This window comes from Gambusia affinis, linkage group LG11, assembly GCF_019740435.1.
Source record: "Gambusia affinis linkage group LG11, SWU_Gaff_1.0, whole genome shotgun sequence".
Taxonomy (NCBI): Eukaryota; Metazoa; Chordata; class Actinopteri; order Cyprinodontiformes; family Poeciliidae; genus Gambusia; species Gambusia affinis.
In genome coordinates this window covers 20147381-20687238 of record NC_057878.1, presented here as the reverse complement: position 1 = coordinate 20687238, position 539858 = coordinate 20147381, and the positions used below count along the sequence as shown (strand labels likewise).

The following is a 539858-nucleotide window of genomic DNA, read 5'->3' as shown; positions in this document are numbered from 1 at the left end:
CTGTAAATCCATTTAGCTTGAATCCATTTTAGCTAAACAACAATGCTAAAGCACTCCAAGAAATGTTAGCAAAAATGTTAGCACACTAATAAACATCTTAAAAACTAAGAATAATAAAGGATCTAGGTATCAGAAATAGTTGGTACTTTTTCACAGTGTTTGTGTTCTTCTTATATGTATGCACAGAAATGTTTCCACTAGCCTTTGCAATATATTGCTCTTAGTCATGATGAGCACTGATAGGTGTATGTGTCCCACATACTGTTAATATAAACAGAAAGCACTGCGAGGGAAAAATCTAGACCTGGAAAGCAGCAGATCTAAAATGAAGAAATGCTCATACTCTCATTATTAAGGGCTGCAGTCGTAATAGGCCCAACATAAGGATGTTGGGTTTTTTTTGTTTGTTTTTTTTTGCATCCTTTTGCAAAAACAGCAAAGGTTTCTTGGAAAATGTGTCATCTGGATGGCAACACATATTTCCCCAGTTCATATATTGCTCTGCATCACTGGCATATTCAGAAATAGAAAGTCATCTATACCTCATATAGCTATACATCCACATACGATTGCGGATAAAGGCTTATGAGCTGTGTCCTGATGAAAAACTGTATTCCATCATTTAACTCAGAGAACAAAAAGCAGATGTACAATACAATATGAATTCATGGTCTGATTTGTTAAACTCTGGGGACATTTTTTTTTTTTACTTTGCCTTCATCTATCTTATTTCAGTGCAAGCTCAAGAATTGTAGTGTTGCTTTCAGATCTTGAATCAATTGGATTCAGAAAAAGAAAAAAAAAAGTGTTCACCCGCAGTCGTTTTTAAAAGGGATTCGACTGAGCCCATGCAATTATTTCCACCATAGCGTGTGCCTGGCTTTTCTGCAGTGCTGAAGGCTTGATGATGACAAATAATCTATAAGCCTTCAAGGCTTTCCTTGCAAATAGATATTTAACATCTTGAAATGTAATCTTTGTGAATTGCTTAAGCTACTTTTCAGACTTACTGGGATCTCAGAGGTTTTTACTTAAAACAATATATCTGAAAAGTGTTTAAGTTGTTCAGTATTTTTATCCAGCCAAGTTTTTTGTAAATGGGATTATTAACCCTGTGGTTTAAATGCTTATTTTCTACTTTGTAGTAATAGACACAATGTGTTTAATTTATCTTTCTATAGTCATTTTATATTTTTGTTTACATTGTACATCTACAAAAAAAAATAAAATAAAAAATAAAAAAATTAAAAAAATAACTTTTTACTCTTGCTTATCCCATGAATGGGAAATGGAATATTGTAATATTATACTGTTAATATATCCCAGGTTAGAGTTTTATATCTTGGCCAATAGAAATAGTGAGCAAAGTTTATTTCAGTTAAAACTGTCATTAACTGGTGGTTTTGAATTTGTCAATCCAAATGATTGAATTGTACAATTTTCATGGACACTTTTACATTTCAGTGTTCAAAATGACATGCTCCATGAATTAAACTATGTAGAATCACTATAGTCAAAACAAAGCACTCCATTGTGAGTTTACACTACTGAGAATTGTTACTATTGTAGAATTTTTTTCAGAGGAATTTCTGAATGTTATCAGAAATTTGTCTTATGACAAAATTATGCTCTGGTCCATATGGTCTGAGCTCTACCAGTTGAAGAGGCCTTTGCATGCATGGGGGGCTAACTGGTTGAACTCAATATAATTATATCTGCTTGATGAAGCAGTAAATGATGCTGCAGTTCTACATGAAACATTGTCTGAACCTAATCGGAGCATTTAGTTTTATTACATCAAAGGTCATAATGATTTCCAATAATTATTTTTAAATTAATCAATTCCAGTCTGTGATGTTAATCAGTCACGTGTGTCAAAGCTTTTTCTGGAGAGGTTTATGTTATTTTGTAAGTGAAGAAATATCCACAGCAAGTTTTGTAATTTTAACACAATATCTTGCGCTAGCAAGATAAAGGTACTAGCCTTTAGCCAAAATAGTACGGAACCGTTGTACAGTTGACTATAACATATTCTCCTACATGTTTGTAATATCGTCAAACAGCAGAGAACGTAAACTAAGTCGATACAAGCGTCTTAGTTGACGTCACAACCCTTAAGTCACTTCCGTGAATAGTTGGCGGGAGATGTAAGGAACCAGGAAGTAGTTTGTTGTTTAGTGGTTTATTTTTTAGAGACAGGATTGGAGCAAACGAGTTCGACAACAAATCGGTAATAGAAATATTTCATTTTGTAAAAATGGATAATATCACAACGCTACAAACAGATGACTGGAAGAACACTAAAGAGGCGGTTGCAAACTTTCGTCGACTGTTGCTTTGCTCCAAATGGTAAGTTGGTGCGAATCCTAACCGTTTTTCTGCGTAGCTACGCAAAATGCAACATAAACAGCTGTTTCACGAGGTGTCATCCTGTGAGGGGAATAAATATAACAGAATAAATCACTTCTAGCTTTAATACACGACGCATAACCACGTCATTTTAACCGTGAATGTTTACACGCAACAGAAAAAGACAGTATAACTAGATGCACTCAAGTGATTTCTCCCACCATAATATAGAATGGTAATGTATGAGCGTCTGACCCTATTGTGCATTTGCAATTACATTTATTGAGAATAGTTTTATATTAGTATTCAAGATATCAAAGTCTATTTGCCTCTGCTAAAATGCCAGCTTTTTATGATGTAAAAAATTAAACCAAGGAAAAGTATTTCAGAACTGTTGTCATATTTAATTTGACTTCTCAGACATGTTTTTTTTTGGGGGGGAAAAAATATAAATTCCAATGGTCAGCTATTGTGGCTGACCTTTATATTATAAGAGTGCACACACTCTTATAATCTCAAACCCTTATTAGAGTATGGTGATGGCAGCATCATGCTTTGGGGCTGTTTTTGTTCAGTTTTAGGAAGATATGAACAGTCAGTGCTGGTGCGAAAGTTTCAGCTTCCTAAAAGAAAGATGAAGATGAAGAGGAACATCTTCCTATACCTTAATAACGACTCTGGTCACAAGTCAACAGCAGTGTCCTTAAGCAACCACATACTTAAAAAATTTCCCTTAAAGAATTTCAGCTTCTTCCTCTACATACCTGTACGTGTTGGAGTCCCTGCTAAAGTAAAAAGCACTCTGCATTCATTTCTCCTGCCTTTTTAACAGAGCTGTGTAGACTTTTCACATCCACCATGCAGGAAAAATAAACAAAGGTTTATGTTGTGAGAACAATAATTCACAGTTGATGGTACATACTGCAGTCCAGGGATGAGGAAGCTGATGAATTTCAATAAACAATCCCCAGGCAAAATAAGCTTTAGAGGAATGGCGTGAGATGTTGGAAATGCATATAGGCAACAAGCAACACCATGCGAAGTCCTTGCAAATGATTGTTTGTTTTTTCAGTTTTCCTTGTGTGATTTTAGTGAAGGGTGAATTGTATCAAATCTAGTTTTTTTTCTGTGATAAAAGGATTTAGGTTTTAATGCTCTCAAAATGGTAAAGATCAAAAACCTAATTACCGCTCCACAGCACCTTGCATTGCAATTACTTTCTTTGTGTGGCAATGAGTTAAGCCGGCACAGACTAATAAATCCTTTCCCTGTTTCCCAGCTCAAATTTGATGGAGGAGCCAGTGTGTCTGGGGATATGCGAGCATATGCTGTGCAGGTAATGTAACCTCACGGTGTTCTGCTGTGATATGCTTATTACGGGCAGGCGTTCACCGTGGCAGGAATTTTTATTTGCCGAACACAGGTGTAGCTAATAATGATAATGATTGCTTCGTTGCATTTAAGTGCGCGACTGCCAAGATTGTGAATGCGTGGATGCTGGCTTACTGGCAGGGTATACTGGCATGCCTGAAAGGTATTTAAAAAACAGTCTGCTTTTCCTGCTATGACACATGAAAATGGCCACAGTAGGAGTCATCTTCTTTCTGCCTCAGGCGTGGAAAATTACTTAATTTATTTGGAGAAATCTCTGTAGAGATTAAATGATGCAATACTGAAAGTATAAGGTGCACATGGATGAAGAAATCTAATATGCTTAGATCCAAAGTTGGTATGAACTACAAACCTTTCCTTTTTGAAACTGTTAAGAGGGGGAATCAATAGATGCAGTGTATTTCTTTGTACTGAAATGTAAGTAGGACTCCATTCTAAGAAAGGCTTATTGCTCAGGTCTTGTGCTGGCCCCCGGGCAGGAGTCGGCTGCGCAGTGTGTCTCAGCCCTGCGTGGGTGAAGGACATTCAAATCAACAGGCAGCTTAGCAGCATCATACAGCTCTTCAGTGACTTGGAGTCCCTGCTTAATCCCACAGAACAACCAGGTAAATGCATGCACAGCAACATGTTGGTTTCAGTCGGTCCAAATATGCTTTTCACATTGCAGCCACAGGCTTCATTGTTTCTTAATGGGATTTTGTGTTATGAGCAAATATGAAGTGGTGCGTGATTCAAGTGGAAGGAAAAGCATTTATGTTTTCCAAAAATATTAGAAAACTGTGAATGCAGAGTGCCTGGTTTTGAGGTGAACTGCACAATATATCAAATCACAATCACCTTTGAAATATTAATGTTTGGTGTGTCGTGGTTGCAAATGACTGTCTGGATGCAGTATGTGGTTGGATATCACATTTAAACAGACATGCGCCATCAATCTGCAGGCCAGTAATATAAAACTCTGGGAAAAAAAATTGAGAACACTGCAAAATTGTCAGTTCTATGATTTAACTCTGTTTGAGTAAAATGAACATTGTTCTTTTATTCTATGAACTGCTGACAACATGTCTCTGAAATTCCAAGCAAAAATGTGGTATTTATTTGCAGAAAATGAGAAATGGTAAAAATAATGAAAACGATGCAGTGCTTTCACACCTTAAATAATGCAAAGAAAACAAGCTCATATTCATTTAAAAACAACAATACTCCCATTTTAACTCAGGAAGAGTTCAGAAATCAATATTTGGAGGAATAACCATGAGGTTTTCAATGGAGATTCAGTACAGTCGTCTCTTATTTTTTTTCCAGAGCTGTATATATTCAGCCTATTGCTTGGTTTTTAGTTGCCCTTAAATCACATATGTGTAATTTTTTTGTATATCTGAGATGCTAAGCCTCACAGTTCACAGTGAGAAAATTGTAAATAATCAAATGATCAGGATAAAGTGGATAAATCATAATAATTACAGCATTATAATTATGTAATTATAATGCAGTATGTAATTGTATTGCAATTACATGTTTTCCTGGTATTTTGTCATCCATAGTGACTTTTCACTGCAGTTTCAACTTTTTTGGGTAGTTTGCCTCCTGGCTATGTGATAATTCCTCTTTGCAAAACATTTATTGTTTTGACTTTTAACACATGAGGGTACTTGGATCTAAACTATTCTGCTGCAGCTCTGACTGTATTAGGATTTCTGTTCTGTGCAAAGCGGACCATCTATCAGTCTAACAGGTTTTCTTCTGGGTATTCTCTGTATTTCTTTCCATCCATGTTCCCATCAGATCTGACCAGCTTTGCTGTTGCCTCTGAACCAATAAATCCCTGCAGTGTGATGCTGATGACACATTTCCATTGTTCTATGAATACTATTGCAAATGAATTGTTGTTGTAATTGTTTTAAACTTTAAGTGCATAGTAGAATGTTGTCACACAGATAAAAGTGCTTTCTGAAAACAATTCACTTTCAAAATTTGCAGTGAGCACAGTAAAAGGATGGGAATACTGTTTTGTTCTTAAAGTATATCATTTCTGTTTTTTTGTTTATTTATTTTTTTAATATATGTTTTATTTCAGACTCCTCTGTTGCTGAGGTCAGTTTGCAAAGGGAAGCTGCAGTCCTAAAACACAAGAAGAACTTTAAGATCTGGTTCAGTCCTCGCAGTCGGAAGGTGCGCTGCAAGGTGGAGAAGCCTTTAGAAGTCACTGTTCCAGACAGGAAGTCATCTGAAGAACAGCCTGCTGCTCGATCCAAAGTCCCCACAGCTCAGGGCCAGGACCTTTCAGTGTTTAATTTCACTTCGTCCTCCCAAGACTCTTCATCTTCACAAAATGAAAGTAATGTAAACAGTAAAGGAAAGAAAAGATCTAAGAAAACTGCTACTACAAGGCAGGTTCAGGGGTGCACCAGTAGCACACGTAGACAGACTAAAGATAATTTGAAAAAGAAGAAGCTGGAGGCCATAAACCAGCAGTGGGGAATTACAGACGACCAAAATCCCTCATCTGGACCAGAGCCATCCTGTGCTGTCGGAGTAAGAGGGTCCCGCAAAAGGGTTTCTTTCTTAAGCCCTTCTGTCTCGACTGATGAGGCCCAGACTGAAGCCTCACAGGTCTGTGAACTCGGTTTGACAAACCGCACAATAAACGAAAGTCTCTTGGGAGAGGAGATCAATGTGCTGAGTCACGAAAGCCAGCATGGTCAGAGCACGTCCTGTCAGATGTCGTCAACAAATAACCCAAATCTGGATGACAGTTCCAAAAAGGACACAAACATCTCTTCCCAGGAGAGTCTCTCCAAAAGAAGCAAAACAGTGGAGAGAAACTGCTCCTTGGAAACCATGCCAAAAAGACAGAGGGCTTCTTCAGGCCAAAGGAGAAAATTACCTGGTGGAAAAGCTTCCCCTTTCACTGAGCGTTTAACTTTAGCAAGCCCCACAAGTGAAAAGAAAAAGAAACACCCAAGAGAAGGTAAACAGCATAGTCCGTCTGTTGTAGCTCTCATGTCTTCAGACATCCACAATAAATCCGTGTGCAGTCCTCGGTCATCTTTCGGCCATTCAAGCCCTGGAAGCCCTGCAGTAAGGAAGAGGAACCTCAGAGGAGAGACCCCTCTACATCTTGCTGCAATAAAGGTAAAGACGTTTATTAACAATCACATTGCTAAAGTGAAAAATGCAAGCAACTTTACCCAAGGAACTAGATTTCAAGTTAATGCTGTATCTATTATCTCCTACAGAGATAAAAATTAAATATCAGTCAAAGGTGCTAATGTGGCCTTTTTATGGTTTACTTATTCTTTTATAATGAAAAACCCAATCCTTTCCAAATCAGTACTCAGGTGATTGGACAGGCATGTTCTGCTGTTCCGTAATCCACATGAACATGGCTGTAATCCCTCCCAGCATCACTGACACGGGAATCAATGGCTCTCTCTGGAGGCTGTTTGATAAACCTGGAATCTTTTTGTCCTCAGGCATCGGGTGTTATTTTTTCAAATGGGTTGACATTACATTTTAGTGATTCTCACCTCAGGATTGTTGTTTGCTATACGTCTCCTGCAGGGAGATGTAGATTCTGTCAAGGAACTTCTGGATCAGGGAGCCGACCCCAACCTGAAAGATAACGCCGGCTGGACACCACTGGTAAGTCTACATACATCAATCTAAGCAAAGAAATAGAAAAATAAACACAAAGGCCTGACTATGTTTGGCCACAGAAAACATGGACAAAAACCAGCAATCAGGAATAACATTCTTTGGGTACATGAGTGAAGTTAAATTATTTGGACAACAAATTTGTGAACATTGTTTGGCAAGAATAGCATACAGGATTCTAGGAAAAGAACCTCATGCCAAATATGGATCGTCATGACTGTGTAGCATCAGGACCAAGAAAGTTTATTATCCTCATCATATGCAAATGGTAGAATCTATGATGATGAGGTGGTGTCCAGATTTAGTTCTCCTCACAAAATACATTTCTTTTGTTTATGTTGTTTTTCAGTGTTAAATTTGATCTGAAATATCTCTGTGTTTGGAAAACAATCGGGTTTACAATTAGGTGTCCTAATTTTTATATTTTACGTGATTGTATTTGCATAAGTGTGAAACATTTGTACTGAATAAAAAATGTCACTCTTATAAGATTTTAAATGTATCTCTATCATTATGGTAAATAAGTAAAAAAAACCTTACAATGCAATTGAAAATGTTATTTTTGCTGTTTTCTTCACTGCTCCACAAGATTATGAATAAATGGCAATAAATTCAAAAGTATTATTAAATACTGTTACTGTGTGCATTTTGGTAAATGGTGCCTTGAAGAATGGAAATGTTTAAAAAAATACATTGCTTCTAGTGCTATGAATGCTTTGTCATGAATATAAAAGCATGACATCTAAAATATCATACAGTTACCAAAAATAAAACTGTAGCTTTTTTTTTTTTTACCATCTTTAATCCTATCATAATAGTAGCACAGAATACTGCAAAAATTTCAAAGTTCAAACATACACACAGTTCTCCCGAGAAACGTTGGCCACACACATTTCTGACAACAGCCTGGAACAGCCAAAGCTTTAGCTTTTCTTATGACAAGAAGTCAGTTTTTTTCTGTTTGATAGATGTAGCACAGGGGAATTTTGTCATTTTTATTCAGCACTAGATTACATCTAATCCTTTACACTATTCGTGTTTAAAGAATATTAAGCTCCAAACAAAAGGAAATTTAACCGACTTTTCTTGTAGAAATTTATGTGAAAGACGGCTAAAAAGGATTTTGCTCTAACTTTATCAGAGTGTTGTATCCTTGCTAAAATAATTACTGTAATTGCTGCAATTGTTTAACTATAAGGCTAAGCTAAAAGGTCTTGCTTTGTGCTTTTACACAGTTCTGCTTCAAGAGGAGAAGTTGGAAGTGCTGTCACTTGTTCCCTTGGTTATCATGTTTTTTTTGTCTTTGAGAACAAATGTCAGTGTTTGCCTCTGACTTTATTACATCCCTTAATGTGACTGTTAGCTCCCCTCAGACTTGTTCAATTTGAGCTCTGACAGTTTGCAGCTGATGTTTTGAAATGCTTACAATACAGCTTTGAGTTTGAAATATTATTTGACTGCTTATATTTTTCTTGGAACTTATGTGAGCCTCTGTTCCCCAATGTGTCTTTTTCACTTCTCTAGTTTCAGCAGCACTTTCATAACTCTGTTTTATTAGTCTTCTCAGATAATACGAGTGTCTGCTTTTCTGGGATTGTTGAGCATTGAGCAAATAAAATGGAACAGATTTTGTTTGTGCACTTTACAAATCCATGGATTTTAATTCCTGTGAGTCAAACAAACATTTGTTCGGTACAGATGGCCAGCACAAAAAAAAAAAGAAAAAAAAACAAACTGGAAATAGCCTGTGTTTTCATGAAACAGTTGGGCTGTAAGAAATGACAAAAGGCAAGTTTAATTTACTAGATAAAATATTGTAATTCAATTCATTCTCAGTATTTACTGTACTCTGTGTTTCCTACTGTGACTTTTTATTTAAAACAAATAGTTAACGTTTTAGCTAAACTGTAAAATCTGAAAACAGCCAAATTTTATTAGAGGTACACAATGAAGCAATCACAAATGTTATTGCAACATCACAGTCGAGAGTGACTGGTTGGACATAATATTCAGTACACTATGATATTTTAGATGTCATGCTTTTATATTCATCAATTGTGATATATTTGGAAACTTGGATTTACTTCATTGTCCTTTATGCCCACAGCAGATATAATTCCTATTATTTAAAATATAACTTTCATACACTGCAAAATAGCATATTGTGCAGATTTTGTGCAGTTCTACTTTTTGTTTAGAAATAATGAATCATTACCACTGGCTAAAAACTTTGTCAAATTAAATGTTATTAGTTCTAAGCCTCATTTTTATTTTGGATATATTTTTGTCTCAAACAGCAAACTGAGGAAACAAAAACAAACACATTTCATTGCAGAATTTATGGTAATAGACCTCTTTTGAAAATAACAGTGGACAATAATGAGCATGAGTTGCACAGAATGACTGCTAGGCTTTTTGCCTCTTGTTTCAGCATGAGGCTTGTAATCTGGGTCACCTGGCTGCTGTGAAGGTTTTGGTCGCAAGGGGAGCCCTGTTGAACACACCTGGCTATGAAAATGATTCTCCACTCCATGATGCTGTGAGGAATGGACATGCAGCCATTGTTAAGCTGCTGCTGCAGCTTGGTGCCTCACAGAACGTTCTGTAAGTTGCATAAATGTCTTTTCTTGTTGAAGTAGTGTTGTTTACTGTTTTTCTGTTCAACTCTCCTATTAATAGTTGTAACTATTGACATCATAAGCCATTGTTGTGCTGAAGGCGCAGTGTTGGAAAGAGTAGGAGCTTCTTAAAGAGACAGGGGTCTGACTAGACTTTTGCTATATTTTTGCTAAAAGCTATATCTCAAACATCAATAAATAGGAAATTTAATATGTTGGTGAAGTAGGAATGATTTTTGTCTTACACAAAATAATTTTAATCATGTTCTGCGTTTTCTTACTTCAAACTTTTGTTTGTAAATTGCCATGATACAATGAAAAGGTAGTTTTAGTCAAGTTTTTATATATTGAGAAACTCCTACTGGCCCATGCCCACTTTCATCCATCTTTGTAATGAATACTTTGAAGCTTGGCAACAAAAGTTTCTCTGTCAATGCGGAATATTTACTTTTTACATTAAGGGTAAAGGATATGGTTGCCAACAACTGCTCCTTGCTAAATCTGGCAAATTGTATTACGTATATGTGCCTTTCAATCCCATTCCAATCAAACAAAGTATTTTAATTTTGGATGTAGATTACTTGGACAAAATGAGACTGACAAATCAGGCAAGGAAGCTTTGATACAGGAAGGAAAACATTTTCACTAAATTCAAATGTTACCTTTTGTAAATAAGCAGGTTTTTCTCAGTTTTTCTCACACTTACTTGGGTTCAAATCCAAAGTCTTTCTGCATGGAGTTTTGCAAGTTTTCTATGCATGTGTGGATTCTCTCATTGTCTAAAAACACGACTGTTAGGTTAAGAAGTTACTCTAAGAATGCCCCTAGATGTGAGTGTGTGCATGCATGGTTGTTTGTACTGTGTGTCTCTGTGTTGCCCTGTGGTGGACTGGCAACCTATCCACACTGTGCCCCAAATCTCGTCCAATGACAGCTGGAAAGTAATTATCTATATCCGCTTGTCTGGATACAGACAATGATTGGATGGATACATAAATGGTGAAATGCTCTTTTCCCAGTCACTCGTGAGCCATGTGTGTATAGGAACAGGGCGTGAGGGGAAAAAAAAGTGTGCGTAGGTGGACGGATGCAAGGCTAATGCTAATGCTCCTAATACTTTCCTGATGCTGTACTAACACTTATGGAAGCAGTGTAGATGGGTAGAACATTATTTGTAATGAGGTAGGAGACATTAGGTCATCGTTAAGATGATTAGTCTGCTTGATCAGGGTCGCTTTCCTTCTTTGGTAATTACCGATCGTCTTTTTTTCTACATTGCTTGCTTTACTGTGTTTGTTTTATTGCTTGGGTGACTCCTTTAATGCATGGCCATACATTTTTTGCTTCTGTAACCTCTCAGTACTGATGCAGAGAGCCTTTCAGGTCACTGCCTGGTGAATGTAATCATCATCCAAACTTCTTCAGTGCCTGCCACATTCACACAAGCCAAGCAAAGACGTCTGTCAGTTCAATTCCTAATGGAATGACTGGCACGAAGCTCTGGGTTTGGAAATAGTTTTTGATGGCTTCTTTTGTTGCCTGTGCGCATGACTGGTTTTCGTCTTTTAACTGTATTCTTTCACTGCTATCCTGTTCCATTGCTGTGTTGCACTTGAAAATCTATTGATTGTTAAAGATCAGAGTCATATAGCTATCGCTATCAAAATTCAGTCTGAGGGATCAGTTATTTATTTCCCAATAAATTATCTTTATTGCAATTTAAAACAGTCAAAGGATTCTGTATTTCTGACTTTAAAAAAAACTGGATGGACATCTCATCCAATTTAGCTTTTGGCGAATATTTTATCAAATATATGACGAATATTTGATAAAAATCTCATATTCGTCATATTTGGTTTTTACCAGTTCTGTTCGGTTTTCTCAAACAGGCAGGACTTCTCATCGTTGTGTGTGTGTGTGTGTATTTTTGCCCCCCATTCTCTTTTTCTTTGAGCCTCAGAACTCAGCCGTTAGTGTCTGAGGGAAAGAGTTGTCACAATGACTTGATGAACTATTAAGAAACAGACTTTGGATTAGCGGCTGGGTGGGGCTGTCAAATTGAATATATTTCTCTTCCTTTTTTCCTTTCAGCTTTTTTCATTTTCAAGTTTGTTATGAACATTTTTAAGATGTACAATAAATACTTAAATATATTGTCAGATATTTTGACAAGAGTGTGAGCATGGCCCTCATGGACAAGCAAACACTGATATTTTGCACGTAATAAGAGATCAAGACTAATATAAAAGGTCTGTCTAGAATATTCTATAAGGATTTTGAGGGAAAACAGTTCTCATGGGTGAAAAGTCAGATTTATGTGTTAATGCTTGCTATAGCAGCACAAACTTTATTTGCATAATCAACCTTGCATTAGACATGAGTCTTCGTTTTAAATCTGAATGTATTTTATACACCTGGACAGCCACATGATATGCAAAATAATGCTCCGTGTCTGTGCGAGAGGTGTAAATATTACCATAGCTGAACTTTTGAGACGTTAAAGAAGTGGCCTGAAAATTACATTTGCTACCACTGGTTATTACCATGTGATTAAAGTAAAGAAATGACTGTAAATAAATAAGAAGTTGCTCGGTATGTTTGAATTGACAACTGGCAGAGGAATAATGCTGAATCCATACACTAATTCAAAACCTTCAATCTATATTTGGTTGGTAAGTAATGTCAACTCAGGCCCTTATACAGTGCTCGCATATCATTAAAATGTACTGCATATAAACTGGACCTGTGTATTTACAAAATGTATGCTCATGCAACAAATAAGTAATGTCATTAAATAGTTGTGAATATTTTTTTGGAACTTTCCTATTTTCTAGCTGTTACATTTACAAAAATACCGTATTGATTACCTCATAGTGACATGTTGTGCTTTTTGGTCTTAATGTTATTATTGAACATTTAAATTAGAATGCGTGTGTACTAACTGGAGCCTTTGTTGGCTATTTAATTCAGTTCTCACAGTTAGACAGAGTCAACATGTCATTACAAAATAAGAAACAAAATGTTATCATTTTGAGGAAAGCACAAGAAAGTAAGTGTCTTAATTAAAATTTTGTGCTTATGTTTTTATAGCTGGCAAAATTATTCTCCAGCTTTGTTCAACCTCAATGGTTCACAGAATGTGTTTTGGTGAGAAAGACTGAGTGTAAGCAGAAACTTTGCTTGTTTACAGGAAAGCCTTAGAGGCCACCTTTAAGATGATGTGGGTCTGACAACTTTTAGAGAGTGGGTGTCATTATGTTCCCAATCTTTGAAGTATACTCCATAAACTATACTGTCTGCAGTAGTTGCTTGCCAAGCCAAAGTGCAGACTGAAGAGTTTTGGCTCCTATGTGCTGAACTCTAGTTGTTTTCTGTTGAAATTTTAAATATTGTTAGTGGCTTAAGCAAAGGTGCTGCAGGGAGACTGTTAGAAATGACTAGACACCCTCCGTTAATTTTACTGTTAATTTTGAACAAAATCTAAAAAGCATATATGCAGTAAAAGTCAGTGGTCTTTTGTCTAACCTATGCACAAATTCATAGGCGTTGAGGAAAAGACATTTTGTGGAGGATGCACACTGCTGACCTAACATGGCTCATCAGTCTTTATGATTCAAATAGTAATTTTTGCCTTACACCTAAAGATTAATTTTAACATGGACCATAAAACCTTTTACACTAAGAAGAAAAGATTCCTTATGCAACCTTGTTTACATACAGCTTTATTTCTCTTTTTTTAGTTTTAGAGCAGAAAAAGTTTACTGTGAGAGAAAATGCAGTTGAAGGAGTAGAAAAATATACAGCATACTGTTTAAAGCAGACTGACATGAAAGGTCTAAACAAAAAATTTATATCTTTTGCCATTAGTTTTATTTTATTGTGTGGAATAAAAATGCAAATGCTTGCATGGAAACATAAGAACTGAGAAACTGAAAACATCCTTATAATCTTATAACACATAAGAAACTATTATAGGGCTGCACAATATACCGCTACTGCAATATCAGGACTGTTTAGATTGCTGTAATTGTTATCGCACTGTTATAATGCTTCTATTGTCCCAAAATGGTGGCAATGATTAGTTTTGATGCATGTTGCAGCTCATGCTCACTAGAATCAAAGTTGTGGTCAAGCAGACGCAGAGCCCTGTAGTGTTTATTACTTTACCTTTGCCATGATTTTTTTTCCCTTTCCCTTGAAATTTTTACATATTCTTCTCGCATGCACACACCGGCGTGTGTGCTTGCATATGTTGAAGTGTCAGGGACATTCTTTGTTTGTTTATATTTGTGTGTGTGTTCGGCTGGGAGAATGAATCCAAATGAAATATTTTATGGACCAGTGGACCTATTAATTGTCCCCCAGGTGTTATCTTTGCTGACGCCTAATCTTTTAGAGACGACCTGCTGGGCTCGGTTCTTCTATTTGTATCCTCTCTTCCTGCCATGCTCTCTCTTCATCCCTTTTTTTTCCTCTTTTGCACTTCCTCAAGGTGACCTTTCAAGCAGCTTTCTCAAACTCGCACTTCATTTCAACATCCTCTTTGTAGCCAGGAGATAGTTGCACTTTTATCATCTTTGAGTGTCTGTTCATAGCGGTGCTTTTGATTTGATTTTAAGCCTCCATTACTCACACTGTATTGAAAAGGTTACTGTGTACCAGATTTAAAATATATGCTGAATCCCCACAGAAACGGGAATCTTCTTCTTTGGATGCATTTCTCTAAATATCGGATGTTCTGTAACCGTGCGAAGAAGTCAGAGGGCAAAGATGGCTGCATAGTGAGAACATGTACACCCTGTAAAGAAGGGCTCCAGTCAGGATTCAAATTCATTTTGGTGTAAAGAAACAGTTTTAATAACTGAAACACCACACAAGTCAACAAATAAAAATAAAACTAAAACAAAGTTTGACAAGGATGTTTCTATCATGCACTATGAGGAGGGGAGTGAGGCTCACTGCTGGGGAACTCGAGCAGGAGCAGACATCTAAGAGTCACTAGGTGTCCATGATGATTTATTACAGTCTTACCAGGGTTGACAATTATTGTGTAGTGTTGTATTAATGGAAAGAAAGTAATTTTGATCTTTGATAAAACTGGAATTTATATTTTGGTTTTACCTCATATCAAGCTAAAGAGAGACAAAGATTATTGTTCATCAAGGGAATATCATATATTGTTGCACAGCTTCACAGAACAGGTGGGGTGTGATTTTTTTGTCAGATTCTTTTTCCCTCAACATGGGATTATTGAACTCTACAGTTTTGCTTGGCAAGAGATCGTGACTTAGATTTGCAAGTATTGTGATAACATGCTGGAAGAATATTAATTTCTTATTGAGATTATGATCTTTGGACTAAAGATTCTAATGTGAGGAGGGCCAGAATGGGAGGTAGGAAATACTTGACAAATTGGCTTGAAATTAGACTGGTAAAATATAGAAAACATTTATAGAAACTGAAATTTTACATTTTTACACATACAAATCTAGACAAAATTCTGTTGGTGGTTACTATTATGTTTAACATCAGAAGTTATTCTTTATGAGATATCAGAGTACAGAATAACATGCTGTTGCATTAAAGCACCTGAGATTTGTGTGTCCTTTTGCTTTAGTTGTGTTTTATTTTAAGTTTTGTTTTTTTTCATCCTCATCTTCACAAACTCATTAACACACAAAGATGTACATTCTTTGAAACACTGATATGCTTTATCTGTGAATTTTATGTCCCGTTTGCAGTAATCTACATGGAAAGCGTCCTGCAGATTATGCAGTGAGCCAGGAGATGCTGGCGATTTTCCAGGAAGCTGCAGAAGGAATCCAATATGCTAATTCTCATACATCTCATAGCCCCTCAGCCACTATCTCTGCGGTATGTCTTCATAAATCAGTGAATAATCCTTTTTTCCATCTTGCATTTGGCAACCCTCAAGCGGTGATATTCTCGCATTAAGTGCCCGGAGACTGTATAACCGTGTTCTTATGTCTCATTTTAGTCGAGTGAGAGTGCGAGAAGGGATCAGACTTTAATGTTATTGGCCAGCAAGCTATCATCACCAGAGCAGCGTCAGCTAGTCAAACTGGGAGTGCTACTGGGAGGAAGGATCGTTGATACCTTTTCTGGCTCAGGTAGTGTTCTTTTAAATTACTTACCAACACTTGCTCATGGATATCCATTATTTCTATGTTGCAAATTGTCATTGCTTGACAACCATTATTTTCTAACAACTTTTCAGCAACTGAGATTTGCAGGAGTAAATAATAGATGTAAAAATTGGAGATGCATCTTCAGAATTTTGTGGCCGATTTCCATTTATTGTACAACTTTTTTTTCCTGTGATACCAATTACTATTTTTGTTTTTTTCTGAGCTGTTTTGGACTTATTGCATAGAACAAAAGAAACAGCATTCAAATTATTATTTTTTTTCTCGTCTTCCTGCCATGAGTAGTCATAAATTACATATTCTTTATATTAGAATACAAATGATAACACAGAGCAATAGTTTTCCTTCCTGATGGGTCGTTAGCAAGTGTCACATGCAGAGGAATTAATTGGACCATTTGAATCAGCTGTTTTGGAGCAGAGACTCATCTAAAACTGTCAGGACACTGGCGTTTGGGCACCGATGGCCTAGTTCAACTCTCAAGTGGCGAATTCGCTAACGATAAAAGGAAGGTCGATAAGGTGAAAATTGGTCAACAGCCAATTTTTTACTGCAGCCCCTTCATACAGCTGTTGTTGCATAAACACCTTTTCTTGCTCAATATTCTTAGAAGTACACAGAAGTTGTTATATCAATGGGCAGTTTTGTCCCAGCTTCCCATTTTGGAAGAATGAGAAATCTATCATGAAGAGACAGTCACACACTGCAGTTCTAATGTTTGGTGAAATTATTTCTGCAATCTTAGAGTTGTTTTTTTTTTATTTTTTTAACTCAAATGATATTTTTCCCACACACAGCTATGCTTTATACGCCTTACTAAGAAACATAGATCCATTTGTACTGTAAAAGCTGTGAGTCAGTACCTGAGCATTATCACTCATGAAGGTTCAACAGTAGCAAACAGCTGCTTTTAGTGGTGTATACATCATTGTGATGCAGCAGCTCCTTCACTGTTGCATAGTAATGGCTGGAAGAACACTGGAGAGCAGAAGTAATTGAAATCGTTCCTCATAAAATGTTTGGAGGTGCTGTCAAAGTGATGAATTCACACTAATGAAAAGCAGAGGAGCTTCTTGTTGTTTCCCCCCCTCTGGCTGCAGGGGTGACTGTTTGTACTTCCAGACTTTTTTTTCCCAGTTTTTATCATTTCGAGCTGAATGCTACAGTTTCAATGCAAAGTGTAAAAGGGTTTTACCCCTGGGATATAATTATGTTCGTTCTGCACTTGTCAACTCGGCTCACTCATTGAAAGAAGAGGCAATAAGCTTGTATTTAAATTTTAATTAACCTATGATTATGTGACCCTGCTTTTTATAGCAAAAATCCCTGCTCTGGTTTTTGTTTCATTGTCAGCAGCAGTTTGACAGGCATACAATAGGTTTACCTGGTACTCACTCAAAGTGAGAAACGCTGGTGAATTAACACTGTGAGAAGTATACCTTGATACTGAAATCTGTTTTATTATTTCCCAAATTCCACTTTTAAATTTTTTTTAAAATTAGTTTTCTAATTACCACTTTTTTTTTAATTCAAAACGTGTTTATTAACCCCAACAGTGACTGATTATGGGGTGAATGAAATCACCTCAACAACCAGAGATTTACATTCTCTCTAAATTTGTAATTGAAAAACTGAGATATGAGAGTATGTTGTATTGCTATGTGTATATCTGATGATTACTAATCTTATGCCAGTGATTCTCAATTCCAGTCCTCAGACCCTCCTGCTCTGCATGTTTTAGATGTGTCTCTATTCCAGAACAGCTGATTCTAATCATTGCATAACCATCAAGTGCTGCAGAAGCCTGTTAAACACCCATAGATTCAATCCAGGTGTGTGACAGAAGGGAAAAACCTAACGCATTTAGGGCAGGGGGGCCTGAGGACCGGAATTGAGAAGCACTGTCTTATGCCCTGCATGTTATACTTAAAAGCATTCGCAGTGTACTTCACAAAGTAGAGTGCCTTCAAATAAAAGTGCCAAACATTATTATTTGGCTTTTCTGAACCATGTCTTTGTGGGTCACCTTTTGCTGTAAATGCGGCTCCAACACTTCTGCATTCCTCCATCTTTGCACGTTTAGAGATCTTTACTTTTGACTTATTTTCCCCTTTTAACATCAGTTTCCCAAAGGCTCATCTAGATTCTGTTCTGACCTATTTTGTTGCAATCACAAAGAACTGGTTGGATAGACTTTCATGGACTATAATGGCTCTGGTGTTATAATGAAAACTCTGCTTCCCAATACTTAATTTGGCCACTTGAGAGACCTTCAGGTGTCCTTATTTAGACATGACCAAGATTTTTAAGGGATCATGGAAACATTGTGAAAATAGACAATATAGGTTGTATTTTGGGAAATGCGGGTTAATTGAAATGGTTGTCACAGTGTTAACCAATCATGTGGTCATATGCAATATTTAGCAATCATATCAGAACGCTATGTTTTCGACTATCATGCAGGCTTAGTTCCTGATAAAGAAAAGAATGACACTGGTTCCATGTTTCACCATAAGGATATTGTGTTCAAGGTGACAGTTTTTCTCCACAAGCACTTTGCATGCAGATAAAAAAGTTTAATTTTGGTCTCGTCTGACCTGAGCAAGTTCTTCAACACACTTGCGGTTTCCCCTTCATGGTCTGTAGCAAACAGCAAAAGAACTTAAAATGGCTTATCTTAACAAGTGCTGTCTTCTGGCCATTCATCCATTTAAAAAAGTGATTTATGCATGCTTAATATTTGTGCTGTGACCGATTCTCCCGCATAACTAGTGGATCTCTGCACAGTTTGGGTGGACAACTGTTTATATACACGTTTACAGTTATGTGTTACCCTTTTCATTTTTGTTTGATTGATTTGACCAGTATCCCATGGGCTAGTCAAAGATTGGGGATTTTGTTTTGTAACCTAAACTTACTTGGTCTTCATTATGTTGTTTGTTTACTAATATAGCAATTTCTAAGGACATTACAAAATACCGGCATTAATTCTTAGATAAATTAAGCAGTTTAATTTATTTATTTTATTTTTACTAATTAGAGGACTTCTGAATGCAGATTGTTTAACTGGACTTTATTTACTTCTCTGATTTTTATTTTTCCTTTCCGCCTCAAAAATGTGAAAGCCATGTCTGCTTTCTTGTTAATGTGTCACATAAAATCCCTATAAATTATGTATAACGTGACAACATGTTAAACGTTCCCGTACAAATACAGTAGCGAGGTATTACGTCTCCATGCCTGATGCACAATAAGCTGCTCCTTAATGGCCTCTTATTTTTCTTTGTTCTTTATACTTTATCATTGATCACACAATCTGGAACCATCTAGTCAAGCACAGGCTGCTGTTATTTTAAGTTTGTAGCACAACTCCCATAAGTGTCTCTTTTCAGTTTGGGTTTGTACATGTTTGTTTTCTTCTCCCAGTGAGCCATGTCGTCGTGCCAGAAGGACAAATGCCCACCACCTACTCCACCCTCCTGGGTCTTCTTGCTGGCTGCTGGGTTGTCAAATACAGCTGTAAGTATGAAGTGAGCTGCTGACTGGAACAATTCTCTGTGGGCACCTTTTTTTGAATTTGATGTTAAAGCTACTGCTGGAAGTGGACTAACCTCTCACCGCAGTCATCCTCAGGCAGTGCCATTGCAATTTTTTCATACTTTTTGGCACCTGTAAATAGAAAATAAAATAAAAAATTCTTCCGAGCAAGGCTAGCACAGCATTGATCTTTTTTCACTGACGAAGCTCCCTGTTTGCAATAGCAAATCACTTTGTAGCATTTCAAAATGACCAATTGATTTATATATTTATAATTTCCCGCTATGTCCCAGGCAACATCTAAATTGCTGTCTTCTTATTTCAGGGCTATACTTTAAGCAACACTGAATTTACTTTTGAGGCTGCCTATGCAATAAAGACAAGAGGTTAATCCTCCTCAGTGCTGAAGAAATCTAGAGCATGTCTTCAAACTTTGTACTCTCTGCAAGCCGTTGAAATCAGACTCCTTGTGTGGAGTAAGGATTTCTAAATGCAGAACACGCATTGCTCTGGGAAACATTCAAAGAAAAATGTTTCAACAGGCAATTTTCAGATCAATAGTTTGTGCCTCCTGTGGTGTGTGTACTCACCTGCTTACATGTCTGACAGCCAGATGAGGCGGGCGGATGACTGGAGGATAGAATTTGGTTAATGATTACCCCAGAAGTCTTCGATATCAATAGCAATTAAATGATGGCCTAGTCACTTTGCCTCCTCTCGTTTTAGTAATCCGAAAACCAGTTTTGCTATTCTCAGCTAGTCCCCCTCTCCCTCCTGCCATCCCAGTACCGAGTTAACAAGCAGAAATTCTGAGTAAGCCGGCTTCCAGCAAAGGAAAAAGAGACTAGCTGTCAAAGAGTTTTCTGGCACCTTGGTGTGCCCTTTACTGCTGTATTTGTCAGTAGCATCACTTCACTGTCGGTGTGTGCGTGTGTGTTGAGCACAATGCTAGGAGAGCTGCTGCCTGCCAGTTCGGCTCCAGATGTGTGTTTCTGTAATACTTTGTGCATTTGGACCACATTCAGCCCTTTCCTTTTGTTTTCTTTTTTCCTCCACGCTGGCTGAACACTTGACACATCTTCACTCCCTCATGACAGTCACTGTGGCATCCTCTCTGTTTCTGCCCTGGTGTATGTGTGACTTCTTACTATCACCTGGCTTTGTGTGCCATCGCTGTTATCTAGGCCAAGTCCTGGATTACCTCTTTTGTCAGAATTATGTTTTGTAGCACTGCTGTTATTTTGGGGAAGCAGGATTAACATTTTATCCTGTCTTAAAAGATTCTCCTTTTGGTTGAGTGGTGGGGGGGGGGGTAAACTATTAAGTAGATTTTTCACAAGTTAAAAATGCTTATTTTTAGAGAGAGAGAGAGAGACAGAGTGTGAGAGTATGATGTTAAAGCAGTAGCTTTAACATCATATCTCTCTCTCTCTCTGAGAGGGTGTGAGTGTCCCAAAAAAAGATTTAACAGCATTTTTCATTTGTTGTCTTCTTTGCAAGCTGTAACATATAATAGAAAAACACAAATTCAACTTAGTACAAGATTTGTTCAAAATTATAAATAGGTCAGGCTTTTTCTTGCTGATAGTGATTCCTAGTTTTCTTTTACGTCTCAGTTGTAGATTTTGATTTCCAACAATTCCTTTTTTTTTTCCCGACAATATGTCTCATTTAAAAAAAAAAAAACATTGGTAGGATTTCTTTGATAGAGCTAGTAGTTTTGAATCCAACATAAAATTAGGTAATTACAAGATTGTATTAATTTATACATCAAATAAAAAACACAACTTGATTAAAAAGTAAATTTTCTTCTACAATTTGGTAGAAGAAATTTCCAAACTGCGATTACGTTGCCGTAAGCTATTATCTATTCACTGTTTAGTGAAAAAAAAAGATGTCATTGTCAAATTTATCTATATAGCACTTTAAAAAAAGGTATAAAACTGCACCAAAATGCTGTACAAGAACGACAATAACATAAGTTGATAAAAAAAAGTATCAAAGCAGAAGAGCTACAGTATTAGACCTCAAATAAATGCCAAAGAATAGAAATGAGTTTTGAGAAGCAATTTAAAATGATCCAGGCTGTGGGCAGATCTAAGATCATATTTTTTGTTTGTGACCAACCGATCACTGGCCTGATGGTCGAGTCGCATAATTTTACTCACCAGCTGATTTTCCTTTGCATGTCCAAAGAGTTAGATTAGTTTCCAATCTCAGAATTGAAAGATCAAATCGTTACTTAAAATGAAGTTATGATCATTAATCTGAATGTTTTGTTGCTGTTGCTGTCATGTTGCCAGAGAAAGGGCATTCCTTTCAGTCCGCAAGTTCCACCTTTCCCTTTTTAGCCTGCAGTGAGAGGCTGAACAAGGGTCAAGCCTCTGTGAAACATATGACCCTGCCAGAGGCATGACTGCCAGGAACTGGACTCGGGTCTCCTCTCGCTGGGACAGTGTTCAGAATGCAGATGACTCAGATGCATCTTTGCATGTGAACTTGAGCCCATTCAGTCAAGTTTAGGGAATGAGATTGGGTATGGTCTATTTGTGTTGTTTAGATGCTGCCGGCTGTAGTGTAGAAAATCTAGGAGTAACCACCTCTGAATTTATGTTAGTTTTAATTTCCGTCAGCTTTTTCTATTACAAAATGGTTTAAATTTGGGTTTAGGATTGTTGTCTTGGGGGTAAACGTGATGCTGTCAAAATGTTATTGTCCATCTGTTTATAGAATTTGGGTATTCTTCTGCCTTTTATTATCTCATCTCTAAAAGTTAGGACTGTGACAGGGAACTAACCAATCTGAATAATCTCCACAGATTCTGATGAGAATTACAATTATGTGAGAAACATATTGGTCACAAAACACTAAAATAAAAACCGGTTTCTCTGCAAATTGTTTGGAAGTATTTATTAAAAATTGATGGTGATTAGCATTGGACTGGTTAATATAAGGACATACCAAAGCTATAAAAAAAATTGCACTTACAAGGACATTGTAGTTTTATATCATACTGTTCCCAGTTTAAACCCCTGTTTAACAAGATGGACAGAACTGGCCCTCCTCCACTTGTTCACAGTGCTCTGCCAGTCAGCAGGAAGAAAGACATGCAGAAAAAGTCAGTATGGAATTTTTTTTTTGTTATCCCAGATAGTTGAGTTGTCAAAACTAAAGAAGCCCTGTATTTCTTAATAAGGTTACCATTTTTTAAAATTACACTAAACAAGCTCTAAGATATTTGGCAAGCCAATTTATGTAAAATCTGTCAAATGATGTCATACTTGTTTGTTTTTTTTCAAACTTTGTGTTTACATTGATTTCTACACATGGGTACTCAAGATACCAATAATTATGTTGAATGCTTAATGAAGATGCATGTGTAGATTGCTTCTGGGGTGTGTAATTTTAAGCTTGTGTGGAATATAGAAAGTTTATCTAAAATTCTAATTTGTGAACCAAATTCATGTTTTTGAATATTTTTTCCAAGTTTGGTTTGGACATGTGTATTTAACCATGTACACATGACTGCTTGAGTTTCTTTTATTACTGAAGTTCTGTGTGTTATTGTTGCTCCTAATTGCACCTCAGGGCATCTCTTCAAGGTCATTTTGTTTGAGGATTGAACTCCTCCTGACCTGATCCACATGTCATAATGAGCTGCAGTTGGTTTAATGTTTAATCAGTGGGGATAATTTATCTTGCCACTCACTCATTCAGTGACTCACAAAGGTTGGAGGTTAGAAGTTGAACTGAACATAAATAAATATGCTAATAAGTCCTGAGCACTAAGCACAATCGTCCGCAGCGATTAACCTCAGTATCTGCTCCTTTTCTTTAGCCTACCTCCCCTACAGGAAACAAAGCTATAATTAAGTGGGTTGAAGAAATGTAATCACAGTGCCACACCATTTACTGCTTCCTACAGATATGCATATATGAAAGTATGTAATTAGCTTTTTTGTGGCAGGGTTTTTCTCTTGCACACATTTACACAAATTTTCTCATTTTGCCGAACAGCTGGGAGAAACGTTCCAGAAAATAAAGATGCTGTCGAATGATTGTGGAGGTGGTTGTGAGGTGAACCGTATATACCAGGCAAGGGTTTCCATGGATACAATGCTGATTAAAATTGTTTCCGTCACTGAGTTGTAAACTATGAATTAATTTTCAGGAATAAACGTAAATGTGGATGGTTAGAGACTGGTTCTGTTTTGTTAGCGATTTATTAAAAAGCAGTGATTCAGAGAGCAACAGATGTATCAAACACACAACCTCCATGAACCATAAACACCTTGTGATATTTGGATGAAGAACCTTTGTTTTTAAATGCTAATGATATTTTCTTTCCATCTATAAAATGTAGGAACTGTCAGTAATTCATCATTCTTTGATAATCATAGTGTAAATAATATGGTTTCTGTTAAATCATGTTATTTACATGGCTTAACATGTAAATAAACAGCAAACTGTTTACGTTTGAGGGCATTAAGAGAACAGGCTTTCCCTTTTTTTGCTTTCTAAACAATTGTTTGCCTGGTAGGTAACTAATAATGGTTGTTATTGTGACATGCTGATGTTTTCTAACTGTGATGTCTAGAGGTTTTTCTCTCTCCCACCATCCTCCTGACTGTGAGTGGAGGAAAGATGAATTTAAAATATGTCTTATTGCCTGTGATGAAAGTATAATATTTCTATATTTATGTATGCAAGTATTTTTTAGGACATTCTACATTTGGATTTGTCTGAAATTCTGATCTGTATTGAGTTATTTACATCTTGCAATTTGCTTGGAAGCGTGGTAAGAAAAGTCTAAAAGTGTATCCATACTATGTAATGCTTGTGTGACGGGTTTTTAAAAGAAGTTATGAAAAACATTACATCCAAAACATTACATCCATCAATACCCACAACATGAAGGCCATTAACAAAAAACTTTGATTCATGGGTTGATTGATTAATTTTTTTTTTTCGTGCATTATCTCTTGATATGCATACAAAATGCATAATCCCATTTTTACCATAACTTGCTACTGTAACACCTACCTTTCCCCAGCCACTGTGGGACGTTTGTATTCTACTCTTTAAAGAAATTTACATTTTCTTACCATACTGGCTGTCACAGTTTCAGTTGGACTGTGTTCAAGTTTTGTCTAATATTTACAATGATAGTTGCTTCGTTAAATCCATAACTCTGGGAGCATCTCTCTGTCAACAACTTCAGCTTTGGCAATCCTTGAAATCTTCTATCGTGTAACAAAGTAGTAAGGAGCTTTGTCATCCTCTCAAAACGTGTCGCAATTTTTCATGTCAGCATAATCAGCTACAAGCTTAATTTTGTTTGCTTTATCTGTTTGTCGGCAGGGGTGAAAGCATGTCTGCAGGCGGGAAAGTGGCTGCCTGAAGCTGAGCATGAAGCAGGAGAAGGCCCTCAGCGCAGTCGCATGAACAGATGTAGTTTGGTAAACTTTAAACACACAAATACAAAGCAGAAAAATAAAAATCAACAGAGGCATGTTTAGTTTAGAGTCTCATTTAGGTTTAATATATTTTAATTCTGTATACATGTAGTTATGCTTCCTGAGCAGCTTTTGGTTTTTTCTTTGTTTTTTTGAGAGGTCAAGAAGAAAAGAGCTGAAACAGCAGCTCAAACTATCCTCAAATGGCGAGACAAACACTTTACACTGGCCAAGTCGGAGTCGTGACCTCAGACCAAACAAGAATTTGTTGCAAGGCTTGAAAATTGCTACTTGCTCACCAGACAGCAGAGAGAGCTTGATAGAAAATAAAGCTGAACTTTTTGTCTTGAGGCTGCATTTGCCACCAGAATTACATTTTAGTGTATCTTTAGATTATTGATTGTAATTGATGTTGCAAAAAAGGAGATGTTTTAGCATGAAACCCCATAATTTATACAAATTAGTATTGTCATTAGACAATGTAAATATAAGTAGCTATTTGCTTTACAAATGATAGGATGGTGCTTTTCTCGCTTTATTCTTTTTTTGCTGAAAGGACCAAAAGTTCTAACTTTTAATATGATACCATAAATAGTAATAAAGACACTCATGCACTTTAGATAAAAAGGGAACTTAATTTGAAGTATAATTAAAGAACATTATTACTTTAAATGTTATACTCTATGATGCTTGAGTTACTTTGAACAGTTCTCTAATTCAGTGCTGCTTTAAACAGCATCACTAGTTAGTTTCTTTTAAGGATGAGGTTTTTGAAAATCCCTTATTAGCAAAGTATCTAAGTTAAGCACTTACAGTAAATTTGATAGCATTTATGGATTTCATAGAGATTGAATTAAATCTTTTGGATAATTATTTTGCCTTGAGAACACGAGCCTCAGATCTGTTTTATCTGTTTGTGTTTCATGTTTTCTGAGCTACTCTTTTGGTGGAATAATATTTATTCATCTGGAATTAGGAGCCATGCAAGCATGACAAAAACCTGAATAACCCATTAACTAGAGTTTTGTTTCTCCAGCTTCCACCGCTTTTCGATGGTTGTTTCTTCTTCCTCCTCGGCTCCTTTAAGGGGACAACCAAAAACGAGCTTGCCAAGCTGTTGCGAGAAGGAGGAGGCCAACTCCTGAGCCGGCAGCCAAAGCCGGACAGCGACGTTACACAGACTCTGAATGCAGCAGCCTACCATGCAGAGCCAGGCTCTGACCAGGCCCTCTGCACCCAGTACATCATCTACGACCCACAGGGAACCTACAAGCCGGCGGTTGTCAGACGAGGGAAAGTGTGGTCCGCTCCCTCAACCTGGATCATCGACTGCATTGCAGCCTTCAGCCTCCTCCCTGTACCTCAGAATTAAATTACTATCTGTTTTCTTTTTTTTTTTTTATTCACTACGAATAACATTTCTCCTAGATTTTACTCACTCTGACTGGTTTTTAACTTGTGGTAAATTGGTTGTTTTCTATCATAAATAACTAATTCCTTTGCAAATTAAAACAATTATGTTTCATTTTATGATACCATACGTGTTTAAAATATGACACAAATTCTAATAAAGTTGTTCTTTTTAGACTTGCGTTATTAACCAATGTTTGCTTTCAGTGCCTCATAAGACTGAAATAACTAAAATGGAAATTGAAAAAAAAAATAAAACCAGCCAATACATTTGTGTTTTCAGAAAATGAGTCTGTAGTTTTTGTGGAATAGTTGTGTTTCTCTGAATTAAAATCTTCTACAGTATATTATCTTTGTTTTTTATTGTGTAGAGACTGCTAGTAGAAATTTAATCATTTTTGGACTCTTAAATTAATAATTAAAGAAAAGAGATCTAAATAGGCAAAATTCAGAAATTGACTATTAGGATTAGAGCTATGTCAACAAAAAGGGATTGTTCTTAGTTTGCGGTTGTCATATGTTATTCATTTTGTCTTATGAATAAACAATTCTCTGTTTATCTGTGATACACAGGTGCTTGGATACCTTTAAACGGAGGAAATAAGTGAGGAGGATGGCGAATACTTCTACACTGTGCATCCTCAGTAAATTAATACTCATACATTCTGATGAGGCTTATCAGATTCAAAGTAGCTATGGTAGCTTTTTTTTTTAATCAAATTTCTCTCATTAAGCACACATTTCTGTATTAAAATATTTACACATATTATTTGTCTGATGTAATATTCTGATCTTAAACGTTTTATTTCAATAGCTGTTAGAACATTTTCAAAATGACCAGAAATGAAGGCTTTAAAACACCAGTCTAATGTATGCAGTCTGTGTAACTTAGTGAAATGAGTAATTGAAATGCACTTTCAATATTTAAGTTTATTGGATTGAAACTATATTTAATTAAAATAAATACACTTTTTTCTTTAGTCAGTCAATGTTCATTGTTTAAGGCCACTTATACATGCCTGCCACATTTATCTCCAATTATTTGCAAGTGTGAACACTGGGAATGTCCAGCCTTCAGGAAGGAAAAGGGCTCTGTGTCCCAGAGATCTAAAGGTGCCTCCCAGCTAGAAAAATAAATATCATTATCCATCATAAAACAAGTCTAGTACTGGCATAGGCCTAGAGACCCCTCAAAGATAAAGAAGTCATTACACCAAATCCATCATTTAAGTCAGTTCACTGTTATACTCAAGGAAAAAGGGAGAAGGATCTAAATTTTTGATTTTGATCAATCTAAAATGAATGTTTGGCTGAAAGACCATTAATGGCACGCTAGGGGTACTCAGCCCTGACAGATTTGTTGATTTCTCATCAACTGGCATTGTTTTAGCACTATGTGTGAGTGAAGGCAGGAAAAGAGGCCTGTTGGTTAGCTGGTTCCCCTTTTACGCTGGACTTGAGGGACGTGACAGTCGTAGTGGCGGCTGCTCCATAGGAGGCGCTGCCCTGATAAGTCAGAGGAAGATTATGTATAAATAAATGACAGTTTTTCTTTATAGTGTGTGCTAACCTAAAACAGTTAGATTTTTGTTTACACATTTCCATCAGTTTACTCTAGACAGTGAATTTTCGCCCACAGACATCTTTCCTAACTCTTCCGTGACGCTAGACTACAGCTCCTCTGAAATGGAACTAAAAAAAACAGTTGTTTAAGGTTGCTTTGGAAAATTAAAACAATATTTGGCCAATCAGCATCACTGAAATTAATGTCTACGGTGCGCTGAAAATGTGTGAAGGTTTTGGGTCTATGGCGATGAAGTTGATTTTGGTGAGAACAGTCAATCGGAATTTTAGATCGAATCGAATTGATTACGGATGATTTTCCGGATGACAGGTAAGCTATTTCTGTTGTTCAGCATGCTTTTTTTGTTCTTAGCGACCATATTGCTCTGCTCTTTCCCGCTGTTTACCTTTTCTGTTCACCAGCTGATTCTAATTGTCCTTTGCTGTTCATCAACTTTGCTTTGATTTATATGATGAGCGTTTGCTCCGGTTAGCATAATGCTAACGCTGTATTTCTAGGATTTCTCTTTTAAAGATCGTTAATTATGATGCTCTTATTGCATTTATTGAGCTTCCGCTGCAGCTATAATGTTGATGTTTGCTTGATATCTTAATGGTTGTAGAACAGATGGCCATTTTGTTGTGGTGTTGTACTCGGTGGAAATGAAAGCTGTTCACTGACTCAGATCTGTGATTTTGCCGAGCCGCCTACAAGGGATGTGCTGTGAAATCTTGCTGCTGGGGTTTGTTGTGGGTCCCAGGCCAGTGGGGATTGGTGCCGAGTCCCAAGGCCCAGTATTCTGTGCTTCTTTGGCCTGGCGTCAGCTGCTTCTGTGCTGCACTGAAGTCCTGCCTCTGTGCAGGGTGTTTGGCTACCCTGTGGTGGTGCCTTGTGCCTCTGTGCCTGAGGCTGTTGTCCACCTGTCCTCCGTTGCTCTTGGGAGCTGTGTGTTGCAGGGCTTCTACCATTCTCACCACCGTAACAAACATTCACCCCAATGTGACAAACCTACTCACATATGTACACCCACTAACCATACACATGTACTTATACTTGCTGAAACGCCACTCACATCCAGATCTCATCATAAGGAGGTGGTGAAACGATAATAAAACAGCCTTCTGATTTAAAGTTGCTGTCTGGTGCTCCAAGCTGCCTTGTACGGGTGAGCTAAACCACCCTGCAGAGAAAGTTCGTGGATCTGGGTTGAGGTCTGCAGTTAGATCGGCTGAAATTGGATTGAATTAGATCATAATTTGCCACCTCTTGACAACAACACTCCGGCACAGGCTCGGCATCAGCGCCTGTCGATCTGCAGTTCAATTCGAGCACTTTCATCTGCTGCTCAAAATTCTACTCTGCAGGCTGTTTTGTTTGTTGCCATGTGAACTCAATGTTGTGTGTGTGTGTGCATTGTTGAGTGTGATTTTATTTTTATTTATTTATTGTAAATGAATATAGGAGAAAGAGATAATTGTCTAATTGAGAATTTCTGCTTAGAATATAACAGACAACAGGTGCCCAAAAACCCGACAGAAAGTCAATGTTATGTGTACAACAGGAAAATAAAGCCTTGACACTAAAAAGACGTTCAGGTATGTGCACTTTAAATACCCTCTGCTGGCCATTTCCCAAGATACCATTTTCAGCGGGATTAGTAAGGGACACGCCTAATTGCTATTGATTGCAATGTGCTGCATAAAATTGCTTCCCCCTTTTTTGTTCATGGTGGGAGGTTGAGGAGGGCAATTAGTAGGGAGGACGAGATAGAAGCCCGGACTGGCTTGTAATGAAATGGAATGGAAGAACGAACCAGTGAGTAATGCCCTTGAACTCAGAGAGCATTACAAAACCATTAAGCACTGGTATCTCCCTATTCTTCCTCACCTGCAACCATGAGTCAGCTGGACTGACTGTGTCTGTTTTTTATTTTTTATTATTTCTTCGGATATCCACTGCCTTGGAAATGTAATACCTTAGGGTTTCGCTGCTTTCTGGTTCACTGAACCAGGTGTTGTGTTTAGCAAAAATAAAAAGAATTCAGTAGGATTTGTCCAGACAGCATCCTCCAACTCATGTTTTTTCTTCTTCTTCTTTTTTTTCTTTTGGTGTTTTGGAGGTGCTTTCGTGTCTCAAGGTGATCTGGGGCAACAAATTGCGAAACTTCCTCCTGATTTAAAAAAACAAAGTGGCTGAACACAACCAAAAAAAAGAACTGACACACATCCTTTGAATAACACTTCTTTTTATGTCTATTTAACAAAATATTTTGTTGTCTAAATGAATAATACATATTTTGTAATTTCTGATCACATTTGTTTTTTTACTCCAGCTGAGATTTCAGAATACACATTTTACTTTTGAAGATATTTACATATAAACAACTAATGGAGCACCAAGGATCGCTTTGAAATTTGGACTCTGTTTTTCAGTTTCGATTGAACTTGTGTGAGCATGTATTCAAATACAATCAAATATGCTCATGAGTTAAAATGTTCCTATGACCCGAGTCCACTATCAACAAATCCTTAGTGCTTGCCCCCCATCCAAAAAATAATACAATTGATTGTATAGTAACAGTGTTTTAATCTTTCTTTACCACATCTGTGTTAGTTTTCAGGCACACTTCATTTAACAGTTTTGTTGCAGAATAAAATAATGAGGGGAAAAAACACAATCGTTGATAGTTTCCAGCTACAGTAAGTCGGTGTCTCGTGGAAAAAGCAGAACTGGGGAACCTGTACAAAATGCCGATGTTCAAGCCTGCAGTGTGAAGACAGGACAGATGGAATTGTTTGAACAAAACATTTGCAAACGTACAAAAAGACTCAACTTTCTTGCAAGAAAGTCCACAAAGACAGACAGAGCAGCCAATCCGTCCTTCCACGTATTTTCAAGGAGAATAGTAATGGGAGGCTAGGAGAACAGCAGATATGTGCTGCTTTTTTGAAAGGTAGTTTGTTTTGTTCTACTAAAGCCCACAGCTTTATGCTTAATCATGTAATTTCTTAAAGAAAGCCACTGGGATAATCTACTGATTAACAAGTGATTTTACTTAAAATGCAAATTAGCAAAAAAAAAACCTCAAAAAACAAATGCAGCAGTGCAGCACTGTGGCATGCCTGCATCCAATCTACTGCAATGAAGCATAAATCCAGCTATAAATTTACAGTTTCCTGATAGATTTGTTCTCTGAGAGCAACCCGAATAACAACGCCGTTCCAACATTTGCAGCAACACTCAATCTAAAGTCTAGGCTATTTTATTTTCTGTTGACAACCACTTCACCTTCTGTCGTTCTTCTTTCCAGCTAAGGCAATGAGAGCAGCTCACCAAATCAAGAAAATGAGAAACCATTGTTCATCCAATTTAGCTTCCTAAAAGCTGTGCGCTTCAGAGGCGTTGGAAATGCATTTGTGAGAGCAAGCACTACAGTGAGCTACAATGTCACATTGCAATAAGGATCAAGTAGCTTTCGTGTGCAAATCGTATCCACCACTTTTGCATCTTCTCTCTTTTTCTTTTCCTCTCTCTTTTTTTTTTACCTTTATCAAATGCCTGTGTATTTTTAGATTCAGCCTCTTGAGTTTCGGCTGTGAATGAACTGCTCTTGTCCTTGTACTCGTGTTGAACCCACTGGCTGTTTCTAGAATGTTGGAGGATAAAACAATGAATAGTTTTGGGGGTAAAATCTAACAGTAAATCACAGCAAGGAGGAAAGATACAAGCCAGCACTTAGAAAAGTCCAGAGCTGTTCAGTCTGTGTGATTGCCAAAGGCCATACTTTGTGAAATCTTATCTGGAACAGTAGCAATAAGGCATCTGTGGTGGCAGCGTAGCCTTTTGAGTCCTGTCCATGCAGTATGTGGTGCTGTCACTTTGAACTCTCTTTCTTTCTGTTCAGTCAGTCTCGGCTTTGACCTGTAATTCTAACTTTTTTTTTTCTCCTTGTTTTGGATACATCTAAAAGCTGAATAATTAGATGGCATTTAAAGTAATTATGATGAATGAATTTCCTTTCATAATTCTGAAATGTCTGGAGCACAGAGGCTGCAGCTGATAAACCATTCGTGTCAGTGTTGCTTTATGAGCCTGCAGACCTCTCGCCAGATAGATGAGCTCTGTCTGTGCACAACAAAAGATGATAAATCAAAGCAGCTAAAAGATGAAAATGATGCAAACTCTGTTGTTGCTCTTAGATAACATGGTATTTTTAAAAAAAGTAAAGGTGTGTGAAGTTATGTGTTAGTATTGTTATCTGAAGTCATACAGATTGTTGTGAGAGTTTGTAGAAAAAGTCAGTCTGCCATTTTAGCTGATTTCTGAAATGGAATAGTTTAAATAATTTGGTAATGCGCTTAGGATGCAAAAATAGCAACACTAGTATTTTAGTGGATATTTACTATACACTGTTTCACAATAGAGTTTTGTTTTAAGTTTTCTCAGCCATTTTTGATGCAGTTGTATAAAATGACAACATTTTAGCATTTTTCAAATTGAGAGGATGTACTGCATTTTGATTCAAATGCAAGTTAACATGTAACAAATCAATGCCTTGAGCTCCAATAGACTTGGAAATTTAGAGAAACGACATATTCACCAGCTAGTTAATTTCCCTGGGATGTCTGCATCTGTGAACAAAGGAGACAGTGTAGCTAGAACAATAATTGGAAAATGCTGCGTAGACGAACTGAAACGATGCTTCAAAATAAAAAATTAAGTGGAACTTGAGATGATGGGATTAGATAACTATATTAATCCCCTGTGGTACAGCTGTGAGGAATTTTATATCTCAGAGGACTTAATTACCTCAAGAAAAAGGTATTAAGAGGAGCAAATAATGGCATATAGCATACTGTAGGTTGTTTGTGCTGTATTTTTAAAGCTAGGTTGGTTCTCATGCTGTGGGAGTGGGTTAAGTAACTCTAGGGTTTTATATATATATATATATATACATATATATATATATATATGGAATGCCCTTTTCCATTCCCTTTTTCGAAGGTAATATTATTGACTCCACCTAATTAAACTTTAATGTTCCTCTATTTGTCTTCATAATATGACATTTTCTTGTTTTACAGTAGGTGAAGATATAGGTTGTTTGAAGACTGTTGGCTTGCCATCACTGAGGAATTATAATTTTGCAGCAAAATCACTGCAATAAGTTTTTGGGCTATTACAGTGGAAGTCTGATGATCTCTTCAAAGAATCTTACCTAAAATCTCTTATGTATTTAAGTTGATAACCCCGGATTTTTGAAATAGGGTTGTTTTACTGAGTTATGAGCAGAAATCTTACCTACCGTAGATAACACTTGTTAACTTCACTTAGTGTAAACCCAGATTGGTTGGTCAGAAAGGCTCAATGTAATGGCTAGTACATGACAGGCCAACACTAAAGTAACTTCACCATTATAGTAATTTTTGTAGGTGTTATTTTGTAAAGCATTAAGAACTACAGTAAAAATCAAAAAATTTAAGTGAACATTTTTACAGGACTTACTATTAGGTAATTACTCGGATGAGAAATACTTTTGTTTCTTTACATTTTATGTAGGAACATTTTTGGTAGTGCCCAATCTCTTTCCTTTATTTCTTGCATAAATACTCATTGACTTTTGTGAAAATAACCATATAATGCAAGCGTGATGATGATAACAATTCAAAGCTTCATAAAATAACATTTACTTAAACTTTAATGAGTTTTTTGAGAATTGTTATAAGAATGTCATATAATTTAATCCTCGGTATCTTGTTAACATCAGTCTCTGTGACCAAATAATATGGGTTTACACTAAGAGACGATGTAAAGATATTCATTTCCTGTTGGTAAGACATTAACTTCTTAAAACCTTTTAACATACATTTAAAAGATTCCTAACAGCCTCTTTAAAACTGAACTTTACCCAGTTTACTTTTCAAGACATGCAGCAGATATCCATACTTTGGGATTCTTCTAAAATTAGTTTTAATGCCTTTTAAGGTGACATACCTCTTTAGTCACAGGTCTTTAATCCTCTGTTCATTGCTGTCTCATTACAGAGGGCTAGAAGCTGCTATTAAGCAACTCATCCATCACTGCACAGGAATGGGGTTTAAAAGGTTAACGGAAACAGATTTTCTTGAAACGTGGGGAACAAAAATCCTTGTGATAAATGGCGGGAGCACACGGAAAATCACCTTTGGATTAATGAGTAGTATTTATCAAGTGAAAGATTTTATGTTTATGGTGCTTGGTAAAGTGCTTTACTATATTTGACTTGATATTTATTATTGTGATGGGCACACAGCTGCTCTACACTGGCTTAGACATTCTGTTACAGTTAAGAGAGAGCAAAGTGAAATCTGTGACATAATCAGTGTTACATTTTAGAGCTCTGTATCTTAGCACGCCTTATGCATGTGGTTTATGCGCCTCAGTGAGTGCAGAGCGACAAACTGTCATGAGACAGTGGATGAATGACACGGCTGTATCGTCCCATGGACATCACACTTGTGAATGCTGTCTAAAAGCGTTTCGCCATGTGCAGATTTCCCCCTTTGTGTGCTGGTTCGTGCTAAATGTGCCCAGCAAGCAGGCTTTGCCAAGCACCCAGCTGGATGATTTATTACAGAATACTCCTGATTAAGGAAAATTAAAGCAGGCTGCTCTTGGCTCACTAAGTGCTTTGATAACAAGTTCAAGCAGTTAGTTAGTTGGCAGATCTGGATCTGAAAAAAACAAACAAAGAAACCAGTTGGTCAGGAAGGGCTGTAGTTTCTACTCATCAAAAGGGTAGCAATGGCTGCCATCTTGCTTGCGCGTGGTAATGCTGAACTCCTTAGTTTGTGCTGCTCTTACACAGAGACATGGCACAAAGTAATGGGATGTTTGTAAAGAAAAAAAAACCTGTTTGTTAGGATTTTTGTGGATAATGAAATATGACAATGGGAGGGTAGCAATGAGCAACAGCCACATTGATTTTAAAAAGTCTTATGAAGACAAACGTTAATGTGCCTTTTGTAAACAAGCTCTCGGCGGGAAGTTGGGGAGCTCAAGTTTATCTGCAGTGATAATCCTAGTATAACCAGGAGAACATGAAAAAGCTCAGTAAAGTGTGCTTTCAATTTTTTTCTTCTTTTTTTTTTTCTTCTTGCTGTTCGAACTTTACAACACCAGCGTGGCCGTGAAGAACATATAGTAACAACAAGCTGAAGACATACATACAGAAACTTGACATGAGCAGTTCAACATTGCCGGTGTATAGGAAAGAGTTCAAGAAGCTTAGAAAGTTTCTGAGAGAAAGCAGCAGAGTCAACTTTTGAAAATATATAGGCCGAGTAAAACTGCAGGGCGGAAACAGCCGTGAACAAGTTCCATTATCTTCTCACTGGCAAAAATTTTGTATTTGTGTGAAGTTCATAAGAGCATTTCTTTAATTCTACACTGTCTCTCGTTTTTTTTTTTTTTTTAGTCTTTTTGTTTTTTGTTTTTTTTGTAGGAATTGTGCTCATGCCCTGTCAATCATATAAAATGGCGCAGTAGGCAGAGCTTCGCCTGAGTTTATTCACCATCCGCAGTGGAGTCTCTCTTTATGAAGACTGGCCGTTGAGACATTCCCGCCGCAAGCACTGCGCCGGCTTCCACCAGTCTCCGTTGTGGCAGCGGCAGATGGTGCAGTCGTCCACCTTTACTTCCTTTCCGGCTGGGATGATCGTCGTTCCGGCAAAGCAATTTGGACCTGCCGCATGAGAAGGAATGGGGGGGGGGGGAGGAAGTAGAAACACAGGAAACGAGAAGTGAGAACGACAAGAAATGGATGCATCTCCCCGGAGAGCTTTCTCTTTGCAGAAGGGGTGGTGGAGTGATGCAGAGAACTGGGGGGAGTTAGGGGAGTCAGAGCAGACGCACAGATCTTTTCACAGGCACGCACCGATGGGCTTGTTTTTGCAACACTAAAGCGCTTTTGTTAGTCTCCCCTTCTCCCTCGACATGGAGCGTTTTGCATCCTAATGCGCCACGAGCAGAGGAGCCTGCCAGGCGCTGGCTTGGCAGCACTGAGAGGCTGGAGTGCACAAAGAGAGGCAGAGGAAGAGAGAGAAAGCTGCTTTGAGAGGGCAGAGGGAGGGTTGGTGTTAATCACTTCACTTCTGTATGAAAGAGCCACAGAACTCCTTATAGTTTTCTTTTTATTTCTCCTACAAATGCAAGAACAGACTTGCAAGGCAATAAAGTACTCAGATTAATTTTGACATCTGATTTATCCTTAAAGCTCAGTAGGATTTACCTTTGTGGATTCCATCTTGTTGATAGGATTCCTTTTTAAAATGTGCTTGTGCTTGCTTGTGTGCCTCTGGAACACACATCATTCCCATGTATTTGGTAATCTGAGCTGGTACAAAGGCAGATACTGTTTATAGATTACAATGTTTTATTTTAAGCTAAATCTGCTGCGACCTCCATGATGTTTCAGGTAAAAACCGAGCAGTTTTCTTATTTGTTTTATTTTTTTCCTTTCCTAAAGGAGAACTTAAGGTATCTCTCCCCATCCCTCCTGAGACAAAATAAGTAGAAGATATGCAGACTTTGCCTAGTTTTACTCATTTAAGCAAAGTTATCAACAGCTCAATTGGCGTGACAATCACTTGAGATTGCTCTCAGCATTCAGCTCTGTACAACCTGCATGACTGAAGACTCCTCTACAACTTGTTATAAAAAACAAAATGTGTCATCATAACTCTTGAAGACAGAGTCTCTTTCAGGGCCAGTAGTCATTTTAGTGTCCGTATAAAACTGATTTAGTGTGAGTTAATCTAATGTGAGAGGTGTAAATGGCTGTCAGCTGGAAAAGTTACATGGCTCCTGTCCGTGTACCTGCCACATGTCTGGAAATTGGAGGAGAACATTTCAACCATTTTAGAAAAACAAAAAGATTTTCACTCACCAGCGACTTTATTAGCTGCATCTTGCTAATACCATGTTGGACCCCACTTTAACGTCAGAAGTGTCTTAATTAGTTCTAGTTTACATTAAACCAGATGTCAGAAATATTCTTTGTGGTGACTGTGGAGGTGACTCATTTCATACTCATGAAATGAGTTTTTTTTTTGTTTTTTTTACCTCTGAGACATTGTGTATGATACTCCTGAAGTCTTTGGAATATGGGTAAGCTTTGAACATAAACATGGCCAGCAGCAGTACTTAGGGAGTCTCTGGTTCTTAAAAAATGCTCAGTTAATACTAAGGAGCCTAAAGTGTGCCAAGAAAATATTCCCCACCATCACAGTGTTCACAAGGCAGGGTGGATCAGTGCTTTCATGTCTTTGGCCAAACTCTGACCCTAACAAAATCAAGACTAGTTGAACTTTGAAACATTTTTTTTTTCCAATCTGTTGTTCAATTCTGATGGGCTTGAGTGAATTGGGCCCTCAGTTTCCTCAGGTTAGCAAACAGGAAGGCACCCGGTGTTATCTTTTGCTGCTACTGCAGCCCATCTGCTTTAAGGTTTAACACATCATGGGATTCAGAAATGGTGAACTGCAGACCTTAGCTCTAAGGAGTGGTTCTTTAAGAAGTTTTTACCTTTCTATCATCTGGAACCTGGAATCTGTTTATTCTCCTCTGACATAATTGATAACTAAAACTGCAGCTCACTTGATGCTATTTTGTTTCTATTTTGTGGGTCATTTTCTGTAAACTCAGCGATCCCTGTGCATAAATATCCCTGTAGATTGGCATTTTCTAAAAACTCTGACCAGTCATCTGGCACCAGCAAAATGCATTGAGTTGAAGTGCCATGATTGGCTGACTCACTAATTATGTTGACAAGCCGTTAAAAAGGTATACCTAACAAAGTGGTCAGTCTATTTGCAGCTGTGGTATAAAAACTATGATACTAATTAACTTAAAAAAAAAAAAAATATTTGCAATTAATCAGGCCTCATTATAGTTCTGCCCTAACCATAAGTTCAAAAATCGAAGTGAATAAATAATCTTTAAAATCAAGTGCAAATTTAAAGGCAAGATATTATGTAAAATAAACTTTTTGGAGCTTTATATCATGTTATAATGTTATTCCCTCTTCAGAAACATTTCTGTGCTTTGATTCTTGTCTTGCATGCTTCATGAATTCTTGAATCTCCCTTGGCAGCTATTTAGGGATGTCTATTTCTGTAACGCTCCTCCTTGGGGCTGCAGCCTCCAGCTGAGCTTCTGTCTCACAGAGCGCCGCTTCCTGTGACTCCTCCACACAACTCCACCAGACTAGTGGCAGCAGCAATTAGCAAACACCTGGTAGAACTAAGAGTCTGCTGAACTTATCATACAAACTATTTCTAAGACAAACGCTCCTAAGAAGTTGTAAACAACATAATGAGAAGTGCTGTGATGACGTGCTTAAGGATGTGTCAGAGAGTGTCAGAGTTTCTTAAAGATACAGAGGGAATTTTAAGATGTCAAATTTCTTTTGTCAGGTTTGTTATTCACAGCAACATAACATAGTTACTTGATAGTGCTATAAAGTGGCAGACACATACCCAGACACATACCCAGTATGTGTCTGGGTAATACATGGCACTACTACTTTAAAATAATCTTGACCCACAGGTTAGAGTCAGCTTTGGTGCCCTGAAAACACAAGATCCACTACATAATGATAGCCACAAATAAACTTCAAGGCGTTTAGTCTTAGTAGTCCTAGTTTTGTGTTTGTACTTTCTTCTAAATGTTTTTAAATAGTTAGTTTAAGAAATATATTTTCCCTCAAACTAAAGTAATATTTGCAAAAAGTAGGTGGAAAAAAAGCAAATATCCCTGAACAGTAAGCCAAAAGAACACAATGTCTACCAGGAGTTCTCATCTTCCTCATATGCCTTAGCATAGATAATTTCAATCTTATTCGGTGGTTGGGTAGAGGATGTTGACCTGGTAAAGGTCCCTTTGATGTGAGCTTAGAGGAGACACTAAAAGTGCTTGCCAAGTCTTAACTCCCATTGATCTACCTCTAGACAGCTGGCACAGGTTACAGGACAAACTCAGTTGAGGTTGATGTGGGAGGAGTGTGACCAGTGCTGCTGCCAAGTGTTAACATTTTACAGCCAGACAGGCTTAGGGACACAAGAACACAGTTTCAGCTTCCTGTTTTCCTCCACAAAGGATGTTTGATCCCTGGTCTTAAGTGCTCATCAGTTGATGACAATTTGTGAGGACAGAATAATTGCATATTTACCTGACATGTTTGCTGAATATCCACATCCATACTACTATTGAATTCATATTACATTTTATACAATTATAAGTTATATTTTTTTAACAAAGAAAACCATAATAGATGAGCTCAAACTCTCCATCTTAATAATCAAAGCCATGTCAATACAGTGAGACCTACAGGCATGGGTCTATTGTTTTATAAATTAAAGATAAAGTGGGATTACAGCAATCCAAATAGGGTAATACCCTGCCTCTTGTTCTAATATTTACTAATACCAACATCTAATCTTCTTTTGTTAAAGGTAGAGGAACTGTATTTGTTTTGCATGTTGTGGTTACCGCCCCCCAGGTTTTATTAATTCTTGTAAATGTGTTAGAATAATTGTGTTTTGTCCAGATCTGTTTTGGTGAAATCCTTTAATTTATTTTTTTAAACTTTTTTTTATCATTGCTCTTCATTTTTATTGCATGTTCCCTGCTTTTCTTTCATGTTGCTCTTGCTTCGTGCTCCCCCTTCACACCTAATTTGTTCCAATTTGCTAACTGTCACACCTGCCCTGGTTCTGTCCTTTACTCGCTGAGGGTAAATAAAGTTCCTGGTTTTTACAGGTTATTTTTTATATGTTTTGCATTGTATAGTCTGTTCTGTTAGCAAATTCTGTTCTCATTGTTTTACGGATTGTTATCTTTGACCGATATCACCTCTGGAGTCTAGCTTGAATACAGTCTCTTTCCTCCATTGCCTCACAACACTAAGAGCTTTTCTGTGACAGCTGACCCCCCCCTGCCCCCCCGTCCTCATCTCCCACAACCGATGGAGCAATTGGGTCCATGCCAACTACCCATTATAAGTTTTCATCATTAAAAGCAGAGTTTATTCACCTAGCTACAATATAAATATATGCAAGTGAGTTCTGTGAGGCTGCCAAGTACTGCCACATTAACCATCATATCCATTAAAAAATTTGTTATAATGACTTTGATATAGTAACATTCATTTCCTAAACAACCCATGGTTTGACATTTCTGCTTTGGGCTGATTTCAGTATTATATTGATGTATGTGATTAAATAGATGTTATAAAACATGTTGTTTTATAACATTATTTATTATTTGTGTCTCACTGAAAATATGATGGGAAGCATTTTTTTTTTTCTGAATCTAGTTGTTTCTAATTATTTGGCATCATTATTAGCAGAGGAGTCCCACAAGGATGAATCTTAGACCCACCGCTGTGTCTTATCAGTTGTTGTTTCTTTTCTTTAAAGGACCCATGTCTGAATGTTGATGATATCTACAGGCTTCTAAAAAGGCAAATAAATAAATAAATAAATAAATAACAGTGAAAATTGTACAACGCAGAGTACCAGAAAATAGCGCAAATGAGACCAGTCTTTTCTATGGTTATTTGAAGCACAATCCTGGGCTGCACTTCTCACATTTCCATTTGTCCAATGCTAGTCAACTGGCTAAAAAAAGCACAACACCTTTCCATAACTTACAAAAAAGTCAAAGTTGCATGTTTTGAAATATCAACCTTAGCAAAAAAATAAAAAAATAATAAAATATGTGGGCAGTTATGGTGCGGAAAGGAGCATCACACATCAGTCTCACCAAGTGTTAATTGCTTTCTATGTTCTATGTTCAAAAGCCATTAGATAATGTTATACATTTTTACTTTCATTTCTTTTTCATGTATAGTTACATGTTATTGTATTATGACAATACAATAACTGCTCTTGCCTCTTCCAAAGCCAAGAGTAACATTTTGACAAGCAAACATTTAATTGAAAAATACTTTTACATTTAATTGAAAATTTCAGACTCTGGTCTCGGTAAAAATCTTCTATAGTATATAATGCATAGATATTTCTCAGAACAGCAAAAAAGGAAAATATAATACAAGAACATCTTGCTCCACTCTGCCAAATAAATAAATAATTTTAAAAAATGCTTACTGAGCTCTTTTGCACAGCAGTGTAATTATTTAGTAAAATGCATGCCTCACCCTGACAGGTGGTTTGACTCAAGCTTGTCTTCATCCCACTTGTTTGTTCTCTGCCCAGAAGTGAAAGCTAAACATCACCCCCTCTTTGTCCTCTCTTCACATCCCCAAGCCTTCCACTTGTATTGCGATTTATGTGTATCCCAGAGTCTGACCAAACACCCTTGGGGCACCTGCAAACAGCAGGCCCTCCCTGAAATGCCAAGGGTGTCATTGTGTGCTGTCAGGCTGAATTAGATCTCCTCAAGCAGCTTCGGCAGCCTTGTTACTGTAGGTGTTTTTGTGTGAGAAAAGATGTGTTGGATTATTGCTATATACAAAGGACATAAACAAAAGATTTAGTGTAAAAGGAAATGTGCACTGTCTTGATGAAAAGCAGGTCAACTACTACGGAAGAATCGGTTTTCAAATGCACCTGCATGTATTTTAGTTTTCAATGCATTCTCTTTATGAATGCAGCATTGTGTTCAGGCTATGAATTTGATATTACCCAAAGTGCCCTTTGCGTGTGATGTTTCCAACAGCTTGACTTTAGTCATAAAGTTCCATCTGTCCCTGAGGAATTGGAACTTGCTAAGGGAAGCCGCCCACCTCGCCTTGCAAATAGTCAATGAACCATTGGAATCCTATAATTCTAATTTAGAGATTGGTTGTATGTGACAAGGGTGCCTGGGCGCTTGCAGATAAAAAGCCCTCCAAGGACCCATTAGTCCTTCGTACCATCGCCTTTAATCAATAGGCTAATGTTTACTTTGCTTAGTGTGTCATTTATAATTAAAACTAGTACTGCTCATTAGTGTCTTGTGGGCTAAAGGTAATAATTTTAATATATGAAACATCAATTACGTCCTCATCTTCTAAGGGCATAAAATCATCTGGTGACACTGTAGCTAAACTTGCTCTCAGTGGTTTATTGAAAACCTAATAACTCTAAAGAAATCTAATGCACGCCGATTTCCTGAGAATGTTAAGATGAATGTTTACCATGTTTACAGATGGGACAGCACTGCTCCGGCTCATAAACAGGGTTGACACACTCTGGGACAGCGCAGTCGGACACCACACAGTGTACCTCGTTATTTGGTTCACAGCGGCACCATTCACAGGGTGACGGCTGTGGAGAGAGGAAGAGAGAAGAAATCTGGGTCAGATGATTCATTTGGTTTTTACCTTAATGAATGTGTTTTTTGCATGCATGAGTGTCTGCTACAATTAAAACAAAAGTTGTTTTCAACATTCTGAAAGGCAAATGATAAATTAAGAAAAAAATACTCAAATTTATAATTCTTTTGCTCAGCCCTGGAAAAACAACTATTTTTTGTGTCTCAGTTTTTGTGTTACTCCTTACTGCAACTGTAGAAATCAGAGTGAAGCAGTGCCTTGAAATAAGATTTGGTTGTCTGGCATAACACAATTGATAGTCAATAATCTATTTTCAACAAACTTAGTATAATTTTAAAAATGTCATTTTGGATGAACAGAGTTTCTGCTCTGTTGAAAAATGTTCAATGGGTCACCCCATCGCATTTTTGCATTTTAGAAATTCTAGCTTTTTATTGTACATGAGGTGAAACAACCTCTAGGAAATGAGTATCTAGGAATAGAGTATTTTTATTGCATTATAATGCCACCACCACATTTCATTTTTAGGGATTATGTTTTCAGGGCAATGTGTATTAGTTTTTCACCACACATTGCATTTTGTAGGTAGTTCTGTTGTCATCTGACCACATAACCTTCTTCAACATTCGCTATTCCTGCATTTGTGGAAGAGTACAAAAAGGAACTGACAATGTTGTTTTAACAATGGCAACGTTTTCATCAAGGCCAGGATTTTGGAGTGCTGCAGACACAGTAAGGAAATTTCCTGTTGACAGGTTGCCCTGAGTCCTTCAGAGAACAGCAGAATTTAAACTAAGAATAAATTACACATTACTAATTAAACAAATACAAATTAGAGCATAGCTAGTAAGCAGAAGAAATTACGTGACATATGAAAACAACTGGTTTAACTAATTTTTCATTTTAGTGTCAGAGTAAAGATGGCTAAATACATATGGGCATCCCACTTTTTTATGTTTGCACAACAACAAAATATAATTTCCCTTGTACATCATAAGTGCCTGATACTGTTTGTTTAGTGTATAAATTAAAGTATTAATGGTGTGAGAATTCCTTTGTTCAAAAAGAATAGGGGATTTGGGAAAAGAGATGGTAACAAATAGTGTGAAAACTAGAAACTGCAACAGACTTAAGACTGAGGCTGATGTTGACTTTCCAACTGGTGAACAACCCAAAACATCCAATCAAAGCTACAATTGAATAATTTAGATCAAGGCATAATCATGTGCTACAATGACTCAGTCAAATCCAGTTGAGAACCTATGGCAAAAACTGAGTTGTTAAATATTCTCTAGTAGAGTTAAATGCTAATGATATGCTTTTAAGAGTATTATTTGTACAAAGTTTTAAATAGACTGAATAATTGCAGTTTTGCGTGATTGCTGAGGCACTGCAATTAAAACAGTCCAACAGCCAAGGATCAAAAATTCTGCAAATTAGTAAACACGCTTATATAGCTTTGACACTGAAATCAATCATAATGTTACTTCCAATACAATATTGGACTCTGGTGGCAGCGTTTTAACTATTTAAATGTATGTGTGCACACAAATCAGGTCAATAGACAGTATTAAGACAAATCACATATTAAAAAACCCCCCAAAAAACCATAGACGTTAATGAAGAAATATCATTGGCCACAGGGCTACTGTCTCTATGTCAGGGCAAAGAAGCCTGTGTAACATAACCCCTTTGTACAGACATGACACAGAAAGGACTCCTCCATTGTCATGCCAACTTTGGTCCTTACAACATTGACTTCATTCTTACATTTTTAAACAGACTATAAACATTATGACTGCTGCAAACCAAAGGGACTTTGCCTTGCTAATGAAATCATTTCAAAAATCAAATGCCTCAAAAATCAGGTTTTTGAGGCATTTTGGCCAAATAGGTGGATAGATGTGGATCTTATTGTCATATATTTTCCTGGACTTTGTGCCATTATAGTAAACTGTGAGGTAAATAAATCCACTGGTCTATACAACCGGTGTCATGTGGTGTTGATTAAATTATTTTTACACTTTCTGTGTATAAATGTTAAAGGAGCTTTAAGATAAATATGGGAGTGTTCAACTGAATCAAACAGGATTAAATCATATGATGGATGTGTTGGATGTTTTGATACAAAAATAAGGTTTTTGTAAGAAATTGTATTAATGTCTTCCATTTTGCTAATAATCTGCAGTGTTGTGCTAATTGCGTGAAGTGTTATAAAAAACCAGGCCCTGTTTTCAAAAGTAGACTTAAGCAAGGGAAAAAAAACTGTATTCTTCCACTTCACCATTATATTTGTCTTGGTCTACTTCTTAAAATCCAGTAAAATACATTTTAAGTATTTCGTTCGAATCTGGCAAAATGTGGAAAAGGTCAAGAGGGAATACTTTTTTCAATAAACTGTGAATGTACATGACAGCAATCTGCTGCTCTTCCAAATTAGTAAAGTAAAAAACATTAGTAAGGTAAAAAAAATGGTTTAGTGAGAAAATTGTGACTAAATTAAGATAACATTTGTACATAAACTTAAAAGGAGGAAAAAAGCCTGGTGTATGAAAATACACTTGAGGCCAAATAAACTTCACTGTTCAGCAAATTCTCAAGCTGGCCTGGCTAAATACAATAAATAAATGAATATTAAATGTGTAGCTATGAATTATTGCAATTATAGGCTTGTTCTTACTCCTATTTACTGTCATCATAGGGTAAACAGCTGCTAGCTTTGGCAACAAGAAGTCCTTTGGCAAGAAAATGACCATGTTGCAGCACTGACACTGTGCTTGGGGATTGATGGGTTATTCATTTTGTTTATATCATCAGCTATGTCAGATGCTGTAACTCCCACAAAATTACTAAATCTGCAAGCAACTGCAACAACAGCTGCACAGCACAGGTTTATGCAAATAAGCAATTTAATGTTTCAGGGAGACTTTATTAGCTCTTTATGTCCTTGTGCATTATGTCTGTATTGTCTGGGGTCGTAGTTATAAATCTAAAATCATCTTTTTGTTGGGAAAACAATATCTCTCTATTTCAGTATGTTATACTTATGAAACACAATAATAGTAAATGTTGACCTCTAGCCATTTTAAAAATTCTTTCATGCAATGATTACATATTTTTTTTGGGTTGATAAATATGGTAAAGATGAAAAAATTAAATTCACAAAAATAAAAATGGAAAAGTGGAATTTGGGAAATAAATTGATTTCATAGGGTAAGAATCTTGACACCCCCCCCAAGCATTAGGCTCCCACCACCATATTTCACCCCATGATGACCCTTCGCAACGCAGGCGGCACTCTTGACTTCCTATTGCATCCTAAGATTTTCTACGGTGTCAAGCAACTCACTTTTTCTTGCTAATACTTTGTACTGTGGCCACTCAAAGCTGAAGACATTTAGATCTGGTCTTGTAGCTTGTTTCAAAGTGGTAAGGAGCCTCAATGCAGTGAAGACCAGTGAAGCCACAGTTCTTCACTGGTCTTCACTGAGCTGTTTTATTTTTATCATGTCTTGTCACATCTTGTCATTTTTCAGTCTGAAACATTTAAAAATGACAAACTTTAAGCAAGTATTCAACTTACTTTTTTATTAGGCCCACCTTTCTGTATTAAAAATTATACATTTCTCTGAATATAAAAGTCTTATCTCAAATATTGTGTTTCCTTAGCTGTAAGAACAAAAATCATAAGTAACATTTAAGGGCCAGAAAACCTCAGTCCATGTGTAATTAATCTACCAAATATTTACTTCATAAATTTAATTACAGAAATGAATGAAACTTTAAACAATATTGTAACATACAGAATATGAAAGTGAAATGACTGAAATGCTATGGAGAATATTAATCAAAGAAGCAAGATGACTCTCCGGGATGTGCAGACATCCACAGCTCAGGTGGGGAAATCTGTCCATAAATTTGCCTTTAAAGAAGTTTGGCTGGAAGAAAGCAGTTGTAAAAACAAATGTGTTAGAAGTTCTGTTTGCAGAGTACTTTGAGCCATATAGGGGACACAGCAACATGCACAGGAAGGCACTCTGGTAAAATAAGACCAAAAGTGCTAGGTGTGACAGAAAATGAACACTTCAAAACACATTGACCAAACACCATCTCCACCATAAGGCACAGTGGTGTCAATATCTCACTCTGGGGAGACTTTTCTTTGGCAGAAGCAAGGAAACTGGACAAAATTACTGGGGAAGTGGATGTAAATAAATAAAAAAAACAATGCTGGAGAAAAAAAAAAAGATGTAAAAAGCTTGGGAAATATGACTTGAACTGCTGTAGTAGACCTTACAGCAAAAATAACAACCTTAGACATATAAGTTTGTAGAGACGGGCGTAAAAGTCATGATTTAGGAAGACTGAATACAAATGCATACAACAACCATATTCTTATTTTTATCTTTAAAATCATCCATTATTTTATTTCTAGATGATAGTAGTGCTTGAACAGTTTTTCCATTTTTAGTTTAGGTCACCATTATAGACATGATCTCTGGAAAGAATACAAGCTAGAACTCAATGGCTAAATAAGAAAAATCAAAGGAATATATGAACAGACAAAGAAAAAAAAAAAATAGAACTATAATTTAAAGTGCGCAAAAAATGTCTCCCACTAAAGGGATAGCATCTCTGTCACAGGGAGATGCTATACTGTCTGCAGTTTGTTGAAACCAGCCTAAACAGAAATGTACTCCTGTCACTACAAGCCAATTTCATGGCTGGTAAGAGATTTTCTATTTTATAGAACTGTCAGTCACGGACCTTTAACTGATATGAACTTTAAAAGCCCTCTATTTTGTTTGAAGAAGAAATAAAGTGTGAAAGACAGACATTTCTAAACCAGTGGTTGTTGTCCAAACATACGGTGAAAATTGATGTCCCAAACCACAGGGTAAGCATGGTTTCAACTCAGCTCATTTCTAAAGAAGACATCCAGAAGCCCACTGGAAGATAGAAGGTGGTGTTGGATGTTATATGGCTTCAAAGTAGTGTGACTTATAGTACTGTAGATTACCTGGAAAATACAAAACAGTTTTCATTTTATTTATTATACTTAATGTATATCATATTATTTTAATTTTGTTTTTCTTTAGTTATTCATAAGTGTTGTGTGTTCTGAAGCACCAGTGGCCCCAGATCATCACACTACCATCATCATGTTTTACTTAGGTATGATGTTCTTTTTCTCTGAAATATTGTGTTTAAATTAGTCAGTCTGCAGAATATTTTTCCAAAAGTCTTCAGGATTATCAAGATGATTACTTTGGAAAATCTCAGCTGGGCTTTTGTGTTCTTTTTGGTCAGAGCATTTTTGCCTTGATACTCTAATGGGTGGCACTGTTTCCCAGTCCAGTAATGAGCACTGATCTTAACTTAGGAAAGTTGGGCCTGTAGTGCCTTAAATATGTTTTTCTTGGTACTTTTGTGATCTCTTCCTGTGATGAGTTTTGTGATGAGTCCTTGTTGTTTTCTCTACTTATAGATAATGGTTTGTTGGAGACATAAAGTCTTATGAATCACCCTTCTCAGACCAATAGATATTGGTAACTTTTTTTTTCATCTGTTCTCGGATTTCTTGCCATTGGGACATGATGTCTTGCCTACTTCATTTTGTTTAAGGTTCTATTAATGATTCTTGATTCTACATGTCGTCTTAGAGTCATTATGCCTGGGTGCGGCCAGCCAGTGAATTGAGGAATATAAACTTTTCATTTAATTTCCTGTCATTGTGTTTTTTGAATAGAAATAATATTCACATTTTGGAGCGGCAGAGCCAGAATCTTGACTTTCTGATTAAGGAATCCGTGGATGAAGCTAAAGAATTTGTTGATAACAAGTGGGGCCTTTCAACTGCAGAGCTGGAGCTTATCAGCCAATATTAATTGTCAAAAATACCAGTGAAAAAAGCAAAATGCTAGTCAACAACATACCAGAAGGGTGTGATTTCTGAAATGCCAACAAAGTGCTCCTATTTACTTCATGTCATTTTAAATAAAATATAAATTGAAATAATCCTTTTACATTGTTCATTTTTCTTTAGAGGTATGCCAGTCTTATTTCCCCTCACAAATAAACATCTTGTTTGAAATTCAATTATTTAGCATTTTAATCTGCACATTGAGTTTGTATTTCCTACCACAACCTTGATGTGGCACATAAAGCAAAGAGAAGTTAAGACGTTTAGTCTCTTCGAATTGAAATATGTTCCCTTTGTTGAAGTTATGACATTATCTTTAAGACTATTGTAGCTGTATAAACATTTTTAATCTTAGTAAAAGACAATATAAAGGTAAAATAAGCAAGACCAAGAGACTTATTGAAATACATGTAAAACAGATATCAAAATGAGAACTGTAAGAAAACAGCTTTTTGAAACAAATCACTATAAGTGCTAAAGACTGCAGCGGTTGTCCTCTCTCTCATACTGTAATGAAAATACACTATCATTGTCAGTCACAGATGATATTGCTTCTGAAATTACTATTCTTTGCTTTGGTCTTTCTTGTCTCACACCTCCTCCCTTTAATTTTCCAGTCCATACACCTCCTTATTTTAGCTTCTCAGATGATTTCCTTCAATTCATGCTTTTAAACGCCAATAAGTTGTGCACTCTAGGGTACCTTTATATTAGTTTTCCATATCACTGAAAAGTCTGATCAAATTTCAGTTATTATGTATAATCCGTGACAACACCTTAGCTCTTAACTGCTTTTCACTTCTGCTTCCTTTGGTTGCCATTACATTTTGTTTGTCCTTCATAGTACAAAATCAATTGTAAAGACTGAAAGCATACTTAGTACAAAGCGAATATAAGACACCTGCAGTTTGAGTGGGACTTATTTTCCGTTGTTTGCCCAGGTGAGGTTTTGGGATAGAACAGTAATTTTCTAAGACCACCTGAAAGTTTACTCCCTGTCTGAATGAAGTTTGTGCTTAGTGACATAAAAAAACTTTGATATCTAACCAGGAAAGACAGTGACTATTGGCAAAGTAGAGAAATTACGTTATTTTAACAAAGTTACAATGAATTAATGGCAAGTTGGTTATTGGCCGTCAATCAAAAATATCTGGTACAGCCCTGATTGTTCAGTACGCACAGGTCCTGAACAAATACAAAGTTGTTTTATAGCTGAACACATTCTGAATTTTTATGTGCTACTTTAAAAAATGATATTGAAATAAAACCGGTAGAACTCCCAGATATTAATTAACTTGGCTTTTTGGGAACATTGGGATTTTCATGGGCCGTGAGGCGGGCTGAGCCAAAACTTTATGTGGCCGTAGGCATCCTTAAACATCCATCGTATATTGCTTACTCTGCACTTAACTGAATAACTCACCTGGCACTACAGTACTTAGAGGTGAATGTATCTCTGGTACTTGAGAAAAATCAGCTGATGTCCACATGGCAACCTGCAACATTCAATTTGCTGAGAAGAGGAGGGATCCTTTTAGATGAGAAAGGATTTTCCCAACAGCTGTACTTGCTGCATTCAGGTTCAGCTGGCGTGCTAAAATAAACTTTATTTTTATGCATTTGGACCAATGTTTTTTTCTAGAATTGTGCTACTCATGGTGTTGACTTGAAGTAGGCTATCTTTGTTTGGATTTGTTCTTTTTGTAGACTTTGGCTCATGATTTATTTTCTTGGTTGATGCATTGGTCTTTTAGACAATTATTTCCTCTGGCTTTAGATGGTGTGCAACTGGAAAAATTTTAGTTCTTACATTTTTTTCTTTAAAACTTGTGGTGCACAACTTTGGCGATAAGACATGGTTTTACAACTGACAGCAGCTGAGTAACATATCTGAAGTACAAATAATTCCTGAACTATGATCATCTCCTCCATCAATCGTAACAACCAGAGTCTCTCTCCCAGGCTTTCTAAGCATACAGCCAGAGAGATTTAAAAAGGAGTGGCAAAAGTAAATAAGGTAAAATGACTGTTTGCCAGTATCTGATTGTGTCATCCTGGACAGGTTACTGTAAAATAATAGTGTCTCTGCTACCCGGGAATTGAGCTATAGCATGTCATGACACTTATGTGACTATTATACAGCAGCAGTCTTTATAATAGTCAGTGAGGCTTCTTCAGATTTTCAAGACTGACTGTTACTAGGTTTCATTTCTGCCCACAGAATCACAATCCACAATGACTCTTGAAAGATAACTGGATCACATGAGATACGACAACATTTAATTTCCTTTTGGTATAGATATCGTACTTTTGAATTGAATTGAATGCACAGCATGTTTTTTTTAATTAGCCACTTATAAGACAGGATAAAAAAAGACCTTAAAAACATCCTTTATTTGCATAATTGAATTGTTAAAAAAAAAAAAACATAAGCGGCCAGCTAAACTGGACAAAGAAGAATAAAAAAAGATCTCTGCTGCATATTTGAGTGTTCAAGTACAACTTATAATTCCAATATCTGCATAACCATTTCTAAGCCAGATTTGACTTAGAATTATAACATTATCAAAACAAGAGTAAACTCAAGCTTCTGAAGAAACCATCAATTAACCTAAAACTAAATACAAATACCTAATGGCTAATTTGCTGTTACATCTGTTAAATAAGATAAACACTGTTTTATATTTTGCATAGCATGTATTAAGATTGTAAGGACTACTTTTTTTTCTGGTGCAGTCTGGTTTATTTCAATTTGAAGAGATATTTCAAACCTCTAAGCACAAACATTTTTCATGGTTTCTGAACAAACTCTTGTGTAGGCAGAAAACTGCTGTGCTTGAGATGTGGGAGGTCGGTCAAACAAACAAACGAGAAGGGAGATGAATCTCAACAATATGCTAATGTGTGTGAAAATCTTGCGAAGCAGTTTGATTCAGTGAATTCCTCTTGTCATATTTTATCATTGTTGACAACGGAAGTTAAAATTAGCTGAATTACATCAACTACAAGGAGAATTAAATAATTTCAAATGCTCAGAGTTTCCTTAGAGCAAGAATGAGAGTGGCATGAAATAAGTTAGCTGGACTAATTAAGATCACCAGGGACATTTTTAAAAGCTTGTGTTTTTTTTTATTTTTATTTTTTTTCATCCTGATACGTCTGCAGTAATCCACAGGTTTAATCGTGTTTTATAAAAGAAAAAAACGACTCCACTCCCTTTGAAGAAAAACATTTTTTTCTTTCATATCAGGAGTGGTCTTCAAAAATCATGCATCAAACATCCTTAAAGCAGTGACATTTTCTTTGTCGGTTAATCTGGCAAACTGGTGTGTCAAACAGCTCAGGTAGAAGCCTGCAGATGCTTCATAGGAAATGGAACATGAAAGATGGAATTCGACATCAGCGCTACTTTGTGCGCCTATAAAACATTGGAGAAAATTCCTGTCAGTAGTCTCTGGCGTCTGATGCTTTCAGCAAGTCCTATTGTATGAGGTCTACCGTGAAGAGGATCAGTCATGCCTAAGCCCAGACACACAAAGGAAAATGGAGCAGTTGCACCAAATTTAGACATGCTGCCAGATGTTGAGGTGAAAAAAACACTTCTGTTGTTCCCACTTTTATTGGCTGGGTATTAAAGTGAATTGGCTGTCATGCTTTCCATTCTACACTTAGACAAATAGAAACAGGGCTGCGAGGCAATAAAAGGTCTAATAACTTTCAGCGAGGGCAAATGTTAATGGCAATGGTCAAACTTTTAAGCTGGACAGCAAAGTCATAGGAAGCTTACTCATGCAGTTAATAGGGGTCAGACAGCTTGCTTTCATTGTGTGTACTTAAAAATATACTTTACATTGTCTATGGTTGCATGGAAAGAGGTAGAATGACTTGAAACATGACAAATTTTCTCTCAAAAACACTGAATACTGACTACAGGTGCCAAAATTTCAAACAAATAAACCGTTCTTTATGACAAAATTGTTTTGCTCTTATTGGCACTATTGTTGCCTCTGGCAAATTGGAGACGAAAATCAATTTCAGCAATCATTTCTACATCCTTTATGGATGTACTCTCACAAATGTTTTTGATAAACAAGAGCTACTAACGACTGGCAAGTGTGATGGGGGTGCACGTTCGTATGTGGGTATATGGCTTCTGTTTTTAACAACTGATAACTGTATGTGCTGAATTTTAAGTACTACATAAGCGCAGTAAAGCTTTGTTGTCCTTAGAACAACTAAGAAGAAAAAAAGATATCACAAAAAGATGAGTATTATCTTGCATTTCTAATGATCAAATTCAGTCAGGTAAAAGTAAAACATCTTGTGAAAGAGCAAGGCTGATGTAGGTTGTACTAAATTTTACCAGTTTCGCTAAATTTAAGCAAAACTTCAAAACACATACAGCATCAAGTGTTTCATCTTTTCACACAAATACGCTTCTAAAATATGCTTATTGTATATATAACTACACTACTACATACTTATCTTTATCCCCAGTACAGTGGATTTTGAGGCTCTAGGCCAAAAGAGGAACGCAAGACAAAATCAGTGTAAAAAACACAACTCTCTAATCTGTTGAACATGACTGTAAACTGTGATTTCTTTTTAGTCATTTTATACTTTATACATTTTCAACCATGAAAATAAGCTTTTTCAGTATAATGAACATTTAATCAGGGAAAATACTTGCAAAACCATATATTTGCTCAACAATTAGGTTACCCTTAGCTTTCCACTGGTTAAATAAACGATAAATGATTTCCTGAAGAGTTAGACCTAATAATATTTATGAATAATACATACTGATAAATCTATTACAAATTCCAAGTATTCAACTGCAAACATTAGATGTTTGTAATCAGAAAAAAAACCCCTCTGTGTCATAAACCGAATATGATATGCAAAACAGTTACAATAAAGACTGACTACGCATAACCTTTCACACTCCTTAAACGGGAGTCTCCTTAGTAGATACTAATGCTCTTTCCTTTAACACTGTGGGGTTCTAAGACTTTCTTTCTTTCACTAAAGAGACGCTGCCTTATCAAAGTGGGTAAAGATGCTGCAGTTTTTGGTATTATACCATAAAAATTGTACATAATTGCTCTTTATTTTCCTCATACCATCTAAACTGAAATCAATGAAAAACGTTTTTTTTAACCCTTAATGTGTTGAAGGATTCTCTCATTCTGTGGGCCCTTGGTCAAGGTTAACATGGAGGTGAATTGCACTATTGATGGACTTGATCTCACATGAAAATGGGGGGCTTATGTACTTATAAAATCTGAAGCCTTGCGTCTCAGTGCAGGGCTGAGCTGGATTTGGGTTGACACACTAACACACCAGTCAGTACAGATTAGGCACATTGATTTTAAAGAGGTTGATGCCACACACCATTTACCAAAGCTAACATACTGAGAGCTTGATCTGTTACGTATTTTACCCAAAAGATATTAGTCAGTTTTTGAGTGAATAATTAAATTATGTATCATTCAAATGAAACACTGTGATGAACAAGGCAAGTACATACTGTCCTAAAACTGAATTTTTGTTCAGCTTCCACTGTAATTAAATATAAATTATGAAAAGTATTAATTGAACTGACAATATTGTGCATGTGTGTTTGAATGATGACACCAAATAAACGCATTTTAAATGTTTTGGACATACCTAGTAATTGCTTAGCAAAGTGAGCTCAAAGTGAAGCAGACAAAGTTGTCAACAATTGAAGGGCATGTGCAACAATTGTTAGTAAAACTGTCAATGATAGTCTAGGAGAAGAAACAGAATACTTTCTAAGAAAAATATCAAAAACAATTTAAAGCAGAAAATAAACTCTGGCCTACTTTAAAAAAAAAAAACACATGGCTGCTAATAAAAAGTCAGAACATTGTGAAAAATGATGCTTTTATACTGACCTATTTAGCTGAAGGTTGAGTGCACACACATGCCTGCTTCAGTTTGTTTCAGTGCCATGTAATGCACAGAAAATTTAATTAATTAAAAATGTCTGAGCATCTTCCAGAGCGTTTCTAGCTTTGGCCTGATTTCATCTTTGACTGAAATGAAGTCAAAGATGTTATGAAATGTTCTACATGTGGTTTGGGTGACAGATATAGTGCAAAGTTGATCAACAAAGTTAAATTTTGGGCTATTTAGCCTTGAGATTTTATGTTTATCTATTCTACTTTCCATGATTATCAGCTATATTCTTTTTCTTTGCTCTTTCTTATTCTCTATGATGCATGTGTTTTTCTGTTGATTTTATTTCTGTTAATTTTATATCCAGTCTCAGGTACAAGAAATATTTAGTCAAGTCTTTGATTTTGTGTTCAGACTTTGAAGGCTTTGATTTTTTGCAAAATAATCTATATTCTTCTGTGCTTCTGGTGAGCTTGGCTAACTCAAGAAGTATTTTTTAGCAACGTGTCCATGCACTTGCGAGAACTATTTACTCATTCAAGTTTGGACAACAAAAAATGTATCCTTATTTACTTGTTTGGTACATTGAATGGCACCAGAGAAGGAACAGTTTGGGTGTGGGTACTGTATTTCAATTAGCTCACAAAGTTGAAATACAGTATGCTTGTCAGTCAATCTCTTTTCTTTGGACACTTTTGTTACCAATGCCTTACTGCGATTGGGACGATTGTAATTAAATATTTTTGTATTCCATGCTATTATTTCAACCCTAACCTTTAACTATAGTACCTCTGCTGTTGATATTTATCACCATTCTCTCCTCCACATCAAAACGTCTGTGGAGTGACGTTTTGATAATTGGAGTTATAAGGGAACATTTTCATCCCCATTAGTCTTCTTGTCCTCCTCACCTGAATACTTCTTATTACTCATGAAATATGCCTGGGGTATTCCTAAGAGTAAAAAGTACGGGTGCAGGGCTGGCATCCAGGTACAGATTAGGTGAGCCTCCTCATCAGAGGTTTCCTTATTGGACTGGAGGCATCCCTGGTTTTTGCTGCTGGTTACTCTTGAGTTTTTCTTGGAAACAGGCCTCGTCCTTGGCTCTTCTAGTCTGTTTCAAATTGCCAATGATTAAGGCTGGCTCAAGTAACACATTTTATTGTATCTTATTTTATCGTTCTCCTGGCCCTGCTGCTGTGCTTTTAAAATTTTTACAGATTTGTTGTCATGTATGGTTAAGTTGGATTACAATTCATTGTTCAACATGTTCAACATTGCCTCATCAGCAGCTGAAATTTGTATCTATCTTTGACTCTTTTGATTTTGTCTGACATGTTTCTGGGCCAACCCATGTAATAAAGGTCATGGCTTGGACCTTCTCCCTTGTTTGACCCTTAGCATTACCAACATATCTGTGTAGGATGTACAATTGAGAGATTATAATTGTTTCTTTGTTGACCTTAACTTTAAGTAAATACTCTTGAAATTAAAAACCCAGGGTTTCTTAATAACTGAAAACTCTTCTGAAAGGTTCTTTGTCATGTTTGACAATTCTCTTCTTTCCGATGGAAATGATGTAAACACTATTATCCAGTGGTTCAACAGCTTTTTGAGAAGGATGTTGCTCACCTTCTTAGCACCTACTTACAGTAAAATTTATATGACCATTTGCAATTTGATTTTGTGCTAAAAGCATTCCACTGCAAAAACGCTACTTAAAACTACCAGTGATATTTTGACAGGTTTTGGCAAATACAAAGTTCTGGTCTTATTAGACCTTTCCTCATCTTTTGGCACATGTCTGTCAGAATAACTTTATTATGAGAAACAGATTGAGGGATGTGGTTGGGAAGTCTGGGTTTGATCTAAAGATGTTTTCATCTTACATGCCTGTGAGGCATTTTGGTGTGGCTGCAAGAAGTACTTTTGGAGTTCCTCATTGCTCCGTACTAAGACCTATTTGGTTTTTAAAATGTATTCCTTTGCTGATGATATTCAGCTATACTTCTTATATGAGCTTCACGAACATTGTCTTTTATTAACTGCTTAGCAAACATTAAGCATTAGTTGAGTGACAACTACTTATCGCTAAAGCCAGACAAAATGTTATGTGTGATACTAAACAGCAACTGCGTGATTTGTGATGCTCACAGGAGTGAGACCCCCCAACCAACCAAAAATTAAAGCTAATCCATTATGAATTACAACCAGAAAACAATGTAATAAAGTGTTATATTTCTGATAGAAAAACATCATTCTCCATAAAATAAATAACTAAATAAATAAATAAATAAATAAATAAATGCACTTTGTTCTGTCACAGAAAAAGGCAATAACAAAATTGTTTTGGAAAGGTCAAGATACAACAAAAATAGATCAGAGAGCAATTTCTTGTAGCTAACCATCATACTTCAGTTTGTGTTGAGGAATAGAATATGATTCTTCAGGCTGATGTGGAAAATGGATGAAAACTTTCCTATTTATTTGCAGCTACTTTTATCATTAAAATATCAGACAGAATAGGAGTAAAGATCAACAAGGTGTGTTCATTCACACCAGTAAGAAAATGAACAATTATTCCAGATTATTAATCAAATATAGAAATGTGTATGTGCACAATTTTAATGTCTTTCCCCTATTTCTTCCAAGCTTTTTTTAAACATTGTATAGAGATTAAAATATTTATAAAATATTCACAAATCCGCCTTGCTGGAACTTGTGTCCCTAATTTACGTGAACAAAAGAACACATTGCCCAAATAGCACTAGCTGTTAGATGCTCTTCAATAATATATCCATGCTACAAGCACTCACTTAGCTTTAGTTTCATTCAGAGGATAATAATAGCTGCTTCCCCATTTTACTCTCTGAGCTCTTTAGAGACCTAGACAAAGGATACATATTGTTTGAGTTGACAGCCAACAGCATGATGTTGAAAAGCTTTCTTTTAATCTGACTTGTAGTATAAAAACTTTACACCAGATTTGATTATCTGTGGAAATTATGTCTATTCATGTCTATCCACTAAAACAATCATTTAAAGTTGTGCATGATGTTGTACTTGTCATAACTGTACGATTTTAAAGTTAAACTGTGTGGAAAATTAACAAGACAATGTTGAGAAAAACAGTCATCAATTATCTTAATTACATGATATGAATTCAGATTACAACAATGTTGAGGAAAAAAGTTTTATTCCCATTGTCTGCTTGCTGTATTGGGCTGAGTGAACTGGAATAGATGCACTAATCTTATCTCTGAGCACTGATTTGTTTGCTCAGACATGACTGAAATCTGCGATTAGCTATGGAGCTTGTTGTTTGGGCCATGTTGTGTCATATCTTATTTCAGTCACACCCAGCCTGGATGCACTTGCGGGGAGCTTAAACTAGGAGGTCTCTTCATGGGCAGCAACAGTTTAAACACAGACTGTAGTTGTCATACCCCTGGTGTCATTTTTAATCAGACAGTGCTGTCATGCTCCATAACAACTGCAGAGACACTAGTGTGATGGGTAGAGACCTGCTACAAGAGCGCTGACTCAGTGTCCACACAACAGCTCATGAAAATACTGTTTTAGGATCTGTCGGTGTGGCAATGATGGTCCAACAAACGGTGGAATCACACTGGGTGGCAGTGTTGTTGTTGCTCTTGGCCAAAAATAAAGTTTGATGATATAGTTACAGTATATAAAGGCTAAGCTAAGCAATACACATTTTTAAGATAATCCGTAACAAATGCATTTAGTTTAAATGACTAACCTTCTCTGGTGTCATTTATTGAATGGAACTATAGGTCTGCATATTCACCTGGGTGGCTTCTGTGAACAAATTGTAAACTGAAAACATTAAAAAATTTTACACGGTGGTTGTTATAAAATTAATATGACAAGTATTACATGTCTATGTTAGAAATAGCTCATCTGTTTATTATGGATATGCTGGTTCAGCAAGGGCTATTCTTATTGTTTCCAGTAAAATTAATACAATCTGAATAACCATAGCCATCATTACAGATATATGTATATTTAAGTTTAGCTTTATCAATGAGTAAACCTATCAGGTGATACTGTATAAATCAGATCTAAAACACTGTAGCACAAATTCAGAAAGGAATTTGACTCTCTGCCCTCTAAATACTATAATTATGTCTTTAGGTGTTTGGAGACAGAATCACTCTTTACTTTTAATGTGAATTACACAATTAAAAGAAATTAAATTTTGGGGATTATTGAATATTAGCCATTACACTTAGCATATATAGTTTGCAAATATAATATTGAATAAGAAATTGTAACAGCACTAACCAATTATTTTGATAATAAATTCTACCTAAACATTTTATTAAAATTTAATTGAAGATGTTGGGTCAACTGTTGGTCATCATTCATCTTGTGTCATGTCCAGTGGAGAATAATAAGGGTTATAGATCTATGTAGGTTGTTTTGATGAGTATTTCAGCTTAGACAAGGCAGGCAAAGTCTTTGTTGGTGGTGCAAGAGTGCCCAAAATGGCAAAAACGAAGCAATAGCTTTAAATATAGTGTTAGTAATAATACTGGTTTTGGCAGATTTGCCTTGCTCTTTCATGACACATTTGTAAAGATTTTCTACAACAGAATAAGACTAATACTGCAAGGAATTTTTTCATGTTTTTCTCCAAAAATATACCATAGAAGAAAATGTTTTCATCCTCTTTTTATTTATTTATTTATTTATTTTTTATTTTAAAACCTAAAAATGGAAATAAAAAGTTTTATTTTGGATTTTTATAAAAATTGACTAGTTATTCTTTTTTAATTAACTGATGGTGGTCTGGTTATGCAACTTTTGCAGCTCTAAGCAAATTTCATTTGGCTGGATCATGAGTGGAAATTGCTCTATGGACAGGAAAGATTGACAATCCCTACATTATTGTATGATGAGCTATGCTGGAGGCCTACATCCTTTAATAGAAACAGTTTTATGTGATGGTGGGGATAATGTGCCTCAAAGGCAATAAGTTCTCTGAATTCCCAAGACCCCAATCCCATTGAGCATCTGAAGGATGTCCTGGTCAAAGAAGATCAACCCACGAAGGCTCTGCCTCTCAGCTTACAAGACTAAAAACATCTGCTGTTAATATCTTGGTGTCATGTATCATAATAAACTTTCAAGGAGCATTAGAGTTCATGCCTCAATGAGTCAGAGTTGGAGACAGGCGGCCATAATGTTATGCCAGATCCGTGTATCTGCTTTGCATAAGTTATTTAAATCAACGCAAACAAAATGCATCCAAGTTCTGTGCTTGAAATTGCAACAGTTTACCTTATGGATCTGTGCAAGGACAGGCAAACTCAAACAATATTGGCCTACCTTGAATTCTTCCAGGATTTTATACGTTTTCCCTCGGTACTCGCAAAAGTTTTTAACCTCCTTGCACTCGGGGCAGCATCCATTGTGCTCTACTTTCGTGCACTTCGGGTGCAGTTTCGGGCACTCGGGCTGGTCGCACACGGGCCCGTCCTCCGTGCATACGCACGGGCAGTTTGAGTGTCCCGGATAGAAACGCTCCCCCAGCTTGTACACGAACCCGCTGTCATCCACGCACCCTTTTCCCCTGTAGTCATCAAAGACGATGTTATCCGCAGCGGTCCGCTCTGCCTCGTCGGCGACGTAATCCTCGGGGTTGCCAACCGTGGCTGGAGACGCGACGCTCAGGGCCAGGAGGAGAAACAGGAGGAGGACGGAGGCGGCCGAGAGGAGAGGGCCCATCCTTCCCCGCGGCGTTAACATCCACATTCAACACGACTGCGTGGATGTCATCTCTAAGCTCAGGGTATTCTCTCCGGATGCGACCAGGTCTTTATCATTGCTATCATCGTTATCACGTCTGTCATCGTGTATCCGAAAGAGATGTTCTGCAGTGGAATAACAAAGAAATTAAATAAATAAATACACAGATAATAATCATGGCATGGGGTGGTGATTTCACTGCTGCTGTTTTGCGCATTCTCACAACCCTGTCTCACCTTGCGATGTACTTTTTTTTTTTTTTTTCCTGCAACAAGTTTTGTCAAAGAGATTATTTTACACGATGACAAGCAGTTTCGTTTCGGTTGTCTGGCAGCGTATACTGTTCAACAGGTTTGTTATATTGTGCAGCAGCAGATGTAGGTCCAAGAGCAGCAACAGAACAACAGAGAAAAGGGCTTGTGATATTCATTACTGAAGTGGGTGGAGTGTTTTATTTTCCAAATTCTGAAAAGGTCGACCAATTTGAGGTTAAAAAATTTGAGAACTTTATATAGGCTAAAGGACCATAAACAACAGGTAGTTTCATTTGTCACATTTAAAATGTATTTGCTCTTGTTAGCATTAATAGTAAACTAAATCAGCACTGCTAAGCAGCCATACATTTTAAGATCCACCACCCTCTTTATTTATTTGTTTTTTTATATATATATAAAGAAGCAGTAAAACAGTTAGAAATAGGCTGAAAAACTATCCCTGAGCATTTAGAGCTTCGTATTTTACAATGCCAGATGGATTTCAGGGACAGCAGTGGCGCACTTTAAGCGATAAGGCAAACTCACCGTGGTTTATTTATTATTATTATTTTAATCTTGATATCCTCTTTGTGTGAAGAAAATCCAGAACACGGATTGCTGGAACAGATCTCAGATAGTCGCCTTGCCCATTGGAAACTTCACTCTCATCTCCCATTAGATTCACAAGGTTCCCCGTAACACTATTGTTCACCTCCTTCCTCGTGGATTATGGGTTCAAAAGCAAGTAGTGATCAGCCTTTTTTTCTTCGCTCTTTGCAAATGCAAAGACGGTGACATTCACGAAAAAGTAGGTCTGTGTCATCATTACCCTCATCCGACTCACCTTTCTGAGACAATATCGCAGTTCACGTCCATCAGCATGCGGCACGGACGCACAGAGCTACAAAAAAGGAAAGAGAAAACTGCTTAAAATCCTCCGTATAGCCTTCCTTGAGAATCCAGAGTATAGTCAGTATATCCAAATGATGCAGGTTGCTCAGCGGCTGTCGGTCTTGTTGCGCATATATGCGAGCGTACATCCAGCGGTTGCATTGGAAAACAAAAATCCACTATGACTAAGACGAAAGATTATGCAAAAAAATGGGGAAAAAGCAAAGCACTTCTGAATGAAGGCAGTCATTAGAGGATTTTGCAGTTGAGGTTTGCATTAATCGCCAGTAGGCGAGACTGAGGAGGGAGCGCTCCCGACTTTCAGAACCTTGGAGAGCGACCGTCTCCTGCGTCCTGCTCTGAGCAGAACAGAGCGCCCCCCAGCTCCTCTCCATCCACCTCCTGTGTCACCCACAGTCACAACACTCACATCTCACAACCACAGAAAAACTACCACTACATTTCTGGGAGAGCGCCTAAAGGGCTAAAAAAACCCCCAACTAACTAACTAAATAAATAAAAAAATAATTAAAAAAGCAGATACTAATAATAAAAAAGCTAGATTTCAACCGGTAGATTGAGCAGGTATAGGCTACAGTTTACGGATGGGTGTTAGTTTACTATTGCTTCTGTGAACTGGTGCGCCTCAGTGCATGCTTGTCTCATAATGAGGTACTTACTATACATATGTCTTTGTACACGCAGTTGTGTGCATCTCTGCTCCTGTCTTTACACATGACCTGCAGCATGTTCCCTTGAGTCACCCATAATTTGCAGCACATTTTCACGGCGACCTATTTGTATTCTGCCGTGCATCGCACAGAAGGGAGTCAGACTTTCTCTGCCCCCACAGCAAAAGAAGAAAAAATACAGTAAGATTCTGCGGCAATGTGGGCTTTGTTTTACAGAAGCTAACCCATAGGGGCCACTGCCTAACTGTGTTCAGCCCAACCACATGAGAGACAGAGAGACAGAGAGAGAGAGAGAGAGCCCAGAGCACCATCAGTTAATTAAATATTCCTATGAGAAATCATGAATATTTAACTACTCCAAAAATGTGGCTCCAAATGCCTCACAGGAGGGGGAACCTACACAGCAAAAAGCATTCTGACTCCATACCGCTCCCGGCAAAAGTTTTCACATCTTTTGAATGTTTCACTTTTAGCCATTTTACAACCTCAAACTTTAATATTGTATCAATTTTACTGGGACTTTTTACACAAAAGGGTATAAAAATTATAAAGAAGAAAGAAAGATACAAAGAAAAAAGACAAAAATGAAAACAGGAGGGAACATATGGGTTGACACTTTTACTTCCATATTGCTAAATAAACAAACAAAAAGAATATTACGTAGACCAAATTGTCTAAAGAAGTCACTTACTTAAAGATAAATATTATGTATTCTTATGTAAATTTTATTGCTTGTTTAAAAGTTTATTTCTATTAATCAGAGAAGAAGACAAGCATCCCAATGTAGCTCTGAAACATTTGCACAGATCAACAGCTGAGATGAGAAAATCTGTTAAGAACAACTATTAGACTATTCCAAGGTTGGCCAGCAAGAAGAACAGCATGATTTAAAAACTGATTTTCACAAAAGATAAAATCATTTAAAAATAAATTAGCCTGACCTAGTTTGTGAAGAAGAATTGCATCTGTTAATGTGCAAAGCTGGTAGAGATGTAGCCTAAAAGATCTAATTGGCAGTCATGGTGCACATATGTTCAGTCCAAATGCAGATTGTGATTATCCGATCTTGATTGTGCTCACTACTTCTCTTTTCAATTAAATACATTGAACTATGTGTTTGCAACATGACTAAATGTGAACAGAGATCTATGAGAATGAATACTGCTGCAAGACTGTGTTTAATTAATAATGATAAAGGGACAGATGTGTACAGGTAAATTGATGGACTGGATAAAGTTGGTAAAATTATTGAACTGTATGTTCTTAAAACTTCCCTCCTGTTAATTCTAAACATTAATGTCCATACAGACAACAAATATTCCCCCTGTTGAAACTACAACCAAACCAGTTGTCACTTCATTAAAACCCATGAAAGCAAATATTCCATATCTCATTGAAACAATACACAACAGTGATGAAAACTCTAGAAGGATATCAGGTTCAATGCCAATACTGATTCAGAATTAGACTCCTGGTAACAGTTTTATATTTAATGTTTTAAATATAAATGCAAGCATCAGCATATTTTTATATCAATTTACTTGACATCACATAATTAGTTGAATTAAGAAAAATAAATCTGCTCTAACATGTTTTGACCTGGTATTTAACTTAGTCATTTGGATAAATTGTGTTTGAAAGAAAACAAAACATGTCAGCAGATGCTCTTTTGCATTAAACTATGAACTGGAGCAATCTATGCTTCTCTGATGAAGCTAAGCTTTGAATAAATCTCTTATTTTTACGTTCAATTGCCACAGAGTAACTAATAATCAGAAAGAGCATATGAAAATGACAGGAAATGTTAAATTCTAGTTTGGATTAAGGCAAATCAGTTGGATGTCTTAAATATGCAGTACTTCTTGTGTTTAAGTAACTTCTTTTTCATCTGTATTTGAGTCTGAGCTGCAGAAAGCAAGTGTACCCCCTGTTAATATTACTTAAGTATATGCCCCATTAGCTTCAGGCTTGGCAATACACAACATCCAAATAAAACTCTTTCTAAAGAGTGTTGAAATAGCCAACTTCTGTCAGTGCAGCTCTCCATAATATTTCCTAATGATAGGGAAGCAAAAGGCTTGAAAATGATTCATAATATATACTGTCTATGATTGCAATGATTAGATCAAGTAACAACTTCTGGGCTCTGCACTCAGTCACTCAGGCTGTGAGACGGCGCAGATAGATCCATTGACAGGGATTGTGCGAGGTTAGTTATCTCTAAAATGTTGGCAGGTCTTTGAAATGCAGATAACAGCAAAGCTGCGATCACAAAAAAAAACTGTGGCAGGTGGGAACTTGTCAAACTCAAGGTAACAAGGGCAAAGTGGATAAGAACTGTGACAGCAGAACCATTTAACAGGCAAATGTGCAAGGACCAATTGAGGGGCACAGTTAACGTTTCCCTTATTCCAAAAGCAGGAATGGGGAAGGCAATGTTTAATATGTTTTTTTGATTCTATCTTCTGATACATAAAAAAGATAAATTTACATTTGACTTCACTAAATGTGTGTAAAGACAGTAATTCCCTGACCATATTTAGCTTTTTTCTAAGTCAGACATTTTTCTTGGCGTAGAAGTTGGAAATTGAAGTCATGCTGGGTCTGAAAAAGTGCAGGCAACACCAAATGATACGTTTTTGTTCTTTAACAATGTCAAAGGCATCCACTATTATCCAGAATGCAACAATATACTTTGCAGTATGTAATACACCATGTCCTTAACTATGCAGAGCAATACCTCTTCCCTCCTGTGTTCTCTGTACAGAGACATCTTGTGTGTTGACCTGGTTCTTAAGAAAAAAAAAAAAGGACCACTCATGGCTTGTGAAGCCTGTCATCTTCTTTCCTCTCACCGCCCTTTTGCAATAGAGCCACCACAAGTATATATATATCATTTATTAAATCTGACATTGCACTTGGGTAAATGTTGGATCCTAATGTGTGATGTGTTGTCTGAGACAGTCGGCCAGCCACTTCAGCACGCCATGGTCCATTAGGCCTTCACTCTGGCTCACGCAAAACATGGAGTGGCTAATACAAAGCATCAGCAGAACCGAGAAATGTACTAAGGCAGCCACTTCTTCCAGCACACAACCTGTGTTTTACTGCTGCCTATGAAGGTGAAAGTCTTGCTGGTGTGACATGGCTTTCCTGTGAGATTTTCTTGAGCAGCATAACAGAGTTGTTTACATCTTGGGTTTATTTAATGTGAAGCAAACAAGTGCCAACAAACAAGAATAGGTTCCAATTCAATCAGCTAATGGAAAGGCAGCTCTTTACTCTCCCCCCCATCCCCCACTGCCACCTCCTGCCTGCCACCATCTCAGTTCTCCCAAAGCAACACATTCAGTACACTCTGAGTATGTACCGAGCAGTATAATGGTTTAGCCATTAGGGCCACATTTAAAGCCCGCCAGCAGGTCCCAGGCATTATATTTGGATGTGGCCATTCATGCTAACTTATTAAGCTGAATACATGGGAGGGAGAAAGCTTAGCGAGAAAGTGTGGGAGCGGAAAACACACAAGTAGGAACTAACAGCAGGGGAGAAAACCTAAGGTGAATCAAGGCTGTTGCGCCTAGCATCTATATTTTCCCTTTTGCAAAGAAATAAGAGCTGTGCATGAGAATGTTGAGGCTTTTTTGATAAGGTCTCAGTTGCAAATGTAATCCTTAAAAATGTTAGGAATTTGACATATAACAATTCAGTGGATTTTATGTTTAATGGCTCAAAACTAGTGATAGTAGTAAAATTGGACTTTTAAAAATGTAATCCATGGATAGAGCTCCTACAATCCCCACATGATTAAACTGAATGACAATACAAATCCACATCTTTCTCTGATCCATGCATTAGCTCAAAAAGTGTCCTCCGAAGCTTGAGTTGTAAATCAGTGTAGTCACCTGATTATCATAAAAATATTAGCTCACATATCAGCTTCCCCACCTCTCTCACATTCTTAAAAATTATTAGTATGCATAATAATGGAATTATTAAATAACTGGTAGTAAGATTTGAATAAGAAGCTGCAGCTGAATTATGTTGTGTCTGAAGTGGTCCAGGAATGTTTAAGACTAATTTGATTCAAGATCACAGTTACTAGAATACTGTGTACTGTGTGAATTGCATTCTATAAGGCTTTCAGGTTGAGTCTGAGTGCATCTCACCCCTCATTGTTTTACTGCATCCCTTTTACCTCTGTAGTCCTATAAACCACATCCTATATTACACACCACACTGAGACACTAAAACAGTCCCACTATGGCAAGGACGAGGAGATTCATTGGCTTTTGGGGATGAGATAGCTCTGTGGCAATGGTGGATTAGGGAGAAAATGCATGTGCTGGTTTCAGTTTGCTGGTGGATTGTGGGTCTCCCTGCGATGCTTATTATCCCAGCTGTGTGTAACAGTGCCCCTGTGGGTGCTGGCATTTTCCACCGAGTTAGAATAAGAGCTCTTTTCTCTTCCCAGAGGGGACCTGTAGAGGCTCTCTGATTCTCTTTCTCCCAAGGCTGACGATGCTTCAGCAGCTTCAGGAAGGCACTCAGCATGGAGACTCTGCCGCTGTGGTTGGTTGCCTTTTAATGACTCTGCTGGTTTAGACATGCAAATAGCACTGAAGTGGAGAGAGGCCCTGAAGGGACACTGCAGTATGTGAATAAAATGCAATATTCCAAGTTTTAAGGCTTTAATAAAGGACTGATTCATGAGAGTGAATGAGTGGAATATCTTTATTGAATGCCAACAAAAGTAGTGCTCATCATGAATGGTATCGTACCATAATTATTACATCAACCTACAAGGGGCAGTCATCACCTTAGCCTCATCCAATATTGTCATGTTCTTAAAGGGATTTGAAATAAAATATTACCCCAGTTAATATCAAACTTGCAGTGAATAACTCTTCATTTAGTTCACATTCATATTAGTCATACATGAGAACACACCTAGCTGGAAAGGGTCCAAGATTATCCATCCATCCATCCATTTTCTATACACCCTTTGTCCCTAATGGGGTCGGGAGGGTTGCTGGTGCCTATCCCCAGCTAATGTTCCGGGCGAGAGGCGGGGTCACCCTGGACAGGTCGCCAGCCTGTCGCAGGGCAACACAGAAAACTTACAGGACAAACAACCATTCACACACATGGAAAGAATTTAGAGAGCCCAATTAACCTGACAGTCATGTTTTTGGACTGTGGGAGGAAGCCGGAGAACCTGGGGAGAACCCATGCATGCACAGGGAGAACATGCAAACTCCATGCAGAAAGACCCCGGGCCGGGAATCGAACCCAGGACCTTCTTGCTGCAAGGCAACAGCTCTACCAACTGTGCCACTGTGCAGCCCGAGTCCAAGATTATTAAAACATTAAAATAACTTTTTCAAAAATGTCATATCAGTTTATTCAAATTCTATTAGATAATTAGTTGTTTTTAGATCACAGTTTCAGCCAATCTGAAATATAGCAAATTAAGATGCCAAGAAATGTACAGGAAACAGAAAAGTATCTATCTGAATTTCACTGACATTTGTGGAAGTATTGTTCAATCAAGAGCTACCTAAGTTAAAAAAAATGCTTAAAATCATTTTACATTTATGTTTAAATAGCACTTGCAAGGTCTAAACTTTCTAAACATGGATTCATGCTAAATAGGTGCTATTACAATATAAGTACATATACTTCATATTGTACCTCTGTTTATCAAACTACAGTATAATTAATCTATATAGAACATTTGAAAAAGAATACTAGCATAAAAAGCTATTATTCTATAATAACAAAACAATGACATAAGTTAAGACTGGCTGAAAACAATCTGTAAATCTTAAATAAAAGCTCTTCTGAAGATGCTATTGTAGAGTCTATCTCTGTAGGTTTTTCAGTGTTTCCAGCTGCTCTCAGGCCTGTTGGATTTCTTCAGCAGCCCAGGGCACACAAACTAAGAACTGCCTCACCAAAGATTTTAGTTTTGCACTTTAGGAGAACTAACAGCTGTGTACAAGAGGTCTTCGGAGGCCAAACTCATTCATACCCCGCAAGCATGTGAAACATGCTTTGTACTGACAGAAAATAGCACAAAGGCATGCCGGTAAAATCACTGCACGAAAAAAGAAAACATCTTTAAAATTTTCTTTGATCAGTTTAACTATGCAGGAGGTTGAGAATGGTTCTTTGGAAAATATTGTTATTGGTTTTTTTTTTTCTTTTTCCACTATGAAAAAATGGAAAAAAAAAAAAGCAAATAACACATTAATAGAGCAAAGGAACATTTTTTGGGGGGAAATTTTTAGATTCTATCACAAAAACAATTGTGATATGTTATTTAAAAATATTATGTTTTCCCAAAATAACATCTCACAAGAACAATATTTTCTGCTTTTGATAGGGATTTTAAACAACAGACTGAAAAACAACAAGCATCTGGAATACTCTGCTGCAGACCTTGGAGAATGTTGTTTTTCCCAGGAAGAAAGACAAAGACAGGGTTTGAACTGTAAATATCTAAATATCCCTGTATGACTTGTTATGATTGATGGGATATTTATCCTAGTAAAGGTCAAATGTAAATGTTAAATAGAAACAGTATGCTAAAACGTTATCACACAGTAAAATCCGTGCACACTTTTATCTATTATATTCACACTAGATGCCAGTTAATTGGGTGTAGATTTGGTTCTGGTGTTCTGGTGTTATAGTAATTGCTTTCTGCAGGCGCCACATAATTGTGCTCTAAGTCAGTCTTGCATTGACAATATGGTTTGAGACAATACCAGCTTCCTCGTTTTAATGGTTTCCTGTGGAGGCACAAGTCAATGTATGGTGATTTTTGTCTTCCTCAGTTACCCTGATTGCTAGTTCATTCGAGGGGTGTCGGTCATGAGGGTAATTTAGTCACATCTGATCATCATCATTTACCACGGACAAACAAAGCAAGCCACTGAATGATAAGCTTTGTGTAACCACTATATTTATTGTTTTCACAAACAGATTTACAAAAAGGTCTGAAATGAAAAAATAAATTCTAATTAAGGGCTGTGCTTTCATTTAATAAATTATTGCTAAAGGTACGTCTTTCAAATACTGTAGATAATGTTTCAGTCTTCCTCTGAAATGATACAAACAATAACGGCTGCACCACACAGACCTAATGTGCAATGCTTATAGTCATATTTTAAAAGTTTAGATGTTAATTCACTGTTAAATGTGTTTGATAAATGTTTGTTGTTTAAACATGTTTATTCACTATTTATTAAAATAAATTCCTATTCTGTCACACAATTGACATGGAAATAAATCCTAGCTCCTATGCATTTATCATATTTCTCCCTTCATTTCTTGTAATAGATTATAGTTTGTAGATAATAATCTGAAACTGGAAATTACTGTACTGGTTTTGGCAATGGGCTGCCAACATTTTTTACCCACAATCCAACATTGCAGGGATGGAGTAGTTGCAGGCATGTCCTATCTTCACATCTCCATTAATAGAGCCATAAACATTTTTGGTTGTCCAGGACTGAAACTAATACAGCAATTAAAGACTAGTTTCTGTAGACCCTGACAGTATGCTGGGTCCTTTGACTTTTCAAGTTGTCATAGAAAATTCCTGGTAATATTCATTGTGCACACCCTGAAATAGCTACCCACCAGTTTTTTGATCTCTGTAATGTAGATCCTTTGTGTAACTATTGTCTACTGTATCATATGAAGGGAAAGGTTGTGAGGCTCTAATTAGTACTATTTTATGAGTTGGTGCACGTTTTCTGGTTTCTGCTGGACCTGTGTTTCCTCTAATAGCACAGGGTTTTTTCCAACCTTTGCAGTGATCAAAGGCTAAGACCGCTCCATTGCTGCAGGGAGTTTTCACACTGAATTCACACTGAACTGAATTCTTATAGTATTTTTTTGGGGGGGTTCTATTCTTGGTCCTTCATCTTTTTATAAACTTAGATGATGTCACACTGTTTTTAACTGTATACTGTTTGGTCCCTGAAAGCTCAAATGCATTGTGGGGAACCAAGTGTGAGATAATATTTATGCACTAAATATTAAATATAAATATAAAATAAATAATTGATGATTGATATCTAACCTAATCCTCTATACTGAACTGATATTACAGTAACAATATTTTCACACTAAGCACACCTTACTTGGAAGACTTGAACTACTTTGTTAAAATTGAGTAACAAAGTAGTTCTATTTTCTAGGCCATCTAGTGCCATTTTATAGAATAATCAAATAACTAAGTTACCTCCAGTTGCTATGAAAATGGTGTATCAATCAAAAACAACTCAAAAGAAACGTGACTTGTCATCATAGCTTCATCTAATGACATTCAATTGGCCTTTATCTCTGTAAGACCTGCTACCTTTCTGACATTCCCCCTTCAGCATTAATGCCATTTCTAACAGCTCTTTGAAGCATTTTAGTTTGTATGATAAGCTCAGCAGATGCACAGTTACACCATGTATCTGCTAATTGCTGCTGCCGCTAATCTGTAAGAGGGGAAATACGACAAATTGCAGGCACCCCCATCTGACTACCACAGGATATTCAAGGATTCCTAAAACATGCACAAATGAGTCAAAGCAACACTCTGGGTATGTATTTGATGAGGGAATGACATTTATAACATTATAGAAAGGTTCAAAAAGTTGATTTTAAATAATGTCTGCAGTGCTCCCCTCTCTGTTAGAGTTAAGTAATCTTAGTCTTTTCAGGTTTTTTTTTTTTGTGTGTGTTTTGTTTTGTTCCCCTGTGGTTACTCAGTACTGTTAGTGCCTTAGTTTTGTATTCTCCCATAGCTGTTGCTTATCTATTCCTTTACTCTGCAGTATAGCATTCTGCGATTATACTCGGTGGTTTAATCACTTCTTTGTCAGATCATCTGTTGCTGTCACCTCTCAAAGCCTAATCCCTGGAGTTCATTAAAAGTAGTCCTCCTCTTTCGTCTGCGTTCTTCGTCTCTGCATTTGGATTTCCAACCACACAAAAGATACAAAAAGTTCACATGTGGGGATGTGGTGGGGTGGTGCAGGGGTTAAGCACAACCCACATAAGGAGACCTTAGTCCTCGATGTGGCCATCGCAGGTTCGATTCCCAGCCTGGCGACTTTTGCCACATGTCTTCCCCCTTCTCTCATTACCCACTTTCTTGTCACCTAACTATCAAATAAAGGCGATTAGAGCCAATAAAACCTTTAAAAAAAAAAAAAAAATGTGGAGGTTCCTCAAAACCCCTCTCTCTGTATCACTATTATTCAGTATCGCTCAGTTTACCCAGTAATAAACATTTTAAGATTTAAAGTTTAAAGATTTCTTTGTACCCAAAGGTAGATTTTTTTTTTTTTCAGCAGAATTAATATCCTCTAAAGTTCTGCACAAAGTTAAAGTTGCAGACAGGTGGTTTAAGAAAATCACCAAAAGGAAAGATTTACTGTACATGGTCCCCCTGAATCCTCCTGCTTTCTGGTGTTCAGAAACTTATTCTCAAGGGATATCACCACAGGGGATTTTTTATTTTTTTTTTTTTTTTTTGCCTCTCATTTTCATTACATACTTCGTCATCAGCTTTCTTTCTTCCATCTATCACTGGTTCCAAGAGATGTCGTAGTGGGAATAGTAACCCACTGAGGGGCTGGCATCAGTGATGCAGATGGCAGAATGTTGATTGGTGCGCTACACTAATAGGACCAGGTGTTTCCCTGACAGAAACATGCATTTATAAAAGAATTGTGGATGACATGCAAACCCATTTAACTAAGTATGTGAAAGGTGCAGCAGGCCTAACATCTGGCGTGCTTTTAATATTCATGCCCTTCTAGATTTTGTAGAAGTATTTTATGAAGATAAACATACAGTGTTTTAGTTGTTGATTAATTGGTGGGTAAGAACAAATACCCAAAAGCAGTGACAAATAAATAATTTCCTTGAAAGTCAAACTCTATGCTCAGAACAATGAGGGTAATTGTTTAAAAATAAATTCTCAATAATTGCTACATGTTTGCACAATAATGTAATGCTTAATGTGGATGCTTTTTGTAAAACATTTGCCAAATAGTTTGTCTCTGTTATTTCACTCATTATAATTACACAATTTATGCGGGCGTGGGTGCGCTTGTACGTGTGTGTGTGTGTGTGTGTGGGCTTTTTTTGGTGTACAACAAATAAAATTTACATGGTAATAATGTAGGAAGGTGAATCTGCAGGAAAGGTATCTCCTGTTGAAAGTTTTTTTGTCGATATGATCCACAGTAAATGGCAGAATAGGGCAAATGGAAGCAAGGTTTTAAAACTGATATGTCAATTAGCCATTAGAAGAATTCAAACATTCCTTTGTTGTTGATTTATATTTCAGACCATCTTGTTTATCTGACTGAATGTATTTGAAATGAAAATTTTTACTGTTCAGTAGAACTTCCAGAGAAGTGCAGTGGCTAGTATTCTGAATAGTTTTTTTACTGTCAGATCAAAGATAAAGGTCTTAATGGAAGTTATATTGCAAGATTTAACAGTGTCCACTGAAGCACATTGTGACCTTTATGCTGCAAAATGGTTCGGTTCTTGGGGAAAACTTCAATATAGATTGTGTTCTAATACTACCAACCTGACAGTTTGATTCTCCTATTGGGATTTTTAAGTCGACTGTGATTAACAGTTAATGCTTCCACAAACACCTAAGGGGAGATTTACAGTGTATCATGATGATTTATTCACTGACTATATGAGTCACTAACCTCTTGACATTTGTTACTAAAATGAAGAGCAGTACATAATTCTTCAACATGTATTTACCCGTGCATGAGTCAGAAGGCACAAGTTGAGTGTGTGGTCTTCATACAAATAAGACACCATCTTAAAGGTAGAGTGATATTGGTATGTACTGTTTATATATTTCCAGAAATACATGATTGCTTGGGATTATCTGACATGGATGTGCTTGTAAAATATGAATAAAAAAATATCTATCTGTCTATCTGTCTGTCTGTCTGAACAAATGTCAAATTGTATTTGTCTAACCATTGTAATGACAAAGTCATTTGTTTTGTACTTTTTATGCTGCAAGGTCACAAGAGTAACAAAATTCCATTTAATTTTGGAGTAGACATCTGCACTAATTTGCATCACCATTATTTTCCAAATTAATTCTTCATGCCTACTTTGCATTCCAGTGGTCTTGTGTTTGTTCTTAATAAATTAATATGGAATCATTAAAAAGCTGCTAACATGAGGTCTGCTTGTGAACAGGGACGGTTAAATGTTTTGAAGATGGTTGAAATGATTATCAGTGTTCAAAAACAAGAGACATGCTATTTAAGTATTAACAGTGTTTTTTTACCCAAAAGTTAAAAATGTTCTCAGTGCCCCTTCATCATGAGAGTAATGAAAAGAAATAAATTATGCATAATTAAAAGAAATGTATTGTTTAAAAAAAACATTATAAGTGATCCTTCCATCAAGCACTGATGTTATAAAATATTGAAACAAAGCTATTAAAAATATTTTAGTTTTGGAGGGAAAAGTTGTAAAAAAGCATTTATATTTTGTGGAAACATTGAATGCCCCAAAATTTGGAATGCTGATGTGGTGGCAATAAATTATTATACAGGCAATAAAATTGGTAACAAATCAAGCAAATTTATTACCACAGCTTAGTTTAGAACTTTTTGCTGCATGCTAATTTCCAACTTATAAACCCACAATTACCACTTTTAAAATAAGATTTCTGCTTTACAGGTGCCTTGCTAGAATCTTTGTCAAAGATGTCAACTCAACCTTTTGTGATTTCTGCTGCAGCTTTTGGTTTTATATTGCTATTTGTAGCCATTTTTATTCTTTGGACTAAAACAAGGCATTGATGTCAGATGTTAGTTCATCTAAAAAGCCAAAAACGTTTAATGGATATTTTTGTATTATGTCCTGTGGTATTATTTTACATGTCCTGTTTATTGTCAGGTACTTTATTGAAAACCATTTTTAGCTATCAGTACTGACCTGTACTATATATTTTTTTTATTTCTTTTCTCTTCATTGAAATAATAATAATAATAATTTAAAAAAATCAAGAATATGAGAGAAATTTCTGTCAATAAGAATAGAAATACTTTAGAAATGAAAAAGCTGAAAGATCGAGTTTGGATCTGATATACGGCACCAAATCTCACTGATAAAGATGTGCATGAAGTCTTTCATTGAAAATAAATCTTTTATCACATTAACACCCCCCGGCCCCCAACACACACGCACACACACACAAAGTTCAGAAAAATTCAACCTTTTATTGATCATATCCTAAAAAAACATAGCCTGGCAAAAATAGCAGCACCTTTTTTGCTGCTTTTTCTAAGATTTATTTTGTCAAAAAAGCCCAAATTTGTTGATCATGCTTGATTTTTAAAAGCAATAATAAAGTTGTAACATTCATTGGGCACTGTATAACAATTTTATTTTTTCCCGATTCAGCCACTTGATGTGAATAATCACAAAATGAATAGAAGGCCAATCCCCAAGTGAGCCATTTTATTTTTAAGCAGTAAAGCTTTCCTATAATTCTTTTGTTACAGGTTGAAATAAGATCAAACCCAACAAATGTGGTTTGCCAGAGGTTAATCTACACTGGACTAATTGAACCCACAACATAATAAAAGCCCCAAATCTTTCAATGCAACAAGAAATGTGCCAAAATTTGCTTTGTTTTTTCCTTCTGCATAATTTCCCCATCAGAAGCTGATTGGATTATCGTTTCTTTATAATCTTAACAGTCTTTGTTAGAACATGTCTTTTCCTAAATTGAACTCAGGCCTATGAGTTACACACCTGTCATGACCAGGCAAGTCCTGATGGACAGGAAATTCATTAATTTCATTGGATGAAGCGATAATGTAGAAGGACTACTTAAATTATTCACTGAAGGCAGTCATTTTATGAGGAAGTCAAGATAGGGCAAACATGTTTTGTTATTAGTTGAATATTTATTTGTGGGTGATGCTCAAAAAAGACACAGTTGCAGCTAACTGCCACATGCACATTCCAGTGTTAAATATATCAACCCTATAAAGACGAATCCTGCTTGGATAAACACAAAAAAACCATAGTATGACCCACTGTGAACCGCTGCACTGATAAAGTGAGATTTATTGTCATATCTATTGTTGGTTAATAGAGGTTTATGGTCACGTTCAAAATCTAGAAATTTATTCCATTCCAAATGAATTAGGAAAGGTTCTCTGCAGTGCTTTGAGTTAACTCAATTAGCTTCAAAGGTTCAGTCTATATTTGTGAAGGGAAGACAGGACTGGGAAAGTGACTTAGCTTGTTAGAGCAGCTGCCTACCTCTCTGGTGCATTTACATGCATAATACATCCCTGGCCCATCTTTCATTCCCTTGTCTAAATAGGAAGCTTGGCCTCATGACACACAGAGCAGCATGGGAACAGGCTGAGCTGGCAGGCCTTGGCAGTGGACACCTTGGATCCATCTAATATATGCCTGAACTCTGCTCCTGTCAACTTTGCTAAGCCTCCCAGGTAGGGGATGAAATATATCAAGAGGCTGACGTTCAATAATTTAAACATACAGTGCATTAAATAAAGAATATATGTTAAACCTGTTTTCTGCATTACTCTACATTTAATAAAAATGATTTGTGTTCAATAAGGAGTTATGGTTTAATAATGCTGATTATTTAACAGTTTCCTGCAACAGTGACCATGTTTATTGTTATAATACAAGACAAACTAGAATAAGTATTGGAACTGAAACCGGCAGTGACGTAAAAGAGAGTAGACCAGGAGCCAAGATATCCACTTATGAAATAACTCAGCCTAAGCATAGAGCTATTAAGGAAGCACTGCCCTTAATTAGATGAAGACATAAACTCTTTAGATGAGTCGATAAGAAGCAGGCAACTAATGTGATCTCCAGCAGATTGAAAAGCATTTAAGGCAAAGTACCGTTGACTGCTCAAATGGGATTGCAGCCACTGCTTCGTACCATCAGCATTTAGCGGTTTTATCCCTAGCATTGTGGCTGACACAAGAAAAAATTACTGACCCACAGAAAAAAAAAAAAAAATTATTGATGGGAAAAGGTGGCCTTCCAGTAAATGGGTTTATGCTTTGATCAGTATCACTGAGAAATACAGCAAACAACAGATCACATCTTGTGTTATAATCTTTGACACTTAATTCCAGTTATGTTAACTAAAGCCGCTTTAACGGTTTTTGCCCCAAAGCGCCATGGCCAAATTCATCTCCATAGAATATCCTGCGTGGCTCTTATGACTCTTCTCCATTTTTCTTACTCACTTCAGGAGTAGTACAAGCCACCTTAAGTCATGTATTGTGCAGAAATGATTTGATTGACAGCCGACTCCATTTGTTGATTGACGCTTTGTGAAATAGAGTGAAAAGGTGAAATTGTCTGCCTGTCTACTCACAATCCACTTTATTCTATACACCTGTTTTGTTATTTATTAATGTAATGACTTAACCCTCCTGTTATGTTTGTTTCTGAGATACATCAATAATGTCCGTAGGTCAATTTGACCCACGGAGTGATTAACCATGCAATAGTGTCAGAAACCAAAAAAATCCTCCAAAACATTTTTGTATCTGATTATTAACTCCAATGCTAACCATTTCAATCAATATTTGTGCAATGTTGTTTTTTTATTTCTTAGAAATTAAGGATCAATGATGACAACCTACTCATTTACTCATTTGGACATAAAAAGTTGAATTTACATTTTTTATGTTCACTGAAAAAAACCTAGACACAAAAAAACAATAATTTCCTTGAAGTCGATCTTTGGTAAATTTTTTTATATTACACTATTTTTTTTTAATGATTGATCTTTATAATTGAACTTGAGACACACATACTGTTCAGGGTCAAATTGACCCGCTGATTAAAATCAAGACAAATGAGTTATGCAGAGAGTATTTATGTTTTCCTCCACTTCTGCTGAGTGTCCACTCAAAGTGGGTGGAGTTTGTCCACGGGAACAGAAAAGGTTCCCGTCAAAAGTTGTATGAACATCTTCTTTCTCGCACTTTCCTAGTGAAGTAAAGAGAATAGTGAGAAAGTGGGCTTGGGTGTGTCGGCGTCTGCATATGTGTGTGTGTGTGTGTGTGTGTGTGTAGTGAAATATGGTTCATAGCTGCAAGGAATCATAGAATTGGACATTTTTTAATCCTTTTTTGCACTTTAACTTGGCTGCCAGGTCAAATTGACCCGAACATTATCTATGGAAAAAGTAGACGCAGGGGCGGGGGGTTGCAAATGTCTAAATTGAATACATTTTCAATTTATATGTAGAGCGCACCTATTAAGACAAATAGAAAAAGTTTTATGAAAAAAAAAATACTTCCAACTATTTAAAAAAAAAGTTAAACTTTAAAACGGGTCAAATTGACCTATAACATAACAAGAGGTTTAACCAATATCATAGCAGGAACTGGATACACTGGACATCTTTATGTGTTTTTTCATTCATTCATTCACTATTTCATTCATAGTACCAAAATGGAGATGAAGGAAGATTTAAGTTGCACCGAGTTTGCTTTACTGCAGTTATTGGTTCCACATTTACTCATCTATTGGGGTTTTCAAATAGCTACTCAAGTTTATAGAACATGATCAGAAAAATAAAATATATGGTAAACAGCGTTTGTATTGTAGAAAAACAACTTGGTGATGTCAGAGGTCAAATGAAAAAGGACAGACCACAGTCTCTGAATGCACAACACAAACCTGAAAGCAAATGGACTACAGCATAGATGTCAAACTCCAGTCCTCAAGGGCCGCTGTCCTGCAGTTTTTAGATGTGCCGCATGTACAAAACATTGGAATGAAATGGCTTAATTACCTCCTCCTTGTGTAGATAAGTTCTTGAGAGCCTTGCTAATGACCTATTTATTCTATTCAGGTGTGGTGCAGCAGAGGCACATTTAAAAGTTGCAGGACAGCGGCCCTTGATGAGTGGAGTTTGACACCTCTGAAATACAGTCAAAGGAGACCAAACCAGGTTCCACTTCTGTCAGCTAACAGTAGGAAACCTGGGCAACTATTGACAAAAGTATGCCATAATTGGATAATAAGAAACCAGGAAAAAGGTTCCTGGTCTGTGCAGCAGCAGTAATTTAATGCTATGGTCAAGCCTTGAAATCATGATTCCATCCTCCTTTGGATCAATGTCTCTGACTTTTAGAGGTACTGCAACTATGTGGGGGATATTTTCTTGGCAGACCTTAGGCTCCTTAGTAAAAACTCAGTATCTGTATTACACCACTACCAACTTATCATTGCCAAACATGTTCAGCCTTTTATCATCACAATGTTAAAACATTCTGATGGTTACTTCAAGCATGAAATATTACAAAGGTCAACTTGTCTTGGGATGTTTTGGGTACCTTGCTGAATTAGTACTATGAATAACTAAGGCAGTTCAGAAGACAAAAAGGGGTTAATTACTATAAACCTTTTGAGCCATTTCTCAAAATGATTATCCTAATCCTTTTGAGAATAATATTTCTAAAATAAGTAGAAATATTTATTTTAGTGAAAAATGTGGTAGTGCTCTAATACCATTTATCACTATATATTTGTCAAATTAGTAAAACTAATTCATGATAAAAAAATTTTACAATAGGATCAATACTAAATTTATTGATATAGGTGATCAAGACCAACTCCAACTTGATGCAGCAACTCATGAAAAATGTTAGATAATATTTTCTCCTCCACAATCAGGGATGGTACATTCCTCCATGCTACACTGGCTAGTCTGCCAAAGCCCAATAATAAGCCTGTCAACTTGATTTAAAAAGCCTATGGCAGCATTATGAGAGACAACATCAGATTCACAATAATTCAGAAATCTCAAGCAATAAAGGATAAATCAATAGAGGTATGAGCCTAAGCTGTTTTCAGTTTCCTTTCCATCTGTGTTATAGCTCAAAGGAATGACATAATTTGATTGGAAAGGTATTGCCACATATTTCACTACATACTTGTTGATAGCTCAACGAGACCTACAGTATTCTGTTTGACAGCAAAGACATTTTTGAATCTGTGAATGCAGTTCAAGATGTGTTAATTTCAACACTATTCTAAGTAAGGGGTTCCATAGATTACACAACTATGGGACAGAAACTTAGGTAATATTTTTTATATAGATCTTTCTATCAATCTACAGATCAGTAGATTAACTAGTCAAATCAACATGATTCTGTCAGCCTTTTTCTCTATAGATCAGCTGACCAGATGCTTGAGCTTTCACAGTTATGTTGCAGTTCTGGGGTTTTTGGCTTTTCGTTTGACTGATCTTGTTGCATTCCCCTTCCTGAATATTTATTTCATTAGTTAGCTTTTTTTTTTTTGAAGTCATGGTCTACTATATTGCTACCTCAGTTCAGTTCTTGCCATATTCTATTCACCTCTCTTTATTAACTATTGTGCAAAAGGTTTTGGTATATAAGTTTATTCTTGCATTTTGTTTAGTTTTCTTAGATTTGTGTTAGTATATGTCAGTTTTCACTCACGACATTCTCCTGTGCTGCCTCATATGAGCTCTTGATTTTTTACTGTTCTGCACTGAATTCTCAATTTCCCTGATTCCTGATAAGTTCTGCTTATTAAAAGTTTCACTAATGTCTCTCATTAGTGACTGTTAGCTCATTGGCTTTGTCTCTTCACCACAAGCTTGACAGGTTGCTCGAGTCCCATTGTGTGAAAACAGTGTGCTCCGGTGATGGACTGGGAGCGAACACATGTGATTTTATCACATCTTTAGTACTGAAGTTTAAGGGGAGCACATTGATAGAGAAGCACAAACTAACTCAACACTTGAGTTATTGTCCCAATACTCACCGCACGCTGAAAAAAAGACCTCGCAATCTGTGGGGTAAAATTTAGAAATGGTGGCACTGTGAACCAACTGTGAGTCAAATGATTAATTTCAAACCAGATGTCAATATCCACCCACGTAATCCGTGCATACAAATGACAATGATACATAAATCAAGTCAGGTATAATTAAAGTTGAATGAGTTTTAAGCACGGGAATAAAATGATGTGCAAGAAGGAATAAAAGGCAGGAAACCAACTGAAAGGTATCATTATTCTGAAAGCACTCCTGCTCTTATCAGTGCAAATTCATGCCAAACCATTTAGTTCTAAATAATAGCCTATAAAAAGTTTTATCATTATGAAGGCGTCGTACAAAAAAAAAAAAAAAAAACTAAATCATGGCAGGCAAGAGAAAAGAGCTCTTTTGTAACTTTAGTGTTTTGCATTTCTAGCCTTCTGAGTCATCTGTGTGATTTTAAATGTTACATTTCACAAGTGAGTACCCTCTGAAGATTAAAGTCCACAGCCAAGGGCCTCACAACCCTCATGACAGTTTGTGTGGAAGAATGTCTCAAAGTCACAAGGGAGCAATGGAAGGACTAGTGTCTTTATAGAGAAGTTATCTTGCAGTTGTCATTACCAAAAATGTCTAGCTGCTAAGTTTTGAATAAAATTCAGAAAGTGTGGTTGATACTTATTCTCTATCATTCAATTTTTCGACACACACTTAATAAATTGATGGATGGATTAAGCTGCACATGTGTGGCAACTTAGGTTGCAAATGAGATCTGATGGGAATTCCATGTTAGTAGCTTTTCTAAAATATATTTACTGAGAAAAATATTGACATATTCAAAGGATATTTCTCCTGGTGTGTTTTATTGTAATTTTTTTACAGGGGATAAATTCAAAACATGTAAAAATAAGTAAAAAATTATTATCTGAAGTTTGGTTGTGTCTGACTAGTTAATAGAACTGTTTTTCAGTTTCTTTCAGCTAAAATGAAAAACACAAGCACTAATCTGAAATACTTCATCTGTGTGCTAACGTGTCCCAGGGCATTAAATTTCTCTGCTGAACTTTTTATTCCTGACAAGTTGTTGGGGAGCATACGACACGGACGGTCGGTGATGTGTGTTAGCATCTATGTGATTTTAAATGTAACATTTCATCGCCTGGTAATTGCTGGAAAAGAGAAGCCATATCACAGTCTCTCTTTTGTTTATTTCATGCTTCAGTTGATTTTTTAATTCCAGAGGTGCGGTGAGCGCACTTATCAAACACATACACGTCATTACTCATTCTTATGAGCAACTCGGTTTCTTGAGGGAGAGGGAGAGAGATGAAAGGAAAAGAAGCAAATAACTTTCTTAGCCCATATTGAAATTATTCACAGTGATATCATTTTTTTAATTTATTTTGCAGGTTTTGTTAAGGATGTAGTTTGGCAAACAGGACAAAAAAAATGCTGCATCTGCTAACATGATGACATGCATTTTCAGCAAAGCATGTTCACCGTCACAACCTTTACATTTTGACAAACTTGCTTTTTAAGGCGTCTAAATGTTATTTCATTCAACTCTTTGGAGGCTTTCAATTTTAGCACTGTTTAAATGATCTTATCTTCAGATAGACTGTTTTGTTTCAGCAGGTGATTAAGCTCATCTGAACTGGAGCCGACTAAACTCTGGTTGGCCTGAGCACATGATTTTTGGCTTGCTTGCAATTGAACGCTGATGTACTACTTGGTAATGTACAATAAATTAGAATATTATTGAGAAGTTTATTGATTTAAGCAGCTAATTTCTCTAAGTGCCTTATGTAGATGAAAATTTCAGAAAGCTGTTCTTAAGTCTATTTCTGTTAATTATGATGATTTTGTGCTGGCAGCTAATGAAAACACAATATTCAAGACTGGGATACTACGTCAAACCAATAATAATAAAACATTTTTAATATGGACATGTGGGCTTGATGAAACTATGCTTACAATCTGGTTAAAAGGTACTATTCTGATAGATACTTTTAATTTAACAAATGAGCCTCATCAAGTCATATATTACAAATTATGTTTTGGCTGGACTTTGGTCACATCTGAGGAAATCCACACCATAATAGCAACAGTGTCTTACTCATTACTGGATTATGTTTCAAAGTGGTATACAGTCAAACCCAATAGTCCCACGTTTCATATGGAGAGTTATGTCTTTCCAAAATTGTTTTCTTTTGACATTAAAGCAAAAATCACTCAGGCTTGCACTCAACTGCTTACATTTTTAGTTGAGTTTTCCTGATCACATATGTTCGGGTCACTACACAACTTTTTAAAAACAAAAAAAAGAAAGACAGAAAATTCATGCTTAGCATGGATTAAAATTTCTGTAATGATGTCATTTCTTATTGACGAGAAAGCATTGCTAATCAAAATTTAAGATTAGTTTTAAATGTATCAAGATAAAACCAAAACAAGCAAGTGGTTAATTGATGTGTATTCATGACTATAAATATCAATCCTCATGAAACTTAGTGATTGAAGTAAACTCTAGTGTGGAGAATATGTGACAAGTTTCAAAACATTCTCATTATTTCCCAAATTGTAGTGCTCAACATGAGCATCCTCTTCACTTGCTAGCCACTAGGTAGCTAAAGGTTGTTTGTGTTTTGGTTGAATGACAAACAAAAAGACAACCATTATTTTGCTAATTGTACAAAATTAATAACACTCTGCTTGTTGGCAGGCTCCCCCTGTCAGTCAAGTTGAAAATAAATTAAAAAAACCAGACCCTTTGTTCTACTCTTTGTAAAGACAATGAGGTACGCTTTGATTGTGTGTATGTCCTGAAATAATGAGACATCTTCATATACTGAGAGTGGTTTGTCTTACAGTGCGTGAATAAATTACAATCTGTGCTTGATTGGATTTTTGTCAAGAGACAGAACAGGAAATGAAAGCCATTGCTCCACTAGGGGCTACAGTAGTGGAGAAAATTGTATGCTCCTATTAATGGCTTTATGCTTTTTTTGGTTCTCAGTTATATGCAGTAAACAAGGCAACGGCGGGCAAAGCTAATCCTGCCTCATTCAGTTCTGAGTTCTCTTTTGAAAGGGTCAGTGATTGACTCTGAATCTGTCCCAGGAAATGAATAGATGACAATCACAGCCCTGCAATTCTGTCAGCAGGACTGCCCAGCTATGAATACATGGTGCACAACGCTTCCTTTATTCCAGTTCCCAATTTCTAATTATGTTACCCTTCTAATTATGTTACCCGATAAATTGATGCAATATATGTCTCCTGTAATGTAACATATACAACTAATATGGAAAGCTGAAAATATATATTTTATTAAACAATTAAAATTTTTATTTTATTTTGAAATTTGAAAAAAAGAGCAGTTCAGATACTTGACATAAACTTTAATCAGTATGTTGTGATGTGGCAACACTGCAATCTACGAAGCAAATTGAAACTCAGTTTTTGACTAACTCATGACTATGATTTGTTCATTTTAGTTCTGTTTTAAGTTAACGTGAATCTGACTTTTTTGCCACATTTATTATAGTTTTTTTTTAGATCCCCTTGTAGCTTATTTAGTCACTATTCTGTTTTAAATTTTCATATAGTCAATTTTGGAATCACTTTTCTATCTGTACAATGTATTCCTTACTCTCCTACCTTTTATAGTGACTTTCTTCTTTTTCACATTACTGTATATTCATTTTCTACTTACTGACAACCACTTTGTATTTGTCAAGTTGTGTTTTTGACTTCGACTATCTGGTGGTTGTTTGAACTACACTATTTAAAAAGATTTTTTATGGGGATTGTTTATCAAGAAATAGTTATTTTTCTTTACAAAGTTTTGTTTTTCAAAATCTTTTCATTTATTTAAATTCAAAGCATAAAAGGGATGACAGGTAGCACTTCAAAACTACCAAATAAAAAATTGCTCATTAACTGTACCTTTGTGAGTTAGCTGTTTGTTGTGTTTTTTTTTGTTTTTTTTTGAGTCCTCTTCTGCTTCCTCTCAAAATCCAAAATGCATGCGTGTCAAATTAATAGGTCATTAGATCAATTACTGATTCCAGAGCTGACTGTAGTAGAAGTGTGGGTTTCCATCTCTCTCTATTAGCTCTGAGAAGGGCTAATTCAAAGTAGGACATACTTAATTACCAGGCAAAGCCATGGATAAAGGATTTCACCTGATAAGCTGTTGATTTATATTTTTATTTTTGCTAGCATGGTGGGATTCTGTTGTAATAATGATCCCATCTTCATCAAAGTACACTGGTATTTCAAAGCTATTAGGAATCCAGAGAAATCTTCTTTAAGGAGGCAGAGCCAAATGCAACACCGAACGCTGGCTGTGTGGTACCATCATCAGGACAGGTTGTGTGCTTTCAGGTCTGTTGAAAGAAATAATGGCTGTTCTCAGTCTGACAGCAGCCATTTGGTTCCATGATATGGATACATTCAGTAAACAACTCCATACCTCACCCTGCATCTTAGTGCAGAAGCAGCATTTTCCTGAATGTTCCCAAAACCCATTTATTCCACTTGGATGAGGCTGAAATCATTGTTGAGGGATGTGTTTCTGGCTGGGTGTATATTTCCTGAGATACAGGAAAACCTAAGCACAGTATGACATTTTACTAAGTGAATATTTTTAAAACATTATAAACATTATCATTTCCAGTTTAAACTGTCCTTTTGTCAGTTAGGGAAATAGCCATATGCTTTTTTTTGCACTTTGAAACATAACTTTCTCATTATGCTTGTCAAACACAACACATCCTCTTGGCATACTTTTAAAAACAATTATTCAGCCATGCAAAATATTATGAGTGCCGTTTGCAAAGTGAAAAATGCTCATGGCAGCATCATGTTGCAGGGTGCTTTTCTTCAGCAGGATGATGTCCAAGATGGATTATGATATGGAAACATCTTAGAATAAAACCTAACAATGACTGCAGAGGACTTGAGACTTGGCTGGCAGTTCAGCTTCCAGCAGGACAGCTACCCAAAACATGCAGCTAGAGCTACTATGGAAGGATGTAGATGAAACCAAATCGGAAAACCTTTTGCAGATTGCTGCCCCACATGCTGCTTTCAGTTGCATCAAAATGTAATTTAATAAGGAAATGACACAGAAGGACTGAGTACAATCAATCAAATTTTATTTGTATAGCATATTTCAGCAGCAAGGCATTTCAAAGTGCTTTACGTCATAACAAACAGAAAAACACAGTCATGCAACATAGAATCAACAATCAAAACATTACATTAAGTCAAGTCAACTCGTAATTAATTACATTTCGAATACAACTCTTAACAGGTGGGTTTTTAGTCGAGATTTAAAGGAAGTCAGTGTTTCAGCTGTTTCACAGTTTTCTGCAAGTTTGGTCCAAATTTGTGGTGCATAGAAGCTGAATTTTGCCTCTCCTCGTTTGGTTCTCCTTCAAGACCTGAGAGGTCTGGAAGGTTGATACAACAACAGATTGTGATGCAAAGCTTTTCAGTGATCTATAAACTAACAACAGTATTTTAAAGTCTATTCTCTGAGTTACAGGGACCCAGTGTAGGGACTATAAAACTGGTGTTATGTGCTCTAACTTCCTGGTTTTAGTGAGAACGCGAGCAGCAGCATTCTGGATCAGCTGCAGCTGTTTGATTTGTTGGACAGACCTGTGAAGATGCTGTTGCAATAATCAATGTGACTAAAGATAAACACATGGATGAGTTTCTCTAGAAACTTTACAAGTCCACAATTACTTTAATTTCTATTAATTTACAAAATTGAATTTTTTTAATTATTATTATTTTCCTTCTACCACAATTACACACTGTTCTGTTTGGGTTGATCACAGTAAATCACCTCAAAAACATGACAAAATTAGAAAAATTGTGAGGAACGTCAAAATGAGGAAATATCTTGACTGCCAAGGCCAGTCAAGATATTACAGATGAATAAATAATTCTCATTACACCAACCTAAAAGAAACAGGAAAAAGGCTGTTTTCATACATGCTTAAAGTCTAAATTCGTTTCACAGCTGGAGTGTTTGGTGTCTGACATATTTACAATGCCTTTCGTTGTGCCAATCTTGCAACACCACCTTTTCAATTGAATGGCTTCAAATATATTAACTTCCTTGTGCTTCAGTGCCATCAGGCCTGATTTGAGTCATGTAGAGATGAAAGCTCTGTCAAAGAAAATCACCTTGTTTATATTGTGTCAAACCACTACATTTTATCATGCAACATCTCTCCACTAAGTAAGGGGCTGACTTCATACTGCCCTTATTAGACACATCATTATGTGTCTGGAGCTCCTTCACCCTGCTGTGATTATCTTTAAGACCTTTGCGTTGCAACATTTTGTATTTTGATCCTTCAAAGAAAATCCATGCATATATTACACCATACAGTTGTAGGATGAGTGAAATTCTATGTCTTACTTTCTTATTTGGATTTATTAACTCTGAATGATAATTTAATAAATCACATCTACTAATCATGAATTTTTATTATATCCGTGGTTGTGCAATATTTAAGGAAACATGGAAGTCCAGGTGGATCGCTTAAGGAAAAATATAACATAATTTATGAGCTTCCAAGGAGATTTATGAAACATCGAAGTTTAAATTGAAATGATCCATGTCGATAAATAATAAAGACATCATCAAATCACTTCCCTCTTCCCTCCTGATATCTCTTGACCAAGGCATCTTTAAACGGTAAACAGTTTAAATGTATACATAGTCGTACCATATAACTATAAAGATATATTTAGAAAAAAAAAAGCTGTCTGCCAGTCAAATATGTAGAAACCAGTTACATGATTGCCTGCCAGTTTGCATCAACTTTGCTCATTTTGCTTTGAAAAGTGTTCTCCAAACAACTCCGGTTAGAGCTGTGAGGAGGTTCACTAAATTATCTTTTTGACTTGCAGCAACCTTGCCTTCCCCCTGCTACATTCATTATCAAGTTCTGATGAAAAGACTAATGAGTGGAGCAAAGGATGAAATTGCTTCTATACATGCCCTGTATAATAATTGGAATGATACTATAGGAACTCAGTGCTGGGGAAATTCCATAGCTTTACAGAAATGAAATATGGGTAGTGTAATCCCAATCTAAAACATATTAGGGTACAAAATGCTGAAATTGTGGCTTATTAAGAAATTACACAAAAATAATGGGAGAAATTTGGATTATATGAGATAGTTTTATGAGTAAAAGTATATCCTGATATTATTAAAATACATAAAAACAATCTGTCCCTTTGCGTTTTGATAGTTTTCATCTATGGACCTGAACAGTAATCAGAACAGACATATCTACCAGAAGAAAGAACATTGCTTAAGTTTACTTCTGTAATACAGGGCCATGATCACATTATTTTACTGGCCAAAATGTCAAAGAATGTTTCCTAATTCACACGAAAGTTATTTAAACCTAGACTGGGTGTATTTATTTTGTCAAGTCAACTTAATCCCGATTCACTCAGATGAAAAGACAAGCAATATTGTGCTGGATCAGACGTGAAAATAATGACAATAAAAAATGTTGCCAATTGATCTGTAACTGAATTCTTCATTAGTTCATTGGCATTTTTACATATTCCTTTTGTAATAAGTCATACATTCTGGGCCAAATGATTAAACAATGTCATTCAGATGAATGAATCTGCTATAACATGCATGTCTGTAGGTGTTAACACAAAAGCAGAAAAGTCTGTAGAGGCAGGGAGACTGAACACCTTTAGTTCTGTAAGACTCTTTCTACCTGAAATGTTTATTTTCAGCCTAAATACGAAAATTTATGCTCTTTAATATATGTATATAAAGGTTTTTTCTTTTTTTAAAAAAAAAAATCTAACTATTGAATTTCTTGTCATGCCAAAGAGATACATGCTCAAAGTTATAGCTGTTTCAGCTTCGTGAAGGTATTTCAGATGAAGTACTGTAATTATTTCTCGCTTATTGCTCCTTGGCGTGCACATTTCAGCCCTCTGCAGGTCTATCCACCTCCATTATCAAAGCATACTAAGAAACCTGATGATACAGGCAGCAGCTGCGGAGACACAGAGGAACTTCATTTTCCTCAGAGCTAAAATGTCTTGTAAAACACTACAGCAGTTTGTGAATAGGAAAACAGCAACACAAGGATTGGATGGAATGCTAAGATAAAAGGTTGAAAATGTGGTCCAGACATCACAGCATTATTTATGCTGGAGGTAAATTGTTTAATTTATGTTTCAGACAAGGAAACCCAAATCCCTCCTTCACTTTTATACCTTATTTGGATTTTTGTTCACTAAGAGTCATGTAGTGTGTAGTCTAAAGATACTTGAGCTAAGTACACTTCTGAAGACTTCTTTTATAGGAATTTGTCAATTATTTTTAAAAATTATATAAAATTATATATACATATATTCTGATGTATATATGTATACATCAGAATTAATTAAATCTTATTAAATTATTTATAAATAGACAAATAACCAAGTCTGACCTTTGGTGCTCAAAAAAACAACAAAAAGCATAAATCTATTCCCTATCTATTAAATATGCTCAGCTATTTATGCTCAGCTCCAACACCTCTCTAAATATGTCTGAAAAAAAAAGTTTTTTTTGTTTTTTTGTTTTTTTTTCACTTGTGCCCTGTCACTAGCATCAAATTTCTTTGGGATTCCAAATTTGATGCAAACGCGATAAAAGTTTGATACCACAATGTTGGTGCTGCACGGAGATTAATGACAGGCTGGGAGTGCAGAGGCTGTTGAATTAATATCCCTTTCCCCCAGGAATCTGTAGAGCTCCTTCATTGCTGCCAGACAGATGATAGGTCTGGTTATACAGAAAGGGACATCGCTGAAAATGTGACACTGACATATCTGCATAGCCGTTAATTCCTAAGACTTTGGACTTATGTTTCCATTGTGTATTACTGTCAGCAGTGCATTCAAGAGCGAAAAGGTCTGCCATTACTTTGTGGATTCATTAGTGACATTATTGTTAAATAATAGCCAAACTGCTCTAAGATGGCCTTGTCATTAGGTTCCTTTTGGTGATTTGAATTTTAAATAGTTTCAATTTTAAGATAAGTGCACATATTGAGTCTTGCCATTCTGATAATTCCAGCTCATATGTTACATTGCCTTTCTGAACAATACTGAATATTCCTTACTACTCCATAAAACATTATGGTACACCTTAAATAAGTGAAATAGCTCTTTTGTAGATCTTTTGTCTGGTTTTTAATAAACATGTTGCAGCGCTCTTAAGACTGTTTATTTTTTTGTCAGAAGCCAAATTTCTGTTGCAAATTGGCTCCCACATGCTCAGCTTTTTGTGTTGTATTGAGATTTCAGCACCCTGCACAGGCAACATCCAATATTAAATGGGTGTTTGGAAAGTTGATCGCATTGGACTGGTGAGCTGAGACTCTGGGGTTTGTAACCTTTCTGAATTTGTCAGGTACTCATTCTTGGTTGTTATATATTAGGGTTTGCATTTAGTACCGGTAAAAATTTTATACTGTGAAAATAAGTAAATATTTATTTGAGCAATTGAGACCAATTACTTCTGAACTAAACAATAAATGTTCCTAACATTTCAAACAATATGTAGCCAAATAAACTAAGTCATGGATGTGGGATTAATTTAGCATTTCTCAAGTTCCAATATGGCAATTCTGTGGATTTTCTCAGCTGAGCTGCTTTCTCCTCTCTTTTTTGTTTCGTTTTCTCTAACCTTTCTTATCCTATCTCTCTTAATACTGCCAGTCATGCTAAACATAAATAGCAGGCAAAATTTATAGACTTGTCTGATGTGCAATGTCATAAAAAGTGCTATGTTATGGTTCATTTGGCAGAGCTGTAATCCTAAACAGAGATGACAAGTCAGTAAGGTAAAACAAAAAAATGAAAAAGACAAAAAAAAAGATGGATTTTTTATTGTTGGAAACATTGAGAAATTTTAAATATTTAGAGCAGAAAAGGATTCGGCATTCAGACTAGTGCATGCAGGCGAGTCTGTACATAACCAAGTGTATGTCTTCAAATACAGAAAAAAATATTTAATGGACAGAAGAATATTAAAGGACTTCCCCTGGTTTATCTTAAAAACATTGTCTTAGTGATGATTCAATCCCTGCTATTACACATGGGAAAATCTCAAAATCAATTATCAATCTCTCCATCATCTTCTGCTTTTCTGAGATTGAACTACAAAGTTGACAAGTCATTTTCTTCGGATACAGTTGTTCCGTTATTCTGGCAAATCCTAAGGTGTTTTCAGGTCACAGGGGATGGTCCTGTCAGCAAGTTCTGGGTCTCATCCCAGTGGGCTGTATCTAGAAAATCCAGGAAAGCTCCCAGCTCATCCTGATCAGATTTCATAACTGACATGTCACTCTGCTCCAATTTTCACCTGTCAAAAACAGTCATGGAATTTTGTAACTTAGTAATAAATCTGATTGAAGCTGGACCACACAATAATCTCCTAATAGAAGGTACATAGTTACCAAAAACTAAATTGAACCATTTCAAATGCTCTTTTGTACCGCATCCATGAAAATTTTGAATGAAAATTCTAAAAGCACATTATACTGAGGCCTGGAAGGTGTGCAACAACTTTGAGTTCAGATGTAGCTTTTTAAACTGTTGTGCATGTAGTATATATTTCTAGCTGTTTATATGAATTGTATGTGTATTTGTTGTCTGTTCGGGCAGCTGCTGCTATTTAATAACCACCATGGAGTCCATGACAAATTTCCCCTAGGGTATAATAAGGTACATCCTATATCTATTTCTAATATTTCTCTTTTGTGATTTGAAGGTTGTAATGTCAAAGAATGCTTAATGTTTACGTTTTAATTTTTATTTTTTATGAAAGCTAGAAAACCATTGCCATGCAATCTAGTGCAACAAAAAGGTCTACAGATGAGAAATGATTAAAGGGTCTAGCTGTGTGTATTTTAATGTGTGTAAACATATCTGTTCTCCCACACCTTTTGAGGGCTAATATAGAATATTGATGAATAAACAGCAAAGGGCAGCATGTACACTTACGGTACTCATTAGCTGACTATGTATGAAGGATGACTCTGTAGAAATCTACCAACGATTATTTCACTATCACATGTTTATCTGTGTAATGAGGGCTATGTGTTCTGAATATCCCTCTCTGTGTAACCAATGGACTCCTCCTGATGGCTTAATTTATCAGGTTTCAGACTAAAACACATATGGGTAAGCAGTGCTTCTTTTTTTGTCTGTTTATTTTTCCTAGATTTGCTGACAAATACATAAGTACTGTACAGTCTTCAAATGCATATACAACCATATTTTATATATTTAACTACTGATGACACTGTAGTGAGTGTTCCTGTTAAACATGATCAGAGTAGCACATTATCTGTCTGAATGTGTCTGCTTTAGTCTGAAATTGCTCCGTCTTGTCATATGTTGTCTTAGTGATGCCTTTAAAAAGAGAGGATGCTCCTAGAAGATCCAAAGTCAAACTAAGTTACAGAGGGAACAAGAGTTCTTACTCGAAACAGAGCCAAAGACACTGCAAAGACTGGAATTTCAACAGCATGAATCAAACAGCTGAGGTTGAGCATGATAGACAAAAAAGATAAGAAGTTGACATTTGGGAAGCACAAAACAACTACAGCAACTACAGACTGGAACAGGGGTGGGCACTCCTGGTTCTCGAGGGCCGATCTCCTGCAACTTTTAGATGTGCCTCTACTTCAACACACGTCAAATAATGAGGTCATTAGCAGGACTCTGGAGAACCTGACTGCACTTGGGAGGTGATTCAGCTGTTGGATTCAGGTGTGTTGGACCAGGGAGACATAAGAGTTGTAGGACACCGGCCCTCGAGGACCAGGAGTGCCCATCCCTGGACTAGAAGCTTAATATCAGAAAATTTATACTGTGAGGGAGTCACTGATGGACACCATATATTCACAATATACATTTTAAGTAATTTTCAGATCTTAAAAAATGAAGCAGTGAAGCTTAAACATTAGTCTGTTTTTTGCACATTCTCTATTTGAAGCCTGACTTCTGCAGATATACTGTATATGCTGGTAACTCTTAGTAAAGCCTTGTATTTGTAGTTCTGTAAACTAAAGTGACGGAAACTATGGATTTTTGACATGAAAATTTTAATTTGTTATGCTGGAAGAACAGTAGAATGCTGGATGGTTCCAGAACTGGAAATGTATGTAAATGAGAGCTGGAACACCATAATTAAAATACTTTCCCGTCTTTAAAATACTATAATTGTTTTCCCTATTCTTTCTCTTCTGTCTCTAATCACTCCATTGTACATTTTCACTCAAAAGGCAAAATATTGCTTTGAATAATAATTTAAATGCATTTCAACACAAATTAAGCTTTAATACATAATTTGTTTTAAAAGGTGGAAGGCACAGAAGGACAGCCGTTATCTTTGTCTGCTCAAAGCAAGAATGCTTTTTATGCAACACTTCTGAAAGAAATTTATGTTGGGCTAATTTGTAATTCTAACTTGAACATCATACTTGTTGGTTAGTTCTCCAATCAACTGCAGAGGGTGCAACAATTGTTCCACCCGTGCCAGCTTCCCTGGCACCCTGCATTAGAAGGTGATGGATAGTTCTGGGAAATTTCAATATTATTATTGTATGTCTGTTTTAGGCATCACTAAACACACAAATTAATAAAAATTCAAAGCAAAAAAAAAGTCACCCTGGCCATGTTCTGCAGCGTAACTCACTGACCATGGATACCAGCTATCATTAAAAGATGAATCTTTTTCATAATGCACAGGTAACTTTGTGAAAAGTACATATCAAATAAATAATTTATAAGAATTAAACACATTATTGTAACAGCATATTTCTTGTTATCCAGTCCTTAATGAAGAGGGAACATGACTAAAATAGAAATGTCAGATTCAAAGGTTATCAACAAATTAAAAAAATAAATCAGTAATTAAATTAATCTAAATACAAAAGTCTCATAAAAGTCGAATCTGGGTTTTAAGATTAATATCCTCATTTCTTTCATCTCTGTCACTCCTGCCTTTGCATTTACACCATGTTGCTTTTCACTAATGGACCATTTGTATTTGCCATTATATTTCAGCTTTAAGTGCATCACATTGTTGACACCAACTATACTAAACAGCATGCTTTGATGTGTTTGAGTAAGAATGAATTGGAGTTTCTCCTTTAAAACAATTGGGGATAACATAGTGTTTGATTTAAGAACACTATAACCCTTCAAACTGAGATATTCCTAACAGCTCTTTTTAAATAATAACAAAAAAGCTTCATAGAAAGTTACTTCTTTTAAATTCGTTTTTGAGTTCTGGAAATCCTTAAATATATTTCAATTCAATTCTCTTACTCCAAGAACTGATGTGTTCTCTTCGTCTAATGGCTGTCATCCCCTGCTGTCCTCAACACCTCAATTTCTGCAGTAACAGGAGGGCGTACTCTGACCATTACCCCTTTTTATGTGTGAGTCTGTTCTCAAACGTGGGGGTTTTGTAAATGCTGTCATTCCTCTTTGGCAGAGGTTTTATCTTACAGACACAAGCTGTCTCTACAGTCTTTAATGGTCTCGTCGCTGTTCTTCACTGCACAGTGACAGCCAGCTGTGTTTATTTGTTCAAATTGCTTGTGTATTGACATTTTTATGCCAGCATTTTCCTGGAAAGCTTTTTTTAAAATTTTTCTTGAAAGCATATCATGCATAATATGAGAGATTCTAAAGGTATTTCTGTATTAGTTAACCCAGTGTTTCCCAGCCCTGGTCCTCAAGGCACACTGACCTGCATGTTTTAGATGTTTTCTTGTTTCAACACAACGCACATTCAGATAATTGCAATTCAGCAAAAGCCAGTTAATCAGTCAACAATTAAAATCATGTGTGCTGAAGCAGAGAAATGCCTAAAACATGCAGGGCAGTGTGCCTGGAGGACCAGGGTTGAAAAATAGAGTTAACCCATATCTTTAAACATTTATTTTGAGCAAAACATGAGATTCTCAGAAATATTGTGATTACTGGCTGTTAAAGACAGTAGAAGAAACTTGCTAAGAAAAAAAAACCCAACAACTTTACAAATAACTAGTCAACCTGATACAGCATTGTTATTATACTTTGGTGAAATCTTTACTTAAGCATGATCAAATTTAGCCAGCTAATTTTATAGAGTTAATTAAACTGGACATTGAATATGTAAAGTCTCAGTTATCATATGTTTTATTAATCACCTAATGTATGTCTGCTTGACAAGAACTGTCTTCTTTGTATATAAATAAGCTCATGTTTTAATTCTACATATTGTTAGAACCTGTACTAGATGGAGTTATACACAATTCAGTAAATCAGGATATCCTCTGTGCACAGCGTAATCGCTTTAAGCTTGATTTATTGAAAACAAACTCATCATATTGATCTTAATCATCTTTGTTTTTTGAAGGATATCAAAATACAGTAAGTGGGTAAGCTGACTGTTATCCCAGAATCAACTGCACAGTTCTCTACAGGATTCTACCAGCGCTATCATCTTGCACCAAATTATCCCAAGTTAATAATCAAAACAACACTCGCTCCTCAGTTGCCTGGATAGCTTACTAGAGAAATTCAGAAGCAGAAAATGCTCAAGGTTAGGCAGAAAGTGTTGATGCTCCTGTCAGATATGGATGTGTTTCAGTAAATTAAATGTCCCTTGTGTATCTATTAATGTACCGTGGTATATTTTAGTGTGTCTGGTGTGGTTTATTTCTTTTTAAGATGGAAATCACAATATAGTTGTTGACTGGTTATGTCAGTCCTGCTTTTCTGCTGCTGTTGGCCTGACACAGGGGTGTTCCTATACATAAAGTCATACTGGGGCACACAATCTGAATATAAATGAATTACTGAACCAAAATTGGAATTTTGGTTCAGTAAGAAAATAAATATTTATCAACAAACCACTTCAAGTCTGTGCTCTTAAGTTAAGAGGACCAGGATTTCAAGAAAACTCTAACTAATGTGAGTTAAACCAGGGATGCTTCTGAAAGCTCTTGGCCAATAGTTTTTTGGAGACAGGAAATGGATCCCCTTACATTACCGATGCAAGGATCAATAGACTCTTGAGGAAAATCTGAAGATTAAATATAAAATATAAATATATATTTTTAGGAAAGCAATTATCTTCCACACACAGCCATGAAGACTCCTTCTTGGTTTCAGAGAAATAAAACAAAGTTACTTTAAAGCAGTGTAATTCATTGATAATTTGGACTGTGGTCTATCTACATAAGACTGACATCATATAAAATCCAGCTTTTCTACTTTATTAGTCCGCCCCTAAGAAGCATTGTGCTGGAAGGGCTTTTGCCAGGGACAAACTATGTACCACTCTTCCACTACTTAGAAACATGGTTGCCATTCTGTTGGAAAAAGAGCAAAATCCAAATAAAAGACGGCAGGAATGTCAACAAAGCAGCTCCCTTTATCAGATCATGCGTAATTTAAAATGCAGTGACATTTCCTCAGCCTCCTTTAAGAACCACAGAGGCACAAGTCATCTGATTCAGCTGTTTGTTCTCCTCTTTTTGAGGCAGGGTCCAAGATGCCTGGGGAACATCAAAGAAGCATTTGAATTAAAGGCTGATGATCAGAACTACTGAGGTCTGTACACAAATATCAGCAGGCAGCAGGAAAATCACACAGAATTGTCACAGAGGAGGAGAGAATTTAAAAAAAAAAATACAGATAAATATATAGCGAGAAAAAGAGGGTAATGGGGATGTTTGCAGTTGTGTTGCTGAAAAAATAAAAACAGCATATAAATAAAGATTTCTTTATTGATATGTAATAAGAGATTAAAATTATTTATATTTTCAAAACTCCATATTGTCCTCAAGGTGTTTTGTCCTAGGACTGCAAATACTTGTGCCTGAGTTTGCCCAGAAATGATGGCCCTGTGAATAAAACAACAGTGGTAGAATGTGATGGATACGGGTCGAAGTGCTGAGAAAGCAAGTTTACAGATGAAATCCTCCCAAAGCCTCCATGAGTTCTGCCACCTGAGGTTCTTTAGTGGGTGAAATCCAGCAAGTCTAGCATTTTATGCTGAACTTTTCCACTGTAATACATTACTCTGTCTACAGTGGCTTGTCTGTAAAAACATGCAACCTCAGGGAAAAGGTTTGCAGTGATGTGATCCAAAAACGGCAAACCAGTTGTCGATCGTATTATTCACCATTTTCTTTTGTTTAAATGAGCTTGCAAACCTCACATACAAAATAAACATTAAATATAGATTAGGAAAAAGTGAGAATGATCTGCTAAATTATTTATCGTAGCAAAGAGTAGCTTTGCTAAATTAGTACCCAAATCCCTTTTCATACAGAGACATGCCCCCACATACATTCACATGAAACAATACAATCTTTATTTGACAATAAATGCCTCTGGCAGGGTAGACTGAATAATATTGAGGAGTGAACGATACAAAAGGAATTCAAAGTCAAGATTAGAAACAACAAGGAGGCTGACAGGAAAAAGCTGGACAGCAGGCTCCAGTGGGTTAAAGTAAGAGATATTCCATAAGAGATAAAGATGATCTCAGGATTTAAGCAGGAGGATTTGATAAATGAAAGTATTGACAGAGCCAATAGCATAAACACGTTAAGGTTTAGCTTAGCATCCTCTTCCCTCCAGTAAAACACAATCCCCCCAACTCTCCTTTTCCATGAATCCAATCCTCTTCTAGATTTCAAACACAAGAGAAAGCCCAGAGCATCTTATTTTATTTTATTTAATTTTTTTTTTACAATAGAACAGTAAGTATATAGTATATAGTATCTTCACTTATACTAAGCATCCTCTTTTTTTGCATTGTTATACAATAAACTGTATTGTATTGTAATAATACAACGTCTCGATATTGTATTGTAACTGTATTGTTATACTATAAACTATATATTAATTTATTTACTATACTATAAACTATTTACCCATAGTTCATAGGGCCTTCATATTTGTTGCGACACAAGCCTCTCCTGCATGTGCCTATGTGTGTATGGCTTTGGATCTCCATGTATCTTTCAGCAAAAATGTCTTATTTCACAAGTTTGAATCAGTCTTGTCAGTAAAATACAATTCTAACCCCAGATGCTGGCTTCATATTATATTACAGTCTGAATGGTCTGTGTCATTTTTGCCTCACAGATTACATATTGTCAGTATCTTTGAGAAAAAAAGAAGAAGAATGAAATGTATTATTTATCTTATAAACACACACTTTGTGTATGTCTTTGTGTGATAAATTCAACTGCCCAATACTTTGCTGTGGCAGACCACATGGGCATGTTGCTTCATGTGAGTCTTCGCCTTACAAGACTGGATCAGGAGGAGATTACCGGTGTGTCTGTTTTTAACTTCCCTACTTCTGTTAAGCATTATACCCACATTACAGCTCAATATTTATCCACAGTTTATAGTGTCAGTTAATATGTATGTTGATTTGTACAACATACCAATACATAAGTAAGTATTTGGATCAAAAGCTAATCAGTGCAGTTTATTTACCTCATTACACTTTTAATGTTGTATATGACACCTATAATACTTATTTTTATTTCACTAAAGTACAACTAAGTTCATGTATGAAATGCATAATGGTTCAGAATTTCATTGGGATTTTGATGAAAACAAATTCCAGTGTGAAACATTTTAGAATTAATGCATAATTAATCATGTCGTAGGTCCACATTATCTTTAAACCTCTACCTAATTTTAAACCAGTCACCTCACAGTGCGAGGGAAACAAATTTCACTTATTCTTGTTTACTGCAAATCACTGAAGCGTGACTGCACTGACTGCTGCTGGATGCCTCTGTCATTACTCAAAAGTGCTGTCATCTGAACGTGCCACTCTCAACTCATCCCTCTCAAGGATTAAAATATAATAGCATTCTTGCTTTTGGGCACCTGTCGGCTTGTGGCATTTCCAGAACATGACAAAGCATTGAATCATCAGTCAGTTTTGAACAACATATGAAAATGCCTGTAAGTGTCCATCTTGTGTCTAGCAACATGTTAAGCCTAGTGTGAAAGAAAAGCTGCATGACTTGGGCACCTAATTGACCAGACTAATCAAATAAGGACATGCCCTCATTTAAAGTCAAAATGAGGGCATACATTTGCTGGTTTCTCCAATTATTTATTTTCTCTTAGCCACACATACAGATGTTTTAAAGATGCAATGAGAAAATTAGCAGTTTTTATTTTTATTTTTTTTTATTAAATCTTTATTCTTACAGGTAATGGAGAGATGCAGTCTCGTTTTCAAGACGGATCTGTTTTAAATAAAAAGCAGAAAGTTGAAACAAACTCAGTACAACTCACACAACAAGTTAACAGCTGAATACAACTAAAATTAAAATATAAGACATTGTCAATAAAACATTAAGAACAGATTCAGCCATTCAGAGGTTCCGTTTCCACTGTCCTTAACATGTTTTAAACCCTTTGGCTCAATAAAGCTACACAGTTTCAGATTCTTCTGCACTTCCACATTAAAGTAAGAAAATGTGACTGAACACACTTAAGGACTGCTGAATGTAGTAAAATTTATTTCCCAGACAAGATAAATTATATTTTACTTTGCATCGGTTTGTTTATAAACAAATTACAATAAATTAATTATTAGTCATCATTCTTTTATAGGAGGGAAGATGGAATTATGCTTTTCTAGTTTTGGGTTCTCTCTGCTTTCAGATAAATTGATTATTGATTCTATGTTGCATTGTGTTTCTGTCTTTGACTTGATGTAAAGCACTTTGAAATGCCTTGCTGCTGACATTTGCTATACAAACAAAATTGGATTTTTGAAAACTTTTTTGTAATACCATTGATATATACATAAACAGAAGGTGAGTTTATAAGTCTCACACCAGACAATGAAATGAATCGAGCTGGAAAGTACAGTGCCATGCTTTTGGAATTTAAATCTGAAGAGTGACTAGATAAAAAGACCCTGAAGACTGAGGCTGAAGATAAAAGAGTGAACAAATGTGTTAACAGAGTTGAATTCCTGTAAATCTTTAATTGCCTGCAAGAACGTGCCCAATTCACAAAGCTGCATTTTACAACTTCTGGAGAGTTCATGATAAAAATAAACAAGTCAAGTGTGTTAAAGTCAAAAGTAAATTGTCAGTGACCACCTTATACATTTTTAAACAGTTTAGAAGAGTAATTTGCTTAAGAATGCCTAGCCATTTTCTATTGCTGAGTCAAAAAATATGTGTACTTCTCCTCCTCCCACCCTTTTTTGTTAGCAAGAATTATAATAAAAGTCACTTTTTGCAACTCTGAAAGATTAAAGTGGGATTATAACAATGAGCACTGGACTTCTAGACTTGCTTGATAACTTTAATAAACTTCAGTGTCTGTTCTTTATTTCCATCTGTACTGTCATTTTGCTTCTTACTTTTATTTGTTGTGCAAATGCTTTGCATATCTTTAAGGCTCCCCAAAGCGCCCTCAGATATCTTTAAAGCATCTTGATGTATCAACAACTTAAAAATCTTTACATGAAGCAGCTTAAAGTTTATAAAGTGCCTTTTATCTTCCCTGATATGAGAAGTCAAAAAGAGGGACTGTTTATATCCAGCATCCAAAAGAGAAAAAAGGCTTCATTTATAGCGAAACTTAGTTCACAAACTAAATTACACTCAGTTGTTTAAAGCTGGCAAAATGCCTCCTACTCATTCGACCAAATTATTGAATGTTAATATTTCACTCAATATTTGCATTTTAACTGTGCTAGTTTACATTTTTGTTGATTAATTCATCTTTTTAAAAAAATCAAAACCAAATCAGTGCAGTTAATTTAAATTACTCTAATTTGCAAAAGAAGTCATCTTGTGGCACATTTGAGTAAAAAAAACAGGTTTCACCTAATCTTTAATTAAATGGAATCAATTTGGTCCAACTTCAAATAAGCATTCCCCTTTAACAACAAAACACATCCTTTATGGCTTACTATGAGGAATAACTGGGAGCAGAAACAGAAAACACAGAAGTTTGAGTGTCGTTTCCAGGACAAGAAAAGAACAGTTAATGACAGCTGTTACATCCACTGACCACTAGGGCCCTCCTACTGGAGGACCACTTTTCTCCCCTCTAGATTGTTTGGGGTCCAAGATGCAGCTGGAACCATTTCCTCCTCATCAGAGGACTGCATTAAAGCTTTAGTGTTCCAATGGCTCACCCTTTCCCCCCTGGGCATTGTTGTGATGTTATTGACTTAACGCTGCGTGCCATGTGTTTTTAGCAACTCCGGTTTGATCTTTGAACTAGCTTGTTCAGAAGCTTTCTTAGCTTCTAAAATCAGGTTGTCCACCATTTTGTTTAAACTATTTTTCCTCTGTTTTGTGGCCAGCCAGGGAGTTCAAGAATTGTGCTGCATGTTTTTTTTTTGTTTGTTTTTTTCAATTTCAAATTAGAGTTGATTTATTTTCTGCAGCCAGAAGGATGTGTTTTTGTTTGTTTTGGCATTAGAAACCCTGAAGCTTTTTCTTCTCCTCTGTTTGTAAAGTCATGAGCCAGTAGAAAAATAAGTCACTGGAATACCAATGTGAGCTGTTTTTCAGTTATTGTCTTCATATCTGAGCGCCCTCCCGCAGATTCAGTCCAAGGGTTGTTACAATGGCAATTGGTCTGTTAATATCCACTGCCATGAAAGATAAATGAACACTGAGGTTGAAAAATTATGAAATTAAATTATAAAGGGCAGGAGTCGCTAACATGAATATTATTGCAGAATATATCTTTGTGATGGGTTGCACGAGTTTTCTCTGGTTATTTCAAACCTACAAATGGTTTATGGTCTTAGCCTGAAGAGTAAAGATTTTTTTTCTTTCAAAACTGTCTTTTACATTTAAAATTTGGTGCCAATTTGCCCTCAGATGTAAACTATCTGCTCCTGAAAGAAAGCACCTTGGAATCACATCTGTATTATGCTACAGGCTTTGCGCACTGTTATGTTATTTTTTAGAATGAGAAATTTGGCATTTTGCAGATACTTTGCTGTGTGACTTCTTCATCATGCAAAAGAGTTCTGGAAGATTTAACTCAGGCAACTGATTAGGAATCAAAATTCTGGTTTGGAACCAACAATTAATGATCTGTTCAAGGACTAGGTTTTTACCATTTACGTTGACTGTAGGTCTGGACAATGGGGCCATTGTAAGACATGGATGTGCTTTGAACTAAACAGCTGTTTAGATTTCTTTTTATTGTTGCTGCATTTAGGACAATTCTTTCCAGTGTTTTGCACATTATGAGATATTTCCTTTCTTTATATTTTGTGTTTGTAACGTAAAATTTTTAAAAGTTCAGTGGTTGTTGGTGCGTTCACGCTGCACTTTTGTGCTTCAGTGTAGCTATTCTTTGATGACTTCAGAAGGTCTTGGCTCAGAAGATGGTATAGAATAGATTGTAAATGATTGACAAATTCAACAAATAATTGGGAAAGAAACAGAATTCCAGTCAAAAGCTGTGAAAAGCCTGAAAACCTATTACACTCAAGTATTTTTTTTGTTTGTTTGTTTTACAGTTATCCTTCATTTTTCGCGGAGGTTAGGTTCCAAAAAGAACCCATGATAGGTGAAATCCTTGAAGTAGTTACCTTTATTTTCTACAGTTATCATACAGCATAATTAAATACAAAAGGACAAAAACTGTTTTCAGGTGTAAGCATTTTTTTTAACAAATGGAAGACTTTCTTACAAATATCTACAGTAAAATAATCATTTTAATCATCAATACAAAGTACAGTAGGACAAATTGGGACAAATTGTGATTCGCTTATTTCACTGTCCCTCAGACTGTGACGCTGCGGCCTCACTCTGCTCTCTAGTGTCTTTTTCTTCTGAAGCCTGTGGTGCAGGTGTGTTTTTTCAAGAGAAGAACATAGTTGTCGGTAGTTGTTGTTGCTCTTGACAAAATTAGCTGTATTACGTATATTTAAATACCGTAACGTTATTGGCACACAGGTAGAAAAGAAGTGCGGAGACTGTTTAGCCAATCAGAACGCAAAACACAATGCACTGTGAAAAAAAAAAAAAAAACACTGCACAAAAAACTCCCCGAAGCAGCGAGGCCAAAGGTGAACTACGTTATAGCGAGGGTTCACTGTAAGAGGAAGGCAGGAAAGTACTACTCTGTGATGGTTGGTTTAAGAATAATCGAATTGTTCTGCAAATTCATCTAATAGCTGCATTGAGCATTTCACTGGACAAACAGGTGTTCTGTTGAGTCCACAGAGGATGGTTCTCATTCTGCAGATTATATAAAAGTGTATGGAAAGCTAAGCTATTGTTGAAAGTTAAAGCAATCAGCAACTCCCTTGTTTCAGCCCGACATGCAAAACAGTTTTCTGATTAATAATACAGTTCACGGAAAACATTTGCCTTTATATAAAGCTCTGTGGTCATTTATAATTCATAGCATAATGGTAATCAGGCTTTGTGCACTGAGCTCCGAGAGGAGAAAAACTAAACTCTATAATACCAAGGTCGAAACTGCGATACTTAGAGGGAGAAATGATTGATTGCAGCGTTGAACTAACATACTCATAGTCATATATAATAGCATTTGACATGAAACTGCAGTTTCAGTCAATAATTTGTTTTTCAGACCTTAATAGTATACTGTATTATTGATGGCAATGGTTTTATTTGTAGGTGGTGCAACAAACAAACTCATAAATTGGTATTTTGTTTCCACATAAACATTTGTATGGTACACCACATGCAGTGTAAATGTGTTTAAATCTATTGAGTAGTTTTGAATTGGTTAACATAGACAAGATAAGTAGACTACACAGTAATAATCCATCAAAAATGATGTAGCATAGTGTTCACGCTGTCCACACAATGGGACAACCCTTTTTTTGCTTTCTTTTACAAGAAGGAAGAAGATGTCAGTCTTTACCCTGAGCAATATTCTAGCTGATCAAGTTAAATGTGAATTTTTTATTTCCTTTCTTAAATTTCAGTTTTTAAATGTCTTGACATTTTCTAACATTTGAGAAATGTGTTTTCACTGCTGTTTCACATAGTATAGGTTGTCAAACACATAAGTGCACATTTGAATGACATGTAAAGCTCTGTGGCCATACCCAACCTGCAGGTCTCTGGCAGCTATTCTTAGCTTATTCATACAGTTGGCAGCACTCATGTGATTCTGATCAACAGTGGTTGTTTTGCTTGGCGCTGCCGGGACGGAAATGAGGATGTGTGCATCCTTAATTCGGAGCAGATGGAATCTTAATGGATGCGCTGTGGACTGTATGAGGTCACATTGAAAGACTCAAATGGAGAGTTTGGTTTATTCAATTAGCTGACTCCTCAGAGTTTTACAAAGGGCCAGGTGGGACTCTTGTAATTCTGATTCAATCTACTCAGTAAACAGTGCCGCATGTTGATACGGTGAGAAAATTGACATCATGTTATCACAAATTAGAGGCAATAAAACTGTATTAATGAATTGCTTATCAATGTTTATCATGTACAAGGACTTACAATGCATGCCACAGTAGGAATGTGAAGCTTTACAGATTGTTTGCATTGTTTCTGACAAGAAATAGTCATAATAGAAAACAAAAAGTTTTATTATGATGTAAAACTGACAGAAAAACACTGTATGGGAAATAGGTATCAAGCATATTGTTTTTCTCAGTAAATATTTTTCTGTGTTGCTTATTGTCAAAAAATTCACTCCAGGTATCAGACACAACATGTATTCAATAGAAAAATCTAAATAAATGTGTCTGTAAAGATAGTTTGAAAAAGCTGAATGACAAATGCAGAGAGTACTGAACAAAAAGCAGATAGAAAACGTATGCGAAGCCAAGAAACCAGTTAAAATCTGTCCGTATGCCAGAAGCACTCATGGCCCCTATCAATGAAAATTAATATCTGATAGTTCATTTCAGTCATTTAAATATTTACAGCTTAGTCATGGTCAGAGCAAAGCAGCATAATATCCCTCTGATCTCTGATCGGGTATTCTTTTATGTTCTTGTGCCTCTGTATATTACCAACACTACAGTCAGTTCTTAACTAGTTCTGTAAAAGAGGCACTTTCCCACCACCCAAAAGCCAAATTAGACCCATTATATCATTGTAAATGTCTTATTCTTATTATTGTTTTTATGAAGGATATTAGTGCATATAAACGTTACAAGAGTAATAATATTATGTACCCCAGTATCTTTTAAAATGGATACAATATTGTCGCCACCATATTAACACTGTTTCAAACAGTGGCGCTTGTGAAATTCAGTGCAGGTGAATGCTTCACAATCCTAATCAGCTGATCTCTCATTCAATTTATTGAGACCAGCAGGAAGTATTTAAAGACCAACCAGTATTAAAGAGCTGAGTAAGAAATAACATTTATAAATTCCATGGAAAACTATCAGCTGTGACCGAAGCTAAGCAGAGCACTGACTTACTTATAGTCTATGATGTGTATATTTTAAAATAAATTGTAGGATGATAAGAGACACTCCACTCTTAGAGTGTAACGATTAGAGACTCATTAGAGACACAGCCCTCTTCTATTATTCTAATGTTAACCTGATTATTTTTTATTATTATTGGTGCACTATCTTTATTCTACTGTTTTTATATTTGACTGATCAAAAGTGAAACTGAGATCTGGAATTTTCAATATGGCACATTAAACTCTAACATTTTGATTGGCTGCTGTTCCTGATAAACCCATCTCTATTTCCTTGCAAAACCATTTTTATTTTATTTTTTTCACACTGGTTCAAAATAAATTTGGGCTGTGATAACTCTGGTTTTCATAGCAAGGGCCAGAGTTTTGACTCTGTAGAAACACAGAGTAATGGTGCTTCGTAAGCACTGGAACCAGTTTGGTGAAAAAAGCCCCTGAGACGATAGTTTATTTCAATTAATTCCAAAACAAGGGAGAAAAATGACTGTATACCCTTGGCTTTTACAGCTCAGTACCATGTGCTGCTTTCAGAGCTCATGAATATCAAAGTAGTTTCCCTGCTGCTCATTTCATCTGACCTGAATCCAAGTTTAATAGTAAAACAGTGCTGTCTTGCTTCTCCAAACATTTCCTACGCATAAATCTAATTAGAGCAAACATCCACCATCTCTAAATTTATGCACCAACCCCAGAGCAACTCCTGAATAGTAAATGCTAAGAGATATCTGAGCTGCTAATGGGGGAAAGGTTAGGGAGAGCTTAGGTCAGCACCTTCAGCTGAGATCAGCCCTTCCCTCTGCTCTAAAATAGTCACTGAAAGCTGGATGGTTGCCTTTAGGGGCTTCCACAGTGTGCTTAAAAAGATGGTCTGTTAAAGCTTTGCCCTCAAGGCAGAGTGACAAGTGAGTCTTTAGGATGCTTTTATTTCAGAAGAGAAATTTTGTGGAGTGACCCTTGGAAATACGTTTTAAGTTAGTACTCCTGCTGTGACAATTGCAATCACTGACATGAATAACACTTTGAGACCATAATGATCATTTGTAAAGCAAATATATTTTCTTTGGCTCAACTTAAAATGTGAAACTGCATTGACAATTTTTAGTGTTGTGAATAAGTGAGAATTCAGAATTCAGAGTATTACATGACATTAACTAAATAACAGTTTTCTCTCATTGCTCTCATTGTCTTAATGTTCCCCTTAAAGACAATGCAAATACAATGTAAAGTCTGCCTTGCAAATAAAATAAAACAAAGAAAAAAACTTTGTGTTGAGGGCAAATCATAAGAAATTATGGCAGAAAATTCATAAATAATTAAATAATTTCATAAATAAATGCAGACGTAGTCATGTATGCCCCAGAAATCTATCTGCATGACAGAAACATCTAAAATTATTTCCCACATAATGGATTTTTCATGTAAGTTCCAATCCACAAACAAAATGAATAAACTAAATATTGTTTGCCATTAATGGTCTGATAGATTATATGCCACACTGGTAACCAGTACTTCTCCCCTCAGTAATACACAGATGTAAAGCCAATCTCAACTTCAGTGAGTCTTCCTCACCATGTCTACGTGCCTAAATGAACTCAGTTTCTGCTACAGATTGGTTCATTTCTTATTTGAATTACACTCACCTGCAAACCCAAGAGTCCTTACATTTTTAGTTGACTCATGTTAGAAACAAAATAAAGCTTGTTTTGCATTTTGCAGGAAAACTTCAACATTAGAAAATTAACCAGAAAATATGCATCTGTAAGTATGTTTAAGGGCAGTTTTCTGGGAATATGTTGCCACAAAATTTGGAAGATGTCCTGATACTTTTAGGAACAAGAATTTCTTCATCTGCAACCCTGCTGAGCTAAAACTGATTAACCCTGGCTCCCTGTGCATACAGCTCTTATGCATCTCTAAACGCAGCCTTGGAAGTGTAAGACAGGACCAAAAGTGGAGCTCTCTAGAGGCCGATGCAGGATTAATTACGTAATTATCTTCAAGCGTACTGCAATCTCAAGGCATAATTACAAAGCTCTTTTCATTTTTAATGCCTTTGTGTCCAGTCATTTATAGGTTTCTTGTTTTCCACAAGATAGAATGAATAACAGTATGGTTGGAAATTCAATAACATTTAATTTATAGAAATTACTAAGTAAGGCTTTGTTAAACCCAAGGGAATATAATAATCACAGGGTTTTGAAGGTCTTCTTATTCCAGAATTAATACAAAATACCTAATCTGAACAAGCTTGATTTTAGCATAATGTGGGTATAATTCTGAATCGGAATACAAGCCAGTTGTGAAAGCATTTCAATCACTGTCAGGCTTCTTTTTGAAAATGCTGTGAGACCGGTGTACACAAACAAATCATGCAACTTTAGTGAGCTGGGAAGATTCAGGTACCCGCTCATTAACTTGTTTTTTCTTTAATCCCACAAGCACTGGGGCTTGTTTCTCTTGTAGGCCTGTTGCCCCTGGCAATCTTTGCCTGCTGTGCAGATGCTTCTTTGGAGTGAGATACTGCACTCATGTGTCTTAACACCTCCAAGGTTTGAATGCTTGACAAGAAGCAATGAGATGCCAAAAAAGGAACGCATACTTGAGGAAATTCTGTCTCAGATATTTATTTTTTCAAATTTTAATCAAGTTTACTGATTTGGTTGCTTACTAAGCAAGAAAAAAAATGATCAGACAACAAGTAAATGTAGGGGTAGTCACCAAACTATTAGTCCACCGGTTAATGGTATAATATATGTAACAGGTCAAATGCTGGCAAGGAATTTACATTTATTAATAAAAGGCAAAGAGATCTTTTTCAGGGGACTGAACTCTGCTGAAGAACTAACCACTTAGTAATGGCCTGTACAGCAGTTATCCACTAAAGTGACCTCTCCTACTCAGTTGTCATGTGTCCTTCTCTAATTAGGACATTGATGGACATTCTCATTCTGAGTGGTGTATCACTTGTCTCTGCTGTGGCAAGGTCACTGTCAGTCACCCACTGAATATGAAAGCATTTATGACACTAAAGACACAGTTAGTACCACATCACAGGAAATGTTCTCCCTTCTTCCATTTAATATCTGATTGACAGATAGAATGTGAAATATTAATGAGATAGAACAGATAAAGTTCTTCAAAACTGAGTTGGGGTAAAGGAGTCACCACCTTCTGGAGAATTCAGTGGTTTGAGTTTCAATATATTTTTATTCTTTCCACTGTGGTTCTCACCCATGTTAGCAAAGGACAAGGTGTGCAGGATTCAAAAATAACGTTTTTTGAAATTTGTGAAGGGTATCCATGACCAGTAAGACCAAATTACTTCAAAAATGGTTTATCTTTTTCATATTGTTCTCCTGCCATTGCCTTTTTTTTTTACCTGGGCACTGCGTGCCGGGCTGGTGACAGTGGACCTGAACCTATAAACAAAACACAAATGAATGTGCTAGGCTTGTGATCTACTGTTTACTATTAGCCCAGGCTATAGCAAAATCAAAACACATTGGAAGATGATGAATGGTTGTTTAAAGTCACAACAAAGCAACTGTTTGTCTTCGTAACAAACCCTTCTGATATAGTTGAGAAAATATATTAGCACCTGCTTTTTCGACCGCTACTCTATTCATGCGTTTGGACCTCCTCATTTTCATTTCCCCCTGTCATTTCTGCATTACCTTTCATTTCAATGAGATGCATTTCAAATTAAAAGTGGTGAAGATATGCATCAGGTGTATGTCATCTACCCAAGATGCAATGAAGCGTAATAAACATGGCGACATCCATGTAAAAAAATTCTAAATTTATGAAGACTACACAGCCAGCAGTAGTTTCACTGCTATATTTCAAATGTATTGTTTTTAAATATGAAATAAATGTTTCTCAAACAGTCTATTGATACAACTAATCACTGAACCCTGTAAAGTTTGTCAATCATTTACACCTCCACACTTAGGATAAAGATCGTGTGTCCAATAATGAAAGAACCTCCATCAACAACACAGAACTGTTGACAAGTTTGACTCCAAGATGAGTTTTGCATGTGAAATATGTAGTGCTGGGATTATTTGAGATAGTTCAGAATTTTATGCAGAGAAAGTGAAGCTTCTATGTGTGTGTATCTTTGGCTAGCTCAACTGAAAGGCATGGTAAGGATAGCATCAATTAAAGAAGCAGAAAACTTTAGAGCAGCTGTAGAGATCCTATGAACAATGCTCTCTACAAATGTAGTCATTATGGGAAAAAAAAGCTATGTTGAAAAGAAAACTTATGCTGTTGGGTGATTTTTCTTTAGCATTTGCTGGAAGAAAATCAGTATGAGACTTTCTTTTGGACCAACACACATTTGTGCTGAAATGGTCAAGAGAAATTACAAAAAAAAAAAAAAACACCCAAGAAAAATATATTTATATATATATATATATATATATATATATATATATATATATATATATATATATATATATATATTGTATATATATATACGGTATATAATATACCGTATATATATATACAATATATATATATATATATACAGTATATATATATATACAGTACAGACCAAAAGTTTGGACACACGTTCTAATTGAATTGATTTAGAAGGTGTGTCCAAACTTTTGGTCTGAACTATATATATATTTATATATAGAAAGTGAGATAGATAGATAGAGAGAGAGAGAGAGCACAGAGATTTTGGTAGTTAAACTGAGCTTTTTCTTTTTTTAAAAGTTTCAGTTCACCTCACATCCACATTAATTTCACTCTTTAATATGCAAGGAAAATCTCACTCCACTTTCTTAGGGGAAGTTAGCCACCCTGTCACATTATCAAAAAATTTTGTGTTAATTACTAATCAGAAAGAAACCTCCCAAGGGACATTATTTAGCCACACACCCACTGAATATGTTAGAGGGTTTATGTTGGCAATATCACATTGAAGAATGTGTCTTGTTACTCTTATTTAAAAATGAGCCATTTTAGAGACACAAAATTAAATGTCAGAAGACTCACATTCAAACTCAAGCCATTTCATTGATAAGGACAGTTCTTTCTTTGGAATTACCCAATAAATTAAAGCGCCTTCGAATAATCCCCCACACAGCTGTTCCCTGGAGGTTCTTTATGATCCTTTAAAAGTCATCACTCTCCCCAACAACCTCCAGCTCATTCTGTCCTCTGGTGCACAATGATGCATCCATCAGACTGGAATAGACATATTTGTCAGCTGAAAACAAAAGCTCCTGGAAAATCGTCTGTTCACTTCGGCAGACATGCAAAGGTAAACCATTTCAGATCCTGAGTGTTTCAAAAGATATTTGCAGTTCAAAGAAATATGAAAATGTCTTCAGAATGAGCAAATATTGTATTATTATTAAAGTGTTTTGCTTTGATTCAGTTGCATTTAAAAATCAAATTTAGGTTCAGTCTTCTATGAAGCTGTTATCCTTCTTTTCTTAAATAATCTGCTTTATTTTAAGGGTTTGGGAAAGCAAACACATGGAAGTAGTTTAATGGAACGGCGAATATAAAAGCATAACATTAATGTACAAATTACTAGCTGCCTAAATTAAAGAGACACCTCTATATTTATTAGTTAATATTCACATAGTGAATATACTAATATACGCACAGTACTTAATATACATAGTATGATTGTTAGTGCTGTCATAATTTTAAATCCTGCTTCATTAATATGGAAGTCCCTCACTACAGGACAATAAATGGTATTTATAATTGTTTTCCTTTTCTATTCTATGAACATAGTGCTTTAGAAAACAAGTTGTTACAGTCACAAAATCAAACAAAACACGAATACTACAACATGCAATTCAAAAACTATTCAGTTGTATGTGTTATCACATAGAATGCAGGACAGAGCTCACTTTTATTCCTTCACCAGTGTACCGTCTGATTTTGGCAAAATTAGCTATTTATGTACCACAAAATTCTTTTAACCACACGAGATGAGTTGCAAAAGTTACACTTACAATGTTCGAAGTTCCACTTCCAATACACTTACAATGGGGAAATCTTCAACTTCCCCAATGTGACAATTGGGCTCTTTGCTGCTTCCCAAAACAATGCTCTCTTTGCCTAACAACAATTTATTACACCCGCTTTATTTGGTGATATTAGAGTAAAGGGGATGAAATGAAAAATTTGCACCACATTTTTTGGATTTTTCTTCTTAAGAAATTAAACCATGTAGAATTTTTTCTTAGTTTCATCATTATTTACCACTTTTGATTGTTCTATAACATACAAATCTATTGATGTTTATGATGGTTGTTTATTGTGTTTGTATTGTTATTTTAAAGCTTACCACACTGAAAGTAGCACATTTTATACACACTGAAAATACAATATACTATGCAAGAGATAAGACATCTATTTGTTTGGCCATAATCAATGTGTCATATAACTCAATAAAAAATTAGGTTCTGGTTGAGCGGAACAGTTATTATAATGCAATTGTAAAATTTTTGCATAGGTCACTGAAACACACATTGCTACTCAAAAGCTAACACTTTCAAAGTCACTGATGTATCATCAGTTTAACTGTGAAGTTGTCATATGGTTTGGAGACAAAATGCAAGAGCAGCCTTGAGCGGAAAATGAATCATCAACAACTCATTTGTGTGGGTCCATGAATCATTTACACCGAAGACCCTCATTTTTGGAGCCACTTCTATACTGAGCTGAGATGAGTTATTTGTTTGACAGTCAATGAACATAACAAACTCCCTCTGTTTTATCTGAATTTGTGGTATCTGTAGAAGAAAGAATGACTATCTGTATGTGTATGATATTCGTTGAAAAAAAAAATAGAAAAGAAGAAGGAAAAAAGAACATTTGGATAAAAGTATCAATGTAGCATGGCAACATAGGCAACATCTGTTTAAATTTCCCCACTATAGCGACATGGTCAGTCACATTATACAGGGTCCCAAATCCTGGTTGTATAAAGATGCCCTTGAATCAAATTGTAGTAACATGGTGCAAGATTCATTTGACCCCATAACTAAGGGGGTGGAATCGGGTGGAGTCTCAGACTCAAAGTGGGAAACCACCAAGAATTAGATGGAGCTAAGATCCAGTGGGACTTCCAAGTCCTGATTTATAAAAAGGTAGACTGCAGACAGTTTGTAGAGGTAGCCAAAGAAAAAAAAGAAGCATAAATGGTTGACATATATTTCCCAAGTAACAGCAACATCAAGAGAAGGAAAGATGAGAAAGTAGAGAAATACCAAGAACATGAAAGTGAAAAGTCAAAGCTTTGGTCACAGGTATATTTGGGGCTGTGACCCCCAAGGTGGAGGGCAGCAGATCCTGCATCAAATTAAATGAACAATCTCTCCATTCTCTGCTAGCACAGTCATGGGGACAACATAGATACAGAAAATACTCAAATCATGTTGTCAACATTTTTCATTGTGGCTCTTATTTACATAATAACCCTTATTAGCAAGGATCATGAGGAATTATGAAACTCAAATACCTACACTTGTAATTCAACTTTCAAGTAATTATTGTGTTGAAATATAAGAGAGCACATTTGGTATCAGTGTTTCTAGATGGATGATTACAATGATTAAACTCTAATCAATTGACTAACATACAGCAATCCTATAATAATGGATTAAATTTAATTAAATTCATATGTATGATTAATTTGTAAATATTTAAAGGATTTTATTTTGTTCAATTTGTTTGTTTCAATTATAATTAATTTATATTTAGAATTTGATTATACTTGATTTAAATTAGTAACGGAAAGTAATTTAATTAATTAACTGTACCTCAAATACAAACATAGTAAAACCTAATTAATAAATGTGTTAATTATATATAGTAGATTTAGAGATTTCGTTTTCACTGTTTTGTGACTTGGAAATGTTAACATTTCAATTTTGTGACCTTTAAATGTTAATATTTCAAGGTCACAGAACTCAGAATTGGCTATCTTGCAAGCATATGTGGACCTTAAAGAACAGTGATGCATAAAATATATTTTACGATGACACACTTGCAGATCTATTGCAGCTCTACGTTTGGAACAAGATTGATTCATTGTATGTCCAGGGATGCCTCTGAAACTACAGTCACACCTGAGTTGCCCGGTTTGTCTGCAGAAGCAATTTGTCTTCTGATAAAACAGCCATAATATAGAAAGATCAATAGGGGCTATCAAAGCCGTTCAATCAGACCTTTATGCTGCTCAAGGCAGCCATTAGTCAGCATTACTTTTCTCTGACCATGTTAGTCTTCTCTAGTCATCAAGTATGGATGTATTACTTGTATAGGATAATTTTTATTTATTAGTTTTTCATTCCTGTAGTTCTATGTAAATGACCCAAAACAGAAACTGGATTGGAACACTAGCGACGATTATCAGTTAATTAAAAAGTCATTTGGTGGAAACTCAACAAATTGAAGTGTGGACAGATATATATACCTGTTTTTCAGGTGTCAATATATAAAGAATACTGCATTACGAAAATATTGTAAAGCTACATTTGAAATTACAAGATCAACCACATCTCAGGAGTCAATAAAGATTAAGGTATATGTCTTGTGGATTTTCTTTCTGAGCAAAGCATCTTAGACACTGCCTAATTTCCTGAAGTGTCTACAAAAGAAGTGTAAAGAAACGTGAATAGTTAGTCTGTCAAATAAAGACAATAGATGATTCAGCAAAAGTTTGAAATGAAAGGTAATGCAGAAGTGAGGGCAACTTCAAGTTTTCTTTCACTGTGCTTATCTTAGAAAACAAGTAAGTTTTATAAATTTTGCCATTCATATTGGAGATAACTTTACAGCATTTATGCTTTTCAAATTTTGTATTTTCAGTTTTCCTCCAAAGTTTACAAACATCTTGTCTTGTATCATTCTCATGAACCCAAATCATTTATCCTCTGGTCTTGTGAGGTGTAAAGCCATTAAAACATTATATTGTCTAGCACCATTTGTCAAAAGTTATAATATCTCACAAACTATTGGAATGAGAAATAAACTAATCGCAAGGTGAATAGTAGTAAGGTTTCAAACCAAAATTTGACCAGTATAAGAGCCTTCTTAGGAATTTATTTATCTATTTATTTTACTTTACTTGTCATATTTATTGGCAAATGCAATAACTCTTATGTCAAGCTTGATCCAAACATTGCCAGGTTTTATTAAACTGGTGTTTGCTATATTACTACAAACAGGGGGCATAAAAAACACAGCTTCAATTTAATTCGTTTTTGGATTACTATTGTGCTTATTCTGGCTGCGGACAGTCTATGATCAATCTGGACAGGTTCTAGTGCCAGCAGCCAAGAGTTTACTTTCAGAAAGATGTTGTTTCACTGAAAATTTTAAGCTCTGGAACTGTTTTCTGTCAGACTCGTCAGAAACTCTGCCACTAGATTGCATGGATTTATTTGTTGGAGTATCATGCAGTGAGGCACACTGAAGTTATTTTTCATTGTCTTCCTGCCAGAAATTGGTCAAAGTTTGTATAGAGAGCATTCACCTTTTCAAATTCACTCCTCTATGTGTTCATTATTATCTTGTCATCTTTCTCAGCAGCAGGTGTTGCAGATGCAAAGATTTGGTTACAGTATACAACTTTATATTCATAATTTTCAGCAGGAGTGCTACATATCAGCAAGGAAAGACAAGTTTGTTTACCTATAACCGTGTATACACAAGGCATTCCAAAGTGCCTCAAAGGATATATAATGAAAAAAAAAGAAAATAAAGCATAGGCCTTTGCAAGAAAGAAAATTATAAGAAATTATAAAATACAGATCATAAAGGGCTGAATTAAATCTGACTTCAGATTCAAGTTTTATTCAAAATATATATCCCAGCCAAATTTAGTAATTTTTTTACAGACAAAAAGTTTACTTGTCACATATTTTTTTTTTATTAAAAGCTGGTCTAAATAAAAGTATTTTCAGCCATTTAAGCAGCCACCATGGCTAGTACCACAAATTTGATTGGTAGAGAGGCAACTGGATAGACTGAACCAGGATCAGATGGTGTCAGCCCCAGAGTCCTGAAGGTTTGTGCAGAGCTGCTCTGTGCGATTCTGCTACAACTATTGGCCTGTTGCCCATGTTTGCCCATCTGAGCAAGCATACAAGCATATATCAGTACCCTTTGCAATTTGATTATCATCACAGATTTGAAGACATTTCATCAAACTCACGGCCATAGGAGAAAGTACTTTGGTAATCATATTCTTTGTTTTCTCCAGCGTATTTAACACAATTTAAAAACACTCAACCATCATCTGGATCAGTGAGTACTTAACAAAGCAAACTGTACTTCTTGAGGACGCATGGGTCCTTCAGTCTGTTGTAGTAAGTGCAATCTCTTTTACTATCATCTGTTAGGGTAGCAGCACGAGGACCAGGGACTTAAAAAGGCTCTATAACCACATAAAGAAGACTGGGTTTGTTCTGTGTGCGACTCTGGAACTCCTGGAGATGATAGTGCAAAGAAGGAATCTTCATAAAATCAAGAAAGTTATGGACAACCCTGAGCATCCTCATACTGATACTGGCATACAACAAAAGGCATTTTTAGTCTGAGTTCAGCATTTTAAGTTCTTCAGTACTGCTATAAAACATACTGCTACAGGAGATCCTCTGCCCAAAGCCATAACCATCTACAATAATTCCTTGAAGTACCTTCAATTATATGAGTTAGAACAACATTTGATTTACTTTTGGGATTAACAAAGCTAAAGAAGAGAAATAGTGTAGTGATTCGGTTGAGACTTATGACATCTGGCAAGTTGGTAAGGAGATGACAATTTGGCTTTATTTCACACATTCACTTTTTTGCTCTTATTTGCATCTTGCTGTTAAATAATTTCCTGATTTGCAGCCAAACAGCTGCTTGAAAATAAATTCTTGGTCATAAAAAACTCCTCACATGAGGAGAGACAGCAGTCCAGCCAAGACACAGTTAGCTGATTTGCCAAGATTGAGTAAAAAACAAAAAAAAAATATCAAGAAAAAACACCAACAAATTAAGTTATTTGAGCAAGTACGTCAAAAAAAGCAAAGCGCAGTATGGAGTTCCAACAACACAATCACAAGTTGGAGAACAAAACCACTGAAATGTGTAATTAACTCAACATTTCCAATCTAAATAAAACACTGAGAGCAAAAAAGTGTTTGAAAAAATGCTGCCATTTTGTGAAAGAAGATGTACTCCCTGGAAGAGTAGAATTGCCAGGCACAGGAGAGATCAAACAATGTAAATAACGTGGTAATGTGATGTGTTCTAAATGTAGAAGACCTGAAGAGATTCACTGCTCCGGTGAGAGAACACCAGACCTATTAATTATTCAGTCAACAAATCTGACCTTCATAATTAATGGCCAAAAGAAAACCACTGTTAAAAGAAACCCACATTTTTTTGAACAATTTTCCATAAAGGCCTACATAGTATGTAATAACAAATAACTTTCTCCCAAGGCTGCAAAAAAGAGATGTCATTCTTTTTTTAAAGTTATAAAGCTATGTTTTAGTCACTCTTGAAGCTTCTTTTTCCACACAATATCTGTTCTGAACTATAATTTTGTGCGGTATTCAACTACTATTGTGACTGATGAAAGATTCAGAGAGCTTGTACCTGTTGCAATGAAATATGCTGAAGTGAGTCTTAGAACTTATAAAAACTTTCAAGGACTTTTACTCTTGTGTCAGAGATAACTTTTCTTTCTTTGTCAGTGTGTGTAAAATCCAAGATTTAGCATATAAAGGCACAAAACTATGAAGGGGACACATAAAACATATAGAAGTAAGATGAGACCAAAAATTAAACTCTTTGGCCTACATGTAAAGTAATGTGACAATAATCTAACACTACACATCTACACATCACCGTGGATACACCATTTATGTGAAAATAATTCTAACAGCATCATGTGGAGCATGATGCAGCATGATTGAAATATATTATTTTTTTCTGGTATGATTTAAAATCTACTAACAGGTAAATGCAAATTTGGTTGGATTTTAAATACTACGCTGCAAAGAAAATGCAAATTATTACATTAAAAAGTTGGGCTGCAGATTGCTATGTGACTTACAACATTACTTTGTATTTTCGTTTTGTTTATTCATAATGTAGTAGAATGCTTTTTGAAACTTACACTATTGTTTGTCCTTATTGCTTTGGTGTAACATGCCTGTGCACTGCAGAAACTAAATATATTTTTAAAAAAATTCTGTTCTCATACATGATTAATGTGATGCTAAGGTCCAGATCAACTTGTTAGACATGAGCTGTTGGTAATACGTGACTCACTTTTTATATATTTTATATTCTAATATATATTCCTAAATATATTAGAAATGTTTCTGTTCTCATACATGATTAATGTGATGCTAAGCTTCATATCAACTTGTTAAACGAGAGCTATTGGCAATACGTGACTTACTTTGATTGTCTTTTAGCACAACTTGACCACCTCCATGTTCAGGTCTAAACACGCTTCTCACATAGAGCCCACAGGGTAGGACAACTGCTCTTATAAATCTTCACTCATTAATCATTTAGAGGAAGCAATTTGTGGAGCACCTGTCCCAAGCAGAAGGTCATTAGAGTTTTTGATAGAAGGAGCACAGTCCATCTAATGGCTTTTCAGTGGCTCTTATTGGAAGACATATTGGATTCTTTGCTATGTACTGTTTCTTGCTCCATGGTTGTTGATGGGAAGCAAATATTTTATTTTTAAATGCCATTACATTTCAAGAAAAATGTTTTTTGGATGCCCTGAAATTAGATATTCAGCAATTTAATTGGAGAGTTCTTTGTGACTGCAGATTGCGTTCTCAGCATCCCATTAATTACCCGAGTCCCCTTTGCCTTTGTGTTCCTGTTTACTCCCACAGGCCTTCTGAACAATGTTTGTACAAAACAGTAGCAAGTCTTTAACACACTGACATTTGTTTGCAGCTTCAGTGTTTTCAATCTAATGCATAAAAATCCTTTAAGATTAGGGTATTTTCCTTTATGAAAAAGAAAAGATATTACTTTAAAAAAAGTTCAAATCTATTTCATTTTGTTTGCACCATATGGGTAAACTGTTGAATTATTTTTTTTGGCATTGAGTAAACCACACATCATCAGATCACAGGCTTAGGCACTGTTCTAAAATCTTCTCATTTTATGGGGCCTTTTGTCAAAATCTAAAGAAATGTGGTTGTTGTTTTGTACCTCAAATGGAATGGCCGCATTTTTTGCTAAAATTCTCATGACCAATTCCTATTTTGTTTTTAGAGCATTTTCTTCCTGGAGAAGTTGGCTGTCATTCTACCCATGCTTCAAAGCCAAGGAAAATTCCTATGGGACTGCTGTGTCCTTACACCTGTATGTGATGTACAGTATGAGCCTGAGCAAGGACAAAAACTATCAATATTAGTCTGTCATCTTATCTGATAGAGACAAGCACAGTGCTGAATCACCAATCTCAGGATCAACTCTATGTTTAATAATGCACTTCACATCACTATCTTCAATGAATACGAATGGCCTTAACATCCTCCAGCTTCTCAAACTTCTCTTTGACACTGCAGTGTGGAAAATGGTCTTAGTAGTAACCAAACTCAGAAAATAAATGTCCTAAAGGGAAGTTAGAGTTAGGGCTAGATATTTTCAAACCTGAGGTTATTGTTTTGATATGTATACTATACTGCCATGAACCCAGAAGAAGGAAGAAGTTTGATTGATTGTTTTTCTTTGTGCTCAAATGTATTCATTCACTGAAAGTTATTCTGTTGTGACTGTTTTTATGCTATCAGTCGGTAAATCACATTGCAGTCCTCTGGCTTTTCAAGAATAAGTCAAGGAGATCTGTTTCAAATGACATTGTCTTGGCTGCTTTTGATAGACCCCTGTTGAACAATGAAATACATTATGAAAGGATTCAGATTCAATTTTGACTCAAGTCTTCTAAAATTTTATAAGGTATAGTGTCACCAGCTGAATTGTTGAAATAATTTTTTTAAATGTTTCTGCTGACTGCATCTTTACAACAAATTCACTACTGCAGTTATGGGCCCCCTAAAACAACATTACTACTGATTTTGATTTCATACAGCGTTAGCATCAAACTGAGAACATTATTATGACTTGATCTGAATCAGTGTAAAACTGTATCATGACTTATCCTACAAACGTTTTTGTCAGAGGATGGTATAAATGAAGACAAATTAAAAAATGATCTGATAAAAGGACTTATGAAATGACTTCCTGTCAAACGAATAGACTTATCAGAGTTGCCTGACACTGAAAATAGGCCTCAAAATAGTACATGCCCTGGATCTTAAAGTTGAAGTCACATCACTAACTGTCTGAAACATATATAATGTTTTTAATCTGGAACTAATTAATCTGTTTTATAGAATTACAGCCAAAAATGACCCAAGTGCGCATCTTTTGTTTCAGCTGTTTTCTTGACTTTGATTTAGGGGAACATCATTCTAACTGAAAACCATAAATCAAAAAAGAAGGCAAGGATTAGAATTGGATGAGTCTGCTATTGTACGCTCCTGTAAGTGACCTCTTCATTACAGACTAAGTCAAGAGCTGACTAAGATTAATTGCAGACATTATAGACCAGGAAACTCAATGTTCTTGTTGCTGACCAACATGCTGGCCCTTGCACAGTTAATTCATTATCATTTGAGAGATGCTCAGACCATTACCTCTAATTATGATAAACAATTGGTAATTGTACTTGTGCACTCACTTGCTTAAACATATTGTTTCAGATTATGTATTAAATTAAACAACACAAAAACGTAAGTTGATCCTTGCAGAGATAGCTAATGATGTGAAAGCTTAATACAAAGAAAAAACACACAATATATTCTCTAAATTTTCACTGGTAGTATATGACTGCAGTGTACTAGTCAGTTCTGATTGATCTCAATCACAGTGGCCACTTTGGGGGGTCTTATTTTATAGAAGACAGTAAATCTATCACAGCACTCTTTCACATTTTATGACTCCCATTATACCGCAAGTAAGTACTTCACTTCTTGTCATTTCCCTGTGACAAATGCTATATATACCAATGTTTTCCAACCCTGCTCCTTGAGTGACTCCGTACTACATGTTATACATGTCAGTCCTCCAAAACAGCCATCCATCAATACCTCGTCATTTAGTTCAGCTGAAAGTGGTTAATTACCTATCAATTTAAATATGATGTGTTGAAGGACAGAAACAAGCCAAGATGTGTAGGACTGTGAGGTCTGAGATCCAGAATTGAGAAACATTGCTGTTCACCTGCAACCTCCACGTTGCCATAATGTTGGTAGTTTTTCTTCTCCTGTCAGAGTTTTGCAACATCCAAAATAAAGACGGGATATTTTTACTTTGGTTGTTGCTGTCAGTGCATCCAAGGCCACACACATTTTCTTGTAGACAGAGCTTTTGTCCTTATTTATCCTCTAGTTCTTACTAAGTGCTTTTGTTATTTATGCATTATGTTTGTGACTGTACTTTGATTTTGATGTGAGCAGCAGAAACCAAAGTGAAATTCGGTGTATGTCCATACAAACTTGATAAATGGGTGGAAGAAGTGTATTTTGGAATCCATCCTACATAACCTTTTAACATGCCTTGTCCACTCTGAGATGAGGCATGTTAATCAGAACCTTGAATATAATAATAATAATAATAATAATAATAATAATAATAATAATAATAATAATAATAATAATAATAATAATAATAATAATGTCCCGAGCATTTATTAACTCTGAAACTGGGACTGTAAAATGTGTAACGTCATTACCTCTTTACAGCTGCTCAGCTTTTGTGTTGTGTTTTATTTCTAAGAACACAAAATAATAGATATTTTGCACAGCAATACATTTTTTGTTGAGCAGGTGAGTGAGGGCTGCTCTGCATTCTCCCGATTAGTTTCACCTGGTACTCATGTCAGACATCATCCACACTTTTACCGGCTTATCCTTACAATAAGTGTTGAAAGAGTCATTTTCTCAAGGCTGTTGGTAGATGTTAATCCATCGCGACACTGTTGCTATTTGAGCAGAGCTTGACCTTTCAAGTAAGAACCACACAAGTAAGGTTAGTTTGTGGAGGCTGCCTCCCTGCCAGAGTGTTAGCTGAGAATACAGAGCCCACCAAACATCCCAAAATGCAAAATGGCTTCAAAAAGGAAAACAGAATGTCTTAGAGAATATGGAACTGGAAACCAAATACAAGCTAATTGAGATTTTATTATTATTTGTGTATTTAAAAAGAAAGTTCTTTAAGATAAAATCTCTTTTTCAAAGGAGACCTGGCCAATAAGCACACCACTGTACATTATGCAAATAATGTTTAAAAGTTTAATAGTTTTTATGAGATAAATTGTTGACATTTCAATAAATTATTCCAGGCTCAAAATGGAGCATAAGTATCTGCCTTTTTTCCACCAAGTAATGGGAAAGTCTGGGTATTGAATCCACTCATAATTAGACACATGAGACAAAGCAAATATTGGGGTGACGTGCCAAGGCAGCCTTATAAATGAATAGAGCCTATTTTGCCTCCTGCATTGTTTTAGTGAAGGCATAAAATTCACAGTGGAGAGTGCTGAAGGTGGTATTTGTGATGAAATGTAAAGCACTGTGAAATACTTTGCATTCATGTAGATAATGTCTTTATATTCCAACACAATTTAACTAATCTAAACACAGTCCCAAATCACCCTTTTTAAATTTGTAAAGAGTGTGAATGGATTTTTACCATAAATCCATTTTATTCCACCTTACCATTAAGCACTACTTTCATGTACTTGTACTTGTATTATATACCCTCCTCCACAATACATTGAAGTTAGTGGCTGCAAAATGAAAAGTGGGAAAGTTCTAAGCGTATAAATACTTTAGCAAAGCACTGCAGATACAGAATAATACCATTATAGGAGGTGAACCACAATCTCAAAATTACCAACTTTAAAGGCTTAAGTCAACATCATAAATCACTCTTACACTTTGTCTCAGAAATTAGATCAGTTCTATTATCATGCAATGATATTTTATCTCAGAGACATGTTATTTCTCTCAGGTCCCAAATCAGTTGCTCAGCATTGTAAAACCATTTCAGGTTTCAGCTGGCAAATTGATCTATCTGAGAAATTGTTAAGCAGACCATTGTCCACGGCTGCAGGCACCACTGGGAAATCACGCGATTGTCCTCGGCAATGACATGAATGACTGCTCCCGAAGCTGCAGAGAGAGCTTTAATCAGGTGAAATGGCAGAGGAGAAATGAAGGTGCGTATAAAGCAGACTACAGTAATACAGTTTAGGAAAATTCATGAGGTTTTTGCTGATAATGTGTACTCTGCCCTGTGATTATAGTAAAGATTGGAGAAAGTTGATCAAACACCTGTGTGACTCTTTAATTCTAGCTGTAGGTCTTCAGGGAAGTAGATTTCTACTTCACCTAGTAAAACAACGGGTGTAAGGGAAAAAGCTTGCTTGTTATTTTGGAAATTCGTTTAAGAAAATGTTTTAAATAGAAAAAATAACATAAAAAAGTGTGTATAGCAGAATAATGCCATTGCCTTTTAAGTTTACTTAGAAAGTGTCATATATTATGTCAAGAGAAAATACTTGGAAAAAAAATGCCAACGCACCAGGTTAAATGTGCAACCCTGTGATTATTGGTGTAATGTTTGCACAAATAGTTCACACTACTGTTGAGTTTATACAGCTATGGGAACTTGAAACCTTTCAGCCATTACGCCAACCATGAACCCCTCTGTACACCAGGTTATGGAGTCAAAGATAAACTGCAGTTGGGTTATTTTAATGGAGCTATATAAATTAATGAGTGAAAGTTACAGCCAGATGAGTCAGCCAAATTTCTTACATGAAGGTCAAATAGAAAACAGATTATTCCAAGTTATTGCAAGAAGTGTCTCTACAAACTGTTAATATCTGGAGTTTTACATTTTTAAACCCTGGCTGTGCTTATGTTGTTACCAACATATTCTACCTTTTGGATTGGTGATTTTGTTTGAATAATAGTTAGGGATTACATATAAGAGTTGAGAAAAAACACACCACTTTTCCATGAAAAAGAAAAGTGAAGAAATGAAATGATAATTTGAACCTAATCTGTGCTATTCCCAGTTCTGTAGCACCGTCCTGTATTATATGCAGCAAAGAAAAAAAACATGATTATACAATTTTCTCTCTGGACTTTGTTTCTTAAAAAAAAATATTAACATGATTCACCGCAAATACATCCTATTGTGTATTAAAACTTTTTGACTTTGGGTAGTTATGGGTGCTTTTACACCATCTAATAATTGATGCTCTAATCTATATGCAGATCAGTTGCAAAATTCACCTTAAATGCTGTGCAAAATTCAAATAGGTACTTTTTCAGCCTTTTTTAATTAATGATGCATCATAGTTCTGACTTACATATACATGTCTCTAATGCAAATCAAGACTTTCCTCTTTTCTTTCCTCCTGATTGCTCTGTTTCACTATATGCTGTTCTGTTACTATAGATGTGAGACTGCACACACACATGTTGGCTTCAGTTAGAGATAGCACAGCAGAGAGAAAGAGGGGTGTTGTGTGAAGCTATTTAATTAAAAGTATTCCGATGTGTGTAATTTGATGTGTGTAGGAAGACCATTTACTACTGTGGTATTATAACTGGATCAAACAAAATGTATAATGAAAGCACCAAGGTAATTCTGACCAGACAATGCAAAAGGAAATATCCAAAAGAGATGCAAAAATTCCTAAATAAATACAGCAAAATCTCAATTTAGAGATACATTGACAATGAAATCAAATTAAGCTCTGGGAAATGATAAATTATGATGACATCCTATGGTGAAAGCAGATCAATCATGTTGATAAAGTCCATTAAACATCCTGTCTTTTTCAGGTTTTAGAAAATGTAACACAACCACTAGTATCAAAACATTCCTGCAGTCTCTCAGTTCTGTCCGACTATTAGCCATCATTTTGCTGTAAGAACATTTTTCAACTTCTTGATTACGAGCTTCATCATATCTTGGTCAATATTGTACCTATCACTCATCCATGCAGGTCGGTTCATAATGTAACAAATTATTATTAGATATGTGTCTTGTGTTACAAACTTGATTGCACTCATCATGATGCATTGCACAGTACTAAGTTGTCACCACAGAGCCAACGATGGGAGTGTATTGCTTAGCTCTGGTAAGTCTCATATGGGACAAGTAGGGGAGATAATAGAGACTAAGAAATCTCTTTGTGAGGCTTAAGTCCTAGAAAGTGATGTCCTTATAGACTTTAATTTGTCCCACAGAGTCAGACACTATCGAAAGCAGCTTAGAGCGATTGTTGCTCTCTCAGCTGTTAAAGGTTGTATAAAGGGAAAGATGATGTCACCTCAAATATCCCTGCTTCGCTGACTAAGCCTAGAGTATACCAAGGTATTTTATGTTGACATTTAGGCAAAGAGCAGAGTTTAAATATTAAATGTCTCAATACTGCTTTCTGGCATTAAAACAATTGTTTGAAAAGGTTTCCTTTCTGAGGGCAAAATGATTTTGAATGGACTAAATGAGCTACACATTCAAAATTAAATTGTTCAGCCCTTTGATAGTGCAGACACAGCTTCATCATTTGCATCTATTTTTGTAAGTACAGTCCTGAGCAAGAGTCCAGACTCACCACATTTCTATTTTAGTTCTGCATAGGTCACCTTTCCAAATTTTTTTGTATGCTTTAAAGATCCTTTTCTAGTCATTCTTAACATATGCTGATTTATTACTCCAGTTTATTGTAGCTATTTAATTGTACTCTATCCATTCATTTCCATTTTTCTTACAGGGTTTAATTTGTCTATCTTCAGCTCCCAATGCGTGAGAAGTAACCTGTCTTGGTACATCCTGGTCATACTGTAATGTTATCACTGAACAACAGAGAGGCACACAGGATACATAGCTGCACACGCACAAACACAATCACACTAAAGAGCCATTTAAAATGGTTTATGAATGTGTCATGCATGTGTTCACCTGGACAGAGAAGCTGACATACCTGTAGCAAATGCACACATGCACTGAAAAAGTTTGCCAACTTCATAAAGGGATGTTGAAGTGTAACCTTCTTGCTATGACCTAACACCAGATTTTAATTCTTCTTAGTTTGAGTGCTGCAGATGGTAATTAATTCAGCTGAACTGTTTGTAATTGTTTTGAAATCTGAATCTGACTGTCCTTAACTGACTGACGACTCATTAGATCAGTTTAATTTATGTTCTCATAACTTAATTAAAAATGAACCTCTTTAAAGAAAATTGTTTTTTGTGCCATGTTCTGGGATAGTCACACCTGTGGCTTTATGTGCATCTTTGTGTGAGTGTGGTTCACTGCTCTTTTAGCATGACCGGGCAAGTAGGCGTTTCCCGACACGCTGCTGCCGGTGCACTGGCAGGCAATTTTCTCATCACTGAGGTTTAAAAAAAGATGTGTTTTCTCAATCTGATGGTCCAACATTGTTGGTCCATCACATGAAATCCCAAAGCTACATTGGAATTTATTGTTTTGAATTGACAAAATATAGACATCTTCAAGAAAACCTTTTTGCAAGGCATGGTAATCTGTCTATGGTAAATCTGAACAATTTAGAATTTCTAGATGCTGGTTTGGTCAGCTAGTTTTAACTCTAAGAACTGTTGCACAAGAAACTATTTTTTATCTCTGTACAGTTGTATGACTTGTTTTTCTCTTTCTTCAACAAGCAGAACTGAAAATGTGTTGTTGCATCATAGAATACCGAGATGCTATCTTCATTAAACATTTAGTATACATTCATATCAAAGTATAAATGTATTTTTAACAGTGTATTTTCCCAGAAATAGACAGATGAATAAATAATTTAACCCATTTCACTCTGTTTTTAGCTATCAGCCTTTTCTGAAAGAGCTTTCCTTCTGTCTTCCTGTTTCATCAAAAGCAGTGAGTTAGAACAAATCACAACTAGGCTAAACATCCACACACACACACACACACACGCACGCACACACACACATATATATATATATATATATATATATATATATATATATATATATATATATATATATATATATATATATATAGTGATTGATACCAAAGCGATTGAGCTATCTACACTGCGTTGCACGTTACTTTCTTACTTTCTCAAGAATCTTAAGAATTCTTGAGAAATGTTTTTTCTCCTAATCCAGTAGTAAAATTGAATTGAGTTTGGGAGTTCTGTTATGCCATTAACAATTTGCAGCTTTGTAAAGTTTGTTGTGAAGACCACAAAGATACAAGAACAGATGCCTCCTTCCAGTTGCTGGATTTTGAAATTATGAGGCTTCAAGCATAGCAAATGAAATTACTTAAACCTGGATGAATCTACTTGGAATGTCAGTACCCCTTAGCCAAAGACTTTCCACACAGACAGACAAATTTGACTTCTAGTAATGCACGTAATGCATGACTGTATAATTTTATATTAATCAAATAATAATAAGAGATTTTAAAAGTCAAATGTTAAAAGCTGTTTCTTCAGTCATTTCCTCGAAACAATTATGATTTTATCCAAACTGGTATATATTTTTGGTTAAAACAATTGAGCAACAGTTGTTGATATTCAAGTGGTTATTTAAATAGATGATAATCATTACTGTTCAAATAACCTTTCTTTATTCTTGACTCCTGTGTATTCAAAGGTTAGACAATGCACTATGAACTGTCAGACATAGAAATGTATCTCAGCAGCAGTCATCAAGAAGTGGGTGGTAAATGGGGATTCTTCGCTCTGAAAGTTGAACTATTATGAGGTAATTCTGACAAATAAATACATAACATAGGTAAAAGACAAATAGAACTAACTTTTACTTTTCTTTGTAAAATGAAAAGTTGTTTTGAATGATTAACGCATTTCTGATGTTAATTAGAACTAAAGGTGAGCAATTTGCCCCCCTCTTTTTTACAGTCTTTTGTAGGATAGATTACTTGTGTGTTTTCCTCCACTTTATATATTCCTCGACAAATTTATTTCAATTCATGTACAATTCAAACCGATTTTCCATGATACCAAATCTACAAATCTGGGTTTCAGAAATATCTTTTTTTTTTTATTGCAAAAGAACTGATTCAATTTAATGCTGCTTTTTCATATAATGACAAATCATAACACAGTCTGAAAGCATTCCACAAAAAAGTCAGTTCAAACAAATCATACAGACAGGTTCAAGTGAAGTACATACATTATAAATCTGTCTTGGTTATCAGTCAACTTTAATCCATAATTCAAATTGGTTGAAAAAGATTTCTATGCAAGAATACCCAGAGTTTGAAGTAAGTCGCTGACTAGCAGCATTCATTCCTCCTGGATGAGCAAGCCATGACAGTGGACAGTCGCTTGCATTGTGCCATTGATTTTGCAGCAGTCCCTCATCTTGAGCATGTGCTTAGCAACAGCAGAAAAAAACCACACTGCATTAACAAGAAAAATACACACTACATTAACAAGAACAAACTTCCAGCAGAACCTGGCTCAGATGAGCCATCTGGCAGGATCAAATGGGGTCAGTCCAAAAACAGAGAAGAAATATTAAAAAAGCTAAAGAGAAAATTAAATAAAGCAGTGGTTGGAAGCATAGTTACTTCAAGATCTGTTTTTTTATGTTTTAGTCTGAGAACACACAATGAATGAAACTCTAGAATAAAAAATCAATAAAGCTATTCAAGGCCTTTGTGGGTATACTTTTCTATGATTTCTGTTCACTTATTTTCTTAAATTGCAGTATCTAACAGAGGTCCTGGCAAGCTGCAGCCTGTTTCCAGACATTTAATGCGAGGTAGGATACACCTTAAATAGATTAGTGCTCTTATACATATATACTTATATACTCATATACTCAAATACTTAGTGCTCACTCGTACAGCCTGTTTAAAAGCAGATCATAGGCATTTGTCTGAACTAGTAGAAGATGGATGTGCTCAAGAAAATCCATTAAAAAAAAAAAACAATAAGAAAAAAATGAGAATTTGTGAGTCAATAAAGATAAACAATTAGCCTTGCACTGGAAAGTTGAGATCATTACAGTTCAGTGCCTTTGATATTATGATAGATTACTAGATTATCATTACTTATGATTGGATTTTCTAGTGACTTAATAGGATGCAGCAAGATATTATCTTTTTCAACTGCAAAGGTTCAAGTGAACTTGCAAAAATTTCCACATTTGGTATTAGACGGTAGCAGGAGCATCTGTAAATCTGAATCTTTAAACTGAAATTAAAGTAATCTAACAAAAGAGAATGAACCACACAACTCTTTAGATAGCTCAAACATTATGTGGCAATTTGGCCAATTTAGTTTGATTTTTTTGGTTACTCCTCCAGGGGGTCTTTTGTGGGCTCTAGTGTCCCTTTTATGACAGTAGGCTGACAGGAAAGGAGGAAGGAGAGGGGGGAAGACATGCAGCAAATGTCGGCCGGGTCCGGGAATCAAACCCCCGATGGCCGCGTCGAGGACTCAAGGCCTCCAAATGTGGGTCGTGCTATCCCCTATGCCACCACAGCACGCCCCTTAGTTGGATTTTTTTATGGTGTTATGCAAGGCAGCAGAATTTTTTAAGTGTGCCTCAAAATACATCTGCAGGGCAGGCGTGCATAAATATAACTGAAATATTGTGAATGAACCAGTTAATTAAAGCCCATAAATCTACGTAATATCATCATCATAATCATCTTTATTCATAATCATCGTTGTAGTTTATCCTAGTTTTTCAAAGCCATGTAAGCTACTGTCCACTGTTCCTGTATACTCAACCAGGATGACTGAATGCTGCAAGTCAGTGACTTGATGCAATCTGATGGACAGAAAATATCTTTTTTTGACTAATTTTAATATGTACCTTGGATACAATTTGAGCCTTTATAGCTAGACTCGAATTTGAATGTGTGCACTTGATTTGAACTTGTGTTTTTTATTTTTATTATTTTTATTTTTTGCAGAGTGCCTTGAGACAATAGGTTGTGAAATACGTTAAATCAAACAATGATCTTGTTTTAAAAATGGTAACCGGTCTAATTATCCGATCACACCTAAAAAGGGAATATTTAGTCCCAATTTGTATCACATGTATGAACAAAAATTATTTCTATACCTATCTGCTGGTTTTAACTGCAACTGTATAGAGCTTCAAACCAAATCACTGTTGAAAAAGGAAATGATGTAAAACCTATTGTATCTGCCTTCAAAGAAACTACCTTCAGCTTGGCATTGCTTTGCTTTAAAAAAATACTGTTGTTTGGTCCAACATATTAAGTGCCTAGCAGCAGTGAGGCCCTAAACAACAAGAAGACAGTAGAGAGGCATCTGGGAAGTTGGATGGTCACTGCCTATAGAAGTAATACAGAGTATTATTTTCTGAATGGGGGCACACAGTCTGCAGTGACAGTAATTGGAAGTGGAAACTTGCTGAAAGAGTAAAAAAATAGTCATAGCTCAAGGAGACATGAGCACCAAACTCAACCAAATATCAACCGGCAAAGACACCATAAGGAGATGGTACATTGTGTAAAATGTACTTGAAGTTTTAAATAAAGTGAGCTTCATTTTTCTTTATATAGGAATTTGGTATTGTCTTCTCAGAACCATTCATCGGAGAAGGCTGCGATCTTTTAGATGATGTAAAAATGTAATTCTACTCCTCTTTTGGAAGTTTGTTAATTTGAAACTGGCCCAGAGGCAAACAACATTCTTTTTTTATAAGACAGTGATGTGGTAAACCAAACATTTGGGGCCTTTTGAAAATAAGTGTGTGCATATTTAGTTTGCCTTAATGTTTGATCTTACAAGTTTTCAAAAGAGTTTGCTCTAATATGATAGTGCCCTTCATAATGCATTGCTTTCTTTGTGTGATGTATATAAATAAGAAGTATGAATACTTGTCATTACTATCTCAAAACTCAAAAATGTCAATTCGCTCCACCGTTTCAAATCACAACTCATAACACAGTTGTTTATAACTGCCTCGTCTATCTGATGCCTTATCCTATTTCTTTACAAGTGATTTTATTATTTTATTGTTATGTCTTTTCACTGATTTTTGGAAATTTTGTATGGTGTCCTTGAGTGTGGAGAAAGGCCCTGCTAAATAAAATATTGATATCATATCTATCTATCTATCTATCTATCTATCTATCTATCTATCTATCTATCTATCTATCTATCTATCTATCTATCTATCTATCTATCTATCTATCTATCTATCTATCTATCTATCTATCTATCTATCTATCTATCTATCTGTCTATCTGTCTGTCTGTCTGTCTGTCTGTCTGTCTGTCTGTCTGTCTGTCTGTCTGTCTGTCAATCTATACATCAATATACTGTTTGTTTTTTGGTACAGTATTTTTTTGGGATACTCTATACAGTAAAGTGCAGATGATTTATCTAATTTCCTATTTCAGTTTACTGAACAGTATATTGACTTTCATCCAAATCTAGAGTGAAACATTTTATTATGTTGTTGAGCAACTGTCTGAGCAGCGATAGACTAACAAAGGTTTTGGCAGTAGCAGCATCTCAAACATTATGTACTGTGAGTGAATTAATTTAATGCACCCATCTCCTTGCTGCTGCTGGCCACAATTTAATTTGATATACTTTCATAAATCTCACTTTGTGTCACAACTGTGAGTCAAATCTTTTTCCCTCCGAGCTGAGTGAAAAATGCAAGAAATGACAAATAACCATTGACTCCTTGTCTGAACATGTATACATATTTCAGTATTAAGGGTATTGGCAAATTATACTCATTGTAGGTTGTTATCTAGATTAGTCTTTTCCTGGCTCTTTGAGAAAAGGAATTACTGTAAGATTTCATCAGTGAGTAATCCAGGAGGTCACAAGCAAACCCAGAGCAACATTTTAATCACATTGTACCCAAACTGTTTCAGTTATAGTCTGTCTTTATGGTTTAATATCAAGAAAAAGACAATAGTATTGAAAGAAGAGTTCAAGGCGAAACCCACTACTGGCCACAAGAAAAAAAAAAAAAAAATATGACTACCTTTGGGAAAATATTCAGTGGAATAAAACATCATGAAATGAACTATAACAGTTTATGTCCAAAAACAATCTGCAAAGAATTAAAATTAGTCAGGAGCACCATACAACAATTATTACCTTGGCAGTAGCAACTCCATTAAATTAGGTTAAAGTTTTATTGTTTTTCTTTCATAACAATACAAAAGCCTGTAGTGGCTGGATTAAGCAGGAACACTTGAGGCAGAGATAAGGTATAGAACAACCACATATTTGTTTATTCACCAACATTGAACAGGTTTATAGCAGGCAGAAAAACCCTCTCCAGCTGGTTACAATGATCTTGACAAGCAACCGTCTATAATTTACTACACTGGCAAATAAGCAAACCTACCAGAAAATTGGGTTAGCAAAAATACATTTCAGTCTACAATATTGAACCCTAACATTTTCTTTACCTCTTCTCTTCTGGAACCTTTAAAAGGTGCTCAGGGCCCTGGGGAATATTTTAACCTGAACACACTGCAAAGGAAGAGACAGGGGTACGTCATTTGCCTAACAAATATGAGAATACACTAGTCTTTTATAAATCATTTCAAATATTATGAGCTAAAGCATTACTTGTAATGAATAAAGTAATGAAGACCTAGATTACACACATACTGATTTAAACTTTTTTTTCTTAATTGAAAACCACATTTTGTGTCTGCTTAGGATGTTTCTCAGACCTTAAAATATTTTATTTAAATAAGTAAAATCCAAAAGAAACATCTAAATTTATAAATGGTTTTAACATTAATATACATATAGCAGTAATATATGTCATCCAAATTATGGCAACAGAAAAGAAAATGTTCCTTTTTTTCACTCCATGACAGCTGTACAAACAGAACAATGTCTTGAACAAACATTTTCATCTAAAAATAACATTGTGTAACAAAATCCCTTTGTTGTGGAAAATCATTTTTGTGCAACTGAATTTATGTAAAAATATGATTTGTTTTGTCGGATCAGACATGCTGTGCTGTAATCTGTGGCAGCTGTCTTTGCCAACACCAAGTGTCAATCTGGAATGCATTATTTAAAATGTACTTTTCATCATGTCCCTTAAAGGGTGCAGTTAACAGATCCATTGCTCCGGTTGTTAGTTGCCTAATAAGCATTTTATTTGCAATGTAAAATTAAGGCTCACTAGTAGACATGACTCTTAATGAGTGATTGGGTATTTCTTAATCTTCACCATTTGACAATGGAGCTACTTTGTTTCTTTTGAGACATAGATAACCTTAGAGAGTTAAGGGAAAATGCATTTACTCCCATTGAAAAATCACACTCAACTCAAATAAAGTCTTTACTTACCATGTATTGCGATTTTAATGAAGCAGGTGAAAACAGTTATTTGAAGAAATGAGCGACCATAGTATTGGTGTTTTTGACCTGGCATTTTTGTTAATAGTTCCAGATTCTTTGAGATTACAATCAGTCACCTCTGCCTCCTGTTGTCTCGATGTTAGATTTATGGAAATGAGGCCATCATAATCCTGATCAGGTTGTGTCGGCTTACGGTGTGAACAGAGTTCTCTGACCCTGTGGTAATTGCCTCTAGCAATCTTCTATGTCTTGCTCGATATACCAGCGAATCCAGGAATGTCTGTTGCTCTTTTAGCAGTGACCTTGACCCTCTGTCAGAGCTTTTGAGATGGTCTCCCCACATTACGAAGGTAATTCAAATGGCAATTGACTAGCAATTCTTCTACATTTCTTGGAAAAAATATGTTTGAAAAATACATGCTGGAATTAAACACACTATATCTGTAAAAAGGGATATTTAATTTAAAGAGAAAATAGCCATTGAACTGGTAATCTGATTCCTGAAAAACAGTATAATTATTCTGAAACACAAATTTATTTCCAAAGACTTATGTGTAATGGTTTATCAACTCTGCATAACTGGTCAAAAGAAACAAAGATGCAAAGATATTTTGCATGAGAAGCAAAATACCACAAACACTTTGGCATTTTGCCACAATGCTCATTCTGTGTGTCCTACAAAAAATGCAATACACTAAAAAAGTGATGTCATCATAAGATTATTTTACTGATTGGACCATTTAAATCAGCTGTGTTGACACAGCAAAAAGTGGCAGGACATTGGTCTTTGAAGACTGACTTGGAAAAACTGATTTGAACCAACAAATCTTTCAACTGTTCCAGGATATGTTTCAAACTAAAGGACATTTTTAAGACTTCAGTACTTCTCTATTTTAACAAAAAATAAAAATAAAAAAAAATAAATGAACAATGCTGTCTCACAAAAATAGAGTTTTCTTTAAGATCATGGAATTATTTGGAAAAGGACTACCCCAAAATACTATTATGAATCAGGATCTTTGGATTACAAAGAGTAAAGAGGGAGACATCAATATCGGCTTGTCTCATTTTTGTTTAGACATCGAAGCCCACTGAATAAATCTCAAACTATGGCTGCATTGGACAATCTAGATGCATTTCTTGTTCTAAATAGCATTACTAAAGGTAGGTATTGGTTTAGATGTAGATGATGAAGTCCCTAAAACTCTAACATTTCTAGTGTTTGTCTTGGTGTGCTGCTTGAAACATTCTGACCCATTCAGAGAAAAAGAAAATATTCCAGTAACTCAGTTTACTAAGTGAAACAAATTATAGGTAATAAGGTAAACTGATGTTTTAAAACATTTTCTTTCATTAATTATAATTTTCTGCTCACAACAAATGGAAATGCAAGAATTAAGATTAGAATAAAACAGGGAAATTTTTTATGCAAAATTGTAGGCTTAGTAGAAAGTACGTTTAATGCCCGCTTAAAATTAACATTCTGACAAAGTTATTTTAATCTGACAAATGAGCCTCACCAAAATGCATATTCTGATTTAGTTACTATGGCTGCAACACTTTTGGTTCTTGCTACTTGTGAGCTACACTGATGAAAGCTATTAGGAAATTCTCTGTGTGAACTCATATTGGTTTTTGGATTTTCTTCCGTCTGTGTAAGTTTTGTTCTTTGTTACTTTATTAAACTCATTTTAAGTTTCTTGTCGCTGGTTGTTTGGTTCTTGTTGCTTTTGTATCCTCATTAAGATCAAACAAATTATAACAAGGATCCACTGGTCTTAAGCATCTTAAAACAATGCTGTATATCCTCCTGATGGTAAAGCTATTTCATATGTACTATCATTTAAATAAACAGAAAATAAACTCATGTCTTTTATTGTTGTTTTTTGTTTTTTTTTACCTCTGAGTTACATGACTGTTTTGTATCAGGCCATCAGTATCAAAGTGTATCAAGTGTATCTACTGTAAATTACATGTGGGAGGGCAGTCACTCAGCTGTGACTCAATTACAAGAAGACGACAAAGGACCCATATGATCACTTTTGTCTGGAATGCACATAGCAATCATATTTGCTACTTGTAAATTGAATTAAGGGACAGGAACGGGAGCAGGTAAAAGGCAGACTCAAGGGGGCTCTTTCCTCGTCAAGACTAATTGTGTCTCTGAGTGACACAAAGGCTTGAATAGAGAAAGCACTACTGTAATCAGATGGCTGTGTGCTTGTTCATCAGCCCAGAACCTTTCTGCACCATTGGCTCTTCTGTCTGTGCCTATGACAGCAGAGGGGAACTGCAGTGCGCTGATTGCAGCATCATCAGAAAATAGAGATATTGTTGGCTGCACTGGTTAAGAAATTCTACAGTATCAAACTAAAGTAATAGACAATATCTGATTTTGTGACAATATGAAATATAAACCAATAAACAGAAGTGATTGTTTTTGGTCGTCTCATTCAGACAATCTGATTATCGCATTGTCACATAAAAAAAAGAAAAAGAAAAGGTTATATCAAAACAAAATATTACTTGAGCTTTTATATGCAGGCTTTAGATATGACTTGCTGTAGTTGAATCTGTCTCTTTTTATTTTGAGAGAAGCTATTTATGCTGCTCTTTCTGCTTCATTGATTTGTACACGGCAGCTGAAGAGACCAAAATGAATCCTTTCACATGGATACATACTGTGGAGTTTATGTAAACCCACTGAAGCAGAGAACAACTAACACTAGTGCATGACTGTGACAAACTAACTCATCTTCTTCTCTGTAGTTATTTATTTTACTAAAAGAAAGCTCAGTATGTCACAGCTGAAAAATAATAGTAGATGCTTAAAAGATCAGAACCATTAGAAGGATAAGAAGCAAACCTAACTTATAAACTATTCAAATCATATTCAAACATAAGGGATCTGAATAACAAAGATACAGCATTGTTGGTACAGAAAAAATAGGCTGTCTTAAGCCAACATTTATTATATTTGCGCAATATCCAGGAATATGTTATTTTTCAACATTGCCATGAAGTCAGTTAAGCTTTTCTATGTCTTCTTTCTTCAATTTTGTTTTTATAAATTGAAATGCTAAATTATCTTTAGTTGTCACTAGTAAAATGTCTTTGATGTGAAGAAAAAACACCTAAAAATCATCTTATTTTAAAAAGTGTACAAAGCAACAGTTATAAGAAATAAAGTTATGAAAATCAAAATGTAATCATTTTTGTTCAGTTTTTCCATTTTGATTTTATTCAACATATTGTAAAGATTTTAGAAAATAGCAGGAATTTCCTGAGTAGGATTTTTTTCAGCAATATACTATGTCTCTTTCCATCTTAGAAATGTTTAGGAGCAAGAAAAATTTTAATGCAGCCTCTCTGTAACTACGTGATTTTCACAAAATAAACCAGGGCTGGCTCAGACTACCAGGGTAAAACTTTTTTCACCAGAAATAGCCCCTGTTGGACAGAAATACTTCTTAAGCTCTCCTGAATCTATAGTGTATTACACTTTAAGCATTTTTTCTAGTTTAATATTCCTTTTATTGGGTTTTATTGCCCATAACATTATAATTTTTTTAATAATTTGTGTCTAATATTTTGTGGGAAAACAACAAGTACAGTGACTTGTGCAGAATATCACATTTATTAATAGCAATTAAAATTTAAGATAATGGCAAAATTAAACGCTAACTTGATGTAAATATTTCTTCATCTAAATTAACAGCTGACTTTCACCTTCAATTTTGTACTATTGAAAATATGGCAAAGGGAAAAGGCTCAGGGTAGTACAGTCAAAATTCACTTTAGGGCTGCAACGATTCCTTGAATGATTTGAGTATGTCGATTATTAAAATTTCTTGAGGCAAGTTATCTGCCTCTAAGCTTTGTTAAACTATGTTTTACTATTTAGCGCACCATGTTCCGGTCGAGTGATTATTTGTTTTTGCTTCCGTTTTTGAGTTGTTGACTGATGCCAATTATTAGCACCATGATGTCCAATTTTTAAGTTCGATCCGGGGTAATTTTGATTTTAACAAATGCATGTTTTTCTGTGTATGACAAACATGACAAATGCCATCAAGTACGTGGACACAAAAGCTTTATATGGCTAAGAAACGTTACAGTTTATATATTAAACTCACTAACATGAGTCAATTTTATGTATTCATAAACTAAAAACTGGAGCATAGACTATTTTAGAAGTGTCTTTGGGAGCCTACTGCTGTATTATTAGACTGAAAATAAATTCAAATATTAATATTTAAATTTGTGTCCGGGTTAAGTTAAAAGGTGAGACATCATTGTTACAAGTTAATTTTCTAAATTTCCAGAAAAGTAATTTTTAGAGATGCACAAGTATTAAAATTTGCACCATAGTTGAAATCTGATATTAATACTGCTGTTATGGCAGAATTTACCAATAATTTATGTACTTATTTATTATTTCATCACTCAAATAATCATTAGAATAATCAATAGATTACTCAATTATTAAAATAATCATTTACAACAGCCCTACCTTGATTTATGTTGTATTGTTGTTTGTTCTTCTATTTTGAAATGTGTCCTTCTGCTTTGATTTAATGTTTAACAAAATAACTTGCAGATGAAACCCTTGTACTGTTGTCCTGTTTTGTTTGGTTTTTTTTTGTTTTGTTCTTTTTTGAGCAAATGCAAAGCAGCCTTTTTTTTCAACTGGCACCAATTTTTTATTTTTTTATTTATTCTTGCCTCTACTTCAACATTTGTTGGAAGAAATTAGTCTATGTCTTCTTTTTGAAGGTATGATCAATATTGACTCTGTCTTAAAATGGCATGAAGTGTATTGGCTGCAGCAAGAAACATAATACAGCAACCAAAAAAAATAAACCTTAGAGTTCAATTAGAGTATATGAGCCTGACATATGGATGTCAAGTCAGAGTGAATTGAATTGTCCAGTGTCTCTCAAATCAGAGGAGACTTGGCTGTGTGATGAATGGTGACATTTATTTGATTTGGGAGATATTACAGTAGGTACTGTCAAGAGATATAAATGAATATAGTGCTGCAATCATATTTTACCAGAAGAGCAATACCTTTTTTTTTCTGGAAGTGCACCAGAGATGGCAAAGATGTAAAGGACAGTAAGTCTCTCACAATATAGACATTGGTGAAGCAAAGAATAGAATAAAGTTCAACTGTCATTAAATAAACTGGGACATTTTTGCTGTTTAATGTTTGACCTCAACCATAATAAGCTTATTGTGACTTTATCTATCTTACCTATTTAAACCTTCAAGCATTGCCACGTCTGAATTTAATGAACTCATATCTTCTTATATTGTTACAATCGTTTGTTTGTGCCTGCTTTGAAACACTTTTTTGCAATAGCCAATGAATGTTTAGTGGGTTCATTTGTTTGTGGACATTTCTGAAGCAATGAGGTGTGAAATTTACAAGGCTACTTTATAAATTTTTATTAACTGTGAAACAATGTCATCCAAATGTTATTTCCTACAAGATGTGGCACAGTAGAGTAACTTTAATTATTTTAATTTATTTGAAAATAATCATAGCATTCCAAAGCTGTAGCTGTTAATGAGCTACCAAAAACTAACTGTCTAAAAAGTTTTTATTTGCACCTTTACCTTATTAGTTCCTAATGTCAGTGGCACTCTATAAATCAGCCTTCTATCCCAGCCTCAGAATATCCTATTCAGTGTTTAAAGATGCTTGAAAATCCTTAAATAAAGTGACATTGTGGAGAGTTTCTTTGCTACAGTTCTGCAACAGTGAGTTTTGGAAATTTTTTAAAATCTCAATTATCAATCCCATGGCAAGTTCATCTTGGGTTATTTTCTGCTTTTATTTGTTACAGTTCAAGTCCAAGGTGTGTGGTGGGTGGTCTAGGAGGCTGCAGTGTATCATATGACTCCAAATAACAGGATTTCACATTCAATGACTTTGAATCTATTGTATACCAGTGATCGTGGATTAGTTTGATTATGCCAATTTCCCTTACATCAAAAAAGAAAAAAAAACCTTGCAACAGGTGATTCAATGACCAATAAGAAATCAACATCTTAGTTACACACCAGCAGATATAATGCTATGTAGTAGTAAGGCAATAAAATTAGGTTTTTATTGCCTCACCACTATTGATTGCATCAAAGATAAATGAAGTTGCTATATAATACAATTACAAAAGTTTGGATTCATACCCTACTTTTGCAACATAATGCTGTCTGTACTTTACAAAACTGGAATATTCTATAGAGAATAAATAACAAGACTGTATTGCTTAATTAAGAATTAACTGCCTGAGGCCCTAAGGGAGAGAGTGAAGGTGGTGAAGGGTAGGTGGAAAAAAAAGAGAAGACAGTTGGTGATTGACAGTGCAAAAACTTGTTTATCGTGAGGCTGCAGATGTGACTGTAGCTGCACTGGAGGGCAGCCATTATTTTATGCTGGGCAGGTAGCACGCTCCATTTCCTAACCTGTCAGAATGGACAAGCTAAACACAGGGCTTTTTGACACTGGGATTTTACATCGCTCATTCTCACCGACAGCTGCAATCGAAAAAATACTTGATGTGATGTCATTCCCTATGGGCCTCCCTAGCACCTCATGTGCAGTGCTTACAGTTTTTCAGAGGTAAATCAGTGCTGTCTGTGATAATTTTTCTACCTTCAAGACATGAAGTTGCACAGAATGTCACATTTGACAAGAAAAAAACGTCCTTTTCTCTGATGGTTGGGAAAGAGAGTTCCCATTGAAATGGTATTCTTCTACTGAGAAGACTAAAATATCTTACTTTTAAACTGTCAGAGTGAGATGGAGGACTGTTGTACTTGAGTATTCAAATTACAGTTGAAAATTGGTATTTACAGAATATCCCCTCTACATAAACATACCCAAACTTTTGGTATTACTGTCTGACACTAAATCAAGATTTTCCTCTTTTAGACCCTTACCAAAATTGGGTAGTGTTAGCTTACTTTTCCTTAGTAGAACTGGTAGTTGGTAGTATGTTTCGGAAACTTAAAGGACTTAAACAAGATAAGTTTTACAATTGAATGTCACAGTGAGAAAAAAAAGAATTACAGATTTCTTTTGTGAGTATTTTTAAAAGTACATGATTTCAACACCATTCAATTTCCCCAGAAATATAAAATACTTGGTATAAAACAATTGAGAGCAAAGGACAAAAATGTTTACAATTTGCCAATACATAAAACAAACCACTGACCAAATTTGGAAATTTTACTATAAAATATGAATGAAATATTAAATATACAAGAGCATCAAAATCAGAGCAACAGTTTCTGTAAAAAACAAAAATGTTTGTCATAAACACTAGAATTTCCCAATCAAAATGTTAACATACTCCTAACAAGAATGATTGCTATATGGTTCAGACTGAAGTTGACTGAGGTTACTTTGTATTTCTTTTTCCGCATACAGTTCACTGAATAGTCAAATGTTTTTCAGAGGCCAAATGATTTCAGTGTACTGCATTTTCAGACAGCAACATTGTCAACAAGCTAATAAATTTGTGTGGGAGTAAACATTTGGTAGCTGCCCTCTGTTTTATTGGCACAAGACACTTAAAGTGTTTGTTTTTTGGCTCATACCCTACAAAAACAGATGCTGTGTCTTGTTTTCATTTTTTGTTGTTCTGGCAGATGGCCTGGCCCCACATGAATTAGTGATGACCATACAGTCCAGATAGACTACATTTACATATACTATCTACATTAAAAACACAATTTAATGAAGTAATGAAATGAATTTTTTTCCAGAGGAAAAAAAAAAAACAATTTAATTGTTGGTTATGCTGTTTGTCCTTTTCTTTCAGTTTATTTTTAACAGTAGAAGTTGAACTGTTGAGGTATTTTTAATGACCTCAACAGCAATTTGCATGTTTAAAGATGTGTAAAAAAAATCTGTAACATATTACAGTTGCTTTGATAACTGTTTTTCCATGGATGGTCTCTGTACTGAAGTCCTCTATCAGTAATTTCTTCTCGTTGGTAGGAAATGAGAAGGATGAGCATGGTTTAAAATTAAACTTGGGGTGTATAAGTGGCTGTCTGCAATATGCTGATGGTTCAGGAAGAAAGTCTCTGTAAACTCCAAGCCTAATCAGAACAACTGAATGATGAGGAAATCTTGACCCAGTTGTAGAAATTCTTCTTGATCTCTAGACAAAGCCTCTTTTAAAGGGCTCCCAGCAAAACTTTATACACACACTTTCCATACATAACCATCTCCTCATGCCTTTTTTTATTCGATCATTCAAAATGTTCAGACTGTGTCTTAAAATGGTTTAACAAGCACACCAAACAGTACTTCATAGATTAATAAAGACAAGTTTCTTCACTGTCTGATCAACTGAAAAAGTAAAGTATAACTTCTAAGAAGTGCCTTGTTTACATTTTCAACTTTTGCAGGTGCCAGAAACTATTATTTCTCAACAAGAAGATTCTTCCCCGCTGAATGATGGCAGGGTTGGTGGGTTATGTTACTACAACAGAAAGCTAACTTATTTTAAGACTTTATATATATCCTTACCAATACTTATGTGAAATGCTATACTTAATATACGCCTGGACTTTAAATATCATCCACTTTTAAAACACTTTTAAAGAGAAAATACAAGTTAAATTTGACCTAAAGCAGTACTTTTGTTTTTTGTTTTGTTATTCTGTTAAAAGTTTTGCTGGTCTACAGGGTCTTAAATGCACAGCATGTGGTAGAGAATCTACAGCTTTTGACTTTCTATTGAGAGATTTGCATATATTTTTTAAGGTTTGACAATAATACCTTTGCCTGTTAAGCAAAAACGAAGGAGCCAGTTTTTCTGTTTTGTTTTTTTTATTTATTTTTTTTATTAAATTTTCCCCCTCATATCAAAACAATATTTTTGCTGCATGGTTTGAATGAAGAGTCTCCTTTATTTATGCCACAATGTCATCCATTGGGAAGTTGTTTTTTTTTCTATGGGAGAAGATGGATATTATGGTATGAGAGTGTGTGAAAAGTGTGAATTGCCTGAATTTCACCCTCAGTACTTGAGATGAGAGCCATGCAGTTTCTTCACTCCGAGAGGATTGACTCTTTTAATCTTCACAAAATAAAACTAGAAATAGCCACCATCTGCTTACTTGGGTAGGCAAGTAATTTTGGAAAGGCTCCTGTTGTAAGACTTGGAAGAAAAAGTTATGTAATATAATATTTCCCATGTGTTGAGTATGTACCTTCTCTGTTTTCTCTGGGTACTGTGATTTGTTGTAATGTTTCAAAATGTCTGCTTGGTTTCTATGTTACTCTAAATATTCTCAATGTGACTTAGTGTGTGCAAGATTTTCATTGTTGCATATCTCTGTATCTTTGCGGGTACTATAATGGAGAAGCCTGCATCTTGACTCATAGACTTCTACCTTCCCCCAAACCCTCAAACAAGGTTAAACACTTAGACGCCCAACATAGAAGCAAATGCTTTCCTCATAAAACAATGATAACCTTTAAAACATTTAAATCAGTTTGAGATCTTGTGAGCTTTTGCACTATATCATTATACCATCCGCTTCCTAGCAGGACTGGAGCTTTAAAATGCCTGTCCTGTTACTACAAAAAAATCACTCATGAAGGTCATGTCTGATGTCTGACTTGCATTGTTCTCCATGCAAGTCTTTTAAAAATTGCATGGAGAGAAATGCAATTTTTAAAAGACATTAATTTAACACCCAGTAAACATATTTCAATGTTAGACTAATAATAATTACACCTCTATCACACTATTGCAGTCCTGCACCCTCTTCCTATGGCACATGGAGTATGCAGCTTTATGTTACCGTCTCATTGTTTACCACACTTATGTTACTTGTACATGTTAAACAAGTAAGGCTGACAGTATTATGTATTACGGCCAGGTAACACTTGGTGTAGTTTAGCAGTAAATGTAAGATGGAGCAGTATGGTGCTTAATTTCTAGATTATGGCTGAGGAAGATGCTTTTCCTGCTGCACTGATGCGGTTTATCAAATATGTCATCAGTTGAACAGAAAGAATTGGGCCCTTGTCACCATGGTATCTGTGTAGAACAGTTGTGTCTGATTAAGAGGAATTTATCTAATAATCCAGCAAGGAGATTTACTGACTAAGCATCTGCAATTCATTGATGTAATGAGTCTCTCTCTTACCCATTTTCTGCTCCTCAGTGTTATGAAAGCAATGGATAATTAGTGCATTCAAATACTGCTATATTTTGATACTGGAGTTCAATAACTGTCATAGCTGCAGTAAACTTTTATGTAAATACGTTTATATATATTTTTTTACAACTGTCACTATGTCGTAACAGTATAGCATGAGATAAATAATCTGAAAATTCGAGCTACTCTGTCCCTGCAGAAGTACACCAACTGCGGTTGGAAATAAGCAGAGCCAGGAAGAATGTCTAAGCACTGTCAATCATTCTCTGTATGTGCTGCTCACATCCTCCACTTTGTGCTCTTTTGTGCTGTAGCACTTCGCCCACTGCAAAACCTGCTGTGAATGTACAGGCTAGTTAGTTTTTCTGCTTGATGGCAGTTTTCTTGTAATGTTGGGTTGTTTTTTCGCTAATAGCACAACTTCAGTTATGCCATTTCATAACATGGCATAACACATGTTGTTATGGCATGCCCTGAGGCTGTGCAGGGCTGTTTTTGATATGCAGGTTCAGCTGTGACAGAACACCTTCTTGATTGGCTGCCAGATGGCTGCAGAGGAGCCGTGACCTCATTGGACCAGCAGAGGATTTTCAAGCCAATCAGATGTTGATGAGGCCCACCTGCACCACGTAAAAGGCTCCTGAAATCAGTTCTCCGGGGGGTGCAGCTAGCAGGAAGAGGTTTTGTAAAGCTGTTCCCCCACCCTTGGTGTTTACAACTGCTTTGGGCAATGTGAACTATTTATTTTGTTAAATAGTCTGATGAATAGTTTGAATATATATCTATCTATCTCTCTATATATAGATATATATATATATACATATATATATCTATATATAGATATGTTTTCTTTTTTTACTTTCCTTTTTATTTGAGGCCATGGTTCTGCAGCATTTTACTGTAAATAAACACTGGTTGATTTTACATTCTGCTTCCTCTTGTTGGATTCTGCATGGTGGTCAGGAAATTTGATACTCATTTTGTCAAGAAATACCAAGAGATGTAAAATCCATTTCCAATGCAAATTGCGGTGCCCCTGCTTTATCAAAATACTGTATACTGTGTGTCAGGAATGTTTTATATTTAGCAGCAGGGAGAAGCAAGTATTGGAAAAGGCCATCTCCACCTCAGAGGCTGAAATTGTTTCATGGACAATGAGCTACCTTCTTTATGACCATGAGCCAGGAGAGGAGATGAAACGACTGATGCTATTTGGTTTGGAGTCAACTTGCAGTTCAGGAGTGTGTGTGAAATAATCTTCTTTCCTGTCTGGGGGAACTCTCATGCTGAAAGAGACAGTTTGCAGAGGATTTTTGACAAGCCAGTAGAAAGACCATTAAAGAACATTGGTTTCTTGGCAAGTTTTTTTTTAACATGGCTTTATCTAAAGTTAAAACTGTGGGTAAAATGCTTCAGTAAATGCGAAAAGCAGGTCAGTAGCATGGTAATTATAAAACAATTAAAATAAATTATTTGAAAAATAAGAATATTAATTAGGTTAATATTTTCTAACAATATCCATACCCTTTGAACTATTCACAATTTGTAACATTAGAACACGTGCAGACATGTGTGTGTTATAGACTGATATAGCAATTGTGACACAATTGTCAAGAGGAAGAAAATTAATACATGCCTCGTAAACTTTTTTAGATGCAGAATGTGGAAAATGTGGTGTGTATTCAAATTCAACCCCTGAGTCAATGCTTCACAAAACAAACTTCTAGCACAATTACAGCTTGCAGTTTGGAGAATTAACATTTTGCCCATTCATTTTTGTAAAATTGTAGAGTTCTTTAGATAAGATGGAGATGTTTTGTGAACATCAGTTTTAAAGTTGGAAACAAATTCCCAAGAGTCTGGGTGGTTGTTTGGGTGGAGGAGTGGTTGTCAAATCATTGCATAGGTTTCATGGGAGATGAATAAAGAGGGAGAGAAGTTGCCTCCCACATGTTAAACCCCTAAGGCTCAGTTTACATGACACCACTATCTGAAAACTGGTATTTGTGTTGATTGGGAAAATGTTCCACATTTAGACATCATTGTGTCTCTGTTTAAAATTCACTGTAGTTGCCACTATGTGGTGCTGTGACTTTAGTTTGTTGTTGCAATTTGTCTTCCACCTTCTGGTTTATACATTGGACTTTGTAATATTTTTTTAAAGATGGTCTTTCACATACCTTGGAGGACTTTGCAGAACAACTGAACATCTAAACTACTCAAAGATGATCTCTGTTTAGCAGTTAGGTAGCTTCTGAAGTTGGTTCCAATGTATGTCAAAATGGGCTAAATACATACTCATCATTTTCAGAGGTTTATTTGCAAAAAATATGACTGCCCTGAATAATTTTACAACTCATTCAGAAAGATGTGCTACTTTATCACATTTTATCACATAAAATCTCACAAAATACACAAGGTTTGTAGTTGTAACATGAAAGTAATTGAACTTTTAGTAAGATGCTGCACGTCACAACAGCAGGTGCAGTATTTTTGCATAAAAAATACACTTTTCTTATCTTTCAGAATAAAATATTTATTACTGTAATAATATCCATACTACAGTAAGTGGACTGTTATGTTGACAGTAGTTTTGCTCCACTGTGTGTATCACTGATACATGTTGTACTTCAAGGTCAGCTTATCACCTCAATTTTTTGGTTCTGCTTGGAATAGCAGAATGTGTCAGAGCATGATACAGAGATATCAGAGAGCAGTGTTTGTTCAGCGAAGCTGAAATACAAATTTAAACACCAAACATAGCAATCCCTCACACTGATTTGATATGAACCACGCTGGGTTTATCCTTTCTCTGCTGTATTTGTATACACACACCGTTACACACACAATCTCACATGTTCAGTAAAATAAATCAAGAGGATGAAAATACATGCACTAGTGGAAATACTTAGGCACATTTTAAGTATTCTAAAAGTGTATTCAAAATTACTAGTATTTTCACCATGTTTTAGTAAGCATTTTATCTGATGCTTTACTAAGCATTTAATGCATAAACAAACAAACAAAAAATAAATAAGATTTCCAGTTGGGTGCCAAATGTTTTAAAGTTCTTAAGCTGTGAAACCAGTCTAATTTACACCTGCATGACAATTCCACATCTGTTTATTTATTATGTGGTCATGATGAAGAATATAAAGAGGCTTAGAAAGGTCTCAAAGAAAACACCTTCAAGATTTGGAGACAGTTTATGGGGGTAATAATGGTTGAACTTACATCTAAACTATGGACGTCCCCAGAGTGGAACTATGACCTGCTTCTTACCCAAAGAGCGCTGCACACACAAGGGATAAACAGAAGACATCCTCCTTTTAGTTGGTTTTTGGAAGTACCATATTTTGTAGGCCTGCTCTTGTATGTTGCTTGTTATACTTTTTTCATTCAATTTTACACCAGAATAAGTTTTAGGTGATCTCTGAGAACAATTTGAATGCGTTGCAAATGTCCTCTAAACTCCATGACTGGTTATTATTTATCATAATTTATTAATGATCATGGGCATGAATTTAAAATATTTGAAATTCTGGAATATTTAAATACTAGTTTACTGAAGCACACATCTATTTTGCATTAGTATTTTTCAGTTTTTTGCATGATTAAAGTAAGAAACCTTTACTGTTTGTCCTTAGGCCTTAATTACTTCCTAATTAAACAAATATTGTTTAGCATTTATTAACAATACTTTTTGAGCCAGCTAACATTTCTTTTTGGCATTTGATATACTTGTAAAGGCTACTTTTAATTATTTTTAAAAATAAATTTTGCTGTAAGAAAAAGAATAGATGGAAATTTGATGCTATTGATTTTCTTAATTCATCAAACCAAATGGTTTACTTTTTTCTGATTTAAAAAAAAGTTAATGGATATTTATTCTCGTCTTCATATTGTCCACTCTTTCACAATTGGACATATTTGGATTTGGGTGGGTTCTTCTTCTCAGTTTAGAGTGGAGACTTTTGACTATTAAGGACAATGTCTGCTAAATCCACTTTAAAAGCTCCTTTCTCAATTCTAAATAGTAAATATGTTCAAATTTAAGGTAAAAACCACCTTATAATTTACAGTGTATCAAACTTGTAAAAACACAAAACCAGAAGTGCTTTTATTGAGATATTTATGATCCTGTAATGTTGCAGCTAGCATAGTAGTGAGAAAATATTTTGCCGTTTATTTGGTTTCCTAAATCATCCAGTGATCTAATACAGCATTCATATGGAGAGACATTCACGTGATCATCATTGTGGAGCTAAAGCTTACATGATGAGATTGGTCTGACATATACAGGCCAAAATCCACGAATGACCCTGACTAAAAATCAAGGACAATTCTATCACAGCAAAACATATGTGGAAGCAGCAGTATGTAGTCCAGGTTTCTTTTCACCCTTCATTACAAAAAATTAAAATTATTAACCAAGTTTCCGATCAGGACTCCAAGTCGAGTTTTCGTAGACAAATCTAATTTGCATCTAAAGGCCTTCTTTTTTAAAGTGCTAAGTCTGACTCAAGCTGGAGTCTGAACCTCAAGTCCTCATCTCTGGTATTCTTTGTCACTCATAAGTCTGTCTTAATAGATGTTCTGCTGACTGGATCCATGAATTAACTTTTAAAGGATGGCATTTACTTTATCTTAATAGAATAATAAATATTTGAATTCATCAAAATTCCTAGTCCACTGACTATTCTCAAACATTGTTTTCCCCCTTCAACTTAATTGCCACCTCATGTTTCTGCATACTTATTTCTATGTGCTACAAAATGTTTAATCAAGCAATGCTAGAAAATTGTGATGAATATAATCGGACATGCTTCACTCTCTAGGGGACTAATTTTGTCCTGTGCTGTGATGCTTGCACATGCAAACCAAATGAGAGTGCCAATGTCATCTTAGTGTTTCCTATCACTTTAAGTGCTGCAATAAAACTAGTGATTTATGTCCATATGTCTGATTAAGTGTGAAACATAACACATTTGTTTTAAACTGTGGGTTGGCATTAGGAGGTTCCTCACTCTTGTCACAAGAAAGCAGATGACTAAACATATGCCAATTGGAAAGGTCACTTCATAGTCCGTCATTTAGATAAATGCTAAACCCTATACACAGGAAGAGCATTTGAAAATTTAATGACTCCATCCATGAAGAAAACAGCATTTGTGAACAGAGTAAAAGGTGAAGTTTATTATAGGCCTGTGTGTCATGATTGATCACAACTTTTAACAATCACCTTCCCCTTTTTTCACAATTTCTAGCATCTGTACATTTTATTGAAAATGTTATTTCCTTCAAACGTTTAAAATCTATATTAAGAAAACCATGTTGTTTTTCGTTTGTTTTTTTTGTTTTTTTTTTACTTGCATTTGGTTCTTTGTGGTGTGAAACCCCATTCTCCTCTCAGCCAGTATAAATAGATGTCTCTACATTTTGCTATGTGTGTTTGGGTAATGGCATAGGGATACAGAGGTGAATATAAACGGTGGTAGTCTGTTTTGCTGTCCTCATTTCTTCTTATTTTATCATCGTGGCTTTGTTTTAAATTGTCCTGATATCTGTTGTTTTCATTTTTCAACACCAACACTCAGCTCTGCCCAGAAATATTATTTGCAGTGCTATTGTGGACAAGGTGTGAAAAATGTCAGAAGGCTATGACGGTAGTGAAAGACACTTGCAATTTTTTTTCATTTCTACTGTTAAAAATAGTTTGCAAAAAGATAAATCATATATGGTGTCATAAAAAGCTGAATTTAGAGATATTTCTAATTTTACCAAGTGGCACAGTGAAAAAATATTTTTGTTGGAAATAAGTAATTTGTTTTTGTGAAAGGAATTCCATTTAATCATGAGTGTTGCTACACAATTGCAACATAAACCATTAAAAGTTGTGCTTAATGCTTATGTTAACATGTATATTTGCATATTAAGTAAAAGTTATATATTTTCCAGAGTTTTCATTTCCATTGAGCATCAAAGCTAAGGCTAGTGAAATGACTGCTAGGGATATTGGGAGTGTCATTCATTTTTGAGATATAATATGTTTTCCACCAATGACAAAGAACACATTTTCACTTTTCTGCAAAATTCACCAATTGCACAAATCTTGTAAAAGTAGTATAAGATAAGTAGTATTTCAAAAGAGCAGAAGACATCTTATGTCTTTTGAACAATAACAATCTGTTGCTTAGAGATGAGCATATTTTCTGGTAACGAACTGCCACAAAGTAAATATCTGAGTTTTTTTGGTGTTTTTTTTTCTCACCAGGGGGTCTTTTTGTGGGCTCTAATGTCCCTTATATGGCAGTAGGCTGAAAGGAAAGGGGGGAAGACATGTGGCAAATGTCGCCGGGTCTGGGAATCGAACCTGCGACGGCCGTGTCGAGGAATCAACGCCTCCAAACGTGGTTCGTGCTATCCCCTAAGCCACCGCACGCCCAATATCTGAGTTTTAATTCTGGGTTGAATGTCTGTTTTATAATATACTTTCCACCAATGACATAAAAAGAAACATTTTCACTTTTCTGCAAAATTTACCAAATACACAATTTTTAAGTAGTAAGTAGTTTTTCAAAAGAGCAGATAAGAGAGATAAGAGCTACTGATAACTATGTTCTTCTCTCAAAATAACACACCTGCACCACAGGCTTCAGAAGAAAAAGACACTAGAGAGCAGAGTGAGGCTGCAGTGTCACAGTCAGAGGAACAGTGAAATACGCAAGTCACAATTTGTCCCAATTTGTCCTACTGTACTTTGTATCGATGATTAAAATGATTATCTTACTGTAGATATTTGTAAGAAAGCGTGCTATTTGTTAAAAAAATGCTTACACCTGAAAACAGCTTTTGTCCTTTTGTATTTAATTATGCTGTATGATAACTGTAGAAAATAAAGGTAACTACTTCACGGATTTCACCTATCACAGGATCTTTTTGGAACCTAACCCCTGCGAAAAATGAGGGTTCGCTGTAATGTAATCAGTAGCTTTGTATATTAGATCACATTCTTAAAAGTCTATAAGTCATATATTCACCTGAAAAATCTTTTAGTTCATTTTAACCAAAGTAGAAAACTAATCAGAAAATATTAAGTGTAAGAGATGTTTTGGTATTGAAACTGCTCATGTTTGTTTTATAAGAATTTGAAGATATTATATAAAACATGTCTGAATTTTTATAACCAAAATATGTTGTTTGATTCCCTGGGTTAGAGGAGAGGTCAGGAGAGCTCTGTGTGGTCCAGAGTCCAGGAACTAGTTGGAGGCAGTTTGAAAGGATGAAAAACATGGATAGCTGATAAACTTTGATCTAGCTTTCTTGAGTAAAATTTTCCGTACCCTGAGAAAGTGCGCAGGGAGGATGGCTTAGGCAGCAGATAAATTCATCCCTTGACCTTGGATTACACCTGCATGTGTCAGAATTGGGTTTTTTCTGTGTTGATTTGAGTTTTTCTGTGTGTTTATTTTTGGATTTCTATGTCTTGAGTCTCCATATTGCCCAGTTTACCCTTTGATTGTTCCCAGATGTGTCTCCTTCTGTGATTACCCTTTGTGTATTTAATACCTCCTGTGTCAGTTCTGTCGTGTCACTTTTGATGTTACCAGTCGCTACCAGTTTTTAGCCTTAGCTTTCGGCTTATTTTTTGAACAATACCAATCTGTTGCTAAGAGATGAGTGTGTTTTTCTGGTAACCAAGTGCCACGTAGTAAACATCTGACCTATTTATAAAATATCGCTATATAAGCTACACAAAACATTGCAAAACATAGAAATAGCCTAATGTAAATATTCTAAAGACAACTCATTCTTTATCCCAAGTTCATTTTTGAAATTTCTTTCCATATTTTTACTCAAACTGTGTCCTAAAGAAACTCTTAAAATAATCCAGTTTAGGTTTGAGCATCCCAAGTTTCTTAAATTTGAAACTGAAATGATGGAAGATTACACCGTCTTGTTATAAACTAGTCGTATAGTTAGCTTCAAACATTAGCATCATTTACCAACTGGAGTGAACCCCTGTGTTTCTAGATCTAAAGCATTGGTTTTATTACTATGAACATACTGTATTTTGGAGATTATGCACAACTGAACAGTATACATAGGTAATTTTCAGACATTCCCCTTGGCCTATATGTATTTTGCTACTTGCCATGATTACCATAGATCAAGTCACAGATTTCACAATAATCATTATTTTCTAAAATAAAAGGGCAGTAAGATGTGCTGCGCTTCTACTCAGTTTTGGTCAGTTGTTGACAGAATGCTCTTACCTGAAGATGCTGCAATAAAACACAAGGGACATTGAAATAGGACATCCACCTCTGAATGTGCTGCTACTCTCTAACTAGTGTGTGAACAAAAAGATTTTGAAATCAAGGGTTCCTACTAAAATCAATATCCAACCTGTTGTGAGGTCATACCATCCCAAAGTCTGAGTTGCTGTGATACATAACTTCCATCAGACCTTTGTGTAACAGAAGTCGGACTGCATGTCGCTAAAGAAATAGACTACGACAGGGCTGACAGGCACCCTGTAGAGGAGTCTCTCTTTTTGCAGCCCAGGTAGAGGGCTTGGCCCATCAGGCAGGACTCCTGACTTATAACCACGACTGATTTTTTATTTATTTTTTTCTACATCTGGCTGTGTTCTGTCACAGTGACTGCTCTCCATCTTCACTAATGTCACTCTCTGTTCTCACTTTCCCTTCTGACTCTTTTCATCTCTCTCATGGTAATTGATCTCTCTCTTGTCTCATTTCTCTGCAGCTGTCACTACTTCACTATGAGGGTATGTTTAATTAAAACAGGTGATGTATGGTTTCTTTTCCTTACCTAGAAGGTAAGCATGCATTTGAAAGAGAAAAGAAAGACTTTCAGCTGGAAGATTAATTAAAAAAGCTCCGACCTTTACTAATAAACTTGAAAAGAAATAAAAGATCATTAAACATAATGAGTAAAACACTAAGAAAATACACAATATTTCTATTTTTAAAAGAACCCAGTGAGAAATGAGGAATTATGGTTATTATCAAAATAGTACCATCAAAATACCCACAAATATGCAGAAAAAAGTCATCTTTAATCAAATATATATCACTTTGCAAGAATATGCACAAACCCTGTACTTTTCAAATTGCCGCTAGTTACAATATAAACATAATTATCTGTTTTTTAATCACTATTTTTTTTTTTTTTTATTATTCTTTTTTGCAATTGTGTGGCATAGAGCCAACACAATGAACTGCATAATTGTGAAGAGGAAGAAAAATGATACATAGCTTTCGAACTTCTTATTAGAATAGAAACTCTACAAAGACTGAGATTTGATTATTCTGTCAACCTCCAGGCAGAGGAACAAAGTCCTTATTGTAGACAATGCAGCTACATCCCTCCACCCCCCTCCATCCCTGCACCTTTTCACAACTGTTGCCAGAATAAATCTTGTCTTGTCAATGTATACTATATTCATACAGTGTAGATATGGTGTCTAAAATCTTTCGGGTTGCCTAAGGGTTCTTTCAAATGAAAGGAAAGGCTAGGACATCAAACCCTTTAATAGTTCTTGTACTCTTACCTTAGTATGCTGGAATAACTACATTGAGGTGTTTCTTATTTCCCTCCATCCCTCTTTCACATCAGTCCTCTTAACGCTTTAAGCTCTGACATATTTTGGGGGCTTCCTGCATTTACAGAACACTTCAAGTTAGTCCATAACCCAGAGTCTAAATGTGATCAAGACCTGGACTTTGACTCACCTCAGGGTTTCTAATTATTAATCCATCCCTTGAAGGCTTTGCTGATGTGTTTTGGGTCACTGCCATGTTGTAGGGTTGAATTACACTTCAACTTAATTTATTTTTATTTTTTTATCTTGCAGTACCCACCACGATATGACAGATTCCTTTGGTTATTCTATAAATAACCTGTTGTAGCAAAGCATCCCCATTTGGAATGAGGTTCTACCCCTAAATCGGTGTGTTTTGTTTATGCCAACCATGTCCTTCAATGTGGTGTCTAAATTATTCTATTTTAGATTTTGTCTACATCCCCTTGAGCAAGCTTTCATCTGGCTGCGTTGTTTTGTCAGAGAAAAGGTTGCTCCATTGCACACTTCGGATGGGAGTTAAATTTGTGCTGACTCTTTTTTATTGTACATTACCCAATAAAACCTCAACAGTAGCAAAAACCTGCTGTAGGCTAGAGATGAAATTTTAGGGTCTTTGGAGACTGTTTAATTGACCTGACCCAGGTCCAAACTTAACCCTAGATGCTTTTATTTAGTTGTTTGGAAGAAATCTTGAACTTTAAAAAACAGTGAGGATTACGAGCAGGTTAACTCTTATATTATCAGCGCTCTGCCCACATTTTGTCAACAAGAATCCTTGAGGAAGTTTTCATTTTAATCTCTTAGCTTTTACCTATGTCTGTCTGCATACTCATGTTTAAAGAAATGTCATCCTGTAGGGGAAGTGTTTACAATCATCTTGCGATACGTTCAGAAATTAAACAATTTTAGAAGGCATGTACACAATTAAGTTCTCTGTTTGTCAATGGTTTTAATGTGTTTATATAGTTTGTAATTTGAAGTTAAAAAGCCTCAGAAACAAACACATTGTGGGGCAAATGTTAGGATTTCCTTCGTAGAAAAGACAGAAAATCTTGTATCGGATTCACAAACATTTCAAGAATGCTTTTCAAACAAATTATTCATATCAAAGCAAAAGATTTTTACAATTAATGACACATCTATCGCTCTCTAGCTTGGCCTATCTTGCACTGGTTCAACTTTCCCCTGGCAGTGTTGGGGAAAGATCTGTATATCTGTATATCAAATCTGATATACAGATTTGATACTGTGTATCAGTATCAAATCTGATACTGAAATCATAGTATCAAAGATTTGATACTGTGTATCAAATCTGTTATTCAGTACTGAATATGTTGAAATAGTCTGAATATTTTCAGTGTTTGACAGCACAATGTCAAACACTGGTTCAGTATTATATAGCAGCTGTGGAAGAGTTGTTTTAAACTGATTTAAAATAAGACTTGAATTTGAAACTTCATATTTGTTTGTTTGCCTATACTTCTACATCTAAGCATAGAATCTTACCCTAATGCAGCTCCATACAGAGCTTCAGCACAGGGTCACAGTTTTATCTACTGCTGCTAACATGTGCGCAAGCCATTCTCCGATCTCCTGATAGAAATTAATAGGTAGAAGTGGGAGCCTAAATGGCAACAGGTCTTGAAGATTTGCTCTCCCTCTCTCTGCCATCATTCTTGGCTCCCCTTGGCAACCTGCGGTGCCATGGTGATGAAGGCATGATGAGAGGAAACCTATTTTTCATCTCTCTCCCATCAACAATGTTGCCTCTAGCTTTTCTACCTGCCCCACTGTGGGCTCACTGGTAAATCGCCTTGTTTAATGTTGATTCAATTTCTGTGTTGTTGTGCCATAACCTCTGTTTACTAAGGATTTAATTAGTGTTATTATCATATGAAAAAAATATATGGCTATATAGTACATTGTTTATTACACATGTTGTATCATACAGTGTTTGATGGATTAATTTAGCTGGCTTTTATATTATTGTATGGTACCCCTTAATCTTTATACCTCTTAAATGTCAGGGCTGGGAAACATATCAAAACTATGATACGAAGGTTCCCTACAACATTACACTGCTTGCTTACACTGAGCTTGCCTTATTCCCATAATACATCTTTTCACAATGTGTTTCTCAAAAGGTGATGAAGACATGCTAGGCCATACCTGCAATGTAAAAGAAAAGTGATTGATCAGACCAGACTGTCTTCCTCCATTGCTCAATGATCCTGTTCCGATATTCAAGTAGTCTTTAGTGGTTTCCCCTTTTGGCTCAGGGATCAGTATAGGCCACCTGACTGGTCTGCAGTTTCAAATACGGGTGCAACTTTAGAATTCCAACCTACATCTTATTCTGAGGAATAACGCATTTTCAAATTACACATGGTGGAGAATCATAGTGTAGCGCTGTTCTCTGTACTTGCTGTGTCTCAACCTGCGGTTGCTTTTTATCTTATTGATGTTCTTCACTTATTTATATTATATTCATAGCTGCTCTGCTACTACCAAAAGTAACCAGAACCAAAACAGGTGGCCCAACTTCACCATCCTATTCTGTGTGCACATCTTAGTTGATTCAACATGTGTCAATTACAGCTCAGCTAATTGACAATCTTAAAAGAGCTTCTATACTTCATAAGGGTTATGCACAAATCTCATCAGTGCATATTTGTATGACAACACTTCATATTTTTGGCTTTTATTTCCTTTAGTGCATTCTACAATTGTAAAAGAAAAATGAATATGTCTTTATAAAATATTTATGTCTATATCTAGACACAATCACTTTCAAAAGGATGCAATGCAAGAGCTTGACCTAGAATGTCTAGATCACATATGTCAGAGTCAAGGCCCGCGGGCCACATCCGGCCCGCGGGAAGATTTTCTACGGCCCCTGGGATGATCTTGATTTATTATTAGAACCGGCCCGCAGACCGCAGCAAGCCGGCACCCCGTCTGAAAAAAAAATATCTTCCTTATTTGAACTGTAAGTAGTTCTTTAAATGTTCTGTGAGATGATGTACTTACCCATGTATCCATAACAACCGGAACTTTCAATATCCACCAAGTTATTGCCGAAATATACCGTCTATTAAATGAGTGCCCCCGGATTAATTACACTCTGCAGCTGCAGCTGCGAAGTTACCGTATTTGATACTTGCTGGAAAGTGCAACGTCTCCCTTTCAGAATCCTTTGTATTTTTTCCACTTAGCGCTTGGTGTGGCGTATTTCGGTTACTGAAAATTTAGTTGTGTCGCCGGCGACACGTCCGGTCTAGAAGGGTTATTAGCACAGCAGTCATCAGCATAACTGTAAAATTAACTTTCAGATACCCATCAAAAATGGCAAAAAGGAAGGTGGACACTGAGTTTAATATTTGTTTTCACTGCATGTTACTTCTCCTTGATGAAAGTGTTGTTTTTGATTAATAGATTTTTGCACTTTATTTTATTGTATTTCAATCCAATTATATTTTAAAAATATTTCAGTTGTGTCTGTTGAAAATTAAAGATTACTGACAGAGCCATAAGAAAATATTGCTTTATTTATCTGATCATATTGGAATATATTTGTTAGGTTTTCAGTAGGTTCAATTAGGTTCACTAGACTATATGCGTCATTTAAAAAAATTTCAATGAACATTCGATCAGTCCGGCCCTCGGCTTGTAGCTAAATTTTTTATTTGGCCCTCCGTCCATTTGACTTTGACACCCCTGGTCTAGATGTAGGCTTCCAACGATAGAAGAAATCTGGTACATTTGACACCAGTAGGTCTGGATCAGCCCTGTTTTTTTTTTGTAGTCCTCATTGAAGGGGAGGTTATTTGAAATGCAGAGCTAGAATCTGACAGCTGTCTGCTCCCCAGCACAAAAATCAGCATGTTGCTATCCCTGAGGTACCTATCGTTGCAGATGATGCAAAGTGCGCATCTGTCTATCACAGAAAGCAACTTCATCAAAAGGAGAAACATGAATTTTACTTTAATGGCTGCAAGTTGTTTTAAAATGATACAATCAGATAGATAAAACAGTTTTCATTGTTTTGATGGAATTCACTAATTTATTCAAATTTTATTCAAATTTAAATGTATTCATTTTAAATTTCATGATTTTATTTACCATTAAATTTGTTTTATGATACAGTATATTAGAAAATGTTTTTATAAACAATGTGCAAAAGTATAAACTGTAAAAATAAAATGTGTTCAATTTTTTAAAACAAGTAATTTCATTGAGCCAGTTAAAATTTTAAAATTGATTCATGATTCTTTTGGCTAATAAAATATAGCAAAAGAATCTTTATGTCAGTAAAAGTTAAGCTTTAATTAACTTAACAAATGGACATCACACTTCCTAGATTTTCATCAATATTGGCCTATCACTTTAAATAGATGGTACATCATTTGAAGTTATTCTATTCTGTAATCATGAGCATTTTAAAAGTTTAAAGGGGCAGTATTAAAATAAAAATTTGTTTTAGCTTTAAGTCATGTTATAATGTTATTCCCTGATCAAAAACATACATACATACATTAAGTGTTGCCTTGATTCTTTTACGCATGTTTAAGAAATACTTTAATCTCCCATGGCAACGATCCGGTATTCAGTTGTGCAAAATGCTGGGGGGAACTGAGCGCTGCCTTCCTGGATGAAGTTCCTTTCTCAGAACTGGAGTTTCCAAGCTTCCTCCTCACAGAACAGCCGTGCTCTGTGACTCCCCGACTCAACTCCGTCAAACTAGCCAGCAGCAATTAGCAAACACATAGTGGAATTAGCTCATCTTCTGAGCTCATTATACAAGCTACTTCTCAGTGCAACGCTAGTAAAAATGTTGTTAAAGGCTTAATGGTGGAGCGTTATTGTGATGACTTCTCAAAGGGGGAGTTATGGAAAGAGCAGGGCTTTCTTAAAGAGACAAAGGCCCAATTTCAAGGCGTTAAATTATGAAGTCAATTATCTTTTAAGTCATATTTGATATATACAGTATTTTTATAACAACTGAAGGGTAACATAGTTACTTAGCACACAGTTACTTGTGCTATAAAATGATGTTATCTGTCTGGAAAACACATAATACTGTCCCTTTAAAGAGTCTTTAATGCGGCTACATATAAAATAACCAGTCACTGCATAGCTCATCTGGGAGCTGAATTTATCTTAGGCAGGTTCATTTATCCTTCATAAATCTTAGTTTTATTTGTGTCAGTGAAACTCTGTGGCCACCCCTGTGGCTTACAGTAACTCATCATCTTAAGAAGCTCAATAACTATCATTGTTTATCCAAAGAATGGTTTTGGCACAGGGTTATAATGCTAATGCCCAAGCCAGAACATTATTCTGCAGACTGACATAGTTTGCTCTTTTCTGTTGTGGTGAAAATTTTCCAATTTTGCTAATAGGTTTGGGTTTTGGAAGCAAAGACTGTTGGTTAAACATCATGTTGGAAGAGACAGGCTTATTTATTTGAGACAGGCATGCATTTTCCCACATAAGTGCCATCCTACCTCTGTTTACTGATATTGTGGATAAACGCTCTAGCTAAGCCATTAAGGATCAAGTGAATTTATTTTTAATATTGTGATCAGGAAATGATTATGACTTGAATATATTAATGGATTTAATCGAAGATTCAACAGAGCTTATAATTCAACTTTATATCAAAAGAGGTAATACAAAGTGATATTGCTTTACTTAAATCTATCTTTAGACTTTACTCTGTAGTTTTACAATCCCTTCTAGGCAAAGAAATACTGTGAATAGAATCCCCTTGCAGATCTGGGTTTACATATGCAAGCAAAAAAAAAAAAAAAAACTTTGCTAAATCTTCATTAGCTTTTTCTATCAGGGACTTTGTCCTCTGCACTTTATCAGACCTACTCATTCGACATTACTTTTGAGTGCAATCACTGCAGTAGTTAGAGGTTTGTTGAGCCCCTGGAGTGTGCATGCTGTGCCAAGAAAATAAGCCAAGGGACACAGTGGCATTATACGTACGAAGGTCAGCTTGTTAACCAAAGTAATTGGATTTTTCATCCCTCTCTGGGTGATGAGAGCCTTTAGCTTGCATTTGTTGCACACTCTTCTCCTGACCGCAGTTTTGGTATTGATTTGTCTTTTTGTTGAATTCGAAGTGAAAACAATGGCAAACATCTTTCACCCTCTGCACTATAAAGCACTTCAGCATCTTGATTAATGGCCATCTATTACAGATTTATGTGAAGGACCAATTACCATCTTTCAGCAAAACCCCAGCATAGATTCCTGGATTAATAGTGGCGACTGCCTGGAGAGCTTCTTTCTAAAAAAGCAGCATACAATTAATAATTTTACATTTTGTTTTATGTAAAATATGAGACATAAAAATGGCAAAATAATTTATCATACCTGCTGCATTATACATGAGTATCATATTTCTGTTGTAGATGGAAAAGTTCCAAATTTTTAACATTTTCAAAGTTATCTACTATGATGTATTCCAGGCTCTAAGGAAAGGGATGTAGAGGCTGGAAAAGAACATGAATAATTCAAAGCTGTGAAATGGGCTAAGTTAGAACAATGGTCAGCAACAATGTCATAAATATGAACAAGATATTCCTTTCTGCTTTTTTAGCCCCATGTTTTCACAGATTCATTACGTCTTAACAAATCTTTGCAACACATAAAATACAAAATGATTACAGTACGACATCATTGTTTTTAATGTCGTTGAAGGAGCTCTTTTCTCTGCTGCTACAACATGGGTATGAAGACCAAAACTGACATAAGCTATTAGTGTGGCAAGAACAATACATCTTTGATTCTCTCTTGATATTTTATGTTAGCGTCATATAGTAGTTTACCAATTCTACTGCAGAAGAGGTTTGCTTTAATTTGCTCTGGAAGTATTTTTTACACTTTATTTAAAAAACAATGCACAGTTTTTTGTTTTGATGTTGTTTTTCTATTGTTTCCATTTTTGCTGTTAATGTGTCATTAAAGAATCTTGTAGACATCTATATGTGTAATAATTGTTGGCTAACAGTCTGCATTTTCAACTTTAAAAACGTGTCTTGTTCAAACTGCCCTTAAAATGTTCTTTAAAAATGTATAAAGAATTAAATAAAAAAAAATGTTTTATGTCAGTACCATGGGAGACATAAGAAAAAAAGTTTTTTGCTGAAAGGGATGGGGCCAAAAGCTTTGAAGCAAAAGATCAATCAAACCAAAGAGAATTACAAATACTGTTGTATTCTAAAGTACACCTAAATAACTTATTTTTAACCTCTACACACATGTGAAACTTACTTTCACAATCTGTTGCATCATTCAGTTTTGAAAATCTGCAATATTTTAATATTCACCAAATGCTTTGTAGCCTAAGCATTGCCTAACAGAGCTTACATTCACACGCTGAATCCGTGTACTATATTTTATTTGGTTTAGTGTTATTTTGATCTAATTCTCCAAAGCCCCATGTCATCTTAACACCCTGCATGCCGTTGCTTAATTAGTCTCTGCACTCCTGCAGAGATCATCTGCTTTAAATGCAAAGACACGACATGCATATCACTCTAATGCTGGGTTTTATGAAAGATTGAGCAGGAGGGTTACAGAAACCTGTCTGGCATTGCATTTGTCACATTTTACCAACAGTACCTTGTGCTTCTTGAGCAAATGCATTGAAAGAGGTGTAGCCCCTGGTTAAAAACCATGCACTTAAGGCCTTTAATATTTACAAAATATTTACAAGGTTGGTTTTATGCAAGAAAGAAAAAAAGGGATAAGTGAGAAATGTGTATTATTGTTTTTGTACATTTTTAATCCGAGTGATTATATTCATAAGGCAAGATGTTACTGTAGTAATGTGAGAAGTGATAGAAAAAACAGAAAGCCAAAACTTTTCAGTAGATGACTTGTGTATTTACAAAAGTGTATTGTTTGATTAACAGTCCCATTTGTTTAGACTGTATTGAGTATCCTATCTATGAAAGTAGTTTAGGTTAACGAGGGACAAGTGAACTCAACAGAGAAAAAAAAAAATACTGGAACAATGGAATTATGGGAAGAAGAAGAGAGAAGAACGCGGGAGAGAGAAGGAAGAAGCTAATGGAGACCGCTGCTAAAGTTTGCAGAGGTTGAGGTGGGAGACGGAACTGGGTTTTTCGGACGTGTTTTGAACAAGTAATCCTGCACACGGTGTGTGGATATCAGATTCAAGTAGTGCATTAGTAAGTATTGTAGAACAAAATTCAGTATCAAGGCAAGATATTATAGGATAGTCCTGCAACTCGTGTGGTAGAGTTCTGAAAGAAATTGGACTCGCGAAGCATCCTTGACGAGGAGGACGTCGGCTGAGCGAGCAGGTTTGATTTGGTTTGTTTTTTTAAACGGGGAGAAGTTCATCAGGCCTCTAGAAAACTTGAACGTTGAGGACAGTGTGTGTGTGAGAGTATGGGCCCATGTGTGATATTGTGTTTTAGAACTGTAAATGTAAGGTAAATGTATAGAGTTCTATTGGTAACAAAAACTGAATTCTGGTTATAGTAACACAACTGTTAAAAAGTCTTAAAAAAACACAGGAAGTAAAAAAAAACATAAGGAACTGAAAAGAAAAGTGCTTTATCGGCTTCATTTTGTTCAGGGAAACATTAATGACCTTGCTCTATGTTTAAGTTTTTGATTGTTTTGGGGATTTGAGGAGCTAAGGTTTTATTTTTCAAAGTTCCTATTAAAAGAAACTGTCCAGGTAGCTGGTTGTTTGGAGTTATTTATATTACATAAAAGGAGTGTATGGTAATTGGACGAGTAAGGAATTACTCAAAATTGGTAAACCTGCGTGGTAACTACCAGAACTTAACGAACCCAAATAGCCACCCCACCAGTGAGTTTAAGTTCTTGTCCCAGTTACTAGCGGACAGAGCAGTGGGGTGCTACAGAGGCAAATGATGAAAATATTTAATAGTATACAAAATGCCTGATGTTACTAAAAATCACTATGTGGCATGATGATTTACCTTCTACCTTTATAATTTGACAACAAAGAAACACATCTCTAAGTATTTTGTGCATTCGGCAGCTATTGCCGTTGAACTGTGGGATGTGTTTTGACACAAAAGTATATTTTGTATGTTGCAAGGCATCAATGACAAATGATTTACTGATGATATGGATGAACCATTTCATAGATTTGTCTTTAAAAACCATGTTCACTTTCAAAACAAAGAGAGGCCAGAACAGGTATTTTCCTTATTAATTTTACGCTATAGTTTACTGACTAGCTTTTAGTTTGAGAATAATGATCTGATAAAGTAAAACCTGAAGAAGGCACTGTGCAGACTCAAGACATTTCAAAGACTAAAATGATATTATGCAAAAATTGCACAAATACAGGGATAGTATGTATGAGGTGATAAGTTATCAAGAAGGTTTTTCATGTTGAAGTAAGATATATTTAAACATAATGAAAGCTGACTATTCATCTACACATCTTACTAATATATATATATATATATATATATATATATACATATATATATATATATAGATATCTCTCTCTCTCTATATATATATATATATTTTTTTTTTTTTCTAATTGAATTCAATTAGAAGGTGTGTCCAAACGTTTGATCTGTACTGTATACATATATATATTAGCTTGATACAGGTGCTTTTGAGTTGTACTTTAACGGTCTTTCCCTTTGCTGTGAAGCATATTAATATGAAATATGAAATTAATATCTAAATTTATAAATAAATTTATAAATAAATAAACGAAATTAATATCTACATGTCCCAGTTTGATTGAGTTAACGGAATTATTCTACAGCAGCAGCTGTAGCAGCAGCTGTAGGATGAGACCATTCTTTTACATGACATGTAAAAGAATGGTCTTTGTGCCCTCCAGCTTTGTCTGCATGCGCAGAATTTCCTCATGTAAAAAATAAGATGCAGGGGGTCTATATTTGTGAATGAAGAAATTTGCACAAATATTTTTACATAGACCAATGCTATTAGACTTTGTTATCAATGAATGTTTAAATAACATTCATTGATAATTTTATTAAGAAAAAAGATCACACCTTCAAATCAGAAATCATAATGGATGAACCATTTCATACATTTGTCTTTAAAAACCATGTTCACTTTCAAATACAATGGGATACAAAGAGGGTTAATGATCTATATTTTACGCTAAGTTAATTGAGCAGGAGTTAGAGTCCTGGTTTCATCCTCCCAACTCAAAACCAAAGTAGGACAGGCCTTCATAAATTATAGAGTAAACATATATAAAAGAAGACCCAAATGTGATATAAATGCTGCTGTACAATTTCAAGTAGTTTCATTTTCTTTGAAGAAGACATTTCTAATAACAGTATTATTAACAAGTCAACTCTAATAACACTGAATCTGTTTAATATTATTATTATTGTTATTAGTTTATGGTTTCACTGTTATCAGCTACGTTTCAGTTTATATTTGTTAAATGCTTTCATTCGTCATTTAAAGTTTCGAGAATATTTTCACTCTAACAGAAAACAATGATGTTACATCATTGTTTGACGCCTCAAAAATATGTAGTACACCTTGATTAACTGTAGCCTAAGTACTTGTGGTGTCATATATATATATATATATATATATATATATATAGATAGATATCTTTTGTCTCTCTCTTCTTTGCTATATATATATATATATATATATATATATATATATATATATATATTATATATATGAATATAGCTGTATAGCTTAGACACGCTTTTCTAATTGAATTCAACTTTAGATGATAGTGTGTCCAAAAAGCCTGATCTGTACTGTATACATATATATATTAGCTTTTTTTGTGGCATTGTCAGTTGCTATGACAACGAATGTTCATTGCCTTTTGATCAGAAAAAGAAGTGTTTATATATATGTACATTTTAACAATGGTCTTATTTTGTTAAGTAGCAAAATTTTAAAATTGTAAAATTAACTTTTCATCATTGAGTCATTGCTTATTATACAGTAAACTTTACGCATTTAAGTTGGCAATAGTTTCTTTAGCAAAAGAAAAAGCTTCAACTTATTCCTTCTGTTCAGCATCCAAACAAAAGGCCATTTGTGGAATCGACTTTTTTTTTCTGTCATCCATTGATAAATGGCAGGAAGTGCAGATGGATTAATAGGCTGGATAGATCTAAAAATGAAACATGCTATAAAATGGTTATAGAAGACAAGTTAGTAGTTCTGATTATCCCCATCACAATATTGCGTATCAGCCTTTAGTTTCAGTGGTGCAGGAAAACATGACTGCATAAGAATATAAACTCCAACATATTTGACACTTCTGAACACATAAAAATTATCATCAACAAAACTAGACTGCCATAAAGTCTTTTGGCTATGTTGAAAAAAATTATACGAGTGCATATGGAGTTGAGATTGTTCCTGAATAAAATGTAATGTTGTTATTCATAAAGCTACCGCTTTGGGAATTTGTGTCTTCACTAGCTTTCTAAAGAATGAATATAATCTATTACCTTTCCCAGCATTCTAGTTTGGTCATGTTTGCAGTAGTTACGGTTCCACATGTCTTCATCCTTTAATTTGTTTGGCAAATTAAAGGATTTAATTCAGAAAGGTATACATTTCAGAAAGGTACTAGACCAGAGAAAAGAAAGTTCACTTTAAGATGTGCAAATGTTTATCTTCACTATAAACATGAAAATGTAGTCCTTGAAATCATGCAAGCCTTCTCCTCAGATTTATGGAATCCAATGCACTCAGACTCAGAGGGACATACATTCACTTTCACATACTGTTTGTCATCAATCACAGTGCAACATCCAGTTTTCTCTGATGTCTGCTGTTTGACAAACTCAAATTGACTGACATGGCAGAGCGGTTTGTTGCTCTCTTCTTTTGTGCATTGTACACTGAAATACAAAACACTGGGTTTCCTTTCATTCTTTATTTTTATATTCTGCAGATCAACTATTCAAGACCATTGTATCAAGTTAAATTTATCAGTTTTAATTTGTTTCCTAAGGCATATGATAAGCAAATACTCTCGCTTTAAAGAGATATGTATGTTTTGCCTGAACTGCAATAATTGCTTTGATACCAGATTTATTTTAATTTGTGGGCTCTTAAAGCAAATACTTGACTTGCATATAGAGCTTGGCAGGTTTCTTTTGTTTCTCCCAAAAATGACTGAAAATCTTCTGGAAAAAAGAAAATAATTTGATTTTACAGATTAATGATTGATTGATTTGCTGATGTAAAACAATGAGTTGCATGGATAGCAAACTCTGGGTTTATGACATTGTCAAATTACCCTTACTTTTGTACCGAGTCTCTGTGTATGTCACTGTTTACTGTAAAGTCTGTGACTCCATCTCTGTTCGTCTAACACGACTTAAAATGACTTTGGAAAAAGCAGCAGTTCATCAATAACCATTGGCCTCATGAAAACTTAATTCAGTCAGGGCTTATGAACAGACAATAGATTCCCTTATGGAGCAGTGTGGATGTAGAACATTCTTTTAAATCACACATTTACTCTGTCACTTTTAAAAAATTGAGGAGATTTGTAGTGCTGTAGTTTTAATGTGGGTATGTTTAAATAAATAAGACATGGGATACAAAAATCATACAGCCTCTTAAGCTTCACCTCATGTTGTAATTCACAATGTTTACATAAATGATGGTCATATTTATGTAAATAACTCTCTCTTTCAGAGAGAGTTATTTCTGAGGCGAATGTGTTCTTCGCAGGTGTTATGAAACAGTGTTTACATTTGGAGAAAAAAAATCTATATACAATAACTAATGAAGTAAAGTCTTTATACTTCAAATCAAAATTAAATGTGGAACTTTATTTGAAAAGAAATGTGCCAGTAACTACTTTCAGAAATAATAAAAAAAAAAGATTGGAAGTCATTATTATTCTAAAGAATGAATATAATCTATTACCTTTCCCAGCATTCTAGTTTGGTCATGTTTGCAGTAGTTACGGTTCCACATGTCTTCATCCTTTAATTTGTTTGGCAAATTAAAGGATTTAATTCAGAAAGGTATACATTTCAGAAAGGTACTAGACCAGAGAAAAGAAAGTTCACTTTAAGATGTGCAAATGTTTATCTTCACTATAAACATGAAAATTGGACATAAAATGAAACTTGGATACATGCGTTGAAGTAGTCCTTGAAATCATGCAAGCCTTCTCCTCAGATTTATGGAATCCAATGCACTCAGACTCAGAGGGACATACATTCACTTTCACATACTGTTTGTCATCAATCACAGTGCAACACCAAGGACGTCCAGTTTTCTCTGATGTCTGCTGTTTGACAAACTCAAATTGACTGACATGGCAGAGCGGTTTGTTGCTCTCTTCTTTTGTGCATTGTACACTGAAATACAAAACACTGGGTTTCCTTTCATTCTTTATTTTTATATTCTGCAGATCAACTATTCAAGACCATTGTATCAAGTTAAATTTATCAGTTTTAATTTGTTTCCTAAGGCATATGATAAGCAAATACTCTCGCTTTAAAGAGATATGTATGTTTTGCCTGAACTGCAATAATTGCTTTGATACCAGATTTATTTTAATTTGTGGGCTCTTAAAGCAAATACTTGACTTGCATATAGAGCTTGGCAGGTTTCTTTTGTTTCTCCCAAAAATGACTGAAAATCTTCTGGAAAAAAGAAAATCATTTGATTTTACAGATTAATGATTGATTGATTTGCTGATGTAAAACAATGAGTTGCATGGATAGCAAACTCTGGGTTTATGACATTGTCAAATTACCCTTACTTTTGTACCGAGTCTCTGTGTATGTCACTGTTTACTGTAAAGTCTGTGACTCCATCTCTGTTCGTCTAACATGACTTAAAATTACTTTGGAAAAAGCAGCAGTTCATCAATAACCATTGGCCTCATGAAAACTTAATTCAGTCAGGGCTTATGAACAGACAATAGATTCCCTTATGGAGCAGTGTGGATGTAGAACATTCTTTTAAATCACACATTTACTCTGTCACTTTTAAAAAATTGAGGAGATTTGTAGTGCTGTAGTTTTAATGTGGGTATGTTTAAATAAATAAGACATGGGATACAAAAATCATACAGCCTCTTAAGCTTCACCTCATGTTGTAATTCACAATGTTTACATAAATGATGGTCATATTTATGTAAATAACTCTCTCTTTCAGAGAGAGTTATTTCAGAGGCGAATGTGTTCTTCGCAGGTGTTATGAAACAGTGTTTACATTTGGAGAAAAAAAATCTATATACAATAACTAATGAAGTAAAGTCTTTATACTTCAAATCAAAATTAAATGTGGAACTTTATTTGAAAAGAAATGTGCCAGTAACTACTTTCAGAAATAATAAAAAAAAAAAGATTGGAAGTCATTATTATTCAGTGAGTAAGGGAGAAGATATAAAATGTTATTTTAGACTTCTAGATTTTCTTTATAGAATTTTACAATATGACTTTGCTCAATTAAACTAAAATCTGATTGTAGCTGTTTGGAGTAGAACCCTGAAAAGCTTTGAAAATATATGTCTCAGCAGGACTCTGGCATTATTGTAGCTACGGTTCTTTGTGAAAGTATTGAACAATTCTTTTGGGATTTGTCCTGGCCATCATTCAGAGAACATTTTTCTCCTCTTGTTCAAGTTCAGACTGAATCTGGAGAGTCTGTGAACAGCAATTTTCGATGCCTGCCGTAGAACCTTCAATCCAGTCTCAATTTTTTTAGCAGCTTCTGACACATTACCTTCCAGAATTGCTTTCTTTTCCTTTTCCCCTGCCAGGAAGAATTATTCCCACCACACAATGCTACTGCAACCCTGTTTCCTTGGGGGTATGGTATGTGGTAATGTGAAGTGTTAATGTTTGAACAACCAAAAGATGAAACAACTGTAATATTGGTTGAAAAGTTTACATTTTGTCTCACATGATCAAATCAATTATTGTTATATTATTTGTGAGGTCAAAAAGACAGAAAGCAAAACTATTTTTGCTTTCTTTTGTAATTTTTTCTTGCAGCCCAGTCTAATGTTTATGTTCACTTATTTGCACTGTAGAGCTCCCCAAAGGATTGTTTATCCTGTGATATGTAATATTTATAGTTGCTGTGCTAGTCCAGTCCAATTATATTACACAATACACAAGTGATATATTACTTTTTATTGTTTTATCTCCTTAAAAACTTGCACTGTGAGAAAAAAAAAAACAAAAAAACAACTGCCTTAGATATTTAAGATCCATGCAAACTTTTGCTATTTGGGTTAGGATATCTTTATTATTTTATACATGTTTGAAAAATCCTTGAATCTCCCATGGCAGCCATTCAGGGTGCCTAAGTGCTTGCTCTCACCAAACGCCACCTATTTCTCACAGCTTGTCCACAGAGCTGTAGTCTCCACTCTAAGTTTCTGCTACAAAGAGCACTCCTCGCTGTTATGACATGCTGAAAGCACAGTGCCCGAAAGAGAAGGAGCTTCTTAAAGAGACAAGGCATGACATTACAAAGTCAAATTTCTTTTAAGTCATATCCAATATTTACAACGATTTTATAACAACTGAAACATACCATATAGTCAATTGATTGTGCACCATGTGTCTGGAAAATACATAATACTGCCCTTCTAAGAAAGTAAAGTGGTGGGTTGGTTTGCAATGAATATGTTATATTATATATTGTTATAGTGACATTCAGCAACATTACACATTGCATGTTTTCCTTACATGGTGCAGCCCACTAGAGTTCCATCACTTAGAAATAGCTGGAAGGTAGTGGATATTTGTCTTATTCCTGAAATAATTCCTTTCGATGTTCCCCAACAAGGATGACTGACTCAGAGATCATTGTGATCACGTAGCCAAAATACATCTATGTCAGACTACTTCACCTTTATATCTAATCCAATGAAAAAAATTGTTCATCTCTGGTTGAATACATTGTTCTGAACTGTAGATCTATTTGAACATTTATGCACCAAAACAAAATTAATTGCATACATTTACTAAAATAACTACAAATGTTTTCAATGTATCCAGTTGAAGAGTAAAGCCTTACCAAAATCCTTTCAACATTTTACTTTATGGAATTTCCCACAGATAGTCGCTCACTGCTGAATTGACATGCTAGTCCATGGTGGATTTGGCTCATTGCTATGATGAAAGCAGCACATTCCATATTCTTTCTTATATGTGGAAGTGACATCCCAATACTCTGATCTTGCCAGTTTAAATTCAGTCCATGATGCCTCCCCTCAGACCACAAGGGAAATTAATAAATGATTAAAGTCTAGAGGAGTCAAGGGAAAAAATGGTAAAGAGGGATAATGGTATATTGCTGAATGATGCTATCTCACTGCAGTCAGGTTTATGTCTCTATATCCAGCATCTTGGCCTGGCCTAGATGTTTATATGATGACAGGTGCCCCAAACTGATTCAGAGGTTAATTACATCAATTGAGCTGCCTCTAGTCATATTTAAACCTTAAGATGCATGGCAGTTACAGCAAAGCAACATAATGAATATGTAGATAAACTATTTTTTTAGATAATAGAGTATCACAAAGCAAGTTGCCCACTTTTTTTAGCCAGTAGGCTGGCTGCAATAACCTCACTAAATCAATCTTTGGGTCTTTCACATTGTGTAGAGGGTTTTATAAACTTCACTGAAGAAGAAATTGGGGACACAACACCTAATGAACTTAAAAAACTGGTCTATTTCAATTCTATGTTTATACCTGTACAGTTTTATTAAAACTGTACTCATAACATCAGAATATTTTTACTCTTTTTTTACCCAAATCTCTCTTATTCTTAACAATTCTGTTTAACTCTAGTTTGCTGAATTTCCTCACAGTGATGATTTTTTAAAACTCTGTTTTATAGCCAGTTGCTCTTGAAATTGACTGACTGAAATATTATGCATATTACTATTTCTGGATCATCTTTTTTTCAGAGCTTGAATAAAATAGATTTGAGGTGGGGGCAAGGGGGTATTTAAAATGTAAAAATGCTTTTCCAGGGTTATGTAGACTAATAATATCTCTTGTTAGTCAGACAAATATAATTAATACTGTGGCAACAGACTAGCATAATACACAGTTTTATAATCCTGTGGCCAGATGCTTTATTAATGAGGTACAATAGAAAAAAATGCTCATGTTTATGTGTGCTCAATAATCTAAATGTGAAATAAATGTATAATTAAATTGTTCTAAAGATTTTCAAGCAGGCTTTTTTGAGTGATGACTTGGATTCACTTGATTGAGGGGAAAATGCAATTTGACATCATTGACAAGCTGTGCTGCACTTCAAAAACACCAATGAGTCCTCCGGGGAGGGTTCAATTCTGATGCGAAGGCCGACACACTTCACAGCTTGAAAAGCCTTTTATCAGTCAGTCTGTCTGACTTTGAGATGGAAGAGACATTTGTACTTTCTCAGATGCCTAAGACCAACTAAAAGTTAACCTGAAGTACCAAGATTTTGAGAAAAGTGAACTAAGCACTGCAGGTTTTCACAAAGTTCAACAAAGGACAATCTTAATTACTTTGACCTACAATGTCATGCACTTTTCAGCTGAATATTTCCATTTTACTAATTCAGTTTTCTTGACTTAAAGGTAGTCAGAGAAAATAATGAAAAAAATCTATGAGTAGTAAGAAAAACCACAATTTTATTCATGGAAATCGGTAAGTAACACCTCAAAACAGCGTATCAATGTCAATAAAAACCTGTAGCAAGTTACCGTACACTTCAAAAAATGTTTGTTGTCTCTCTTGACACTCAATGCATCTTAGTAGAAATTACCATTTTAAACCTCCTACATATAAAGTATTTTCTTTAACACTTCACCCTGAACCAAGAGGCAACAAAATAAACACAACATCAGTATTAGCCAAATGTTTTGTACAACACCACCAATAGTTAATCAGCTGTTTATCCCCTCTCACCTCATCTGAGTGCCTCATTAAACCTTATATTGTCTCTGGGCGTAGATTATAAATGTTGTTCTTTGTAGAATAAATAAACCATGATTTTACTCTAAAATAGTTTACAAGAGCATACTTTTACACTCAGGTTTCTAAGACAAACTCACAGTTAACATAAAAAAAGTGTACCTTTACTTCTGTTTGACATAAGGTGATCATCAGGCCTAAATGCTACACCAGCTACGCTGCACCCTGAATTCCTTTGATTTCTATTGTGTGCTTTGCACAGCAACAACTTTGCATCAGTAGAGTGAACTCCAACCTCAGTCTGGTTTTGCTCTCAGGTCAAAATTGTAATTTGCTGAACTTTGACTGTGGTGTGCTGCAGCAGATACTTGCACAGCTGGTTTAAACAGAATATTCATCAGCAGCTGGTCACTCAGCTCTTTGTTTCCCCTTACCCCTAAGGTTTCTGCCCAGATATAAAGAAACACTATTGGGGGAAAAAAATTAAAAAATGTTTCAGCATTCCTCATCTAGAGGGTCAATGACCATGGGAGAGAAGCAAAAATACAGTCATGCAAATGAACAAATGTTAACTAAGAATGAAAATATCTTGGCTTTAGTGTCTGAAAGTTCAGTGGAGAGATTACACAGTCTGCACGCTCTGAAAGTTCCTCAGATCTGTAAGCTATTCAGGGCCTCAAATGAAGTCATCAATCAATGTCAGCTTAATGACGCTCCCAATCTAGACTGTACACGGACCAAAACTGACAATGTTTGGGGGCTTAGAAATTTATAATGGAGAAACCCTAACATGTATAAAGTACTGCCAGTTTGGAGATCATAACAAAAATGTTGCTGTGGAGACTTTGCACTCCATCATCGTATGTTCTAAAGAAACAACAGGTAGTTAATTTACTACTAATGACCAAGCCCATTAATCCTGGCCTCATTAAGAAGATAAATTGATCTAAGTGACTTCACTCCCAAGCTAATTTAAACAGAAAGTGTACCATAACAATCTTTTTGAGAAGATTTTGTCAAAAACTCTGAATTCATCGAATTACTGTTGGTTTTCAGCCCTGAAAATGTATTTAAGGGCTGAAAAAGTGGATTTTGCATATGTTCCCTTAAAGCACAGGTTCACACCAAGGTGAATTCTGCAGGATGCTATCAAGTTGTCAGTATGTGAAGGTGAAAGCTTTAGACTTAGTATCCTGAAACTATGTTTGAGATTCACATTCTGAAGTGTGCTTCTTGAATTGTAGCTAATAAAGAACAACGACTGGTAAACTCTGGTGTTGCATATGGTTCACCCGAAAACAACTGGCTTCTTGTAAGCAAACCCTGGACTATCAGAAGCCAAAGAAAGAAAGTGAACCATTGAGGGAAAGTAATGTATAATTTATATAAATAAATGTGGTTTGAAAACACTTGACTGTGTAACCACTTCAGCTTATTGTAGTCTCTTTCTCTCTGGTGTATTTTTCTGCAATTGCGATCAATTCAATCATTATGTGTGTTTTATGTGTTATATGCCTGTATTTTACCTCTTCAACTTATTCTGTTTTACACAGCACTCTGGATATGCAGTTTTTAAGTGTGCTTCATAAATAAATTAGGTTTGAACGTGGATCATACATTTAATATTTATATATAGAAATATGCAAACATGTGATAGCTCACTACCTTTGTGGAGCTTATTGTGATACTGACTCATTTGTGCTTCTTTTGTAACTGTATGATGTCAAAGTAGTTTGATCCACTTTCGAAAGTGTTCTGTGATTGTGAACTAAAACAAATGAAGGTGTGACATTTTTAGCAAGTTCCCCAGACTGTTCTGGTGTGAAGTGATTTTCACCCTTCACAATAATGTTCACAGTCAAAGTAGTGCCAAGCTAAATACTGCTGCTTCCTGTCTGTCTGTGATCTGCTCTGCATGTTGTGCTCATGCCCCTCTTCCTGTAGGGTAGTGTTATGCAGAGTACCGTAATTAATTTTACAACATTCATAGCTATGTATTAAGTTTTCTCTAAGTTTTGTTCACACATAATTAACTGGATTTAAAATATGCTGAGAGATGAAATATCAATGTGTCAGCACAGAGTTGTCACATCAGACATATGTTTGGAAACATAAGGCTGTCTTGCAGAAACCCCTGATTTTATAAAATATTTATCACTGTAAAGAAAAAGCTGTATTGTATTCAACTCCTGTGGAAAAGTATTTATCCTCACTGATATATACGTTTCACCCTTTAATTTATATTCCTTATAAATGTCATATCATAGTTAATATTAATAGTTTTTTCAGACAAGATTTTGCAAAAACATAAACCTCTTTAACATCAGAAGTAGGCCTGTCACGATAGCAAACTTTGCTGAGCGATTAATTGTCTCAAAAACTATTGCGATAGATGATAATATTGTTTGAAGACCTTTGTACACTGATTTAATGGAAATGACATAATAATACATGTGATTTCCTGCCGAAGATAGAGACACTTTATTTTCAAAAGAACATTTAACACTGGAACTGATAAACAAAATAAACAAAATAACCAAATATAAAATGGATTCTCAGTCTCCATTAACAAAAAATATACTTGAATAAAAACACCAAAGTGGAAATAAATACTGGTTTCAACCAAAAGAGTGCAGATTATGAAGTATGTATATTAGATTGCCCTTCAGTAATCATTAGATTTAAATAGAGAAGATGGCCACATCTGACTACCTGATGCAATAGTTCACACTATCAATCAATCAGTCAAATTTTATTTGTATAGCACATTTCAGCAGCAAGGCATTTCAAAGTGCTTTATATATTGTTTTTGATGTCCAATGAAAAAAAACTTGATCAATTTATTAAAAAAGATGACAGAAAACCCCAATGAATTAGTTTTTACACTTCATAGAATCTCTAGAAGAATAGACAAACAATTATCCATTATTTATCAATCATTACAGAATATGTGACTTACACTGTGGTAGTATAGTAAACAACAACCCTTCAGTTAATATTTCCATCTCCAATCAGTGAACATTGTAACAGAAAATCAAAATATATAAAGTCAGCGGAAGTGATGTAAAAGTCCACTCTGGAACGGCGCTAGCGTCGTAAGTAGCAAGTTTAGTTTTAACGGCATAAATTTACTTACGGAACCATTAAACCGTTTCAGAAAGCCTTTTATTGTCTCACGCCAGTTTTCTATGATTTATATTCAAGACGGTTTAAAATGAGTCATTTTGTTAACAGTAAATTGGTGCTTCAGTGGAAGGAACATTAACGAGTTAAACTTTTCAGATCATTAATCGCATGTATTTACGCATTAATGCTGACAGTCCTGAAATATATATTTCAAAGTAGGTTTTTCTTTATCAGGTTATAATTTAATAAAATATAGGCTATATCACTATGACTGTAGGGTCTATGCACCTTTTTGCTGCTTGAAGACAAACCGCATAGATCATTTAATTTCTTTTTTTCATTTTGGGAAATTATTGTTAATCTCATCTGATTTATTCCTTTAAAACAGAGCAATCAAAGTGTTGGATAATAGTAGATTAGATTAGATTCTTTCTCAAACTGGGATCCCTGGACCATAGTTTGGTACAGCTAGCTCACCAAAGGATTGTGTTAAAAAATAATAATGGATAATTGGGTTAAGACAATTTATACCACAGCAGATACAGAAAACTACAAATGAAACGATTCAATCCTATAAAAGTCTATTGTCAATCTCTTTATGTTAAATAAATATTTTTAAAAAATATGACATTAGTTAAATATTTAGTCATTGTTTCAGGATCTAAACAGTTCAGTGAAAAGCAGCTTCGTGTCAGACAAGGATTTTTAGTATTTTAGAGATGCCGTACCCCTTAATTTTTCCTGTTGGTTGGGGACTTGGTTACCTGGTCACAACAGGTATGAAGAAACTATTTGACCATTACCTTCCAGGAAAGGACTTGGACCAGGGTGCCACTCAGGATGAGAGCACTTCATTTGGGAACGAACCTACAACGGTTCCCCAAGACCAAACTGACCCGGCTGGGTTACTTTGTCTTGAAGAGGAGCCAGTTGTCGCCGAAGACACTGACATTAATTTGACAGAGATTTCAGAAGACAGTACTGAGGACAAGAGCACTTCCATTGGGAATGAACTTTCAATGGGTCCCCAAGACCAAACTGACCCAGCTGGGTCAGTTTGGTCTGTCAACCAGAAAGTTGACTGTGAAGCCTCTGCAATGGATTTGACCAAGACATCGTCTCTCGACGCAACTCAGGATGTGAGTTCAGTCTTTGGGAACGATTTGCCCGTTGTTCCCAAAGAAAAAACTGACCCGGCTGGGAAAGTTTTTTTCTGGGACTGAACTCAGAGAAAAACCTCTGATGCTCGACGGCACATTTTACAGCTCCTCTGACTTGAAGAGTTCCTCTGACTTGGAAGAGTTCCTCGGACGAGGAATTCATTACAGAGGGACGAACAGTTTACAATGAAAACAGAGTCCGAGATCTGTCTATGAACCCATTATTGAAGCGTAGGGTTATTGTAGATCCTGAATTAAACTGCACCCCGGAAGGGGAAGCGGGTTTGATGGACAGGAACAGCAATGAAACCCCAGCAAATGATGGTTCTTCAACGTTTCCCAAAGACAAAACTACCCCGGCCGGGGTAGTTGTCTCTCAGGATGAGAGAAAAGTCTTCGGAAACCAGTACTGCACTGTTCCTCAACAACAAACTGACCTGGATAGGAAAGTTGTACATGAGGAACATAGCAGGATGAGACAGACAGAGGGTGACATCTGTAGATTTGTAAACGGATTCAACAACAGCTGGATGAGGGCCGGTTTTCAGAGCGTTCTCAACCTGAGCGTCACCAGACGGTCTCTGGCTCAGAGACACCTGTTCAAAGAGGCTTCGTCAATCCCGAACTGTGCCAGTCTGATCCACACTGCTGTCTACCGACCAGGATATTTCTTTTCCCCAGCAGAAATCTCCCCAGTTCTGATGGAACTGAGGGAGAGAGAACCGTCACCAGACGTGGGGAAACAATATCAAATATCTTGTTTACTGGAGTCGGTTCTAGTCTGGCTTGACTCATACGGTGGCAGCACAGATCGAGAAATGTACTGCAAAAACACTTGTACTGGATGTGGAACATCTTTCTTACAGATCCTGAATAACGGTCCTATCGTTGTGCTAACGACCTCCACTTCACTCAACGACACTGTGTCTCTTTTTAACAACTGGATAAATATGTGGCGCCAGCCTGATTGTTCCAGTTGCAGGTCAGGCTTAAATCGGAAAAACATCCTGAGCAACAACCATGTGATCGTGCTGTTTCTGCCACAATGGGTCAAAAGAAAATACCCAGTGGTTCCCAATCCAGTCATGGAGGTACCAGGAGAAAGTGGAACTGAGGTGTACTGTCTGTCGTCTGACATTTGTGGAGATGCTGAGTCAGCTCATTTCTACACCTATTTGATTCAGGGACAACATACAGTAAAGGTGGTGGATGAGTATGTCCTCACTGCTGGTAAATCCTGCAGTGAGGACACGAATGAAAGGGGATTTATTTATGTTTATGAGAAACGAGCGAATAAAGAACCCCACAGTGACCACCTAAACACACCTAGTGTGACAGTTTCTCCTGGCCCTCCTCTCCAAAATGATGAAGAAAGTTCTGGAGAGGAGCCACAACCTCCAAATCTGGAAGAACAGAATAGCTCAGAAGACAAAACAAGCGGCCATTTTGAGGAAGAAGAAATGGGAGTGAGTCAGACAAATTTTATGCCAGTTTTTTTGTTTTTGTTTAGTTTGTTGTGCTGGGTGTTTTTTCCTTGTCTTGTTTTTTACTGGGCCAGTAATTCCACACTTTTCTCTCTTGGCATTGGTTTGTTCTGTTTTTGTGTTTCTACATTGGGATTTTAAATGGAAGCATTGGAAACTTTTGTACCCCTAGTGAATGGATTTTACTGGTTTTTTGTCTGAAGTTTCTCTCCAGGCGCTCTGACTTCCTCACACAGTCTAAAATCACGTCTGTCTAATTGGTCTCTCTAAATTTTCTTTAGGTGCAGATAAAAAATACATTTTGGAATTAAACTTTATAGTTTGCAGGTTTCTCTCCGGGTGCTCCGGCTTCCGGCCACAGTCTAAAAAGATTTAGTGAATGCAAATTGACACTTTTATAATATCAATACTATATACCTATATATAGATATAGATAGATCTATATCTATATATAGATAGATATACATAGATATATCTATATATAGATATAGATCTATAGCTATCTATAGAGGGATATAAATCTATATCTAGATATATCTTTATATATATGGATACAGATATACATCTTTATCCATCTATATATAGATAGATATAGGTCTATAGATAAAGATCTATATAGATATATATCTATAGATATTTATATATCTATCTATCTATAGATATAGATATATAAACCTATATATATATATATATATATATATATATATATATATATATATATATATATATATTTCGGCCTGTCACAATAGCAAATTTTGCTGAGTGATTAATTGTCTCAAAAACTATTGCGATAGACGATAATATTGTTTGAAGACCTTTGTACACTGATTTAATGGAAATGACATAATAATGCATGCGATTTCCTGTCAAAGGTAGATACACTTTATTTTCAAGAGAACATTTAACACTGGAACTGATAAAATAAACAAAACAACCAAAAACAAAAATAAAATGGATTCTCAGTCTCCGTTAGCAAAAATGTACTTGAATAAAAACACCAAAGTGGAAATAAATACTGCATTCAACCAACAGAGTGCAGATTATGAAGTCTGTGTACCATATTGCCCTTCAGTAATCATTAGATTTAAATAGAGAAGATGGGCACATCGACTACCTGATGCAATAGTTCACACTGCTGGGATGAATAAAGTACTTCTATTCTATTCTTCACATCAGTTCACACCTACATTTTCCCCTTAAGACAATCTTAGAACGTTGATGTTCTAAGATTGTTGCTTGTTATCATCTTGTAGTGTGTGGTGTGTTACGGTAGATCGTGCTGATCTAAATCAGGGGTTTTCCCCACTGGGATTGTTAACGCAGCCTGTTGAATGTGACAGGTAGCCAATCAGAAAGCCGGATTCTCCTTCTGAGGGGAAATTACAGAGGGGAATCCCAAACAGCTAACACAACACCCCGAAGTCCAGCGGATATTGGAGATGATATGTGGAAACAACATTAATGGTTATAAAACATTTGGTGTAAAGAATACAGAAATGACGAGGGGAGGAGTTGGAGCGAAATTGCTACGACCCAGTACGTGACATAAATCGGTAATAATGATTTTCATTCAGTCACGAATTTACGCTGACACTAGAGCCACATGCATTGCAGGTAGATTGTATGGATTAATGCGTTACTACTAGGCCTGTCGCGATAAACGAGAAATCGATTAATCGTACGATAAATTAAAACTATCTACGTCATTTTAATTATCGCCATTATCGTCTCTTCCAGCCTTTTTCTCTTTCTGTTGATGACGCTAAATGAAAAAAGGCCCAACTCCGGTGCTCTCCACTGACCCTCCCTTCCTCATTTCCTTAGTGTCCAGCGCACACTACACCATCTTAGTGCTGTCAGTCGATTGTCGGCCCATTTTCAAAATCTGAGATCACACATTAGCGGTTCCATCGGGTTCGATGTGCCGTGTGATGTCCAACAGTGGGCACAACATAATGGCTACAAGTCCAGCTAACTAATTTTAAAACCAGGCATTAATCAATGGTTTACTACAATCTATCTGCAACGCATGTGGCTCTAGTGTCAGCGTAACGTCCTGACTGAATGAAAATCATTAGAATCGATTTATGTCACGTTAACGAAGAACAGCTGAAATGTTACCGGGTTCATTTGCTCCAACTCCTCCCCTCGTCATTTCTATATTCTTTGCACCAAATGTTTTATAAACATTAATGTTGTTTCCACATATCATCTCCAATGTCTGCTGGACTTCAGGTTGCACGTGTCAGCTGTTTGGGATTCCCCTCGGTAATTTCCCCTCAGAAAGCACGAGCAGAATCCGGCTTTCTGATTGGCTACCTGTCACATTCAACAGGCTGCAGTAACATCCCAGTGGGAAAACCCCTGATTTAGATCAGCGCGGCCACAACGATCTACCATAACACACCACACACTACAGGATGATAACAAGAGACAATCTTAGAACGATCAAAGTTCTAAGATTGTCATAAGGGGAAAATGTAGGTATGAACTAACGTGTAGTGTGAACTATTGCATCAGGTAGTCGATGTGCCCATCTTCTCTATTTAAATCTAATGATTACTGAAGGGCAATATGGTAAACAGACTTCATAATCTGCACTCTTTTGGTTGAATGCAGTATTTATTTACACTTTGGCTTTATGTTATTTTGTTTTTATTCAAGTACATTTTTGTTAATGGAGCCTGAGAATCAATTTTATTTTTATTTTTGGTTGTTTTGTTTATTTTGTTTATCAGTTCCAGTGTTGGGTGTTCTTTTTAAAATAAAGTGTATCTATCTTTGGCAGGAAATCGCATGCATTATTACGTCATTTCAATTAAATCAGTGTAAAAAGGTTTTCAAACAATACTATCGTCTATTGCAATAGTTTTTTGAGACAATTAATCGTTCAGCAAAATTTTCTATCGTGACAGGCCTAGTTACTACTTTGCATTAATTAATGCATTGTAGTATTACAACGCATTAATTAGTTAACTAACTTTAAGTCCAGTTAAAATTAGTTAACTGGACTTGTAGCCATTATTTTGTGCCCATTGTTGGACACCACACAGGATTTCTGTCGGCTAGTGGTCTCTCAGGTTTTGAAACAATCGGCCGACAGTTCTAAGATTGTGTAGTGTGCGCTGGACATTACACTAAGGGAATGAGGAAGGGAGGGTCAGTGGAGAGCAGCGGAGTTGAGCCTTTTTTCATTCAGTGTCATCAACAGAAAGAGAAAGAGGCCGGAAGAGATGATAATGGCGATAATTAAAATGACGTTGATAGTTTTAATTTATCGTATGATTAATTGATTTATTGTTTATTGTGACAGGCCTAATCAGAATTAAAACTTACTTAATTGTGTAAGCTAATTAAATCTATGAAAGGCAAAATAAACAAATGGAAATTATTTCAGTGTTCAAACCTGCATTGTTTAGGCCCACCTTTGGCTCCAATCACGGCTCCAATTCTTTGTGTCTCAGGCTGAATACTAAATTTTTTCTACAGTCTTTCTTTTAAAACAACCCAATCTCCTTTAGTTTGCTTGGGGATACAGCTTGAGCAGTTTGCTTTCAGTCTAGCTACAAATTCTCAATATTCAATACATTACAGTTCCAAGTATTTTACCTCATAAAAACATAAAGTCATCACAAACGCATCATATGGTCAACAATTGTGAAAACCAGTTACAGACACTGTATTTTGTTATTTGCTGCTGTTAAATTCATCAGTAGACATTAAGTTGGTCAATGTTCCATTGACGTACACCTCCCACCCTTACAGCTTGCACTGGTGAAAAACAATCTGAACCAATAAGGTTCTTAACTCCTCCAGAGTACCTTAATTTCCGCACAATAGAGCACACCTGATTATAAGCCACACCCGGGTAGATTTTTAAAGAAAAAACATTTTGTACATACATAAACCACTCCTGTCTATAAGCCGTATGTGCCTACATTGAACATTTACAAAGAAAGACGGTACATAGAAAGAGTTTTCAAAGTTTTAATAGTATACCTTAGTCACAGTGCCTGTGACGCGGCAGTAACACAGCAGCAACATGGCAGCACAGCACTAACAGTGCTGGTTTAAAAAAAACATACCGATAAAAGTCACAGAGAGCCCTTCATCTTCCTCCTGTGCACTGAAACCACGGAAGTCTTCCTCCTCAGTGTCGGATTGAAATCTCATCAGATATTCTTCGCCACACACTCTGTAAGTCTCTCTTTCGTTGTCGCTGTCAGTATCACTCTCTTTCTGAGGCAAATTCAAAATCATCATCGATTCATTTATGTCAAGTTTACATGCAGCAGCTCTGTTTCCTTCCTCCTGTCGGCCAACTCGATTGCTTTTAACTTGAAAGCTGCATCATATGCATTTCTTCTTGCATTTTCTATGATGAGGGTCTGTTCATGCTAATTTTATTCATGCACAAAGCGCAAAGTTACATTAAACTTGCGTCTTCCTCGTCACATATATTCCGCCTGTCTCACTTTTACCTTTTCTGCTGGAGCGCCCTTGGCAGCCATTAGAAAAAATTTATAAATTAGTCGCATCATTGTATAAGCCGCAGGGTTGAAAGCGTGAGACAAAAATCGCGGTTTATAGTCCGGAAATTACGGTAGCTTTAGATGTCCTCCATGGAGGGTGGCCTCCATTGCTGGTCTATTGCTTGCTTCAGTCACTTAGATTGTTGGGACTGTCAACTGTAGACAGATTAAGATTCTTTTAATTTCCTTAGGACGACTTGAAGTAAAATCCTTACATTTCCAGTGTATTGGAAAATTAGACCCTCCAGTAATCTTTACTCCGAGGTGCATAGTATTAAATGCAATCATGTTGTGATAGTAACAGGAATACTAAATGGCATTCCTGTTCCCTGTGTGTGAAGTCTGGAACCTCCCAGGCTTCACACACATAAACTTTTATCAGTAAATCTCAATTTCTCTGAATGGAAGACTGCAGCCATGAATCAGCGGAAAGTCTACAGAATATAATTGCTTACCTGAAATATATTAATAACACTGTAAAAGCACTGACAAGAACCCAAGTGGTACGTTAATATAATTAGTGGGTACATGAATGAAAAAGGAGAAAAACAACTGTTTCAGAGAATCAAAAATATACAGTTTCCTTTTGTTGGCTGTGATGAATTGCAGGACAAGGCAGACCATATGCAGACAGTAATCTCTATATAAAAACAATGTCATTAACTATTCACATATCCGCTTCACTACTCCAGAACACAGAACCTTTCACTCTCATTTACAGTTTGCTCTGGCGTGTCTCTAGCTTGGGGGAGCCAGACTAATTCGTTCTGAATATTATTCCAAGGAAACTGAAATTGTTATTGCCCCTAAACTGGGTATAGCAGGGATTTCTGGGTAACAGCAGTGTCCAGCTGTCCGGGCATGGCTGCCAATATCATTTTTATGCAAATGGTTCCACATAAATGGCTAGGACAGTAAATGCTTATGCAAAAAAAGGTGAAAGTCTGAAATATAGCAAGGCATCTCTGGGAGAGGTTGGTCCAAACACGCCTTGAAATTTACACAGAACCATTAAATTGTATCTTTTTTTTGTATCTACTTAAAATGGATGAATGGCACAGAATATGAAAGTAACTTTCCTTTTCACAAAGAAACTCATTTACACATTATCTTTTAACAAGAATCTTTCCCTTACTCCCTGTTCTCCATAATTTAACATATTCTAATTCTGCTGAAGCAGTTAATGCTCCAAACATTCCAATTAAAGTATTTAATTGGAACTATGCATCATGTATATGAAAATGTCTATTCTAGTGATAAGGGAAGATAATATTTTCTATTTTCTCGAAATAAAACATTGCTTTTAACCTTCTGCTTATCTTTTTATTGTTTTCATGGATCACTTCAGCAGCTTGCTTCAATAAGGTGACATCAAATACTTCCGCAATGCACAAGGTAAAGTAATGATACATTTAGATGAACTGTTTGTCAAAAATACTAAGTCTTTGCATGGCAATCTTTCCTTTGTGATGACATATACAATGACAGAGCAAAAATAATTTATTCTAAAGTTTCTCTATAGCCCACCTCTCTCAAAAGAAGCAACCAACTGAGTGTTCTTTGGGAACAAAGAGAATCTTGTTTATACCTGCATTATCCTACCTTTGACACAAAACCTGGATAATCCCTCTGTTCATCTGTACCCAATCCTATACTTTGTCCTGTCTTACAGAATACAACCTCAGAGACAAGAAACACAAAGGAGTGGAATTCCAACACAGTTAACCCAAGGAACATCTAGCACTTTCCCTTTTCTACTTTTGTCTCTTCTTCTAGAGGGCTTTCTAAAATGCCTTCTGCCTCAAACTTTTACTGTCCATAAGCTTTCTATCGTCATAAGAGGTGAACTAAATGAAAGTTATCAGAAGGTAGAACACATAAGATTAAGTGTATAAGATTAACTATATTGAGAATTTCCTAACTAGGCATGTCTCTTTTTTATTGCATATTTGAGTGCTAAAAATAAAGAGCATTTTGTGTTAAAATATATGGCATCAGCTGCTACAGTAATATATTATATGATCTATTCAATCTGACTGATTAAAGTTCCCCTTTAATGTTGACAGGTGAATCAAAGTGGTCAAGAATATAATTAATTTTACATGTGAACATTTTGTTATCCACATCCACAATTTGTTAGAAGTACAACTAAACAAATGAAAAGAAAAAACAACAAAAAAACAACCCATAAAATTAAATTGTCAAATCTCTACACCATTCCTTTAATGTTTGTGTATTTTTTAAGATTAACGTGCAGGGGCAACTGAACCAGGAGGGAAACAAGAAAACCCCTCTCTAAAGCAGCAATGTCTGGCCCATTGTGTGGGAAACTAATGCATTACCAAGCTAGAAATCTCCACAGTCATCGCAGGGGGTGCAGGCCATGCTGAAGGGTCTCCTTTAAGTGGGATGAGCTTGGGAAAATTCAGAGTAGAAGCATCCAGGAAGGATCATGATCAAAGGACCACGTCGACTCCTTTCAATGTGGAAGAGCAGTGGCTCTACTCTAAGCTATCCCCAGAGCTGCCCTTCAGTGATGATCTATTCTGGCCATGTGGATTCACAGTCCTGCCTTTTATGTCATGCTACATATCTCATGAACAGTGAGGCTTGGATTATAGTACTTTTCTTAATCACCATATACTGGAACAATTTGTCCATTGTTTCAGACAAGGCCTCAATACATCTATCCATCTCCACCTTCATCCATCAATTATGAACAAATAAAATAGAGATTGACCTCTGACTCAACCTGGACCTAATGGAGTGGATTGTCATTCATTGCCAATTTCCACTGAACTCCAAATGTATCTAATGCATCCTTAAAGTCATTGCTTCAGCCATGTTGGCAGAAGTGCATCATTTGCAAAAATCTGAAATGAGAGTCTTAGTTTCCCAAATGTGACACCCCGTTCTCCAAAATAACACCTTGAGACTCTTTCCAGTAGCACCATCAACAGAAGACAAGGAACTGCCTTTGCAGAGATCAACTTGTATTGGAAGCAAGCTCGGCTTTATGTGAAGAAAGCTGACACAGCTCTTGCTTTAGGTATAAAAGGAATGGATTGCCCTTTAAAGCATCCAAGTAACTCCACACTCCACCAGCTCTAGGCACAAACACCTTGAGGCACAGACATAAATATTTTTATTTTTAACTACAGAGAAACTCAAATAAGCAACAATAATGTTCCCACAGGTGGCATTCTTTACCTGCAATCTTTGGATTTGGTCATGGATCTGCTCACTTAAACAGTTCAGCTTACAAGTGTTTGTTAGTATTGTCTTGCAGCATAACTACAGAATATCAACCTAGATGAACAGGATGTTTCTTGTGGTATCCGGCTTAAAGAATTGTCTTTGCACAAGGTATTTCATTTATTAATATGAGATGTAACTCAAAATGTAGTCTAGGTTCTCTTCCTACAATTTTGAATAGTTCAAAATAACAGAAATAGTTTAGCTACAAACATGGCTAAATGTACTTCTATCTAAAAAAATATATAAAGTTTAAACTATTAGGTTAAAGTAGAAATTGTAAAGTGAAGGAAAAGTCCATATTAAAATGTAGGCCTGGTATGACCAGTGGGGTCCATGGATTATATTTTTAAGCTTCTTAATATGTAAAAACAGTTCAAGATAGTTGCAATGGACTAAGTTCATAGTTATGTAAAAATTAACAAGCAGGGTGTAAAAATTCAGTTCCACTTTCCTATACCTCTCATTCATCTTGGATTTCTAAAATGTCCTGTTAAAAATAAATTATTTATTAAAAAGTTAGCTCTGCCTATATGTTGAATTTATATATTTTTTTTCTGCTTAAGGGCTACAAACACCTGCTTTTCCAAGATAATGCCTTTCTATCCAATTAAAGTGAGGGTCAGGCTGTACAGCTGCACATGGTCAAAAACATAAGTATAAATGTCTTCCATTATGTTTCAGAATTGGCTCCAAAGGTGAATGTTCACAACTCTGAACCTATAGAGGCCAAAGAGGGTAGCATTTTTTTGTGTTAAGGAAGGTTAAAATTCCCTGGTCTGAAAAGGGAGTCATACTCCAAGAGATATATAATAAGGAAAAATTGCTGTTCGCCCTTCTGTGGATCACAAATGCAAAGGGAATTCAGAATGAGCAATTGGAGCAATGTGTTCATCCCTGGCACTTTTAATGCAAACTACTGATTGCCAAGGCCACATGAAAACAAATTTTAAAATATGGTTCAATTTAGTCAGGAAACAAAGCTTTAAAAAAAAAAAAACGTTTAAAATGCATTAAAAAATAGCAGGTTTTCTTTTTTTTTACTATATATACCATATATCAACTGTTGTACGTTTAAACAATCGTCATCACTAGGTGATGTTTATAGATATCCAAATTCAAATAATTAAGATGTAATATTTTGTTTTGTCTTTGTTAAGAGCATCTTCAAGCAAGTAGGTTCAAAAAACACACTTTTATTTAATACCAGGGATTTACAAGAGACAATGGGAACAATGGGAACACTGGTAACGAAAACTTAATGCAACAATTAATGATTAAAAATCAGGGACAATAAAAAAGGCTTAGAAACACAGATGCCAAAAGACATAAATATTTAATTTCAAATATAAACATGTAAACAACATAAATATAGTTGCCACTATACTTTAAGCATATTGATCAATATAGATATCGATAAAGTTGTCTGAGTGAATTGATTTATGTAAGTTGTAGGTCCAGTCAATCTAGTTGAGTTAGGCTGGTGCTTCCAGTTTTAAAGGTCTGGCCTGGTTAAGCTGCAAATATTAATCTATCAATCTCTGACAAGCAGCTGTTTTTTGTTTCATCCCCTTCCAAAGCCCACAGCAATCACATGCAGGGATTTGAATTCAGAAGACTTTCTCATCATGTTCCTACATGATGCGAAACAAGTTCAAGGACTGGAGCAGACACATTGTCATTGCTAACTGGCAAATTGACCAACATGACATCATGTTCTTCATCAGAAATGTATGTAAACTGAAATTTAGGTTTGCTTTATTTTTTTGTCTGTCTGTCGTCTTTGAAGATTATTTTGCACCATGGTAAAAAAAAAAAGAGGTGCTCAAAAATAAGAAGATTGTTATCATTTGTATAGCTAAGGAGGAAAAGGAAAACAAGAATGACATGCTGCAATTTCTGACAATTTCACAAAGGAAAAGGTGTCCTTCACTTTAGTGAATAAAGTACCATGATTAGGGTGAACAATGGAGAAAGGATTTTAAGCTACCCCAGAGAGACCAGTATAAAGCTCATCAGTGAGAGGAATGGATATATATCCTTTTTGCTAACTTTTCTATATGCCTTCAACTCCAGTGGGTATTTCTCTCAGTGGGTGTGAGGTCAGTAACTCCAAAATACTAGACCAAGTTTGCCCCCTACTGACACCTTTTAATATGTCCATGCCCTTCACCTCAAATAGGCCTTCAAATACATAATCCATTTTCCCCATACATTTTAAATCAACCTTAACTTGGTTATTCAGTTCTGGACAATCACATTTAATGCTGGGAACGTAAAAAGTAATTGGCTGTTCCAGTGATTTGACTTTGACTTCAAGGTAAAGCTGGAGCAAAGTGTACATTCATCAGCACAGACATCTATTAGAAGGCCTGCTAATAATCATCCACCCAGTCATAAATGCTGATAGTATTTAATGTTGTGTTGATTCTCACCAGAGGAAATGACCAAAGTATAATTACTAGTATGTTTGAACCTAGTGGATGTTTGCTACATGCTCTTTCTAGAGAACACAACACATGAGGCAGAGCAAGGTGAAAAAATATACATCAGACAGGCTATGCCTCAGTAATAACATCATATATTAGTACACATTAATCATTGGTATGATTCTAATTCTCTTGGTATTTTGGGAATATATATAAAGGCAAACAAATAAAAAAATTGCATTACACAATTGTAGATACCTGGACAATATCCAGAACATAAATGTTTCTCAAAAATATATTGCATGTTTAATTCAAGTACATTATTCCCTGTTATGAATTTTGTGATAATAATTATTGTAGGGGGATTATCGCTGTCCAAATTAATAAGAAAAAAACTACATTGTTTTGAAATTTACAAACATATATTGTTTGATTGTATTTGATTGATTGCATTTAAAAAACTGATGTTTAGATATTTATATCATATTGTAGACGTCCATAATTGCATATATGTTCTTGTTATGCCTTTTTATGGAAATTTTGTAATGAAGAATCAATAAGTTTTAAATGGCTGCCAGTCAAGATTATTGTCATTTATTCATAACCATGGGTTTCACTTTGAGTTTCACTTGGATGCAAGAACATCCAAGTGAAATGATCTTTTAAAGAAAAGAAATGACTCGGAATGGAAAGACTGTTAATAAACATTTATTTAGATTTTGTTTGAATCACTAAATGCTACAACTATGATGATTATTTAAGAATCTTCCCATCAGTAAAACAATGACAGTATAATAGTAATTTCATGTCTTTATGTTAAACCCATAGTTCTTACTAGATCTAATTCCTTTCCACTCTACCAGACTACATCATCAATAACATCCTCTACTTGCTCTCTCTTTTTTCCTGTATCTTCTGATCTGGCATTTTTAGCTGTTTTGCATAGATAAGAGTTGCCTTTTGCCCTGCTTTCCTCAAGATTGACATTTTGACACCAAATCTCTCAGGTCACCCAGGCTAATTGGTCTCTGCACATTGCAGATGGACTATTAAGTTTCAAAACAAAACTTATCATATATCATCTCTTTCTCTCTCTGGGTCCTTGGAATGGACAAAGAAGGCAGCTGGAATGGTTCAGGGAGAATTAATCACTTTGAGTTCATCTCATAAATTGCCTCATAAGTTGAAAGCTTGAATACAACTAATTCTTTAAAGCAATGGTCTTGTTTATTTTTTTTTCCTTATGCTGTCATCTAATAAGACTTTAGAATCATGTTTGTGAGTTAGGTGTAACTGGATATAAAATATATTGAAAAAGATATGGAACCCAACTACAAACATGTTTTTCAAACTTTACTTGGGCCAACACAGCAGAGATATGTCAGTGTAATGCTTTTCTTTTAAACAGTGACTCCTGTTACTGTCTTTCAGTGTCTTTGGAGATACTAAAGACATTTAAAATATATTCCTAGGACTTTCTATTGAATAGAAGATGATTGCTACTGTGGAGTGTGTGTGTTTGCGTGTGTTTGTCTGTGTTGGTGTTTTCACTTTATCCACAGTCTGTGAGCTGGTTGTACTAAAAGTGTTTTGCTCTAGAATCTCTTGAACTTTGTGTAGAGCCTGCACTTGAATTTAGTTTTCTTGTGTGGTTAGTGAAGAATAACTTGAATTCAATCTGGAGAGACCCAGACGGAGAAAAGAAGACCATTAGAAGAGTTTATTGACATAGAGGAATTAAAGTCTAACATTTATCGCAGCGTTAGCGATAAGCTTCGGATGAGCATTCCCGATGCCGTTAGGGACGTCATCCCCCCGGACCCGGCACTGGTGGTGGAGGTTGGAGAAGGGTGCGGGCCTCAGGACTGGGCGAATGAATGGAGGAGAAGGGGTGGTGGTGGGTTGAGCTCGGTTGGAGACTGAAGGACGCCATGGATGAAGGTCCTTATCAGCTGGGACTTGATCGATGATTGGATGTGACGTAGCTTGCTCCGGCGTTGATAGGTCGACGGTCGTGGGCAGGTCACTTCACTTAACGAGTCCCGGTGGGGATAGAAGAGTCTTCCAGTTTGAATTTACGCCTAGGCTTCATGTGTTCATTGATTTAGAAAGGTCTTTGGTCTGAGAATTTTAGCTCAGTGACTGATGTCTCCTCAATAAAGAGATTGTTTCCAGATTTATTTAGCCTTTATTTCATAGTGGGTTGTAACTCTTGTCTGATTTCCGATCTAAAATTTGGAGCATAAAGTTTTATAAACAGAAATATATAATTAAAGCTAGGTTGCCATAAAAGTTATTTTATTAATAATTTATTGAATTCAATAAAAGTTGTATGAGCTGAAATGGGCTGCATGGTTGAATGGCATTTAGGTTGGAATCCTGATGTTTTGACCTTTTCTGTTTGTTTATTGCTGAATTAGACTTATGATTGACCAATCAGTGACTCTTGCAGTCTTCACTGTAATCTCATTAGAGACTATAGTTGAAACCTTTCTGATATTTAATAGGACTAAGATAAAGACCTTAATGTGTAATCAAACAGATTTGCTTTGAGGATATCTGATTGACTCTAAGTCTCAGAAAAGTATTGAATTAGTAACTTGCTTTGATATTGATTATAAGACGTAGACATAACAATCATAAGATGAACCCAACCACAGTACTTCAACACCTTATATGTTTGCAGTTAACATAGGGTTGCGGCATATTGAATCTCCACGTATAACCTTTCCATTCACTGTCTGAGTTCAGCTCAGTTGAAAAACGAAATATTTCAAAAATCCATTTTTTATATAATTTATTCATCTGCCATCTTGCACGATGGATAAAATGAAATTTTTTATGATTTCACGTCACATTGGTACAACGGTGAGTCAACTAACTGATTAAACAAGTGATTCAGTAAAATGAACCTGTGATGATGGTTGACTGTGCAAGTCTAGAGGCTTGTTTTAACATTATGTCAGCTGTATTAACTTAATGAGTTAATAGCTTTACAGTGGTATGGCAGCAATGTGTCGGATTCCCCATGGATGTCTACCTGACATTCAGTTCCACATCAAAGACAGATCTCACGTCCCCCAAGACAGTTAACTCAGCCCATCAGGGAGCTGCAGCCTTTAATTGGGTGTGGAGCCTAAGAGACCATGTAGAGGACACCTCAGTGGAGACTACAAGAGTCAATTACTATAGCTGACAGTGCAGTGGGGAGAAAGGTACGCCAGACACAGACAAGTATTCTGTGTGACTAGGATAAAAGAGGCGGAGGGTGTGCACCGATGTGAGACCAAGGTGCTGCTTTGCTCACATCACAGTAACTGCTTTGGTATGTCATAAAATACAGTGCCGACAGTAAAAAACAAACCTATTTATTTAATAATTACATTTATTTAACAATTTAAAAATAGTTGAAGAAAAAAATGGTTACTTTTTCCTCTTTATTTGCAAAAACGTAAAATATAAACTTTACATTTACAGGGACCAGCACTACTATATATATACTATATATATATATATATATATATATATATATATATATATATATATATATATATATATATATATATATAGCCTATATATATTTCACATCTGCGTCTAGCAGCCTCTCGCCTTCACACATGCAACTGCCTCCAGACCACAAAACCTCTGTTATGAGCAGAGGCAGTTTTCATCAGATTTTCAGATAAAATTGTTATGCTGCGAAACTGTTTTGGCTTTTCAAGAAGAGCCAACGTGAGAAGGTTTCACTTGTTATCACGCTATATCTCCCATTTCTATGGTAGTAAAAGTTGTCAGAGACTGCAAACACCCCCATTTGATAAAATTTCCATAATGGGTTTAGTGGTTAATGAGTGCGTTTGTATAAGTAAGATTTATCAAAGTGTAAACATGCAGAAATGTTGCCACATTTTTGACCCTGTTTTGACAGTTGTAGGAGTATTACCATTTATAAAAACATAATTAGGGACAAATCTTGTGAAGAACTGCATTTCACTCTTCTGAATTCTAAATTACCTTAAAGACCTGATTATATTTTATGCTCTTTTTTTTTTTTTTTTTTTTTTCTTTTTTTACATAGGGCCGTATTCGGTTAGAAACTGCATTGATCCCCTTAGACCTACCACAAACCAGTGGAGGTCGTTTTGACTCATAAATGCTGTGACCAATCAGATTCACAATGCTAGCGTAATGACATCACTCATCCTATGGCCTTCAGCTATTGCAGCTGACTTGTGTGTCCCAAATGAGATTTTTCTCCCAACCATTCAAAATACATTTTCCTTCACTGTGACAGAAAATGTTATTGTTGGTGCACATCTTTTTAAAGCCTTCAATAAAACAGAGTTGATCTTGAGTCGGAAGAGTTATTTTACTGGACATGCTGGATTTTGCATAATTGCTATATTAAAAATATAACAGAGTACTGCTGTAAAAATCATTTTAGAAAACATGCTTTAACCATAATGTTTAACCAGTTACTGGTGAACATTTTCTTGTGCTTTAACAAGACGTTTTAATAGGTAAGTATCATACCTTCTGGGTAGTCTCTAAAGCTCATGCTTTCTAAGTTGGAAAAGCTGTGATTATCAGAAATTAAAAGATTGTATTGTCTCAGGAGACAATCTTAGATATGTCCTGTACAAAGAAATGGACACTACAGCAACATAAATGCTATTAATGTGACATCACTGGCTGCCACCTAAAGCCCTGACAACTACAACAAAATCATTTCTTTCTAAATGGGCTTGAGAAAAATGTGCATGGTACTTTGTTTTTAAGCCACTCACTGAGCTCTGCCATAGGCCTTTTTAAAGTTTGCCACAAACCACGTAGGGCGCAGACCAAACATATAAAGAAAGGTGCTCTGTTGAAAACAGATGTCACATGGTATGTGTGGAGGAAATCGCTGCACAGAACATTGTTTTCTCATGGTGACATATAGATTTGGGAGCATCATTGTGTGGGGATTCTTCACCTAGGATAGGGAAGCTGATCACACTTTATGGGAAGATGAATGCGCTCATTACAATGCTTTGTTTTATTTTGCTTTAACATTTTCTCACTTTGTCATTTTATGACATTAAACTTTAACAAATCTATAGCAAATGGACTTCACAGACATTCTCTATCTAATCTGACTAAATTTGAGCTTTTTTGCAAAAAAGAATGGTAAAGAACTTATATTCAGCTTTGCAAACTCGGTTGAAGAATACCCCCAAATCCTTGCAGTTGTAATTGTAATAAAGTTAGATCTTTCAAGCATTAACTGAGAAAACAATGTGACACATTTCTACCATTTCACAATTGCACCCTCATTTTGCTGCATATTTTTCTTGCCACTTCATATTTTCTGATGTTGTGGGACACTGAACCCATGGTTATAAATATAGTGCAAACAGTGAGCATCAAAACCCCGTAACAAACCCAAACGACAGTGCACCGAGGCTTCATGTGATTTAAGTGTGATGCAGAAGAGAACAAAGTGATGTTTCACACCTTTAAAACTATTTTCTTACAAAATCAAGGATGAATGACTGATATCTGCATGTGTGCACAAGGAGTCACTGCACAGAGCAACAGCTCAAACACTTTGGTGTTCAGAAGCACAATAGCAAACAGCATAAATGAGCAGGAGGGAAGGGGAGCAGTGCAAGGACACTCTGCAGGCAGATGTGGTCTCTTGATGTTTTCCAGGACGCTAATGCATTTGTTTCTGTGCTGTAATTTCAGAGTTCCAGGTACTACAGGCATAAAGAGAATGAATTAAGCACTCTATTGACTGTTTTGTCTTCACCCAGTTTTAAAATGGCTTGCAATTGCGCAAGAAAAACGAATCACTGGGCACAAAGGTAGCTGGACATGTTGGATGCAAATTGAAAAGAAGATTAGGTTGATAAATCACTTGTTATTGCTTGTTCAGGAGAGTACAGAAAACAGAGCAGAATCTTGTTTAAATAAGATGAAATGTTGATGTTTTCTATTTATCCCATTCAAAAAGATTTCAGTCTATCAGCCTTTTAAAGCGCTTTCAAAAGAAGTTTTATCTCTTCAACATTTTCTCACTTTGTCATTTTATGACATTAAACTTTAACAAATCTTTAACAAATAAAAATACCTCGTACTTGCTATTTTTTAGAATTGTTGCTGCTTGTAGGGAACTCAAATCAAAATCTCAAATGTTTAGCAGCTCCTAAAACCTTTTCTTCCCGAATTGCACTGCAATCATCTCCATCCCTTACTCCACCAACTCTGACCAGCTTCAATGTCACTATTGAAGGAAAGCCTCCCCACATGATGAAGCTTCTTAATGGATTCAGAGTGTTCTGGTGTTAGTTCGTGGACATGCATAATGTTATGCATGTACAAATGTCAAAAAGTGTATTTTTGATATCATCTGACCAGCGAGTTTATTTCCACATATTTTGGGTGAGTAAGAAACATATCTCTTTTGGCTGTTTTCAACATTTTGTTTTTGTCTTGAGTATAATAGATGCTGTTGCTGCAAAATTAACAATGACACTTAAAGAAGTCCTCACAGTGTAAACAACAAATATCAGCAATTTACTAATAAAATTAATAGGAACATAAAGTTTGCAATTTAAAGCAAAACTTGCAAATAAAGAGCATTTCTGTAGTTTAAGTTTTTCCTCTGTGTAAAATCTCAACAACAGGGAACATCATGTCACGGACAGATGCATGTCAACAACTCTCCAGTAAGCCTCCATGGGAGAAAATTCCTGCAGTAAGAGTTCTGATGTGATCTTATTTCACTGTTTACAGCTTTTTTCCATTGCGTACTTGTAATATCCACAGTAGTCTTTAAAATTTCACTCATAAAATTATCATCTTCATCCTATCTCAAATACCTTTCAGTCCTTTATTTCCCAAGAGAAATTGCTTTGGTCTCACATTGCAGATTTACCTATGGCTTAACTTAGAATTAGAACCTGAGCGTTCAGCAACAACATTATTTTTCAAACCAGATCTCAGTTTGGATTTAGGAAATTGACTCTCTACTTTTAGGACAATCCATAAAACTGTCCTTTTGGATAAGTCGTCTGGTTAAGACTGACTTGGGCCACCCTCAACTAATTTCTTTTCCATTTTTATGGGAGCAGCAATTATTGACCAGATAAATGCTGTTTCTTTCTTTCTCTCTAATACTCAAAATCTGGCAAATGGCCACCCTATTAGAGATTTTATTTTTCTGATGCTTAACTTGCTGTTGAAAGGGAATTTTTATGTCGACTGTCGCCACATCCATCCTGAAGGGTGTTAAAGTCGCCATGTATTGCCTGCCTTAGCAAAAGATTTTCCAATATTCTATTTAAAATACATATACACATTTTATAATTAAATATAAATTATTCTGACTATTGGATTTATTCAAATTATTCCAGAACTAATCGATAATGCTCTGATTTTGGGTCATTTTACCTGACTGGCGCTTTGAGCATTTGCATTTGGATTTAATTGTGATAGCTTTGAATTCTGCTGTGTCCTAAATGGGTCCTAACCTAATGAATTGAAATAATTTGGACAGCATTCATTTCCATTTCACTCTCTCTTCCTACGCATACCATCACACACCTACACACAACAGAAAATTCTTTTTGCAATCTTATCTCATGATCTTTCATGCCAAATAACAGCTCATTGACGATCTGATTAAATGGAAATGCCCTTTAAAACTGTGAAATCTGTAACATTTGACAAGATACATGGTGTGAAAGTGACACTGACTGAACGAATCAATGTATGACCACACTTGTAAATCTTTACACTATTATAGGTCATACAATAGTATAGTGTATAGTGCATATACCTTCAAATCTTCATTTTTCTATTATTATTAAGTGCTGTTGCAGTCTGCTACTGAGTTGTTTAAGTTCTGCACAGTTAAATAGCCTTTCGTAAAAGACATTTCATGGACCACTAGTGCCCTCTGTCAGCATTAGCCAGGATATTGCACATTTTAACTGATACTGTTAAAAAAGTGGCACTTTTTAAAATATCGATGCATTTTTGCTGCTTGAAAACTTTACTGAAAAGTGCTTTTTGTGAGTACATTTGAAAGACAACTAGCTAACCCTCTTCAACTCTTGCACATGTCTATAGCAGGGGATTTTGTAGTTTCAGATGTGAGGATGTGACAATTTACCACAGTCATGCAATAGCCAAACCTTGTGGGTGTTTGTGCATTGGGCTCATTTTGTGGTAAAAGGGTCTTGGGGACAGTTATTAGCAATTGCTCATGTGTGTGAAACTGAAAACTCGTTGTGGGGAAAAGAAGCAAGTATCTTTTAGATTTGATGATATCTTTTTCTGCTCTGTGCAAGACATTTTCCAGTCTGGGTTTGCTTCATTTTCTGTCAGGCACTGCTTTTTGTCTCATGTTAGATTACATCGCCATATATAACATCGTCTTATCTCCCACTTCGATAAAGTGTATCTGGAAAACATAGTAATTTTTATGAAAAAATCTCTATGTTCTTAACCCCCATTACCAAAGCCATTCTGAAAAGCCATTATCATCAACCTCAGGTCTCTGCCAAAACCAAAGCACCTTATGTTTTCAGCACTTTGTGGCATTGTTTATTCATATATATATATATATATATATATATATATATATATATATATATATATATATATATATATATAGTATATATATATATATATATATATGTCTATCAAATCAGAACTGTTAAAAAGTGTAAGATAACTTTGTTTCAAAAATATAAATGATTCTTTGGGATAATACTTGAGTAATTCCTTAGTAGGATGTTTTTTCAATTTATGGCACAATATATGTGGGTGACAAAGACAAAACTTAATGTCAATACAAATTCTTTACAGTGTCAGATATGTAATTAAAGCGTGAAATAGTGTGTAACATGCAGGAGGTAAAGCATAGTTTCACAGCGAGCTCCTGTTGGTCCTGTTGAGGGGTGACATTTTTGAGTTATTTATTTATAAGCAAAAACCCCTAAATATGCTTCTAAAACTCTTATTCTCTGGGACAGTTATCAGAGAACTTCTAAGCAAACATGACGAGAGGCATGTCGTAGCCAGAAAACCACATATGTGGGTAATTACAATAAATGGGGGCTGTATTTCAGCACCGGTTACAATTTGTGTACATTGCATGCTCAGTGAAATGACTAAGACCAGATTTGTTCACTTTGAACTCATGTAATACTTTGAGAAAATGTGTAAAATGTAAAGGGCTCTTTCAATATTACTGTTAGTGGTGTGTGTAGGTGGGTGTGAGCAATAGAGAAGGAGATGATGTCTTTGGGAAATTAAAGCTCCTGTTTTTAGTGACGTGAAAAAAAAAAAAAAACTCAAAACACTGCTCTAGATGACATAAGATTCCTTGTTATTATCAAAAGTTTCATGTGTCTGATGATCTGTCTCCATTATTACAGACTGTTTCATTATGACTACTGAATGCTCAATCATTTCACCAACACCAGGGGGAAGCATTCAGCCATTTTTATGGTAATATGTTTTAGGAAATTCAACCAACTGACTGATGCAAAGCTATGTGTATGTGTGTATATATATATATATATATATATATATATATATATATATATATATATATATATATATATATAAAGTGATTTAGATCATGCCAATTCCATATTACAGTGTTTCAAAACAAATAAAATACATTTTTAAAGATATTTACAATACATAATATTCCTTTCATGCAAAATGTTGCACTACTAAACTGCTATTGAAAAAGTTGTGAGATATATGTCCTGTGGTCTAACCTACTGTGTAAAGACCAATTACTCTATAAATGTAAATTTTTATATGTTAATGTCACTGAGTGGAATAAATAAAATATGCTAGAATAGAAATTTCTTAACTGTTTTACAATGGGGGAGTTTGTATGTAGCAGTAGCAAAGTGACAGGCAATCAAAGCAAGTAGGTTCACAAAAAGATGGAATATGAAAACAGAATAAAGAATAAGAATAAGAGTAGGATAAAATTTCAACATAAATATATATGTGAACACTTACTGAGGAGCAGTGAAGGAATATAAAATCTTACAGCTTCTGGGAGGAAGGATCTATGACACCGCTCCTTTGTGCACCTATAGTGCATCAATCTGTCACTGAAGGAACTCTCCAGATAAGCAACAGCACTGTACATGAGGAAAAGTTAAATAGTTAAATATTCACTAATTTCAAGATAAATAAATTAAAACAATACAGTCAATACTTTGAGGTCTTGATGGCTTCACAGTCAAAAATTCTCAAAAACATTTTTTACCTTAAGGCTAATTTACATGTCATGTCATAGAATATATCAACTTAAAGGACCTCTGTGACCTGTGATGGACTGTCGACCTATCCAGGTGTATTCTGTCTCCCCCCCAATGACTGCTGGAAGTAGGCACCAGGTAATACAAGGACAGATAATGGGTGGATGGACCCACATGCCTGTATTCATTATTATCCACTTCTTCACTTTACGCAGCACTACATAAATCTATGTTTAGATTTATGTAATCTATGGGGTGGGTATAAAAATAAGTTCATACTTCTACCTATTCATTTGAATATGTAAATATACTTTATTACTTTTCTTTTTTGGTTTGCTTGTCTTTTGTTAGCTTTTGTTTTAAATGTATTTCATTTGTATATAATTTTGGTTATTCTTTTATTACACCATGTTATATAACATTTTTGTAATATATATACAATATATATGTAATATATATTTGGAATATATATACATATATACATTTTTGCTTCATCTCTCTGTGTGGAATCATAAATACAGTAAGACCTTCAGTGCTTGAGATGTTGTCTTGGGTTCGTTAGTGATCTGAAAGATTCATTAGTGTGTTCTTGTGACATTTTTGGCCATCGATTCCTGGGACAGGCCATAACTGTAAAAACGTCTCTTACTTCTGGTTGGTGCCATTCCCAAACCCCTTTCTAGACTTACAGATCTCAGTGACTTTTCATTTCCAGGCATAAAATGATTTTTTTGTTGTTGTTTTGTTTTGCTTTTACTGACCCTCTATTCATTGACAGGTTTTATTTAAGGTCTGCCAGGTCTGGCAGTAATCAATAATTGTCTGAACACAGTTAAGTTGAATATGACAAAGAAAAAAAAAAAAAGAAGAAAAAATTAGGCAAAATTTTGTAAGGTGGAACATATGTTTTTCACAGCGCCATAATCAATGACATTCTTTCTTCAGAGAATTGGTTCACACCTTGAGTAATAAAAGAGATGGGTAATATTGGTTAGTACTTAAACCTGATAGCAGAACTGAGATCAGAAGATAGCTAACAGAAGACATTCGACTATACACGGATTCATTATATTAAAAAATGACATTGAAAATTGACCAGTACATCACTATCTATCACCTACATTATCAATTTTCAGACGATATTCGCCTATTTATTTATTTATTTATTTATTTATTTATTTATTTATTTATTTATTTATTTATTTATTTATTTATTTATTTATTTATTTATTTGTCAGTAATTCTTAATAAAAGAGTTTAACATCAAAATATTGGCTGCTGGGGACTTTAAAACACAAAGCATCATTTCGTGGGAAAAAAAAAGAAAAAAAAAAAGAGGGCACTTGTAACCTGACCGACTGGCGAGAAGAGCGCAGAGGCAGCCTGTCCACACGGTGTGATCCGTTTCTATGTGTTAGACCAACATCCCAGAATAGCAACGCGTGCGGCCACCGAGCGAGGAGATGGAGGAGGAAGTGGTGGATTTAACAACTGTTGCTTTTGCTGCTTCTGCTGCTGCTGTTGCTGCGGAACCAACTACCTCTCAGTCCGGGCGGCATGGTGAATATCGGACAAGAATAAATTCTATTTTAGACTGTCATTGTGGATCAGAGTGCAAGTCCACGGGAATATTAAAAAAGTCCTTCCTATTTAAGGTAATTTAATAAAACAAACAAACCAAACAAACAAAGCTAGAGACAATTAGGAGCGCGTATCGGTTTCCTGCTTTAAACGGAGTATGTACTCGTCTATCCATTCAGTGTCTATCTTGCGACTGTATTATTGGCCACAGACGCTTGAGAGCCGCTGGCGGCGCATGTCTGCAGCAAAAAAGGCAGACAAGGAGCGTCTGTGTGATGAATGGAAAAGCAGACTGGCTCTGCTGTAAGACAGCGGTGATCGGATAACCTGTTGAACTGCAGCTGTCAGTCAGCTCATGCAGGAATCACAGGCAGAAAGAAAGAAAGAAAAAAAAAAACATTGAACAGGAGAAACACGCGTTACCTCAATGGCAACAAAAGTGGCCTTATACTCCGCTGGTAGCTAAAGAGCTTTTCTTCAGGTAAACAAACTCTGTCCTTAATATTTATGCCTAAACATCGTTCAACAATGGCTCTGCTTCATGATTTTTTTTTTCCTGTTTACAAAATTTTTGATTATGATTGGCTTTCAATAAGCACCATTCACACTAGAAAATTGTAAGTGGCATAGGCCTATATAGTGTTCAATTAGGAAAGGAAAGTTAAATAATTTTTATTGCTGTGTGGTGATTAGTTGCTTTGTGACTGTGATGTTTTCAAAAGTGATGTCCACGAGTTATACTGCCATTAGGCTACATCACATTCTCTCTTCAGGAGCAATTAAAATGCTTGCGACTCTACCGGTTCGACCTTGAGTCACATCTCCACAGCAGCTTTCAGCATTGCCTGCCCACGGATTTCCAGTGCCTCGGTTGTTGAAAATAGCTTGGCTGCTCCCTGTCGCTATGGCTAATTCCTTAGGAACCGGTGGATCCAGTTTGATCCATCCCTCTCTCTTTTGCTCCCTTCACCAACTTGTCGAGTCTTCCCTTTTCTTTGTTCTTGCTGTAAACGTTCGCCATGTAACCGTTCGGTCATAAGCCGCGTCACTTTTTTTTTTTTAGCGATCTGCTGAAGTTCGAGCTGAGTTGAACGTACATGTCGATAAGACGGCGTTGGTGTCGCTTTTAAAGTGGAAAACTCGACAGGGAGGAGGGGGCACGCACTTTAGAGGCTTTGACACAGCGACAGTCACCTGTAGGAGACTGCAGATGCGCACCTCTTGAACTTTTCGCTGCCTTTCTGAGCTTGAGCATTAGAGCTGTTTTCTTATCGGATGGTTACATGTTGATCTGGAGGAAAAAAGTTTCTATATCTTCCTGAAACCTCCCTGGATAAATTAGGTAAAGTTGAACTTTACAATTTATTCTTATTTTTATTCATTTGTAGGGAGGTGGAGACAACATACCACCACCCCTCCCTCTATCCTTCTCTGCATTACTTTTTTTTGTGCATAGTAGAGCCACTTACTTGAACGCAACCCTGTGAACCCAACTCTTTATTATTTATTGCATGCTTCTGCTTTAAACTTTCAGTTTTCCTGTCATATAAGCGTTTCATGTACAGAAATACAGTGAATCTGAAACTATTTCTTTGCTAAATTGGTGCTTTCACTACACAGCGTCGTCTCTTTATGCGAAACTCCAAACTATGAGAAAAATGACAAATGGTTCATCTGTGTCAAACATTAGATTGCCACTAGAAAAACAAGAAAATGTGTAATTGTGAATCATTCAGTCCTGACTAAGATGTTGTCATGTTGTTTTCTTCTAATTAATAAAGGGTTAAGTTTTATGCCCTTCTAGGAAGCCAGTAGTTATGCTGTGATGCAATACCAAATGGTTATGGAGGCCAGAAAAATTAATATTAAGAAACACAACTTTCTTATGATGCCTGTGTGAGGAAATCCTTATCAACGCATTTGCCTGGTTTTCTTACTGTTAAGATCTGAGTGATTAGTGTATTTCTTTAATTAACTTTAAATTTTGCAATTTATTACTAAAAAGCAATAGCATTTTTGTGAGTCTAATGATGCATAAACAGATTTTTAGAATAAATTCTACAAATGATGTTTGGAGTAATTTCTTTGTAAAACTTGCTGTAATTAAGTACAGAGAGGCCTTCTTCAAAACAATTGAATTTCTCATTTTTAAAATCATTTTGTTAATTTTGTTGATAACAGGATAAAGTTAAACTCAAAAGATTTTATGACTCTCTTTCATCTGTTGCTATTTAGGAATTCCATACCCGGAAAAACAAGATTAATTTGCAGCTTTTCTCCTGCTTCTTACCCAGTTACTCATCAGTTACCCATATTTGTAAAGTTGAATGCATCTTCATCTGCATTTTAATCCCAGAATTAGATCAGATGTTTACCAGTGACACTTTGTGTGTGCATTCATAGAAATTTACAGAAACCGTCATATGGTCAAACCAATAACTTAATTAAGGACACATGTCTGCGTAACAAACAGGAAATATAATGTTTTTTTTTTTAGTTTAATGTAGTTCTAACGATACTTCATTTGTTAACGTGCATTATCGCTTCTCTACCTCAAAAAATGAACAAACCTGCTCATTTACACTTGATATTAGTGTAGTTGATACATCTGTTTCTGGAAAATTTGCAGCATTGCACTATAAATAGGATTGGACCAGAATGTATATATTTGAAATGTATTGGATTGATTTAATTATATATTTCTGAAAATGAGTTGAGCCTGTTAATTTTGTAATGTCCTTTGAGATTATCTTTCTCATGAATTAGAACTTTAAAAACAAACTGAATTGACTTATGAATTGGATTAAAAAATGGATATGCATGATTTTTGTATGCAATATTTGTATTCTAAACAAGTAATTTTATATTCTTACAAAAATTAGCAACAGCATTTTTGTAAAAATGATCAAATATTTAATTGTTTTTTTTATATCTTACAGAATCTCTGAAGAAATGGAAATGGAAACTTCTGAAGACTATTCTACTAGTAAGTCCATAAATCATTTACATAACACGTTAAACATGCAACGATTATGCATGATTCTATTCAAATGCCTATTATCCATTATGTAGATTATTCTGATACAGTGCTGATTTGAAAATAAGAAGAAAAATATATTTGCAATCACAACACGGCAAACATTTTAAGGGATTTTCCCCTAAGTGCAGGCTTTTTCCTGTACAGCCCTAAATGTAGAGAAAATGATGCATTAGCACATCCTGTTGAATGCAGCAGATGCTGGATATGTGCTTTGTGGTACTCCATTGCCCTTTGTTGGTTTCCTTTGGGTAGGTCTCTGAATTTCTCCCCCCCCCCTCCTTGATTTTTGCTTTGGTGTGCATTTTTCAAAAACAGGTACTATCTTGTTGATGACATCAGTGGGGACTTTTGGGTCTCCATTGGGGGTTTGTGTTTGTAGGAAAACTTGGCAGGCGGGCCAGTGGAGGTGGAAGGAGAAATGGAGCCTCTTCCTTTCCTCATCCATCTGTGGGTTGATTGTTAAACATGGAACATGTAGCATTTAGCATGATGGTTGATCATAGCATACTTTCATAAGGAGCCCAGTATTTTAGGCTCTGTTTACGTGGCAATTTTGGGTGAAAGCGGAAGAGTTGGTTGTGTTTGTAGTGTACATTTACATGAAACCACCGAATGTTTTCTCTGACAACGGCACAGTTTGAAAACGGGTTCCAGAGTGCAACGTTTCTGAAACGCACCGGTGTTTGTTGTCTTGTAAACAGAATAAATGGATCTTTTCTGTCAGGGAATCCCTAGCTCATGCATAGTATGATGCAAAACATAGCTGCTTCCTATAATCCACAGAAGAAGAAGAAACTACTGACAATGCTGGTGTTACTACAATTTGTGTTTCCCCATCAGATACGGTTCCTAAAGAGTCTGTTCACCACTCTGCACCGTCCAGGTGGCAAAATACATGTGTGCTTGTTCAGTGATCATAACAAGCACTCGCTTGTTAAGCGTTCGTATCTAGAGAACTACGGACACCGTAAAAGCTCAAACAATGTGTTTCAGCAAAGTTATCCCACTTTTTTTCAACTGCGCACTAATTTGGCGCACATAGTGCGTGTTTTCCCCCAGTATCTGGGAAAATGGAAATGGGAATCGACGTGTTTTCAAGTAGAACTTTTTTTCTTAAACACATGCGCACTTAGTTTCAAAGAACCTAGCACAAACTAGTGGTGTGGCGAGATCATTACACGTTTTCGATGTGTATCGTTACTGTGTAAACAAAGATTGTAATTAGAAATTCTGAATATAAATGTAATAACAGAAACAAAATCATTGTCGTGTAAACAGGGCCTTAGATTCTCAGTACACAATGCATATTATAGAATGTAATATGTCAAATGTGACATTTTATTTTACATCACTACTGTTTTCCTACACACTAATACCTTTAGACATACTGAATTTTTTTCAGTTCTACATTAAATTCAACAAGCTATATGTTAACTTTTCAAGGTTGATGTCTTCGACACAGGTCAAGTGTTTTATTGTAGCTAAATCTCTCTTTCATATTATGAATATGGAAACAAAAGGGAAACAAATTAGACAGCCTAAAAAATCTTTAGTTATTGCACCTCTATCTTTATCTTGACCTCAATTACCATGGTTTATGGTATATTTTGGACTTATTTTGCCACTATTCCTCATTGAATTACCATAGGGATGTGCAGTATAGACAAAATAATCTATATTGACCACAGATGTAGAAATCATAGTACATAATAAAAAGACCACACCAAAGTCACAATCTTACAAACCAACAACGGGCGCAACTTTAGATCTGAATATTGATCAGCTGGTAACCTTATTTGGGGACTCAGTGTTGCCATCAACCTTGTGCTCTGGTGGATTCCACATTGTGTGGTTTTAATGCAATAATAATAAATGAAATAATGAAAAAATATGTTAAAATTGTTGGCTTTACATCTGACACTGCCTGCTGTCTGCATTCTTTTATTGATGTTCATACGGAACTAACAACGGAAAAAGTAATTAAAACAGCAATCCATGAAGATTATGACGATCCAATAATATTTCATGATGAATTAAGTAAAAGGACCAATTGTTTTAATGCAACCAAAGCTTGGGGTTGAACCTATAAGGTGAAATTATTAACTTGTGTTTTAAAAAGGAAGACGACCTATGACTTTAAAATGTAAGGAAAATGTTACGCAGCCAGGAACATACTTCACAGCATTAGGACTTTTAACAACTTTGAAACACAGAAAAGTAATATCATACATCCATGATTTAAATGATAGTTATACCTTTTTACAGGTTTCTTGGTGCCGGTCCAGTTTTTTACCTGAATCAGACAAGTTACAGTTGACTGGAAGATACATCCTACCACACTGTGACATGTCATGTTTGGAGTTCAAGAATTGAATCAAATTCATGCAAGGTCAACAGAGTGGAAATTTGTATGTTTGTTTGATCTTTATGTAAGTGATGGTAACATTATCTGTGAGTCAGAGTAGTGGAATGAGACATGCAACCAGACAGTGAATATTTAGATATGGGACTCATCATTTTTGGTTTCAATTTCTGATTTCCTTATAGGTGGGGTAGAAGATGCACATAAAGATTAAAAGAAGGAGGGAAAAAAAGTGTAAAGATTGCTATTACATGAACGGGCTGTAGCTGACTTATAGTATTGTTCTTTGTTCAAATTATAACTAGTGGAGTTAAAACTTGTTTCTTTATAAATCTGATGAATAACCAATTCTTGAGAGTCCAAAAGGCCTTTATCATTTAATCATTTTCTTTTCTCTTTAATCAGTCGTTGTTCTAATACTCTTCCTGAAAGCCATGCCTCTTTTTTTGTACTTCTACTCCCGCACTACACTTTCACACACTCATACAGAATCATTCTCTTACATCGTTTGTTTCATCGTCTCACGTGTTGATTCTGTTCATTTTTATTTTATTTTTTTTTGCGATTCCTATTACCCGTGGGAATAACTCACGCTTTTAACTGTGTTTTGGAGAAATTAATTTACTGGGTTTTTTTTCCAATTTAGTAGATCCATTAATCATTTAATCACACATTCATATACAAATAAAGAACATTAATAGTTTTTTTCGACAAATGGAAATAGAGCTCAGGAGGCAGTGTTGACATATTTATGAAGCAAAGCTTTAACAGTAGTCTTCATGCTGCTAAGTTCCATTCCTTTTGAAATCAAGTTTTTCAAGGTTTTGAGATAATCTTCAGAAATTAAATTTAAACTACAAAAATAATAACATAAAACCATACCCAAGCTATAAATGTGAAAGATGCATTAAAATCAGTGTTTACCAATAGATATGTGAATTGGCACCGAAAAAGTTTAGAGTTTGCTGTTTTGCTGTTTCTATATATATATATATATATATATATCACCCCTTCGATGTGGACTTTCATGGTTGCTTGTCTTTTACAGGTGCACAATTTATATCTGAAACAGTGAAAAGCGGAAATACCCTAAAATCATGACATGACCTCTTTAATAACAGGTTACATTTTAAGGTGAACGGTAGGAGGTTTCTAGGTCTAGTCTCATACATAGATTCAGTTTGTTCCAAAAAGAGCAAAGCAACTGCTACGTTTCATCAAATCCGATGCCCTTGTTGCCATGGAAAAGAATCAAATGGTATACTTGTTGATATGTTGTTTGTGGTTTTGCGCCACTTTCCTAACATCTTCTGAGCAGATATAGAGCGACATGTTTCCAAAAGGTCCCTATGCTTCATAGACATACTTGTACAGATGCATGATTTTGAAAAGAAGTGGATGTCTTTGCTCTTCCTCGGTTTATGAAAGGATGACTGGACGTATTATTTGGTGTCAGTAATAAAGTCAGCAAAAATTACACCTACAAGTTTCGCGTGTATACAATGTTTCCTTTCCGTTTGCACATAAAATTGTGCAAATTTAGTGCATTACTCAAATAAACTTTTCCCCGGCAAGCCTTATCTCCTTGTTATTCTGATCTTATGGTTCATTTTGGTTTGACTCAGCAAATGCAGGACACCAACGCAACTTTTTGAGTCAGTCCATAAAACCTTAAGCTTGTGGGCTGTTAATTTTTTAATCCCATTTTATCTTCAGACAGTGAAGCAGATAAAGCTTTTACAGTGCTGTGACCAAGTACTTTTCCACTTACAGATGTCTTGTGATTTTGATCTTGTATTGATTTAGATGAGCAAAGTTTAATGTAAGAAAAACAAAGTGAGTAAACTCAATAAGCAGTTTTCAAGTTATTCCTTTTTAACAAGGGCAAAACCTAAGCCATTGGTGCCAAAAGTTGGTTCTCGAGGGTCGGCATCCTGCATGCTTTTATTCTCTCTCTAGTTTTAATAACAACCTTTTCAGCATGTCAATGTTCTTCTTAGGCCTTCTAATGAGCCATCATTTGGTCCAGGTGTGTTAAACCATGGAGAGAACTAAAACATGCAGGATCCCGGCCCTCGAGGACCGACTTTGGGCACCCCTGACCTAAGTCTTTACGAAAATATAATCACATTTATTAACTCTTTTTTTAGTTAAATTTCAAAAACTTTAACACAACTTGATGCCTGTAAGACCTGAAAAATTAAGAAATCACCTATACATAACTTCTCTGATAACATGAAATAGAGGAAAACCATGTCCCAATCTGAAGAAATTAAACATAGGCCTTTATTAGTCTGGAAAGATTTTGCTGTTTCAGGACCTGCACAACTTGCTGAAGTTGATGGAAGAATGAATTCTGACAACAAAAAAAAAAGAAATCCTGAAGGTCTACAAGTTTGTCATCTTAAGCTTAAGATCATTTTGTCTGATGCTGATCATTGACCAGCATCAGATCAATGATGCCGGTGTGCTTTGGGATGCTCACATTGCCTGTGAACATTCATGATTGTGAACTGTGGCTGAATTAAAAATAATTCTGCCAAGGAAGTGGTCCTCAATTCCTCTTTAGTACTGTAAAAGTTTCACTGCTATTTATTGTAAATGCCAATAGCAGATGTGGCCCACAGGGGTGACACAACTATTTTTTAGGTTTTTGGGGCAATTACTTCTCTACATATAACCAGGTTGGTTGCGATATATTTTTCCGTAATAAACAAAATATTATTTAAAAACTGCATTTTGTATTTTTGTATTGGGGTCAAAACTTATTTAAAGATTTAAAAACGTAAGTGTATCTCAATAATCAAAAAAGAAGAAAATCCAAAAGAGGTGGTGCTATCATTCACAACACCGTATAAATTAAATGATCATGCAGCTGTGTCTACCCAAGCAAGTAAAAGTTATTACTGTCAATGATGTTCTAGGGGGACATGAGTTTTAACATGTTCCTCATTGATTTTTATTTTCCATGCTGAACTGAATCTCAAACCTGTTACTATAGACCTTAGCCTGCAAAGCCATTGCTGTGAGCATCTGTCAGCATCTGTTACCAAAAGCTAATGGAAAATCCATCTTGACAAATCTGGGCCACTCGAGGACAGCATTGCCAAGGGATAGCCAGGGTTGGTCACCTGAGATTTCCTCCAACCCCAAACTGTGCAACCTGAGCTTAGGTTGAGGGAGTGTATCATGGACGACGTCTCCCAGTATGCCCCACTCAGTGAGGCTGTTGTTAGAGTGCACCAAGACCATAAAAGACGTTGACAGCAAATATGACTGGCCATTACTAGAGATAACTTAGTGCAGATTCTTTTTGTTCTTACAAAATGAATAATTTCAGAAATAGACCAATAAGGCAATACGAGGAACCCTTTCAGAAGCAACACTGGCTCCTGTATTTCACTTTCTTTTTACTTTTGTCTTGTGTTGTCCATTGCTCAGTGCTGTCTGCTAAGACAGGTCTAAAAACTGATGGGCTACCCATGTTTCCTTTGGGATTTGACACCTGGGTCAGAGATAGTGTTCACCTCTTGCCACTGCATTGTTCAGGTGACCCTGACGGGGCCGGGGTGTAAGGGGATAAGGGATTGGCGTGCTCTCCCTCTGAGTGGACACTGGGCTATCCATAGCCAGGGTTCTGTACAGACTGCTGAGAGGATGCAATCTGATCTGCATTTGATGGACATCGGGATTCTATTGTTGCATAAAAGCAGTATACTTATGTACACTGCTGTGCCACATAGACTCTGAGGCAGATCTGGTAAGAATGAGGAATTATTAGACAAATAGAGACATTTTTCAAGGACTCTGCCTGTATACAGGAGAATGTGCTCTCTAACACATTACTACATAGTCCCTTTACTTGATTGCGTTATCAGTTGAATTGTTTTTACAATAACAAATGAATTGGAATTGTTTAGGTAATGTATATAAAAAAACTGTATTTTGAGCTTCTGAGGACTCAAAATGTAAGTGTTTCATAATGTAGGCCTTTGTCAAGACCCTGAATTCTCCCTTTAACATATAACATGGATTTATTTATTTATTTTTTTTTTTTTTCCAGAAAGCACTGAGGTCTCTTTTCCTTCTTTTTTTTTATTTTTAAACGTGTGCTTTTTTCAATGCTTGGTAAAGATTGCTTTCTCTTTGTTTCCCAGGTAACGGCCAATGCTCTTCCGGCAAGGAGGACTCGAGAATGGTGGTGGATATGTCACCACTTAATGTACCAGCACTTCCCCAGGGTCCTAATTCCCCCAATGGTTAGTAAATATATATACATAATAGTACTCCATTCTTCCAGAGCTGCTAAAATAGCTGCCAGGTTCAACAAATGTGTTGCTGTTTACCTTGAATTATATCACTGTAAACTGTATGGTGCCTCTTTAAGGTAATAATACCCTTGAATTTTTATACATTGTTTCAACATGAAATGTAAATTAATTTATTGGGATTATTGCTTGACAGATTAACACAATGTAGTGTATAAATGGAAGGTTTAACCAGGTTCCAAAGATTGGAAAAGTTTTATGTGAATTTATATTTAGCCCCATTGAAGCAATACTTTGAAGATTATTCTTCCTGCAAATACAAATAATCAGTTATTGAACAACTAATTATTTATAGATACATTGCAGCTTGGCGTCACACGCTGAAGATCTCGTTCCCCAGCTTTGGCTTCACTGGATTTTATTCAAGAGTATAAGAGTAAGGGGGGCTTAGTTTTCAGATTTTTATTTTACTAAAATCTTTAAATCTTTGCATAAAATACATTGAGTTTGTGATTTTAACGTGACAAAATGTAAAATAAAAGTATGTTTGCTTTTACATAATTTTATTTACATGTGCATCTCAGTAATCTGTTCATCCAGCCCACTTGAATGATGATGTATAATGTAATATTCTAATATTCAAAGAAGTTAAATATCATGCTTTCATTAGATGTAAGCAGAAAATATTATAGCAGAAAGGAAAACTTCAATCTGTGTAATTATCTGTAAAATTAATTTCTGTTGGCCAGGTAAATGCAGAAATAAATTACCATCTCAATAGTATTTAAGTTATTATTTAGATCCATATGTATCTGTAGGCATGTCTGTAGTGAATAGAGTAGACATTTTACTGTCACTCAGAAAACCAGGTAGCATAAATTCCAAATATAATTATGCTTCCTATACTCCCCATTGGACCATTGAGATTTTCAAAAATGAAAGAAATGTATAAAAAATATAAAAAGAAAAATATTCAAATAATGGCTCTTTACACAATGGCCAAGGCTTTTTAGTTCATATAAAATATAAGACAAACATAAATGATTATAGCAAATGCTGTTGCACAAAACTTCACAGAACAAAAATGTGCCATTGCTCATATTATCTCAGATAATGAACTGTAAAATGCAAACAATTACATTACATAATATTAACAATTTGGCATGGATACAGTAGGCTTTATGACAACATTTTTTGTGCAAAAGTATACCATACTGAACCTCAGGGTAAAATATAGTTCAGAGTGTCATTTGGTTCCCATTAGTGTACTGACCACAAAACCTAGATTATCTTTAGCAATGTCACTGTGAACAAGCAAATTAAGTGAAGGGGAAACAGAAAAATTAAGCAACTGTAGAAATTTAACAGAAACTTCTCCCACAAGTCTTTAAGAGGAGTGGAGTCGAGCTGGAATAAGGTTTCCCCAGGGAGAAACTGTGTTTTTGTTATTTTTTAATGCTGCCTAGCATGTTTTGACATTTGAAGTTTTGGTAAAAAACATTATACACACATTCAGCAATAGATTAAAAAAAAGACTCAGTGCCAAACTTGCAAGCTTAAACAGAGCCTCTATAACAATTATATATTCTGCCCTCCATTTACTGATGAGAAGAAGAGTAAAATTACAGCCTTTAGGGTGGATGACAGATTGGATGGCAATGGTGACAGACTGTCTTCTTTATTCATAATGTTTTGATGCTGTCAGTCAACCACTCGATCAATAATGATTGTTCTTTAGAGATAAATTATTAGGAACTCATGTAAAGCATCAACAGTACAACATTGTAATTAAAAGAAGTAGTTAAATGTATGTTAATTTACTTACTTCTTTTGTCACATCTAATGAAATCAAAATAATTTCTTCTCCTGACTGCTCTGTACATTCCAGTCTCCCACAATGGAAAAATGGATGTAGACACACAGAGCGGAGTCGCAAGGACATTTAGGTCTTGTCCGTGTTGCCAGGATACAGCTGTCAAAGACGAGGCTCAGTTTCAACTTGGGCACTAGGATAAGTGAAACATACAGTTAAAGCTTGGAGGATATTACTTCTTAATGAAACAAATTTCTACAGTTTATAAAACAGAATCCCCCAATTTGTACATTTCTTCTGCTAAGCACAAAGTTCTCAGGATTTTTCTTCACAGACTGAGAGGTTGGTTGATGAAAGCAGTCAAACGGAAGGATTTAATGAAACAACAGCTTCACAGACTCTTAGTGTGATTATTTCCCCTGTAAAATCCCAAAACAGGATTGTCAGGATCAGTAAGGTGTGGTTGGAGTGTGCTTGAGTTTTTTCTTTTTTTTCCTTGTCCAAACGTAGGGTTCATTTCATATTTTAAAACAGTCAACACTTGTAGTGCTGATTTAGAGAAAAAAACAAAAAACTAAATATTCAGTTACACAAGAACATGGGAACTTCCTAGTGTGGGAACAAAGTCAAGTTTACTTGATGAGACAGATCATCAAGTTATGTAAAACCGGGAAAATCACTTTTGGCTCCAGGGTTTATCATAAATACTAAAATCATTAGTATTTAGTATCTCTACATTCATGTAGAGACTAATAATGTCTCTACATGAATGTTTTTACCACTGTGAAACTGAATCAAAGCAATGAACTGGAATTAAATGTAATATTCTGAAAAAAACTGTTGGTTTATTTATGGGGATCACAATGGAGGATTAAATGAAACAAATATTTCAGATCTGTTCATATTTTTTAAGAGATTTGGGTCATGACTGGAATTATGCAATTTTTTGTACTTGCCATCCTGCATTAACTGAATTTGAAATTTTCTGATCAGTGATTTGTGGCAGGCTGTGCTTAAAAAAATTCTCTCTGGACATTGTTTCTAATTAGAAGAAAAACAACAAAAAACTAATATAGGATTAATAAATAAAGGTAGGCACAGCTCTATGTTCTTTTGGTATTTTTCAGAAATATCAATTAATGTAAGCTAGAGTAGCCCAAAACTGGGACAAATTTTTGCATACAATCATTTGCGCACAAGCACTAACTGCATTGCGCAATCTTTTGCCCTCGTCTTCCATAGTATCTCCCATTGGTAGTCAGCAGCAGCCAGCAATGTTCCTCTGACACTCCTTTTCTCCTCAGGGACAGCTTGAAACCAGACCATCCTGTTTTTTTTTTTTTTTTTTCTCTGATTTGACTCAGTCTTCTCCAGTCTTGGTATCAGATCATCCTATTCTGTACATTACAATATCATTATGGCCCCTTAAACATTTAATGTATATTATTAAATTTATTTTATCACATCAGCACAAAAACTTTAAACCATTAGACTTATTCAACCTTTTAGCCATTTAGAGTTCTCCAACTTAAACCAAATGATGTTATATATTCATGCAATAAAAATGCCACTTTGTGAGATAATGTAAATTATTCTTGTAATTATTGCATGATCACATCATAGTACGGATTCAGCAGGTGAAGGGAATTACATATTTAAATTTTTACAGAAGTGGCTATAAAGCAAGAGGAAGATCTGGTGGAAGATGGGGACAACAGCAGCACAGCACCTGAAGAAATGGGTCACCTAGGAGATGAAGGAGCAACACCGGAGGAATCTACGACTAGTAGCCCACACAATGAACAAGACGGGTCTGGACCAAATGCACCATCAGATGCAGGGATTCGACAACAAAATGGTATATATTATTTCTAAATGTAATAAAAGCATTTGCATATATGGATGTGTGATATGATTCAGATGTTTTTATAAAAAATTTAGGTTTCGGCAGGAGATTTTGTAGTTAACTTGTGACAGTGAGTCATATGCCTTTTCTTTTATGTATTTTTTTTGTTCCTCGACAGTGGGTGGAGTTTTCTTTCGTCTTTTTTTCTTAACACAACAGTTGTGCTTTGAAATGATTAGCAAGGAAAAAAAAATATCCTTGGAATCTTCCGCAACCTGTTTCCAACCGGCGCCATAACTCCTCTGGCTGTCATCGCACTTAAATCAGATTTCTCTTTTTCCAACTAGCTTTTGATCAAAAGATTTACAGCTAGCACAAGACAATATATTGACCACGCCAAACAGTTTAGTCAAAAACTGTTAAAAGAAAAAATAGGCTTTTATGCTCTAAGAAAACTAAAACATGTTAATGACAAATTTCTGAATGAATCAAAACAAAGTGCTTTTATGTAATGAGTCTGTTAACACCAGCTTACGGCTGTCTTTATATTGTCCACTCCTCCATTAGATATTGCTCTTATTCAAGGTTTGAACAATTCTCTGTTTTTTGTTAGAGAATATTTTTAAAATATCAGAAGCAATTTTGGGAATCTAAACTTAAAAGGTTTAAACATCTTTGCTGTTTTAAACATCAAACAGCATAAATTATTAAATTTAAGGTATATACTACAACATAAAAAATGAGGAAAAGTGTAATAGGTAAAGAAATGAGAGTTGAAATTCTGAATTAATAAAACAGGAAACAATTTAATTTTGATATTATCAGCTGGAAGTGTCTTTGTAGTGTTGCTGCTAACTTAGTTGCGGCAATGTCAGAGTTGAGTTAAATTTTCTTTGTTCTGAAATTCTGATCCATGCCGTTTAATAAAGTCTTAAGTTAAAGAGACCTTTATATGGACATTATTGGGAAGCTAACATGAACAGATTGCTATGAATCATTAAAATCTCATCATCAAGAACATATCATTGGCTAATAATCAAGAGCATCGTTCAACAGTAAAGCATGCGCAGCGACTGCAGTCTGTAGCTCACATACGCACTTCCTTTCACTCTTTATCACATAAAGTAAAAACTTCTAATAAGACTCGGATGTTGGACAGGAGACCAGTCACATCTCTAGTCCTTAAGCCACAAGTCGAATCTATAGTCTTTTATTTTCTCTCTTATGAATCTTGTCAGAGAGTCTAAGTTTGATTTAAATTTGGGCTTTGACTGAGTTATTGTAATAGATGGTCAGTCCAATAAAAACTATTCAATACAGGATTATAGTTAATTTAACTATAGCATAATATAAAGCAATAAAGCTACATGCTTAAAGTACAGTTTGGAATTAAAATGCAATTTTTAGAGAAGGCAATATTGATATGAGCATCAGTTTATCTTAATCATATTAACAAGAACTATTTTTGATTTAGTTCTATTCCATATTTTGTCTGTCTTTTATATGTCAAAAAATAAGCTTGTCAATATGTTAGGGAAGATGACGTGAATTGAATATTTATAGTCTATTCACCTTAAAACATGTTGCTGAAAACACTCTATCTAACGTCGCAGCAGTTGTCAATCTGCACAAGTACTATTCTGTAGCGTTTAATTTTGAAGTGGAACAAAGTTGAGGCATGGTTTTCAAGCTTTTTCACCATTAAACATCTTACATTTGCTAGTTTTGGAGGGATTTGTTATCAGCAATGCACATCTATAGATAGGGATTTTTGCCTATTGTTGCAAAATCTCTAAAACTCTCTGCGCAGATGTAGAGCATTTGTGAACATCTCTCATCAAGTCTTCTCAGAGATTCTAAGTTTGATTTAAATCTGGGCTTTGACTGGGTCAATGTAACAAATGAATGTGCTTTGATCAAGACATTGTGTTGTGTTGCTGGTTTTATGCTTATGGCCATTGCCCTGTTGGAAGGCTGGAAGTCTCAAGTTCTTTACAGCTTGTAGCAGCTTTTCTTGCTGTCCCGTCATGCAGTTAGCTTGATCTAGCATCTTCAGTGGGCCCCCGAAAGACAAGATTGCCCACAGCATGTGGTACTGCTACAATCATGTTTCTCAATAGTAGGGTGGTGTGTTCAGGATGATGTGTAGTGTTAATTCTCTGCTGTGAGTCAAATGACCAGTTTCGATGTAATCTTACCAGAACATCTCCTTCAACAAATTATCTGTTTCCTCAACATGACTTGTGACAACAGTAAGCTTTTCTCTACAGCAGGTTTGTTCTTGCCACTGTTCTATAAAGGTCAGTTTTGTGACATATCAAGCTAATTATGGCATAAAGATATAGTACTGATTAGTTATCAGCACTATTACTCATAACTAATCAGGTATAGTACTGATTACTATAGTGAGCTATTATGGATAGCTCATTAGCTATCTGTGATAAATACCATTATGGATAGCTAATAATATCTCCATAATGGTATATGTCGCTTCAGTCAAATTCTATAGCCAGTGGGGTTAGTGAGGAGAGTTAAAATGTTTACTTTTAATTTTCTATAAGTTCAAAGGTTAATATATCCCCCTTGCCCCCACCTATTTTTCCTCTTTATTTCATTTTAGAAATCTTCAAGATTTTACTAGGAAATTAAATATATTGTCAAAAGAGCTGATGAAATGCTTAGCCTCTCAAATATGAAGAATAAAACAGTTGCTAGTAGTAACACATAGATAAAGTCAATTTTCAGCTGTTAGATAAGGAACATTATTCTATTTAAAGTAGAAAAATGACCCTTGCCCTCTTGGTAAAATCTGCCAACAGTAAGTCTTGTATTGACTTCCTGCACCATCTTCCTTCAGGTGACAGGCCCTTCCAGTGCAACCAGTGCGGTGTATCGTTCACCCAGAAGGGGAACCTGCTGCGACACATTAAGCTGCACACAGGTGAAAAACCCTTCAAGTGCCCCTTCTGCAGCTATGCTTGCCGACGCCGTGATGCCCTCACTGGCCATCTTCGTACTCATTCTGGTAAGTGTTGTTCTCACCCAGCGTGCTTCTCTTTTTTAACCAAACCATGTCTGCTACCTAGAAGAGACTGGTTCTGTGTCACCAGAAGCGCTATGAAGATAAACAAAAGAAGAAGTTGTAGTTTTATACTTAGAGAGACTAATGCTAATACTTCCCCCACTACATTTTAGGTTATTGTTTGTGTATAGTACAATCATTTTAGTGAGCATCGGATTATTTGTCCCAGAGTTTTTCAGAAAAAGAAAGCATCTAGTTTATTTTGAATCTTTGTTTGCATTCCTCACATATTCTTCTTATATATTAGTGTGACTTACAGGCATATGCAGGTTAAAGACTTGTGTTTTTCATGTCCACATTATAGACGTTGTGAGTGCTTTGTGGTTAGGTTCCAAGGACATGCTGTTTCTCAGTTGCTTTTCTATAGACAGAGGAAACTGTTGAGAAACATATGTGGAGTGGTAGCAGTCTCTCTCAACTGTAACCCACTTTCCTATCAGAGGACGTGTTCTCCCCTCCATTGCACCTTTGAAATCAAGGTCAGACAATACCGTCATTTCTGCCTGTGATGCCCGCACGGGGGTTACTCATAAAAAGTCCTCCGTTTAGATGGAGGCAACATTTGCTACTGTGTCTGTACCAGTATAAGTTTTTATATTTTTATTTTGTATTTTTTATATTTTGTTTGACTGTCCTGCAAAAGTATTGCCTTCTGAATTATCACACATTTGGTATAAAACCACGAACTAGAAAGTTCTTTTTACTGGGAGTGTACAGCGAGACAAAGTCGCATATTATTGTGATGTTGAAAAAAATTATGCGTTTTGCAAATAAGAATCAGAACAGTGTTGACTGAATTTGTATTTGGCCTCAATGAGTCAAAAACCACCTTTTGAAGTCATTACATTTTGGGGGGAATAATTGTTTGATAACTTACTATTACTTGCCAAACAGCTCAGGCTCTGTCAGATCTGATAGAGAGCATTTGTAAACACAAATCTCAAGGCCTATGCTTTGACTGGATTCTTCATACACATGAATACGCTTTGGTAAAAACCATAAATGCAATCTGTCAGTCCAGGTGGAAGGCTATCCCTGTGAAGATCTGCCGATTTCTATATTCTTTCCTTTTTCGCACGATGGATTCAACAGTGCACCATGAGATGTCCATGTCTTGAGATAATGTTTTATATCATAACATTGCCTTAATTTCTCTGCAGCTTTATCCAAGATTAAACAAATGTTTGGTGTTGATTAATTAATCTGTGGACCCGAGAAAAAACAAGATTAATTCACACATATTTTAACTTTATTTATTAGTTGGAAGCCTTTTAAGGCAGTTTCTTGCTTTGCTCTGAATTTTATTTAGGATTCAGATTTTCTTTTTTTTTTTTTTTTTTAATACCGCATATCTACCTACTGTAATAGTGTTGGTCATTCATATGATTTTTGGTTGTAACATACACGTTTACAACGTATTACTCTTGCATATCACCAGAGGTGTAATTGTAACAGTCTTCCCCCATATTTATCCTGGATCCTTTCTTTATCTATACTTGGTTTTAAAGGCTTGTAAGGATGACAGTTCTGACTTGGTTCCCAGCCAGTAAGAACAGGGTTAGCCAATAAAAAAAGAAGAAGGGGGAAAGCGAGAGAAAAACAGAGTAGTCAGTTGAGGAAAAAGTTAAGAGAGTGACATTCGTGAAGCAGGGAAACTGAAGACTGAACAAGGTGTTGCACTGGAAGGTGGCTTTTTTCACAGTAAGAGACAATAACAGAGAATACTGGGTGTTGAGATGGAAGCAGTTTTTCATTTGCAACTATATACCCTAATTTCCCATGTATTAGTCAAATGCAGTCAGTCTAGTATGTCTGACCAACATACTAGACTGATGTCCAACATCTGCACAAGGTCATATATGGGTGGTCATAAAAATATGAGAAAAAATTAACTCTGAGAATAAAGAATGAATAATTTGCAAAACGTTAATAATTCATGAAATTATTGTGATATATTATTCCCATGAAAACCTTTGATTTTCAAAGACAAATACAAAATTTGCTTAAATGTATTTCATTTTGAAGTACCCCATTATTTTAAAATATTAATACTGCAGTGACACTATGTAGTCAATATTTTATGTTGCAGTAGGAATAGAACAAAAACATGTGCTTATTTAACACTAACTATGATAGTATGGGTTTGTCATTTTGTAACAAGTGGGCCTTATTTTTATTTTAAAAAAATCCACCATCTAGACTTTTATCTGGGAAAATCAGAAATCTGATTTACTGTAAGAGTAATATGCAGTTCTTACTCACTTCCTTTACATCATATTTTTATTTTAGTAAACACACCTTTCTGCTTAGCATAAAAAGCTCCTATGACAGTGGGTGAATCTGCCTCCAAGCATATGTGATGTGGTGTGTGTGTGTGTGTGCGTGTGTGTGTGTGTGTGTGTGTGTGCAGGTGCACATGCGTATGTGTATGTGTTACTGCCTTAATGTCTCAGACTGAAACGTGCTTGGTTTCTCTGTTCTCACAGTACTAGATCACCCCTACATCATTTTCTAGTAGTAGCTGTAAAAACTATACCAGGGAATGTCTGTCACAGCCAATCGTAGCGTTTGGTTCTTAGTAGTAGACTTATGTGGCCTCTACTTCACTCACTGACTCTCTTTATGAGTCAGTACCCTAATACAGGACACAGAACTATTGCCTCAGCAGTCTTTGTCTTGATGAGATTCCGCTTTATGCTGTGTTTTTGTGCTGCGTTTTTAGGGATTTACAACGGAACATTTAAGCAAATGATGTATTTGTCTTTCAAGAAAGCTCACCATTTGATGCCTATCTAGTTAAAAATATGATGTGTTAAAACAATGTAGATTGGGTGACAGAGAAAGATATACAGAATGTGTCCTCATCTTTCCATTTGAATGAACTAAATTCAACAAAACTGGTATAATGAATCACACTCCACCTCCGTAGCAGTTTAACTTGGAGTTACTTTCCTACCATCACGGGATGCATGATCAACTCCGTTGTTTACTCATGCACTGCCACAGCAGTGGGAGTTTGCTTTGTGTAGCACAGACCAAAGTGTTTTGAAATGGAGACTACATGGCACAACTACTGATGTCGCCCACAGCCTCTGTTTCAGTCTAGCAACAGTTGTGTGGAATCCTCACACTAGTAGTGGAACCTCCATGACCTCAGAAGATTACTTTTGCTTGGTTTGTACTAACTATTCACGTGTATTACTATTACACATACCTTTGTTGCTGCAGCTCCAGACTCTACACTCTATGCAGCTGTAACTGAAACAAATATTTTCTCTATTGATTACCCACTATTTTAGTTGGCAAACCACACAAGTGCAACTTCTGTGGACGGAGTTACAAACAACGGACATCCCTGGAGGAGCACAAAGAGCGTTGTCACAGTTACCTCAGCTTGGATCCTGGTGCCAGCATAGGCCCTTACACAGGTAAATGTTAGAGTTGCGCAGTGAAAACAGCTAATGACCGGAATTGATAGATGTTTATTCTGATCTGGTGTCCAGCCACTTTGAAACTGAAAAAGCTCATTTATATTTCTAATAAGTTAGTGCACCCTTTCTAAGCCCTATCTTCTCTAGTCAGAAGAAAATATATGAATTGTAACTCGCTGAAAAGTTTGTAAATGAAAATGAATGTAAGTGAAAAATCTTTTAAATTAAATTTCTTATATTGTGAATTATTATATCCATCAAACAAATCCAATTTTTAAAAATAAAATTTAAAAAGTTGTTAAAAAAGTTGTGTATTTTTGTCAAAATATTTAAATATTTTGTGGCCTAGTTATTTCACACTTAAAACATCCCTCTGTTTAATTAAACCCTTTCCTCTGAAATGTTTAGGTGAAGTTCCAAAAGGGGCCATGGCTGAGGCCGGCAGTATGCCAGCCTTCGATCGGCCACCTGTCATTGAAAGACTGCCCACTAACGTTGGCAAGAGGAAGAGCACTACACCTCAAAAATTTGTGGGTGGGTATTTTGTATATAGGTCAGATATCAGCAGCTTGATTTGTGGTGCTTATTTTAGAGGAACTGTTTTAAAAATGTCAACCTTTTTGAATTTCATTAGCTGCTATTAACTTGCATGACAATTTTTTATTTTTTTTTACTTCAAGAATAGTTACACATTAGACATTTTTATTGTTGAAATACAAACAATCACAATGTTAAATAGTTTGTTTTTTATTGTTGTTTAAGGGTTACACTCAGTTAACCTTTTGTTTGTCAGAATTATTGAAATGTATTTAAATAAGTCTTATTCTTATTCAGCTAATTTCACTTTTGGTAAACAAGGTAGTAACAATATAATCTTGATATATACATATTTATTTTCAGAGATTCTTCCCTCCCAGCTTTTGTGTCGCATCATATCCTTATAACACACAGCAACTATGAGCCCTATCTACATGAGATGTTTTCTTTTTTCGTTTTCTCTTTATTTGCCCTACTATTAGAGGAAGAGATTGAGCAAGCTAGAGCAAGCAAAGGGCTCAAAGGCAAGGAAATGTTTTTCACTCTGTGGTTAGATACACCTGTAACTTATAACATTGTTCTTATCAAGTGAAAACAGCTTACCGCATCCCTGTTCTGGAGGGGTTAAACAGTGCAATAGTAGAAGGATGGGGCTTTCCACCCCATTAGACGACAACATACAGCACAAAATGTGAAAAACAAGAAGTGAAATAGCAGCATAATGCAGGTTTGATGGTCTAGAAAGGAAATATAAAACCATACTCAGATTTTTGCTAACTGTTTGGCTTTCCAGATTGTCATTTAAGGGAAACCTTTCCCTTAATTTATGTGTTTATTTATGTATGTGTCAGTTATTGTTAAAGTTAATTTTAAATTCTGTATTTATTTGCAGGAGAAAAGCTTCGCTACAGCTACCCTGATATAGGCTATCATGAGATGCGCTTGAAATATGAAAATCATCCTGAAATGATACCGCCCCACATGATGGACCAGGCTATCAACAATGCCATAACATACTTGGGATCAGATAACCTCCGTCCTATGCTCCACCATCCAGGTCCATCTGTATCTATGGCTGAGGTTGTTCCCATTGTCAATCCCCTTTATCACCATGTTCTACCATTTAGCCAGCAACCAGAGCGTCCAGGAAACTCAGAAACACTTCCACCACATCCACCCCAATCCCAAGAGTTTCCCAGCCACCCCACTTCGAATGGCGCTACTTCCTTAACTCGGCAGAACAAGCAACCTCAGGCATCACAGGAGGAATCAACAAGCAACAGTGGCGTTGATTCGGCTGACTCAGCTCGAAGCAGCCCTCAGGAAAGGCAGGGGTACCTGAACTCCAGCGCAGCTGCAGGCCTCAGGTCACGAGCCAGTCTAGCTGTGGGCTCTGGTGAACGAGTTATTGATGCGTCACCCAGGAGCGGGACAGGAGTGGGAACAGGGATGATGCGTGTGGCAACAGAGCGGCCAATGGGCCATGAAGGGGTGCGGGTGTTCGCTCGAGACGGCCACGAGCTGCGAGCCTTTCAGTGTGAGCACTGTCGACTGCTCTTTCTGGACCACGTCATGTACACCATCCACATGGGTTGCCATGGTTACAGAGATCCCCTGGAGTGCAACATCTGTGGTCACCGAAGCAAAGACCGCTATGAGTTCTCTTCGCACATAGTTCGAGGAGAGCACACTTTCCATTAAAAGGGACAAAACGGAAGCAAGCGGGAAGCTTTGGGAATAAGACAAGCATTAACCTGCTATCCATCCCTTCCCTGTGAAAGTGCATAAGACAGTGGCACTGTACGCAAGTGTAGCACAATCAAAGACTACTTTTTAAGCTACTGGTTGTAAATTGGAGCTGTGGAACAATCACATGAAGGTATGGGCCAAAGAAATATTTTGTACTTATTTAACTAATTTAGAACAAATATGTTTTTTTTTCCTCTTTTCTAACCAATTAATTGTTTATGAGAGCAGCTGCCAGCTTTTCGCCGGTTTTTCATTTTAATTTTACATGAAATTATCTTTTTTGGAGCTTTTGAGTTTTAATCTTTGTTCAGCTGCAAAACTCACAGTTACATAGTCATGTACCATGAAGGCTCAATAAAATGTAAGAAAAAATGGAAAGTAGCTTAGACCAATCTCACCAGTGCATTACTGAATTGACTATGGAAATTTAGGATGAACAAAAACAGAAAGGTGTAATTTAATTAAATTAAGATGAGGGGAGACATGTCAGTCCCACTGGCAGCACAATGGCCAAACAATGTCAAAGTAGTTTTACAATCAAATACATTGTAGAAGTGAAAATGTAATGTTTTCTAAATTATACAACAGATTTCAAAAGAATATTCTGTTATACATGTACATCAGTGTCAATCTGAATTAATCCATGGATTCTTTGGTAATTGAATGTGCTTCTTAGAGAATAACAACAAAAACCAACAAACAAGTGCAATTTTTTGTTGAAAATATATTAAAATGAGAGGTTTTTTTTATATTTTACATGGTCTAAAATAGATATTAAACAGAATATGAAAACAGAATTTTTGGACACATGCACTTACAAGATCGAGTCACAGATTATGAAGATAAGTATGGTGAAAGGTAAACAGTACCCAGATTGTTGCCTTATTGTTCATATTCATGTCAAATCTCAGACTTATTCTTTTCAGTCTTTTCTGTAACATTCCAAGTACTCCATAAATAGGCATAAATGTATTCGTTTCCCTTTTTGATTCCTGCAACTGTAGCACAGCGCTAGATTCACAAACATGAACAATTATCATCTTTTGAAATATATAATATTATAAAAGTCCACTAACTGTCAGTCACAATAATATTTTGTTGTTGGCACAGATGGTGAACTTATGTTCAAGTTTCAGACTTGAACATTGTCGCACTTTGGTTGCAAAAACAAAGACTTCAAACTTAACTTTGAAGACTTAAAACTTATTTAGATGTGTGGTGTTAGCAACATTTTTATGATTTTATCAGGAGTATCTTTATTTCCATCTTTTCAAAATAAAAGTATTTCCCGTTTTGTTCATTCAGAAGTTATACATTCTCTCATTTCTTCACTACATGTGACAGGGTGCCTTGGAACAAGTTTACTATTTAGACTTTACATCATTGTCTAAACATTTGACACTGGATATTTTAAGATCAAGTTAAACTTAATATCAAATATTTTAAATATATAAATGTAACATGGCTTAATAATAAACACATTACAGTTTATTATATGCAGGGAAATTACTTTTGGACATGCTAGTAAATTAAATGCAAAGGCCACTTATTTGCTTGTAAGAGAGGGATTTAAACTATTGGGCAACAAAGATATATTTTATTTAAGGTCCCAACAGACAACCAGCATTTCATAATTTTACTTATTGTAAATTATATATTTTTTTCTGTTGAATTTTGCTAGCATTGGCCTGGAAAACAAAATTCAATTTCTTAATAAGTAATGACCATTATGGCACATAAAGCAATTATGTGCCATAATTGTTTTGTGGCACAATTATAAAGATTAACTGATACATTTAAGCTTACACAAAGATACAGACACCCTTTTTGATGTACCTCACTTTTTAATCTTTTTGGATTTAAACATGAAACCATATGACTTAGTTTCAATAAAATGTGTATTTTTGTTGCATAGTAGATATATGCAGGTTGCACTGTTTGTCGTTTTCGCGCATTATCACCATTGCAAAGAAACGGTTTACTGATGCTGAAGCTAAAGTGTTGCGCTGCGTTGGTTTTCATCTGCGGTTTTATTAGGCCTATCTTTCTCTAATGGAGCTGCTCTTTTATCTTCTCTTCAACCCTCATCTCACGAACAAGCAAGTACACACTAATGTATGTTAGTTTCCTTCACTTTGAATCTTGCTTTGCTCACTTGCTATATGCCATTACAATCATGTATGACCTTTAACAGCAAAGATCAAGAAATGAGCAGTATGAGCTAGGGGATGAGTGAACAGAATGTGGTTTCCCTACATACAATAGAACTAATCTAAAGGAAGTTCCAAAAACTACAGCATATCAACTTTTATACCCTTCATCATCTAAGAAATATGTATTAAAATTTTTACTGTAGTTCATTGAAGCACAGCAAATCTGGGTTAAAGAGCTGGTCCTTTCATAGCTTCTCGGCACTGTGCTCAGTACAGTAGATCATGGTCATGCACTTTATGTATCTGTCTAGGCAATGCTATTTGAATGCAGGCATAACAGAAAACAATGCAGTTTATTCTTAGAACAATCATGGAGCAGCATAAAAAACGCAAAACTTTGTGTTTTTTCCTGATATCTTATGAATATGCTTGATTGTTTATTTTTGCTTTTTATGTAAGACGTTCTGCAAGATATAAGCATTATTTGTTTCACACGTTTTTTTTGTGTGTTTTTGTTGTTGTTTTTTTAAACAATCCTGTAGGTTTCCTGTATTCATAAAATCAAAAGGCAGCTTTTTTCTTGTTTACATGTTGCCTCTTAGCATAAGAACTCATGGTAAGGTTTTGGTATTGGAAATTGTTTACACCTTGCAGCTTTTATATTAAATCTTTTCATTATTTTGTCTATTTTCCATTGTATACTTTTACTTTATGCAAATGTTTATGTTTTAGAAAGGGGTTATTACGGAAAAACAAACTTTTAATGTATTGCTAATTGCATTTTCTTTATGTTTATAAGCTCAACTTGTAGGTATAATACAACTCTACCTGTCTGTCTTATATCCAAGCAGCCATAAAAACAAAACAAAAAAGTCTTCTTTCACCCTCTGTGTAACTGAGGACTTTACTTGAAAATTCTAGTCATCGCTAATGCTACATGTTGTGTTTTTTGTAAGTTTTGATGATGAGCCTAGTAAATGTCTATTTTTCTGCTGAAACGTTAATACAAATAGTTTTGTGAACTTTGTATGGTTTTGAAGTTTAACAGATGTTTACAAAATTGTACAAGGAGTGGTTCTGGGTGCATAATAATGATATTGGCACTGAATATTGAAATTATTCAGGAACATGTGCCGACTGATGAGTTTTCATATTGATAGACTTTCTAATGTAAGGGCTCTCAGGAATTTGTATAGGCCTTGTATTTTTTATGTAGTTTATTTATCGAGAAAGATGCGCAGAGATTTCAGTTTCTCTGGTGCCTCTTAAACTCAAAGTGGTGAAGGAAGTTGTTTAGCCCTGTATTTTCTTTCTATGCTCTTTTTTATCCTCATTGTCTTTATTTTTACTTTGGATCATTGACTAGATGAAGACACACAGCTGTGAACATTGCAGTGTACATTTTAAGGCATGATTTTCCTTAATTAAAGAAATTGTTTTACTGCTTCACTTGTGTTGTGAATTTTGAAAAAGATTACATTGTCCTGTTCCGTTCTACAGTTAATAACATTTCCTCTTTTGAAGTTAAAATGTACTTTTTAAGCTACATTTATTTGCATTGAACAAAAAAAGAAGCATTTTGGGAAATGTGTATCTCCATCATTTCTGTTGATTTTTCCGAATGTAATTTTTTGGATGATTGTGAATTCCAAGGGCCTTACAGGGAATGAATATAAGCTCATCTTATATCCATTTTATATCATCCACTGGTTTTGCAATGCACAGCCAACATGAAGTTATTATACTTCGCAACTGGTAAAGCATTTCCTGTATTTTGGATACTCGAGTAGAGCTCTGTTTGACGTCTAGAGTTCAAAAGTTGCAATGTTTTTAGGAGAGGATGCAAATTATTTCAGAGAATGTAGCTTATTCTATATCCTACGGAGCCCTCCAGGGGACATGGGGAAATTTTTTTTCTTTTGCATTACCTCGCAAAACATTTGCGTTCCCTCGCAACACTGTACTGATCAGTTAATGTGGCATATTTGAATACCATAAGCCTTTCTTACGGTGGCCGCCGTACTTTTTGCTTTAATATAAGGTTATGTACGTTTTTTCCATGAATGTTAATATCTCTTTGTGAAATATTTGAAGTTTTGTATCTTTTTCTTTAGGATAGAAAGGCACCACAAACCTATGATATAAACAAAAACTGAACATGAAAATGGCCCTTTAAGCCATTCAGACTATGAACACAATAGAGACTCAATCAAAACTGTCAGATGACTTGTTACCTGCGATAATAACTCGGAAATAGTCAAAATAATTTGGATGTATTTTTATTTCTTTCCTACTTATGGAAAGTTTTTGTTTATATCACATCCTATTTATGAGTTTATAGAGATTAATTCTGATCCATTTAGATATTTGCATTGCTTGGAGAATTACATTTAATAAAAACAAATTGTAATACATAGATATCGTCAGGTGCACAACGTTTTCAATTTGACACATAGGATCCCAGGTTTTTCATAAAGATTACTTATGAGAAAACCTGGCAAAGATGTTCAGCAAAAGAGTCCATTAAGCACCTAAAAAAAATTAGTTGGTTACCAATTGTTTTGTCTGTAACATCTGAGTGTCATCTTGTCTACTGATCATTATGCATCTTGCTTGTTTTTTGTGTTTCCCTATGAACCCTTGCATCTAATCCACATGCTTATAGAAGTACACCCAAATTTTAGACCACCAGAACCATTGAGAACTTTGTAGCTCATTCCATGGTGAACCAGTCAGCTTATCGGCCATGTTTATTTTTGAAACAATAGCATAGACAGTCAGCCGCTGATTAGATCCAAACTCAGTTGATGTCTGTTGAGTGTGTTCAAGCACACACACACATGTGCACGCCTACAAACTACAAACACATACAGAAGGAGGAAAACAGCTGCAACATTTGTCAAAATGCTTAAGTAACATAAAAGACTAATTCATAAAATCTGTGGTCAATGGACTCTTATAAGTTGTGACTCTTAATATATCATATGTATACAAGAAATATCTATGCATTTATTAATGTTACTTAAGTAACAATTTTTGTGTTCTTGGGGGCCTTCTCTGAGTTTGAGGGGCTTAGGATTTTGTCTATTTCTGCTATGTCTTGGGCTTGTTCTAATTTTAAGGCATTTCTGTTCTGGTGGATTCGTGTCATTAAATACTTAATACATTTGTCCTGTTACTAACCTGGCTCATAGCTGGCAATAAAAAAGGAGACTCAAGCTATAGTACTAAAATGGGTGAGTTGTTTAAATCATGCCAGGCCGACCCATAAGAACATTTCTAATATCAGTCATTGCCCTTCAAAGTTGAACTTATTTTGTAGAAAGCAATCTGCCTGTGATGTGTACCTAATAGACATAATTTGTCATATCAATACTGATAAATAGAAATTTAAAACATGTGCTGATTGCCCAGAAACAAGAGAAATGAAGACAAATGGCCTGTACTTGTATGAAGCTTTATCAAGTTCAGAGGACATCAAAGTGCTTCATACTATATTCAGTCATTCACTTATTATTCAGTAACGGTATAGTTATTTTAAAAAAGTAACTTTAATCGGATTACTGATTACTCCTTAAAAAAGTAACTTAGATTGCTGATTACTTAATTTGGAAAGTAACTAATTTACATTGAAAATAACTTTTTTAGTTACTTTCAGCAGCTGCTAGCAACAAGCTACACCTCCTGTAAAAATTACATTGATCTTGGCCAATATTTAAATGCTAATTATTTTATAATAGTAACATCAGCAATATATCTCCACTTATAAGGTTGAACTGAAGGGGAGGTTGTTTAATGGTTACAACAATACAAAAAAAAAAAAAAAAAACCTTAAATAATTTGTGCGTGTTTTTGTGTGTTTCTATTGTCTGGAAAACTATAAATAGGATTTTAGGACCCCCAGATCCCCACCCCAGCATCCAGGTTGTGCGTTACGGCCCTGTGTTTGTGATCGATCATCCGGGAAATGATGGAGAGGGAGAGCCTGACTAAAACTAACTGGATGCCAGACTTATGTCTGCTTATTTGCAAACCCCAAAACAACAACCCTCGACTCATTAAAACTACAAGCGGCTTTAGAAAAAAAAAACAAATCCAAAACTGCTTATAATCGGACTTGGCGAGCGAAACTCAAAATAGTTCCTGTTTTTCCAGCAACAAAATGCGTATCTCCCTCCTCCCTCCATTGTTTATGTTTCTATCGCTGCTGATTGTCACAGAAACATTGGTCACTCCCCAAGACGCGTAGAGGAAATAAAATTAAATTGCAAAAGAAAATAGTAACGCACAGTAACACAAAGTGATTTCGATAAGTAACTGTAGTCTGACTACTGGATTTGAAATAGCAACGCGTTGGATTACTCGTTACTGAAAAAAGTGGTTCAGCGTCAGTTATTATTCATACACTAATTGTAGGAAGCTACATTGCGGCCAAAGCTACCCTGTGGTAGTCTGACAGGAGGCAAAAAAGAAAACAAACAAACAAACAAAAACATAAATATGAATTCTACAGTGACGATCTGAAAGTGACCTATTAGAGGAAATCGGATGTTAAAGTAGTTGCAAATGTTTCCATACAATCCATAAATGATCACTGGATCAATTGCCTCAATTCAGTTTAATATTTTTGTTACTGAAAAGCAACTATATTATTGTTCAAAGACATACAAATCTGTTAAGAACATTTCGACATAAAAACAACAATAAATGGTTTTGTAGCTACATGACTATTAAAGTTTTTAAGGTCTCCGGTCATTATTTAAAAAAAATAATAATAATAACTTCTCAAAGTCCAGCAAGTCCGTCACCCCCTATACGGAGCAGCATCGGAGGATTGCCTCAGTTTACAATGTAATGACTGGTGTTTGTTCTTCCTCTGTCTTTGTCTATGAACAGGTGGGCGCCAGAGCCTGCTGGTGTTTCGAAATGTCAGAGCTGTCTCCTTCACCCGCTTGCTTCTTTAATCTATGTGGTGCACACACACACATGCACACCCTTGCACATATTCACCAAGCAAGAAACACACAAAATCAAAGCTGCCTGAAGGCGGTAGGAAAACCGAGAGGTGTAAAAGCCTAAGCAGACCCCAAACTGTATCGTTTTATCTTTAGATTCCACTATTTACCTGCCTGTCAGTTGATTGTTTGCTCCCATCTCGATCTTATCTCTGTTTGAGTCAAACTTTCAGAACGGGAGTGCACCTGCCTGTGCAAATAATTTTCAAAGATTTTATTTGTGGTGGAATCAAATATGAATATAACACTGGTGAATTAAAACAGTTATTGAAACATTTTAATAATTTTGACAAAAAACTTTAAACTTTGTGCAAGAGGACTTCAATACTTTTGCAAAACAAATATTAAATAAAATACTTTAACACTGTCTTTTGGCTTTCATTTCTGATGTTTCCTACTACGTATATTAATAAAAAATACAAAAATAAGATCACAAACTATATCAGAATCAGAATTCCTTTTATTGTCGCTGTGCATGAAAGATAGTATAACAAAATTTATAAATTAGCAACTCTCAAGGGCAAGTCAAATAACTGATTAAATAATAATTAATTAGCATATCTCAATAAAGAAATAAAGAAGAAATATAGTAGAAACACAGAAACAACTCAACCATTTGAACCTACTGAAGTATGCTGCAAAACATTAAACATTTTACATATTGACATTCTGCCCAAACAATTTCAAAAATCACCAGGAACATAAAATTGGGAAGATTATTAGAGATAAATAAAGACATGATGGTGATGGGTACTTATAAGGCAGTCTTAGAAAACAGCAGTGCAAACAGCAGCAGCAGATTGGTGGTTAGACAAGACTTCCTCCCTTGGCTTCCACTGGTCATGCTATTTCTTTTTACACCTCCTCTTAGACAACAAAAGCCATGGAGGCAGCAAACGCCACTGGAAACTATTGACATCCACGCCTAGACACTTAGATTAGTTTCAAACTCACACCTCTTGAGTGACCAGCATTCTAGGCGCATACAAAATGTAAACACAAGTCAGCCATTCTAGTGACATTTAAGTACATTGAAAAAAACTGTACAAAGAGATGGGCTTCATCCTTAAGCAACATAACCTTTACTCAGGATTTTAAGGTAACAAAGCAGCTCTAAATTTCTTTTTTGTTCTCTCTCTCTCTTTTTCATTACACAGTGTGAATCCTTTGCAGGGTTGCACAACTGCCTGATGAGTCCCATTCCTGTTTTTCCTGCCAGGTGGATGTTTGGGCAGGCCTGCACTCACACCAGTGAAACATGTACGGAAATGCACACACACAAAATAACAGCCCACAATCCTAGTTAGTTTCTGTTACACACCCATATTTTAAGAAGTTAACAAAGCTAGTTTGAGCATGGTAGAAAATGATATCTTGTGCAGTAGCTTATTGCATTGGCTGTAATGTGAGTAACTGGGAAAACATGCATGATGATTGCTCTCAGATATGTGCCACAACCCCAAGAGGTAAGACAATAGTTAAATCAGATGCATTGAGCTTACTTATGTGTGATTTTTGTGATTATTTTCTCATGCAAATTAGCAGAATGAATACAACATAATTCTAAATAGATATACTCTTGCAGAAGAGTAAAAATCAAACGCCCAAGTTTGAATTTCAGAGGCCAACATTTTTACACCTTGTGCAGGCAGCACATTACTGAGACTTGGTGTCTTGATGCAAAGGTTTATGGGTAATGGTGGGCTGGTTTGTGGTCAAAGACCGAGGTCTATATGTTATGTGGGGAGGAAGGGAACTTCCACTTTTTTACCCGCTTTGTGCAGTCAAGTCTGGTGAAGAGGGTTGTGAGGTGCAAAAAAAAAAAAATGACTACTTGAAAGAGGCTTTTCAGACAACTAAATAAAGTAAGAAGTAAAATTTTGCAGGTATGCTTTACTGTGTGAGAGGCAGACACAAAGCAGAATGCATAAAAAGAAGGAGCACAGGCAGGAAGGAAGAGTTTGCAAAGTTAGCACAGAAAACATTGCAGAGCTTGCACTGTTTGCTTCTTGGGAAGTCAGACTGAGAGAGTGGGAAAAACATAGTGAGAAACTACAGATAAACTGAGACAAAGAGGGATGAATCTGCATCTGACACAGGAAGATAGAAAATGTGACAGAAAGAGAGAAAGCTGGGGTATATGTAGCAGTGCACACCTGCGGATCAGCCTGAACAGAAAGAAAACACACATTGGGATGGAAGATAGGGTATGAGGGCTGACATGCAGCAGGCAGCCACAGGTTCACTGCAGGAGATTGGGATGTGAGGATTACAAACACTTGGTGGTTTGACATAAATGGATACACAGCTGCTAAGAGCTGAACTGAAAACAGGAAATAAATGTGAAGATAAAACTTGTATTTTTTCACACAAGAATAAAAGAGAAGGAAGTTTCATCAGTTCAGGGCTAAATCCAGTCTAATCTGAATGTCAGACAACAGACAGAGAAGCACATGTAACCACTGAAATGTCCAATAATAAATAACCCTGGACAGTGTTTTTAACCATTTTCAATTTGACTGATGATGCAGCTTTTCCACTACACAATGCAGAAGCAGTTTGCTGGGGGTGGGACCTAAAAGGGGTCAGTTGAAAGAGTCAGGTTCAAAATTATCAAGAAATTACAAGAAATTTAAAGGGCACTTTCACATACTGTAAACCATTAAGTGCAAAAACAAAGAAATGTCAGTTTTGAGGTTGCTCCATTTGACGTGGCTTGGGAGACATCGTGTTACACTCTTTTTATGTCTCTACTCATTGTTATTAATCAGGTACATGCAATGACTGAATTCAACTGAGTCCCAGGAGTGAGTAACTTTTCTACTAGCATGTTTCTGACTGAGTGGTAACACTCAAAATGAAATCTGGTGTTGAATAATAGGCACTTTCTTGCTCTACTTTGTAGCTAACTTGTAAGTTATTAACACAGAGGATCACACACAGGGTTGTGTGTTGACATGGTACTGAGGAATTGCCAGAAGCTGCCAGAAAACTGGAGATGTTTTTTATTTTTAATTTTTCTCAGAACAGACTAGTGGCAAGGCTGGTTACTCAGACTGAAATATTGCCATTTGACACTTTTTATCTTCCTATTACAACATGTAGGTTACGAAAACGCATGCAATGTTTTTCACGTATAAACACAGTACAATGAAAAGCTTTTCAGGCCTCTTGAACTTTTTAAAAATGTTGCATGTTGCAGCTACAGAGTTTAATCTGTTTTACTGGGATCCTATGTGACATACCAACACAAAGTATATCATAACTTTGAAATGTGAGGAAAATTATACAGTATTTACAGCATTATTTTTTGCTATTTAAAGCATTAAAAACTGTCGCATACAAGAGTGTTTATCTCTAATGACTCTGATAACCCTAAGTAAAATGTAGTCCAATATTATGTATTTAAAAGTCACCGCAGCGCTAAACAGAGACAATCGGTGTGTAATTTAATCTTTGTTTAAACACAGTTCTTTCATGGCAACATCAGATGTGTGTTAGAGAACATCTAATACAGAGAGGGGGTGAGAGGGCACATCTCTAGCAGTCACTGGATGAGAGGCAGGGTTGTCAGAGGACATTAAGTGCCAACCTTTATGTGGTTCAATGGGCACACCAAACAGGTGAAGAGGTAAACTGTGGAAAAAGCAGGGTTAGGTCAAAGAAGTTGATACATTATAAGAAGGCATGCGTGCTGGAAAATCAAACTTTGCCATCAGCACACTATTTCATAAAGTATAACTGAGGTCAGCCTTGTGTTGCAGGGATGGATTTCTTGACCAGACATACAAGTTAGTCAAAGTTAACAAAAAAGATGAATGAAAAGTAATATAGGAAATCCTAAAAGAAAGGAGGCTGAAGCAAAGGTTTCCCTTCCAGCTGGCTAACTCCTTAAACATACAGCAAAAGCAACATAAATGGTGTAGACCAAAGCGTATTTCTAGGAAATGCACTGCTGACTGACCAGGTAGAATGGTCCAGTCAAAACAGAATGAGCTAAAGACTTCAGTGAAAAGCTTGTAGAGACAGACTGATGAAACTGTAATAACAGCAAAATATGGTGAAAAAACTTTAACTGACTTATCTAGGCTGAAAGAATACGCACATCTTACTGCTTAAAGAATTTTCAACAAATTTTGAAAATTATGTACCATTATCTTGTTTCATAATTATGAAGGACTTTATTACATAATATGTAATAAACTAACAGGAAGCGACACGACAGATAAGTGTTTTCAGATGTTTATAAACACAAAAACTATTTTAAAATATTTAAATTAAATTACTCTATAGTACCTAAAGCAGTTACTGCTTCAATGTAATTTGTGTTTATTCAATGGGGACACTGCTTACTTTCTGCTGTTTTTTTTTTTTTTTTTACTTTCTTGAAGGACTTTTTAGCAGCTCATGAAAATGACAAAAATTAAACCCCATAAAGAAACTGTTACTGTAAGTACTTCTGGCATGCTTCTTACTTTTAGGTTTGTTTTTTTCTTTTTTTTTTTTTTTTTTTTTTTTAAATGTCAGCGCTTTTGTTGTGGTTGCAGACTCTTAGGTCAAGAGGAGAGTGAGGGAAACGGAAAAATTGACACACTCTGAAGCAGCGCTTAAGCATTTTAAATGAGATAAAAAAATGAAATGAAACAAAATGAAATGCTTCTACCATTCAAAATGTGCAAACCTAACACTAAAGAATTTCAAATTAAAGGCTTGTTTTTCTCTCAGACTAATTACACTTTAAGATTTATGAAAGTCACTTAATATGGTCTTTTTGCCAGACTATTGTTATGCTAATTCTTTCTTCTTTTGGTAGAAAACAGTCGATATTCACATAAAAACACATGAATAAGGATTTCTCTCTTTTATTTTGTGTTATTATCAAATACTTGTTCCTTTGTTTTCAAGACTGTTCAGATGTTTTCTCCTCCTGCCATCTAGTGGTAACTTATTGATATATTTTATGTAATTTTTTTTCCAAGTGCAACCTATATTTTTTTAGAAGCTTTCACTCTAGCAACTTTATAGCATATTACTTGGAATTATGCATTGCAAGGAGTTAATGGTGCCTTTACATATGTGTTTTTCACAACATAACCTGTTAACTAACAACTCATCCTGAAAAAAGTGAGAATTACATAAAATAGAAAGAAAATTAATATGTAAATAATTGAACAGAAACAATAATGATAATAACAAAAAAACGACTAGTAAAATCTTCATATTCATATTTCCAGCAGACAGTTGAGAAATATTAATAATTTAATTGTTTTTGCCAAGATTCTCAGATGCAAGTTATAGTCACAACATGGAATAAATAAAACAACTTAGGTTTTTGTGTAAATTGTTAGATTAAACACTTACCTGAAAATAACATTGCTCGTACACAAAAAATAATTTTTGAATGTTCAGTTTTAAATGTTATGCTACAGGGAAAGGTAACTTTTGTTTTCAAGACGAAATAGAGGAGTACGTTTTATTATTAACCCTTTCCACAATTTCTGTTGACAGACAAGAACTGGTCTAAGATTTACAGAATAACAAATTGCGAATGGACACGCAAGACCTTTCAGACAAAGTCTCTGTGTTAATATGTAATTCTTTTAACTGAGGTACCTTGACAATATTAATTTCTTAGATTGGATATATATATATATATATATATATATATATATATATATATATATATATATATATATATATATATATATATATATATATATTTTTTATTTATTTTTTTTTTTTTTTTACTTTTTCTCCATGTATAATAATTTCATTTCATTTTATTTTTAGATTGTTTTTTTCTGTATCAACTTAGTATCCCAGTTGGTGACGGTAATGCACCAAAATGCTTGCTAACCGCCATTAAAACACAAGAAGAAGATTCTCAGAGGACTTGTAAAGCTGAGACTCTACGTGGAAGAGACGGGAAGTGAACTTTTAATTTAACCAGAAACACCTGCTTCAACCTCAGCCTCAGTCTATGGGAAGCCATTTTAACATAAATTCGGTTTTACCGCCCTTCCATTCCAGATGTCTCAAATTGTTTTATGTCTAGACGTTTTAGTGATTTAAGATATCTCTAATTATATTTTGACTGGACAAAATACCTATTTGAGATATATCTGATTCGAAATGACAGCAGATTTATCACTGAGTTGTATGGAGACTTCAGTTCAAGATATCTACAATGAATTACTGACTATCTGAAATACACATTTCAGATATCTATAATTAAAATATGATTAGTCATGAAGAAAATTCAAGATATCTCGATTTTAGTTTTGACTAGTCACAATTCTAATTAAACATATCTCTAATGACTCCATAATTCAAGATATCTTAAATTTATTTTTTGATAAGAGATATGCAGTTTTGACTAGCAAAAACTAAATTATAGATATCTTAAAAGCAAATAATGACTAGATGAAACTCACTTAGATATCTTGAATTGTAATTTTGACTAGTCAAAATGAATTTTAAGCTATTCTAAATGAATTAGAGATAGTCTATCTTGAATTACTGAGCTTTTCCATTTTTCTTTTAAAATATCTCTATATGAATTAGAGATATCTCGAATTACTCAGCTTTTCCATTTAAGCTAACAACTCAGAAAGACATTACTGATATCTTGAATGTGTATTTTGTATAGTAAAAAGCGTCCCTGACTTACGTGACAATTTGAAAGTTTAATAAAACAATGAAAAATAGAAAAAACGATCAAATATGTTTGAAAATGCGTCACTTTCATGTTGAAAATGGTTTGACAATAGCAATTTTAGCTTTTCAAAGCTGTTTTTCAGTGCATTAGGTTTGTCTAAAATGAATAAACAGGAAATGTTTTGCAGATTTCTGAAGCAGTTTTAAAGTCCATGAAGTTTTGCGTTCTCCTAATATCCAACATTGCCGACCTCTTTCTACATTGTGGCATTTATTGTCAATTTTGTGCAGGAAATATAAAATTCTGCAGGCAACTGCTTGGACAGCACAAAGGGGCTTCCATGCAATTGTTTATTCAGATATCTAAAAATGTAATTTCGACTAGTCTTAATTACGTTTAAAATATCTTAAAATGTAATTACAGATGTGTGACCCTTCCAATGACGAATCCGGTGACGTCATTTGAGAGGTCTTGAAAGGAATTTTAACTCGTCAACGTTTAAGTGAAGATATCTATTATTCTTACTAGTCAGAATGCAAATGCAGATATCTTAAATTACCATTCCGGATAGTCCAAATGTAGTTTTGTCTAGTAAAAATGCATTTTTAGATATTGAGGATGTAATTGGTCAGACAAAACCGAATTTATGTTAAAACAGCTTGCCTTACTGAGGCACGTAAGCACAGTGACGCTCTCTGGCAAATCTGGAAAACACCGCTGGTAAAATACATATTATTATTTTAAATGGTTAATAGATGTAAATGTTGTCCTGATAGATTGTATTACAAAACATATTCAGTTTTTTTTTCTTTTTTATCTGAATATTGATTTTGAGCTTGTTTTTGCTTAAAAGGACATAAGAGTAATTTTACTGAGAAAATTGCTGTAACTGTTTTGCTTGTTTTATTCAAGCCACATCTGTTTAACATTTCTATTTAAAGCAAACATTGAAATGCTCAATTTCCTGAAATTCACAGCACAAGTGTTAAGGTATGAACTAAGTTTTTTTTTTTTTGTTTGTTTTTTTAAAATGATTTAACTTTTTTTTTTTTTTTATCAAAAGCAGGAAATAATTAAATTGTCTTCTTCATTCTAGTAGATAAGGGATCTGATACATGTGACCCCATGGGCCCTTCTCATTTTGATCAAAAATGATACAAAATAAAAATAGGAAAGCTTTAGTGGCTTTCCTGTTTCTTATAAAGCTAGATGTGCATATAGTCTCTTTGATCAATGCCCTTTGATGTAACAGACTGGTTTACTTTTCTTTTTTTCAAATACGAAATGTTCAATTCAATTGAATGCATTAATTCACTTTTGAAATTATTTTTTATTATATGTCTATGGGGCTTCTTCAATTGAGTAGCGCTGTTAAGTAAATCTAAAAAAATGTTTGAAATGTGTCTAAAAGTAAACCCATAGTGCATAATTTTTAAATCGGGTCAGAATTTTAACATTTTCTGGCGCAAAAAAAGAGAGAAGCATGTTGCAAAAAAATTGATTTCCCTTTTAAAAAAAATATCCCCAAATGACATTCTACCCTAAAACATTTTTATTAGATGCGTGTAAAACAAACAAACAAACAAGCAAAAAAATGCACTTTATGTTGTCTTAACTGTACAGGTTCAGAAAAAACCCAAATTTCATGTTTTAGATGAAAACCCATTTAATTTAAATAACTCAATTTAGATGCTTTGCAGGCATCACAAAAACGTTGATAGGTAAGATTTGTGTTGCTAAGGAGTTAACAAAACTATGCTCAGTGAAGCAATTTTAAGAATCACCCTGAAGATGGCAGCATTGTAAAGAGAACCTGAAAACTGCTGTTGCTGCAGGAGCCTCAGTTTAATGTAGCACTCATATGTCAGGAAAAAAGTTCTCTCTCCACTTCATCTTTGGATTTAACCTGACAAAGCTGGCCTCTGAGAGTGATCAAATTTACAACTTCAAAAGGGTGCATGCTGACAATTAATCACCTTTGAAGAGTATGTTCAAATTAGTAGTGGTGCATATAGATTATAATTTGGTTTGATATGAACTCAAGAACATACATGGATCCAGGGAAAAGAACAGCTGCATCAGGGGATCCCACTGTATTACAGGTGTTTATTCTCTGTGACTGAAGTCACTTCAGTGAACAAAGAAACATCTGAGCTTTTGCCCCTGCAGTGCAGTATAAGAAATGTGAAAGGAAAAATTCTGCACCACCCTCACTGTTCTGGTGGTTTGGGGATTTTGAGTAATTCCATCACCACTCTGAGTCGAATTAGCCCGCTTCACTCAGTGGACAGAGTGCATTCGTCAGCAAACTCTGCAGTGAGATGCGACTCAATGGCAGTCAACATTTCCCCTAATGGGAAACAATTACACACTCAGTGGATTCTTCAGTGACTTCTGATGAGACTCATTCATGGAGGAAATGGCCACGTAATCATGTGTGTGTAATGCGCTAACGCTGCTGATTGCTCACTGAGTCAAGCTCATGTGGGCCTCGTCGGAGCTTCAGTTGCCTCTTTAGCCACTATACGAGTCTGGTGACAGAAAATATGTAGAGTGTAGAGGCTTTGAGGATAAAACACGCATAATCAGAGCAATATCAATCATGTTAACTTCTTTCTTTTTCATATAAGTGGCTGCACATAAGTCCCCCATAAAGAAAAATAATCTCCTATGCAAGCTCTTTTTCAGGAGTGTGACAGCAGGCAAGTTTAGAAAGGAAATTGGCCATTTTTAGGATTTATGTCTGTTTGGATTACTTATTTAAATATCTCAGAATTTGTATATCATGCAGCTACTTTAATTTTACTTTTAGGTTTTGTGTTGTGATCACACAGAGATGGTAAGGGTTAGTTTAGTACTCTTGAAACTTGGATTTACTTGAATAAAATTTGAGTTCAGATCAGTAATAAGTCCTGGTATTCCTCTTAGTGTCATAGAAATAGGAAACAAACATAGGTGATATTTTATATAAATCTAGTAGTCTAATAGTTTTACTATAAACAAATTACAAGGAACAGAAGAACAAACTCGGTTCTAAATCAAATCTACATTGGTAATACTCAAACTGTCATGGAATCACTCACGCCTCGGGGCGTTGATATGAAAATCTAAAATAAAAGCTCCCTAAAAATACAAAGAAGTGATATGTTTTTTTTACTATTATGGTCTGTAAAATGCCTGGTACTGCGACAGACTGGCGACCTGTCCAGGGTGTACCCCGCCTCTCGCCCGGGACGCAGCTGGAGATGGGCACCAGCAACCCTCCTGACCCCATTAGGGACGAAGGGTGTTCAGAAAATGGATGGATGGATGGATGGAAAATGTCTGGCAGTATTAGGCCAACCCTTAATAAACCCAGGGCACTTCAGCAATATTATCTATGCTTATCTGACAAAAGTACTGTCTGTCTACATATCGTTCTGTCATCACTTGATTTGATAACAGAACATTAACTTGAGTTGACTTGGTTGTTTGAGGTTTCAAGGTTGTATCACAATTCTTGTTTGAGTTTTTGACTTTTGGTTTGGTTGTTTCTTGTGGGTAATTTATTCAAGTTTCTGCCATATTAGTTCATTCTTGTGTTCCCTTTCCTAAAAATTTATTTCCTTTAGATTTTTTCCTACAGTGATCTATTGTATTTTTACTTCAGTTCAGCTCTTGCCATTTTCTGCAGTTCCTTGTATTAATTATTGCTTGAAATGTCTGGCCATACAGGTGTATTCCTTTGTAATTGGTTTCTTATTCCTGCATTTTATTTTTCATAACCTTTCTTGGTTTATTACTATGTATATAATTTGAGTTAAACCACACAGATTGGACAAAAAAATACACAGTTAAAATAATATGAAACACTTTAACCTTTTACAGTTTTGGTGAGACCGGCACAATGCATTTTCATTCCTATTTTTATTTGAAGTACTGGAATCAATTTCTGCCAACTAAAGATTAACATTTTTTTGGGATGTCCAAATTAATTGCTCAGACTTTAAAAAAAATAAAAATAAAATTGCATCTCACATTTGCAAAGCACAGTTGTTCAGAATTCATCTCTTGCATTTGGAAACAAAAAAAACAAAACAAAAAAAACCGTGTCCATTAACAATGAGTAATCATAAAGAGCAGCACGATGGTGGAGGTGGCTGCTGATTGAATTTTTATCAGTCAACATGTCAAATGATGCATCACTGCTGTTTATCTTGTGAGACTTGACAACAGCCTACGGCGTGAAATGTCAACTGGCATAATCAATGGCAATCTATGCTTGAAAAATTCTCATTATTTCTGTTTATCCTTCTGTTTATAAAAATGACAGTCGGTCCCATACTCATTTCTGATCCAGTGTGATTATCAGTTCTTTAGGTACATACACCAAGAAGTGAACCATATGTTCTGCAAATGAATTAATGAAAAAAAAAAAAAGTTGGAATGTGATGGCTTTATTGGGCTGTGTATAAACTGATTATTGGAAATAGCCTCCCGGGAACTGCATTAACATTCCAGTAGAGTAGAGAAATGTCTTAAACCTTCTAAGTTGTCTTCTAGCTATTTTATTCAGCAGATAACTTTGTCTATTGAATCTATCTATTCAACAAACTTTCTTTTGCCTCTCATTTTTCACCAAAGGCATCCCAGAACCAGAAGTTGCTTCTAAATTTCTTTATTTTCTTATATTATTTTTCTAAGGAAAAATAAAAACAAAAAACAATTCTCCTTTTTGCCTCTATTATTGCAGTAAGGCAGACAAAATACATGCAAGGAAGCCCTACTGTCTTGCAACACCTGCCATAGTTTCCTTTGTACAGATTTGTGAAATATTGGCCTTTTTAAGTATTGAGTTTGGAGGATTTGCTCCCACAATTCTTGCTTAGAGCATTTTTTTATGTTCTGGAGTCCAATGACATTGACTGATTTAACTTGGTGTTTCTTATTATTTCTTGTACTGACACATTTCAATAGACCAAAATACCACAAAAAATCTCAGCTATTTAGAAACATAATCCAGAATATAATAACTGTATAGATATATAAATATATTATAACATACAACCAATAAAATTCTAAAATGAATTAAACAAAGAAGTATGGTAGAAATAGTTGCACAAGCAATGTAGATAACCATGTCTTTGAGAAGATTATGAACTATAACCCAGCTTTACAAAATAGAGACTGCAGCTGGAGTCAGTGCTTCGAGAGCCTTCACAAACAAGTGTATACAGAATATGTATTAAAAATCTAGTATTACTTGTGTTAAACAACTCCTTGTACCACAAACAATGTTAAAAATGTGTGACCTGGGCTGAGGAAAAAAAGTACTAGACTGTTGCTCAGTGGTCCAAAGTCCTGTTTTGAACTATATATTTTGTAATTAATTTGGAAATAAAAGTCAAGGAAGGAATAAAAGGTGCTTAAGGTTCAGTTTCACATTTCCACGGCCAGTCATTATGTGGGAGTCTTGCCATCTGCTGATTGTTGGTCAACTTTGTTTCAACTAGTTTTAAGTCTGCACAGCTGTATTACAGGAGATCTTTTGTTTCTTTCTACTGAACAGTTTTATGAAAATGCCCATTCCATTTTCCAACAGCACTAGCTAAAAGTTAAAATTATTTTCTTTTTGATCTCATGTAGGGTTTAAAATTACATAAATTGAAAATACTTTTTCCATTTTATAATTACCCCTTCCTACAAAAAACAAAACAAAGTAAGCGATAACTGAGTGAGAAAGAAAACATAAGTTAATAAAAAGCCCACATCTGACTCACATCATCATGGCATTTCTATCCCAAACTTCTTTTATTCTCTATAACATGTAGCTGGGACAGTTTATCACACTGAAGGTTTATCTAAGTGTGCGGGAGGCGCGTTATGCTGCAGGGAGAGATTGCCTTTACTTGCACGGCTCCACCAGAGCAAAACAATGCGCCGCATGATAAAAAATTGCTTCATAACGCTCATATTGTGTGTCTGGCATCATTATGAGGCACAATAGCCTCTGGAGGGCCTGGCTTTTATTGGCGTGCTTCTTGCAGCAGCAAAGTCTCATCCATTAAACAAATCAGGGGGTTATGTATTAGATTAGCTGTACAGCGGGCGCTGGGGAACGGCGAGAACAACACATGAAACCGCCGTCTTATTCCTTCTCATAATCCCTGGAATAAAACACCTAATTGACAGCATTAGGTTGACACTGTCAGAGGGTAGCTCTTAAAGTGTAATGTATAATGCATAATGAAAATACACAGTGTTGCTAAATTGCATTTTTGGTATTAAAAATGATAAATGGCAGCCATTTGGGGCATATTTAGAGTGAAGCCTCTTCTCATAGCACACTGCCAGATCAAATTTTTCCATATTTCTTAATACATTTGTGGTGTCAGTAATATTAAAAGCTCGTTTCTGAGAAGGAATATTTAATAAAGCTTCTGTGTGATAGGAAGCCAATGTCAAACAGACCGACAGGATGCAAGTTGGTGGTTAGTTAAACAGTCCACCTTCCCGCTCCCCTCCCACTGTGACACTGGCTGATCCTGTGACATGGGTGAGAAGATACAGACTGCCCCCCACTGGAAAGGGGTCAATACTGCAGCAAAGGTTTAAGGAGTGCCTCTCACAGCTCAGTGCACTATTCATATTGTGTCCAACAGCAGAACATTTTGACTTTCCTCAAAGTAAAAACTGAATCTGACTGCAACCTGTTTTGCAAAAGTCTTGCTTTGTATTGGCGGACTTTTTTGATAGCAGAACAGAAAAGCAAGGAATGAGATAAGGGATGTAGGTGGGAGAATTGTGTAACTTCCTTTTTAAAGTACTCAGTGGTCTCTGGGGAGGCGTGACCTCATGACAACTAGGAAATAAATGTTTATTACAAGGAATTAGTGCTGATAATACATGCCATAAAGGGAAAGTGAAATTGGAGTTACTATGCTTCCTTCAGTTTAAGTATGGCTAAAATGAATTTAAATGAATACCAATATTAACCTTTTGTTGTTTATGGGAGTGCCGACCTTTGCTAGAATTGATGTACCTGCTGATGGACTTAAAGGTTCAATAACATAAAAATATTCCATATAGTCTGCAGGATTGAATTGAATTGATAATGGATTTTTGCATATAAGTTGGATATTTTTTTCTTTTCTGGAAAGTGCATTCAGATGATATTTACTCAAAATTCAATTCAGCTTCAATAGATATATCACATTTGGGATTTTCAAGAATTTGTTTGAACTATTCTTTTCCGATTGTGGTGTGAAGTTTCACTTCATACAGCCATATTCATGTGTTTTAGGTTATATTAATATTAAATAGGAGAACTGGATGCAGAACTTCAAATTTATTGTGAAAATTCTTTCCCAGATGTTGGGCTTTAAAGAATTTATTTAATCTTTTCTGAATTTTAAACATACAGGTTGGATGCAGAAATATACATTTATTATGATTTTTTTTTCTATTCCACACAAGTTGGAAATACACATGTAATGCTTAAATATATGCACCAAAATTCATTTAAATTTTCCATAGATAGTTTCACCTCAATCATATGCTTTTTATAACTATCAGCAAGCTTCTTGCATAATTTTGGCTGCTCCTTTGTTGACTCCTTTGCTGACACCGGAAATGGTAAGCCTCATTAAAGAGGATTAAAGAGGATCCTGCTACTCGTATTTCAATCAAGGTCCACACATTATCAACTGGTATTAGTTCAAAGTGATTCTGAGGCCATTTAGATGGCTGGCATTAACTTTCTAAAATTAGTTTTCTTGTTTATTTGGCATCATTGTCCTGTCAAAACGCCTGGTTATGGTCATATATCAAGCAGAAAGTACCATCCACCGATGAAAGGAAATTGGTCAAAATGCTAAACACTGGCCCAGGAGCCACCAAGGCCCAAGTTGAGCATGAAATTGAAACATTTATTTTGGTTTTGCTCAAGAAAACCCAGTTTACCTCCAATTATATGAATTGAACTAACAAATACAAATGATCAGTATTTTTATTTTATTTTTTTGTCTTTGCTAAGATGTTTTTTTCCCCCTGGGCCTTAAAAAACTACTTTAAGACTTATAAAACTTAGACTATTCAGTGTGTCTTCATGTTTTTTTCATGAGTCAAACAAAGTTGGACTGGAAGCTGGAGGAGAAGAGGAGTTGGGCATGGAGTCGCAAATTGGCCCAGATGTTTGGGCATATTTTAACTCCAGGAGGTATTTAACCTGCTCCCAAAGAGCAAAAAGTAAGCACCAGCTGGTGAAAGCAATAACCTTTTGTCTCATTGTTTTGCTTACTCTTAGTTAACTCTCAGTCACCACAAAGTCACTACTTTTTGTATAGAGCAAGTAGCACAGCAAGCACAATATGATCTTGATCTAAACTTTGTAATGACCTCTGTCAGGAAAATTGTCTTTCATGTGGGAAGTAATCCCAGATGAGTTATACTCTGATCACTGGCTAGCTTGTTAAACCCTGAAAGTGAAACTATAATTTAATTTACTAGAATGATTACACAATTGCAACTTTGAATGTAAAAAACATCTAAGGTAATGAAACTGTGTTTTGAATATTGTAATAGATCGTGATTTTGACAAATCACTTGTGAAAAGAAAGTGTTTTATAGTTCAATAGCTCATTGAAAATTTATCTCTCATGTTTCCTTGAGCCTATATCTAATTGGTAATTCAGACCCTCACAAAAACTACTTTATAGGAAGCATCGGGAGGTTGGTCGAGATCCTCCAATTTTTAGATGTGTTTCTGCTTCAAAACCCAAGACCTCTGGTCCACGAGATCAAAGAGGCCTTCTCAACCTGGAGATTCTGTTGTGCTTATTATTTTTCACTTGCTTCCTACACTATGCTTTTTTGTCTGAATGTAGAGCTGCAGAAGATTCCAATTAATCTTCATCTACCTCAGACCCATTTCCAGCATTACACAGTAACTTCCTATCATTATCTAAAGCACTTATTTCCTGTCCTGTTCTGCTGGGTGTAGTTGCTAGAAGCTTACTGGCCTAGGTTTAAATAAATTCAAAGATTTTGAATTTATTCTCCTTTTCATTTCTTCTTTAGACTTAGAACAAAATTAGGCTGCAAACTCCTTACTTTAATCTTCTGAGAGACCATAAAGTCTTTATAATGTTAGATCTTCTATTTAGATCAGTGGAGTTCGGAGTCTGGGGTCAATGCCATTAATATTTTAGATGTTTCTCTGGTTAAATACAACTGAATGAAATAAGAATTAATCAGAACTTAATAATGAGGAGCAAATTCTGTCATTTGAATAAATTGTGTTGCAGTAGGAACCCTTTAGGAGGGGAGGTAGACAATCCCTGTTTCGATGATATTTTGAATGTTCCATCAGGTAAAACATCTTTCACTTTTAATAGAATCCATGCAGAATTTTTAAACCAAATAACCCTGGGACCATTATGGGTACAAATTGAATAATTCTAACTACTTCATACTCAGTATTTTCCCCTGGGTTTATGCTAATGGAAAGAGATTTTCCAGATGTCATTGGTTTTGTCAAGGTTAAAAATTGGCCACTTCACTTCTCATTACAGCATCACAGTTAAAAAATTACTCTTCAAATCTGCCCAGATGGAAATTATTATTTTTTTTTTAACTTTAATTTTGCCATTATATATTATAATTTTTCTGTGATAAAATCAAACATTCAACCACTAGTTGGCAGTATGGTCAATGTAGGGGTTCAATCTGAGGCGCTCTATGGTATTTTTTCTCTCTTTTAACTAATATTTCAACTAATATAGTTGACATCTTTCTCATTGATTTGCTCGCTTAAATGTCTTCAGTGAATCTTAATCCACACTAATCAGTCTACAGCAATATTCAATCTTATTTGAAAATTATTTAATGGAATGGGGATAAAAAACTGTATTTCAGGCCTTTTTTGCGATTATGAATCTTACTTGTTCATACTTTAAACATATTGACATTGCCAATGATTATAATTTTGCAGATCCAAAATGCTGCAGTCAAAATATTCTTCTTGACATCAGCCTTTAAATAAGGAAGGTTAATGAAGAGGAAAGTGGTTCCCAGAGAGCTGTACATAAATAAAACAAGACTGTTAATTAAATCTGTTGTAGTTCTATATAATTTCACTGCTCCACAAGAAAAGCACAACAGCATACCGACACTTCCAAAATGAAACTATATCTTATCGGATCCTGAAGAGGAGGTTTTCCAAGTGCAAGGAAACCACCGATAAGTAGTAGTCAGCTCTATTTTACTTATGATACCAATAAATCTCAGAATTTATCTCTGCTGTTTTCAGGGTGACAGGTGCAACACAGCCGAAGCACGAACTCATGGGGGGTCTCGGGCGTCTTGTGCCAACCAATGGGACGGCGCACCATGCTGGAGTCAAGTGGAGTTTGAGGTGATCGTCGGGCACCTGTGCCAATCAGGGCGCGGGTAGGAGGAGTTAAGGGACTTGGAGGTGTGTCTCGAGAATGAGAGTCTGCAGCTGCATATTGTGTCTAAGACGGGGAGTAATGGTAAGAGTACAGTGCTTTACGCAATATTTTGGCAAGCTTTTGGTTTTCAGTGCGTGAGTTAGAAGCTGATTTTTCATAATTTATGTTCTTGCGTCAGTGACAAATTAAACCAAAAGGCACAAAAGAGACGACGCAAAGAACAGTCGGACAAACTGTAAACTTGTGCAGAAGCAGCCACAAAGTGCTCACAAACTCGCAGTCTGAGGAGCCGTCAAAAACACAAAGCGACTCATCCTTTCTTGCTGTGAATGAGGGATACTTCGCTGGACATGTGAATTTAAAAGGAGATACCTGCCAAGCACAACAATGAAGCAAACGTCTGTCCTGTGTTGCCTCGGCTTTCTCCTGACAAGCGTCTTGTTTGGGGTCGTCTCTCCACAATCAGGTGAGTAGAAGCCAAGTGCTTGCCACCCCCACCTTCCCGGTGTCTCATTAGAACTGGTAGGTGCGAATCGAGTGCAGCAGCTGCAGAAACGTGCTTACTTTTTCTCTCTTCATCAGTACAGTTTCTTGTTATACATAAGCAACACTATGTTCGTGTATTCGTTTTGTCTGAAACAACAGCAACTAGGGTCTCTCTGCTCCGCTGAAGCGCGTGTGTTGGTCTGAGCAGATGGCAGGTCGTAGCTTTGAGCTACTTGTGATGAACCCAGTCGAGGGACTTGCTGTTCTTCTTTTACAAAGCTACACTGTTGAAATTAGGGCATTTGATGTCCGTCACACGCGTCCTTTACGCGAAGTAAATGCGCAGCAACGGACAAAGTTGCTGCTGCTCCTGTGGATAAGCAGGCTGTCAAATGCGCAACTGTCGTGAAAGTTGCTTTGATACTCCGTTGTTTTCTACCCTTACAGATTGATTTGTCCCAGATAATTGGGTGTGAGACATCCTTTTTTGTTTCCTAATTAATTTGATGAAGGTTTGCAAGACAGCAGGTTTCACATGAAGCAGCTTTTTGCTCTGCAATCTTTGTCAGACAAAGGACATCCGCAACTTACTTCTGCATTGATTGCCTCTCATGAGTCCCATGTTGTTGTGTTAGTGTTTTGCTGTGTAACTCTTTAACCCGCACACCCATTTGCAGCCTTTAACTTGCATTTAAAAATAAAAATAAAAAAGCTGGGGAAAAGCATTTCTTTTTTCTTCCTCCCTGTCGCTTCCCTCAGGCATTCTGTTGACTGCCAGTATTTCCGCGCACATGCAAGGCTTCCACTCTTAGACAGTGGAAGTACTGTTTGTACAGTGCAATGACGCTCTTTACGCACAGGGCGGCATAAGGTGCACTCGGTGATGTGCTCCTGATGGAGATGAAATAGGCTAAAGCGCCATCATAATCATAATCATCATAATGCATAATCATATTTTGGTTTCGACAAAAAACGAGAAAATCAAGCTCGGACTGGAATGAAATACTTGCGACATACAGGAGTTAAAGTATATTTGCTTCTTTCCGCTTCCTGGGTGTTGATTTACTATTTAGTAGGAATTAATTAAGAATGAAAAATTCATAATTAAATAACAACCTAAATTAAATAAAGAACTGTTTATCCATTCGACTGATTAATCAGAACATAGTTATATATATATTTGTTCCTGCAATGCCAATTTGTTCTTGTGATTTTTATTTATTCATTCAAAATGTGTCTCCTTGTTCTTCAAGTAAGTTTAAAATTGCATCTTTAAAATTTGCCGGAGTGTTAGATTTAAGGAGTGAAAGTAATAAAAAGTAATCCTCGCAAGTTTGAACTAAGCTCCCCTTTTGCTCACATTTAGTTGCAATACTTAAAATTTCTGCGCAACGTTGATTACGTTTTGTAGGAAAATAATGACGTTGGCTGAACTCTTGCTGGACCCGTGCCTTTAAATCCAAGTAAATATGCTTTTATACGTCTTGCATATTCTCAATGTTGTTTCTGTGTACAAACAAATGGAGTAAGGCACATATTAAATTTGGATAAGTGGAAGAGTGTCAGAACTTCTCCCACCCGTGTTCCAGCAGCGGAACCCAGGATTACGAGGGAGAAGACGATAGTAATTCACTTTCACGGTAAAGCAAAAACTCTATGCCCTTCCGCCGGCAGAATTCCAAATTATGTAAATATGCTTTGCAAAAAAGCAGTAAAGGCGACACAAAAGAGAACTGCAGACAAACGCAGGAAGAACGGATTATACAAATATCAGTGCGAGAATTGGCATAAACGCGGATTAACTTCTGTTTGTTGGAAAAAAGGAGAAGGCAGTTTTCCTTCGTGTGCGCCCGTGCGTGAGCTCGAGCAGAACGCGCGCGAACGACTTCTTACGAGTGTGCTGAACTGCATGCTCACGCGCCTGTGTCATAGATGTTTTTTTTTCTTTCCTTCATCTTTTTGAGGTTTTCTTTTAATGAATGCTTTTGTCTTTCTTAATGAGCCACAATGACAAATTAATGTAAAAATCCTTCACCATTTATGTTGCTTTAGTGGTTCTTGTCTTCAAAGTGCCACCTTTTTTATGGAATAGCGTTTTTAACTGGCGTTAATTGCGTATACATTTATATTTTCATAAATAACTTCCCTTTTTCTGCAGAAGCATCTCAAATCTAGGTGCCACTTTGGGCAGAATTTTCTGATTATTGTAGTGTACATGATTGAAAATATTTTCCTTGACGATCAAAATAGTCAAGTTTATTTAAACAATAAAAGCACTTTCAATAAAGTACTTTTAAAAAACTTTTTCTTCTCATTTGCTATATTTATTTATTCGTATTGTAACTCAGTAAAACTCCTGTGTATTAAGACGAGAAAAAAATATATATATATTTACATTTTGTCCAAGTTCTTGTAAGCAATATATCCAAATGGCCAAATTGTTTCCTTTTTTTGGGGGTTTTGTTTGTTTTTTTTCCTGTAAGATGAGGAAATTCTGATTGCCTTTTTTGAAGCCAGCATGTTGAGAAGGAGCGGTGTGGCTTTTCTAAATGCTCCATAAAGGGACACAAAGTAAATCAGACCTTCTAGTATAACATTAGAAAAAACATCAGACCACAAGAATAGTATGACAGAAGATATTAGTTGGTTTGAAAGTCTATCTTTTTAAAACCTAAAGTATACCTTAAGACTACTATCTTGACTGTATATTAGAGGTAAAGTTTTGAGTTGTCTGACCATACTTCTACAGCTAAGTTGGGGATTTCAGGTTGGCTAAGTCAGCTAGCCAATCAAGCACAGCGATACCATGGTTCTTGAGTCAGATATTGGTACTTGTAGCAGTGTGGGAGGGTGCCATGTTATGATGTAAAAAAATTGGTATGTCCATAGATTTTGTAGACTAAAGCATAAACTACAAATTTCCTGGTAGATAGCTGTGCTGACTTAAATACTAATAAAACTCAGTGGCTCAATATCAATAGATTATACTCACTCTAGAAGCCTCACACCAAAGCAAATTTGGTTCTGTGCCTCTCCACTCTTCTTTTCTTTCTGAATGAAGTGCTAAATCTACTTTCATTTGAAGCCTTTAGTGTTATGAGCAACAATCCAGTCCTGTTGAACTGGCTTTGTTTTAAAAACTTCTTATCCATGTTGTCTGTGAAGCTTTTCCTCTCTACATGTTTTCCTACCACAAAATTTTCGACTAAAATCTGAGTTACTATTAGTATAAGGTAATGATCAAAATGACATAAAACTGCTTGAAAAATATCACTCTATGTCATAAATATAATTTGAGGGTTTCACTTTTTGAATCCAATTACTAAAATAGACAAGACATCCAGACACTGCTAAATTATTACATTTTTTAAATATAGTATGTATAAAAATATTTGTAATGTCCTGGCAAGATGTCTTGTGGCCCCTGGGCAAGGAAGAAGCTTACCTAGGGCCAGAGTCTCCGACTAGCTCCGTTTTCTACTGTTCTAGAGGACTGTGTCTGCAGAGTTTGAATATACGTTCCACATGGGTCTCTGTGCAGAGTACAACCCTTCATTTGACTGCAGCTGTTATCTGGAACTATAGGAGCTCGGGAATGCATATAGCTGCCATTTTCTAAACCATGTGGCCTTGTTCTGAAAAAATGATCTGCATGTATGAATGTTTATACAACCCATATAAAGGTGCATTTGAAGGTCCACAAGTGTGTGCATTGCTTGTTCAACCCAGGTAATCAAATCATTATAAACAAACTGTTATCTTTAAATCATTCTCACTGACGGCCTTCAGCCAAGTCATATTTCCTTCAGCTGATTGAAAAGGTGGATGGGCAATGTAGTTGAAGAACCTTTCAGTTGTTTCAGCGATTATCTCATGGCTGCACTCACTGGTTGTTGGACAGAAATTGACAAGGCATTTCCACTATTCGGGTCTATCAAACTATTTTCAAGGTTTGGACACAGCAAAAACGAGGGGAAACTGGAGACTTTTTTTTTTTTTTCTCTTTCAGTTTTTCTGGTCCCACAGCAAAGACTGAGGTGTCTTGTATACTTTTCTGTTTTGTGTGTTTTCTTCTGGCAGTTACTGCCAGGCAAAAGAATGGTGACACATTTAGCGACCTACACAACTCGACTATGTCACAAAGGCCTCTTACAGTCATATCTGCTGTCGCTTGTTAAAGGAGCTTTGACCCTGTGCTGACACTAGGCTTTATATTAGAAGAATGGCAGTCTTTGATTAGGTACCAATTCACTTCCATTTGTTGAGAAAAGGAATGGGAACCTTTGTGTTTTTGTTCCTCATATTAAATATGAGGAGGAACATTTGGCAATTGGTCCTTTTTTTATAAAGATATTTTGTTCTTAATTTGACCGAAACCCTTTCTTTCCGGTTTAACAAAAAGAAAAAAAAAAATCCTGTTAACACCTTATGGCTGACAAGATGTTATTATTTAGAATGTGTGAAAAGCGTATTAAATATAAGCCTTTGGATTTTTGTTTTTCATTGCTGAACATTTGTTGACTTTTCTTCTTTACAAGAATGACAAAACTAAGACCGACTGTAATTTATTGTGTTAGTCTTCTCTGGGGACTTCACTCTTCAGCCAGATAAAATGATTGAAAAAAACAACTTTCTGGATGAGTAAACCACACAGTATTCAATGCAAGAATGGTGAAAACCACAGGGTTCTCTGTTAATTCTCACTGTCTCACAAAAGGGTTGATGAATACCCAGTTTGATAGTCTGAAGAGCAGAGAAGGCGAAAACGTTTCTAATAATGTTTTCTTATGGGAGTTTGATTTAATGTGTTGATATAATTTTAAATTCAATACTATTAAATCACTGATATCAAAAATACCATCACAGCAACTTTAAGCTTAGTTTCTTATAGCCATTATCCAACAGCCTTTCTCTGGTTATAACAAAATTCTCAATTTATTTCACTTGCTGTTTATTTTAGTAAGAGCTGACACATCTTTTTCTGATCAGCCATAAGAGATAATCTGAACTATTTACATTGCTATAATTTGTTGCCTCTTTCCCTTACTTTTGGGGTTACACCGATAATCATTCTCTCTTGCCTCTATCCCTACTTTCGCCCTCTGTTGTCTCTTTTTCATAACTTCCCAGAATAAATGTGTTCTGCAATAAATTAGCTCATTTGTTGAAGCTCATTTTGTTCTATGGAGGACTGGTCCTGCTAAAATTGGCAATAAAAATAAAATTTTTCCTAACATATAGTTTGGATCTTTATCTTGACTAGAAGAGAAGCTGACTCTAAATGCCCACCAACCAGATTCCTTCTTCTGCCCAGACTTTTTTGCCAGTTTATCGCTTTCAAACTGAGGGATTAAAAACAAAAGAGTACAAAAGTGAAACAAGACTGAGAAAATCAATTGATGTATGATTAAAAAAGGCTTCTCTAGATTAAAAAAACCAAATAAACACAAACTATGTTAAAAATAGAAATTTGACGATGAATAAAAATGTATTAATTAAATACAGAATTTTATAAAATGGGAAAAAAATAATTAGAAAGGAAACTTAATTTCTAAAACATTAAAATTAGAAATTGAAAATAAATAATCAGGATAAGTGAATACTGTTAAATTAAAAACAAATATTATTTGATATCACATTGATAAAGTAAATTAGAAAAATGTATATATATTGTATGGAATATTTACTACAATTTTTAAGCCATTTATCTATTTCTACATTTATTGCCAACTTTGGCAGGTTCAAACCTCCGTATTTTGATTCTTCACACTCTATCTGCATGTTTTCAGTTGCTTTAAAGATAATTTTTTCTTGCTGAATTGTCCTCAAGTTTCTTTTACATCACTGCTCTGTGAGAGACATCATCTGAGATGCACCGAGAAATTTATATTTTGTAGAATCTTTTTTTTTTTTTTTTATTGAATAGTTTATTCAGTCATTGTTGTTGAAGCCTCAGAAGTATTCTGGTTCACTTAGGAAGACAATTTTATTTGAGTTGCTTATTTTTCTTTCTTTTACTCAAAAGTTCTTTTGTGACTTATAATGGATAGATGCTGTTCTGTTTTGTTTGTTTGTGCACTACTGATTAATTTACTGCAATGTTGTGCTTAAATTTTTTACTTACTTGCAAAATCCTTTGTTTTAAGAAAGTTGTCCTATTTTAGTTTTTTCTGAGGATGAAAATGGAGACAGTTTTTCAATTTGACTTGTTGATGGGCTCATAACCAGACTGTCCGCAGCCAGCAGAAATGATTGGATCATATCCTCTCTGACCTTTACCAACTCATGCACCCTCATTTATCACCTGCAGTTATGAATGTGCCATACATGTGCATGTGTTTTGCCATGCATCATTGTCAGCTTGGCTATTAAACATGCTTTTAGTGAGGAATGTCAGAGAACGACCAATGCGTCACCAATGTTGTGAATATGTTTAATTGGGCCATGTTATAATTCAAAATGTATTTTATTAAGTGTGGCTCTAACAGTTAGAATAAATCACATTTGATAAGGTACATTAGAAATTGAATGTTTATTTTCTCTTTCTCATCTCATCAGTAATATTTTGTTGTTATGCTTTCTATTTCTTTTTGATTGCAGGATGAGCAAGCTTGAGTCTTTCTGTGTATGAGGGAAAAAAAAGAAAGCTAAAGACACATGAGAAATGCAAATAGACTGATAGTCTCTGCAGTTCTAAATACACAACAACGGAAGTCCTTCATTAACAAGGTAGTGCAGCAAGCTCTCATATGCACACACATTGTTAACAAAGTCTTCCTGAATGTGTTTTACAATATACATCAGTTGCACTTTTATTGGGTTGGTATATATGCATCTGGCCTACAAAGGGAGTTTAAAAAAGCACGATGTAGAGCTTCTGCAATGATAAAGGGCTTTTATCTGTGTTGCAATATATTCAATGCGAGCGAAAATCCAAGACGTTAAGTCAAATAATATGGACACGTGCATTCTCCTTGAGAGAGTTTGATATCCCTGCAGGACTGTTGCTGCACGGTTCCTTCTCACTCTCTGAGGCGGTTATCGAAAGAAAAAGCACAACCATACTTCTACATTTTTAAGACTTGTTCAACGTATTCATGTTGCACCAATTCCCAGCACTTTACAACACAAACAGATCAAACTCATTTGCAATTATAATTGGACAGGAATTGGAATCCAAATTACTCCTAATTCATTTTTAAAATATCTGATTCCTCCCCAAACCCCCATAAAATCCGAACACATATTCAGATTCAATAACACACAGCCAACCTAACTTCTAATTATTCTACAGCACAGTCAAATAATTGCTTTAAGTCATTGACTTTGCAGAAATTAACTTGGGAAATTATGTTGGGAGAAAATATATGTATATAAGCATTCATTATATGGAATTTAAGATGAAATTCATTTGCATTATTCTGTTTTCATTTGAATGAAATGTTGTAACTAAAAGATCCTGTTAAATCTTTTAAGAAACCATTAAAAATCTTGAAGTTATCAAAAGACTTTGCAAGGATTCACTATTCACTATAATAACCTACACCACTAGCCCCCCCCCCCCCTCCCAAAAAAAAAAAAAAAAATAAATAAATAAATAAATAAATAAATAAAAAACAAAAAAAAAGAAAATGCCATGTTAACATCTGACAAAGCACAACCTGGACGAGTAAAATGATGACAAAAGTACTCATTTTTGTCAGGAAGACAGAGGATTTCAGTGAACACAAACTACAAATTTAAAACAAGACTACTTTATATGTTTAGAAGTAAAGCTTTTTTACCTTGTTAAACTTGTTACCAATTAAACTCCGATATGTCTAAAATATTCATGATTGTGGGAAGTAATGCAGTAATAATAGATTTTAAATGTTATCGCTTCTGCATGTTCCACTGGTGGAGTTTGCTGTCTGTATCCACCACAGTGTCTTGCAAATGTAGAGACTGGTAATTGCAATTTACTTTTCATCCCTTGAATTACATATTTTCAGTTTGAAATGTTTAATTGGTTAAAATAGGATAAAATGCTGCGTGTGAAAAAACTCACTGTGATCTGAAATCTTTCTACTACAAATAAGGAAACTATTACTGACAAAAACTTAACAGAACCTCACCTCAAAACATCTGAATAATTCTGGTAATCTCAATTAAATGTTGAATTCCCTTTACAGAGTTTACACCCTTACATTTTATATACATCTCACATTTCTTCTTTTTTTTTTCTTTGCCTATTTCTCCCTTGTGTCTTTTGAACATTTAATCATTAACACTATATAAAGAATAACCACCCTACACTACATTGTTTCAAAATGAATCCACTTAAAGCTGTCAGGGCTAACGGATGCCAACTCACATCATACATTGGCAAACACAAGGCACTCCCACACATTTACCCACACACCCTGCCGTCACCCTGAGCTTTTACTACATAGGAGCAAATGGGCATGTTCTAGACCTTTGAAAGCTTCAGTCGCATGTTCGCTAAACAATATAGTTGTCTGCGGACTGAACATGCCATGTATGTCTGTCAGCTTGCAAAGCTTTTGATCCCTTTTGTTGTCGCTGCTACTCTTTTAACAATAAGCCCGTCTATCCTGCTAGAGGACTGCAGGAGGCTTTCAGGCACCGACCCTTTTTGACAACCACATTTTGAGAGATTCAAAATGCGGTGACAACATGCGTGAACAATGTACATGAACGCTTGTCTATGTGTGAACTGATTCTGTCCAACGGTGTGCATGTGAAGGCTTGGTTGGGGGGGGGGAGGTGACTGACAGACCAAGCAAGCTCCAGAGACTCTTTCTCTGCTCCACTGTCTGCTTGTTCGTCTTCCTCCGCCCACCCTCTTCCTTCATCTTTGGCTTTGTAAGCCTCCACATAATGTGGGAGCATTAAAATGACAATGGAAATTATGGCTAATCTTTGTTAAGACACACTCATTACCGCCACGGCTTGGAATGAGAGTTTGATAAGAGTTGGTCTGCTGTTTTTTTTTTTTTTTTTTTTTTTCTACCTTCCTTCTGAAGAGACAGTCTGACATATTGGAGTGATGTGTTTTATTCTCACTTTTTGTTATTTTTTTCTATTCCCGCTCACAGTTAATAATGGTGGCAAATATATGAAAGGATGATAATAGGCTGACAACTTGGGCATGAAAGACTAGCTCCACCTTCAAACGAGCTTTTCATGCAGTTCCGTATGTGGGTGTATGTTAGAGGGCTGATTTCTCTCAACTCCTTCCTTCTCCGTCTCTCTCCGCTTTTAGTAATCCTCCTTTAAAATATTCATGGCTAATCTGCATGTACAATGTAATTACAGACGGATTTGAATGATATGGCCAGCGAAATGTAAGCTACATGTTAAATCTTGATTTAGTATTTTGTGCATCTGAATAAATATGCAAAATACTTTTGCTGCTTTTAAATGGCTTAGAACTAAGTAAAAGCAAAGGAAATATATTAGAAACTGTTTTGAAAGTTTCTCAGTCTCATCACAGTGTATCCTGTGTATGCACAGCGCCTTGCAAAAGTGTTCACACATTGTAGCTTTCTACATTTTCTCACATCACAAGCAAATATATTTTTGCATTGTATGAAAAACACAAAGTTGAGTAGATAATTCTACTTTTTTTTAACACATGAAAGCCCCAAAAGTTTGACATTCATATGAATTCACTTTCCTATACTGTTGAATATAAGCCCATTGAACCAATGAGAAATTACCTCATTACTAAATAGTCTATCTGTTCAGTTCAAAGCAGGATGAGATTTTAAAACAACATCGTACGTCACAGAACTGTTAAATCCATCGTCAAAAAAGTGTGAAGCACCCTTGCAGACCTAATAAGACATGCATGCCAAAAAAAAAAAAAAAAAAAATAGATGAGGCTGGGAGAAGATTATTTACTGACCCACATTTCGCTGGAAGATCTGCAGAGATCATCAGCTCAATTAGGACAATATGTTGACATATGCACTTCTGTACACTCCACAAATTTGTTTTTTATGTAAGAATGGCAAGTAGAGAGTCATAGTTCAGAAATAAGCAAAAAAGATCTTGTTTAGAATTTAATACAAGCTATGTAGCAAACAAGTGGAAAAAGCTGTTGCCCCCAGATGACTCCATAATGTAACTTGTTGGTATGCAAGTGCTTTGTTGCAGAAAATTTACCCTGCTTGTGATCTAAAACACACCATCTCTACAGTAAATCGTAGTAGACAGAATACATAGACAATATTTTGCTCCATGGGTGTTTCTTAATGACAGAGGACTTTGTTGGCGTTAATAGAAAACCTGATAGCAGCTACAATAAACTTGAGCCTGGAGCTGAGATTCATCCTACAGCAGGAATTAAATATAAACATTCATGCAGAGCTGCAATAGAAGTATATCAAATCATAATCATTTGCTAGAAAGTTGAGCCCCAAATCCAAATGAGAATTTGTGGTGAGACCTGAAGATTGATGTCCTTAGATGGTCCAATCTGACTGAGCTTTGAACGTTCCTGAAATTAACCATTTGAAACCTAAAAAGCTAGTGGAGATTTACCAGATAACAAGATGGGCTGCTTTAATTGCAGTAAAATGTGATTCTACAAACTTTTGACATGTTGCATATTCCAGTGAAAAAAATCCTAATTTCACTGTATGTTGGTACCTTGTATAAACTATTACAACTATTTTACTAGAATAAAAGATGTGACCGAAGAGCCGCATGCGTCTTTCTGCTTCACCCCCCCTGGCTTATGTCCCCAATGCCATGTTTTGGGGGCTACTGGTCTCCAATTAATGGGCCGGTGTGCCCTGCATGCTATTCTCACAGGTCAATTTTTCACTTGTATGAGAGTGGGACGGGGTGAGGTGGGATGTCCTTTTTAGATGAAGCACTTGGTGTTTGTGACCTGTAATAAATGAGTTTGCAGTCAGTCATAGCAGCTGTAAGGAGGCATTTGGGAGCAAATGTTGGATGGAGGTGGGGGGTAATTTTCAGACTTGGTTGGAAAACAGTTTATCTATGCACAGATGAAAAATGACTGCGCCAAACATTCTATCGCTTGTGTAACGAAATAACAGAAATCTTGAAATAATTTAGGGATTTACCACACAGAAGGAAAATGTCATAATTTAAAGATGATGCTGTAGATAAAAGCCCTAAGGTGCCACCAAAGACCAGAATAATTACATATCTCAATGTCCTAGACAAATATAGAGAAGAATAGCTGAACAAAATGAGTTTTTATCTGATGATTTTAATGAAGTCAGTATTTATCTTTTGTATGTGAAAAATCAAATATCGCAAGGAAAGATAAGCCAGACAGTGAAATATGCCAAAACCACAAAGCCAAGGAAAAGAATATTTAGAAAGCACAAACTGTATTATTTACTTTTCATCTCTTATGTTTTTCAGCTTTCAAGCTGGAAAAGATTTTGGTTTAACTCTTCCTTAAGTATTTTAACACACTTCTTTTTACAAAATGTTAATCACAGATGCTAAAGGAAAGATCAATATATTTCTCAGAGATTGGGTTTTGACGAGAATATGAATTTGGTTCCAAAAACAGAGCATACAAACCTAAAAATGCCTGAATCTAATTTGTTGGTGGAGCAAAGATTTATGTGAAAGTGTTGATCCATAGCTTTTACACATTGTGGCCAATCAGAGCTTTTGAAATCCATCAGTGGTACTACATTTCAGTACCATGCAGTTTGTATTCAGCACCCCTCACTCACACACCCTTAAATAAAATTGTGTTAAAAAAATAGCCCTCAGAAGTTACAGATTTTAGTAGTAAATACCTGTGTATAATTAGGTTTGTGCTGTTCTTTGAAGGCCTCAAAGTTTTGTTAGAGAATATTTTAGAAATACCAACATCATGGAAGGGCAAGAAATGCGGCAAAAAGGTCAGGGATAATATTTTGTTTCTCACAGAAATCTTTTCTGAATAATGAGAAGAAAAAAAGCCATTGTTGAAAGAAAACCATAAGAAATATTTTCTGCAGTTTTACACACTGCAAAAAATATGAAGCAAACGCGGATGAAGGTGCTCCAGTAAGATAAGCCTAAAGTGAACTCTATTTGCAGAACAATGTGTGTGGCAGAAACTAACACTTACCATCTTCCTGGACACACCATCCCTACAGTGAAATGATGGCAACATTATGCTGAGGGTTTGATTTCTATAGCAAAGTTAGGGAAGCTGGTTTGAATTGTTGGGAAGATGGAGCTAAATTCAGGACAGTGCTGGATGAAAACCTGTTATACCCTTCAGAAGTTTACTTTCCACTCGGACAATGACATTAAGCATGCCTTCAAAAATATTGTTTACAGACATAGCCTATCAAACTCATAGAACTTGAGCCGTTTTTTATTTCTGATCTATCTTCAGGCAAGTTTTTGTTCTTCCTCAATTTACAACAATGCAACAATTTGTGTTGAACCGTTTAAAAACAGCAACATCCGGGTTTATGATAAAAGCAAAATGTGACATGTCAGAAAGTAGGAAAAAGATTTGTAAGGCTCTGGTTAGCCTTGGAAAATTGTTTTGTTCAGGCAAGCCCCCATTAAGAACTTTTAGATAAGAGTCAGAACAGGTATGAATGTAATCAGTGAAAAAAATAACAGATAATTTATGTCTGTTTACATATTTTCTAGCAATTTATTTACTTTGTATGTACATATAAGGAAACCTTGGCTGATACACTACTTCCAGCCAGGTGCATTAGTGTGACTATCATTCCTGCGAAGCAGCAGTCACCTTGCAGCAGAGCAGAAATAGCGCAGCTCTTTTTCCCTGGATGTGAAGGTACATAAAGCACAAGATGAGAGGACCAGGAAGGCAATTGACCTTGGCTGCTTTTGGGAGCTGGTATATAGCCATCCAGTTGGATGCCATGATTCTGCTGCAGAAAAAGAGACTGAATGGATGATTGTATTACTTATAGGGAAGCTATAATTTATACCAAACATCTAATTTATTGTAACACAAGCAATTTCTTCTTTGTGGAAAAAAATAAAATAAAATGGCGTTTTTAATTGTTTTTTTTTTTTTTTGCCACAACTATAAATAACAGTAAAAAGCTTTACATTACACAAGTGGGTGCTTCTTGAATAAAAGGATGTGTTTGATGATATGAGACAATATCAAACAGGAGAAGAGCTGAGTAAGTGCAAAGCAGGTCTAAAGTCAACCTTGCCATTTTGCTTTGCTGTGCTTTAGTGTTTACCTGTGACAGGGGTGCTTTATCTCAGCCAGTCACCAGAGCATGTGTAAACACACAAGGGGGAGCACACTGCATATCATGCTGTTTTCAGCCTCCCTGCTTTTGTTCCAAAATCTTTCTCCCGTAGAGAGACATTATCCCCTGACGGCAAGGTGAAAGGGGTGCTGATGTAAGGTTATTTGTAACAGAAGGAGAATGACGGGAGAAAAAAAAAAGTGGATGGAGTGGTTAAAAGTAAGAAAAAAATAAAAATCTCCTAATTATAGCCAAAGAAGGGCAGCCAGTCGGGGTAGTACAGGGGAGAAGAGCGAAGCGGCTCCAATGGAGTACGGGATATGAGTGAGTGTCTTGGGAGCCTTGGTTAAAGTAGTCGCCATCACAGGAGCTGAATGGACAATTAATCAGAGGCACCCTGTGGGGGAAGTTAAGGCTATGACAGTGCCACTTCATTCTGCTGGACACACGTATACCTGCTGGCTCATCCACAACATTGTCACCTCTTTCTGTTTGCTTTTTGTTCTCCTACTGTCTTATTTTCTCCTTTTTATTGCAATATTTTTTCTTCTCATCTCCCTTTTTCAATTTATTCTCTTTATTTTGTCCCAGTCTTGTCAGTTTTCTCTCCTTCTTTGTTTACCTCCCTTTTTTCCTGACTTTTCTCTCCTCGAACATGTGCTTAAGTTTTCGAGCCTTTTGATTAAGATCAGTTGTGAATGCCTTATTCTGACCTGACAAGTGTCTCCAAACTCTTTTAGAGTCTGGAATTTCTTATGGCTGTGGATGGAGGGAGACTGCAGCTAGGAAGAATCGTCTGAAAGGGTGAACTGCTGGCTCTACTTTACCTTTCCCATTATCCCCTTCTTCACTGCCTTCATCCCTCCATCTCTGCCAGCTCCTCTGTCCCCCCCATGGCTGGCGCTGAGTGATTGATGGATTTAGGTTTGACATGGCTTGGTTCACCCGAGGGCGCTAGCAAGGACACTGGTGAGACTGAGATAGACGCTGGGGACATTCAGATAGGCAAGACAGAAAAGAGAGTGCACTCAACACTTCTGAACATTCTGCCTTGGCAGAATTTGTCAGGGGTGTTAGTATTTTCTGTTAGTCTTTGGTTCAATCGCATTGGCAAATAAATAACATGTAACCATGTAATTGGTTTTAATGTATTTTTTATTTATTTTTGTGTATTTACAAGTTGTTGTTTTTTTACACTCAGCTCAAATAAGACCAAATGGTTTCTGGAGTGAATTTCTAAGTAGTTCAAATTATGTAGTTACTGTCTTACTTGCAAAAGTTGTATTCACTTAGTATTCATCTTATTTCTATAACCAAAAATGCTTTGAGTGATGAACTTGACGTGTGAACCAATATTCTTACTTGTAAACAAACAATCTCCTATACAGCAAATACTGTCATCTGGCCAACTGCAAAATTATTGATCTGATCACTGATACTTTTTGAAAGCGCACATTATGTGCATATTTAGAAAAATTCAGAAACATTTTATAGTTTTTAACAGAATGACATTTTAAAAGGTAGTTGGGGAAGGAAAAACCGGGATATTAGACACTGATGAATTAAAACTTGTTATAAAAGAGGAATCCTAATCTTAAAATCACACCTGATCTGCTTTTAGCAGTTATGTTAATCATTTTCAGAAGCTTGTGTTTCTTCTCTTTGCGGTTGTAGCCAACTCACAAAAAAGTTTTGGAGTTTCATCGTTTTCCCCCTTTGGTTAAAAGTGATATAAGCAAGCATTCAGGATTTTCAGTAGTCACTTCTCACTTTAGATTATTTTCACTTCAGCTCTATTAAAGCGGCTTTAAATGAAAATTGTAAGGTCCCTTTTTGAAGAACCGCTTTTGCTCAAAGTGCTTTGTCCGTTAGAGGATCTGCAGTTGGAACTCACTTCCTGTTGATTTAAAGTCTGTAACCAGGTCAATATGTTCAAAAAACAAACAAAACTCTGGTTATGTCAAAATCAGAAGTGTATCCATACTTAATGTTTTACGTTTCGCTTCAGTTTTTACTAGATGTAAGATGTACTGTTTAAAACCCATATAGAGACATATGCTACGAATTAGCTGTTGCTAAGACACAAACAGGGGCTGCTGTTCTGTTCTGTTCAGTTTGTCTATGTCTGTGTGTCTGTCACTATCAAATAAACTTAAATAATAATAACAGTTTTCTTTTTGTTCCTCATTCGCCAATATTCAATCAAAACACTTAAATACAAACTGCTGGAGTAATCCCATTGCACTTTTGGTGTGTGTCCCACTCTATTCCTTTTAATATTTAATATTGTTTGTTTCACACTGTTTTTCTTTTTTAGATGGAAAAAAAAACACAACATCTTTACACATCCTTGAAACTGTCTTTCACACAAAAGGTATTTGATTTCTTACATTGATTTCCCCTTTGATTATCCAGCTTTTATGTAACTAGCATCCCAATGCGTAATTTAGTTTAATAATTTTTGCGAAGTAATTTGGATACACCACCATACTTGTCAAGACTCCTGTTTTTGGCTGGGAAAATATTTTACCCCTCTTTCCCGCTGTTCTCTCATATTAGTATTTTCCCATAAATTTCCCATATTATAATGAGAACTGCCCCATATTTTAAGACAGTTATGATCTGCTTTGTTCTTTGGGCAACTGTCAGGAAAGAGAAAGTCAGATTAGTTGGCCTTGGAGGCTGAAACTAATGTATAATGTGACAGTTCCTGACTGACTGTGATATAGCGGTTGTTGTAGTAAAGCAGTTTTACTACAATTGCTTTAGTACAAGCTGATATGAATACAAATAGATAAGCATTCATAACTATTTGTAAATGAGCTAGTTTTCTTCATGCTGTGGGACACTCTAAATCTAGACTAAGTCACCAAAGGAATTTAAAATTTTATTTTAAGGTTTAATATTTTAAACTTTCTAGCCTAAATTTTTTTCAAAAATCCTGAACAGTTCCTTTAAATCGTTTCGTTTTTATTTTTTAAATGAAACCATGTCTAGCCACTGAAAGGCGAAATCTGATCCCTAATGTCTCTAAACTAAATCCAGGTTTTCTGTGTCGCTACTTTGAATTGAGTGCAAGCTGCGTGCTGCTAACCTTCCAGGGGGGATCTTCGTCCTCGCAGAAAGCAAACACCCATTTGACATGGAGCCGGCAGAAAGGGAACAAGGCCCACAGTGTCTCCCCTGCTCCAAGTGCTTTGTCCAGTAGGAGGCTTCTGCCACGGCTCCAGGCTACCAAACCCACGTGACATGCCTGGAGATGAGGGGGAACGCTTTCTGAATTGTGTTATGTCCAGAATATGTCAGGAAAATATTCCTAAAAGAAGATTCATGTTGCTCCTTACACTGGCCTGAAAGTCACACAAAGGTCTATCTGTCTAGCTTCAGATATAGCCTATAATTTTAACATTTTACAGAAACTGCATATTAGTGTAAACATTTTTTTTTTTTTAGCTAAAACCTACCAAGGTAGCATTAAGCATAAAATAATGAAGGGCTTTTTGTCATAAATTTTATTTTAGTTTGGATATAATAAAAAACATTTTAATTGTATTCAGTAAAAATGTAGCTTCAGCCATACTTGTAAGCACTGGAAGGATTTCTGGAACATTTGGAAATGTTGGATCATGGACGAGATTTTTTTCTTAGGATCAAGTGATGCTGGCATTTTAGAAATCAGAAACCAGCCATCTCTTTTATGAAGCTCAATAAATAAATAAACCTACCTCAGCTTCTTAAAAGAAAGATATAGACGCAATGTGCGGGGCCGGGCAGGGATACTGGCAGGTTAAACACCTACTCAGAGCCCCCAGCTGAGCTGTGGAGGCCCCTAGAGAAAGATAATTGCGTCATATATTTGGGCTAATAAAAACAAAAAGCTTCATGTGCTTATGCGGGGGTTATATTTCACTAATAATGTAAGTAACTGTAAAAGTTCAGCAAGTGGTGACGTTTTGTTTCCCTGATTGCTTGTGAACCCAACATTAAACTAGGCCCTTTCTAAGTTAAGTTGCACTGGAATCTATTACCTGTTCACTGGAAATGATTTCCAAAGAGCAAGAAATCTGAGATAAGTCACTATTTTTTACTCTAATCACCATCTAAATCTTACAAAGTCAGTTCTGCGTGACATTATTTTGACAGAATGACACGGCATGACATAATTTTTCTCGTTTCAGAGTTAAAAGGTAAACTGTATGAAGTTGGTTACAAATAATTATATCCAGTCTGGCAATTCATAGAACATGAACTGAATGATAATTTCTGAGTTCATATGTCACCTGCAGCTGTGCTTGAGCAAATAAACAGACCCTCATTATACAAGATGAGCAGCCATATGCAGTACATTTGATTTAAAAGTCCCGAGTGCGCAAACATTGAATAAAGGAACAAGTCCTTTTTGATGATGAAACAAGTTAAAAATCAGACACAATGAAATTTGGAAACCTGAAGGAGAGGTAAAAGAATAATATTTTTTATATTATTTATTTGCATAAATGTTTTGGATTAGCTGATTATGGCATGTTGGTAGCTAAAGTCACAGGTAATTTAATTGACGGGTGGCAGGTTAAACTGAACACAAGTTCGGAATTGATTCAGTCCACTGGAGGGGTTTGAAATCTTAATGCAAGATGGCATCACGCCTAATTATAATACCATAAATAATTCATTGTAAATACATTGTAAGCAGTATTGTCAGCAGAAATGGCATACCCTCAAATGAATTCTTTTTACCTCTTTTAGGAAGTTCTAAATGATAAAGAAAAACTGCTTGAGGATGAACAAAATAAAAGGGAAGTCAGTGCTTAGTACCTCATGCAAGTTTAAGTTGGCACAGCATATGTGTCCAGAAAATCCATCCTTCCCTCCATCCATCCATCCATCCATCTTCTGTTCACCCTTGTCCCTTAGAGAGGTCATGAGGGTTGCTGGTGCCTATCTCCAGCCACGTTCCGGGCGAGAGGCGGGGTTCACCCTGGACAGGTCGCCAGTCTGTCACAGGGCAACACAGAGACATACAAGACAAACAAACAAACACACACACTCATACCTAGGGAGAATTTAGAGAGACCAATTAACCTGACAGTCATGTTTTTGGACTGTGGGAAGAAGCCGGAGAACCCGGAGAGAACCCACCATGCACAGGGAGAACATGCAAACTCCTTGCAGAAAGAACCCGGGCCAGGAATCGAGCCCAGGACCTTCTTGCTGCAAGGCAACATCTCTACCAACTGCACTGTGCAGCCCGTGTCCAGAAAATAAATGTTTTTAACTTAAGTTTAGTGAGTCACAGTTTAGCCTAATTAATTCAGCTATATTTCCGTTTCTTAAAGTGTGAATCAGAAGCATGTGATGCTACTAGTAAATATCTTCCCCACACTTCCACAATACCAGACTGCTGGAAGTCTTCCTAGTAAAGAAGGAGATTTATACCTTATGTTCAGGCAAAATATTCCAATCTCTGTCTGCATGTTGATGAGCATTGTATATATGTCACCTGGTTGTCTCAGAGATGTACTTGGCTATCTGAGCAGTAAGCATAACAACAACAGGTGTCTTCAGCTCTCCCTTTCACTGCCGCCTACAACACTTCAAGCTTTTGCTCTCTGTCTGGGTTGGCAGCAATGTAAAGTCAATAGGATGAATAAAACATACCTGAATCAGAACCCTCTACCCTGAAAAATGTCAAGCTGTCAGTACAGCTTAATGGGAAACCATAGGACCTTTCCCAGGGGTCAGACAGTTTATTGTGTAGCATCTACAAAAATTCAGTCAGGCCATTTGGTTTCTTTGTGGACTGAAAATGCACAAACTGTTGACTTACTCAAGCCCACCATAATATCAATCTCCTGTATGTCTGCTAGAGATATACTCTTACTAGAAAATCTAGATATTCAAGGCTTTTCCAAGCATAGGAACTTCTATGCACTCGTGCTGCTGCTCAGACTTTTAACTGCTTTGCTTAAAAAACCTCATCTAAACCTCATATGGTGAGTTCATTTAATTCAGCTGGTCTCCCACTGAATAACTGCCATTTAACACGCCTTACTACACATATTACGCAACACCCATCACAGCCTGCGGTGGTGGTAGCTAACCCCTACAGCTAATTAGCTTTGAATTAGGTCTGAGGTCTAGGTTTAATTAGGCCTAGCCACGAGGAGGGTTGAAACTTAACAGTAACTCCAGCAACATGAGCTGCCAAACCTCATCAGGCTAATGGACACTCAACCAACGAGGGCCCTCGGGGGCCTGACAGGCTAGTCTGACTTTCTCCCTGGTGCCGACCAGGACTTATACAAACACACACACGCACACACCAGCACACAGCAATTTTAACATCAGCCAGGTGGTCCAGTCACAAGACAGTTAGAGTGTGTCTGGCTGTGCATAAATGTGTTCACTGGAGTACTTTTTAATTACTTTATTCAAACTACACAGCTTAAAGTTCCTGTGTGTATATTGGTTGCAGTAGTCTTTATTAAGCAGCGCAACAACCAATAAAGTCTATGTTCCCACTAAGTACACACTACCTTTAAATAGGAAGGAATGTAGAAATCTAAACAAAACAATAATAAAGGATTCAAGCATCTAGAGCATGTCTTCTAGTTTGGAATGTATGTCCTACCTTCTTTCGGTTGCCATCTCCTTCTGTCATAACTTTGCTGTTAACATTAAGAAAAAAAGAAGAGTCAACAGTAAGAAATGTTTGTTTTAAATGTTGATTTCTTGCTTGAATTCAAATATGCTGGAGGTTTGAGATGACGTCCAAAACTGTGAAAAAAATCCCTGTGGAAATTACATTTCCACAAGTCCTTGTGTTATCAGGAGGATTTCTTTTGTTTTTGGTTCCCATTTTTTGTGTAGGCCTATGTACTATTATAACAAACCACAAATGAAATATTTACATGACAATCATTTTATTCATTTATTGTTTTTCATGTGTGCAACTGTGAAAATAAGATGTAGCGGAGAATTTTAAATTCTATGCGGAGCTAAAACTTGCTCCAGAAAAGAGCTTTATTTAGGTAAATGGGTTAGCGACAGCAATATTCTTATTTGCTAAGCTCGTCTGCTATTTGGTGTCAGAGTGACAGACTTTGATTAATTGTTTTACTGAAGTCAGGTGCATATGTCAAAATAGTTCACCGTGATAAATCATTTACATTGGCATCACCTGAATGATTTGATGAGAAGAGTGGAACAGAAACATACTGAAGAGCATCTACTTCTTCCACCAATATTCAAGCAGCACACCACCACTATTCACGTAAATGTTTGTGTCTTCTATTAGCTTGTTAATACAAAGTAAGGCTGTATGCACTGCTGCTGCCTCAGTGCATCTGCATGTAAGAAATTCTGTCATGTGAATTAATTTAAAGTTTTTCAACAATAGTGATCATAGACAGAAAATAATGTACTTTTTATGCCTTGGAAAAGCCTTCATATCCTTTGAATTTTTTCGCCTTGAGATTTTGTCTTTACACCGCAAACATTAATGATTTTATTTGTGTTTTCATGTGACAGACCCCTACAAAAGTAGTGTAGAAGTTTGATGTGATAAGAAAATTTTAAGCATTTGGTTGAACTTTATTTAGGGGAAACAGCATGGGGGCTGAATACAGAAATCTGCTACCTTTTTCATAATTGTACTTGAAAGGAAAAAAAAAAAGTCTTGCTTCAACCACAGGTTTTAATGCATGACAATGACATTTAATGCATTAAATACCACTACCCACACAAAAAGGGACATGTCTTTGAAGTTGAAGTATTATGACTGAACTTACTGTGTAGGCAACTTCTATAAGTAGTTTGTTATTCAGGATTTCACTTAACAATATCAGACTTCAGGTACCAGAATGTAAATTTTAACACCTTTCAGACTTTTTTTGAAAATATATTCCAAACCATATATGAAAATCAAAATTATGTATGACATAATTTTGTAATTATCTTACAAAATTGCCCAAAAAAATAGACTGAAGCTTGAGACTGTAAGAAGACGAATGTAAAAAAAGATTATATATATATAGAAAATTTTGGAATTTGTTTAGATGTATCAAACCTCATCATTCTTCTATCTTAAATACGTCTATGGAACAAACTTCCTATCACTAGCTTATTGTTCGGATAGAATTGTAAATAAAAAAAATTTTTAAACCTTAAAAAGCTTTCCAGAATCAAGTTGTAACAAAAAAAATAATAAAGCTAAAAAAACAAGAAGTTAGTTATGCACTAGTTAGTTTTATACTTTTCAGGTTTCTTAGAGACATATAAAGAAGACTCTTGTCAAAGTCTCAAATAATAGGCTAGTAGGTTGAGCTATTCTATGACTGCACAACCTTTTACAGTAGTTTTCTTCTCCATATGCTGACAGGTCTTCTCCACTTCCACTTCAAACAGCAGATAGATGAATAAAGACGGACCAAAAATTGGCAGTTGGTGTGTTTGCTCAGAGTGTCTAAGGCCTGTTGGCTGCTTCTCGGCGCTGACAGCCAGTCTCTCTCTGAGGACTGAGTGATGGAGTGGGGCAGTGAGGTTGGCATTCCACTAATGGATGGGATGCTAATGACCTCCTAGCCAATAAACAAGCACCCCCTTGCCGCCACCTCACCTCCTATCTTGTCTGTTTGATAACCTCACAAGTACAATGAGGTGAATTCATCCCCTGCTTCCAGAAATAAAACAGAATGACTAAAATGTCAATTTTGAAAAACTCATTAAAATGTATAATTAATCAAACCATGTTTCTCTTTGCATTTAGGTAAAGAAAAATAATTTGAATTGAAAGAAAGCCTGGTGGATGTATTTAAATGCATATTAGAAGCATTGAAAAGCTGTCTTTTTCACACACAGTGCTAAGATGGTTTTAATCAAAATTACACTACATACTTATTAAATAAAAACATTTTGTATCAAAAACCTTTAGAAATTACATGGAATATCTCAAAAATAATTGCCATTTAACCTCATTCCTTTTATGTTATAAGGAAGATCTCTTGTACATTTTACACTATCACCTTCTAACAACCTTTTATATCCAACACTTGTCCCCTCTTCCCTGCCCTGGAGAAATGTCACTTTGGGGGAGATGGGGGTTGCTGTACGTCAAACTGGCGTCTCTGTCAGTGTACTCTGCTAAAAGGCCATGCTCTGATGGGCAACAGATCCCCTGACTCTACTGTATTCTGCCTTAGCTTATCCTCTCCTCCCCTTTTCTCTGTGTTATCAGCATTCTAAAAATTACAGCAATTTTTATAGACACTTTATATTTAGGGGTTGATTACATAAAATATAATTAACCTGTAAAAGGGTGGAGGACAAGGAATGATGACCGTCATTCATAAGATCTGGTGGGATATTTAACCACAATTTAAAAAAAAATATTTCGTTCATGAACTAATATTCTTGTATTATTATTATTTTCTATTTTAATGCATGAGTTTAAAGAGATTTTTATTTGCTGCCAGCTATTTTTGTTTCCTTACCAGGGCAAAGTATATATATATATATATATATATATATATATATATATATATATATATATATATATATATATATATATATATATATACATATATATATATATATACATATATATATATATACACATATATATATATATACATATATATATATATATATATATATATATATATATATATGAAAAATATTGTTTATATATTGATACATATTTTTTTTCAGCCACACTTTGTAATTACAGGGTTTTACAAGTGCATTAAACGTTACAATTTCAAGTCATGTTAATGCAAAAACAGAGCAAATTCTTCAATTTACTTTACCTATTACATCACATTTATCACATATAGAAAAGCCATCAGTTAGTTATTTGAACGCCTGCTTTCATTAAAAATTAATTAGTAGGTGTATCGAAAGATTTAACTGTCATTTAGTCGTCTTCGTCTTTTTTTGCAAGATACATTATGAAAAACTATTAAACCCGACAAAACTTAATTTATATGCAGATATATATTACCTTATGTTGTGCTTTTTTGTTGTTTTGTTGACAATTCCGACTATGTGTTGGATCATCCATTGTCTGCTGCTTCATGCATTTCTGTTTCATGTTCACTGGGTGAGCAAACTTAAAAGCTAGCATAAACAGAAATATGTTGACTTAACCGTTTGTCCATCATTTAAAACGGTGCATCACCCTGTGCATATGCTAAAAGGCTGTTTGGATCAGTCAGGGAGGGGGATCTCCACCCAACGATAACATTTGTTTACCCACAAAGTCGTGTTGTTGGTTTCTTTGTGACTGAGTGCATTTCAGGGCAACTTGCATTTTGGAGGACTGCTTCGGTTTACTTATAAGAAAAATTACTGAAATCGACCAAAACAACAGTGAAGTGACACAGTTTAGTCAATATAGTTTCCCTTTGAATTTGTGAGTACTTACATGAAAACATATGAAATGAATGAAAAATTTCTAAAACTAACACATTTTGATCATTGTCAGAATAAAATAAACTAACTTAACGTAACTAACTTAAGACACTTGTGGAAATAATTGATACATGCTTTCCACTCCAAAATGTTTAAACCTGGAGTTCGTACCTATTAAAAAAATTATACAAAATAAAACTAAAGTAAAAAGTGTAACGCGAAAGCTCACCTTAAATTCTTGAAGAAAAAATAAAGATACTGAGACATATTACTCTAAGCTATTTTGCTCACACTTATATAAATGCTTATTAAGAATTATATGTGATGGAGCACAGCAAAGAAATTGATGGACAAAGTGGTTGCTTTGTTGTTAAAACTCAACTTGCTCACACAATACATTTATTTGTCTATGCGTGTGCATAATGTGTGTGGCAACAATTGGAAAGCAAAGCATTTGGGCAGAAATAATTTGATGCCTTTGCATTTGTCAGGAGCAAGATGTTATGAAAGCTTGCTGTTCAACTGCTGAATTGTACGTCCATTTGAGCCCTAAATATGTAGCTAAATTAGTGAAGCAATACGTTGGCAAAATGTGTCGTTTTATTGTGTTATTCAAAAAAGTCGCCTAATCCAGCCTGGACCAAGTGACAGCCTGGACAATTTTGTAAAGTTTTTGTCAATTCGTCTTATCTCTTCACTTGTGGGATGTTCTCACAGAATGCCGTCCTTGGGTGTGAAGGCTAAATGTTTAACTTTTGAAAATTGGGCGGCTAATTACCAGAATTAGTCCAAGATCAAAGAGGACAATTAAGGGGTGTGTATGTGGTAACAACGGCTTATTAGCATCACAACAAGGGACACAGCCATAAAAAAGACAGTAGCAGAGCAAGTCTCATTACAGGACATTGGGTGTCCACATGAAGAAAGATTGGTCATCAAGAGAGATCAAAGAAGCACCTCTAATACACATGTGCTTTTTTTCCACAGATTGTTTAAAAGGATGTACTAATATATTTCTTATAAGTAAAGTTACAAGAAATTGCTCCACTCACGGATGCACCCTCACCCTGAGATGCAACTTGTAATGTTTGGCACAAAGAAAAACAAAAGCAAGTCTCTGCCGGCTCTCATCCAATTTCATCTTAATTAAGAGGGGAATTAACTTTGATCTGAACAGTGAAGAAAGGGCTCCGTAGCTGTGCCTGTGGTAAAAGCCCAAACCTGTGAGTATGCTTCAACCTCACCCTCGGAATTAAACCCCGACTGTTTTCCATTTGTGCTTCCCACACTGTTTGAAGTCAATACAGATAAGGGCAGGAAAGATTCTATTAGGACTACCTGAGCCATCCTTGTTAGCTTAGATCTAACAAACTCCTGGCAGCGAGCCACTGTCTGTGGCTCTTCACACTAATGGCATAAGCAAGAACAAAAGATCAAAGGTTTCTAGATGGCCCTTTATTTTAGCGCTTCTTTGGTCCAGTAACGGGATTAATGATGTGCTGGAGCAGATGCTTTAACAAAAAGGGGTAAAGAAAATTTGAGTGTAATTTCAACCTAAAATGTTGTGCACACAGAAATGCTAGTTTCTCTGCAGAAAGCACAATTAGGCCTAATGTAGTGCTAATGTTGGGTTCTTTTCTCAGGAGAAAAAAAAAAAACTCCCTGTTTCTCTGTCCATCTGTTTTATGTATGTATTTGTGTGTGGCTTATACATTTCCTTAAAAAAGTTTATAGCCCTGTTAAAAAGCCAGATTTTTAAATTATAAAATCAATACAAACCCCATGTTTGTTTTTTTTTTGTTGTGTTTTTTTTATTATCCACAATTAAGGACAATTAAGGGGTGTGTATGTGGTAACAATGTGACATTTTGACCATTAAAAAAACTTGAATTAAACTAAAAAAAAACTTGATTGGAGGGCAGTAAAAAAGAAAAATAGGTGCATTAACCTGCTTTCACAAATGTGCAAACTTCTAAACTTAATCTTCATTTGAAGAAAAATTATATCCAATGTCAGCATTCACTTTTTTTTGGTCACGTCCTGTCAGCATTCCACATCTTGAACTGATGCAGTTCTTTGTAAACCATCTTCTTTGATTTCTGAAGTGATGCCACAAATTTTCTGTTGGGTACATTTCTAAACTGGCTACTTTACCTTTAAACAGATCTTCCACTTGTGAACTCATTGTTTAGGGGATTTGGATGGATGCTTAGACTCACTTCATACTAACAACTAAAATGTCTTCATCTTCAGTTTTGTTCTAGAAATTAAGCTCAGCAGCATTTTATCTTCAAAAGTTTTTTTTTACTGAAACTTTGGATTCAATAAGGTTTAATGCCCTAGACTTTACTGAATCAAGAACCAACATGTTTTAATTCAAAAGGCACCAGACACAAACAGCTTATGTAAGTGATACTTGTTTTTACAAAAGCTTCATTATCCATCCATCCCTCCCTCTACCTTTCCATTTACCATTTTCATCCCAAATCCTAGACTAAGTTATGTATGAAAGAATCTTATGATGATACAATGCAAATCAAGCTGTCTTGGTCATGCTACTTTATACTTGCACAATAATTTATTGAAGTAGTTCTGCTTTTACTTGAGTAAACATTTTGGTAGTCTATTAGTCTACACACCTCAGAAAATGTAGGTAAATAAATATATGTGTACAACTTTCTCGCATCGTTTCATTTGTTGCAGTGACATGCCTTTTCAGCCCAGCAGACAGTCGATGACAACATAAATCATCACTTCTTCCAATGATCCGTTGAGCCCGTCCATACTGTATCATCAGACTATCGGCAGAAAGTGACAGTAACGGTGCCTCTTCACTTCTCCCAAGATGTGTTTCCTTTCCCATTCAGATGTTGAGAAACTTCTACTTCCTACCTCTGTCACCCTCGATTTCTTCCCAACTCATAAGAACGCTCTACCTGTCGATCATAAAAACCCCTTTGGGATGCAGGAGAGGGGGACAGTGGCGTTGAGATGTGATGTGTGGAGGGGTGTAAGGCTAGGGGTACCAAGACTGACAGCATTGTTAATCGCTGTAATAGGTGGAGTGTGAGGGAGCTGGAAGAGAGGTGTCTGTTTCAGAGTGCCAGCCCATATTACTAGTGGAGACGATATCCAGTATGCTGGTACTGTTCTCACAGAGTTGAGAAAGGAAGAAGAAGAGGCAAAGTTACAGAAAAGGAAAAGAGGAAGAACAGGAGGGCATAGATGTACATATTGCAACTGCATAGCAGGATCACAACTCTGAGACATCTGAGTCAACCTCAAAGTAACTTGTATATCATTTCTTTATGATACACTTGTAGTTTTTACTGACAAGCAGAGTCGTGTTGGAAACAAAATGTCTGTGTAAAAATTCTGGTACATGTAAGACATTACAAAATGATAAACTGTAAGACTTGTTTCCAACTCAAAAATCATCAATCACCTAACAAAAGAAGTCTTAGCTCTGATAAGTCAATTGCAAACTGACAACATTTTTCCCAGTTGAGTATTGGCTGCAGGCTTGGTATCCATAGAATTTGGCACAGCCTTTTTTATGCAGAGCCTTTTCAGTGTAGAATTGAAGATTTGGCTATCTGCTGTGTCTTGCTGTGCAAAATGACAGCTTAAGCAGTGACTTCTTTCCAAAATCGTAGAAAAGAAGTATTAATGAATTTCTTCGTCATTTGCTGGCTTATTGGTTCTCCGGTCTTCACATGGCTTCATTGTTGGACGGAAAACAAGTTTCACTAGTTCTAAAAGTATGTATTGTGCGTTTATATTTTGCCAGAATCCAGAATTGTCACCAGTAAGTCAGAAACAGGCAGTAGGCATTCTAAGAAAAAAAAAAAAAACAGAAGGGAAGAAAAAACACTTGACTAGCCATAAAGGTGCAGTGTGTAACTTTTATAAAAATTTATTTTTACATTTGTAAAACTGTGACTATGTTGTGACATTATAGTATGAGTCTGTGAAAAGATTGATATCCTCCAACTCTTCCCTGAGCTACTAAAGAAAGAAAGTCACCACTCCCGAGTCATCTAGACCAAAGACATCCAATAATAGCCAGTAGAAAGATCTTAGAGTTGTCTGTCATCCTCATATACTCACTGCTAAACATGCTAATGGTGGAGCAGCAACTTATCATTTCTGGAAAACCATTTATCTGCCATCATCGATGTCCATGCTAACTAACCTGAGCATTCATGAGCATTTTCCAGCTGTGGGGTAGCGGAGAGCAAAGGGGGCCATGGGCAGGAGATTGATTGACAGCGCTTAGACCCTCCTCCTGGCTCTTAGGAGCGTTCTGCTCCACATTCTGTGGGGCAGAAAGAAGGAAAAAATTATTTTTATTCTATCTTAGAGGAAACAGCCTAGAACTGAACCACATTTTTGTAACCAGAGCCATCTAGAAAGCTTTACTCCTGAGGATACGTAAAGCTGGTATCAGTTTTACTCCAAAATTAGGATGCTGTATTAGCACACAAAGATAAAGACAGGTATGTATTCATTAAATTAATACCAAGGGCAGTCTAAACATACTTATTCTCTGGTTTAACAAGAGGTCAGTAAGAAATAAGCATTTAAATTTAAGTATTTTCTGTTTCTGTTTAAATTGTATGCTGTCACACACAGATGGTGGAGTAAGAATGTGCTGTCAACAACATGAAAGTGTGGATCCATCCTGCTTTGGCTTAATGTTTCATGGAGGCGGTCATATAAAGGATTGCCTACCTGATTATTATTGCTGAAAGGTTGGATCAAATATTCCATGCACAGTCTGCATTGTATTACCTTGTCTGGACACGGTGACTTAACAAATATACATTTCTTAAAACAATAGACACTACAATTTCAAGGCTTCAACCAGCACAATTCAGGGTTTAAAAACGTACCCATCCATTCAGTCATCAACTGCAGAGTTGTGGGGTACACCTCTCTCTGGTCGTTCTGACCTCGACAATCAAACCCTTTTTTCATTAACAAAAGAGAAAAAAATCCAAATTAAACAGATTTAAGTTTAAGCGATTCATATTTTCCTAAAACTTGCCTTCCATTTCTGCACAAATACATCTGTATTATGCCGAACACAAAACCATTTTTTGTTTAAAACGCTGATTTCTTTGGTATTGTTGACAGATAAGTATTTAAGTTTGTTCTACAGCTTAAATAGATTTGAAGCCGTTTTAATGCTTTTTTGATACAGAAATTCCCTAATGATCTTTTTTTTGTTTTTTTTTTTAATTGAGAAAAAAAAACAAGAAAGAAACAAAACTGGCTATTTTATAACGTTATTGTTCTTATTTTTCTTCCGCCTTCTACCTTTATCATCACTTTTTATTATTCTCCTCTCTGTCCCTCTGTTTTGTACTTTCTCATTTTCTCCTTAATATCTCCTCATTACACCGAATAAATAGCATTTCCCTGCATGCGGAATATAGCAGTTTATCTTTAAACACACAGCTGTGAACGTGCAGATATGCTTGCACAGAGTAACTAGAATTTATGCTGGGCTTTTGAACTACAAGCACAGCTAATCATATCTGGTCCACAACACTGCCGTTGCCTGATCACTGTTTTTATAATACAAAAGTAGTGTAAGTCCTTTTGTGTTTTAGTTTGGATGTCTATTTTCTAAGGAAAATAGAGGCACATCAAATTGACTGATGTCCAACTGTGTTTAGTGGGAATATTTTATTTATTGCTTTTTTTCTTTACTTTTTCTTTTTAAAAAATCATTTTGCATGTTTCATTTGTTTTGCTGTTATCTGTACCTTTCCCCCCAACCAGGAATGATTACTTGCTTTTGCTCCACTATATTAACTGTCGAAAAACAATACCTCCCACAATGCCTCAAAAGTGTGTCTGTGGACAAAACTAAAATTTAGGCAGAACTGCAAAATACTGTTTTTATTAGGATGCTAACTTAATAGAGACATAAACATAAAATCCTCATAATTTCTATGCAGGATAACTAATCAGAAAAATAATTAAAGAAAGATAAAACTTAATTGCTAGAGTCCTGCTCTTTGTTCTGCAGAGGGTTTCCTATTTAAAAATTTTCATCCCCACTTTTCAAAAACAAAATTAGCTCTTGAGGTTTTTCTTTTCAATTTTTAAATTATTTTTACCTTTTATTTATCTAAATGTGTGACATGAAACTGAAAATTTTATTTCCATTTTCTAGGATGTTTGCATTGTGTGAATTATCTGAGTTTTGCTTCTGTCCTAAGTCTTTTACTTAAATGCTAGATAATCAAATCAATAATCAAAAAAATTAGTTAGACCAGTAAACATTTCCTGTTGGGAGAAAACTTATCCATAAACATTTTTTAGGCATCAAATAATTAGTTATTAAACGTATACTTCAGAGTTATCAAGTTGGGTTTATTTAGCTGACTGATTATTTAAATAGAAGTCTATCTCTTAAATCTAAAGAGTTATTTACTCCACTGCAAAAAAACTTTATATGTGCATTTTACTTGTACAATTTACATGTGTATTTGCAATATTGCAAATTGAACATATTTAATGCATAGTTTGGTAGTAATTCCTTTAGTAAGCAAATCCCATATCACAGTTTAAAGAAAGAGAAAGTTGATCCTCTGACTGGTGAAGGGTTAACAGCTTGTCAGATGAACATCCTGCTGTAGATGATTTCCTCAACTCTGAATGGAAATGTTAACATCTCTAAACGTCTCTAAAATACAAGCTCTTTTACACTTTAAATGGATATTCTTTACAATTTACAGTGGTCTTTTTTATTTAACGTTAGAGTGATTTTGTAGTTTGTTTCTTTCTTGAGATCCAAAACACATATTTTTCTTTAATTCTTTTGAGGTTTTATTCAAACCTCAAAAGTTTGAATAAAACGTTTCAGTTTCAAAATGACTCCCAGTTTTGAGAACCGTGAACTTTCAAGCTCACAGCTTTAGCTTTGGTGTTGCAGTGGTGTAAAGTGAATCTGTTTGTGATCTCAAGCTGAAACCAACTTGAGTTATGCAGCAGGACAACAATCCGAAGCAAAGCAGCAAGTACACCTCTGCTTGACTGAAGAACAACTAAATGAAGACCTTTGAGTAGCCTAGTCAAATCTTGACCGGAATTCCTATTGAAATGCTGTCATGACCTTAAAAAGGCTGTTGGCAACTGAATTTAGTGTTTACTTGTGTTTACTTAAATTGACTATTATTTAAATTGGTTTAATATTCTGAAACACAAGTGAACAACATGCAAAAAGTAGAAAATCAAGAAGAGAGCAAACACTTTTCACAGCTCTGTGCATCTGTATTTTCATCTCCTAAATCACACTTTTCACACCTCTGTGTTTCTGTATTTTCATGTCCTAAATCACATTCTCAAAGATGTTTTCTTCCCTTTTTCTCCCGGGTACTTATAGAAACAAATTATCTAAAAAAAACTTGTAAAATAAATATGAAAGTGAGGACACAGAGACACAGTAAGCTCTTTTGGTTACTTTACCCTTCCAAAAAATCAAAGCCTTCCGGATCCCCACGTTCTTCCTTCTGCCTTTCTTGATTTATTAATATTTCCCCACAGTGTTGCCCACTTTTATTCTTATTTCCAACTTGTTATCCCCGTCTTTATGAATTTAATTTGCATCCATTTAGAAAGATGAGATGCCAGTTCTTGGTATCTGTTTTTTGTTTCTAAGTGATGGGCAACCCCGTTTTCTTCTTTATCTAGTAGTGATTAGTCTAGCCAAATAGCTGGAATTAGCAATGTAAAAATCTTCTTATCCTGCCAGCTGGAGCAGATGCTCAAATTAGGCATCAGAGCCAGCTTTTAGCTGGCATGAAGCTAAGCTGGAAGGCCAGTTCTGTGGAGGAGGAGAGGGGCAAACAAGAAAACAGGTTGAGAAGTGAAAGATAGAAAATGTGCTTGTGAGAAAGGGAAAGAAACAAAGAGAAATACAGGAAAAGAGAGAGAGGGGAACAGGGGAAAGGGAGTATGGGAATAAGAAATGGCAAATTCTTTAGTTTCAGCCAATTAGGCTGAGAAGCCACTGGTAATTAACTCTCGAGGGACCCACTGAACAGTCATGCACCTCGTTTACATAATGAGGATGAGAGGCTTTCCCCCCCTCCTTATTTTTCTTTCTTCCTGCTTTACTCTGGTTTTCCAACTTTGGCCTGTTGAACAAAAGCAGAAATGCACTTTCTTCTATTTCGCGACTGATGTCACAACTTCTGCTAACCTACTGCACCATGATACACAATCACAATACTTGGAAATCATTAATAAGAAATCAAAAATTTCCACATTTTTGAAATGTCATTTTTATAAACAACTGAAGTTTAATTCACCTCAAATGAAAATTAAATCTGTTAATCATTCATTTTCTCTACTTGCTCTTTGCCCACTGCAGTACTTTTTAATTTCCTCTCTCAACATGTACAGTGACAGACTGAATAATTGAAATGGCTATGCAACAGATAAAGGGGTCTTTTCCTATTTGAAATGAAAAATACAGAGTTATATGTTTTTATGAATCTACTATTGATCTATAAGTTTCAATTAAACACTTACTTGTGAGAAGACAGTTCTGGGTATTTTATTTTTAACCCCCTGAGTGTCAAAAATCTTGTGTATCAAAGAATGCTGACCATAAAAAATAGAGCAGTGATAAATAATTGAAAAGGATGAAAAAAAAGAACATAACATGGTGTGAAGCACAAAAATGCCCACTTTACATAATAACTTTCTTTAAGCACGTAGAAAGTCAAAAGTGAATATGAAACACAGTCATTGTTCTGTTGACCTTTGTCTAGAAACTACAATAGTATGGCCGTAGAGTAAATTTAATTATATATTGCCATCTTAACATTGGTTGTTTTCTCATTATATTTTCAGGATATTTGCAAAGAATCCTCTTAAGTGTACTCAGTAATGCAATAATCAAGCCTTCACTGATGGCAGATTTTTAGATGAGTATATGTTTGAGTGATTGCATTTAAAATAAAATTTTCTCTCCAACACTTGTCCATGCACATAATTTGGTATTTCTGTATCTGTCAGCAAAAATAAATGAATAAATAAATGAATAAAAAAACAAGACAGACTGGTGATAAAAAGTTGCAAGTTTCCAAAATTGTTTTTGTTATATCTGATCTACACCCTGCTATAAACTCTTTGACTCCTTAAAGGAATAATACTTTTTCTTTCCCTAAGCGACCCTTGAATATATCTCAGTGGTAGCATGTAACATGAAGCAATTCATAACTCCAGGATGTATGTTTCACATTTCTTATCTTTTTTTTTACTCTCCCTTTGATGATAGAATTGAGATAAAGGCTTTAGGTTCACTTTGCCTAATTTAATTAGCCTTCACTGCATGAGCTTGCTATTGGGCCATGATGCTTCAAAATCCAAGGTTTCTGCTGCTCTGAGGAAGAGAAAAGAAGAAAAAAGTGATACGGTCTGGTGGTCTCAGAGGAGGAAGTGTCCTTTTAATCAGACTTCTGCTAAGATCCCATTATCATCTCCTCGGAGAAAAGGAGGGCGATACATAGACAGATGGACAGATGTACGGGTGAAGAAGATAGAGAACACATGCTAACGTGCAGCTTTAAGGACACAGAGATCATAGGACAGCTTGGGTGACACACTGAGACAAAGCCTCAACTGTGCAGGCATTTGTTTTCTCCATGCAATAGCAACTTATGACATGCTGAGATGATTCTGATTGTGATATATGCTATTCATTACAAAGATTTAAAAATGTATTTATTAAAAGTCAGACTAGAGCTTCTTCTTTTTATCAGTTTCTCCATTAGCACTGACCAAAATATTTTTTTTTCCAGTCTAGACAACATTTAATTTTAGCTGGACCAATGATAGAGAGTGAATCATATTACAAAACATTAAACATACTGTTAACAGATTTTATTTTAGTATTTTATATTGCTTCAACTGGGTCTGATTTATATAGAATTGTTCATTAAACAGTGAGTTGATATTGTTTTTTTAGTTATCTTTTGTCATAGAAATTTAAGCAAATTCAAGATACACAGCATTAAGTCACACTATTAAACAACACACTCGTTAACCTTAAAGTAAAATTTCTTTGATATGTCATTGGATCTGAAGATTTTTTTATTGACAGAACTTAATATTTAACATGGAGGAGAGAAAGTGGCAGGGGGAGTGTTTTATTTCTGTATATTTAGTTGATTATTAAATAATATGTTATAAATAATAATGAACCCAAAGGTGTGCACTAGTCGACTTATGTTTTTCAAGATTTTTTTTTTATGTTGTCTTACATTAGGAACTATTCATAACATGCCCAAAGGCAAAGGCCAGGTCATATTTTAATTACATATTGGTACCAAGAGTCTGAAGTGACTCAACAAACTCCTATGGGTCTTTCATTCCAGAAATATTGTGCTAACCTCTGGAAGCTCATTTGTCCATTTCATACAATGTGCAACACATAACAATGTTATTATGTTGTGCAGTGCTGAGCTGAGCATAAGTGGAGTGCAGGGCGCATCTTTGGAAATGAACTGTGATCAAAGTTGAAAATTCATTTCCTTTGACGCCAGTGCTCTATAACAAATAGTTAGCCAGTACACACAGGTCTATACATAAAACTGAAAAGAGCAGAAAACAGACTTTCAATGTGAAAAGAGAAATTTCACAAGCCCCAAACTGCATCAATCTGCATCATAGCATCTTCTCCTAACTTCCTTTTCCATGTTTTTTTTTCTTTTCCTTGTAGTCCCACTGCAGCTTTTTACATCTAGAGGTTGTTTTAGCATTAGAAAATATTCCACATAAAATGCAACTATTGTCTTTTTGTAACTTTGAAAACTTCAACTTTTTGCATTGTTTTCTGCTGTGGATCAACAGAGCTCAGCAGTGACTGGGCCTTTTTTTTGTCTAACTCCACAGGGTTTGTGGCAGACTTCCACAAACAGCTTTTTTTGGTCTTTATTGTTATATTATGGTTCCACATAATAGCCACATCTCACAGTGACAAAAGACAACACAGTGTTGAATCACAGCACAGTACCAGAGCTTAAAATATTAATCTCAGCTAGCAAAGAAAATATCTTTTCAAATGTTTCACTTGCCATTTTAAACGCATCATGAGCAGTTGTTAAAAGAACAGCATACTCGCACTAAAGTTTCTGTCAATTTGTTTTGTTATAGAAATAGTGAAACCATATTTTTCTGTAGGACATTGTCCAAATCCCAGACCTTTGGTCAGTTAATGTTGCAAAAAGGCCTTTTGAACATTTAACTTCTATGAAGATGTAAATGTTTCAGTTAGAGCCTCTTGGATGGAGTTTTATAATATTTCATAAGAAACATCCAGATGGGTGGACCTCATAGTAAGAGGGTCCTGGGGTCAAATGTTAGCTTGGATTATTTTTATATGGAGTTTCATGCTTTCCTTGGATTTACTCCACGCATTCTAGTTTCCTCTTATTGTCCAAAAGCATGACTGTGTTTTTAATTGGTGTCATTAGAAGTGAGTGTGGTCATGCATGGCTGTTTGTCCTGCCGGTCTCTGTGTTGTCTTGTGATGAGCAGACAACCTATCCAGTGTGTAGTCAGTGGATCTTCTCTACCCTGTAACGATAAACTGGTATACATAATGGATGGATAATGTTCATGGGCTTCTAAAGTTATTTTAGTGTTTTTCTTTGGAAACTGGCTAGTATTATTTTTTTATAGTCTTTGATCCTGAACATTTTGAAATAAATGTTTCATTTAGTTGTTGGACCTCTTGGCAAAGAAAACAAGAAATTTTTTAAAGGTTTTGTGCCTCTAGTGGCCTTTATTTATTAGTAGCTTGACAGGAAGAAGTTGCGGAGAGAGAAGGTGAAGCCATGCAGTAAATGGTCCAGGGTTGGGGAATTGAACTTAGGACAACTGCATTGAGAACTATAGCACATGTATATTGTGCACCTGTTTTTTGAGCTGTGTGGCACCCCCGAAGATCCCCAACTAATTTCAAGTGATAAACCAGCACCTGAATTGGAACCTGAAACTTATCTAAATCTTATCGGCTGATATTAAATGTAATTTTATAGCACTAATAGCAGAGAGTTGAGTTTGGCATGTGCCATAACCGCTGTGATTTGTAACACTGCAGGTACAAATATTCTCATCTGCTCTGAATTTCTTGTTTCATTGATAATTTCTATGAATCAAAATTGCAGCAATATATTTGCCTTTTAAAGTGGCTATCTTCTAATCATGTTGTAAGCACTCTGCTGTTGTACATTTCCCTTGAATTGGATAGAGAAACAGTTCTTTACTATCTTCTCTGTATAACATTTCAGAGTAAGTTGACAGAGGCACCGTTTTTCCCAAAGAAAAAAAAAAAAAACTCCCTCTCTCTACTCTGTGTCTTCGTACACTTCTAGACACCACTGAGGCCCGAGGGCATTCTGTCAGATAGACATTACTTCAATGCTTTGTCCTCCTTATTTTTTACGATTTCTGGGCTGCACGGCAGGTGATGTGTTTCTTAAGATGAGATGGAGAGGCCATGGATTCAACTTCTTTCATTGTGTCTAGGCTTTCTTTTTTTAATACATGGCTTAAAACTCTCATGCCTTTTTCACTTTAAACCCTCTAAGGTTTTAGAATTTTGCTCTGCATGTGAGTATGTGACCATTTCACTACTTACTGTGTAAATTAAAAGAAATTGAAAATAAAAAAGGAAATACTTTTCCAGTGGCAATATTAAAGGCTGCACTACTGTTTTAAAGCACAAGTACCTGAGTTTTAACAAAAAAATTTAATTAGAAACATGCAACGTAGATTTTTTTTTTCATTCAAAAAGCCAATTTCACTGCAGAAACCTCCTATCATCTGTCAACAACAGACTTTCATAGACTTGTTTTCCTTTAATTCTTGAGAAAGTCTTTATTCCATCTTGTGTAAATGTGAATGTTTGTCTATCATTCTCTGATTTCATTTTTGAGTAATTAAAACAATTTCAATTTAGTTTTGCTCACAAAAGAGCAGTTTTTCTACAGACATTGTACTGCATTCAAAATTAGTACATAGAATATGGAATGCTTTGATGCTTTTTTTGGTACAACTCACTTTTATAGTCCTACAACAGGTGAAACTTTTTCTTTTAGAAACTGTTTTATGCTTTATTGACATGTTTATACTTATGTTATTGTTTTAGAACATTAGATTATTTTCTGTGAAATACCTTCAGAGTGGAAGCAATGTAGCATTTCATACCCTTGTAGGGTTTCGCATTTTATCATCATACATCCATAAACTTGTGTCTTTTATTAAGACTGTAAAAGATGAACACAAACTAATCGTTAAAAGATAACATGATGTTTTTTTATAAGTTAAAATCTAAAAAGTGAATTGTAGATTTGTATGCAGATAATTTTTTTGCTAATTAATATTTGGAAAGAGTGGTGTACATTGACATTTAGCCTGTTTTAGTCTGATGAAGTCAAAAAAATCTCAGCTTCCAGATCCACAAAGAGAGTTAAAATGTACTGTATAACTGTGGACCTGCAGCTGACAGTGATTCCTGACTGAGCACAACCACACCACAGTTGTCATATTTTCTTTTATTATTTTTGTAAAAATGAAAACCATGTATGAATTTCCTTTTACTTTCACGATTGTGTCCTATTTTATTTTGGCCTTTAAACTCAAAAACTCATTACGTACAGTGTAGTACATGGCTGAAATATGTAAAATGTTAAATTGTGCTCTCAGTATAGCTTTTACTTTGGTACTTTTGTAAAGTACTGTATTTTAATATGGGCAATGCCCATATTTGTGTGTAATTTTACTGCCCTTTTAGATGCAGAGAATTATGTTTGTACTCATGCAACACTTAATGTTTTGATGTTCATGTTCTTGTAATCCTCCTCAAAGAGTTAACAGCATGAAAAGTCTCCAAGTGACTGTAGTTGTTTATCTGATTTTGTGTAGCGATGTTTCTCCTGGCTGCATTTGTGCGGCTACAATATGCTGGAGGTGCTAGTGCCCAATCAATAACATAATTGCAGTACAAACCAAACCTTTCCTCCAATTTGCTCTTGACGCCAGCACAATCTAGCACCAAACAGAGAAGACAAACTCTGCATGGTGTTTTATTACTGATGCAGTTAGTGAGCATCATTGAATATTTTTGGCAAATGAAAGTTAACAAAGGGATGTTTACATTCTTTGTAAACATATGGAATGTGTCAACATCTCAAAGTTTTTATCTAATTAGATTCCTCTACGGAAGCTCCTTCACAAGGTTTTGTGCAAATAGCCGTAAACTACAAACAAATTGTGATTTATGTTCCCTGTTCTCATAAGGTGAAGTAAAAGTTACCATCACACATTATACTTTGAAAAGTATAGTTATGATTTAAAAATTAATTTTGAACAATTATAGGCATGCCTTCATGCAGCTTTCTTTTTAAAGCAAAGCAAAAAGAATGGAAACTAGTGAATTGACATTGTTCTCTTCCTTCTACTAATAATTGTTTAAAAATGAGAAAAAGACATTTGTAAAATTATTAAATTTCTGGATTCACTTATGGAGCTGGAAACAGATTGCTGAGAAAAAAAGGGGCTTAATTGTGCTTTGAGTCATTCAATGTCTAATGAAATAGACTTGTAACGAACAAGACACAATGAACAGAAAATTTCAATCTTAGTTTTAAACTGACTGATAAGTCGTAGATATTTTCAGTTGATCAGCTGATTGTTCCATACATTGTGCCTACATGTTTCAGAAGAATAATTAATCAAAGAAATGTTGGTAGAAATAGGAGGATTATTATGACCAATTCAATACAGAAATGCTCTTCTTTCTCTTTTTTCCATTTTTGTACTCTTTGTACTTATTTCTGCTCTTCCTTCTCTACCCTCCAGATCAATACTGTTATTGATCATTTGAGCCATCATTTGCTCTACTTTCCCATTTCCCTATTTTTCTGTTCCTTTAATGCCAGTGAATTATGTTTTTTAGTCTTTTCTGAAAACAATATTGTCCACAAAGTTGAATGAGTGCTATACACAGGTCAATGGCAAGTGGAGAGTTTTATGAATTACCTCCTGAAGGTCCTGTAAATTTTACATTTTTATGACTGAAATACTTTATTTTTTAATTTGCTTTTCTTTGCTAAAAATGCTCCAGTGGGGAAGGAATATTAGGAAATAACTTTTGTAAGCATTATGTAGATCACCTGGTCTTTGTAAGACACCTACACACAATCTTAGCTTAAATATCATTATTTTCTCACAGAGGCAATTTCATCTCCTTCACGTTCACCTATACTTACCTGCATTAGAAAAACACAACAAAAATGTTAATCTGTCATAATTTGTAGACCAATTTCACTGTAAACTGAATGCTACTAGCAACAACAAAACAAAGAAATAATTACCAGAACTAAACTAAGCTAAAATGTGCTGATAACAGAAGACATGTTAGCATGAACATTTGAAGAAATCAGTCTTTCTTATGATGCCATCCATCTATCCATCCATCCATCCATTTTCTGTTCACCCTTGTCCCTAATGGGGTCGGGAAGGTTGCTGGTGCCTCTCCAGCTACGTTCCGGGCTAGAGGCGGGTTTCACCCTGGACAGGTCGCCAGTCTGTCGCAGGGCAACACAGAAACATACAGGACACACAACCATTCACACACACACACTCACAACTAGGGAGAATTTAGAGAAACCAATTAACCTGACAGTCATGTTTTTAGACTGTGGGAGGAAGCCGGAGAACCCAGAGAGAACCCACGCATGCACAGGGAGAACATGCAAACTCCATGCAGAAAGAACCCAGGCCGGGAATCGAACCCAGGACCTTCTTGCTGCAAGGCAGCAGTGCTACCAACTGTGCCACTGTGCAGCCTTCTTGTGATGCTAGTACTCCATAAATAGAAATGAAAAAAAAAATGTGAAAAATACAGATTATTAAATGAGATCATAATTAAATGAAAGGTAAAAAGAAAATATAAGTAAAGTAGATAAATTAAAATCTACTTTTATTGTAAATAGCTATTTATCAAAGTTCCTTTATTATCAAGTTGCCAAAAGAATAAAAATCCCACACACCATTAACAACAATAAATCATGTTAATAGTTTTTTGTGCGGTGGTGAAATATTTCTTGGATGAAATGCAAGGAAACACAAACATACTCTCAGTTTAATTTTGAGCCAACATTTCATGTTTTCAAATTAAACATTCATAGACCAATTGTATTTTCATCATAAAACAGCTTTTATTAATATATTTATTGTGTCCTGAGTTTTATTAGTTTTCAGAAAGCCTCCAGGGCTTTTGCCCCAGACACCCAGGCCTAGTCTGTCACCATTAGATTTCAAGATAATGAAGATGAAACCAGTGTACCAGTAATTAATTTGAGCTGAAGGCAACGTGGTACAGAGAGATTAAATATGTGTGCAGTGAATTTGTCAGCCAGACGAAGGCCACAGCAAACGTGTACAACAATCGTATGTGATCAAGTCACCTGTACAGTTGAGAATTAACATCCACCTCATTACCTGCAAGTGGAAGAATATGAAAACAATTATCGTAAAATCAGATTTTCCTGACCACTGACTCTTACCTCAACAGAAAGCAGCGACCCTTCTAAACCAACTCATGGCTGATAAACTCAAAATCCTCCGATTATATGTTAATTTGGAAACATTTTCAATCTTTCTAACTCCATGGTCTTTGTGGCAGAGGTCACGCACTGTTCATTTGGAAAATATGAATCTGGAGCATTTATGCCATTCTGATCCACATTTGTTTAGACTAAATTCAGCTGTGGCAGTGCAGAAATCTAAATGAGCTTTTCCTACTTAACGCATGTGGGCAACTTAATGGATGCTGATGCACAGACGTGATCACTCAAACAGAAGCACAAATGCATACTTTGTTTCTCATGCTGTTGTTTATTGTGCTTCCCCGTAACTTGCGCCCGATGGAACGAACAGCAGCTGCCAGCTGACATAGAGCTGCCTTCTGAAGTCTCTTCATTGTGCCTTTATGACCACTGTAAAGATACGCTCAGCTTTGCCTCACCCTGTCTTGTTGAAATGCCTGAGGCAGAACAGATCAAGTCTGCAGTGCTTGTGACAGACAAAGTCCAAACATTTGGCATCCAAAACTTTTTTTGCCAGCTGCAGAGGATAAAGACGTTAGGGAGTAGAATAGCAATGAAGACAGAAGTGCTTTAAAACACTGCAGTGAAACAGGGCTGGTTGCGGAATAAAGGCCCTTATAATTAAGCACTTGCAGTTCAAAAATTTTCAATGCATAGTTTTTATCTATTTCAGGACTGATGTCAATTTTGATTTTGTATCAGCTAAAAGCCCTTGCAGTGCTTAGGTGCACACACAAATCTCAGCCAAACTCATTTCTCTACATGTTTTATTAGGTACTTTAAACTTTTCCACTTTTTGTCATGTTATAAACACCAAACACATTTTTTTATTTGGATTTTATGCGATAAACCCTCACAAAGTAGTACATATTCATGTAGTGGAAGAATATTATGATCAAGAATAATTTAACTTTAAAAAGTATGGTGTGCATTTAGTGTGTAATTAACCCCATTCAGTATAATGACCCCAAATACAATCTAATACTAGCATCTACCATTGGAAATTCCCTGTTTGTGTGTAATATAGTCACAGTAGAAGTGCTTTCAATGTTTGTTTTATGAGTGAAAAAATCGCCAACTTCCAAAGTGTTTAAAATCCCACAGAGCTCTTAGAGAATCCGCAATGAAGTTCTTTGAGTGGATAAAATGCAGAAATTTACAGCTCGGGTACAATAATCTTTTTAGTGGAAAATGTATACCTTACAAATATGCCAACAATTCACCAGCTAATTAATATTACCCTGAACCCTGGTGATGGCATCCTTGTGCTGTGGGGGAAGCAAGTTGCCCCCTATGCAGAGGCTATAGTCCTGACGTGACCATCCTGGGTGTGATTCCTGACCTTGAGACCTTTGCTGGTGTCTTCCCCTTCTCTCTTTGTCTATTTCCTGTCTTATAAAGGTCAATAATAATCACTAGTGATAGATGACTTTAAAAATAATTTTAAGCTAAATTTAAAGTTTTGTATGAATTGTATTTTTTCAGAAGGCATAATCTTCTGCAGTTTTGAACAAAGCATCTATTTCTAAATACTTAAAATCAACCGCAAAGCTGTGTGGTTAATGGTGTTAAATGATTAAAATGTTACTCTCCTAATGAGAGCAACTAAAAAAAGAAGTACAAAAACTACAATTCAGTTTACCTAATTCATATTGCAGATAGCTTGATAGATGCTGAGCAAGCATGAGCATCAGAAGACTTACTACCTAAACTGAGAATCCAACAAGGATTTTTTGCAACACTTCACTCATCCTGAGATAAAAAACCAACAACATTGCAACAGGGAATGATTTGTTCAGAGGAAAATGCAGACAAACTGGTAGATGTTGGAACTGATAGCTGTCCAAATCTGACTGGAAAAAAATGTCGGACTATTGAAACTGATGCACAATAAAGTGACGTAATTTAACTCGAAACAGAAGCTGATCTTTTTGCATCGTGTCATTTATCAGGAGTTGTGCAAATCTGTGCTAAAACCTAGCCATGTTGTAACTAAAATAGTTAAATTCTTCAGGTCAAAAGCCCTGATTCACAGTTTCCTTCGCTGTTGAAAGAGCTTGATAGTGAACATAGTGACATACACTACCAGAAAACTGTTAGATGGCTAAGCTTGGATAAAGTGCCGAAAAGCCAATGGGACCCGAAAGCAGATTCAGAACTTTTGTGAGAATAAAGACAAGGTTTGGGTGTACAATGTACAATGGGTGGCGAATCTTCCGTTTTCTGTTGATGTAACTGTATTAATAAATGAACTAAGTGCTCTAAATTAACTCTAAAAGAATTGAGATTAGCCAATAAAAACTCATAGGGTGCAGTTGTTGCTCGTTTCCATAAAGTTGATGTGACGTTGCTATTTGAAATTTAGCTAAGTTCTCATAATATTTAAATTAAATTCACATTTTCTAAATTAGTTTTATAAATGTTAAAGCTGCAGTAGGAAGTTCTCAGGAAATAATGGGCTTACCCAAACTATTTGAGCCAGCATACCTTACAGGTCCTTTCCCCTTGCTCACTGCAGTGCTAAAATCCTCCCTCCACTGCTACTCACCCACAGTGATAAGAATTCGAGGAAGTGACAGTTGTCCTGTAACATTATACAGTCTCTCCATCATTTGCACATCTGCAGCACAAAATGGCAATCAAATTTAACTGGAATAACGATATTCACTGAAAGAGGGAGGATTATATGAGCATGATTGACATTGAGATGATGCATTTCTGTAAATGCAAATGGCAAGAGGACCACTAAGAGGAGCCAGATCAGCCTGATTTGTTCTTAAATCATATGTCTTACATTACACAGCTTTAATAAATTAAACAAAAAATACATTTATATAAAAGTTACCTACTGCAGCTTTAAATAGAGCAATCATTTTGTGCTCCACACTTGTTTGATGTAATGTTTAGGTGACAGATTAAAATGTTACATTAAGTTAATTAAATATTGCTGAGGGTTCTAATCACTGTTTTGTGAAAATTATCCCCTTTAATATTAAACAGGTTTCCCATGGGCTCCCTTTGGGGAAAAACATAATTGCCCTCTCCTGTTCTAGATGAATTTTACATCTAAACCAGCAGTTGAAGATAGTTCTACAAGTGGAAAAGCAGTGCACAACTTTGTGTTAGTCTAGAAAATATAATCCCAATTAATGCACTGAAGAAATGGTAAAAAATAATTTTTAAAAAACAATTTTTTATCTTTTTGACAGTTGCTTCCTTCACCAGGATACTACAACCTTGACCATATTCAGTTTACTATCATGACAAAGGACACTGGTATTCTGCTGTGATGAGCTGTGACAAGAAAAACAGACTTGTGCTTCAGAGTACTAAGGACACGCTGAGAATGAACCATCATTTAATCTGTCTGTGCCTGATACCAAAGGCCAGCCTCCTCATCATGCAGAATTATCGCCCTCAGAGATTGCTATGCCAACACGTCTGACAGTTTTCATTCCTAACAGCAGTCACACTGAATAATGGCTGCACTGGCCAACGGTTACGATGCCATTTCCTCTATGGCAAGCACACTCAACAAAATGTCTTGGGTTGTTTGTCAGCAAGCTTGGGATGGTGCAGCCCTCCTTGAGCACTCCGTGAGCCTCTCCTGGATAAAACTCATTATCCCAGTCTGCTGCTCTTCAGGAAACTCATTATCCCATCCATCACTAGTGGACTCTCAGACAACAGGATGAATATGCCCTCTCATCATTTAATTAGATCGCTTTGCCTAGAGTTGGTGGGAGAGCGCAACAGCAGCCAACACGGCTATATCAGCTGTAATTATCTATCTAAAGTGACATCTTTAGTTTGACATTCGATAGCGCTGTTGGTTGTCATTGACTTCATGTTTGTTGCTTTTGCATCCTCATATGTACTTTTGACAGTTGTGCTCTTTGTTTGACTGTTAATTGGTGAGTTTTGTGGCTGTTATTAGTGGTGGTTTGTATATTATTTTATATACCATTTACACATTTTAAAAAGTTAATTTAAATGAGAGAAAAGAAAAATACAAAGAAAGAGGTGTTTTACTACTGCTGTTTTATTGTAACATCTTAAAAATAGTCCCATTTCAAGTTGTCTAGAAGATTAAAAATGCAAGACTGTTTTGTTGTTACATACAACAATGCAAACAATAGACAAATGAAAAAGTGAGCTGTTTTTATAATGATCAATGTTCACTTAAAAGGGAGAATAATTGCAACATACTCATTTGCAACAATTATTAAACAAGTCTTTCTTTTCATTCCATTTACAGACACATTGACTTACATTACCAACCTTTTCTTAAAGTGCTCTGCTGCACATTTTCTCTTCAGTGAAAGTACAAAGGTTCACATCAGATTTTTTTTTTTGAAAATTGCATGGAAAATAGCTCCTGTAGTTAATATGCAGGGTATAAAAAGCATTCTGAGAAACTCAATTGTGGTTGTGTCTTTCAAAATGTAATGGAATTATGTAAGTACATTTAATAGAATCAATCACAAAACTGCAATAAACGGTAAATGTCAAAGAAGCCCATGTTTTATTCTCGACTGGTTTGAAAATTGTTATTATGGAAAATTAATTTTTGACTTGTCAAAACTTTTCTTAGTTAATATATGCAGTGGGCATTATATGAACTTCAAATCAGATGTTGGTAACATGCCATATGATCCACACATGCAAGTGACTAATTAAAAGAGTAATCATCTTGCAATCTAAAGTTTTTTTCAGGCCCCCTATTTAAACAAGACCTCCTGGGACTATTTTGCACTGGTGTTCACTAAATACTGTCAAATTTCAATAATTTACTTAACTTTCTATTGCTTTCTGTACCTGCCTTTTTTCATGTGTTCAGTACTTACTCTTTGTAGCATTCCACTTTTATATTTAATTATTAACTGAATTTTCTTGACTTTTGTATGTGTGGGTTATTTATAATACTAGAACACTGAGGTATAAATTTCTTGTCAGACATGTTTACTGAAAAAAAAAATCAACATGTTCAGTACCTATCTTCCCTCCTGTGTATTCTCCCAGAAAAGGGGCCCTAATTTGACTTTCACTAAAGCTATGCGAGACTTGGCATTGGCTGTGTGCGAAACTGGTGCATTACGGCCCATAATGAACTGTGACCAGAAGTCACTGGCTAGATGGATGGCCTCTGGTTCCTAAGTCCCATCACCTCCCACCACTTCACTCTCTCCCTTTTCTGTTCTGTCCCTCCCATTCATCCATCCTCTGCCAAAAGGATGTCTGACAATGGAGGGCCATTGGACGAGTTGGAGAATAGATTATTGACTGGGACCAGAGATTTACACTGGAGCCACGGGCCTAGGCGGCCCTAGCAGAGATAAATGGGACATGTAATTGAGTTTTGTCACTCAGTTGTGCTGGATAGTCCATGGTCATTGGTGCACCCATGGTGGTGTTGGGTGGATGATAGGACTTGAAGTGAGGGGTGAGAGACATGAAGGTTTATGAGCCATACAGACCGGCACTGGAGGGTCACACAGAGGGCAGTCGGACACTTTAGTTGTATAGATGTCAGGACAATGTCACAAAAGATGGAGAAGGGAAGGCGAATGTGCCTTACAGAGCTTTATAGACCACATTAGGAACAGAGGATTCATTCAGGACAGTGTCAGGATGGAATCCTCAAATTAGATTCAGTGTCTTGCTTTAATTTGTTTAAATATTTAAAGGTAATAACTGCAAGCATTCCTGAGACTATTGAAATGTTTCTTTACCAGAGCATTAGATTTATTTTTAATGACAGCATTCTTTTTTTTGAATCACTAAAATAATTCATGTAAATTCACCAGCACAATTAAGTTTGAAATTATGCCAATGCATTGGTAGGTTGAATTGCATTTAATTTTAAATGATAACAAAGTTAGAACTTGAACACCTACAGTATCTGATTTTTATTTATTCTTTTGTATTTATTCCACCATAGCTGATAATTAGGATAAGGACAAATGAATAAGACTATCTCAAAAAGGCCTGTGATGTAAAACTACTTACGGCTGTAACATTTCTAAAGAAAAGTACATTGCTTGCCCTTTCTTGTCTGAATAGTTATGTATCCATCAAATGTGCAAAGTTGGTGTGTCTACCCTGCTGTACACCAGGTAAGAGGTTTTCTTCTTAGATGTCATCACTTCCCTCTGTAACACTTCCACATCAGTAAAGATAGACTTAGGTTTTACTCTGGTGTAAGGTTCAGTCAGGGCCAGTGGGAAAAATGCACTGTTACCACAGCAACTGGTGTCCTGGCAGCAATATGTAATATTGTGTATGTGTACTTGTATTGTTTGTGGTTTTGATGACAGGATTAAATTGATGAAGTTCCATTGATTTAACTTTACAGAAAGTGTTATGGTAGAACAAGTAGGACTTGTGGTTCAGAGTAAACTTAATCTCTTGGAAATTAATGCAAGTCAGTGAAGTGATGAAAGTCTCAATGTGTGTGCGTGTTTAGATGCATGTGTGTGTGTGCACGTGAGGTGTGATATGTGCTGTCTGTTGGCTTTAGAGGCCGAGGCTGTCTGAGCCACGAATGGGTTGGTTTAAAAAACAGGTTGTTGCTTATAGAATAACAATAAGATCGGTCACCTCTTTACTGGAGTACTGGGGTGTCGGTGCTGAAGTCCACCTTGCACGAATATATACATGCTCTTAAGAGAAATGATCATTTAATTTCTTCGTATTAGTATTTGCAAGCTAAATTGAAGTTAACAGACATATACATATTTGTATTATATGAATACAAATGCTTAATTGTCCACACATATGGAAATTTATCTATGGCTTTCACCCAACAATAGAACACATTATGCATATACAATCTGAGTGATGAATTATGTATGCAATGTATAAAAGCATAATCGGGTTAATGATTTACTGCTACAGCATGGGATATCCACATCACAAAGGATTTTGGGGGACTTTTTTTCCTATTTTATTTTACTGTGTGGCATCTTAATATACTGTTACTTAGTACCATGAGTGTCAGCTTTTAAGTCCTTTAAGTGCTCTGCATCGTCTAGTCCAGGGGTGGGCAACTCAATGTGTGTTCGTCTCGAGGGCCGTTCTCCTGCAACTTTTAGATGCATCTCTACTTCAACACACCTGAGTCAAATAATGAGGTCATTAGCAGGACTCTGGAGAACTTGACTGCACTTAGGAGGTGATTCAGCCATTGGATTCAAGTGTGTTGGACCAGGGAGACATCTAAGAGTTGCAGGACCAGGATTGCCCACGTCTGGTCTAGTCAGCTTTCATTGTCGTGTGGCGGAAATCACATCTTTTTGTTTTCGGTCTCATGTCGTCCATCCCTTCTTGTCACAACCCCCTCAGCAGATTTTTCACCCACCTCTCCATGCAAACCTATTGTGTGATTGGTTTGAGTTTAATGATTGTGTTTATTTATGCAAAAAACAGCACCGGGAGTCGCTATTCTGACTGTGCAAAGTAGGATGGATCATCAGATAGTACAAATAGTCAACAACAATTTTTCAGTCAGAGGATTTTGAGAAGTTGTTCTAAGCTTTGAGGAAGTACATATTGAAATATTAAACTCCCCCTGCTTAGTTCTAGTTCAGTACATAGGGAAAACGTATCTCTGATGTTTTTGGTTTTTTTTGATAACATGAAAAAAAAAAAAAAAGATCTTCTAGCCTGGTAGTTATTATTTCATCCCACTCCGAACTTGTAAACTTGTCATAGTCATTCCTCCCTGCCATGATCAATTTTTTACTATGTTGTAAATCACACTTGACAAAACACCATGATGTATGCTGCAGTTGGATGGGGAGCTCGGCTTGGAAATTCCTGTGGACCGGAGAAGTTTGTGGAAAAACGAACATCTGAAGACCATGTGACCGTGTTAACTTTGGTCTGATAATGCTGGGCCCACTAGGGTATTCTCTTCTGAGAAATAATACATTCAATTTGGGCATGTCATTTTGAGCTGATATTTCAAAAAGAGATCTAGGCTGTGGAGGGTAAAAAAAGAATGTATTTATATATCAAATAATTTTATGTCAGTGTTAATGTCACATCTGCAAAAGGGGGGATTTGTATTCGAATTTTGCAAACTCTAGTTGGTACACTTCAGTATTAGTACTGAGTGTGGATCATCATGGGGAGTTTGCCATATGAAATCAGATATGAGGTAATACGTGTCATTTGGCAGTGTTAGTTACCATGTGTGTTCTACCATGTGTGCAGCGGATATGAGTGAAAGGATTATCAGTTGGCCCACAGAGACCATATGAGCACACCGGTTTCCCCAAACCATCCTTAAATTAAATGAAGCACAGTTAAACTCATGAGACATTTACTTTGGTTTTTGTAGCCCAGCTTCTCTGGAAAGACGCTATTGATACAGTATGTTGGTGAAAGCTTATTAACCCCTTAACCCTCCCCTCTAAATCACCAAAAATGGCTGAAAAGATATACCCAAATTAAATCAGCTGCTGTTCTTGAACAATTTGGAGTACTGTACATACCTGTACATGCAAAAGCTTGGTCTCTTTATGAAGATGACAAGCTAAATTTTCTATTTATTTGCAGTCAAAATTTTTTTAACTGTAAGTAGTTTGTAGCTATTCCATTTGTAACACAAAAGAAATAGAAAGATTTTGCTTCACCGAGATTTTTCATTTTTATGTCTTGTAAATGCACATTGAGTGTTGAATATATGGAAAATACAATAAATCTTTAGAATAAAGTATTCTGCCCAAGGATTTCAAGACTGATCAAAATAGCACAAAAAAGAAATGTCATTTTGGATTTGTTTATTTTTGAGGATGTACAGATGTTGTCCAAGTGTGCCATTTGGAGTATCCAAATGGCACACTTGGACAACATCTGATATTTAAACATCAAATGACTGCAACTTCTCAGTGCTTCAGTATAGAGCCATCAATGAGGGCTCTATTGAAAGAAAATGACCAGAGGAATCCTCTGGTAGACACATTACTGATAGTGAAAATTACTTATTATGTAAATAAAATACCCTATCTGGGGGGACAGGGCGGGTTAGCATACAGTTAAACCTTCTCCCCCTTCTTGCAATATGCTGTCTGTCCGTCCGCCCCACTGTTCGTCCCCCCAAGCACTCTTTCAACCCCCAGCATTCTGGTGCAGGTTAAGGGGTTAACCAATATATAAATATTGCATAGCAACAGAAAGAAGTGAGTTATCCATTACACAGCTATTGTTCAGATCAATATGAGAAATAATATATTTTAGAGCATATTGTAAGAGCCAGTTAGTGGGGAATTCATATAGAATAATAATTTAGATTAAAAATGTATAAATATGCTTAATTTAATTTTAAGCAATTCATGATGATTATATTTTCTAGAATGTATAACTTAGTTAATATAAAAGGATGCTTTTATTGTGAAAAGTAATTTTGGCTTCCACTACGTAATGCGTAACATTAATATTGCCCGTATGCACGTTTGAGTTCAGATTGCAGTTGAATACGGTGGAAGCAGCACAATTTTTTGACCGATCTGTACCGAGCCTTTCATTTTTTCTGTAAGTGTACTTTTTTGAGTTCTTTAAGTAAATATCATAAAAGAAGACTTGGTTTCAGTCGAGTGATTCAAATATTGGTTGTTAGACAAACTGCAAAGGTGGTACAACCAACTTTTGGGATGCAGAGTGCCACTACACATATATTATTTATTTAAGTTATTTTACAGTGATCTCTGAATTGGATGAGCAGCAGAGAAAGTACTGTAATAACATCTTACCATGTCATTGTCTAAAGAACCTATCTAGGATTTACAAAGGCGACTGTGTAAAGTGCAATTTTTGTTGGTTTTTATTTTTATTTATTTTTAACTTTTCACTAGCTGTTGAATATTTTGACCTTCTAGAAATCTGATATTTTAAAAATGAATTTTGACAATCTATAAGATGATCACCATAACTCATATCAATTGAATTTCTAGTTGGCACAATTTTGTGTGAAAATCCACACAAAACCCAGCATTTGATTGACTCTCCTTTTTATTATTACTATCCAGAAGATAAAAATATTTTCCAAACATCACTAACCATTATTTTTTCTGTGTAGGTAAATTAGTTCCAGAGGGATAAAAGATCATTATCATCTTTTCACTCAGTGGTTAATTGTCCATGGTTGTTCCTTTTTTTCCTATGAAAACATATAAATATTTAACACTATGGAGCATGAAATGTTAAAATAATCCTGGTAAGGATGTATAAATGAAAAGAACTACAAGCTTTTCAGGATTACCATGGCCTGCTCATCTGCAAGAAGATGAGTTACATATATGCTTTCCCATTTTCTATCCAAGGCAGTGTCTGACTTTTTTTTGCCCCCAACCCTCTCATACCTGGCAGACCTAATTTGGGTGAGTAAAAAGTGCAAAGTCCTTAGATCTGTAGTCAGAGCACTTTACCATGTGGTTTTATATTCCAAAGACTCACTAAGGTGGCTAAATTGGTCTTGGATATAATTCCCCTTGTTAGTGTCTCATTTTCTGATGTGCTACCCACCTACTGCCTTGTTGCTTGCTCATCTTAGCTGCTTTTATTTTTCGTCCTTAGTTATATACCTAAAATTATGGCTAATTTGTTCCTTGAGGTATATGCACAGGATGCATGAAACCAGTCATAACCCATGTAGAGATGAGATGTGATGGAAATTTGAAGGCTTGCTGTTGATGTTGGATAATTTGTTTTTCCGTTCTTTGGGATAGCACAGTAGGTTAAGAAAAACACCAGCTGTCAGCAGCTTTTGTGAAATTTGCAAATTTTAATGATGATTCAATCTGTCTGGCAATGATATGCCAGCTAAAATATGTTGCCAGGACAATGATGAGTTTAACTGATGGCTTCCTTGGCTTGTTCAAGCAGTATGTTTATTTGATTAACACTAACCATGATCGCAATCTGGCCACACATCCATGAGGTCCTTCAGATTGCCAAGGGTGAATGGCCACTAGTAATGAGACTTATCACTCTTTGAAGACAACATTATGTTCAGAATATGTTCACTTCAAAAGACTTGTTCAAATGATAGATGTTTGAAAATATTTTTTTGTTTCTCAGAACAAGACATTTTATTCCCTTCACACAGCATGTTCCTCAGAACTGTTTGTGGGAAATGTTCGTGGGTCAATTTGACCCAGGGAGTGTTTAACCATGCAATAGTGTCAGAAACCATAAAATTCCTCCAAAACATTTTTGTATCTGATTATTAATTCCAGTACTAACCATTTCAATCAATGTTTGTGCAATGATGTTTTTTTTTTATTTCTCAGAAATTAAGGATCAATGATGACGATTTACTCATTTGGACATAAAAAGTTGAAATTCCATTTTTTATGTTCACTGAACAAAACCTAGAAACAAAAAAACCAACAATAATTTCCTTGAAATTGATCTTTGGTATTTATTTTATATTACACTTTTTTTTCCAATGGGTGATCTTTATAATTGAACTTGAGACACACATACTGCTGATTAAAATCAAGATAAATGAGTTATGCAGAGAGTATTTATGTCTTCCTCCATTTCTGCTGAGTGTCCACTCAGAGTGGGTGGAGTTTGTCCATGGGAACAGAAAAAGTTCCTGTCAAAAGTTGTATGAACACCGGCTTTCTCGCAGTTTCTTGCTTTGCAAATGCCAGTCTATGGTGAGTCAAGTAACACTGCATCTACTTATTCCACCTTTCCAAACAGCATTTTCTTTTATATATGCTCTACAGAAAATTCTGTGTATAGTCATGTTCCACAGAAGAATATGTTAATAGGTGAATCTGCAAACACTGGACTGTGAATGAGGAGGAGGGCAATGTTTAATCTCATATAAATGTTCCCCGAAGCTGAATTAAGCACATTGTTAATTAATAGCAACAGGTCTACAAGTGAGGCTATTTCTTGTATTTGTTTTATTACTACATTTCTTGCTCTGTGTGGCTACTTCCGTTGTGATAAACACCTACAGAAACCTATCCAGATTGTCATGAATGGGAGAAGTTAAAATTCTGTGCAGTCCCTCCTTAAAGCAGGTAACCTGCACATCTCAAATGTTAATAGAAGCACACTCTTCTACCAGCTGAAAATCACACCAGCTGAAATCCACACTAGAAAAGGGACAGTTAAGGGTGCAACTAAGAGATAAATAGATTTTCCTTTTTTTTTTTTTTATTTGCTTCTCTTAACCCTGCCCTCACACCATTCCCCATCCACACAGACACGCACAGATGTAAACCCACAGCTTTCTTACACCGCCCAGTGCCACTGCTGCTCTGGGCCATCCTAAGCATATCCAAGCACACTTAACCAATCATTAACTACTGCATTATCTCTCCAGAATTTAAGACTGGCAGACCTAGATACTCTGTGCTTTATTAAGATGTCTTAATGACTTTAACATATTCCGTATGAGAGAATGAGGTTGGTGTAACTTTATGGACAGAGTCCCACACAAATCTTTCTATCAGTGTTTTGTGCCCAGTTCCCTTAAGGGCCAAGAGAGAGTGTGTTTTCCTCAAAGTTATTCCAGCTACAGATGGGAATGCCAACATGAATCTCTGTGTCTGTTACAATGGCAAGCTGTTCTTCTGTGCCTAAGTGAGAGCCAATGGCTTGTCTCTAGCACATAGACATGTATAAATGCCTTATCATTCATCTAGATGCCTATTCATCTAGAACTGTAGATGATTAGAATACTTACTGTAATTTTGTAAAGTTGTATCACTTTACGAAAGGACAAGGTAAGGCATAATGCATAAAACTACTTACTACTTACAGTTTAGACAAAATTATTTATTGTTCACTTTTAGCAGTTGTCTGAAGTGACTTATTGATTTTTTTTGGGTGGCTATCATTCTAATGCAAAATTGATGAATAAAAAAATAGAAGAACATACTTATAAGGTTAGATAATACAGTATACTAACAGTAAAAGGTATACACATTTTTTGTACAATCTTACATTTTTTTGGTACCAAAAGTGAGAAGTATAATTCATTTCAAGCCTAATTTGCATATGTATAGTGCACATCCTGTACAATTCAAGTGCAAAACAATTTTGTTTGAGAAAAAATAAAACATCTTAAACAACCTGATTGCATAAGAGTTTACATCTTTAAACCAAAACTTCATTTAATCACCTTTTGCTAAGTTCCTCACATTTATTTATCCCCACTTAATAAGATCTCTTTGATATTCTTGATATTTGCTCATTCGAAATTTAGCTAGTTAAATTTCCACAGAGGTAACAAAAGCTGGAAGTGATCTTGTTGCGCAAACAACAATAAACACAACATTCTATATTCACAATGGCAAGCCAAACACATAACTGGATGGAGCGTTTGCAAAAACTGGACATTTCTCTATAACTGACAAAGATCAAAGGTCACAAACCCACATTTCTGATGTAATATTGTGGTTTCAAATGTAACATTTTTCTTAGCTGTAAACAAGAAATCATTATTAGGAACAGAAATAAAAGCTTCAATAAATCAGTCTGCATCTGCAATTAATCTATATAATGTGTTTTACTTGTGAGCTGAGTTACTGAAATACATGAACTATTCATTAATATTCTAATTCATTTAATATGAGAGTACCAGGAATGCAAACATCAGCTTTGGCTTACCCTGCAATGTGTGAGCCTCCTCTTCATCATTCACCATAATGTCAGCCAGGTGCCCATTCTTCTTTTCCCTGGGAAAAGTAATCAAATGTTATAGCACACATATGCATACCAAAACCACAGAAATACTAATGCAGATGAGTTATACATATAAAAAGGACTATTTAAATTAACACATTCATATTCATTTATATTCACACAAGAATGTTTTTTAGTAATTAATAAACATGCACAGTTACAAATAATTGGAATATAATTTGCAAACTCTTGTTGGAATTGCTGGCCTGCTGAGCTTATCATATAATCTACTTTTGAGTCCAATACTCCTAAGGCACTATGTACCTGGGAAACATATAATACAACCCCTTTAATTTATCAAAACTTAAAGTGGGCATTCTTACTTTTATCAGAATAAATCAAAAACCTTGTCTTATTTCTGTGAAAATAATAATGTGTGTCGTCTGGTCACATGATGACACGCATTTATTGTTGCACTTCATGCCACAATTTACTACAATAATCAGCATACATAAAGTATCTAAAAGTGCCATTCAAAGACTACAAATGCAAGTATAGACATAATAGTGTGAATTTGGGATGTATAGTCCATTTGATGAATTGAGCGATTCATCAAAGAAGTTGTATTGGTCTGAATCATTTACTATTTCACACATTAATGAGGCAATTATCTTATGACAGATACAGCACAAAGTCTTGACCAACTCAGCAACAGACAGTGACTCCTAGTACTGGTAATCCTTTTTTCAACTTTTTAAATTGACTTTTTCCAAACACAGTTATACAGTGCTATATAACACAGAATGCAATGCTTAAGGGGTTTTATTACAGAAAAACTCATTGCCTTTTCCACTGAGTGCCTTTTTATGTTATGCATAAGTATTAGGACTGTCGCATCATGAAATCTCCAAGGAGAGCTGAGTAGTTATTCACTGAGTGTTGGACGTGTGTTGGAATAGTGGAGCAGATGACACTCCAGATGGCAGAGAAAGAGGTAGGGTTGGTGAGGGATTGATTCGGTAAACCGGCCCACTAGGCTCTGGCCGCCACACCATCACAGCCTGTGACCAAGATCCTTAGGGAGGAAAATCCCATCGAGTGCTCTGTGTACTCTTGGTTGTTTCTGGCAGCAAGGTTTTGTGTCTGAGTATGTAAGCACCTGACTAAGGTAGTGTTTTAATAATATCAATACCACATTAATTTCATAATCAACCATTTGCCATGAAAATACATATGCATATCGTTCCTCCTGTTTTTGAGGAAGTGACCCATCCTCATGGAAACAAACCCACAAACCCCTTCTGTGACTTTTTATTATAATTCACCTGTGATTTCTCCTCAATCTTCACAGTTATCAAAGCTTATATTGCTTCTTTCCCGTTGTCTAGGGCAAAGTTATTTGTCACAATTTGTTTTAGACACTAAGCTTTTTTTTTTCCTCTGTGGATGTGCTGTCTAGACTGTGTGCAGCTGCCTCTGCACATTGTTTTGGCTATCCTTTTAGTATATGAAAAATGCAGACACTGTGCAGCCTGCCTGAAGTGTGCAGCTGGACTTTATGTTCAGTTATACACTGTAATGACCTCACAATGCTTACTTTTAGATATCCCCATTATTGTGCCAGCATATGTTTTGGTACAGAAAAAAAGTCACAATTTTGATAGCACATACTATCCTGCACTTTCTAAGATCTGCCAAAGTTATCTTAGCTATGAAATTGATATAAAAGAAAGCTTTTTGTTTATGGAAAGCTTTGAAAGTAAACACAAAAATAACTCACTTCTGGAGCATTCTAGAATTATAGATATGGTATGACAACAAAGCCTCAATTCAAAACTAGACTCATATGTAACATTGTGTTCTGATGATGGTTTTAAAATGGCACATCTGACATTTTTCAGATCTTTGAGGAATGTCAGAGGACATGCAAAGAGATCAACCCCTTGTTAAATGGTATAGTTTGAGAAAGCATCTAAAAGAGCTACTGTGTAAATCCTAGAAACTAAAAATAAGGTTAAAATTAAGAAATTTCCAAAGACTGCTAAAGCATTGACAGCTTAAAAAAAAAAGAAGAAAAAAAACAACAAAAAAACTGCAAGTTATTGATAACAAAGTTGTTAATGTTCTCTGAGTCAAAGCATTTACTGCAACTCACCTTTCACCAAATCTTATTGTGTGTTGTTGAACAGCTCAATGAGACCATGATCCTTGAGATGCTGTATGTTTTGTTTGACATGCTCTGATTTCTTTCTGTGTCTGCATTTGCTTGCTCTGATACTGCAATAAAACTTGTATGTGCCTGTATGAATCAGTGTGTGTGTGTTATCAATGTCATTCCCTGCAGAACCCCACAGAGCACAGTAGTTATGTTGATCAAAACTTCATATTTCTGTTACTTTCCATAATATTTTTAGAATAACCCATTTATTAGCTGTGTTTATTATTATTATTATTATTATTATTATTATTATTATTATTATTATTATTATTATTATTATTATTATTATTATTATTATTATTTCTATGACATTACACCTCACACCTTGTCCTACCAAAGCAGATTTAAGGCCATTTCAATTAGCACAGTTTTTTTTTTTTTAAGTCAAATTAGATAAAATAAATTAAACTGCATTTAATTTGAGGTCTAATTTCTGTTTATATACCAGCTTGTGCTACCACTTAATTTTTTTATGTATTTTTTTTCTCTCTCTAGTTTAAGTTTGGTTATTCGATACTTTCAAAATTAGCTACATTTTTTTTTCCATGTCAAGTGTTTCAAATTATAAGATATTTTGAACAACGTTAAATATTTATGCATAGCTAAATGGACATATTTTGTATTTTATGAGATTTAAATACATAAACATAAAAAAATAAATATCTATACATCACATTGTTTTAATTTGAGTGAAAAGCATTACATGCACCAGTGACAGACTGGCGACCTGTCCAGAGTGAACCCCGCCTCTCGCCCGGAAAGTAGCTGGAGATAGGCACCAGCAACCCTCCTGACCCTATTAGGGACAAGGGTGAACAGAAAATGGATGGATGGATGGTTGGCATCACATGCACAGTTTGTGTTATAAAATGACTGTGCTTCATTCATCTGCACCTTACTAGGCTGCAGATGATTGCCTGCAACTTCATGCCCTTTATTCCAACTTCTTCTTTCAGAGTTTGACACCATCGCTTAGCATACCAATAATAAGATATGTGAATGAGGGTGGAAACTATTAAGATTTCTATTTTTGCCTCATGAAGTCAGACGGAGGCTCACAGACATCCACATTAAGAGCTGTCAATAAAAATGCACAGTCACATACACTGAAGACACCCCATGTCTCCTTTTGGTTGTTTACCTGAATTTTTAACCTTTCATTTCTCCCCAAAGTCTTATCTTAACCTGGCTGTTTTGTGATTGAGAGCTTTTGGGTTTAACTTGTAAATGCCATAGCTTTTCCCAGACACAATAGGGAGCTAATATTTCTGCTAGAGTTAATCATTATAGGGATTGTGGATTGTTGGCTCTCATTAGAGAGTGCTGCTAATGAGTCATGGTGTCAGTTTTATTCGTACTTGAAAGAAGGAAAGCATGACTGATATCAGCATGACAAACAGCTTGACTGATAACTTTGCAAGTTTTTTTTATTCTACTTTCTCTTTTCAAAAACTTTCTACATAAACATTTCAGTATGTTTTTGTAAAAGTGCTTTTTTATTATTATTATTATTTTTTTTTTTTTACTTGAGATAAGACTATCACCTATAATAGACTAACTGCTTTTGAATTGAGTAATAAAATAAAATAATAAAAGGACATTTATTTGCTTATTCCACCTAAACACTTGTTTAGGTGAAAATGCGTCAGGAACTTTGTACAACAAAAGGTGTATTTTGGACTAACAAGCCTGAAATGTCACAAAACAAGAGACATGCATAGATGTCCAGTATTTGAATAAAATCATCCTGGACTATAGATCAGGGGTCACCAAACTCGGTCCTCGAGGGCCGGCATCCAGCACGTTTTAGTTCTCTCCCTGGTGGCACCAACAACCTTTTCAGCATGTCAATGTTCTTCTTAGGCCTCCTAATGAGCCATCATCTGATTCAGGTGCGTTAAACCAAGGAGAGAACTAAAACATGCAGGAGGCCGGCCCTCGAGGACCGAGTTTGGGGACCCCTGCTATAGATCCTTGTATGAGACAGCTCAGCCCACATCACAACTCACTGGTCCTTCAAGAGGAAAATGACATTGCAAATCATTTAATAATAACTGAGAAAATATCCCCAAAATGTGACAATTCTTGAATAGGCCTTAAACATCTGTGAAAAGACAGGATAGTTACGTGTGGAGATGCCACACTGCAAATTTAACATGGATTGAACAGTTTGGGACCAAACTACTTGTCAGGAAACGCCAAAAAATATTGTTGTAAAGTACAGAAATCATGTTTTAGCAGTGATTGCTGCAAAAGGTGTTACGAAAAACATTAAATTAGGAGTATCATTTTCATTTTTTACATTTGTCTCAAATAGAGAATAAAAAAAAAAAATAAATAAACATCTTTCTTCTTTCAACTTATTTCAAAGAGAGTTGTTTTTGTACCAATAAATTTGTCTGTGTGTGTATTATGTAAATACATTACATTATGTATATATAGTTGTGTGAGCCAAGTAGAACAAGAACAATATACTCTGGCCTACTCAGATATGCACTTAACAAAAGCCGTGGTGCTGTCTCCTGATGGTATATTGGCATATTGGGCACCAGGAACATAGCATAGCAGTAGATTCTTTTTTTATTTTTGCTTGGCAAGGTGGCGCCTCAGTGGATCCAACTTATTTTCTAGGACTCGCAGTTACTTGATAAGTTGACCTTTATGGGGAAAAAGTACAGACTATGTTATGGGAACACAGTCAGTACTTGTCAAAGAACTGTCTACTGTACATGAATACTAATGTTTTTATATCAGAACAGTGTCCAAAGTTCTCTGAGCAGACACACTGGAATGTTTGCACAATGCAAAAGAAAACTTGGATATAAATACAGAGCAAAGCCCAAACCCCAGCCTTAGTTCCATGTCTAATTCTTAGGATGGCCAGGTGGATAAGTCATTCTGCAAAATATTTTGAAATATCCATTCGTCATCAAAAAATAGACTTCAACTTAAGAAATATATACATATATATAAGAAGAAGTTTTATTATAAATGTAAAGGGTAAATGCTGTCTGTCTGGAGATGAATTCAGATATATTTTGCCAAAGTTGAATATTTGCTAATTATGGAAGAGGATTAGGGCCACTGAATAAAAAAAAATAAAATAAAATGAATTCTGAGAATAAAGTCAGAATTCTGACGTTCTGACTTTAATCTCAGAATTCTGACTTTAATCTCAGAATTCTGACCTTAAAGTCAGATTTTTTTTATTTTTATTTTTAATTTATTTTCCGGTGGCCCTAATCCTCTTCCGTAGACAATGGTGTTGAAAGATTGTTGATATTCACAGAGTCGAAAGGAGTGAAGCTTGTACCATAGGGCGTCATCAGATCAGGTTCCTTGGGATCTAAATATCAATGAGCATTTTGGTAAATATGACGTTGTTGTTATTATTTTGCAACCTCAATGCCAGATGAAGACAGCAAATATCTGTCTTAGCTCTGAAAACTTTGAAATATCACTCCCCAGGCTATTTTTTATATATATATATTTGAGAAACACTACACACAAAAAGAAAAAACATAGTTCTTTGTATTCTGGATTGTGAGACCTTGTTACTATTCCTGCCTTCTCTTTGGGGCTGTCATATTGTGCCACATCAGCTGTTTGCAAAAAGACTGTTTCAGTGTTCCATGAATTTAGAAAAAAATATACTTTTTAACTCTTGACATTTCTTGCCTGTGTATTTTCAAGAGTTTACAAATGTAGAAAGAATTTGTCAGACTGTTAATCCTGATGGACCTGTAATGAAGGCGCAAAGCTCAAATCAAATTAAAATCTCTTAAATAATTAATGAATTGCTGTGAGTGGCCTGATTCTGATTCTTGTTTTACGCATGCCCTGTCTTCTTGCTTAGAGTTCACTTTATACTGTATACTTTGTAGTTGATTTAGAGTTGATGGTTGAATTTTTGTTGTATTTTTGACTTCAATTATAAGCGTTCTTAATGGGTCTTTTCTGATTTTGAAATTCAGAATTGTCCATCTTCAATTTGACTTGATCCATACGTACTTGAATGTTATTATCAAAGCATTTGTTATTTTTTTTCAGTGGGAAGCTTTTCTTGAGACACAAAGCAGCCTGGCAATATATGAAAGCACATACATAAATAACTATACACTAAATGTATTGATGGGAAATAGACACAAGTCTGTAATTTATTTTAAACAGACTTAGGTCTTAATTGTTAGTATAATTGATTTCTCAATTTTTCTTATGAATTACACTGTTGTTTCTCATTCTTCATTTAACATTTTCTTTTTGAAGTTTTTTTTCTACTTTCTATTACTTTCTCTCTTTCCAGTTCATCATCTCTTATCACTTTTCATTTTAATATTTTGTGCTAAGTTGTCTAAAAGTAGGAGACATCTCGCTATCCCACAACATTGTAAAGTCAGGAAAGGTTATCTTGTAATTCTCTATCATTGTATCATGACTTCTCCAGTTTTTCAAATACACCAACCCTTACAAGAACTGAATACTCTTCTTTCTACTGCATGCAAACTGTAGGCTAAAAGCTGCTCCTTATCCAGTTAAAAATAGAGAGCTAGGATTGATTGAGTGGTATCTTGCTACAATGATTACTACTTGAACTTCTGTAACAGAAAATCCATTTGTATTTGTAAAATGTGATCACAGTGCAATGTGCTGCTTATTTTTTTCAGTCAGTGTTCATTGTCATAATTTTCTTCTTTTATGTAAAAAGCAAGCCATTAATGCCCTAGTACAAGGTCAAACTCACAGAAAACTTAGGAAAGTACAGTGTCATTACTTTAATGGTTTTGATTTATTACATTTCAAAAGTCTTACTTAAATTTAATAATAATAATAATAATAATAATAATAATAATAATAATAATAATAATAATAATAATAATAATAATAATAATAATAATAATAATAATAATAATAATAATAATATATACATAGTCCTGTCTGTTTCTGTGTTGCCCTGCGACAGACTGGTGACCTGTCCAGGGTGTACCCTGCGTCTTGCCCGGAACGTAGCTACAGATAGGCACCAGCAACCCTCCCTACCCCATTAAGGACAAGGGTGAACAGAAAATGGATGGATATATACATACATCCAAATTAGTCCACATTTTGTGTCTAAATCTCCATGTTTACATCACTCTAGAATTCTGTGAAAAATAATTTATGTACCTGGTTGAACTCTGCCAGCAAGGTTAGCAATCACAAAGTCTTTTATTATAGGCTCTTAAATCTCATGGGAGCATATTGACTGTCCATAGTGAGCTAATTATTGAGGCTCACTACCTATAATGCTGCCTTTGGCAAAAGAATTGTGAAGGCCAAAGTCATAAACCTTCCTCTGCTGCCTTGTGATGGTCAAACACTCAACTTATGTGTAATATAAAAATACATAAATAGATAAGGAAAGGGCCTAGCCAATAATTACATTTATCTCTTTCTTCACAAACAAGCACACATGTCTCATTTCACAAACTAATTTTCTGCTATGCTAGACTTTTTTAAAAGATGTCACACTGAGATAAGTTCCAATGAGGTTTTTACATATTTGCATCTGATAATCCTCCTTAAAGATTGTGAGAAACCTACTTACTAACGCCTTTAAGTAGAGTGCAATTAATTTTTTTGTCAATGTTGCTTCACTGTGGGTAAACGATATATGCTTTTATAAATTTTGTCCCCTGCTGTGTTAAAAGTTTCTATCTATATAACCATTTTAGTGGTATGCCTTGCAATGTTGACACCTTCGATGAGTAAACTTACAAGCAAAATAAATGTCTGAATTATAAGCAAACCTAATTATTAATATGCATAGACACAAATATGGTAATGACAATTTGGTGAGATCAGCAAAATTATAAAATGGTCTAATTTAATGACAAAATAAATACATTCTTTTCATTTTTATCTTTCTTTTATATATATCAGAAGTGGCTGTTTAACATAACCTTTAGCGGTTACACTTGTGATATAGACATTGTGGTCCATGAACCATCTACTGCTGTCAGTCACATTTGATCAGAATCATGGGCTTCAATGAAATTCCATAGGAAATTAATGTGGATCCTTTTTGACACACTAATTGTGTAGTAAGAAAACTACAATTTTATTAAATGAATTGGAGCCACAGTCAAATTTTTAATGGCATGTCATTTCTAATCGCTAGACTGCTGTTATTATATTAATGTTCTAGGCAGACTAATCTGCAATCTTAAAGATTAAAGTCCAGCACTAGGTTTAACCTAAGAAATGCTTCTCGATTGGTACATCCATTTTTTTTATTATATAATGAACAATTGTACCACCTTCCCTTTTTCAGTTTTTTTCTGACACTCCTTCACATTGTTTCTCTTCCATCAGTATTTATGCCAAACTGATCAGCTGGCTCTGCAACATATTGAACCACACCACCACTTTCACTTTATTGACAAATAGACGTTTGTCAGGCCAGTGACCCTGCCCTTCTTTAGGCACAGAAGTTGAATTCCATTTTGCTCCATCAGGTTTTAAAATAAATGTCAACAAATATTAAATATAAATGTCAACCCATAAACTCTGCCACATGTAAAGGATGCCTATGGTGCATTTTCTTTATTTGATTCCTGCCAGCTTGGCAAGAGTTTTGAGATCAAGCCAAAACTCACTGGATAAATTACCTCCAGTATTCCATATGGAACTGGGGGAAGTTAATGCAGAAAGGGAGGCCCAGAGGTTCTCAGCTTTCTTTAGCGCAAGTAAACTGTTATGAACTTTCTATAGAGCTAAGCTCAAAAATACTTCAGCAAGGTTTCTTTCTCAATGATAGGACTTATTAGTAATAATAACAGCAATGTTTATTTAAAATATATCATCTTAGCATTTTGTTTCTTGATCAAGTAAAATACTACCTCAGGCCACTCATTTTTTAAATAAAAATGTTTTTGAAATATTGGTGAAAACATAAAGTGACCCGTTTAGTATTTCAGCAATGCAGCTACAACTACAGCTTTTCTGTTATTCTGTTGTTTAAATGGTAGCTCTATAGCTGTTCAACACCTAAGTTGTGTTCTAAGGTGTCTCTAAGATGGGTTAATGATGAAGAGGAATATCTCTTATGCTGGTGAGGCAAGGACAGGGCCTGTTAACTTGGCTCTCTGGTGAGCTGCAATGACAAGAGGCTTCACGGGCCATAAACCCAGAGGGATGAGGGAGACTCGAAAATGGCCGACCGTCTCAATTTTCTGCCAGGCTGCCTCCACTCATCTTTTTTCACCTTTGTGTGTGTGCCTGCCTCTCTCCTACTCTGATTATCACATCCTCTTCTGTAATTCAGATTTTCAGCTCGGTTCATATTGGTCTAAGACTTTTCTCCTCACTTTTTGTATTTATTAGACTTTTACACACACCAAGAACTCTGACACTTGCACCATGTGTGTCAAGTCCAGATGAAAGTGCATAAAACTCTCTCGTTGATGATTAGAATAAGTGTTTGTTGACACCAAAGTTGAAGTTTCAACTATACAGCTCCACACACACAGAGACAGACACTATATTATGGTTGCTTGTGGAGCATTTCTAAACCAGCTGAGCAGACTGGCAGCTTCATTATGATTGCTGCTGGCATATCAGGTCGTAATTATCAACGCTGGCTTATTCACTCTTTAATTGCCTCATTTAATTTGTTCACATTTGGTGCTGAACAATGTCAACCTGCTGCAGTTGAAAGCGATTTGCTCCAAGCACATGTAATACACACGGTCACACACCCTCTGTGACTGCGCGTGTTGGCGTGGGTGGAAATGTGTTTCAGTATGCGGTAGGTTCACCTAAAGTTTGCTATGGACAGGCCTCATTTAAGAGGCCTTTTTTTTGAGAGCAGTTTTTTACTCTACAGATATCTCCAAATTCAATATTTTATTGAACCAAGATTTAGATTCAATAAAATATTCTAGATTAAACCAAGATGTGTTTTTGTCTGACTGAAAATGACATCATTATTATGCTTTTTTGAGTGCCGCAGTCAAAGTCCCAACTGAGATCTGATGGATAATCTGCATTGGGAGCTAATGATGAGGATGTTGGTAAGGAGGTCCTCCAACCTCACAGACTTGGATATCATAAAGATTGGTGGCAAAAATACTGGTATAAAGTTGAGAAAAGCTGGTCAGCAATCCTAAGAAGAGTTTCATTCCAAATTCCTACCTCACCATCTCACAGCTAAAAAGCGAGGGTCTGCAGACCACACGTTTTTTTACAATTAACTATTTTTTAAAGTTTGACAAGGCTGTGTGAGTTGTATCTTCAGTTACTTGTTCTCAGCAATTAGGCGTGGTGATCCGTTTCTCTTGTCCATCTTCTTTAACTTTCAATATTTTTCAAAGATGATATTCCTTGGTTGTAATTAAAAGTCTGTAATTGAGTTAATGCTGCCTTTCTGTTGTCTGAGACTAGACTACCCACTATCCCTCTGTGAACAAGGAATTTTCATCTACACATCTGTCACTCACTGGGTGAACTAGAGAGATGGTGGTGATTAAAATTTTCAGCAGGTCAGCAGTTTCAGAAATACTCAAACCAGCTCGCCTTACACCAAAAACTGACATGTTCAAAGTTACTTAAATCATTGTTCGTCCTCATTCTGAGGCCTAGTTGTAACATCAGCAAGTCACATCTATATGTCTAAAAGCATATCAAGTATTTCTGTTCTCTTTATTAAGGATATGCCTTAGTTTTATTTTTAAGCATTATTTTTTTCAAGGTACAGTTCTGTCAAATAAGCATTCTGTTTTTACTTAACTTAGACAATCTCTGCCTGTGACTTATTTTGCTGCAAGAAAAAAAGCAGACAAAGGAAACAATTCCCTGATGCATTCTGTTTTTACTTGCTTGTCAGCAAGCGTGTCCGGCACTCCTGCCCAAATAAATAGACACAAGTTGTCCAGTCAGCTTGTGAATTGCCAAATTGGATAGTGTTTTCACTCTCTCTCTGCTTCCATTATTTAAAATTTGTAGGTGAATAAGACAAGAGCAACATCATAGTTAAGGAAAATTGTGCCTTGGTGACAGTGGGTCAGTCAGTGGAGCAAAACAGTCTACTTTTTAAAAATGCAATATAGCCATACTCCACATCTATGAGTTTGTTGATGCTTTCACATTGTCAGCTTCTGATTTCCTGATTTATTTGATTGCCAGCCTGAATGAAATAAGTTACCATGTTGCTGGCAATGTGATGGAAAAGGGTGTGAGGACAGTTTATTTATTTCCATTACATTTTAAGAGAGTAATAGCTGAAATCCAAAATAGTTCTGGTATTGGCACAATGTCACCAACTCCTAAGGTGCATTGAAAGGGTAATAAAATCTATTAAGGCAAAGACCCCAGCAGTGCTAAGAAATGACTTTAGACCAATGTTTCTGTCTAGTAATGTACTGGATACACTTGCACTGGATGCAGGTACACTGAAGATGAACCTTGCAATCTCTGACAATGCAGGAAAGCATTCTTTGTAAAATTTCCACCACTGTAGCATCTCACATGGTTGTCAGACAGATGATATTCAGTTATGTCTTCATCAGCTATTGTGGGCCATAGGTGAAGGAGGAACCTTCCTATTTTTCAAACTGGTTGGATTTCTTCTTCTTTCTATGTATTTATTTATTTTCTTATTTAGCTTGGTGGCCAGCACCCTCTGCAGGGAGCATCAAACCCCATGTTCTGAATGACTTCTTTTTTTTTGGCACCTTTGGATGAAGTACGTCATATTTTCATTTATAAATGGGCTTAAATGACTATATATTGATTTTGATTCATGATTCACTTTAAGGATTATATTATTTCATAATTTTATTATATACATGCACATACTTTTGTGTTAATGTTATCATTTCTTTTAATTTATTAAATTTATTTAAACATTTACTATACAACTTAACTTATGACACCTTTTCTAAATGGGCTCAGCCTCTGTAGGAAGCTCATTTTTGTAGTAAAGGAGATTGCAGTTCCGTACATCATATTGAAATGTGTTGGTGTTTCATTCATCCCCATCAGTTCTATCAGCTGTGAGACCCATACCTTGGTGACCTCCAAGAGCAAAAGGTTCTTGCCATCCTGCCTGACAGTGTTCCGATAGTTTGATAGACCATGGCACAGCAAAAAAATGTTTTGGGGGCCTAACTCAAAGTCATCAATGGCATCCTTTTACAAATTGATGAAAGTAGTAACAGTCCTGATCTGTGAGATTCAATCAGTATTTCAGAAATGTTCACACTTTTCTAATATAGAACTTGACATATCATAATTTCAATTCCATCAGGTCTCGAACAAATGCTTGAGGGTTTTTTGAGCAGTTCTGAAGACCAGAATGTTTTTAAATATTTGGGTTAATCACCTTCATGGTGGAAGAAGGTGCTCATGACACCATCATGTACGTGAGTATTGCAATTTAGCCTCATTTTCAGCGACACTCTTTGCTCCACAGTCAATGACAAACACAGGACAATTGACTAAGAGTGATGAATCTGTGCAAAGCTTTTGAAATAACATATTTCATATGTTTTCATCTGTCTTTGGTGCAGTTCCTTCAAAACAAGCTGTGAAACAGCTCCCTCGAGACCCAGTTGAAGTCTTCATTTGTGTAGGTTTCTGTTTCTGAATAGATCAGCTGTTGTCGTCCACCCATAATTTTCAATTACGGGTTTTATTTCTTTTGCCGAAGGCATATGCACTTTCTGTGCTTTTTTTCTCAAGATGTCTTGATGTTGACGACATGCTGGAGCATGTCGACAATGCAGTCCCTGACAACCAAATTATAAGGACAAATGTCTTTGTAGCGCAGTTTGTGACTGGCGGCAACAAGACAAGGAACAAGTCTCCCTGGAGCAATTTTAAATTATTTACAGATTCTGAAAGTATATATGCTGAGCTTCCCAATGATATGAACCACATCCAAATAAAAAAAAAAGATCCGTTTTAAGTCAACAATTTAAGTCGATTTTTGAAAATTGATAAAAAGAACAAGTTCCACTGGCAGATTTTTACACTTATAACATGGGAAAAATTCCTCTTGACCACAAATTTTTGTATGTAGATTGTTCAGTGTTGGCTATCCATTCGTGCTATAAAGAATTGTGAACTTTTTTAAGCACACTATGATTTTGAACCAAGCATGCTTCTAGTAGCTAAGTGGCATATTCTTAATACGATTATATGAGTTTTTACTCATGTCTTTGCATATGCATGAGTTAGTGCCATTGTTAAGTCCAGTGGTGATGCCGGTCTCATTAAGATTGATGAGGAGTGCTCAATGTCATGGGTGGGTTAGCAGCCCATTGGAAGAGCCAGAAATTAAACTGCCCTGCTCTCAAGCTCTCTATAGCACACTACATAATTAATTGGTTAAACGTCAAATGAACGGGGTAATTCATTCAACTAGCTTATTTATGAGCAAAAGGTAGGGGAAAATGTTTATCACTTGCCCTTTTCAGAAGGTGAGGTGTACCTTTTTAGGGTCATCTTGTTAGTAGATAACAGCCAGGAGACTGGGGAATAGATTTTGTTCTGATTTTACTCATTCCAGATAAGTAATGGGCAAGCTTTTAATTATCAAGATGAATTTAAATGTTAGCACTAACTCACTAAAATTTGTAATGCAAACATAACACAAAAAATATAATTAAACTTTCAGAGGCAGATATTTCTCATTTTTGTTTATTCCAATATTTTACACTCGAAAAATATAGATAAGTTTCAACCCCAATTGAAGATGTATTCTTTACCAGTGCTATATATGCACTACCTTTAGTTCTAAAATTTTGACTTTTGGTGGTTTGTAAAAATATGAATACCGTGAAGCTTTAACAATGTCTATCATGCTAGTACCACAAACTTCAATATATTTGATTTAGATTTTAAAAGTCACACCCTTTCAAAAAGCAGACAAAAAAACAAAACAAAACAAAACAAAAAACTTGAAATGTGCTATGTGTAAGTTCAAGCTTGTTTAACTCTGACTGCCCTAAAAAAAAATCCAGTACAGACACAAATAAAATTAAAATGGTATGACTTAAAAATAGATTGTTACAGATGATCTTCAGTTTCCTTGCTGGTCTGGGTGAGAAAGGTGCTGGTGCTTATCGCTAGCTGTACTTGGATGAGAGATTGTGTATGACAGGAAAACGGAGATACATAAGACAAAGAAGTACGCACTCAGTCTTACACCCTAAGGGCAGTTATGAGCAATCAACTGAGCCAACACTTATGTTTTAGGACTATGAGAAAAAGTAGTACTTGGAGAGAACACGCATATGCATGGGAAGAACATGCAAACTCTATGCAGAAAGACCCAAAGTCATTATTCAATCCCAGCTTTACCATCTTTCTTTAAAGCAACAGTGCTACTAACTCTGTGGGATGTCATTGTGTAACCTACTCTTTGTCCAATGCTTCTCAACTTCAGCTATCCAGCAAAGTGATTTGGCAAACATTGTATTTTCTAGATGTTTATTGGAAGGGGCAATTTAAAAAAAAAACTAATCCACCCAAAAAAACAAAAACTTTTTCAATGTTTAAATCCATGAATGTATTCTCGTCCTCTTCACAATTTTCCTGTGCTTCATGTTGATCTATCACACAGAATTCCTGCAAACATGCATTAGAGTTTATGGTTGAAATGGTGAGGAAAATGTTCCGAGTATCAACACCTTTACCAGGCATTGCAGATGATCTCTTGCTGTTCTCAAACAGGGGTGACACAACCAAATATGAATTCAAGAAAATAGAATTCCTTTGAATTAAGCTGATATGCTTGAATTAAGCTGATATTATATTGCTTCTACATAAGATGACATTAGTTATGAAGAATATTAATCTTGAGGATATCTTTGTTGCTATTAACTGCGTCACATCTCATTCACTTGTGTAAATGTGCAGCTGTTGTGTATGAGAGCCTGTATGGTTTGGGTACTGTAAATTCTATTTCACAGAGATGCAACAAAAAATACGAGAGTTTAATACCTCTTCTTATCAGCACATGCACTTGGCTTAAGTTTAAGGGTTAAGGTTAGTTGGATAATAAACCAGGACCTTGTACAGAGCTTTAGAAAATTGCTTCTCTCTTTCTAAAATCCTTTTGTAATGCCTTGGCTTGGCTAATAAGCTTCCCACAGTGCACAGAGGATTGACTGAAACAGAGACTCGCAGCTTCAATGATTCAAGAAGACTTTCGTTAACAAAGTGGGCCAACAATGTGCAGTGAATTTCTTATGAGTTGGGAGGGAACTTCTTCCTGTGGGGAGAGGAAGTGAGAGTGGAACACTGTTTCCACCACCCAAAAACCTCCTCATTAGAAAACACCATATGGTATCACCACACAAAAGTCTGTAAGCCAGTGAGCTGAGGACTGCAACTGGGTGCACATTTTAGCAACTTGGAAACCACCATGGTGTGGTTTTTCCGTAGTTGATTAGATGTTTGTTGTTAAAAGTACTTTTTTCCCCGCTTTGGTAAATAGTTTAATTAAAAATTGGGAGGATATAATAAAATCAGTAGAGAGGGAGGGTTTAATAGTAGATTGAATATTACAAATTATTGTGTTTTTTTTTTTTTTTTTTTTTTTTTTTTACAACCAGAAATCTTTCAATATACTGTCTGAAATGAACAGTCTTGTGTTTTTCAGAAACGGTCTCTTTGAGCTTATGCTCTTTTTTTTTTTTGGATACCAGGGAATCACAGATGAGATGTTGTTCCATTGTACAACTGAACCGTGTAATATCAGACTGAATTGAAGTCATCCATGATTTGATTACCCAGGCAGATGTAAGGTTAAGGACGGTGTGTCCCTGACACAATATCACACCTTGATAGCTGGTAATTTGGGAAGATGAAGGAAGGGAGAAGAATACAATTTTGTAAACTAGAGTTGCTTTTCAGAATACTTGAAAAGTGCTCTACAGTGTGTTACAAAATGTTTTTTACTTGATTCCTGACTGTATCTTTTGCAATTGTAAGAGCCTGTGATTCTGCTTTTTCTGAGGAAAATTGGGAATACATAGTACAGCTCAGAGGTTGAAAGAGAATTCTTAACAGACTTCATGCCTTTTAGATGTTATATTTTTTGCAGAGTAATAGGAAAAAATATGTCCAGCATAATTTTTACATAACAATAAGTTCAGCAATACTTCTCTTTTGATAAATAATGAAACTATGTTGTAGAAATGAACTGGTAACAATGTGGGTTCGCTGTATTTATGAGCATTTTTGACAATTGTATAATACAAAGACCTAAAGAAAAGGTAATTAGTTGATGGGACAATTTTTTATTTTTTTATTTATTTTTTGCCTGGTTCTTAATTATCTTAGGTGACCTTAGCACACCAAACTTCAGAGTACGTTCAATAATCATGCATAAGCAATTTTATGTCAACTAAAGATGCAGCAAAACATCAACCAGTGAACAGAATTGACCAACTATCAGGATTTTCTCCGACTGGTATCCGGCCAGAGAGAGACACCCAAAAATCCAATACATTTTTCTATCTATGAAATCACCGTACCATTAAACTACCCTGTCATACTTGATAAGTCTTGTTTTTGAATTTTGTTAGAGTAAAGGAGACTCAAAGTTAGATGTTCTTTCATGTCAATTAGTGTTTTAAAATGAAATCAGAGAAAGAACAGAAATGAAAGACAAATGTAAAAGGAAACAGTATCTTCTTTCATCTCAAGATGTGTCTATGGTTAATTTATGTTGTGAGAGCAAGTGAAAACAAAACTTCAAGCACGCAAAAGGAAGACTGAATGGAGAACAACAAAATAGGTCTATTGCATTGCTGAGGTTTCTGTCAATGTTGGCAGCCTTTTGGAAATTTTACATTTGTGTAGAGTAAGGTCAGTTCTACATTATCTATGGGCTACACAGAGACAGGAGTTTATGTGCACTGTGTCAATCAAACATAATGCCTAAGCCTAACCTTACTCAAGCTAATTATGTTAATTGTGCTCAGCATACATATAAGACACTCAAGGTGCCTTTAACCATAAATTCTGCAATATTTTTTAAAATCCTGTCTTACCACAACTGCTTTCGCTTAGAATTGTGCCCTGAAGTTGTTTCTTTTCCTGATATTGGTCACAGCAGAAGGCTTTAAAAAATGTTTAGAATAAAATTATTTTATCTTCCTACAGTTTCAAAGATAAAATTAAATTAACTAAGTTGGCGAGGTCAACACTTTACGCAAACCAAATATCTGAAATTCTTCCCAATTATTTGATTAGTAAATTTTAATCTTGTATCCTGAATACAGTGCACTACTTCAAAACAGAAACAAATAGTCTATCCTAAAATTATTTGTTTTGATTTTTTACATTTCCAGTTGTAATTCAGATTATTTTCCTCTGAGTTCTTGTGGTGCTCCAGCTTTAAATATAAATAGGTTATATTTTTAATGATCCCCATAATAATGTCTGGACATCTCAACAACAGTCATTTTGACAAAAAATATATTTATAGTCTGTGTTAAAGTTGTTCTTTGCCACAGGCTGACTTCATAAATGCAATAAAAATAATTTTATTTATTTATATTACTTTGTTTATTTTGTTTTAATGAGCCAGTCCCAGAAAGCTGCAATGCCACACAACCTTGCCTCAGGACAAGCCTGATCTGAATCTGTTAATGCACCCCTGTTGTAACGTGTGGACACTTGTGTGCACAGCGCTTGCCTTATCACGAGGGTGGCAGAGTGAGGTGTGTGTGTGGGGGGGGGGAGATGAGGGGGTTAGGACACTCATTAATTTCTCAACACCCTCACACTGAGGAAAAACGACTCAAACTGAGAATTGATTCTCATCATTATTGGCTCCAATCTCCCCACTGCACCAACAGTCACAACCCTATAGTGGAAAGGTCAGAGAAATTACCTCTTCTGTCTCTTTACGCTGAAGGATTTTGGTGCTTGTGGACCTATTGATTTGTGAATTTGATGAATTTTTCAATATTTCAGCATTGTATTTTAGCCAGGGCGTGTTTTCCATCTGAGAGGAGCACTCGTCTGCTTTTTATTCTGGCTTCTGGCCCAACTGTAAAATTGATTCTTTGAATATGGCCTCAGATGTGCCCATTCTGCAGTAGTGATCCTTTCGAAAACTGTATTGCACTTGTTTGTGAATACATTTTGCGTTTACATCTTTCACATAAATAAGGTGAAATGCAAATTAAATGGAGTGCATAATGAAATGTGTGGTGCATAGTGTATACAGGTGCATCTCAATAAATTAGAATATCATCAGTTCAATTCAACCAATAAAACTGTAATTTGTTGTTACATGACTTACAGAGTGCTACATTGCAAACATGTGTCTATGTTCATTACGATAATGATGACTTACAGGTAATGCAACCCAAAAAATCTAGTTTAACAAAAAATTTTTAAATAAAGCTAATAAAAAAGGTTCTTAAAAAACAGAATATTATCTCACTGAAATATTATGTCCATGTGATCTACAGTATATTCACTCAGTACTTGGTTTGGGCTTCTTCTGGATGAATTACTTCAATAGTAATTCAAAGCAATAAGCTTTTGTTGCTCAGATCTTAAAGAAATCCAGATTTCTTTAATGGTGTCCTTTAGCTCCTCGTTTCCTCTTGTGTCTCTCACTGTTGTCTTGACAAAGTTTCATAGATTTTCTATGGAAGTTAGATCCCATAACTTGGCTAACATATCAAGTATAGTGGTGCTCTTGTCACTAAACCAGTTCCTGTTACTTTTGTCAGCCAAAATACAAATTTAGCTGTTTTCTGTAAAGTTAAAAAAGAAAAAGTGGCCTTCATGGAACTGCAAACATGCAAGGTACACTTGCATGCCCAAGAGTTGTCCCAAATCAATAGGTGGTGAACGGGGCACTCATCGATCAGCCCTGTGCACGGAGGCTAATTTATGCTGCTGCTCCAGCAATCCCTCCACACTGAGGCAGCAGGGTGTGAAATTCAAATTATTATTACAGCCGGGCAATTCCATTATCGGGGGGAAGGATATGTCGCTCTGGCATATATTGGCTGTCTTCGTTGTGTAAAGTGAGAAAGAAGGTGAGGAAGAATGGAAGCCAAAGCTGCCCTCTGTAGAAATGTTGGTAGAGGAAATTACTGCCCTTTGTTTTTCTGTGGGGCTTTTCTTAAGTATGCCTTTCAAACTTCTGAACTATACCCAAATCAAAGCAGCTTTACACTTACTGATTGGGTAAACCATGTTTTTTAAACAAGAATATACAAGAATAATAATCGATTAAGAATTTAACAATGGCACTTGATTAAATGTAATGTTTTGATTGTTGATTCTATGTTGCATGACTTTGTGTTTTGTTTTTTTTTTGTTTTGTTTTGTTTTGTTTTCATGATGTGAAGCACTTTGAAATGTCTTGTTGCTGAAATGTGTTATACAACTAAGACACTTCTTTCTTTACTGGGTACTTTTATAAAGCACGACAACATGCTTTTGGTTCCTTGCATCATCGATAGACATTTACTCACCAGCCTTTCTTGTAATTGTTTAAGCTTTACAGGGCTTCACATGGCATTTAATGACCCGTGTTATTTGGTATCTATTAATGCATCTTCATTAGGCGGAACGTTGCTATTCAGACTCCCCCTTGAGACCTCTGTTTTTTTTTTTTTTTCAGTTTTCCAAATCCCTGAAGTTGAAACTGTGCATTTTGCATACCCATAAGCAGCTGTACTATAGTGTCAAAGAAGGGGATTTTAAGTATTATTCAACACAACTCAATTAATATGGATAATCAGCATGCAGTGCAACTGTTTTAGGAAAATAGCTATGCCTGTAACCATTACCAGTTTCAAAGTTGTTGGCGAGTTCATACTGATAATTTAAATCAGCACTTTCATGTCCACATTCAAATTCTTTGCTTGACAGATAAGAACTAACAATTTGCTGAAGTGATTTGAGAGGTTGTCTTTCCTTGTGACCCAATAATTAAGAGTAATGAGCATTTTTACTTTAGAAGATATCTGTGGAGGATTAACTGGTAACATGTTTTAGCTTTGACAGCATGTGTTGTGGGACTTAAACACCTCTGAGTAAGCCACAGTACCACATGGCTAAGTGGTAGAGCAGGGACACCTTTTACAGAGGGAACAGTTCTTGTCCATGGTTTGATTTCTGGCCGTGGGCCATTTACTTCATGTCTTCCTTTTCTGTCTGTTTTTCTTCTAGTCTAGTTACTGTTAAATAAAGGCCATTGTTAACAGACAATTCTTTTAATTTATTGCAATTTAATTGACCTCTTTATGACAAAGGCTAGTTGTTAAAAACCTTCTGAAAAATATTTTTACAGAACCTTGTAAATGTTCTTTTTTATTACTACTTTCTCTTATTCTGTCAACCGAAGTTCATTCTGCTTCTATGCTACTGTCTCTCCATTAGTCTGCACATGTGGCTAATAATGATGAACTCCAACTGCCTGATTCAGAAAATATTTTGACAGCAGGAGCCTTTTCTAAGAACCAAGTAGTTTCATGGCACCATTATTTTCCTTCTTTCTGTGTCCACTGCCTTTACCAGAACAAAAACAAATTATATTGGTAGACCTTTACCCAAAAAAAGGCCCTTGTGTGGAGTTGAGTGACAGTTCTAAGTAATTCAATTTGGTTGAAAATGCTTAGCATTATAACTTATCTCAGTTTAAGATAAGTTATAATAATGTCTTCACAAAACATCATTTTGAGTCATTGCAGACAGTTTGAGAATAGAGGCAGTATCTCCTAGAAAATTTTATTGAAGAGAATTAAAAAAAATATTTTTTTTTTCTGAGGCACAAATACAAAACAATCTCTATGGATTCTTCACAGCAGGGGTGCGTTGCTTCCTCTGCCTCTTTTGTTGAGTCCTTGGGCAAGACACTCCACCCACCTTCCAACCATAAGCTTGTCTCATCAGTGTGTAAATGGGTGAATGACGGAAGCACTGTGGGTAAAACCTTAGCTACTGCTTCATGTGCATGTTTGTGGTTTATTTTCTCCTGCAAGACATTTTGCATAGTTTAAAAACAGAATGTTTGCTTATTTTGAAGAGATTTTTAAATTTGTTTCATACATTAAACATTTGTGAAATAGTCACAAGTTATAGGAACAGCGCTTTCTCACTCTACTTGCTTAAAAAGTGAGAAAACAGAAGTGTGTCTGCTAAAACTCCATACAGTTTGTTACAGTTATATGCTTCTGCAGAGTTTGATTTTGACATTTATCTAAGTAACTAGTCAAATCACCCTGACAAAATAATTTGTTTGGCTTTATTACTGAAAATCTTTGCTTTAAATCTTTGTGAAGAATCTCGGCAACAGTGGGCACTAGAACAAGGTGACACTTGTGTTGTGGAAATGAGTGACCCGCTCAGCATTTGTGGATAAAACTAACATGAATGGTACCATTTTTAACCCCACTGTGGAAATGAACCCAAAAAGCTGCCAATGTAAATTAAAGACTGCTAGGACAATAAACTCAGGAGGAAAAGACATTTCAGCTCTCGCAGTCAAAACAAGCCGTCTGTTCATCTCTTATTTCTGAAAGAAAGGGGAATCAAAGATGGCCTGTCACTTTTCCACCTCTCACCTGCCAAGTGCAGTAGGAACAGCGCCATCAAGTTTAACTTATGCAATGGTCAGATGCCTTAGCATATTTGAGGTGGGATGTAACACTTACGGACCTTCAGTAAGATAAAGTGGAGCATACCTGCAGCTGTATGTACAGAGACCTTGTAACACTGTGTGTCTAGGGCAAAACACAGTGTTACAAGGACAGGGGGTGTCATTTGATACTTGTCAGTTCTCACTATGAACATATTTCAGAAGGTTCACATTATGCTGTGCTAAAAGTTTTAAACTGTGTGGTCAAATGTATTTGTTTGTAGTTATATGGCCCAAAGCAAACAGCACTAAAACGATGTCAACCCGCTGATGGTGCCATCAAATAAGACGTGCCTTATCTATTTGTATTTTTGGAAAGCAACAGGACAGGACACCTATTGTCAGAGTGTCCTCCTTTGAAAAAAATTAAACGTAGAAAGGAGTCGGAACAGAGGAGAAAGCTGGAGTTGGAGGTGGGGGTCGGGGGGCTGGCTCATTAAAACCAAGAGCACTAAGTGCTGGACACTGGGTTGCTTGATCTTCAAATGAAGAGGCTTGTTTCTTGGCCCTGAGTCACAATTAATTATCACTGCAAGGAGCATCAACTCTGCGCTGCATGTACAGTTTTTGTGTCAAAAAGAAGAGAAGAGATAGAGATGAAAGGGAAAAGAGCAAATGAGCAAACTTGGATCATAAACAGAATTTTGAACTTCAGCAGAGAGGTGGTGCGGCTGGTCTCTGTTGTGTTGTTCCCGACATTCCCACTTTATTTTCAGTTGGTGACCATTTTTCAAGTGTGAGCAATCATTGATTCAGCTCCCTGGTGACTGTGACACTGCTTCAAAGACTATTTTGATAACCTCGAACAATTTCCAAGGCCAGAATTCACCAGAAGGTAGTATCCCCTGGCACTTGAGCAACATGACAGCCAAATAGTTGCACAAGAGAGCTTTTAATTGCAGCTACTGGCTACTGAGATGGTGCCTTTGAAAATTTACAAGACTAAATTCAATATTTAATACTTTTTCCAGCTAGCTTATGGAACTTGAAAGTAACATTCTTACAGAGATATACACGATATACAAAATCACAATACACAGATGGGGATATACAATATTTTATACAGAAATATTTAAAAAATGTATTCAGATTTTTAGCTCACAACCCATAATTTACAGTTATTCAGACATTTTGTTCTCCTTGGAGAATATTTTTTTCTCTTAAATTATAAATTGTTTTTTTAGACTATTAAAAAAAAATTAGGAAGATAGTAAATATTTGTTAGACATTGATAATTTCAGTAGAGTGGTCATCAATCCATCCATTGGATAAAAAGGTGACTTGCTGTCTAACCTTGGTGGTCCATCATGCTTTTGACACTTTTGTTTGCTCTAGTTTTGAGCAGATTACCTGAAATTGATTATGAACCTTTCTTTTTCTGTGGTTTGGTAAAGCAATTACAGACCAATCTATTTGGTTGTACTTCTGTTCACAGTATTTCCTGAAAATGGTTTAAAACCGAAGCAACAAGCTAAATATTGTTTTATTTGATTACATAATGTTTGCAGTACTTCTTCGCAAGGCTCAACAGCACTGTCATTTGAAATTGGTGTTTTTTGTGACATTTTCTCTTTTTTTTATGATTGCCTAAATGAGTTTGACCTCTTTCTTCTTCCCTTGAGCTTCCCTTCACACTACAGCCAGCACAGGAATAGGTGTTAAGTGAGCAGCTAGCAGGATGGGGCTATTTTTTTTTTTCAAACAAGTAGTGATTGATTTCCCCGTCTTGCTACCTTGAAAGGGTTAAACATCACTGGGACCTCTGTTATAGCGAGATTACGTTTAGCTGCTGCTGCCAAACCAAATAGGCAACCAGTCTGTCTGGTAAAGAAAGAATCTTAGGACAAAAGAAGGGGAGAGCATAATAAAAACAAAGAGAGAAAAGCAGACTCAACCTTATCCTTAAGGCAACTTTCAGAGTATTTAGTCTCTTCTTTTATGACACTCTGCTCAAATTCAAATCAAATTTAAAGTCAAAACTGTGTCTTGCTGACACAAAGGGTAAAGATCCAAAGTTGTTCATGCATTTTTACAATGAATAAAATTCAATGATATATTTCTATGATGGAATATTATCAAAGGTATTGACTCACACTTGATTTACCCAATCTTGTCTTTCCCTCTGTCTTTCAGGTAACATCCTGACTTTATCATCCCATTTCATCAATGATGGCCATATGTGATGAGTACTCCAACTTTGTTTTAATTAGAACTGAAAAGTGATGACTAGGCCTGCCGCGATAAACAATAAATCAATTAATCGCACGGTAAAATAAAACGATAGACCTCATTTTAATTATCAGCTTTATTGTTTCTTCCAGCCTTTTTCTCTTTCTGTTGATGACACTGAATGACAAAAGGCTCAACTCCGGTGCTCTCCACTGATTCCTCCCTTCCTCATTTCCTTAGTGTAATGCCCAGTGCACACTACACAATCTTAGAGCTGTTGGATGATTGTCAGCCCACTTTCAAAACCTGAGAGATCACACATTAGCCGACAGAAATCCTAGGTATAACGGTTCGATCGGATTCGATCGTGCCGTGTGGTGTCCAACAATGGGCACCAAATAATGGCTACAAGTCCAGTTAACTAATTTTAAAACCAAGCATTAATCAATGCTTTACTACAATCTACCTGCAATGAATGTGGCTCTAGTGTCAGCGTAACGTCCTGACTGAATGAAAATCAATAGAACCTATTTATGTCACGTTAATGAAGAACAGCTGAAAGGTTACCGGGTTTATCAACTGTAGTAGCAGCAATTTCGCTCCAACTCCTCCCCTCGAATTTCTATATTCTTTGCATGAAATGTTTTATAAACATTAATGTTGTTTCCACATATCATCTCCAATGTCTGCTGGACTTCGAATTGTGTCGTGTCAGCTGTTTGGGATTCCCCTCCTTAATTTCCCTTCCAAAAGCACAGGGGAGAATCCACACTTTCTGATTGGCTACCTGTCACATTCAACAGGCTGCTTAAGCTCCCAGTCGGGGAAAACCCCTGATTTAGATCAGAGCCGCCATGACAATCTACTGTTACACACCACACACTACAGGATGAACTACCTGCATCAAGCGACAATCTTAGAACGCCCAAAGTTCTAAGATTGTCGTAAGGGCAAAATCAGGGCAAAAAATCGTAGAGCATGAACTTTTGCATTAGGTAAACGGATCGTCTCTATTTAAGTCTAATGATTACTGAAGTATATAGTAAACAGACTTCATAATCTGCACTCTTTTGGTTGAATGCAGTATTTATTTCCACTTTGGCTTTATGTTGTTTAATTTTTATTCAAGTGCGTTTTTTGTTAATGGAGACTGAGAATCCATTTTTTTCTTTGTTTTTGGCTGTTTTGTTTATTTTGTTTATCAGTTCCAGTGTTAAGTGTTCTTTTGAAAATAAAGTGTATTTATCTTTGGCAAGAAATCACATGCATTATTACGTAATTTCCATTAAATCGGTGTACAAATGTCTTTAAACAATATTATTGTTTATCGCTATAATGTTTGAGACAATTAATCGCTCAGCAAAATTTATTATCATGACAGGCCTAGTGATATTTGCATATTTTATTTACTTTTTCACAAACAGCTTTTTGCTGTATTATATTAAAGCAAATACTCTGTTTTCCCATTTTTCTTGTGTACATTTAAGGTAATACTTAAGTAGGCCTGATTATTTACTTCAGTAAGCAAAATAATCAAGCTCAAACATGACCCTGATTTTCATAATTTTTAAATACTATAATTAATCTAGTAATAAGGACATGTCAGAGACATATCAAGGTGTGTTTTTGCATTGCTATGCAATTTGAGTGGTTGAACAGAAAGCATACCTCACTTGACTTTCTTTGCCCTACAGATTTGCAGGCTGCTGGTGACTTTGATCTCATTTCCTTGTCTCTTGCTTTTTACTGTGTTCATGCTCAGTGGTTTAGAAGCTTTTCTAAGCATATATCAGTAATTGTAACTTTTCTAAGTTGGAACTGTATTTCCAAGGTACAGTGCATGAAAAATAGGTCATTCAATAGCGACACAGGGGAGATTTGCTTTCTTGTTTCTATCTATATTGCAATGTGTAGGTGCAGCTCAACATACCTGCAGCTGTATGTACAGAGACCTACTGTAGGTGGAGGTAGAAAGGCTGGGTGATTGGGTTGAGCTTCATATGAAGCAAAAAAAGATGAAAGAAGAGGACAGGAATATGAAAATATATTTTAAAGAGAGTTACAAAAGTTTTATAGTCAATGTTTTAATTATTGCTTAATCTGTATGGGAAATTCTATTAACTGCATATTACGGATGCAAAAATGTAGGACTAGAAACCTGCTTGCAACTTAAAATTTTTATTTCATATTGAGAAAAAATAAGCTGCAAAACATGTTGCTGGATAGACATGAATTCTTTGTTTTTGTATGGTGTTTTTGCCTTCTGAGCCACACATCTTCACTGCAGAATATACTAGAATTTTCAGTTATTATTTTATGTTAAGTTGTTTGGTAGTTTTCCCCCTTTTAAATTTTTTATTTTCACTTAATGTGTGTTCCACACAGTAATTCAGACACATGAGAAAGTTTACTAAACGGTAGTTGGCTATTGATGGGTTCACATCAGCTGTTGGCAAAGCAAAGCACTCCCATTTAAATTGAAGACTAACAATGAACCAGGGTCACTTATGTATTTGACTAATCACACATAAACAAGTTTGTGCCAATACTTTGAAATAAACTTACTTATATAAGGGTCAACCTTTTGATTTCCTCTCCTATTCTGCACCACCCACTCTCTCTTTATGGGTAAAATAACTGTGATCCATAACCTGACACTAATATTTACTCTGTCGTTTATCAGACCTGAAAAACCATTGCCTCAGGATAAAACTATTTATGACTAAGCCAGCTTTGTGAGTCTTGTGCTATCAGTATGTTATTTATTTATTTTTTTTTTAGTTCCTGAAACTTTTAATAGTGTATGAAGTTAATACATGTCCCTCATTTTCAGCAGCCTAAGTAGAGGAGAGATGTCTGTGTGGGCCCTTAAGCAGGGATAACTGCAGGGTTAGAAATGGCTGACAGTAAAGTGTCAGGTAAACATGAAATGCATTTAAGAAAAAAAAATACAAACACACATTGCATTAATGTTGATCATTCTTTCCACACATCCCGCTTGTAATTTTAAAGCAGCTAAATTAATTGTTTAGCCAATCACTCCTTCTGAAAGCAATGTAAAAAGGTCAATAATGCTCTGAGGTGAGTTAGTCTGAGTTTCCCCTTTCAGATATGATTTCCCAGGTACAAATTTGGTGCTGAGTGAACATAGCACAAAGTTTCATTTTCCAACCGTAACCCTGCAGCAGAACAAATTAATGGAAGAAAATGTCCATCAGCAGACGGCTCCATTTGTACCAAATAATGAAGCGATAAAATGACCAGCAACCTCCTCCATAGAATTAACAGCTAATGTGTATGTAAAACCTGTTTTGGTTATAAAATATCCCTTATTTTTTATATATATATATATATATATATATATATATATATATATATATATATATATATATATATATATATATATAATATCCCATTGGTGGGGACAATTCTGTGTCAGCAGCAAAGTCACAAATAAATGGAAATTCACATTTACTCAAAAAACCAATAACTTTAAAACAAAAAATTAAAAGAGGCATAATGAAATTAAATTTTTGGATAATATTATAATGTTATATCTCATCAAAACCATACCTGGAATCTTGCTTTGATTCTTTCATGCATGTTTGAGAAATTCTTGAATCTCCCATGGCAAACATTCAGATGTGCAAACGGGGGCAGAGCACCACCTCAGAGGATGATGCTCCTCCTCTGAGCTGCCGTTTCCAAGCTGCTGAGCTTCTGGCTCACAGAGCAGTCATCACCCACAACTCACCCATCTCAGCTCCTTCAGATTAACCAGCAGCAATTAGCGAATCCATGGTGGAACTGCATATTTGCTGAGCTCATTGTACAAGGTGCTTCTCAGTGCGAAATTGGTAAAAATGTTGTTAAAGAGTTAATAGAGGAGCACAGTTGTGATTACCTCTTGAGGGAAGAGTGTCACAAAGAGGATGAGGGGATTTTATGGTTGTATAGAAAGTAGTGTATTTCGCCAAAAGTCAATATTAATCATTACAAATAGACTGAACAATAATTATTAAATAGCTATGTAACAAATTTGGCCTAAAGATTACAGAAAAGGTTTGGAATCCTAAACCACAGTGATGCAAAGTTTGAGGTGCACTAGATTTTATGGATTTGATTAATGACTGAAACATTTTTCTAGAGTAGAGATGTCACTCTGAATTTGGGTAAAATCTTGAGACTTCAATTGAACTGGCCCCTCAAGGACTTGAGATTTGACTAAGATTTGCTCCTCAAAATTTTAGGACTTGACTTTTTTTTTTGCCAAGATTTGAACGTCATACTGTAGTGAGAACATAGAGGAGCAACACACAAAAGCTACTAGTGACAGAAAGAGTGAGACTTGAAATTAGCCATTTACAACCTGAATGAGCTTAAGCTCTTTTTCTACAAGGAACAAATACAGTTTTATGTCTGTGTAAACTGATAGAGACATATTCAAAATGACTGCGGCAAAATACATTATTTGAAAAATATGAAGAAAAAAAAAATTGTTAATGTATTACACATATAAATATCAAAATCACCTGAGTTTTATAACACAGTGTTATACCACATGATTTAAATTCATTGCAGCCTTGAAAGTTCTGTAAACAGTGGAAGAGCCTTGAGGATTTAAATGAAATTATGGAATAAATTAGTTCATTACTTTGCAAGACTTGGGTAGGGGGGGGAATTTATGGAGAAACTACTTCATAAGCATAAGATAACTTAAAAAATGGTAGTAGGATTTTAAAACACAGGGAACATAGTCATTTTTGCAGTATTATTAAGATTTGTTTGGTTGTAAAATCAAACAAGTCCTTGTTCTTGGCGGTTAAATTGGTTTGGGACTGTTTGCCACTCAGCCTTGGCAGATCCACAGAGCAAAGCCCTTGTGAGTCATTGAATGCCACAAGATCGATCTTCAAAGGTGTATATAGTGTGACCACAAGTGACTTGCTTTCAATAAAAAAGATGAACCATGTTCAGTTTTTCTTTTTTATTGGGCTTCGTTTCGGAAAAAAAAAAAAAATGGTGACATGGGATGTTTTCACTCACGGATTTTCCACCAGAGTCCAGACTCTGTGTAACAGGTAAACTTTTTCTTCAAATGGAGAGAACCAATCCAATCTGTGGTTTTGATCAGGGCTTCAATTACAACTTTCTTCAGTGGTTGGTATCAACTAAACTTGACTAAGTTAGGTGTGAACTTCATTGATGTTTTATAGTCATAGCTTGATTTTTAATGTAATGCCTACAAACCTGTGGTATATCTTATGCACATCATTTATTTGATCAAGTCTAGGTTTTCCACTTTGAATAAAAACCTGACAATGACAATCCCTTTGAGGGAAGAGGAAGACCAATGTTGATTACTTAGTACTTTTATAGTACACAAGTTGAGCTGCCAAAATCACAAGCTGTACTTTTACATCATGCTGCAAGGAACCAGAATGGCATTAATTACAACTCACAGCATTCATCTGCAAAAGATAAATCCTGACTTATCAATCTCTTATTTAGGCAGGCTGTTCAAATGAACTCAGTGCCTTAAATACAAGCAAAATAGTTTTATTCCATCCTCAACATATCATTGTCTGCATCAGACTCTGCTAATTAACATTTTCCTGAGAACACATTGATACAGGATGATGATATGATGTATCTGATTTATACACCCTTGCAGACTGTGCTCCTGCTGCATTTTCAACAATGTACATATGTCAGTCTTTATCCCATATCACCCCCTACCATCCACAATGTTCACTCATTAAAAAAAAAAAAAAACTTTCAATGAAGATCTGCGGTGTAATATCGGTCTGTCATCTTCAACCCCTCATTCCATATTGGTAATTTTAAAATGGTTTTGAGACAAAACCCCTGTACATGATAGAAAGAAATGACAAAAGAGCAACACCAAAACTTTGTCCACATATGATTAACTAGAACAACACCAAAAATGTGATTGGCCAAATTTTCTAGAAGCCATTGATAATATTTACTAAAGTTAGCCAAACACTAGAGCAAACTGTAGTGGATTGAGTAAGTGATGGATTCGCCTGCAACCCACATCAAAAATTCTATTACAATATTGGAAAAGAGAAACTGCAGAATCATAAGTGAGTTAGTCTACTGTAATACTAATATGTAGTATATTATTTTTTAATCCTTTATAACTCTTGAGTTTAAATGCATTGACATGGGATTGATTTTCAAATTTTAATGAATAGTTGAACTGTTTCATTTGACTGGCCATTGCCTAGTCTTAGTCCAATACAATTTAAAAATGAATATTAAATCAGAATTGAGAATAAAGAGTTCTGGTTGAGATAGAACTGCTTTCAATTATTATTGTTACACTTTCTTGTTTAAGTTCACAGACAAAATATAAACACTAGTCTCTATAAAGCATAAAATAATAATTGAACCATTTTTGTTTTAGGGCAGATAAACTAATTTCACATAAACAATAGCAAAGGTTTAAGCCTGTTGTTTGATTTTCAGAATCATACACATTTTACATTTCATGACAGAGAGCATGATAAATTAAATATTTGCGCCCAAATAATGTCTTGCATTCAACTTTTTTGGTGGAAGTTTTCAGTTTCATTTATCTTCTTCCTTCCTTAAACGGTCACAACATCAAAGTTTTTTGTCTCCTTCAGTCAGGAGATCAGCCTGTGCAGAGTTGCGTGTCTCATAGCTGGTCAGCAGGTCATTGGGCTGACCTAGCCTCCCTTTCAACTGACCTGCTACTCATTAGTGCTGACCCATGGTTGGCAGGTGTGAAGGTGAAAGGAGGGGCTGTGACCCCAGAGGCAGGATATTGTGTATCTGCCTGGACTAAATAATTATGTAAGGGGACAGTGGCAGGTGAAAAAGACACCTGCCACACAACTCCAAATGGTTCCTTGTAATAAAACTTTAAACACAAAGGAATTAAATAAGAGTGGAATCAAATTAACAAAACTAGACAAATTACATATTCTGCAAAAGAAACAAAAAAGTAATATTTAGCTTCTGAACAGCAGGGTTGTAGACAAGAAAATCTCTGCAAAATACATAAGAAACAACAGCTTAATGTGTGGACTGCATGCATTCTGATTTTGTGGGTGAGTGCAAAACTCGGTTGAACTATCTGAAAGAACCCTGCGGATATGAATGAAATTCAATATTTATGTCTTACAAACCTATACTGGGAAAAAAAGGATATGTAACAGGAATAGATTTTAAAGTGAAATAGTCTAACATTATGGGAAAGACAGGCATTTACTTCCTCTGCTGGCATATGATCATAAATTTGTTCTACTTTTAACATCTAGGTACATTTAAAAACAGAGAAAAATATGTAGGTTTATACATGTGCCAGTGAACCTCCTCTCATTATCAAATGCAAAACCACATCGTGTATTTTAAAAACAAAACAAACAAAAAAAAAACCCAACTCAAATATTTATTTTACGGTTTTTGTCATACTAAACTTTTTATGATGGTGGTATTCAATTAAATTACTTTTAATACATTTTAACATTTCAAGGGTAAGCTAATTTTAATTGTAAGTCAGCTGAAATATACTCAACATTTTCACTTGACTCCTCATTCATTATTTGAAAACTAAGAAAGAAAACATAGATTGTGTAAGCTGAAAAGAAATAAATTGATTTGCTCTTTTTAAAAATGGGAGAACAATTCTAATGTGTATATATATATATATGCTATGCATCATTTTTATACTTTTTCCATTGCATTTGGAAACTAGGAGTTGCTTAAAACTTTACATTTTCATAACCAATAAAAGGATCAACATTATATCAATCTGGAGTCAAGAATACTTCTTTTCTTTCAAATTTAACAAGAAAATAAAAATGGCTCTTGCAAATTAAAAATAAATTTCAAGTTTGGGGAAAGCTTGTGAGGATGCTTGTGAAAAAAAATAATGCAATGCATAATTGAGATTAGAAAAAAGGTTCATGTTAAAGAAGGTCTGAACAATGATGATAAAATGTCATCTCAAAAACAGAAGCTGGGAATGGGGAAAAATGAGTATCGAAGTGAACACATCACACTTTCCAACATCCCTGTAGACTTTTCCCTTCTGGTTTGCCTTTTAATTGTTCACCTGGTTGTCTCAGAATGAATTTATCTGAACCTAGCTATGTACACACTCTTCTCATCTGCATTACCGAAGTGTGTTTGTCATGCTTGGGTAGTGATCATTTTTCTTTGCATATACACATATGAAATTGGCAAGCATCAAATTGTTAGATTTATTATACACAAGCTGAAATTTAATCAGGCTGAAATGGTTTGCATTAGGCAGGGGCTAATAAGAAATTTGAACAGTATGACAGTCTTAATTAGAAATACTCCGGTTTCATGCCATCACATAAATAATACCAAAACATTAAGCAAAACTTTGCAAGATATTCTAATTTATTTTGTTTCTACAAAAAAGTACAACAAAAGAGCTTTTTTGCAAAAGCCCTGTTATTGTACTTTGGAACACCTATTACTTGCCTGAACTAGTTCTTAAAAATCAGAAAAAAGCATTTGTTTATAGTTGTGTTTATTGTTACAGGGACAGATATGTTTCGCTGCATCACAATAGATGGTACTTCACCTCAACAAGGATATCCTCATTTCTCTTCTCCAATTGGCTCAAACAACAGGCTGCATCACTTGATTGAAGACAGAATGGGTGCAGGCTGATGAAAACAAACTCAAGTTACTGGTAATTTCAGATTCAAGATTCTAAAGTTTTTTCTGCAGGGTTTTTTTCCCACAAGTAATGCTTTTCTAGATCTGCTCTTAATTTTCTTTGTCATTGTTATTCTGGTTTTGAAGTTAGTTTTTTATTTTTCTTCTTTGTTTAGCCATTTCATTTCCACTATATTTTTCTCTGACCTTCATAAGGCTTTAAAGCAAATATGATTGCTGACCACAGGACCCTCTAGCTTTAAAAGACCATCCTAACGTGAATGTTTCCTGGCACCTAATTACAAAAAGACCACTACAAACACCTTTTTTATATTTCTTCACTCAGCATTTCCAATATGAAAAGGGAAAACTGTGAAATAGAATGATTCTCAGTGCTGACTTCTACAAAACACCTTCAGGTTGGGGTGCTATCTGTAAATACATTTCAGTTTACACTTACACTTGCAGTCAAGCGCATGAATAAAGTGGCAGTTGGAGTTTTGCAATAATTGATAACACTGTTTATATCCACTGTCTCTACTCGCTTGTCCTTGCAGAGTTGTTAGGTGGACACCCTGAACAACTTGCCAGTCCATTTCAGAGCAACACGTATTCATGCGTTTGCACACGCACACCTGAAGGCGGTCTAGAATAACTAATTAACCAGTCATGTCTTTGGACTGCTGGAGGAATCCAGACAACATCGAGAGGACCAATGAATCCGCAGAGAGAACATGCAAGGTGACCTCTTCCTGCAAGGCAACATTCAAACATCTAGACGTGTGAAATACAATTTACTGGATTTCAAACAAATTGTCGGATTGCAGAAGATAGTTCATTTAAGTAACTTTGAGTGTAGCTTTGTTTATTGGTTTCAGAAAGTCTGATCTAACTATTTAAGAGTGGGTGGGTTTTTCTCAGCACACTCAGGACCCTGTAGTACCCTCTGACTTCTTTTCAAACCAGACGGCCTAGTCAGTACTGTTGCTGACCATGAGGACAGTGTGTCTATCTTCTGATGAGTACTTCGAGCATGATAATGCATCCTTTCTAATAGAGGTATATATTAGAATGATAAAAATGAAGTACTGTTCTTTAGAGCTCTTCATTGGGATGCGGTGTATGGAAGACTTATGTCATGCTTAGAAATCTGTATCAACTGTGTGATGTTACTGTATTACTGTGGATCAACTTTTCTGATGCCTATAGCTAAAACAAAGATTTGCCGTTTTTTTTGTTTGTTTTTTTTTTATATAGATTTATGCTCCAAAACGTACAACTGTGATGTAATTTCTTTATACTTTTTTAAAGAAAACAAAGCAAAATCTTTTCCCATCCCTATCCCATCTTATTTTTTAACATTGCCTGACTTTCACTTTCTATGGACTGCTGAGCATTGACAGTGCTCATGTGGACAAACGGGATGAGCTCATGGTTTGATTGAGCAACCTTTCTAAAATGTAATCACAAATGTTTGTGTAATACGGCATGATATCAGGTGTGGATTTTTTTTTCAGGTGGCTAGTTGCTGTTTGTGCCTAAATGTGTTAAGATGGGTGCACTGGTGCATGCATGCATGGTTTGAACTTTGAATTTCCTCCAGCAGTGTTCACAAGAGAGCCGTTCCGTGAGGTCAAAAGCATAAAGCTACAGGTCTGTGTTGACATGAACAGTATCCTGCAGGCATCAAACAAGATGTATGGTGGTGTGATGCGAAGGGGGGATAATACCCAATGGGAAGGTGGACAGGAGCAGAGACACCAATTTATCCTTTTGTGTCACTGCACTGTTTCACAAAAGCTGAGTTGCAGGTGCATTGTCTGCTACAAATAGCCTTTTTTTACCCTCTCCTGCTTTTGTTTCATGTGCAATAAGAAAGGTGAATTTAGATGGGAAAACATTAGTAAACAGCTGGCAACATTTCCTGATTATAAAGAAGTATATTCAGAGGATTTAAAACATTTGACATAGTGTTGGTGTAAAAAGATATCTGCTACATATATAAGAAGTAAGACATTAATCAATATATGTATAAGCACACTGTATCAACAAGGACAGACCTCCTCATTTATGGAGAAATCTTTTTTAAGGCAATGTTGCAATGTATAAACTAATGTATAAACATATTAACACAAAGCCACTGTTATTTCAGTAGTTATAGAAAGTCAAGAGATTTGGATGAGTTGGTTTTTGATGTGTGAGATTAAAGGGATTTAGCACTTGAATACCTCCTTGTCTGGACACTCCTGAGGGCCGTCTGAGAAAGAACAAGAAACTAAAAGATCCTCTTTCATTTATATTTGCCTTGGCCCTGTTTTCAAGTCTGAGTTTCAATTAATTTTTCTTATTCATAACCAACCTTGGTTTAAGGTTGTCGTTTATACTGGATGCATTGAGGCCTCCGGTGAATTAATATCATAAAACCAAAACAGAACAACAAAAATAAACAAGAATGTTTCTCTTTTCTAAGAATGAGGCTGTATTGGGTAATGTAACAGATTGCACATTAACGGAATCAAATTTACCTCTTAAACCTTAACTTGTTTTTTAACCCATGTTTGAGTAAGGGACCTTACAAAATTATCAGCAGTTTCCATACTTATCAAGTTTTTTTTTTCACTTTACACCACAAACTTTAAAGATTATTTGAATGTTGGATAACAGACTGACTCATACTCTGTCTCAGATCCTTTTTATTAAAATGGATTTTAATGTAGGAAGCCTCCATATTTAGCTTTATTCATTCTTTCATTTACTTTGACTAGTTTTCTTGTTCTTGGTAGAGAAGAGAATTACCACAGCTTGCTGATGACACTACTGTGTACACCCTGTAGATAAGGGTATTTTTAGATGGATGTACAATGTTACTTTTTATCACACAAAGCAAACCAGAATGACAATGCAGGGCAAAAACTGTCATTTTGATTTAATTTCCTCAGATCATATTCTTCCACATGCCTAATGTGATGTCTGCATGACTTGTAACAACCTGCATACAATAAGTGATACCTGTCTTTTAACAGTGCTTTCCTTGTTTTTCATGTTAGTCAGTTGTTTACTGACTAACATAAACTAACCACAGACTTACTCAGAGAGAGAGAGAAAGAGAGAAAGAGAAAATACATTTAAATTCTAGCTCCATAAAATGTGTAAATAAAATGGTTTTTCATGGGGAATGAATTTGATAACATTCTTGAGTGTATAATGTTTCTTCAACACAGAATCCTGACAAAAGGTGAACAGCCCACAAAGGGCAACACTGGGAGAAGGGTGCCGTGCTTAAACTGTGAACAGAGGAATTAAACTGAATACATTGATATTCTTGTGGACCCCTTGTGAAATGCATTAAAACCAGTTTATAATCTCTGTGTCATCATTATCCTCTCTCTGATCTCACAGAGCAAACAAAGCTTGGCAAACCTTAGAATGATTGATAATTCAAAGCTAAACCATCCTTTCCATTTCATTGTGCAATAATATGATGTGCATAGTTCTTATCAGCCAAAACACACTTATCCAGTGTGTATACTGGTTGTCAACATTTTCATTAGGTCAAATTAGAGCATTACTTTGAAGAGATGACTTTTTGTAAAGGGGTTGATTGTGCTCTGTGTTCCATGTCTTTCTTTTTCATCTTGAGATTGATTTATTACTGATGGATGAAAGCCCTTCTTTTCTTCTTCCTTGTAAGGACGAATCATATTGAATAATACAATCAGTTGTCATAGTCTATTTATGCACATTTATGAGTGGTGCTCAAATGCATCTTTAACCCCCCCACGGTCTTTGTGCGATGCTCAAGGGGAGCATGGAAATATCACAGTTGGGACAGCAGGAAAGTGGGGGGTTGTCCCGTAAGACCGTAAATCTCTGAACTCACAGATAAAAAGAAAAAAAAAAAACTTGTTGAAGCACACATGAGGTCAGTGCGACCCAATAGGACCACGCGCAGAGTAAAAAACTTGTGGCCCTGTCTATTAAGCCTGCTGAAGGGTGACATTAATACTCAATGGCTTTTTGTCTATATGTTTATACGTCAGTCTTCATTTCCTGATCATACCAGTGCAGGCAGTAATGAAGAATAGTGTTAACTGGTTCAGTCCTGAATTTATGAATGCTGATAAATATGTTTGCAATGTTTAGGACAGTGCAGGCAATGGCAGGGTGCTTGTGTACCTGCATCATTATAATGAATATGAGATTTAGTATTTTAACAATAATTTAACAATACTTTTGGAGAGTGGGTGATGGTTTTCTGAATCCACATCATAAAATGGCTCTTGCAAAGATAAAGTGCAGTGCATCTATTAAGAGTATATGCTTTACAGTCTTACAGTGTGGTGATCTATGTGTTAAGGCGATTCATGTCACGTTTTCTCTTAGACTGGAGAACCCTGAAAATGCCCTAATTTCTCCAACTGTTTTCCTAAGAAGATCTATAAATTATTCAAACACATTGAAAGACAGACTTGTGGGACATCTAGACATTCACACAAAACCTTTTATTATTAAAAAACAACAATTTAGACTACTTTGGGTCTTTGATTCTTCTCTGCCTTCATGGTAACATTATTACTCACTGATTCAACACTTTATTGCTGCAGTTTATTTTTCTTTCCTATCATATCTGCCAGAGAGAGAAGACAAATACTAAAAATAGAAAACAATAGTCCAAAATCTTAAATTCAGATATTTTCTGTAAATGATGTGTAACACTCTAAATCTCAATACCTGGTTCCTCCAGCCCTCAGGCCTGTAGACTTGTCGAACCACCTCTGTGAACTCCTAAAAAATGTGTCCACACCTTCTTCATCTTGAGTTGCACAGACAACATGCTGTTTGTATTCTCCTCTTCTGATCAAGCTGGGGTTTTTTCAATCTCTGCTCCAGCAAACCCAAGCAAGCACCCATCTAGAAAGTGTGTGCCAACAGAGAATTGAGGATTTATGTAAACCATTTTGCCTCAGGCTGACAGGTTGATGTGTGAAGGTTTTGTGAGTGTTGTGTAGACCAGAAAAATGCAACAGTTTATTTAAATCTGCAATGTGCAGGTTTATCCTTTGCCTGTGTGTGCACCAGTGTGTAAGTGCATTTGTATAGTGTTGACTAATACGGAAGATGAGTGTGCCAACCTTTGTTTGCACAGTGGAATGTCTTAGTGGTTCAATGCACAGTAACATTAAACAAAAGACTTGTTAAAAACAATCTGCAACTGTGAAAGGTAGATCAAATGTATACTGCATTAATCCCAGCCACTGGCCTGGATTGTGGACAGGAAATTAACCGGAAAAACATATTCCTTGTAAAACATTTGTGTTTTTCAAAAACGGCGAGACTTGATCTTTCATTTTAATTATATTAAACCAAAAACAAACTTAAACTGGGTAGTTAATATTTAATTCATTTAGTTATTGTTGGAGCTATCTCTTGTCTAGTTTATTCAGAACACAATATGACGATGTTTTTGAGTTATTTGCAAATCTCCGCCATGTTTCTTTTCGCTGAGTGTCTGTCACGGTGGGCTGCTGGGAGGGGTGTGTTTGCTGAAATGATATAATTTGACTGTTTGTCACTGCAGATGTTGTGGATGCATCAAGAATAATCCAAGCTTTAATTGTTTACATTATGATGAGGAGCTATGATGATTTTAAATTATTGTGGAGTCCAATTTTTAAGGTTCCCTAAAAATCTACATTTATTTATTCATCTGTTACTTATTGAACTTACTCCAATGGATATATTATGGCAGGATATACTTTGTTGATTCCAAATATATTGTTTTCTCTTTGCATATGTAGTGCTTTTTTTCTTAGCAATTAATTATGCTAAAAAATATTTTCTAACCACATTTCTGTAATGCAGTATTTTATACTAAAATAATAAAAAAAAAATAATATTTATCAACAAAATTTAATTTAAGAAGGAGCCAGTAATGCTTACACTTTGTTGAATGTTATTCATTTACAAAGATGTACAACACCTATTCACTGCTCTGAGCAAAGTGTACCCATCAGAGGGAGTTAGAGGAGTGTGCATATAATATTGTGTGTGCAAAGGACATAAATTGTGTTGGCAAGCCAATTAATTTGTTTATGAGTGTGCTCAGTGGGCTATGTGACCTCAGAGCAGGAGAGAGGTAGAGTGCATTAAGCAAGCTGATGGCTTCCAAATTAAACTGGTTTGCATCTATAAATGAAAAGGATAAATAAATAAAAGGAAGAGGGGAGAATGAAGTATACCACTGTCACCCAACAGCATCAGACATATACCTCTTGCTGGATTTGAGAGGCTCACAAAGTCATCTTTGATGTTCTGACTTTGGATCAGTGGCAGTTTTTGATTTGGGTGATGTGGCTAACTGCCCAGAGCACGATTCTGCTGGGATGTAACAGCTGGCTAATGACGCTGATGTATCTGATTCACAGCTTCCAGTTTAGTATTACATTGATAGTTTATGCTATTTCTTTCTAAAGAATCTGGACTGTGTTTGACAATCTCAAATTCAATGTTGAATATTTTAGATTCTCATGTATCTCACCCACAATTTGAGGTACTTTTAAAAAATACAAAGTCATTTGACAGCTTTCTGTAGCAATAGTAACACAGTAAGTAAAAAGCAAAACAACAAAAACAAACAACAAAAGAGCAGGAGCTCTGAAGGAGGGGCTCATTAGGGCACCACTGATGTTCAATAAACCTCTGGTTCAAATCATGAGACAGAAAGATGTCTATCAACATTTTGTTAGGGTTAGACTTGTGCAGAATATAAGCCGATTCTGGCACTTTTCTAGTAAGGCTTTTCTGTCTAATGTTTTACAGAATTTTACTTTAGTAATAACAAGTTTTTGTTAAAAATCTGAAAGTTATTCTGGTTTATTAAAATGTACAACAATTAACTGAACTTGTTGAAGTATGAGCACAAAAGGTGTCGGTGAGATAGCAATATGTCAAGATGTCTGAAAGAGAATTTCAATCATCGATGGACATATTTTATGGTTACAGTTAAGTTTTGCCAAGTTAGAGCTGCTTGGGTAAAGTTGAAAATCTCTCAACATCCAAAGTGAAGTGGAAAAGAAGCTAAATGTGTCAGAGAACTGGTATACATCTTTATATTGTCCCAGAATTCATCCTTTGATCATAAACATGAATCCCAGCCCTAAATTCAAGACTCTTCAGCCTCATCGGCATCATACAAATGCTGCCTCATGCACTTTGACCACAGCATATCAGCAGTGGACCTCTCCTTATTGTAGCCAATCAGCAAGCTAGCCTCCATTTGTAAGGCCCTCCTGCCATCGCTCCATTTGCTCATTAGTCAAGTTTCAACCCACCTCCACCCTTTCTCCACCCTCGTTCTTCTGGATCCTTCAGGTTTCTTTCTAATCTGTGGCCTCCACCACCAGTGTCTCAGCCCAGAGGGTAAGATGTCTCAAATGCTCATCCAAACGTGCTCATCCAAGTTTATTGCAATTCACAGCGCCCACGTCTTTTGCTGGATTCCAAGCGCCAAAACCTTAATTCACTCACATCAAATATAACTTTTCTAATCACATCTTTTTCTTTGTGTGAGCCTCTCCAGTTTGAAATGGCATTTAAATCAGGGCTCTGTTTGACTGACTTTTTATTATTATTTTTTATTATTATTTTGAATACCCTGTAACTAAAGTTAATTTGTCTTTTATTTTGTTCAATTTACCAGATGCCATTTCTATTATTCTGGCATGGATCATCTATTTAAGGTATAAAAATTGTTTGCAAAAAAGTTGAGTTGAAGAAGATTCTTCCCAGCTTTACCTGCTGCCAATCCATGAGGAAGTTGGTGATCCACTGGCAAATGGAGGCTGGCACTTTGATTTTATGGTGGAGGATGTCTGGGTTGAAAGTGTTTAAGGTGGAACTGGGATCTACAAACAGGATCCGGGCATATGTTCCTGGATGATCGAGGTGGAGCAGGGTGAAGGGTAGATTCAAGTTGTCCATCCTCTGCTGATCTGTTGGCCCAATAAGCAAACTGCAGGGCTCCAGCATGGGGAACCCTGCATGTCCTTCAGAAGCTTTGGTACCTGAAGCACACCTGAATGACCCAGTGCTTGAAGGATTTTATGACCACTGACTTTAGAGCAGTAGGCCTGTATTCTATAAATTCTTAGATGGTGTGTTTCTTGGGAACCGGGATGATGGTACCTCGCAAAGTTTGAGAGACCTAAAGATATGGGTGGAGATGGGGCTAAGTTCTTCAGCATAGATTTTTAGACAAAGATTCCACCAGGGCCTGCAGTTTTCTTCCCACTCAGATGCCGGAAGGTCCTATTCACATCATCCTCTTTGATCTGCAGAGCAGTCAGAGGGGAAGAGTGAGGGGTAGTAGTGATGTGGGTGGGAGGGTTGGGAAGGCTCTTTGTGTGAGAGTGAGGTATGAAGGATTGCCAATCAACCTTACAAAAGAGGCAGTTCACATTCTCACACTTTATGCAACCTAGATAAAAAAAAAAAAAAACAATTTTAATGTTTTTGAAATACATTTAGAATTGTTAATATTTTGTCAATAGTCTAACAAATAAAGCTGCTCCAAAATAGCAAACGTAAGTGTAAAAACTTTCAAACATACATGACGTATACTAATTAATAGTCTGATTGTAAGTATATTTAAGTATTTCAAAACTGAAATATACAACTTATTCAATTGGTCCAACTCTTTTATCCAATAAACAATAAATCTTTAGGACCTGGGGTCCAAAAACTGAGAACTTATTATATGTAAAAAAAAAAATAATAATTGATATGCTTAAATTTGAATGTTTTAATTTTGCTCTCCTATCAATGCAGAGAAACAATAATTAGCAGTAATATTAACACAGTGCATTAGAATACTTTAAAGTAGTTATTGAAGTAGTTTTTTTTCTCTTTAAAACTAAGAAAATGAACATTTCTGAGAGCTGGTGAAGTAGAAAAGCCCACCTTCTTCACAAAAATTTGGAAACATGGTTGAGGATTGACACAGGGGAACAATGGTTAAAATTGAGTCAGGCTATATTATTCTCATCCATCTGTTCATAATAGTAGGTTTGTATTTGTAGAATAAAACCACCTACTATTTATTGGGGCAAGTCCTTTGAGTCTTATGACTTCAAGGTTAGGAAGACTATAGACAGCATTTGAAATGCTGGATTGCCTTGGGATCAAGGGAATATGGAAATTGGTAAGAAGTCTGGGCCCAATGTAATATAACCTGGGGCTTTTCCAGAACAGTGTCCTGCCATGGACACAGTGATTGCAGTCAGGTGATGACGGTGCAATTTATTGAATTTGTTTTGTATTATAACTGAGTTATTGGTGATGTTTTCAGTACTTTTAAGTCTTGAATACCAAAAGAGCATTAAGTTGCTTTATACATTAAATGTGGAAATATTGGGTTCAGGTAAATTTTGTCTCAGGTCTTGGGTCACTTTAATAATAGTCCAAATGACAACCTCTGAAAGAGGAGAAACTAAAAGGCCCCAGATATTGTATAACAGAAGTAGGCGAAACCAGCCCTTAAAATCATTAGCTTGTCTATTAAAAGCTATTAAAAGGCATACATACTCCACCTTGTTAGATACAGCGTCCCAGTCTGTTTCTTACTTATACTTATTTTAAAAAAACTTTGGGGTTATTTATATCTTGTAGCTTTTTAAACCACTGATTCTGAGAAACCATTACGCGACAAAATAAGTCTTTCTGGTATTTATTTTGTAGATTGATATGCCAGTTGTCAGAAGGTTTGTAAATCAGGATCTCACAAAACCTGGATGGAAGCATGTTCATTTTACAAAAAGCAGTATACTGAATAATATTAAAAGAACACTGAAAGCACAATGTGTACCAACTCTAGAACCAGGGGATCTCAAATTAAAATTCTCAACAAACAAGACAAAATATTAACTTGGGTGATCCTGATCTATCTAGACTGGTGCCCAAATTAAAAAAAACAAAAAACAGAAGTAAAACAAAAAACGAGAAAACACCCACCATGACAGAACCACATTGTGTAAGAAGTCAATGGCTTTTTACGTTTTTGAATGACATGAAGGCTGTCGTTAGCCTTGGGATGCAAGATAATTGACGCCTTTTCCATGGGGGTGTGATGGATTGCCTGATTAGGGACCCTGGCAGCAGTATGCCTCACAGATGGCAAATTAAACAGTAGACAGATGCCCCCAGCCTTCCTACCACCCTCTTATCCTCCACACTGGCTCAGTACAGCCCTCCATAACCTCCCGGTGTTCTAGGTTGTGTTTCACTCTTTGTGCTGCTCTGCCCACTCTTTCTGTCCTCTCTGTCCATAATTGCTGGCCTCCACTCAACATTCACAATTTACAAAAGAGCAACGGTGTCTCAAGGTTTAACTGTCTAATCAAGTTTTTTATTTATTTATATATATTTTTTAAATCTCATCATGGAGCATCTGAAGTACCTGAATATCCTTGTGCATTTGTAGAAAGGAAAATAAAAACCATATCCCTCTCTTTTGTGGTATTCAGACAGCCAAAAGACTTGTCATCTCTTCATCTTGCTTTGATGAAGGTTGCAGTGAAAGGATTTTTAAGTGATGTTAACAAGATAGAAAAGCTCCACAGCTGCTCACTCTAAAAGATTACAAATGTTATCTGTGAGTGGATGCATCTCCTGTGTAACATTCTATCTACATTTCGGTGATGGGGGCTTTTGTTCAGTGCTTGGGGAGCTTGTAACTGTGGCCAGTGCATCATTAATACTGTCTTCTGCAGATGTACCATCATCCTTGACAAATCACTTGGGCTTGTCTTCAGGAACATTGCAGTCCCCTATGCACATCAGATGTACACATGTACCATGAAGGTGAACACACGTTTTCTCTCTTTGTAACAGTAGATGTTGGGGCGGGTGAGTGGCTCTGGGGGTCTCCGTGAGCCCTACGTAGTTTAAGTGGAAAGTAGGGCTTGCTTGTAATGTTTAGTTCATCAAGCTTTGATGCATTCCCTTGCCTTTTCCTCAGTCATGTCTTTGTTTTATCTTGCTTGAATGGGTGTGTTTCTTTTTGTTTAATTATTATTTTAAAAGGCCAGACCTCCAGGCAGCAAGTGAACTCTAATAGAAGGAAATGTGGGCGACAAAGAAAAAGTATTACGGCGACCACATTAATGGTTTTTCTTTTTCTTTTTTTTTTTTTTTTTTTTGCCTGAGTGTAACTTTCACGGCCTGCCGCTAAAGTGTACAGTCACTCCAGTGCTTTCAAAATCATCCATTATATTCAGCCCACAGCGCAATCATGGGATTCAGATAGAGCCAGAGCTCGTCACGTCTGAGGCTTCCTGTAAGTGGCCTTTGTAAATGCCAAAGACAATGATGGGCAGAAGAGAAGCCCCTCTCCATCTCCATCTCCATCTGCCTCTGCATGCCTGACCAACCCAGTCACTGGTGTGTCAACCGTTGCACTCACAGTGAAATGAGCTTTGTAATCCAATGATATCTTGTCAACTCAAATCTGCGGCTTTGGTCTTGATGTGACGCTTTCTTTTCGTGCTGGTACGCCAAAAGAACAGCTAGAGGAAATATTGGATTAGGTGCTCCGAATCAAAGGGATGATAAAACAGAATAATAAATCTGGGTAAGAGAATGAATATGTCATATACTCATAAAAACACCCAGTAGCTCAGAAAAAAGCTAGAGTATTTGCTGTGGGAACGGTGCTTTTCAAAAGTATTCATGCTATTTGTTTTCTTTCTCAACCAATTTTTATTCATTGAGACCACAGATCTGTTTTCAGCAGATGTCACAAATATAAACTAAAACACTTCTACAGTTCACATTTGGAAATTAGCTCAAACATGTTTGGATTTGATCGATATTGTCTATAGACAACAATTTTCAAGTGCTAAAGACAATGATTTCTCCATCTTCAAATCTCCATCTAATTTAGGACTGGACTGGGGTTACAAGGTTTACGAGCAGAATTGCCCTGTATTTAACTCCATCCACCTTCCTGTGAGCAGCTTCTGTTTCCCTGCTGAAGAAAAAAATATCCCACTGCACGATGTTGCCACCAGCTTATTTCACCATCATAATGATGTGTTAAAGGTGATTCTCAATGCTTTTAGATTTTTGTTTTTTGGGAGGTTTTCTCACCACACAAAGCTAAGACATAGGTATTAAAACATTCAGTTATGGTCACTTTTGGCCGGGGCACAATCTGACACGTTTTTGTCTCCAACATGGTTTCTTTTTGGGGGGTTTTCCAACAACGTTTTTTTACTCCATATCATTCTTCTGTAATGGCAAGATTAGTGGAGTGCACATTTTGTGGAGACAAAATTGCACTCCGGTCGATAATTATTCCACTAGATCCGCTGTGGCTCAGCAGCTCGTCCAAAGTAGCCATTGGACTTTTTGCCTAATTAATGCTATTCGTGCCCAGCATGTTAGTTTAAGTAAATGGCCATGTCTTTGTAGGTTTGGAGTTGTGCCATGATTTTTACATATCCAAATAATGAATTGAGCATGGCTCTATGAGATGGTCAAATACTAGGGAATTGCTTTTTAAATTTCCCTTGATTTAAATGTCTATCCACTATCCCCTTACACATACTCCTCCCCATCCCTCTATAAAATGACAAAACAAAATGGTGAAGCCTTCACAAAACTATTAAATGTTTTATTTATACTGAAAATAAATTACAGATGGAGGGACTTTATTTTTCACTCAGTTGACTCCTAAAGGAAATGGGTTGAACTCAATTTGATTTTGATAATTCAGAGCAGATTTATACACTATTTTTATTTTTATTTTGGAAAAGAGGTTGAGAAAGCAAGGGTTATTTCTCTTCCAAATCATAATTTGATTAAATTGTGACATGGACCTCATATCCCCATTAAATCTGTATAAAATGTAAAATGCATTGAAAATTGCCCTTGCGATTCTTGTTAATAGAACTGACAAAAAGTTTATTCACGGTACATATGCCTTTTTCTCACTGCACAAGCCAAACAAATCAGTTCATGTGAATCTGCATGAACAAACACAGCAGTCACAGGAAATAAACAGTAGAATCATTACATGCATGCTGACACTCTTCTTTCTCATTATCTTTATCTCTATCTTGGAATGTTTTTCATACGCAAAATTACCCTGAAATGATCAGCACAGGGGTATCTAAAATGGTCTGGGATGAATCTCACCCACTTAAACATATACAGTGCATTGTATCGTCTAGAAGGTGTTAAGATCCATCTGTTATGATTGGTTTATGAGTGGGTAGTGTGTCTCCTTTCCTCCCTCAACTTACTTATCCTCCCACTCATACACACCTACATGCACACACGCTCTGATTTGGCTTTCCTAGCAGTGTTTATTTCCCTCCTCCTCCCTCCTTACGTTTTAGGTGAGATTCTAATTTCTATCTCTTCTGTTCTTCATTCTCACATTTGTTTTGGCAAGATTACTCAGTTGGTTAATTTTTAATCTGGTGAAGACATTTTGGCACCTATTGGTGAGATTGCATGCCTACAAATACTCATGTGTTTCACATGAAGTTGCAATGAGGTAAACTGTTGATGAATCCAAAAGCTTGCCTGTAAGTGAGCCGTTCAGGATTTTATTCAACTTGTAGCTGCATATGAGCTGTTCTTCTGCTGTTTCTGTGTAATTTTTGTGGATGACACTGAGATAAGGTAGACAAATTATTCGAAAGGGGCTGTGTGTTTGGGGTCAATGTAAAATGAATTTTCCTCCTTACTTGACAAAGTATGACCTTCTCCTTTATGTAATTCCTGAGCGCCTTAATGAAAAACTATTTGTAGAGACACATGTAATATTTGAAAGTTAAATGTGTCGAGTGCGAGAAATTAACAAAGTCCAAACCTTGTTAAAAAGAGAGAACAAAACACAGTTTTATTACATCTGTACAGATGGAGAACCCAGAAGAGAGATCTGAGATCTGACTAGACAAAGGAATCACTTCTCTATATAAACTGTTTAATGCCCTTCGCATGTGTCATCGGTGATATTCTAAAAAAGCTTTTCAGATTAATACACATAGTGAGAAAAATGTAACCTTTAGTTAAAAACCAGTTTCAGGCAGAATATTCTGTGCCTAATAATAATCACTCAGCCGTTGGGTCTGGTCTGTCACTCCGGAGGTATGACAGTTATTTACTTATCGTACACACTGGAGCAAACTTGTGAAGGCTAGAAGAGAAACAATTACTCTGTAAGTCTGAGTAAAATATAATAAACTGATTAAACATTGTAAGATTAACATTAAATAAACTTCTAATAAAAGTAAATATACTATGAATAATTATTTTATTCCACAAATGGAAGCTGCTGTTTTTATGGCTTATTTTCCATTCAGAAATTTAGCATGATGGTGTAGTGATAAAGTGATTTGAGATTGTGTTTCTTTTTAAAGGAAAAAAATAAATAAAATAGAAGTACAGCAATACTTTTTTTCTTTCACTGTTTCTATTCATATACTTTAGAACAAACAACAGAAAATACTAAACCTCCAAATTCAAAATACTTTATTGAGCCCAAAGGGAAATTAAATTCAGTTTGTCATCTTTGCTTTAAAGGCTTTCTTAAACCCTGATTTAAAGGGAAAATCAGAATAAGACAAAACATAGCATTAATTTGAAATGCATGCCTTTGGAAGTTTGATCACAAAAGCCCGATGGCTTGAAATCTAGGCTTATCATAAAATTCTCCTCCATTGGCATGGCAGCTGTCACTCCCCATGTATACTGTGTTTTTGCACAACTGTGACATAATCAAATAAAGGTTGATTCAAATATAAAAACTATGGACCAGGACATTATCCCACATAGTTTACGTTATGAATAATGTTGACCTTTAAAAAGGTGTATTATGTAAAGTCAACTTTTTTGAGTTTTACCCCATGTTGTGATGATATTCTCTCATCAAAAACATTGCTTTATTTTTTTCATGCATATTTGAGGACTCTCCCTGGGCTGCTATTCAGAGTGCCTAAAACCTTGCGCCCACAAAGTGCTAACTATTTTCACTATGGTCCTCCTAGGATCTGCGGTCTCCAGTCTCTACCTCACAGAGCACCTCTGCCCCATGTCTTCCCCACACAGTTCCTTTAGACTAGCGGCAGCAGCAATTATCAGATACCTGGTGAAACTGGCTGACTTATGAGCTTATCATATGAACTATTTATCAGTCCAACGCTCCTTACAACTATTGTTAACGGTGTAATGAGAATGGAGGCTGGGCCTAGTAGCTGATGGTTGGACCTGGTAGCTAACAGTGGAGCCTGTTAGCTGGACTTGATGACTGTACCTGTTAACTGATGGTGAATCCTGGTGGCTGAACCTTGTAGCTGATGTTGAGGCCTAGTAGTTAAAGGTGAAGCCTGTTAGCTGAGCCTGATGAGTCCTGACAGGCTTTCACTTGACTGGAGAATCTTGTCGCATATTTTGTACTCGGGTTCCAAAGTTGGCAGTCCACTAGCACTATTTTCAGCTCAATGTTAATTTACTGAAAAAAACCCAACAGAGTAGATATTCTGATCAAGGCTCATTTGTTAATTGGTTCAGCTGCTGACTGCTGCTGCTCTTGTTTAAACGAATGTTTAGGAAATGTACTAAATAATCAGTGTCATTTTTATATAAAAACGGTTGAATCTCTTTTGTAAGACAAGTCTGCTCCTCCACCTACCATGGTTCGGCCTGTTTTCGTATGGTGCATATGAGTAAACTCAGGTGGAGGACAAACACGCAAAACCATTGGCTATTTTTGCCTTTTGCCTGGTGAAATCTTCATACAGCTTCCCTGTGTCTCATTGCTCTTTTCTTCCTTACTTTCATCCATTGGCTCCATGGAATTGATTTCCATCTGCCTGTCTGCTGCCTTTGTGAGCAATGCACATTCTAGGAATGAAGAAAAAAAAAAAGAGTTAGACTGAAGGCTCTACTTTTTTTATTTTAAGAAGACTTTCACACTCCTTCGAAGAATGCTTTCCTGCTCACCCTTTAGATTTTTGGGATCAGAACAGAGAATATGTGGGCACAAATGAATCAGGTTTAGTCTGGTGGGGCTTGTTGGTGGATGTTGAAGAGACAGGTAGCCTTCAACCCACATAATCAATTCGATAGCAGAAACATTCTTCACTTGACTAAATGATAACACACCTAGAGAGGCTTGGCCCCTGACAGGCGAGAAAAATAGCTGCATGGAAGAACTATAGGGAAAGATGTAGGGGAAGGTTTGACTGGACAAAATTAACTCTAGCATCTTGCCAATGCAAGGATTTTCTCTTTGCTTTTGTCCTGTACACATGACAGTTATTTTGTTAATATTACTGAATGTAATTTATCCTTAATGAGTGGTAGTATTATTAGTTGGATAATATTTCCTCTTTCATTAAAATATTGACACAAGTTTTCCTGCTGTCTGTTCTCCTCTCCAGCCCTGCATCAGAAGCGAAATAACATGGATGTTTTCAAGAATTTTTCTTACATTTATAAAAAAAAAATGTCACTGTTAGATTGCTGCCAAGTTTATTTTGAGTCTAATGTGGAATTTCTGTGTCAGTATCATCAGTTCAAGTTTTAATTTCTGAATATCACTACTTTTATTTTGTAATGGATGCCCCTACACCTACTCTCTGGCTCATGAGACAATCAGGTAAGATGAAACGTTTAGTGAAAAATTCAATTTTTGAAACTTGCCTCTTTTATAAATACTTTCATGGTGTATTGCTGTATTGTAGTTTTTTATATTCTTTTTCATATTATGTAACTATTTGAGTGAGAAGAGATAGCAAAACAAAAATAACTCAGGAAGAGAAACACAACAATGTGAGTCCATCAGAAGCCCTTTTTTGCCCTCTACTTTGTGACATTTACAATAATTATGATCTAAAGTTGCTAATGCATTTGAACATGTCTCAGTTTTTCTGTCTTCCGTAACAATACTGTATGACTAGTAGCTCTAGTTCATACTCTTTTTTTCCACTCCTTATTCAAATTCAAAAACTGTCTGAATATATATTTTGCAGCTTAGACTATGTAAAGGAGTATTTAGAAATGTTTTGTAGTACAATTTAAAATGTTTTTTGTAAAGGAACAAAAATTGCTCCTTTTCAAACATAAAAATTTCACACATGACCGGACAACATTTCTAACTTGATCTTGCTAAGAAATACGAGTGGTTTTACAGGCGACACAAGATTTGGAATCCCTGCTGTGCTTGTACAGAGTTCTGGTGACTCTTTGTCAAAGTCACTGGCAAATTTTAAAAGTGGATCGCTGGAGATAGCTGTGACCGTGCTCCTCTGCTTTGGTTGGGAGCCAGTTTTGTAGTTTGACTTCCACTTGACTTCCACTCCAGATGTTCTCAGCTCTAGACTGGTATGTTTGTCTGTGTACGTGTGTAGATTAATTTTACCTACGGATGTGTGGATGTGATCATATGCAAATACTTTTGAGAATTCTCCATGTGAAAATATGTTTCCATCTTTTGTTGTCTCATGTTCATCTTAAAGCATTTGTCCTTTGAGTTCTTAGGAAAGATCTTTTAAGTACAAAAAGTATTTTACAGCATAAAACACTATGTTCTATTGATTCTATAGGTCAGAAGGAATCAAATTATGTTGTTGGGTTATAAAGGTTTATTGTGCAGAATGATTAGGAACATAATACTTCAGCACAAAGGTCCTCTGCCTTCCAATATATTGACATACTGATTTTATTTAATTTTTTTACCTCCATCCTAATCATAATGTTTTTGCAACTGAAAAACATTATCTCACTTCTTCCTACCCCATTTTGAGCATGATATGTTAACTGAAACAAAAAATCTGTATTTTCTCTTCTTTCTTATGCACTTCTTGTTACTGTGCACTATTTTATTTTTATATTTGTATCATGTTCGAATAAATTTCATTTCATTTCATTTCATTTCATTTCAAACTGGGGACACGCTACATGATATTTTTTTGTACAATTTTACGCCCGATTTCCAATCAGGGAAAATCTGCGTCGGTCTGCACTAATTGCAGTCAGTCAGCAGGGCGATTTGGCACAAAAATCTGTTAGTGTGAGATCAGGTGAAGACTGGAATCTGCAAGTATGAGAGGAGAACCAACCTGAACAACAGCACCAACAATAACCACCTCAGCTCCATATTATGTGCTAAGACAACTAACACCATTTAGCATGTTTTAAAATGTTAATGTAATTTACTGGAAAGGCAGGAAACATACTATCAGTGAACAAACAACTTTTTGGAATTAAGCTTGAATAATTTGAATCACGGATAGCCTGAGCTCAGGCTTACTCTCAGCCTGCTCTGACTCTGGCTTTTTCCCTGTACTTAGTCTTTCAGTCCAAAATGCAATCACTTAGTCATAAAAACAAACACACCTAGATAACTTAAAAATTTAATCAGATAATATAAGTGGATGTAAATAAGTAACCTAAATAATGGGCTTTATACCCACATAATACATTGTAAAATAAAGAATCTTATTTCTTATTTATCTGCATCTTATTTATTAATTTATTTATTTGGACGTCTTGTTCAAAACCTAAAGACTTGACTGGACTTGTGACAACACTGTGGACCATTGTTTGGACCTGGCCCTTTAAGACTTTAGGCTTGATATGAAGGTGAGAAAAATGACTTGAGTATTTCAAATCGTAGTTTTTCTTTCATCTATGATAATAGCACACAAGATAAACTTTTCAATGTTGAGTACCAGTGTCTATAAAAATCAAATGATGTGGTTTTATTCACTATGAGAAAGAAAAGCAGCCAAACAGGGGTTTCTTTTTGTTGGAGCATCTCCAGGGCTTCATGGTTGGGATGCTGATGAGAGCAGATAAACAAAGATATATAAATGGAAAAATATGAGATGCATGCTCCCTCAGGAAACGATTGAAGAGTTTGAACTGCTGGAGGTATTTGTCTCTAACAGCCCTGCTTTTAGACGTTTACTCATACCACTTGCAGTGATGCGTTTTTGATTCCCATTGACTCTGAATTGCAGTTCATTCAGTCTGCAATTCCCTTCCTCTTTTATTTCTTTCCATCTCTCTCTCTCTCGCTCTCTTTTTATTGCATCTCATCAGCCATGGGGAAACAGCACAGCTGCTGCTGTGATGCCACTCACGGCCAATGTGCCCTGACAGATTCCAATTAAGTTGGAAAATGTAACTTATGAATATTAGAAAGTACTCTGACACAAACATCATCCCTTTCTTTTGTTGCATTATGCAGTTTGTAGTCGAGGGTCTTTGTTGGTCCATGATTTCGGTGACGTTTATTTCTTCACTACCCTTCTCACTCTATCTGGGGCTTCCTTTCTCCCTTAGGGGCGTTTGTTAACTGTTGTAAATATCCCTTCTACAAACACATAAGCTCTCATTTACGGCTCAAGATGTAGTTTTGTCAGTCAGTGCATCTCCAACCTCCACCTCTCATTCAAATAAACAATGATGCCTGAGGGAGATAAAATAAGTGGTGGTTTAACAGAGGAGAATTGGGGAAAAAAACTAAATTGCATAATATTCCATTTCTGTCTGAGGTAGATTGATGGGATTCCTAACTGAATAGCTAGGAATAACAAGGAAATATCTACTGTATCAGACTTTTTTCACATTTCATTATGTCTGTATTTGTGTCTGTCAGTTTGTTTATGACTGAAATGGAAACCTTAACATTGCCAACACTGTGACAGTTACATTAGCACATGGCTCAGTAGGAGGTTTCATTCTGACAGATTTCTGTTGTCCCTCTGCTGAATGAGAGCATTCCTTTATGCTGCTAGTACCAGGGAGCATGTGTGTGCTTCACTGTTGGAGCCTTGACGCAGAGGCATGGGTCTACTGATTGGCCCGTAGACCATGTGTGACCTCATCTTAACCTGGCAACTCATGTTACTTCAGATGGTGAGATAGATTGCAATGTCAATGTCTATGCTTCCCAAGACAGTTTGTTTCTTTATTTAATGCATAACAAGTAATCTTAATCATAAAAACTTAATAGTTTCCTTGACAGCAAAATAAGTTATAAAGTAAAAATATATTGTGCAACATATCAGGAATGTACTCAAATAACTCAATAATACATAGCATGTTAAATGTTGCTATAAAACCTATAGCAATATTTATTATGAATATAGTCCGCTGGGAAATTTTTGTTGACAGTTTTCAAGTTTTATTAATAAAAGCAATCCCCTCATGTTAATATACATATAAAAAACAGCGATTTTGGCTGTCATTTATTTTGCTCATTTCCCATGTCATACTTTTGCAGTTCTAATAATTAAATTATTATTATTATTTTTTATTTTTTTCCCGTCCAGGGGCTTTTTTGTGGGCTCTAGTGTCCCTTATATGACAGTAGGCTGACAGTAAAGGGTGAGAGAGAGGGGGGAAGACATGCGGCAAATGTCGCTGGGTCCGGGAATCGAACTCGCGACGGCCGCGTCGAGGACTCAAGGCCTCCAAATGTGACTCGGCTATCCCCTACGCCACCACAGCATGCCCCAATAATTTTACTTTTAACTTTTTTAGGAATACAATTGAGCAGACTGCCGTGTCAATCAACTATGCTGTAATATTTGTGCAACAAATGATTGTAATCTTGACATTTACTACAATAAAAGAAAAGAAGATCTTTGGCATTTCTCTTTCTGATAATATTTTCATGGTACTGTGGATAAGAACACAGATATTTTTGCTAACTTTAAAAGGGACCAGAATCAAAATCAATAAAAATGATGAGAGCGGTGTAGTTCTCCTTTATGCATACCACCTATTCCAACACCACTGATTTGATCAAGTGGTTGTGGGTCGGTGACGTGTGGTGAGGCACATGACTGTGATTCACTGACTCCTCCAGAATCGAATATATAAATCCAACATACATCATTCAATTTTAAGCTAATGAAAGCTATTTTATTTATGCTTTGATCAATTCCATGTAGCATAATAAGGATAATAAACTAATATTTAATGTAACAAATTTTATATATATGTAACAAATTAACAAATAACAAATGACATATATATCTTTTTATAGTGATAAAGTCTGATTAGGTTGTACTTGTTGCACAGGTTTCAAAAGCATTTTGTTTAATAAAAGAGTTTTCAAAATGATAGATAAATGAGTATGGATGTTAATTGCAGCCTTTGTGGGCCTTCAAAGGTGTTTGAGAAAAACAATGTCAAAATGTATTTGGAAACTTTTGAGTTCTTAATATGATGAAAAGAGCTGTCTGTTGTCATTTACTTTCTTGTTTTTCCTTGTTAGTTTGTCATGCTTCTGCCAACCATTTCTCACTCATTTTAATTTAAACAATAGATATTTTGTTAGGTCTCAGGCTGAGCTAAATGGCTGTTATTAAGTCTGCAAAAAACTGAAAAGCTTGCAATGATGTCCTTTTTTGAAAAAAGAGAAAGAGCTTCACAGCTTGGAGTACCTGTAGCTGTTTCATAGCTTCCATGGATGCAACAAAAGCCAAAAAGTGCTTTGTAGCTTATAGTTTTGATCACAGCCCAACACAAAAGCTGGCTGGATGGATGGATCTTTCTTTGCCCTGTTTTCTGGAATTTACGTACCAGTTACTTGCACAGCAATATATAAGCTACACACAGAAATAGACCTTTTGTTTTATAATGGTATGCAAAACCTACGCCTGCTTGCTTATGAGCAAGTACTCACTCAACATTAAAGTGCCAGTGTACCATGCATGATTGGTTTGGATAGTTGTTGTTTTTCTTTTCTTTTGTTTGGTTTTGTTTTGATTTTGGACACTTTTTAAAGTGAAAATGTTACAGTTTGTCCGGAGGGGAAGATTAATATTGAAAGATGCACACAACTTATGTCTGTTTTTTTTTTCTTTTTTTACCTAAATATTGATGAATGACCTCAATTTAGCTTACTTACTGTGGGAGCACAAGGAAAACAAACGCAATAGTCAAATTCATTAAACAAACCAAAGGACCCGCAACCAAATGACTGTAATCCTGGACCTTAATTTTTTAGTGATGGCTGAATATACTATGACAGTTGCTCTGGTTGGTTGAAGCCTGGCACCCTGGACACTTTTCATGGAGCCAACAATAAATGCTTTAAGCAAAAGCCTTTGCTTGGTCCACTGGGGACATTTTACATTCACAAATATAATCCCTTGTCCAAATAAACCTGGGAAAACTGTATAATAAAACACAATTTTCAGTGGTCAACGAAGGAAAAAAGTACTGTACATTCGTCAAAAATATTCATCATAGATATGGTTGTCAGGTAAACAGAGGGAAGAAAATTACGTATTGGCAACACATCCTTCCCTTCTGGCTAAATTAGGAAAGAAAGAATGAAGTGTGAACATATGTTTGCGTGTGTGTTTGTAAGTCTGCATGCACATAGAATTTATATGTACATTTCAGCTAAATAAATTCAGAAGTTTTTGTTTTTCTTAACTTAAACTTCTCTGAAATAAAAGTCTCAGATTTAAAGGAGTCTTGAAAAATATATTTCATTTCTCACTTATGTTCCAATATTTTTAAATATTTTAGTCTAAATTCTTGTTAAAACACAGGTGAATAATGTTCCAACACTTTTTATCCACACTGTGTTTAAAGATCTTTAAAGCAAATCAACAAAGCAAAAACTTTATCTTGGAGTCGAAACTAGACAGGAATAGTTACTGTCTGGGACTCTAAAAGAGAACATAATTTGTGGCTTTATATCTGTTACCAAAGGCAGTCCATTATTTGTTAGTGGCATCCAACTATAGGCATTCCTTTGTAGTCATAGATTAATAATTCCTCAGCAACATCCCAGAGACAAATTATAAATTTCTGGCGAACTTTATCTTCTTTTACTTTGTTCTTTTTTTCCTTTCACTTTTTCTCTATCTGTATGTTTTCATCACTGTGGTTTCCTCACATACTCTCCCTTTAAACAACCCCAGTGGAGGGCTAGAAGAGTCAATCACCTGAATAAGAAAGTTGTATCTCACTATACAGGAGGTTGCTATTTTGGCTTGGAGAGCTTCAAAAGTAATATGTGGCCTGCTCTGTAATGTTGGCCACAACTAACGGTGGACATGAAACAGCCCATTAATCTTTAGGGCACTGGCAACCTTATACTGTATGCTCACAGGCATCTGTTTATGTGTATCCTCAAATACAACACAGCACTGTCCCTCTTCATCCCTGACACCACTTGCTACAGCCACTTGACCTTAGCACTAGGAAATCAGTTTTAGCTTTTGGATCTGTACCCACTACCAGCCCCTTTCGCCTGCAGTTTCATCAGTCTGGCTTACAGTGAGTGGATGAGAAATGAACAGAAAAAATGGTTAAGGTTATCAATAAGAAGATCATAAAGCACAGGATGATTACATAATAGAATTGCATCATTTTTAATGTTGAACACTGGGGTTGCTATCCATGGTGAACAAACATTCATGCAGGTATGAATTGAGTTGATGCTACAATCCTGCAATATAATCAACACCCTGGAGCCCTAGCTATTTGAGATGTCATTTATAGCTCTTCTTTAGTTTTGGAAAAATAATTCCTGAGTATGATCAGTGTTGGGTCCTGCTACTGGAGAACAAAGGACAAAAACGATTTTGAACTAGATTACAAAGGAAAAAATAGAAGGGCTGACAAATTTACACCCCTCAGTATTTGCAGGAGTCCTGTTATACCTGAGCTTGATGTGGTCTCATTGGTCGAGGGTGTCTCCACACACCGGAGGTCTTGCTTGTGACACCAACTTAACTTATAAAGCCCGGTGCAGAGGCAAATATATAAATTGATTGGACAGCTCTTTTGCAAAATAAGGGACTGTAAACACATGAATGTCTTGAGTGAAAGTGAATGAAAGTCATTGGACCATTAAAGAAGAACCTTGGATTAGAATTAAGATCTAAATTCAGTCCAAGTCCCTGCAGAAAGAGAAAATGAGCATAGCCTCTCCAGAAAAAGAAGAACCTTGGATTAGAAAAAGTCATGTATCTCTACTCACATTGGCAAAATAGTCAACTCCCCCACTGCCTGAAAGAAAATGACACATGTTCTAACAGCTTACCAAAAGTGAGCAAAGTTAGTAAACCTTTGGCCATAACTGAAAATAGATCAGTAAGTGCATTGTTTAGTCAAACACTTTTGAAGCGATGGTTGTCTGCTATCGGGCATTGTTTTATTAATTTGGATCCAAATTGGTCTACATTAGGTTGTCTCTGTTGCTGTGCATCCTCATTAAAGAGAATATTTTGGGCATGTAGTTTTTTTTTTCCTTTATATGTCAAACGTACTTGTTATGATATGATCTTGTGTCTCCTCTATCTGTGATGTAACTGTAGCAGAGGAAAACAAACTACTTTTCATAATTAGGGATTTTGTGAGAACTTAAATTCTGTTGAGGGGTAAACAAATAGGCATAAAAGAAAAGAGCAAACATGCATTTTATTTAATAAATTAAATGTTTCACTGCAATGAGTCTGTAAGTTTACAACCTGGTTTGCATGCCAACTTCAGTCTTTACCAAAAATACTTCAGAAATGTCAGTCAACATAAAAGAACACAATGAGCAGTAATCAACAGATACCCTCTACTCAATATTATTACATAATTATAAAACAGCAAGATATACGAAACGCCTTTATGTAATCTTTGAAATGATCTCTGATTCCCAGCCATTTTTCATTTGCAGTGTGTTAAAATGGTTCTGGTTTAGAAAGAAGCTGAACAAAAACGTCCTGTTGTGAGTTGGAATGCCCTTTGCAAAGCAAGGAGTGGGACATGAATCAAGCACTACTTTTAACAAAGAAAAGTGGGAGAAGTCAGGAAGGGGAAGGTTGCATCCTAATCCAATTAGACGGAGCTTAAAAACAAAACAAGCTGCTCCCACCAAGGGAAAGGCTGATTCATTCGTTCAGATTCCGTGGGAGAAGGTTGCTGTATATTGCAGACTTCTGTCCAGGTCCCTCTTGAAAATGAGATCTAGATCTCAATGGGGTTTACCTGGTTAAATAAAGGAAATAATTTGTCACTACTTCCTACTCTGAGCTCCATGGGTTTTTCTTCTCTTTTGGGGCCATGATGAAACTTTGCTGAGAGAATAGCTAAACATAAAGTTTCTTAAGACAGAAGGTGGCCAAAAGGCAACACTTCTTTCCCTCAAATATTTGTTGAAAGAGAATTATTTCTTGTCACTCCACATGATTGCTTTCAGTAGTTAAAAGGACAAGAGCAATGTTGTCCTTTTAACTACCGATCAAATATTCTCAGAGATGACAGAGAATCTTTCAGTCTAGATCACGGTACAAGGACAAAAACTCTTTTAACTCTCTTTTTATTTTATTATACTAGATTTGTTGAGGCTGTTCATTAATCTGGCTTAGGTCAGTCTTGCCACAAAGGAACAGTTGAACAAATAGTGGAAATTATGTTTCAACACATGTAACAGCAGCAAAGGTGGAATTTGCATAATAATCTGATGGATGTTACTCATTCTTGCTGATTATTTAATCTTTTGACATACGATAGACCAGATAACATCTGGCTTTCATGGGTGTTTAACATGTAATACATATCTGAGTGACATTCTAACTTGTATAGCCACATTTTCAAAAGAATTTGAGCGTTTCTAATGTATTTTATATACTGTAGCAGAGTACACAAACTGAGTAACAGTGTATGAATGACTTATGTCTCTCAGTTCTTGTCTTCTCTTATGAAAATTTAGTGTAATAACTTAAAGCTGCTGCCTGACATTGGGCATTCTGTTTGATGCTGCATCATAATTTTAATTAAAACAGCATGTCATCCTTGTTAGTTGTGTTTATGTAAGAAATTCCAAAACAAAGCAAAAATAAATAAATAAAAAAAAGGGTTTCAAATTTCCAAAAATAGTCAGACGGTTTTTCAAAAAAATATGGCAGTATTAGAAAATGTGACACAAATTTTGCCACCTTTCTTTTTTTCCTTCCTTCCATTGTGGGTTGTGTAATGTCTTGTGAACAAAAAGAAATCTGAATATAGAAATACACTGAGTCTGACAATAATTCCAGCTCATGGGACAAAACAATGCATGGTTTCATGAAATGAGATGATTGTTTAAAAAAGTATATTTTTTAAGTAACGTGTACAGAGTAAATAATTGTTCAGTTCACACTTGACAAGTTAGATTTTTTTCCCCTAGTTAAAATGTAGTTCTGATGCTAAGCGTTTTGTCTTTTAAACATACTTAAGAAAATCTTTTTCAGTACTGTCATTAGAAGGATGTCAAAGGCTGCATGGTTCTTCCATCCTAACTATAAATCAGAGTTGATTGTATGTTGTACAGGTCACACACCTTAGCATGTTGCAGAACAACTCTGTTTCTGAATCACTGTTAACATTGATTTTCATATTTGCAGTGAATGTTTTAAAGACAAATAATGATCTCTTTCTTATGGCAGGAAGGCATATTTTTGTGTTTGATGGAAAACAATGGAAATGCCAAGCATGGTAATATAAGGGTTGCAATACTTACGTTTGTGTGTACCATTTTTTTTCTAAATCTGGTTCAGTGCAATTTGTGTAGATCTGTAAATAAGAATACCAAAGGGTAAAAGGTCTAATTGTCCTTGAAAAGGATGTGCTGCATTTTTTATGTCTTCTGCCACATTGCCCAGAAGTGCTGCAGCAGGCTGGGAGGAGTTAGGTGGTGTGTGTGGCAGAGGTGCTGTTGGTGCCGGGTGATGGGGCATTATTCTCGCATCATTGACTTCATTACAGTCTCTTTCACATATTCATCCCTCAACCATTTTAAATGCCCTTGCCAGCCTCTAATTCACTTAATTCCATGATTATCAGTTCTGACAGCGTTCGGGCAGAAAGGTCAATACTTTTTGTGATATGTACCTGAACCTTTCCACACTGACTCAAGAACAGAGAAACTTGGTGAAAGCACAGGAACATGATGTATTGCAATCATATGTTGGGAGTTGGATTTATTAAACTTTCATTGTTCACATACTCACTGGCGTATTTTAGGCGTTTATGCAAAAGGTATGCATCAGCACACACCAGAACAGGGGAAAAAAGCCTGACCAATCCCACTTACGCAGCCCTACACTGGCTACAATCACCCATTTCTCTTTCGTTTCCCTTTGCCCGTCTGTCTGACGAGATCGAGGTTGCCATGCCGTGACTGTACGCAGCAGACACACGAACAAGTGTTTCCCCCTGAGGAGATGCAATTTAAATGGGAAAGCAACATGACAGCTTTGCCACATAATCAAATGCCACACCCACAGTTACACACCACCACTTCTGTTGCGGGAGGGATGGGTTTCTATTCTCCTCTTTATGCATGTAAAATAGGCAGCACAATCTCATGTCATCCTCTGTACTGAAAGTCCTGAATCTGGTGGAATCTCCTTTTGTCCTCAGTGCTTGTATTTGCATGAAATCTATTTTGATTACCTGTTCCTGTAGATCTTTTGCAACAAAAATGATTGAATGATATCAATCATGTTAGTGTTGTGTTAGTAGATGTAATTAATTTGTAATTTTCTGATGATCAGGAAACTAGTGAAGTAGTTCAGTCTCAGGTATTGCTAAAAATAAAATAAAAAGAGTACGATTTAAGCCAAACACATAAGGTAGTACCCAGTGTTTCATTTTTATTCAGATCCCAGTGTCCTTCCTTGACATTTTTAAGCACAATGTCAAACGTCTGAGAAAGAAATAATAATAAAAAAAGAATTTAATTACTATTAGGTCATTTTTATTTTAAGTCATTTAATAACTTCTTAGTTCATATTTTTCCTGTTTTTTTTATGATTTTTGCAATAGACAAATACCTATGAACATATGATTAGAATGAACCATTATGGTTACAAAGTCCTAATCTCTGCTGAAGTCATAATTAATTCAAACTTACATCCAACTGGTAAAAGAGATTGTGGACCCAAATTTATGTGTGAGTTGTCAACTGTCAGAAATATACAAGCTCATGTCTGGACCTCAAGTAGTCGCTTCAGGTTATAATCTGAAAAACTGTCACTTTGGTTGATTGCATGCAGTACAGTACTGTTTTGTTCTGTTTACATTCTGTGTGGGGGTGTTTAGGTTGGGAGTAAGAGACAAAACAGACTCCACCAGCAGCAGAAGGGGGGTGAGTGATTGGGGAGCTAAAGAGGGAGATGCAGAGACTGTGTGACAGGTGGAAAGTGTGTTTTTAAAAGACACGCTTTTTGTGAGTCCGCTTGCATATGTGGAAATGTAAATAGTGACTCAGATATGCGATTGGTAACGTCTGACAGTCTTTGACAGTTAAAGTGGATAACACACATCCCAACACAGGCACGTTTCCACCACTTCACATCACACTCCCTTCCATCAAACTTTAACTTGCTTTATAGCAACTACTTACTTTAACCTAAATAAGATCTGAATATAAAAAAAAATACAAATTCAATGCAAACCATGAACGGGTTTTTGTCCCAGCAACATGACTTCTATAGTCACATAAACACATATGCATGCATGCACACAGGATGGCATGCAGGATTCTTAGAATGGTGTTTGTTACACTTCATGGAAAACACTATCCAGCCTCTGACAGCTTGGCTGGGCTGACTTGGCAGAATCATATGAGTAGTTTGGCTGCATTTCTTCCTCTTGTTTACTCTCTACCCTTTTCTTCATCAATCTCATTTAATCAGACATTTCAACAGGGGGTGGATACTGCCCACCTGGTTTCATTTTTCAAGATGGTAAAATCAAAGTTTTAGCAGTAGCCTTTGTGAAACTGGCTGTGGTTTTTCTGTGTGGTTTTACATTTGAAACAATGAAAAGACAAATATATGTATATTCATGAATAAAATTATGACCCTTCACAGCTACATTAAATAGCACTGATTATATAAGTATCATTGCACCTGCAGACAAGTGCAAGTATTTGAGCAATCCATTGTCTGTTCTGATGAACAAGTTTCTAAAACTCAAATAGATAGAGAAGATAATGTAGGTAACATGTGTCAAAATACCTAGAAGATCTCAAGTATTTGTACACTTTATAGGGTGACATGACCTTGTTGTAACTTATTTAATGTAAGGTTTTTTTTTTTCCTTTTTTTATGTTTCAGCTTTGAACTGGATGGATGGATGGATGGATGGATGGATGGATGACAGTGTGCAGTATGAATGTCAGAAAAAAAGCTACTACTTAGCCACTACATATAAATTTCTAAATAATCATCAAAGAATCATGAAATTTCTCAAATATCAGAATTTAATGATTTTTTTAAACACTTTACATAAATTTCCTTTGGTCACCTTTATCACGATAATTTTGGCTAGTATAGTGTTGAAATATACATAATATGAGCTGGTGTGATTTGAGCTGACTATAAACAGATTTCAAGAAAAAAAATGTAAATGATCACCTGATATTATTTTTTAAATGCTCTGCACAAAACCTCTCATACCCCTACTGTAACCAGAACCCTGTTTGATTTGTTGTTGATATTGACATACATTGGCTACTAATTTAAGATGCTTCTGTATCAGAGTTGCATGAGTTAATATAAGCACCTAATACTGTCTTGTTACTACATATAAAAGGATTATATGGATTTTTAAAAGTAAAAAGTCAGTGATAACCATGATTGAAGGAAAAACTGAGTCTAAAGGACAGATGTAATTTGCTAAATAGTTTTGTTCTAATGCATGTAACACCTTTTTTTTTCTGGATTTTATAGAGATACATGTAGCATTTATTATACTTGCACGTGCATCTGGTTTTTAGAGGGAGCTGTGTGCTTGAATTAAACTAAATGCATGTTTGTCTCCTCTGCCTGCCCAGGTGCTACGTGCCAGGCTCTTTATTAGCCCAGCCCTGCAGATGGACGCTGATGCAAACAGGCTTTTTGAGCTTCATTCTTTGTGACTTGTTGTTCATTAAAATCAAATTATGTGTCAGGAAGCATAACTTGTATGTGCTGTTGTGCAGTTATTACTCAACAAGCTCTCTGTCTTGCATCAGTGGGTCTGTGTTTGTCTTACAAAGTCTGCCAAACTAATTCCATGCACCTGACGGCCACATTTTGATGATTTTCACTGTGACCCACAAATCTTCAAGGAGTTCTACAGTGGTTGTACTTGATTTATTTCACTTGAAACTGTTTTTTTTTTAATTTTATTTTAATGCTAAAGATACATAAAATGAGCTTGATACAAAATATTAAAAATATTAAATATGGAACAAAATAGTGCTTAAAATACAATCTCTATCTCTATGTTTATGACATGTTTTACACAAGTAGTTTAAGAAAGAACAATTCTTAATTCTATGCACTTCTATGTAGAGCTGTTTTTCACCTTTTAGCTAAGAATAACTTTTCTGTAGTTTAGAAAATTAATCTGTTCATCACACACAGAAACATCTACCAGCTACGTGCCACCACAACGTACTCCGCCACCCATTTCTTGAGACCAGGATGATATGAAATACATTTTCCGGTTTTGTCCGTAAAGCTACACTTATGTTAATCATCTAATGCACAGCTGCCCACCCACCTTCAGCGTTCCACCCCACTGTTCTCTCTGAACACTGGCCACCAGGAAGGAGCTTCGGTAGGAGAGAAGCTGCCGTACTCCAGGTATCGCGCCAGTCATTTTAAGAATGCTTATTGGTCCCCCGAAACAAAAACCCGGACATTTTCATCAATCATTGAAATCTTCCAAGGCCGAACTTGAAAACTGGACGTTATGCTGCTGACACTTAGCTTTTGTCAACAACTCAGACGGAACTGAGAGCGCTGTGCAACGCAAGTAATAACCCGCTAAATGATAAAATATAATTTCACGAAGCTTCGAGGCAGATACATTTTCATCGAGGAATTTTAATAATCGAGGTGCTCGAATCACTCAAGGAATTGTTTCAGCCCTACTTGTATGTACATTTATATAGATACAAGTATATTTATTTGATTTAGCTGTTTTGTTGAGGGTATTTTAACATTGACAGTGTGGAATCTCTGCACAACCATCAAAGCAGAAACAATTCAGAAATATAATGGCCTTTAATTCATCTACATCCCCTTTCTTTGGATGAAAGGCAAGTTCTTATCAATACCAATGTTATCACAGGTGAGTGAAATATAAAGAGAGATTTAGGTGTGACATGTCCTTGAACATCAGTGTAGTTGCCTCCTCTTCTTTTCCTGGCATTGACTGGATATTGACTCCTGCTCTCTTTCACTTATAGGGTACTTAAGATGGAAAGTCTACAAAAGAAAATCACAGCAGATGGATGATAGGCAGACAATGAGAAACAAAAAGGGAACAGAGTAAGGGGAATTAAGCCATTCAAAGGGGATCAGATTCATCTCTAATTGGAGACGTCAGGGTCAGAGGAGTAATCAAGGAGAAGAAATACTGACCTCTGCTCCAATAAAACTTTGTTCTTTTATAAAACTACCCCAAGGTCAACTCATTTAGTTTAACCCCAAACTAGTAATTCACAAATCTGAGTACCCTGTGGCTGACATTTTTCTTGTCCCACCATACTGTTTTAAGAAACGGAAACACATCCTCAGATTTTAAATATTTTATAAGTTAATATCAAAAACAATTTGTAATAATTCAGAATGCAGTAAAAAGAGTTTGGGCAGTAGCAAGCACTATAGAAAAGTAAAAAGATGTTTGAGTTACTTTTATTTAGCACATTTAGAACCGATTGTTACATTAGCCTATTACTCAGAAAAAAAAATATCTGCTTCGTAACAAACTTCTTGAGAGAGTGTTTTGACTTTTTTTTTTTTTTCTCAGTTTATCTTTTATATTCAAATCTATGCCAAGTACTTCAACAAGAGCTAGCAGAGAAAAAAAAAATATTAAAATAATTGCATTCTAATATTCAATAAGTCTTGTAAGGTGCTACAGATGAGCGTGGCTGCCAAATATGTTTGCCATGGAAATTCACTTGCAGTCCCTTTGCTGCGGCTGGTGAAAATTAATACCAAGCTCTCTTAGGCAGTAACTTCCATTGGGGTGGTAGAAACAATTTCCCAACGGCCCAGCAGAGCTTAAATAATGAATGACTGAGGTGATGCCTTGTGTACACATTCTAACAAAAAACACATAGACCTGCCAGTGATATAAACAATTAAAAATTGTATTGAGGGTGTAGGAATGTGGTATTTATTTGAGTTCAGTGGACGGTGGAGTTTATGCAGATAGACCCGGTTGTTTAAAATCCATCATTTTCATCTCTCCACTCTGCTGTGTCCTCTGTTTACACAGTTGCCTATATCTTTGCGATTGCTAATTAAAATATTCTGCAAAATACACTATGCGTGAAAACAAATGTGTTTCAATTAGTGTCTGAATTGGTTGTTATGCTGTTTTAGGGCGCTGTGGTGGCGCAGGGGTAGACAACCCAAATAAGGAGGCTTTACATCTTGAAGCAGCAGTCGCGGGTTTGAATCCCAGCCTGATAATCTTTGCTGTGTGTCTTCCCCCTCTCTCACTACCCACTTTCCTGTCTTGTCTGATTACTCTCAAATAAAGGCCATTAGAGCCAACAAAACCATTTTTTGTTGTTTGTTTTTTAAATAAAAAAGGTATTACAAAAACAGTTTTGCATGAAATATAATTCTTGGGACAGGTATATAGGTTAGAAAATATTTGTTTTGAGATGCAAACAACAACAATAATTGAGCTTTTTTAAATATTTTTTATCATTTTATCAAAAGGATACATACCGTAAAGACATTATAGTTGGCTCTAGGGCTGCAGCATGTAGCTTCTATAAATATGATTTTTACATATTCATCTACTGTCACTATGTTATGACAGCATAGTATGAGAAAGAGAAAATCTGTGAAAAAAATATCAAGCAAGGGGTTTTACTGCCATCCGCAGAAATACAGACTCCCAGTAAGAAACAACCAATCACAAGAAAACTGTGATTGGTAACGCTGGCATGAACACTAGCGGTATTGGTGGTCATGCTTACTTGCCTGAGTATTAGTAGCAGTCTCCACATTGAAGAACAAACAGTAGCCTAGAGAAGGCTAGGGGCATGGGATGAGCAGCGCGTATACAAGCATTACTGACAGTACTAAGATTGTGCTTCTTGCTTTTATTGGTTCATTTTGACCATGTGGTTCATTCCTACACATGGCAATTGAAGCACTGGAAGAAGGCAGAGGAGCTAAAATTTTTAATATATTTTCTGTCATATACTATATTGTCACAACAAAGTTACACTTTTAACAAATACGGGGCAAAAAAAAAAAAAACATTTTAAAAGTTGCGTACAACAGCTTAAAAAATAAATTTTGATTTTAATCACTTACAACCAGGAGAGAGTTTAGTTTTTCCTACCTACCATGCCATGCAAAATCATTTATGTTGCAACCTGGAATCCTGGTTGGAAGATCATAACAAAGACTTGGGAGATACTAAGCCAGAAACCATTTTAAACCCTGCTAGAAGGATTTTCTACAAAAATAAAAGTCAGAAGGATGTGGATGTGAACCCAGGCATGCTCCTGTTAGTCCTGTAGTCACCGATAAGGAGAGCCTCTCTGTGGGTGTGGCAGAGGCCAGTTTTTTGCCGTTTGGGAATCCTCGAACCGCCACATGGTTGTCAGATAACCTTCCTTCTGGTACCTCAACAAAATACTCTTAATATTTATCTGGTCATCACACAACATAAAACATTATTGTATTTTGATCAATTCTTTTGTCATAGACAAATAATAATAGTGCATGGTTTTAAAAACAAAAGAAAGAAATACAGAGTTTAAAATGTCAATTTTTCAATTTGATTTTCTTTGCTTCTCTTTAATTAAGGCCAGAATTTCCCACCTGAGTTGTGGGTCTTGTTAGCCAATTTACTGATATATTCTTCTTGTATTCTTTTAGGTTTGCATTCTTGCATTTTTAATCAGCAATATTTTAATCAAAACTATGTTGTTTTGTCAATTTTCAATTTCACAATTGTTTGTTACTATCTGGATCCCTATTCTATAGAATAGGGATCCCCAAAAAATACAACTTGAGATTATGCTGTTTGTTGCTGTATTAGTGGAAAGTTGTAGTTTTTGGTATCAGCTTTTATATTAAAACAGGAAATTCATTCTACATTTCCATAATTTAGCTACCTTGAGAAATAATTAAACTTATGAAGCATTCAGAGTACATTTTTCTACATTTTAAACTTCATCACTACATAGTTGCCCTTTCCCATGCTTTTGTTCTCTCTTGATATTTTTATGTTTTTATTTTATCATATATAGATTTAACAGTGTATTCACAAAGTGTAAATGAAAGTTGCTGCCTATTTAAGAAATATTTTTTATTATTTGTCACAGCTTATTTTTAAAAAATTTGCAGTAGTTTTGACCAAAGCATCAGGATTGGCTTCTTCCTGGCACACTAACTACTTATAAATGACACATGAGAAGAGTAAGAAGAGTAAGGGAAGGGACTTGGTTTGTTTTAACTGCATAGGATGCAGGGCGTCCCTCTACAGAGCCACAAAATGACGTGGAAAATAGCGATATGCATTTCATTGACATGTTTGATAAATTGGCTGTTAATTTGTTTATTAATTTATTAAGAATTATGCGAAATAAGATTCTGCCTGAGAAAGGATTTAGTCAAGTATTTATCTACTAGTAGTTTGTTGTGTTTTCAACTGTTTTTAAAACTTAACCAGAAAACCTTAAAAGACATCCACTTGCTCATGTTTGTTATATGTATTATTAATTACAGTTTAAAAGTCTTGCATCTTGCCCTGGCTGTCTTGGCATATTAAAGTTAAAATTAATCAAACAATAAATAGGAAATATATAAAAGTGTAGTTAAATGCAAATATAAGAAAATATATTTCTATATTCAAATTGGTCATTTACAAAGCAAAACTTTGTAACAAATGTCTACATTATTTAAAAGTCACTGAATCTGTTTATTGTAGGGTTGAAAACTGAATCAATCACTGAAAGTTGTGCTATTTCCGGAAGAAATTTTTATTTTCCATGAGATTACTAAACCTCTTAAGTGCAAAATGGCTTTATGTCACTGATAATTGACACTAACTTTCTCGTGCAGCTGGTGGTCTACAAGTCTTGAGTTATTGCAGATTCAGATCTCAGTTTTGATAAAATGATAAGCAGTCACTTAATTACTGAATCTATGCAAAATTGAATTCTGTTTGAACTGGATTTTTGTTTCTTTAAGTCTAATGACTCAAATCTTCATTGATTCAGAATTACCCAACTGCAACTTTTGTACTGGGCTCTGCCTATTTTCAATTATCCTTTCAGAAATATTTAAACAAGAATACTTAAAGGCTCCAAATAGTATACATATCAGTATTGTCAATTGATTAAAAAATATAATCCAATTAATTACTTTAGCACTGCGATTAATCACAATTAATCACTATGCCTAACTTTGTAAATTTGAAATATTAATGCGCACAAAGTTGTGGCTGTTGTGGGAATAACGCCCTGGGCAAGCCCCTCCTTCTGTTGCAGTCCAACCAATTACAATGCAATAAATTATCATATTGATTTTTTTTCAGCAGAAAGGAGATAATGTAGTTTCCCATTATTTAATAGGGAAACTTACTCCACTACACATGCATACAAATAGTATTAAATATGACTGCGTATTGTAGTTTAAAATATGTGAAGGGAAAAAGGTAACAGAAAATAGATTTTTTTAATCAAACTGTATGTAGACTCATATCTTCAGTTTTACCTTAAAATTGCTATGTTTTTCCTTTTATTCATTTTTCTGGCACTATTTTTTTCGTATACAATTTATGTTTTCACACTTCTGAAATGAGAACATATGTCAAATTTAGTGCTGGACTTGTATTCTCTCCAGCTGGTTGTTTTCACGCATATATTTTTCCAGTGTTTTGTGCTTGTCTTACAGTCATCTGTTCAGCATTACGGTAAATTAAATTGTCATTGTTTAGGGTCATGATGAGATGAGCTGTTCTGCTGCAAATACAACAGAGGTGACAGGGACAGCAGCATAGCCATAGTTGGGTTTTTTAAAAAGACACAATGATTTCAGGTGCATTTTCTTGTCTATTATGTGGTGTGCTATGGCACAGAAACTAATACTAATCATAAGAAGAATAATGTTAAACTTTTTTAAGCATTGTATAAAGCGGTGTCATGATGCTCTGTAGATCCTTTTGAGCAATTATTTATTATTCACAATGGAATTATTTTTTCCTACTTCTGAAATACTTATATTTATAAAATATTTTATTAAAGCTCTTATTTTAAAATGTGACACAGCTATAAAGCTTCTAGGTCAATAAACATTTGAAATTGCATGTCTTAACAAACAGCAAAATGAACGAATTAATAATAAAACAGTGGAACTGATTTCAGACACACTTCCAACAAAGGGTTTGTAGGTGCTTAGGGTTATTTGAGCTTTAACAACTCGAATCTCTGTGTTTTCACAAGCTTTGCCCGCGAGCAGTGCCTCTAGGCAGTAAAATCTGCTGAAATCCTCACAGAGAGGCTCAACACATTAGTTCAGGTTTCTAAATGTTCAGTAGTTTGAAACGCTACATTGATAATTCATTGCATGTATTCCTTGTCAAGCAAACAGACTGTGCTCGATATCGACAAAGTTTTATTTTACACATAAAAAATTATGATAGCAGCAGTCTGTCCTCGTCATGCTAGTACTGAATATATCTTGTTGTCCGTGTGTTCTAGAAGATTTATGAAGTAAACTATCCTGTCTTTGCTGATAGGATGACTTAAACCTGTTTGCGTACATGTGCTCTTCTCAATGACAATTATTGTGATTAGCACTGGCTGAAAAAGGAAAAGAAACAGATGTGCCTGTGGGGAAAAAAAACATGCTTTAATTGAAGTTGCAGCTGTTGTGAAGTAGTCTGTTATTGACATGTTACAGGGAATGTAAAAGTTACACTCCTTGCACAGTCACTTGTTTTGCATTTTCAAATATTGATTTATGCTGATGGCATACATACGAAATATAGAGTCTGCAATCCTTACCGCTGATTTGATTCACCGTAATCGGGCCATTTGCTGCATGTCTTTCCCTTTTGCTTCAGTGCCTTCTTCCTGTCCATATTTTGTTGAATGACGGAAACTGGAGTCAAAAAAACTTATTTTTAAAAACTAAGATGTTTCTTAAAAATTAGGGTCAATTATTTCATCCCAAATAATTTTTAAGTTCAATTTTATTAAACCTAAAATACTCCCATTGCTGGAACATACATGGTTGATCCTGCAAAGCTGAAATTGTGCTTTTAAAGTCATCAGCTCCTGGCAATGCCTCTTAGCCAGGAAGCAGCCAACTCCCCAAACCAGGTAATTAAAAACAAAAAGAGAAACAATATAGCTTACAACATTTTAAAAACTATACCGTGGTATTGTACATGTGCTACATATCACTGTAAGGTATAATTACATATATTAATTACATCTCTAAAATATATGTTTTAACTACAAAATATAATAATGCAGTGAGAGTGTAGATTAATTTTACCAACGTATGGTTGAGGTCATCACAGTTACTTTCCTTCTTGATAAAATCTGATGTTGATTTTGCTCTTTGGGTGACTCAAATTTGTATGCACCAGCACCAGGGAAGTTGTGGGGTATTGTTTTTGTATAAGAAGGCCATATTGAGATGAATTGGGACAACTGCAACTTAATGCAACAGAAATTACAGCAGCCTGCTCCACATAATGGACCTGTTTTGACCGGCATGTCATTAGTGGTATCTACTTTTAGAACAAGGTATTGAAATGGAGCAGGTGATGGTCTCAAATGATATCCTGAGAATTAACAGAGTTGATATTATGTCCTGTGAACTGGTTATGATTTGGAATCTCTATTTTACCTTTAGAATTGGTTGCATGTTTCATCATTTGTCTTTGAATAATAATGACATCCAATGGTGATATTCAAAGACTATTTGTCTTAAGTTATTCATTTTCAAAGACAAACTTTGAATATCACTGTGATAATAATATTCAACGACCAATGCCAATACATCTATTTCATTCTTAAAGTGATACATTGGTTTAATTCTTTGTAATGTGAATTTTTTTTTTCTCTCCATTGGTAAAACTAGATTTTAGGCACCCACTGTAGAGTCAGCCAATCATAATAGAAAGCATTATATGCAAACTAAAAGGGACATTCACAGAGATAGACATGCCTGTATTCATATGTTTTACATATGAAAAGCAAAGAGACTATAAGTTTTCTGAGAAATCATTTCCCAGGCAAATATTCAGTCTGAACAAGGAAGGAAGAAAAAGGTTTTCTTTTAATATGGAAAAATGGGGGACAGGGGAAGAGTTAGCAGCAGTAGCAGGTAGGATAATTGATGGCAACTGTTTGGAAAGACGATTAAGATTCATGTGTATGACCACACATGGGGGACTGAAACTCTTGAGTGCTAGAGGCATGAAGGGTATGGGGTAAAATTTCGAATAGCCTGCTAGCATAATTGATAAAGTGTCATCATGGTGCAGTGTATGAAAAAAATGAAAATAATCATGATGAAATTAGTTATTTTTTCCCATTGCATAGAATTGAAGCCTCCAAACCATGACCCAAACAAAGAGTGACAGAGGGACAAAAAAAGCTAGGTTGAGATATGGGAGAGAGAGAAAGAGATTGAGGAAAAAAATATATAGTTGGAGCCCAGGGCAAGAAAAGAAGGTTTGTGGGGGGTTACCAGTTCTTATCCCCAGACTGACTGGAAACAAGCTGGAGGCAAAATAAAGTCTGGGAGTTGCACTCTTCCACTCATCATCCACTTCCCTTGGGGGGCCTTTCAGCAAGGTGGTGAAGCCTCTTAGTTCTTACACTGTACAGCATATAGCTCCTGCAGTGAATGCAACTGTTTGTACGGATAGTTGATACAAGGAAAGAAAGTGCAGTCAATCTGCTTTTTCTAAAACATACTATGACTTCTGATTTAAACAATGGCTTTTCCTTCCTTCTTTCTTTCTGGGACATGTTTGGGGGGTCTTGGGCTGAAAAGCCATTAGAAAATAACCATCTGAATATTGCAGCAAGAGCAATAAAAAACAAGAATTATATTTAAACAATTTATGGTCATTATTATAACGCTTGGACAATAGTGAAAATGTGATGTTTTCCTTTAAGGACCTGACTACCCTTTTGATTATGACGGGATCCTTGGTGAGCTTGGAGCATGAACCACAAATAAAATAAAGATTAGAGAATAAGCATCAAGCTTCATGTTTTTATTAGCAAAGTTAAAACTTTAGCAGAACCTCTAAATACAAATGCATTTTGTTTAAGCAAGCAATTTATTTTCACAAGTATTACTAAATGCAGTCCAGCGGAAGTCGCAAACATGACTGACAAAGAACTACTCACCATGGCATCCCAGATTCTTGAAACTGAATGGAAAATTGATTATTCTGCATATAATTATCTAATCACCTGATTAGATAATTATATGCTGAACTCATAGGGGAATTTATGGAACTCTGCAATTTTATTCCCAAATTGTTATTTGATTTACAGATATGAAATCAAGTTAAATTAAATTACGCTAATTTTACAACTATTCAATTTACCCAATTCTAATATAGTTGCACTCGGTGAATTCCACACTCCTCATCAAAGAACTATTATCAATCCAGGAGCTCATCAAAACCAACACATGCTTTAACCAAAATTAATGTTCCACAAAATCTGCTTTATTTTCTCATGTTTAGAACAGTATTCTATGTGTTTTCAATACAGCAACATGCATAGCAGTTGGTGGCAGCTTTAGGAAAAATGCCATAAAATGCTATATAGATTTTACTGCATCACAGAATAGTTTTCTTTGAGCAATGCAGTGCAGAGAAGTGCAGCACTTTTTGTTCTATATTGCATACAGTTTGTTGATCATACAAGAAACACCTTTCAACCTTTTCTGTTGGCCACATTGAGTTCTGACGAAAGATGGGGAAAACGCAATGTGGGAGATGCCGCACATATACAGCAGGAACACTTGAAGCCTATAGGCAAAGCCAAGATCCCAGGAGGCATCCACTTGGCTAACTTGTGTGCTAGTGATCTTCATTCTGCATATCCATGTATGTTGGGATGTTTTTCGAGACATTTATATAACATTTTTGTCTAAAACATTTTGTTGTGAAATGTTTTTACACCTTCCCTATAATATGAAAGTTAATCGGGAAACAGTCTAAACTGACAAGTAATACCATGACATGACATGACTTGTGCCTGTTGTGTATCTGGAATAGATTTTTGGTTAGAAAAAAACAAGATTAAAGTAGCAACCAAGATGTGCTCAGAGAGGGAAACATGTTCTGCCCATGTAATTTTTTTATTAATAATTATTATATCTAAGGAGATTTCCTCTTGCCTGATTTGTCTATGTCTCAATTAGAGAAAGCATTAACACTGTTGTGGGGCCTGACATTGACAGAGTAGGTGAACATGTACTCTTATCCTGCCTATTAGTGAGATTCATAAATCAAACTAGAAGACAGAGACCTGAGTCAGTCTACATAACTTGAAGTTGAGATTCAGGAAATGTATCTTGCATAGCGTAAGAAATATGCAAGATATGATTACACAATTAATGTGTAATTAATTACACAATTAATGTGTGTAATTTTAGACACATTAAGATGATGGAGATTACAATATCAATGAGTAAAACAGGCATTTTTTATCACTTGAGAGAAAAGTGTTCAAACTCATTGAGCTCATTATGTCAAAGTTTCCTTTTTTCTATTCATTGTCTTTCCTAGTGTGGATTCTGGAAAAAAGAAATAAATAAAAAAATTAAGCTGCTTGTGAACATTTTTTTTTTAATGAAATTTGACATGTCCCCTCCACATGCTTGACCAGGATGAGCTGGCTTGACCATGGTCAGCTTAATAGCTTGAAATATATCAGATACACATAATGCAGTAAAGTCATGCAAACCCTGACTGAACAAAGTTATCTTCAGTGAAAAACTGTCACAAGGTGTTGGGAATGTTGGCATAAGTAAGACTTTGAATGCTAATTTGTCGTAGACCATATGGAGGCAGCCACAGCAATGTTAGTAGGTGACTGGAGCTCGGAGGGCAGTGAGAGGTTAGTGTTATTGGACCATGCTATCATTATGAATAGTCATCTAGTTATTGTTTTTGATGCTTATTAAGCTTCTCAACAGATGGACAATAATCTGGGGCATGATTACCATCAGAGGCAGTGGCTTGTAACTCATACTTACCAACCAAAGCTCATCTGGAGGACATTAGGGGACAATGGACTGCTCTGACCTCAGACACTGATTCCACGTTGCCAGACAAAAAATATGGCATTTACACCTATGCATAAAAAATGATTCAGCCTGAATTTATCAAGATCCTTCTGCTTTATTGGCCCGTTAGCCAAACTCATCTATTGACACTGTTTACTTATGTAAGTGACATTTGCAACTTTATTTAATTCAGTCAGTTACTAGCGATTAGGATGACCTTTTACTGGCTTCACAGGCTGGCGCTTATAAACCTCAGAGACTTGAGTTTTATAGCCACTCAATAATCACACAAGGCAGTATTGATGGAGTTGTTGTCTGTGACCACAGATCCGGACAATGTACTGCCTATGCAATCTTGATAAAGATATTTCTGAAATTAAAATTGATGAAAATGCAGCTCAGGGCTACTCTAGTATTCTTGCAAGCTTTTTGTTTATTTATTTTACACAAAGACCAGACTGTGTCTAGTGACAGGGTCAGAGAAAGTGATAGATTAATTTTGGTCATTTATAGTGGCTATCAGTTGGAAATATATGGAAGCTATCACTCTAATTATCTGTCAATATGATACATATGCAATTTGCATTATCTCCCTTCTCACAAGGTGTCTACGTCAAAACACTTTCGTCAAAAATATTTTATGTCCTTCTAGATCAAATAAATTCACTTAGACGCTTTTTAACCTGATGACTCCTAATTTCATTAACTACAACCACTGACAATTCTTGAGCTATTAACAGGCGGTGTCTGAATCTATTACCTCTTGGGTAATATTTTTTATATACACTTTAAGACAATTTTTCCAAATCTTTTAAGTACAAAGTCAATGCTTTTCATTGATATTACTAGGTTTAAAAATTCAAGAAAAGAGTGGAATCAATCAAACGAATGAGATAGATTTTATTTTATGGGACAGCTACAAGTTTTATATGTGAAGATTCATTTGTTCTTGATGTCTGTCCCTGCATCCTCTGCAATATGTTAATCATCTGATGACTCAGGGTCTTGAAGCAATCTGTCATCTTCAGTCAGCAAGCTGAAGATTATAAACGGTAGAGACCATGTTTCATTCTACCTTTACCATGATGTACAAGCTCAGGTTTAACATACAGAGCATGGAAACAAATTGATTTCATCATGCACTAAGAAGGGGGGAAATACAACTTGAGGTCTTTTATTTACAGCTTACCTATTTTTAGTGATTCACAAGCAGACATTTAAGAGTAAGGTCTATAAAGGTTTGCCGTAAATCCGCAACAGTTCATACATCTTCAATAGCATATTGTTCAGAAACCACAAATGCTTTTTTTTTAGTTAAATGAAATAAAAAGTATTTTCTCACCTAACCTCAGTGACTTCCTCAGTGTATTTAAACCTAAAGAACTATGCAATGTTACAAGGAAAATGAAAAAGAACTCATACAGCTTCTATCCCATTTAAGAATGTATGGTGCATTGCTTTTATGTTTTTCCAAGATCTTTACCTGATCAATCTTCAAAATTCTTTACAGCTGCCATGCGTAATGCAGGTAGTGTTACCTGTAGTAATACACAGTTTATTTGTGGCTTCAGTAATTGATACTTAATTCAATAAGTATACTGTGGTGACATGCTACCATGTTTGAATGCAGAGATCATAGTAGATTGTGTTTTTGCAGGTAATTCTGTGTTTTGTTAGTGTTTATTCGTGTATGTTTTATACTAATATCATTATTGTGTTAGCATAGTCCATAAAATGATTCTCTTGCTAAGTGTAGTCTGCACTGTCTGTCAGTACAGTAGGCAGATCCAATTGCATTTCTGATGAAAGGGAAATATAGTGGGGTATGACGTCTTTCACCTGGATTCAAGTTAGGTCAACATAGGTTTCAGAGTTTATTTGGAAATTTCAGAAATACGCATTGAAAACTACATGTATTTTTCTGTTGTATGATAACGTATAAATAATAAGCCTCAGATTAGTTGCAAAGGTTAAAGTTTCTCAAATGCAAGGTAATTTGCACTTATTCAGGTCAAGAAAGTTTAGTGAAACGTATATTTTTAAATTGTAAAAACAAAGAAAAACATCAGTAAATACGCCAGTGGATCTGTGAATTTTACTTCGAAAATGCTCAAGGCTTGCATGACAACTTAAGGATAAGTCAGAGTAGTTTGGCTTCATATGCGTATATAATTTTGGTTCAAAGAAGAAAACAAATGCAGGATAACTTCATTCATTTATTTCTATTTAAATCAGAAACATAAAACAAACCCTCACCCTGGACACTGAACCTGCTGTAAGGCAGCGGACTTTGCACAGCAAGGGAGAATTGTCTACTTGTAACTTCAAATCAAAGTTAAAAACACTGCAGTTTTTTGTTTTTTTTTTCCATCCAGTTTGAACTCTACAGCTGTTGACAGGCAAAGAATATCCTGTTGCATCCCCAGTGACAACAACCTCTTCGGACTAACTTTTTGTTAGAAACCTTGTATTAACAGTTCAAAATTGGAAAGGTTAACTTTAAACATGGAAATAAATATATATTGGGCTGCAGTCTCAACTAAAAGAAGTCTCCTTATCCCACCACAAAGCTCAAATTTCTATAATTTGACCCATCAATTCTATTGTGCTAAATACTCATCCCCAAAGGTGCGTCGGAACAAATATTACAATAGGTACTGTTTATAGACAGCATCTTGAATGTATGGATAAACAGAAGCTTGGCTTAGAAAAAGTCATTTTTTTCCAAAGTACCACTTGAGGATGATCATTCAAGAAAACCCACTCCAATAAAAGATACAATTGTCTTTTATTAAATTTTTTCTATTAAGTGACTGAAGATCTTTCCAGAAACACTGCTATTATCCATATTAAGATGGATTTATTCTGTTGTAAAAAAGACTTTATAAGAAAGAAAACAAAAAATGACTGTATGAATAAGAAAGCCGATTTTTTTGTAAACTCCATCAATTTTGTCATAAAATTTAATCTGCTATTTACTAAGATTTCACAAATAACAAAAACTTCATACTTCATCTTACATTTCAATGGTATGTGAGGTAGGTTAGAAATATTTGACTAAATAGGGGAATGAAATATTCACTCTTGTTTGTTATACATAAACATTAATTCCATATTCATATTGCATGTAGGTGGAATGGTCATTTAAGGGCATACTTGTGGAAGCATATGGGTGTAAAAAGTAAATTTCAGCAGACATCACATGCCACAATGCCCCTTTCCTCTAATTTCAGTGGCCTGCCCCAAGGGTGCAATAACAGTTTATTACACCTATCCTCGCTTTATGACCCTTCTCTACCTCCACCCGCTCCCCTTCTAGCCCACGCTAACTGTTATTGAAAACACCCAGGTCTGCCATATATCATTCCTGAGCACCACGGTATGCTATGCACAACAAAGCCAATCAGTACCTGTTCATATGGGTATTGTTCAGGTCACATTGGACCGGCTCCACTTATCTAATATCTGTTTCAATGTGGAAGTATTTAAACTCAATCTCATTTGTCTTTACAGCCTTAGTTGCCCCAAGGCTGAATCTTCTTATTTCCCCCCACATGCATCTATTGTGTAATTGCGAAGGGAAAACCAGATGGAATTCAAAATATCTTTTTTTTTTTGCCACATTGCGCGTGTGCGTGGATGTATCTTTGAGTAAACAGTTAAATGGGTTTGGTCTGCATTATTGCAAGTGGAAGGATAATATGCTCTCAGCTTGAACTGAGAGAGAGAATAATAAATATCATTGAGGGCTCTGCATAGTTCGTGGTAGCATATAGAATGGCTCTGGTATAAAATGCAAAGCATCAGTAAAGATCTTTCAAGGTGGAGGTGTTCAAAGAGAGGGGTAAAAGCTCAAAGGTGACACTGTGACAAGACTCAAGGAAGGGCCCGTCACCCCTCTGCCTCAGTGCAGGCTTCGCTGTCAACCTTGAGACTGCGTATGGGAAAAACCACACTGCCACAGCAATGCAAATGAAAATTTTACTTCATGAAATTGAATAACTCTATCTAGCCGACATACCTAGCCTACAGCTCTGTGAGTTTATGAAACAAGCTACTGCGGAAAAAAAAAAGGAAAAAAAAAACACTAGTGGCAGAGAACACGTTTGAGGATCTCCTGAAAACTTTCAGAAAACTGTCTGTCATAAAGAAACATTCTTTGCAATGCTGCTTCTAAACCATTAAGCAATGTGGAAGTTTTGAATATGTTAGAGGTAATTTCCTGACTTATTCTTGTTTTGAAATAATTTGCCTGACTTTAGTCATGCATAAGACAATTTTAGTTTTTATGTGCTTTTTTTTTTCCAGACAGACTGAAAAAACAGTTGGTCTGAATATATTGTGCAAACATGACTTTTTACACAAGACATTGTAACACCAGCTGATAGGGTTGATGGATTGTGTTGCGGGTGTGCAACGTGTCTGATGGGTGTTACTGCTTCTGTTTAATTACTTGTCAGATGAGCAACCCAGTTGGTCATTAAAAAGATTCTATCTGACTCAAGGTGCTACGCTGCTAAAGTGCAAAGGGACATTTTTCATGACTAAACAGTCACGGTGTCCTTCACTTATGTTCACACTAGATGTATTACTCTGATCTAATAGTTGGGTTTTTTTTGTCTTGTTTTTTTTTACTCAAATCTAATCAAGAACTTTATCACTCAGTTGAATGGATGTTGTCTTTTCATGCTGTTTGTATTTCCTTTTCAAATATATTTTTTGTACAAGTAAGAATCTGACTGCACCTTTTTTTATTATTATTTTAATGTTTACATGCAAAGTATAACATAGTTGATATAATATTATCTTTTTGTCCATGTCTTATGTTTTCTAGTCTGTGCTGGCACGGAGAACAAGCTAAGCACTCTGTCGGACCTGGAGCAGCAATATCGCACCTTGAGAAAATACTACGAGAACTGTGAAGTCGTCATGGGCAACCTTGAGATTACAAGCATTGACCGTAGTCGAGATCTGACTTTCCTCAGAGTAAGGACAAAACAATAAGATGCTGTTAATGAAACGTTTTAATATGTGTTGAAATATGGATCTAATGCAGAGTTGAAGCTTGTGGCTTTGTGGTGTCATCTTTAAGTTAGATAGAAATATGCCATGCTTGATATTTATATACTTGTTTGAATAATTTCTGTCAAAAATGTTCATGTAAAGCTCATAAAATGTATAAAGCTCATAAAAATTTTATTTATTGGAAATTTGGGACTATTTTATCAAGACGCCGTTCTGGTTAGCTTGCTAATTTAAACCATTTAGACTTTTTTGATCCCATGTCTAAATAGAATTGAGACTCGTTAAGAACTGGAATTGAAACAAGGCATCAGACCCAAAATCAGAATTGTTCAAATTCAAATGATGCTCTTCTCTAGTGGAAAGGTGTACCTGCAACTAATTTTAAATTTATCTTGCCAACTGAGACTTTTCTGTACCTTCTGAAGGCAGAGTGAGATTTACATTAGGGATTACAATTCAATGTTCTGCAGTATTTTCTTCCAGGACTTACACTTCAATACTGTAATAAAATCTTGATATACTCATATGCAATCCATACCAATAAAGTTTTTTGTAAAACTGAACCCAACACATATGCCCCAAAGGAACCTTAACCCAATAGCCACAAATAGACACGTGCATACAATATAATTTGTTTCTTTCAAACTTGAAATCAGTTAATATTTTCATTTGAAAGTTTCTCTGAGCTGTAACTTCATGCAAGCGACTGAAGGTAAGTGGTCTTCAGTCAGAATTTTGAGAATAAACAAACCACAGTCTATACAGTTTTGGGGAAATCAGCTGCTCACATTGACCTCCCAGACCTCTCCCGCTAACAAACAAAGTCCTGGACTCTGCTGACTGTACTCTGCACTGCCAACACCATCCAACTCCAATTGATTTCAATCTTTCTGGAGGGCATGGGAGCTCCCGTGGTGTTACACTAAAGTGCTGACTACTTTATTGGGCCAATATTGCTTTGAGAATGAACTGGGCTACTGAAGGTTTGGAAAGAAAGCAAGTCTCAACTAGCAATCAAGTGATGTTCTTGTATTTGTCACTACATCAGTAATTTAAAATTAATAAAGAAAAATGGTTTGTTTTTCTCTGGTAGAAGTAATGGGCTAAGATATATCTTATTTGTGTTTATCTATGTTAACTAACATATCTAGACTATCCAAAAACATCAGAACAACATAGTCATTAAATGTTTTTACACCGCTATGAAAGAAAACAGATTATATTAAGGAAGAGGGAGCAATGGACGGTTAACTGCTACCATTAGACTTCTGAAGAGACACCTGACCCCACTGACTTAAATTAAAAAAAGGTGGTAGGGGTCTTTGTTTATTTTGTTAGGTGTTTGAGGAGGGGAAAATGAATTCTGATTGTAGCTCATTGGCACAGACCCAATTTGAACTATGAAACATGTTCACCTATGCTTTATCTTGTTTCTATTAACTGTGTAACCTGTACCAGCTAGTGTTAAATAAAGGGCACATTTGTGCGATGAGGTTGAAAGTCCATTAGTACAAGCCTTTCTATAGATGCTGACATTATACTAGTCATTTACAAAACATCTCCCTGTGGCACCAACTTGCCAGGGTTCTCCACCTTTTCATGGTGGGCAATTAAAATGGGTTAATTGAAGATGCTAATTAGAAACATGAGGTGCCAAACAGCAAGGGAGCCAAAGGGCAAGGTGCAGTATGTATTTTTAGGAAATATTATTATTATTATGATAAGACACATTAATAACATTGCTCCCCTGGGAGGGAAAAATAACCTTGAGGTAGAAAAGAAGTGAAGGGAAAAAAAAAAAAAAAGAAAACTATTGTGCTGGAGCTTAACCATACCACCTGCCTTGGGAGGTGATTGAAACTGATGCTTGTGCATTGGCTTCTTTTGAAGATAGCCAAAAGATTGATGGCTGCCCCCCAAAGCCCCTCAAACAGCTTTAGCAGTAAACAGAGTCCATCTTCCAAACTGCCACCACGACAGATGAATCAACGCTTTCACAGTGATTAATAACTGCATTTCAGCACACAGGCTTTTATTCCCTCACACATATGCACATTGTTACTAAGACTCCCACAGTTAGCTTTAACCGTATGTACAGTATGTAAGAATCCATATCCGTACTTCTTTGAATATGTTTCCCATATTTTACACATTGAAAGCATTTGCATACAAAAATTGGAAATTCCAACCTAAGCATATCTTTTTATGTGGCAGATGGCAGAAACAGATAAAAGGAATGGTAGCTAGGTTTTGTTTTTTTTCCAATGTCCCTTAATCAGTCTACAAGAAGAATATGTTTGTTTACTTTCCTCCTGTTGGTGTCCTCTGCTTTGACAAAATAGCTTTTAACCATTTCCACCCAGTTTTTGTCTTCCCTCAATTATGGTTAATGCTCATAACTTACACCTTAGTTGCAGTTTTAATAGGTCTACTTGTTTTATTTCTTAATAGAGCTGATTTGATAGAAATATTGCCCATTATATTTTTAGCTTAAATCAGTGATATTGACATTTACAATAAGATTATATGGTAGCTTGTGTAGTTTCAGTATCTTTAGAAAGTTTAATTCTTAGCTAAGTATGTGCCAAAAAATAGGACATCTCATAATTAGCATACTGAAATAAAATGTCCACGTGCAACCCTTTTGGTAAAACAAGAGTTTATATGTCTGGAGTTGACTAACTTATGAGAACCATGAACATATTTAGTAAGTTGTAATAAATTATGCAAGATGTCAATTAAATAAATAAAAATTAAATCATCCAATTGCACTCAATGAATGTAAATACTATATCATACTATGTTTTAAACATTCCAGGTCAGCAGAAATTGTATCTTTACACAAGAAATCAGCAATAAAGTGGTACAAACATAAAATAACTTTGTATGAAGAGACAAATATAAGTATGCAATAAGATAGTTTACTATTATTTAATTTATAGTTCATCTTACAAAAGTAGTCATATTACCTCGATCACAAACTTTGTTTTGTATATAAAACATATTTTCTCAGGATTATGGAAGGAAAACATTTGTTTCATTGATGTCTCTGATGGAGGTTTAGTTAATGTCCCCTAAGCCACAAAGGGTGAATAAAAAATTTTTATTTTTCTGGGGGGTTTTGTTCTGTTAGTTTTGCTTTGTTTTACATGATTATGTGATTCCCTTGAGCAAAATGTTTGCTCACTACTGAAGCATCCATATACTGTTAACACATAGATGGACCCTTCTCTGAAAAGGTCAAGTCAGCCAGGACTGAAAGTGCAGGATGGGAGGATATTTTTACTGCTTACATTACTTTTATATGAACTACCCTGCTCTGTGATCCCCACTGAAAATGACCAAAGAGGACAGTATAAACACATTACCAGTCATGTAGACATCAACCTTTCAATTTTAACTCTGTAGGTTGTTCCTGACTGAAGTTACAAGATGTCTTTAACCTTTAGTTGCCGATTAGTCTATTCCTGCTCACTGGCGCGCACATCGTGCTCTCCATCTGGTGAGCATCACTATGACAGCTGGGAGTTATTTGAACAAGTGTAAGGTCAAGTGCACAATTCGTTGAAGAGTCACTAAGGGCAGCATTAAAAGACAAAGACCATAATTTTCCAAAAGCCCCATTTCAATCTAGAATGTGATGGTAGTGGCATCTACAGCAATCTTTAAACTGTTTTTCTACACATGATACAATCAATGTAACAGTTTGATAAGCATGTTCTCCATATTACTCACATTTAAACATAAACATTATCATTTTACATTTTACCCACCTAAAGAATTTTTGAAATAAACAACCATGTACATTTTATAATGAATGTGGTTCATTATAACCATGTTTATAAAACTGGTTATTCAAAACTGTGAATCTAAAAGCACAGTTTCGATTAAAAGTTGTCCCACTCAACCTATGCCACGTGCAAAATCAGGCACAGTGTGGCACAATGTGCCAACTGTAAAACTAGCTTCTGGCTACTGGGGAGCAGGTAAAGCCTGGTGGCCTGCCAGATTTATAACACACTGGGGGAAACCCTCCACATCCCAAAAGTCTTCTTTTGGAAATCATCACTGAGGTCATGAGGGGAATCAAAATTAGAATTGATTGTTATGGGTATCCAGCCAGAGATTTAGCAGAAAGATACCTATTTGTACAACAAATATATTATAGTTTTTCAATGGATTACATTGGAAAAACACACATAATTAGTTTACTGAGCCACTTAATAGAATTTGTTCCATTTCATCAATATTCAGAGAAAAGCAATTACTACCAAGATGGTACCCAATTTAGTAGGCATTGCAGTAAATCTGTAGCTTATTACAGTGGTAGGAAATTATCTTAGGCTAGTTTGTCATTTGTACTCATGAGATCTAAAAATGTTTATTCTGCAATTTATTTTTCCTTTCCCAAAAATGTACAGGCACCTTTCTTGCACACCATTGCTGTCTCCTGATATCTCGATTCCTCTTTGACTGGCATATTTGTCCCTTGGGGAGCATCACTGCCCTCCCCAGCTTCCTAATTTCTGATGGACTGTTAGATGAGCGCAGATTACGTTGGCCCCATGCTCCTCAGCAAACTCCTTCAATATTAATGAAGACTGATGAAGTGCTAGGGAGCCCCTGTCTTTCAGCCCTAACCTAGATTGGATTGACAGTTGCAATTAGTGTCTCCTCAAGTTCACTTCCATCACTTTAATTTGACACGAAGAAGGACAGTGTGGGGTTTGAAATGACACCATTGAGAAAGAAGTCCTGAGGAGAATGGATAGTGAGCAGAAGTTTGACTTTTGAACTGAAATAATGGTGCATTCTTCACCTGGCACTAAATGTTTACCGGTCTCATTCTTTTCCCAGATAGTGCTTCTCATTCTGGACAGTTGACTTTATACACTCCCACTGGGCTCAAGTAGTTTCTTAGGTTTGTGATACCAATTATCACATAGACCTTGATAACAAGGCCTTGTCATGTTACTGGCTTTGACATTTGAGATATTATACATTTAATTTGTTCCCCCCAAATAACAGCATTTGACTTTCCAGATTTCCTCTTTCACCTCCAGCAGTTATCAAATATATAGCATGTCAATGTGTGTGAAAAAGATGAATGTGAGAGATATGGGGGCAGCTGCACCTTAAAATGAATGACTCTCCAGTTTTGCATTGAAAAGAAGCAGTAAATGATAGTCAAAATCTGACTGTGTCAGGTTCGTGGGTGTGTGTATGTGTTTTGACAAACACTTTTATTTGTGTATGCATGGATATGCATGAGACATTATGTGAAATATGGCACTAGAGAAGTTACTCTTAGCTATGGCAACACTTCTCTCAAATCCCCATCCATCAAATACATATTTAGGCTGTGCATATCTGCAACTTTGGAAGTTCTTCTACTCGTGCATACTTTTCCTGGCCTCTTCATTAGGTTCACTTTGGTAGTATTCAACTGAACCTTGTTTGCATTCCGAACTTATTTTAATTCTAATTTAGTTTAATATTTAATTTGTGCACCTCCATGATGTAAATCTCTAATTTCAACACAACATGTAACTGCTTCCTTGGATTGAGATTTTGTAACTAGTGAGACCATTGGAATATTGTAAACTCCTTTTCATTTTCAAAAAGATGAAAATACTCCGCAGCAAAATTTCAGTTCTTCTAGGGGATCCAAGTATCTCAAAAAAACCTTCCTCCACAATATTTGACCATCATCACCAAACTCAGTTATTTCCCCCAAGGTAGGAAAGGTGCATTTTTTTCATATTTTTCAAATTCTAAAGTTGTGGTTTATTTTAAAAGCAAACTGAATAGTCTATTAATTAGGTGCACAAATGAATCCATCCACTGGTTGGTAGAGATGCTCAAGTCAACAATGGCTGTTTTTGTATATTTTCAAATAAATTGCTATTGTAAAACAGGAACAGATAAACAGAGCTGAAAAAGGACATACAGACCACCCTGCTTCTCAGTTTGCATTTAGACTTCTATCTAGAAGCTATCTAGCTTCTTCTGTAGCCTGAAAAAAAGGAATCAATAAATGTATGAATAAAAGAAATGTGAATGTCATAGAGGAAGATTTCAGTTCACTTCTTGCATGCAGTGTGATTTGGGGGAGTCCTTTTAAGAATGGCATGTGTTTAGGCTTAACTCCCAAGCAGAATTGCTCCTCTGGAACCACATTTTATCACCCCCATTGCCAAGTCATCATTGATAGCTGAACCTATTGAAAACACTTGCAACTATAATCCCCTCTGGCTTTTTTTTTTTTTTTTTTTTTTTTTCATTTTTTCTGAATTCAACTTCTGGTTGTAGTTCCATGCATAATAATAAGGAATCTAGTGGTTTTGGCTAGCCTAGTCCTCTATAGTGGATTTCTTTTCATCTCTCCTGCTGTTATGATTTATTTTTCTGTTCACACATTTAAAGTTATAGTATAGCTCAGCAGTATGAGTTCTGTCTGAGATCAGGCTATTTACTCACCTTGTCTGTTTTGTAAAAAGAAAAGAATGCTTTCAATTGTTAATCTGGCTGTCATTAATCTACATAATAGTGTTTTACTTAGTGATAAAGTTTCTAAATTAACTGTAATTTTCAAAGAAATATTAAAATTTATTGACTGGTGTGTAGAAATACAAATGATTAAATCCAGGAGTGCATGGCTTTATTTGCTCTCAGATTGTCTCCTTCTTTGATAGAATCATAATTAAACATATAAAGTTGAGTAATAATAATATTACTGAAAAAAAGTACAATGTTACTCTTAAATGTATTTTCCACCCAAAATGTTACTCAAGTGTCACTGAGTAAATAAAACTAGTTATTATCTACATGTGAGTGACATTTTTTCCACAGTGAGAATATTAAACAAATATTTTAGCAGTAGAGAAAAAATAATCAGTGGTAGGAATTACAAATATTTTACAAACTTCAGCTTAACTAAATTAGTCATCTCTTTCCAAACAGTTTTACTATTTCTGTACTAAAATATGGATATGTGTTTTATGTTGATCAGGGAGAGTAATTTGATACTTTAAAACCTCAATTTACAGATTGAGACAATCCCAGATCAGATTTGGGATTGCATAAAATCTGTTTATTATTTATTTATTCATTAAGTCATGTTAGAAAAATCCAGATAATAATAGTGATATTTATGCATTGATTTATTTGTATTAATACACAAATACTAAATAATGGACACAGAACTAGGAAATCAGTTACCCTAGTCTTCATTTAGTTGCTAAAATAGTTTAATTTTAAACACCATTGTAACTCTGCACTAAAATTTAAATTCACTGTAAGACAGTTGACATCCTTAGGATGCAAGCTGTTTTTTTACTACTTTCATTTGACAAGATAAAAACATATTACTCATGTTACCTGAGTATCATTTTGTCCTTTAAAGCCCTCCTGTTCTACCTCTCTTTTTTGCTTCAATTGCTTATGGGATTGCCTTTTGCATTTTTACCCCCGATTCCTTCAGCATCCCACCTCCAGCTCTCCTTACGGTCAGTGTTTGAATAAAATCTCATTAGAATTACATAGCCATTTAGCTAAGTGACACAGGGTGTAATTGTACCATCCATCAATTGCTATGTAATAACACACTCGGAGGCGCTGAAAGTTGATTAGCCATCAACCAATGTTACCAGCGGGTTTGGGGAATAAATGGTCAAGAGAGAATAGTGAGGCTAATGTGTGGCGGGTGGCCTTGGAGGGCGTTTTGGTCAAGGTCTTTGACCCATGCAAGCTAAATTAACTTGGGAAGGATGGCAGCAAAGTCTTAAAAGACAAATAAGTGTTTCTTACTGTCTTTCCAAAGACTTGTGGCTGATTTTAAGCCTCTAGGTTGCATGGAATGAACATACAGTTCTTTTTAATGATTACAATCAGAAAAGTTATTTTGAAATAAAAGGTAAAGGACCTCTTATTCTCTCTAGCAAACAAGAATGCATTGATCAGTAGCACTTTATGAGCAAAATGTTTTTCTTTCTTCATCTTTTACAATTTTACATAATACAACGGTACTCTGAAGTTTAGTTAACAGTAAACCTTACGTTGTTGAGCCATTAAAATCACTTTGTTTTTTACTCTGAACTGTAATCCTATTTGTAAATTGTCTAATAATAACACAAAATGAAAGACAGGATTAAAATCAATGAGCAAACCACTATCAATAGAATTTAAAATAAGAAATGGTAAATTGGTCAACTTCAGATTTTGATTTGATTTTGACAATTCTGGTCGTGCTAGCCAAAAAAAAAAAAAAAGATTTCATACCAACTGAATAACCAGATTAAAAGGCTACAATTTTACTTTTTATCAAATAGTTATCACTTATCTCAGTACATTTTGACCCCTGACTCAAGTTGTATGTGTGTTTAACCATTAACGCAGCAACACAGACCAAATGATTTATAAAGGTACTTCATTAACAAATAAAAGCAATATGGTCACTTAATAAAATGCAATTGTTGATTTTAAATAAAAATGTATATTTGATGTATTGTGTTGAGAAAATTACTTTCTGTAATCCAGTTGACTTTAGTTTTATTCTTAGAACATTATTTAACTTTGTCATGTACATATCTTCATTGTGTACAATAAAAAAAGAGAAACTAACTATTTAGGAGAGTAAGAAGAATTTTGTGGATTTTGTTTCTTCTTTAAGCCCCTGATAAAGGGGCCCAGGCCCTAGAGACACGTTATCGATTTTGGGTTAGAGTAAGTGTTAGTAAGGGCATTCAGTTGAGCTAAGGATCATCCTGTCTTGTCACAGGCGTCCCTTTGGATCCTTTATCTTAGCACCAGCAAAGTTATTTTGCCTCTACCATTTAAGTTTTTTTTCTTTTTAAGATATTTACAATTACTTCTATATCGCAACCAATCCCAAGAACAATGTAATTCCCAAGCAATGCAACATGCCTTAGTAGTACACCTTAATTGTGCCATGTTCAAAGAAATTCAATTCATGTTTGCCTTTACCACCTCAGGCTCATAAAAATGTGTATCTCTATCACCATGTGAGGTGAAAGTCAGATTAATGTTCAAATTTTGACTTTTTAGGCTTACTGTCCTAAACTTTTGATCAGCTTAAGAGCAACCTGTTTAAAACTGAATGCAGTTTTCACTAACTTCTTGTCTGTTCTTGTTTCTTGCCTACAGGTTGGTTATGGACCACCTGCATGAAATGCAAATATTTTAATTTCTTAGGATTTTGATTAGGAGTGTATGTATAAAATGAGTTTAACTGAAAAACGGCATGTTAAACACAGCAAATTAATTTGGCAGCTACGTCTAATGATGTTTTCTGAGCTCTGCTATGAGCACTTCCCATCCATCCATCCATTTTCTAACACCGATGTCCCTAGTGGCGTCGGGAGGGTTACTGGTGTCTATCTCCAGCTAACGTTTCGGGTGAGAGACGGGGCACACCCTGGACAGGTAGCCAGTCTGTCGCAGGGCAACTCAGAGACAGACAGGACATGCAACCATGCACACACACACACACACACTAACGCCTAGGGAGAATTTAGAGAAACCAATAAACCTCATGTTTTTGGACTGTGGGAGGAAGCTGGAGAACCTGGAGAGAACCCACGCATGCACAGGGACAACATGCAAACTCCATTCAGAAAGAGCTCTTCCCAGTATATACAAATACATATTTCTGTATTTCACAACAGTATAAATTTATTGTAAATGAAAAGAGGTGGAAAAACAGCTGATATTTTTTGATCTATGCTTAACGTAAGGACAGATCAAGTATCCCAGATTTATATTGATTTCATTCAAGTTTAAGCAGTGATAAAGTACACATGGTCAACCGATGTCTATCCTCCTTAAACCCTATGCTAAAAAACAAACTTTCTTATTCTTATCACTTTCAAAGTTACTGCTGTTTTCTGAGGAGGAAACAGAAGAACCCAATAAAAGCTGATGAAAATTTATGTGCTCGTCTGTGGGTGTGCATGTGCAGGTGTTAGTTCCTGTTCTGCCCACAATGAGTCTTATTATCTCTCTAAATAGATGAGAGAATACCTTAATTGCTCATTGAGTTGATGACACTGTTATATTCAGATAATATCCCCATGTAGAAAAGTGACAAAGTGCAGATAAAGGAACAGAAGAGAGATTGTAAGAGAAGAGAATGTATATAACCATGAATGAAAAAGAAACTTGAAGCCCACACACTTACACAGAATATCTTTTGGTATAATTGCAGCTTTTACCATGAAATAAATGCACTGACAGTGCCAGCTCCACCCATGGGAAAGACTAAGTCTTTATCACTAATGGACCAGTGACTAGTACTGTAATTACACAGGCTTTTGTCTAGCCCAGTGCACAACTAGCTTGGAACCCAAAATTGCTCCGACTTTTTTGTCTCTTTCTATAACAACGACAGTAAAAGGGCTATTGCCCCTTTGCCCAAAAAAGGTTGGGCAAATGAGTTGTGGTAATGAAAGACCAAAATGACAGCACAGCTGACTGAAAAAAACTTTTGAAAAAAATACTTGAAAAAAGGCAGATTTTGATATATGTTAATAATAACCTGTAAGTATGGTTGATACAACAGCATTAGGCATAAACATGAATGCCTCAGCGTCATGGGATGTACAAAGAGCCTCCTTATCAAAACTCTGACTCATTTAGATTATACTATTACGAGAAGTGGCAACCTTTTCTGACTTAGAAAATTTCTTTATTCTATTTAATCTCATCCAAATTTTTCCTACGTTCCTAGGCCGCCTGTGGAACTTTGGAACATACTCACAGTATGGTCCTATCACCACAATATTCACTGTTTAGATGGTGTGATCAATATTATCTGGTGTGTTGCTCTACCCGTTCCCTTTTACTGTATATGTAGGCAAAAAATAATAATAATATTTTTATCTCATTTGTTTTGAGCACCATGTTCTAATTGTTTGCTGTGGCCCCTAAATGATTTGTGGTAAACATGGGGTCCTTAATGGTTTCCGTTCAACATCATTAATCCTTCTCTGTTTAATGCTCCCCTGTCACTTTCAGTTTCTGAGGTTTTCAGTTTTGAGATACTCTATCCATTTCTGGATGACGGATTGGAACAGTTCTTACTTAACAAGAAAGAGGCAAGACTATGATATTGTTACAATTCATTTAAAAATATACTATTTATTGTGAATACATGGTTTTGTAAGGCAGTCTAATACATGTACTGTAGACTTTTTGTGTTTGGAAGAACTTTACAAAGAACTTGTAAATGTTTCAGTGTTTATTGACGTCAAAGAGAAAGGGGAGTTACTCGCATCCATCATAATGGTATTTTATGGATGTGTCCTTTTACTCTAAACTAAAATGAAGTATTCCGCTTTGTGTTTATTGCAGAGCATGATCTCAAAGCAATATGCAAAAAATCCCATTAGGTCAAAGTGTTCCGTTCTAATTCTTCCAGAATACTTTAGAATACCATCTTAATTAAACATGATTGTTTTCTGGGTTTGTTTAATTCTTAAAACTGCAACTGGGTCTTGCTGCCAAATAAGTCCCCTTGGACTTTGCAGCCACTCTGTGTCTCTGTTTGTGTGGAAGTGTGTGTGCGTGTGGAAGAGAGAGCATGTGCAGAGCCAAGTGGGTCAGAAAACTGATTTCTAGGTTCCCTGTGGAGTAAGCAAGACCTTTATCTTCAATTTCAGAGATTTCCTCTGTGGTCAGAACAGGAGGCTACATCACCTATTTCTTCTTCTCTCCAACACTTTTTCATTTTACTGGGCCATCACTTACCTTAGACAAGACAAGAGAAGATATAAGGTGGACATTTTTACATCCATCTTCAGAAGATGCATTGTTTTTACAACCTTTTCATTCTCAACCCAATCATGAAGGTGTTTTATTTTATGGTGATGGTTTTATTTAATTTACATATTATACTGATGATTTATATAAAGTGTTGATCACCCATAACAACAGACATATTATAAATGACTTACTGTGAAATACCATGGCTTAGGCATGCAGTCTTGAGTGAATAAGATAGTGGGCCATGTTTTGCAAATCAAAACCTCTCAAGAAATTAGAATAATTTCAAAAGGTATAACTAATTTATAGTCATTATACATACCAAGATATTTTTGGTGTTTGTTTCAGTGTAATTTTGTTGATTTTGCATGAATTTCAGTTTCTCAGAAAGGCTTTTTAGTACAGACATTTTATGCTATCACCATGTCGTCACCCACAAAATAATGGGAAAGACGGCAATACTGTTAGAAAATGGTACACGTGTAACCGGGATAAACCCAGCCTTAATAAGAAAGTTGGATTAAAGCACATTTAAGAGATTTTGGGAGTTGATCAAGGTGTGGCTATGATCTAGCCACAGCTTGATGATTTACAGATCACTGCCCAATCTCTAAAGTAGTCCCAAAACAAGCGACCAAGTATCGCATGCATAGATGGCACAGTACAGTGATGCTCCCACATCAGACCAATACTTTGGCCATCAAAATTTGTTTTTAATTGGTTTTATGTAATATTCCTATTTTTGTAAAATCTGAAATTTGAGTTTTAACATGAACAGAAATAAAACTAATAATGTTAGTTTCCATTTTCAACTTGATTAACAGAGAGTAATTTCCTTTTTCATCTTTCTAGTCAATACAACTTTCAAAGCTCGGCAATAAATGTTGAGCTTTGATGTCTTCTGCAGTACCGCATCTCACCTTTTTCCATGCAGAATTTGTCAAAATCCAAGTCAGTGGACACACAAATCTTAGACTAAAACCAAAACAGTCACAACATCTGTTTTTCTTTGTCCTTTAAAATTTACAGGGTCTTGAGACCTATCAGCCTTTATTAGCTAATAATACTTTTAGGACCATTAAGATGGTTGAGTCTCCCTCACAGCAGCACTTAGTAGTCTAGGTGGTGTAATGCTGGAGGACAGAAATAACCGGGCCACAGTGTGACAACCTCCCCTCCAGCAACAGAGGGTCTGAGCAGAAAATCCAAAGTACTCCTAGGGGGTGATTGGTATGAGACTCCTAGTCAACCAAAAAGGCAAATACACAGTAAAATATTGTCCTAATCCTAATGCTGCCATAATTGGGAAGGAAGCATGTTTTTCCACACTTTTTAGGTTTTATATTTTTGCAGTTTGTGTCTAAAAACGTTGTAGCTTAGGAGAAAGTGCTGACTGTCTAAAGATGTCAGAGACAATGTTTTATAATGTTTCTTTATGATTTGTCAAAATAGCTAGCAAATGTACTGCATAAAGAACACCCTGTGAATTTAAGCTGCGACTGTTGGGCGCTGCTGATATTGCCACATTTAAACAGGGCACAGTAAAATCTAGATACTCTCTGGGCGGAAAGCATTGTTTTTCTTATTCTCCAAGTGTTTTGTGCAAGGTCAAAACACTCGAACAATAGCTAGAAGATGTCTTTTGCTGATTAAAGTAGAAAAAATATTAAATTAAATGAGAGAGAAAGTTCTTTATTATCTTCCCTCTTTGCTCAGGGCTGAAAACAAACTGTTGTAAACAGAGGTTTACAGTCAATGCAGTCTTTGTTTCTAAAATAGAAATCAGAAAAAAAAATTGATTGGAGGTGAGATAGGGGAATCAAGTGACTGAGGTTTGACAATAGATTTAGAGACAACAAACTACACTTGATTTGGAAGCAAGAATCTGCATTAGATGTCAACTTCAGCATCATTCAGCCTCAGTCTTGATTTACAGCACCTTTTTTTTTTTCTTTTTTTTTTTTTGCTGTGCCTTCTACATGACTTACTATAAATGACTTTCTTCTCACCTCTGTTCCATAAAGGTGAACAGAGGCACAGTAACAGTTGTCCTATCAATGGTTTCTCCCATTTGAGCTGGGATTGTTTGCAGCTTCTCCAGGATTATCATGGGCCTCTTGGGTGCTTCTCTGATTAATTCCATCACACCCTGATCTGTTAGATTAATGTAGATGGCCCCATTTTAGTACAGTTCCAATTGTGCCAAATTCTTCCAGCTTGACGGATTAAATAGCAACCTGTAATATGCTACAACCATGTCCTAAGCATCAACGCATCTTTATCCGTGACATGTCTAGTGGCCCTTCGGGTTCACAATGATGTTTGTTGACAAATATTTTCATATTTATACTGACATTAAACTACATTTCAATGAATAGTGTGTACTGAATAGTTAACTACTGAAGTTGATGTTTATTTTTGCATGTTATTATTTATTTAATGCTACTTTGACACATTAAACAAGTTGCTGCTTGTTAATTGTTTTGTCATAGACATATAACAAAGAGCTCTAACACGCACAAAATGTAGACATAAATCACCAGCACAATGTAAAGTGAGACCCTTAGTGTCATGGTAAACTTTCAAGACAGTGCACTATGTTCTTATATTGGAAGGAAACTTTACATCATGGGAATTGTTTCCCTGGCCTGATTAAGGAGCTAACCATGGGCTACATTGATCCAGGTCCTCCTACTGCTTCAGTTTTCTCTGCCCGCACATCAGCTCATTGTAGGGGAACGTGCAGAAGTGATTACTCTCGAATTAAGACTTGCCTCGCCGCAGATATATGTGTGGCATAATTAAATAATGGCTGCCTCACCCGAACAGTCCCAACGCAGATGATACTCGCAGCCTCGTCAGATTGGCCCAATATTAACCATGACACATGCGTAACCAGGCTGGTAATTAATGCACTGAATCAATTACAAATTAGTCAATTTGGAGAATTCCCCATAGGAGTCCACTCATTACTAGTGCTCTGATTGAGTTGGAAGTTCTTCTCCTGGGAAGTAGTGTCACTTCACTGTTCTCCTTTTGTATCCTTCTTTATCCGTCTTCTGAAGGTATGACAAATGACAAAACTGAAGTTGTTTTGGTATACCGTTGTGAATGTCAGGTACTCAGGTCTAGATTACAAGCAGTGTCCAGGTAGAAGAAAATGTGAAACTAATTGGATCTAATGAAGTCCCCTCTCTTTAAAAGGTAGGTAATGAGCGTCATCATTTGGAACAGCTGCTACAGCTATGCTAATTAGGTTCACTTTAAATAAAAGCATCTTTAAAAACTTTTAAATGCAAGTTTCATGGTTTATCATTGATATTAGTCAAGCAAAGCATATATATAGTTGTATACAGTACAGATTATACTGTGTAAAATTTAGTAAATATTTTAGAATTGAAGAGATTTTAATACTGATTATGTTAATTAAGTTATGTTCATAAAGTAGAGGTGGGGGAAAAAGTGAAGAAGGATTCAGTATCACCATTTGTATTATTGCTACTCACAGCAATGCATGGGACGGACACTGCCTCATTGTTTTCCTGCTGGTGGCTCAGTCTGTCTCAATTATGGATCTTTTAAGTTTAATTCTGAAACTGTCAGAAGCTGGAATAGGAATGAGCTTCCAGAAGATAGGCAGGGGAAGATATCATGGAGGCCATTGTCACTAGCTGTGTGTGAATGTTAGTGAGTGCAGAGGAGTATCAACATGCTTACTGGTTACTGCGCATGGCATTGGTGTCTTGTCCTTTGTTGTTATTGTTGTTGTTGTTGATTTTGTTATTTTTTTCCAGATCTTGGTTTGTGATGTAAAACACCTGTGTCACCACATTACAGATGTCCTCTATTGGATTTGATGACTGTGGACCCCATTTGAATGTAATGAACACATTTACATGTTCACGCCACCAAACTGAGGTGACTTAAGTTTTGTGACATGGTATATTATCCTACTGGACATAGCCATTAGGAAATGTGAACATGATAGTCATATAGGGATGGACATAATCAGTGGTATAGGTGCCTGAATAATCGAGCAAGCAGATCTGCTGCTACCCCATTTTTAAAGATGAGGTGCAAATCTATGTTTCAGCTCCACATTTTTGACCCAAAGAAAACTGATCACTCATAGCAGTCTCACATTTTTACAAACTTTGTTGACTCTCATTATATATTTTTAAAACTTGCAAACAAGAACCGTAAGAAATAACATCTTTATTTTAGTTTGTCCTAAACTAAAATAAAGATTGAAACAGACTGTTTCAATCTAGTCTGATATTAATGAACCAGAAAGGCAAACTGAATTATTTCTAAGTAAACTTTTCAAATTTATATTTTTTCCCATTTTTTCTCACTCCCCACAAATCTGAACTTTTCTCAGCATTGCAGTAGTAGGCTGCAGCAGCTTAGAGCAGTGACCAATCTGTAACAGAGTACCTCAGAGTATGACACGCAGACAGTGTTGTGTGTTGCTCCTCACCACTCAGAGAAACACAAGAATCAGCTCCAAACACCTAAACTGTGTTCACAAACAATTAAACACACCAACAGTAATTAGCAAACACCTGGTGGAGCTGTACATCTGCTGAGCTCATTAAGATACTTAATACATAGGTCAAAACTGCACGTGATATTCTAAGACTTTCCAGTAGAAGTGAACCAAGAATGTCAAGCTAGAAAAGAGATTATATATTTTGTCATTTTATTAATTAAAATGCCTAAAGGAGTTTCTGAGACAGAAATAAACTCTTATAATATTAGGATGTTGGAAACATTGGGGAAACATTGAAGGAAAATGTAAAGCTTTGACCTCTGCAAATAGGGTATCTTGTGGCTATGGTGTGCTACAAGGGACATTTTGCTGGCAGGGTTTAGAAATATTTGTACCCATATAGGGAAGGCCACTTCAAATTAGCACAAAGTTGTTGTGAGTGATGACTTTTACCTTCTAAGACACTAGTGCCCCAATTCAAAGGGCACAGTTGTTGATTGAAAGTAAAGAAGTAAAGATGTGAATAATAGTCCAGATCCCAGTCTGGACTATTTAAAGTTCTGAAACTATAGATGAAGCAGCACTCTCAAATAAGCACCCATCTCGTCCATCCATTATGCTTATCCTTATTAGGGATAAGCATAAAACTCATGTGTGCTTCGTGTTGCCTTGCGTCCAAAGCAAACTATCTCCTTTAACCCCTTAATTTATTAAGGGGATAATAAATTAAGGAGAAACAGATATTTAATTGGTTCAACAACCAGTTAAATAATTGGTTGCCGAACTTCAAAACTACAAACCTGTTTTTACAATATTTGATGAGTATCATAAAAAAAAAAATCAAAATGAGATATTTATGAATGAATGAATGAATGAATGGATATTTGCACTTTTGAAGAGGGTACGGTACATCTTTAAAGGACTGTCCAATTTTGTTTGTAAAGTTTTGAAAATTAATGTCTGGCCCACAATTTCAAACATTTTACATTTGACACTGACTTAATATTTTAATCTGGATGTCATTTACATTGAGGATGATCTCTGAGAGAACTCGGGGGGGATTTTCTTAGTTACACTTATGGACACTTTATCCGGCTTCTGTGCCTGCTTACAGATGTGAAAGTGAGCTCAGGCAGAGGATTTATTGATGCAATACGGAAATAGAGGAAGCCAGCTTAGTGAAGGAAACCCTAAGCCCTCCCAGTACACCAGGACTGTGTATTTGTCTTCAATGGCTGCATCTCTGCATAGAACATTTGCTTGCCTCAATATGTATGGAAATGAGAAGGAATCATACCATTGTCTAAGTTTTTTTTTTTTTTTTTTAAATGTTAATCAAGCCCATTCCCCAACCTTTCTAACATAATATGTGCCCCAAACCTTTTGTCTATGTTGTTTTTCGTATCAAACATGGTATCAATTATGTCTTGAAAAATAAGTAAAACACAACCCAAACTCTTAACCTGTCATCTGTTGCCAATCTGTTGCTCTTCATGGTTCCTTTCTTCCCCAACTCTTTGTCCTTCCTTCACTGATTTTACTCAAAACCTTCCTCTCTTCTTCCTTCAGAGCTCAGGGATTGAAGGACTCAATTTCAAAACGGTGCACGTCTCAGTGACTCAAGTGAGGGGTTTGTTCCGCTGCCACACTTCCTCTCACAAATGCTTCTGCTGAAAAAGGGAGAAACCCCTGTTAATCTACTGAATCTGGCTCTCACCATCTCTTTTGTTCACTGTTGCTGAGATACTTATTCACTGACCTTTAGGAATTCATGTAAAGTCGGATGACGCCAGTGAGGGGTCCCATAAAATAATCATATTTAATTTTACTTACAATACTTTAACTTCTCTGTATAAATTTGTTTCTTGTTTCTGGTTCTCCTATGTACTTCAGACAGCTGTTTTAATTTTTTTCAAAACATTTTTGACAAATAATTTGCTTTAAATTTTGACTATAAGCTTACTGTGTTCAGCTTACCAGTGCCTTATATAATTAGGAATCCCACTTAAACCTTTTATGTTAGAGGTGTTACAATCACAAATTTTAATGCATTTTATCAGGATTTTAAATGACAGACCAACTGAAAGCCGTGCATAATTTTGAAGTGGAAAGAAAGGAATCCATGATTTAAATATATTTATATACATAATTCTCAAAAAATATAGACAATGCTTATGTATTTAGCCCCATAAATAACATCCATTACAAAAAGGTGCGTTCGGATGACACTTAATGTGGAAACCTTAGAGGTTTTCAGAAAATATTAGTGAATAATCGTACTTATGAATCCTGGAACAGGCCAGATAGGTCAGGGTAAAGTTGTGAAGCAGAATTTGATTAAACCTCTCATGAGAACTTACCTTAGACATGGCAATCAAATTAAATGTCAGGCCAAACAAGGGGTCATAGGTTCATGGTAACTGAATGGGGAGCAGTTCAAGTTTTGGAAGCTTTCAGCAGTTCAGCTTTTATAAATATGGCGATATGGACAGAGAAGTAGAAAAAACTATATTATTGAAAGAAAGCTACAATAAGTTTGCCACAACCCATGCAGGGAACATCCGAAATATGTGGAAATAGATGCTCTAATCAGATGGAACCAAGATTTCCCTTTCTGGCCAACATGTAAAAGGTTACATTTGGAAGAACACTAATACTACACGTCAGTATGAATATACCATCCCCATGTTAAAACATGGTGGTGGCTGCATTGTTGTAACGACAGTTTTGTTCAGAAGGAAGGGAAACCAATTTGATGGAAAGACAAATTGCTGTATTTAGTCACTTTTAGGAGCCTCCTGTTTCTGTTACTAATTCATGAAACATTGTTTTGTAAACCTTTTAAAATACATTACCACTTTGTGAAAAATGTATCCATTTATCCATCCTAATATTGTTTTTATTTAGTTGTTTTGTTTTTTATCTATGTTTTATTGACGTTGTTTCTTGTATGTTGTGTTTCGTTCATTGGAATACAGATTAGCATCTCACCAAATTCAGTGTATTTACAACAAAATTGTATGTTCACTGATATGGTTGCTCCCAATCAAATCAAAGGGAGCTAAATGCTATGCAATAAATAAGAAGGGATTATATAAGAGGCACCAAAAGTCTTGGAGTGGAAATTCATATTCCAGCATAGCGCTAATATAATACACTGAACCAGAGGGACAATGAAAAATGTACATTCATATCTTAGAATGGACCAATCAAAAATTAGAACTAAAACCAAGAGAATATGTAGCAAACTTGAAAGTTATGTTCAGATATGCTTTCCATCCAATCTGACAAAGCTTATATTACTGTATTGCAAAGTGGAATGGACAGCTACTTATCTCTAGATGTGCAAAGCTGATAGACAGTACCTGAAAGATTTGCAGCTGCAAGTGTTGGCTCAAGCGAGATAAAAAGAAAATGTTTAGATTTCTTGATAAAAATGCATATCATTTCTGTTCTACTTTACAATTATGTTCTATGTCAAAATTCTCATAAAACACATTGAAGTTTATCGTAATAAAATGAAAACAATTTATACATACCTATTTTTGTAAAGATAAAATAAAATAAAAATACAAAAATATTGACACAGTAAACATATTGGTACCTGTACCGCACCATGTGAACTTTTGTGTTATCACCAACTTACGGGATGCATAACCTTTCTATTCCTTTGGAGCCTTGTGTCGCTCAGCCTGATTTAATCCAGATGCATGTTTTTCTCAAGTGGCCATACTTTACATTTAGGCTGCATCAGGTCCCTCCTTCAGGGTGGAGGGGCCTGATGATCTGTGTTTAATAAAAATGGCCATGAACAAGGCAGATTTAGCCATTAGCTCGACAAGGGCTGGTAATCACTACAAGTTGTTTCTCTTATCCCATGCATTTTATTACCAAACAAATAACGTGTGGGTTAAAAAGTGTGCATCTGCCATCTTCTTTCTCCCTTGTTTTATTTCCCTCTGCAAGACTGCACTTGGTAAAGTATTGATTTGGGAGCTAAAAAATAACAAACCAACAACAGCACAAATGCTGTAATAAACAGTCTCAGAAAAAGAAAAAAAAATGTGTATAAAGCCCCCATGAAATGTGGACCCTGAAGTAATTATTAGTTTCTGAATATGGTTAGAAACAGTCAGCCAACTTTAGTTGCTGCTGTTCTGCACAAGCTTCTAAGTAGAAACAAAGAGCACCTGGATTGGAAATGAAAGGTTATCACGATATCACTGCTGCACTACATAGATAGATATCCTAAAGAGCTCTTTTCACCTTGTGTTCACACAAATTTCTAGGATATAGTTACACAAAAAGCTTAACATACAGTTCTACAGCACAGGTACACAAACTAATAATCAGTGATCTTTATGAACAAGGTTAATTTTCGATTCCAAATCAATCCTAATATCTAAATTTAAATAATTTTTAATCTACAATACTTTTACAGGAAGATTTAATGTTTTCTTGGTCCTTGTGTTGTAAATCTTCATCTAAAGGGAACCATGCATTTACCATATGTATATATACGGCAAGTATACACATATACTTGCCTTATATATGTATTTGTTAAACCTATCATCGTGTCGTGATAGTCCAATATGACACCGATAATCTGAGAAAAAGATTGAGCTCCTCTGCTTAGCTTTTACATTGATACTGCAGCACATTCTTGCTCTGTAAAAGCTCTATATAAAAAGGTAGTTTTACATTAATTGTCCAACACAACTTTTGCTTTTCTAGATGTTTAACACATGGAATCTTGCAACATACAGTATCTTTCTCGATACATCATATAGGCAATTAAAATGATGATTTCCAAGATTACTCAATCTGAAGCCATCAGACTATGAACTAGTAAATTGATGAGATCTGCTCACCCAGTTAATCATTCCTTGCACATCTGACATAAGCATGTATGTATATAAACTATCTGAATCAGAAGACAGATCACTGTGTATAATTTCTGTCAGTATAAAACAGTGGACTGGCTGCAAAGTTTAACTTCCTATGTAAAATCATTCAAAACTTCGCCCACACCAGCACAGTGTAGATGTGTGATGAATGCACACAAACAAAATTATTATTTCATCACATCCTAAATAATATAAGCCATCTAACTTGTTCTTTTACTTGAAATTAATAGCTGCATGGGCAGACAAGTATTGAGCATAAAATGCATGTACAAAAGAATACAAATTCCCTTACATAAAAAACAAATACAACCTGAACCTGAAAACATATTTTGCATATGGCCATCAGCTGAGCTGAGATAGTCGTTTGCTTGCCACTGACTGATGATCACACCACTTGTCAGCTGTCAGTCACTGTCACTAAACTATTAGGTATTTCCTTCTCACTTATTTCAGCTCAATGCACAAGTTGCAGCAGCACTTCACATGCAGACTTGTTGATTATCAAAATAAGTTGGGCAAGCATGGAAAGACTTTTTTGACTGCTTGTCTACTAATGACAGCCATCACGGAGGGGTAGAAAGGAGAAAAAGGACACATGCTGTCACTTTGATTCACGCTACAGCAGCTCTGAATGGGTGGCTCCTTGCCAATGTCTCAACAGTCGTTATACCCTCCCTAAATGACATTTAAAGTGTGAAGCAATGGTTGTCCTTGTGACTCAGTCACCCCAGGCCGAGACCCGGCTATGAGCACTGAACCCTGAGCCAGGTTTTGCAGCAAGGCCACAAACCCTCAAGCAAAATCTCCTGCCTTCAATGCTATAACTCAACTCCTGGCAGGTTTGAAAATGTGGAAAGTGACCTTGAACACTTGGTCTACCAGTGATCTGATGTGGGCCTTTCCTATCATTACTGTTTAATAGTATGCACCTTTCTTTTCTGTTTTTACTGGTTTTATGCATTCATTTATTTAAAATTAATAAGAATTATCAAACCTTGCTGTTGTACAGTACTTTGTTTTGGTATAGGAATAAAACATTTCAGCACAACTCTGATTTCTGTAGTCCTCAGAAATATTCAGTCAATATTGCACAAAAAAATCACCAGTTTCTTAGTTTTTCATTATTATTAATGTCTCTTTACTATATATATATATATATATATATATATATATATATATATATATATATATATATAAAGTTGGTTGTTTCAGTGCCACTCTTTTGCCACAGAATGCTAAAAAAAACATTAACATTAACCTTCTATAACTCTGTTTACAGTCCATACGAGAAGTGACTGGCTACGTGTTGGTGGCTTTGAACCAGTTCGACTACCTGCCTTTGGAGAACTTGAGGATCATTCGTGGAACCAAGCTTTATGAGGACCGCTACTCGCTTGCAATCTTTCTGAATTATAGACGGGATGGAAACTTTGGCCTTCGACAGCTGGGTCTTAAAAACCTCACAGGCAAGTGGCTGAATTGATGTGGCTGGAAATTTAATTTTGATATATTTGAATAAATGATGGATTCCATAGTTTTGGCCTGTTATTGTAAAAAGGGTAAATGAAGCAGTCAGATCATGCATAGAATTGTTTGGTCTTTGTTGTAATGCCTGCAACTAGAATGGTGTTTGTTTACACTACATGTGCCATTACGTGATGATTCTCATACCACTACAGTTTTAACAAATTAGAGGTCACTTAGTTGAAGATCACACCGTGTATGCAATAATATCAGTTGTCTACTTGTTTTCTTTAAATCTTTTTAGTGTACTTCATCAGTGGCAGTCTTAAAAGGGTTGATGTGGTGAAGCTTCAGGAACAAAAGCTCTGCAGGCCAAACTTCAGTTGAACAGTGAAGATTTTACTACAAACTGCGGCCAAAGTTAGGACAACAGAATCATGACAAAATCTTGGCCTTGGGAATTGTAGAGGATTCCCTACTGTATTCTGGACAGCAATGCAGAGGTCAACACATTCTATATCTGGTTTTTCCTCAATGTATGCATCTTACAAAACTGTTATCACATGCATACTTTACACCACAGCTCTTCTTCAGCACCTGGTATTGCCTCTCTCCTCATGCGCAGGAATCCATTTGTTCAGACTTTGTCCAGAATATCTTCCAAACTCACCCTAAAATCTTCTTATGTGGTCAGACACTACATCTTCATATGGACAGAAAGATAAAATGTACAATTGGTTAAAATTAATTTAAAAAAAAAATTCAATTTACACTTATTTTAGTGCTGATTTTTTTTTTTTTATAAATTCTTTAATCAATGCATTGTTGTGCACTGAAACATATCCAACCATCAACATACTGGTAGCAATCTTCCTGGTGCTATTAGGCAAGAGACCCACAAATAATTTTCCAGATTGTGCACTTGTCCATTTTCGTTTGCTGTTTCTTCATGGACCTAACCAGTAGGACTAAATTTTTTTAATTCATTTACGCCAAGTGCTCACACACATGTATTTTTACATGATTAACAATCCACTTGTCAATCAACCCTAGGGTGTTTAACTTGAAATTGAGAGGACATTATATGTGACTGCCTGAGAAAATACACTATTGTGTGGGTGGCTTTGTTGTTTTGTGAACAGCAGATCTTTGTGCAGCTTGGTATTCTTCAGGAGCCCTGACCTTGAGGTCAATATTAAATAAAGTTCTTGTCTCATAAACAACATGAAGACCTCTTTCACTTCAGGGTTAAGAGTGGCGTACCACAGAGAGCCCAAGCCCTAATACAGGATCAAAGTATGATATATTCATTCTGAAGCTAAATTCAACCTCAAGATCTTTCCAAGTAAATATTGATGTACAGAATAGAAAACTGTGTTAAATGGCACCAAGCAACAATGTTCAAATAGAAATTATTTAGTTTATTTAATTTGATTTAATTCTTACTAAAGCTTATAAAAGGGAAACAAATTAACAGCTTATGAACAATAAGAAGCTTTCACATAATTTAAATTCTTTTGTTCTGGAATCCAATTTAAATTCAAGAGAAATGCAACCACTTCTACTGTCTTATCTGCAGTATCTTAAGTCCTTTATTGTCATATGGACTGTTTTCTGCTACTTCAGTAACTTGATTCTGGGTCTTTTAAGCAATCAGCTACAAATAACAGTTTGTAAAAATGAAGTATTAAAATACTTCTGCACAAAAAAGAAACACTATGGGAAATAGTTTTTCATATTAAGTTTTCCTTAACTATAGATAACCCATCTAGAGATGGGTTATTTAAGAGCTGGGGGGAAATCACTATTGGCAAGTAACTCAAATGACTGTAAGACAAAATGATTATTTGGGCATAACAAAGTTATTTACATGGAGGCAGGAGTAATTCATTTACAGTTAAAGCACAAATTTCACGTTAATTCCTGGTCATTTCCATATGACTCCAGAGAAGCTTGCCAATTGATCCGAACAACCATTCTTCTGAACTACCATGGCGATTCACATGGAAACGTAATCAATTGCAAACTTATTGACGGAATCTGACTTGATGTTGTGTTTTTATTGTTGATTCTATGTTGCATTGTATTTTTGTGTTTGATTTGATGTAAAGCACTTTGAAATGCCTTGCTGCTGAAATGTGCTATACAAATAAAGTTTGATTGATTGATTGATTGATTGGAAACTGAATACTGAGAAAAAGCCTACTTACCATGTGAAAGGCAACAGCAACCAAAATGAAACAGATCATAGTTAGATTACAATAACATTTTATCATAAGGGATGTTTATTTTAGTGTTTTTAGACATGGCACCAAACCCCATTCTGAGCCTCTTTTGAACCTTTTAAATGATTTAATCCTCTCTCATTCCGTCCCTTCTCGGTTTCTTCTCGGTGATTCCCCAGAGTTGAAAAACGTAACAGAGCCCAATCAAGCTTTGTAGGCTAAGGCAGTATCTGCTTGTGTGTTACTTCACAATGCAGTATATTTTCTTACATTTTCCTGCATTTTTAGGGAATAGCAGTTGTCTGTCACAAATAGCAGCCAAACCAGTGTTTTTTTCAATTGGGTGCCAAGTTGAAGCCAGTGTTCTGGGAGTCGGGACTGGACTCTATGAGAAGAGGTTGCTTGATCTGCCATCCATGGCCTTAAGCCATTAAGAGCGGGGGAAGTTATGTACAAAAGCACTGGTCTGCAACTGCTCTACTTCATCAGTCTGTCTCTTACTGAAGAGAGGGTATACAGGGAAAACAACATAATTGTTTAAGGCCAAGATTTTCCTCCTCCTCAAAGGCAGCCATTTCATTGAGTGTGTCAAACCCTCATTAACATAATTGAGAATTTTAGCTTTTATCTATCCTAACCAGATCATAGTTGCATCATATTTAGTGGTATATTTCCTGGGATTTTAAGTGCCCATAGAGTTAAACTTAAAATATTTTCAATTTCTTCCACTTTTCAGATCCAAGCAAGTTAAAAAAATAACAAATAGCCTTTTTCAAGGACTGGGTGTGCGTTCTGTGTATTGAAAACAGATGTTCTGAGTCATTTTTCCTAGTCCTAGTTGTGTATCAGAAATATTACAGATAACCCTCAGATGATTTGTGTAATGTTGCAATGACATCAAGCCATTTGTATGCACAGCAGTAACACAGAGAAGACAAGAAATTATTTACTCAAATGATCTACACTTGCCAGTTACAATCAACCCTGATTAGACTAGACAAAGGCTTGAAGCCAACTTGAGACTATGTTGAGTCACATGTCTTTGGAGCGTGAGTGCAGAGAAAGTCTGAAATTGTAGTTTTTGCAAGTTAATTGGCAGTTCAAGTCAACACTCAAATCTAAGTTTTATACCGTAGCCTCCATCTTTATTACAAAGTATAGGATTATGGGTTGTTAACCAAATTTAGTACGTATTAGCTATTAACCCAAAGCCATCAAAAGTTATATTATGTTACCTTCATCTTATTTTTTTATGCTTTCAGGCAAAAGCACAAGAGAATTGGGCTATAACAACTTTCCACAGTTTGTGATGGTAATCTCAGGATAAACTATAAGGGTAAAAAGACTCCACAGTTCTGTAAAGAAGTTGGATGCTGTAAACAAGTTGGGGTTGGGGTGGGGTAAGCCCATGTCCCTCCTTAGAGAATGGTTAAAAACAGAGATTTGTGAAAGTGACAGGGTGTAAAAATTTCACACGCAAGAGCTATGGAGTGAGGTTCATTGATGCTGTGAAATGCAGGCAAATTTGAGTGGTTTTAGTGTGACCCTTCTTCCTAAATTTAATAATTTCATACTTTCAAAGAATGTAGGGGAAAAACAACATCTGAACTGGGTTGTGCTAAAGAGCATATTCCTGTTCCTTCTGTTTTATTGCAGATCAAAAACAAGATCAGAAATTACATCAAAACAAACTAGTTGTAGCTTGGACAGTTCCACATATTCCTGAAAGGGTAGCAAAAACAATTTTCTCCATTCAGACGTAAGCTTCCAAAGGATTTCCTCAGAGCTCAAAAGCTGAAACACTAACCTAGCTTTTCAAGACATTTTATAAATTGCTGAACCTGAAGAATCTCTTGTCACACAAGGTATGCTGACATGTTTGTTCCACCTTTTCATATCTTGGAGCCTTTATAGATAAAAAAAAAAAAAAAAAACTAAATAAAAAACAAGAAAACTTGTTTTAGCATGTTCTTGTTGCTGCTTTTTATGTACTTGTAGCTTACCGGGAGAGGAGCTCTTTGGGATTTAGCCAAATCATTTGTGTGTAGTTGTCATCACACAGCATTGGACTGAGGGTTTATCTTATGGATTTCATCGAACAGCTCCTTTTGGCTTGGATGCTCTCCTTGTTCGACTTGCCCATTTAGATGTGTTTCTGGATTTTGTATAGGCTTGCAGATTTGTCATTCCTAGTGAAAGATGTAATTATACCCAAGCAGGTAATATTTATTAAATGGCTTTTGACGGCAATTTTTTTTGCCATATATTTTATTTTCAGGTAATTGAATAAAAGGGCTAATTAAAGACACAGGCCGCAATTTTCAGACTTTTGTTTATAAAAAAATAAAAATAAATCCATGCTGAATTTTAGTTCTGCTATATGTATGCACTACATTGTCATTATTTATTACAAAAACTGCAATAAAATTTACTGAAGCCTTAATCTAATGTGACAAATATAGACAAGAATGCTCTGTTCAAAAGTACTTTCTTCTTATACCCTAATTTTGCCTCAGCATCTAAGCAAGATAAAGGCCTGCTGACATTTGCAAAAGTTCCTAATCTTTATTTTGATGCATGCTGATACACAATGTTGTCTTTCATGCTCAGGCAGACATTTCAAGTTCTTCTCTCTGGATTTACATGACCCCGGAAAGCTTTTGTTCTCTCACTTTGTAATTACAGCCTGTTTCTCTGGCAAAATAATAACAGCCACAGTAAGGACCACAACACAGATGAGTTTTCTGATTTAACACATTTTACTGTTAATGCCTCCCCTCCATTTCCCCATTGCACCCTGTGTCTATTTTTTACCGCATTTGTTTTGTGTTGTTGATTCTTTTTCTTTTTCTTCGAACCACACCATGTCTGCACCGCGTCGGTCTAAAATGAAGCATCCAATCTAAGGCCCCATCTGCTGAATGATCTTCTCTCATTGCATGCATGTACACAAGCCTGTGTTTTACGCCAAGGCGTTATCCACTTCTTCATGGCCCATCTGCTCTCTCTTTATCTCTTCCATTTTTTGTCTGTCTTCCACCTTTTCATCCCTCGTTCTCTCGCCACCATATTTCACATAGATGCCTTAATTAGACTTATTGATGGCTTTAGCAATAAAGGTAAACAATGTCATGTTTGTATGGCTCGTCACTGTTTACAGAACTCTTATAAAGATTGAGACTTTCTGCATCCTGTAAGTGCTTTTGCAGTTTTGGCATCATATGCTGAGCTTTTCTAGTTTGCTTCTGGATGACAAAATGATTACAAAAGGAAACCATAGAAAGGTTTGTTTAGGGTGTAAGATGAACATGATGATTTGAGTTGATGTTTTCCCCCATTATAGGGACTTCTTAATGAGGGTATATAAAATTAGTCCCTTTCTTTGAAACCTATATCTTTTATTCATCCACTCGCTATTAGAAAATGAATGAGCAATTCTGCCAAAGGAGGCAGGCCAGATTGGTTTTGTGCATGTCTCCAGAATTCAGTTGAGTTTCTTGCCTGGCAGCCCACAGACCTCAGGTCTCCTTCAATTGTGTGTCTAATTGATTACTTCCCATGCAATTACTCCCGTGTCACACTCAATATTTCACCGCTCCAGGAAGGGGGCAAGTGGGAGTTCTTTTTTGAAGGACGAGATTCATACTGTCACATTTGTGGGGCCCTAATGTGGATTGTAAGGAGGGACATGTTAAATTGAAGTATGGAACAGGCATCAAAGATACTTCTTGTTAATTGATTGCTGTGTAAAACCACTTGCTGACACAGTGAATGAAACTACTGACTTAAAGCAAATATGACACAACATGGATATCATTTATTCACTATCATTGTGTACACTTAAAAGTTTATAAAAAATACCAAAATATTATTCTTTTGTAATTATTTCTGTCAACGTAGTTTGTAAAGGTTGCCACACTAGGGATACATAATTGACACATTGATATGAGAGAGCACATACACAGCTCATGTCAACCCAAACCATGTTGCAAAATATAACCCCAATCTGATTGTGATTCACTTGTCAGATTAAGTGTACTTTTTGAAAGTAATAACTTTTAAACATGTTTTCAACATTAGACCCATATTTATGCATTAAGAATGTTTTTTTTTTTCTTGGTCTGGTTTAATATTTTTATATTGAATGTCTTGTTTTTATTAGCTGTAAGTAAGAAATTATCATCATTAGCAGCATTAGCTTTTATTGTGGGCAGTATAAGGTACACCTGAGCACTAATCATGATGTCAGATCAGCATCTTTATGTGGCACACCTGTGAGGTGGGACGGATTATCTAAGCAAAGCAGAAGTGCTCACTATCAAACATTTAGACATTTAGAAATGGTAATATTGTTTATCTGGAATGAATTTTAGATCTTTGAGTCCATCTCATGGAAAATGGTAGCAAAAACAAAAGTGTTGCATTTATATTTTTGTTGAGTGTATAAAATGCGATTTACTTGTAACTTCAACTACTGAAATACATGAACTTTTCATACATTTTCTAATTTATTCAAAACAACTTTACACTGCTTACAGTATGCCTATATCTGCATCAAAAACAAGATTAGGAAAAATAGCTCCCTATGCCTTAACATCAGTGTAACCTTTTTTTTTTCACCAGCTCATACTGCTCCCTAAATATATATTCATTCCATTAGAAACTGAACCTTGGTGGTCTGCTGGAAGTAAAAGTGGACTTTAACCTCATTAAAAGTTAAAGGAGGCATGGAAGGAATTTTAATGCCAATTAATAATCAAAAACACTCCCAAGTCTCTCTCATGCTTTCCTTCCTTCAAGGCAAAGACATAGATTAGACTGATGAGCTCCAATGCATTTGTAAAATTTAATAAGATGAATTAGATGTATTTTATTTGTTAAAATCTCATCAGATTTCTTGTTCCAGATGCTACTCTCTATTGTCAGGCCCTATAAGTAGCACTACCTCGTGATGTTTAAAATTCTTATTTTTGTCATCATATATTAACACAATTTAAATTCCTGCTTCTCTAATGTTTTTAAATCAGCACAGGTCTCAAAGCATAGCACAATAGTTGTGTGATGGAGTTGAATGTATTTAATTAGTTAAATGGAAGTATTGTAATCTACCCAAAAATTATAAAGAATAAACATACCATGTTTATCCATGGTATGTTTACCATGGATAAACATACCATGGATGCTTGTGATAGGTGAATTACTTCACGGATTTCACCTATCACGGGATCTGTTTGGAACCTAACCCCGCAAAAAACAAGGGTTCACAGTACTTATTTATTTAAGAGTTACTTACTTAATCAAAAGTCACTTTAAATCATTTTGAATATATTTGAAGATGGAGGGTTCAAGTTTTTATTTTAGCTGACTTGCAATAATATCCCAATGGACAAGCATTTAGGAAGTTTCCTTAAAACAGCTTAAACACCAGTTTGGTGTGCATGAATGGGACTACACTCAAGGGTTTGGTACTGTTTTTTTAATTATGTGTCAAAGGTTTATCATGGAATTTCATTGTAATTCGTTGTAAGCATTTCGCAGATATGATGGCATTTGATCATACTGTCTGCCATGTTCAGTTTCTGTCACTGACTGTCTGTCACTGCAGATCTAATATGTCACTGCATAGACGTGCGGCCTTCACATAAAGTTTTTACTTTGATTCAGAGGGCAACATGATGTTTAAAACAGGCTTTTGATGTCAGGCAGACTCTGCTCATCTCAGAGGAAGAACAAAATGAAGAGGAAAGCAAGTAAAGAGGGAATTGATTGGCAGCTGAGGGGGTCTCAAAAGGCTTTGTAAAATCTGTCACTCTATATCAATTTATTTACATGGCCTAAACGGACATGATAAAAGAATTTCAAACTTGACGTGGATTTCAACAAGTTCTTTAAAGTGATATAGTTAGCAATATTGCATAACAACAAGTGAAGTCACTGTCATGGAGAAAAAAAAACTAGATCCTCACTGCTTCTGTGGTAGAAGCAGCATGCTGGTCCTGCTGATCAAATGTTCTTTGTGAAAAGTATGAAAGTACCAACATCTCTAGGTGAGAAGGCGTCAGCAACTGCTTCAATCCTACTAATCTGGGGAGGGTTATAATGTAATACTAATGTAAGTTTATCTTTATACAGTGAAAATGGTCAAGTAAAATTGGAAAACACTTTAGACCATTGTCCATCTCTCTAACAGTGGATGTTCAAGCAAATTCACTCAAAGATGAGACTGCATTGCTGAGAGAAATTCTGTTTACTTCAAAGCATAATTTCAGACTCAGCTTTATTTTGGATGTAAAATAACTGTTAATGGCAGAAAAACTAATACAAATTAAACAAGTTTGGCTTGTTTGAATTTGAATCTTGGAAAAATAATTTCTAAAAAATAAAAGCATGTCTTGGAAAAGTTTGTAAAGTTTTGCCTGAGTGAACTACTAGTCTTCAGGATCAATGTCTTCTGGACAAGTGTGAGATACTAGAGACTTTTGCCTAAAGTACTGAAGTAGGGACATTTTTTACAGTTCTATTTTCACTACAAATTCACAACAAATTGACTATTACCTGGCTATTGTCAGAGAGAGAAGCAGGAACACATACAACAAAGGTCTCAGGATCGGTAATCGAACCCTGGATGACTGCATCAAGGACTATAACCTCTGTGTATGAACTGCCTGCTCTACCACTACTCCACAGAGTTGGAGGTACTGGTAGAGCACTACCCCCTACTGTAGTGCTCTACCCCGTACTGTAGTGCTCTACCCCGTACTGTAGTGCTCTACCAGTAGCCCCAGTACCAACATCATATAGCGAGTGCTAAACATAGTAATGGAAGAGTGATAATTTAGGCTCATTTTTTGGTCACTGAGAGTAAGTAAACTTACAAAATCATCAGGGGATTGAATATGCTCATCCCTCCCACCCTGCCACTAGCATATTCTCACGCACCTACACACCCACGCACGCATACACAGACATTGCCCTTCAACCCTTCAATGGTACCACTCTTCTTCTTCCCTAGGCATTTTAATAATTAATATGCTTATTTTTGCCTCTTTGGTTGCAGCCTTGAGTAAGTAGAACAGCTATTGAAGTGGGTGGTGTTGGGCAGAAAGCTTTTTTTTGTTCATCTTCATGGCTGTATTATGTCACTTCTGGCTCAATCGTACAGTAGCCTTACTTTATCGATTTACAGTTCAAGGCAAAAAATTGTCAAATCAAATTAAAGCTATGGTTAGCTTAGTCAGTGTTATTGACTGAAATAATGTACTTTACATTTATTTGTTCTATTGAATATACCCAATGTAAGAAATTAATAAGTATGCTTAGATTCTTGTATTTTTTATCTTCAAAGCACTTTTTTTTGGTTATGTGTTTTTTTATGTGCTTCATAAAAAAATTATTTGAATTAAAAACAAATGTACCTATTAAAACAAATGTACCTATTAAAGAGTAGAGTGAGTATGTAATTTTTTTTCATGTTTGTTGCCCATTCCCCCTTCATAATAAGATGTAAGATGCTTTTGAGATAGAAATCTCATAAGCAGGTGGGATGCTTGTTCCAAGTAGGCCTACTTCTATTTAATGCCGAATAAAGCTCACATTTTTTACAGGGAAGAAGGTGACATTGTAACTACTGAATATGGGAAGGTGGCACAGTGTTTCAGGCAATATTCCCTGTGAGGCATTGAAAGTGTTGCACTTGGCTGCACATACACCAAGTGCCAGAAATTGTTGTGTAAACAAACCAGACCTCGATAAAATGGTTCTAACCATAAATCCTTTTCTTATTATAATATAATTGCCTCACCACTAAGAAATTGGTGTGAGTGTTGGCATTTTTAACTTTGGGAAAGCACATATTAAAAAGCTCTTCAAGATAAGCTTACAATTGCAAAATGTACAGATAACCTTTCGATTTACTGTTTTGAAATGTGGTTTCAGGAGCTAGTGGCTTCTATTTAGCCTGAAGTGACATGAGCTCTAATCCATCAGTCTCTAAGTCACTTTCCAAGAGTGTGTATTCAGATGAATGCTTTCAGCCTGGGGACGATGTTTACTTGCTAAATGTGCTACTGTTTGTCTTTAAATACTCTTCATCGTCTCTGTGTGAACCTTTGTGTTATGCTTAACGCGTACTTTAGCTGTGTTAACAAAGTGAGAACATTGGTCTGTATTTTAGTAGACCTGAAAAAACAAGACCTCATTTTATTCAAACCATGCCCAGAGTGAATCCAGCTTTCTCTTTGGTAAAACCAACATAGTTTGTATGCTTGTGATAAGATACATGTACTGCCTTCAGTCTCCCTCTTCTCTTTTCCTTTGCTTCTCTCAGACCCTGGTTTGTTTGTCCATTCCAGACGCTTTGCTTCATTTTAATTCAGCTGGCAGGCTGAGCACGCATCAGCCTTGATACGCTAAGTGGCCCTCAGCAGCAACTATTAGAGGTCCCTTTACTCTTTTTTGTAAATCACTCAATCATATATGGCTTAACAATCTTGGTCTTTTGCTTTTCTGTCTCTTTCTACATTTTGTGAGTTTTATTTTTCTTTCTCACTTAGATATTTCCTTTATGTTGGAGTATTTTAATGATTTTCTCTCCCTCTTCCTCCATCTTATCCATAAAGCTCCGATTACCAGGATTTTATCACAGCTTAAATTTGAAATAAACACAGATGCAACCCATGCTCTCCATAAATAGTCTGCCATAATATAATTTTTTTCCACTTCTTGTATATAAGCACATGGTTTGCCTTGCTTAGGGATAATTCCATAGTCCCTAGATCTTTGCCATTTTTCATAAAGACTCTTGGAAATAATTGCAGCAGGGTTGGGCCAAATGTAATCAACAGTCCATGACTGAAATTCTCTCAGAGGAGAGGAGGCATGTGTTTGGGGGATGGGGGCCAGGGCCAGCACCACCACCATGACATCTGCTATATCTCTGAAAAAGTGCAAGATTGCTTTATTGCTTTATTCCAACCCCCAGTTTAAGCTGAGTCTGGAATTATTAGGCATAGCTTTATGACCACTGAGAGATTGAATAAATACATTTGATTATTTAATCATCATTGCTTATGGAAGTGATTACTTTGTCTTCAAGAAGGATGAAAAATGGGCACGTGTAAGGAGTTTTTAGGGCTAAATTGTGAAAGCTACAGGTTGTAAAAATTCACTCTTGTATGGCGAGAACAGGGGCGCCGCCAGGAATTTTGGGCCCCATAATAAAAAATTAAATGTCCCCCCACCCGCGCAGCTGCTGTTACAATTTCTTGAGTCTATCTGACCCATCAAAAGTGTCACAATTTCAAAGGCTTGCAACTGCCTTGCTTTCTTTGGTTCAATACTGACACTAGCATAGTATTTACTGCTCATGAATTTTACATGAAACAGTCCACAAAGAGCATCCACGTAGGTTGCTTAAATTGTTTCTTAGTTTTAGATTACTGAAATGTCTCTCCCCATGAGCAACAGTCATAGGCAACGTGCAAAATATAGATGAAGCAATCCAGACTTCTTAAAAAATGCTATGTTGTTGCATTTTATTCAAGCTGCCGTACATAATAAAAATATATTTAATAAAAAAATTTATTTTCACCATATTTGTTAAACTGGCACCATGTCGTGTCAGTTTGTTATGAGACAGATAATCTGTGAAAAGATCCATCTCCTCTACCTTCTCCCTGAATTACTATTAAAGTAATTAAAGGTTAAAGTAATGCAACGTTCTGACCAAAAATAACCAATCAGAACCAGGAGGAGGGTCTTAGTGCTGTCAATCAACCTAATTCACTCACTACTAAATGTGCTAATGGTGGAGAAGCAACTTATCATTATTGGTAGCTACAGCATAGCACAGATCAAGGGGAGAGAGGGAGCAGCCACATGGCATTGTAATTGACAGCACTAAAACTCTCCTGCCTCTGATTGGTTGTTTCTAGATAGTACTGGGAGAAAACAGATGAAATACATTTTTCACAGATTATTTCTATACCATATTGTGACAACATAAAGACAAATTTAACAAATATGTCAAAAAATATTTTTATAAAATATTACACAGGGTGTGCTGTGGTGGTGCAGGGGATTAGCACACCCCACGTTTGGAGGCCTTGGTCCTCGGTGCGGACGTTGCGGGTTCGACTTACGGTCCCGACAACCTTTGCCGCATGTCCCCCTTCTCCTCGCCCTCCTTCCTATCTGCCTACTGTCGCAAAAATACGAGCCACTACCACCACAAAAACTCTTCGGAGAAAAAAAAAAAAGGAAAATAAAATTTGCATACTGCAGCTTTAATTTCACTTAGGAGAAGACAGGTCAGGAGGGCCAGGGGTTAGAGCTGCTACTGACTCATCTGTTATTAAGTGGTAAAAGGTACAGGGAAAATATATAAATATATGAATATGTTGGTAATTTTTTCCTTTGTTCATAGAATGCTAGTGAAATGGGGGCAAACAGTAGAATAAAGCTGAGTTGATTATGCTAAATGGTTTATAATCTCACATAGTCTACCCACCTGTTTTGGAGAAAAACTGGGTTATAAATTGACACACTTGTCTTTTTCTCTATTTTTTTTGAAAACCTGACTTTATTATTTTTCTTGGAGGTATAGTAACCACCACAGTTGTTCTTGTCTTCCTTCTGCTGTCTGCTGCTGAACATCGTCACCGTCAAGAGCTCCAACCATTTCATGCAGATCCAGGGAGGTTCAGTCCTAATATGGATGTCTGCTTTTTGGTCTGGGAGGGGGAACATTTGATTTTTACTGCTAAAAGCTATTGTGGAAAACACAATATGATTAATTTTCCAATTAACAGGGCCCCGACTATTATTATTTTTTAATTTCTATGAAAAAAAAATTGTGGAAGGTCCCCTGTTGGTCAGGGGCCCTTAGAATTGTCATAACTTTCCCCCCCTATATGGCACCCCTGAGCGAGAAGGTTATGGGTGGCAAAGGCTCATTGCTGGACATGGGGAAAAAAGGCTTGCCCTTGCAGTCCAATCCAGCAAATGAGCTGGTGTGGCTCATATTGCTGAAGAAGTTAATAATGTTCCAAACATAAATGTGTTAGACTCCACAATGTGTTGCAGTGTTATTGCGTATGAGGCTGCATAGCCAGTCAGAATACCCACACAGTCCCCAATAGTTCCAACAAAGAATATATAGGCACCAGAAATGGGCTGCAGAGCAGTGGAAGAAGGTACATTTGAGTGATGGGGCACATTTTTATTTTGTATCCCTTAAATTGCATGTTTTGTGTGCAATGCTTTGCTAATAAATGCATCAGGGCGTACTTTGATAAGATGGCAAAACTGCAAAGTGAATACAATGTTATGGACCATATGTGTGTATCTCTAATACGTACATGTCTATTCATTCACCCTTTCACTGCAGCGGTGTACTCTTACAGCTTTTGCTTCTTTCAGCAAACTAATTCACTCTGGTGCAATTCAAAAATAGATGGAGAATAGTTTGAGGAGTACAACAAGGAGTTTGAGTTGTTGACTTGACCTTTAAATTTCCCAGATCTTAAACCAGACTAGCATTTGCGGGATGAACAAGGTAGTCTGACTCAGTGGGGTAACCCTTTAAAATCGGACAACACATAAAAAATCCACTGCTCACATCTTGGTACCAGTTACAATAGCAGGCCTTCAGTGGTCTAGTGATATCTATGCCTCAACACAGGGCTGTTTGGATTAAAAAAGGGAATAAAGACACTTTAAGGCAGGTGGTCATGATGTTATCTTTCCTTGGTACATTTCAAACATTTCAATTTTATTCAAATTTTGCTCTTTGACACTAATATATGTAGTGTGTGTGTTAAACTGACATTTCTCAGAAAATAAAAAAAATTAATAGCCAACAAGACATTCTTCAACCCCCGTGTGAAGAATGTTTTTGTTTTTCTGCTCTGACACCCATGTTCACATTAGCCAGCTGCTCTGTGGCTTCTTGCTCTCTGTTACTAACTGAACATATACTGATCAAATATTTTTTTAAGGTAATGCTTTCAAATGTTAAGAATACATACTTTATATCAATTACTGGAAATGCATCAGAGGGCATTTGTTGCTTATTTTTTTCAAGAATATTCCCAACTGAGGCCTTAGGAGCTCCACTGCTGAGTTGCCAACAGTGTAATGTCAAGATATGCCCACCAATGAGCAACAATTGATTAGGCACTCTGCAACCATAATTTTTAAGAGAAAAAGTATTCGGTCTCAACCTCTCTCGGTCTTGGTCTTGACTTGCTATCTGACCCTAAAAGGCTTGGTCTTGTCTCGGTCGCGATAGACTCTGGTCTTGGTCTTGACTTGGTCTCGGTCTCAGGTTAGGTAGTCTTGACTACAACACTATCTGAAGCTAACTAAAAATTAGTGAACAGGTTGTCAACAGTTTCATTAAAATATCTTTCCAAAAAAGTAGAAATGAAATGTATCTGTGACAAAAGTAGAAATGTATCAGAGCCTGGGGACCAGCATGAATAGAGTTTATATCAAATAGGAGGGCCTTGTTTTTCCTTCTTATTAGTTAGTGTAATTAGTAAGAAATAGGAAATGCAGGCATACATATTTGCATTGTGTGCTTTGGGCTTTGTGTGGGTCACATGCTGTTTTATTCACCATACGTGTCACACACGGCCAATTGCTGTGGGTCAGAAATTGACCGACAGGTGCCATTTGCGTCATGCGCATGTGATCTATATTCGTGTGGGTGCGCACCAGCTGGTTTTGTGCGCCACATGCATGATGCGTGTTGAGTATATGGTTATGTACAGGTGCGGTGATGTTTTGTGTGCGTGCCATGCGATAATATCCTGCAGGCATTCCTAGTGTCACAAACACTTTCCTTTTCTCTCAATGTCACTTTCATCTCGCTTTTGAGCGTGTGTTGTTCTCTCCATCACGCCGTAGTCAAGCCTTTTGAAATCCTTCGGTGAAAAGTTGTATATTTGCCACATTGTGGACTTCAAACTATGCGAGAAAAGTAATGGCTTGTGGTCCAGAAATTATGGCATCTTTTATGCTTAATAAAAAATTAACTGTACATTTTTCAAAGTAGTTGCTTTTTTCCTTGTCCTCTTAAATTGATTTTCATAATCTTGGACTTGGTCATTGTGCCTCTTGAGACAAGACAGTATTTTTTTTCTGTGCTAATATTTCATAAGCAAATTTTTAATGTAATTAATAAAGTGTGGAGAAAAAAATAAAAGAATAAAATTAGACTTAAGTAAATGTTAAGGTAAATGAAAGTAAAATATTAATTTAAGTCTGGCATAATTTTGCAGTGAAATAGAAGTTGTAGAAGTTAAAGATGCTTGTTATGCTTAAAACCACTGTGCCCTAAAACACCATAAAAATGTTTTTGAGGACTGAAAAAGCTCTGGAGGCATGAATGGTGTTTGGCATGTAAAATTAAATATGCCTTCAATGTCTGAGGTGCCTTTAACCACAGATGGGACCGCATATGTATGTCGAGTGTGTGCTGCAGTTAAAAACTAATTTATAACCTGTGTTTGCCTGTGGTCTATCTTTAATAGCATTCTTTTCCAGTCATTCTGTTTTTTCAGTTTCATGTTTTCATTTCTCTTCTCTGTGACATTCACAAATACATATACTCACTCACTCACGCACCCCCACGCCTACATACACACAGCCCACACCGCTCCTCCTGACCGCAAAGTGCTCAGAGACATCAAACCCATGCTTGCTATCTCTCTGGTGAGCCTCTTGTAGAGCACTTTTATGTGTTCAAATTAATGCAGTTGTTCTTTTCAGGTCAATAGTTAAACCCATAAAAGTGCAATTACACATGAATGGGTAGCACCATTGCAAATGTGAACTAAGGTACCAGTGTTAAAATTGCATGCCGTTCCTGTGGGAGGTCCTCCATTCACTGACTTTACAGAAGATATGAAATTTATGACGCATTGGTGTCATATGTGTCACACAATGGAACTAATATCAAGAAATTCATTATTCAATCCAATTCTGAATGTCATTTTATTAAAGGTTCTTCAACTGTTAGGTAGACTTCATGTTGAAGCACCAAACTGGAAAGAAAATTATTAGAAATAAGTTATTAGATTTAGGGAGATATCTCACTTGAATCCTAGTTCTACTTAAAATGAAATGGTTCCATGCCAGTGGGTTGAGCATATTTCTTACTCAATCTAAAATGACTGCCAGTTTTGCTCTGTGCCTCAGTTTTCTAAGTAACACCAGTGTGGTTAACGAGGAATTGTGGGACATTCTTACACAATGTAAATGAAGACTGATTGCAAAGTCATATTAGGTTGAATGTATAGTGCACATAATACTTTCACTATCAATTGCATCATTAAAATTATATTATCAAGTAATTATCCAGGCATTGTACTATCAATGTTATTTTGGTTTGAGATTGAAGGTTGGATGAACAGGGTCTCAAAGGAAGCAGTGGGAGCAGTGGGAAATGTGAAATTTAGTGTTATTGAAGCTTTACCCAGGTGGGAAATTAAATTCAGAGGACCTGTATAAAAACTGGAGCATTCATACTTTGATTTGGAAGATAGAAACACTGTTTGACGAGGGTTTTCATTGATATGATAATCATTTGGTTAAAATAATTCTTTGCTCTTGTTTTACTAAGAAATAACATAGAAATTCGCAGAGTAAAATATATTGAACTTGATTGGCCCTGATGGATGACGAGCCAACTAGAAATTCAAAAATATTATTTTCTGATCAGTGAACCCACCACATATTTCAGTAAGCCCTATCAGGTCCCAGTAACTACAATGGTCTCTTTTCAAAAACTTAACATCACAAATCTGATACAAAACTGATGCATTTCTACTCTCTATTTAATTGTATATATAATAAAACTAAAATTGTTGAATAGCTTTTTCCTAAACATTATTTAAATATTATTAATTTCAGTTGAAAACCCACATTGTATTAGAGTTTAATTTTCACCTCCAAAATGACTTGCATCATTGGATTTGAAGACATGCTTTCTACATAATGCATATTATAATTATTATAATTATAATCGATATATGCATGCAGTTCACATGTATTTTTTGCTGCATTTTAGTAGCAAGATGATAAAGACAGTTTGATAGAAGCAGATGATGGATGGGAGGAGAGATCACCTATTTGCATAGCAAAGTCAGGGATTTGGTATCTGACATATTGTGAGCAAATGAACAGCTCAAACCAAAGTGAATGACATAGTTGGGTGTGGCAAAACGAGCATTTGGAATTTACTTAGAACATTCCTTATTGCTGTTTATCAGTGCTGCATTTGTAATTTTTTTTGTCTTGGGCAGTATTTCCTTTTTCGTTGCATAGACTTATATTCATAAGACAGCTACAAATACAGTCTTGCAGTGTGTTATGTAACCATGAGAAAAGCAGTGTTAATCAAATGGATTTAAACTGTGTATTGGTTTTAAGCTTGTTGCTGTCTTCACAGTTTAGAGGGGTGGTGTTGTGTATTTTCCATGCATATAGTTTTAGTTTTCCATTTTACAGAAGAAGCAAGTTACTTTTAGTTGTTATAAAAATGCTGTATGTATAAAACAACTGTTACGGAAAATTATTATTTTTTGTGCTTAATACAGCTAATCTTACCCCAGGTGTAAAAGGTATATTGAACAGTCTGATTTTGAACAAATTTCTTAACAGTTAATTTTATGTCATATGTAAAAGGTATCTTGAACATTCTATGTTGTATAAATTTCTTAGTTTTAAACAGATATTCTGTGAAGAATTTACAGGAAATTATCCACCAGAGTAAATGTCAAAGGTCAGGAACTAGATGCAGATCAAAGGAGATCTTTTAGTATTGTTATCAGGGCCCAGGAGGAAGCCACGAAATTAGCATCTATTGCAGGGCAGAAGCCTGTATGGCTCACAGAGCATCAAAGGTTTCCCAGAACCACATCTGGCAGGGTTTAAACTAAAATGCAACATAGAATGTTGAGATCATTAACATTTAATTTCTAAGACATTTTCTAAGTATTAATAGCAAGTTTATAATTAAAGTGCATTATCTAAGTTTAGAATGGTGAATGCTGAATGTATTTGAAAATTGTACTGTCTATGATAATATCTGAACCAAATGGAAATTGTTTCAATGAAAATGTGTTGTTTAGTATTAGAAAACTGTTCAGGATTTTATGTGATAAAGCAAGGACTTAAATCTTTGGAAAATGCTGAATGCAGTAGACCAGAATTAGGTTTGTGAAGATAATCTTTCCTTAAACTAAATTACTTGATTTGGCCGGGAGACACTCCGAATTTCACAGGTATCTGTGAAGTCTTGTTGTATGCTTTTATTTGCCCAAATGGCCTTAGAGCCAGAAGACCAGCTGCTTGCTCCATTGTTCTTCCAGAGAGCAAATGGCCTTTGATCTCTGGCGTGAAATTAAGGGAAGGTCTAAGTTCCTCTGAGTGTCCAGGGGAGCTCCTGGTTGGTCGAACCAGGGGTACGCCTTAATGAATACATTAAAGGTTAGGGAACACCTCCACTATAAAGAGATCGAACATGATAATAATAATTCAGATCGCTGTTATTTCCTGCCGTTTTGGCATTCAGCCTTCTCCAAAGACATGTCTTTGCTTTTTCTTTCTCTGTCTCTGTCTTTGTTTTAATTCTTTTGTCTCAGGTAATGAATGTATGTCTCTGTAACTCTGCAGTTTTCTTGTTAACTCATACGTTGCTTGTTGTGAGATTAAACGCTGTAACTCCGTGACGTCATCACGCATGTTGCTCCTGATTGGCACACACTCCTCGCTGGAAGAACCCGGGAAATAGGAAGAAATAGAGAGCCAAGCTTTTTCCAAATTAAGCTAACTTAGTACTATTTCTTTCTTTAACACAACTTAAAAGAAAACTGACTTTATTTGAAGCCTTGATATTTGGCCTCTGTCACTATATAAGGCTCCTGCTCATTCTGACATTCCGCCTTTAGCATTTCATCGCAATAGTCCTATATTTTGCTATTTACACCCATTCTTAGGAGCATTGGACTGGGAAGTAGCTTGAATAAGTTAGCAGATGTGCAGTTCCACCAAGTGTTTTCTAATTGCTTCTGCAGCTAAGCTGGTGTAGCTGAGTGGGGACAGTGTGGGGGAGGGGTACTCTGTAAGGCGGAAGCTCAAGTGTAGACTGAAGCTCCAAAGAACCGTGTAGAAATAGTACTATACGACTGACTGTAAAAGTAGGAAATCCACAGAAATGTACCATCTTTGATGCTATCATCCAACTGAAATCTCAACACAAAATCGCTTTAAAAAATCTGAACTATCTCTTTACTTTGTGCTGTTGTTATTAAAAGTTTTGTTAATGTTGTTGATGCATTGTGCTAGGTCTGGAGTTTGCACAGCCTGGTGAAAACCAGCCCCTTGTCAGTGTTGTAGTACTCGAGATCGGTGGTTTCGGTCTAGTCTCGGACTCAACCACATTCGGTCTCGGTCTTGTCTTGGTCTCGGGTGCTGAGGACTTGGGATTTTATTTCAAGACCGCAACTGTGAAAATATCACTAAACTTACAGCATATTGTCCAGTTTATTTGTTAATATGTTTGTTATCACTGGATGCAAAACGCACCGATTAAAATCCAAGCAATAACGCGATTTACCAATTACGTTTTTCTGTTACTCCCCCCACCCCCACCTTTCACTCGCACACGGCGCTCCAAGACATGCCCAGTGGTTTTCTTTGAGCTGCAAAATATGTCTGTCTAATCGTCAGTAACAGAATTAGAAATCCGATGGTGACAGCTAATTCAGCAGCGCTTCAATTCACAGACAGTGGGGACTGCGTCTGACATTTTTCGTCACTTAGAAAAGAAGCTCAAAGAAAGGTAATCTCCGTTTACGTGATGTTAGCAAGCTAGCTGTACAGAGACACGTAAGCATTTTCGATGTAAAAAGTACTTCACTTCGCTGAATTATTGTGCGGAGGTGTCGACTAATGTGTGGGATATATGGAACAACACTGTGTCCAAAAGACTGCAATATAGTGATGTGACATTCACAAATGAAGTCAAGGGGAGTAAGCACAGACTGTGCTGGCAGTAAGATTTTTTTTCAGGGGAATTGCACAGGAAGACAATGACCAAGCTAGATTTTGCATTCTGTACAAAAAACTGATTGACTCAACTTCAGTTCCCAAAGCTTTAGCATCTACTATACATACCTACTTATTTATTTTCAGGCCAATATCTTACCATGACTGGTCAACCACACCCTAGACCAAAATCTAGAACATAAACAGAATCAGGCATAAAAAACCCCCCAACAAACTCTCAATACTGTGAAAATAGTAAAACAAATTAATAAGCAATAGCTTAATATTTTCTGAAGCGGTTTCTCTAAGCTTTACCCTAGATATTAGACATTTTTTCAGTGTCTTGACCATAAAATATTGCAGTGAAACTTCTGTTTGTATTGTTTTTAAAAATCGATTTGTAACCAGAGTTGCAAAGGGACAGTCAAGCCTTGCTGATATTATCTGCCCACATTTCCTCAGCTCTTAGGTAGAAATTAAAATGACTATCCCCCTGGTTACAGGCCTACAGATGAAGCAAACTAGTAATTTAATTGATGCTCAAGGCATGTATTGTAATGAGGTTCTCATTACTAAACAATCTGACCTATGTGTGTCTGTGTGTTTGCTTGAGCATGTATTTACTGTAGTTTTACAGATATTGGCAGTTCTGCTGGTCTAACTTTCGAGAACAACCTTTGAGCTTTCCATCTCCGCTGCTGGTCCAGTGGGGCAATGTCTAAGCATTTAGTTTCTTGGACTCATAATACGTTGGCATCTTTCTGCAATTCCTCTGTTTCTCACTGCTGTCCAACTGAACAGAGCGCTTTACTGAGCTGAAACAATGCTAAATCTCAATGAGACAGCAAAGAAGAAACCCCAGACTGAATAATTGGTTTGACTGCTAGACCAAATAAGACACAAAGAAGAAACGTCTTTATTTGAAATATATGCCTGTCTATCTAATGTAATTGCAGGGCTGAGTGTATTTCTATATCTCTAGATTCTTTTTGTCTAACAATTTGATTGTCTGTGTTTGCTCTTGCAACTGTGCCTCAATCTAATGTGCCAGATGTAAAAACAGAACACTCCAGAAGGTCTTCAGCAGAAACTATTTAGAACATGTAAAACACTTTTACAAAATATGCAATATTTGCAAAATGTGAGCTAAATAAATCGCTGCACATTGATTGTCACACAAATTAAGTAAATAAAATTAACATGTTTATATTTTATTTTTTATGAGTGTTTAGTTTGGACCACTATTCTGTACATGTCCCAGTGATGACATCATTTTAGGTTTTCTACAGATACAGACTGATGTCTTATTTGAAAAGCTTCTTGAAACTATGTTCCAATAAAGTTCAATCTCTGAGTGAAATAGAGGGCAGTGGCATCTCAGATAATATCATGCCTGCTAGTTTAAAGGGTGAATTTGATGTATTTTCCAGACACATAGTGGCATTTTATATGACAATCCAGTAAATATGCTAAGTTGTCAGCCTGTATTTACCAAATATAGCTTAAGATAAATGTGAGGCCTTGAATTTGTCCTGTCTCTTTAAAAACTGCTACTGTCAAAGCTAATTAAAATAATCATATATTTATAATTAATATTCAGTATACAAAACAATTATCTGACAATATTGCACAGAAGCAGTAAAGTTTATCTAGAATTCTAACACTAAAGACTAAAACTAAACACAAATTTCAATACAGGGAAACAGATTGGAGAGGAGCAAATGATTTTAGAATAGTGAGCAGCACTATCACTATGTGAGAAAAACTAATTACGACTTTTTCCCCATCCTACAACAAGATTTAACCTCTGATCCCCCTCTGGCCTCTTGCTACATACCGAGTAAGCAAAGTAGTCCTTCTAATAAAAACAAAGCCAACATGGGTTTAGTATATTACCAGGGGTCTTATAAGATGTTTATTTGTTTTGTCTTCTTGATATAAGAGTGAGTGCACAATTGTTATAAATAATAATGATCAAGTTATAAGGGAACAATGTCATTCAAATACTGTTGGACATATGATTTATTTTGTGAGCCGTTTCTTGTTTCTCTTTTTCTGCACAAATGTCTGTAATTGTGTTTTGCTACTTGGATGTTCAAATCTTTATTTTACCACCAGTTGCCATTAGTTTTTTGGCAACTAATCCTTTGTTATAGCTTTGTCATTCACAAATGAGTTTGTTTCTGCTTTCAATCAACTTCTGATAATGCAGGCCTAGTGAAAAAAATTGAAGTTGCTTTTTGTGTTGGCTTTCAAAGTGTCAGGAAGAGATGATTCACAGTACTTTTTGTTGCCTGATTATCTAAACACACTATTACATTATTATATATATTATTTTTAGAAAGTAGTGTATCTTATACCAAACCGGATGTTTTTCCTAGGTTGGTGGCATTTCTCTGTAGAACAAACACAAAACTAATTTGTTTCATAAAACCAGCAAATTAGAATATTTGTTGCATGCAAAATATAGTTGTTAAAAATCTATAAAAAAACCAAAACAATAAAGGGAAAAATGAGAGATGGAGATTTCAAATTGTGTGTCATTTCTATAGATATAAATACCACATTTTTATCTGTGGGTTTTGTATACTTATAGAGCTTCAAGAATAATATTTCCAACTTTTGGTCATGCCTCTTAGAGGCATGACTGTGGTTCTGCGAACTTATCATACGGCACTTTGTGCAAAATTCTGACGCCAGGGGCTTTGATGAAATTGTGGCATGTTTCATGCTTTTTTTCCCCCAGTCTCACAGGAACTAGGGAAACATTCTGGAATTACATTTATGTATCATATGTGCCTTCCTCAGCCAGTGGAGCTTCTCTAGAGAGCACAATGACATTCCAGAGAAATTGGGTATACCTTAGAGTTCAAAGTCAAGTGAATCCTTTTCCCCCCCCCTCAATGATGGTAGTGGAAGAAGAGGTTCTTTAATCAGTGTACTTCTACATAAATCATATCTTGCTATCTAAAAATGTAAAAGTAGTCCATATTAGTTCAAACTGATAAACTAGCCCACCTGTCGTCAACTTAAATAATCTAGCAAACTGTTGTGAGAAACAGTTTGCTAGTTCGCTATTTTGGCTCAAAATATTTGAGCCAAGTCATGCAGTTCAAAGACAATGCTACCAAATACTGAGGAAATGGATGTAAACTTCTGATTTTGTAAAAATTAATGGATAAATCTTTATTGTATTCTCTCTCTTGTTGTTGGGGCATTTTGAAAATAGAAATACTTTTGGTAATTCTAACTGACATCAGAGAAGTGTAGTCTGAAGACAGTGAGAAAAACTTAGAATTCTTTTGTTTGGTGTATGTAAACATCTAATTCTAACTTTAAATGGAGATACTTGTTTTACTCATGACATATGACCACTTGTGCCATTGACATGTTTACAGCAACATTTATTGTATTTTGGCCATTTTATCAAGCAACCAACCAGAATTCTCATAATTATTGGATGGTGTACAGTGAATGCTTGATGCAAGATAAGATTGAGAGACCCTCCTGGTAGTTTTGACATAACTTCTTGGCTTTGTTTGTTTAGTTTTTTGTTTGTTTTTTGGCTTGTCCATCACCCTTCTTTGCCAGCTGTATCCTATTGTGAAGACAATTAAATTTTGGTGACATGGAATCCTCACAAATGAGTGATGTCCCTCCTATGGTGAGAATTTATTTCTTTCTCTAACCCCACTGCACATGTAGTGGGATGAAGATGAAGAACTAAAGTCAGGAGATGGAAACCTGTGGAACTGGACCAGCACCACCCCTCCCAAGAAGCATAATTTAATCAAGATTTTGTGAGTGTATCTGGTCGGTACTGTGTGGTGCTGGCAGGACGCCTTATGCAAGATTATGGGTCTCATTGGTTTTAGCCCCGTGTCAGTAAGCTGTTTGTATGGAGATGGAGAACACACAAGCTCTGTAAATAATGCAAATCTGGTTTTAGGCTTTACTTTGTGTTTCTTTTTCATCGTCTGTCTCTGTGCTGCTTTCTGCCATCTTCATTTGTTTTCTTTCTCTTTTCTGCTCTATCTAGCTCAAATAAAAATTAGGATTATGCAGTTGTAGACTCAAGCACAAAATAATCTACACCACCATCTATATTCATGAATGTCTGTGTATATTTATGCATGTGTGACCAAGGAATAAACCTTGGTTTGATAAAAAAGTGCAGATCATAGGTATATGAGCATCACTACTTGAATAATGTGTAAATTTTACAAGCTTTAATTGAGAAATATTTGTTTTAAATGTAAAAACAATACAGTAATATTACTGTATGTGGTTTTTAAAAATAAAAATAATGTCACAAGAATGTTGCCATGTTGTTAACACTGCAAAAGATTCTGGGTAAATGACATTCTTGGTCCCATTACCCTAGCTCCATCCAGCCAAAACAGCTGTGAGTAACATTAAGCCTTTTTCATTTGAACTGGAGTGTGTTGGGATTGATAGGAATGTGGAATTCTCAAAGATTAACAAAGATGATGTGGACCAAATGGAGGAAGAAGACAGAGTTGGCTGAAGAAGCTGGTGTTTGTGCTGCTGCTGCCACCTTCAGCTTTGTGAATGAAGCAATGAATGACACGTAGCTTTGCATTTTAGTGATGGAAGATTCTGTCTGACCGTGTGATCTGGTAAGTAATTCTGTAAGCAGCGGTATCTGGTCTGGTAACACCCGTTTAATGTCCAGTCTTAGGTCTGATGTTGTGTTCTTGGTTTCACATTCAGTATGAACAGAAGTAAGAATAGCTCCATTATCATTTAAAAGAGCTTCTAGCATTGCCTGTCTGATGTTTCTCCCAGTGTCTTTCCCTTGCTGACCGGCTGCAGGGTTTAGGCATATTGTGAATAAAAAAACTGTCGGAACAGTATTTGGTTTTAGCTTGCAAGGAAAATGAGCACCTGTTAGATCCTTTGGCTCAAAGTCTTCTGGAGAGAAAGATTGAGGGTACAAATGTAGGTCCTTCAAAAGTTGTGTTCAGGTCTTTCCCGCTGTGCTCCTTTTTGTGGAAGGCCAAATATACTCGCCTCACGATTTTGCTTATTTTTTTTTTTCTAAATTATTGCCAACAGCGCCACAGTGTCACACTGCCATACCAGTCAAACATAATTTGGTAAAAAAACAACTCGGGTAAAGATTCCTGCTTTTACTCTGTAGATTCCAGTACAGAACTGACCCAACCTTCACCCAGCAAAACCCATAAAAAAGCTGGAACCTCCACAGGTGAAAAAGGGCCATAACTATCTACCGTAACACACTACATACTACAGGATGATTGTTACGAAATCGCAAGTGACAGTCTTAGATGTCCGTATAATTTAAAATAATGAAAAACTGTGTCCACCTCAATATTAAATGATTTACTTTACTGGTGTTTGTTAGATTCTTAAATCTTGTTTTTTCTGTTTTGTTTACCGTACTTCAAGCAGCTTTTCTGCTGTGGTTTGTTCTTATATATATTAGGAATAGAATAAAAGCAGACACTTTGTTGTGTTACCCAGCTAAGCTTTAAAACTGTTTCAAAACAAAATTACCAAAAAGTTAGCATTGTAAAGTGTCTAACATTTTATATTTGTGCTTATAAGCTATCTCACTGTCATAACTGTGCCACTCTCTCTGTATGTAAAGTTGGTAGATCCCATCCAACTTTGATTATTTAGACTGTCATTCTGTATGAAGATTCTTCCATCACTAAAATGGATTCTCCAAAGGAATAAAGCACAGCATTTCTGTTATATATTCAACTTTTTGTTATTTATGAAGGTTTCACTATGCTTAAAAAGCATAGCCTTTCAAAAAATATCTTTAAAACTTTCCTTTCCTTTCTTGAAGCTGCTTGCACATTTTGTGCTTCCTCTGACTTCATGACCTGACAGGGCTGGTCAAGTGTAAAATAGGGTAATTCCGGTTAAATCGGATACAATAAAGTGTACTCCCATAAAGCTTGATCTCTTTTGCACTACAGTAAAAGTAAAGGAAATATCATTAATAGTGCTTGTGTTGAAACTGGGTAATTATATTGAGTTGTTTGTGGAAAGATTTCTGCAGTTGAGCAAAATAAAAGCTGTATTTTGAACACATTGCAGGCAAACGTTGAGAATCCAGAAAGTCACAACTGACTGTGTTGTCTTTCTTTTGTCCACAGAGATTCTCAAAGGAGGTGTGTATGTTGACCAAAACAAGTTCCTCTGCCATGCAGACACAATCCACTGGCAGGACATTGTCAAGTATCCAAGGATCCATCCTATAGTGGTACCCACTAACAGCAGTGTTATGTGTAAGTAACTATAAAGGCAGGCCATCTAATAGAAGAGTGATTCAACTAAAATTTACCTTGTATTTTCTGCTCTGTTCAAGGATTCATAAGATTAAAGGGTGTCCCTCCCCTAACCCCCCTGGCCGAGACACTCTTATCCCATATAAACACAGCTATATTGATTTACACTGTAGGATGCATAGCATAACCACAGGTTAATCATTACACTCCGCTGCTTGGGTTTAATAGGCTATTGCATTGATTTTACATTGTGCTTCAATAATACTGTTGGTTGCATGATTGATTGTTAAAATATCCATACAGAGAACTAGATGTGTCTTAGTTTTTCTTGAGATTTCTCATTGTTTGCAAGAGCTAGCTACCTCACAATATAAGTTGGAGCACAAAGACTTTAGTTGGCGAGTGAACACATGTTGTGCTGCTGGCATTAACACAATTTCTAAGTACTTCAGACTTCTGAAGTGCTGAACATATGTCTAACTTCCTGCTTTAGAGCTTAACAAACTTTGCAGAGATCAGTTTTTTCAGTGATTTCTGTGCTCAGACCAAACAATCTCACTTTTTAATGTTTGTTGTTATAGCCCAACATGAAATAGTGCATGACTGTTATGAGAAAAAACTAATTAGTGGTGAGTCTCAATATTTTTTATTAAGTTAACTGCAGAGTCTGCAATTAGCCAATCACGATTTGTCACATTTGAATCAATAATTATGTATTGACAAATAAACATTTTCAATTCCAAAGTCCTTTTTGGACTTGCCGTGGAAGCATCCATCCTTGACTTCATTGTTTTATTGTGCTTGCTATTATAAGTAATAATCTCCACGTATTCAATTCCCTTTTGTGCCCCACTATAACCTGCTGTAAGACATGTTAATGAACACTTTGAGTTTTAATAGGATATATCAAAATAAAGGGGAAAAAAACAACCCAAAAACAATATTTAGTCTGTCAGGGAAAAGGGGGGGCAGTTGATGCCTGATGTGATTGTCAGTAAGAATAAATTAAGTCACCTCCTCTGCCCCATTTATTTTGCTCATTGAGCCTCTTAATACACTTCTTTCGGTTTTATTAATGCAGTGCTCCCACTGTTTGACATTTAAATCTTCTTGTCAAATCATAAAATAAAATGCATTACCATTTTTGAAACAAAATACAAAGACAGTAGGCACAAGTCCTTGGATTTCTTTTCACAACACTTGCTGGAGACTTCCAATGCATATTAACTACTCATGGCATTGATATTCTGCTCAATCCCCCTCCTCCCTGCCGTCCTGTTAGCCTCGGAACGACCCCGACTCCCATGTAAGTCATCTACCCCATCCAAAAGATCAAGGGTCTCCAGACTTCTAATCCACCATTGAGAACATTATCTTCATGTTATTCTTTGAGGGCACAAAAGCTTTATGTTGTTATAATGTTTATCCTATCTGAGACAATATTTTGTTGTCTTTTGGTTTCTTTATGAGAGAAGAACTTGATTCAAAATTCCAGGATTGATCATATGGGCTGACAACCTTTCCCTGAAACATTGAATAAAACAGACACTAAAACTGAGGCTGGGGAGAAGACACAGAGATACAGAGGGGAACTGATTGAATCAAAGATAGGTAAACTTCCAATGAAAGAAATGAAAATGTTGCAGAAAACCTCAAAGAGTAGAAAGTAGAGGATGGAGAGGCACACAGTGGGCACAGGGTGGGCACTGCAGTCCATCAAATGCTAATAGCTCTCATCTGAAGAGGCTGATGGACAAAGGGCAACACTAGTACTCATTCAGGTTCAGCTCCCACAGTTAGTCAATTACTTGAAAGTCAATTAAGTCCTTAAAAACTGAGAAATCCAGTTGCAGCACTGAGGATACATTTCAGTGCTGTTGACTGTATGTTGTTTATATGACTTCTTATAATTGTATTTTTATAATGTGAAGCACTTTGAACTGCCTTGCGTCTGTGCTACACAAGTAAGCCTGATTGATTGACTGATTGATTGATTGCTTGTCCATTTATTTAATCTCACTCTGTTTGCTGCTGCTTTATTGGGCTAATTTATTGCTGTGTACTAAATACACCTATTTTTACAAAATAACCAAATGCTACAATTACATAAAGTACTTTTAAAAACAGCAGGCATAAATTGGTAAATAGTGTTTTAATAGTCAGGAATGCCTAAAAAAGTAATTTGCAAATGTGAGAATGTCCTATAATTGTACATTTAAGTTATCACAATTCATTGTAGCTGTTCATTTCTTGTAAGCAGTGCACTATTACAAATTTTAATTTAACAAAATTATCACACACACCCAGAATGCTGAAAATGTCTTTAAACCAAAGCAAGATCTTGAAGAAAAAAAAAAAGAAGAGTTCAGCTAATTAAAACTTTTATTCATAAAACACTCACACACTCAAGTTGAAATAAAAAACACAGCCAGTTGTAATTGTAGTCACAGTTCACAGACTCCAGATTATAGTTTCTAAAAGTGTAGCTAATGTTTTGCTTTTGATGATTTTTTTTTCTTTTTCTTCTTTCTTGCAGGTCAGAAGTGTCATCGTTCCTGTACTGGGCGCTGCTGGGGCCCCAAGGAGGACCATTGTCAAAGCTGTAAGTTCAGGATGGTAAAAGACAGATATAGCTTTAGCTCACTTTTATGTTAAGGAGCTAATAAAGACCAGTAGTGCCTCAAAGCTGAAAGTCTAACAAAAGAAAACAATCTTGCTTTCATTTAAATAATTAATTTATGTATTTGTCAAGGACAAAAACAAAATTGACATTTGGTGTACCCCAATTACTCAGTGCTGCAAAAACAAGAATACTACTGATCATAAAAGAAAGGATTCCTTAAGTTTATTCTCACATGTCCAAATACATATGTTGCTGGCTCCACCAGACTAAGCTAAGTTTTCACTAAAAGCATTTTTTTTCAAATTGCATAAAAATTTGATCAACTAAACAGGAACCGAGCAGAGGTACCCAATTTTGACAAGTCAGATTATTCACTTTCTCCTCTTTAAGTTTGCAAGTAATTCTAGTGGAAATTAAAAGACGTTTCTTAGAAAAAAAGTCTCCTTTTTCCAATCACTCTGTTCTCTGACATCTTCATTTATGCTTTTATATCCTGACAGGAGTTTGTTCAGCAGCTCTGATCTCATTACGATAGTTAGGAATAAACTATTTCACTACGTAAGGTTGACAGAACGTCACTGACTAGGTCCAGATAAGCTCTAGTTCTGTCTTTCTGTGGGTGGTTAGGTATTATCACAGTTTACCTCCTGTCTGCAGCTTTACCTTCTGTGCATGGCATTATCCAATCTTCTTTCATTGCTTTCTACAAAATCTTTACATGTTTTATGTTCAATTAGATATTATAAATTAACTTTGAGATTGTTGAATTATAAAAATTACTTTCATTTTGGCTTCTTTGAAAAACATCAACATTTAAATTGACCTAGAAAACAATGTCATTATCCTTACATTAGTCACGGGGCAAGGAGAGGCTGGTTCACCTTGGACAAGTTCATAGCTGATATTTAATAAGCGCTTGGTAAATTTACATTTTGCTTTTCAAATTAAAACACCTTTCTACTTTTCATAGTTATACTTTGGGTCTAACAAGCTGATAGTAGCTGATTCTTTAGTCAAACTATATAACTATGTATGCATGCTAGCCTGCATTCTGCCCCTTTATTGCCCCACTATGCCTAGTGTGCACTGAGCATTTGCAGATGCAGGTTAAAACAGTATGAGTAACTGGTAGCACATATTTTCCAAACAATGACTATTTTTGTATATGGAAATATTTCCAGGTATCCCAAATGTATGTTTCTCGTAATAGGTGGGGGAGGGGAATTGCTGTAAAACTCTCATTCACAGAGCCAGACAAAACTCTGTCCATGCTGGCACTTCCTGGTGGTTTTAAGATCATATCTTCATTGAAGAAATGTTATATCTTGATCCAGGAAATTGTCAAATAAATACACTGGATGGATTCTTAGAGGAGCTGAAACAAAAGCAAACATGTAAACAAACACCGATTTCAGGGCAATTCCAATCAAATGGTAAACTTGTATGCATGTTTTTGAATTGTAGAAAGTAACATGCAAACTTACTACCTATTCCTTTTAAGACGTTTAATTAAAACAATACACACATAGTTGTTTTTAGAGTTCAGATCAAACTATATTCCAATTAAATAGTATTAATTATTTATTAATCGTTTTTTAAGCTCTATTGGACAAAATGAGCCAAAAAAATTGGTAGTTTTCTGTGTAACTGAAAGACAATCAGGTTGATTGCAAGTATGAGGTAACTACTAGCCAAATACTTTAAGACACATATGTCAGAGTCAAGGCCCGCGGGCCACATCCGGCCCGCGAGAAGATTTTTTACGGCCCCTGGGATGATCTTGATTTATTGCAGCAAGGCACCCGTCCTGAAAAAAATATCTTCCTTATTTGAACTGTAAGTAGTTCTTTAAATGTTCTGTGAGATGATGTACTTACCCATGTATCCATAACAACAGGTACTTTCAATATCCACCAAGTTATTGCCCGTCTATTGGATTAAATACACTCTCTGCAGCTGCAGCTGCGTTACCGATTAACCCGATACTTGCTGGAAAGTGCAACGTCTCCCCTTTCAGAAACCGTTGGAATTTTTCCACTTAGCGCTACGTGTGGCGGAATTACGGTACTGCAAATTTAGATAGATTTTTGCACTTTATTTTATTGTATTTCAGTCCAATTATATTTTAAAAATATTTCAGTTGTGTCTGTTGAAAATTAAAGATTACTGACAGAGCCATAAGAAAATATTGCTTTATTTATCTGATCATATTGGAATATATTTGTTAGGTTTTCAGTAGGTTCAATTAGGTTCACTAGACTATATGCGTCATTTAAAAAAATTTCAATGAACATTCTCGGCTTGTAGCTAGATTTTTTATTTGGCCCTCCGTCCATTTGACTTTGACACCCCTGCTTTAAGCCCTTTACTTCAAGGACAGTTGAAGTATTACCAACAGTATTTGATCTATATTGCATGCTCATTCAGTAGAAGGACATTAAGCTTTAATTAAAAATAAAAAATTTAACAGAATATTTTAATACAAGAAGACAGTGTTAACTACAAAATGTGGTTAACTTACACCTTTTATCTTTGGAACATTTCTGTTTCTGACAAAATAAGTTTTTTTTTTGTGTGTGTTTTACTGCAGAAGTGGGGGGAAAAAAAGCAAGGAAAATTTTGCTCATGCAAATAGCAGCTGAAAGGTACTGGCTCCTGTGACTGATGCTGCTGTCCACAGTCTGTTCAAATGGAAGCTCGCAGGCATATTTCATGAGATGGATTCTTTCGGTATTTGTTGTCACCAGGCACTATTTCGCTTTTCTTTTTTTTTTTCTTTTTCTTCAAGTGGAAGTTTTAAAACCAAATTGATAAACAACATTGCATCTCTTACTTTTACTCTTGCTCTCTTTCTCTTTCCTCTCTCTGGCAAGGTCATTTGTTTGACGGAGTGTTTTTAAATAAAGCAGGCCATTTCATTTTAGTCGAGGCTCCGTTAATAGAATGACGCTGATGGTACGTTCGGTATGGGGTGAAGTGTGTGCTCTTGGTCACATTTTTCGTTTTGGTGACTTTTCCGGTGGGGGTATCCATCACCTTGATAGTATCTCGTCAGAGTAACGGTGAAAGAGAAATGGAGCATCCAACAAAACATCATGAGCCTGCATTCAAAAATGCGGAGAATTATACCTTCTAGTTTTGTGTTGCTGATTTTCTACATTGATATATAACTGTTACATGTAATATTTAATTTTGTAGAGGAATAATGTTGAAGAATAAAAAAAATAAAACCTAAAGAACATGACATCCATATTCTGCAACTGAAAACTAAAATCAGCAGCTTACATGATTGAAATTTGGGCATAACTGGTTGTTGCAGGATTAAACACATTAAACCAGATTTTGCAATAGTCATGCCAATGTTGAGCTTCTTGGAAGTCTGAAATCTGAATTAAAATTTGTATCCTTAAAAGGTGGGCCCCTGCCAGAAAGCTGATTAGTTAAATACATTTTCCCTTTTTTTGCTAGAAGAATGCTCAGATATCTAGCAGGAATTTTCCCAGAGGTGTGTGGTTATTTGAGGTGCTAAGAGACTTTTAGTTAAATATTGGGGGGTGTACACATATGTTTGAGTTAGTATGTACAGTTTTTAACCCAATATTGATCAGAGAAAATCAAAAAGATGTTAAATACTAAATTATAAAAATAATTTTGTTTTTTATAAGTTTTCAAATTCTTGATTAAAATAATTCCATGCAGATAAAATATTACATGTAATGAGGTAACATATTTAACTATGCAGAAAAAAGTATACAATTTTTATTATCCAAGTTTACCCACTCATTGCAGGAACTTTTCTTGTGTATTTTTTCTCACTTTATTCTGTTTTTTTCCCCCTGATCTCTCACGAGTCCAAAAACTCTAATTTAAGTTGCGCCCGTTACTACTTATCTTCGTCTGCAGCATGTTCAATGTGCATTGACATATGGCTGCTTGTAAGAGAGGAACGCAGCCATACGGTAGCCCATATGATTGCAAAAGGCACATGAGGAAAGGGACAGGCATTGAGACAGCAATGCACCTTGTTATATGGCAATCACTACATCTCTGTCACATTCAGCGATAGACCCACAGGTGTGCTTACAGGGAGAGGAAAATATGGTTGAACATGACAGAATATAGCGTGCTAAGAAAAAGAATCACAGATGCAAACACAAAAACACTAATCCTTATAAACTTTTGCCAGCGATAGCAGCAAGAAGACTTGAGCAATGTGCCATTCATTTGAGTAGTGTATCTAGCACCTGTTCAAATATGGTTGTCAATTCACCTTTGTTTTTCAGTGTAAATAAAGTTTTTACCAATGGCTGAATGGCTTTGTTTTGTGTATATGAATGTCAGAAAAGAGAAATCAGTATGTTAAGCTACTTTTACTACTGGCTGGAGTTTTCAAAGAACAAATTATACATATCTGACATTGTCATTTAACACATACTTGTACAGAAAGGATGGTGTTTACAACAGGTTGTGGTCTAAATCCTAGAGTATGTCTTTTAATTCTTTCCTACTTTTGTGGTTCACAGTAACTAAGACGGTGTGTGCTGAACAGTGCGACGGTCGCTGCTTTGGTCCCTATGTAAGTGACTGCTGCCATCGTGAGTGTGCAGGTGGCTGCTTTGGCCCAAAGGACACAGACTGTTTTGTAAGTCGAGTATTACATTTATCAAAACCAATCACTTTCAATCATTCCGAGTACTGGGGATAAACGATTAGTTGATAAACAGTAAACCAAATAATTCACCACATTGCATGTTTTCAGCATTAACCTCAAAAACAAAAATCTTCCTTAAAGTTTTTTAGCATGCAGTTTTTATCACTTGTACGGTAAATACATAGGAATACATTTATTTTACCATTTTTCAAAGTTAAATCTTGTATGGAGTTCACTAATAAACCATTCACTCTTATTCTCCTTGCAACAGAAGGAAACTGGTATTCCTTCTGTGGTGTAGTCAATATAAATTTGAGATTTCTGAAATACCTTTATGCTTAACCACACTACCACGTATTTATTCACATGCTGCAACAATCCTGTAACCAGTTTTAAATCCTATTTCATGCAGTGTGCTGCAGCACTACCATATTAGTGCAAAACCATGAAGATTTGTGTCTTTTTTTCAATGAAATGTAAATTAAATAATGTTTAGGTGAGGTAGCTAAGTCTTTATCTTTACAGGCCTGCACAAACTTCAATGACAGTGGAGCGTGTGTTACACAGTGCCCTCAGCCATTTGTCTACAATCCCACCACGTTCCAACTCGAACACAACCCGAGGGCAAAGTACACCTATGGAGCCTTCTGTGTCAAGAAGTGTCCTCGTAAGTTCCCCCATCTGAGTATACAAATGGTTGTCTGCTGTGCCTTGCAGACTTATTCATTCAACTGAAATTTTTCCCAATTTGTGATACTTCAATCAATAACCTCAATGTATTAATTGGGAGTTGATCTGGTAGACCAAAACAAAGTAGTATGTAAATTTGAAACAGTGCGAAAAATAATATATTTTTATAAAATATATTTTGCAAATAAACATCCTAATATGTGACTTGTATTTGTATCCCCCACCCCTCTAGTACCCCAAAGTAAAATTTTGTGCAACCAAAGTCTCCCTAATCAATTAATTAGAGTCCACCTGTGTGTTCTTTACTTTCAATTTAAATTCAGCTGTTTTGTGAAAGAATTAAAAGTTTGATAGAGAACACTGGTGAACAAAGAACATTACAAAAAGAAAGAAAAACACCATACTGGACAGAGATAAACTTGGGTAACTACAAACATTAAGTGAACTAAAGGACTCCAAGTTTACCACAACAAATCTTTCCACCCTACCATGATAGGTGTGAAGAGAAAGCATTCTTCAGAGTAGTGGGTCTCCATCAAAGCTGGAGAGACCTGTATCTCAAAGAAAAGACTGTTTACAAGATAACTATTAATTATGCACTTCACAATTCTGGCCTCCATAAAATAGTTTCAAGATGATAGCCATGATCTAACAAGAGGCAAAAGAAGTCATATTTAAAGCTTACCATAAAACCATGAAGGGAAACGGAAAATATTTGGAAGAAGGTGGTCTGGTGAAATTATGTTCTGGCTCGTATCACTGTAAGAAAGAAAACTAGTGGTGCCGGCAGCACCATGCTGAGGCCAGAGAAACTGGGCAGAATTGATCGGAAGATGAATGTAACTCAATACAGGACAACAAAACTTGTTAGAAGGTGCAAAAAATCTATGGCTGAAATTTAGGTTCACCTTTTAGCCAAACAGCAATAGCAAGAATGTGTAGAATGGATTTGATTAAAGCATCTCCATGTGTTATAACAAACTACAGTCTACGTCATTACTTCAGGTAAGAACTTAATTAAATGTACTATTTAAAGAGGGTTTACATCCAGTGTGCTTAAGTTTGTGGTATTTTACAAAGGCCATCAGCTGTTATTGAAGGATGATAACAGTTGGCTGGGGGTGTAGCAAGGGGTTGAGTACAAATGCAGACAACATATTATCACTGGAAAAATTATGCTTTTATGATCACTCTGTGTGGTTTTTGCAATCAAAATGGTACTTATACTAATCAATGTCCTTTTGGAAACTACGTATATAAAAAGTGTCTTATTCTTAACTAAGAAGCTGTCTTGTTCTGAAATTGTTGTAAATGATGTTGAAAAATACATTAATGGTAATAATTCTTTTTAATTTGTATCATTATGACATCGGCTTGTAGGGTTTTCATTATGTACACCAGCATATGCAGCCCTGGTAGACATTGTCCAGTTACTGAGCCCAAGTGCTCAGCATGAGTGAAAAGGCCAACCAGCAGGTCTGGAATGTGACTTAGTGCAAACGTAGAAAGTGTTTTGGCACAAATAAAAATGCATATTATACCTAATTGTAAAAATATTTAGAGCCATTAAAACATGGCTGGTTATTACATTTTATTGTCTTATATATAATAAAAACAAGATTATCAATTTTGTTTAATTTACATATGGGATCTATAAAGAAATGTTGAACTTGAATTGTTATTGTTGTTGTTGCTGTTAATGTTGCTTGCTAACCACAACCCAGTGCCAGATGAGAGAAGCTCATGTCTTTTGGGTGTGAAAATAAAAATTTACTTCAATGCTTTCTTTCAAAAATGTACTCCAAAATGAAGAGTATTCAGATCAGAAGTCCTTAAAACCTTGTTTTAAGAAACAATATGGTGGTATTAAATACTTTTATCAGTATTTGTTCTGTGAGCTTCAACAAAACTTGAGGTATTAGTCGATAAAATATCTTGTATTTATTTGCTCAGCCTCTCATGCTTTTTTAAAAGGGATTCACCTTAATTGTTTTGATAAAAAATAATAAAATTTTAACAGCTGTCTTTTGACATTTTTTTCCACATTCCTGATAGTTCAGTTTTTCATTCCTGGAAAAAAAGTTAAACCAAAGTGACTTTTCTGCAGTGTGATTACCTAGACTCCTCTACCACTTATTTTACCATGTGTTCTTTTGTGACAAACAGCAGCCATTTGTATTTGACATTTAAAGTGACTTGTTTTTTTTCCTAGATAACTTTGTGGTGGACCACAGTTCCTGTGTAAGAGCATGCCCTAGTAACAAGATGGAGGTGGAGGAGAACCGCATTAAGATGTGCATCCCTTGCACGGATATCTGCCCAAAAGGTAAAATAAAAGAAATGGCCAAAGTTGTAATAATTTCAGACAGACATAAGTATTTGTCATGTCTCTATTTATTTAGCAATTTCTCAACTTAAAAACAAACACATTTCAAAGGAACATTATTAAGGCAAAGGAAATGTACATTTCAATTGTTTATTAATAGTTGAATATGATTTTTTTTCAATCACTGATGGTTATTTAGCATTTCAAATAATCCAATGACATGTTTCTTACAATTCCTAGTCCATGTAGCCTGTATTTTTTCATATTTTTGTTTCTACATAGGAACTTTGTTGGAACTTGGTTTCAAAATTCACATTATTAACAAACTATAAAACTATATTATTGTTGTATGTGTACATAAATAATAAAATAATCAATTGAATGAAACTTGTTTCTTCTCTCTGTGTTGTGCAGCATGTGATGGAATAGGCACAGCCAGCCTCCAGACAGCTCAGACAGTGGACTCAAGCAACATTGACAATTTTGTCAACTGCACCAAAATCAATGGCAACCTGGTGTTTCTTATTACTGGGATTAAAGGGTGAGGTGATTCAGCCTATTAAAACAATATTTAGAGTCGTTAAAAGTCTCAGATGCACTATTTGGTACTGATGTTCATCTTTAAAATGGTGATGGTGGTTGTAGAAAATTGAGAAAATGATCCCACTCCAACCCACCCACATCACTTCTACCAACACAGTGAACATTATGTGGAAACAATTACACATCAGTTGTTTGTCGACAAGCATCGAACTGCCAATGTCTAAAAAAATGTAATAAGTCTAACATAGTCACTAACTCTTTTATTAAACTGTTAACAATTAATCAGATGAACTGAGAAACCTGTCGTGCTGGCTTCTAACTAATGGTAAGAAATATCATTAGGGTGTATAAAACAACAAACAATCTACGCGTAAAGGAAAAGAAACAAATATTTCTATTTTCACTCTCCATATTATTTTCACCCAACTGGGTTTGCCACCAAGTTTTACTGCAGTGTCAATGGAAGTGCAGAGGACTTCAAAAGTACTTTACCTTTTTTCTCTTTTTTTATCCGACTTTGCTCTAAATATTTAAAATCTGACTGTGCAAACAATCCACCTTCTTTATGGTTGTCAAAATCTGGTTGTGAACACAATTTTAAATAAACAATTTATTTTATTTTGAACACGTTAGAAGCATAAAATTACATACATGAACAAAGAATGCAAAACACAAGCGTCTTTGCATTCATGTGTGTCATTTTTGTATCGCAATAAATGAAGGTAGTAATTTCTTCATTGTTTTGTCTTTTTCTATTCTGTCATTTTTTTACATTTTAATATATAATTGTCTCTCATAGGGATGTCTATCACAACATTGGACCTTTAGATCCAGAAAAACTCAACGTGTTCCGGACTGTTCGGGAAATCACAGGTTAGTACATGTTCATCTCTGCATAATGATATGCCCACTTCATCACTCTCATGTTATTCATTTAGCTTTACCATTTATGGCATTTTTAGGATGTATGCAGTTCAGCTGGGTTGGTGTGTATGTGTTTGTTTGCTCAAGTCAACCCTCTCCCTTCTCTCGAGACTGTCCACCCCAAGGACAGACAATGCAGCATAAGATGAATATTATATGAGACTTTCAATCTCTTCTGTCTCTCCTCTTCTCCTCCCTTGGGGGCTCTCTAGCCTTGAGTCCCTCAGTCCCTACTCTCCCTTCACGCACTATGAAGAAAAGATCCAGAACATGCGGTGTGCATCGGTAATTGTCCAGCTCTCCTGTGCCGCTGCCACTTTTGAGCTTTGTGTTTGCTGTCATTTTTCCAGCCCAGACATGCAGCAGTGCCAGCAGAACATTACAGCCTGTATCTGTGATGTCACCTTCCCTCCTAAAATAAAAACACATATGTGACAACAGATCTCATATATTCTTAGTAATGTTTTTCATCTACCATGTAAGTGCATAATAGGAGACGCTCAATGAAATAAATCTCAAGCACCAGAAAATTAAGTGACAGTGACAATAAGTCAGATGTTAAATTTCGTTCTTATGAAGTCTGAGTCGACTAGATTATGGAAGGTTAAGCTTTAAAAAATGTTCAGTGTGCATTTCTCATGAAAATTACACAAAGTTGAACACGAGAACAGAATGGCTTGGACATTTTTTATATTATGATTTTGGCACTTGAGAACTGAAAATGAGACCAAATATATTGAACATCTTTTCACACCGATTTAAATTGACAGTATACAGATAAAAAAAAAAAAACAACTTCCCCTGGGCTTTGAATTTGACATATTTCATGTAGAGTATTTTAACATTTTGCGAAACAATAATTTGTCTGTGAAAATCTTGTTCTAAAGTGTTTTATGTCAGTCTCAATTAATCATCTGGGCTGGCAGGCCAAATTACTTACCTTCTTTAATGTGATTAATTGCTACACATGACCCTCCAAAGGGCCAGCAGTGGTACCTTGGCAGCACTTTGGACACCCCCGATTTAGGGATTTGTGCAAAGTAAAATAGTTAAGTGATCCTCTCAAGTGTATGATCCATCACTATGAAATGTTATAGGAGAATAAGTGCTGCCTTTTTGACAAAAAGCGGTTGTCCAGGGCATTGACAGCAGAAGTTACCTGATGATTTAGGACACTTGGATTATGACTACTTTATCCATGGTATAAATGCTCTCAAATTGAATTGGAATTTCAAAAAAATAACGATAAAAGCATTTTACTTTATTTTGAGACTTTAAACTTCCTTAATAATAGCGACAACCAGGTTCTTAATTTATGTATATTAAAGGTGTGTTTATTTATTTATTCTTAGTGTTTTTTTTTTCCTTTTTTGGTGAGTGATGGCTGGTTGAGAGCAGTTGATGGGGCATAAACCTGTGGCCATGTACTTAGACATTTGTGTCAGCACAACTTGTTGTCTCCCTGAGCTGTCAAGAAAATATGGCATCTGACAGAAGAAGTCAACCTGGCTTTCTGACCCTTAGGTCACAATAACACTGCCTTAGCTTTCAAATGAATACGATAGGAGGACATCTGTTACCATCCACACTCACTCCTTCATCTTTTACTATTCATTATTTTCTCTTTATTTCAATGGATCTTAAAATACATCCTACCAGGTCATAGCTTATTCAAAGAGGGCAACAAGTGAGTAATCAAGTTGTATAATTTCCCATAAGGATTTACCAATGTTTTGACTCAGAACTGTAATCACCACAACTTAAGCCATCTTGACCTTTAGTTGTGAGCTTCTGGTCCTCTTTGCTAAGAGCCTCAACAGAGCAATTTGCTGTGTGGTCTGGTGCGTTTTTAATGTGGCTCTCAGCATAACATGAGCCACTTCTTCATCTTACAAAATCAAACATTGTCAAAGCTGAGGAGATGGGAAATGGACAGATCTATTAGGTGACACCGACACAAGATTGCGTGTCTGCTACCATTACACAATGTGCACATCAGGAAAGGGTAATAGGAATTAGTCATATAGAAATCACTGTATTTAGGTGCCATTTAAGGGGAGGAGTCAGATTCAACAACTGCTTTTACTTTCATGTGGTATCTTATCATGTGGAGTTCACTACTGGATTTGAAAATGTGCTGATGAACAGATTGTGTTATTAACATACCATTCTTTAATCTAACTGTGGGGTTACCCAGTGTCACAGTTTTTATTTTAGTTCTTTAGTTCCCATACTCCCATACATTCACAATCTTAAATAACCAATAAATGGTTTATTATCATTTCATTAATAATATAGAATGAAACTAAATTTTTACTCCATTATGGAGGATGCAGATGAAACAGTATCTTTCTTTAGATCTATGAGGTCAATTGGCATTCAGGATATGAGCCATTCTTGTCATTTATCTTGATGATCATATACCAATTAGATATGCCTGACAAATATACAGCTGGTGGTGGTCAAGCCAGTGCAACTAAGTGTTGTAAGCATAATACAACTCTGGTGCTAGTAGATATAGTAAGTTAACAGAATTAAAAGGAAGGGGCAGAAAATTGCAAAAAAATAAAATAAATTTTGCTTTCCTTTGCTGCAAATGATTTTTTTTTTTTACTGTACTTACACTTTACTTTACTGTACCTTACTTCCATGCACTTGGAAGCATGCACTACTGAGTCAAAGTACTTTCCAACACAGAAAAAACACAATTATTAAAAATTTGCTCTTTCTAAATTATTCCAGCTAAAGTAGGAAGCGTTGGAGAGACTGTTCAACCACAAATTTCAATTAACTTACTAAAAGTGAGTGCTGTTAGCAATTTGATGAAAACTGATTCAGATCAACTTGCTATTTTCAATTAAATACTATGTTTGCATTTGGAGTGTTTCTGTGTGCATTTAATGTGTGTTTACTTCAAAATATGGTAGATGGATTGAAGGCAAATGATGGACTCACACCTGGACTCATCAGATTAATTAATAAACAAAACCTCTTTGTTGACATATTCAGAGAAAGAAGTCAGCCATCTGTCACTTGAAGAACATTTCCAGGATTAAAGGACTGTCATCTCACCAAGATCTGGAGAAATTCATTGATGCATTTATCTTTGATTACTGCAACAGTGTGCCCAGAAGTCTGCCTAAAAAAAAAAAAAAAAGTCTATCTTCCAGCTGCAGCTGATTCAGAACTCTGCTGCTCTGGTTCTCACTAAAACCAGGAAGATGGAGCATATCACCCCAGTTTTAAAAGCCTTACAATGACTCCCTGTAGCTTAGAGAATAGACTTTGAAATATGTTTGTTAGTTTATAAATCACTGAACAGTTTAGCACAACAATACATTAAAGATTTGCTGTTGCATCACCCTTCCAGACCACTCAGGCCTTCTGGTTCTGCTCTGTAAACACTGTTTACAAACATTTTCCCAATGCTGCTGCCGTTCATCTGGGATTGACATTACAAATCAAATAATGTCTTCAAACTGATAAAGCGGCTGTTCAAGGTTATTGCTCTCTATTTTCAACAAGCCACTTTTGGATAAACAATATTATGCACCCAGTGGGAGGAAATCACACACTGTAATATGATCATGTCAAATACTATTTATTGATTGAAGAATGTGCTATACATCCCAAGACACAGACTGTTGTTTTTTTTTCTTTTTTAATTACTGTCCACCACCTTCTGCTGGTTCTACTTGGTGATTATTGCAGCTTGTGTCCTTTATGTTTTCTTCTTGTGCTGAAATAATTGCTGTTAATTCTAGCTTTTTTGTATTTGCTAAGACATTAAATCCTTCCTTTCCCTTCATTCTCTCCTGACTGTACTATCTTTTCATTGTGGATTTAGCCTCATTTATTTCCCCTAACCCATAGTTTTGTTTGTCTTCTGGTGTTAGCTTGGGGATTGTACTCACCCACTGTTCTTCTACTAAATATTTCATATTTCTGAATCCATTATTGAAAATTATAAATGAGCCACAGCCATCATTCCAGCTTTTCATTTAATCCTTTAAATGATTCAACAAAGGAGAAGCAGGAGGAAATCCAAAGGAATATTGACATGTCAGACTGCATTGGTATGAAAATCCTCTTTGTATAAGTCAATCCTATAGCTTATGTTTGAGTCAAAGGTTTGTGGTGTTACCATGTCAACACTCAGTTAATATGGCAACTGCTTGAAGTTTGTTGCTACCTCTGGAAATATGTCAGAATCTTTGTGCCTTAGACTTATAACCTATGTATCTGTGTTTGCATTTCTCTCTGTTTAGGCTACCTTAACATCCAGTCTTGGCCTGACAACATGACTGACTTGAGTGTTTTCTCCAACCTAGTAACTATCGGGGGAAGAGCGCTGTACAGGTACCTGAAGAAACTGCAAATGTGTTGTGAATATGCCAGTATTTGCACAGTGGAATATGTGTTTAACCTAATAGGATAGAATAGAATAGAAATTTTTTATTGTCCCTCAATAGAAAAATTCAGGTGTACCAGCAGCAAGGTGACGGACTAATTGGTGAATTCATATTCATTTATGGAATTTACAGTAACTTGACACATTGCATTATGCACTTAGTTCAGCAAAGACATTCTGCATATGTAGAGAATATGCAGAATGTACATATGCAGAATGTCTTTGCTGAACTAAGTGCATAACGCAATGTTCTGGGCAGTTTTAAAAAGTTATACCAAATGTAAACAGAGAGGTCTCACAGCTAACCTCAGGAAAGAAGTATGTTCTTTTGCAAACTGAAAATATTTGCAAAATCCCTTTGCTATCAAACGGGAGACCCTTTGAAAGGAAAGAGTTCTGAATCAACTGCAGCTGGAAGGCGAGACCCTTTGATAGCAAGTTTAATTGTTTCACAAAACTTCTTACATTTATATAGCCAGTCCATTAAGTCATAAACATGACTGTTTTGATGATATTGAAGTTGAGAATAGAAATGTCAGTTTGCTTAGAAATCCTAATTACAATTGTTTAACACTGACCCAAAAGTATAGGATTCAGGTTGGTAATAAAATGCTTTTTTGGTTATGGTTTAGCAAGGCTTTATGTCAGTTTGACAAAGCTTCCATTTGCTTTTTGTTTGTCCAACTTATAATATGGGATATTTTTGCAAAATTGGATGAACTAGGATCAGCTCAATAGTTTACAAAATTGTATTGTTCCATTGTTGCAAAATGAGCACTCAACAACATTGAAAGACTTATAAATCTGTCACTTATTGTTTGCATCAATAAGCTATTGGGATTTAATGTTGCTTGGTTCATACACTTAATTTTTTTTATACATAAATCATTAGTGGATACCTTCATTTCTTGTGATTAAATGCTCTGAATTTAGATTTTTCCAAGTCTAATTATCACTTACAAAGAAAACTGCTTGGAAATGGTTTTGGTCATGATTTTGTTTTGACATTTGGAGACTCAAGTAGTTTTAACTCATCTGATGGAACATAATTATTTATCACTTACTTTTCATTGCTTTTCGCAAAAGTGCTTGGAAACGTGTAGTGACATTTGGATGGTAATATTGTAAGTCATGTCTGATTATATAATGCAGACTAGGTGTGTGTGTGTATCTTTTTAAAAGTGTGGTTATGTGCTGTGCACCTGCATGCAGATGAAAACAGCAGGAGAAATTATAGGCTGCCTCTCACCTTTGCCCTGTTCTTGATCCTGTGTACTCTGTCTGTCTGATGGCTCTGACTCCCTGCTGCTTTTCTGTCATATTTAAACTGTAAGTGGAGCAAAAGGAACAAAATATGGGGGAAACTTTTAAAAACAAAAGTAAATAAAGGCAGAGGTTGTTTAACTGCTTCACGTTGTGGTCATTTATTTCCACTTTAGACAATATGGTGGCGACGGTGGAAGGAGTTTGCCCTGTGATCAGGAGGTTGCTGGTTTGATCCCCACTAAACTGTTGTTTTATTTCTTGATGTATCAATAAATAAATAAGTAAGCAAAGGGTAAAAGTTCAGAGCCACAATTTGGTTTAATTTTGTAGAATAGAATATTATTGTCCCTACCATTTTTCTAAAACATGTTTTGAGATTGCCTTGTCCATTTATGTAATTTGGTAAATTAGGAACACACAATACCATTTTACAAATGGTTGCAAAAGACACAAAAATTTGGCCGTAATGATGCACAATATAAAACAGCTCAGGGATTCATATAATGTACCGAGTTTATCTGGTGTAGAAAAAATATTTTATAAGCACTTACAACATCTCCTCATATGAGATACATGAAATGTGTTTACTTTAGACCTCCTGATTGTAAAAGGGACACTTTAAAACTAGCGTCTATCAGATGCTTTATTGAGAAAATAATTACCTTTGGTAAGAAATAAATGCTTTGTCATGTGCTTGTAAGGACCTGATAGTAACGCCTCTAAGATCCAAGTTTATAAGCTTTGTTTATGTGCAATTAAGGCATCTTAATTTGTAAATGTGTCCGAGGTAAAAAAGAAAAAAAAAAAAAGAAAAGAAATGTGAAAACCTACCTGTGTAATCGTTTTTGTGCTTTTTGGGGCACTTGTTTGGATTCGGGGATGATCATTAAAATGTGCTTTGTGCATTTATGCCTTGGGCTCAAACAAATACTAACTCAATAAAATTTACTTATCTTCAGTAAACTGTCCTGTTTTCTCTCTCTCTTTTTCCCCTTTCCATTCTGTATTCAAACTCAACTTTTCTACCTCTCTTCTCATACTCCCCCTGTTCCTGTTTGGCCATGTCTTTCTCTCACCTCCACCTATTCTGCCCTCTCAGTGGGATTTCCCTGTTGGTGTTAAAACAGCAGGGCATCTCATCACTGCAGCTTCAGTCCCTGAGAGAGATCAGTGCTGGGAATGTCCACATTGCAGAGAACAGCCAACTCTGCTACTACAGCACTGTGAACTGGACAAGACTCTTTCGTGCTGGTAACCAAAATGTCCTTATTCGCAGCAACAGAAGCCCACAAGAATGTGGTAAGTTAATAGTTACATCTTAGGAAATGTTTTGTGTCAATTAAAATAAAATGGAAAAGTTTAGTCATTACATAAAAAAGACACATATAATTTCAGCAATTAGACTAAGCTACAACTGTCAACCGACAATTTCATGGTTAATGACTATAAACATCCATCCATCTTCTTACACCCTTGTCCCTTAGAGGGGTCCGGAGGGATGCTGGTGCCTATCTCCAGCTAACACAGCTTAGCTTAGCTGACTATAAACAAAGTATAAATATATAAATATATGTAAAGTATTTAACAGGTCACAAAAATGTTAAAACCAATACAAATCAATGTCATCCTGTTAGAGTGAGGAATTCTTGTTGACAATTTTTTTGTTTTATTACTTAAAAGAAACTGTTATTTTCAGGTCAATTATTCAGCACTGGATCGGTTTAACAGCTAAAGTCTATTTCAAAGCAACTTGTGCTGGATTTTATCTGGGTGTATCAGAGTAAGGTAGGAGAGAGAGGTGTAACCACAAAAAACATACTGCATTTCTTTGTTGAAAAAATGTTTGGATATCAGGTGTCATTTTCCTTGCCTTAGCAGTTATGCATTACTTTAGGTTGGTCTGTCACACAAATTGCAATAAAATGCACATATGTTCACATTTCCAATGATACAAAATGAAAAGGAAGTTGAAGGGTTATGAATTATTTTTCAAGGCACTGGAAGTGGTGCCAAGCACAAACAACCTTTCCATTACTCTGCTTTTGCATGAATGGAATGTTCCATTAATTTACAAAGGTATTAAAGCCCATAATTACATACAATAATATATTTACCATCAGGACAGTTTAGACCAGAAGCTTTCACCAAAATGCACACACATTATTTAATTACTATTTCTCCCAAAGGGAAACAGTCACTTTTTTGTAACTCTGTAAAAAGAGCTCAGAAAATGTCTTTAATGTCATAAATTCATTATTGGGAAAGTCTTTGTTATTCATATTTAGCTCAATGATTAAATTATTTCTACAAAATAACAGAACTGCTTGTGAGGATATTCTCAAATCCTATACGTGAAAATATCAAAACTGTGCACATATTCATGGTACAAAATTATATTTTGAACTTGCAACCAACTCATTGTTTTATTATGGAAATACATTTATTTGTTTCTTTTTTATTATTATTTTGGGTCCATTCTGCATACCAGTAATACAACCAAGGTTGTGACTGTCCAAATATGTACAAGAATAAAATGAATCTGTTACATTATGGAAAACAAAAAGTAGTCTACAAATACACTTATTTATTGTGATTCTGAAGATAATTCTGTTGTGCATCTGGAGAAACCAAGACATAGTTTTTTGAACTTTTCTGAATAATAAAGTTTAAAGTGAAGAAAGTGGCCAGAGTTGAACTTACTGTAGTGACATATTTTTAGGTAGATACTGAATGAGTTGTTAAGCTCTGAATTAGGAATATGGTTAAGCAACTGATTTCTGCTCAGTCTTTTATTTTTCATTTTTGGTTCAATCGTTTAGTGTGAACAACTCAAGTGTACATTTTTGTGTCCTTGTCAACACTTAATTCCAACAACACAGCTTTCAGTCGTTAGACCATGTCATCACATATAAGTTTTATAGAGTTTCAGTATGAAGTTTTGGCAATGTAGGATTCCAAATCAGAAATACATTATGATGAAGAACTTATTTGCATGCAATTAACTTGATAGTTGTGTATACCGCTACAGCACACGATGCTTCCAGAGCTTTTCCTGACAGACTTTTCCTGTACTTCCACAAAATATCAGGTTGTATTGGTGAAAATTGTCTACATATTACATTGTTATAATGCCTAGATTGGTCTGCCTCATATTTTACGGCATTGCATCTTGATAATTTGTTTTATATACCACGTCTGTTTCATTTTGCATAATCGCTTCAAAGCTTGACCTAGATTCATGAGCAGGTGTCTTTGCAAGCACAATTTATTTAACTTGTAAAAAGCTTGTTTAGCACAAAATATTTTACATTGCGAAGACTCAAATTACAAAGGAGAAATCCAACTTCAGCTGTTTGTTGCTTGCATTTGATGGTTTGAACAAAAAACCAGTTGTGTGTGTGCATGCCCTGATCACAGGGTTTTGGATATCTGTGTCTGCAGATGTAAAGAAAGTTTTTCATACAGCAAATTGAGCACTTTTCAAAAACATAAAGCGTCAAACCTCTTTAAAATATAATCCCTTTCCAATAATGGGGCCTTAAATCTGTAAAAGAAAAAAACAAAGAATACTAGCTTTCACAGGTTTACTCTGAATGACACAACCCAGAAATCTGGCTGATCACATAGCTTAGTGTGGTTAAGGTCAATCATGGATACACTGGACTTACATAAAAGTAGAATTTTAAGTGCATACCTCAGAGCTCCTTTTCCTATACCAGGAGCTGTGTGTGGACATGTGGGTGAACAAGAATCAGTGAAGAGCAAGTCAAAGTCATAGACAGCAACTAGTCTACTCCTCTCCCTCTTAATGTGAATATAATATTGTGGTCAAAATGCTCAGATTAAATCAGTAAAATAATGTGCACCATAGTGCAAGGGAATACAATACTGCCCGACTCGATGGAAGTACATCACACTGTGTCAGTAGACCTCTAACAGATTTCAAGAGTCATTCAAAACATAGTGATTGCTACCATGAACCAATGGCTGACATCTGATCAGTCCTAATAGAAAATGCAGTAGAGTCACATTCACGTTTACCATTTAGTAAATGTCTTTTTACGTTATTTACATTTTTGTCACATCTTTCCTTCCTTTTAAAAACATTATCACACTCATTGCAATAGGCTGTTCTTTCTTCCTAATGGTAGGGCTTTTTCAAGACTTTTAGACACATTTCAAGTTGCTCTTTTTGATCTTCCAGCACTGCTAATGTGTTTTGTCAGCCCCCAAACACTCTTATTCTTGTTATTTCCTCTGTCTGGTCAGTTTACACGTGACACCAGATGTGGCTTTTGTGCTGTAAAAGCCAAAGCCTTTATATTCTTCCCTAAAAGCGTAAAACTGATTTTGAGTTTTCTTCTTTGAACAACTGCAACATTCAGAATAGCATAACATAGTACGATACACCACAAGGTTATGTGGTGTGTCCTACAAGTGGCCAAAAGTAAAATTAAACTCATGTTTAGTGAAGAGTATTTTAACATTGTGCTTCCATGTGTCATAACTTTTATAGAAGTGTGTTGTGGGGGAACATGAGACAAAGAACAAATATAGATCTATAAAGCAGAGCAGATGAGAAATTCTGGGTTGATCGGTAGTGCATAAAAAAACAAGACCTAACAGCATTTTTTCTACTCTTTTGGCTGTTAGCCTAAATTATATCAACAAATCTGTGTGGCATCTGCAAGTTCTTTCCGTGTCTCATCTGTGGTTTGCCATTGTTTGCTCAGCATTTAGATAATGAAGCAGCACAGATCCCTACTGTGCTAACTGCACAAAACATGTAGTAGTAATACACACTTTATGCATAAAGATTAATTATTATACACACAGTTTAAACATTCACACAGTTTGGAACACAACAGTGTTTGTGTTATCAACCATTTGATCCAAAAGGGATAATTATCCAGACGTCTTGGTGTCTATTGTTTGACACTTTCTTGTTTCCGGAAGAGAAATAATTTAGTCCCACAGCCACTCACCCATCTGCCTTACTTTATTTATCCCAGTCTTGGCTTAAGAAATCTGTTGCTATGAAAAATAGATCTTACAGACCAACACAAATAGGCAGTTGTCATGATGAGGTAGAAGCATTTAATGTTCAGAATATCTTGTGCTTTGAGACATTTAACCTATGTCTTGTCATGAGTGATGCTATTATTTTTGGTATTTTTGAACCAAACTCTGGATAACTTAACAAATACATTGTTGTTACATCATCCATTCAGAAATGCATAAAAGCAACCTTTTTGTAATTTCACTGTTTTTTTTATCGTTTGTCCTGAGCAGCCAAGGACCACATGGTGTGTGACACATTGTGTTCTGATGCTGGATGTTGGGGTCCTGGCCCGAACCAGTGCCTATCCTGCCGGTACTTCAGCCGGGGACGAACCTGTGTAGATACCTGTCACCTGTATGAAGGGTAAGTAATGCATGTATATAAATGGATAGATAGTACTGTCCCGTCAAACGGTCAATTTTTGAAACAAGACAAAAAATGAACCTTATAAAAACGCACGTGCGGTCAGTTCTACCAGTCGAACAATGCACAGAGTAAAAACGTTCACGGACTGTTAATATGACATATGACTGTTTAGAGTGAGTATTTGTTGATTATTTTATATAGTATAGAATAATCAACATATAGTTGTTGATTATTCAAGTAATCAACAAGTTTCATATGCCTAGTATCACAAGGCATATAGGTGTATGTAACCTATATGCCTAGGAATAGGCACATAGGCTGGGCCATACTATATGCCTAACAATACTATCTGCTAGGCATATATGCAGTCTTTTGCCTTGAGTTGTGCTGCAGCACATACTCAAACCTACAATAGCCCTCAAGACAGTAAAGGTCACAGAGAGAGCTGGAAGCATTGTGATAAATGAGAAAGATCCCTTTTTATTTTTTGTATTTTTTCAAATGTTGCAGAACATTGGTTAATATCTTTGCGCATTTACTCTAAATTTATTGTGAAACAGATTTGCCAGATGTTTAAATTTTTTTGATTTACCTATCTTAATTAAGTGCATTTACTAATCAAATAAAAAATTAGAACTTCCATTAAATTACGTTTGTAATTGGCTTGTATTTTTAGCCCCCATAAAAAATTTTAATACTCCTGTACAAATTCATCTCAGATTAGCTACATACATGATCTTTAAACCTTAATTAAGGTCAGTAATGTTTTATTCTGGAGGCATAAAGTGAGACAATGTTATTAAACCTATTTATATCCTATAGCCTTTAACCACAAACTATACATGATCAAAATCACATTAAAGTGATAACCCAGATGTGTGAATGGAGACATAAACACCCACATTTGTAGGCTGGATATATCCATATGCTGTGTTTATTTTTTTAAACAAAAACAATGACTCATTATTCTGTTGTTTGTGATAACAGTCTTGCACTTATTGAAGCTTCCTCTCAGTCTCCCAGCAGCAGTATGTATGGTCACTGACAGATCTCAGGATTTTACAGCTCCAGAAAGAGAACATGTCAGTCAAGGCTCTATGGTAACTGAATATCAGCATTTGAAGTGGTGGGTAGGGTAGGGAGAGAAAACTCTGCAGCTGGAAGTGTAATAGAAAATAAGACAGTCCTGCAAATGCCAAAAGCAAATCAAATTCACTTCAGCAGTGTGTAGACTATCAAAGATGGATCCCTCAACTATGAAAGGAAAAAAAAAATAGATTATATTTTATCATATATAAATTAAATAGCTGAACTTGTTAGAAATAGGTATGCATGGGAATAATGTATATTTTATTTATAAAATATAATTATTCTTTTAGAAATAAATAGATGCATAAGTGTGATATTTTAACCCAACCCAAAAAAGACTTTTTTTTTTAAATAAAATTTTCCAAATGGATATACAAATATTAACATAAAAGATCAAATCCCCACCCTTCCCTTACCCGCACAAAACAGCACATCATATAACACTTACACAGTCAAGACAACATGATGAAAACACCACAAATTGATCCAAACCATTCCAAAAGCATGAAGAAAAAAAAAAAAAAAAAAGGATACTTATACAGGGTATTAAGCAGTGACGAGTCAGTCATAAACACTTTTTCACTGAAGGAATTTTAGTACAGGGTAATAGCTGAACCTGTTAGAAATCGGTATGCATAGGAATAATGTATGTTTTAGTTATAAAATATAATTATTCTTTTAGAAATAAATAGATGAGTGTGACGTTTTAACTCAACCATAAAAAAAACAACATACTTTATAATTTAATATTTTAAATGCAGATCACATATTTAACCCTCCTTTTATGTTCCGGGTCAAATTGACCCATTTCAAAGTTGTTGTTTTTTTTTTTTAAATAGTTGGAAGTATTTTATTTTCGCATGAAACTTTTTCTAGTTGTCTTAATAGATGCACTCGACATATACATTTAAAATTTATTCATTTTACACATTTGCACCACCCCCTGGGTCTTCATTTTACATGGATAATGTTCGGGTTAATTTGACCCGGCAGTCAAGTTAAAGTGCAAAAAAAGATAAAAAAATTTCCAATTCTATATGTTTCCTTGCAGCTAGGAACCATATTTCACGACTCACACACAAACCCAACACACCACACAAATTCATGCGCATGTGCACGCACACAAACCCACTTTCTCACTATTATCTTTCCTTCACTAGGAAACTGCGAGAAAGCAGGTGTTCATACAACTTTTGACGGGAACCTTTTCTGTTCCCGTGGACAAACTCCACCCACTCTGAGTGGACACTCAGCAGAAGTGGAGGAAAACATAAATACTCTCTGCATAACTCATTTGTCTTGATTTTAATCAGCGGGTCAATTTGACCCTGAACAGTATGTGTGTCTTAAGTTCAATTATAAAGATCACCTATTGAAAAACATCATTGTGATTGAAATAGTTAGTATTGGAGTTAATAATCAGATATAAAAATGTTTTGGCGTAATTTTTTGGTTTCTGACACTGTTGCATGATTAAACACTCCCCTAGTCAAATTGGCCCACGAACATTATTGCTGTACTTCAAAAACGAACATAACAGGAGGGTTAAGTGTAGAGTTGGCTTTTAGGTAGATACTGAATGAGTAGGCTTTTCTTGACAATAAACACTTGAATAGGAAGGTTGGCTAATTTGTTCTGTCGTTGAGGGATAAGTAAACAGCAAATTGGGCTGGTGATTCTGACACAACATCAAAGTATAGCAGGATCTGTCTGTCTAAAATGCATGTAAGATTCAGATAGTAATGAGCCTGGGCTCTCACAACATGTTTAGCTTAGACATATTACACATCTCATTGAAATGCCTTTAATTAAGTAACATGGTAACAGATATCTTCTTCTCAAATCTAATCTAAACCCACAGTTTAAGAGGAGCAGAACTGTACTTTACCAGAGCATCTTAAAACTTAGTACATATTTAACTTGAATCTTCCTGAACACATCTGCCTATCTTGAGAAAAACTGTGTTAACACAGAGAATATGTTGATAGCTACAATTTTTACTTGATTGTGAATCAAAGACCATTTAAGAGATTTAGGCACATTCAAAATGTGTGAACTGCAAGCTGGTTAAAGCTACAAGAGCCATCAGACACAGGTTTGTTCACAAGGTAGACTACAACTGTTGCATTTGTTTAAGCCACTCCTGAATCAGATACAACAGAGACTTTCACTACATTTATATGTGTGCAATAATTTTAAATAGTATTACTTTCACTCACTGTCTGCCTGAAAAGTTTACAAGAAAAAAAACACAAAGTTTTTTTATCAGGGTGTTCCAGTTTTGTTTAATTTTACTTCTTATACAAGATTGTTTTCGGAACTGGGGGAAGTAGAGTACAATTTAAAAAGCATTGGGAGCTAGGTGCACCCTGCAGAGACTCATAACATTAGGAGTCCCTTGATGTTATCTTCCTCCACTTTAAATAGTGAGAAAACATGCACCCTGGGGAGATTTTTTAATGACATTTTAGGGTTTTTTGTGCAGACTTGTCTTTGTTAACAGAGAATTACATGAAAGCTCCTTTTGAGTTCAGAAATACAACCTGATTACAAAATTTCAGGAGGCCTCTTTGGAGAAGAGTCAGGATCTTGAGATGCTGATAGGGCAGGAGGGCTAGGCGTGTCACTGCGTGTCACAGTCACTGCTTGCGCACGGGGCCACGCCCTGCCTACCTGTCTGCCTATACGTCTGTGCCAGTCTCAGAGTCTGTATCATTGACACATCTTCCAGCCAAAGCAGCCATGAATACAATCCTTACCCCTTACTTTACCATGTATCTTATAATAAATTGTGTATTTCAGTCTTTCTTTAGTTTGTGCTTTGATGTGCTTACCTTGCCTTGTATTTCAGAGGTGTAAACAGCATGTTTTTTTTAGAATAGGATTTTGTAACAACACAATGCTCTAAGATTTTAAAGATCAGCAAGGGTCAATCTAGTAAGGGTTCAGCAAGGGTCTACAATCTAGCTTGTACATGCAAAAACTAAGCATACAATCTTTGGAATTGTGCCTACAACCTTCCTTAAGAAAGTCCTACCTGTCTTTGCATCTGAGCTGATTATAATAGTAAACCCATTTCTCTTATTGGGTGTTTTCACCCAGGCTTTAGAAATGATTTTAAAAAAGAACAATCGGGACAAATCGCTACTGCAGAATTACAGGCTAGTCTCCTTCTATTCATTAGCAGATTTATTGAAAAAGCTGTTAAACAGTTAGATAGCTTCATAATAATGATCAGCTGGATTGGCGTCTTTCAGTCCAGTTTCTGTGTTTTCCAATGTGCTGAGATATCCTTCCTCTAAGCGTCTATATTTACATAATACAGACTGTGGAAGAACCACAGCATCGGTGCTGTTGGATCTCAGTGCAGCATTTGCCACTGTTGAATATGACATAATTATTAAGGAGACTGTGTCGGACTCTCTGGTTTTATTTTCTTTCTTCTGTATTAACAAAGGCAAAGTGCTAACTCAGTTGCAGTGTGGTCAAATTGAATGACTTTTTGAACCACTCTGCTACTCTACCATTATACGTAGATAGCAGAAATTGAATAACACCAACATAATTTAATTGACTTTGAAAACGTTAGCCATTCCCCCACATGCTGCACCTCTCAACTGTGTCGACCTCTTGGGTTACGATTCCCCTTATTCTTTCAAACCCTGTCAGTTTCACTCTGGATTAATTTGGGTAAAATTGATTGGAAAAGATTTTTTTACAAACAATGTTCACTTGTGAATTAGGCTGTTGAAATGCATATTCTGCTGCACAGTATTTTTTGTTGTAATAAAAATACCATAGTACAGTTCTAATGTTTATTTTTGTCCTTTTAACCATGTAATTTTTGAACAATCCTTACTGTTTCTAAGAAAATAACTTCACAGCTCTTTGGCATTACTGCCACTAGGATTTCTGTTTTATCTCAAACATTTATCATTTAATAATACTTTGCCCCATCTCGCTTTTTACTTTCTTGTTTCACAGGGATATTCGAGAGTATGCCAATGGTTCAATGTGTGTGGAGTGTGATGCCCAGTGTGAAAGAGCAGACGATGACTCTTTAACCTGCCACGGCCCAGTAAGCTTGCTCTAACCGATAAGAATACACAAGCACATGGAAGTAATCATTTCATAGATGGCTGCGCTTTATACAAGTAGAGAACAGAGATATTTGTATACACTGGTTGCTATCTGATTATTAAACACTAATACTATATGCTACTATTACTCAGTGAGAAAAATATGTGTCATAGTTCTATTTTTCCTACAGGAGTTATGAGACTGCAAATAAATAAAAGTAAAAGAGCATTACAAATACCAATATAGATTTAAAAATGTTATGATTATGCATGGACATTCACAACACTATCCTCGATCCCCTCGTTATGTGTAATGTTTCGAGTGAAAATATGTTTATAGTTATGCTTAGACAACCAGGACACTCACATAAAAATGTGTTCAAATTTTTTTTATGTTCTAAATGTGTCCATAAACAATAAGCATTATACATGTTTCCTTTTTGTGTTTTCATTAAAATTGTGTTGTCACTTAACTTTGTTATAAATTATACAAAGTGTACACTGTGGAACTGTCCACTTCAGACTTGATGTAGGCTAGACAGATCTTGGAGTGAACAGGAAAGTATTAGCTTGCTGCAAAATTCTTAAGTAATGATTAGCCCATTGCACTTTATGACTATAAAATGCAGTGGACACATTAATCTTAAATGTTACCACAATTTAAGACTAATCAAAATGTCTTCAATACTTGCTGTTTGCCAGCCAGACAATCAATTTTTGTTCTTGATTTTGTCAATACAAAGCCATTCAAGAGCTAATTTTCATACTTTAAAATAAGACTTTAAAAAGTGTAGTCTGTCAAAGCAGTCTACAAAGCAAACCCAGTTCTTTATGGAGAAATTGGCCAAAATTCTTGTAAGCTATTGAGTGAAGCTTGTGGAAGGAGCTTCCAACAAAAGTTGGAAGTGAATTATAGATATTACACATTAGGTATTATATTATAGTTATAATTTAAAATCTACTGTTTTAGATTATAGCTAAAACAATAAAACTAAATCATTTTGTAAATTTTTTTATGACAATTCTATGAAATCTCAAAGAAATGAATGTAAACCTATATTTTGTGTAAAAGTGGCTTGCACAGTCCTGATGTACAAATCAATCACAGCAACCATGATATAACAATGGAGCCCATGACAATTGCTTTATAGTTTATAGACAGTGACTTTTATTGGCTAAATGGTTTCTAGCATAGGTCCTCTTCATACATATGAAGAGGCATAGGGATAGACCTTTGCCATTTTGTTGGCATAGGTATGAAGAGGTCCTATGCTAGGAACCATTTAGCCAAGTGATGGAGGCATCCTTGACATTTAATCCTTTTATCTCAAGAAAGCCTGTTTAGTGTTGAGGTTTTTTGTTGGTTTTCTTAGCCTCTTTTACATTTTTATCAAAATGCCAGTGCCATAATTGAGTGGGGCAATATGTGGGGGTTGACCCACAGTAGTAATAAAACATTTTTTTAAAAGTCACTGTAGATAAAGCCCTTTGAGACGGTACCTTTCAAAAGAATTTATAATCTTTGAATGTATTTGCATATTAAAACTACTAACTTCAATTTACCTTGCTGTGACTTTAAATAATAAATCGCTACAAATTAGTGCATGTGTTCATTATAGGTGCATTTTAGCTGTGAGTATTTTAAGTCATATTTCAAAAATATTGGCACATGTAAAAACCTATTTTTTGGCAATGTGTCTTTTAGATTAAGAGCATTTTTAAACGTCCGTTTTATTTTTTTATTATTAACATTTTGTCTGACCTGAGCACCTTCATTTGCATTATTGTGTCCCCAAGATGGCTTGTTGCAAAAAAAAAAACAAAAAAAAAACTTCCTATGGCTACTTTTAAATAATTATTATCTTCTTGACACTTCCCCTAAATTTACAGAGTGTTGGTTTAAACATTCTAAGTTTGAAATGTTTTAATAGAATTATCAGGTTTGTGACCGGATTATAGCTAAGAACAGCCGTTCATAGTGGCAACATTTAATCATATCTATTATTGCAAAGCTGCTGCTTCTGTACAGCAGTATTTCTGAATAAGGAGCTCCCATCCACTGGTGGTTCATTCACAGACCCACCAGTGAATGTGAGTGTTCGCTGCCTCAGAACTTACTCTTCAAATGTTTTTTTCATCTCCCCTTTAGCATTAACTCTTTTTTTTGGCAGCGCAAAACACCACATCCAGTGGAGAAAAAGAGAAAATTTAATTTGACTGTTTCCATCATGCTGTTCTAATTTAATACTTCAAAATATGCATTAAAACATGTTGATAATAACACAAACATTGTGTGACAAAGCCACAGTACATGCCTACATACATATACACTCTCTCTCTTTTTCTCCTCTTCACGGGTGATAACATGCATTCAAAATGTTGGGCAAAACCTAAAAGCCTTAACAGTAACACTTTCAATTTACATAATTATACCAGGTTGAGTACATCTTCTTTGACACACAAGGTGTAAGAGCACATATTCCTGAGAAACACATTCACACATTCAACAGACCCTTATAAAATGCTGCCTGAGCTATTTACGAACACTCATTTATATAAACTAATTTATTTTCCCACTAACAGGCATCATCTATGAAAGCTTTAAGAGAGTAATACAAGTGTTTGTTTATTTCTCTAAAGTATTTTTCATATATGTTGTTGGTGATAATGTATGCATTAAGAGGAACTTTCACATTGTTGATGTATGTGAAAAGTAAATTTCTTTCTGACCATACTTGCGTGTGTTTGTGTGTGTGTCTGTCAGATGACATTATTTAGACCTGCTGATGTTACGAGGCCTGTCTGAGAGACCTCGTCACCGCTCTTCCTTCCCTCTTCTATCCCCTCCTGCGCCTATATTAGCACCATAAATCCTATTCTAGTCGAATTGTTATGGTCATTGTGTGGGCTGTGAGCGATGGTTATTATCTGCCTGCTCTGCTCGTGCTGCTTTACGGTCTCGCCTGTTTTCTCCATTTTTTCTCCTCTTATTCTCTCTTTTTTCCTTATTAGACTTCTCAGACTGTCTCTCCACTACTTGGTTGTAATGCATTCACATCCACCCTCTCTGCTTCTCTTCACTTATTAGTGTGCACTGCCTATTTTTATCTTATATTTCTCTTCCCCACAACTCCACTCTTGCATTATTTGTGTCACCTTAGTTAGCTCTCCCCCACTCATGCCTTTCTGTCCCCATGCAGATGTGAAGACAGCAGCAATTTACTAAGTCTGATCTTCATGTAGTGATAACAAACATTAGAGCATGCATTCATTTCTTATACATTTCTAGAAATGTACATTTCTGAGTTAAGTTTAACAAAAATCATCAGTAGCTTCCAAAATTATATGTTCTATTTAGTCATTTCTCTATGCCTTCAAGTAACAGCCACAAATTCATCACATTTTATTTGGTTTTGGTTTAATAGACAAACCAAAGAACTGCATGTGAAGTTGAATGAAAATGAAAGACTACATTTCATTTCACAAATAAAAACCTGAAAATCATCTATGTACTTGTACTCTGAGTTGATGGGAAGATGGATGCAGGCGGACACAGAGCTACCCTGGAAGGAAAACCATAACAGGCTCCAAAATTTTAAGATTGGGATTGATCTTCAACTTGTTAGAAGAAATAAAACTGGAATACAAAGTCAGAGCTACATTAGAGAACATTTAGGCCAATGTACATGTGTTAGAATTATTTGTAAAAAGTGTTGAATACATATATATATATATATATATATATATATATATATATATATATATATATATATATATATATATATATATATATATATATATATATATATATTTAGTTATCTCACATCCACATTGCTTTAGTGATTCTGATGCTCAAAGTTGTGTTTAAAATCTTAAGCCTTCTCATTAGCTATAATGTCTACAGGTGCCTCTTCCATCCCAGTATGAAACCGTTTATATGTTAGTGCTCATTTATCAGAGCCACACACAATAGAGCTGAGATGTTCCTGGAGCTCAGTGCAAAGCTACAAAAAAGTCTTGCAGTTTTAGGTAAATCCATTTTGAGATCACTTTAAACAACAATACCATCAAGGAATATTGACTAAGCTATGCCCATTAAATCTGCAAAAGAAGCTGAAATATTGTCCATAAGCAAAGTTAAAGGATAAAATATAATCTAGAATAGTGCAAGACAGAACATAGATAGTCCTGCTATGAATAGGAACCTCCTGGGAAACCAGGGTTACTGTCTTTAAACAAAAATCAAATAGCAGTTTTGACAAAGAGCTTGCAGAACAGAAAATAAGCTTTCAGTAAACGACATTGAGAGAGAGAACTATCTGAACACAATATTTAACATTCTAGTATGTTGTGCTATTTGTGTGAAAAAGTGGTGTAATGTTTCATCACAGTTAATTGTATGATTGCACAATTGAAAGTTTAAGGGGGGGTTGTTGCCAGTTGAAGCATGCGATTTGTCAAAGTGGACAGATTTATCTCTAAAATTTATGGTTTAACCATGAGCAACAAAAGATAATACCCATATGCAGTAAAAAATATGCTGTATGTACTATCTAAGCAGTTGATTAGATAAAGCAAGCAAATGTAAAGTCATCCCAGTAATGGAAAACCTCTCTAACATATTCACAATTCAATGCTTTAAGATGCATACATTATTGGTTATATAGGTTTCTTCAGGCAAACAAACTTTGACGAAGATTTATAACAAGAACGGTGACAATACATTTCCTTTCCATTCGAATTCGTTATATTAGGTTTACCTGCATATGTTTTCTATATACACACCCGTCAGTTTTCGGGAAATTGAACTCACTAATATTGGAAGTAGTTTTAATGGCTGCCTCTAGCTATAAACCTCAAAACAGCCAAATAGAAAACCAATTGTTTCTTTACACTGAAATTTCTGTTACGACTGTACTAGAAAATGTATTGCTTGAACTCTTTCAAAGATGATTGTTTTCAGAAATAAGCATCTAAAAGATGAATGCTTTCCCTTTTTCTTTTTGCCATAACCCACAGGGCCCGGAACATTGTGTGAAATGCCTTCATTTCAAGGACGGTCCGAACTGTGTAGAAAAATGTCCTGATGGCTTACAAGGTGCCAACAGCTTCATCTTCAAATATGCCGAAGTAAACAACGAATGCCATCCCTGCCATGCCAACTGCACCCAAGGGTAAGAGCAGTCTGTCTGAGGAAACATCAGAGTTCTGCTTTTAAGTGGCCTTTTCCCTGCAATAAACCAGACATCCTAGATTTTTCTAATATGCCCCCATTTATTACAACTTGTCAGCAAGAAATAAAAAGCAAAAAAAAGAGATGCTTCTTCCTTCCCATTTTTTGTTGTAATGTAGTATTACAATTATAGTCAAACTTTATGCAAAACAGGACTTTATCTTTTTATTTTTTTTGTTGTGTTATATTTTAAGCCTTGATAGCTTAAGGATGTAGTTTAACTTTACTTTTACTCAAAAGTTAAAGTGCTCAGGTTTGTTTTTGAAAAAATTGCAGAAAAGTTACTAAAGAGCATAATTCCAAGTTGGAAGCTCATTTGTTTCTTACCAACCTGGATGTAAAAGTCAAGTATGGCCTCTTGTATTTAAATCTTTGTGACTTGCTAACTGTACTTTATATAAATTCTCCAAGTCTTTTAAACTGTGAGGACACATAGTAGTCCACAACCCTCTTCTGTTAAACTTTGAGTTCTGGCTAGGTCATTTTTGGAAACTTGAATGTTCGCATGAAGTAATTCTTTTAAGTTTTTGTATGTACGTGTGGAATCAGTGATTGGGAAAAAGGAAAATACTCTTTATCTTCAACATTCAGTTGAAGGTTTAATGCCAGAGATGATTGGTGTTTGAAAATATGTACAACTCATTCCACCTTGACAAAAACCTCACTTTCATCCGAAAAGTAATTCCAGGCTGTGATGCTAGCACCATAGTCATTTAGTTGTGGCCCAAAGTTCAAGTTTTTATGAGAGAATAGGACCTTTCTCCTGTAAGGGTTTGAGAAATATTACCAATGTAAGAAAAGGATTCAGTCTTTCAACCGTACTCGTTAGCTCAGATATATGGAGAATTCAATGGGTGACATGTAGAGCAGAGACAGTACTTATTCCTGGAGCTCCTTCAGTGTTAATGCTTGCATCTGAGGAGCCTTTTTTGGTCAAACCTTCAGTTTTTGTAATGTCTCTGTTACCCATTCCTTCTCCAATCATTGGTGACTGCCTTCACTGTGCTATTTTGTTGTATATATGCTCCAACTTATTCCTCCCTATTCCTTACTTATCTTTTTGTATAATGAAATAAGTTTGATTCTTCTTAACTTTTATACAAACCAGAGGCAGCAACTGATCAGATGGAAGTCAAATCATTTTATAACAACTAAAATTTATCTCGTTTTAATCAGAATCACTATTACTGATAGCAGGTGAGAACCTAAGAACACCCACTGATGAAATTGAAATGAAAGGGGATTTATCTACAACACAGGATTATTAAGTCTTTTTATGTCATGTTATTTTTAATATATTAGTGTCATTCTCACTTGTCTCACTTGGCTTGAAGAGGTTATGTTGTCATCATGTTCAGGAGAAAGTTTTGGAAAATGATCTGTCTTTTCTCCACTAAATGGGCTATGCATTACACATACATAATATCAATATTTGAAAATTAATGGAATGATGTTTGTCAACATAACAGCAGCAATTGAAATTGGTTTGTAAGAATTTCAAGGTAAGAATTTTTAGGATTCTTTCTGTCTCTCATTCATCCATTTTACATAATTAGACTCCTACATGACTAGATGTTCATAGATACATACTCACAAATGCCCTGCAATCCAAATTGTTCACATGTAAATGTACAATCTAAACACCAGTTTATAGAAATGAAGTGAAATGAAAGCAAGGAGTGGAAAATAAGCGAGAAGCAAAAAAACACATCATAGTGAGAGGATTCAATGTAGTAACCTGCCACTCTCCGCTGCTCTCAAGCCACTTACTGCTCAACGTAATATTCGACTGGGTTTGGAAAGACATCGTTTTGTATTTAACTCCACAGGGGTTTTATGTCACAGCCTCTCTGTGTTATTTTTCTTCTCCTGAGTGACAGTCTCCAGCTTGCTTGAGCATAACAATTTAGTTGTAAATGGAAAACACTAGACTGACTCTTTGTCACAGGTACAACCTCACATGCAGGTAGATTTCTCATAAAAAAAAACAAAAAAAAAACAACAAAAAAAACAAGCCTATGGGTGGGAAAATGAAAGACCTGAGATTTACTGTTTGGGGAAGAAACAGATGTTTTATGCAACCAGAACACCAACCACTTGTCTGATTTTTTTTTTTATTGCTTAATGCAGTAGCTATAGCTGAAGAAATTTCTCCAAAATTTTGGAAAAACTTTGGAAATTAAATCAAGCAAGAAAATATTTTTGGAAATTATTTCATCCTAAAGATACCAACAGAATATTTGAACTTAGCATAAATCTATATTCACATATACTTGGCGGTCAGTAAAGCAAGCTATCCTGAAAAAAATGTCAATATGAAATTCTCCTCGCTATTGCTAATGCTTGTTAATTTTTTATCTATGTGTGTTTATTTTATGTTTGAGCATTATTTCCAAATTTCTTTGTGTCCTATAAAGGTGCCTTGGACCAAGACTACAAGACTGCATCGGCTGGATGGACAGGTATGATGTTATTTTCTAAAGAGTGTTTTCACATTCTAATATTAAAACATTACCACACAGCAGCACACACAGATGCACAAAAGAATAACAGTAAGCAAAGTCTTTGATTAATTGATTGCTCTAAGCCACACTGTCCCTGTGAGTATCCTTAATGCCTCTCTGTGCATGCCGCCGTGCATGTGTGTGTCCTTGTGATTTTATGCAGTTCTTGATGAATTGATCGCAATTTAGCATTTGTTTTGAGGCGATGGGGGAGAAAAGGAAAGCATAAGCTGTTTCTAGTTTCCTACAAATAGATTCAAGACTTTAGAATTAAAACTGCTGGCATCACATTTTGGAAATATGAAGGAAAAGGGGATAGATAAAAAAAACACACAATAATCTTTGGATCAAGATGGATCCAAAAATCACTCTCACAACAATTTATATAGTTATAGAAAATATATTTTTATGTTTTGTTTTTTTTGTCAAAGTCTGCACAGACAACATAGTTTGTGATTTTTTATTTCTCTTCCATATAGGTTGGATGTGTGGAGTACAAAATAAATATTTGTCAACAGATTCACAGTTGCTATGATCTCTTAGTTTTCCACTTTTAAATGACGGCTTTAACTGTTTTTCTTGATAGCTAGCTTTTCCAAAGCCCTGGGTATTAATTATTAACACCCTCCTTTCGACTTCCTCACAGCTTTAACATTGGCCTTTATTCTGTGGTTCTTATTTGGTTTGTTTATTTGTTCATCAATGTAATAAAACAAATCTCAGAAGCCTTTGCAGAACAGCTGTTTTGAAGAAATACTGCAAAATACAAAAAAAAAAAATCAAAAAAAAATCTGTGGTTGTAAAAACAATTACAGACACTGCCAATAGGATGAAAGAGCTTTGTATCTGCTATGGGAACTTGGCTATCTGCTAACCTAGAGAAGTGATCAGCTCTTATCAGATCCCCGAGAGCTCCTGTTAACATGCAGTTGTATCTTTGCCATTGCTGTTAGAGTGAGCTGTTACACAAATCTGTTACCTGTTGCTATCAGAAATATGTAATTACACAAAGCATTTCTGCAGCCATTGTTCCTCCTAGTATTAACTCATATCTTGTCTTGAGATTTTGTGCCTGTCTGCTTTGGATGGATTAATATTTTTGATTTACTTTAAGCTCTATTAGTAATGTCTCATATGGCATATCCCCCACTTGGCAAATCAAAATTCCCCAATTTGTTTGTTGTGCTTATTTATTTATCTACTCACAAAAAACCAGGACATTATAGTACAAAAAGCGACATATGCTCAAAGGAATTTTTGTTTATGGGAAGAGATAAGTTGCAGTACACTTTGTGCATTTACTTATATGAAACCTGCCAGTAGTAAAAGACTTGAGATGTGGATGAAGGCTCACCATCTAGCAAAACAGTATGAATGTCATTAGAATGTTTTAGATAATAGTATGTAGTTTTTTAATAGTATGCCATAAATTAGCTTAATTCCATATTTTCAGATTTTGTATTTGAAATCAAAAAACATAAATCTATTCTAATATTATGCACTATGTTATGGTGGTGTGGCACATAAAATTCCATAGCAAAAACAATGTTTTTTTTGGTTATTCTAAAATTAAAGTCGACTAATGGAAGAACAACTGAATTATATGTCTTCATTATGATAAACCGTCTTTCAAATAATTATGCAAATTGCATTTAAGTCTCATAAAGATAAGATTTTTTTGTTGTGCTATTAAATTTATAGATGGTATTGTGTGAGAGAAAAGTGACATTAAACTCACATTATATCTATAACAGTATTTATTCCAATGAGAGGTCAGCCCAACCTATCTGCCAAATTACAAAACCACATGGTGGCTCTCAGAGACTGTCCATAGCACTTAAACTTCCAATCTGTGATAGAGAAGAAATAAAAAGAAAACACCACATTAAAAAGTAACATATTTGAAATGAACAATATGACAATCAGTGAAATACAATGACCACACTTACTCTATAAACACTTGCAAACAGATTTCAGTACAACTTAGAATTATAGGCAGAATTCTTTTTGATTGTTTAGGTTTTTGCTTTTTAGGAAGAACTAGCACAATACAAGGATTTTTGTTTTTGTTTTTGTTTTTTTTATTTATTGCACTATTGCACTATTTATTTATTTTTGAGAATTAACTTTCATTTTACTCTTATTTAAATACAGTTGTAATTTAACTCCTATTTATTTAAATACAGTTTGACTTAAATGGGTGAAGATGATGTTTATCCCTAAATAATGGGATAATTTTTTTTCATTTACTTTTAAAGGCATATACCTTTGAAATATCCTGTATGATCTGGTGTTTGTTTTTGTCCATTTTGATAAGTAATAAATTAATTTAAATTTGTGATCCATCCTCCATGTTACTGCTAAGCAAGACTTCCGCTCCATAAGATTGCTTGCTTCCTGCTCTTAATCCACTCATTTTCCCCTTTTCCTACCCTATCTTCTTGTCTTCAGAACCCCTCTGATTGCTGCTGGAGTGATTGGCGGCCTCTTCATGGTGGTGATCATGGTATTGAGCGTAGCAGTGTCTGTGCGGCGGAAGAACATTAAGAAGAAGAGGGCCCTTCGGCGATTTCTGGAGACTGAGGTAAAAAAAAAAAGTAGGCGAAGTTAAAAGAGGGAAAAATTAACAGTTGTCCAATATGTAATTGGATTAAGCATGTCTAAAGTAAGTCTGCACAGTTACTCTGCAAGCCCCTGCAACCCAATACCAAAATACCGTAGTTCAGAATTAGGCAGAATTTTATTTGACTGTTATGGTTTGCTCAAAATTTTCATTGCTTTTTAAGGAGAACTAGATCAATATGGGGAAAAAAATATTTTTATATCATTTTTTGTTGTGTTTTGTTTGCTCCATCAAACAAGTTTGTTTGCTTGTTTGGTGAGGGGAAGCTGAATGAACACGCAATATCCACTGATGTAGAAAATAGGAACAGGCTTGAGAAAAGACAGGGAAAAGGGAGACACTAGATTTTCTAATGGGGATTTCAGAAGTTAAGAAAGTTTCAGAAACTCTGTTCAGCTCTTGACTTTGGCACAGTATGTTGGAGAGGACACTTCTTTTAGGAGGAGATAGCAGACTTTACCATTAAAATACGAGAACACACTCTTGCTCTTTGTAAAAACCAGAAGAATGCACAATCATAAAAGTCACTTATGTGTCCACATTGAAAATGAGGTCTTATTTCACAGCTTTTTATCTCTTGTGGATCGACAAGTATCACTAAAGTGTCTCAAAAAATCTTTAGCAAGATTTTATTGAACCGCTGTTATAATGCTGCAGCATTAACTTAAATAGGTTTCCTTTTTAAATTTATATATATATATATATATATATATATATATATATATATATATATATATATATATATATATATATATATATAATAACAACTGGAAAGTTAAAATACTTACGAGATGATGTGTACTTATTAAACTGTTAGAAAAAAAAACAGGTTATTAGAGTCACTTGACGAAAGATTGTTGAAGTAGTAATGCAAATTAGTCTTAATAATCACTTTCAGTATGTATTTTCATTTCTGGCAGCATAAAATAAAATTGAACTTTTAAAGGATACTGTAATTTTGATAAGCCCCTACTTTTTTGTAGAGAGACTGTGTAAGTGTGTGAGGCATTGGATATTGTCGGAAGACACCCACAAAAACCATCAAGGTGACTGACCCACATGAAGACAACCACATTCCCAATATGCATCATGCACGTGACGCACAAAACCAGCACAAAAACAGGCCACATGCATGCAATGGACATGACACAAAAAACAGTAATGTGGCACCGTGCAGCTGTCAGTTTCTGACTGACACAAACTTGACAAGCAAACACAATGCGTTTGGCGCATAACAACAGGACATCTGACACACACATGACCAAAAGGAATTTGTTTAATTACTATTTGTTTTGACAATTGTTTTGAACAAGATTTAATTGTCGAAACAGTTTGCTCATTTTTAGCTAGCTTCACTGCAGAGTCATATTTAGCTGATGGAAATAAAACCAGTCACCAAATAAAGAAAAGTTAACTAACCAATTACATTTTTGTTTAGGATGTTAGTGCACCCACAGCTACAGTCATGCACATATGTATGTAAAGGACTCTTTGACACAAAATACTTTTTTTCACAATTTTGTTAATTATAAAGTGGAAAAAACAAAACAATAAAAAGTCAGATAATTATAATAAAATGTTTTTTTTAAAACTCAGTATGTACTACATGGACACTCATGGCTTATAGACAAGTGTGACCTATATAATATAGATGCAGTCAATACTCTGTATATTGTGATATTTTTATTTTTTAATAAATTCAACAACCAGAAAATAATTGCATTGCCCTTCTTAGGTTGTAAAGTTGGCAATCCAATGGCATTTTTAAGGTACTATAACGTTAGGTACTGTGGATTTTGACATTGTTTTAAAACACAATGTACAAAATAAAAATAAAAAAAATACAAATTAAGATGAAATAGCAATATTCAGTGAATGAGGGGGGACATGGGAAACCAAGTGTTTGGTTTAAAAAAATAAATAATTCTAATAAACAATCATCAGTGAGAGGAGCATTCTGTAGGTATCAACTTATTGATCATGTTGTTTCGTATTCTCTCTTAATGTCTACGAACATAACCATTTTAAAGACAGGGATTTGCAATTGGTTGACTTTTTCTTCAACTTTTCATCCCCTTTTTAACTAACTTTATCATTATTCTATTTATTGCAAAGCACAATCATACCAAAAAGAAAGTTCTCCCCCTTTAATCCCACAGTTTTTTTTTTTCTAGAAATGCCCAAATCTGGGACCCTTGGAACATAGAACATTTTAGGAAAATATTTTATATGCCTTTCTATGTCACACTGGTGTCCGGTGTATTTGTGTTGTATAGAAATGTTTTATTTATATGTAATAATGTAACAAAATAAAAGAGCAGTAACATTTAGATCCTTAGATGAGGTAGATGAACTATTACTTTGAGATGTCTCCTGCAGTCAGTAGACAGTCAAATATTATTTTGTTTTACAGTGCAGTTTTGCTTTATTTTTAGTTTGGGGTTGCAAAACTGCAGAGGCGCAGAATAGTCAGCATCTCTATTGCTGAGCAGCTCCCAGCACTGTGAAATAGAATTCTGTCTTTGTTTTCTGGACCCAACCACTATAAAAACATCTAGGTTATGTTCTCTGTATTTGTGGTACACCACCCCTCTTGTTTCACACAGCTTAAGCTGATTTGTTATTCCATTTAAATGAAAAATGACTACTGTTTTTAATCAAATGGTAACCCATGAGCCAGAGGGACAATAGTTGTAGACCTCAGCTAGGCTGATAGATGCCTCCTCTGTTTTCCTGTGCGAGCTTGCCCTCCCTCTCTAATCTTCCAACATGTTCTGTAATTTTCTTCATATTGCTCCCTCACATGCTTTAGCACCCCCTGACTAATTTAGCTCTTTGCTTCTCATTTCAATGTCTTGTCCTTGTTTCTGCCATTTTTGTAGTCCATCCAGTTATATGGTTTTGCAGATGATCAAACAGCAGGATAGCTGTCTTTACATGCTAAAAACAACTGTGTCATCAACATAAAGATGGAGAATTGCAATTAGAACATTCTGATCCATATTGTAATTTTAATTTATGAAATGCATAAGCCCCTTCGCAAACCTTTTGTGACAATCGGGGTAGTTGGAGGAAAGGCTTCTAAGTCAAACACACTGCAGTGCACCCAACCTCAAATATAATTTTTGGTAAATAAAGTTTTTATCATCATTTTAGTAAGCTCAGAATAATTCTTTTATGGGGATGAAACTTTTCTTTCACATCAATTAGATTTTTTAATTATCAACAGCATATGTGACAAATATTTTATTTCAAAATAGTAAGTGCACTCAAAAATGTACTTTGTTCTACATGTAAACAAAGTAAATTTGTTTACAAATTTTCTCCCTGTTTTGTGTGTGGATTTAACTCCATGAATTTAAATTACAACACTGAATTGAATGTCTTTTGTTTGTGGGATGTGTGCTTTTAGTTGGTGGAACCTCTGACTCCCAGTGGAACAGCTCCTAATCAAGCCCAGCTTCGCATCCTTAAAGAAACGGAACTTAAAAGAGTCAAGATCCTTGGTTCAGGAGCCTTTGGAACTGTATACAAGGTAAAACGGGAGCTTTTTGGACTTTTAAATATGCAACTACAATTTGGGATTTTGAAAATCATTTTATATTAAGTAATGATGTAAACATGTGTTGCAAAGATCTTCAAAATTTTTTTTAATTCTTTTGGGATTTAGACTACAAATGATTTGTCCCCTCAATTGCTCCACCAAACCCTTGAAAACAGATAGATAGCACTTTGCCTGAGGATTTCAGTTTACAAAATGGCTCATATGTAAGTGAGAGGTCATGTAGCACATGTAACTCATGTGATGCCAGACAGTCACACATTATGATGGACAGAAGAGATGGGTATCAGAATCATTAATGACATCATATTTGATGAACAGCTTGGGGGTGTGAAATAAAAAGAATAAGTAATAGGTGACACTGGGAGCCCTGGGGTGACAATAAAATTAGAAGGAGCTGAGGTCATTGCCAGTGCAATACTGGATGAGGGATTCAAGCAAAAAACATAGCTAAAATTAGAAAGTCTACATTATATTCTGGTGGAAATGTATTATACATTAGTATAAAAAAATCTGGTCCGCGTTGTGAGGATCGAGACCGATGCAATTGTTTCTTACTCATTCTGCTGCATGTTGGCGCACAAGACGTTACAGACAGCATCCGGTTTAGAATTTTTAAAATAAAAGCTCTTCCACACTCAATACATAGAATGGACATATTTAATTATTTCTTGCGCGGCCCGGTACCAATTGGTCCACGGACAGGTGGTTGGGGACCACTGCTTTAGATGGTTTGGTTGCTAAAGATTGTTCAACAAGAGTCATTTTACCTCAGCCTTTTCCAAGGGCAACATTCCCCTATTAATACAGCAGGCCGAACATTTTCATACTCTGCCAGTGAGAATATGAAACAGTTGGAAGGCTGAAAAACTCTACATTTTTAATAGAGATTCCTCTTGTTCTTACAAGATCTCTAGCATGTTTCTTTAACACAGCTTCACTCAGTAATGCGAGTTTGTAATCAGTGTAATGAGTCAAACTTGCTTGTACTTCTCTTTCCTCTTTAGGGTATTTGGGTCCCAGAGGGCGAAACTGTAAAAATTCCTGTGGCCATCAAAATCCTTAATGAGGCCACTGGACCCAAGGCAAATGTGGAGTTCATGGACGTGAGTATCTTGAAAATGATCCATTTCTGGCTTCCTGTGGATTAAAAACATTTATTTTTCATTTCAAACTCAAGTTTTACATAACCATTTCTCAAGTCTAGTGTTCTGTATTTCAAGTCATACTTGGACACATGTGCAGAGATGAAAATCATGTAACATTTTGCAGATTCCAATTTCCTCTCTCTATCTTCGAAACCATTGCAAATCTAGAGACTTACATTTTTGTACGATTTCTTTGCAAAACTACTCAAGCTCAGTCAGATTGTATGAAGAGGATATTTGAATAGTAGTGTTCAAGTTTTGTTACAGATGTTCAGTTTGGCATCAATCTGGGCTTTGAATGGGTTTGAGATATTAACCACACTGTGTATTTGCCTGCCTGGTAGGTGAACCAGTGCAACAGTTTCAAGTCTTTTGTAGCCTGACCTATAGGAGCACGTGCTTTAAAGCTAGTTACTGTGTATATTAAAATCTATTTAATCTGTATAAAAATTGGTCTAAGATATTCTAGGAAGGGTCCTAGTTGATCTAGTACACAATCTCAAGAAACCTTTTACTCAGAAAATTGCCATCCTAAATGCAAACTCCAGAAAATGGTTTTATGATACAAAACCCAAATCAAAGAAAGCTCTGAAGCTACTAAGAACAAAAAGCTGGAGCCCCATAAGTCACAGTTAGGGGTCCCTAAGAACCTTACCTATGCAGACATACACACATTTCACACAAGAGACTCACCACAGAGCACCCAGTCCCATTTATAAAACATTCACAACTTGGCTCATCTGAAAAGGAAAAAGGAAAAAAAAAAAAAAAAAAAAAATCAAAATTATTACACTATCATGATGCAATGCAGATGAAATAACTCTCATCAACACACACACACACACTGAAAGCGACCCACTTGCACTCGTGTTTTGCACTTAGTTTGACAGTCAGAAAGGAAGTGTGTTTGAGTGTTAGAATTACTATTTTTGTAATGATGGCTTTGATGAATTTCCCATGTGTGGATAATTTTATGCCCTGCGTTTCTTGGGGGCTTGTCGAATAACCAGAAAATCAGAGTGACGTACCTGTCACAGCTGAAGGTTACATATAGATACAACTAATAGGTGATTGAATAAGGAAAATTTTGTCACTTACTGTGTGAACTGGTGTTACAGAAATGTAAAGTTCTCTCACTGCAGTAAGTAAACAGGGCATATTATCAAAGTGCGGCATATTATGATCCCTGACAGTCAAAGTAAGTAATTTGACTACCTTTGCTACTGGAAGGTATACATTAGTCAGCTTGGAAGATTTTTTTTCTCCAAGCAATGGAAGAAGATGTCCCTTTTTGATTAATTATACATTCTTCAACTTGGCATTGATGTCTTGTGCATTACTTACCTGAACACAAATTGGCAGAGTCAGTGTAATGCTCTTTCAAACATTTTATGTCCCGACTTCAGCTCATTATCTTGTGTTTTCAAATAATTCCAAAATTTGAAAATGAAAGCAAAAAAGAAAAAGAAAAGAAAAGGAAAACTGACTGAAGCTCAAAATATAAAGGACAGTTTAGCACTCAAATGGTTCAGCAAAATTACATGCAACAAGGAAGCTTTATTTTGCAACAAGTGACAGCCCAAGTTATAGCAGAAAAGTCAAAATAATATTCAACTTCATAAGTTCATGAGTTTTTTTTTTTATCTTCAAAATTGAACAGAATAAATAAATATATAAATAAATAAAATAATTGATTGTAAATACTGATAATGCTACATATCTGGTCTTATAGTTGGAGCAAACAAAGACCTACCTAATCACTTCCATGTCCAAATATGCTAAGTCTGTAGTTCACAAACATTAAACTCAGCGTTGGTTGATGTAAATTTTTGAATGGTAATTTTTAATGGTTTTTTTTAGTACTTTACATTATAATTATTGTTTCAATGAAACAAATAATTTCCAAAACTTTCATGATAACCGTGACCTCTTTCAGCAGAATAATGCTTCTCGCCACAATGCAAAGTGGTTTGGAACCCTTTGAGAAACACATTGGTGAATTTGAGGTGTTGTCTTCACATTTATATGTCCCAGGACTTGATCTAAGAAAGCATCTGTGGGATTTCAATCCAGTCATTTGGAGGCTTTGTGGTCTCCAATTGAGTCAGAATGGAAAACTAAAGAAAGTGAATTGTAGATTGGCTTCTCTTTGTTGCTGATTTAAACCTAGTTTTCACTAAATTTGTAAAATATCAGAGGATTTATTAAATTTTAGATTGGATTTGTAAACTGGGTCTGATTTAGAGTTTGCTATGTTAGCAGTATAAAGAAAATTAATGGATTTTTGTAGGCCTTAAAACATTATTTGGCTGCCAAATTGCCATGTTTAGATGGCAAGAAAGCAATGTATTAGGACTAATAGCCTTTTGTATGCACATTTTCAAATGTGTGCATTAACATTGTGCAAAATAAATGTATGTTTTGCAATAGAAAAGGTTGCTATAGAGCAAGAAGGTCACTATAAAATTAAAAATTATAAAATTATAAAAAATCAAATATTGATTTAATTAAGTCAAAAAGAAACTACAGTTAGTAACATGAATGTGGAAATAAATTATATTTAGTGGATCAAATTCTTTTCTCTGTATTGAGAGAAATCTAATAATTTAGCTTTTTTTTTTAAAGATATTTTATATTAGTTGATCTCTGTCTGTAAAGTCAGAATTAGAACAAAAATTGCCGGTCTATATAAAAAGTGTATGTAAACATTTGGTTTCAGCTGTACGTGGTTGTGGATCACTGATACAGGTCATTTTCTCAGATGTCTTTTGTTTCTGGTCAGGTAATAGTTAAGCAAAATAAATAAAATTGTGAGTTTTACTACATCCAGTTAGAATCATTTATAAAGTCCTGCAGATTAGTTTAAAATCTTATCCTCTGTAACTAACCAAGTATATTGTGATCCTTGGATTAAGTTCTTCCTGATCACTTTACCACCACTACATGTCACCTAGATGTGGTGTTAACAGAATCTTTTACTCGTTAGATCATTTTTTAAACAGTAATGGGAAAATCTGAAGACTATCTGTCATTTTGATAGATTACAATTCACACACCTGACCAGTTGGAGCAGACGCACAGACATTTTAAATTTTACACAGAGTACATGCAAAAGTAACTAAATCAATCCAAAATAATAAAAAAAAAACATTCTATCTGAGTATCTTCTCTGAACTAGACACTGAATTCAATGCATCCCGCTATATGGAAACTGAGAGCACAATGAGGAGTTATGGACAGAAAGCTTTGGAACGCATCGTCAGCTGTACCACTGGTGCAGAAAGAGCACATGCTGTGGGATTTCTTCCTGTGGAAGCAAGGGCTTGCAGGATCAGAAAACCTTTCGTTCAGAAAGTCTTCCCGTCTTTTGATCACTTCAATCAGATAAATGTTCCTTGATTTCAAGACTTAGGATGAAGTGGTGCTTGTAATTCGAGTCCTCAGCTGGCAGTGAAACAACTTGATATTACAGGAAAGCTCTTGTGTGACCACCTTTATCGGTGGTCAAGCAAACCAGACTGGTAGGCTCCACTGTAAAGAAGTTGCTGTAGTGAAGCAGAGAGCAAGGGGAAGGGTGGGAAGTGTACATACACAAGGATGATTGACAGTGCCAAGAGCCTCCTTCTGGCTCTGATTTGTTGTTTCTGACTAAAAAATGGCATGAGAACCTCAGGTTGGTCATCACAGCTTCATTTTTTTTCTCAGATTATCTATCTGATTTTGTCAGGATATAGTGAGAGTTTTAACAAATATGAAAAATGTTAATGAAATATGTGCAATTCTTTAATAAAGAAACTGTTTACTGCAGCTTTAATAAAAAAAATTAAAACAAGGAGAGGGGAGAAATATTGAAGCCTGGTGAGTTTACATTCTCCGGACTGTGTAAGCCTCCTGACTTGTGTACTTTGCCTCACAGCTATTTGTTCAATAATTGTCACACTGAGTCAAACATTTACACCTATCAGGTTGTGTATGTACGGTTTTCAATCCATTTGAATTATATTTTTGCCTTTCGCATTATTTTATTTAAAAAGAAATGTTGAAGGATATGCTACTGTGATCACATGTAATGCTGCATGCCAGAGATTTGCATTTCTTACATTTATACAAGACATCCACAGTGTGAAGTAAACAACTAGAAAGAAACCATTTTTGCTAAATTTCCCTGGCAGGTATTAATGATTTACAGCAACCACCCCTTACTGTATTTACCACATCTTTATTTTACTATGAAAACCACAAAATGTCTTGAAGTAGCTAGTCACTTTGATCTTTGCACTGAATAGAATTCAACAGTTTTTGACTGAGCGGATCGTTGCTGCTCACTTCAAGAGGAACTTCAGCCTTAAAGAGAATTAGGGGCCCTCTGATCTCCAACAGTACAGTCTACAATAGTAAACATGATGAACGCTTCAGGAGTGGGAGTGTTTGAGCATTTGTCCTTTGACATTAACAGGAAAACTATCTTTGCACAATATGACATTTCAAGAGTAAGATTTATACTGCTTTCTGATTAGGATTTATCTGAAAACATTTTAGCTAACTTAACTGACTGACTTCATTTGCTCTTCTTTTCTATCTAAATGTTTTACTCTATTAAAGAAACTTTGATCAAGGGGTTAAATGTTATCAGTTTCCTGAGATATGAAAATAAAACTACTATCTTTTTTTATCTAGGTCATTATAATATTCCAAAAGTTTTGTAAATACACACTTCCCTTGAAATCATCTGTGGTGTCAATATTAATGAAACATGCAACCTCTTATTTTACACGTTTTTGATTAGTTTGCATTACTAAATTTATCGAAGAAGTAGTTCTGAGGAAATACAAAAACAACATTGGTGCTTTTGCATTTTTAAATAAAATGTGTTACAAGTGTCATATAACCAGAAATAGAAAATTTTTCAAAAACTACTAAATGTTGGTGGTTATTTACATTTACTTGAAGTCTTTCATTACACTGTTTTTCTAAAGTAGTAAACTACTTATTCCTGCTTAATATTTATTTGGAATTATATACAACATAAAAACAAAGGGATCTCTTGTACATCATTTTGTGCAGCTGTACAAACTTATGTGATTTTTTTCTGTGGTTAGGAATTCATTGATAAAACATATCAAACCAATTCCAAATTTTTGTTGTTTACACAAATTTAAAATAGACATGAAGGTCAGTCAAACTATATGACTCAAAAACAACACATTTCTTATACACTATACCAACTGAATTGTTGGTTTTTTTTGTTTAGAATTCAAGAGATGTAAACACATTCTCCACCACTGGACATATATACCTATGCGATTTAATTTTCTTGTGTTTGAAAGCAAGCTTTGACTAACCATGCCCACAATACCCCTTATTGCTTAGTGTTAATATGTCTTTTTTCAGGAGGCTTTAATAATGGCTAGCATGGAACACCCTCACCTTGTCCGGCTGTTGGGTGTCTGCCTGAGTCCGACTATCCAGCTGGTGACACAACTGATGCCTCATGGCTGCCTGCTTGACTACGTCCATGAGCACAAGGACAACATTGGATCACAGCTGCTGCTCAACTGGTGCGTCCAGATTGCCAAGGTAAGAAGTAGTACACATTGTAGTGGAGGGGCTGCTACAATCCTTAATTTTTTGGTTGTACTAGATGATACTATGAGTATATTATTGGGCACTTGAAAGATCTGTTAGTATCTGCTATTTAACCTTAAGTGATTGCTTTGGATTATAAGTTATATAAATTCTGAACTGAGTAACTGTCTGTACTTGAATACATCAAATAAAATAATGCATCTGAGCCTTTATATCCACAAGTTACCTCAGAGGCTTTAGATTTGGCAGTTTTTAGCCTGTTTTAGGATTTCCAATATTCCCAAAAAATTGAGCTCAATAATTCACAGACCTGGGGCATCGTGCATAAAAAAGTGTGCAGTTTTCACACTAAAACTTAGTGTACGGAAAAATTTAGAAAATTGCGGCACACAAAAAAATTTGGATGTATAAAGCAGTGTGCACGCATGTGGCCACGCACATTTCCTTTATACATCCAAATTTGCAGGAAATAGAGTGCAGCTGCTTGTCTGCTCTGTTGCCTCCATAAATACATATATAAATTAGTTTAAATATCCAGAAGTCTGCCACCACGTGAAGCAGTAACCATGGCAACGTCCTTATTTGTAGCAGTATAAGTACTTATAATAGTAATTATATACATTATTTAAAAGATGCTTTCAGGGAACATAATGTAACCTCAAAAATATAAAAATAATACATTTTAAAGAAAGAAAAAATCTAAATAATAAAGAGAAAATAAAGAGATTGTGCAAATACCTGTTTGAACAGCAGAGCGTTCAGCCAGGATTTAAAGACAAACAGAGTGGGTAAAATGGACGTTTATTATAAGTAGTGGCATCATGTGCATAAGTTGTACATTTAAAGAGTAGAGATGCTTTCTGTCCAGAAAGGCACATTCACAAAGCTGGCAGCTCCATTAAGGATGACTGCAGCTGGACCGGTACCGCACAACTCCTTCCATAAGTTCTGCTCAGAGTGTCAGTATAATCAGTCTGGATTAATCTATACACTAGTAAACCATTATCCATCCTTCCATTGGCGATGTTCTCCATCAGAGCCAAAGCTCTCCTCATTTAGCGCCTCACCTTTATGCAGCTACTTAAATACGTGTGATTGTCTACACGCCTCAATCAAACCTGTTTGGAGTTGATCTGCTGATCCAACCATGTTTTTTTTTTTTTTTTTTTTTTTTTTGTGAGAATTGCCCCAAAGATGCATTTCACACAGAACACTGCGTTACATCTTTATGAGACAAACCTGAGGAAATTAATTTTTACATTCTAGTGAGGTTTTTGCATCCTTTTATTTTTGCTTTCTTTATCTTGCATGTGTGTTAGGTTATTATCTGAGGATAAATGCAGTTCAGTTTCATTGTTTAGTTTAAACAATAAAATATTAAAATCAAGAAAAAAAAAACCTAAAACATCGGGTTTAATGCTTGGTCTAAATAACACTGAATGTAGTTAGATATTAGGGTATTTAGATGAGTTATGACGCTATGCAGTTTGATATTTTCCACAGAAAAAGTTTGCGTGGCTGCAGATTTTTTTGTGTATACACACATTTTTACACCAGCAAAAAAGTGTGTGTATTTTTACGCAAACTTTGATGCAAAGTTAATTTTTGTACATGCCAACTTGTGCATAAAATATGGCGCAGCACATTTTTTGTGTGCATGCACGCTTTTTGTATGAGGCCCCTGCTTGACTTTGGTGGAGTAAACCCTGCTTGACTTTGGTGGAGTAAATGTTGGTGAAGAACTCACTGTTACAGGGCTATGATTACAGGAAGGAATTTTAATTAGATATATCAGGAGCTTTTTTTTTATTCTGCGCTATTTCGCAAAAAAAGAAAACATTTCAACAATTGAATATTCACAAGCATGGTGCATTTTTCTGATTTACTGCATACAGTGTTTTAAACCTAGAGAAATGTAATGAGTCAAAAGAAAGAGAACGGAGAATGGAAATGACTTAGGAACAGATGCAGCCTCAGATTTAATAACTTATACAAATACTGCCGTAGCTGTTTTTGGCTAAATCAAAGCTGCCTGTTCTCCAGTGAGTTTCCAAAGGAAATATTAAATCATCATCTAAATTTGGGACACACTTATCATCCTCCACATAATGTTTTTTTTTCTTCTTCTCCTTTTATATCAAAGGCGATTCCATCTGGCATTGAGACTTGCCATGCTGGATATATGTGTGTGTGTATGTGTGGGTGTGTGGTATGTGTGCATGTAGGCATGTCTGTATGTATGTATGCATGTTTGTTTGTTTGTTTGTTTGTTTTATGGACTTGATTACTAAAATCACTCTGAATGTTGTACACTGTGACTGCACATATTTGTGGCACTCCTGAATACCCATCACAGATTAACAGGTTGAAAGTATTTTTTACTTAATGTCAAAAGCAAATAGAAAATGTACTTTGTTCTAATCTCTGTTATATTGACAAGGTAAATTGGTAGACTTATGTCATTGCATCAAGTACTGATTAATTTGTTAGACTTTATTATGAAAAATTTTGGTTCATTGGTATTATTATCATGTATGTGTACATTCAGTCTCAAATGGTCTTTACAACTGTAAAGATCACTCTGAAAGACCATCCCTGTGATAATCTCTGCATCAAGACCACCATCACAGCCAATCTGAGTTAATAACTGATCTGCTTTGAAAATCATACAAATGATCAGTTTATTTGGCTTACTGCAAATGCACCATTATCATACTATGGTTTTTATGTCTGTCTTTACATTTGTTTTGACTATAAAAAACTATCACTTCCTTCTCATTATGTCAAGTTTGTAAATCTCCTAGATAACACACTTTTTTCTTGTACACTCATGCACAATTATTATGGTAATTATATTCCTGAGGATTAATTTTGTGGTTGAGTGAATGTACCACCCATTTTAAGAGTTTGTGTATTTCACTATTATGCACGCATTAGGAAGTTGCACAGAAATCATGTACATTTATGAGCCACCAGCAACATTCATGGCATAGTTTTCCTGAATATTTGAACACATTTATGGCAAAAAGAAGAGCTCATTTAAACTGGTTGGTTTTCTGGTTGATCTGTCTTTTCACCACAGTTAATCCACTTTTAGTATGAATATTGTAGAGACCATTCGATGAGCTTTATTGTTTGGAAGTGTTGTGTTTTCCAGTAATGGCATTGAGGTGGCTTTGAAATTATTGTCCTGTTGAACAGGACAATACAATTGATACAATTGGAGACCCAATTGTATCAAATTCAACTATATAGTTGTTTATTTGAATTAAAGTTAAATACTTCAGTGCCAGTCCAATTTCATTTTTCCATTCACCTTCTGGAATGTAACAGTACATTTGACAGTTTTTTTTTTTTTTACCATTCACTCAATTTACAATTTATATAAATAAATATTGATATTAATATCAACTATTGAGAATGGTATTAAAAAATGTGAATTAAATGTATTTGTGAATGACCGAATGTAATGAGCGCTTTGGGGTCCCCTGGATTTGATAAAGATCTATACAAGTACAGACCATTTACAATAAACCAATGACAAACATAAAAGGTAATAAAAGTAATGAAAACACACATTTTATTTTTCTCTAAATCTTATTTAGGTTGTGTCAAACATTTTGTCTTTCTAATTTAGTGATTGCTGACCCTTTGTTTGGTAGTTTATATGGAATATTACTTTTTATGTGAAGTGTATCATCTACCAGATTGACCTGAGTCACATTTTATACACCTTTATCCTCCGTAATTACTACCATTTCAGATGCTGATATTTTTAGGCCTGTCAGATGATGGATTCACATTTTGAAACTTGTTTTGAATCTATTTTGACATGTCAGATTTTTGTTAAAATAGAGATTGTCCAACTATGTTAAGAATTGTTGACTTGTTGAAGGATGTTGAGACCTTTTTTTTATTTCAGCTCCATTGTTTTATGCATAGAGAATCTGACAACACTAAATTAACAAAGCAATTTCTTGGACAATTGTACAATATTTTATATATTGTTTTACAATGGAATATGTAAACATCATAGACATTCAAAAAACCACACAAAGCATAAATGCTTGTTATTTGTACATCCTTTGTGGTCTTTCATGAGATAAACATCCCTGTCAGACAACAGGGGAAGCAGATTGGGGGGCATCACTTAAGCCCCAAAAGAGACAGCGTGAAACACAATTTGCCACAACATGCACTCAATTCCCTGCTTTTGGGCTCAGTGTGACAACAGCTTCTGGGAGTTTAACTTTTGGGATTTAAAGAGGCACAATTTGAGGACTAAAGTGAATATGTGGCCTACAGCAAATATTGAATTAATCATCCATCCATCCGTTGCCTATATCTACATAACAATTCAAGGTTGGGGGGCATAAGTGATCTGCTGCCTATTTCTAACAACCATTGGGTGAGAGGGAGAGAACACCCTGGACAAGTTGCCTGTTCTTCACCTGGGCTAAATTAATCATAATACCTAGTACCTGCCCTGTGCCCTGTGATATACTGACGACCTTTCTGGAGTGCACGAGCCTCAGACAGCTGGAGATAAGTGGCACCTCCCCCTGGAGTCCTACAAGGATGAGTGGAGATGGACAAAAGAATGGATCTAGAGACAGTTCCTCCACTGACATTATTAGCTTTTCCCTATTAGGTAAATGACATAATTTGAGTGACAGATTTTCTTGAGGTTTGAATATTTTATTATTTAAAAAAAACTACAATCTGCAGGAGTACATCGTTCCCGATCAAAATCAGCCAATCATAACTAGCTAGCCTTAATATTAATGACAGTCTTTTTAACAAATGCAAATAATTCTGATAATCATAGCTGACCTAAAATCAGAAAAGTTTAAATGGATTTGATGTTTGACAGGAAGAGGAAAGAGATTTGTTGTATTTTTATACAGTGTGAACGTCTGGTTTCAACCGTATCTTATTTAAGAACTGTTGCCACAACCATTAAATCTGGAGTTAGTCTTGTTTTTGGTTGTATGATATCCTTTGATTTCTTTGTATTGTGCTTTTGAGAAATACACAACTTTTTTAGATTTGGTTTGAACAAGTTATGTTTTATAGTTTAAAGAAAAACTGAAACTCTAGTTTCAGGGTTTTTTTAATCAAAAGACAGAATGATTCAAGTGGTAATACAGAGCAGCTAACCTGACTGTTTAATGTCCTGCTGTTCTGCTATTCTGAACCCCTTGTATTCTGCCATGGACAAGATGGTGTTCTGTTACCTGTGGGACCTACTTCACGATGTTGCTCTGAACTGTTTTCTTTCAGTGCCACACATTTAAGAAGCCTCCATTATGCTGTTGCAAAATCTCATTCTTGGTAACTCTGTCTTCATCGAGATGACTGCCTTGGGTTTCCTTTGAGTCCAGTATTATATGGATGTGTGTGGGAGTGGTTAAAAAGCCCCACTGTGTATAGCACAGGGTCATATCTCTTTGTAAACCAAGCAAGGCAAACATGCCTCCCTCCAGCTCATTACAGACATCCCTGGGGTTCCCATGAAAACTCACATCACTCCTATTCCCTTTCCACTCTGTCTCTATTCCCACTTGCTTCTCTGCTTTGTTTTAATTTTTATTTTAGTTTGTGAATCCAGTATTTTTTTTTCACCTCTCTGAACATTAAAGCATAATGAATATACCATTGCCTCCCATTAACAATCATTTTTATGTTTTGTTTCTCTGTTATTACACATGCTATACTATCGCCATGCTGTTTTCAGAGCTGGTTTTATTTTCTTGTACATAAATATTTCAGTTAATCTGCCCACTGACCAACTGTTCCTTTTTTCCCTTTCCATTACATGTTTTTGTGGGCAGTCTAAACTAGTGCTTGAATAATAATTGTGAAATAGGTCAAAGGTTTTTCTATTTATTTATGTCTATCAACAATTCTTCCTCATGTGTCTAATTGAAGGCCATATTTCGGTTATGAAAAAGTAATATTTTTTGTAGAGAAAATGAAGTAGATTTACCAAAATCTGAAAGAAAATCACTTTGATTCAGTTCTCCAAATGCACAATCTTGTTAAAGAATGTCAAAAGTTTGTATTGACCTTGTGTGATTTTCTTAATAAATTTACATCACTGTAGGAATGTCTATACACCCACAGTGTTGAGAAAAGGGGATTAAATCCATTGAACTTTTTACTCATGTCAAATTACATCTACAAACTAGTGTATTTTATTGAGATTTTATGTTTTTGACCAACTTAAAGTAGTACACAATAGTGAAGTTGAGGAAAATAGTCTTGTGGCAAAAATCCACAGGTCAGGTTTCAGTTAACATATTGTTTAAGCCAATGAACATAATTCTATTTTTATACGCACTCTTAGAGAAAACATTTCTTTCCTATATTTGATTCCCCCCAATCAATGGAAGATAACATCCCTGCTCTGAGACTAGATTTTAAGACACAGAGCAAGAAGTAGATCACAGGAATCAAGCCTTTGATTATCCCAACCCTTAGAAATGTCAACAAGTGTCCGCCTATCTTCCTTCTCCTCAATTTCTGGCTCTTGCTATCTGCCTCTCTTTCATGTGTGTACTAATTAATTCTGAAACATTTCTGTCGGGGTCTTTCATTACAGCATTAGTATATATTCTGTGTTGGGGACGAGAATGCCTCCATCCCTATGGGTAAATATTTAATTTGTTATAGAAGCAGCTGTATGCTAGAATTCCAGCAACTGAATAGCTGAATTAGTTTATTTGAATTAATGTATTTTTTTTAATTTTTACGTTTTGGGACATTGAACCACATTGCACTTATGCTAATATATTTTGTGCATTGCAGGACAGTCAGAAGTGACAAAAGAAATACTACTCACTAGAAAATGCGATAATAAAGTATATCAAATATAGCATTTTGCTCTAGTCCATGGTCTTATTATATAATATTTCAAAAAATATGCTTAATGTTACAGCAAACACGTAGTGGCATTTAGATTACTTTGAGAAATCCCCTCAACTCTTTCATATTGATCTGGATTTTATTATCTGTACAGTAAAATTTTGTGCCAGGGACCATGGACTGACTTGTTTGCATTTTGTTTCCTATCTTTGCATTTACTGCAGTCTAAACACTGGGTCACAGTTCAGTGAAAGAGATTTCTATTTTTTCACTAGTGACACTAAGAGGTCACTAAACCAAATTACATTGCGTCAGATTAGGTGGTTGGACCAGTTTGTATTTCCATGCATAATATGATTAAAAATAAAGTATAAACACTTTGACTAATAGTGTAAGGCCCAAAGACAAAAGGCATGTATTTATAGTTGCTAACTTCTGTAAGAAGTTTAATTACAAATAGTTAAAATGATGATGATTCTTGTTTTCTGTTTCAAAAATATATGTGCCAAATAAAAATGTGACTATGATCGTGGTATCTGAAGTAATTCCTTACTTTTAATATCAAAGGCTCTCTTTGAAAAGGCTCCAAAGAGAGCCTTTTCTAAGTTTGATGGTTTGGTTTGGTGGGTCACAATATGAAGCTAAGCCTGGATCACTGTGTTTGATTGGCCAAAAAGTTCACCTGACCTATAAAGATTCTAGGGGTTATGGTGCAGAGAGAGATGAGGTATACTATTTCCTGCAATGGGTGACCTTACTTGCAACAAAGCCCATTGCCTTATCACAAATGATGCCCCAACAAAGTATTAAGTTCATACACTGCACAGTACATAGACAAACATTTCACTAGGCTGACATTAGTGTATTGAAAATTCTTAGTGATTGGTTTTATGAAATATTCTAATTTACATTACCTGCAAATCGCAATTAAAAATTACTTGAAAATATCATTTTGTGTTTAATAAATCCATATATGGGGGCCACTGTGGCTTTATGGGTAGAGTAGTCGTCTTGTGATTGGAAGGTTGTAGGTTCGATTCCAGCTTCCTCCTGCCACATGTTGATGTACCCCTGGTCAAGGCACTTAGCCCTTTACTGCCTACCGATCTGCATATTGGTGTATAAATGTGTGTGTACTTGTGAGTGACAACAGGTGAATGTGACCATATGGTAAAGCACTTTGAGTGGTCAAAAATGATTGGAAAAGGGCTATATAAATTAAGTCCATTTACCATATAAAGTAATAAAATCAAATAACTTTTCAATGATATTGATTGGCCAATATTAATATTTTGATAACCTTGTGTCAATTGAGTAGAAAAGTAAGGACATTACAATTTTTCAAAGAGAACTTTAAGAAGGAAGGTTAATGAGATGTGCACCACCTTGCTCATTCAGCTACCAGCAAGAGCCTATGCAGATAAAAAAAAAAGTACAGATGGGAAATGTACAGCTGGATTACCATGTTGTCTTACAGGCATATGAGAATTGTTTTTGCTTTTATCTGCAAAGCACATAAAGAATGGTTGTAATGAAACTTGGCCAACTAGAATGACCTCTTAATGTAAAGTCACAAACCCTCAGGCAACTGACAGATAAAAAGCAGCCAAGAGAGTCAGATACAGAAAGAGGATTTGGCCTACACTAACTCACTGTTTACCATTTTGTCTATCAAGTATTCCATCAAGCCAAGAGGAAGACACTCTCTTTTTCTTTCCCATTTTTCTGTCTTTGTCTCCTACTCAATCTCCCTCTCTTACACACACACGCACACACACATACCTACAGCAGTGACACAGTTTGAAAAGTGTGTGACTGAGCAGAGATGGATGTGGCCAAGAATGGTGATAGGGGGAAATGGATGACTGCAGGCAGCCTACACAATGGATGAGACTGGTGGTTCGGGGAGACAGGTCAACACTAATGACTGACTTCTGGACACCCACACTTTCACTCTGTTAAATGAAGCCTTGTACAGACATAAAAACTGCAAATGCAACAATTAAAATAACTAATTTGATTACATGCATTAAATACATAACTTCACACAGGCTGGTGGTGCCTTGCAGTAAAAGAGCAAAAATACTTTAAACATTTCTGCTCATTGTTGTATTCTGACTCTGTTTAAACCACTACTGGTCTTATATTGAGAATGTTTAAAACATGCACAAATATTGTATTTGATGTATGTATCTTTACACAGTATATAACATTGTTCTGTGTCATAGGATAATGGTAGAAAGAAATGAGAAGAGCAAACATCCTTGTGATTTTCTCACATTGACGAGGTTTACAAAACTTGCTCCCATCAAGGCAGGTTCCACCGAGTCACTGAGGTCATGGAGACTGTAAGGCAGGGGTGGGCACTCCTGGTCCTCAAGGGCTGGTGTCCTGCAACTTTTAGATGCATCTCTACCTCAACACACCTGAGTCAAATAATGAGGTCATTAGCAGGACTCTGGAGAACTTGACTGCACTTGGGAGGTGATTCAGCTATTGGATTCAGGTGTGTTGGACCAGGGAGACATCTAAGAGTTGCAGGACACCGGCCCTCAAGGACCAGGAGTGCCCACCCCTGCTGTAGGGTGATCTTAATCTTATGTGAAGGTCGCCTTAGAGTTAGTCAGATGAGGTTGGGGTAAAATTTCTTCTCTTCCTCTTTAAAGGATGTGATTTGAATAGGACAAATTGAGAAGTAAAACTGGCTGATAGGTTCATTGACATATGATTAGATTGCTTGCTATTATTTGATTCTTGTCATTATGATGCCATGACTTTCTGTATGTTCAGAGATGATGGAAGCTTAATTTTCATGAATAATAAAGTGTGTTTGAATACATATCTAAATACATATTCATACTAGTCACATTTTTTTTTGGGGGGGGGATTCATTTGAATAATGTTTTCACACACAAATTTGTCTTCTACAAATTAGATTTAGACAAATTATTTAGGATATGTCATTGAATATTTTTATGAAATAGAACAAATACTCTATTACAGAAGAAGGTGCGGTCAAGAGCCTGAGAACAACTTTGTCCACTATTAATATAGTCAACACTTATTTGGCATTTTTTGACTATGTTCTGTTTTCTCTTGCTTTCCATTCATTTTGCTAACATCAGAGAAGTTTCAACATGGATACATTTAGTTAGATAAATACAGTAAAACACCTGTCTAACAAAATGTGATTTATTTAAATGTGATTTATTTTCCTATAAAAGTTCTAATCTATAAAACACAGGATTCATTGGTATTAATGCAAGAAATACGAGATGTTTAATAATCAACAAATCCTTTAACCCTAGAACGTTTTCTCCATCTCCCCATTGCAGGGATTTCCTGCTCGATTACCAAGCTGCAACCCTTGCAACAGATCAATCATAGATCACGGCTAATGTCTCCCGTTACGGCACACTGTGATTACCCTGTTATTATCTCACTGATTATGGCTATCATCATTATTATCATTTCTCTATTACAGTTCATTACTTCAGAGCTGAAAAGGGATGGTATAATGGCAGAAGTGTCAGTTATTCTATTTATTGACTGGCAAGAGTGTAGGTACAGTCTGTTTTCTCTTTTCTCTAAAGTTGCTTTAGTGTTGAAAAGGCTCACAGGCAGCTTGACCAGATCGAGTAAGTCTGGCCGATTGGGGTTTAAACTGCTTTAGAACTTAATGAAAAACGGAGGGTTCAGGGAATACTTCATCCCTGTAGGACTAACTAAAACAAGCATACAAGCAAATTAGTTTTTTGTTAGTTTATTTTTTGTTTTTTAATTTATATTATTTGTAAATCTTTTGAAAATCAGACCTATAACAATTTAAAAAACAATGCTGAAGCATGTTTTTTTTTATTATCTTTGCAAAGATAATCAATAATATTAATTAATCTTAGGAGAATGTGTCAATTTTACAAGAGTGCAATATTTCAGCAAACACTTAATTTAGACTTAACCAGTAAATTGCTAGCAAATAAATAATTGCCATCGTTTGATTTTAAAAGTTACTCTGGCTATTTACAAAAGCCTAAAATTTCAAATCGTCAAACAGAATAATAATACAAAAATCTCCTTGTATTATCGGTTTTGAAAAAGTTATTTCCTGTAGTGAACAGTGTTGTTCAAATTAGGCACTGGTGATGTTTATATAAAATACACAAGAGGTGGTTCACCAATGTGGTTCAATAAACTTATCTCTTTGCAAACAACCTGCAGCTGTAATCTAAAGACCCTCCAATGGAAAGCACAAACATATTAGGTTATTTATTTTGAGGCAAAGACAAATGTAAAACATACTAGATGGGAAGTCTTTGCTGTAAGAGATCAGATGAGGAATTCTTTGTAAATACAGCTCTAAAGAGCTGCTCTTTCAGTTACATTCAGTGCAGCTGCTTTGTGTCTGACTAATGACTAAAGGCAGCATCACTACATATACAATGCACACAATCTCCATCAGACACGCTTAACCACAGACAATGTAAAAATAGTAACAACATCCTCTGCAGCTCATTGCTTTTTTGCATACTACTTAATCATGTGTCAGGATTGACAGTCTTAAAAAAATTACAAGAACAATAACTACATAAGTAGTGAAACAATTTTCTTGTATAAGAAACATAAACGTAAAGCAAGTTTGGGCATATTGACTTTGAAAACCAAGTTTTTAAAAAGCCCATTGTTTCATCATGTTTAAAAAAAACTAGTTGCTTTTGGTACAAGGGACAGTTTTGGGATAGCAGTCAATTCACATCCAACCTAAAGGGCAGACATTTAAAAGCAGAATCGGATGAATACTTGTGGTTAGTATGGATACGTTTTTATTAAGGAATCTCTGTTTATAGATGTGTTCTAAGTTATCCAAATGAATCCCCAGCATCTTAATGGCAATGGTCACTGTTTTCCTTAATGTGTTCATTTCTGCTGCCATCGTCCAACCAAAGCAGCATGTAATACAAGTAGTTAAACACTCTACACAACTTCTAACTCATTTTTTTTTTCTTTAACATGTTTTTAAGAGAGTATTCACACAAATAAATAAATAAAAAAATAATAATCCAACACTGGACCATGTTCCTGCTCATTATTCTAGAAAAGGCGGACCAGGACCTTATCATCAGCAAACTTAATTAGGTACCTGCCAGGATGAGCACTGGTACAGCTTTTTGTATATAGAATAAATAACAAGAGGGATAACAGCTTTGGGGGGAATCAATAGTACAGATGATTTTTATTTATTTATTTATTTATTTTTTACAGTGAGAATTACCACTGAACTCCCAAAAGCGTGGTTTGGTATTTGCCCCAAATATATCATCAGAAGAACCTTTAAGAACTGAAAGGGTCATAGTGAAATCTCCATGGATCATACTTGTTTGTTCAGCAAATCTCACAGATGGTTGATTGTTTTAAGATCTGGAGAGATATGAGAATATGTCAAGAACCTAAGGTTATGTTGTGCTGCTCAAACCCTTCATGAATCACTTTTTGTTGTGGCAGGGAGGAGGTTCTGGGTTGTATTGTGTACTTTAACATGTACCGCAGAACCAACTTTACATTTTCAGCAGTTGAATCTCAAGGGATTCCTCTGGAACAGTTGTCTATCTTCAAAACTTGACCCTGACAAACTCTCAAATCCTTTCTCAGTTGCTCATTTTTCCTGCTTGTAACAAATCAGCTTTGACAATGCAATGTTCACTTGTTCCTTAATTCCAATCTAACTCCATAACAGATGATGTGTTGATCAGTGTTGTTCACTTGACTTATCAGTAGTCAGAATGTTATGCGTGATTGGTGTTTTTCTGAAAACATCACAATCTCTCAAAGATCAAAAGTTACCAGGGAACCAAAGTCCTTATTCTGCAAATGTCAGCAAATAATAAAACTGTCAAGATGACAAGCACAAACTATACAAGTTTGATGTGAAAATTTGTTTGGCTGGTGCATGAAGCAAAAGCACAAATTTTAGTGGTCATGGTTTTAAGTTGCAGATGCAAGACACCTGTAACAACACTCAGTTTAATTGTGCTTGTAATGTGATTCAGTAACACAGAGTTCTTAATTATTAAAATGTTGAAATTTATGTTCACACATTGATTCAAAGCAAAATCTCAACTGCTGGTTATTATTACATTATATATGTTATTATGATAACACTGTCAGATGCTTGGCTAAATATCTGATTTGATTCCTGTGCCAGCATCCTTCTTTAAAGATTTACCATTTCTGCAAATTACAGCCTGCTGTAATACAAGGGATCACAAATTAAGATATTCTCTGCCACAACCATGATTATTTGTAGCTGCAGAGGGTCCATGGCTCCTAAAAGAGCCTGACTAGCCTGTTGTAAAGCTTTGAGAATGACATTTCCTTCTGTTTGTCCTCATTGACAAGGAGAAAGAGCATGACAGAGACAGACAGAAGCAGATTAAAGCATGCCAAATACATTAACATATCCATCTGGTGTCTCATTCTTCTCTTATTCTCACTCACCCCATTGGCCCCTGTTGCCAATTTCACTGGGCTTGAGTGGGTTCGGCCAGGGCAAGGTCATGTTGTTGGCGTATGTTATGAATTTGCCACCTGATCCCAAAGATGGCTGTAGGGACCTGGCGCACACAACATGCTGGCAGGGTGGCAGGAATGATTCTGTGAAGGTAAACCACTAGGATAAAAGAACGGATGGTGCAATCTGGGTCAAACACAAAAACGAACACGTTTCTTGTTCCGCTCTCCTTTTGTCACTGTAACTGATCTTCTTGTTTGTTCTTGTCTTGCTCCATCATTATGAAATCAACTTTTAATGGCACAGCATCGGAAATGTGATGTTATTTTAAAAGGGATTTGCTGTCCCTGCACTCTTTGTCACATTTTATTTGGATCAAGGGAAGCCAGGTGTGTAGTACAGAGCTATACCCTTATATATCAGAGATATAGACATTAAAAACTGATGCATTTAAAATGACCATTACCAATTATTCTAAAATACTGATTAATAAAATATTAAGACAAAACCACCACAAAAAACAAGTAAAATGTAGTTCCTAATATTTTAGGTATTAGTTCTGCATGCTCTTTAATCTATGCTCTTTTGTGTTAATTAACATGGAAAGCACAAATCAAGCAATAAAGAGCAAAGAATATAGAATAAGGGAAAGCATCACATGCACATTATAAAAACCGCAGCATATCATAGTTACATTTAAGCCGATGTGGTTCCAACACTCCCTTCTCATACAGATCTGTGTATTTTTCTTTTTTGGTTTTTAGCTTTTATTGGTGCAACTCTGCACTCTATTTCTCAGTTCTATCAAAGGCCTAAAGCATCCTCATTGATGCTGATGATAAAGTTTCATCACTCTACCAGCCTTTCTCCCCAAGCAAAATTTTTTCGAAGACACAAATAAGGCTGTCTTTGCCTGCCGTTTACACAAAAATTTAAAAGGGAAAGATGAAAAGCAGTCAATATAAAGATCCCCGTTCATTTCTAAATATGCTTGAGTTCTTATTAGGTTATTTAAAAAAAAAAAGAAATTAGATTATCTGTTAGTAGGAAAAACTTCTGGAACAAAAATTTTCAGGCATTATAGATCCATAAACAAATTCAATTCAAATATTTCTGCCAAAGCTCAAAACAGTCACTTTAAGTTGAATGATATTCCTAAATTAACAGTAGAAACGCCTTTAAATAAGACATATTTAAATTTCATTTGGAATTTAATGTGTAGCTAAAACAGAGAGCTACTATTGTAGGGATCTCATCTATAATCTGTACCAAACTCTTAATGCTATACTTTAAATTACACAACTTCAGAGGACTTTCTTTGTCTTTATTTTCTTTCTCTTTAATTCTGGAAATATTTAATTCATGACTAACGTTTTATGTTTCCCTTTGAGTCAGAATGATCATGATTTAATATTTTTAGCTGGTTAAATTCATCCCATTATGTGGATGACTTAACAAAAGGTAATTAAATGGTGAAAAAATTAATTAATCTATAGTTGTGATTGAAATAGTGTATTTAAGAAGATGACTGAAGCTCAAAATTCTTAGGTTTTACTTCCAACACTACAGATTCCATTCAAATGCAAAACATAACAAAAAATATTTAAAAAGATGAAACAAAAAACTAAATTGTCTGTGCTTCAATATGTCACAGTATGTCAGACATCCACATTGTCATAGTTTATATACCCACTATTTCTAAGTTGCTTCACATCTATGTTCCAAACAACATGGTTGATATAGCTAACCCTGACATTAAAAATTCCGACCTTAATCCCATAAATGCTAAAGTTGATATGTCTGTGTGTTTAATGGAGCAAGAAATTGAATTTCTTAATTGATTCATTCAGTCTGATAAATTCTGAAGGTTTTCATCTTTTAAATGCCACTCCCTATCTTCAAATAGTCAATATAACTACAAAGAAAGTTATCATTTCATATCATTTCAATTACAGACGGTTTGAACTTCTTCCCTCTATCCCTTATTTTTGGTCCTGCTTCGGGTCCATGACACCTCTTTTTTGTGGGTGCATTTGAGGTTTTATTTGAGCTTTTGTGATTTTGATCCTAAGTTGTTAAACACTTTGTTGATATTGTTATTATTTTAAATGTAAAGAGATTGTTTGGACTAGAAATGAGACAAAATATTATTGATACATTTTTGTCAGTGTTGGTGAAATCTTACATTATTTCATCATACCTTGTAGCAGAAATGTGATTGAAAGTTTAAACACAACGTTCCTAAGCCCTTTGATTGACTGGAAGTACATTTACTGTCTACAAAGTAGAAAAAAATCCAAACTAGCTTGTCAAATGAATCAAAGAGAAGAGCTAATGGTTCATTTGTGGTCAGCAGAGCCATGCGTGTATGTAGCAGCAAAAATGCCTAAGTCAAAAAGATGATAGACAGTGATTTTGGACACTTAACAGGAGTTCTGATTGGCTGAGGACATTGGTAATAAGGCAGAATGATGCAGCAGTAGTAGGAGAGTAAAATGTTGCAGATATCTCAATTTGGCCAAAAAATGACTTAAGCAATTATGCAATTGGGCCAACAATGAGCATTTTGCAAGGCACTGGGAAGTGTATTTATTCTAGGTTGTAAAATGGTAGTTGTAATCTTTTTTTTTTCATTCTTAATGTCTATTCTAGGTTTCTAGAATAAATTATTGCAAAAAACTTTTCAATTCACTGATTACATATAGGTTTTAATTCACCGATTGAAAATAGGCCAGAGGATCTCTCTCTCACTTTCTGTCTCATGCACATAGCCCCTTTTTTTAAAAGCTTAAACTGTGTACTTTATTTGCATGGGTAGGCTGATTTTTTTTTTCTTTTTTTTATTCATCTTTCACTGCCTGAGCATTTTTGTCTGCCCCTCCCTCAGTGGGTGGTAAGGTCAAGAGATACCCTTCATACATTCATTCATAAGAACCAGCTGCATGAAGGACTTCAAAAGTATTAGCTTACCATTTTCTCAAGAACGGAGCTCTTGCTCTTTTGTTGTTTTTATGATTTGTTTATGTCACTTACTGAAACTTATGTTGAGGTATCCAATTACTTCTGTCTTCTAAAACAATATTAGAAATTTTGATGGGTATGTTAAAAAATAAAGTCTGAATAAAGATAGACAGTTCTATTTTAAGAGCAATGAGGATATAAACCTTAAACAAGACAAATGTTTATAGACCCGGAAGTACACTGGGGTCAATGAGGAAAACACTGTTTTGCCTACAAGCGCTTAGGCACAGGGCAAGAAATCAAACTTCTAATCAGACTGTGGTAGAGGAAGACAACTATCCATTCTTTCCACCTTTAAGAAGCCAATGACATGTAACCTTGACTTTGACTTTTTTTCTCACAGTGGAATCAAAAGGTCAGAAAAATTGTTATAAAAATTGTTACAACAAGCAATTTATTCCTGTCAAACTGAACTATTTAATAACATTCATGAGCTTTCATTGCTCCAAGGCTGTTATTTCCATAACATTGAAGTTGTTGGCGCAAAAATAAATCCACCAGCATGAAGTAAGGTCATTGCCTATTCAGCTAATATAGAGGCAGTTGCTGCAAAACAGTTGAATCTTATTTGGAGTGATGGCTGCTTGACAGTCTTACAGTAACAAGTACCCACCTTTTCTCCCTCAGAACCAAATATTATTCACTTTTCCATCCAAAATCTGGGTAAATCAACTGGATATGCAGGAGTTGAGGTGTTGTATACATCAATCTATCACATATGTGCTTAGTTTTAGACATGTGATAGCTTGAATTTTAAGCTAATCTGTATTTCGCTACCATCAATTCGGGAGCCCCTCACAGAATCTTGTATTTTTTATTAATATTTTATTTTAATTCTTGCTTTTTTTCTACAATTCTGCTTCCCGTAGCTCTCTGCTCATCTTTACTGATAGACGTCTATGCTTATCTGCGTGTCTCTGCCTTTCTCTAACTAAACTTTTATCAATTCCTGTTGAAAGAAATTCATAAGATCCATCTAAAACTATGGTGAGGTCACAGCAGATAGATATAGTGAGGTTTGGAGCAGTATTTATTTGAACCCATCTTTTATCATTTATTATCACAGCGTCATTTCTCTGCCTCAGTTAAAGCACGGGTCAAAAAATAGATATTATAGGTGACTGAGTGAGTAAAGCGCTTGACTTGACCTAAGCTCTTTGAACAGATCCTTCAACCCCTTTTATTAATGCTTAACCTGAAAAAGCAGCAATAGAGAGAAATGGAAAATATAATTCCACCTGAAAAACAAAGTCAGGCCATCCTATTGCTCTGAGGAGTCTCTGAATACATAAAGTAAAATCGTGTTTTGTCTGGGAGTATTAATGCATTTGATTATGTATAATAATTCCAGCAGCAAAACAGCTAAATTGTAAGTCATAGGCTCTGCTCTCTGTGTGAACTCGGAAATTACTAACTGCACTGACATGCACTCAAATTATGTGAGAAAATACTCTCAACAGATTTTATGTTGGTCAAATATTTGGTGAAGCAAATTTGCCTGAGTAAATTTATTTGCTCCCAGAAGAAAATAGTTAAGATCTAACTTTTAAAATTATGAGAAGATAATCTGTAATGTTTCATTTACTAATCATGTTTTGATTTATTTTTAAAATAAATGTTTAAATATACATAAAGTCCTGGTGACTCTACGTAGTCATTGCAATTAATGATTGTTTTCACTTTGTCCAATCTTTTAACATATCCTTTACTAAATAAGGATTGGAAAGATGTTTTCTCTCTCTCTATCTCCATCTCTCTGTCTCACCCTTGCTCGATTCTGTAACAACATGATAGTTTTAGCAAACGTTAAAAAAAACAAAATGATATTTACAAGCTACATACTGCAGCTTTAAGTTAAAAATGCATCCTTTTTTTGTTTTGTAATTGTTGTTTTTTTTATTTAGTTTTAAAACAAAAGTACTGGAGAAAAAAAGCAACACTCCATTATTCATGAACACAACCATATAACAGTGGTCCTGCTAAAAACTCAAATAATTTCCATCATATGGTGATAAAAAGGAAACAAACAAAACATAAAAAACAGCGATACTTGGATATTAGTCACCTCAGTGATCTGTAAAATATTGTGGTCCAGTTGTGGTTTGAATTCAAGAATTTACATTTTTAAATAAAATATTTTCTATTAAGAAGTAAGCAGTTTAACATAAATTGATCTTTTACAAAATCCATGTCAAACATATTTTTGCTTGTTTGGTTTTTTTTTTGTTGTTGTTGTTGTTTTTTTTCATAATAAACCTAACACCTGAAGTCACTTCAATACCCACTAACAACCTGACATAAAAAAATAAGTGTTTCAAACTCTGAGTATCACAAAACTACCTGTAGTCTGTGATCTCTCAGCAGGTGCAGTTGTTAAGCATGTGATCTCCAGTTATTCATACATCTAACATTTGAAACCAGCCTGTGAGTGTGATCTCCAACTCTTTTCAAAATCTGCAAAGACTGAAAAAGTTGTGACATGTGTCCTCAGCTTAAATTCATTAAGCTGAGAAATTACAAGGAATGAACACGGGATGTGCTAGATGAACACTGTTATAAAAAATGTTCATCTGAATCAGGATATCTGTTTATGCAAGATGAGTAGGTTGACAGCTTTCTATGTGAGCAACTGAGTGTGTTGTCATAATAAACAACTCAGAGACCTCTATGTCAGTGAAAAATGGCCACCAATTCTCCTCACGCTCATCCTTATTGATTTTTTCATTTTAACTTGCTGCCAAATCTGTCCTCAGAAAACACATCTGAAGACAAGTATGTTTACTTGGGGAGGGAATTGAATGTGACTTAAGCATAAATAACCAAAATGGGATGTACACATGTTTTATGGAGTTTTTCTTTTGACTTCACAGAGGTAATTTCTCAACAGTGCATAACACCTGTATAACTTGTATTTTTTGCATTCAGTTTTGCCTACTGCACCCAGAGAACAACTAAATACTGTTCTAGTTTAATGCAGTCGAATGCTACTTTATGTTTAAAGCAACAGATGAGTACAGAAAGTATCTTTTGGGCGTGTTGCATATAGACAGATACTGTTCATGTCTGGTTGCATTTGGTGAATCAATTTGAGTCCCACTAGTCATCTTTATGGACTTGGTTGCACTTTAGCCATGCAGCAAGAAGATCCTGATTTCGAAGATCGGCCTGGTATCTTGCTACAGTATGAATGTCAACCTCATGCAGGCATGGGTTCTCTACAAGTTCAACAGTCCAAAGGCATGATTGTTAGGTTGACTGATCTCTTCAAACTTCCCTCAGGTATGGGAGTGTGCCTGTATGACTGTGTCTCCCTTGTATGGCCCTCTGTAATAGGCTGAGTGCCTATCACTGGCGCAGCCTCACCAGTGTAAACTTGGTGATGGTACCAGGTGCGTTAAGCTGAACTACTGCTACTACTGCTTTTGAATGCAGTGGCTTAAAAATTCTGCATGTTTGCTGTCCTTTCTTTGCTTTCTTCCCCTCATAAAATAACTATGTAGGGTTTGAGGCATAGACGAGATCCCTATGGCTTGGTAGGCAGCACTTTTCTGAAGGTGTGATTATAACAGAGCCTGTCTGAAACCTAGGGATTTCCTTTTGGTGCCAGGCTCACCTGAAATACATGCTCCCCTGCTGCCTTCAGTGTGGGTGATGCATCCCGGTTTACTGCAAGTACAAACCTCGGGCAGTGAATTCTTCCCATCACGGTCATGTAGGACGGTTGTAATGAAAGCAATCAAGCAAAAAGCAAAAAAAAAAAAAAGTTTGTTTCTTATGCGAGTCTGCTGCAACTCTGCTGCACACACCATCAACTCCTCTTTCTCAATCTCATTGTGCTGGTAAATTAAAATTCATGGGTTGCCAAGCCATCCATTCTTCCTCCACTGCTTAATTGTCTTGAAAATTGAGGGGATTACTGGGTGCTTTACGTATAAATAAAAATCTGTCAAAAATCTGGTTGAATACACTATGACAAACAGCCATGCTAGCATTTACTTTTACGTAAAGCAAATGCCAGCATACACCTTGAAACCCACACAATCATATTCAGATTTTACTTTATTTCAGTACTTTAGACAAAACACTTTAAACTGGTGAAATGACCATTCAATTCTTGCAAACAAAATCTCATCAGTGTGCTTTACTTTTAAACAGCCTGATCTGTCTAAGTTAGTGCTTTTTACATTTATTACGTATAAGGTTTTAATGGTCAGCTGTCGCAAAAAATGGGATCAAACCAAAGGGAGGTGATGTACATTGTAAAATACGTACTGCATTTCTATGACCTAAAAGCTTGGAAGCTTGTGTTTATGGTTTTTGTTGATTATATATGTTTAATATATTGCAGTGATCTCTTAATAAGATATCTGCAACATGTGAGGACAACACTGTGCGAGTCACAGATCTGTAGTTGCATTTGAGCTTGCATGCAAATGTGCAGGTGTGCACTGAAACTACCCACTCCTCTTTGAGAGGTAGCCAAATGAGGTAGGGTGATTGCTGCCTCACCAGTGTAATCTCACATTTTAGAGTGCTCTAGCACAGCCCCAACTTTGACTACTTGGCTACTTTCAGCCTGCCCAACCCTCCCCCCTCCATTTTATCCCATTCTTGCTAAATGCAATTTGTTATGGCTCCAAATAAGACCTGGATTTTCAGTCTTTTCGCCACTTCAAACAAAGTGGTTCCTGTTATTGCTTGTCCAATTTGAGATTGTTTCCATCTCTCCCATCAACCACCCATTTCTCATTTTCTTCAAGTCTATGCTTGCAGTGATCTGTAATTGGCAGTAAAGACTTAAAATATGTGGCACATGATGTATTGTAGCAAATCAAGAGCATTTGAATGAATACACTAGAATTAGATTTTTGTACCTTGAGGACTTCAATGTAATTTTTTGTCAGAATTACCTGATCAACTAGATTCATTCACACTGTATTTATTTCTTTATATGTGCGAATGTAAATGCATATTAAAGATAGATTAATATTGGCTCTTTCATTGTGTCAATCTTCTCTATTGATGCAGTTGTGCTGACAATATATAAATATTTGACAAAAGGGAATAAATCTCTTATTGTAACAAGAAAACACTGCATATGGGGGAGATGCTTTGGTTTTACATGTCATAGGAAATGAATCTTTTGCCATTTGAACCAATAGTACTTTTCCAGAATATATATATATATATATATATATATATATATATATATATATATATATATATATATATATATATATATATATATATATATATATACCACCAGGATATACAGCACGGACATTGGGATGTCATTAGGACTAGAAAGTGTGGTCGGATGGTTACAAAGAGAGGGAAGGTCATCCGCACAGAAGGGATCTCACTCCCAGAAGGAACAATAGCAGACATAGAGGAAGGTTACAAATACCTGGGAATATCACAAGCAAATGGCAACCTTGATGAGATCACAAGAAAAAGAGCCACAACCAAATACCTTCAACGAATAAGACAAGTCCTGAGAAGCCAGCTCAATGGCAAGAACAAGATCCGTGCAATAAACAGCTATGCCCTACCAGTAATCCGATACCCTGCAGGAATAATTAGCTGGCCAAAGGAGGAGATACAGGCCACAGATGTTAAGACCCGAAACTACTAACAATGCATGGAGGGTTCCACCCCAAATCCAGCACACTGAGACTCTACACGAACCGCAAAGAAGGAGGCAGAGGACTAGTGAGTGTGAGAACCACTATCCAAGACGAGACATCCAAGATCCATAGATACATCAGGGACAAAGCCTCAACAGACAATGTGCTCAGTGAATGTCTCAAACAATGGGGAACAGAAGCTGAGGTGCCGGAGGAACCATCATGGGAGGACAAGCCCCTGCATGGGATGTACCACCAGCAACAACCAAGTGGCTGACATCAGAAAATCCTACCAATGGCTGGAAAAAGCTGGACTGAAGGACAGCACAGAGGCCCTCATCATGGCCGCCCAGGAACAGGCCCTAAACACCAGAGCAATTGAGGCCCAGATCTACCACACCAGACAAGACCCAATAGGTTGTGCAAGGAGGCCCTGAGACAGTCCAACACATAACAGCAGGGTGCAAGAGGTACTGGCAGGGAAAGAATACATGGAGACACAACCAAGTGGCAGGCATAGTGTACAGAAACATCTGTGCAGAATATGGACTGGAACCCCAAGATCAAAGTGGGAAACACCCCGAAGGTAGTGGAGAATGACCGAGCTAAGATCCTGTGGGACTTCCAGATCCAGACAGACAAAATGGTGAGGGCGAACCAACCAGACATAGTCGTGGTGGATAAACAACAGAGGAAAGCCGTTGTGGTGGATGTGGCAATACCAAGTGACTGCAACATCAGGAAAAAGGAGCATGAAAAACTAGAGAAATACCAGGGCCTAAGGGAGGAACTGGAGAGGGCCTGGAAGGTGAAGACCACAGTGGTGCCTGTGGTCATCGGGACCCTCGGGGCAGTCACCCCCAAACTGGAACAGTGGCTACAACAGATCCCAGGAACAACATCAGACATCTCAGTCCAGAAATGTGCAGTCCTAGGCACAGCCAAGATACTGCAGAACCTCAAGCTCCCAGGCCTCTGGTAGAGGACCCGAGCTAAGAGGAAGAAGAATCACCACCCGCGGTGGGTGAGAAGGGAATTTTTTTTTTTTTTTTTATATATATATATATTAGGGTCAGTCACAAATATTTATTTGGGTAGTTTTAGGAAAAGCTATTTTATTTTTCAATTTCTTGAAAATAAGACTATAGAAACTTCCCAGAAATTCCAAATACTGTAAATGCTTGGTTTAGAATTGTTTTTTTGGAAAGATTCTTGCTGGAAAAAGTAGCCTGGATACCCTCTATTTTCAAATAAATTTTGTGAGGAAAAAAAGAACAGTCTCAGAATCTTAAAACAATAATTAAATTTGCAGGCTTAGTTTCTTAATGACTTTAAAAATTTATTGAGAGAAGTGTTTCCCTCCAACACTTTTCACTCTTATGGGATCTGTTGATGCTTGTGGATGATGGTTTTATTACCAGTGCAGGCCTTTGGCAATTAGAAGGTCTTTGATTGTAGTTGTTGCTGAGAGTTTTCAGAATGAAATAACAATATGATTGTAATGATAATGACACAAAGAGGTATCAAAAATCTAATATGGGTTTGATGTTGGTAATGATGATAGTACTGTTGATAACAATTAAAGCAAATCGAGTTACAAGCAGAGCGTCATACTTCCATGTACACATACACTTAGGCCTATCTCGATAACAAATTTTGTTGAGCGATGTATAAGAATGCCGGTTATACTTTACAACCAAGTCCAATTGAGAAACTGCAGTAAGACAAAAACATTTACTAAATTTCTCCTTGTAGGAACTTTATAGTTGATATACTGTGCCTTTTCCTATATATCAAAGCACATATCTGAGTGCTAATACAGTATGTTTTCTATGCAAATAAGTATTGTTGAAAATTATAATTACTATCTGTATCCTTGGGCTTGAATGTCTGCATTGCAGGGAATGATGTACCTGGAGGAGCGTAGACTTGTCCACCGAGATCTTGCAGCCCGGAATGTTCTGGTCAAATCTCCGAACCACATCAAAATCACCGACTTTGGGCTGGCTCGGCTGCTAGATGTCAACGAAAAAGAATATAATGCCGATGGGGGAAAGGTGAACTTCAGTGTCTTATTCACAAACATTTGCAACATCTCACAATTAATTTGACACTTAACAGGACCATAATGTTTCCTATTAATACATATCTTTAATTGCTGTTATCTATTACTGGGTCGTTCAAATGCAATGAACCCTTGATGTATTATTTATTCTTCTTGTCAAAACACTTGGCTTTATTTTTTATTTTTTTTTTACTTTATTTTAAAGACAACATAAAGAAGGACTTTGCAAAATCACACATCGACACCCTTTTCCCTTCTTTTTTCTCATAGCTCAGAATTGTATTTGTGTCATTCTATTGTAAAAAGAATGCAAGAGTTATCTCATGTAATCTTGGCTCAAACAGCAAGATAGATGTGAAGATTATATCAAAGCTCTAGAATTTTTGTGAGTCTTCTCTGCTGCATATGATTCCTTGAACCTAATATTTAGAGGTAAACGCTTATAGTTCAAGGACAGTTTATTTAAGAGCACACTTTAGAATCTGCCAGTTTTCTGTAATTAGAGCATGTTACCATATTTTATTGTCTATAGTTATACATGTTTGGTTTTGGACAGAAAATATTAGACTATTTCTTTAGACTGTGGCATTGACAAGTCATAAAATGAAACAATAGGCATTAACATTAATAAGGGTTTCATAGCCTCCAGGAGGAGCATTACCAATAACAAAGGATGCTTTTTCTCAGCGTAAAATACTCTTCTGCTCTACTGAACCGTTTTATTTACCTTCGGGGGAAGAGATCTCAAAACCCTGTAAACGTAGTGAATAAATCTGTCCTTGGGAGCACAGGTCTCTGACCTTTTCTAATCTTTGTTTATCCTTTCCCTGACTTCTGATTTGTTTTCAAACAATTTTTTTCACAAGCAAAGATATTCCTCCTCTCTCGCTCCTAATCTTTTTATGCTTATTGTGGTCTCTGTCAGTGATCAGTGCTGTGCATTTATCCCTGTAGTTGTTAAACAAAAGGCACACTAACCTTCCACATCTCCTCTCTTCTCAACCTTTATCACTGTAATCAATGGAACTGGCCTTCAAATCTAATCACAGTGTTAAGATTGATCCCAGACCTCCCTTGTTTATGTCTCTTCTTAATTTACTACATCTTAGTCTGAGTGCATGTGTGTGTGTCTTTTTCTGTCGGTGGGTGGTTAGATTGATATTGTGTGTGTGAAAATTTCTTCTTGATGTTGATTTATCCAAACCTTGTTTCTTTTTAATCTGCCATCACATTTTACTTTTCAACATGCCTGAAACAGTTAGTTATTTTACAATAAAACACTTCAAATCTACATTGTGGTATTTTCCATGTCTTTTTTTTTTCTCCCATCTAAAAGGTTTATTTTTAGCATATTTTATTTTTAATGTGTACATGTATATATCAATAATATATGTTCCTACACTGCAGATGCCGATCAAGTGGATGGCCCTGGAGTGTATCCATTACAGGAAATTTACTCACCAGAGTGATGTTTGGAGTTATGGTAAGCTGCTTTTACAGTCTGCAGTAGCTGTGAGAGTTTTTTTTCCCTACTTGGTAGTTAACACCAACACAAGACACTGGCAGTTACATGTGCATAGCCTCTGTACTTACATAGAGCATTGTCAATCAAATATTTCTTTTCCAACCATCTTTGTCTTCAAAGGTGTGACCATATGGGAACTTATGACCTTTGGAGGGAAACCATATGATGGCATTCCAACTAGAGATATTCCAGATCTACTGGAGAAAGGAGAACGTCTTCCTCAGCCACCCATCTGTACCATTGATGTCTACATGGTCATGGTCAAATGTACGTGCAAACAAATAAACGTAAATTATTTTTAACATGTATAAAACAGCACAGGTTTCAAAGAGTGTTTTGTATTTCTGATGCAATTACAACATATTTAAATTTCCGAGCCTGTTCCTCAAACCTCGGACTCTTCCATGGTTATGCCAATCCTAAGATTCTTTTCATTTTGTCTTATAATGTTTGTATTTTCTTTCATCTTATGAGTACCATAGTGTTGTATATACCAAAAATCTGTTCTATACAAGACATGTTTTATTTTGTTTTATTTTTTTCTATTTACTCCAGATCTTAGACATAATTTGTCAGCAGGCATTTTATTTGTGAGTGTCTGAATCCATGCTGGCTTTGTAAAAAAGACAGTTAAAATTTTGTAAGAAGAAAAACAACCTGTGGAAGTCAGTTAGCCATCTAAATTTACATTCTTTTCTTTATTACACACATACCACTCAGGTCTGTGTTAATTTGAATTGGGCCAATCATTCATTGAATGCTATTCAGCAAATATATGTATATTAATGAGAGAAAGTTAAGTTCACAGTCACCTAAAGAGCATAAATTCAAGTTTTGCCTTCCCACTGACTGAATAGTAGCACCAGCTTATTGGCATTATTTGCCAGATACTCATGGAATGTCATCAGGCGGCACTATAACATCTGGTTACTGTGGCAAGGAAAAAGTACTTGCTGCCAGTTACAGACTGGCCCTGTCCACTGCTCAGTGACATGATGCCTCTGGCTGTCATTGCCACCTTGACTTTTCCTGCCACCCTGAACTTGTGCCAACCTGGCAAGCAGTAGAGAGCAGAGAAATATCCATGTCACAGCACTATTGTTTTCTTTCTTTTTGCACAATGTTATGCTCCAAATGCACATATGTGAAACATGTGCTGATAGAGTAAAGACAAGTTCCCTGTTAAACAGCTAATTTCCATCACCTTTTGCCTAATCTGTATTACTTCTGTATTCATTTCATCTAATTTCCCTTGGTGCACAGATGAGGTCAAATCACATGATTGCTTTGGTTTCGTATCCATGTGTCCAACAGTAAAACTGGCAGAAGAGCTCATTTCTCCAGATGGCTGTTCTAGTGATGAAAGAGTATTTATATTTAGGCTGAAAAAGTGACTACCGTACATGTAAAGAGACGTTTAAATAGAAAACACGTAGTTGCTCATTTTTACACAACGAAAAATATTGCCTTTACAGGAAAATATTTAATGTCACTTAAGCAAGTTAAATGATTAACTGGAACAGCAACATATCCATAGATAGACATGTTCTATCTATGTAATAAATGGTGTTATGCTAGGTAAAATTTAAAAAATATTAATATAAAACACAACTAATAATATTACAGTACTTTAAAAAAAGTATTCTTTCCTCTTGAACATCTCCAAATTGCCAGTGTCGTGTGCAGCCTCTTGTGGGTTTTCTTTCTAAATGCTTTATTTCATGATGTTGCTACTGCACTGTTTCACAATGAGAAAAGTTTGTTCAGGATGACATTTAGCAATAATTTTCCACCACAAACAGAAATTTCCATACAGGCCATAAAGGTACATTTTGGTTTCATGTAACCAGAACATCTTCTTCATACAGTGTATGCCATACATGCTCATGCAAAACTGAAATTATTACTGTTTGCCACTCTTCTATAAAGGTCATACATGGAGTGATTATTGATAATTGCTCTTTTGACATCTTCCCACCTGAGCTGCATATCTCTGTAACTCCTTCCTTCACTTTAGGTAAAATAGGGGGGAAAAAAACTTTCCTCCTACTGCACTATAATGCACTACTTTAGGCTGATCTGGTCACATAAAATCCTAATGAAATACATTGACTTTGGTGGCAATGTGACATAATAAAGTAATATTAAAATAGTTAGAGGGGTAAAGAACTTTAACAGGAAATGTGGTGCTTGTTCATGTTGGACACAACAGAATGTGGAAACTGTTTTACATATAATTTATAAAGAATAAATTCATCTTTATGTCTGTTTCAAATGCTGCCAAGAGAAGCATTAAATAAGCATACTAAGTACTAGGGTCAATCTTGAAGTCAGAGGCTAAAGGATTCATTATCCCATAAAAAATTAAAGATTAATATCTTCAGTGTATATGTATATTTAATTCCAGTGGTCAGTATGTAATACAAAAACATTTTTTTCAGGCTGGATGATTGATGCAGACAGTCGACCCAAGTTCAAGGAACTAGCTGCAGAGTTCACGCGGATGGCTCGTGATCCCCAGCGATACCTGGTCATCCAGGTAGGTTCTCAGTACATTTTAACAAAATAATATGGAAAAAAAACAGTCATTGTTAAAGCTTGTCTGTACACTGTTGGGCTTATTCAAACCAGGTCTATGTACTTAGTTTTTGTTTCATTAAAAACTAATGAAATAAAAATACGACTAGAAATATTACAGTACTTTAAAAAAAGTACTGTAATACTTTTTTGAAAGTACTGTAAGGGTATAAGAGAAAGTTTACCACAGAGGAAATTTAGCAATCTGGAAAACTTCAATGCAAAGTCAGAGAACTATTATTAAGTACCGGTAATGCACTACATCATTATTATTCACCATATCCATTTTGTAGTTACAAAGTGAGCCTGTGGATGAAACACATCAACCCTCATGTTTTATTAGGGTGACGACCGCATGAAGTTGCCCAGCCCCAATGACAGCAAGTTTTTCCAGAGCCTGCTAGAGGAAGACGAGCTGGAGGACTTGATGGATGCCGAGGAGTATTTGGTTCCTCACTCCTTTAACATTCCACCACTGGCATATACTCCTCGTACACGCATGGATTCCAACAAGGTAAATTATTTTAGGGATGTGCAGACTCCTCCCTGTAAAAAGGATCTGCACATTTTAGGGAAAAAGATTAACACAGTTTCCTTAAGGCGATGCAGTCACTAGTTTTAATCTCTATTATAAAGCTTTTAGAGGCTTTGCAAATTCATACGTGCCTCTGTTAGATTTCCTAATATTGTTTTTTTCTTCTTTTTTTCTCTTTCTGTCTCGAATGCTCGATATCTTCCTTATTTTATTTAACTAATTCAGAAAGTGGAATAAATGTTAGTTTTATAACAATTTAGAGGCTGATTTTCTTTCTCAGAACTTCAGACTGATCAAATTGCCTGGATTCAGCCATACAGTAGTCCTGTAATCTTCTGTCATTGTGTCAAAAAACACTGCCTCAAATATTTCAACTCTTGAACTTTCCCACAGTTTATCACTTTTATAACAACAAAATACAATTGTTGCAATGTCTTAAGTGATAAACCCTGCTTGGTGCCCTGCAAGTTAAGTTTTGATGTCATCTGATCAGGTCACTTAACATGTTTGCTTTGTTTGGCTTATGGTACAAACACAATTTCTTTTGGATTTGTTTCAATAACTGTATTCTTCCAGCTACTCTTCCATAGTGGGAAGATCTACAAAGTGCACAGTTGCATAGAGAACGGTTGTGTTGAGTCTAAACAGATTCCCCCATCTGAGATATGGAACTGTAGAGTTACCCTGGCATACCGTCTGGCTTTCTGTTTAATTCTCTCCCAGTCCAGCCTGTCAATTTAGCTAGGTCTTTGTAGGTTTGGAGTTGTGCTGTTTTCTTTTCATTTTCAGATGGACTGAAATGTGCTTTGACAGATGCTTAAAGCTTGGTTATTGTTTCATAATCAAACACTACTTTGAACTTCTTCATTTTTGTATCCCTGACCTGCCTGCTGTGTTCCATGGTCCTTATTATGGTTTGTTGTAGCAAAGTGAAAAAAATGGAAGTTCAAAAGGTAAAAATGATTTCAAAAAATACTTTTTCAATACAGTGTGTCTTTTAAATTCAACTCTTTCTAAAGGTAAAGGTTTGTTTTCACTTTCAATATTACTTTTAGAATTTGCCTATTGTCAGATATTTTACATATGTTTAGAATAATTACATTACACTAGTACATAGTCTTGTCAGTTTGCATAAAGCATGACTATGACTATATTGACTTCTAACAAGTCTGGAAATAGTTGTTTACTGTTAAATTTTTATTTTAATACATTTTTTGGCATTATTGTTTTTGTATGGTAAATATATAAGTTGCATGGACGACACAATTAAAAATAGAAAAAAGAAAAACGTTTACATGTCACATGGGAAACTGTAACTACTGGAAGAAAGTACAGTTATTAAAAAAAAATGTAAAAGTGCTTTAAATATGTTAAAATGTATGTACTTGCCCAGTCCATGCAGTGGTAAAGATCTGTATAACTGATTAATTTGAACAGTAAGAGTGGTTGACACTTTTAACCCCTCTAGAAGAAAACGGAGATGAGAATCAATTTTCTTGTAGGGGCCAAATGCCATGTCATATTATACTTGTTCAAGTGGCATGTGGACTGCAAGGACGTGTTGATCAGAAGTAGAATAAATATCTACATTATTTAATCTAATATAATCCTAAACTGAAAATTCCACTTGACCATTGCTTCCCAATCTGTGTGCAAATACCTTTATTAATATGATCCCAGACATTAAAAAGTCTCAGCCTTTAAAAAATAAGAATGAAAATAAAATTGAAAAAGTCTAACCTTTGATGAAAATGAAAGAGCTGAGAGATAAGTCAATGTGAAGCTTTCTCAGAGATTTAGTAAAAAAAATTAAAAAAAGCTTTTTGTTATGAGTACAGATACAAATGTACGCAGCGGGACTCAGCTGATATAGTTACTTAAAGTTTTTAATTAAAATTATGTTAACTAAATTGCCAGTGGTCTTCAACTTCTCTATCATTGTTATGCAGTTTTTTTGGTTCCTTTTCTGTTTCTGTAAAAAATTTGAAACCTTAGTAAAATAGAGTTTTTAACATGGAATCTTAACATTAGATCAGTCATTCATTCATTTTTTAAAATTATTTTTACTTTTATTTAATTGTATTTATAAAACAAACCAGAAGCAAATAGCTGTTTTAATATTTTAGATGAGTTAATGAAAACCTCTAATAAAACAGTAAAGGCTACAGCTAAGGTAAAATCAAAATTACTTTTTGCATTTGCTTCTGTTTTGCGAGCCTTGTTAGCTTTTCTTTTGTCGGTTTCTTTGTCTGCACATCGTGTCAACAATATGTAAACAAAAGTTTTTAATTACTATTACTTCTGTCCAGAATCAATTTGGCTGTCAGGATCCAACTTTTACCATGGGAGACATGCTGGCCACTCTGCCTAGAGGGGGTCAATCCATGTCTGGAAGCAGCCTCCCTTCACAGGAACTCGCTGCAGGGGCCCAGATTAGTGGTGGATTTAGTCGTGGCAACCAAGATGACCCTCGCTGCAATGGCACCCTAAGAAAGCAAGCCTCCCCAAGGTCAAACACCCTTGGTTCAGCTCATACTCATGGACAAGGTAAGGCTTGGTGTAAAACGCCTACCATCTCATTACTTAGAAACAGCAAAATGTTTTGAACACATCTTAAAATATAAACTCTTTAGCAGAGTGGACTAAAAACCATGAAGAACACAGTTGTTGTTATGTGTTTAATTAGCACCATTGTAGAAACTGTTGTTTTTAAAACTATATAGACTTTTGAGTTAAGTTCAAAGCTGCACATAATACTCTTTAGTCATAAATTTGTATGTGTTCATTTGTAATATAGAAAAAGATTTTGTTGTTATAGTACTGTATATGTGTCATTAATCTACATTATGCAAGCCAGGATATGGTTACTCATGAAAGTTTCTGATAAATGTGGTGCCTAGTTGTGATTTAAAGAAATAAGTCATTAAATTGGGATTGACAGCCAAAATTTGCCATTATTTACACATCAAATAAACCACCACAAAGCTTAGTAAAATTGTGTTACATCTGATTTTTTTAGTTAATAACTGTAAATATAAAATGATCAACTCTCCATGTTTGACTGAACTGCAACTTCTTCATAAATTGATGATGTAAGTGGAGGGTTATTATGTAAATTAATAAATTCAGGTGCTGTACATGTTATTGATAGAGAAAAAAATCATAGAAAACAGAGTGCTTAACAATAGTTTGTCTGTAATGTCAGTGAAAAAGCAAGAATGCACAACAATGAACTTCTTTTAAAATCATTGGTTGTTTTCTGGTGGAAAAAAATTACTTGCATGAAAGAGCTAGGGTTAGGTTCAACAATAACCCTTTTCTCTATCTCAGTTCCTATATTGAATGTAATATCAATCTTTGCTTCTTTCCTTGTTTGCTTCCCAAGGTGGAGGGGAGGAGACAAGTGGACAGCGCTACAGTGCGGATCCTACTGGTCTTTTATCAGAACGAGGTGAAAAGGGAGACAAGGATGGCTACATGGCTTCCAAGAGAAACAAGAACACCTCAGGTTAAATGAATTGCTTTAAAAGAGAGCAATGCATAATGTTAAGAGACCAAATTTTTATGGAACATTTGATATTGCAGGATTTATGTTTTAATTGCTGTAATTGCCTATATTTACATATTTACACATTTAACTGGTGGCTTCTAACACTGGGCAGTACAAACAAATATATCTTTAATCTCCTTTTTTACTTCCAGATCATCTCCATCCTGTTGAGGAAAACCCTTTTGTCACACGTCGTAGAAACGGTGATGCCCACGTAGTGATAGATGGAGCAAGTTGCCACACTTTGCACATAGCTGGCGCTGCCGCAGCCCCAATGGGCCAGTCTGCCCATGGAGACGATGAATACATCAATGAGCCACTGTACCTGAATACATTCCTTAGCCCTGGGGACAAAAATGGATTAGCTGGTGCCATTTCCATCTCTGGTTCTTCGTCCTCTACTGCACAATCAGTCCTGCAGACAGCAAACCCATCCACATCAAGCCACATCGTTTCCTCCACTGGATATGTGGTAACTCCTGGCTTACTCCCCCACCCAACATATCCATCACATACCTTGCATCCAGGGCATTCAGGACACACACTACACTCAGGCATCAGCAGTAGCACAATGGCATTTGATAAGAAAGCCAAGAAAGCAACTTTTGACAATCCTGAGTATTGGCAGCACAGTCTCCCTCCGAAGTCCACATTGCACAATCCTGAGTACCTGCAGGACTGCAGCACACGTTTCTTCTACCGGCAGAATGGACGCATTCGCCCTGCTGTGGCAGAAAACCAGGAATACTTGTCTGAGGCTGCTATGAAGGCTGGCAATGTATTGCCACCACCTCCATACAGGCAGAGGAACACTGTGGTGTAGTGACCCACCTGTAGCATCTGGAGATTAAAATAATGTCTTTTCAATGCCGTATTTGCCCTCCTGGGTCCTCCTTGCACCTTTTCTGGAAACTTGTCATAATCATTCTATTTGGAAATGTTCTATTCTCAGTGTTTGAATCTGCCTTTCTGTAACAGACCTTCAATAGCTGTTTGTGACGGCTTCATCTAAGACTTAAACCATCTTTTTTAAACATGACTCCTAAACTGGAGGATCTCCTTCAGGGAGGGATCTGGTTTGACCTGCAGAAAACTGTTCTGGCATCTTTAACAACAGAACAAAAGCAATCGAAGAAAAGATTGCATTGATGTGTTATTTAAAAAAGAAGAGATAACCTAATTAGGCTAATTAAACTAGTTAGTCAGACAAGGATTATTTTCATTGACACTGTGAGATTGTTAATGAACCCATGAATCATTCTTCTGTATGTTTTATATATTTCTAATCAAACTAGTTGTGTACATGGTTTTGTTAGAACAGACATTTTACATTGGGTTTAGGTTATAAGGTGAAACATGCATTCAGGTTAGAATCTTGATTTATCTACCGAACTGAAGTTATGCTGAGAACACCTAAAGTGGTTTTTATTCCCACAAACTCACTTCTTTGTCTGTCCTTTTCTTAAAACAATTAAACATGACATACCTGGGACAAGCCGAAAGGCCTGGTACAAACAGAAACCATAAATTTAGTTCACACGTAAACATATATACATGTACGCCTGCAACCACTTGAAATGTATTCTTGAGCAGTTTGATCTTCAACTGAAATAGCAGAAAACATGAAGTTGTGAAGAGCAGAAGGGAAGATTTCAATAAAATGCTCAATAGCATTGTTTTGAGCTTTTGGCCCTGTCCAAAATAATATGAATATTTTTTTTTAGAATTTTTTAAATTAACATTTTCCACAATGGAAATGTTTAAAACTTCATTTTGTCTCCAATAGTAGTGCAGCTGTTTTTTTTGTTTTTTTTTTTTTTCCTTTTACCCCCTCACATCTGTCTTATGTTATTCTGTTTGATTTAACCTTTTAATGCAAGCTCATGAAGTTAATGAGTAAGAGGAAAGGGCATCGGGTGATCACAAAAGCACAATCTACAGCAGGGACATTGCATTGCATTCTGCGAACACTGGAGGCTTACTGTCAATGTAAGCCTCCAACAGCAGAATATATGCAGCTGAAGAGTGAGATACACTAAGAGGGAAAAAAAAACACAAAAACTGATATATTTATTGTAAGACACAAAATAAGGCTTTTGCGTCCACATATAAGAACCAAATACAAGCTTATGGATTTTTCTTGCATATGTGGATTTCTGCTGAAACTCTTGAAATTGTTTCATTTGTCTCAAAACAAACAATATGAAAGGCAGTTGCTGTTGTATGTGACATCTTTGGTTACAGAGCACATATTTACGCACATTAGAACTAAGATAAGTAATTTACATAACTCATGGATGGAATCTACTTTTCTTTGTCTTATTTCAAATTTAGATGACTTTCAAATGATTTTTAGGAGACAAGCTGTTCAAACTTCAAGCATTGGTAAAAACTTTGTGGGGTAATGTAATTTCTTCTCCATAGTAATGAGCACCTCCCAGGTCTTCAAGGTGTGCTCCTGTGTGATGTCATCATCCCCTTCCATAATATTTGGGGAGAATATTATGGAAGGGCTAGAGTTTGTCTACAGAATGTTAGCCTCATTGTTCCTGGCATTAACGTTATCTGCCAGCATGACATAACCTTTACATTGACGTTGATTGAATCACACAGTTTGGCTAGACGTGAGTTTTGTCAAAAACAGAAGAAAAACTTTAACAAGATATCCCAAATAGTGTAGTAATGATTTGTGATCAGATATGCCAGCTATGATGGGATTTGAAAAGAGGGATTGTTCAGAAAACAGCCCTTTATTTCCTTATGTCATTTTATGTTATGTTTCCTCTCTATTATAGAAACATAGCAAAAAGCGCCTCAAACCAACCAAATCAATGTTTGATTTGGTGCCATGTATGAATGATTACTTTAATAGGAGACAAGAAGGTTGATTTTGGGGAAGCTATTAACTCTGACATATTAGTAAAACATTTACTAGGCTAGTTTTTGCTTATTAAACCACAAGGTTTTTATTATGTTCCTTATTTTAATGACAAAGGTGGAAACACCCTGATACAAATCTGAAACAACCAAAAAACTCTGTGAATATTTCTCTGAAGAGCTATAATAACAGAGAGGGAAAAAATGACTATATGAACCAATCCGTATACAAAGAGATGTAAAAGTACATCAGTGTTTTCAGAAACACTGAAATTAACTTGGTATCACAGTCTACTCAAGAGTAGACTTTATTTTTTTCCTTTTTACATTGACAGTGAAAGACTTGGTTTAGATTTTATTTTTATTACTCACATCAGACTTTTTGTAATTATACTACTGGATGCCACATAAAACTCGAATCGAGACCAGTAGAATTTATCATCAAAAAGACTGTGAAGCCTTTATCTGGCACAGTTGTTAATTAAAATGTGCTTAATGTTCTTGATAACAACTAGTTATTCTTGCTCTGAAGGCAATTCATGCTTATGTTTTTAAATGATGCAAGTATAATTTAGCATTACTAGTATTTTCATTTCATCAGCATTTTGCTAATTAAGTTTTAGCACTTTTGAGGTATAGTATTGTTATATAAAAATGAGTGACACAAAATTTCAATCAGGGAAATATCTTTAAAAGTTAGCTGTTTAATTCACTGTATTAAATAAATTATTTGGTTTCTAGTATTGCACTTTTTGTAATGTGGGTGGAAGGCTGAGTTTTCTTAGTATAGGGTCACTCCACCAAAACAGAAACCCCCTTTTTCCCAATTATTATCCTTCTTTATTAAGCACATTTGCTCATGTTTTAGCTTTTGTTGTATTTACTACATATTTATACATACTTATATATTATTTAGTTGAGTTTAAGCTTCATAACATTTTAATTCCATAATGATTGCAGATAAATCTATACCATTCATGATCTAAATGTTTTCTAAAACTGGTTTAAAACGTATGAGTTATATAAACCTAAAGTCTGGTATTTTTACAAAAGCTGTCTATGGATATCTAAGCACAATATGAAGAGAAGGTTTATATGCCACACAGACTCAGAGACATGTCACATGTCCTAAAATAATCAAATTCTGAGTGACAAAAACAAATTTGTGGGGGAAAAAAAAATAATAAAATATATATATATATATATATATATATATATATATATATATATATTTATATATATATATATATATATATATATATATATATATATGTATGGTATATTACAGTTTTGTAAGCTGTGCAGATGAATGCGAAATATGAAAAAAATATCTGCAAATGTGAGGCCATGTATCTTGTTGAGAGTGTGCCTATTAAAATGAAAGACAGACTACCAACAGCTTGAGTTTTTGTGACTCCTTAAGATGATTAATAGAAGCAGTGATCTGGACTAGAGCCGATACAAGGCTCTAGTTTTGCATTGGGACATCCCAAGTGAGAACTACACTTAATTATGTGACCCATTGCTGAACCCATGAATGTTAGCACAACTGCAAGACAAATACATTTATCCTAATTGCACAATTTGATTAGAAAGAAGGACATTTCTTCCCCAAAAGGGACATTTTCCCTTTTGCCATTTTGAACCCTTGCAGTATGCATAATTTTGTACCTGACTTTTTGAATTTGAAATGGTGCATTTCTGCCAATGAACATTTTATACTGAGCAAGTTTTGATCTGTACGCAGCATGGGGAGATTTTACAGCTGCTTTGACGCTTATATATATTAAAGCCAACCTTGACAGGCAATGTAGCTATATGACTCCAGTTAATGTTAATATCTACCAGCAAACAGAAAGCCACTTCTAATTACTTTGTGTTGCTTTTGTGTTGTAATCATATACTACCTGACCCCAAAAAATTGTGCCAACAGAATTAAATTGAGCAAGTAGGGATGAGTGTCCCTTTGGATAATTACTTCATAGACACTTGAAGTAACCAGCTGGCAACAAAATATTCAAAGAAACATTTCGTGGTCATTTTGTGAATCTATTTGAAAACAGTCAAATTATTGGCATTAAGCAAAGAAAACATAGGAGATTGCAGAAACTACTAAAACTGGGTTGAGAACCATCTAAAGCATAATTAAAAACTGGAAGTACAGTAAAAAAAATTGGCTATGATCTGCATACACAAAAATAAAAAAGAAATTATAGTCACTAAAAGAAAATGAATTAGTAAGGTATACAATTTCAATGCATAGTTATTAAATGGAGGTGAACTGACACAGAGCTTATAGTCTGCAAATACTGATGTTTTGCTAAACAGTGGGCGTTAACAAAATGACATCACATGCACACCACCAAACTCCGAGGATTAAAAATGGCTACTGGGACTTGACAAGTTTCAATTTAGAATGTTTTGAAGAATAAGTGTATTTTACTAAATAGCTTGCCCCATTTAAAGAAAAGATGTGTGTAACCATGCAGACTAGCCTGATGAACTTTTTATTGCTATACAACAATGTTCAAGCACTCTTATGCAACCTGTGCCTCTATATTAAAGATTCATATAAGCAGCAAGGATGATTTACTACTGTAACAAGCACAGATGTTTCCCTGGCAGAATATTTTCTTTGCCTCTCAGGTTTTATGGGGAATAATAATCCTCCGTTTGAGCTCCAGCTGAGACACATGTTGGCAGATCATGAAAGGATGCTAAACCAATTGAAATAAAAGTATATTGGAAGATAGATTGGTGCCATAATACCCCACTAGATGAATACATTTCTGTTGACTTGTGCAACCCAATGACGATGTGATTTTAATGGTGAATTTCAAAGCATTAATTATTAACATATTGCTACTCTACTCTGATACTAACTCATTGATCTGTTCTATGTATGCTAATATTTTTTCTAGGTTATGATTATTCTGCTTACTTTATATAAACAATCACCTTTGCCTAAATTATTGTGTAAATGAGTTGTGTAGCAATATCCTCTCTGTGTTGAAAATTTGATTTTGTAAGCTTATCATCTATGAGGCATTCGTAGCAGAGCTTGTAGACCACTGTATGACCGTGCATGTAACAGCAATAAGAGCAGTAAAGAGTCACCATTAGGGATAGTAATGGTTCTCTTGAGAAAAATAAAGCCAATCTATGAAAGAGAAAAGCTGCTGGCGCTCTCAGCTGGCAGCCATCGCAGGGGCTTTTAGCTTTTTGAATGCTAATTTATCTACTTTCTCCTTGTTGTTCTATGGGGAAATCATGTTACCCAACAACTCACTCAGTGCACCAGCTGAGAAGCCCTGGACAACAGGCAATTGGTTGTAATCTTGCAGCGAGGTTAAAACTATATCATTGGCATTCAGGAAATGTACCCAACCAATGCATCAGTATTACAAAAGCCAGGAGGGTAGGAGGTGTGACTGCAATGAAACTAGCAGAGTTAAAATGCCACTGTTTATGTCTCTTCAGAAGTGATTGTTGAATTATATGTAGCAAACACTGGGCTGTAGAGGACAGAACATACTGGAAAGCAGGAATGAGTGGAGTAAAAACAAAAGTATGGTGATTGTGGTCAAATTAGTCACTCACAAGGCCATATGAACATCTTTAAATGGCTAATAATAATTACTTATTGACTACATGGAGTATATGATAACACTTTTATTTATTTAAAATATGTTTTCCTGTTTGTTGGTCTGTGTCAGTGTTGAACATATTTTAATACAGTGTAACTACATGTTTTGTGGGGGGTTTTGTATTGTTTTCCCTCTCATTTGCACTTCAGGGTCTTATAAATTTAGACTATCCACCTGCATCATCTTTGTTGGAAATACTGCATAGCTGTTATATTTTGTCGTTTATAGCAACTCAAGTCCATACCGAAAGATCTTTACTGAAAAAAGTACTATACATTGTAATAGACACATAGACTATAAACATGACAGTTAGGCTAATTGATTACTCTAAATTACCCTTGTAAGTGTATTTGCATTGGTGTTTTCCCTGTGACAGACTGGCATATGTCCTGGGTGTATCATGCCCCCTGTTCAATGACCTCTGGATGTAAGAACCAGCCTCCCCCTACATAGATAAGTGGGCCCAGTCAATGGATAGATGGATTCAGTTTTGCAATCTAAGTTTGAATTTTATTTACTTACTTAATTGTTTTACCCTATTATTTTTGATAATTGTGTATATATATAATACACAGGCATCAACATCCAGAAAATTGAAAACATTAGCTAAGCTATGTCCAGCATTGGAATTGGAAGGGACCCCAAATAAAATAAAATTAAAGTCCCCATGCGGCCTCAGGCTGTCTCTGAGATCCACACAAAAGTTGTCCTGCTTGTTTGTATCATATCTTGTTGAAGCTTTTATATGAGATACTCCTCATCTTTCATTTACAACTGTACTCTAGAAGTGAAGGCCTTAGAAGTTTTAACTGCTGAACTGGGTCACAGAGAATCTTTTTATACAGTGAGTTCTTCATAACTTCATTTTCATGTTATTAGAACTTTTTTAAAGCAAAAATATATTCCATCTGTGGTTGACACATATTATTACAAAGACCACCGTCAAAAAAGCAGAAACGTATTTGTTCTTTGTCTGCATTAAAAAAAATCTTTAAATAAGAAAGCAGCTGGCAAAACAAATTCTGCAATGATGGTTTAATAAACCGATGATGTTCATGGTGCAATCCTGGCACTGTGTTAAACTAAGTATGTGCATTAAGTGCCGTGAGAACCAGAATAAAAGAGAGGGGTTAGGAAAGCACAGTCTACGCTCTAATAAACTGGTGTTAAAGCAATTGTAATATTGGAAATACTTATCTTTTGCTCTAAAATGGATTGCTTAAAGATTTTACTAAAAATAAAACTGTTACAAAAACAAGAAGATATTTTTATAAGAGAGAAAAGGTCAGGTCTATCTGTAGATAGAGCACTGCTCTAGACATGCTTTTGACAAGATAATTGCTTTTTTTTCTCCTTACACCATTGCATTTTTTGACATTGCTTTCAAATGTTCACTTTCTTTTTCTTTATGTACATAGCTATGTATACATCCAGTGAATATATATATTCTGTAAATGCAATTCTAAGAGTAAGCTGTGAAGCTGCAAAGGGTCATTTGGTCACACACCAGGCATCAATGCTCCTGTGATTTTGTGATTGTGTTTTCAGCACAGCTAAGTGAAATTTGTGTTTCAACCTATTCTATTGCCTTTTTTAGGACTGACATCTTTCCTTTTTTTACTGAATATATTTTACATCACCACTGCATTCCTCTTCAGATTTTCCCAGTAACCTGACCTCTTGAGGTCTTTTTAATTTTGTACACTTAATACTGTTACAATGCTAGGGATATTCATATATGGTATTTATAACAAATGTTATTAATCCACCAGTGTCACTTTACAATGTAAATGTTGAGGACCTAAAACATAGTAAAGTATCTTCTCATTTACTTTTGATATTTACTTTTTGTCATGTTTTTCTTGTTTTTAACTAAGAGGGCAATACTGATTGAATGGTGTAGCAATATCAAACCTAAGAATGGCTTGTTATTTAACAGAAAACAATGAGCAACCATTTTTTTTGCATGGCCGATTGTTCATTGAAGTACAATTGTGGCTTCAACAGAACTTTTCTCTTTTTCTGAACTCCCTCTTTTATATCAACATTGGATTTTCAGCATATTTGAAACCTGTATTCAACTATGTCTACTATCTGAAGAAAAACTGCCACCAAAATCATCACAAATAACTATTTCCATTGGGCTATTGTAGCTAGTAAATCTTTAGTAATCAGCCGGTGTGTCAGAAGTCTTATGCCACATAGTTTTTTTACAGTAGCTGAAGCTACAGGGTTCGCTAGAATTCATTATGTAAATTAAATTGCAGAACAGATATTTAAGGATTAGAGTAATGAAATTACATGTCTGTACTGCAACACACTTGAAGACAATTTGTTTTATTTATACTGCTTTTTTTTCTGATCACGTTTGTTTTACAAATATTGAGCAGTGAGATGTTTTTTGGTATAGATCAGACTTTCATCCTTTGTAAATTTTGGATTCTGTTAATATTTATCATGCTCATTTTTATATTTAAGTCTTTCTTGAAAAATACTTTGAGCTTTTTGTACAGGTAGGATTAGAAAGTACCTTGGCTTGTGCACTCGATGATTTTGGTGGCAACTACATCATTTTCCAATTTTCAGTATTTAAATGTGTATGCAGGGGTGGCAAAGCTCATTGAATCTTATTTTATCTGTTCAGTAATGAGCTTTGCAGGGAGGAACTTTCTATAATGTCATAAGTTCTTTGTATTTACTGATTAGGTTGATGGAGAAGTTTTATAGGGTGTACTTAGTCATCTTAACATTTTGTGTGATACTATTAATTGATCTTTTCTCCTCAGCTAGAACATTTAAATACATATTCCCTTTGTTTTGTTACATGATTCTGTCAAAAGTATATTTTTAATTCAATATGAATAAAGATCTGTCAATATTTAAACATTAATTGTGTTCCTTTTCTGGGTTTACCTCTTTATTGAATCCCTGCTGGTCACACTGTCTGCAACTTTATCACTGAAATTAAATCCTTTCACATTGAATTTGAGGGTCAATAATAAAAACCTGAATTGATCTATTTTCTAGTACCTGCTCAAATGTTCTTTGTCAATGAACCATTGAAGGAGCAATTCCAAATGCTTTGCAAAAAAAAATAAAAAATCTAACTTCAAGTTTTCCTCATTCTGTTATGTTACAGCCGTGGTGTAACAGGTATTTTTGGAGGCAATGTAATGTGATAGAGAACACAATTTATTACACAACTGTGTACTGGAAGAAACATTAAACAGCTATAGAGATCCTAACAGTGCAGTGGTAGTCCATCCTAGCATGTAAAAAATGTGGGACAAATTCAAACCTACCAAAACAGGCTAGGAAAGTAGAACATTAATTAGACAGAGCAAGTCACCAAGAGGCGCCGCGTGCGGTAATTTGGGAGAAGTTGACGATCTACAGCTGTAGATGGGAGAATTGTAAACTAATTGAAAAATCTTCATGGGAGATTGGCAAACTTATTATATAAAAGAAGATGCTTTAGCCAGCTAAGAAATAATCTTTATGCTGAGGCTATGTGTGAAACAGGCTGAACAAACATCAGAGACTGCAACAAAGACGTTGTTTTTCTTTTTGTATTTTATTTATTTATTGTTACAGAGAAATACCTTCCACAAAGACAACAACCCCAAACATGCAGCCAATGCTATGATGGAATGTTTGAGATCATAGTATATTTACGTGTTACAGTCGCTCAATCAAAGTCCACACCTAAGTCTTTTGAGGATGAAGAGACTTGCAAATTAGCATTTACAGATATTCTCTGTTAAATATGACTTGGCTTTACCTATTATCCGAGGAAGAATGTATTAGATATACTTCAGAAGACTTGCAGCTGTAGTTGCAGTGAGCCGTGGTCTATATAGTATTGATGGCAAACCCAAATGCTCACAGGTTTATATTTGGTTGTAATTAAATTGAAAAATATGAACTGGTTTCCACAATGTGTTGTGGAAACCAGTTCATATCCGCATTGTGTTGTGGACTGGCACATATTGCTTTGTATTGGACTGTCACATAAAATCTCAGAAAATTGAAATTAACAATTGTTGATGCAATATAACAAAAGTAGAAAAGTTGGAAGGGTTTTTAATACTTTTGAAAGCATTGTAACTTTTACTTGGATCCGTCCTTGTTTAATTGCATTGATACGAAAAAAAATAATTATATATATATATATATATATATATATATATATATATATATATATATATATAAACATCAAGTTAAGAATCTTTGCATGACTAGAAAAATCATTTAGTGTGAATATTGAGATGATGTTTAAATATCTCAAATTATATGCACAGCACTGAAATATTTCAATTACATTATTCATCTCAGCTATAAGCAGATTACAACAACAGGTTCATTTTTTTTCCATTTCTGTGAGCATTTAGCTGTAGCTTTTATTACTATCACTTATTTTTGATCATGTTTTCTTTTTGTATGAAATAGAGTTGGGTTATTTCCAGTATTAACTGCAACAGTACAAATTCACTTTGGTCCTTTATCAAATGTTATGTTCTTTATTCAGTTTCAGGTCACTTGAAGCCATTTCCTAACTGACATGTTTTTTTTTTTGTTTGTTTGTTTTTATCTGTGTAATATTACTAATTCAGTCCTGTAGTTTTGAGTGCCCTACGCATTGCTTGACTTAAAATGTCAGTTCATACTCAAGGGGTTCCCCCAGACACATTAGTGTGGTGTATCCTGTAGTCGCAGCATGTCGTCTTCCTTCTAGTCACATGAAACTGCAGATTTCTCTTACCATTCAGAAGATTATGTCATTAAGCCAGACAGAAACAGGCAGACATTCCTTCAACATGGCTTCTCATATTGGATGTTTTTTTTTTCTCTCTAGACCTTTAAAGTAGTTTTTCTCTGTCTCGCAAACATGCTCACAAACTTGTCATAAAATCACGCAAAAGGGGCAATAATAAAGTGTCACCACTCTGGCACTTGCTTCTGCATGATAGATGCATCTCTTTTTGAGCTGATGACATTTTATGGCATTATCATCAGAAATCCAATAACAAGATTAGCATCTCGGAGCTCTCGCCCTATGAAAAGTCAGATCACCTGCCTTAAGATGGTAATAGAGTGTGATTGAAACAATCTGTCATTGCCTGTCCTCTCAATTTCACATGGCAGCTCCCCTGACAAACTGTACAGATTTTTATCTGATATGAGCAATGATCAGAGCAGTTGAGTATAAATTATCTCAGATGTCTTTATGTGAATGGATTGATGCCCCTCAGCAAGTAAAAGTGAGAGACCAGTGTGGCAGAATATAATTTCTCACTTCAGTGTTTTACTATCTGATCATTCATTGTAGTTCATTTAAATAAAATCAGCAAATCTGCTAATATAAAAAAAATAACAAGTAATTGTGTATGTGGTGGTGTTTAATATTTTGAAAAAGAAAATCTGGTATAACTATAAATTCAGTAAATAGAAAATAAAGTTTTCAAACAGATTTAATTTTGGGGGAAAAGATAATTGTACCAGTTTAAGCAAAAGTAATTACCCCTAAATTTGAGAACTTCTAGTGTAACTCTAGGAAGCAGGAGGGGCCAATAACTAAATCTCTACTGTTAGTTAGTAATGGTTTTGGCTTTGAAATTCCCCAATAGAGGCCTTATGAATGACTTTGTAGCCATTTCCAAACTGATACATGACAATAACTTTTTTCTCATGTTTTCTCCGTTGCTTTTTGGGGTCATTTAGCCTACTTAATGTTGTCAGAAATGCTCTATTTGGTTTCTTGACTACAAAGGTCTAACAGTAAAGCAACTTTCTATTGGCTCCTCCAAAAATTGGGTTAATTACAGTAAATCATGATTTTACAAGTAGGTTGATTACTTTTTCCTTTTATAAATTAAGTTATCACTTGGAAAATACTTAATCTTTGTATGATGTTAAAATAAGTCTGATGAGCTGAAACATTTAAATGTGACATAAACAGTAAATCTGTAAGATTGAAAATACTTTTTCATGGCATTTTAAGGGCGTTAGCTAATTATTACTGTGAGGATTTGTCCATCCCTGATTCATCTGGTGGATATATTACAGATAATTGTGGTTAGTTTTTCGCATGAGGACAATTTCTGGTAGAAAATATTAATTGGTGCAATGACAGCAGTTTAATGGAGTAAAACAACAGCAGCAAAGCTATATAACTTGTTTCTGTTGTTTTCAGAATTTTGTCATAGTTATCTCTTTCTCTCAGAGTTACGGCTGAGGGTGGCAGCCTGTAAATCCCTGCATGTTGGAAGTCTTTGATTGAATGGACTGCACAAAGCCTACTAAGCGGTGCTGCGATCCCCCTTGGGAGCTTTCATTATAACTAGCATATTGGACTCTCCTCACAGGCTCTTTCTTGAGAGGACATGGTCTGAAAACACACACTCACACATATACAAAGCATCATACAAAAGATCACACAGAAAACCAAACAGTAAATCCAGGCAGATTTTTGCTTTACTTGATTTCTTTGTCACAGGGTTGTTGCATTCTGAGCCATTCTGACACTAAAGTGTGATTCAATCTGAACCATTAAATATCTGTTGCCGTATCATTTGGGTCATTAGATAAAGATACACTAGATAGATTATGGTGAATGTCACTAGATAAAGAACATTCACCATAATCTCAAGTCTGTTGGATCCTCTAAGAGGTTTTCTTCTCGTTAACTCTGACCAGCTTCCCTGTTTCTCATAAAGAAAGAAATACCCAGTGAGGGTACAGACACAAGTTTGTAATTGATTTTTGCTTTCAATGGGAGTCTTATTCTAAATTTACTTCTAACAAAAGAACATCAGTCATAGGTAAGGTAAGGTAATATTATTTATATAACACATTTTCACCAACAAGGCAATACAGAGTGCATAGCTGAACATTTAAGGATTTCTCAAAAGCAATGAATGACAGCAGTGACTAGTTACTGGAGTAGTTTCATACTATTCCAGGTGAAGGATTTATTGTACTCATCAAAATTATGTTAGCATTTGTCTAAGATTTGCACAAGCTGTTCTATTTTGGCTGCATTCAAATATTATCATTTCAAGCTTGAGAGAACCTAAAACTATGAAGCATTAAACTAAGTGCTGTTTGACAACACCAACATTAAGATTAATACCACAATCCCATTGGTAATTTGCATACTGCCTGTGAAATACCGCTCATCTGATTAGTGATGAATATGAGCAGCTCAACATTTAGTGTTTATCACTTGCTTTGTTAAGCAAAGCAATCCTCACACTGAAACTAAACTGGGACTTTAAATTTAAAAATGTGTCTGTTTTTATTATAAAATGCAATATCTCCAGAGAGTTGCCTTTTCTGTGCATGATGTATTTAATAAATCCATAACCCCATTCAAATTTCTATTCTTCTCACATTTCATTTTGTTTTCCAATCCAAGCTGTAACAAAACATTGTAAAAATCTTGCCTTCAATGGTTGAATTTACATTGTGCTTGAAATTTATTTGATTTAGCTTTTACACACTAGATTTCTAGCACACTGTTATCTCTGGGTTTTTTTTTAATGTTCTACCATATCTCTTACTTAATGAGCAATCAGGCAGATCTATGTAATCCTGCAGCTAGTCTGCTTAAATAGTATTCAACATGTACTAAGTGGTTTTTGAGTAACCTTTTTCTACAAGCAGTTTCAGAAAGTCAGTCGCTAACTTACACAGTCTTTGTGGACGCATTCTCCTACTCACTAGTGGCTCCATTCCCACCAATTCCAGTTTGTGCTATGAGGGTGTCAGTTTCCACATCTTTAAGCCAAGAGGCTCTAAAATTCCGCTATGAACTAATTTTCCAAATTTGCAATGCCTTAATCATACCGCTATACACCTTGATTAATACACTAGACTTTTAGCACACTGCTACCACTATTTTTTGTGTCATATATATATATATAGATAGATAGATATCTTTCTCGCTGTCTTTGTGAGAAAGATATCTATCTATCTATATCTAGATCTTTATCTAGATATATATATATAGATAGATATATCTACCTGCTCATCGGCCGTGCTTTGACCCGCCTCCTCCCCATCTCTACCTTCATAGATAGATAGATAGACACCTAGATAGATAGATAGATAGATAGATAGATAGATAGATAGATAGATCTCCAGGCTCCAGCAGATAGATAGATAGATAGATAGACATAGATAGATAGATGGTAGATAACTACCCTGAACTTCGCCCAAGCCGATCTCCTGCTCAAGGTGATCCTCAGCACACAGGTCGTCTGCCGGGTTCGAGCGCCAAAGAACTTTGTACTAATAAATTTTCTAACTGCTATTTTTCTCTGTGTGAGTCTATCCAGACTGAAATGAAGTCAGTGAGGCAGTGAATTGTGATGTTTGGAGACAACATTGTAAACTGTTGTGACAGCAAGAAGCTGACCGTGGAGAAGAATTAGAGGAGCAAAGGTATGCTCCTCTAATTCTACTAGAAGCTTCTACTGTCTAGCTTCTAGTAGAAGCCAGACAGTAGAACACGTGTGTAAACGAGACACCGGTGGAACACTGCTTCTTCAAACAACAGAGGTACTGAAAGTTGATGAGTTTTGCAATGCCTTACTTGTGCCATCCAAAGCAGTGGGCAGTGCACATAAAAGGTGAATTTGAAAGTGCAGACAGGACAGCGTGAATGAAGATTGCTACAGGAGGAAAACTAAAGTGTACAACTTTCTTGAGCTATTTTAATGGCTTAGCCGATGGACACATTAAGCGTCATTATGGGGGCTTCAACAATGCTTCACTGGACACTTTCCTGTCACACTTTTCTTAATCAACATTTTGGGAAATGTTTATAATATTTTTGTACTGAATTTTCAGCTATTTCTTGCACCTTTTCTAATTCTCTTTTCTTAAGCAGTCATTGTTTCTGTTTATATCATTTGAAATAATTGAAAGAGGAGAGCTAGTAAGAATTTTCTATTTGAATCTTAAGTGAAGTTTGTTAGGTCTGGCAAGTTTTGTTTACTTAGTATTTATAAAATTTGGTAAATTGTTTTTGCAAAAAACATAACGTGTACAACCCTCCTAAATATGAAAAGTTGCTGTATCACATTGGCAAAGCTTGCTAATTAAACTTTGTGTAAGAGCATCCTATTACTCACTTGAAAAATTAATCAAGGGCATAGCAGGAAAACAAGCATTTCCTCGTGTCTGCAAAGTTAATGGTAATGAAGTGAGATTTTAAAATGACTTCCACTCATGGAATATACTAATAACATGTGAGCACAGTGATAAATGAGACCAATTGTGGGCAACACTGCATTTTAATTAAGCAGCGGTCTTAAGTGAGGAGGCGTCATTGTTAAAGTCAAATCTCTATTGCAATTATGCCGCTCTATTCATGTGTAACATAATGGCTTGATGACAGTCCTTTGTTGGCTTACAGTGGAGGTATAATTGTGTCCTTTTGCACATGAAAAATGGCACAGCTCAATTTTATACAACTCTAAATAACACTAATTTTTTATAAGGCAAAGGTTGAACTTTTGAGTTAATTCTGTTACTACTACAGGATTTTTCTTGTGGAAAACTACCTTAGTCTTCAAACTAAAGTCAAATTTACATTGCATTACTTTAAAATATTCAAATCAAATCAAGATATCTTAAAGTGTGCAATATCACTATATTTATTTTTCTCATGTAAAAAAGAGAAATAAATATTTCTCCAGAGAAAAAATATTTCTCTTTTTTCACATCACATTTAATTGATAACGTTTTTATTATTATTTAAATTTTAGATAGCATGTAATGAAACAACAAAACACTGCGTGCACAACCTTAGCTCTCACTTGGTAGCTCACCACAAAGTTTCAGTTTTTTCAGTGGTTCTGAATAAAGTGGTAATTTTTCCTGATGAACTTTTTTGTGTTCACAATGCCTTTGAAGGTCAGAATTATAGTGATCTGTTCAGCATGTTGGTATTTGTACTTTCTGTCTGATTAGTACAAATCTTTCTGCGATGACAACTAGTGCAGAATTGAACTATTTTTCACAGTGTTGTCACTCTGCTTTTTACTGAGAATATTGAGTAACCAGGATGCATATTTTTCCGATCATATTTATGTAGCTGATAGGAAGAAAGTTGTTTTGAAAATCGAAATGTGGCAGCACATCTAGAATAGGATAATTCATGCTAGTATGCTGAATGAAGTAGGCCTTGCTAGGTTGTTTGGCCTTGGTAGAGTGCTCTATTTTGAGTGTTCTTTTTTGTCTTTCCGGTGTTCACTTAGAGATGAAGAGATGCAACAAAAAATTCCAGCAGTTTTAAAAGAATAAATGCCCTTTTCAGAACTATTTTTGCAAAGAACAGGCAAGGTTAATGGAAACTTTGCATGTTTGTATTTCTTTTGTTGCTCTTTTTCTCTAGATCTATGTGTAGAAAACTGTTTCATATTGCAGCACTACATGGCTTCCTTCAATATTAAACAACAGCTTCTCAAACCAAATTTTACCACAATAATTATGCTTCTCCCATTCACGTATGTTAACAAATATCAGCTGAAATGTATTTGAATGTGTTTTATGTTCTTATTTGACAGTATTGTGAAAAAAAAAAAAATGTCTGCATCACTGTCATTAGTTTCACATTAATTTCAGATTTAAATTCTGTATTTCACAAATTATTTAATGGTTGACTTATCATCCTTGTTGTGCCTTCTGTCATAAATGACTAATCTATACGGGCTTCGTATAAGAACTTTTAATCCCACAATGCACTGCCACCAACCATGCTTAGCAAGCCATGAGAGGTTGAGCGTCTAAAGCCTTTCTTCTGCCTAAGTCCCTCAGAATGCAATGCAGTTTTGGAATGCAGTTCAGTGAAATTATTGGCCATTCTATTGGAATGGAGTACACCACTCTGAGACATTCCCTGATACAACGACACCAATGTGAGCAGTAAATGCAAATAGTCTGTGTAAGGTGCATTAAAATTGGGGTTGTCACTGCAGTTTGTGAGACCCCACTGTTTGTTTTTACGAGAGTCTCCCCTCCCCTAACAAATCTCTAAGGGTAATACACAGCCTTTTACCTTGTGGCTGAAACAGCATAATAAAAAAGTCTCTGACACTAAAAAACTTTATTACTGTAATATTAAAACAATTAATAGGCTTGTTTTATTACAGTATTAATTTGTGATAATAATTTACAATTGTTTGCAACACTAGAACACAGTATTTTAATTTGAATTGGTCTATTACTGAATGTCCTTTGCCCATACCATTTAAGTGTCATCTCTCATAGAAAAGCTTTTCCAAACTAAGAAAGGGTTACATTACAGATTTTTATAATGCAGAATATGTGCCCCATTGGCTCAAAGCAATTACCAATCTAGCACATGCAAACACACACACACTTACATATACACAATCACGGTCCTCAGGCAGGCAAAGAGAGACAAATTACCTCCATGTCAGATGAAATCAGACTTGACATCATTTAATTAATTTCATTGTAAATTAGCATTTCCTAATATGATTTTTCCTCCTAATTTTTCAGTGTCTCCATCCTCCTCCCGGTCTTGTCCTGAGGAAAACATAGTTTTGAAAAATGATTCAAAACTGTTTTCTTTTTTTCACCCACTCTCTTTCCTTCTCTGTCAACTAATTCCTATCATATCTTCAGTTTTCAGTGTTGTTCAATTGTGTATGAAATGGTCTTGAATTTTACAATTTTGTGGTCTAAATCTTCCTCAAGGATGTAGGGTTCTTTGCTCTTTACTTTGAAACAGCAAGGAACATGAAAAGTCACTGAGCAGATTTATTTGTTTCTGATACAGTTTCTAACATGACATGCTGAAGCGGTTTACCAACAAAATACATAAAGTTCACATGAATATGTGATTGCACAAGTAATCTCTGGAAAACGCAAATTTGTTAAACACATGTATAGCTTTACATGTTAACAAACACTTCTGTTGGATAAAGATGGGGTAATTTTACAGCCTAATGTCAAAAACTTAAATTTAAACTCTTTCAAATATTCTCTTTTTCCTCAAATCTCTGCTCAGATTTTATGCTTCTTGTGTTCCTCACACACAAACATTTTCTCTGCACTGATGAAATCTGCGCACATAAACCTCTCTTCCTCGCCTGCGCATTGTTTTCACAGATCAAGAAATATTGTCGCACAGTAATCGTTTCCTTCTAGTGAGTGTATGTGTGAATACAATAGACAGCTGCTTGTCCGCCACACTGACCTACAGTGGTAGTTCTGTCCACCTCACTCTGAAAAATACTCTTTTCATGGATAGTAGCTACAGTTTAGTTCACACAACTGTTTAATTTAGTCTTAGTTGATATGAGTTAATTAACCTACTATTACAAAGCCTTTCTGTGAGCACAGAATTAGGTGAAGTATGTTGTATAGATAAGCTTCTGCTCTGTGTAAATAGCACCAGGGGAGTCAGTCTGTAGCTCAGGTGGTTGAGTGTGCTCAAAGAGCTGTTAGTTTTGTTATTTAACTGGTTTCATTTGGTAAAAAAAACCTCATAGACTGATGATTAGCTGATTTTGATTTTGATACAGGAGCAAGCAGTTATTGATTATTATTGATAACATTGCTCCCAATACAACATAAGTAATCTCTAGAAAATGCAAACTTCCTTGGAGAGACTTTGAGTTAGCTGGAAAAGAACAAGAGAGTTCCAAAAAGCTGAATGTTAGAGAAGTAAAAGTAATTTACAAGCTCACTTGGACACCTATAAAGACCAGCTTTAAATTTTAAATCATGAATTCATAGAGAGCAAGAGACATTTTTTAACATCATCCATGCCTGTTAATAACTCTCTTGCTCTGTTTTCTATTGTTGACAGGTTGACAATTCCTCTCCCTTCTATAAACTGTGAATTCTTCTCTTCTGAGGTATGCCACCTTTTTTCATGAAAAACAATTCAGTTTTATCAGTTTACCCAGCTAGATTTGGTTTATACTTTGCATCATATGAAATAATCCACATGTTCCCTCGATATTCTACCTACCAGTTTATTCTTAACGATCTCAGATGTTTTGACTCCTGACCTTTTACAAGTAATTATTGAGTCACTCTCCTCTGGAGTTTTCCCACAGCTGTTAGATGGATTTCTAGCCTTTAACAACAGGTCCTGATGTTTATTAATCAGGTTTTTGTGAACTAAAAACAAGAGGCCTATTAGTGTGTGTCTGTGTGTCGTACATTTTTGGTTAAAATAAGTTTGTTCTTTCTTCAATGAAGTAGCTTATGTTGGACAGAGTATCCAAAGATTTCTGTCAAATAGAGTAGCAGTAGCTCATAGTAATATTACTCATGTAAAAGTGCAGGGGGGTAAAAATACTCCTAAAAGTATAGTTTTTCCAAAATGATATTCAACCCAATGTAACTAAATAAATGTAACTAATTATTACCCACCCTTATATAACAATAACATTAGTATTTTTGTTGGCTTAACATAACATATAAGCATGGACTAATCAGTGATCATTTAGAAAACATTATCTGTATCCAACAACATTACTCAACTTACTCCTTTTATTTGGAAAACTGCCAAGTTTTTGCCTTTTGCTGGCTCAGGCTGGTTGTTGCAAGAATATACACAGCAGTGCTCTACCGCTGATAAACAGATGTAAAACTGACATTTGCATACATCACTGGTCTGGAGGACCATCACAATAAAAGTAGATGTGATTAGTAGGTCAAGGTACAGCAGGTACAGTTAGTGTTGTGAAAAGCAGCAACATCACCGCTAAAATGTTATTTCTTTAAAAATACTTTCAAATAGTAACTACGTTGTGATGTTCATAGTAGGGAGTGAGCTTAAGCAATGTGTTAATTTGCAGCATCGCTTCACCTGTATAAAAGATAAAGATGATGCTTTACTAACACGGTATCTCTGTTTTTACAGTACATCATGGAGCAAAATGTGACGCACGTAAAAGAGACATAAATATTTTGCCCAGTTTTATATTCACCTACACTTTTAAGGTAAGACAATTTTATTTATATAGCATATTTTCTTCATCAACTACAAAACATGCAAACTTCATGTGTTGGTGTTGATGGATAACTGTTTCTGCATTACAGAGCTGCTTCTATTAAGAAAGGTAGGTGATCTGCTAAAAAGATGCATTTATTTTTCTAAAATATAATCATTATTTGTCCATTTATAAGACAGGGCAGTAATATTAAATCATGTCTTTTGCCATATGCACAATGTTAGTGGCTAGAATTTGATTAAGGGTGCATTTCTTCAGTAATCTGTTGTTGAAGTGTCAGTATTGCAATAAAAATTACATTCTTGGGCTGGACCATTGATTCTAAAACCATTTGAGACATAGAATAATGGAGTTTCACTAATCAGCACTCTAATCTCTCTTTTGCTTGCATGGTGGCATGGCAATGCATAATGAGAGATGTAATTCCCCTGCTACAATACAATAGCTTCTATTAATGCACTTCTACACTGAAAGATTTAGTGGATGCAAAATGTGTGCATAAATGTGAATGTGCCGTTCCTCTCGTTTAGTTTGTGAAGATGTGAATTGTCATGTTGAGGTAACCTTTTTTATTGTACTTATGTTAATTTACCTTTTTCTAAACAACCTTTTATTAATGTGCACAAAATGCAAGTTTTATTTTTAATTTAATCATTGCTCTGGTCTATGTGCTTCTTGTCCCACGTAGGTTATGTGCAAAAGTGAAATCTATAAATTAATAGAGGAGTTTGATGTGCTAAGGTCCAAATATCAATATATCAAGATTTTAATACATATTTTGCTTCCCTTCTGTAACCTACCATTAAAAAGTTAATAGTAAAATTGTTTTCCCATTTATCAGCATCATTATAAACAAAACGTCTAATAATGTCTCGATAACTGTTATTAAAATTTCCAGATTTGCTCAGTATTTTATTATGATCTGCATGAGAAACCCCTTTTTAAAACAATAAAGTTTTGTTGTGCTTCTTACAAGTTTACTTGTATGCAAGAAAAAGGATACTTTTGTTTTAAAAACCTATATTAAGCTGCTAAGCCGATGACGTTTTGCTTATTGATAGATGCAAGCCATCTTAGATTTTACTCTGACAAATTAAAAGTAAAATGAACATACATGAGCCAAAATTTGTACAGTAAAAAATTTACATAAAATACTAAATATAAATAGATTTTCATTTGCTGTGAAAAAATTGCTTTTTGCGTGTGTGTTTCCATATTCAATAATGACAGCTTCAACAGGTCTGATGATTATCAAACCAGATGTATATACAGTCTGTATATAGGCTGAATATAAAGTCTATGATTGCCAGCAAGTGTTAAAATAATAATTATTTGAAATAAGAATGTAGGTCATACTGCTCTCCTGCTGGAGTCATTTCAAGCACCCAACAGGCTGAGATGAAGCTCCTGCATAATGTAAAGTATTGGGTCACTGCTGCAACATCTGAGTAGGACTAATAACCACAGTATAGAAGGAGCAGTATTTGTCTAATAAATGTGTAGCCTCTAAGTTATAATGTTCATAACAAGAAATTATTTGAAAATGTCAGTAAATATCCAAGGCGGCCGGTCTTTGTTGTAAATCAGTTTGTGCATGCTGCAGTATTAGGTATTCAGAGAGGCATGCTGCAGCATTTACTTAAAGCTGCATATCTCCATGTGTCATTGAACAATGAGATTGGAGCATTACTGCAAACATATCCAAAACATCAACATACTGAATTAGAAATTCCAAATCTTTTGATATATGCCTAACATACATTCATATAAACACTGTGAAAACCTAACAGTGCTCTTTCAGATTTTCAGTTTATGCAGCCAACTCAACAATCACACACTAACTTAAAAAAGTTTCTGCTCCACATTTTATTTAACGTGTGTAGGAACCTGTTGAAATATGTGCATGGTTGTCACTGTAGTTAGTCTGTTTTGCTGCTTTTCTCCTTTCTTTGGTTTTCAGTTAATCCCCTCCAATGCACATAAAGTCACGGCCAGACACTCTACCATCCACTCAACACCACCCAGGGATAACACTATCCGATATCTCTGAGGCAGATTAAGGCCTTAGATTCCAGCACCATAAACAAGTTCCTGATCAAAGCTCTGTGTCACGGATTACCTTGTCCAGAAGCAATATATGGTAGAATTGGCATAGGAAAAGCTACAAAATGTCAAGTAATCTTGATCCTGATTGTCTTTCAGATTAAATGTTGTTGAAAATTGTGAAAATTATAAAAAGAAGAAAAACTGCAGCCAAAGTAGATGAAAACCATGTAAGGAGTTTGGAAAAGGTTAGAAGATGTAGCTGTCTTCTAGTAGGAGAGAGCTCTGAAAAGTTAACCTTACAAGGTTTTTGCCATTTTACTTGATGTCAAAGGTACTTTGTTCCAAACCTCAGCAGCTAAATTAGCATGTCATAATATAAAGGATAAAATATGAAATGCCAAAATATCAAAAACGTTTTAGGGGTTATAAACATATTTGTTACTCTTTCAGTAATTAATCAACAAATTCAAAATGAAAACAGTTGAAAATATTGCTTCAAATAACAATCATTTGAAATGTTTTCTTTAATCACAAATTCAATTTTACCAGGTGACCACTTTATGCTTTATTTGGTAAAGCATTACTTAATCTTAAGCATCACTTTTATACATTCATAGATAATCCATAAAACATTACCTGTGACATACTGTGGTTATTGCTTTTATATGACAATGTTACTTTTTGTCATAGTCTTAGCTTTTGAAACTGGAGTAAGAAAAAAATGTGTGTGTTCACAAGTGTGTGTGTTCACAAGATAGGATGAATGACTGAAAATTATGCAGTAGGCATGCCAGGTATATTGGTGGTGCTGTAACACTGCCAGAGAACAACACAAAAAACACAGAATGGTGACATATTTGTTATTTGTGAGACGTTATCACTTAAAAAAAGATCTCGCTCTCATGGCCATACCTGAAACAGATGTTGTGAAATTTATGCACTCTGGAAACCACTTTCAAAATGAGCGTTTCCTGTCTCCCAAGGCACTGAATTCATGTGGACACACAGCTTATTAAATAACCTTTACAAAGGTTATTTGCCATTTTCTAAATTATTCAACTACAATTTGTCCTCATATCCAGGGTACGTGGAAGAAGCAGCTGGAATGACGCCCATAACACCTATGGCTATTGTCCCATGGAACACTAAATTATCTTCTCATTGCTTCCTTCAGAATAAGAGGCCATTCTAAACTCAAAAAGTGCAAAATTAGGTAGTTTAATAATACTGGTAACATCAGTTCCAAAAGAGAATGCAAAAGTAAATTTTTACAAATTAACAAAAAACTGACATTTGTATTAAAAAAATGTATTAAAAGTCATCATAATTTGACTTTTCTGACTCAAATGACATCTTCTGGTTTCTGCAATTCAAAGAACATATTTCCTAGGTTAATAATTATGCGGGCAGAAATGTTAGCAGTGTTTCTCCCTCTAAAAAAACATGAAAACAAATGTAATTGCAGATATTTTTAAAATGAAACTTTGATTAAGTTTGCTTTATTGTATTAGCTTGCATAATAATTCAATTTTTTTCCAGTAACTTTCAAAAGTGTTGTTAAAAGAGGCCAATTTTTGTACTTTCTATCCAGAAAAAATCTAACATTAAAGAACCGTCTTTTTCTCTTTGTAGGGGGTGTTTCTGGATCTAATTGATGAATAGCTGCCATAACTGGGAGCTCTGTCCTTCAATTGAACTTTAATTCAAATGTGCATCAATCACTTTCCCTCTTTTATAACATAATGGATACTCACAACTGATTACAGAACGTTTTGTCCTTGTGACGTGACTGGTGAGTGCTCATGTGGTTGCTGATGTGTGTTTGTAAGAAGAAAAAAAGAGCTCTGTTTTATTGGAGATGGTAAACATGTGAAGTGCAGAAATCTTCAACAGCATGATAGCCTCTCTCCACTTCTGTCTGTGTCCCTTATGAAGTAAACAGGGTCTCAGCTGTGCTTGCCTGCATGCCCCAGCACTCAAAGATTGAATTTTTGCCCTTTATATGGACGACAAGTCAAAGCAGCTTCTGGCCTGAAATATATAGTGTAAGTTTGCACACATTTAGAGATAGTCAGATTGTGTCAAAACCAGAGAAAAAAAAACCCACAATATCCATTCATTAATTACCTAAAGAATTATTTAAGTTTTGTGCTGTCAATCAATTAAAAAAATGAATCAGATTAATCAGACTCTAGAGCTGTGATTAATCATAATTAATCTTAATGCCTAAGTTTGTAAGCTTGGACTACAAACTTCTGTACGCAGCTGTGTTTCTTGCAGGAATACAGCCTTGGGCAAGCTCCTCTTTCCCCAACCAATTAAAATGGAAAGAGTATGGTACTCCTGTAAACCTACCAAGACAACGCTGTCCATCTGAACGGACGGGCCGAACAAAGAGAGCATTGATCAGCAAAGCAGCCAAGGGGTCCATGGTGACTCTGGATGAAATGAAGTTATCCACAGATCAGGTGTAGGAATCTGTCCACAGCACAACTAATAGTCATGTGCTGTACAAATTTGGTCTTTGTGGAAGAGTGGCAAGAATAAAGCCATTGTTAAAAGAAAAACATAAGAATCAATTCAGAATTCAGCAGACTTTCAGTCAAGTGAAATAGTACATATCCTACTGGTAACATGTAACTTTTAGTGTTAAGTATAGATAGAGGAAGTCTTCAGAAAAAAAACAAAACATTTTATTTATTTTGTTGTATCTTTAATAGTAACTAGGTAGCTAAAGTTTCCACATACGAGGTCCTGATGCATAAAAATTGATTTTATTCCCTTCTGTAAAACATTCTAAGGTGAGCAGCAAAGCAACAACTCATATGTGGTGAAAGTAAAAAGGCATATGCTCTAAAAATTGATTTAGCCCATCTTCCTGTTGCTTGCTAATGAGCCACCTTATGTAATTCATTAATGTGTGATACAGGGGTTTGACTAATGAGAGCGACCCTTCGCTGGATGCAGAACCCACATTTGACAGTAGCTGTGGGCCATGACGAGATAAAAAAGCTTTATGTTCCTCATAAAGTAAATTACTTGTGCTTTTTATGGCTGTTACTTTTAAATGCGGTGAGGTAGATGTGATTACTCATAGACTGTAACTCTATGGATTTGACAGAAACATACATTTTATAATACAATAATTAATTTAAATAAATAACACTGCCAAGAAACAGTGAATGGGTTTCTTAATTGAGATAATATATGTAAGCCAAACATTTATTTTACATGTAGCCAGACATACCTGAAGAGTTTACTTTAACACATAATATATAAAGATAAATATTGAACATTTTAACTATTTTATTAGCAAAAATGTATGTAAGGGGCGTGCTCCGGTGGCGTAGAGGTTAGCGCGCCCCATGTTTGGAGGCCTTCAGCCCTCGACGCGGCCGTCGCGGGTTCAATTCCTGGACCCGACGACATTTGCAGCATGTCTTCCCCCCTTTCCTGTCAGCCCACTGTTGTATAAGGGACACTAGAGCCCACAAAAAGACCCCCTGGTGGGGGAAAATAAATAAATTAAAAAAATAAATAAAAATGTATGTAATGGTTCAGATTTAAACTTGATTATGTTAACATCCATGGGCCTGCATCTAAAATCTACTAAAAGGAAAACTCCCTAGAACATCTATTATATCTGTGATATCTATGATCAAAATGCCTAATTTTTATCTTATTGTGTTTATGGCTCATTTTGTTTTTGCTCCCTTTAATTGTAGAGCCAGTAGTTTGCGAGACTTGCCCCCCAGTTCCAAGTGTTTTTGCTTCAGCTTTAATGACACATTGCCAATCTGATTTCCCCAGATGGAAATGTATTCAGATTTAAGAATTTTCATGTAGGCTTATTGGAGAAGCCAGCTTTTATAAATCTGCTCTACAGTTATTAATTCACCCTCAGTCTCTTCCATTCTTTTGAGTTTATTTAATTAATTGAAGAGTCATGCAAGATTATTTGCTTCCAAGATATGTTTTAAAAGTTTCTCAAAGCACAGATTTTCTAACTTCGCCTTTGTCATTGCTCTCCAGAAATTGGAAGATATGTAATATAATATCCATTTTAAAGCCAGATCAGATAATAGAGAATTAAAGAACCAACTGTTTTTTAGTTCTATCAGCTTGTTTTGGCAGATCGATTTTCATGGAAATGAGCACTGGGCTATAATCCAAAATTACTACTTTTGTGCCATCTGAAATTGCTAAATCAGGATATTATTTGGAAGTGTATAACAAATCAATCTATGAGTATGATCTGTGCATGTGGGAATAGAGCGAATAATAATCAGTGGGATGCCGTAACCTACAAATATTTAACAATTAAACTGTTAAGAGTATGCATGCACATAATATTAGGTACTAAGGCAGAGCAGGTTCAGATAGAGATCTTAGTAATAGTTGACGTCTGCACCAATAATTGAAAGAGTTTAGTCCTTATAAGAAATAAGATAAAGAAAAGGAAAAAAACCCCATCAGTGGTCTATATATATTTATCAGTGTATTAGGAAGAAAGTTTATGTATCCAAACAAGATGATGAACCTACAGTCAGGGTCACCCTATTCTTTATATTCCAGTTAGCTTTACTTTTCCACTCCTGTGTAAGATTTAATATTTAAAAATATGACATAAGAGAATACTTCATCATGTGTAATATGGTGATCCAAACCCTGAACATTCCAGAAGATCAAAGATAGAGAATCTACACAGTTACTCTCTAGTGTACACTAAGAATAATACATTCCATATTTAAACAAACTGAAGACAGTTGTACTGTGTTTCAACATCAATAAAGTATAATATTTATACACACAACAGAACAGACCTCCTCCCTCTTAACATACAGAAATGTGTACTCAAGTCCTCACACACTGCTTGCCCCAGAGGAAATGCAGTAGCCCTTTTTCTCTTCTGGGATCACTGTGGCCAACAGAAGGAACAAAAATAAAACACAAGTGACATAATAACTAATAATAGGAACTTGTCCTGTGCGCTAGGCTAGACAACTTCAATATGTCAGTTACTTAGTAATGTTATACAGTAGTGTTAAAAATGCCCCTATATTTTGGTATTTGGGAGACTGCTCAGAGTTTTTGCTCTATAATGCCTCTGCATCCACCAGGTTGAGAAATATTTTAGTTGTCCTTGATAATTAAGTAGCAGCTACATATGAAGCACTTTGCAGAAGCTCTGTTGCTGTCCCATAACCTTTGCAATGTAAGCCAGAAGACAAAGCTTTGCTGACTTCCATAATTTATTGATATATAACTGCTTAGACAAACACTTTTTTGCTTTCGCTCATGCAAGATGTACACACTCAGTGAGTGGAAGAGGTCAGGATCCTTGAGATGGCTTCAGACATAAACAGCAGTGGGCCGTATTGTTGGAATAGTCGTATTCCAGCAATCTTGATGAGGAAGATGAAGAGCTCTCAGGTTGCGACGACGGTCTCTGTAAGTTCTCACTGAACATCAAGGCTCTGGAAGTTTTGCTAAAATCTGTCAAACTGTTTGTTGACAGACTGTAATGACTAGTTTAGCATCTGCTGCTACATTAGTAGCAACTCCTACTTCTTATGAAGTATGAGTTTAATATTAATTTAATTTAGCAGCAGATGTATCTTCAAAGCAGTCACGTCAGTCCACACCTCACGTACTGTTTATCGAAAGAAAGTAAACACAAGACCCACACTTTAACCTTTTGAATGGGGAATAAGAGGCACAATAACATGTTGAATTGAGACAGGATATGTCAAGTCAAATCCAAAACTAATTCCAGTCTTCTGAAGAAGAAAGACTCGGGCCAGAAGTGTAGCCAGGGTCACAAATCTAATCATATTCAGATTTGTATTACTTTTAAACTTATTATTTTACCATTCAATAGACGCTCAGTATAAAGACACACCTTGACCTGTAAAATTGACAGAAGACTTAATGTAAGTTTGAAGTAAACTTAGACTTTAATAAGATTTCATGTTTTTGTCTTTGTGGCCAAGTATCGAAAGAGAAACCATTTTAAATGTTTCCTTTCAGCCTATTGAACCAGTTGTGCAGGGGACAAGGGAAGACATTCATTCTTATGACCCTTTTTACATCTCGCTAGTTCATCCCTCCCTGCAAGCACAGAATCTTACAGAAAGTCCATTAAATCCTATCTTAATGAAGAGAGACAGAACACAAAGGCACCACTGTGAGGTGAGGGGTGATCAGAAAGGTAGATGAGGACTCTAGCCTATCCACTGATTCTCAGGTGGACAAGACAAGTCTTTTGACTTCACCCTATGGAAGAGCAGGCTGAATGAAATGAAAGGAGTCCAAGGCCCATCAACTCACTAATCTCTCATCAGGAACATTTTCAATAGTGTTTTGTTAATATACTCCTCAATCTCTTCCCATTGGCTTTGTCTGAAGCATGTGTAGATTCCACTCACGATTTTGTTCACTGTAATGCATAGAGTACAGTTCCCTGAGGGGGAAATGAGAAGTAATTTTCTGGTTCTACTGTTGTCCACTTAAGATGAGCGCTCCCTTACGCTGTTCTCGCTCTCATTGGTCCTGTCAGGACCATTGTTAGATGAAGCCTAGGATCTATATTAATTTTAAAAAAGTGCATCTGAAGACTATGATATGAAAACAAAATATTAGTTGTAAATACTTTTCATATAATTTGAATATATTTGAATAAATTTTTCAGTTGGTACTAACTGGTCCAAAACTAACACTGTCAGTGCTTGATCAGTCTTTTGCTAGGGTCAGTTCTTAACTGGTCATATCTAACAAAAAAGTTTGTTTTTTGACCACTAGAAACTCGTCTCAATTCCATTTCATTATGCCACTATGAATGTCTTGACCAGTAAATGTTTGATATATTGAGATTATTTATGCAGTAGTTTTGTTCAATGTGCCCCTTTTTTAAATTTGAGCCCCTGCCCCTCAAAAGGTCTCTGCACGGCCCTGCCTCCCATCAGTTGCACAACACCATGATCGTCACCTCCACCTCCTCGTCCTCGGCCACCGCGCCGCACCGTGTCGTCGGGCAGCAGGTTTATGACGGGATGATGAACAAGGGGGGCCAATACCAGCAGGGAATGTCACTGTCAGTGGTACCAGCAGGTGGTCCGGGCCAGTACCAAGGCAACGTCTCACAGGGTAAACGACAAAACTTCTCTCTATGTTATGCTTTAATGAGCTATATTTTACATTTAATGCCTTACAACGCTGCAAAAAACATGAAATCATATAATTTTTTTCTGGTTTCTACTGCAAATATCTCACTGTACCTGAAATAAAACAAGTGTAGTGAGTAAAAGTAACAATATTAAGGAACTAAATAGTTCCTTAATATTGATGAAAAACTAGTAATTACTTTTCTTATAACAAGGAAAAAATGCCTTGTTATAAGTGAATTAACCTGCCATTAGAACAGGGACTTTTTCATCAATATTAAGAAATTATTTAGTTAAAATAAGCTCATTTTTATTACTGAAAAGTTTTCAAGATATTTGCCTAAAATCAGCACTGCAAAAATACAAAATTTTAAATATTTTAAATCTAGTTTCTATTGCAAATATCTTACCTGAAATCAGAGAAGTAACTTACAACTAACATTTCAGCGAGCTAGAAGAGTTTGTTTAAAGTGAATAATTCTTTAAAACTGGTGAAAAAGTACTACTTCCTTTGGCAGATTAATTCAGCTAGAACAAGACATTTTACCCTCGTCATGAGTGAAAATATCTGCTAATAGGACTAGTACTTTTTCATCAATAATATGGAATTATTTAGTTAAAACAAGCTCAAAAAAGTTACTTGTAAGTAAGGTTTGTCTTTTTCCAAATTAACTATGATATTTGCTCTAGAAACTACATTAAAGTTACTTAGTTAGATTTTGTGTTTTGCAGTGAAAAGCATCAACATCTTTTGACTTTTCTGACATTTTGTCATATTGTTGAAGTATTTGTAATTTAATGAATGTGACATGCTTCATATTTGTGATGTGGAAGGAAATTGAATAATATTGTAATAAGGAACGCATTAAGAAATCATGTTAAAAGTCCAACGTTCTTCATATTTAAGTCAATAAGAACTCAATTGATTTCTTATTATCTTAAAGTGTTAAAAAAAAAAAGTCTTAAAAAAGAAAGACTATAGTTGCCGTTAACGCTCCCGGTCGGGGAAAACCCCTGATTTAGATCGGAGCGGCACAACGAGCTACCGTAACACACCACACACTACAGGATGATCACAAGAAACAATCTTAGAACGTTGATCGTTCTAAGATTGTTTCTTGTAAGGGGAAAATGTAGGTGTGAACTAACATGTAGTGCAGGGGTGGGCAACTCCAGGCCTCGAGGGCCGGTCTCCTGCAACTTTTTAATGCATCTCTACTTCAACACACCTGAGTCAAATAATGAGGTATATTATATTGCCCTTCAGTAATCATTAGATTTAATTAGAGAAAATGGGCACATCGACTACCTGATGCAATAGTTCACACTACACCAGGGGTGGGCAATACTGGTCCTTGAGGTCCGGTGTCCTGCAACTCTTAGATGTCTCCCTGGTCCAACACACATGAATTCAACAGCTGAATCACCTCCTGAGAACAGTCAGGTTCTCCAGAGTCCTGCTAATGACTTCATTATTTGACTCAGGTGTGTTGAAGTAGAGATGCATTAAAAAGTTGCAGGAGACCGGCCCTCGAGGCCTGGAGTTGCCCACCCCTGCACTACATGTTAGTTCACACCTACATTTTCCCCTTACAAGAAACAATCTTAGAATGATCAACGTTCCATTAAATCAGTGTACAAAGGTCTTCAAACAATACTATCGTCTATCGCAATAGTTTTTGAGACAATTAATCGTTCAGCAAAATTTGTTATTGTGACAGGCCTATGTGTATGTAGAAGTATGTTAGGATATAAAGTTCTGCAATTTAATTTCCTGTGTTTACAAGTAATCCCTTCATGTTATAGTACATATTATTACATATTTTTATAATAATATGTATGTCATGTATAACACAATATTAATGCTATGTAAAAATATTAATATGATCAGTAATATTATTAATAATAATGTTAATTATTATTAATTGTATTATTAATCTGTAGTTTATGAGAGTCACACCAAAATACAAACTGTGACTCAGAGTAACTGTGTCATCCGAAAATTGTATTATACTGGTTGAGTTGAGAACTAACATATTAGTTTGTGTACAAAATCAAAAGGTGAGGTGAACTAAGGCAACCTTTGGGGAGCCCTGTGCTACTTGGGATCAGAGAGAACTTAGTTGTATTTCACTTTCTGAGATCTTTTTGATTAAAGAGTCCATCCATCCAGTTTCTTACCTCCTTGTCCCTTAATGGGGTTGGGAGGTTCTGGTGCCCATCTCCAGCTAGCAGTCCGGGTGAGAGGCGGCGTTCACACTGACAGGTCGCCAGTCTGTCGCAGGGCAACACAGAGACATACAGGACACACAACCATTCACACACACACTCACACCTAGGGAGAATTTGGAGAGACCAATTAACCTGACAGTCATGTTTTTGGACTGTGGGAGGAAGCCGGAGCACCCGGAGAGAACCCACCATGCACAGGGAGAACATGCAAACTCCATGCAGAAAGACCCCGGGCCGGGAGTTGAACCCAGGACCTTCTTGCTGCAAGGCAACAGCTCTACCAACTGTGCCACTGTGCAGCCCTTAATAAAAGAGTCCTACAACTTAATTTAAAAAAGAGACACCCTACTAATTTCTTAAGGAGGATGTTCAGCATTACGATAAATTGCTAAACAAAAATCAATAAAAATACATTTTCTTCAATCAACCATCCATTACCAAAATCTTTTTGGACTGTGGG

At 35.7% G+C, this 539858-nt stretch overlaps 5 protein-coding genes across 10 annotated transcripts in view; 3 read left to right on the top strand and 2 right to left on the bottom strand.

The window, feature by feature from the left end:
- Nucleotides 1-2064: 2064 nt before the first annotated feature.
- bard1 (BRCA1 associated RING domain 1) lies at nt 2065-26931 on the top strand. Its single transcript, XM_044130868.1, has 11 exons — nt 2065-2349; nt 3629-3685; nt 4198-4346; nt 5819-6876; nt 7306-7386; nt 9830-10002; nt 15758-15890; nt 16015-16147; nt 19610-19702; nt 25082-25179; nt 26213-26931. Exons 1-11 carry the CDS (start codon nt 2258-2260, stop codon nt 26546-26548), a joined length of 2403 nt encoding a protein of 800 aa, XP_043986803.1. The 5' UTR covers nt 2065-2257; the 3' UTR covers nt 26549-26931.
- A 3468-nt stretch (nt 26932-30399) lies between these two features.
- Nucleotides 30400-62196, bottom strand: vwc2l (von Willebrand factor C domain containing 2 like). Of its 2 annotated transcripts, none has more exons than XM_044130866.1 (4): nt 60888-62196; nt 59668-60212; nt 42330-42459; nt 30400-35873 (listed from the first exon to the last, which is right to left on the bottom strand). In XM_044130866.1, the coding sequence occupies exons 2-4, from the start codon at nt 60091-60093 to the stop codon at nt 35725-35727; spliced, it is 705 nt and encodes a 234-aa protein (XP_043986801.1). In that variant the 5' UTR covers nt 60094-60212; nt 60888-62196; the 3' UTR covers nt 30400-35724. The 2 variants fall into 2 exon arrangements, with proteins under 2 accessions (XP_043986801.1, XP_043986802.1); XM_044130867.1 differs by having other exon boundaries at nt 61186-61807.
- A 135174-nt stretch (nt 62197-197370) lies between these two features.
- On the top strand, nt 197371-223090 carry ikzf2 (IKAROS family zinc finger 2). 3 transcript variants are annotated; one of them, XM_044130865.1, is made up of 8 exons: nt 197371-197453; nt 200319-200365; nt 206939-207040; nt 210532-210720; nt 213566-213733; nt 217090-217218; nt 217630-217755; nt 218651-223090. In XM_044130865.1, exons 2-8 carry the CDS (start codon nt 200332-200334, stop codon nt 219457-219459), a joined length of 1557 nt encoding a protein of 518 aa, XP_043986800.1. In that variant the 5' UTR covers nt 197371-197453; nt 200319-200331; the 3' UTR covers nt 219460-223090. The 3 variants fall into 3 exon arrangements, with proteins under 3 accessions (XP_043986800.1, XP_043986798.1, XP_043986799.1); XM_044130863.1 differs by lacking the exon at nt 197371-197453 and adding an exon at nt 197480-197860; XM_044130864.1 differs by lacking the exon at nt 197371-197453 and adding an exon at nt 198409-198721.
- Nucleotides 223091-243388: 20298 nt separating this feature from the next.
- LOC122839361 (receptor tyrosine-protein kinase erbB-4-like) lies at nt 243389-509337 on the top strand. Of its 3 annotated transcripts, XM_044130861.1 has the most exons (30): nt 243389-243844; nt 243942-244229; nt 330798-330950; nt 377075-377226; nt 399725-399911; nt 426341-426472; nt 429009-429074; nt 433619-433737; nt 434272-434413; nt 436649-436762; nt 437177-437303; nt 438105-438178; nt 442498-442588; nt 445006-445205; nt 449199-449331; nt 454408-454501; nt 459522-459676; nt 462153-462197; nt 464691-464823; nt 468275-468397; nt 469432-469530; nt 474964-475149; nt 499080-499235; nt 500651-500726; nt 500889-501035; nt 503210-503307; nt 503689-503859; nt 506190-506427; nt 507266-507388; nt 507583-509337. In XM_044130861.1, the coding sequence occupies exons 4-30, from the start codon at nt 377170-377172 to the stop codon at nt 508251-508253; spliced, it is 3957 nt and encodes a 1318-aa protein (XP_043986796.1). In that variant the 5' UTR covers nt 243389-243844; nt 243942-244229; nt 330798-330950; nt 377075-377169; the 3' UTR covers nt 508254-509337. The 3 variants fall into 3 exon arrangements, with proteins under 3 accessions (XP_043986796.1, XP_043986794.1, XP_043986795.1); XM_044130859.1 differs by lacking the exon at nt 330798-330950; XM_044130860.1 differs by lacking the exon at nt 330798-330950 and having other exon boundaries at nt 243389-244229; nt 474967-475149.
- A 30429-nt stretch (nt 509338-539766) lies between these two features.
- LOC122840339 (ice-structuring glycoprotein-like) overlaps nt 539767-539858 on the bottom strand; it is a 3515-nt gene continuing 3423 nt past the window's right edge. The window contains exon 1 of the mRNA XM_044132650.1: nt 539767-539858. This exon is cut by the window's right edge and continues 3423 nt beyond it. The gene's annotated coding sequence lies outside the window, so the exon portion shown is untranslated.

What these genes read in the sequence shown, in the direction of transcription:
- bard1 (XM_044130868.1), top strand. Translation starts at nt 2,258, where the DNA reads ATGGATAATATCACAACGCTACAAACAGATGACTGGAAGAACACTAAA. An exon ending in TAATCCCACAGAACAACCAG is followed by an intron (nt 4,347 to 5,818) that starts GTAAATGCATGC and finishes GTTTTATTTCAG; the next exon opens with ACTCCTCTGTTGCTGAGGTC. An exon ending in CCTCAGCCACTATCTCTGCG is followed by an intron (nt 15,891 to 16,014) that starts GTATGTCTTCAT and finishes GTCTCATTTTAG; the next exon opens with TCGAGTGAGAGTGCGAGAAG.
- vwc2l (XM_044130866.1), bottom strand. Translation starts at nt 60,093, where the DNA reads ATGTGGATGTTAACGCCGCGGGGAAGGATGGGCCCTCTCCTCTCGGCC. An exon ending in AAATCCTGGAAGAATTCAAG is followed by an intron (nt 42,460 to 59,667) that starts GTAGGCCAATAT and finishes CTCTCTCCACAG; the next exon opens with CCGTCACCCTGTGAATGGTG. An exon ending in CTGTCCCATCTGTAAACATG is followed by an intron (nt 35,874 to 42,329) that starts GTAAACATTCAT and finishes CTCATGCGGCAG; the next exon opens with GTCCAAATTGCTTTGCCGGA.
- ikzf2 (XM_044130865.1), top strand. Translation starts at nt 200,332, where the DNA reads ATGGAAATGGAAACTTCTGAAGACTATTCTACTA. An exon ending in AGGGATTCGACAACAAAATG is followed by an intron (nt 210,721 to 213,565) that starts GTATATATTATT and finishes ATCTTCCTTCAG; the next exon opens with GTGACAGGCCCTTCCAGTGC. An exon ending in CAGCATAGGCCCTTACACAG is followed by an intron (nt 217,219 to 217,629) that starts GTAAATGTTAGA and finishes TGAAATGTTTAG; the next exon opens with GTGAAGTTCCAAAAGGGGCC.
- LOC122839361 (XM_044130859.1), top strand. Translation starts at nt 244,151, where the DNA reads ATGAAGCAAACGTCTGTCCTGTGTTGCCTCGGCTTTCTCCTGACAAGC. An exon ending in GGTCGTCTCTCCACAATCAG is followed by an intron (nt 244,230 to 377,074) that starts GTGAGTAGAAGC and finishes TATGTTTTCTAG; the next exon opens with TCTGTGCTGGCACGGAGAAC. An exon ending in CTACATGGTCATGGTCAAAT is followed by an intron (nt 501,036 to 503,209) that starts GTACGTGCAAAC and finishes CATTTTTTTCAG; the next exon opens with GCTGGATGATTGATGCAGAC.